This window comes from Eulemur rufifrons, chromosome 16, assembly GCF_041146395.1.
Source record: "Eulemur rufifrons isolate Redbay chromosome 16, OSU_ERuf_1, whole genome shotgun sequence".
NCBI classification, from domain to species: domain Eukaryota; kingdom Metazoa; phylum Chordata; class Mammalia; order Primates; family Lemuridae; genus Eulemur; species Eulemur rufifrons.
Genome location: NC_090998.1, coordinates 24,029,946 through 24,552,425, shown reverse-complemented (window position 1 = coordinate 24,552,425; position 522,480 = coordinate 24,029,946). Strand labels below are relative to the sequence as shown.

The following is a 522,480-nucleotide window of genomic DNA, read 5'->3' as shown; positions in this document are numbered from 1 at the left end:
GTTACCTCTTTTTCTGCTAAAAATTTACCATCCATTTACTTTTCATCTTGAAAGAATAACATAAAGGAAATTACTTCACAGCCTTAGAGGAAAGGAAAGGAAAGGTTTGTTTTTTTTTTTGTTTTGTTTTTAATCTCTGGATAGAATCTAGGTCTCATTTCTCAGAAGTGTCATGGTTTTATGTTACATGTTTCATGAACCTTCTTCCAGTGCTGCTTTATCTGGAAGCTCATAACATGTTATAAGAAACATATAATTTCAATGTTAGCACTAATTCTAGGTTTGTCATTTGTTTTTCCTTGAGTGTTTATTAGAGAAGAGGAAAGCTCTTTGTTTATACAGATTCAGTATTTTCTATGAAAAAAAGTAAACTAGCATTTAAACAAGGGCTTGGCAGCCTCCCATGTCAACCCAGTGAAATTTACATTGCTGTCCTTTATCAACTCCTGCTTCCTTCTCAGCCCTTGCATTTGCCCCCTCCACTACGCTAAAACTATTTTTATATATACTTCTATACAAACCATACACAGCCCTAATTAACATCTTGGACTTGCAAAGTTTAAGGAGCTGTAACCCAATACCTAATTAATAGATCATATTTACTTTTGAATGGACTCTGACCTTTTGTATTTTATTCTTGTTATCCAGTTTTCAACTTGTATCTAATTGGGGTTCCTGGTTTATTTCTTGATCCAAAGTTCTTTCCTTCACAACCCATCTTCAAAGACTAGGATCTTGCTTAACTCTCAGTTTATGCTCCTTCCTTTCCCATGGACTAAGGCTGTGCTATTTGTCTTGTCTACTTTTTCAGGCTCCATGTTTAGATACTGTATATGAATTCCTGTTACTGTGTTCTACGAGATAGGGGGATATTTCTATGGCTTCATTTTGACTGGGCCGGTAGCACTCTGTATTATTCCATGTTGCTGGTTGTTAGACTCCACTGATTGATTCTATCTGCTTAACTACATGTTCTTTGAGCACCCACCCACGCCGACAGAGGGTCCATTCTGAAGATTTAACTAGTTAAGAGAAGTGGACAAAATGTAATTTAAAAAAATTATCACTCATAGTTTTAGTCCATTTTCTTCTGCTATAACAGAATGTCACAGACTAGGTAATTTATAAAGAAACGTTTATTTGGCTGACGGCTCTGGAGGCTAGGAAGTCCAAGACTGAGAAGCCGCATCTGGTGAGGGGCTTTGTGCGGCATCATAACATGGCAACAGGGCAAGTGAGCACCAGAGACAGAGAGAGGAAATTGGGCTGAACTTCGTCCTTTTATCAGGAACCCACTCCTGCATTACTAACCCAGTCCTACGAAGATGGCATTCATGAGGGTAGAGCTCTCATGGCCTAATCATCTCTTAAAGGTCCCACCTCCTAATACTGTTAAAATGGCAATTAAGTTTCAACATGAGTTTTGACGGGGACATTCAAATCATAGCATCTACACGGGAATCTTAAGTCCATACTTAATGATTGTGGGAATCAAAATTACCCTATAGGGAATAGGTGCACTTTCAATTATATTAAAAGATTCTGGCCGGGCGCGGTGGCTCACGCCTGTAATCCTAGCACTCTGGGAGGCCGAGGTGGGCGGATCATTTGAGCTCAGGAGTTCGAGACCAGCCTGAGCAAGAGCGAGACCCCATCTCTACTAAAAATAGAAAGAAATTATATGGACAGCTAAAAATATATATAGAAAAAAAATTAGCCGGGCATGGTGGTGCATGCCTGTAGTCCCAGCCACTCGGGAGGCTGAGACAGGAGGATCGCTTGAGCCCAGGAGTTTGAGGTTGCTGTGAGCTAGGCTGACGCCACGGCACTCACTCTAGCCTGGGCAACAGAGTGAGACTCTGTCTCAAAAAAAAAAAAAAAAAAAGATTCTACTGATTAAAAGCTCTTTTATTTTTGTAATTTACGGTGTAAGGCAAAACTTTTATAATCTTCTTTAATAGATGGTATGTTTGACAAACTATTATACACAATCATAAAACTAAGATTTTACTCCAGAAAGTTCCAGTATATTGGAATGTTGTTCAAAATTACCATATGGACATGTGCAACCATCATTACAACTTATAAAGGATTATTAACGTATAGTTTGATTGACATTGATGTTTTTGGTTATGTATTAAGAATCAGCTTGAACAATGCAATAGCTTGGTTTTGGAGGTTATTTGAATTCAATTGTTTGAATTCAGTACTGCACTTGTATTCTTGACTTTACAGTGAACTAAAGTACCTTTATATCAGGGCAAAGCAGTCTATAGTACTTTAAGATTGTTTTATGAGGCACTGAGCTTTTTGCTTTATTTCCGGCAGATTTCAATTAAAATCATTAGTATAATTGTACACATGTGGACAACAAAAGCATCCAGATGGTGATTTTGTTACAGAGGTACTGCAAAAACATGAGCAAATCTAGAACTTTTCGTATTATCATAACGCTTTGAAGCATTAGACTTAATTTAGGAAATTCAAGGATCTCAAGTTACTCTTAAGAAGTTTGATTTCATTGAGATCTCTATTTCAATGATTAAAATGAACATCTTAGATTGAACCATATGAAATTACCATTTTATATGGAAAATATAATTGAATATATGCAATTATGTATCATTTGATTTATAGATCTATATCTTATCTGAATATTCAATAGAAACCAAATTTTGCATCTTGTATACATTGAAACAAGTCCCTCCTAGAGAAGGGTGCAAACTTAATTTAGTGTCTGATTAGAAATATTCCCATTTGTAACATTTTAAATGAAATCCACAGCTGTTTTGAATTAATTGAAAATGAACAGATCCAGAGGAAGAGAGGTGAAATTGTTATTTCTTTCTTAGTGAGGAATGGGGTAGTAAACAATAAACTGTTTAGATTCAAATATTAAAAAGAAAATATTGTCCTATTTTAAAATAGGTAATCACATTAAGTTTATGTACTTAAAGGACAGGCCTTGGGATCATGTTTAAAGGGATAGAAGAAAAGGAAAAACAAAGGTCAGAGAGGCAGGAATAAAGAAGTGTCAAGGGAGCTGCAGAGATGTTCAGAAGCTTGAGGATTAAGACAACAGTGCGTTTGGATGTCCCAACCAAGATGCTTGTAATGACTTCCAAAGAGCCATTTTTATGGAATGGTGGGAATAGAAACTAAATTGCAATGATTATTAATAAAATGTTACCTGAATGAAGTTAAAAGTAGAGGATGGCGAATGTTGTCAGCTGTTTCAGAAGTATGGTGACAAAGAAAAGTGTCCTTGCTTGGTTATGGCACCTCAGTAGAAAGAATTGAGGGAAGGTTTGTTATTTTTTGTAGTCTTTTTAGATCAGTGTGATGAGTTTGTTTGTAAGCTAAAGGTAAAATACAATGAGGAGGTAAAGATCCTGTAATTCTTTGCTCATATGTAGTAAAACTTTAACCTATTGCAGTATTTATTGTTAAATTAATCATGCCTTTATGTTGAGGATTGTAAAGAGTGTCTCGACTTGGCAGTTTACAGCACTTTTTACATTTGGAGATGCTATTGTCAATGGTGGAATTAACATAATGGGTGAGTCATTACACTATTTGTTTATGGTAGTGGTGGCCTGGGTGACAGATTTATAATCGACTATCTGGGCTTCCAAGGGGAAATAAATGATTAGAATTAATTGGTAGTATGTTAATACAATTAACACAGAGAACAGCTCATCACTTACCTTTTGACAATTTAGTTCAATGGTTATTTTACCTAATTTCTAAGTCGATTAGCCCTGTTTCTCAAACAGTTGATGCATTTGGATTTCCGATAACATTTACTTTTCCTCTGGCTAATGAGGTTCATTTCATAATGGAATAGAAATTGATATTTTAGAGATTGGAAAAATGGCTGCTCATGTTTCTATGGCAGGGATCACATTTCCTCTGTAAGGTTGATGTTGAAAAGACATAACTTTCCATAACTGAGATGAAGGTGGGTGGCTTTCGGGGCCTTAGCACATCCATTTCTTGGTCAATATTACTTCCTAAGGTTCTTCCTTGAAACACCAGGGACTGAGGAACAAGAAAATTCTTACAGTTCTTACAGAAATAGTTATACTTGCTGCTGCTGCTGCTACTATGATAAGTATACATATACTGACCAACACAGCCAGAAGAATATTTCTAATCCAGGGGCTATTTTCTGTTAGATGAGTCTAGAATGCTGTTTTCAATTAATGACCCATTGTCTACCTCCAGGGTAAGGCAGATTCCACTATATGTGATGTTCTCAATTGTGCCAATTTTGTATTCTGGCAAAATAACAGATCCAAAGTTTGGATGGACATTTCCATCAGGCCTCCTTAGTTTCAACATTATTTCCTGATTTTTTTTTTGTTAGGACAACATTTCAGAGAATTGCCATTAACTAAACATAAAGCCCTATTATACCAGGATATAATAGTAGATCCTGGTCTCAGAGTAATTAATACAATATGCTTGGGGTTACTGGAGTTGAGGTAGTGAGTTTAGCAAAAAACAAACCAATCGCCTCTCTTTTTTATAAATGAGTAGAAACTATTTTTTGTGCACAGGGTATAAGTGTGGCAGGGAGTACTTCTGGGTAGCTTCAGTTCAATGTTCAAAAGCATCTGAACAGCCAGGCCCCCAGAGTCAGTGGCACAAAAAAAAGGATAAATTCCAGAGGGGAACACTGGAAATCCAATTCTAAGGGGATATTCATACAGTATTTGATGAGTCGCAATAAACTGCAGCCAGCTTTCTGGGCCTGAAGGATATTCATTTACTGATTTTATTGCAAACATCAAGTGAATTGAGTTGCCATCTTCCTGATCATAAAATGTGTCAGGAGGGATTGGGAAATTAAATCTGTGCCCAGCAGTTGCTGTTATCTATTGAATTGGGTTAATAGCTATTGGATATGTGTTGGATTGACCTAGAAGAAGCAAAGAAGAAACAAATTTCAACAAATACTACTCTATTTAAATGTTTAAGGTTGTCTTCATGGTCAACTTGTTTCCCCCACATCCACTCTTTGACCTGATTTGCATATGGAAGTGGGAAAGCTCTGTTGATATCCAGTAGATATATATGTATATCTTAGTAGGCCCTCCTTTGCTTGGGTACTACGTAAATAACTCCAGAGAGGAGTGACAGGGGCTGACTTCTTTCATCTATGTAGCCTTTGATTTGGGGACAGTTCATCTATTCAAGAGTCAGGTTCATCCACCTCAAGCTTTGTTTGCCCTCCTTACTCTTTCTCTCTTCCTCTTCCCTCTCCCTCTTCTCCCTTTTTCATCTTTCCCCTTAACCTTAATTGGTAGATTTTGCATTGCAGCCTTGATATTGTTTCTACATTTTCATGGAGTTTGTTACTTGCCAAGTTTCCTAATCCTTTCAGCCTTAAATTATAGTATTAATATGAAAGAGGATCTTGAAATTAGCTAATTAGTAGTACCAACTAACCAAATCTGGGATAGGGGGCTTCAGAAAAAAATATTTTGGCCAAGAGCCTAAATTCCAAAACTAATTTTTTGTGTGTGTTGGTTAAAAGTTCAACAGGAAAAATGTTAAATCTCAGGATATAAAAGTTGTATAATTGAACAGGGACATAGTATACTAGTGCTCAAATTTTAATTAGCACATTTAAATCTCAAGCTAGAAAACAGTCAAGCTCATAGATATGGTTTGATGTTTTCTGAGAAGGAAGATGAGGTGGCTTATCACAAAAATGGGGCCATGATGCAATATAACAAAGGCTGGTTGCTAAGATATTGTGAGAAGCACTAAATTGGAAAGAAAAGGAGTGTCATGCTACTGGGAAAAAAAAAAAAGCGATGAATCAAGTAGAGTAGGGCAGTCACTTAATGAACAGAAAGACTACATGAAAGTGACATCTGAGTACTGTTGCATATTTTATGGGATTGATTAGCAGTGTAAGTTCTAACTACTAGGAAGATATATTTCTACTGAATTTCAAACAGGCTCAAGTTTCATCAGCCTACCATTCCTTGGTGATAGAACCGCTTACGTGGGTGTGACATGGCCACAGATTTCTGAGATTCATGTGGCTGCAGAGCATATGTTGTCAGTCTGTGTTACTTGAAGCAATTCATATTTAGTGAAAGACAAACTGGTTGTACTTTGTCTGACTAATCTTTCTGGAAACTCTAGTGAATCTAGGTGAAGTGGTGAGCACTTACTTAATTTAGACATTTGGCTGGGTGCGGTGGCTCACGCCTGTAATCCTAGCACTCTGGGAGACCAAGGCAGGAGGATTGCTCCAGGTCAGGAGTTCGAGACCAGCCTGAGCAAGAGCAAGACCCCATCTCTACTAAAAAATAGAAGGAAATTATGTGGACAACTAAAAATATATAGAAAAAATTAGCCAGGTATGGTGGTGCATGCCTATAGACCCAGCTACTCGGGAGGCTGAGGCAGGAGGATTGCTTGAGCCCAGCAGTTTGAGGTTGCTGTGAGCTAGGCTGATGCATGGCACTCTAGCCCAGGCAACAGAGCGAGACTCTGTCTCAATAATAATAATAACAATAATAATTTAGACATTTGATTCAAACAGGAAATCCTCCCAAATTAAAAAATCAATGAAATTCTCCATGGAAGTTAACCTTGTAAGTATGCTTCAATTTGAAACAAGTTTGAAGCAATCACTCTGATAGGAATTAGCTAGTTCAGAGAAGAGAAGATGAGCAGAGATGACAACAGCTTGCATTTAATGAACCATGGGCCAGGCACTGTGCCAAGTATGTGTTTCATTTTACCTTCATGAGAAATACATTGGTATAATTATTATCTTCAATTTATAAATAATGAAAGTAAAATAATAAAGTACCCAGGGTCACACACATAGTAAATTAGAGAGCTAGATTTCAACCCCTTGTCTGTTTTACTATAAATACTGAGTTCTTAATAACCATACTGCCTGTGTTTGCAGTATAGCATGAGGTAAATAAACTAAATGAAAGAGGATGTTCTTAAATTTAGTAGCAGAGATTGAATCTTTCAGCAAACATTTTTCTAACCATGGTGGCCCATAAGATTGCAACAGATAATTAGCATCTTTCTGGATAATTTAGGAATAATAGTAACCTGACAGAGCACGGTCTAAGTGATGGCTCTAAGTTCCTTCCAGGTTTGTGGATCTTTGACCAATCTGAATATTTTATTTATGTGTATAGGTCATAAGATGGGTACTGTGTTTTGTTGTTGACTTTACTTGCATGATATAGTCTTAAAATTTTTTCCTCCTAAAAATCACTTTGTTCCTTGTAAATATAGAGAAGAAAATCAAGCACTCATAATTTTACCACAGTTAACGCTGGGTACTTTATTTTAATCATTTAGGTGGTTATCCTCTTTATTGTTAGGATAAAGATTCTCTGAAAAATAAAGCAAAGAGAAAACTAAGTAACTGCCACAATCTTACCTTGTATATTGTTAAAGTCAGAAATAGTCCCTTATCTTGTCAATAAGTTTTTGGAGGTGTTTGGGTAACTTATCACCATTTCAGGAAAATCCAGGTAAAACATCGTGTTGCCTGGAACAATTTGGCTAGTTCTTGAGAATTTGCTGAAAGCTAAATGTTTCGTCCCTTAGAACCAGTCACAAAGAACGTGCATTATCGTCTCTGAGCCCATACTTTCAGGTAACTCAAATGCATTTGCAAATTTGGGCAGCTCAGAAAGGAATGATTCAGATAAATCATGTAATTGAGTAAATGATGGGTTCTCCTTAGAAACAGATTTTTTCATCATCACATCACACAATGAGTGTTCATCTAAGAGGTTGCTGGTGAAACAAGCAGTTTCCAAGGGCAAAAGAGTTGAATCAGATGTACTAGTCCATACGAATTGTTTATTTATGCTCCTGTCAGGATGTTAAATTGTTTCCGTAGGAATGGCAAATGAATAGAACTATCTAGAAATTTCAGGAGTGTCATGAAGGTGCTGTTGATTTAACTGGCTTGACAGGGGTGGCTGACTGAACTGGGGGAAATGGTAGCCTGCCAGTATCTCCCGTGCTGATGCTGAAGGTGTCAGGAGACTGTTAGATGACTGTCCAGATCTTTCCAGCTAGACTGGAATAGAGCCACTTCGTTTGCTGAGAAATGTTGTCATGGAAGATAGTTCTTCTGAAGTTATGGCTATACCTTGCATTACTGGATCAGAAATTGAGGACGCAAGAAAATGAGAGTATTTGGATAATGAAAGGAGAGTTTGTGAATATCACCCTTGACTAATTGATTCTGAGACAAGGTCAGGTAAAACATGACACTTTTGTATTGTGTTCTGTGGATTAGGCTGTGCCCTTTTATTTCCCACTGTGGAGAGTCTAGTTTTTCTAATAACATCGATACTGTAGAAGTTCTACCCTGAAAGAAGTCACAATGTGTAAATTAAATAGCTGTTAGTACCATAGAAAGAACAACCTCAGGGAAAGCAAAAGAATATTCAAGGTTTGTAGCCAAGGACATTTCCTTTAATGAATTCTGTGATACTGTGTATAGTCTGTGGCTTTGTAATCTTTGTGCACTTCTGAAATAGAGTTTTTGGAATAAAGTCAGGATCAGGGATAGGAGTGATCTGTCTTAAGGCAGCAAATTAGGTGGGAATTGATGCTGCCTCATCTTTGAGCATCCAGTGAGTCACCAAGGCGGGTAACAAAATAGAGAAAGGCTTGCTTAGTTTTGTTGTCATTTCAGTTGGCCTCATTGCTGAAGTTGGAATTGTCCTTAACTACCTGGTTTTTTTTTTTTTGAGACCGACCTTTGCTCTGTCACCCCAGCTAGAGTGCAGTGGCATCATCATAGCTCACGGCAACCTCAAACTCCTGGGCTCAAGTGATCCTCCTGCCTCCGCCTCCCGAGTAAGCTGGGATTACAGGTGCGCGCCACAACACCTTGCTAATTTTTTCTATTTTTAGTATAGATAAGGTCTCTGCTCTTGCTCAGGCTGGTCTCGAACTCCTGAGCTCAAGTGATCCTCCCACCTCTGCCTCCCAGAGTGCTAGGATTACAGGCATGAGCCACCATGCCCAGCCTGCCTGAGTCGTCTTGTTTGAGATTTTTGAAGTAATCTCCAGCCTTCAATTTTATAACCTAAAATTTGAGCAAGATATTTAGAGGAAGCTTGCTGTTGAAAAATTTGCATTAGCTCTGGCAGTACTGCAGAAACCTTATATTCCATAAGCCAGTGGAACTGTACACAGTGACCTTATAAAGGGATGACAGGCCTCAGGTCTTCAGCCAACACTGGAAGGTTCCACAGGTGCTTGTTTATCTTGCTTCTGAATGGGCTCAGAGTCACTACAGAAGGATCCAGGTGGAAATAGTCTGCCAGTGTGTATACCAAAAAGAGACGCTCTTGAACATTAAGAGCTTCAGCAGCTGCTTTAAGAATAATTTCAACTGTTAAGATAATGGTGGAAAACTCCTTTGAACCTCCTTCAGCCCTAATGCTGAAATCTAAAACAACAATGCAACATGGATCACTGCTTGATTAGCAATCCCTTAATTTTATGTAGTCCTTCAGAGTTTATATGGTATTTTCACATACATCATCTCATTGCTACCTCTAACCACTAGGAGGGAAGGGAGGAAAACTATTGTCATTAGTTTATAGTTGAAGAAGCTGAGGCTCAAGGTAGCTAAATAAAATGTCCAAAGACACATAGTGCCTGATCTAAAATGCAGGTGTTCTGACTTCAAATTAAAAGGTAGGGGATTTCACTGGAAAAGCTGTGGGTTTTGGAGTTTAAAAGTTTAAATCCAATTTGTTACACTGGTTACATGATTTTGAATTACGTAACTAATCTGAGCCTCAGTTTCCTCAAATGAAAAATGAGAGTAACATTTAACTTGCAGGGATGTTTTGAATATTAATTGATATAAGGCACTTTGTGAACTACCTGGAACACTGATATGTCTTTCACTCCACTGTCTTTCATGTTCCTTTCTTTCCCTCCTCTTCCCTTCCCTCTGATCTTCCCTGTCCTTCCTTTCCCTCTGATCTTCCCTGTCCTTCCCTTTCCCTCTGATCTTCCCTGTCCTTCCTTTCCCTCTGATCTTCCCTGTCCTTCCCTTCCTTCTGATCTTCCTTGTCCTTCCCTTTCTCATTCTTCCCTGTATCCTTCCCTTCATCCTACCTTGTGTCCTTTTTTTCCATGTCCTTCCCTTCCTTTCATTTTTCTGGATCCTTCCATTCGCTTTGCTTTGTCATACTTCTTTATTGCACGTCTTTTGCATCTAGACCAACGGTGGGTCCCCTCTTAGATGGAAGTACTGTTAGTGGTCCCTGCAGTTACTAAGTGTGCTCAGAATTCTAAGTAACAGCCCATGGTTGGGCTGCAGTTCAGAGTTGGAGCCGTGAGGCCAGTGTCTCTAGAAGAGTTGCTGGCTTGGCTTTTGGAATGGAAACCGAAGGAACAGCTCTCACAGGTTCACAAAGGCTCTGAGGGTGGGATAGCCCTAGTTTACCATTGAAATGAGCAAGTGTGATAACCGGAAAAATTAAGTTTAAGAAAGTACAAAAATATTAATAATTCTAGTCTTTCGAGGGAAGGAAAATAGGGTGAGATGAATAGATTTTAAAGGGTGAGATGAATAGATTCTGTTGTTATGCATTCTTCCAGGTCTTGCACTTTGTCTCTAAATTTCCAAGACTTTCAAATATAGTAATTGCTATGGGGTCCATCAGGGTTTTTAAGATCCAGATTCTGCTCACCTCCCCAGCCTCATTTCCCGCAAGTCCCCAGCTCACACTGTGTTCTAGCAATAGCACGTTGTGCGCAGCTTCCCAAACACACCGTGCTGTTTAATGTGTCTGTAACCGCTGAGCAGGTCCTTCTTTGAGCCTGTAGTGCCTTTCCTCCTTTTCTTCCTAGCTAAGTTCTGCAGCTTTAAAAATCCAGCACAGACATTACCTCATCCAGTTTTTGCTAACATCCTCCTTCCAAATAGAGTGAAAGCTACCAATTTAGCCTCTATAACTTGTAAGTGGCTCTAGTGTTGCATTCATTTTACCAGATTATGCTTTTTGATTTTGATATTTTACATTTCTGCATACCCTGCTGGAGTACTGTGCTGTGAGTTCCTTGACAGCAGCTTATTCATATTACCTTCGACTCCTAGCTCAGGAGTCTGGCAAAAAGTAGGCATTGACCAAATTCTTAATGAACGAGTGAATAAATGAACAGAAGAATGAAACAAGATGGAATGAGATATGTGAAAGTACTTTATAAATTGTGGATTGCCAGCCTGAGCAAGAGCAAAACCCTGTCTCTACAAAAAAAAATAGAAAAATTAGCTGGGCTTGGTGGCCATGCACCTCTAGTTCCAGCTACTCTGGAGGCTGAGGCAGGAGGATCGCTTGAGCCCAGGAGTTTGAGGTTTCAGTGAGCTATGGTGATGCCACTGCACTCTAGCCTGGGTGACAGAGCAAAACTCTGTCTAAAAAAAAAATTGTGGATTGCTCTGTGGAAGTTAATTATTATTGACCTCATCTATAATTTTTCACAATTTTGCATAAAAATTCTTTTAGAAGTTAGAGTCAACTTTTAGAGAAAACCTTCAAAGTTTTAGATTGAGAGATGGCAAGTAACATGATTATATCTATACTTGAAAATTATTTGAGGAAGATAAAAATACTTGAAATGTAAATTGTTAAACCACATAGAGCTGCCTTTAATCTTTTTAAAATAAATAATATATGAACACAATATAAAATTCAAAGGGTTCAACACTCTGGTTTCCCAGTCTCCTAGTTTCTCTCTCTTACTGTTAGCAGAATATTCAGGTATATTCAATGCTTATATAGACATATATGTATACAAGAAGCTGCCTTTTGAAAGAGAAAAAGAGAAAGGACTTTACAATTAGTGCATGGTCCATGAGTGTAAAATAAAATGGTATGAGAAATACTTAGTTCTCAAAATTTTATTTATTTGGGGTTTGTTTTCCAATTGAAGGAATTACCATAATAAGCTTTGTTTTAAGGTTGTATTGATTAGCAACATTGTGAAAATGTTTCTATCCCTTTGCTATGGTCTTCTGTTCTTTATTTTTTCTTTAACACAAGATTTTATTTCTTCAAATCCTACGCTTGCTCTTTGACTAAACTCATAAACTGAACATCACACACAGCTGCCCAGGTACTTACCCATTTGGAGAAGGAATCAAGCCTGTTCTCACCTTATTCCTAGCCAGCACAGGAAGGATAAAGATGACGAGAGCTGTTTGTGTTTGCTGAAACAGAAATCCCTGGATATTAGCATCGTGATTTGTTAATCTCCCTCTTCCTCTAAGGGCAGTCCTTGCAAGGTCTTCATAGGAGAACTATATTCCAGCCATCTTGGTAGTGTGACATCATGAGCCAATGTAACTAGTTCAAGTATACGTGAAACAAGGTCTGAACTTGCCTTTAGGAAGAGGTTGGAAACTTGTTTGCTCTGTCCCTATGGCAGAGAACTGATAGCAAGAGTTAAAGATCTCTCCTGAGGTATAAATATCAAGCTTCCTCATAAACCAGTTTTTTAAACAGACATTATTTCATCTCAGATTTATAAAATCCTTATAAAAAATATAAACTTTGAGTAGAAATCACAAAATAATCATTAGGCTCACTACAATATTGGGCTAAATATTTCATTAAATTAAAGTTTACCAAAACATAGCACCTACTTAATATGACTGACAATTAAGGCTTGTGTCTAAAAATGCTATCTTCTATTAAATTCAAATATTGAATTGTTTTCTTCTCAAACTGGGTTCCCTATAATAGATTATTATTTATGAACCTTTAAAAATATTTTTATTTTCTCTGTTAGTGCTCTGAGACACCTACATAAAATTTATTACATTTGAACCATATGTATTTATTTATTTATTTTTAATTTCAGCTTATTATGGGGGTACAAAAGTTCAGGTTATATATATTGCCCATGCCCTCCACATCCCCCCCAGTCTGAGCTTCAAGCGTGTCCATTCCCCAGACAGTGCACATCGCACTCATCATGTAGGTATACACCCATCCCCTCCCCCCACCCCCCACCTCTGTCCGATACCCAATTGGTGTTATTCCCAAATATGCGCTTAGGTGATGATCAGGGAAACCAATTTGCGGGTGAGTACATGTGGTGCTTATTTTTCCATTCTTGGGATACTTCACTTAATAGAATGGGTTCCAACTCTCTCCAGGAGAACAAAAGAGATGCCATATCACCGTTATTTCTTATAGCTGAGTAATACTCCATGGTATACATATACCACATTTTATTAATCCATTCATGAATTGATGGGCATTTGGGTTGTTTCCACATCTTTGCAATTGTGAATTGTGCTGCTCTTCTGGGTAGATGCCCAATAATGGGATTGCTGGATCGAATGGCAGGTCTACTTGAATCTGTTTAAGGTATCTCCATATTGCTTTCCACAGGGGTTGCACTAGTTTGCAGTCCCACCAGCAGTGTATGAGTGTTCCTATCTCTCCGCATCCACGCCAACATGTATTGTTTTGGGACTTTTTAATAAAGGCCATTCTCACTGGAGTTAAGTGATATCTCATTGTGGTTTTGATTTGCATTTTCCTGATGATTAGAGATGTTTAACATTTTTTCATATGTTTGTTAGCCATTCTTATATCTTCTTTTGAACCATATTTATTTTAATATCTAAAAGAACACAATGCTGAACATTTATGTCAGAGATACTTACATGCTTACTTGAAACTGACTTATTTTCCCATGTAAGGCATAGGGAAGAGTCGGATAAGAGAATAATTTTCCAGTAATGGCAACTGTGTCTGGCACACCATGAAGAACTTGAATCTCTTCACATGAATAGTGAATAGTCACAGCCAACATGTTCATGGAGCCAGGTGCCAGCACCAGCACAAGATTTGGTATTGCTGAAACTCTTTTGAGCCAATTCAGGGACAAATTGCCTCTGATGTCTGCCTCCATGAATTTCCTACTGGTATCCATTGCTTCCGTATAATTTGTTCCTCTTTGGTAACTAGATATCACTGTACTGAATCTCAAACTGCTTAAAAATAAAAGCAACAACATTTGAGCTCAATCAACACTTCTTGGGAGGAGGAAATAGATTTTATCTGTCTTCAGAGCAATCTTTAAAGTTTAGAATCCTTTTCATATATCATTTGCATCAACTGATGGAGAGTTAAAATAAAAATTCCACATCGCTGCTCTGCAGTGACTATAAAATGAGTAGGAGAGACCACTGATGCATTTTGGCCTGGTGTCTGCCTTGCAGTGCTCCTTTAGGGATGTTAATGTTCTATATCCAGCTCTACCCACAGATAAATATGGACTTTTAAAAGGCTGAATTAATGTAATAACACATTTAGAATATAAAGCAAACACAAAACAACAACAAACAAAAGCCTCCCTCAGAATCAGCCTTATTCCTATTTTCATCTGTGTCCCTGTAATAGACATCAGAGGTTTCTGCCTTCTCTGCATCTCTGTTTCCTTTCTGGTAGTAACAACCTCCCTTTGGGATAATTTCCCTCTCCTGCCTTGTGATAACCTGACAGAGCTGCCAATCACAGTCACCCATCTATTTGGCCAAAGGAGTGAGCAAAGGACAGTCCCCGTCCATCATAATACTCAGTGTCTCTTGCTATGGGGAAAGACCAGTTTGGGTAGGAGACCCAGGCTCGGCTTGCCAGAGTCTTTTACTGTTTTATGGGGGGGTGACATGGAGATGCCGGTAAAGAAAGTCTCCCACTTTCCTCTAGGGTGGCTAAGACGGTGCCATGTCTGAACCAACACTCTACTGTCACTACCGTCAGTACCTATCATTACTTCCTGTGCTCACTCTACCCCAGCCCTCTCCCAGTCCCGAGTCCAGCTTCCCCCAGTTTCTGTCAGTTGCTATGGAGAAGCCCAGACATAAAGAGGGACCTTTGAAAATGTCGAATAACCACTTACGCCAGTGATCAACTTATTGTCCCTCAGCTCCCTTACCCGCTGTGTGATAACGGACCAGCCTACAGCATTTGTACTTCATGGCGAGCACAATGTTACGATTTGCCAGGAGAGGGCGATGAGGAGACATTGCAAGAGGAAGGCGGCTCCTGGGGATTTCAGCGCACTTACAATGTTGTGCACGGGGACATCCAGTGGCCCTCTCCGCCAGCCGTACTGTCTTTTCGTGACCTTGCAGCCCGGCCCAGCGTGCAATGATTACTTAGTAACTGTTTATTTACAGTGACTATGGGGGCTACTTCTCTTTAGCCTAATTACAAAATTAGAAACAACTAGAAAATTCAGGGAAAATACAAACACTGAATGATTCCTTTAATTATCAGTTTGGTTTTCTTTTATTTGCAATCATTCTGTATTCTTATATTTTAGGAGCACCAGTTTTAAATAGCTGGATTTTTTAAAAACATCAAAGCAACATTTTCTTTTCTTTTTCTCTTTAGAGACAGGGTCCAGGTCTCTCTTTAGAGACCCTGTCACTTAGGCTACAGTGTAGTGGTACTGTCATAGCTCACTGCAGCTTCAAACTCCTGGGCTCAAGCGATCCTCCTGCCTTGGCCTCCCAAGGACTACAGGCTTGTGCCACCACACCCGGCTAGTTTTTAATTTTTTTGTAGAAACGGGGCCTCGATATGTAGCCCAGGCTGGTCTTGAACTCCTGGCCTCCAGTGATCTTCCTGCCTCCGCCTTCCCAAAGGATTATAGGTGTGAGCCACAGTGCCTGGCTTGCCTTTTTTAATGGGAAAGTTTAATTCATTTTTATTTATGGTGGTTACTGAAGTATTAGGACTGTAGGAATAAATCTTATCATATGCTTTCTTGTGCTACCTTTTCTGCCTTCCCTCCTCCCAAATGCTGTCGTTCAAATCGATTGCGTTTTCCCTTCCTTTTCTTATTTGATTTTTAAAATATGTACTAACTCATAAGTAATATGCTTTGTCTTTTATTTTGGTGGTGATTCAGACTATTTTAATGTGAATATTTGTCAAAGTTTACAGTCATTCAATATTTCTACCTTCCAAAAAATACGAAGACCTTAGAATGTTTTAGTTCTCCTCACCCTTCACTATTTATATTCTACTCTAATGGTAAATTAGGCAAATTATTACTATTGCCTTTTATTACATTACCATCAATGTAATCAATTGTTATAAGCAATCGTTATTTTATTTTGCCCACATATTACCAATGTCTTTGCTCACTACTTCTTTTGCAACTGAGTCCTTCTTTTAAAATTCCTTTAGGAGGTTTTCACTGGCAAAGTCTCAGTTTTCATTTGCCTGAAAATTATTTTATTTCCTTCTACTTAAAGAAGGGTATAGCCTAATAAATTGACAGTTGTCTATCGCAGTCTGTGGAAGATTCTACTACTTTCTGGCTTCCATGGTTGCTCCTGAAAGGTCAGTTGTCAGCCTAATTGCTGTTCTATTGTGGATAATGTGTCTTCTCTCTGCACGCTTTTGAAATCTTTTTATTGTTTGGTGTTTTGCAGTTTCATTTGATCTTCTTAGATCTATGTCTTTTTTACAATGCTGTAAATTCCCAGCAATTATCTTGACAAATGTTATTTCTTCTCTATTGTATTACCTCATTCTGGAAAGATAATTAGAACTTACTCTACATTCCATGTCTTTTAACTTCTGTTTTATATTTTTCATCTCTGGGATATTTTCTGAATTTCTCTGTATCTTTCTTCCGGTATGCAAAGTCTCTCCTCAGGTGTAGCTAATCTGCTATTACTCCTGTCCATTGACATTTTTGTTTTTATCGAATTTTCCACATCTAGAAATTGTATTTGATTATTTAAAAAAATCTGTGCGTTCATTTTAGAGTCTCTTGTTCTTAACTCATATTTTGAGTTTTTTATTTCTCTAAACATGCTGTCATGTGTCACATAACAACATTTCGGTCAATGATGGACCACATTCTGGAGTGGTTAGTACTTGAGACTGGTTAAAAAGGTGTAAACTCTTACCATGGATACAGCCAGGTGTGCCGTGTTGACACCCAGAGAAAATATTCTTCCTTGTCTTTTCTTTTTTCTTTGGACTTGCTCCGTTGTCCTGAGGTCAAAACAGGCATTGTTTTCTGTGAACATCTCTGATGTTCACAATAGCTTACTTTGGAAGTTCATCTGAACAAACTACTCTCAGTGCCAATAGCAAGATGATAAACACTATGTTCCCAGAAAAAGGCAAATGACAATATCCCTGTTTCCACCTCTATAGACACAGTGAAGCCTGCTGTCGTGAGAGTTCCTGGACCAAACTAACAAAATGAGGAAAATTCCATACTCAGATTCTGCTTGCTATAGCCCACAGAGATCCAAGATTTCTTACAGCTTAAAAATGCTATCATTTCTTTGATGTGCTGGAGAATGTGAAGAGAAACTTCCATTGTCTCTGACAAGGCAGTTAGCTGCATGTGGCCCCTCACTATAGGAAGAGCAACTCATGGCCAGTGATGAGACCACCCTGCCCCACAAGTCCTGTTCAGGCAGTAGGCAATCTACAATGCTGGCCAACAGGCGACAGGTAGCAGTTCAGAAAGCCCGAGTAAAAAGATCTTACAAACAGCAGCCTAGTTGATAATTTAAAAAATATTTTTCAAGTGCCCGCTGTAGTCTGACATTGTTCTAAGTGTTAGAGATTCAACAGTGAACAAGACCAATCCCATCCCTGCTTGTGCAGCTCATAGTCTCACTAGTGGAAGACACAGACAAGGTAAAAGGCAATTCCATTTTTAGAGTTTGATGTGTGCCAGGGCAGGGGTGGTAGAAGCTGCTGCCTACACTGTCTCTATGTCCACTCTACTGACAGGACTGCTGGCTGCCCACTGAGCTTTGCAGTCAAAATTATAATCCACTTCACAACAGAGCATATAAAACAGCATTCTAGAAAGGCTCTCCTTCGCATTAAAGAGGTATGGAGGATGGGGGACAGTGGCAAGGAACGATAATGGAAATATAATTCTTTGACCTTTCTTGACCTTTCAGAGGGGTTTCAAATATATTATATCAAGAAAAGCTGTTTAATAAATGGCGCATTGGGTACATTTTCCTGGCATGTGGAACTCTCAGACAAGAGAATAAAGAAAAGAAAGAACGTTTCTGATTTGGAACTAAGCAATCAAATTTTAGTATTTTTTCATGGTCACAAAAGTCTTATGTTCAAATTAAAATCCTTATGTAAAGAATATTTGGCACCTTCATTGTGAGCTCTTAGCACACCCCTTTCTAATGCAGCCACACAAGTGAATCAGACACGACAGACTAAAACGCCCAGCCACACACAGGCTTGTAAATGAACAGGAGTGGCGCTGGCACCCAGACGAGCTGGGGTTTTCTCCGGAACAGCGGTGAAGTAGAGCTTAACGCTCGCATTGGCACGCTGTCCCCGAGCTCCCTCCCACAGGCACTTCATGACTGGGTAGCAGCCGCTTGTCAGCACCTGTGCTTCTCGGTGCTTCTTTGCTTGAGCTCTGGGCACAACAGTGGAGTTTGCTAGTTAGGTGTTTTTGCAACTGTCTCCATGGTGACTGTGCCAGGAAATGAGCTTTGACCCGGCCTCCTTTGTGTGCAGTGGGAGCCTGGCTCCAGGCCGCGGGTGAAGAACCTTCCCTGGAAAAGCCTAGAGCCGGCAGACGTTCCCCTGGCCCTGGCCATCTGGCCCCTCACCCCCCGCTGTTATCTCTAGATCAGGAGAGCTGGGTGGCGGGGAGGGAGGGTGCGAGAGTGGGAAAGCCTCGTTTAAGCAGGGATTACTGAGGGGCACAACTTGGCTTACCAGGACAGCCTGGGGTGATGAGAAATGTTTATTTTAGGTTTTTCATATCTTCAACGATATTCTTCTGCTCAACATGCCTTTCTCCCTACTAGTTCTAGCTGACGTTTTTATACTTATTCACTCTTATTGAGGGAAAAAAAAAAAATCTTTACCAGTTAAAACTTTGCCTTACTTTAGAGAGCTAAGTTTTCAGTACCTGGCTCTTGGCCTCCTGTTGTCAGGTCAGGAAGAGAAGTTGGCTTAGTGAACGGGACATAAAAGAAAGTATGTCTTGATAAGTTCCAGGAAAGTAAATGCTATTTCTGGGGATACAGTCTGTGGAAGGGAGGCTGGGTGGGAGCCCTGCGTGCCGGTGGTAGTCAGTCTGGGCGGAAGCGAGTTAGGCGGCAAGAGGAGGGAGGGATAGAACATGAAAATGAGTGAACTTGGCTTAAACGGCGCGCGTTTGCTCAGGGCACAGCCGGTAATTTTCCCGATCACCAGCAGGGGGACCCAGCGGACTGCAGTCAGGTGATTGCATTTGGCCCTCTCCGTCTGGAGAAGGAAAACCAATTGGCTTTTAGTATTAACGTGGGGACCTTGGCTTTTCTTGCAGCTTTTACATCAGACGCAACTTCCTGCTTTACGCGGATCCTTATTGATAGATTACATAGCTTGATTAGATTGAGGTGGTGGTTGTTTATTCCATGACAGGTTCCATTTTCACTAAGTTTTTAAAAAAATTCCTTCAAATTTCCCTCCCCCCCCCCCCGCCTCTTTTTTTTTTTTTTCTATTTGGTTTCTATGTTAGTCAACTCCAGTTTTTTAAACCTACCCTCAGGCACATTTTATCCATTCATGTGAGATTCCAGCTAACTGTGGCCTGCACGGGACTCATATGACTCTCTTGTTTACCTCATGCCCCACATCCAAATCCTACTGGTAACGTAGGGATAAGGCAGAAAAGGAAGGTCGAGAGAGCCTGAGTGCCGCCATTTGGCCGACACCAGGCCCTAACCACCCTGAACGAGGAAGTCGCCAGCATGTCGCCGGCCTGGGACCACCTAACCATGGATGAATTACTAAGCCGATGCCTTACAAACTGTGCTTACCTTTCTATGACAGCAGTTTGCGATTAACCTTTATGGCTTGACCTCAAGACAGTGCTGGTCACCTACAGCTGTCTCCTAACGTTTTTTTTTTTTTTTTTTTTTGATAGTTTTTTTTTTTATTATTCTTATTTCAACATATTATGGGGGTACAAAAGTTTAGGTTACGTTTATTGCCCTTGTCTCCCCCCCCCCCCCCAGTCAGAGCTTCGAACGTGTCCATCCGCTAGACAGTGCACATCACACTCATTATGTATCCTAACGGGGTTTTTGAACACATAAAGACATTACCATTGCCCCTTAAGAGGTCCCCCTCCTGCTCAGGAAAGGACCCCTACTCTGAATGTGGAGTGGGATCTGTTATCTGTCTCTCCATAAACTCTCCATCTCTTGCATTCTTTCCTGTGTGAAGCCAAGAACCCACTTGGGGAGTTCAGGCGCTTTCCTCTCCTCACTGGGGCACCCCTGCATCACTGGTTTAACTTTCAAGATATAGAATATTCCTAACCTGATTAGTCCAAAGCACTATTTTCTATTTCCTAGGCCACCACAAAGCCCTGTAATGGTTTCTTTCCTTCCATTACCCCTTCCCCTCAACGGTCTATTCTCAAAACATCCGCCGGAATGATATTTTAAAAATATAAATCAGACCACAACTTCCTCCTGCCCCGTGATAGACAGGCGAGGGAGGCAGGCAGGCGGGTGGAGGACTCTTCCATCCGTGTCTCCCCACGGTGAGAAAATCCCTTACCACGACTCACTGAGCCCTCCGAGATCCGGCCCCTGCCTGCCTGTCAGACTCCGTCTCTTCCCGCCCTCCCTTCGCCCCAGGTACACTGGGCTCCTTTGTATCTGGAACACACACTCTTGCACTCGCAGCTCCCTCTGTCTGGCATATAATCCCCCCAGATTGTACATTTTGCATCTTCACATCATTCAGACCTGTGTTCTGAGTTCTCCGTGGAAAACATCACCGTCATTTCTCTTCATCCCTTGGCCCTGCTTTAGGCTATTAATTGTTCTTATTACTGTAAGCAATTTTATCTCTTTATTTTACTTCTTTCCTTATGTATCATTTTTTTTCCCTTACTAGAATAAAAACTCTGCCTTGCTAACTGTTATTCCTCAGCACCTAGACAGTACCTTACGCAGAGCAGGCACTGAATAAATATGTAAAACAGAAGCAGCTCGGGAACTTAGATCTGGCAGATGTCTTTGCCCACAGGTCCCTGGTAGCACCTCTCCTGCTCTTCCTTGCTTAATCCTAGAAACATTTCAATGTCTCCAACTTGGATCATCTCATAACCCTATTCCTTTACATATTTTCATCTTTTCCTCATCTCTGCTTCTATCCGAGGGATTAGTTTGATAGGATTCCACTGATTGCATACGTCAGACGTTGTGCCAAGGACTTCACTTGCATTATGTCATGTAATCCTCCTGACAGTCCCATCAATTAGATGCTATTATTATACCAATTTTATAGGTGCAGAAATAGAAGCTCAGAGAGGCTAACCAGCTTGATCAAATTCACGCGGTTCAGAGAGTGGCAGGGCCAGAATCAAATATGCTCTCAATCTCTTCACTGTCAGAAACATGCTTTTGTTTAAAAAAAAAAAATTAAATCACCACTTGTAAGCATAACCTTTGCAGATGGAAAAGGTACTAGAAAGAAACTTAGGTTAAAAAAAAGCAATATATAAGCTATCAATCATATCTATCAATAAGTATTTTTTGAATTCCTACTATGCGCCAGGTATAGTTTTTAATATGTGAGATTGAGTAATATGATCACTTTGAAACCTTGGGTAGACTGATTAAAGGAATATTTAATATCTTTGATTACATGACTATTCTAGATTGTTCCTCAAATGAAAATGTATTTGTGGCCTCCTGCTTTGCCAACGTATAAAGTAGCTCTAAGTGGGTGTTACAGGTATACCTTGGAGATATTGCTGTTTCTGTTGCAGACCACCACAATTAAACAAATATCGCATGTGATAAAGTGACTCACATGAATTTTTTGGTTTTCCAGTGCATATATGTTTATGCAACTTATGTTTATGCTATACCATATTAAGTGTGCAATATCATTATGTCTAAAAAACAATGTATGTACTTTAATTCAAAAATACTTTATTGCTAAAAAATGCTAATGATCATCTGAGCCTTCAATGAGCCATAATCTTTCTGCTGGTGGAGGGTCTTGCCTTGATGTTGATGGCTGCTGACTGATCATGGTGGTGGTTGCTGAAGATTGGGGTGGTTGTGTCAATTTCTTAAACTAAGACAATAATGAAGTTTGCCATAGTAATTGACTCTTTCTTTCATGAAAGATTTCTCTGTAGTATGCAGTGCTATTTGGTAGTATTTTATCCACAATAGAACTTCTTTTAAAATTGAAGTGAATCCTCACAAATTTTGCTGCCACTTTATCAACTAAGTTTATATACTATTCTAAATACTTTGTTGTCATTTCAACAATGTTCACAGCATCTTCACCAAGAGTAAATTCTGTATCAAGAAACCACTTGTTTTGTTCATCCGGAAGAAGCAACTCTTCATCCGTTCAAATTTTATCATGAGATTGCAGCAAGGCATTCACATCTTCAGGATCCACTTCTAGTTCTAGTTCTCTTGCTATTTCCACTACATCTGCAATTATTCCTCCACAGAAGTCTTGAACCAAAGTCATCTGTAAGGGTTAGAGTCGATGTCTTCCAAACTCTTGTTAATGTTGATATTTTGACCTCCTCCCAGGAATCACAAATGTTCTTAATGGCATCTAGAGTGGTGAATCCTTTCTAGAAAGTTTTCAATTTAGTTTGCCCAGATCCATCAAAGGAATCACCATCTATGGCAGCTACAGCCTCATGAAATGTATTTCTTAAATAATAAGACTTGAAAATCAGATTCACTTCTTGACCCGTGGGCTGCAGAATGGATATCATATTAGCAGCCATGAAAACATTAATCTCCTTGTATATCTCCATTTCTTGGGTGACCAGGTATATTGTCAGTGAGCAGTAATATTTTGAAAGGAATCTTTTTTTCTGAGCAGTAGTTCTCAACCGTGGGTTTAAAATATTCAGTAAACCATGCTGTAAACAGATGTGCTCTCATCCAGGCTTTGTTGATCCATTGTTTATAGAGCACAAGCAGAGTAGCTTAATTCTTAAAGGCCCTAGAATTTTCACAATGGTAAGTATTGACTTCAGCTTAAAGTCACCAGCTGCATTAGTCCCTAGCAAGAGAGTTAGACTGTCATTTGAAGCTTTGAAGACAGGCATTGACTTCTCCTCTCTAACTATGAAAGTCCTAGACGGCATCTTCTTCTGACAGAAGGCTGTTTTGTCTACATTGAAAATTTGTTGTTTAGTGTAGCCACTTTCATCAATTATCTTAGCTAGCTTCTGGATAACTTGCTGCAGCTTCTACATCAGCACTTGCTGCCTCACCTTGCGCTTTTGTGTTATGTAGATGGCTTCTTTCCTTAAACCTCATAAGCCAACCTCTGCTATCTTCCAACTTTTCTTCTGCAGCTTCCTCACCTCTCTCAGCCTTCATAGAATTAAAGAGAGTTAGGGCCTTGCTCTGGATTAGGCTTTGGCTTAAGGGAATGGTGGGCGATTTCGTCTTATTTCCATATCAGCAAAGAGGCTCTTTTGTTTTATTATCATTCATGTGTTCACTGGAGTAGCACTTTTAATTTCCTTCAAGAACTTTTTCTTTGCATTCACAACTTGGCTGCCTGTTTGGACAAGAGGTCCAACTTTTGGCCTATCTTTGCTTTTTTTTTTTTTTTTTTTTGAGACAGAGTCTTGCTTTGTTGCCCGGGCTAGAGTGAGTGCTGTGGCATCAGCCTAGCTCACAGCAACCTCAAACTCCTGGGCTCAAGCAATCCTACCACCTCAGCCTCCCAAGTAGCTGGGACTACAGGCATGTGCCACCATGCCCGGCTAATTTTTTTTTTTTTCTGTATATATTTTAGTTGGCCAGATAATTTCTTTCTATTTTTTCAGTAGAGACGGGGTCTCGCTCTTGCTCAGGCTGGTCTCGAACTCCTGACCTTGAGCCATCCACCTGCCTCGGCCTCCCAGAGTGCTAGGATTACAGGCGTGAGCCACCGTGAGCCACCGTGAGCCACCGTGCCTGGCCTATCTTGGCTTTTGACATACCTTCCTCATTAAGGCTTACTCATTTCTAGCTTTTGATTTAAAGTGAGAGAAGTGTGACTTCCTTTCATTTGAACACTTACTGGGTTATTAATTGGTTTAATTTCAATATTATTATGTCTCAGAGAATAGGGAGGCCTGAGGAGAGGGAGAGAGATGGGGAACATCTGGTCAGTGGAGCAGTCAGAACACACACAACATTTATCAATTAAGTTTGCCGTCATATGGGTGGGTTTTATGGTGTCCCAAACAATTACAATAGTAACACCAAAGATCACTGATCACAGATCAGCATAACAGGTATAATAATAAGGAAAGAGTTTGAGATAGTGCAAGAGTTACAAAAATGTGACACAGAGACATGAAGTGAGCCCATGCTGTTGGAAAAGTGGCACCAATAAGACTTGCTCAAGGCAGGGTTGACGCATAATGTCACATATAATCTCTTTCCCCTTAAATCATAAACCTTTATTTTTCCCTCCTTCGAGCCTAGGAATTCATCAGCTATCTTCTATTCCTCCACCTGGGGCCTATTTTCTCTCGGGTCTTCTACTGAATTGAATTCAATTCTTCAGCCTCTTCCTCCTATCTCTTCATTCCTTTTACAGGCACCCCCAAAGAACTCTTGACATTGAAAAAAATTGTAGTCATTAGAAACTACATTGAAATGAACATATGAGGGTAAAAGTGAAAAAAATAAATCCAAACATTGGAAAGTTCCTAAAGAAGAAAGAAAACTTAAAAGCACGTATCTGCAGTTCCCAAACTAGTATGTAGTGTCACTTGTTTTTCAGAGTGTTAATAGACAGGCAAAGTGTTTTGTATTCAAATAAACTTAGAAACTCTGGCTTAACCAAAGTTATATAGGTTTATTTGTTGCAGACCTTCTTAGGGCCTTTAAATGCCAAAATAATTTTGGGTTTGAGAGAGGGAATTTAGGCACTGATGTTCCTAACTCCTCTGACCTTGTAATGGCATCCTCATAACATTCTTGGCTCACGCCTGTAATCCCAGCATTTTGGAAGGCTGAAGCAGGAGGATTGCTTGTGGCCAGGAGTTTGAGACTAGTCTGGGCAACATAGTGAGACCCAGTCTCTATGAAAAGTAAAAAAAAAAACAAAACCAACAAACAAAAAAACCACTCCTTATGGTGATTGCTATCCTAGGTCAATTGTATATGGGGCGGAGACTCATCTGCCATATGCACAGTTTTCTTTCACTCATACTCATTTATAGATAGGAATTGGCACCCCTTACTCTCCTCTCCCAATTCGCTTCCCATATCCGAGGCTGGTTTTCCCTGCTTCAATGAGCAAGATTTGTCCTTGATCCTTTTATCCTTTTGCTAAGAAAATATTTCAAAATGTTGCAACAACAGCACGGGTTGGGCCACTCTGGTGATGACAACATTTCTTCAAAGAAATTGACTTCGTGGTCCATTTGTTTTTGTCTCCTCCTGGATGGCCATCCCCAGATCGTTTCCAGACAGGTGATGTGTGGGAAACTAAAGACTACGTAAGTAAGACCAAAGGAGCTGCCGTGGAGCGTGGCAGACACAGAGAAGAGCCATGAAAAATATTAGAACTCATTGTGCAGCAGGAGGGCTTTTGCAAAGGATTCCACCAACAAATGACTCTCACCTTAAAAACGTCTGCTTCCAAATAAATCCTGGGAAAAAAGTTTAATATGACCAGAGACTCTGAAGGGTACAAGCAGGTCACATAACTCACAAGGAATAAAGTACAGGAAATTTCAAGCAAACATAAGCTAGGCGAAACGCAAACAAATAGGATGACCTCAATGAATACGACAGCATTAAATGCGGGGGCCAAGTTGAGAGGGACATTTTATCCTTAATGAATTTCTTTTGTCTTCTACATTTCTATTTATAATCCTCACATACTGTTTCTTTCTTGAGCTGTTCTATCTGAAGTGTGATTATCTCCTACAGATACAACTGTAACAATATGAATGCCAGTCGACAAACTTAACTGTAAAAAAGCTATGTTTATTTTTTTATAACTCAACGTAATTTCTGTTTTGCACCTCTGTTCCTTCAATGCAGCAGAAATTCATCTATCAATTTAGGGAGTTCCTGCCACCCTTCCTTGGAGTTGCACCTAATTTCTAGAGGACGTTGAGGATGTTCCCAGTGACAAGACGTGGGGCACATGGGTGTAAGGTTTGAGTCTGGTCTCTGGTCATCATTTGTCCAAGCATGTTCAGGGCATCTGCTGTGATGGCCAACACTGGGAACACCCCCGGCACCACTCCAGCTCCCATGGGACCCACACCCTCAATGTGCATCTCCTGGATGCACCTCAAAATAATTTCTCTCCCAGGCTGCTCTTGCTGTTTCCTTTTGATCTGGGAATCTACAGACCTATCTGAAGCTGGGATGATTGATCCCTCCTTCCCACCTGACACTTGAATGGGTAGGGTGATGGGGAGGGGGGCGGGACCACATTAGCATCTCTCTTGTCCTGACTTCTTTCTGACTTGCTGCCTTCTCCGACACTGAGAAATCTTTGTGTAATCTTGAGTGGGAACTCTTCCTTCAAATTACCACCAAGTAGGCTTTTTACGCCCAGCATCTTTGCCAGGCCTGTGGGGTCTTGGTTTCAGAGACCGAAAAGCCAAAAGAAACTCATTTTTTTCTCAACTTTCACTGCCTGGGGGTAACCTCCACTGCCTCGGGGGAATGGAACTCAGAATAACCTGTTATGTGAAAGAGGGTAAGAATGAAGAGAAAATACTACAGGAAAACATTGATGAACACTTCAAAAGTATATCCTACCTCATAATTTTATATTGATTAATTCTCGAACAGAGGTGTCTGGGATGGCATCTGGAACAAAGGCTAAACCTCTCTGTACATGCTAATGAAGCATACAAGCTCTAATAAAATACATTGGCACCCTTAGGAAAAAATGTTATTTGTAACAAATGGAAATCATTTAGGATATAGTCAGATTTTCCGGGGGTCCATCTCTGCTACGACCTGGCTGTAGAGCCCTAGGCTAATTGCCTCACCTTCTAAGCATAGGCTTTCTCATTTATGAAGTCAGGACAATAAGCTCTACTTCACAAGATTTTTGTGAGAATTCAATTCAATAATCAAGGGAATGCACGACAGCCATTTGGTAAATGCTTGTTTGTCCGTTCGTTCTCCCATCCTCGCATATGTTCATCCTTTCTTTCATCAGGTGTGAATGCCTTACTCCTCCACAGCAAGCCTGCAGCCACTGTTAATAAACCTCATGTGATACCTGCAAATAGGTGGTCGGGTGGGGGTTACTCTATCCTACCCACTTACCTAGTCAGTTACAGATATGCACCCTGAGTAAGATCTACAAAGGTAAGCCCAGGATTCACTATTCCCTTGGATCTGACAAAACCATACCTATGACTAAGGCCTTGCGTGCCCTTCTTGGTTCCTAGTGAACGAGTTTTGAGCAGAAACAGTATGACAGAGAGCCTTTAAGCATACACAGCATCCACCTCGCTGCTTCTCTAAATGAATGCTATCAGTGATATTTTCCAGGCTTCATATAGAGTTGGATGAGATAAAATCTCAGATCTAGAGCAGAATTCATAAGTGCACAGATCTTAAGCATTCAATGAATTTGGACAATTCTATATACCCATGTAACTACTATCCAAAACAAGAATTTAACATTTTCATCACCCCAGCACCTCATGCTCCTTTTCAGTCAATCCTCCCCCTCCTATGGCAGCATTTTTTATTATTAGAGCTCCCACATGTTCTCAGGGGTACCTTCTATTTTACTGAACATTGAAACACTCACTACTGCTTTCTGCTGGAAGTAGACCGAGAATGAGAACCAACACTTGGTAAGAGATTTGCATGCAGCATCTCGCTTAATATTCATAACTATCCTATTATTTCTTCCATTTTACAGATGAAAAAAACGGGAGCTTAATGAGATAAAGTAAGTTGGTCGTGGGTCAAAAAGCTCTTTAATGGCATAGCTGGGATTTGAACCCAGGTTGGTCTGGTTCCAGAACTTGACTTTGAAACCACTGTACTACTGTGCTAAAGAGCAGAGGCATTCTGAGGTTTAGATAATGATTGCAGTTTTCCTGGGTCTGGATTTTGTGAGCAAAGGAAAAAGAGTAAGTTGAGTGATAACCCACCGACTTACAGCTTAACCCCATTTCGTTTATAATCTCCTTATAAGCCTTGTTGCCCTTTCATAAACTTGTGCCTGCAAGATTTTTACCAGCTGACTATTAAGAACTCATAACAATAATCATAAAAATGGTGACTTGTTGCAAGAGGAACAATTTTTGAGCACTAACTATGTGTCAGATGCTCCTAAATTTCCTTATTTAGCTCTCATAACCACTCAAAGGGTAAGATCTGTTTTTAACATCACTTTTACAGACTAAAAATGTGAGACTTAGAAAGTCTGAGTGCCTTGCTCAGCGCTGCACAGCTAGAAAGTGGTGGGGCTGGTTTTGTATCCTGCCAGGCTGTCCCGGGAGCCTTCACTTTCAACCACTGCTGTGTACACACTCTTGATGCTCTGTTAAGCCCTCAGCCCTTTTAATAAAGAATGGTCTCAGGTCCTGCCTGAACCAGCTGCCACCAGCGTACACGTGTGAGTGTGAATTCTGCCAGCTGCTGTCTTAGCTAAGATCTTTAGTCCCAAACACTTCAATCCACCTGGGCTTCAGAATGTGGAAAACAGCCAGGCTGGCCCTGGGCCAAGTTGTAAAGTAGCAGAAGTTTGTCTGGGGCATTTCACCCTGTCTGCCCTCTGCCATACCCTCTAAGTATCCTGTCAACCAAAGACTTCTCTAACTTTCAATTCCTGGAGCCCAGATCTTGCCAGGGGGCCTGAGTCCCTCAGCCACTGCCCACTGACTTGTAGAGAGTCCCCCTTTTGCCCCTCCCCTGCCCCAGCCCGTGGTGCTTTTCCAGTCTGTACCAGCCAGTCTCACTCTAGCTTTCCCATCCAATCCCCTGCTGATGCCCTCACTCTCTACCTGAGGCTTTCTAGAAATAGGGCCTTAATCTGCTTGGCAACCTCAGTGGTGTGTCTTCCAGAACTGACAGGAAAGGCCAGCAGGGCAACCTTAGTGCTAACAACAGCTAATCCTTGTACAGCATTTAATCTGTGCCCTATCCTGTTCTGAGTACATTATATGCACTAATTTATTTAATCCTCACTACAGCCCTATGCAATGTGTTAGTCAAGGCCCCAGCAAGAGGCAGGAGACACACACAGGTGGAATTCTGAAGAGAATTTAAGGAAGGGACTTTGCAGACATGTAGGCAGAATAATCAGTCGGGGATATGAAAGCATTCGGGAACTAGCAGCAGTGGGCAGCTCTCCCTAGCCCCTGGCAGGAAGGGCAAGCTGAGGAACTGGTGTGACTAGAGCCCAATGAGGAGCTGTTCCGGGAAGGGCTGCTCTGAGAAGCCACCTGTGTCACAGAGGGATGTGGCCAGAGCCCCAGCGGTGTGGGGTGAGGGTAGCAGGTTGGATGCTGGGGAAACATTCTCACTGCTCTCTCCTCCCTCCCTCCTTCCCATTTCCCATTGGCTGAAACAACTAGAAGCCTGAGGTCAAGGGAATCAGTCCCTGTGGGGCTGGGTACCGGGCATGAGGGCACACAAAGAATAATCAGCCCACGAAGAAACTGAGGCACAGAGAAGCTGAGCAATATGTCCAAGGTCACCAAACCAGGATCTAAACTGAGGCTGACAAATCTGCTCTTACCCACCACATCATGCTGGCTCTAGTGCTGAGGTTGAGTTCTCCTACACTTACTTGGTATCTTACACTTTCCAGAAGGCCCTTCCCCAGAGAGATTTTGGCAAAAGATTTTCCCAAAAGACCTGTGGAAAGTATTTTGGAACAGATACACCATTTATACTATTCCCATAGTATTGGAGTCAATTGTAGGATCAGACTTTTGGTGCCACTGTTGTTTAGAGCTACTGGGATGGATCTAGTCTAATCCATGGAAACCCAAGTGCATCTTAACATGGTTCCCACTGGTGACAGAGAAGGGGCCCTAGTGATGGATAAAGGGCTCCATTCGTCTGTTTACAAGGTCCCCATATACACAGACCCCTAGCAGAAATTGCTTCATGATAGATACAGATGACATTGGTAGGCCTTGGCCAATTCAGTCAGTTAATGATGACTAAGATGGTTAAGTTTATGAAACAGATCACAAACTAGTAAATTTGTCAGAAAATGGCTGATAAGGTGGAGATAGTCATTTTGTTCCAACTTAATGAAAAACTGACATTTGTGGTTTCTCTGTAAGAGAAGGCAGCACTCAGTCTGAACAACTTTTGCAAAAAAACCCAAAAAAGCCACCTACCTAGATTGAATCTAACTGAGGCAAGGCAACTATTAGAAAATACAAACATGGTATAGAAAGGAGGTATTAAAAAAAGCACTCCTGTGAAAAAGATATAAACTTCAATCAAGAGAAATGAAATGATTAGAGTAAGTTCTTTTTAATTAAAGAAGTAAAACTCTGATGATAGCCTTTTATGGTTCATTATTTTAATTGTAATTAAGGTTTTTGTTTTCTTCTTGGCATAATTAGCCAGCAAGCCTTACAAGAGTACATTTTTAGTGTTAGCCAGACAACAGCTTCTAGGAAGAAAAGGGCGAGGCTGGGCAGGAGAGAAGAGGCCCAAGAAGATGCATTAGGAGGCATAAGAGTGTCAGAAAAATACCAACATTTCCTGTGTAATTCAGCAACAAAAATGTGTAGCATGTAATAAGGCACTATGGTATGGCATTATCCCTGAAATAAGTAATTTGAGAAAGGAAAGTGGTTTTACAGATATAACTGCCTTACTAACATGACACTGCAGAAAGCAAATGAAATGTATAGCACTTAGCTTATAATCAAACCAAATGTTACAGGCCTAGAGAGAACATTTTTTTCTACTAGATGTTTTTTGTGTCCCATATTTGTTAGGGGGGCAATCCTCATTATTCATCACAAACATGGAATATAATTGTCTTAATTGTTATTTTTTTCCAGAAGTTAGTTACTTCTAGGAGTCAATTATTAATATTTACTATATAGTAGGGTTTCAAATCACAGCTGGTTTATTTCAAACCATAAATACTGGAGACATACTATATATGAATAGGCCTACATACATGAAAAATACATTCTCCGTCTTCCTTTCCTCTGGAACCAGATCTAAGGAAGCTGTGGGACTGGCCATGGGGGAACAGGGGCCAGTAAAAACTTGTCAGGTGGGGCTCCATTTGAGCAATGATTTCAGGAGAGGAGAGTCAAAAAGATAAAAGGTCTAATTCCTGTGCATCCAACCCTCTCAAGGGCTAGAGGCTTATACGATTTAAAAGAAAAATTAAGAATGAAATATAAATACCATCATGCAGTTTAGAAAACAGAAGATAGGGTTGAGGAATGTCCTTAAGAATTTTAGAAACGTTTTACATTTAAAATACTATTTAAGGCTGGGCAAGCTGGCTCACGCCTGTAATCCTAGCACTCTGGGAGGCTGAGGCGAGAGGATTGCTAGAGGTCAGGAGTTCGAGACCAGCCTGGATTTTCTATGAAGTTGTGGCCTTCAGAATTTTTGACCACAAACATAAGAAATGGATTTCTATTGCAACTCATAACATGTATATTTACACATATAGAACTGAAAACAAAATGTTATAAACAACATTTACTTTTACTATGTGGAATATGCTTTGAAAGTTTTGATTCTATTCTTTCATTTTTTTTAAGATGCAGGTCCAGATCCATTAAATTGACTTCACAATTCACCAATGGGTCATGACTGACAGATTAAAAAGGCCGCCATAAAGAATTATTTCTGGCCAGGCACAGTGGCTCACACCTGTAATCCTAGCACTTTGGGAGACTGAGGCGGGAAGATCCCTTGAGCCCAAGAGTTAGTGACCGATCTGGGCAATAGCAAGACCCCGCCTCTACAAAAAAGTTTAAAAAATTAGCCAGGCATGGTGGCCTGCGCCTGTAGTCCCAGCTACTTGGGGGACTGAGGCAGGAGGATCACTTGAGGCCAAGACTTTGAGGTTGCAGTGAGCTATGATGATGCCACTGCATTGTAGCCCAGGCAAAAGAGCAAGACCCTGTCTCAAAATAAATAAGCAAAAAGAATTATTTCTAACTCAACATACAATTATTTTTCAATAATAGATTTAGATCAAAATATGATTGATTCCTTGATTATCCTAGAAAAGTTTTCCAAATTATTTGTACTTTCTTCTGCTCCATGATCTTGACCTTGCTGGAGCTCAGGATAGCAGTGAGGGGCGCAGCATGTGAGAAAAATCTTAAGGTTGGACATGAGGGTTGGGGCTGTGTTTGCACACAAAGGAAATTATGGCCTTCCTGAATACATGTCAGCTAAGATTACCTCTACTATGTTACTATAATTCTTTAAAATATTAAGATTTGGTCACTTACATATTAGGGACAACAAGAAAAACTTGCATGTGGTCTGGGTTTTAGAGAATTATTGTTAATTAAGTGTAATAATAGTATTGGTATGTATATCCTCTTTAGATGTTTATACTGTATTTATGGGTGATATGTCATGATGTCTCTAATTTAATGTAAAATAAAAGATACGGACAAGCAGGTAGAGAAGCTGCCCAATACCTCAGCCAGTGGTGGCAGCAGCAGATGCTGCCCTTGTCCCCCACAGCCACTTCACCAGTTGCCTCTGTAACTAAACCTCCAGTTTCTGGGAGCGGGTAAGAAAGAGAAGGGGAGAAACTTCCACTGACCCACTGAGAGTTAGATGTTCAAAAAGCTGGTGTCATAGTTCTGGTTCCAGGATAGATGGAAAAAGCATACCGCTCCCTGTCTCTCTCACTGTATGCAGCTATAAAACCTGAAAATATGCAGGGAGTGGCTACCTGAGGACCCTGAAAAGTAAATAGGAACAGGCAGATTGGAAAGAAGACTGGAATTAGAAGTAACATCAAGCTGGCAGTGAGGTTACCTTTTTTTTTTTTTTTTTTAACTAGTATTGCCCAGCCTAGACTCAAGGCTGCTGCAACCTGGAAGTGAGTATCAGTGTAGACGGACAGATGGAGCTCCAGGACAATCGTTGATGAGCAGGAAACAGGTTAGACAGAGTTCCTAGATGTAAAATCAAAAGCACAATCTTTCAAAGAAAAACTTTGTCAATTAGACTTCATCGACACTTTATGTTGCTCTGTGACAGACATTATTGAGAGAATGAAAAGACAAAATACAGAAAGCAAAAAATTTTATAAATCACATACTCAACAAAGAACTTGTATCTAGAAAATTATAAAAACAAACAGCCCAGTTAAAAATCATGAGCAAAAGACGTGAACAGATGCTACTTAAGATCATATACAAAAGGCAAGTAAGTACATGAAAGATGCCTAACATCTTTAGCCATTAGGGAAATGCAAATTAGTACCACAATGAGATACGACTACACTCATATTCAATGGCTAAAATAAAAAAAATACTAGTAATACTAAGTGCTAGCAAAGATGTGGGGCAATTAGAACTCCCAAACATTGCTAGTGAGAATGAAACATATTAATAGTACTGCCACTCTGGAAAAGGGTTTTCAGTTTCTTATAAAGTTAAACAGCTACCATATGTCAGAGCAATACTGCTACTGGGTATATACCCCAGAAAAATAAAAACTATGTACACATAAAAACTAACACATGAATGTTTATGTCTGCCCTATTAGTAATTGACCCAAACTGGAAACAAGACTAGTGTCCTCCAATGGGTGAATGGATAAGCAAATTGCTTAGCATTTGGGTTTTGGAATACTAGTTCTTCAACACCTTCGATAAATCTCAAAGGCATTATTCTCTGTAAAAGATGCCAGTCTTAATTGGCTACATATTATATGATTGCATTTATAGCACATTTCTCAAAAAGACAACTTTTTTTTTTTGAGACAGAGTTTCGCTCTGTCATTCTGGCTAGAGTGCAGTGGTGTTATCATAGCTCACTGCAACCTCCAGCTCCTGGACTCAAGTGATTCTCCTGCTTCAGCATCCTTAGTAGCTGGGACTACAGGTGCATGCCACCATGCCAAGCTAATTTTTCTATTTTTTGTAGAGACAGGGTCTCACTCTTGCTCAGACTTCAAAAAAACAAATTTATAGTGAGAGAGACTAAATCAGTGGTTGCCAGGAGTTACAGGTGGCTGAAGAGTATGATTACAAAGGGATACTATAAGTGACCTTTTTGGGGCAATGGAAATATTTTGTAATCTGACTGTAATGGTGGTTACATGAATCTATACATGTGTTAAAATTCATAGACTTGTATACCAAAAAGGTAGGTTTTACTGTATGTTATTTTAAAAATAAAGGTTTAAATAGACTTGTATACCAAAAAGGTGGGTTTTACTGTATGTTATTTTAAAAATAAAGGTTTAAAAAGATGGATCAAATTGGCAAACTTTTAACTATTTTTAAAGCTAGGAAATGGGTAAAAGAATGCTCATTATACTGCTGTTCCTACTTTTCTGTATGTTTAAAATTTTTCATAATGAAAATAAAACAGATTTAGTCAGAATGATAGTTTGCAGCACAGCATGATACACTGGCTAAGCAGTCAGCCTTTGATTTTTGACTCTTTAGGATCAAGTTCTGGCTCTATCCCTAACCTCAAGCAAGTTACTAGATCATCTAGGGCCTCAGTTTCTGACTCTGTTGGATGGGGATAACAGTAGCATCTATCTTTTATGGTTTTTGTAAGGATGGAGTACTATTTGCAATAGTACGTGCAAATAAGTGCCAATACATGTTATCCAGTATTGTTGTTGTTTGATCTTAAACTATTGATGTAAACTAGATTTGCCGAACATTAAATCTTTGTCAGATTTAATAAAAGTCTATATCTCTGAATCTTTTATTCTAGAACATAAGTCAAATATAACACAGAACATCACTGTTTTTCTACTATTGCAGAAGTTCTTTCCTTGATTTCCTTTCAGTCTCAAGGAAATGAAAAGTTTGGTTAAGAAAGTACGCGGATACCATGTTGGTAATTCTTTTCTAGATCTGCGGTCCCCAGGCCTGGGACTGGTACTGGTCCCTGGCCTGTTAGGAACCAGGCCGCGTGGCAGGAGGCAAGCGGGTGAAGCTTCATCTGTATTTACATCACCGCATAGGCTCCGCCTCCTGTCAAATCAGAGGCGGCATTAGATTCTCAAAGGAGCACGAACCCTGCTGTAAACCGTGCAAGCCAGGCATCTAGATTGAGCGCTCCTTTTGAGAATCTAATGTCTGATAATCTGAGGTGGAGCTGAGGCGGTGATGCCAGCACTGAGAGCAGCCGCAAAGACAGATTATCATTAGCAGAGAGGTTTGACTGCACAATGAATGTAATGTGCTTGAATCACCCTGAAACCATCACTTCCCTGCTCTCCCGGACCCCCGGCCACCCTGTGGTCCATGGAAAAACTGTCTTCCATGAAAACAGGCCCTGGTACCAAAAAGGTTGGGGAACGTTGTTCTAGATCATTATTAGTATCCTAATATTCTAGAAAATCTTCAATAGAAGAGAAGGTAGATTTAAATTAGTTTTAATATGATGTCTTAAAAGGATAAATAACGTGCAGGTGTTCTACTATCTCTTGAATATTATGCAATCATTCTGTCTTTGAAAAGAAAAAAACATTTACTCGTCAAACTGAAGCTTGTGAACTCATCGTTGGTCTTGCTCAAGATTCTAGATCAGACTAGCAAAGTAGTGGTTTATGAATGCCTAGAAAAGATTGTCAGAAAACAGCAGATTCACAATGAACTAGTTCCATTGTATTAACTTCATTACCTTCTTTGACATAGTTATTATCAGGGAAGCGTGGACTAGTTCAAGGCATTTGTGAAAGTCTTATGATATTCTTTTGGATAAAATTGAAAATACAGGTTGAATGAGATACAACAAGGTCACTGAAAATTGATGGTTCCCCAAATCTGGAGGGAGGTACATCTTTCTTGGTTTTTCCCTTTGTTTCCCCCATTAACATTTTGACTGGTGATTTGATTAACGATACAGAAAAACATGTTTATAAAAGTATCAGTAGATACTTGGATATCAGAAGTTTTTAATTAATTCCTGATAGTTGAATGGTGAGATGAAGCTAGCAAAATAAAATTAATGGGAATAATCATTAAGGTTTTTTTCTTATATCTGGAAACTCAAGTATATAAATGTAATATGGAGTTTAGCTACAATGTATATGAATGAGACTTTTGTCAACTTAAGCTAAATAGGAGTATATTTGTTTCCTATTTGTGCTATAGCAAAACACCACAAATTTAGTGGCTTAAAAGGGACACAAATTTGTTGTCTGACAGTTTGGGAGGCCAGAAGGTCAAATGGATCTGCAGGGCTGCTGTGTTCTTGCCGGAGGCTCTTGGAGAGAGTTTGTTCTCTTGCCTTTTCCAGCGCCTAGAGGCTGCTCATGTTGTCCCTTGGCCTGGGGCCCTCACCACTCGACCACTGCCTCTGTTGTCACCTCTCCTTCTCTGACTCTGACCCTCCTGCACGCTTCTTGTTAGAACCCTTGTGATGACATTGGGCCCACCCAGGTCGTCCAGGATAGTTTCCCTTCTCAAGATCCTTAATTTAACTGCAACTGCAAAGTCTTTTTTGCCACATAAAGTAACATATTCACAGGCTCCAGGGATTAGGATGTGGACATCTTTGGGGGACCACCAATCAGCCTGCCACAGTGAGTCAACAGGGTGATGTTATTGTCATGAAAGTTATGGAATCACTGGCTACATTGATATTTGGAATGAAATATTATTTTGATAATATTAATAAATATGTTAATTATATAGCAAACAATAAATATAATATTATATAACTATAGTACTTCAAATAAAAGAGATTATAGTTTCACTCTACTCTTCCTTATCAGAGAATACCTAGATAATTGTGTTTAGCTCTGGGCACCACACTTTAAAATATAATCAAACTAGGGCACAATCAAAGAAATATTGTGAAAGGAGGTAAGAAGGAAGAAATAAAATAAGAAACTGGAGATGCGTGCTGGAGAAAAAAGTCAGGAAGAATATGATAGTTACCTTCCCTCCTTGAAGGGAGAGCATATGGAATAAGCATTAGGGTTGTTGTGAAAAATTGTAATGGGGTGAACTCAGGGAAGAACTGGAAACATCAGGGAGATGATTTCAGTTCAATAGAAGGAAGAGCTGACCAGCCTGCAATGGGCTCCCTTGAGAGCGCCTAAGTTCTCTGCCACTGGAGACTCTGCTGCGTGGACTGCTTGTGATTTCTATCAACTGTGGACTGCTTGTGATTTCTATCAAAGCAGTTGAAACGTTTGGAGAACACTGAGCTAGATGAATTTCAAGTGCCCCTCCCACATTTCAGGTTCCCGTGATCCCAGTGACTAAATGTCCTTGCATGAGGCGAGGAAAGAGCAATAGCAGAGCCCCAGAGCCAGGCGTCAGATAAGGCCTTTGTACCCGGCTGAAAGGGCTGTTTTGCCGACTGACAGATTTATGATGGAATAATTTCCTCTGTTTGTCCTATAATGAGTGTTTGTACCTTGGGTTTGCAGCATACTCCTTGCCCTGCAGCACATTTCCAGATGGATTTCAAAGAAAGGAAATGGTTTTGCTTGAGTGACAATTAAGAGAATTCCTGCTGATTAATTTTTTTCCCTCATTGTTTTTATCACAGGCAATACATAGCTATTTGTTTCAGGGCAATAAATCTGAAGTTTTATAATTTCAAGATAAAAGCTTACATTTATTTTATTTACACAGCATATGATTTCCTTCATGCTTAAACTTTATGTGGATCCTTTTATTTCAAATACAGAAATATGAACTTTATTACTCCAGAAACAGCCTACCACCTCTCTTACTAAGAGTCACTTTCTGAGGAAGTTGTCAATATATTCATTTTCTTTTTACAAATAAGAATTTTTCTCTTACTCTCTATGATTATTTTGCATATTTTCCTTTCTCTTTTAACCCTGTCACTTTCTCCCACTTCTCCCTCTCCTTCATCCTGTTCATTGAGAGGAAAATGCATCAGACTTAGCTCTCTCATTTCCCCATAGCAATCCTGTGAACACACCCATTTTTGCACCCTCCATCTTCCTGTTCTTCTGTTCCAATGAAAGACGTGTCCCTCCTCTCTTCATTCGTTTTTTGGATCTTCCTACATTCCCAAGGACTTCACCAAAACTGCTCTTGTCAAGCTCATTCATGACCTCCAAATAGCCGAATTCAAAGGACGTCCTTCAGTTCTTTCCTTACTTTATTGTTCAGCAGCATTTCATACAATGTTATATCTTTAATCCAGTCCTGTCTAGTGAATTTAAGTTCTCTATATGCCCTGATTAATTTATTAACGTTATCAATTAGTTGTGTCAAGCATCTGAAAGTTAGGTAGTTCAAAATTGAACTTTTATCTTCCTACTCCTCAAAAAAAAAATAAATAAATAAATAACAATAAACAAAAGCCAAACCTATTTCCCTTCTGTTTTCTACACCTCATTTAATAGCCCTCTCATTTTCCCCATTGTCCAATCCATACTTGGAAGCCAGCTTCGATTCTTTCTCTTCCTCCCCACCCCCAGCCAATCTGTCACGTCTTTTGAGCCTACTTTGAAGATCATTTTAAGTGAGTCTGCTTCTTTTCATCTCTGCCACCACCACTGGAGTTCACCCCAATATTATTAGACTACTACATTCACCTTCTCACCAGTGTCCCTACATCATTTCTTGTTCTCCTTGGATCCCTCCTTCACACGCAGCTAGAGCAATCTTGTGTCAAATGCTGCTGAGCAGTAGGCCTGAAAGGTGTTTACTAGACAAACACAAACAGATGTCTAGGCCGTCAGATATAGACTTTGTAGTTCAAGTTGGAATGGAAAATTTGTGAGTGAAGGTAGACTGAGAACAGAAGAGGTCCAATGTCTGAGCCCTGTTACACTCTATTTGTTTAGATGTTGGACATATGAGGAGGAAGCAGCAAAGGAGACTGAGAAGTCATCAGTGAAGTACAAGGAAAATCAGGAGAATGTGGTGTCCTGGAAGTCAAAAAATGTATCAAAGAGAAGGGAGTCATCAACTGTGCAAATGCTGCCCATAGATCAAGTAAGGTGAAGACAGAGAACTAACTGATCATTCTTTTAACATCATGAAGGTCACAGGTAGTCTTGACCTGAGCAGCTTCAGTGCATTAATGGGGGCAGAGCCAAAGTGTTTAAAAGAGAATGGGAGAAGAAAAACTAGAGACAGCAAGTACGTGTTCTTTTCAAGAGATTTTCTGTAAGGGGATTAGCTGGAGTAGGGGTGAGTTCTTAATAACAGGATGAAAGGCAAGAAAATGGCAGAGATGCATTGGCAGGTGCTCGTGGAAGTTCTTATATTTTGATTTTTTCTATTTTCTCCTTGAAATAGGAAGCAAGGCTATCAACAGGATGAGAATAAGAACTGGGGTGGGGGGGAGGTATTGGCATTTGGGGAGGAGAGAGAGAAGAAGGCATGAAACAGTCATCTAGAAGAGCAGACACATTAAAAGACTGTATTATGACTGCCACACTCACTTGAGGTTCAGTAGTTACGACACTGGAATGAGACCCATCAGTGTGGTTTTACATCTTTCTCTAGTAATATGGGTCAGGGGTTCAGAAGTAGAGTAGACTGAACATTGAATTTAACTAGGGTTGGGCTTTACCATGTGAATAATACAAAGAGGGAGAGCACAGAGAAAGTCAAGGGTAGTGTGTGGGAGTGATTAAAATGATTGACTCTGATCCAACTGAGTAAGAAAGGAAAATAGGGCACGTAACAGGTGGGTTACCGTGTCACAGTAGTGGATCAATAGGATTATGGGGTTGAAAGCTGTTGGAGTCAGGATGTTTAGAGGTTGCAAGTAGAAAGATAGGATGTGGATGCTAGTAAGGCAGTAAGCTGCTTGAAACTGATATTATGGGTTGTAATTTTTGGTAATGACGGATCAATGGCATGCTCTTAGAGTGAGGGGCTGGAGCAGAGAGAAGGAATTGGGAGTGAGAGGCCAGGATATGGGAAAAATCACTTATGTAAATATTGAAAGTTTTATGAGTTCTGGCCAGTCAAGTGTTGCCAAGTAACAGTGAGCCAGGAGGTAAATCTGCAGAGAATTGAATAATATATATCTATAGTCTGATGACATAAACCTCAAACCTGGGAGTCATAGGACAGTAAAACTGAAACCATAACGTTAGAATGTAATAGATCTTGTAACAGAGGCACAAAATATCATGATAAGGTTCTCAAATTTTAGTAGGTGTCAGAACACTTGTTGAATGATTTCTTAAAATACAGCTTGCAGAGCCCCGCCCCTCAGAGTTCCTAAAACAGTAGTTCTGGGGTGGGATCCAATAATTTGCATTTCCAACAAGCACCCAGGTGGCACTAATGTTAATGGCTCAGGTACCATATTTTGAGAACCAACGTACTATGAAAATTCAGAAGAGGAAGGGATCTCTTCTGGTTGGAGAGGTCAAGGAGGGTTTATGGAGAATATTCTTTCTCTCTCTGCAAATGCTTAGAAACAATGGTTTGACATTACCAAATACCATATGTTGACTAATTAGCAGAGAAGTCATACTTTTATGTTGGGTCACATGTTTACTCACTCTGCAAGTCAGAGGCACAGAGGAAATAGAGTTCCCTCATTTGTCTAAAACTGATCTGATCGGCACAAGGCTCCATCTGCTGGATGGCCAAGAAACAGCCACCTTCAGTGCTTTCCCGTTTAAAATTTGATCCAGTTACAAAAATTTAAACAATCTCTTTAGGTAAAATGTCTAATCTCTTTTGGGTAAAATGTTTGGTCTTTTAGGTTTCACCTGGCAGGATGTGGTTTTGTGACCTTGTGGCTTTGGGGGGATGGGGTTCTCAGTTCCACGTGGTGTCCTTGTCCTGTGCTCTGGCTTCTCGGGTCTCTGTGGCAATGCCTCTTGTCTGCCAGGTTGCCGCTCGCTCTGTTGGCGTTCTTGGCCTAGGTTTGCTGGTGGTGTGACTCAAGGTCTGGTCACCTTCTGAGTTTGGTGGAGCCCAGTGGTTCCCCTTGACTGACTTGGCAATATCTTGCTCGCTAAGGTCCCTTCCAAGCTTCTGCCCTGTTCTCTACCTGGCCCCTGGCCTAGTGGATTGTGGGATCATCTTGCCCTTTGCACACAGTTGGGGGAGGGCATTTGCTGCAGTGGCCCTGTGGCAACCCCACTGGGTCTCAGTTCATGTGCCTTCACACTCTCACCCCTGGGACCAATACTTTGGCTCTTATCTATGTCACCCAGCAGTAGAGGTGAACTTTGGGGACCTGGCCTTAACATCTCCCTTTGCCCCCTTACATTGGGTCACAGCTTTTTGTGTGACATGGCACTCCACCCTTCCCACGAGTGTGATGGTGGCCTGAGAGGCAGCCTGCTCTCTGAATCCTACGGGAAGAGGGCAAGACCCTGTCCTCAGCCTGGCCCTCAAAGTGGCTTTAAAGCCCCAGAGTGAGGTGATCAGAGCCTCTCACTCTGCCTCCCTTGCTACCTTTCTTGCTCTTTCTTTTACTGTATTTCATGTGTTCTAAGATGCACTCTCCACCCGCCCCCAAGTTGTATAATAACGTCTTTGAAATTGGGTCTTAGAATTCATGTTATGTCCTAGTTTAATTAGAAGAATTTTTTCTTTCTTAGTGGTATTAATATAATGGTATGATCAATACTTAGATTCTACAAAATATTAACACAGCATTTCTCCATTTCTTCTACATCACATTCTTCTACCTTTTACTTTAGCCTCAGGGCTGAGTGAATTAATGGCACCAATGGCATCTTCCTTTGTGAAGTGGGAGATAAAGAATTTGATAAATTCTTTCTCTACTAGTCTGGCTTTTCTTTTGATCAAGACATATCAAAAAGCCCAAAACAGTCCATTCTAACCCTAGTACAATAAGACTACAGGGCTTGATCTCAGAGGTAGAGGCTGCACTGAAACCTGATTTAAGGGGTTGGAGGGATAAAATGTATCTTTTTAATATTTGCATAATGAATGTGATGACTGTTAAACATTAAAAAATCAAAGCAAAAAATACTTTCATAAAGATATTTGCCCATAGTGATGGCAACAATTTAATACATATGGTAGTGTCTCAAATTTTAATTGCCAATAATGATAACAAAGTTTCTAAAATTGATTGGAAATTATTAATATAGATTGAACCACATTTAAATTCTTTACAGTTCAAATAAACACTTGAAAAACAAGGCACGTGAAATTTATTCATAATGGAAGTATGTTAGTGATCCATTGCTTAATGAGAAAAGCTGCTTTCTGAATGGCTTGGATAGGATTGCCTCATTTTTGTAAAAAACATATTATCTGTATAAATACATGTAAATAATAAATGCTAAAAGGACACACTAAGATCATGAGAGCACTTATCTCTGGAAGAATAATGGGTGTTTTTCTATTGTTAATCTTTATTTTCTATTTTCTACTATGAGTTATTTGTATATTATTAAAAATTAGACATAGTTATTGCAATTAGGATTAATAAGGGAAAGATAGATTTGAATGGGGAGGTTATGATTTAATTTCTGATTTATGGATGAGTTACCCAATTTATTTGGTTCTTAGTTTTTTTCATTTGTAAATTGGGAAAGAAATAATATTCATCTCGGTGTGGGGATGTTATCGAGTCTGGGAGTGTCCTGTTTGCAAAATCAATAGGAAAATTGAGTTCAAAAGAAAACAACAAAGTGGAAAGCAAAAACACACACCTAAGCTTAAAGTCAAGAGTTTGGCTGTTTCATTATAGCATGAATCATCCAGAGAACTGCTTTAATTCTCCACCTTGTTTTCCATTGCTAGTAAACACCAACAGAAACACCCACAAAATTAGATGTTTCAACTTCTTCACCTATAAAATCTTAAGTAACTTTAAAATATTAACCGGAAATTATATAGAAATGTAGTCGCCTTAATATTGCTATCACAGGAATATTAAAGGTAGTTCATTTTGTTGATTCAGTCATTTCTCATAACAAGATTGAGTAATATAAAGTTCATGATCATCGATTCCTTTCATGTCTCTCAGACACACCCTCGGCTCCCATAATACATTGTGGAGTATAAATTATGTTGAACAAACCGATGAATAAGAAATTTCCTGTTCATCTGAACAGGCAAGTGTTATAATTGGATAAAAGAACTTTCATTTTAAGGTTAATGGTGACATTATAGAAATGTAGATTGATCTATACATAATTTGTCACAAATTTATATGGTAATTTTCTTCAGATTACATAAAATTTAATAATATAACCTTTGGAATTGTACCACACAGAGAACAGATGCATTTTCTGCTAATAAAGTACAATTTTTTTTTTTTTTTTTTTTTTTTTTTTTTTTTGTTGAGACACAGTCTCACTTTGTTGCCCAGGCTAGAGTGAGTGCCGTGGCGTCAGCTTAGCTCACAGCAACCTCAAACTCCTGGGCTTAAGCGATCCTACTGCCTCAGCCTCCCGAGTAGCTGGGACTACAGGCATGCGCCACTATGCCCGGCTAATTTTTTCTATATAGATTTTTAGTTATCCATATAATGTCTTTCTATTTTTAGTAGAGACGGGGTCTCGCTCAGGCTGGTATCGAACTCCTGACCTTGAGCAATCCACCCGCCTCGGCCTCCCAGAGTGCCGGCTTACAGGCGTGAGCCACCGCGCCCGGCCAATAAAGTACAATTGAAGAAATTCCTCTGTAAACTCAGAATAAAGATGAAAAAAATCCAAAGGTCAACAAGCTAAGTATGCAGGTGGAAGCTATTAGGCATTTTTCATTAAAAATTAGGAGACTGATAATAAACTTTCTCAAGTGTAATTTATTTTGATTTTTCCAGAAACATCACCAGGAAAAAAATTCTAGTAACTTAATTATATACATCACAGTTTTGTTTGCATTTACTGATATCTTCCTTATTTTCAGAGAATTTCAGGAAATCCGCATTTCCTTCCTTTCTTCACTATACCTATTTGATTGTAATTCAATATAAAAGTAATTCTGAAAATTCTAAAAATTATTAAAATATGTGATAAGTGACAAAGTTGTTCTAAGCAGTCCTTGTTAGGTTAGGCCAAGAGGATTTTGTTATAAGAATCTATATTTAATATTAATATTTAGACAGTTAAGTCTCTGTCTTTTATGCAAACCATGCTACTGGGGAGGGATTGTGATATGAAGGTTTTTCCTTCCTGGCCTTCAATGAGGCGCTTGTCCAGGTTAGTTGAAAATTGCCAATGAACAATAGGTAGTTGATGATGTGTGATATCTGTTGATTCGATAATTACTGCAATTTCCTGCTTTGCTTTGGCTTTGCAAACACGTCTTTATTACCCACATTAATACATACTAACTTTAAAAAGGCATTAAGACCAATTAACTATGCACCCTCAATTACAACTTTTGCAAATGTGACATGAATAAAAAATATGCTATAGATTTGATTAAAATTAGTATGCAAGTTACAAGTTTGCATAACTTTTAAAAAATTCATAATTTTGTCTTCTTTAGAAGTCATAAAACACAATTGTAGGTTTCAATTACACTTATATTAAAGACATACTGCCAAAATACTATTTAATTATAAGAAATTCACACACACAGAAAGAAAACACTATGCATCTATTTCAATTTGGGATAAATAGTGGATACAAATAATCTAAAATGTTAGGCTTTTATAGTAGAAATTACTATCCACAGAAATGCTGAACCTTTTTGTTTAGCTATTTTGTTGCGTTAATATTTTAATATGTTTTTGAACGAGAAAATATTTGACATCCCTCAGTTATAATACAAACTACTCATCTGCCTTTTCTAATTATAGTCTCTATAATTAATAATTATCTTGCTTTTTTTTGATACAGTGTCCCTTCTGTTGCCTGGGCTAGAGTGCAGTGGTGTCATCATAGCTCACTGCAACCTCAAATACCTAGGCTCAAGTGATCCTCCTTCTTCAGCATCTTGAGTAGCTGGGACTACAGGCACACATGACCACGCCTGGCTAATTTTTTTATTTTTTTCAGAGACGGGGTCTCGTTATGTTGTCCAGGCCGGTCTCGAACTCCTGGCCTCAAGAGATCCTCCTGCCTCCGCCTCCCGAATTGCCAGGATTACAGGCATGACTCATTGCACCCAGCCAATAATTACCTTAAAAATATACATTTTGAGGGTTTTTTTTTTTGGTATGTATGCCTTGGAGGGCATGTGTCATTATACTTATTGTTGATGGGAGACCGAGTACAGTTTGAATTTTTTTTTTTCCACTCAGAGAACCAGTTCTGTAAACTCTCACCTCCCCTGCCCTGCCAAGTGCTTTTTAATAACATATATGACGATACCTCCCTATTACAGGACTGTGGCAGTTCAAGAAATTCCGGAGCTTAATTTTTATTATGAAGTTGAAACATAGTCACATTTAAGTTTTAACATTTTGTTCAGAAAGTAAAGAGGAAAACAACAATTTTAGCAGTGGAGGAGATTTTGCCTGCTTCTCAGTAGGTGTAGCTCCTGGAAAGAGTGTGAGAAGGGAGTTGTTCATTTGCTGTTCTCTGTTTCAGTAGTACCAAATCTTTGAGAGTGTATCTGATAGTTCTCGATGAAATTCTAATGCTTAAAAGGTAATTCTTTCACGTTATTCAATTTTCATCTTAATTCTGATTTTAGAACTCAATCTTCAAATAAAATACAACTAGACTGTATAATTCCTAAAATATTCAATATTATTTTTTTCTTTTTCCTTAATACCTATCCAATTTTACATGGCTTACAAAAATGGGCTGTGTTTTCTAAAGGATAGTTAGGGCAAACTCCTTGTAGGAAGAAATAGTTTCTTGTTCACCCTTGTATGACTACCATTTAGCATAGTGCTTGGCACATAGTAGGTGCTCAATGAATATTGCTGACTGAGTAAAATGACTGCCAGTATGTCCCATTAACTTTGAATAAACTGCTACCTTTTGAAGCATTTAAAATGTTCATGTCTTCTTTCTTTATAAGAACATTATCAGACATAATTAGTTGTGTTTCCAAATCCCGTGACTTATTGGCTGTAAGTTGACCCAGTCATGGCTGAAAAGAACACAGGGAGACTCACTGTGGGAAACAATGAAAGCTGATATTTTCATTAGCTTGGGAGAAGAAATGGGTGAATATTCACAAGTAGAGCAACGTGAAAGGATCTAATGCAACATAGATTTTGACAAAACTTATATTGGAAATAAACATGAATGGTGCCTGGTGGCTGATACAGTTTGGATTGGTGCAATGTGTCTCAGCAGGGGTGAAGGGAGAGAGAATGAAATCTCTCTCCCCGTAGGCCCATCTTTGGCCCAAGAATAGGCTGGCAATAAGACAGTCAGTAAATGAAAAAAAAGTTACATAAATATTAAGTTAGAAGACGATACTAATGACTGAAAAACAGATGATTTTAAACTCTAAGGACGCAAAGTAATGTTAACATAGATTTATAATATAGCTGCCCAGAAACCAGTATGGTAGCACTTTACACAGATGTGTATATGCCTATACGTTGGGGGAATGGCGTATATTAAAAATTCTTGGTATCAGAGACACAAGCAATTACAGCATGATCTAGGAGACAGTATTTCAAATGATAGGGGAATGGAGGAATTGTAGCCTGTGGTTAACAGCATGCTTTTTGGAAGCCAACAGAACAGATACTGCTAGCAAATTTTCTTCATGTCCCGCCAGCTGCCTAGCCTCTAGTTTCACACAGTGCCATTTACACCTTCTCTCAGAAATTCTACAATCCAGACAGACTCTAAAACGGTCTGCAAGGAAGTGAACACGTATTCAAAACCTGGTATCCTGTTATCTTAGTTTACACACAAATACGGGTAGGAAGTGATGTCTGAAGCAGGTGTTTATCCTTTCAGGGAAATGAAGCAGCTGTGATGGGTACACTATTTGATGGAAAATTCTGAGTTTTCTCTAGCGTGAACCTATTGCAATAGGAAACATACTGGGTAGATTTACACCAGTCTTAGAGCATTCTTAAAAGTAGATGGAAGCTGATTTGGGAGAATTTGGGGAGCCTGAGTTTAGGTTCTTACCCTTGACTATCTATAAAAAGCTCCCACTGAAAAGAGTTTAGCATCTTATCTCTCTGTCAGTGTTTCTGTGTCATTCATTGCAAGGCTTATTCAATACAATGCCTGCTCCGTCTGATAAGAGGAGATTGTAGTCGTGAGGGAGGCCAAATCCCCTTGCTTAGCCCAGAGCCCTGTAGCTAAGGCAAAAATGGTAACAAGTTTAGTTGCAACACTTTCCTGCAACATGGTACTCAGAAATAAGCAGACCTCAAACACTGATAAGGTTGTCATGGAGAACTGCATTCCAGTCCTAAATCTGTTTCTGCCAAGAAGGGTGGATTCAAATTCTATGGGCTTCTTGAATTTCCACACGCACTTTTTTCCACTGAGATGTTCTGAAAGATGTCAGGAGATACTGGATCAGCAAAAATGAAGTACTAAAATGCCCCGAAGCTGTATGTGCTTTGCTTATGATTTCAGTCCAAAAAACATGATAAACATTTTCTTAAAAATGTGCATTAATAGGAAAAGATCGATTAAAATACCAAAAGACAATTTCCCATCGTGTCTTCTGCACAGCTAAGTTTGATGATTTCTTCTTCTACTGCTCCGACTTTGCTCTACTGTGTCATTATTAGACTTTGTTTGAAAAAGCCTTCTTCATAATTTCTTCTTTGAGAATTTTTTTTCTCAATGAAATTGAATGTCATTTATTGCTGTCTAGTTTATATTCTTCATTTAAAAAATAAAACGTTAGGAAAGTAGAAGAAATTACCCATAGTTTTAACATGAATGTCTTTTTTCTTGTATGTTGTTTTTTCCCTATATTTTAGTGACTGTACTCAATATAGAACTTTTATTCTGCTTTTTAAGTCATCATATAAGTCACTTTATATATTATTACATATTATCAACAGGAATCATTGACTACATTCCATGTCAGCTGCTCACTACAGTATAATCACTAATTTGCTATTGTTCAATGTTTACTTTGTTTCCAATGTTTATTATCACTAATGCTATGATAAACATAATTGTAAATAAAGTATTTTTCAGATATAGGATTATTTCCTTAGGATATATTCGCTATTTCCATATTGCCATTTAAAGTGGTTGTATATGAGATATGAGATTGGCTGATTGACTATCAGCCTTGGTTGTGATAATTAAGTTTATTTTGCTAATCTGATACATGAAAAATGATACCTCACTAGTATATTACTTTTTTTGTCTATAATCAATCTTTTCCCTATTTGTTGCAAAGTTTTCCCATTTTGTTGTTGTCTTTTTAATTTTGCTTGTTAGAGTTTTGACATAAAAATTTAAAGTTGCATAAATTAAACTTACCTGATAATTTGCTTTATGTTTTTATATTAATGCATATACATTTCTAGGCTAAGAAATCTTTTGTTCATAGGGTGTTAAATACTTCTCTTTTCTTTGGCATATATATTTTTTATATTGAATGATTTAATATACTCACCTGAATTTATTTTTATTTTGAGATATGTGATATCCTAAAACTGCTATTGATATTCTCTACATAGATAAGTAATCATTGCAACATCATTTCTTGAATAATCTTATGCTTTCCTATTGATTTGTGATGCTTCCTTTGTCATATGTTGAATTCTTACAAATAATCAGGCCTGTAGACTGTGGTACAGCTATTAAATATTTGTGCCTATAAGTATTTAATAACTGGAACAAAACAGCTTCCCCTACCTCTAGGTGTTTGCTCTGAGATGCAAGAGAAGCACAGGACAGGGTTCTTGCCTTAAACAAACTCATGCTTTAGTTTGGTAGTCAGGATGCATATGCCCAAAATAATGCCCAAGAGCAGAGCCACAGGATGACAGTTCAGACAGTAAATGCAGATGAGAGAAAACTAAGGCAGACTTGGGGGAAGGACAGGGGATGAGAAAAAAGACTCCAGGAAGTTTCTCCTGGGTTTATCGTCCCTGGTTTTGCCCGTTTCTGGGTTACAGTGCTGCTTTCTCTTTTCTCACAATGTGTATTACTAGTTGGGTAGGTTCTGTAACTTCAAGGACCCTGGGTAGGTTCCATAACTTCTTTAAGTCTCAGTTTCTTCATCTGTAAAATGGGGCTAATAATAGCGATTATCTCATGGGGGTTATTAGATAATGTATGAAGAGTACTCGGCACAAAGACTCACACATGAATGAATATACATTACTTTCCTTTCTCACAGTTCATCTCTTTCCTCTTTACCAAAACTTGCCCTCAAATCTTTCATTCCCACAAGCATTTACCCATCGACGAGGGTGGCATTGGTAGTCTGTTTCCATTCATTAAGACAAGGTTAAAATTTCTGAAGTAAACTTTTAAGAACAGTAGAGAAATCCTGGGAGATCCTGGAAACTGGACTACAGTTTGAGAAATCTCTCCTAATTTGGATTTTAGGACCTTAACCGCCCAAGCTACCTTTCTTATGAGCAATGAAGTCTGCAAGAGGTGAGAGAGGGTCAAAGGTCTACATCACACCTTCCCTGTTGTCATGCAGTGACCACGAGTTAGATGGCAGTTTTCTCTGTGGGTTTTATCTGCTCTCTTCTTTGAAAAGATAGAAAGCTGTCAGCTTGTGGAAGGCAGAGTTCCCATGTGACATTTGTGGGTGTTTTTATAGCACCAGCTGGAAATTGAGCCTCTTTTGTTTCTTTGTCTCAAAATTTGCTTTTCTCTATGTCTGAAATTTGCCTGTTAAAAAAATTGATTTCTTTCTTTACACACAGTTTTTTAAAAATTGAAATACTCCTGAAAGAAATAAAAATTTCAATAATCATCAAGCATTTACTACTGTTTATGGAAGGGGTTGATTTGTAAATGACAGAGCTGCTGAGCCAGAGTCTCTAGAGACAGTCCTGGTGCTGGCTCAGTCACTAGAGTGTCTTACTGCACAGGCAGCATCTCCAGTGCTTAGTTTTCTTGTGACATTTAATGTTGTTTTTCTCACAGATAATGATAATCATAACAGCTAACAGTTATTGAACACTTACTTTGTACCAGGCAGCATGCCAAGCCCTTTAAATGCATTTTCTAACTTAAACCCCACAACGACCAATGAGATAGGTGCCATTATTGTCCTTATTTTACAGATAAGGACAATGAGGCCCCAGAGGTAAGTATTTGCATAAGGACTGGGAAAGAGTAAATTAGTGAATTAGTAACTTAACCCAGGTCGACACATGTCCTTAGCTATTGTGATATACAGTTATGGGATTCTTTTAAGTGATTGATAAATGCTGTTCTGACATCTACCTGGGGACATGAAATTATATTTGGGGAAGAATCATTGTAAATTGAAGTAGGCAAGATTTGAGATATTCATATATTTTTTTCTTAAAACTCCCCATTCTTTTCTGTTACGAAGACTGAGCCATTTTCTCCGCTTCTTCAATATTCTGATGAATAGCAACTCTAATTGATCATGATTCTTAAAATCCCACAAATTCAGGTTGTTGCTAAACTGTATCAGTTCTTTATAAAGTACTTCTAATTACAACACTCTTCCTCTTTTTCATTTGCAAACCCTTATAGAATTGTGACACTAGGGTCAGAGAAGCCATGATTCAGCAGCAAGTAGTATTAATATAAATATTTCTAAGAGCTCTGACCCTACTAAATAGGTCAGAAGAATATTTTAATAGGATGTTAAATTGTAGTTTCAGTGTAGGCATCAAGATATAATAAATAAGACCAAGATGCAAATTTTGAAAGGAAATATTTGAACACCAGGGATGTAATGCTTAAAAATCCTTCTCCTAGACCAAGGATATAAAACATTTGGGCTGTTGGAGATGTGAATATTTGGAATGAGCCACAGCTGTGTTGGGTCCCACCCAACCCCGCCATGGCAGGGGAAAGGAATGCGTGTGTATGGGGTGGGGGGTCATGGGGGGAATATTTGACTCTCAGATCTATTCCAGTGAGGTGAACTTCAAAGGCACCACTTGGAAAGCTTGGTATTTGTCTCCTGCAGGTCGGGAACCTCACTAAATTGATGTTCAACTCTGTCTTTGGAAACAGGGTCAGGAGATGGGTTGGACAGCATTTTTGGATGGAAAATCAGCCTTGCTGTTGCCTTGAGATTGGCCTGCAGTTCTAGAGTTTTCCCAGGCTAAGAGATTGTTTCTTGTGGTCCATATCTTCAAAAGAGATCTGGTTTGGGATTATTCTTAAACTCCTGTCCACCAGGTAACACCATCTAACACTATCAACAAGGGGCAGATGGACATTGTATGCCTGAGGTTAGGGTACTCTGGGAAGAACACATCATTGCTTTATTAGTGTTCTGGCTAGAAATGCTTAACCTAATCAAACTACGCAATACGAGACAAACCCAATTGTGGAACAGCCTAAAATGGCCTGTATTCTTAAAAAATGTCAGTGTCATTAAACACAAAGTATAGCTGAGGAATCGTTACAGATTAAAAGAGTCTAAAGACACGTGACAGCTGAGCGGTCCAACTGTGTGGTCTGGTTCCTAAATTTCACGGAAAACAATTTTCCCATGGATAGGGGTGGGGTGGGGGTGAAGTGGGGATGGGTGGGCAGAACTCAGGCAGTGATGCTGGCCCAGTTCCTAACAGGCCACGAACTGGTCCTTGGGGACCGCAGCTGTACATGGTTCTAGACAGAATTCTGTCCCAGAGGAAAAAAAAAATGCCTAAAAGACACTGTTGGGACAATTGACAACATGGGGATATGAACAGTATATTAAAGTTTTACATCAATGTTAAATTTCCTGAACCTGATGGCTGTACATTAGCTATATAAGAGAATACCTTTGTTCTTAGTTATACATGAAGTATTAAAAGGCATACGGGCACAATATATGCAATCCACACTCAAATGATTCTGAAAATAAATTGTGTGTGTGTAGAGAAAGTGATAAAAACAAATGTGGCAAATTATAAAAATTGCTGAATTTGGGTCAAAGTTATGTATTCTTCGTGCAACGTTTCTGAGTTTGAGGTTGTTTCAAAATAAAAATTAAAAACAAGTCATTTTCTTAGAAAGGTCTTCCCACTAGCCAAGGTTTGTTTCAACCCCATCTCCCCCAGCTCCTGCCCTTGTATTGCACAATCACCCTCTTCAGAAATGATGGTAAGCCCCACCCCAGCCCTGCTAAATCAGAATCTCAGGGGATGGCGCCCAAGGATTTGGGTTTTAACGAATTCTCCAGATGCTTCTTATACATACTAAAGCTTGAGAACACTGGTTTAGACTAATCAGGACCCACATTTGGAGTTGGGGGCGGTGTTAACCCCATCCAGGTGATCACAAAATGCAGGGAAGGGGGATGGATTTAGGGACAATGACTACAGGATCTACCTCACAGGAATGTTGATAGAATAGTGGCTGAGGGTGGTTACATTCTTGCCAATACCATTCACCCTTCTCTTTTCAGCCTGACTCCAGAGGCCTTAAGGACACATTTTTAGTCCAAAAATTCACAGCAGGAAGTATAAATAACTAATGTATTTTTATTTTATTTTATTTTATTTATTTATTTTTTTTTGAGACAGAGTCTTGCTTTGTTGCCCGGGCTAGAGTGAGTGCCGTGGCGTCAGCCTAGCTCACAGCAACCTCAAACTCCTGGGCTTAAGCGATCCTACTGCCTCAGCCTCCCGAGTAGCTGGGACTACAGGCATGTGCCACCATGCCCGGCTAATTTTTTTTTTTTTTTTCTATATATATTTTTAGCTGTCCATATAATTTCTTTCTATTTTTAGTAAAGATGGGGTCTCGCTCTTGCTCAGGCTAGTCTCGAACTCCTGAGCTCAAACGATCCGCCCACCTCGGCCTCCCAGAGTGCTAGGATTACAGGCGTGAGCCACCGCGCCCGGCCTTATTTTATTTTATTTTTTAGAGACCAAGTCTTGCTTTGTCACCGAGGCTGGAGTCCAGTGGTGCAATCATAGTTCACTGCAGCCTCGAACTCCTGGGCTCAAGTGATCCTCCTGCCTCAGCCTCCAAGTAGCTGGGACTACAGGTGTGGGCCATCATGGCTGGCTAATTTTTCATATTTTTTTGTAGAGTCAGGGTCTTGCTATGTTGCCCAGGCTGCTCTCATACTCCTGGGCTCAAGTAATCCTCCCTTCTCCGCCTTCCAAAATTCTGGGATTATAGGTGTGAGCCACTGTGCCTGGCCAGACTAATTTATATTTATTACAGAATGAATGCGTAAAACTCTCCATAGTGAATACAAATTGATTATGGTGAATTGGCAGAGTAGTCCATTTTTGGCCTAGTGAAGAGTGGTGGAGATTTTCCCTTGTTTCCTTGGAGGATATTTTGGAAGGAAATTTGTAAACAGTGGAAGAGACTGGCCTCGAATTTCCTAATTGGCGGTGAGTTGGTAAGTCAGACTTGTTGATCTGTCTGTGTAGGGAAAAAGGAATTGGAGAGAGAGAACAACTGATGGAATGAGGGGAACTAGTGGAGCAGTTTACATCCCCACTGTTCGGAGTGGTAAGGAGACCTGGATTCAGAGGTGGCTACGTATTTGCATGGCTCAGTTAAAAGTGAAATTTCTGGGCCTCTTGTTCAAAATGATCAAGAATTTCAAGGTGGCACCAGAAAAACATCAAATCAAGCAGGGGACCCTGTGCTATGGTACAGGTTGTGTCATCATGAAACAGACTCTGCCTAAATCTTCCCTGGTCAAAAGGAGGCCAGGCTTGTTAGAACTCCACCCAAGGGGTTGGTCTGCCTGCGTCAGGTTGAAGCAGAGCAGGTTTGGAAGAAGTCAGGCTGAGGCAAGCGGTCCCACTTCAAAGAACGGTGCACTGCAGAGGTGCTTCAGAGCCACTGACATCCTCACCCATGTGCCCAACAGAGAGCCAGCATTTGACGCTCACCTGACAAGTGGCCTCTGCAACCAGTCAGTTGGCCAGACAAGCAGTGGGGTCAAGAGAGGACTGAGATCAGGTCAGAATGATACGTTTGCTCATTTCATCCTGATCTTCCTTCCCCAACCCAATACCCAGGGAGCTAAAATGTGAAGATGTGTGAGAAGGAGTAATAGAGCAGCCCACATCCCCTTCCTGAGGTGGCCCATTGATCTCAGGAGGCCTGGAAGGGATGAGACCAACGTTCTATACTGGGCTGGGGTGTGTGTTGTATTTTTAATAACTGAAAATAATTCTAAATCTGAGGGCTCTCTTTGAAATATTATTAACAAACAGAATGTGTAGATTTGATAGTACATTTCCCGTTGTTGAAAGGAAATGATTTAAAAATGCATATTTTATTTGCACCTCATGAAGACTGCTCAATAAACCAGTTACTATTAAAAATTATATTTATTACAAGGCAGGGAGTGAGAAAAGCAATTCAGGACACATTCAGTTGACAGATAATAGATTGTAAACCCTTTCATTTCTAGTATTGATCAGAGGATAGCCAAGCGAATGCTGAATATAAATTATCCTGCAAACATCTCTGATGGAAGAACTCTTTACTAGAATATTATTTTTAATATATTCAATCCTTTGGGATAAACATTTCAAATATTACCCTCTATTTATTACCTCTCTCTGTAGATATTTTAAGGCATGATGACTTGGGCTTTCACTATAGTGACTCATCTCAGCACAGGAGGCTCTTTGGATGCCTTTTGATGGACTTCTGCTCTCATCATCCAAAGTAATAAAAATATTTCAGCATTCGAAAATTCAACATTAGTTATTTATTATTTCATTTATGTATCAAATATTTATTGAAGCCCTAAATGGGTTCTGTTAGGCCCTGTGAGGGATCAAACATGAATTAGACACTGATCTCATGCTCAGGATGCTTCTAGTTTGGTAAGACTCAAGATGTACAGATACAGGAAAAAGGCAAGGGAGAAAGTGTTGAGAGGTACCTTAAAAGGTATAATGCCCCTAGACCAGTAACTGGGCTCCTGGCCTGGGCTCTGAGTTTTAGAGGACCTCATTCTGGTCTAAGGGGGACATGCCCACCAGGCACCTGAATTTCCTTTTCATTCTAGACTATGTTCTGAGTGTCCAAGACCCCAGAATCTCATGCATAAATGGCTCCCTATTCATTTCCCAAGTGGAGCCTGCAGAGCTGGTGTGCACAGGGGTGGCTGAAGGAGTGGCCAAGGGATGGCTGTTTGCAGAGACTGTGGACAGAGCTCTCTCTGCATTACCTTTAACAGTTTATTAGCTTAATTAAGAACTTTTTATATTCAGACTATGTTATGAGGGCCTCCAATTATTTTTGCCACGGGGACACACAAATGTTAGGGGCAGGTTGGCCTGGCTATGGAAATTCAGGAGGAGGGAGAACTTTGCCTTGGTAGTATCTGGGAGGTTTCACTGGGGAAGTGGAGCTTGATCATGCAGAAATGGGAGAAGGAAGAATAGGAATTTCTGGCAGGGGGAACATCACAATCAAAGGCACGGAGATTAAAAGTGCCAGATGATGTGTAGAAAGTCTGGCTTTCCTGGATGCCAGGAACGCAAGAGTAGAAACCCAAGTTGTAAAAAGAGAGGGAGACCAGATCATGGACAGTGTGGAACACCAGGACATAGTGAGGGCTGAGGGAAGTGTCTTGTATTCTCAGCACAGGAGAATCCATTTAGAGGGACTGATGTTCACATCTAACATTCACATCAGCAGGTGAAGGCCTTCAAGCTTCTTTCTGTAGGTAATGGGGTGCCACTGTTAGGTTTGAGGTGTTTTGCTAAGATCAGCTCTGTAAGCATGAAGCTCTGGCTTGCCATGGGGGTGGCAAATGGGAAAGACTGGGAGGGTGGGAAGCAGTGAGCAGGCAACCGTGTAGAACAGAGCAACGATAGGGGAAGGTGAAAATGAGACATATTTGAGATAACGGAAAGGAAGAAATTAGTAGAGAAAGAAATAAAAAGTGACCCCAAGACTGTGAATCTTTGGTGGCCAGCTAATCATCTTTGCCATGCCAACACAGAAGAGTGAGCAGATTCAGTCCCCAGACTATACTGAACACTCTATGGGTGGTGGAGGGTGGGGATGGGATGAGGAGGAAGAAAGAAATTGGATGTGGATACATGGCTTGAAGTTTGCACCTGTTCATTAGCATAGAAAATCACCCACTCATTTTGTTATGCATTGTCCACAGATATTACAGTTTGTGCCTTGAGGAAACAAAGAATATTCATGATTTTGACCCGTAATTGTTGAGCATCTACTGGATGTATGGCACAGTACCTACTATGCAATATGGGGAACCATAGAAAATAATGCAGAGATGTCTTGAATGAACAGAAACCTCCATTTCCAGGGTCATCATCTTAATCCATCTCAAGCTTTTTAATAACTCATATGCCCAATGTCTTTGAGGCTCCCAACAATGATATCACGTGTGAAGACAGAAGAAGGCTTCTGTCGTGTAACAGGTATTTCTAAGTTCCTAAGTAACCTTTTCCAAAGGAGAACACAGAAATAAAAAGATCTGTCAGCTGTATGGCACTACAATGACTGGGTCCAGTTTATCTCAACACATACAGGCTTTGCACTGGCGTTTCCTGGACTCAGTGTCATTCTCTTCTATCCTGCAGGCTTTCTAAACACAAGCCTTTGAATATTAAGCTTATTCTTTGTTCATAATCCATTATGTGACAATAAATCTCAACCCAAACCATCTTTGAACTGGAAGTTAGATTTTGGCCAGTTGCACAATATGGTACACCCACCTCTGCACACCCACAGTTCCTCCGCCAAATGCAAACCTTGCTCGTTGGGGATTACTTAGGTAGCAGTTTTTAATTGGGTGGCTAGTGTCATAACCGCCACACAAAGAGTTAGTTTGCTTCCTCCGCATCTTCTACAAGGGTCGGGCATAAGGCTTTTAAGCGACGTTCTAAGATGAGGGTGGCAAAAGCAACAGAGAAGGCGTGGAAACGTGTCCTGCTGTCAGTTTCGTTCATAACCGCTGGAGCTTGAAGAGTCAGCAGCTTTAAATGTAAACACGCGAGGGCTGTCAGGGAGACGGTGACCCTGGGTTCCCGGGGGTGGAAGGTTAACCTCGGCTTGGAGTTAAGCAAGAGCAGGGGGCGCGGCCTCCGAGGCTGAATTAGAAGGCTCAGCTCTACCGAGCCCTCAACGCCAACGGCTGGCTACAGAAATTGGTGGCTCGGCCGAGAGAGGTTTACCTCCTTGGAGGCTGGCGTCCACCTGGACATCTGCCGACGGGTCAAGTTTCACTAACGCCATATACTTGAGAACCCCCCCTCTCCCCCCACGAAGTACATACTCTAAATCGAGATTTTCCTCCCTCCCTTTCCTCCTTTTTTACTTTCTTTATTATGTATTTATTTTTCATTCGTACTTTTTCCTTTACTTCAACGCCTTCCTCTCCCTTGGTCAGCAAATGACCTGGCCCTGCCCCACCCACTCACCCCACTCTGGCTCCCTCTTTTCATCTCCGGAGGGCCCGGGGGTTCACGCCACTGTGCCCGGCTCCCGCTGTGCGCCCGCCCCATCGCCCACAGCCAGCAGTTCTCCCTGCCCCCCTTCAGCTCCCCCGCTTTCCCAGGCACGGACTGTCGCGCTCCAGGCCCGACCTCTCCAGGGCGCTACGCCGTGCCCGTCCCGGCTCCGGTCCCCCACCACCCCTCCAGCACAGCCCAGAGTCTCGTCCCCGCGCCGGCCGGGGCCGCCACGGCCGCGGCTTCCCGGGTGGCCAGGCCTCCGCGGAGTCGCCCCGCCCCAGTCCAGCTCCGCCCCCGACCGCCGCTCCCTGATTGGCCGCGCGCCACCTCCTCCCCGGGCTCCTCCCCTCCCCCTCGCCCAATGGGCACCACCACCTGGTCCAAAAATTCCCCCGAGGGGACCTAGGGGCTCTGCAACCTCTAGCTCCTGCCGGGCGGCGGTGACGGCCGCGTCGGGGCACAGAGCGGGGAGGGTCACGGAGTGGGGAGAGGAGGGAGGAGGAGGAGCAAAGGTGTTGGAGAGAAAACTTCTGAAAGGAACAGGAAACCTGCTGGGGAGACGGCGGCTGCGGCTTCTCGGGGCGTCCGGGCTGCGATCGTGGCGGGGTGTCCACAGTTGCGGCTTCGCTCCTGCCCAGCTTCCCCGGCGCGGAAGCGGGGCTGAGCTGCGACACTCAGTCTCTCTGCTGTGCCCTCCGCCGTCGCGCTCCGCCGCTGCGATCCTGCGCTCCGTTCCGCCTGTGCCGCGGCAGCTCCCTGAAGAGAGAGCGGCGAGGGCGCAGAGAAGAGGAGGGACGTGCACTCTGGAACATGAAGCAGCATGTCTGATAAAATGTCCAGCTTCCTCTACATAGGGGACATCGTGTCCCTGTACGCGGAGGGCTCCGTCAACGGCTTCATCAGCACCTTAGGGTAAGCGGGGGAAGCGGGCCGGGCGGCGCTCGCGCTCAGCCTCCTCAGAGCCCATCCCGGCCCCTCCTCGCGCCGCCGCGTCCTCCCGCTGCCGCCCGCGGGGGCCGGGCCGGCCGTCTGCGCCGGGGACAGCGCTGTGCGCTCCGCTCGCGCGCTCGCTCGCAGGAAGCTGCCCCGAGAGGCAAGCCTGTCTCAGCAACTTCGTAATCTCAAGCTCAGAGACACATCAGAAAAGGAGGAAGTGATTCAAAAGCCCCGAGACAGGCCCGGCGAAGAAGTCTTCCCTGGCGTCTCCATGGGTTGTTTTGACTAAAATGTGTGTTTGTTTTCCTTTAAAGGCAAAACAAAACACCCCCTCTTCCCATCTTTTCTGGCTACGGGGCTCAGCCCCTTGTCTCTCAGTGTCGGTTTGAAAGAGCAGTCGACAATAGTCCGTGGCCTTGGACGTGAAACTTAAGCGATGTGGTGAGCCAAAGTGTGTGGCTTTGTCCTGCGGGAGGAGCTCACCGTCCCCTCTTCGCTGAAGTAATTTCCTTTTGGCCTTGCCAAACGGGGACTCGCCCCGCCGTCGTGGGCAGCCCAGGGGAGTCCGCAGCGCTGTGACCCTCAGAGCTTTCTGAGGGCCTCCTGGGTTCTAGAACTGAGACCTGCTTTCTCCCCTGTCCCGGCCTTGGCCCGCTGAAGTGCTGAAACTCTCCTGGACCTCAGCCAAGTGCCGAGTTCTTGAGATTTGAGTTGGTTTATGAATGGGGGAAATATGTATGTGTGTGTTATATATATAGTGTGCTAAATGGTTAAATAGAACTTCCTTGATTACTAGTATTTTCTCTCTGTCCTAACTGTGAATACCAGTGTGCAGTTTAATTGCACACTGTAATATATTTTGATGCACAGGTATTTTTTGTGACCTCATGGTCTCAGCACTTAGACCTCCTAGTCTTAGAGATTTTAGGCTGAGGAACTGGTGTTTCCACTCGTGGCTGGTTACTACTTTTAGCTGTTAGGTTTTGGGGCACATGATTTAACATGCAGAGTCCCTGGACCTTGACTGTTACAGGTTTTGAGGCATATGACCTATATAACAGAGTGCTGCCTACTCAACCCTGGGATGTGGAAGTCACCAGTACTTCCACTGTTCCTGTTATTAATATTTGTGCATTTCTCTTAATGGGTAAAAGAAGGGAGGTAGATTTAGTTTAATCCCTTTTGCATCAATGTTATTTACTTGTGAAACTAAAGCATAGAAAGAATAAGTATCAATGGCAGGTGCTTATGCTGGGTTTTAAATCTTGAGCTACCATTGTTTCTGAGAGCATTCAGGGTACAAATTCTGTTTCGGGGCCCCCAACAACATTTTGCAGATGGACTTTGCTGCACTTCACCTTCCATAGACTCCCCTAGGTGTGTGTGTTGTAGTAGTTAAGCAGGAAAGTCTCCGGGGACAGAAAGGTTGGGGTTCAAATTCTGGCTCTTCCTCTTGTAAACCTTTTGACCCAGGGTAAGTTACATAATCTTTCTGTGCTTCGGTTTCCGCAGTTCTGAAAAATAGGAATAATAATAGATTCTGCCTTACAGGGTTGTGGTAAGGAAGAAGAGAGTTAATATACGTAAAGCGCTTAGCACGGTACCCTGCACATAATAAACACTTATGGAAGTGTTAGTTATTATGGTAATTACCATTACTATCTTGGTGACTGTGAAAAATAGTTATATTCATGGACAAAATAATAAAAAGAATTAAGAATAGAGCGTAAAACCTAGACAAAGAAAGGAATATGTTTTTGTAGTGTCTTAGTCAGCAAAAGTATGCATATGGATAACTTATAAAACAAATACTAGGAGACTATTGATGGTAAATCAGGAAGCTGCAACTTTAACAGTTGTGGAGTTGGCTCTGCTCAGGAAATTGAGGTGAAGAGAAATGAAGTGACTAACTGAAGAAACAGGGCATTAATGCCAAAAGCTGGAACTCTAACCTTGTCTCCAGATTCCCAGCCAAGTGTGCTTTTCTTTGCTTACATATAATAATCTTGAAGCCTTGAGAAAAATAAGCTTGTATAACCTTTAATGTAGCAAAGACATTTGTATAAATATTTCTTATGTGTATTTAATATGTCTTGCTTGTGTTTTAAACGTTGTTTCCTTAGGATGTGCTTATTCAGTGTATTATTTTCTGTGAATGAACTGAGTCTTGTTGGGTTTCATCTGACAAGGCTGTCATGCAGCAAGATTCTACGGTGAAGAAGGGTCTTTAGAAATGCTGCCGTTGGTGAAACATGCTGCTTTGATTGGATCATCTTTTTCTGAGATAGATTGCTCAGAGGTTCAGATAACTTCGTAGTACTTTAGAAGTTAGGAGTTCGGTAGGGCAGTATCTCCCTCGTGCTACTTGCTTCTGTAACATCTTTTCAAAAGACAGTTAAGTAAAAGTCATTGCTGATCTGCCCTGATGCAATCTCTTGGCCTTCATGAACAGTGTCCAGAGGGTACTCAAGGGCAGTATGATGCTAGCCTAAGTCTTAAATGGGTTCTAAGTTGAGAGAATCCTTATAGAATAGTTGAGGCAAACTGTAAAATTAAAAGTGCTGTGATTTCTCGCTTGACAGTAATGGCATCATTACATTTATGATACAGAAAAATTTAGCACTTTCTGCTTTGAAAACAGGACATCCCAGAAAACATGTTGGGAATATTAAATAGAATTAAATCTGAAATTATTAATTATCTCATTTACGAACATTTCAAAATTCTCTTGTATATGAGATATGCAAATAATGTTGCAAAAACTTTTAGGTTGCTTTTGGAAAGCATCTGGTGTCTTCTTTAAAAGAGCTCATTTGATTTCTAAAGGGATCATGCTGTTCATTTTCTATTCTTCTAAATATTAAATTTAAAAGTCATACGAGAGAGAACAGGAAACTTTGGAGGTAAGAAGTAAATTTGTTTTCCTGACCATAAGTCACACATCACAACAGAACTAACTGGACTCTTGTGCCCAGATATGAAGGTTTGTCCATGGCTTCATGCAGTCCTCTACTCTGTACCTCCAGCCATCACAGTGGCTATATATTTCTGTGGGAGTTGTTAGATAAGATGCTAAAACTGAGATTTGACCTTACTAACTAAACCAGTATATTTTATTATAATTTAAAACTGATGTATTTTGTGCTCATCTCATTGATTTTTATTAACATGTGGATAGTTTTCAAAGTTATGCATTCTGTTTATATTAATAAAATAATTTTCTAAAATTTAGGGATGAAAAGTTTCAATTTTTGAGAAATAATCCTATTTAATTTCCTAATGGCCATGAACTATAATATCTGATGCTTTTATCCTGAGAAGTCAGACCGATTGAACATGATTGTTTTGTTCAAAAACTGACATTGCTGTTTTTTTTATATAGTCATGCTTGATTTTAATGTTTAGGACTTTCTTTAGTGTGTGGAACCACACTGCCCTCAGATTTTTGGGAGTTATAAAGCTCATGGGAGCATATGTCCATGCCACATGGAATCTTATCTAGGCACATGTTGGGGTGGCATCCCAATTGTTAGCTCAGAGTACAATTGGTAGATAATTTATTTTGAAAGTCGATTTTAAGGCTATGAAACCAAAATGAGGTGGTAGCTGTAGTTTCTTATTATATTGTAATAGGATTATTATTTTTACCCTTTCTGTATCAAAGACAGAGTGCATACTTCTAGTTGAACTTCCTTGCTCTTCTGTTAGTTGGAGGTCTGTTGGCCTAGGTCTGCTGCTAATTAGCCATGTGGCCTTGTTCACATCATTTACTCTTTTCTCATATCAGCCTGTCTTCATGGAGACTAAGAAGAAGAACAGATACTGTTCTCCCTCTCCCTGGGGGTACTATAAAAGTGAATGAAAGAGAGAAATAAAAAGATTCCTTTTTTAGAAAGTTGCTAGAAAAATCTACAGTATGGTTATATTTTCACATGTAGAATTGCAAACTTTCTTCAAAGGCATATGAATTGTTAAAGTGAATCAGATTGGAGACATTGGCATTGTATATATTTAGCGAAAATTTATTCCACTGTAAGATTAAAGGCCTAATGGAAGAGGTAAAAATTAGACTACAAGTTTCTGATTTCCATTTTAGCTCTTCATCCATTTGACACTTTTAGTAGCATGATGATTTTTCAAATTTAGCTTAGGAAGGTAGTTAATAAGAACTGAGTTTATACAGCATTTCAAGGTAATGACTAGATATTTATTTGCAAATAAATTTTGTTTGATTTCAACATTTAGTGTATAAATAAATTTTTGAGAATATACATTGTTATTATGTAGCTTTTGGAAATAATTGCAATAAGGTAATGACTTTTTCAGCTGAAAAAAAGTCATGGGGTTTCACTTCATTTGACTTTAGCAGGCCCCTTTTGAGGGCCTTCTGACTGGAGGTAGAGGAAGATTTTCTTAGACTCTGTGACCCAGCTTTTCAGTTTGATTTCTGTCTGTGCAAAATTTGAATGCCTCAGTTGAGAAGATTTGACCTTATCCTTGAACCAGTGTTTACCTGATTTTTCTGAACCCTGAATTGTTGCAAAATTGAGTTGTCGTTATTGTTCTTCTCTCAGTTTGTAGCTGCCCTGGTTTGTATTTCCTAATTTAATCTTTCATCTAAAGATCCATTTAGGAAATACTTGTATAGACTTATGGAAAACTGCTTTAAATCCTATCGAATGAAGATGGTGAATATGTTTTAAATAAACTGATTTTTTTCTACTGGTACATTTTAGGGTTATACTCTTTATGTTTCATTTAAAAGGGAATGGGGGAGTTTTTGGATATGCTGTACAATTTCAAATGAAGTGTTAATTGTCCCTCCCCCTGCCCCCATTTTCTCTGTCCTGGGATTTGTTTCCCCTGTTGCTGCCACATCTGACAACAAATGTTCATATTTCTGGGGACATTGACTTCACCAATGGTCAGGTACCACAGAGTGGGGACTGAACATAACAGAATTCTTAGGATGGTGGGATAGTAGAATCAGTAAAAAGTGTGTCATTCTTTCCTTGGCTATTTTTCTGCATAGTAAAGGGTTAGTAAATGAAAAGTGTGTAAGTGTATATATTTGTGTGTGTATGTCTATATATGTATGTTTAAGCCATTGCTACCTTGGTTTAAGGTTTCTTCTCTGGCTCTTCTCAGAACCAACACCTGCTACTTACTTTCTCAGAAAACTGTCAAATGGTCACCAGTTGATGCACTGACCCCAAAGCATCATAATAGTCTCTTAGAGTGACAAAAGATTGCAGTCATTTTTACTTCCTGCTTAATTTTTTCCAATGCAATTAACTTTTACCTTTTCCAGTCCTTTGTTTCCATGTTCAAGGATGGATGTCAGGTAGGGTGATAGGTGGGTGTCCACAGTTTATAATTCTGACTTAATTCCTTAGAGGAATGAGACTGTGTAATTGCTTATATTTTCTTGTTCCCAATTATAGTCCCTCAAATTTCTCTTCTAATCTTTTCTTCCTGCTAAACATTTTTGATATTTAAACATTTGAAGATTTGATTTATTATCTTTTCTTTCTTACTTATTTAACTATGCTATTCTTATTGTAGTTTTAAAAATATTTCCCCAAATAGGACTGTTTGATCAGTGGGGAGTTGTAGATGAAGTGTGGAATGATTTATAGTCAACTTTTATTTTTGCATAAGATGTGTTTAGTATCTTCCAGATATTAGCCAGCGTTTCCTGCTATTACCAGGCATATAAGCTTAGCCTGGTATCATATGCCTTTTGGCTAAGGCATATGATAATGTGATAAAAATATCTAAAAGTCCATTGGACATTTGTGTGTCTGTTCAGTGAGGAGGAAGAAGATGATAGAATCTTGAATACCGAATTGTTCTGGAAAGTCTTAAGTGTTAGGAGTGTGATGTTGTGGAACTTGAAATCAGCACAAGCAAAACGATAGTTTCTGAAGTGGTGAGCATAAAATCTATTTAAAGCTGAAAAGTTGACTATTTCTTAAACCTAAAAGTCATTCCATAAATAACAGTGCAGCTTTTGGGCCGTCTCTGGCAGCGAGAGCTCAGTTAGGTAAACAACCATTCCTCCTCAAGTGCCTCTGATGGTTTGGCTTTGATGGAATTGAATTCAGAGGCAACTGTTTGGCTTCATTCTAGGTTTAACAGAAGCTTTTTATTTTTGTATAGGTAGCACTTTTCACAATCATGTTTTCCTTTTGGAATTGTTCTTGTACATATAGCATGTAGATAACTTAGAGAATATAGACAGAATACTGTAGATTCAAACTTTAAAACCTACATTCCAGGCAGAGGGCATGTCTTCATATATAAATATAAAAGAAGAAGTAACAGTGGACTTTTATGAAAAATGTATAGTATAATAACAGTGAATGTTACCATTTTAAATATTAGAACTTGGTAATGGATCACTGGATTATAATCAGACATGTGAAACTTTAATGATCATTCATTCATTTAATGGATAAAACTGTGCCCTTCAAATGTATTGATGCCTTCTTTTTGTGTCATCTTTCAACTCCCATGTTGATTTTGAGGGGAAAGTTTTAAAATATATACCTTTAGAAAACCACAATTTTAATAAAAATATTCAAAACAATATACATGAAAAATAGAACAGCATATTAACAGTGGTTGACCCTGCAGTGTAAGTGAATGGATGATTTTAATTTTTATATTTCTTGTATTTCCCAGATTTTGTATGTGTTTCTTTAATTAACCATCTGTAATCAGGAAAGTTAACTAAATGAAAATGATGTTTTTGAAGATTCTTCAATTTCTTATTACTATTAATCAGCAATATTTACTTTAAAAAGCATAAATAAAGCATTTTCCTGGTCATGGTCAGTGGAGGAAAACCACAAACCATGTTGCTGAAATAGACAGTCATATGTTTACCATTAAACATATAGCTGGGTGTGGTGGCTCATACCAGTAATCCTAGTACATTAGGAGACTGAGGCAGGAGGATTGCTTGCAGCCAGGAGTTTGAGACCAGCCTGAGTAACATAGCAAAATCCCCGTCTCTACAAACAATTTTAAAAAATAAATAAAATTAGCCTGGCATGGTGGTGTGCGTCTGTAGTTCCAGACACTCAGAAGGCTGAGGTAGGAGGATCACTTGAGCCCAGATGTTTGAGGTTGCAGTGAGCTATGATGATGCCACTGCATTCTAGCCCAGGCAACAAAGTGAGACCCTGTCTCAAAAAAAAAAAAAAAAAAAAAAATTTGTTCTTGGTTATTGTTGGTATTTTTAAATGTTATTATGGAAAAATGTTTGTCTGGCCAGTAATGCTGAGCAATTATGTTGGTTGATTTAATTCATGCAGTAAATATATGCAGATGGTCACTGACTTACAGTGGTTCCATGGTTTGATTTATGATTTTTTGTTTATGATGGTGCCAAAGTGATATAAATTTAGTAGAAACTGTACTTTGAGTACCCATGCAACCATTCTGTTTTTCACTTTCAGTATAGTATTCAGTAAATTACATGAGATAATTCAACACTTTATTATAAAATAGGCTTTGTGTTAGATGATGATTTTGTCCAACTGTAGGCTAATGTAAGTGTTCTGAACACATTTAAGGTAGGCTAGGCTAAGCTATGATGTTTGGTAGGTTAGTTGTCTTAAATGCATTTTTGATATTTTCAACTTACAATGGGTTTATTGGGATGTAACCCCATTGTAAGTTGGGGAGCATTGACAGTCTTTTATTTTAGAAGTCTGTTTACGTGTGTAAAAAGTACGCATCTTAGCATGGCTGACTTGTTCATTTTATTAATGGTAATCTCAGTACTCACTATGAAACTTTTATTGCCTGAGTCAACTTTTATAGCAGTGGTTTGTGAGGGGATTTTTCTTTTTGGTGATTGAAATAAATCAACTAAGTGTTTTTATTGACTATCTTTGAAATGGATGGATTAGCTCTTTCAAAATTCAAATCAATAATGATTAACAATAGCTATTACATAGTTTGTACCAACCCACCCAAAGATCTCCAGATTTGAATTAAAAATAAGTTAAAATATCAGGTGGTTTAGAAAAAACTAAAATTGAAAGTGTGTCCACAGCATGAATCGAGTCCATGTGACTACCCTGGTGACATGGTTTATGCCGAGGCATGCTGCAGATTGACCCATTACTTCATTCAGGAAATATTTCTTGAGCCCTCACTATGTGCTGGGGATACACATGTAAAAAGATGACAGATATTAAGCTGTTTTAATTATATCAATTAACTATTATTTAATTTAATTATTATTATTTAGAGATGAGATCTCATTATGTTTCCCAGGCTGGAGTGCAGTGGCTTTTTACAGGTATGACCAGAGTGCACTACAGCTTTGAAGTCGGGGGCTCAAGAAATCCTCCTTCCTCAGCCTCCCCTGTAGCTGGGACTACATGTGAGGCTGAGGACTAAATATTTGTGAAATTAATGTAGTAACTATTTAAGGATTGGGCCGGGCGCAGTGGCTCACACCTGTAATCCTAGCACTTTGGGAGGCCGAGGCAGGTGGATCGCTCGAGGTCAGGAGTTCAAGACTAGCCTGAGCAAGAGCGAGACCCTGTCTCTACTAAAAATAGAAAGAAATTATCTGGCCAACTAAAATATATATAGAAAAAATTAGCCGGGCATGGTGGCGCATGCCTGTAGTCCCAGCTACTCGGGAGGCTGGCTGAGGCAGTAGAATCGCTTAAGCCCAGGAGTTTGAGGTTGCTGTGAGCTAGGCTGACGCCACGGCACTCACTCTAGCCCAGGCAACAAAGCGAGACTCTGTCTCAAAAAAAAAAAAAAAAAAAGAATTGAATAACTGCAATCTATAGCAGTTTTCTCAAATGCCCAAAAGATGATTAAAAACAGTATCATAGGAAGTCAGAAGAGTCACATTCTTTTTCTCCTGCTTGGGATGAACTGGGTGGGGGGGGGGCTTCAAGGAGGAGGTGGCACTTAAGCTGAACTTTGAAGTATCATTAGGATGGATTTCTCTCAAATCTGTGCCCATAATTGATCATGTGTTCTTGGCACTTTTTTCTTTCACTTCAAAAAATAGGTGAAATTTTACTATTTTAATAGCTCCAAAGAACTGAAGCAAACAATTTGATACTGTTGAGATATATAAAGACAGAATAAATAATCTGAGAACCTATTTTATGCTTATTTACCAAATGTGAGAGGTTTAAGTTTGGTTCATACCCTCTGAAATTAGTAAGACTGCTTTCAATCTTTGTCATGTATGCCAAATTTACTGAGACCTGAGATAATGAGGTCAGGACTATAAAACCCAGTCAAGAAGAAACTTGGCAATTATTTGGGGGAATTTATACACTGGACCCAGCTCCTTTTGTTATATTTTTATCTCCTTTCTTCTTGTTTCTCCCCATCTTCAGTGCTTGATAGATTTTCTTAATGAATCATGAAGTTAGAGTCTTATTGATCCCGCAGGCTTTGGCAATAAGGACAACTTTTCATCTAAAATAGTTATTTTTGATTTTTTTTTTTTTTTACCTCATACTGCATATGACTGTTCAGAGCACACAGACACAGACACACACACACACACACAGACACACACGAGCGTGCATTCCCACTTTGTATGAAATATTCTCTGGCATGGAGTCCACTATGCTCTCTTCTCCTTTTGGTATTTTAACAAGAGATAAAGGCCATAGATAGATTCCCATGAATGCAGGGAAGACTAAGGAAGTGAACAAAGCATAATCTAAATTCATATCTAAATTCTTAGAATCCAAATGTGTTATTGAGGGCCTATCTACCAATATTACTGACATGTTTGAGTCACTGTTAAAATATCATAAAAATGTCTTTGTGCAGATTATAAAATACTGGACTTATATTAGTTATTCAAGAGAATTCTTCAACAGAGTCCTAGAGAAAACTTAGGTTTTTTTTTTTCTTTTTTTTTTTTTCCCCTGAGACAGGGTTTTGCTCTGTTACCCAGACTGGAGTACAGTGGCACAATCATATCTCACTGCAGCCTCAAACTCCTGGCCTCAAGGGATCCTCCCACCTTAGCCTCCTGGGTAGCTGGGATTGCAGGGGTGCGCCACCACACCCGGTTAATTAAAAAATAGTTGTTTAGAGGCAGGGGTCTCGCTATATTGCCCAGGCTGATCTTGAACAATCCTGGTCTCAAGTGATCCTCCCACCTTAGCCTCCCGAGCGAGTAGCTGGGATTCCCAGCTAACGCTAGGTTTTCAATGAAGTAATTCCTACTTATCTAGCTCTCTCAGACCTTGTGGTAATGACTAATTGTGAAACAATCACTAAGGGCAGACACTACTGTTCTCCACGTATTATCACCTGTTGAAAAGAGGATTCTTCAAAATATGTAGAGAATTTATATGGCTCATCAGAGCTAAACATAAGGGCCAAAATGACCAAATTAACAAACAAACCCAACAAAACCTCAAAAAATAAAACTAGTTTAAAAGTTGTTAATTTTCTAGAGGCAAAGCAAAATGTATTATTTGTAAAAATTTCAGAGAATAAAGTGCTCTCCAACTCATATTCCAACTCACGTTTAATTAAATTTACAAGCCTGTAGTGAATTGTCGTGGAACTCTTGAAAAACAATTTATAGGTATCCCTTGCTGTCCTCATTCGCACTGTCTGATCATGAAAGCCCAGAAGATTTGGAAAGCAAGGGATACTTCTATATCACTTTGCCCACATGGATAAAGCTTAGTAATTAAAAGACTATATTATATTAGAAGTAACATAATTACTTTGTTGGTAAGGAACAGAAACCGTCTCTGGCTAGTTTAAGCCAAGACGGAAATTTATTGTGAGGATACTGGAGAAGCTCCAAGAAACTGAAGGGTGAGCTCCACAACTGAGCATGGGAAAGGCAGAAACCCATAGCGCTGGGCAAATCTCAACAGCAGGACCTTCTCTCCGAGGCTCTCACCATTTATGTGACTTAGATCCAGCAATTCCTATATTCTCTGTCCCTTTTCTTAAATTTCAAATTACGGGGTGAGAGAATTTGGCCTCATTTGGATTAGGATTAATCACTTATGTCCCTGAAAGGAAGTTACAATGCCCAGATCTGGCTACCAGGGGAATCTCTGTGAGCAGGGCTCCGATTTCTGCCGGCTTCTGGGGCAGTGTGGTGTGAGGGAAAGAGAACAAAGAGGACCTGGGCCTGAGCTAGATTTCACTGCTTAGGAGGCAACAACAATATGTTAACAATGCCTTTTAAAATAAATTGTGGTGAAACATATACAACATATAATTTCCCATTTTAAACATTTCTAAGTGTACAATTCAATGGCATTAAATACATTCACAATGTTATGCAATGTCACTACTGTCCATTTCCAGAACTTTTTTATCATCCCAAACAGAAACTCTGTACCCTTTAGACAGTGAATCCCCATTCTCTTCCTCCCCCAGCCCCGGGTAACCTCTAGTCTACTTTCCGTCTCTATGAATTTGTCTATTCTAGGTACCACATGTAAATGGAAACATACAGTATGTGTGCTTTGTGGCTGGCTTATTTCACTTAACATAATGTTTTCAAGGTTCATATGTGTTGTAGCATGTGTCAGTACTTCATTCCTGTTTATTAACAGATAATATTCCACTGTAAGGGTATAGCACATGGTGTTTACCCATTCATGTGCTGTTGGATATTTGGGTTGTTTAGACTTTCTGGCTATTACGAATCATGCTACTGTAAATATTTATGTACCAGGTTTTGTGTAGACATATGTTTTTAATTCTTTGGGGCATATACCTAGCAGTGGAATTTCTGGATCATACAGTGACTCTATGTTTAACATTTTACCTCAGCTTTTCCTGTTCTCTTTACCCTGCATTACCTTCCCCTCCATATCATTTTATTTCATACAATTTACTGTTTATTGTATCCATTGTTTATCATTTGTCTATACCCCCAATAGAATATAAGGTCTTCGAAGGCAGGGATCTTTTTGTTTTGTCAGTGAATATCCCAAATGCTTGGCTCCACAAATATTTATGAAATGAGTATTTGTTGTATGAGCATATCCTGCCATACCCAACCCTGGGGCCACAGATCAGCCTGTTAGGATCTGGGCCTCAGAGCTCCGCACTGCACCCCCCAACCCCCCACGGTCTGTGGAAAAATTGTCTTCCATGAAATTGACCCCTGGTGTCAAAAAGCTTGGGAACTGCTGGATACATATTTTCAAATCTCTATGTAGCTGTTAACATCAGTCCCTCTCTGGAAAAAAGTTAATGTGATGATTATTCTTATTTATTAAATACCTTCAGATCCACAGGCAATTCCTCTAAAATATAGGAAAGTTGTCACTCGATTTATGGTGCCATTAAATCTTGCTATCATTGGTCCTTTAATAATCTCTTGGGTCGTAAGTCTGTATATACTCAGGCCAACGTATGATAAAACTTAATACTCTGGAAAAAGTAATGTTCATGGCCTTTTTTGAGGGTTTGCATGCTATAGCCACATTAAAGAAAAGTTGCTGTTTCTGTAAATTCAGTTTTGTTTTTACGTGTGCAACGAGTGAATGTGTAAGCATTTTGTGAGACTATTTCTTAATTTAGATCAGCCCTTTCTCTTGGTGGGTAGTATATAATACACCCAGGGAGGCATTTTGTACTTTGACTGCTATTGCTAGAAAAGTTTAATTAAAAAGAATTTGCTGATATGAAATGCAGAGAGTAGTTGGGATATTTATAGAACTCTAGAAAAATAGAATAGGGTATATTACACCTTGCAATTGTTGTTTTTAAAATTCAGGAATAAGAGTCTGGAAAATGGTCAGCATTTACATATAGGTTAAGAGGAACAAATGAGCACTATTTTTGTTCTTCATTAAGTTATAATATATCTATTGACTAAGTCTGTTGTAATGTGCTTTGCCTGAAGCCAATTACAAAAATACATATTCGGCCAATTTCTTTAAGAATTTGAAATTCTCCAGTGTTTTTATTGACTCTTACTCTGGGAATTCTCACTGGTAGCAATGTACATATGAGGACTTCTTTAAGAGTTATTTGCATGTAGGACAAAAAAAATAAAGTGAAAAAATATAAACATGTACAAATTACAAAATAATTTGAGAAAATAAAACAATGTCATTTGATTTCTTCTAGTTCTAACATGCTATAATCCTCTATGATACATGTTTAAAAATGTAATGTCTTTAGAAAAGTAACTTTGAGAAGACACCAAATATCATCAGAGTTTTGTTTCATTTCTGTAATATCCAAACTAGTCCGGTTTAAATATATCATACCAAGTAAAGACAGTGACTTAAAAAAATCTATTACCCAAATCATCAAACACAGTTACATTAGGAAGCCAAAGTAAGTTAATGATTTAAGGACTAGTTACTATGTTTGGCTAAAGTGTTCAAGGTCATTGCTAATATCAGGGACATAACTACTTAATCATTTGCATTTCAAGTAGATTTTTGGCTTCAATCATGTTTTCAAAGAGGATAAGTTCAGTTCAGGTTCTTTACGGAGGGGGTGGGGGAAGGTAAAGAAAAGAATTTCGTTGTACACAGAGTCCTATACTTGTGCCTAAGAATGATAGTTATTAAGTGATACTTTAAAGTCAAATCAAGATTCACTGTCAGTGAAAGTGTTATTAAAAACTTGACTAAATTAATCCCCCTACAGGATTACTAATAAATGAGAAAAGGACTTTTAATTTTCTTCCTTTATTTACCTGACAGGTCATGATTTAATAGTTGAGTTCCAGTTTTAAACCCATGTGAAGAATGAGCCTCCTTTCCTGGTTAGTACAAATGAAGTCATTGTTATCTGTTAGGGGAGAAAACAAGTACTTCTTTCCAAAGTCACAGCTCCTAAAGAGTCTCTCAGAAGGTCTTTTAAAATATTATTAAATTGCAAATGTAAAAGTACTTTGTTAATAATTGGAGAATTGAATAAAGAATTGTTTAGGTAAATTGTCATGTACAAGTTTTGAGAGGCAGTAATTTCTTTGGCAATAGATACCCATAAAGTTATTTTATAAACATTTTCTGAAGATTAGGTCAACATTTGTATTGCACATTTTTTTAAAAAGTGGAAGTTATAATTAATGCAATAAATTCTAAAGAATTAATACCAACTGCATTATTTAGTTTGAAGCATATTTAATTTAACAAAATGCATGTTAATTTCAGTTTCTGTATCAGAGACTGCTAGTAATTCACCCCAAATTCATTTTTCTGAATTTTTCCCTTCTTCCATACTAATAGAAGTACTTGAGTTTGTGGGTGCCCAGAATAAAGACTACATTTTCTAGCCTCCCTTATAGCCAGGTGTGGCCACCAATTACATTTTGTAGTCAGGACCTTAAAGCAGGTGTTTATGCCCCGAACCTCCTTCAGGTGTTTGGAACATGGCGTGGGAAGAAGGCATCTTGGATCATGTGGATAAGGCCAACACACTAGGAATGACAGAGCATTAAGAAATGAATCAGTTCTCCAGATGTCCTCAAATCCTGGCTCTGCTATCATATATTCTAACAAAAGATGATACTAGAGGGGTAGACAAGAGCCAGATTATGTATATATTCCCTATTCGGCAATGTGAAGCCATCGAGTAATTTTTAAGCAGGAGAATGAAATGATCAGGTTTTGCTCTAGAAAGAGAGGACAATGGTAAAGAGTAAGAATAGAGGGCTGAAAACAGCAGGCCAAGGAGGAACAGGGGTGGGTGGTCATTGATGGAGCCCGAAACAAGCAACTGTAGTGCGGATGAAAAGTAGCTTGTCATCAGAAGCATTAAAGGGACAGTATCTTTGTTTGGTGTTTCACTTTAGACCTAGGAAAGATGTATAAAATAGTCACCATTGCTATTAAGGCTTTATTACTTTTGAAAACTGAACCTACAGATTTGAAGTTTTTCTTTTCGTCTGCTCCCATTTGAATGTCATATTAGATTAAATTCAGGCTTTCCAGGTTTCTGAGACATAAACCTCATCTTGTGCCATACCTCCTTCCTCTAGCTCTATACATTATGCATACTGTCTTTTTTGCCTTTTTAGTTACACAAACATTCTGAGCTCCCTTTTGTCTTTTCATGTGTTTTTCCCTCTGTGTGGTCAGTTTCTCTTCTTATCTGTATACCTTTCACTTATTTATTATTTAGATTTAAGCTCTGTGACTTTTTAGTGACAGTCCCTGATCTTGCAGACTGTGTGAGATGCCTTTGCTATGTGCTCATATAGCACCATATTCTTTTCCTTCACAAAATTTATCACAGTTGCAGTTTTAATTTTGCTTCTAATTCTATGAGCATCGGATTGTTTGTTTCTCCCACTGGACTTTTTTTTTGAGACAGAGTCTTGCTCTGTTGCCCAGGCTAGAGTGCCATGGCATCAGCCTAGCTCACAGCAACCTCAAACTCCTGGGCTCAATCCATCCTCCTGCCTCAGCCTCCTGAGTAGCTGGGACTACAGGTGCACGCCACCATGCCCAGCTAATTTTTTTCTATTTTTAGTTGCCCAGCTAATTTTTTCTATTTTTAGTAGAGACATAGTCTCGCTCTTGCTCAGGCTGGTCTTGAACTCCTGACCTTAAGTGATCCTCCCACCTTGGCCTCCCAGAATGCTAGGATTTACAGGCATGAGCCACCACACCTGGCCTTCCCACTAGACTTTAAAAGCTGTGAGGGCAGAGACCATGTCTGATTTTGTTCATAATTACATCCTCAGGGCCTCTCATAGTATCTGTCAGATAGTACTCAAGAAATATGTTGAATGAATCAATAATGTTTTAGCATATGGTTAAGAGCATGGGCTTTTGGTTGAGACAAACCCGATTACTCCACTTGATGACTCCACTCTTTCTCATGGTGTAATCTTCAGAAGTTATTTAACACTGAACACCTAAATTTCCTTATCTGTAAAGTGGGATTATTGCCCAGTTTATAGTATTGCCATGAGATTAATGGCAACTAACATCTGTGAAACAGTAACAATCAGGCCCGTAGCATCAAGCACTCAAGTGTTAAATATGTGGAAGCCATTATTATTGTTGTTGTTAATATTATTATTGTATCTAAAAAATCAGTCCGAGTCTCTTTTGAGAAGTCTGGCTAAGTTCGTTGATGTTAAAAGTTCTGCTGTATTATGTTTATAAAATTTTGCAGTATACCAGTTTTTAAGCTAGTATTTGTTTAATAGGCTGTTCAAAGGCACACTGCCTTATCTATTATTTGTTTTGGTTTTGATCTTTTTTTTTTTTCTTTCTTACGTTGATAATGCACGTTACTAAGTTGCAGGTACTTATATTTATCTTTTATTACTGGTTTGATGCATGCCATCCTTTTGATGTAATGCAAACATCTGAAGTATATTGATATTAGTAATAACCTTAGATTTGCTTGGCATATATGAGTATATACCATACCTTCTTTGACTAGAACTTTCAAGTCTTTTTACATTTTAAAGCCAACAAGTTATTTTGGTTGCTAATACTTCTTCCCTACTAGAACATAGTAATAAAAAGAAACAATTTAGTTTTATTTATTGAGACAAACCAAGTGTTTGTTTTGGAGCCATTAGAATAGAGTTTTTGCTTAAGTTTCCACTGGACAGCTGGTGATGCTGTTCTTTCTGAGGTTTCCTACTGGCTAAGAATTCTGATCAAATTTCTGTGACTGTTGGAGGGATTAGCAAAAACATTTATTTAGTTTGGATAATTAATCGTTTTGCAAATAAACACAATTGTTTAGGAAAATCTTGTCAGATTTTAAATAGTAACTAATCAAATTATGATGCTTACTTCTCTTGGGAATACTAATGATTTTTAGACAAAACCATAGGGATTGAAAAGGCTTAGAGTGTATTTTATTCCGGCTTTTTAGATCTACCTGCTGAATAAAAATTATTCAGAGCTTAGCCTTCTTTTAGTTATACCATAAAAAATTTTACTATTTATCTCACACTTAGTATATATGTGTACACAAAGTATTGAAGAACCTTTAAAAAAATTAAAGCATTAAAAACATTTTAAAAAGAAAATACTCTGTGAACTCTTGTTTGAAAATTTCTCTATGAGAAAATATTTCCTTTTAGTGAACATAAATTCCTTACAGTGGAGTTTGAGCCAGTTTGCTATTTCTAGGCATACTGGAGTAATTGGTGATGGAGAAAGGCTCGCAAAGTGCCACACTCCTGGATGCGATAAAATACCAGTGTCTCTGAAGACGCTAGTTTTATTAGTCAGGATTTTTTTTTTTTTTTTTTTTTAAATAGAGACAGTGTCTCACTCTGTCACCCAGGCTGGAGTGCAGTGGCGCGCTCATAGCTCACTGCAGCCTCCAACTCCTGGGTTCAAGTCATCCTTTGACCTCAGTCTCCCAAGTATTTGAGACTACAGGTGCATGTCACCACACTTGGCTAATTTCTAAAAAAGATTTTGTGGAGACAGGGGTCTTAACTATGTTGCCCAAGTTGGTCTTGAACTCCTGGCCTCAAGCAATCCTCCTGCCTTGGCTTCCCAAAGTGCTGGGATTACTGACATGAGCCACTGAGATGGGCCTAGTCAGGATATTTTTTGGTTACAAGAATCAGAAAACCCAATTCAAACAATTTGCAACAAAAAAGAGGATTTTGTGGCTAAGGTAACTGAAAAATTTTGGCATAATGTTGTTACAGGGCTCTCTCTTGTGATCCCTGATTCTTCTGTGTCGTCAGCATTAGTCCTGTTCTCAGGCAAGTCTTTTGTTTATGGTGGAGCAGCTTCAGCCTTACCCCACCCTCTTACACCAGAGCTGACAAGAGAGTGCCTCATTCTCTTAAACTCTAGAAAAAAGTGCTACAGTTACCACTGTTGCAGTGGCTAATAATGGTCCCTTCTTTCGGCCAAACACCATTGCCAGGGGATGATCTGCTCTGCTTACAGAGGTGACATTATCGTGGTGTCATCTTGAGTGGAAGAAGAAGAGCTGTTCTCTATTTTGCTGTCAGTGCTCTGCTGCCAGAAGGAAGGGCAGGGCGTTCGGGGTAGGTGGAGACAAGACGTGGGCACTGTGGCCAAGTAGGATCACCCCTCAGCCTTCAGGAAGCCATGTTTCCTAAGTCATTACAAACAGGACTTAAAAATTGGAAGCCTTTAATTATTTTGGTACTTAGATAATTCTCATTTCCAGTTCACTGTTTTCAGGTTTTATCCTAGGCCTGCGGTCCCAACCCCTCCGCTGTTGTTTTCGGTGAAACTGGTCCCTGGTGCCAAAAAGGTTGGGGGACCGCTGTCCTAGGCTATCTCAGGTGGAGTCCGCTTCCGGATGAAAAGGAGATCTATCTGAGTACTTTACGTGCCACAAAGCCTTAGGAATCTGGTTTGGTCTAACTTTCACTTTGACATCAGCTAATGTCAAGAAGAAAAGGATTCTAAGAAAATCAAGGGTGGGGGTAGTGGTAAGAGTTCGAAAAGGAAAGGCAGCTGTTTGTTGTAGCTAAATTATACCTCAATAATGCTGATATCTGTATCAGATACAGATACATTTGAAAAGGAGGGGAGTTTATGAGACAAACTTTTCCAAAATAAGCACATTATTCATAAACACAGAAGAATTTGATAAATGAATCTTATCCATGAAAGCAAATGTATTCGAATCTCTATTTCTTATGGTAAATTTGATTGTGAATGTTCTCACATTTGGTTTGTACAGATTTTGTTTAGACACAAGTAGCTTATCTACTGTATGGAATAGTTGTGGCATGTTATGTGCACATAATGAACATGAATTATTATGATGAAGAGGGATAAAAACAGTAAGTAATATAAATAGGGTTTAAAATTTAAAATTTTTTTTTTTTTTTTTGAGACAGAGTCTCACTTTGTTGCCCAGGCTAGAGTGAGTGCCGTGGCGTCAGCTTGGCTCACAGCAACCTCAAACTCCTGGGCTCAAGCGATCCTCCTGCCTCAGCCTCCCGAGTAGCTGGGACTACAGGCATGTGCCACCATGCCCGGCTAATTTTTTCTATACATATTTTTAGCTGTCCATATAATTTCTTTCTATTTTTTAGTAGAGATGGGGTCTCGCTCTTGCTCAGGCTGGTCTCGAACTCCTGAGCTCAAACGATCCGCCCACCTCGGCCTCCCAGAGTGCTAGGAAAAATTTAAATTTTGAATTTTAAAAGGAATAAATTATTAATTTAGATCTCAAAAATTAGAAAATTTTGTTGTGAGATGCTTTTCCTTAAAATTTCCCCTAGTAAAACAGATATAATTTATTTTATGCTAGAACCAAATATGAATTATAATTCCTAATATATAATATTTGAAATGTTATCTTTATGTAACTTTTTAGAAAAATCAAAGTAAATTTTTCACACTCTTAAAAGTCAGTATCTTGGCCAGCGTCATGGTGCCGCACATCTGTAATCCTAGCACTTTGGGAGGCTGAGACAGGAGGATTGCTTGGCCCTCAGGAGTTCGAGGCTACAGTGAGCTATGAGTGTGCCACTATAGTCTAGCCTGGGTGACAGAGCAGGACCCTGTCTCAAAAAAAAAAAAAAAAAAAAAAAAAAAAGGTCAGTATCTTCAACTCATTTTTTTTTTCTTCTGTTTTAAATATTTAAAACGTGGGCCCATCTTGAACAATTGAAGACATTGATTGGTTATGACAGGACTATGTAGAAATCATAATTTCAAGGTTGAAGTCAAATTATCGAATAAGTGGATACTTGATAATGAGTTTTTAAAGACAATATGGATTGCAGAAAGAGCTGCTCAAATGCTTGGGTCTGAATTCTGTTCTGTCCTGTAAACCTGGAGAACTCATCTAACTTCTGAATTCAGTTCCCCATCTTTAAATTGGGAATGCTGATAATATCTGTCTTGTGTTCCTCAGTGGTCCTTTGGGACAATATATCTGTTTGCATATTTGGAAAGCTATACTGGTACATGCTAGACATTTAAAAAATTAGTATTGTTTTTTTTTTAATGATAAAGTCTTAAGGAGGTCACCTAAACCTGTTTATTAGCAAGAATTGAATCATATTACAAATTTTAATATCAATGGATATTTTCCCCCAGATTTCTGTACTTTGAAAAGCAGGAAAATGTTTCCCCTGTAGCAGTGATACAAACAAAATGTTGAGTTAGTTTCATAATCCAGTATTTCCTTGATTTTATTTTGTGTTTATTGATGAAAGAAGATATGGAAAAAGGAGAAATAATTTATTTTAGTTATATACAAAACTCAACATCTTATTTTAGACAGTCATTTTAAAACTATGCTCCAAATATCATGACTACAGTTCAACAGATCAGTCATGATATTTGGAGTCTCATTAGGTATCCTTTCTTTATTTTTTTGACTCAAAACACAAGAGAGGAGATGAGACATGGCTTTGAACTTCATTGATTGTTTAAAAAACCCACAAAACTGGTCCAGCTGTTTCTTCAAACTCCAGCACTCAGGGAAGATTAAAGGGCGAAATACTAAGCACAATTACACGCCTAAATCAAGATGTCCGTAAATTAAGGACACACATTAAGTGAAGGAAAATAAAACATTTCCTATCACAGCCTTTCTGTTGCTGTTTTTAAATTACAAGTCCTTGAAAGAAAACTTTCACTGCTTAGCAAGTCTTTAGGCAACGCTCAGAATGCCCATGCCGGGAGGCTGGCCCAGTGACAGCCCTGGACTGCCAAGTTCTTGGAATTTAGATTTTAAACAGTCAGGGAAGAGGCTTTTGACTGGTGTGTGAAAGGACGGGAGACTGAATGTCTGCGTGTCGCTGTGCTGAGCAGTAGGGAAGAAGAAAAAAGGGTGGACACAGGGAAAATGGCAAGTCCCTACCTTAGGGCTTTTTTACATTTAGAGAGAATTCAGTGGTTTCGAACATTGAATAAAGAATGTAGCTGAAGAGGTGTCATTTCACTAGTTTAACATTGAAATATTGGACACTATGGGAAAAAAAGCAGTAAGGATTTCGGACAACAGTATAAGGATTTTATTTTAGAGACTATTCATAAAATTACTTTGAAAGAAAATTGAAAAAGGTGTGGTGATTCCATTAGGAATACCAAATCTCAGTCCAGAGTGAATCTTTGCATCCTGTGCTTTTCACAGACCTTCCTCAGACAGGACAAAAGCAAGGGCAAAGTTAGACTGTGAAGGTTTCTTATTCCTTGTGATTTGGGAGAAGTCCTTCTTATCCTGGCAGGAGATGCCATCATCTTGCGTGGACGTAGCCTTTCAATGACAAAGTCCTTAATGTACAATTCAGAAACAAAACACAGTGGAAGAATTGTTTTTCTTCTAATGGATGTATTTTTTTCTATGTAATTTATAATTATGAATGGCATTATGAATTAACGTGCAAAGCTAAGAACACTTAAAAAAAGAAAAGTTGAACTCTGTATCGGTTTGTGGGAGAGAGTGAGTAGTGTATTATTAAATCTGTATTTGTTCCTTATAGCATGTCCAACAGAATAAGGTAACTGTGGAGGTTTTTCTCTTTCCTGGTTAGGTTTGATTGGAAATCATTAGATTGGCAAGATCATTGAACTATGAAAACAGTTGCCCAAAAGAAGAAAAAAAAAAAAAGAGTTTAACAGTTAAAAAAATATTTCAGGTGTTTTACTCAAAACCTGTTCAAAACTTGACATTATAAAAGAGAATGAGAGAGGCAGATGTAGATAGAAGGTCACACCAACTTGGGAGGAATTGGGAAAATCCTACCAAAATGTCAGATGAGATCACCTGTCACTAGGGAGACAACTGGTAGAGAGGAGTGAAGATAGTGGATACCTGGGGAATATGAATCCGTAGATTCTTTGAGCAGGATTAAAAAAGAAATCGTTGTGTACCTTTGTTTACTTGGTCTTCAGTTTCATCCCATAGGATGGAAGAAGGTTAAGAAATAAGTTATTTTGCCTTGAAAAGGAATCTGCTTTGGGTAGCCTAGCAGTAAGAGCAGGCAGAATGAAAACCACCAAATCACATTCTTAGAGGAAGTTTAGGTGATAGAATCATTGTAATGGATCAGCTGCTGTTTAGACGTCTCTGGAAGACCTTTTCTGAATAAGGGAAAGTAGTAGCCCTGGTTCCTGTTTTCTTTTTTAACCAGAGAAGAATCTGATCAGCATCAGTGTAAAACCATTTTGCAGATGAAAGGAAATATCTTTCCTTTTGGGTCCAGGAAATGCAAATGTGAAACAGCCAATCACATGCTTCAGAAGGAATCAGAAAGTAGAGCCTGAGATGTTCACCATCCACTCCAGTAAAGGGCAGAACACAGAAGAGGATACTCTTGTTGAGCCTGTCTTTGTAAAATTATTTTCCTGACTTAAAATGCTAAAGATGAGGCATATAACTTCAAGAGAAGCTTCTATAAAGTTAATTTTCCCTCTGACTTTCCAGAGTTATTGACATTTTGCTTGTTTTAACTTGATTGCTCTTTAGTTTTATTAGATTATAACACAGAGACTTTAAAATTCAAATTAAGTTGCTAAGAGAAAAGAAATATATATAAAATTGGCTATTGATAGCATATTTGTAAACTGAGCCTCCAAAACTTAAGGGTGGGTCCTCTTTGTAAAGAGATGTGTGCAATTCCTTTGCTCCCCATCAGTTATTTAAAAATTATTGAACTATATGTTTGCCACAAACAGCTTCCTAGGAAGATGAGACTGTGTGTGATCTAGAGGAGAGGTTCTATTTTATCCTCTTCTCTATACAATTCTTTGTTAAAGTGCTAATATTTGAGATACTCTTCAGCTTCTTAGGGCTTATGGCAGCCAGTTGTTAGCTGTTAGTTTTGTTTTCATAGGAAAAAGGATTATTAAAGGAATTAGCCTTATGATAGATGGTAAAGGAGAGTGGTATTTCTGTGAAATTCCTGTTGAATGGAGCGTGTCCTCTTTGAACACAACTCCATGCTAAGATTAAGAGATTAGAACTTTCTAAGAATTTCGAGACATCTTGATCGCAAGATATGCTTATGCTCTAAAAGTTTTACTTAATCTTTTCTGGGGTCATATGTGCCTTTGAGACTAAGGAAATTTACATTGCAACTTCCCATATGTTTGCACAAACACAAGATTTTACATATATTTGAGGTTCTTCAAGACTCCCTGTCTACCCCTTGGACTCAAGCTTGAGAGTACTTTTGCTACTATGCAATAATGGCTCTTACATTAAAATTTAAGAGCTAGATTTGTTCCGTTGTGTATACTGCTGTATTTCCGGTGCCTAGGACAGTGTGTGGTTCATAATCAGTGCTTAATAAATATTTTTTTGAGTAAACAAATCAATGGCAAAATGAACATATTTTATTTTTTGTTGTGTGGCTAGTCTGGATTTTTTGGTTGCTTATACTTTATCAGTTCTTTACTATTTAAGAGCAATGCGGAACTTCATGGCTGCATTTACTCCTGTTGCAAGGGACAGAAACCCAATTATGTAAGCAAAATAGGGGCTTGTTGGTTTGCATTACTGGGAAGTCCAAGAGGAAGTTCTGGCTTCAGGTACATCTGGAACTAAGGATACAGTTGATGACACCAGCATTTTGTCTTTCATTCTTCACTTCTGTCTTTCTTGCAGGCTTTGTTCTCTGAAAGCCGTTTTCCTGTCATGGTGGGGGAAAAACAGTTCCCAGGCCTATGCTTTCCCTCATAATGCTTGATATTAGAAGGAAATAGAACCTACGTGCCCCCATTACCACTTTTTCTTTCATTGTTCATATCTGCTTCTGTAAAGGCACTTTGGCCCTGCCTGGGTTAAGTGCTCTCCTCTGACCGAGCGCTGTGTGCCTGGGGTGACGGGAGAGAGAGGCCAGCCTAGGTCTCATACCCTCCCTTGGGTAGTAGAGGAGTCCTGTTGGTTCTTCACCTTGCCTTATTAAGAGTTGTAAATGGGAAAGGGAAGTTCCTAAAAGGGCAAGAGACAGACTAAAATGTAGCTGACGTCCATGGCACCTTTTGTAAATAATTAGTTTAATTTGAGGTTGATGTTATGGTCTCAGGATGTCAGCGGGTCCATTGAGTGGCCCTTACTGAGCACCTGGTTTTCTGGATGTTGTCACCAAAGGCACTTTGAGGATGTCCTCAGAGGAAAATCTCTTATCTTTCTTGCAGAATTTTTAAGAATTAGGAGAATAAATACCAACATTTGTACAAAAGAAAAAAAAAAAACTAGAAGAGCATTATAGGAATCTCATGAAACCTATTATAAATCACAGAGAACTGCTGTCCTGAGATGTTCAAAGCAGTGATTTGGATTTACAGTATGGAACATAGTGTTCTAGGTTTAACTTCTCACCTGCCCTGTGGTGCCTGCAGGAGGACATTGGTATGGACTGAACACACTGTGCTTGGCAGGACTCATAAATGGAACTAATGTGGGTTGGTTTTGGGTGGGGAAGGAAATACTTTGAAATGTATAGGTAATGTTGAAGTATTTTTCTATGTATTTTATTATAGTAGAAACAGTCAATATCAATGACCAACATTTCAAATGACTACAGTTTCAATTCTTTCTTTGACATATATTTCATTTAACATTGATTTTCTAATAATGCCTATATACATTTCTTTAAAGAAAAGAGAGAGTTTCTTTCAATAATTATCCTGCAAGTTTGATTCAAATGCATATAAATCTTTCAGATGTACTTTGTTAAATTAAGATTGTTGCAACGTTGCAATAATTAATTAACACAACATTTAAAAGTGTAATAATCTTAATTCCCTGTTTGGTTTGTTGTGGTCCTGTGCTGAGCAGGAGACTATTAGCTCCTTGATGCAGTGCTGATTTTCAAATTCTGGATCTCTAATGCATTCAAATCCTCATCCTGAACTGCTTTTCATGTTTAGTAACTAAATGTGGACTTAGCTGAAATATTTCCACACATTTATTCTTTTTTTCCCCTTCAGTCTTAGTTAAGGGATTCAGCTGAAATCTATTGTGGTGCCTGACACAGGGTAGATGGATGATTATATTTGTTTAATGAAAGAATGAGTGAATATAAATTAATGTGTAACAGTGTGCTTCATGGGCTGTAGGTACCAATCTCTTGTTTTTTTCCAGGGCTTTTTCTTTGTCCCATTTTCTTCCCTATTAAAAATCATGTTTGAATAACATTTTCCATGAAGTTGAATAAATTCACAATTACTGAGTTAAATAAATGAATATTAAGTGTTTACTCTGTGCTAGGCAAGGTCTAGGTTTTTGACTCTGAAGTACTTAACCGTACCTTATTTATGGTAAATACCATATGTCCATGCATAATTCCACTCCAAACCAATATAATGGCCCTTAGAAGGAGCGTAACTATTTCTGAGTCCCCTGGGTTTTCCTGCTATGCTCCCTAGTTGGGATATTAATAATTTTTGTGAAACACATTTATGGACCCTCACTTTTCTTAGCTGGATTTCTGTGCTAGTTTCTGAAGTGGTCTTCCTGCTTCTACCTCCCTCATTCCTCTAGTCTGTTCTCAATTTAGCAGCTAGAGAGATCTTTCTAGAAATAAGCCAGATCATGTTGACTTCCCTCTGCTCCAAACCCTCCAGTGTCTACTGTCTCACTCAGAATAAAAGCCAGAGTCTTTACTGTGACTTAGGAGGTCCTACAGGATCTGGCCTTCCATTCCTTGGTGGTCTGACCTTTCCAGTCACTCACCTTCTTCTTCACTCCCGTCAGCCGTATTGGCTTCCTTGCAGGTCCTCGAAACTGCCGAACATGTGCCCACTCTCTGGCTATTCCCTCTGCCCGAAATGCATGTCCCCTACATGTCTCCCTCACCTCTTTTAAGACTTTTATTGTGTTTTATGTTTCATTTTTTCTACAACATTTGCTAAGGCACACTATATAATTTATAGGTTTACTGGGTGTATTTTTTGTGATTTGTCTCCTTCCCACTCTCCCCCTGCAAGAGTGTTAGTTTCATTTGTTCTTAGAACAATGCCTGGCAGATAGTAGTTGCTCAGTAAATAGTTGTGGAATGAGTGAATTTCTTTATGAAGAGATTTAAATTTGTTTTTTTCTGGAGTTCTGAACTTCTTTCAACAATTAAGTGGTAAAAATAAATAATGATGATGAAAATGATGATAGTTGATCATTATTGAGTAGGTACTTTGTGCCAGGCATTTATAATAAATCACATTGAAGATGATAATGATAATTATGACTACCCTTTATTGAAGGCCTTTTGTTTTGTCAAATTAGTTATTTTTGAAACAAACCCTATGAGATTAATACTATTGTTAACCAATTTTATAGTTAGGCCAAAGAAATAACTTTTCCAACAGCATACATTTAGTGTGTAATAGATACAACTGAGATATTAGAATCTTAAAAAAGAAAAATATATTGTTAAATTTATATTATCCCATTATGTTAGAAGCCAATATATTTCTTTAGGAATTTTTTTTTCTTTCATAATTGAGATTTTATTGTTTGTGTTGAGGGTAAGTACACAGACATTTCAATTTATACACAATTCTTAGCATATGTATCGAAAGTCTAAAAAGCCATGTATTGTAATTCTTTTTTTAAACAGTATTCCAGTGACTTTCCAGCTTAAAATTTGGAGGCTAATTTTTCTTAAGAGGATATCAAGTAGCAGTATCGTCAACTGTTGGTAAGCTGTTACATAAGTCCCACCAATTCACAATTTATTATCATTTACCCTGCATATTCAAAATTTCAATCTTTCACAGCACATTAACAAAGTTATCAGGAAGACAGGACTTCCACGACCAAAGATGTTACAGAGCACACACAATCCCGATAGGGACAGCCATGACCAAGGAGTGCTTTTCTTTAGGAAACAATTCTACTAAAAAACAACAAGTAATTTAAGACGTTGAGGACATTGAATGCAGGACTGTGACTCTGTGTTGCCATTTGGTATGTTTTATATCATAGGATATAAAAACCAACCATCTATGGAATGTTAAGCTGCAAAGCCTCCCATAATTCAATATTCCACACTATTTTCTGGTTGTACCTAAAAATAAACACACTTAAAAACACACTTAAAAACACACTTAAAAAACGAGATGACATGGGATTCTTTCTTTCTTAATAATGTTTCTAGAGCTACTAAAAACTTACATTTACAAAATAGTTGATGAAAATATTCTTCTGGATTGTACAAGAAGGAAGCCAGGGAACCACTGACAAGACATGGTATATGATATTGATCAGACGTGGCTTCTTTCTCTCCTGCTTCATGAGAGGCTGGACTTGCCTTGGTTTTAGTTTCTCCGTTCTCTGCAGGTAAATCTTTAGTTTCTTGGTTTAGCCATTTCTGCCTGTTTTCCTTTCGTTCCTCTTTTCCCTTTTGTTTGCACTTTTTTATCTGAAGATTTATCCTTTCCTGCTGCCTTTTTTGGCTTTGTTTCCAGTTTTGCAGGAGCAGGTTTAGCTGACAGCTGTGCAGATCTCCTCTTGGGCTCTTCCTTCGCTGCCCTTTGGTGGTGGTAGGGTGTGTGCCCGGTGCCTTAGGGCCGTGGAATGCAGAGAGCCCTGTTGGAGCTGGGCTGCCTGGCCGCTGCTCTCTTTAGGAACTTTTTTTTATGGTTGTGATCATGGTCTGAAGGATTAGGGATTAAAATTAGGGGTACTCTTGCATTTAGAGATAAATTTATTACTATAGTTAAACATGAATTCTACTTCAAGAGTACTACTATTTCTGCCTCCAGGAATTGGAAAAAATATATTTTCTCCAACCTAGAAGCAAGAAAAATAATTTAATTTAGTGTATCTACATGCATCTCTTTTCAGCCATCAGACTTTTCTGCTTGTTTTTATTTCCCTTTGATTTTACCATTGGTTGGCTCTGCTTTCAGAGGTCATGTGGGTTACATCATTATTTTCCGGTAAGGATTCATTCACACCGTCTCAGAAAGAGAAGTCTCTGCTCTTTAATTAAAACGCTCCAGAAGAGATTATATCTGTCATCCCAGCCACAATTAGTCCTTTGCCTGTAACACAGATGAGTCTGGGATTATTTTCTTTGTGCACAGAAATGGCTTTAAAAAAGGGCCTTATGCACATTGATTCCATCCATACCAATTATAAGTGTGACTTTGGAATAAAAACTTTTTTTTAAACTATATTTATTCACATTTAGCCACTGTTAATTAAATGTTGGAAGCTCTGTCTCTGAAGGAATTGTGAGAATGGGAAGTTGTTTTGTTTTTAGCTTTTCCCTTTTTTGGTAGTTCTTAGAAACATCCTAGTTACGGATTGACTAAGAAACAAGAATCATCTGCTTGCAGCTTTAACAAGGTAACTTTTATACCCTCTAACTTTCTGGCAATAGGAGCCTAGTTTCTCATGTTGTGATGATTGTGGGAATCGGTCTATAGTTGCCAGAGGTTTTTCTGGCCAGGGAACTTCTCTTGCCAACTATTTCCTCCCAGGAATGTTTCTCTTTTATGTCTGATCAGTCAGGAAGTGGTAGTTGGTTCTCATATTCATCTCTTTCTGAAGAAGGAGGCATAGTTCAAAGCAACAGGGAAGAGGCAGGTCCTTACAGCCAGAGAACTAATCACTAACTGCATTGTACTCTGAAAATTTCAAAGAAAGAAATGTTTTTGGATAACTAATGTTCTGTCCTGCCTAGGAACTTTTACTAACTGAATTATTTTTGGGAGTACTTTTTAGCCATCCACTTTAGTATATATAATTAAATGTTACTTTGTAGTTTGCCTAGGATATGAACAAAGGATAATTAGTTGTATCATTATCACGTTCTTGCTTCATCTTTCCTTCCTATGATCTTTTTGCTATATCATCCATATCATTTTGTCTTTTGCAATTTGTTTTCTTTACCTTTGTGGTCCATTAAAATATCAATTGATTTATCCAACAATTATTTTTTGTGCACTTACTACATGCCAGTCACTGTGCTGGCTATTAAGGATATAAAGATTAAAAATACAGTGCTGCTGATCCCAAGGAGCTCATTGTTTATTGGAGACATGTAGCTGGACGTGTAATACAATAGGATAACAGCTTGAGGTATAATACAACAGGATAACAGCATGTCAAATATGGTGGAACCATAGAAGGCGACCCTAAGCCTCTAGAGGATGGGTGAGTGAGGGGTTTTTAGTTAAATACAAGTTCAGTGTAGGCCAAGAGAATAATATTTTTTAACAAGCCAAACCTGTAAAGTTAGGCTATACTTTAGAAATAGAGCGGAGATATGAAAACCATATAACCAGAACATAGGTGAGGAAACTGATATGTTAGTGTTCCATATATGCTCAAAAAGAATAAATTTTCTCCAGTTGAATTTGATATATTTCCATTAGAATTTGTATGTTTTATGTATGTCCATTAGATCAGGCTTGTTAGTTATGGATTTCAAAGCATGTATCCTTAGTAAATTTTGTCTGTTTGCCCTGTTAGTAATTAAGACTGTGTTGAGATCTCCCATTATGGTAATGTATTTGTTGATTTCTCTCTGTAGTTTATAAATTTTTAAAATATATTTTTTTGGCTCTACACGTATATTCAGAATTTTTATATCTTCTTAGAGAACTGAAACACTTTTCATTATGTAATAGCTTTTTTTATTCTGACTAAAGCTTTTTTCTCCTTAAGTCTGTTTCTCTGATATTATCACTGCCACCCTACCTTTCTTTCTATTAGATTTCCCTGTTCTGTCTTTTTCTGTCCTGTGTTCCAGATATGACTCTTGTACATAGCATATGGCTGGATTTTTTTATCCAATTGAAAATGTTTTAAGTGATAAGAAAATTAAATTTATTATGATTATTATGGACAAAAGACATGAATAGACATTTTTCAAAGGAAAACATACAAATGGCCAACAGTTGTATGAAAAAATGTTCAACATCATTAATCATTAAGGAAATGCAAATTAAAACCACAAGGAGCTATCACCTCACACCTGTTAGAATGGCTGCTATCAAAAAGATAAGAGATATCAAGTGTTGGGGAGGGTGTGGAGAAAAGGGAGTCCATGTACACTATTGGTAGGAAGGTAAATTAGTACAGTACTCCACAAATACTATGGAGATTCCTCAAAAAACTAAAAATTGAACTGCCATATGACCAAGCAATCCCACTTGTGGGTATATATCCAAAGGAATGAAAATTAGTATGTCGAAGATATAGCTGCACTCTTATGTTCATTTCAGCATTATTTCACAATATCTAAGATATAGAATCAACCTAGATGTCCATAGATGAATGAGTGGATAAAGAAGATATGGTACATGTGCACAGTGAAATTCTATTCAGCATTAAAATTAAGGAAATCCTGTCATTTACAACAATATTCATGAACCTGGAAGACATTATGCTATGTGAAATAAGCCAGGCACCGAAGATAAATAACACATGATCTCACTTACATGTGGAATCTGAAAAAGTTGAACTCATAGAAGCAGAGAGTAGAATGGTAGTTGCCAGTGGCTGGTGAGGGCAGGAGGAATGGGGAGATGGTAGTTAAACAGTTTCATTACGATGAATAAATTCTGGAGATCTATTGTATAGCTTGGTAACTACAGTTAATAATAATGTATACTTGAAAATTGCTAACAGAGTAGATTTTAAGTGTTTTCACCACAGAAAAATGGTATATATGTGAGATGATGGATATACTAATCACCTTGATTGAATCATTTCACAATGTCTACATATATCAAAACATCATGTTGTACACCATAAATGAATACAATTTTTATTTGTCAAGTATGCCTTAATAAAGCTGGGATGGGGAAAAGTTTTACCATATATACTCAACAAAGTAAGTTTATTGATATTTTAACGCATTCCTGTACAGTTCAGAGCCACAGAACTGTTTAGCTCTAATTATTTCCTTTCTGCTTATATGTTGTTGTTGGTATTTCAGTGCTGTTCTTTTTTAACCCTACATGTTTGCTAGTCATTATTATTCTTTTACACTGACAATGTTTGTTTAGATTAAGTCACATGTTTACTAGTTTTCTTCCTCACCATTTCTTCTTATAACTTAAATTTTTCTAGCACGGTAATTTTCCTCCTACTTGAATTATATTCCATAGAACTTTTTTTTTTTAAAGAAAGTCTATTAGTGGTAATTCTTAGTTTTTATTTATCTAAAATACCTTCATAGTACCCTTGTTCTTAAAAGTTAGTTTTGATGGTCACACAATTTTAGCTTGACAGCTAAATTTTCAAATTTGAAGAAATGATTTCACTATCTTCTGGCTTATATTACAGACTCTGAGAAGTTTACTGTCCATCTAATTGCTTCACAGATGGTTTTTTCCCTTGGGTTACCTTAAAGATCTTTTCTATCCTTGAACAGATCTGAATGTATCTATTTTTTAAAAAATATATCTATTTCTTGGCCAGTTGCAGTGGCTCTTGCCTATAATCCTAGTACTTTGGGAGGCTGAGGTGGGAGGATCACTTCAGCCCAGAAGTTGGAGGCTGCAGTGAGCAATGACGATGCAACTGCACTCTAGCCCAGGCAACAGAGTGAGACCCTGTCTCAAAAAAAAAAAAAAAAAAAAAAAAAGAAAAAAAAATATTTTTCTTGAAATATATTGTGTTTTCTATATCTGTGGATTTGTATCTTTCATTAGCTGTGAAAATTCTCAGCCATTATCTCTTCAAATATTGCCTCTCTTCCATTCTCTCTACTCTCTCGTTCTGGGATGCTAATTATATATTTGTGGTAAACTTCACATGCTATCCTTTATGTTTCTTAATCCTGCTTTCATATTTTGTCTGTCCTTACTGTCTTCTGCTTCATTCTGAGTAACTATTTAAGACCGGTCTTCCAGGTTGTTAGTTAGCTGTGTCTGATTGACTATCTTAAACCCACCTACTTTATTCAATAATTGTTTTTTGCTTCCAGAAATTCTTTACCAAATCTATACGGCCATTTTAGATGGGCTTCCTACTTGCTGTTTTTAAAAAAATTTGTCTTTCTTCTCTTCAAACATTTCATAATAATTATTTTATATTTAGTTGATAATCATACCATCTGTTGTTTTTGCTGACTCATGCATAGTAGTTTGTTCCATCTTATTATTTAATAGTAATTGTTAAAATATTTGAGCTCAAAATTCTTTGAATTTAATCTGCAGTATACGACTATAAATTCTGAACAAATTATAAAAAACAACTACTCATAGGTGCTGGAGAGTGACCAAAAGTAGACAAAAACTTGGAGCAGGGGGAGGTGTCTGTCTGTACTTGGAAGAAGAGAGTAGCTCTAAGTGAATTTATGATTTTTATGGCCTTTTTCCTGAGAGTACCTGAAAATCAGTGCCAACCAGGTGGCAAAAACTCAGATAGGAATGACAGTGTGATAGTAGTAAGTGTCTGGACTGGAACTTTGCCTTGTGAGTTACTTTTACCAGCCGCCAGTGATTTTCTAGCTCTTTGCAGATGATTGAGAATTGATAGTAGTTAAGGTCAGCTCAGCCATCACTAAATAATTAATCTCAACTGGTACAGATGCTCATTTATATTCTGAGAAAGGCATTTTGCAAATGCTTTGACTTTGATGGGAACTGTAATGGCCAGGCTGGGACAAAATGCTTTGCAAACTGACTTGCAATAAGTCAGTTTGGGTTCAAAGAGGTCAAGGCAGGGTAGGAAGAACGAAGAACAGGAAGTTATCAGATGGAGAAGGAAAAGCCCAGAAGAAAAAGTCATGATTTCTTCCTTTGGCTGGATTAGGACTTTAAGCTTTCAAAATATACTGGCAAATCCTTTCTGAAATCATTGTCACATATATGTGTTTCTCTTTGAAAGGCTATGTGTGTAGCTCTTTTAGTTTTTTTCCCCCTTAGTTTCATCAGCACCCATACTCCGAAGATAATTGCTTCACAAAGTGATGGCTTCTTGCAGTGACTTATAAAAAGATTAATATTTCAGAGACAGAATTATCTTTGTGGTCATATGATACTCATTTTTTAAAAAAGTAGTTAAATTATTATGAGATGTCCAATTTCCTTAAATACTAAGTTTGACAATTGATATGTCTGATATTTCATTTTTACACTTCTTGTTTTATTTTTATTGTGAAGATACATCCTCATTTTTTCAAATGCACGGTTTGGCTTGTGATTATCTTTTGAATTTTTTTAGAGCAATTTTTGTGAAACTATGAATAAGTCAAAAATTTGTGTTATTTTTGAATATGAGTTCCATCGTGGAGCAGTGCAGACAGCTCAAAATGTCAACAAAGTGTTTGGGAAGGATATAGCTAATGAACGCACAGTACGTGGATGGTTTGAGGTTTGAGAAGTTCTATTCTGGTAATTTTAATCTTGAAAATGACTCAGGTGGGTGACCTGAGGTCACCTTATCCAAGGTGGATAATGATGAGCTAAAAGTTGTAGTGGAAGTGAATCCATCTCAACCTACGCGTGAATTAACAGCAAGGTTTGACATTATACTATTCCAATAATATTGGAGCATTTGAAACAAATGGACAAGGTAAAGAAGCTGGATAGATGGGCACCGCATGAATTAAATGAGCGTCAGAAGAGAAATCGATTCGAAGCTTGTCTTTTTTTGCTGTCAAAACATAAAGGCTAACCATTTCTACACCATATTGTTACATGTGATGATAAATGGATTCTTTTTGACAGTCACAAGCATTTGGCACAATGGTTGGATAAAGATGAAGTGCCAAAACACAGTCCAAAACCGAACATTTGTCAACAAAAGCTAATGGTGTCTGTTTGGTGGTCCAGTGCTGGTAGTATCCACTACAGCTTCGTGAAACCTGGTCAATCAATTATAGCGGATATCTACTGCAACCAATTGGATGAAATGATGTGGATGCTTGTGATTAAGCAGCCGAGATTGGTCACTAGAGACAGGCTAATCCTCTTGGAATACAACGCACAACCACATGTCTCACAAACAATGCTGTTCAAACTACAGCAGCTGGACTTGGAAACTCTCTGTCATCCACTATATTTACCAGACCTTGCACCAACTGACTACCATTTCTTCCAGGCTTTGGACTACTTCTTGAAAGGAAAAAATTCAATTGTCCACAATCTGTGGAAAACATATTTTGTGGTTTCGTCACCACTTGCTCTCCAGGCTTCTTCGCTGATGGCATAAACAAGCTATTGTTAAGATGGCAAAACTGTGTTGATAGTTTAGGCACATACTTTGATTAATTGTACTGCTTCTTGTTTGAGATATAATCAACTAAACTTCTGATTTGAAATCAGACATTTCATATTTAATGATCTAATAAATTATTTGGTCTTATAAAGAATTTAAATATAAGGATTTACCCAGGTACTTCAAAGTTTAGTGTTTATACTGTAGTTTATATGTGGATAATAGATTAATTATATCTTTCATGGAAAAATAACTGGAAACATTTTAAATACCTAAGAGCAAGTACAATTTTAACTTTGGGTAGAACCAGTTTTAGAAATACAAGGAGCAGTAGACCTGTGCATGGTTGAAACACTTTCTACATGGGAATAAATATACTTTTAATATTTAAGCTAAAAATATTTGTGTTAGTCAAAAATATTATTGAAATGAGACACATCTAAAAAGAGAAGATACTGTTAAATTTTACTGGTTTAACCATGAAAGCCACACATTTCAAATGGCAAACAAATGTGCATTTAACTCTTCTTGTTATCATAGACAGGCAAAATATGAGGATAGTCATGAGTGAATTTGGTATGTTGCATCTGTTTTGCTTTTACAAGTTAGCAAATTCTTTGGCAGAAAGTTTTGCAGTGAAATTACTTCCGTCTTTGCATGATTTGAATTATTTATGGCTTTGTGTAGGGGTACCGCCACAGGACCTGTCAGAGATGATGTGTGAAATTGGACATTTTTAGAACCCAGTATTTCCTATCAAGTTACTCTTCAGCATGAGATAAATTAATTACCATACAAACATGAATCTATATCTTTGGGATTGACTCCTTATTTGGTCAACTTGAGTACTGCTAAGTAAAAAAAAAAAAGTCTGTATTACTAAATGGCCAGATCTTAAGTTTTTAAAATACCTTCTAAGATAATGGTGAATGAATGGAACAAAATCACTTAGTGCTAGTATTTTGCTTGGAATGATAAAATAATGTGTACATGTTTAAAAATTAGGTGCTAAACAGTTAAACTTTCAAATTACAGTGCATAAAATATGATAAATGTCAAAATTTGCTATTGAAGGATGATACCACAAATCAACTCTTGTCACAAAACAGGATCAGGAAAACAAAAAAAACCACAGAAGTGCAAGGAACTAGTGGGATCACAACTACCTCATTTTTTAAACGAGAGGTACAGTAACTTGCATAAACACAGCTGGTCAAGGCAGATCAAGGATTAGAACCCATGTTTGTTTCTTCTTCTAGTGCTACTTCTAAATGAAGGTGAAGGAGGGAGTTGAATTTTGTGCCAGGGTTGTGGGGGCTGGTGGTAGAGATTGTGGGGTGGAGGTGCAGTTTAGGTACGAAGCCAGAAGATTGCAGCTAAGGGGGAAATTCATGTAGTCATGGAGAGTGAAAATCCCAGAGATAGAATTATTTGTGATAAAGTTCTGCAAGTACTTTTAAAGGCAATTCCATTATGCTTATGAACCTAGCCACCATCTTAATCCCCTTTAGTATTAAAAGCTTTTGTCATAATAATGTCCATTGTGATGTCCCACCTCCTCTCTTCTCTCAAATCCCTTTATTTTATTTTATTTTATTTTATTTTAATTTTAGAGACAGGGTCTTACTTGGTCACCCCGGCTAGAGTGCAGTGGTATCATCATAGCTCACTGCAACCTCAAACTCCTGGGCTCAAGAGATACTCCTGCCTCAGCTCCCCGAGTAGCTGGGACTACAGATGCGCGCCACTACACTCAGCTAATTTTTCTATTTTTGGTAGAGATGAGGTCTCGCTCTTGCTCAGACTGGTCTTGAACTCCTTACCTCAAGCAATCCTCTCATCTTAGCCTCCCAAAGTGCTAGGATTATAGACATGAGCCACTACACCCAGCCCCAAATTCATGTTATTTAAATGTGCATCAGGGCTATTTTGTTAGAAATGAACTATATCACTTAATGATGAATAGATCAGGTATATGTGGTAAAAAAAATCAGGAAAACACTTAATTTATAACCTAATCAAGGTAGAAATACCATTTATGACTGCACGAGGAAAAAGATCAGATTAACATTTTATATATTATGTGGCATTTTCTTTGTAGTTGTTGGAATAAAAAGGGACCAGAGACCAAGGAGTAATTTGCTTTCTTTTGGAAATATACTTAAAAGTCTGATAGCCATGTACTTTTCTACAATAATGTTTTTATGCCCCATGTATATTCCTAAAATATGTGTTGTTTAGTTTTGCCTATTTATGCCATCTATGTAAATGGGATTATATAATTTGTTATTTTTGGGCTTGTTTCTTTTATGCTCAACTTTATCTTTTTGAGATTTTCAGTGTTGTTGCATGGAGCTGCAATTTATTCATTTTTCAGTAGTTATATATTGTATGAAATTCTTCATTTGGCTGTAGTTTATCATTCTGCTATTGATCGGCATTTTTTTTTTTCAGTTTTTGCTATCATAAACAGTGTTGCCTTCAATATTCTTGTACATGTCTCCAGATACAAGTTTATGAGATTTCTCTAGAGCATATAAATGCCTAGGGATGGAAATGCTGAATAAAAGTCCATGCCCCTGTTCAACTTTAAATACCACATTTTTTCCAAAGTGTTTGTTTTAGTTTTTATTCCTTCTGGAAGTGAATGAAAATTTGCATTGATTCAAAATCTTGCTAACATTTAAGTATTTTCTTACCTTATTTTTTTGCCAGTTGGTTGGATCTGTAATGGGATCTTAATTTGCTTTGCTTTTTTCTGGTTGCAAATGAAGTTGAGCATTTTATCAGATATTTAAAAGCTATTAATGTTTCCTCAGGCTTGTTCATGACTGTTTTGCCTGTTTCTATTTGGTTGTCTTTTTCTTATTGTTTATTAGACGTTCTTTATAAATTTCTGATACTAAGCCTTTGTAGCAAATATCTTCTCCTAGTTTGGTAGCTTGTGTGTTAAGGGATGTTGCTGGTATTTATGGCTTTTGTATGAATGAGAAAAACATGCTTCTGTTGGCTGCACAGGCTGTTTGTTCTCTTGTGCAAATAAACCACTACTTCTGGGCAAATGTAGCCTGTGCCACTGTACATGGCTTCAACATTGGAACATAAACCAAATTTCAGAACATACTTTGTGTGCTGCACAAGTATAACAGTGGCTCTATCTTTTTATATTATCCTTGAGTGGATGAAAGTTCTTAATTTTAATGTAGACAAATTTATCAGTCTTTTAAACTTTTTTTTCAGTCTGGCTTAAATAATTTTTCTCTATCCTTCTATTCATGAAAATCGTCACCCATGTAAGTCTTCTAAAAGCTTTATAGTTTTTTCTTTTTTTTTTTTTTGAGACAGGGTCTTGCTCTGTCTCCCAGGCTAGAGTGCAGTGGCGCCATCATAGCTCACTGCAACCTGAAAGTCCTGGGCTTGAGAGATCCTCCTGCCTCAGCCTCCTGAGTAGCTGGGACTATAGGTGTGCAACACTACCTACACCTGGCTAATTTTTCTATTTTTTGTAAAGATGGGGTTTTGCTTTTGCTTAGGCTGGTCTCAAACTCCTGGGCTCAAGCAATCCTCCTGCCTCAGCCTCCAAAGGGACTAGGATTACAGTTGTGAGCCACCATGCCTGGCTCTAAAAACTTTATAGTTTTACCTATTACATTTAATTCAGTTGGTATTGACTTTTTATGTATAATATGAGGAAGGAGTTATGTATTTTTTCCCCATATGAATAATTAATTGTAGTAACATCATTTAACAATCCATCCTTTCCCTACTTTAATGCGTTTTGGTGTTTGGTTTCTAGCTATGGCAAAAATCAGGAAGGTATTGTGTAAATTAATGACATTTATGAAATACTTCAGTACACAATACTGCTTTCTAAGTATAGATACTGTAAAAAATGGAATTATAGAATTGTCAGATTTTAAAGCTGGAATAGATATCAGTGAAAATCAATTAGTATTTCAGTAAAAAATCCTGAAATATCTCCTAAATATCCGTTGTTCTATCATGCATGTAAAGTATGCAAGAGAATTACAAGTTCAGCCTCGTGGAATAGAAAGAGGAAGCCAAGTCTCTGGTCCTACAGATCTGGGTCTAGATCTTAGCTTGGCTCTTGAGCCGTCATCGTGACTGTATCAACTGATTTCTATCTGGAGGAGAAAGATGTTTTGCAAAATTGTTTGGAAATTAGTGATAATGTATATAAACAATATAGATCAGTACTTGGCATGTAATCAGTGACTCATAGATTATAGTTATTATTTGACTAGGAAGATAAGACTAATGTGTATGACATACTTGTAGAATGACATACCTATAGACCATCTTATAAACTAGAAAGTACTCTCAAATTGCTGGAGGAATTCAAAGAAGAATCCCTCATCTGGGGGGAATATAGCTTCAGTGATGAAATGAAACTTGAAGATGTGTTCAAAGGATGAATTTCAATTAGTTTTTGTATCTTTTTGATTTTGCTTTTTTTTTTTTTTAAGAGACAGGGTCTTGCTCTGTCACCCAGGCTGTGGTGGAGTGGCGTAATCATAGCTCACCACAGCCTTGAACTCCTGGGCTCAAGCAAAGTGAGATGAACAAGAGACTCAGCCTCCTGAGTAGCTAGGACTGCAGGCAAGTGCCACTGTACCTGGCTGCTCCTTTTTTTTTTTTTTTTTTTTTTGTAGAGACGGGGTCTTGTTATGTTGCCCAGGCTGGTCTTGAACTTCTGGCCTCAGGTGATCCTCTTGCCTTAGCTTCTCAAAGTGCTGGGATTACAGGAGTGAGCTGCTATGAGCAGCCAATTTCTATATCTTAAAGCCTGGTTTGAAAGATGGATTTCCTTCATTGTTTCTGGGTATGGACAGCAGTAGAGTCTTAAACAAAAACCTAGAAAATAGATAAAAGCAATACATTTTCTTTTGACTGTTGCTATTTGTGAAAATAGTTAATGGTGTACTTTATTTTAACGAAGTGTTATGAACTTGAATTTAATGCACAAACAAAACTTTTTTCATGTAGATACTATACTTCTCACATAATTTTTAACTCTTGTATGTCTATTTAAAATTTGATTCACATATGTTTTTTATTCATACTTAAGTTGAAAATCATTCAAAGTAGCTATTAAATTCTCCTTATACTTTTGGAAGTCTAATTATTTTTTAATTTAATTTTAGTTTTTTGAGATAGGGTCTTGCTCTGTTACCTGGGCTGGAGTGCAGTAGCATCACCATAGCTCACTGCAACCTCGAGCTTCTGGGCTCAAGTGATCCTGCCTCAGCCTCCTGAATAGCTGGGACTACAGGTGTGTGTCAGCACGCCCAGCTAATGTTTCTATTTTTTATAGAGATGAGATCTTGCTATGTTGCTCAGACTAGTCTTGAACTAAAGGTCTAATTGTTGAATGATTTTTTCCCTATCAATTAAAATGAGCACATAATTTCCCATTATGACCTTATGAAGAGAAGATAAATAGGGAGGACAACACATTTTATAGCAGATGAGTTTCTGTGACAAATTGAGAATGTTAGGCTATCACTCTAATTGCCTGTTTGGCTTACTTGCTAATTCAGTCATGAGAAAAATAAATGCAGCCCTTTAAAAAGTACACTGATATATTGGATTGAAAGGTGCTATATGAGATATTGTTATTTAGAGCAAACTATCTTAGGCCTTTTCAGGATATGACACTTTTGATAATTTTCTGAGATATATCTAGATGGAGAGCATTTCCAGCCCTTTCCTCCATCTCCTACTAGGCAACGATTTATTGTTTCCAGTTATTTTTATTGTTTGTGTGAACTACCAAAAATAGCATCATTGATTTATTCAGTGGTTTGAAATGTCGCTTTGGTCATTCATCAGTTAATAATTATTTAGCACTTTCTGTGTTTGAGGCATAGTAGTCAAAGATGGGCATGTAGTGGTGAGCAAAACAGAAAAGGGCCGACTCTAGTGGAGCTTTTAATTTATAGTGTTACAGACATGTGTATAAATAAGAAATTATGATGGACTGTGATACGTTCTATCGCTAGAGGATAGCCTAGGGTATTGTGAGAGTGCAGAGTGGGTACCCCTACTCCATTTAAGGAAAGTTAAAGACTTTTTAAAAAATTCTTAGTCCCCTTCCCTAGAAAGTTTGATTCAATATGTCTGGACAAAGGAAGGCTTTTTGTTGTTATTGTTATTACTTTTAACTTCCCAAATTATTCAGCCAATTAGCCAAATTTGGGAAACATGGAGTATGAGTGATTAAAAGGGGCAGTAATTATGACAAGGTCTCTAATGAATTGTTGAGGGATGGACTAGATAAATATGTTTTTCAGATGATTTCTCCTCGTAGGCCAAAGGTTGATCTTTATATTAGTGTTGTTCCCTATTTGGTTATAAATTCTGGTCCTTAGGTTATAAAAGTTAACTGCCCTGCTGGTGAATGAGAGAAGCTGGCTTATCAGTAGTACACATGAGAAGGGTCTGGAATTATTGTCTAGCTGTAAACCCAGTGAAAGTCAGAGGTGGGCCTTGACTGCCACAGAAGCTGTTAAAATCTTAGGATGCATTCCTGTAAGTTTAATTTCAGGAAAAAGGAGGCAGTAGTCTCCTGTGCCCTGCACCTTTTGGGGGTATATCTGGACTCATGTGCATAGTCTCTAGGATCACATTTAAGGAGGACGTTGACACTTGGGGCATATGAAAAGATATTGAGCTCCTTTGTAAATATCCATATGAGGAAGAACTGGAGAGAAATAAGGCTTGTTCACTTCAGAGAAAGAAAACTTGGTCTATATAGTCTCGGAAGAAAGAACTGGGACCAAAGAGGGCAGGTTAATCGGGAAGCAAATATCATTTATTCATTGACTCATTTGTTCATTTAACAAATATTTATTTAATATCCACTGTAACTCATTCTAGTCGATCCCAAGTTTATAATGGTAAACAAGATGGATTCAGTTGCTGACTTTATGAAGCTTAAGATTTCTTGGAAGACCCAGACAATTAAGCAAGCAGATATAAGAAAATGTGATGAGTACTGTGGTGTGAAAGACAGGGTGCTATTTCACCTCCACGTAAAACGTGTTTCCAATATTGTACTGTCAGAAAGATGGTAAATGGCCCTGCAGGTATTCAAGAAGAGGCTGCTGGGGATATTGCAGAAGTTGTTCCAACCATTACCATTAAAATCCTGTTTGACTTTTAATGTCAGTGATCATAAATGTCTTATACCAGATTCACACTCCTTGCTTCTTCCTATCCCTCCTTCCCTTCCTTCTATTCTCTCCAAACTCAGTTCCAATTCTTTAAGTCTGCAAATGAAATGATCGCCTTTGTGATTTTCACAAAAGCTTGTGTATAAGGAATAGGACAAATTCTTAGAACTGAAGTGACTCCTAATTATTACGTTTATATCCAGGCCATCAGGTATTATAATTGAGGATCGACATAGTGACTACATAATGCACTATGGGCAGATGAGTTTGCTCATACCTGTAATCCCAGCACTCTGGGAGGCCAAGGCGAGCAGATGGCTTGAGGTCAGGAGTTCAAGACCAGCCTGAGCAAGAGTGAGACCCCATCTCTACTAAAAATAGAAAAAATTAACAGGGCATGGTGTGTGCACCTGTAGTCCCAGCCACTGGGGAGGCTGAGGCAGGAGGATCGTTTGAACCCAGGAGTTTAAAGTTGCAGTGAGCTATGATGATGTCACTGCACTGTAGCTGGGTCCACAGAGTGAGACTTTGTCTCAAAAAAAAAAAAAAAAGAAAAGCACTGATTTATAGCTTTCATTCCTATCCCTCTTGATGGCTGGTCCACGCAGGTGGGGACTCAGTGGCATTTGTGGGAGTTTGTATTTTTGTGGGAATGGGCAGGCACCAAAAATGGGTAGAATGTCAATGTCACTTATTATGTAATTTTTATGTGCTGTAAATAAGACTATGATTTCTTGATCATTGTGTTTTGAATCCTTAACATGTCTTGACCAATCAGAAAATCTGACCTTTCCCTCACAGCATTTTTATTTAAATAATACATTGTGGTAGTCTCAGTACTATTGAGCCTTTCACATTCAATGTTACAGGCTGAAGTTAGACCTTGTGAAAGTTTGGGTTTGCTTTCTCTTGATGCAATGTGACTTCCTGTTTCTAAGAAAATAATTTGTAGAGACTCTTAAAAGGAATTTCTTGCGTGCCTGGTGGCTCTTGTAAAACCACATTTTAGTAAACCAGTGTGAATGGAGTGTGTGTGTGTGTATATATGTGTGTGTGTATATACATATATATATATAAATAAAATCAAAGTAAGAACTGCACTGCTTTTTTTTTGTTGACAAAATTAGCATTTTGTTTTGTGGAAATTGGATCACATAGAAAGATCTGGTGATTTAGGAAGTGTCTGCTTCTGGTAACTAGATAAACCAGGAACCAAAAGTTTCATTTTGATTTGGTTGATCATCCTAGTTCAGTGGGTTTATCCTGTCCTGGAGTTGGTGCACGCTAGTGGGTCTGGTTGATACTTTAAAAAAAAAACAACAAAAAACCAGAAAGTCACAACTTGGGCATTTCCCTTTAAATGAATTCAAATACATGTAATTAATTCACATGCATTCTTCCAACATTCTGGAAAAAACCTTGTTACTCCCACTACTTAGTCAATGGAGAAATGAACATTAGTGAGTCTTTGGTAGTTAGGTCTTTCTCTTTGAACGGGAGATTCATGTTTCCTGGCTGTCAGTTCAGAGATTTAGTTTCTCTATCTTGGAATTGTCCTGAATATTGGCTTCTTACAAATATTTCAATAGAGTTTAAGCGAGTCTTTGTAACTATAAAGGCAATTTAGTCATTTGACTAATATTCACTGAGCACTTGCTATGTGTTAGCCACTCTTCTAGAAGTAGAGAGTATGGTGAGGAATGGGACAGACCAGGGTTCCTGATTTTATTTATCAATTAAACAGGAGCTTCCAAAAACTGTACTAGGTACTTTAAAAACATCAAGTCATTTAATCCTCCTATTTTACTATCCGTGTTCCATTCCTTATATGTATATGTGTAGAGGTGTGTGTGTATGTGTTTAAACATATACGATATCTTATTGATTGGTTACCACTTAGGTTCAAAACATACTATGAACATTTTGCAGGCCAGTGCGTTTCACTTAACAGAGTTTTAAATAACTCTACAGTGTTCCATGGTTTGTCCGTGTCATGATTTATCTAACTAGTTTCCTACCACTTAATAATGTTTCCTGTTTTTCAGTTTCATAAACCTTGCTTTAATTAATATCTCTACAACCAAATGTTTTTATAAATCCATGATTATTAAAAAGTTTCTTAGTGAAGAATACTATTAAAACTTTTAGTAGATATTTGTAGACTATCCATGTGCAGTCTATGCTTTATGAATATGATGAAGCTAACTATGTAAATGTGCTTTTCTTTCTAGGTTAGTGGATGACAGATGTGTGGTGCACCCAGAGGCCGGGGACCTTGCCAACCCTCCCAAGAAGTTCAGAGGTAAGAAATAAACATAATTTTTATTATGTGAGCTAAGAGGGAGGATTAGTTTTGCATCTCAAAATAAGTAATGCCGAAACTTTATTCGTTGTGAAACTTTCAAATATAAATATGTTCACTGAAAATTCTTTCAAAAATTTCCCTATTGTTTTTCTTTTACACAATGAGAGATTGACAGTGAAAGAATAGTTTTAGTTTTTGTTTTGCTGGCTAATAGTCGATCTGTTGAAGGGAAATCTTGTTAATTAACTATGAAAGGCTACTTTTCAAGGCAGTAAGTGCAGCCAAATAATACTTATTTATATATTTCTGTGACAGTTATATTATAAATGTTATAGTGTCTCATTGTCAGCTCCTTAATTTATCTTTGTAAAATCTCTGGGAGAGTGACAGTGGTGTGTTAGCTTAGCTTACCTTTGAAAATAGCACTTTGGATGGTGTGTAATAACTAACAATTGTCTTAGAATTTCTTTCAAGTATAATTTTAGAGTAGCTTGATAATCTCCTCAACTTAGAAATTGGTCCTAGTAGGAGATTGATTATATTAATAACTCAACTGTTACAAAAGAAGGATTAATGAAATCTGTAGAGAATCATAGAAGGCTAAAACCAGTAATTAAAAGCTTGCCCAAATCAATTTCATAATTTGTATGTACTTATAATAATGAAAATAATTTTAAAACAATATTTATCTTGAAAACTGTGTAAGTATTCATTTCCACAATGGTGAAAAGCAGCTTTAATAAAGGATAAAAGGCTGTGGAGAGTCGAAGGGATTCTTCAGAGCCATATGCCCAAGTCAATGTGCTGCTTACTGCACTGAAAAGGGGAGATATTTAGCATTTGGCAAATGTTTACCATGTTTTACTCTCTGTGATAAGCACTTTATATACAATATCTCATTATAAGAATATTTTATTTATTTCATTTTTCCTAAACTCAGAACCTTGCAGAGAAAGCGACATGCACAATTAAATGTCCTTTGAGTTAAATTGGCCACTTTGGGTAAGACATCCAAATTTCTCCCCAAGTGGATAAATTAGCATAAAAATAGGATGTGGATGATACTGCCCATTGGAAACACCCATAACACTACTGAGTAGAGACACTACCCCTAACCCTGGACAAGTGAGATCTTCTTGAAATAAACAATCTCCATTGAGGATGGACTTACAGTAAAACTACCATGTGGGAGAGCCAGCAGTTGTGACAAGTAGGCTTTAGAATGAAAGAACAACCTACCAGAGACAGTACAATAAGCCTTTGTGAGATGATCTAAAAGTTAAAAGAAGGTGAAGAAACCCTAATGGAAGAACAGACAATATTAATGAATAAAGGACAGGTAGATTCTGAAAAGCGTGAACTAGCACATTATATAAAGATGAAGAGAGAATTAGTGCTTTGAAGAAGAGGTCTGAGGAAATCACCCAGAAGGTAGCACGGAGAGATATAAAGAAGGAAAATACAGATGAGGCATGAAAAGCTTGGAGGATAGACTGAGAAGGTCCAGCAGTATCTAGTTGAATTCTAGAAGAGACTAGAGAGAATGGGGGATAGAGACAACAAGGGAAGGGATGTAAGTGCGGATTTTGAACAATTGAAGAAAAACACTGTTCCCCAGGTGGAAAAGGGACACTGAGTTCAGGGTAGGGATGGTAAATAAAACCAAATCCACAGCTACACACACCTTTGTGACCTGAAGGGCATTAAAGACAAAAGAGAAAAGTTCTAAAGCAAACTGGGACAACATGTCTGTTTTTGTAACAGGAAAAACATGAGGTTCAGGTTCTGACTGTACTGCTTGCTGGTTGTGTCATCTTAAGTAGGTCACCTAACTGCTTTGAGCCTCAGAGGACATCTGTCATTGGTTGGTGGGAGAAGGGGTGGATAATAACAAGAACAGTGCCTGCCATGAGGTTTTGTGAGCCTTGAACTCTCCAGAGAATGAATATAAAAGTGTTTTAAGTCATTGTACAAATAATAGTTAACTTATAATAGAAAGGCATATTGTATTCCCATTAAATGTATTTGACTCTACCCTTATGTTATAGCCTCTTCAAGGGCAGGGTTTTATTTTATTCTTTTTGTGTTTCCCAGGCATAGTGCTTTGTCCTTGGTATACATCCCCCAAAATAGCCATTAGATGCTTTTGGATGAGACCACCTAAACTTTCCCTGGGGTCATGTGATAAAATTTGGTTCCCGGGGTGCCCACATTTACTGCCATGAGCCTGGGCGCCTGTTCCTCGGTTGGTCAGGAAGAATTAATCTTTCAAAGATAAACATTTAGGGTTTGTGGCTGCCTTTCCTCTCTTCCTCTTTTCCAGTGAAATGAGTTGTTGTAAAGTGCAAAGATTATTTTAGAGTATGTGAAGGAACCCTGGGGTAATAGCTCTGAACCTGCTAGGTAATTATATACAGATCCTTGGTCCCATGTTGTTCACTGGGTACCGGTTCCAAGTATGAATCATTCTTTCAGGCACTCTACCCCTCTGGTGGAAGGCTGGCTTTTCCTGTAATCCAGTACTTTAGGTCATTATCCTTACTAGTTTGCTCTGATTTTCTACCTCCAGTTTAAGTCAAAACCATTTATTTTAGTACACTCATCATTGGAAAATGAGGGTCCTTTCCTGTTGAGGACTCAGGGTTCCCTTTAATATTAAAGCCCTGACTCTTCTCCCATGATGATTGAGCCCCCTCCCACCAGAGCCCCAGAGGAGAATTCCTGAGTTGCGCTTGTCTCTGCCATGGGCTTCCTATAGCTTAGCAGCCGGCAGCAGACAGTGTTCTCCCAAATGTCTCATCCTTCCACGTAGCTTGTCCTTACAGCTCTTGCCTTAGACCATTCTCTGCCTGAATGTATTTCCCCTGATCCCTTTGGCTTTGTGCTGTTTCATAGATTTGCCTCCCAGAACCACCATCCCAGCATTTCCAGACTCCTCTGCCAAGTTTCCAGAGCACCCTCCCTTATTGTTGCTTTTTAGATAAGGAGAAGAAACAATAGCCTGTCAACAAGTCCAGCTGCACCTCAGTTCCTCTGGCCTCAGCCAGACCAATGACATTCTCAAATTATTTTTAAAAGGTTTTTGTTTTTCATACTCGTACTATGATTTTTCCATGTGAATCATAACATTTTACAGCTGGTAGGTAATTAAATGTAAATCTATGACAACTCCTCTGGTTTTTTGAATGAAGCACCGAAGTTCCAAAAAGGTTAAAATGATTCTCCCAAGTACACAGAATTGTACAGTGACGTGTTCTTTGAACTGTGTCACATTGCCTCACTTATGAACAGAGGAAAGTTTTAGCACATAAACAATTTCCAAGGCGTTATTTAAAACATGATGGACAGTTATTTTTCAATAGAAACCACATAGTCAATCACATTAATATTAACAGAAGCACAGTGGCTTTATCTGAAGCGAGTAAAATTCCTTAAATGACCAAATATTTCCTATTTTAAAAAGATAAACTTTAAACATTGGAATAAGTTTTGATGTACAGAAGAGTTGTAACGGCAATACAGAGAGTTCCTCTCCAGCCAGTTTCCTCTATTATTTCCATCTCACATAACTATGGGACATTTGTCTAAACTAAGAAGTCACCAACTGTACGTTTCTATTGACTAAATTCCAGCCCTCCTTGGGATTTCACCAGCTTTTCCACTAATGGTCTTTTCCTGTTCCTGATCCCACCCAGGATCCCATTGTACATTTAGTCGTTGTGTCTCCTTAGTCTTCTCTACTCTGACACTTCCTCAGTCTTTCCTGGTTTTTCATGAGCTTGATACTTTTGAAGAGTACTAGCTAGGTATTTTACAGAACGTCCCTGGGATTGTGTGTGTCTGATGTTTTTGGCGTGGTTAGAGTGGGGTTGAGGTTCTGGGGAGAATACCACAGAGGTTAAGTGTCCTTCTCTTCGCGTTGTATCAAGGGGTACCTAATATCGCCATGGGTTATCGCTGGTTGTAGTTTTTGATATACAATTTAACCTTCCTCCTTTGCACTACATTATATGGCAGTTATTTTAGTTGATTTTATATTCTTTTGATTTTTCTTTTTTTCTTTTCTAGTTCCTTTTCACACTCCTTTCCCTTTCTTTAGAAAACCCTTCTGTAATATTATTTTTCCAAAAGTCTGCATATTGAGACATATGCGTTTTCTCTTAGGAGGAGAAGTTGACTTAAATCAAAGCAAGAGAGGTTCGTGTCCTTCTCTTACCATCAGGGCGATAAAACACAGAAGTAAGAGAACCCAGGGACCACCCCCCAGGCTGAGGGAAGAGAAAGTATTAATAGCTCCTCCTGGTTGATTAGATACTTCACAGGGTGGGGCCATTTAGTCTTCTTTCTTTTTTTCTTTCTTTCTCTCTCTTTTTCCTCCTTTTTTTTTTTTTTTTGCAGAGATGGGGTCTTGCCTTTGCTCAGGCTGGTCTCAAATTTCTGGCCTCAAGCTATCCTCCCGCCTTGGCCTCCCAGAGTGCTAGGATTATTGGCATGAGCCATCACTGCCGGCCTTTTTTTTCCTCTTTCTTTTCTTTTTTCTTTCTTTCTTTCTTTTTTTTTTTTTCATTTAGTCTTGAAAGTTTAGATTCTGAGATTCTGTGATCATTTGTCATTTGACTATTTCATAATCCACCAAGCCTACCAAGGGGCCACTTCCTGGCAAGCAACAGTCATTTTGAAGTAATAAGTCAGAATGCTCCAGGGATTGGAACTAAAATAGAGAATTTCCTTGCTGTGCAATGCAACACTAAAGCAGGTAGTGAAAATCAGGGACTTGGGGAAAGATTGACAAAATTATTTCTTTAATTCAGTTCTTTGTCTTCAGGGAAGTTGTTTGGAAGACTGAGCCCCAACTTTTGCCTTCACTCATGGAGGTTACATGTTCACACACATAAATGAAAAAGTGTTCTTGCTAGGTTGCTTTGGCTTTTTTTTTTTTTTTTTTTTTTTTTTTTGGAGATGAGGTTTTGCTATGTTGTCCAGGCTGATCTCAAACTCCTGGCCTTAAGCAATCCTTCCGCCTTCCCGCCTTGGCCTCCCAAAGTGCTGGGATTACAGGTGTGAGCCACTGCACCCAGCCATACTTTGACTTTGTACACAGTTGAACATATCAATCTTGTCTAACACAGTGATGGAGCTAATTACAAATACCTCCTCCACTAGCTGAACAATTACTATATTGAATTTCTTCAGGTTTGGTGTTAGTATACTTTTTTTTTTGGATGAGGACTGAAACTATTTCAGATTTGAAATCAATTAACATTATTGAGCATTTAATACATGCTACATTGTGCTTGAGGCTTCCCATGTGTTATTCTTTAGTCGTCACAATAACCCCATGAGGTAGAAATTGTTGCCATCCCAATTTTGCAGTTGAGAAAGTTAAGTATTAATATAAAGAAGTTATGCAACCATCTTAAGGTCACCGAGGTCATTAGAGGTAGAGTTGAGACTTAAACCAAGTTTTATGACTCCAGAACTGTTTGTTTTTAACCACTATACCATACTATCTATTGAATTATGCCCTCTTGTAAATTCTACCTATTGGTCCTATAAACCACATAGATTAAATCTAATCTGTCTTCCACACAATAGCCCTTTAAGTACTTGTTTAGAATGATCACATTCTTACAGATCTTTTCTTCTACAGTCTTCATTTTTTTAGTTCTTTTAACTGTTGCCAGTGACAAATTCTTTAGAGATTTTTCTAGTTTTTATTATGCTGCCTTGTTTGTTTTATAGTTAGGGTCCTGTTTGTCAATTTAATTCTTAGCAGTATAGAAAGAACTGAACATAGTACATGTGGGTTTCATTGATGAGAACCCCCCTCATTTTTGAATGCCACCCCCTCATTTTTGAATGCTACACTTGTAGCCCAAGAGTCTTGGGCTGGACTCTCTGACTCTCCTCAAGCTGTTAGTCAAGCCAAACTTGCAGGTTTTGTGTTTGCATCTCTGAACTCGTACTTCCCTCCTCCTGTGCTGTGTAATTGGTTCTTTGGAACCAAGTGGAGAACCTGTTACTTTTCATCTTATTGAATTGGTTCATCGTTCCAGCCTGCCACACTGTTGTTTTTTTCCTTCTTTTTTTTTTTTATCTTAACTTTTATCCAAATTATTAATATATATTCTGTAATAATTCCCAGCCTCATGACATCTTGAAATTTCTTAAGTTGGTAAAAGGTATGTGTTGTGATACTCTCATTTCATGTTAGTCCAGTGTTATTGAATATATCTCAAGAGAAATAGATTAGACTACATTAGTTGGGGTACCTACAAATTAGACCCTGGGAGAATTGGTGGAGGTAATCTATTTGGGAGGTGATCCCTGGAAGTGTAAATGAAGAATTGGGAGAGAATGAACTGAAAGGAGGAAAAGAGAACAAAGTGTGCATTAATGCCCACCACTGTGGGCAACTGGAACTCAATCCTGTGTGGGATTGAGTGTCTGGGAAACCATGCAGACCGTGCCTCAGAATCTCCCACCCACAGACAGAAAGTAGGGCCAACTTCCATCCTCCGTGGGTTTTGGTTTGCCCCTGAGGGTGTCATCATCCCCTTCCACAACACACTTCTGGGTTGTTGGTGCGTGAAGCTGAGCAAGTTCTCCAGGTGTCAGGGAGAAAGGCTTCATGCAGAGAAAAAGAGATACAGGAGCTTGAGGTGAGAAGCTGTCGGCACGTTGGAGACCGTCCACTGCATTTGTCAGTGAACTTGGGCCTGAGGACACATGTTCACGTTCTTACTCACGCTCAGAATTTGTACCTGCTCCTTGTACTGAAAGACCTGTGGTTAGACAGTAAACTGTATGAGGATAAAGGCTATGTTAGCACTGTGCTTTGTTGAATTACCAAGACCAAGCACAGCGTTTTTTGCATATTGTTAGTGCTGACTTAATTTTCGTTGAATTAGAGAATAAAGTTCTAAAAAAGAATTATAATTCTTAAAGGCAATATAATTTCAATTCTGACCCCAGCTGCTTTTTTTTGGTGTTTTAGTGATGCCTACATGTAACATAGTTGTTTAATTATTGATAGCTGTTTTATGATAAAGCAATATGTAGACCTGTTAGTTTATTGTAGTCTTAACATTTACACCTCTAAATTTCAGTTCACAAGTGTCAAATGCGCATTCTAACATATAAATCTATAGTGTGAATAACAGAAGACATAAACTTCTACATGTATTAAGTAAAGATTTTTTAGTAATTTGTAGTATGCTTTTAGTTTGCTGCTACTCAAGTAAGTTCAGAAAATTGCAATGGATTTCCAAGCCAGCAGTTACATGATTTATACTAAGAAGTCATTACAATTCTCCAGTTGGATGTTATTGCTGTGTTGATCCTGTGTATTTTTGGTAAGTCATCCCTTTAATAACCCCTCTTGCTAATCCCCTATTATTAAACTCTTAAGTGGCAGTGGAGATTGGATAATAAGTTTAAGTTCCTCAGTGAAGTTTTGGAGAGGAGCCAAAGGATGCAATGAAAACAGATTGCTTTGTCTCTTTGCTTTCGTCAAAGCTAGTCAGGATTGTAAAAGTGCTTGTGCTTTTAAACTACTTCAGTCTCTGTCAGAGGGAAGTCGCTGTGGTTCTGAGCGATAAAAATGGGACTACTTTGGAAGTCTCTTGAACTGCTGTTTAAGACAGCACTCACAATTAATTGTGTGTCTAAAATATGAATGATTTTGTGGCTTTAATTGTCAGGTTTAATTCTTTGCTTTAGGAGTAAGAGGTGATGGGCAGAAAATTAACAGTTGTGGTGCACGTGGTTTGGTGCAGTAAGAACAGCTCTCCGATGCCCTCACTTACTAATCTCGTGTCTGTGGGCCAGTTTTCATAAACTGTAGGCTCAGGTGTCAAAACCTCCCTTCCCGTGTTGTATGTGAAGTTAGTTGAGTATCTAAATTTCTAGTAAGTACTGAATAAATATCTGTTGTCTGTGAATATTTTAACACCAATGTGACTCTTTTCAAGGATGGGAAGTTCTAAATATTAAAATTCTTAACTGAGTGTTTATAATGGCCTTTCTCCATGTTACCTTATTTAATCCTTAATAGTCCCATTTTACAAATGTGGAAACCACACTTTAGAAAGTCAAGCAACGTTCGAAAGTAGGTAGGAAGGTAGGCTTGTTTGAAGCTGGTGTTTTTCAGCACTGTAAGATTTTGGATACATTTAGTAGAGATTTATTGAATATACACCATGTGCAATACAGTGTGTGAACTATTAATAGTTCCCACAGTTCAGATGAGTCAGAAATGAATGCTGCTCTCAAGGAATTTGTAATCTAATGAGGGAGATAAGATGTGTATATAAATTATACCACAAGGTAGAAAGTGAGAAAGGACTAAATAAAAAGATATAGTGAAGGCATTATGAGAGGATGGAGATTTTAATTTCCTGTTTTGACTGATGAGGAAAGTTTCTTAAGATAGCATTTGGCCTGAAAGGTTTTTGCCTGTGGGTAAGAGACATCTAGGCTTTTCAGGTCTGAAGCATGTGCGGTGGCTCATGCTTGTAATCCCAGCGACTTGGGAGGCTGAGGTGGGAGGATCACTTGAGACAGGAGTTTAAGACCAGCCCAGGCATAGTGAAACCCCGTCTCTGCAAAAAAAAAAAATTAGCCAGATGTGGTGGCACACACCTGTAGTCCTAGCTACTTGGGAGGCTGAGGTGGGAGAATCCCTTGAGCTCAGGAGTTCAAGGCTACAGTGAGCTATGATCACACCACTGTACTCCAGCCTGGGGACAGAGCAAAACTTTGTCTCTAAAAATTAAATTAAAAAAAAAATGGCTTCTCAGGCCTCATATGTATCTTTTCATGAAGATAATTCCTGGGGTAATAATTTGTATGCAAAATTCAATTGCATTTCTTCTTTAAACAGTAATGGAATGTTTGATATTCTTTCAAGTATAATACGGAGACGAAAGCGCCAAGCCATTACTCCAGTACGTTCCACCTTGTGCAGGTGGTATACAAGTAAATCAGTGACAACTGAATGTGACAAGGGGTACTCTACTACCACTGCTACTAATAACTAATATTTATTTAGTCCTTACCTTATGTCAGGTAATGTTCTAACTGCTTTATATTCTATTTAATCCTAACACTATGAAGTATGTATTATTATTATTATCTCCATATAGTAGATAAAATGCTGTAGCAGAAATCACCCCCCTTCCAAAAAAAAAAAAAAAAAAGCCCAAAACAAAAACCAAAAAACCCCACAGTGGCTCCTATAAGCAAGACATTTATTTCTTATTCACTTAATAGTCCCTAGGTGAGTAATCCAGGACTATCTTGGCAACTCTGTCATTCTCAGCATATGGCTTCCAAAATTGTTCCAGTGATCACCATTTCCCAGTTGGTAGCAAAGGGGTAAGAAGAATTCAGGGAAAGTAGATTATCCTTTCAGGAGGAGACCTGGAATTTTGCAAATCACTCCCACTTATATCTCATAATCATAGGGTATATTGGATTGAATGGTGGCCCCATAAAAGACATGTCTATGTCCTGATATCTGGACACTATGAGTGTGATCTTATTTGGAAAAAGGGTCTATACAAATGTGATTAAATTAAGGATCTTGAGATAGGATCACCTTGGATTACCCAGGTGGGCCCTAAATCTTAGAAGTATCCTTTATAAGAGACATGAAGGGAGAGCTCACATACGGAGGGGAAGGCCATGTAAAGACAGAGACAGAGAATGGAGTTTTGTTGCCACAAGACAAGGAACCCATAGAGCTACCAGAAGCTGGACAGGGCAAGAGAAGATTCCCTCCTAGATCCTTTAGAGGGAACATGGCCCTGCCTACACCTTCACTTTGGGCTTCTGGCCTCCAGAACTGTAAGGGAATAAATTTCTGTTGTTTTTGGCCCAAGATCATACATCTAGAAGGAAGCAAAGCTATGACTGAAATCCAGACCCTTTAGCACTAACTATACTGCCTATAAAACCAAGGGGCAATAGAAGCACAGAGTGGAGGATTGTAGCTGGCTTTGGAATTTAGAGGAAGAATGGGCAGTTGTTAAGCAGGTGGAGAGGAAGGGGTTAAGGAGAAAGAGGCATTTCTGGTTGAAGCAATGAGGTATGAAACAGAATGACCAGTTTGTGGGGGTGGTTTGAAGTTCAGTTGACCCAGAAATACTCTACTGACTTCACCGAAAATAATTTAGTCTTCCCAGTCTACATTCTATGACTTTCTTTCACCTCCAAGGCTGGCTGCGTCGGGAGATGGAGAACCTTATTTGTTCAAGTCTTTGTCTCTCTGAGCCCTATAGGAAGTTCCTTAGTGAAGTCTTCAGATATTTGTATGATACAGTTCTACTTATGATGAAAAGAATGATCCTGATGATAGTACAAAGAAGTACATTTTAATCATTTTTATAGGATGTTTGCTCTTCTAAATGATATGGAGGATTAGAGTATTTCTACCTGTCCTATATTCATTATGAACTTAGTATTCTTTAGGAAATTAATCTCAATTATTTTATTCCAGTAGAATTTCCTTTGGAAAATGCATTCTTTTTATGATACAGTTTTCGGAACACATTGTGGTGAGAAGTGTGGACTGTGTGTGAAACTAAAAGTTTGGCTCACTCAAAATACTCTACAGTGAATTAAACAATAGCTGTTTTTAGGTAAACCATCCCTCCTACCTTCCCCCTCTTATCCTGTCATGTATTTGGCATATTAAAATGTCAAATCAGTTTAGTTTTTACATACTATATAACAAAAGTAAAGTATCCCCGGTGGGAAGGAGAGCATTATACACATATTTGTTATTTTAAGTGGGAATATGTGTGAATTGAGATGCTTGTGCTTGTATGATTTATGGTAGCAGGTGGGCCTCAGTTGTTTTTCTCTTCTTTGAGTACTAAACAGATTAGCAAAAGTATATATTTTATTTATGAAAGTCTCTGTGTATCTCCCTAAACCTTAATAATCATTAACTTATTCAAGCTACCATGAGGAGTTTTAGATAAAAGATCAATTTGCACATTGTGTATTCAAGTCCAAGTCAATAGCCTTTCCTTCCCAGGTGTTGACTTAGTGAGTTAGCAGTTTAAAGATCTTCTCTGATCAGGTGCCCTTGTTTACAGTTTGTGGTTTTTAAGGTAAATACAGTAATTTCAGAATAAAGCAAACATTGCTGGCAGGTGGCAATGTTTGCTTTGCAAATGCTTGGAAATAGTTTAGAAACTTTGTCTTTTAAAGGATAAGATGGATAATAACTTAATAGAGCAGCCCTCACCAGTGGAGATCCAGCCTCAGTTGGTTGTGCACTGCTGACTCCCCCTGATTCTCTGGAAGCCCTTCTTGTCCTTTTCAGTTCTGGGACCCTGCAAAGAGAGATTGACACTCTGAAAATGAGAGTGATGGGTCCGCTGCAACTCACTGAGTCTGGTACTTCTCCAGTGTTTCACTATATGACTGAGATCGGGTTGTGTGTGTGTGCGTGTGAATGTGTGAATCTTCCACCGGAGGACTTGGAGGTGGTTAAACTTATAGAGGCTCTCAAGGGGCATGAAGAACTGGAAGATAATATGCTTATCTAGAAAGTGCCCTATCTTGGAAGTATAGGTAGACTAAAAAATGATTTCTAGTAGCATTTTCTAAAGGTCAGAAACTTCAGCTCTGTTTAGAAATAGAGCTGTGGACATTTGTCCTTCTGGTTCTATTTAGATATACTACATGAAACACAGGTGCAGCTATAATTGTCGTAGAAGGCCTCATAGTTATGCAACTGTACTCTGATTGTATCTGCATAATTAAATACCTGGATATGGGTAAATATTGGAAAGGAAAGAGTTAAATAAAGTTAATTGTGTGGTTAGGTTGGGAACTAAGTTCTATAATGTGGTCATGTAAAAGAAAAAAAATCCAGTACCCAAAGTGTCATGTCCAGTGTAAAATGTAAGAAAGCAAAAAGCAACTGAGTGTAACTAATAGTTTGACTTAAAACAGTAACAGTGGAAGTCCTTTAATTCCTAGTTCTTCATTACCCTTGTTTTCTTTCTACATATATGGCCATCACTGTCAAATTAAAGGCAGGTATCTTCACTTCACTGGCTTATGTGTATGTGAGCCAGGAGCACAAGATATTTCCCTGCTTTTCAGCCTAACACAAGAGATGGGTAACACTATTCTAGAGGCATCTTTGGATATTCTACCTGTCCCTTTTTTGCCCTCCTAAGTAAAGTTTATTAGACAGCTTGAAATTTAAGGTTTCATCACTTCCAAATAGCCTAGAGATGCTGACTTGGTTGAGTAAAACCGTGTTGGTACCTGGAAAGTGGTCACTTTTTGTGGAGAAAAGAAAGGCAATCAGGGTAACTTACTGCATGTGCTCTGTGCTCTGTGAGCCATTGTGCTGTGTAGCGACCAAGCAGCGGGCCATGAGTGTGAGTTAGGTAACATTAGAAATCATAAGACAAAGGCCTAAATGTGATTCTCTAACCTGGGGACCCCAGGGGTCCTCAAGGGCCTTTTGGGGGGGGGTCTGTAAGGGTAAACTACTTTCATAATGATTCGAAGATATTATTTGCTTTTTCCACTCTCATTCTTTCTTGAACATATAGCAGGATTTTCCAGAGGTTTGATGGCATCATCTCTTTGTTGGCTAATGAAATGTGTGCCTATATTCTATTATGTTGTCTATTTCTCAGTTTTAATTTGCAGTACAGTAACTATAGATAGAAACAGCCATGAAACAAAATCTCTGTGGGATCCTCTGTAATGTTTAAGAATGTGAAGGAGTCCTGTGACCAAAAAGTTTGGGAAAAATGCTTGCTTAGAGAAATAGGAAACAGGAATTAGGAAAAAACTTAATTGAGCTATGGGAAAAGGCATGTGTTAAAAGCAGTAGATAGGCCAGGATTAAGTAAAAACCAAGGTCAGGGAAAGTAATTAAAAATCAGGAAATTAGCAGCTATACCAAGGAAGCAGAACAAAATAAGGTAACAGGAGAAATGCTATTTTCTGTGAGCTTTTTGAGGGTTAGCATTATATCCCTACCACTGCACCTACAGCGGGATAGGCCTGTGAGGAGTATTTGCGAATGATTAAATTGATAAGTATAAGATTGTTGAATCAAATAAAAATTTGAGAAACATATGAGATGAGATATTTATCACAGGATTACTTATAATGGGGGAAACTGAAATATAAAAAAGGAAGGAAAAGATTTAATACATTATGATATATGTTAAGAGACAATTTAATGTTTTCAGGTAATATTTAATGACATTAGAAAATGTGAAAAAAACTTTGTGAAACTGTATACATAATACATTTCCAGTTATCTAAAATATATGTGTATGTCTGTATGTTTGGCAAATGTATTTGTCTCTGTAAGGATATATACCAAAATGATAATCGTGGTTAACTTTGAGACGTGAAAAGCAGTGAGACTTTTTTTTTTCCTTTATTCTCTTCAGAATTTCCAAAAGTTTTTCAGTGATCATACATCAGTTTTATATTTAGAAAAAAGCTCAAGTTATTTTTATACATACATGCATATTTTTTTAAGCCACTAGAAAAAAGTTCAAGTTTCATATTGAAAGAGCTTTCTGCCCCAGGTTCAGAATTTTTTTTAATTTTTCGCTCCCTGTGTGAAGCCGCTGTGAACCGCTGGAGGTGGCAGAGGCAGGAGGGAGTTCTGGGTAGAGGCGTACACTGGTGGCCAGATATTGCCCATACCAGAGGAAAGACACAGGTACAAGTAGCTTTAATTTGTGCTGCAATAGCTGATGCTCCATGTGAAGAACCTGGACAAACTCCAGGCTCAGAAGAAGGCCTGGCTGCTCCAGGGGAATTAAGGAAAGACAAGAAAGCTTGTAGCAGTGAGCACAAGAAAGGAAAGAAGAATGGCTGGTAGATTGGCAGCTTTGCCTGCCCGTTGCATTTGGAAGGATAAAACCTAGGCCTATCGCAGGAGGAATAATAATAACAAATTAAAAGTATACATTATATAATATATACACACACATATATGCACATACTACTGGCTAATGTTTTCAATGGTTTGAATTTTCTATGCTATAGAACACAAATTGTCCTATATTGCCTCGATTTTACCTTTTTCCCTTCTCTCTTTAGAGAAATAGGAAATCATTGGACATTTAAAAATGAAAGGACTGTATATAAAAATTAACTCAAAGGGCATCATAGACCTAAATGTAAGAACTAAAACTATAATATAAAATGATTAGAAACAAGCATAGGAGTAAATCTTCATGACCTTTGGTTATGCAATAATTTCTTAGACACAGCACCAAAAGCATAAGCAACAAAAGAAAAAATAGATAAACTGGACTTCAAAATGTAAAACTCTGTGCTTCAAAGGACACCATCAAGAAAGTGAAAACACAACACACAGAATGAGAGAAAATATTTGCAAATCATATATTTGATAAGGGACTTGTATCTAGGATACATAAAGTATTCTTATAACTCAATAATAAAAAAAGACAATCCAATTGAAAAATGGGCAAAGGATCTGAATAGATATTTCTCAAAAATATATAAAAATGGCCAGTATACACATGAAAAGATGCTCAGCATCATTGGTCGTCAGGAAAATGCAAATAAAAAACAATAAGATATCCCTTCACATCTGCAAGGATGGCTATAATAAAAAAAAGAGATAATAGCAAGTGTTATCCAGGATGTGGAGGTATTGAAACCCTCATACACTGCTGGTGGGAGTGTAAAATGGTGCAGGACTTTGAAAAATAATCTGGAAATTCCTCCAAAAGCTAAAATACAGTTACCATTTGGCCCAGCAATTTCATCCCTAGGTATGCATCTAAGGGAGGTGAAAATATATGACCACACAAAAATTTGTACCTGAATGTTCATAGCAGCATTATTCATAATAGCCCAAAGTGGAAACAACCCAAATATACATCAACTGATGAATGGATAAACACAATGTGAGATATATCCTTACAGTGGAACATTATTTAGCCATAAAATGTAATGACTGAATACACTGTAATGACTGATGCATGCTACAACATGGATGAACCTTGAAAATATTATGCTAATTGAAAGAATCTAGTTACAAAATACTACATATTGTATGATTCCATTTATTAAATGTCCAGAATAGGCAAATTTATAGAGATACAAAGTAGATTAGTGGTTGACTAGGGCGGGGAAGAGAGGAGGTCAGGGAAGGTGATAAGTGCAAGGTTTCTTTTGAAGTGATGAAAATGTTGTAAAATAAGTGTAGGGGGATGTTTGCACAACTCTATGACTATACTAAAAATCATTGAATTATACATTTTACATAGGTGAACTTAATGGTATGTAAATTATACATTAATGAAGTTGTTAAAAAGATATATAGCCAACATATAAAATGTTAAAACTCACAAATAATAAATTGCAAGTTAAAACAACTATAGTATATCATTATGTCTGTCCAGTGAGCCAAAAACATAAAAATTATAATTTTTAAGAGAGGCTACTGGAAATAGGTACTGTCACACAGAAGGGGAAACCATACATTGGTATACTTTCTGGAGAGCTGTCAGATGAATCAAACATATTTTATAAAGTTTTGGCTCAGGGAGGAAAATATAAAATAGCCAGCAGCAAAGAATTCTGATCTTAAACATTAAATAACAAAGTTCCATCTCTGTTTACTCCCTAGTATATACATTCAATGATACACACTCTTGCTCATAAAATTTATCATTAACATCGGTTGTTGAGTCAGTATAATAAGCACCACATGTACTCACCAGCAAATTGGTTTCCCTGATCATCACCTAAGTGCACATTTGGGAATAACACCAATTTGGTATCGGACAGAGGTGGGGGGGGAGGGGATGGGTGTATACCTACATGATGAGTGCGATGCGCACTGTCTGGGGAATGGACACGCTTGAAGCTCTGACTCGGGGGGGATGGAGGGGCATAGGCAATATATATAACCTGAGTTTTTGTACCCCCATAATAAGCTGAAATAAAAAAAAAGGATGGGAAAAATTCAAGGTAAATGAAAGTATCTTTAGTTGTTTTGATGCATGTCCTATAGAAAATATGGGCTATTTTGTTAACTTTTCATACAAAATTCTGGGTGTATTGCTTGAGTTCCACTTATGCAAAGGAGTGTTCCAAGTTATGTCAGTTACAGCTTCCTTGCTGTCCTGACAGTAGATCTAGATGGAAGATATAGATTTAGACCTAGACTGATAACTTATCAGTCAACGCCTTCATATATATATAATCTGTGTCTGAGCACAGTGATAGTGATACCTAACAGTCTCAAAAAGTATTATCATAAGCATATTGTATCTGAGTTTGAAAATCAATATGTTTAAAAGAAAAATCTGCATAGAAAGAGAGAGCTAAAAATAATATTCATGTTAATCCAGAGTCCTCATGTTGATGCCCAACCTTATGGCTATTATAATATTTTGCATATTAATAAGAATTCAAAGAGGCTATATTGTTTTATGTTTTGAAATATTTTCCTTTAAAATTATTATTAACACATTAACTGCCATGAGAGTTGTATTTAACTCACTCTGGTTTTGACCCTGGGGCTGTGTGAAGCATATATAAAATCTTACTTGTTGTTCTTATTGTTACAATTAATATTGAGAATTTAATTCTAAAAATATGGATTAAATGAATAGAAGTCAATATATTTCATTTTTTCTATTTATGTTTACCTTTAAATTACACTCAAAGTTTTTACTCTATTTTCGTAATGAAACAGTGTGGCCCCAAGGAAGAGTTTCTGTTTTCACTGTGTCGCAGTCAATGTATTAAATAGTATGATGAAAAAAATAAGAGCAACACATACTTTTTGTCATCCTAGAATATTAGGAGCTTCCATTTGGTGCAGAATCTGCTTTGTTCAGTCAAGTGTCACAATCCACAATTCCAAGTTCAGGGTCCATCATCAATCTTTGTGCTTTCTGGTGGAAGAGGAGATAGTGTTATGGTCATTTTATAGGTGAAAAAAAAAAAGCACTAGGGGGCTGGGCTCAGAGGCTCATGTCTGTAATTCTAGCACTCTGGGAGGCCGAGGTGGATCACTTGAGCTCAGGAATTCAAGACCAGCCTGAGCCTAAGCAAGATCAAGACCCTGTCTCTGCAAAAAATAGAAAATTTAGCCAGTTGTGGTGGTGCTAACTTACAGTCCCAGCTACACGGGAGGCTGAGGTAGGAGGATCACTGGAGCCCAGGAGTTGGAGATTGTTGTGAGCTATGATGACACCACTGCACTCTAGCCTGCTGACAGAGCGACACTGTGTCTCCAAAACAAAACAAACAAACAAACAAACAACAACAAAACCCCCAAGGGGCAAGAAAGAGGGAAGAGGGAATTTCTCCTCTTACTTGATAAATATCACTTGTTGGAGGGGGAGAAAGGGAAGAAGAAAAACAAAATCTTGTCAATCTTAGATCAGCAGTGCTTTCCCCGTTTGTTTCCTGCCTGTGCCGTTCTTGCCACACTCTGGGCTCTGCCACCTAAAAGCGGGGCTCACTTAAAACCTGGGGGACTTTTTTCCAAGACTTCATATTTATGCTAATTCTATACTTCTCAAGCCTTAATAGATTTATATTCTGCTTCAAAAAAATTTAATTTTATAAGTACTGTCTCATATTGCTATAGATTTCATTTTAACTATCATTTATCTTTGAGTCACTATATCCTTACTTTTAAAAAACATTTAATATGAAATAAAGCACACATTCAAAGAATGTATATAATGAACGTATATATATGTATATCTAAGTATGTGTACACATATGTATGTGTATAGCTACATGTATGAGTATATGGATATAGATTGTATTGATATAGATATAGGACTAAGTGTGCAGAGCCCCAAAATAACTTTATTCCTTTTTTTTTTAAAAGAAGAAACTTTATTTTTAAGAGCAGTTTTAGGTTCACAGCAAAATTGAGTAGAAAATACAAAGATTTCCCATATTTCTCATACACACAGCCTCTTTCACCATCAAAATCTTGTACCAGAGGTATATTTGTTATAGTGATGAACCTACAATTGATACATCATTCTCATCCACCGTCTGTATTAGGGTTCATTAGAATTCAGTCTTGGTGGTGTATATTCCATGGGGTTTGACAAATGTTTAATGACATGTGTTCACCATCGTAGTATCATGCACAGTAGTTTCACTGCTCTAAAACTCTTGTGCCCTGTTGATTCATCACTCCCTTCCCCCTAACCTCTGGCAAGCCTTGATTCTTTCACTGTCTTCATAGTTTTGCCTTTTCCAGAATGTCATGGTTGAAATCCTACAATAGGTACCTTTTCAGATTGGCTTCTTTCACTTAGTCATAATGCATTTAAGTTTTCTCCATGTCTTTTCATGGCTTGATAGCTCATTTCCTTATAGCATTGAATAATATTCCATTGTCTAGATATACCTTAGTTTATTCCTCCATTTACCTACTGAAGGACATTTTGGTTACTTTTAAGTTTTGTTGATTATGAATAAAGCTATTGTAAATATCCACGTGCAGGTTTTTGTATGGACATAACTTTTCAGCTCATTTGGGTAAATACTAAGGAGCATGATTACTGGATCATATGGTAAGAGTATGTTCAGTTTTGTGAGAAATGGCCAAACTGTCTTCCAAAGTGGCTGTAACAGTTCGCATTTTCACAGCAATGCGTGAGAGTTCTTGTTCCACATTCTGCTCAGCATTTGGTGTTAGTGTTTTGGACTTTGGCTATTCTAGCAGGTATGTAGTGGTATCTTGTTTCAGTTTGCAATTCCCTAAAGCCATATGATGCTGAACATTTTTTTATACCTTTTTTTGCCATCCGTATACCTTTTTTGATGAGGAGTCTATTTATGTCTTTTGTCCACTTTTTAATCAGGTTCTTTATTTTCTTATTTTGAGTTTTAAGAGTTCCTTGTATATTTTGGATAATAGTCCTTTATCAGATATGTCTTTTGCAAATATTTTCTCCCAGTCTGTGGCTTACTGTCTCATTCTCTTGACACTACTTTTTGCAGAATAAAAGTTTTTAAGTTTCATGAAGTCTAGCTTATCAATTCTTCTTGGCTTGTGCCTTTGGTGTTGTATCTAAAAAGTCATTGCCAAATCCAAGGTCATCTAGATTTTTCTCTTATGTTATCTTCTAGGAGTTTTATAGTTTTGCATTTTACATTTAAATCTACGATAAATTTTTAGTTGTCAAGGGTAAAAGGTCTATGTCTAGATTTAGTTTTTTGCATGTGGATGTCCAGTTGTTCAGCACCGTTTGTTGAAAAGATTATCTTTGCTTCAGTGTATTGCCTTTTCTCCTTTGTCAAAGATCAGTTGATATGTATATGTAGGTCTCTCTGTTCTGTTCCATTGATCTGTTTGTCTATTCTTTCCCTAGTACCACACTGTCTTGATTACTGTAGCTTTACAGTAGGTTTCGAAGTTGAGTAGCCGTATTTTTTTTCACTAAGGAAAAGTTGGAGGGAGGGTAGGGAAGATGGATACCAAAGTTTCGCCTTTTATATGACAGAGGCTAGATTTGCAGATCTGGCTTTAGGCATTTTTGCTAAGAGGGTGTGTTAATTCTGAATCTGGAATCTAGCAGAATGCTTTACTCATTCATAGGCAGCATTCAGGTAGTCATGTAAATCCCTTTACTTCTCTAGGGCTGTGTAAGTAAAAGAATGGAGAAATGCTACAGTTTTACTATTTGAGATCCCATAGAAAGAGACAATGGAAGTGAGGAAGAAATCCTCTACTAACAATACTACTAAAAAAATAAAAATTACACAAATGCTTCTCAGCTAGATTAAGAAATAGAACTTACAAGTACCTTAGAAGCCCCTGTGTGTCCCTAACTCATTGCATCCCCCTTCTTCCCCCACAAAGATAATTACTATCCTGAGTTTTGTGTTAATCATTCCCTTTCTTTTCTTTAGTTGTATCATTTACTACTTATGTATGTATCCCTAAATTAAATGTACATGTCTCATTGTTTTATGGGTTTATAAAATTGGATGAGAAAAAAAGTTACATCTTTATTTTCACTAGTTTTATTATTTTTACCAGTTCATTGCCTTTGATTATGTTTATTTTTTGAACTGGTACTTTTAATTTTCCCCCTAGCTTTATTAAGCTATAATTGACAAATAATTGTATATGTTTATGGTGTACAATATGATGGGTTGATACATGTACATGTTGTGAAATGATTAAATTAAGCACATATGATCCAGAACACATTTTCATCACCTTAAATACTTTTTTCCATGAGAATATTTAAGATCTACTCTCTTAGCAATTTTGAAGTATATAGTACTTTATTAGTAATTATAATCATCATACTATACAATAAGTCTCCTGTACTTATTCTTCTTGTCTAACTGAAACTTTGTACCCTTTGATCTAAAACATCTTATAGTTATAATAGTCTATTTTAAGCTGATAACAATGTATCTTCGAAAGCATACAAAAACTCTACACTTTAGCTTCTCCCCCCACATTTTATGTTATTAATCTTATAAATTTATATATATTTATATATTGTGTATCCATTAACAAATTATTTTAGCTATGGTTATTTTTAATATTTTTGTCTTTTAACTTTTATACTAGAATTAAAAGTGTTTTGGTCACCACCATTATAGTATTAGATTATTCTGAGTTTGACTATATTCTTACCTTTAAAGTGAGTTTTATACTTTCATATGTTTTCCTGTTGTTAGTTAGTGTCTTTTCATTTCAACTTGAAGAAATCCCTTTAGCAGTCTCTGTTAGGCAGATCTTGTGGTAATAAACTCCCATAGCTTTTATTTGTCTAGGAAAGTATTTATTTCTCCTTCATTTCTGAAGGACAGGCTTGTTGGGCATAATATTCATGGTTGGCAGTTCTTTTGTTTTAGCACTTGGAATATATCATCCCATAGTCTTCTGGCCTGCAAAGGTTACGCTGAGAAATCTGCTGATAGTCTTATAGAGGATTCTTTGTATGTGATGAGTTGCTTTTCTCTTGCTGCTTTCAACATTCAGTTTGACTTTTCAGAATTTGATTTAATGTGGCTTGGTGAAGATCTCTTTATGTTTAATCTATTTGGGGTTGTTGGGACTTCTTGAATCTGTATGTTCATTTCTTCTCCAGATTTGGGAAGTATTCCTTAAATAAGCTTTCTTCTCTTTGCTCTTTCTTTATTCCTTCTGGGATCTTATAATGCCTATATTGGTTCTCTTGATGCTGTCCCATTATCCTGTAGGCTTCTTAACTCTTTTTAATTCTTTTTTCTCCTGTCCCTCTGACTGAGTAGTTTCAAATGATCTACCTTTGATCTACCTTTCTATATCTTGATTAAATCTGTTGTTGAAGCTCTCTGTGGAATTTTTTTCACTTAAGACATTGTGCTTTTTTGCTTAAGAATTTCTCTTTTTTTATGGTTTCTATCTCTGTGTTGAACTTCTAATTTTGTTCGTGTGCTGTTTTCCTGATTTTTGTTTGGTTTTCAATTTGTGTTCTCTTGTAGCTCACTGAACTTCTTTAAGATGATTATTTTGAATTCTTTGTTGGGCAGTATATAGATCTCTATTTCTTTAGGGTCATTCACTATTGCTTTATTTTGTTCCTTTTTTCATGTTATGTTTCCCTGATAATTTGTGGTTGTTGTATCACAGGGAACATATGTTTCACACTATTACTTGGAAACCATCAGACTCTTCATTCTAGCCTTTCTTACCAGGATTCCTTATCTACCACAGAACGTAGATAAAAATCTGAGTGACTGTTTTATTAGTTTGCCAAAGGATGGTACATAAAAAGTTAATTGTAGATGGGTAAGAGAGAAGTTAATTTGTTATAGACAATGTATTTTTTACGGCATTAGGGCTTACTTCTCTCCAGGAGTCATAGTTTTGGCATTGAGTTCTTTGTTGACACACTGGGGCTTTCCTTTCCTGATCTGGGGTATAGTGGAGTCAGACTGAGTTGTGCTTAGACCCTGGCTCTGCTATTAATACTTACTAGGAGTGTGACTTTGTGGGGGTCACTTTATCCTACTTCACCTCAGTGTACACACTGTAAAATGATGGTGATATAGACATCTTGGGGTTACTTAGAAATTAAAATAATTTGTGTAAAATAACTAGCACAGTTAATGGCACAAAGTAGAATCATTAAGAGTTTGTTTTCCTCCTTACCCTCATTCTCTACATAATACGGAATCACAGAGACAAATGTTGATGTATATAGTCAGCCTTTCATATCTGTGAATTCTTCATCTGTGGATTCAACCAACTGCAGATTGTAAATATTTTGGGGGAAAAAATTCTACAAAGTTCCAAAAAGCAAAACTTGAACTTGCCATGTGTCGAGTATTGTGTTGAATCCATGTGAATGAAGTGATATGTTGGCATTGTATTAGATATTATAAGTAATCTAGAGATGATTTAAGTATTTAGGTGGATGTGTGTAGATTATTTGCAAATACTATGGCATTTTATATCAGAGACTTCAGTATCTGGGGATTTTGGTATCTGCAGGGGTTCCTGGAACCAATCCCCAATGAATACCAAAAGACAACTGTAATTACAATTTCCTTCTTTCCTTCCTTTCTTCCTTGAAGTGTTGAGAGTTGTTTTTAATTTTATCTTTGTTATCCCAGTGAAGTCATATTTGATTCTGTTAGCCTCCATATTGCTATTAATTTCTTTAGTTCAGAATTTGCCTGGGCTTAGTGGAAGAATTATCACTAATCACTGGCAGCTCTAGAAAAGATGATGTGGAGGTCACAATGAGCCCCTGTTCTTGGGCTTGCCAAAAGCTACTGTTTCTGTGTCATTATTGAACCCTCCTTTAGCTGTGCTCTGTTACCTCTAATTACTCTTTAGTCTTTGAAGTAATATTTGTCACCTGCCTTAGTGTGTGTGCCCAGCTCATAGTATCAGTAATTCTGTATTTAATTTGGCTAGATTTGCTTCGTATTTGCCAAACTAGTGCAATTTCCTTAGGTAAGATATAATTTACAACAGAATGACACCTCATAATTTAAATAGCAGCTGTTGAGGGAAGGCAAACAGTTACAAACTACTCTTTCTTTTTCTTTGAAAAAGAGCTGTGTTGTGGTACTGTGAGGAAATGAATAATGTATTTTAGCACATACCTGAGCTTGCTACTGTGGTTTGATTTACATGGACAAAGGTGAAAACTACTCATTTGAATTTACTTTCAGATGCAACACAAGTTAGATTCTGGTAAGCTAGTTTTGAAAGAACAACTCTCATTAGTAAGAAAAGGAAATTCTTATGGTATGTTAATTTATGTAATGGCTATGGCCCAATCACCTATATCTGGGGAGAGGTGTTTCTTTTGAAAAGTAATAATTTTTATGTGTCTCATTCATTTATTACTAAACTATTTACTAAACATTTTTTATGTGTTAGGTACTTTGATAGACACTGGAGATATAATTGTAGGCAATATGGTTGCTGTTTCTGCCCTCATGGTACAAATGCCCCATTATGCCCAGAAGGTGGAAGCTTGACCTCTTGACCTCAGTCATGGAAGAGACTGTGTGCAGGATTATATGTGATCCATAGAGTGTCAATAACGTTGCTTGAAAACCTATACGTTTTGTAAATATTTCCTTTTATATTTCTATTGGCATTTAATTAGAAAATTAAAAAAAAAAAAAGTGCCGGCTGATTTCCTTTGCACTAAGGAGAATGTAGAAAATGTTCCTGCCATCCCTATCCCTGGTTCTGTATGGAGAGCCACAGACTGATGAGGGAAGGGCATGTAGGGCAGCAGGTGAAACAACCTTATTGGAAACTGACACTCATTAGGGCAGTCTGGCTGCTGGGTCATATGCCCTGTCTTGCCAGGAGCTTCTCCTTTCAGTGTCTAATCTATGAAGACTTGAACAGTCTCAGCTCTAATAAGAGGCCTTATATACCAGACTTGTATCCTTTATCAGAAACATTACAAAGTTGGAATTTTCCAGAGCCATTATATCTAGAAAGACTGTGCTATGTAGAAAGGCTAGTGTTAAAAATGGGGAATCCTTTCTTCCTCCCATTAAGAGCCAGTACAGACATAAAACAAATGAATCAAGTGGGGAAAGAATGAACATTAACATACATCTTTTATGTACTATGTAGTGTTTTCTTATTTCTAAATTTTCATGTCAACTAATCTTTTAAAACTTAGAAAAGGAGACACCAATGTATGTTAAATGAATACTTAAAATATACTTTTATATACTTGTGTAGTTAAGGAAGAAAAAGGATTAGAAACGGGGAGATCGATAAGAGTGAGAAAGGTGGGAAAAGAGGATGGGGAAGAGGCTGACTCCAAGCGACAGTAGGAGGTAGAGATGGAGGAAAGAGCCACGTGGTAGAAAAAGGAGGCAGGAAGAGAGGTTCTCACCTGGATCATTAATTTGGGAAGTTTCTTCAAAACAAAATTTTAGTGACTGTTATTCCTTGGAATTCTAATTAATGCTTACATAATTATTTTTAACTCTAGTGCTTCTAAAACTATCTTTGAATTTCTAGAAATCCTCAAATAGAATAGTCGTAGCAGCCACTTCCACTCTCACTTTCCCATCTTCCACATCCCCAAAAGGATATTTTATGAAGGATTCTGCCTAAAGCATTATCACAAAATGGGGTGCTTCCTGACAGTCCAATAAAATCAAACAGAGATGGATTTGGATCAGATAGTCACAGAAAGAATAATAGTTGAATTCAATAAACATTTTCATGTATTTGAAAAGTTACTCAAAGTTTGAGAACCAACTACAGATGCTCCTCTACTTAATGATGGGAATACGTCCCGGTAAACTCATCATAAATCAAAAATACTGTAAGTCGAACCAGTGTAAGTTGCGGACTGTCTGTAGTCGTTACTTCAACGGAGGTTGCAATAGGAGAAACAGGCCCAAGTATTCTGAGGAATTTAGCATAGACAAAAAGAGCTTAATTCCTAAAAAAGAGGGTTGTTAAAATTAAGATGGGTTTCTTAGATGTCTAATGTGAAATTAAGAAAAAAAATTTAAAAAAAGGAGACTGTTTACCCATGAAAGTTAATTGTTAATCCTGCATATGCATTGCCCTCTCAAGATACAGAACATAGGTCTGGGATTATGCACGTGATAAAAATAATTTTGTGTCTGGGTTTAAAATCATGTTGTTTTTGAGCATTGGTTTAACTTTATATAGGATGATATTTTTAACATTTCGAGCTCAGTTGATTTGAGTTGATTCTCTATATGTCAGAACGTAGAGACAAATGAGGGGGAACATGATTCAGGCTTGGTCACCACCACCTGGCCTCTGGGCTCCATCACTGGTTCTGGTAGTTTGAGATTAGTCCTGCTGATACCACGGTGACTGTAAAAACTGCTCTGAACTCTAGGCAGTGATCTTTCAACTTTTTTGATCATATGCCCCATCCAAAAAAAAAAAAAAAGTGAATATAATAGACATACATTTATTTATAAGTATTACATATGTTTTACTATGATACTAAGTTGTACACATTATTGAACATATACAGAAGAGAATTTAAAAATAGGGGATAAAAATAAATTTGATTCCTAGAATTTTCTTTTCTTTCTTTCTTTTTTTTTTTTTGAAACAGAGTCTAGCTCTGTTGCCCGGGCTAGAGTGAGTGCCGTGGCGTCCTCCTAGCTCACAGCAACCTCAAACTCCTGGGCTCAAGCAATCCTACTGCCTCAGCCTCCCGCCTCAGCCTTCTGAGTAGCTGGGACTACAGGCATGCGCCACCATGCCTGGCTAATTTTTTCTATATATTTTTAGTTGTCCATATAATTTCTTTCTATTTTTAGTAGAGACAGAGTCTTGCTCTTGCTCAGGCTGGTCTCGAACTCCTGAGCTCAAAGGATCCTCCCGCCTCGGTCTCCCAAGTGCTAGGATTACAGGTGTGAGCCACCGTGCCCGGCCCGATTCCTAGAATTTTTTATCCACACCCCAGTAGACTGTTTGGGTACTCCCTTGAAATGTGCACACCTTTTTTGGACTGTGTTTTGCCATTATGGTGACTCAGCTGTTTTCGTTGTTTGGGCTGTGTTGACTAGCTGCATGATCTTGAGCAGATATCCTCACTTAACTTATTTGTAAAGTGGGGGTGATCATACCTATCTCATAGGATTGCTTTGGGAGTAAACGCAACATGATATCTAAAGTTTGTTAGTACAGTGTATGAAATGTCAGCTGTCTTTTCCCATTGATGAGTTTCTCTTCGTTCTCTTCTCTTACACTTCTTCTGTTCATTCATAATAATTACTTCCTTTTCTTCTGCTGCAGGACTTTGCTTACTGAGTTCTCTCCGTGTGTTTCTACTGGCTTTTCCCTACATCTCGTGTACAGACAGAGGATTTGTTTGGGCTCATTGCTTATAACCATATGTCCCATTTTGCCTGGCAATCCTGGTTTCTGCCTGTTGTCTCAGTATGATTATGGTGATTCTTTTACCTTTTAAAAGTATCCTGGGCTGGAAATAAATGATGTGGTCACACTATCAACAAGTTACCATCAAGTATAGAGGACCTGGTTGGGGGCAGGAGACCTCTTGTATGAAGGCCACTTCCTTGGCACTGCACAGCCTAGAGATGGCCATCTTCCGATGAGGGGGGTCCAGAAGAGGGGGGTCCCATGACTTAGTATGTATAAGGAAATGACAGGGTGGCATGGTGAGTGTGGCATGCTCTCAGAGAGATGTCTAGTAAAAGAGGTAACAATCAACACATAGAACAATATATTACTATAGAGTAAGGCTGGGAAGTTGGAGTCTATAACTATGGTGGCTGTCTACTCAGATTGCAAAAATGAAAATCAAGAATTTATTGGGTATTGAACTTGGAAATCTAAATCTGCAAGCTGAAGCTCAACATGATGTGAATATTTTCTAAATTGAGAAAATGTGTTCTTTTGATTTGGAATAAAATGTGCTAATGCGTTACTCTTATGTAAGGTTACACTAAAATTCATAGCAGAAGTTAGAAATAGGTGTTCTTGTTCTGCCCCAGGTGCTTTAGAAAGAGCAGAAGAGTTTCTTGTTATCCTAATGGTTTACTCAAAACTGTTGGTTCTTGTCTTGTGGGTTTTTTCAATTCTGGCTTCATTCTTTACCCCTATTGGATATTCAGCGAATATTAATTAGCAATTGTGAAAATTATTCTAACAGTGCCAGGGGAAAAAAATCCATACATGATTATCACATGGTTGTGATCCTCAGACCCGTATGTTACAACCTGATGCAATACTTGAAAACAGTGGTCTTTATTTCCTCTCAGAATCAGGAGCAGGTGGTGAATGTATTGGAACATATTAGTATTTCATTGTTTCCCCAGGAGAAAAAAATAGTGATTGAAACTGTATGATTACTAGAGTTAGGAAATTAGTTTTGACTTAAAAAATGGCTACAGTTTGGACTTTTCCACTGATGCTTGACATTTCACATTATGGAATAAGAGCAGTAACTGTTTTCTAAGAAATTTATGAGTAACATGATTGTTGCTTTGTTGTTTTTTTTTTGTTGTTGTTGAGACAGAGTCTCACTTTGTTGCCCAGGCTAGAGTGAGTGCCGTGGCGTCAGCTTAGCTCACAGCAACCTCAGACTCCTCGGCTTAAGCGATCCTACTGCCTCAGCCTCCCGAGTAGCTGGGACTACAGGCATGCGCCACTATGCCCGGCTAATTTTTTTTTCTATATAGATTTTTAGTTGTCCATATAATGTCTTTCTATTTTTAGTAGAGACAGGGTCTTGCTCAGGCTGGTCTCGAACTCCTGACCTTGAGCGATCCACCCGCCTCGGCCTCCCAGAGTGCTAGGATTACAGGCGTGAGCCACCGCGCCCGGCCATGATTGTTGCTTTGGATCACAGTCCATTTTTGATTTCCTGACTTGGACATTTAAAAGTCAATGATAACTAATCATGAGTACAGGTTCTTCCTCTAGTTTCCATTTTAGACTTTCAAACTGCAGAGTAGAGGTGACAACCCATAAAAAATTCACAGGGACTCAAGCTAATATTTTTGGAGAAAGGCTGCAGGTATTTGAGTATACATGATATCATGTAGTCAAATCCCAATAATGAATCTCATTTCTTTTCGTCAGTTAACAAACACTTAAAAGGTATGGATTTCCCCAGGTTTTGCCCTTTTCCTTCACACTCCTTACACTTTCATTTTTAAATGGCATCTATTTCTGTGGTTTAAATTGTCAGCTTGGTGCTGATGGACTCAAAATTTTGCATTTCCAGCTCCTTCTAACTTCCCAAGTCTTTCCATGACTCATCACCCATGGGTTTCTGGAAGGAAATGGTATTTTAGAATTCCATCTACTGTTTCACAGTTTAAAAAAATAACTTATGCAAGCATCAAGGATGACCACCATAATTCTAAGACTGAAAGGAAAGCCTGTCTCACATGAAAATGGAACACCCAGTGGGTATGTTCTGAAGACAATTTAGAAATCACTGTACTGAAGCTTTTGTGAGAAGATGGTTTAGAGATACATATCTGAAGTTCAGGTAGGAGCAATTGTCAAAACAAAGAGAAACAATGATTTCTTTGTAATATTATAGGATTACTTGAGTATTATAAAGTTAATTAGGAAGGCTTCCTGGAAAAACTATTTCTTCATCGTTTCAAAGTTACAAGGGACTTAAATTGGTGGAACTTCATAGACTGAATTATTCAGATGCTAGAATAGCATACATTAAGTCCCTTAGGAAGGAAAAACAATCTGTGGGTTTGGGGCAGGGAATTTTCTTGTCTAAAACAGAGAGTCTGTTGGAGAATAATGAAAACAGTTAATGAAATAATGGCATGAGAGAGCTGACATGATGTAGGATACTCAAGAAGATGTAAATAAATTTGCATTTGATGCATAAGAATTCCTGAGCAGGGAACTATGTTAGAAGCAGTATTGGAAGAAGCTGATCCAGTGGTTTTGAAACTGGATTGGGAGGGGAGATAAGAGTGATGGCGAGTCAAGCAAGGACACAGTTACAATTCTCCTGAGAGGGGACGAGCTTCAGTGACGTTTAGGAAATGGAGAATGGTGGCTGTAAAGATAGAACAAGAGACATGTTGGAAAGATCTTATAGAATTTGATTAGACAAAACTTTATAACATTTGCATGAGTAGCATGAAAAGGAGAGGAGTCAAAGATGTTGATAAGCCTACATTGGGGTTGAACTGTATCAAATTACTAATACATGACTTTTTAAATCTATAAAAGTGGTAGTTTTATATGATTTCTTGTAATACACACCTGGTTGGGATGGGGATGACTACTCTCAGAAATGGATAGTGGCATCAGTGAGGAACCAAGAATTGCGAGTAGCAATACTACCAGGTAGGTGAGGACTAAAGCCTTAAATGATTGTGGGACGAAGGAAGAAAAGAGAAAGCAAACAAGCAGATTTCACGAATTATTTTTCTTTGAAATTTTAAACATGCATGTTTTTATGTACTAACTGAAAGTCTCAGATTAAACAACATGGCCTTTGACTAAGTGTTGTTTAACCTCTGTAGTGAAACTTGGGAAGATTGATTACCTCTTTAGACAGTTTGACCTGGTCAGTTGCTCAGCTTTGAATTACTTGGATGTTTAGATTTCTGGATATTTAGCAAGAAAAAGTAGTTTTGTGAATTTGAAAGGGAGTCTAGAAGCATGTTTTTCCTCACTTTTTGAGTCACTTTCATGTAGTCACTAAGAGAATTAAATCCAAGTTAATTAAGAAGCTGAACAAAATAACACTCCCCAACCCCCAATACACAGACACACACACGCACGCACCTATACACATGCACACACACCTCCTGATAAAAGAACACTGAGCTCTTTGGAGAGAAAGGCAGGTACATGGAATAACACACTATTTTGAAATACCCAATTTGGCTGCTTTACCTTGAAAATCCTCTCCATGCGGATCTGATTGGTGAGCATAAATTAGTCATAAATGACCCACATGTGCCGCAGTAACAAAGAAGATAACAGCACTGCCTAAGTTTGTGATGCTCTCAGCAAGCCAGAGGTAGTATGAGTCTGTTGGATGAAATCTCCCACAGACTCTTTGGAAAAAAGACACCATCACGAGACCAGATCTCTAAGGAGGCACGCCACACTGTTAGGACCCAGCTACAGCTGAGGGAAGTTTCCATGTTTTAAAGTGGCAAATTGTCAGGTTGTTTCTGCTCATTTCTTATTCAAACTCACGTCCAGGGCTTCCTGAGTACCACAGAAAACACTAGCTCTGTCTTCTCTAAGCTCAGCGAATGTGGGACATGGGACAAAACAGAATGGGCTCATTCTCCAGGTTCCCTGCATTTGCATGCATATTTTATTAGGTCTTCAAAGAAACAGCTCATGAAGTGCCACGCAAGAACATCTGTGTGTGTGTGTTTTGCAGGAATATAACATTTCAAGCTATTTGTACTCGCTTGGAATGAATGGGCTGAGATGTTTCATATTTAACCCACTCTGTGTCCCCGGAGTTGGGTACTGTTGGGTTATTCAGAAGAAGTTTAATGTGTAGTCTGAACTTGACGGACTCACAGTCTAGTTGGGGAGATCAGGACCTATGCAAAAAATAATTAAAGAACAACAAAAAATGGTTTATAATTATTGTTGGATACTGAGTGTTATAGGAGGCTGAGAAGGGGTTTTTTTGTGAGCTAATGTAGTCAGGGAAGGCTTCTTGGAAGAATGAAGTTTAAGGTTTAAAATTAAATTTCAGTTAAACTGGCATTTATTGAATATCCACTATGCCAGTTTCTGTGCTCAGTAATGGAACTACATTTTGAGTTATGAGCAAGAAACCACTTTGGTGGTTTCATAGAGAATTACCCCAGAATCACACTGTGATGTAATTCTCTTTGTATAGGTTCGGTAGAGCCACATAAATGCTTTTTGATAATTGTGTTCCAGAAAAAGCACATTATGACCACCTCCCTCTCTCTCGCTCTCTCTTGCTCTCTGAAACCAAATATTTTCTAATTTTTGGTTGGTTAAATTGTGATTCGCTTGTAGATTTCTTTGCCTTTGCTAAGTGAGGATTGTGTTAAGGAATTTCTTCTCCTTTCTTGAGCTGTGATTCTGGGAAGGAGTTCAAGGGTGCTGCTTCAAACAATGAAAGTCACCTATCTTGGTAACAATTGTTCTAAAGAGAAGTTTGAACAGTTCGCAGTGTGGGTTATAGAAAAATAATCCTGTAATCAGATTGTTAAAGTATTCAGAATTTCTGCCTCAAAAAGACGTTCATGTCTGTGGTGCAGAGGGTTACTTTTGTCTTTTGCCTGCATTCAGTCACACAGAGTGGGAACATCACGATGTGTAATCATTAGAAGTGCAATCAAAACTGCACATCAGTTGATCCGGCTCATATTTAGTGAGGTCACATCTGCTTTATGTCTGTGTTTGTTCAAGGATAAAAGGCAAGAAGCACCAGGGCTTCTTTATGTTCCCATGTTTTCATCTCGCAGGCCAGGAGCTCAGGAGGTCTGTTGTTCGTCATTCCTGGATAACATCAAAGCCTGTTCTGGCAAAGCTGTTGCTAATCTGTGGGCAGGATGACCCTTGAGAGCATTTATAATGCTACTGCCTGGGAAATAGTTCTCACTTCTGCAAAACATTTAATCTGAAAAAAGTTGTACCTACCATTATTTGCCTAACTTTTCACAGAAAACTTCTGACAATCTATGCATGAGTAATAGTTTGCCTGCAAAATTATATTCCTCCATACTCACATTTTCCTTTTAAAAGCTCATGGTCACCTTTTTCTTAATAAGGCCATGGAGATGATGAGGCAAACAAGAAAACAGAGTACGTTTCCATTTGCTTTATTGCTTTTGTTTTTCTTTTTAGGGAGATCATGAACAGAATCTAGTTAAATTACAGGCTACTGTGACTGTGTTCTCCACTTCCTGTTTATGATCCAAAATAATCTGTATTTATGACAAAAATTCCAATTGCTCCCAAGGCTGTAGAATTTCATTCTATATTCAGGAATAACTAATATTTCTTCATTTCTTTTATTTTTTATTCATGCATGTGTTCATTTATTCAGGAAGCATTCATTGAGCACCTACTAAGTGCTAGGCACTTATCCGAAGGTGATATGTTGTATAGATAAATAAAGCAGGGTGACCAAGAGTGCTAGCAGAAGAGCTTTGCTATTTTTACATTGAGCCAGGGAAGGCCTCACTGGTATGTGAGCAGAGGCCTGAAGAGTCAACTATGCAGAAATCTTGGGGAATAGGGAGAGGTGGAGAGAGCACCCAGGGCAAAGGCCCTGAAGTAGGGGTGTCCTGGAAAAGTTCCAGTAACAGCAAGCAGGTCTGTGTGGCTGGGTGGAGCTGGTGAATGGCAGGTGATGTCAGGCAGGTCGTTGGGAGTGGCGGAGGCAGAGAGCAGCTCTTGCCAGGCCCTGTGGGCCACAGAGAGGCCTTTGATTTTACTCTGAGTAAGGTGCAGCCATTGAAAGGTTGACAGGCCCTGCTGTGTGGAAAATTGGCAGTCAGGGGCCGGGGCAGACACAGGGACTTGTCAGGAGTCTGTTGTTGTAGCCAGGAGAGAAGTTATGGTGATTTGGATCAGATTGACGAAGTGGTGGGAAATCACTTGCTAGATATATTTTAAAGGTAGAACCTATAAGAGTTTTATTATTTTGGACATGAGGTATAAGAGATGGGAGTCAGGGAAGACTCCAGGGTTTTTAGTGTAAGCAGCTGGTAGGGTACAGTTGATTCACTGAGCACACACTCTGTGCCAAACACTGTTCTAGGGGTTTGCAGCTAATAAGGTATTGATCCTCATAATGCTGTGGATTTCAATGAAAAGTTTTTTTCTGAAAAACTTAACTTACATTCGAAAAAACAAATCTTAAGTGTAAGCTTAAGCGTCTCTAGTGTAAGCTTGCTAAATTTATATGTATGTGTATATATGTAAATATAAATGTGTATATTTATTTATGTAACTACCACCCAGATCAAGATATAAAACATTTCCAGCTCTGCAGAGGTTCCTCTGCTAAAGGTAGCCACTATTTTTACCCTCATCACCTTAGATTAGTTTTGTCTATTTTCAAACTTCATATAAATGGAACCATACCATACATACTCTTTGTAAAAAATTTCTTTATTTCTTTATTCATTCATTCATTCATTTGAGACAGGGATCTCTCTCTGTCACCCAGGCTAGAATGCAGTGGTGCCATATAATATAGCTCACTGCAGCCTCAAACTCCTGGGCTTAAGCGATCCTCCTGCCTCAGCCTCTGGAGTAACTGGGGTTACAGGCGTATGCTACCATGGCTGGCTAATAAAAAATTTTCTTTGTAGAGAAGGGGTCTCACTATGTTGTCCAGGCTGGTCTTGAACTCCTGGCCTCAAGTGATCCTCCTGCCTCAGCCTCCCAAAGTACTGCGATTAACTCTTTTTTAAATTAGGTATTTTAAATTGACATATAATTCACATACCATAAAATTCAAGTTTACAGTGTACAATTTAGTGTATTCACAAGTTTGTGCAACCATTGTCACTTTCTTTTCCAGAACCCCCAAAGGACATAGCCATTAGCAGTCTATTCCCTATCTTATTCCGTATCCCCCCTTCTCCCACCCCTGGCTGATCTTTCCATCTCTATGGATTTGCTTGTTCTGAACATGTCACATAAATGAAACCATACCATATGTGACCTTTTGTGATTGGCTTCTTCCATTTAGATAATAATATTTTCAAGGTTTATCCATGTTGCAGCATCAATCAGTACATCATTCCTTTTTAAGACTGAATAATATTCCAATGTGTGGATACGTCATATTTTGTTTGTCCATCTATCTGTTGATGGACAATTGGGTTTCCTTTTTTTTTTTTTGGCCATTATGAATAATGCTGCTATAAACGTTCATGTATAGGTTTTATGTAGACATGGACAGGTTTTCAATTTTCTTGGGTGTGTGCTTAGGAGTGAAAAGTACATACTTTTTTGTGACTAGCTTCTTGTTCAACATTATGTCTATATAATTCATTTATGTTGTTACATGTAGGAGTAGTTAATTCTTTTTCATTACTTTTTAGAATTCCATTCTATGAACATACCACAATTTATTTATCCATTCCCTAATTGATGGGCATTTAGGTGGTTTTCAGTTTCGGGTCATGGAGAAAATAACACTGCCGCAACATGCTTTGCATGTCTTTGGGTGGGTAAAAGCTCTCATTTCTCTTTGGTAAGTGCATGGCAGTGGAATTGCTGGCTCATTCCTCCCTTTCTTTATCGTCCTCTCACAACCTTCTGTCCTGCTTGTGCATGTTGGTGCTGGCACTCCCTTGTCAGTGACTGGAGCAGAGGACACGTGCTTCTTGCAGACCTGCCCCAGGACTGTTCCTTCCCTGCCTGGGCACACATTTAGGATGGACTTTTCTTCTTCTTATTTCTGTAAAGCATCTTATATTTCCTCTTCTGTTGTTTCACAAAGCACAGCCTGCAACTCACTGTTTATATAGTTACCAGCTTGAGAGCCTAAGGTGACATAATGGCATGTTTCCTCTGAGGAGTGATTACAATGGGTTTTTGTGGGGCCAAGATCCCTCTCAGAATCTAATTAAAGCTATGTGCCCTCCCATAGAAAAATGCAGGTGCACACACACACACACACACACACGTGCAATTTTTCTTATACTTTCAGGGAATTTGTGGACCTCCATGAATCCCAGCCACTGTGGGTTGATGGTTCCCAAATTAAGAATCCTTCTTGTCTACTTTGTAATGCCTTACATTTTTTTCAAATGCAACTTCCCTTCACCCTAAGACCTTCTGTTCCAAGCTGTCACTGTCAGCGGACATAGACACATGGAAGGACTATATGTGTAGAGATGTGTGTAAATACAGAGGTCCTGACCTATGCCCGGCTGGCAAAGGAGGTACGAGTTACTGGCACTTAGAGAGGTAGTTTTAATTGTTATGGTATTCTCATTCTTTTCGGTTCTGCTGGCATTTGAGAATATTTCTGATTATACCCTTCACTACTCCTTTAAACTTCTTAACTAGAGTTTAAAATGAATACCCTGCTGTTGGTCTGGGCCCTCCCAGGCTGAGAAGGTGCCGCCTGGGCCACAGGGACAGCTGGCCTTGGCGGGGTGTCCCTGCCCCAAGCCTCAGCCTCACCAGGAGCCTGCCCTCCTCAGCCTGAGCTTCCTGTCTCACATTTTTAATGGATGAATAATTGGGTGCCACTCGGTTGCAGAGTTCCTTGGAAAAGCACAGGTGTGGACTAAATGAAGTAGGTAATTAAATAGGCCTTTTCTAAATGTGATATTGAAAATAATTTGATGACACTGGTAGCAGAAGTGGAGTCGCCCTGGCCTCTTCTCATTCTCTGGTGCTTTTCTCCTAAACGGAAAAAGAAACAGCAATGTTAGAGTAAGCACTGGATGTTTATAGCTTTGGAACTTTGTTTTATGCTTTTCATTATAAGAACAAATTTGGGCTTCATCCAGGAGGCAGTGTAGCATCATGACAAGACTTTAATATATAGTTCATAATAAATTGGGTTCTTTTTTCCTGGAAAAATGAAAAGGTTTTGTTTAGAAATTTATTACTTTAAAGTTTTTACAAAAGTAATAAAAAGTACAGAGTGAAAATCATGTTCCCTCCTCTGCAATGCCCATTTTCATTCCTCAGCGATAAACATTGTTAATTGTTTGTCTCCCTGGAGGTTTTAATCAAGCCTATGAAAGCATTGTATGGATTTATTTGTTTTTATAACACTGGGATGCATTTATGCATTGGTGTGCGGTTTGCTTTTGCGGCTTTGCGCTGTATCACAGAGTCCTTCTGTGTGTCTGCCTCTCTCCCTCTTTTCTTGTCTTTCTTCTTTAGCTTATTTCCCTTTACCTACCAGTTTTTAGAGTAATGAGTTGGTACCCTAACCTCCAAAGATGACCAATAAGTGTTTTTTTAAATAATTACGAACACATGGATTTTAATGTATTAGGTATGTTCTAACCCAGTGCAGTCATTCATCTTGATGCTCAGGTAGTCTCATCTTTGTTCATCGAGACCCTCTTCAAGTCTTTCTGATGCGACTCCAGTTGTCTCTGTTGACTTTCTTACTTGCAGGTATGACAGGTATTACAGGCTATTCTTTTCTCCAAATTGAAATTAAATTGAAGAGTAAGCCTCAATTTTATTTTGGGCTGTGTTTAGGAAAATTGTTCTCACTAGGTTTAACCAGATTACCTGCTGCACCCCTGGGTATGCCTTATCAGTCAATCACCAAATATTTTTGAGAGCTGCCATGTGCAGGGTAGTCAGCTGGATCCTGTCATGTAGCTAACAGGTCACCTCAGAGTTCCCCTTCTGACGTGCCACGCACACCACAACCAAAACAGCTAAAACAAATCCTTACTATGTCTCTACAGTTTATCTTTTATCTTAAGAATATTTATGAGAAACCACTGATCCATAGAAAATAAGCAATGGAGGACCATATGCAAATGTAGTTATTACTTTGATTTATTGTACAGTAATTTACATACCATATAATTCACTCTTTGTGAGTGTTCAGTTTAATGAGTTTTGTAAAATGTATACAGTGATGCAGCCAACACTAAAATCTCACTTCCACCACCAAAAAGTTCCTTTGTGCCCCTTTGTGGCCAATCCTCATTCCCACACCTGTTCAGATAGCCATTGACCTTCCTTTGGATGCTATAGTTTTGCCTTTTCTAGAATTTCGCATAAATGGCATCATGTAGTATGTATTTGTTTGTGTCTGGCTTCTTTTGCTTAGTATTTTGTTTCTGAGATTCCTCCCTGCTGTTGTGTAGATCAATAATTTGTTCTTTTTCTTTCCTACTATTAATACATCTGGAGTTGGACATTTGGGTTGTTCCCCCCACTCCCTTTTTGGGCTACTATGAATAATGCTGATGAACATTTGCATACAAAGTTTTGTGTGGACATATGTTCTAATTCTCTTGGGTAGAGATTGGGATTACTCGATCATACAATAAGTATATGCTTAACTTTTTAAGAAACACCAAATGTTTTCAAAAGTAGCTAAACCATTTTGTATTCATACCACCAATGTATGAGGGTTCTAATTGCTCCACATTCTCACCAACACTTACGACAGTATCATTCTTTTTATTTTAGCCTTTCTAGTGTGTGTGTAGTGGTATCTAATTGTGGTTTCATTTTTCATTTCTCCAGTGCCCAGTAATATTGAGCATCTTTTTACATACTTGGCCTTCTGTATGTCTTTCTTTGGTGTCTGTTCAAATCTTATTGGATTGTATGTCTTCTTTTATTGAGTTGTGAGAATACTTTCTATATTTTGGATCCAAGTCTTCTGCTAGATATGTGTTTGCTTTTGCAATTTAATTTTAAATTGAGTTTTGATAAGAAATTGTCCAACTCATCTATGTTTTTATTTGAAAACAAAGATACAACCTTATCCAAAGAAAATAATAATACATTTTTTTAGAATAGCTTTATAATCATGCAAGGGAGAGAAAGAAAAGAGAAAGTTTAAAGAAGGCATAAAGGAAATACTGGGGAAAGAGTGGACTAAGAGAGTATAAAAGGATTAGAAAAAAGAGAGATGGGGATAGAACTACAAAGAGAGATGTAATGAGAGAGAGAAGCTAAGAAATGGAGGAAGAGAATGACCAACAAATTTACAGTTATGGAGGAAAATAAGAATAGATAGGAAAGGAGAAGACAAATAAAAATGCCAGCGGAAAAAAATGCCACCACTGTTCCTTTCATTGGGCACGTCCTGTCTGTTGCATCCAGCACTCCATCGTCTCATCTCAGTTCTCCACTTCTCATATGGCTGCTTTCTGGAAGCCTCCCCTTTTCTCTCACATCCCAATTCTTCACTATTTTTACTGCTTCACCTTCCAAACTTACAAAATAGCTGGGTTGTGTCCTTTCCATTTTTACTGTATAAAAGCACAGACTCTGAAGTTGGTTGTTTGGGTTTGAATCCTAGCTCTGTGACTCCGGGCAGAACCTAACCGTTAAAAGTTCCTGTTTTACAATCTGTAAAATGGGAGTGATGGTAATACTGATCTCAAAGTTGTCTGTGGAGATTAAAGAATTGATGTAAAGCTTTTATCATCATGCTTGGCACGTAGTACTTGGTCAGTAAATATTATAGCTGCTATTTGTGTTTGTGTGTGTGTGTGTGTGTGTGTTGGCAGGAAGGGCTGTTTCTTGATTATCATTCCTTCTACCTTTGGATCTCTGTTCATCTTCTTTTAATCTGGGGGAGTATCTTACCAAACTAAAATACTTAAATGACAAAATATCACAACAAGCATCATGCTTCTGAAACTCCAACTTATAAACACAACTGTATTTGTTCATCTGGAATGTCAAGTTGAAAGTAATAATAAGGAATATTTACATAGTGCTTTAACTTTGAGCATTTTAACCTAGTACTGACAGATATTAGGTCGTAGAAGACTTGTATGGTCCAGGGCTGGAATTTCCTGGTTTCTGTAATACTGAGATGCCAAACCACAGTTTGATAAATACAGCTGAGGCAGGTGAGAGGTCTGAGCTTTTATGTAAATGCAGGACATGAACTCTACCTCTTTCATGCCGGTCACCTCTGCCGCAATTCCCATTGAAAAACAGAAGGTAGTATTTGGAAGGGGCCTTCCTCCCAATGCCAGATTCCTTTTGCAACATTTCTCATCTGCCTGTGCCTCAACATGATGACTGAAAGTTTATTTGCTTCTGAGTAATTTGTATTTTTTGGATTTTTTCCAATTGCTGGCAAGTTTCCCCTTACTTTGAACTAAAATTTGCCTTGATCCTGGATCAATATAGGGAAAAAACTTTCTTCCGTCTTCTACATGTAGACCTTTAGCAATACAAAGTCAGATTATGCCAATTCTTTGTTTTCTCTTTGTTAGGCAACATTTCCCAGTTCTAACTACTGTTCTTCAAATAACATGACTTCTGTATTTCACTTGCCTTCCCATTTGCCCAACTTTGGATACAGCCTAATTTGTTAGGATGCCACTTAAAATATGGCACCTGTGATTGAACCCAATGATCTCAGATGTGTTCTTTCTTCCTCCATTTGAGGTCCCATTCTTCTATGATTCAGCCTAAAATGCTAACATCAGTTGTTTAGTAGAACACAGTATTCATTTATTTATATTTGGCATGATCATATCATCCAAACCAGGATAATTTTGAGAGCGAAAGAGGAACATGATTAATAAGCTCAGGCAACAGCATAAACCAGAACTGTCCTGGCACACAGGGATATCTAGTCACTTTAATTATAGTAAGTTGTACTTAAGCCTAAGCTCTTTTAAGTATTAATTGCTGATAGCCCCTGGTGCTCCTCTATACCTTGTACTTAAGTAGTTGAATTTTTCCAGAACTTCATATTTATGTTTGTATAAAGTTTAAGTATATTGATGTTTGTCCCATGGAGATCATTGAAAATCTAGATTTTTATCTGCCACACTAGCTATTCCTCCCCAGACTGTGACATCTGAAAATTTGATCAACAACTTGCCTGCGTATTTTTTCCAGTCATTGGTAATCTAAAAGGTGCTTTCCCCAGATCCTCCGTACCAACCTACCTCATGCTCATGAAGTTCTCAGGCTCTAAGGGTCAACTGAGAACGAAGATCTTGGGATGTTCCCTTCTCGGGTATTTTATAGGAGACAAAAAAGACTGTAAAACCTTTCAGAGCAGAAAGAATAGATATCTAATGGTTCTCGGGTAACTTGGCAGGAGTTTCCTTTTGCAGATAGGTTCTGAGCATCTTCCATGTACCAGACAATAGGTGCTGAATGTAGAGTTATATGCAAGCATGTTATCTAATAAAAGGCACCATCTAATAGCTGGGCGCTAGAATAAAGGCAGAGATCAGCCAGAGTGGGGATAAAAAGGAGGAAGACATTTTTAAAAGGGTATCTTTCTGTTCCATTGTGATTGCCTATATACAAATTTGACATGGCAGTTAATGAAAAGATAGTTTTTGTGTATTTCAAAAGTCATTCACAGAACAAAAGCAAGTTCCCTTGGTCTCAGTTTCCTCTCTTCTTGACCACGGGATTCATATATATAAAAATTTATAGCTGAATACAATTCATTTGTTTAAATTTTAAGTTCCTTTAATCCTAACCTGTGCACATATATTGTCTTTTAGAATACTGCCTTTTGAATACTTTTTATTTCAACTCTCAGTAACAAATACCTTTTACATTGTGATCCAGCACATGCATGTGTGTGCATAGACACACACACACACACACACACACATGGGTGTGGACTCCCCCAGAAACAAAAGTTTCTTTAAAGAATACTTGCTACTTGCAATGTCCTCTCTTTTCCTTCCCTTCTTGTCTTTTCCCGTTGTCTTTGTCTTCCTGTCCCATTCAATTCCATTTCACTCCATTCACAAAAGTGTGGTTGAGACCAAATGAATTGATTTCCAGGGGTTTTCACAATTATAGTTTGTGAAACTCTGCTCTAAAGTTGTTGTCCGTTGACTCCTAATTGTCTATAAGTGCTTTATGGTGAAAATAATCAACAGAAAGCTAGTCTTACTTGGGCATAAATCTGCAATAATAATGATGAATAGGACTCCACGATCTTTTGTTCTTATGGATAAGTCTCTGCTCACAGAAGAACTAGCATAATAAACTGATTTTGTTTTAGGTCACCTAAATGAGAACAGCGATTAATTCAGTACTGGAACAATGAACATCAAGCAATTCTTCCCTCTAAATATCTCTATTACATAACTGTTACTTGGCATAAACTATCATGTGTTAGACTTTTAAAAAAAATTTTAGGCCAGGAGTAGTGATAGCCACATTAAATTTGGTCTAGAAAGGCAAGCCTACCTCGATAAAGTTAATTTACCTGTATTAACAGTTTAATTGTTCACCTATTAGAAAATAATTACTTTCTGAGTAGAGGGCTTGAGGTCATAAAATTCCCTGTCCAAGTGTTTCAGCTTGATACTGTGCTGCTTCTGTAGTGTTCATAGGTACAGGTGTTCAGATAGTCTTTTTGTAACACATTTTTGGGCCCTTGTAGGAGAATTTCAGCATCTTTAGGAATTTGAAACCAGGGAAAGCTAGACTGTCACGTTATATGTTTTAATTTCAGTGAATGTACCTAGGTGTATTTGTTAAAGTTCTAATTTGATAAATAAAAGAGTGTCTTCTACTGAATGATGAAGATGGGCTTTGGAGACAGATTGATCCAGATTAAATCTAAAAACTAGTTTTGAGACTTTAGATTTCTAAAATGTCCTAAGTTTCTCTTTCTTCATTTATAACACTAATACTTACCTTAAAGGATGTGTAGAAGAATTAAATGAGGTAATGTATGTGACAACTCCTGATATATAGGAGATGCTATACAAATATATACTTATATGTAAACATATATAAAATATAAATATATATATATAAATACATATGGATGTATAAACTCACTTTCTTTTCTTTCAGATCTGATACTTGTATAATGAAATTTAAGGACTTGCATTTTGATTTCTGAATTAATCTGCTTATTACACGTTTTTGATTGTTGGTGTTAACCTGGCACATTGAGAATGGAAAAGTTAATTGAAAAATTATACATTCTGACAGCAAATTCCACTTATGTCTAGTGTAATGGTTTGCTCAATGCTGAAATTCACACCTTGAAAAGAATGTAAATTTGTTAATGCATTTAAATTTTATTTTTCCTTCCCACTCCAAATGAAGCAATGGATAATGTTTCATTTGTTCTTGAAAATTTACCCATTAACAAATGAATCTGGCAATTAATCTCTTTGAGACTAAGATTTTGTAACATTTTTATTGATGTGTTAGGATTTATTTAATTATATATACTCTTGTAGAATATTTCCCATGACAAACCATTCATTAGTTTCTTTTGATGTATAACTTTTGCACAAATATATGTTTATATTTGTAATATTTCTCTAGAAGTTGTGTTATGTTGCACGACTGTGGTAGGATGAGAACCGAAGCACATTTTACTCTCTGGCCAGTGTTGTTTCTACTGTCTATACTTGCTAAATACATTAATAAATGCCTTAACAATTCAATCTTTAATTGACTAAAATCACATCTGTTATGGGAAAGACATGTTCTTAGTATGTGGTAATAAAAACGATGCTTTTTGAGGAGTTCCAGCCATGATCGTCAAATCAAAGTGGAGGCAGAGAAGTCAGAAGGTTCCTGTCTGAGGATATTAAGGGCTGTTGTGCAGAAGCTGGTTTAGATTTGTTCCAAATGGCCTCGAGGTGTACATTGTAGAATTATGAACAGTATTTAAAGTGAGACAGATTCTGCCTCAACATGACAAACCTGCTTCCAAATGGCGCCTTTGCTTAGCAGCAGCACACTGAGTTGGGTTCCGAGGCTCTCAGTTCAAATTCCAGCTCAACTCCTTACCAGCTGAGTGGACCTAAGAGCAATCTCAGTTTCCTTCTCTGTAACACAGAGCAAATAACCCTGGCTGACCCTCAAGGGTGTTGTGAAGATCAAATGATCTCGATTATCACACGTAGTACTGTTTATGGTTTACAAAGCCGCTCCATGGTAGTAAACTGTGTTGAGCAAACCAGGTGTGGCATTCATGTCTTTGCCACCCTGAGGTCAGGCAGTCACTTGTCAGGGCATTCAGGCATCCTACGTGTGGTTGAACTTGTTTGTATTTATAGTTTATTCTAATCTAGAGAGTCTATCATGCAGGACTGAGGCATCTCACTCTCTTGAGTTTTTGCTTCTTTACCTCAAAGAAAGGAAAGGTTGGATTTATCTGAGGCCCCTTCAGATTCTGACATTTTCACAGTCTGCAAGCCTGTAACTACAAGAGGCCAGTTCTTGTCCTCTTCAGTAGTAAAATACCCGACTTTCGGCTAGAGGAAGTTATACTGCCATCTTCATGGTTGCCAACCTATGTGTTGTGATTAATTTTAATGTTTGCTAACACATGGAACAAATTTTCCATGGCTTTTGTAGCATTCTAGATCGATACCCTGTCTACACTTGCCTTAGGCAAGGCAAGGAGAGTAGATGTTTGGTTTGAAATGTCCATGCTAAACACAAAACAAAACACTCTCCTTTTTAAAACTTCTAAATATAAACAGATTTATGCAAACACTGTATTTCAGGATGTGTTTCTTAGAGAAACTGAAAAACAAAAACAGAGTTACAGTTATATTTTTGGCTAATGAATACATACCTCTCTCTTGATCAACTCTCATTCTAATTGCTGGTGTCTAGCAGCACCTTTTCTGCCTGCCCTTTACCCGAGGGAGAGTTTTCTTAGCACTTTCCATTTTATTGTGGGAAAGCTTGTGTTTCTGTCACAGAGACTGTTGTCTTCACTGAACTCTTCTGCATCCTCTTTACATCATAAAGAGAGAAAGGAAAGTCCCTGAGGCTCTCCCTCCCCACCTTTCTCCACATGGAGATAATAAAGCTCCTGGCAGCCATGTTCCCTGTAATCAGTATGAGGTGATTTTACAGCTACCATGAAAGAGCCATTTATTGAACGCCTGCCTTGTGACAGCCACTTGCAGATGGTTTAATATGCCTTGCCTCATTTAAATCTTAAGATGTCTTTAGGAGGAAGGAAAAATGAAAAAGTAAGAACTTGAACTACACATACAATAGCCCCAAATGGGAAGAGAGAGTCAGTTTCTGGGGTGCAGAAATAGCCTCAGATAACAAATTATTTTAGAGAGTGCTTTCACAGGTACAAAGCAAAACATTTCAAAACTATTTAGGCAGGTATTGTAAGTGGAGGTGTAGACTGGTTTCCTGCCAGATTTCCATGGAATAACATGGGAAGGTTGGTTCTTTGACTTATAGGGTGACATGCTGTGGATCATGTCTTCCACGCCATTTGAGTGGCTTTCACATTTCTTCCTTCCGCTAGCATTTGTAAGCAGGCAAAAATGCTGCCAGTTCTTTCAGTTTAAAGTGAACACTACTGAGTGGCTTAATTTTCTTCCACAGCTATAAAAAAAAAAGTTCTAATTCTAAGCCATTATTCTTATAATATTGCCTGACTGAACATACCGTGTCTTGTTGGATTACTAATATTTCCTGAATATCTGTAATTCTGCAAAACTGTTGGCCTCGGATCTCAAGGTTAAGCTTTTAAAAAAATTTAACTAAAATTACTTCCTTTTATTTGTGCTTTTGATTCTTGCTTTATGCTTTTTTTTTTTTTTTTTTTTTTTTTTATTTCTTGAGCCTTAAAGTTGAGCCTAATTAAAAATGATGCGGAACGGATTTCTAATTGGAAAACTTTCTAAAACTTTTTTCTTAGCAGTATTTCACCACTAGTTTTAGAGGATGACCAGACCAAGGAACACTAGAGGGTTAGTTTTAGAAGCAGAGTGAGGAGGGATGCTGAGGGTGGTTTCCCTGCAATAGCTGAATTCCTGCACGCTGGGAAAAACTAGGCTTGTCGAAGGCTCTGCCCATACTGGTGCTAGAGATTGCATCTACATATTTTAAAAGCTGTTACATGGTAATGAAGATCTTATCCTCTGCTCACTGCCATTCTGTTTCAAGAAAGTGGAGAATTTTATACAAAAACACATTGTGGCATCTCAAACCAAAGCGGGGAATGCCTGATCGTTAATTTATCACACTGTTGGTGTGTGTTGAGGTTTCATCTGAAAACTCTACTTTTTGTTACTCTTTGCTGAGAGCTCTATAAAGGTTTAGTCATCTCAATCTTGGCGAGTCTAGTGCTGAAAGAATGAAGCAATATCAATAATAATGCCTTACATCTCTAACAGTGCTTTAAAGTTCTCAGGGAACTTTGAGAACTTTCACACAGATTTTTTGCACCTCTCAGCAACCCTGCAAATTAGGTGTGGTAGGTATTATTAACACTTTCATTATGTAGTAAATTTAGAATCAGACAAAGCGCGTGACTAGTCCAAGACCAGATTATTTTTTTTTATGAGTTCCAAAGAAGGCAGAGAGAGAATTAAACATGCACACACCTCACCACCACCAATAAAAGCTTTTCTACAGGAGACTGTGTGTGCCCTGCGTTCCTTCCTGTCAGCCCAAACAGCCCTGCAGTATTCTTTCCCACGCAGAAACCTTCGGTTACTTACTGTAATGTAAAATGAGATGTCACCTGTGGGAGGTTGCTGAGGGGGACTGTGAAACTAAGGCCCTGAAAATGGAAAGGGCTTTTGAAATCTAAGGCTTTGTACCTCAGCCAGAGTGGGTGGAAGCTTGTTCATCTGGCCATCTTCACTTTTCCCCTCCCTCACCCTTTCCCAACATCTAGTCAATTATTAAGCCTGTTGGTTTGGTTGCTTTCTCTTAAATCCATGGCTACCCGAAAGCTACTGTACAGCCCCAGTTCAGATCCCTGCTTTCTCTTCACACTGTCATGGGCCTTGGGGCTGGTCTTCTTGCCTCCTGCTCATGTCACCTTTCATAAGCTGTAAGAGCTTAAAACCTTGAAGAGTTCAATGTTTTCCATGGGATGTAGTCCATCTTCCTTAGCCCAGAACATAACACTCTGCAGATCCTGACTCCAGCCTAACACTGCATTTTAGTGTCCCTGCCTAGGTGGTGGTCTTCCTGCAAGGTAGTGGCTCCCTTAGCATCATTCTCTGCCCTTGTACCAGCTATTGGCTCATTTGCAATGCCCCTCCCGTCTGAGCATGGGAACCCCCTTGCCTATGTGTCGAACTAGTATTGGCTTTTTAAAATTTGGCTGTGTCTCTTCCTTTCTTTTCCTTTGGGAAGTCTGTCCTGACCTCCTTGACTTGTGAAGTTGGCCACATGCATCTTTGTGCCCCATAGCACCTTTTCCAGAGCTCCATTGTGAAGCTTCTAGTGGACTGTGAGCCCTCAGAGGACAGGGTCTGAGTCTTTACACCTAGCATGCAGGGGATGACCCCATGCAGGGGGATTACAGTAATACATGGGTTGGCCCAGTGTTTACCTTTACTTCACAGTGACTTCAGCCACATAATCAGGAGTGTTTGACCATGACATGGTTGTTTACCAGCTACCCAGCAATTACGACTGCTGCTATTGGGGTGGTGTAGAATTTACAAAACATATTTTCTCTGTCAAATGACCATTTCCTAATGAGTTTAATTAGGAATCTGTAATAATGGAGAGGAACATAATTTTTCTGTTTTCTTTTTATACATGAATAAAGTCAGAAGTATAGGCTATAGAGTTCAGTTGCACTTGAACATGGATTTATGCTTTTGCTTTTTACACTAAGACAATGTAGAGTTTTATCACTTGCCTAATACAGGATAGTCAAGATAGTCTGCAGCATTAAATTGGGAGCATTCTTTTGGCAATATTTGTGAAAAATCTCTATATGTGTGCTTCAAAAAATTTGTATAATTCTGTTTGTAGTTGCTAATGTATAGGAAATAACTTCTAGGGCTTGTAAGATGTGCTGCCAAGGGAAACATTTTTCAGGTGCAGGTCTTTGGTTTTCACATGCATGTGCTGAGTGGTGATTCCTGTATCATATTGTAATTGTGATGGTCTCTCTGCCTACTTTTAGCAGCTGGAAGGTATCTGTTTTCTACTACCTATAAAATATTTACTCGTCCATGATAGTGCCTTTTAAACTAGAAATTAAGAATTACTTTTCTATAGCTTTGTGTGCGCATGGGGAAGGGGGGCAATCAATAGAATTTGTGTTTATAATTATGAGATGTAGAAAAAAAGCCATTATTTCTTTTGCCTTTTCTAAATTCCTTAAAACATTTACAGTCATATTTCTCGATCATTTATGTCATTAGAACCATAAGAAAGTGAAATTTTTAAAAAGATCATCTTTTAGCAGAGGAGGAATGGAACAAATTAAACAAATTAAACTGAGTATAAAATGGCAGGCAAGATTTAATTTTGAAATCATGGGATTATGCTTAGAAATATCCTGACGTGGAGGAAGACTCTTCTGATAGAGTTCCTGTATTTAATTAGATAAATTTATATCCTGTGTCAGAATGAAGTAAAATTGAGAAAGCTTATACTTTTGCAGGCTCTAAATTTGGTAAAATATATCAAGAAACCTTAAGTAGAGGTAGTTTGTTTGATAGATTTTGTGTTGTAAGAACATTTGTCAAAGAAAGGTCCTGTGACTGGAAGCAAAAAGGACTTTGCCTGTGAAAATATTGGGGCTGAATATTATTAATTTCAATATTTTAAAAGTTAATAAAAGAGACTATTCTTGTAGCAAAAAAAGATCATCCTTTTAAATATAATTAATTTTAAAGAAAATAATGGAACAAGCATATTATTATAATATAGTCAAGAATGTGGCTAAAATGGATATTTGAGTTGACTGAATTTTTGTGATACATAATTGAAAAATGAGAATGATTCTAAATATTTACACATCAACCAAAATAAAGTAAATATCATGACCTGGAGGAAGAATTTGTAATATTGAATTCATACAATTTTTGTGAGAAAAATAAAATTAATGTTTGAATTTTCTATATCACTACTCCGTTATCATAGAATACTGGGAATTGATCTTTATTCTACATTGTAATTCGTTCCACAAACATACAAAATCATTTGCATATGGAGATATTATTTAATCCTTCCATTTTCCTCATTAAAAAGAAAACATATATTTTTCTTTTTAGCTTAGAGATATCACAGACTATACTATTTCCCTATGATTTTCTATCTTGCTGTTTAGTAGTGGAGTCAGGACTATAATCTTGGTTTGCATTTTTTGTTTTCTTTTGCTTTATTTTTTGTCATATCACACTGCCTCTCAGATTGCCACACCATATTCACCCAGGTATTTGGAAACCTGGGGAATGGATGACTCGAATCGTCAGCTGGGAGTGTTTCTACTCCCTGCCTCACTTTGGCCATCAAAGATACATACCACAAATATATATCAATTTGGCACAGTCTGGCCGGGCACAGTGGCTCACGCCTGTAATCCTAGCACTCTGGGAGGCCGAGGCGGGTGGATCGTTTGAGCTCAGGAGTTCGAGACTAGCCTGAGCAAGAGCGAGACCCCATCTCTACTAAAAATGGAAAGAAAATTAGCTGGACAACTAAAAAATATATAGAAAAAATTAGCCAGACATGGTGCCTGTAGTCCCAGCTACTCGGGAGGCTGAGGCAGGAGGATTGCTTGAGCCCAGGAGTTTGAGGTTGTTGTGAGCTAAGCTGACACTACAGCACTCTAGCCCAGGCAACAGAGTGAGACTCTGTCTCAAAAAAAAAAAAAAAAAAAAAAAAAAAAAAAAAAAAAAAAAAATTTGCATAGTCAGATAAGGCAGTCAACACCATGAATCTCATTCCATTCACTTTCTAAGACCATATCCCCCACTATAATTAATAAATGCCTTATAACAATTACATTGATTTGACTTCTTTATAAATTATGCTGGCTATAGTATTCTTTAAAAAACTTACACTACTGAGGAAGGGGATATTTTAGCTGAGTTTAAATAATTATTTGAAAAAGATGTTATAGAACAAATTTAAGAATTGGCTGGAGCATGGACTATATGTTTAAAATGTTCTTTATCCTCAGGGATTCCAAGATTTCAAAACTAGTTGATAAGGGAAATCTAAGAGATGCTGGTAGCCTTAGTTACAGTGTTTTTGTTTGTTGGTTTGTTGTAGACTGCCTTTTCAAGGTGTGTCCTATGAACCGATATTCTGCCCAGAAGCAATATTGGAAAGCCAAGCAAGCCAAACAAGGGAACCACACAGAGGCAGCCTTGCTGAAGAAACTACAGGTAAGGGCCAAGCTTCCATTTCCATGAACAGCAATAACAAAAGATGCATTTGCAGCTTTCTGGCTTTATGATTTCACCTAATGCTTAGAGACTTAGAATAGGTGTAGCAACACATTGAAAGTAGAAAGGACTTTTAAGTAATAGGGTGTGACCACTTATTTCCTGGCATGTAGGTAGCACATTACTGCTGCACTTTTTTAGGTGTGCCAGAATAATTCAAAGCTTCACATCAAAATCTACACCAATTCAGAATCTCTGTATTAAATCCAATTATATTTTACTTGACATAATACTTAATTTTTTTTCTCCTGAAAGACTATGGAAAAAAAATTGAAAGACCATTGTTTCCGGTTTGACTGTGTATAAATTTGATAGAACTTAATTTTGCATCATTAAAATTCCTATTACTTTAAAAGTTGAAAAGTTTGAGACTTGAAATTCACCTATTCTGGTTGATATTTTTTTTTTTTTAGCAACATTCCTTCTTGAACTAATTTTATAACTATTTTATAAGACCAAATAGTTAGTACTACTCTGAAATTTCCAACATAAAAGCAGCAAAAGACTTTTTTTTGGCTGCATTTCAGCATAAATTGAGAAATTATCATACTATATTATAGCAATTTAATTATTGCTCCCTTCCTCCCTCTGTCTCCAAGCACCAAGACTAAATCCACCAGCTCATTTTACTTCTAGATAAATTCTTTGTTCCTCAAAAAATTATTTTTTGTCAGTTATTATACTCTGTTTATTATGTCTCCGCACTAAATATTTGATAACCTTCTTATAGCATGCTGCCGAACTGGAACAAAAACAAAATGAATCAGAGAATAAGAAACTGTTGGGAGAAATTGTGAAATACAGTAATGTTATACAAGTAAGTATCTATTTTGTCTTAAAAGAGGTGAATATTTTATGGGTAGGAAGGCCAAACTACATTAAAATTGTGAGATACAGGCTGGGCGTGGTAGCTCATGCCTGTAATCCTAGCACTCTGGGAGGCCAAGGCGGGTGGATCGTTTGAGCTCAGGAGTTTGAGACCAGCCTGAGCAAGAGCGAGACCCTGTCTCTACTAAAAATAGAAAGAAATTATATGGACAACTAAAAATATACATAGAAAAATTAGCCAGGCATGGTGGGACATGCCTGTAGTCCTAGCTACTCGGGAGGCTGAGGCAGGAGGATCGCTTGAGCCCAGGAGTTTGAGGTTGCTGTGAGCTGGGCTGATGCCACGGCACTCTAGCGCAGGCAACAGAGTGAGACTCTGTCTCAAAAAATAAATAAATAAATAAATAAATAAAATTGTGACATACAATAGTTTGTTATTTGGTGGGAATTATAGATATTGGGATATATTCGGTTGTTATTCAGTGCACTATTTTATATGTTTAAGAATAAGTCTGATGTATACTCATCTATTAATAAATGATCTTATCTGGATGTATGCACAGGTTATCACATTGAAAGGAAGAACATAGGGAAACACTTCCTAAAGTCCTGTAATAAAATAGTCCTTTAGATTAATGGGACTAATGTTTAACATATGGAGCTTTATCTTTTTATTTCATGGAGAAAGTTTTTGAATTGTACTTTTCAGATGGAAGTTGTCCTTGCATTGTCGTTAGAAGTTCTTACATTTCAATTTTAGTGTGCACACTCTGATTTATCTCATCTGCATTCCTTTCCTGTGCTTCATTTAGATCTTCTTAGCTTTTTACTTTGTTATTTGTTAATATATGCCCCACCTTGTTCCAAAAAGAATGTAAGGCATTTTCCAAAATACATAACCACATAACAAGATAAAATAGAAATAAGTAAGGCAATTGGGTCAGAGGGAAAATAATGGTTGGATGAATAAGCTCAAGTCAGGGGTGAGGCATGTTCGTAAAAGCCATGTTATAAAGTCTGGTAAACTTTGGCTCGAGATTTTTTCATGGCCCACTTAGCTTTAGGGAAGCGAAGTATGTTAAGGCATTGGTCTAGGAGGGCCATAGAGGTCTAGAAGCACAGCTGTTCCCAGGAATAGGACCAGGGAAGTGTTTTTCCTATGCACGCTCATAAAGAGGACACTGTTTAATACAGTAAACAATAGCCTTAACTTCCTTACAGTAAATACTACAATGAGGTGTTTCACAGAGCTGTTTTTAAAAATAATATCTCCTGATATTTTGTTATTGGCCAGTGGCAAAATGTCAGAGCACAAGGCAGTCAAAGCAGTTTCCTGACGGGATGAGATGAGAGAATCTGGCTCTGCAACTCCTGGGATGTATGACTTAATCTAATGGTAGATAATGTGCTACTCACGGCGTGAGTGGGCTGCATGTCCCTTGGGCAATCCTCCATAAAGAGAGTTTCTCTTAACTATGTTTTGATTAATACTAAGTGTCAGCAAGTGGAGCTTATGTTCCTTGTCAAGTGCCTGAAGTGCAAACGTTTGTCTTCTCAGTTGGGCACTGAGCCACCTGCTTTAGCATAGTGGATCCCAAAGGAGTGGGGTCGGCCCAAGAGAATTTCCACTGGTTTATGGTAACATGGGAACCAAGTGTGTGACAATGAGCTTTTCAAAAAATTGGTTTTTGTTCCATTAAAGAACTGCCCTTTATTTTGAGATAATTTCTTATAAGGCAGGTACTAAAATTGCCATTCTTTTTTGAAATGATTGTAATCATGGATGGGAAGCTTATTTTGTTTTGGTTTTTCTACTTCCTAGAATCATGTTTTGGTAAAGATTTTGTCCATGGGTTCTGAGAAATGGTGCTTTTACACTCGTGTGAGAGGTGGTAGGGTCAGCATGGATCAGTGTCCTCTGGCAGGAGTCGCAGAGTCTATTTGGGATGTGTGGTCTGCCTCCTCACAGGGGAAGAAGTAGGGTGGCTACGGGCAGGGATGGTTAATAGCACTAAGTGGGTCCAGGCGTTGTTTTAGTTTCTTGGTTTTTCTTTAGCGTAGTCTGTTTTTGTGGCTGTGCAGGCTTTGAGAAAGGATGTAGTTTAGGGGAAACTCCAGGTCTCCTTTGGAAAGCCTAGTTACATTCTGTTATTTATCAGTAGATGACAATCATTCAGAGGTGTCCCCTGGTTTGTTTTCTATACATGCCCACTTGATTATGCAGCAGAATTGGGGGTGGAGGTGAGGAGGAGCCCAAAGAAAGTAAAATTGGAAAGATGGTGAGCGTGGAGTCCGAAAACAGCTCCTTTGTTTAATCTCCACCTCGAGCCATGTTATGTGGATATGATATATGTATAAATACATAAATATGGTTAACAGAGGAGACCAAGAATAAAGGTGGTAATCCCTGTCTTTTCCCTACAGCTACTGCACATAAAAAGCAACAAATATCTGACTGTCAACAAGAGATTACCCGCTTTACTGGAGAAGAACGCCATGCGCGTGTCCTTGGATGCTGCGGGAAATGAAGGGTCTTGGTTTTATATTCATCCCTTCTGGAAGCTGAGAAGCGAGGGTGACAATGTATGTAAATATAAAATTAAGAGGGACATAATGGGTTCATAAAGAAAATAATTCTTAATAAGTAAGAGAATCCAGAAAGTACAAAGAAAGAAAATACAGTTTTTAATCAATAACATTATTTTTATGTTAATATCTTTACCAGGTTAAACGTATAGATTTATAGTACAAATTGTGCTCAGAAATCATATAAAAGCAAAGTTTGGATTAATTGAAAATCATCTTCCAACTAGAATGAAAGAACTTAAGCAACCTTAGTATTGGCTCAGACTTAGAAAAGAGAAGCAGAATTTACTTTCTTGCCTAGTCAGGAGGAAGCATGGTTGTAAGGAAAATGAACCATTTTTAGGAAATGGCATCTGCCCCTTTGAATTAAAAAAGTAACACTGTGAATCGTGACAATATTCCTTTCACTGGCTTTTTGGCCAGCTTCTTACAGTCTGTAAGCCTTAATAGATGCATAATGTATGAGGAGCCGTAGGTTGGCATCTGTTCATTGATGACAACTATATTTAAAATACATTGTGGAATATGTGTGTATTGTCATGTAAATTTTAGTAGTTGGTAGAATATTTCTGCTACCTTACAGAGTAGAGAAAAAATTATGAGAAATGTTTCAATAGGATCAATAGTTGGATTTTTTTGTGTGTAATAAAGTATTAGGTGACAGTTCTTAGCACATGGGAGATGCTCGGTAAATGCTGGCTGACACTGAACATTGAATAAGTTTTGTAAATAGAACACCTTAACAAATATTGGGTCAGGTGATCCATAGTTGAGATTTTAAAAAATTAACATTATGAATTCAAACCAATATAAAAGTATAATTATTGTGACAGAGTTTTCAAAATAAATACTTTGATCACATTTTAATGTGTTATAAAATATTTATTGTCTTAGAAATGTCTTCTTTTTATAGTGAATCTATTTCTTACAGTGAATTTTGAAGTACAAATTTAATTCCACAGGATGCAAGCTTCATGATTTAATTTGGTTAATAGATTATCTGGTGATATCTTCCTTCGGTAAGGTTTGGGAGAAGCATGGCATGCAGGAATGTAATGCACTTTATGTCTTGTGTTGGTTGGATTCTGTAAAAAAGAAAATAAGTCCTATTTTTTTTGTTTTTTTGGCATCAAGTGATGTGTGCTGTGAGCATGATACATATTTTATTTTCAGTAGGTAGTTAATTACAATCAACTCTCAACTATTCGGGGACTGATTATGCAGTTTGTGAACGATTTGTATCTTTCGATGCACTTTCTGGCAATGCTTGTTCCCTTCCCCAACTCTTGAAGGAATAGTGACCTGTCTGTAGGTGACCCATGAAAATTAAACCTCAAAACAAACAAAACCTGAGCTCAAGCTCTGAAGGAATGCTATGAAATGATTGAATAAATTGGGACCTTTGGATTAGCTGTGGATCTTATTAATTTATTCTATCTCTTTATTTATTCATCCTATCTGTTCTTTTCCCTGCTTCTAAATCACTTTACAAAGTCAATAGAGAGTTGAATGTAATGAACTATTTCAAATAATTAGTTGTACTGGAAAAACAAAACAAAACACAACCTGTCACTCAGTCATTCTCGGTGAAAATGGACAATGTAATTGTTTATGCAGTATAGGAGTTCTCCTCTTCTAGATGTGCTCCGTAAAGCATGGCTAAAACAACCTTCCACATTGCTTTTTGCTGAAACAGCTCACTGTTTTTGTCCGCCACTGTGTAGCTTTTGTGTGTGAATAAGGTTACTGTGAAAGCATAAGCACACCCACAGCCCTGTGTTGGCCACATAAATAATTGTATTGTAATCCTCATTTTCTTCCCTAAAAATAGATAGCATTTTTCTAAAATATAAACCTACTGTATTTGGTGAAGGGAATTGAAAATACTGTCACTTCATAGCTGGTGGTTCAAATACTACTGATTTTCTTTAAAAGCATATTAAATTAAAAGGAGAAAATTGCAATGATTAGAGGACTTTTAAGATGATATTTTACTATTTAGCAATAGTTATGTTACAATTTGGGTTGTAAGTATCCAACAACATATTCTGTGACCCAAACGAAATGCAAGAATGAGGCTGATGATAGTCTGGGAGAGTATTTTTATGATATGGTTTATATAATTGTGAGATGCCTGGCTTCGGGGGGAAGGCAGATTCATGGATCTCTCAGCTTTCAACCGTGTAGAAAGTCCTTGGTTACTGTTGAACTGTTAGAAAGTCACTGGGGAAACCATGAGCAGAGAATATAAATATTTCATTGTCATTTGTCTTCCCATGATTGAGTAGTTAATTTTTCATTTTCAATTTTGATCTAAGAAGATGTGGGTTCTTTACCTTGATGGTAGACTTTAAAAGTGAAAAAAGGCCATATATTTTTTAAATCAAGAGAAAATGTTAACTCCTAGGGAAAGAAACTCTTCAAATAACAAGTAGATTTTGCTATTTAAAAAAAACTATATGCCTTGAATTTCTAGCAGAGGTGGAACTAGAACCCTGGTGTTTCAGTTCCTATTGTGATGTTCTTTTCACCATCCCAGGTGCCACTTCAAAAGAAGGGTAGCTGCTAGTGGCCTTATATCCCGCTTTATTTTCAGCAAAATCCCAGCTTGAATCTTATGGCTTTTATATAGAATTAACAGAAATGCTTTTGGAATTACAATTAAGAAAAAAAAAAAGATGTTTGTGCCCTAGAGTGAATGCAATGGCTGATCCTAGGATGTGGCAGAAAACGATTTCACCCTGAAATTCTGTGTTAAATATACAGCTTCTCAGGAAGCATCTGATCCTATGTGTGTGGATCAGGCCCCAAGCTGCACTATTCCAAAAATATTACCAAGTTCCATATTTGCCAAGTTATCTAATTACGTATGAATTTTCCGAGAATAGGGACTATTTCTTCCACACTTTTGTTTTCTTACTGGCACCTCTTAATGTTCTTTTTATTTCACATGATTGGCATCTCGTCCATATCATTTGCAAGTTTTATTCAGCTTGGCTAGTCAGGGTAGACATTGTCAAGAATAAGAACGAGGACTTGAAAATTAGTGAATTAAAGTTAGATTTTATTTGTGAATGATGTTCTCATGAACCCTTGAAGCTGTTTTATAGACATCAAGGAACATTTTGGCTATATGGCTGGCCTCTTAAAAATATATAAGGCTTTATGGGTGAAGTAAATATAACATGAATTGACCCACAGTTTGCAGACAACCATACTAAAATAGTAAGACTTAGAGCAGTGACTATAGGTGCAACCAAAAGGATTTGTTGAATTAGAAGGACATAGTTAAAATGTATCATTATAGTTAGCAACTTATTGGCTAATATTTGATATGATGCAAATGAGAATGAAATAGTAAGCCAAATCCAGTTGTTTATCAAGAAATTGGAAGACCAGGTATAAGACTGGCAAAACGTGGTGTCAAGCTCCTAGTAATTTATGGTGTGGTTGACTGCTGGGGTGTCTACATGGCTCTGGGACTTGGAGCTGCCTTGGTGTCATGGGCAATAGCAAATGTTTTTTGGGGGGTGAGTAGGGAGTTGGAAATATGCTTACATCATGCTGATTTTCATTTTTTTTTATAATTTAATTTTTAAAAGAGGTACCAATTCTTGTTCAAAGATAGACAGCAATATAAAGATATATTGTGAAGAGTCTCTCTCTTACCCTTTTCCCATCTGTCCAATTCTAGCTCCCTTCCTCCACAGCTAACCACTGGAGAGATTTCTTTAACCTGCATTCCTATTCCCTTCCTCTCATTTTTACACAAAAGATAGCATACTATATGCCTTTCTCTGCCCCTTCATCTTTTCTCTTAACACGGTTCCTTGATGATCTTTCCTTATCTGCACATAGAGAGCTTGTCTGATGAGGCTTTGGGAGTCACAGCATCTGGCTTATCATGGACTTGGAAGGTAGGGTGATGGACAGAGACTAGTCCTGCAAACAGCAGAAGCTATTTCTGCCAACCAAAGAACTGCTTTCCTTTATTTGATTAGTGAGTTCTATTATATTTTAATCTCTAGATATAGTTTGTGACAACAGCACCTTTTGTGAGTGTAGACTCCTCTGTGTGAGCCATATAGTGGATAAGCTGAGTGTGAAAATATGAAATGATGTTTCTTAAAGTTTGGGTTTAGGTTGAGATACAGCACATGGAGAAGTTCTGTTTACTCATATTGACTGGGTCCTAATTTGTTTTTCATTAGTCTATCAAACTAATCTATTCAAATATCTAATTGGTATAAAATATGCAAGGAAAAGGTTTTGGTTTCATTTCTGAGATGGTGATCAATTCTGTAATTGAAGTGTAGGCACTATAATAATATGTCCTCTAGACAAATTTAGCAATATAAGTAACTTTGATAACTAAAATTAAACTGTTCATTATTAACATTAAGGAAGGGTAATTTCACTTCCCCACAATTTGAGTTTTGAATAAAAATACTTGTAGATAAAGTAGACAATGCCATGACAGCATAAATAAAAAATCAACTTAGACTTACTTATCTAGAACACTTTTCCCATAACCAATTTTAGTTTTTATTTAAAAATAAAATAAAAATAAAAATGAACACCAGGTTTAAGGAGCCATATTAGTTTTGGTTGTTTAAAATAAGTGGGAACCACATGCTCAAGGCCCAAACAAAAAACATATTTCTACAAGGTTACCTAATCCTGCCTTTTTGAAATCTAGATAATATTAGAATTTTTAATACATTTCTGAGATTATGGGAAGATCAAAATTACCAGGCTTTTCTCTCATTGCAGAGATAATACAAGTGTATAACATTTTCTGGTTGCCCTTGAAGTGGTTCTAATATTTGGGTAGATTGCTTTTATTTGGTGGCAGATGCATTTACTCTCTGTATCTGCTGTGCTTGTGGCATAAGACCTCATGTGGAGGGATAATGGCCTCTTTATTGACTTTAAGAAAGCTCTAACTGAAATGGGAGACTAATAAGAAAAAGATTTACACCAGCTTTATGAATCCAGATGGATAGGCGCTGTGGGACATGATTATATGATCATGTATTAGAAGGTATTTTACCTCAAAGAGAAAAAGAATTGAACTAAAATTTGTGTGGATGATAAAAGAACCAGGTGTCAGGTCAATAATGTGGATTCCTGTGCAGTTATTTTTAGCTTCAAATACAGTGCCAAAGAGCCATGCAGTGTCTCAATTGCAATTTATCTCTGATTCCTAGATTGTTGTAGGAGATAAAGTTGTTTTGATGCCCGTGAATGCAGGGCAGCCACTACATGCCAGCAACATAGAACTTCTCGACAACCCAGGCTGTAAAGAGGTAAGTTCAAGAGGAAAGGGAATGAATTTGTCGATTTTCTCATGAGAGAGAGGAAAAAAAAAAAGTCATATAGTTTCTTTCGCTGTTTTCATGAGCGTAATCCCAGTTATTCTAATTAATATTCCTAAGGTACATGTAGATAACAATTAGCCTTTGCTATTTTTGGATGGTCTTTTGAAGATATTTGTGTTGTGCTACATGTCTCATTGTCCAAAGTTGTCGTTTCTCTCCTTTTACTAGTTGAAGTACTAATTTCTGGTATAGTATCGAATTTGTAGTCCTATAACTCTTAACATTTCTTCATTAATAGGTGAATGCTGTTAATTGCAACACTAGCTGGAAAATCACTTTATTCATGAAATACAGTTCATACCGAGAGGATGTATTAAAAGGAGTAAGTATGTGCAACACAGAACATTTCCTGAGAGAAAGCAAGGCAGCCTTACTGAAATTCTAGATGCAAAACTTACGTATTTACTGGGGTTTATAATTTTAGAAAGTGACTACAAACCTTAATACTTACTGAGTGTTTTATTGAGTCTCTCCCACCGAATATTTTGAAATGTATAGATAACCATTAAAAGTGTCAAGCAGTAGGGCCCAGAGTATGAAAACAGAAAGAGACACCTACTTTTCCTGTCTGTTTGTTCAGATGGTTTTTGGAAATATAGTGTCTCTTGACCTTTTCTTCTAGGGTGACGTTGTTAGATTGTTTCATGCGGAACAAGAGAAGTTTCTGACTTGCGACGAATATGAGAAAAAACAGCACATTTTCCTTCGTACAACCTTGCGCCAATCAGCAACTTCTGCCACTAGTTCTAAAGCACTCTGGGAAGTAGAGGTGTGTAAATATACATATATATATTTTGCTTTTAATCAATATTTAGGTCAAAAAGATAAGGTTCACTAGGCTGGTTGTTTTACTGTCATAGGTATTATTTATGATAGACCCGTAAAACGGAATAAATTTTGTGAACCAACTTGTACCCTTCATTGCTGTGACCAGTTTGAAAGGAACTGCTTCCTTCTCCTGTCTTCTCTGTGGTATGTCTCTCTCTCTCTCTCTCTCTCTCTCTTTCTTTCTCTCTCACACACACCTGTTTAATAAGGGCATAGATATGATTTTACTTTTAAAAAACTGATTGTGAAATGTTATCAAGACCAATCAGCCTGGAGGCTGTGTGCGTCAAATGGCATTGGAGTTAAGATAGAGGAGGATGCCTTGCTTTGAGGAAAGGTAGATTCCAGAACTACACAGTCTCTCAGGAGAACAACACTTATTTCTTTTGGGATGCCATTTCTGTTGGAATCAGGGGACTCGTAGTCAAGAATTCATTCATCCTTTACAAAGTATTTCTTACATGGGGCAGTATGGTAGAGTAATTAAGAAAATGTAAGCTATGGGCTCTCCTCTCCTCCCCTGCCCTCCCTTCCCCTGCCTTCTCTTCTCCTTTCTTCTCCTTTTTTTTTTTTTTTTGGAGACAGGATCTCCCTCTGTTGCCCAGGCTGGAGTGCAGTGGTGTAGTCATAGCTCTCTGTTACCTTAAACTTCTGAGCTTGAGTGATCCTCTTACCTCAGCCTCTGGAGAAGCTGGGACTACAGGTGTGCACCACACCATAGATTTCTTATCATTGTTCTCCAAAAGCTTAAAAAAAAAAAAACATAGAGATAGCAATAAGGTGAGATGTTATTTAAAAACTCTGTTAATGAAATACAGTGAGTTCCCTGCACTTCACTTGTCTCTGTCTACTTAATATTGGTTCCAAGTCTGTTAAAAGGAGTTTTGAAAATTCTCTCATATATTTTCTTTTAGTTTTATAACTTTTGTTCTAGCTGTACCACTGCTCTGAAACCCTTTCCATCAAAATGCATAATTAGAAATACTATAACACATCGAGCAGTCAGAGGAGGGAATGAATAAATGACTGAATAATTTTGAGATAATGTCTTTACTTCATTTAAACTTCCCTCTCCATAATGAATTTCTCTTAAATTATTGGACCTTTCATATAACTTGACGTTAAAAATGTTTTTGTTTGATTATGTACTAAAGTATTACTAATTCATATCTGTGGTAGGTTTATTTCTGTAGGAGGTTTGAAAGATGCAGGCTGCAGGACATTTCTCTGTTGTGTGCTGTAACAGTCGGGCTTCATTCGGGAGCATGAGCATCATGCTTAGTGTGGGCATCAGGCATTTCAAGCAAAGAGGTGTGTAATGTAGGGAATTAGGTTTGGCATTATTGGAAGGGCTGGAGGAGGAGAACTGGAGCGGGGGAAGGTCTGGCTACTACTTCCCCTCCTCGGAGCCTGCAGGCCTCTCCCCATGTGCTGTGGTGTCCTCACCCACTCTAGCCTGAAGGAGCATGCACTTGTCAGCTGCCACCACTGTTACTGCAGCCAAATGAGGAGCCTCTTTCCTGCTTTCCTCTGCTTTCCATTCTAATGGGAATGCCCTCAGAACCCCTGGGTGAGGCTTCCAGCCCCTGTGATTGAGGAGCACTTAGAAGGGTGGGGACTGTCCTGAGGGCTGCACACAATATCTTGCACAGACTGGACTTTCCTGTGAATTGCGGAATATAGAATATTTTGGCAACTGCCTGTTAAATGCCAATAGCATCCCTTCCAAATCCTCATGATAAGTGAAAACACCCTCCCTTCCAAATCTCCAAAATGTCCCCTATACTGCCATTGCTAGACCCACTTAATTATATGAGAGTAGTTCCTAGTCTAGGGTCTACAGTTAGCTTTAGGTTATTTGTTAACGCTAGCAATTATATACAAAGTGTGTGTGTGCATATGTGCAGTGTGAGACAGCAGTAGATTTTATCAGATTCTTAAAGCTATCTCTGCCTTCTCCAAAGGAGTAAAAATTTAAACGTTGACAAGATCACAGTGGACAGTGTGATTAGCAAAGGATTTGTAGAAGAAGTTTGATTTGAGAACTGAGCCTTGAAGGTTGGGTGGGTTTTTGGCCACAGAGGGAGCGTTTTGTTAAGACTTCATGCACTTTGAAGTATTTTCATAATTATCATCTTATTTGAGTTATAGAGTAGGGAGAGACGTAGAAACTAGAGTCTAGAAAAAGGCATTAGAAAGTTAAATGTTTTAGCACAAAATCTGAGGCTGCAGCAGGAACCAAAGGGTGGTCAGTACTAACAAAAAGAAGGTAATCTGCTGAGGGAGCATAATGGAATGTTATCCTTACATTCTGACATGCCTTATGGTATTTGATCTTCACAACCATCCTGGGAATTAACTCCATTTTGCACATGAATAAGCAAGGCTTGAAGATGTTTGATTACTTGATGATCAGACTGTAGCAATCGGTGGAGCTGGTTCTCAAACGTGGTCATCTGACTGTGGGGCCTGAGCTGTTCCACTTCCCCGTAGCACCAGCTGCGTCAGACCTGCTGCTTCCATTCCCAGCGAGCCTAGCAGCTCAGCACCTGGGCAAGGCCAGTTCCAAGGACAGGCATCAAAGGACATGGTGCTAGTAAAAGCATGCATGGAAAGGGCCAAGAATTAAATTAGTTCAGACCTCCAGGCCTTGGTATTTGCAGTTCTTTCTGCCTGGAATGATCTCTTCCCATTTCCTGCATGCCTGCCTCGCTCTTATTCTCATCCTCTAGGTTTCAGCTCACATGTCATCTCCAAGTGGCCCATGCTGATTGTACATCTGATGTCTCCTTCTCTAGTTACTCAGTCATGCACTCTTTTTGGGTCCTTCATGGCACTTGTCAAATTTCATTTATTTCTTTGTTTGCTAGTTCTCTCTCTTCTCCATTAGAATGAAAGCTCTAGTCTTATCCACTGCTGGGTCCTTCTTGCCTTGAAATGTACCTGGCACATAGTAGGCTAATAATACAATCTGCTGAATGAATATTTGATTAACAAATGGGGGGAAACCTCACAGTATTTCGAGTTTTGATCTTGGAAACCTGCCTTTCTGAGTAAGGCTGTATTTGCAGATTAAGGCGTGAGCGTCACGTATGCACACTGGGTTAACAACTGTTTTAACATGTCTCTTACTTATTTATGGGAAATTTTGTTCTTCTGCCATATTGTATTCTCATGAAAACATATATTGGATTTGACAGGTCAGCATAAACAGGAGGTTATTCCATGTAAACTGTTGGCATTTGCTTGCCAGGAACATGAATATCATTTTGTCATTGTTCTTGCTCTCTTTGTCTGTAGGTGGTTCATCATGACCCATGCCGTGGGGGTGCAGGACAGTGGAACAGCTTGTTCAGATTTAAACATCTTGCAACTGGAAACTATTTAGCTGCAGAGGTAAGACTCATGGATATAGTGCTATTAAGTCTCTGACTCTGAAATGGTGAAAAAGGCAATTGGGTTCTTGAGAAGACATTCTATTTGTAGGTACAGTCAATATACAGATTTGATTATTGCTTATAATGTTCTGGATTTGCATATAACTTATTTTTTAAAATATAAATATTAGTCAAAGTATTAAAAATGGAAACAATAACAACAACAGCAAAACTCTACAGTTGTTACACTGTAGGGTCAATGGAATGGGATGTCTGATTTGCATATGTGGGTGATATGGCCTAGAATTTTCTATTTATCTTCACTTTTTTAGGATGTCTGCTTTTATTGTTCAAATCATTGGAAAGGGAAGGATTTTTTTTTGCTCTGTTGCCCTGAGTAGAGTGCACTGGTGTCATCATAGCTCACTGCAACCTCAAACTTCTGGGCTCAAGTGATCCTCCTGCCTCAGCCTCCCCAGTAGTTGGGACACAGATGCATGCCATGATGCCTGGCTAGTTTTTCTAGTTTTAGTAGAGACAGGGTCTTGCTCTTGCTCAGGCTAGTTTCGAACTCCTGAGCTCAAGCAATCCTCCTGCCTCGGCCTCTCAGAGTGCTAGGATTACAGGCGTGAGCCACCGTGCCTGGCCACAGCCACAGTGCCTGTCTCTTCCTGAGACACTGAACTGTCCTAAAACTGTCTATAAAAATGGTAAGAACATATAAAGGCCTTTTCTTTCTCTGCTAAAAGTATGTTGACAATCTGTTAGATATGAAGGATGGGTAGAAATAACAGCGTAGAGGTTTTAGAAATGATTTAATGAAAGTTAGGTTATTTTTAAAAATGATTTGAAACTATTCTTTTCCAGATGTATGAATATTTCCATTCATTCTAATCTATTTGATTCTGTTTCTATTTTTTAATGTAGTGGTTGTTTTTGAAATTCAAAACCAGAATCTGTTCTTAGAATTTTTACTATTACTTATCTAACTATTAGTTTTGGATATCAGGAAGGGTAAAGAAGGAGGTAGGGCTGGAGAACTGATGAAGAAAAGGCCATCCTATTAATCTGCAATAATATTCTTATTCTTAGTACTTACTGTCTGACTTATTCTACATTGTATTTATCAACTGTCTCTGTTAGCAGGGATTTTTTTTACCCCATGACCAGCATGTCCTCAGCACCTAGAACAGTGCAGGGCACTTAAAAAGCATCTGATGAATATTTTTTGAATGCATAGATGAATATAAAGAAGCTATTCAGGCTTCTATAAGATTAGAGGATGGGAAGAAGGAGATTTCAGGATTTGTACAAGAGAGGCATTTGGAGACATATTTGGGCTAATTAATATTTCTAAGCTCCAATTTCTTCCTCTGAAAAATGGGGATAGTCAAATATTTTTCTAATTCTTTTAACTTACTAAGAGAATTAAATGAGGCAAAGTGCTTAGCAGAAGGTGTGGCTCATGGTATGCAACCCTGTAAGTGATGCTGACATGATTAATTTTATTATGTGATAAAGAGGGATTATTCTTACTTTTATAAAATATCTACCATATTATTTAGTGCTCAACTAAATGAAATATACTTTGCAGTTTCCAGGCTGTTTATACCGTACACGTTTTGAAGTAACTGTTTTGAACCCTTTGAAGCAAAAATCATGAGTACAGAATCTTGTCTAAAAAGAAAATTAGAAAAGCCTAACTAGATGTCCCATAGAAGATAAGAAATTAGGATTAAAATCGTCTTGAATCTTACATTAGTGGCTCTTTTCCCTAATTCACTTTTCAATCAATGGCTTTTTAAGCTACTGATGTGCTGTAGAAAACTGACATGATGTACACATTACAAGTTTTCCTGGTTAATTTCTGTAATTAAAATGTATCATTTCATGCATTCAAATGATTAGATTATTAAGAATTAAATTGTTCATTAACTTTAATGAAGATCTAAGAACTCAATACATATATAAATGAATTAATTAAATGTTGAAAAATAGAAAGCAATTCATTCATTGAAAAACGATTTGAAAGACTGTCTTTCATTCTCTCTCTGGAGAATGCAGCTTAAAATGCCAGGTGCCTTATTGTCCATTAAAGAGTCTGGTGTATTTTGAGACCTTTTCTTTGACCTTTAATACTTTAGATAACATCTTTTTTATGGCCAGGTGGGAGAAGGAGATTTAAGCATTAAATTCGTATCTGAAGATTGAAAGCCAGGAATTTATTTTCTACTGACTTTAACTAATATAATGGAATGGGTGGTCTGTGTAGTATTCTAACATGAAAATAGAAACCATAGCTTCAAAATCCTGATTTCCATAAGTGGGGTTTTGTATTTCTTATGTCAGCTAAGTTCAGACAAGATCCTGGCACACACGGGATGTTTGTCCTTACTGGTGTGAAAATGTCTAGGCGTGTGGCCAAATCACAGTGATTGTAGCCACCATCACTGGCTAAAAAATTGATTCCCAATCAGGAAACAGGTGGTAACTAGCCTCTGACTGCAGTTGAGAAGCAATGATTACCCTTTTATCAATTTTACTTTTAAAAAATGCCCATGTCTTTAATTTCAAAGCATTATTCATGTCATTCACGTGGGACAGGGGGTTCCCAACATTTTGAGTTACAACCTCCTAAAATTATTTGTTTTATTACACTATACCCTTCTTGGGTGGGAAAAGACTCCATGGCTTCTATTTGTTTTACTTTTTCAATTTTCCCTTTGATATGTAGATATTACTTCAAAAATAAGACCTGCATATTGGGATGCCGAAAATGCAAGAGTTGGGAATGATTATTTTTGGAATTCATAAAAATAGCAAATATCATCTTTAAGATTTCATACAACCTTCAATATATGTTTCTTCAGTGCCTGATAAGTGCACAGCATGGTAGAGAATGCTGCAGGTACAGCAAAGGAAGCAGAGGGCTCAGTGTTTGCCCTCAAAGAATGGACTGTCTAGTTCAGAAGATGGCACACAATTAATGACCCCAGATCACAGGCAAGATCATGGAGGGCTGATTATGTGTGTAGGTGGAGTTAGGTCAGTGTGAGATTAGTCAAAGAAGGCTCTTGCTTAGGGAAAACTCTTCCTTGGTTCTCAAAGAAAGTAATAGACATGAACTGGCAGAGAAATGAATGGACAATGCAAAGGTGTAACTTGCTAAAGAGGCACACAATGGATGTGGAATGTTCAAATCGTATGTAGACAATGTAAAAACCAAGGCCTAACACAAGGAAGAGGCTGTGAGGGGAATTACTGAGCAATAGATCTCTTTGCTTGAAGATTTTGAATGAAGGATTTGGATTTGATCTATTAACAATTCATAATAGGAATAATGTTTAAGGAAGTTTATCCTGGTAGCTACCTAGAAGCTGGGACTGAACAGCTATTTGCAATCCTTTGGTAGAGAGTGGTGACATCATTAAAAAAAGTCTAATTTTCACCCTTGAGGAACACCAAGTACAGTGTGATAAACGTATGATAGCAGTATGAATAGTGGCATGCTTATGGGGAAGGGCTAAAGTGTGGCGCAGCTTTGGTTAGAGAGTCAGGGAGGAGTGAGGAATGGTTGGGAGGCCAGAGGAGTTGCTGCTTGGTGGATGAGTAAGGCAGGTGGGGAAGAGAGAGAAAGGGTGTTCAGCTAGTGACGGCAGCTTGTACACAAGCGAGAAGGCGTGTGGTGTCATACAGACTAGTTTCATGTGGCTGATACTGAGGACTCGTGAGTTTGGAAGTGATGCTAGAAGGTGGTGGAGGCGGGAGTGATAGGGCCATAGATGTAGTGTAGCCAATAAGTTCAGGCCATATATATTAAGAACAGATTTATCTTTAAAATAAAGAGGAGCGTAATAAATAAATTTGTGATTAAAAAAGACCATCCCAAAGTTATACAGGCTAATGTGGTAGTTTCTAGCCCTATGTTGTCTATTAAATTAAAATTAATATTATTAAAATTAAATAAAATTAAAAAGTCAGTTTCTCTGTCACAATAGCTACATTTCAAGATACTCAATGGCCTCACCCTATGGGATGGTGCAGACATGGAGCATTTCCCAGGAGAAAGTTCTAGTGGGCAGCACTGCTCTGGAGCCTTTGCAGAGTGACCGACCATAAGAGATTGGATTTAGAGGAAGGAAGACCAGATGGGGATAGAGGTATGATACCTTCAAGGAATCTTGAAGGCTTGAGCCAAGGGAGCAACACTGACAATGACAAAGAGAGGAAGGGCTAAAGACATTTTTAGGAGACAGTATCAATGCAGTGGTAATCCATCGAATGTTAGGGGTTAAGAGTAGGATTCCAGTTTTGGGGAACTGGTGATGTCGTTCACTGATTTGAGGAAAATGGGAAGAGGTACCAAGTTGGTGAGGGAAATAATCCATTCAATTTTGATTATGTTTGTAAAATGTCCAGTTGAAGATGTCTAATAGGCACAGGGTTCACAACTTCTAGAAATGTGGAGATTGAACAGGGCTGAAGAAGTAGATTTGGAGCTCCACAGCACAGGTAACATCACCAGGGCACATGAAAAGAACGATAAGATGTTTGAAGGTAGAAGCATGAGGAATTTCATGTTCTAAGGATGGACAAAAGCCTGGGAGCCTGAGAAGCCAGAGAAGCAACTGGAAAATCAAATGGCCTGAGTCACAAATGCCAGGGAAGGGAGAATAGAGTTTCACAAAGGAGGGAGTGCTATGGGAAAGATCAGAAACACAACCTAATTACAGCATTTGGCAGGAATGCAATCATTGTGACTTTATTGAGAGCATATTTGGTGGAAACTAGAATGTAGAATGTAGGAGTGGAGGAATGAAGAGGAAGCCAGGAAGGGGAGGTGAGTGCAGACTGAGTTTTCACAGCATGTCTGTGAAGGGAGAAACAGAGTAGTAGTTAATGGGAAAATTAAGAGTCCTATTAGATGGTTTTTATAAAATATATTTTAAAAAATAAGATGGAAAAAGAGGCCCTGTTTTCTCACTAAAGGGAAGTACCTAGCAGTGGGGCAGGCTATAGCAGGGTGTTACTCTCTTCCCATGGCTTTTCCACCTTTAACAGACATATTTATAATTTAAAATATTGCCTTAATGTGCTTTAGGCACTCCTGGTGCATAGGATTATGTAATTCTTGAATTGCCTTTGAGTTTAGGGTATTTATATTGGCCAGTGTGACAAAGAGAGCCCAGTGTAGTGGGAAAAAAAATCTCATGTATACTGTTGTACAATCTGTCTGACTTTAAGCAAATATTTAACCTCTCTGGACCTGAGTTCCCTTGTGTGTAAAAAAGGTGATAACATGTATTACATGGGATTATTCTGGAACTAAAGAAGATAGGGAATGTCCAGCACCTTGTACATAAAAGATACTCAATACATGTTAAGTCTCTTCACTTTCCTGGAGAAGAAGGGGAGAGAAAATGAAGAGTAGTGTTTTGTTGTTATTATTATCATTAAGAACTAGTATTTCTTTGTCAGTCAGATAACTTAAGGGGGTAAAGTGTTTAGGGGCAAAGTTTAGTTATTTAATCTTTTATCTAGAAAAGATTACTTACTATGTTTTGGCATAGAAAACACTGCCTCATTGGAGACATTGAAAATCCTTCCAATGAAGCCCCATGATTTTGTACGGTTCATATGTGAGGTATAACACACAAGCCAGCTGGTCACCACCATGACTTATAAAATAGACATTTTGGGTGAGATTACTCTTAATTGGGCAGAGTATACTGAGTGCTTATCTAGGAGAACAGCTGAAAAGACTATCTATGCCTTGGATTATTAGAAGATTTTACCATAAATTGCTTTTATTTTTCCAAGTTCCTTTGATAAAATATTCTAGAGCAGAAATGAAGATTCTTTTGAATAACTTAGTTTTCTGTTGTCTATAAATTTGAGTTTCATTCAAGCTATTGTGTAATAACTTAAATTGTGGTCTTGTAGTATTCATTGTAGAATTCATCAAGTATTTTAGAATTTTAAAAGGCTTTGATTCTGGATAATACCACAGTTATTCTCTGTAAGTCTGTTGAGGTATTTCAGAAATCCCCTACTTAGGAAAGAAATGCTTATAGCCTTTCTTTGGATTTATCACATTTTATAGTTAGGTGTATATGGTTCCCCGTGAGGAAAGGGGGAATGATACCAGTGTTTGCTCGTCACTGGACACCCTGTGCCTAGCGCAGTGTCTGACACTCAGTTTGCATTCAGTTACTATTGGATGATTGAATGGATGAATCGTAGGGACTATGATTATTGTTGTAAATCCAATAATTTCACTTTACAGAAAAGGAAATCCAGGCTCAGAGAGGTGATTTATTTTGCTCAAAGTCAAAGACAATATAATGAGAATATTAGGCTAAATGCTAGACTTCTGATTCTCAACTGAGGGTGATTTTAGCAATGTCTGGAGACATTTTTATTGTCACAGTTGGGGAGTGGGAGCTACTGGCATCTAGTGGGTAGAGGCTAGGGATGTAACTGAACATGCTATGATGCACAGGACAGTCCCTTATAACAAATAATTATTTGGTCCAAAATGCCAATAATTCTGAGGTTGAGAAATGCTGATCTACATTATACTGAAATTACACAATCACTTATTGACTGTCTACTGGGTAGAAGCACTATTTTGATATTGTGAAGAAAACAAAAAAGATTAAAACATGGTCCTTGTCCTTTAAGAGTTTGCAGTCTAGAGGACAATTATATTATCTCAATCTCTGAAACATTGAGATCTCTTTTGCAATTCCTTCCATCATGCATACACATGTGAGATATCTCGTTTTGTATAATGCTTAAAATATTAACATCTGTAGGTGACCATGCTAAGTCTCACAGAAAGTTTAAAAGATTGTAGCACAAATGAGGGAAAAAGCCCTAAAAATTTACATATATGTACACACACACACACACACACACACATACATATCTATAGTGCCTAAATACGATATTCTGTTTCAACCAGCACTTAACTGGGTGGCTAAATTATTCAGAAACATATAATAAGCCTAGTTGTTTTTGTAGAAATGAAGATGACACTTTCAAAGGAAGTTAGACCATTTTATATGCTGTAGATTCTGTAGTATAATTACAAAGACAAAACATATACACTGTAAGCTGTTAAGCATTTAAGAATGCACCTTTTTTTGTGAATAGTGGAAAACATCTAGGAATTAGGACGATGATATAAGATTTAACACAATTTAAGTTTTATTCTGCAAGATACTAAAGTGAACCAAGGTTTAAAAATGGACCCTTATTCAACGTAATTACCTTTATTAGTATAGTTTTAGGGAATTCAGGTTCATTTTTAAGAAATATACAATGCTAGAAAACTATGCACAAAATGTGTGTGGAACAAAGTATCTAATTACGAATAAGATAAAAAGACATTTTGACTCCATGAGATAATACAGAACCAGGTATTATCAGACTCTCTTCCTTTTAATGTCAGTTTCTGTGGGCCTGCATGTAGTTAGGTGGCATGAGGGGAGGGTGAACACACACTCATATAGTTTTTTTTTTAATTTTAAAATATTTTATTTTATTTTTATTTTATTTCAGCTTATTATGGGGGTATAAAAGTTTAGGTTATGGGGCCGGGCGCGGTGGCTCACGCCTGTAATCCTAGCACTCTGGGAGGCGGAGGTGGGCGGATCGTTTGAGCTCAGGAGTTCGAGACCAGCCTGAGCAAGAGCGAGACCCCATCTCTACTAAAAATAGAAAGAAATTATATGGACAGCTAAAAATATATATAGAAAAAATTAGCCGGGCATGGTGGTGCATGCCTGTAGTCCCAGCTACTCGGGAGGCTGAGACAGGAGGATCCCTTGAGCTCAGGAGTTTGAGGTTGCTGTGAGCTAGGCTGATGCCACGGCACTCACTCTAGCCTGGGCAACAGAGTGAGACTCTGTCTCAAAAAAAAAAAAAAAAAAAGAAAAAAGTTTAGGTTATGTATATTGCCCATGCCCCCATACTCTCCCCAAGTCAGAGCTTCAAGCGTGTCCATGCCCCAGACAGTGCGCATTGCAATCATTATGTAGGTATACACCCATCCCCTCCCCCCCCCCCCCCCCCCCCCCCCCCCCCGTCTATCCCATACCCAATTGGTGTTATTCCCAAATGTGCACTTAGGTGATATCAGGGAAACCAGTTTGCTGGTGAGTACATGTGGTGCTTAGTTTTCCATTCTTGGGATACTTCACTTAGTAGAATGGGTTCCAACTCTTTCCAGGAGAACAAAAGAGATTCTATATCATTGTTATTTCTTCTAGCTGAGTAATACTCCATGGTATACATATACCACATTTTACTAGTCCACTCATGTATTGGTGGGCATTTGGGTTGTTTCCACATCTTTGCGATTGTGAATTGTGCTGCTATAAACATTTGGGTGCAGATGTCTTTGTAATAGAATATCTTTTGTTCTTTTGGGTAGATGCCCAATAATGGGATTGCTGGATCAAATGGTAGGTCTACTTGTATCTGTTTAAGGTATCTCCATATTGCTTTCCACAGGGGTTGCACTAGTTTGCAGTCCCACCAGCAGTGTATGAGTGTTCCTGTCTCTCCGTATCCATGCCAGCATGTATTGTTTTGGGACTTATTGATAAAGGCCATTCTCACTGGAGTTAAGTGATATCTCATTGTGGTTTTGATTTGCATTTCCCTGATAATTAGAGATGTTGAGCATTTTTTCATGTTTGTTAGCCATTCTTATATCTTCTTCTGAAAAATTTCTATTCATGTCCTTTGCCCACTTTTTGATAAGGTTGTTTGACTTTTTTCTTGCTGATTTTCCTGAGTTCTAAATAGATTCTTGTTATCAGTCCTTTATCTGATGTGTAGTATGCGAAAATTTTTTCCCATTCTGTAGGTGGTCTGTTTATTCTCGTGACTGTTTATTTGGCTGTGCAGAAGCTTTTTAATTTAATCAGGTCCCATTCATTTATTTTTGTTGTTGCTGTGATTGCCTTAGGGGTCTTCTTTATAAATTCTTTGCCTAGGCCAATGTCTATAAGAGTCTTTCCCACATTTTCTTCTAGAATTCTAATAGTTTCACACTTAAGGTTTAAGTCTGCTATCCACCGTGATTTGATTTTTGTGAGAGGTTTTTGAGTGTTTAGTACACAGCACAGCTGTCAGCACACTCATCAACATTTTGTCATAGCCATTGTATTACCTTAGTGGTGCAGGTGAGTTCACAGCCATGTCTACAAGGAGAAAAGTAATTTTACCTATTTGTAATAGGATAATGTGGGACCCTTGGAAAATCGTTCTAATGTAATCATGGGAAGAATTGTAAATGAAGCTTCACAATTTATGATTTGCTGCTTTCTACCTTCTCTTTATTCGGATATTACTAAAGCAACAATTTTTAATGATCCTTTTGAAACTAGATAGAGTAATGCAAAATAATTTTACTTGTTAAAGGTTTTGTTTTGCCCTTTTAAAGACTAGCTTATTTGTTTGTAGATAGGCAAAACTTCCACCAGATGGCAGTAAACACTTATTTCCTAACCATTCAATAGACTTTGGATTTAATTAATTAGTTAAAAACTTAAAACTTATGAAACTATACATTAGCATGGAATCTTATGAATATTAGGGCTATAGTTGTAAATATCCCTGTGTTTAGTTCTTTATCAAATGTATCAGCCATAGTATATGAAAAGGGCCTGATTTATATGTGTGTGTATACCTAAATACAGAAGATGACGATGTTATAACAGACCCTAAACATATATATGTAAATATTACATATCAAAATATATAAATTATGCCTGGCATACATAAATGCTCAATAAAGGTTATTTTTTCCTTCCTTTCTTTTCTAGACTTATCAATCAGAATAATAGATTAGCCCTGAAATGCTCATCATTGGAACAAGGAAGATACAAATATAATTATTTTAAAATATACCCCTCCCTGGTGATTTTATGACTTTAATCATATATACAATAAAAATTGATCAAAACACATTTCACTGTAAAAAAAAAGCAACATTTTTCTTGTAAAAAGTGGATGCGTATTATGGACATATGAGCTTCTGGTCTGCTTGTTGTTATTGTGTTAGATGGAAGAGTGCAATTGTCTTTCATTTGATTGTGGTACAGTCGTGACTTCGATTGCCTAGGTATGGAAGAGAGTCCCTCTCTCTTTCTCTTTCTACCACTTTGCACCATGCCTGACTTCTTTCTATTCCTCTTTGGCCATTTAAATGAAGACTCTGCAAAGATTAGTAGTGGGTCTTTATATTCTCTCTCTGTCACCCACTCCCATGGCTGCAGTGGGTCATGCACTTGATCTTGAATATGCCACGGTCATATAACCTCAATAAATTTATCTAAGACTGAATTGTTTCCTCAGTTCAGCATTAAAGACTCGAGAGTTATGATAAACGTTTTTTTCTCTCAGTTTACACATTCAGATTCTTCTGATTCTGTCTCTGCAAAATCTTTCATACCTATTTTTTTCCTTTCCATTCCAGCGTTATTATCTTTATTTGGGACCCCCCACCTCTCCCTTGAACCACTCCACTTGGTTACTTTCACCTCTTTGGTCTTCTCACATCTTGTGAGTAAGATGCAAACTCTTTAGCCTGTGGTTTAAAGGCCCCCCATGGTCTGGGCTAACCTTCCTTTGAATCTTGGGCCACACCACGCCGCTTTCTGGAGGCAGAGGGGAAGTGTGCCGGAGTAACTAACAGATGTAGTTTTGGGACCCTGAGACCTGTGGCTCCTACCCTGCCACTCCCTAGCAGTGACTTCGCCTGAGGTACTTCACGTGATGTGCTGCAGGTGCCTCATTTGTAACTGGAGTCAAGAATCCTGTCTTAGAGCATAATTGCAAGGTTAAATGAATTAACCTTTAAAAGCATATACAAAGTATTCCATAAGTGGCATTGTTGGGTCTTCTTTCAACAAATCCCGTTGTTCTCACCTACGTGGCATTTGCTTTCCAGTGCTGCTGTCTTCACTCCCTCTTTCCTTCTCAGCCAGTTAAAATTCTACCCATCCTTCAAGGCTTATCTCAGATGCTACTTTCGCCATGAATAATTTGTGAATAAATTTGCCCACCACAGATCCCTCCTTCCTCTGACCTATATTATTTATAAATTATTCATTCCTGTCTTACACCCCTTGTCACATTTTATTTTGTATTACAGCTGACTATATTTATGTCTTATTTTCCCTTCTAGATTGTAAGGTCTTGTGGTCAGGGACCATATTCTCTTTGTCTTTGCGAAAATACCATATACCACAATGCTTTGCCCATTATAGATGCTCTATTAATATTTATTGAATAAATGATTGAATAGCATATTAACTCTCCAATGCTAGATTTATAATTTATTTTTTAACATAAGAAATTTTTTTTTAAGTACTAAAAGATTCAGGAACCGCCATATGACCGTGTCTTTTTCACTCTTCTTAAAAATAATATTTTTTTCTACTCATCTTTAGTCTATTACTTGAATAATTACTGCTGTAATTATATTTAGAGAAGGAAAGGAGCAGTATAATTTAAAGCATATATTTATTTCACCTTTCATAGTTAATATTGGTAAGTTTATACAGCCATAGATTTATTTGGGTGGTTTTTCTTCTCCCCTTGCCTTCTCCTTCTCCTCTTCCTCATTATCATCATCATCATCATTACTATTATTTACACTTTATTGAATTTACTGAAATAATCAATCTGTATTAATTATTTTAAAAAAATCACATTGTAGCCTGAGAAACATGGATGAGGCAAAATCTAAATGATTGGCACCACCTTTAGTATTGCCACCAAATGCTTAAATGTGTAAAATTTATTGACATAGAATCATGGTTTGGTCACAGACTTTTTCTCATTTTGCACATGAAGACACTGAGCTCCAAAGGGGTCAGGTGGCCTTTCCTCAGGCCCACGGTATTTCCTTATGGAGCAGAGTCTTATGGACCATTTCCCCAGACAGCTAGGCGGGGTTGGGTGATCCTCAGTGGTGAAATATGTAAAAACTGAATTTTGGAAAGTAACGTTGTCTTTGGGATAGAATATCAGCAAGTTTTAGAGGGCACAAATTATTCTTTATTTGATGCAGGTACGTTAATTCCTGTTTTTGTGCATGTTTCAGTGATGGATAGGTCACGGTGTCCCCCGTGAATTTACTTTATAGTGTCTGTGACCAACTGTTCTAACACGTATTGAATGGAAGCTTTGACCATAAAGTTATACCTTTGGTTGAACATGTTGCATATTTTTTAGATGTAATTTAGTTAAAAATTTTAGTGTGGATTTTTTTTAATTTAAAAGAAAAGTTGGGATTCTTCAAATAAAACAAATAGATAAATACATAAAACTACTCTGATACTTGACTAAAGTAGGTGAATGAACCCCTTTAGGAACTGTGCTAGAATTTTCTTCACTACTGAGTAAAAATTTGTTTTCTTGAGTTCAATTAATCAGTAGAAAGGAGGCCACTTAACTCACTCTTTGGCCTTCTACCTTTCACTCTTGGATCCTAAAAGCAAGATTAATCTTGTTTTGAAACTAACTCATCGTTCAAGGGAATTTAAGGAGTCTGAGGGAGAGTCTGAGTCTCTGGAGCAAAAGCAACGTCAGCCTCAAGGCCCCCCAGCAGCTGGCCCAGCACTAACAGGCAACTGTATCTTCTCACCCGGCTTGCATGTCAGTTCTGAAAACTGACAGACGGCTGTCCTGGTGCTATTGGGTGGGGTACTGCTTTCCACCCACTCCCCTTCCTCACGCCCCACCTCACTTTCTGATGTGTTTCACCGTAGTTTAGTTTCATTTGTTCTTGCATCTTATATAAATGGAATCATGCACTACATCGTTTTTTGTGTCTGCTTTCTTCCACTTAATGCTTTTGAGATTCGTCCTTCTTGTGTGAATTGGCAGCTCGTCATGTTCATTGCTGAGCAGTCCTCCATTGTTTGAATGGACCACATTTTGCTTATCCATTCTCCTGTTATATGATGCACATTTTCATCTAAGACTAATTTCTGTCTCTGTTTTATGTCCCTACCTCTCTCCCTCCTCCCTTTTTCCCATTATCATCCTCGAATGAACATATCAATCTGTTGTAGTTGATTTTCCAGGAATAGAGTAACCTCCGCATGTGTAAGTCTTTCTTCAGCTGAGGAAAGTTTTCTTTTCTTTTTCTTTTGTTTTTGTCTTTTTTTAGATATAGGGTCTCACTCTGTCACCCAGACTGGGTGCAGTGGTGCAATCACAGCTCACTGTAACCTCGAACTCCTGGGCTCAAGCGATCCTCCCACCTCAGCCTCTCAAGTAGCTGGGACTGTCACACCAGGCTATTTAAAAAATTTTTTTGTAGAGGCAGGGTCTCGATATGTTGCCCAGGCTGGTCTCTAATTCCTGGCCTCAAGCGATCCTCCCGCCTTGGCCTCCCAAAGTGCTAGGATTACAGGCGTGAGCCAGCATGCCTGGCAAGAAGTTTTATTTTCTATTGTCTTTGATTATAGCATGTGTCCCACTGATTCTCTCTTCCTTTTGAGTGCCCCAGTTTCCCATTTGTTGTTGACAGTCACCTTTGCTGGTTCTCTGTGACTGTTCTCTTTTTCTTAATTTTCATTTCTGGATACCTTCCCTCTGTATTGAAGGGTAGTTATTCAACTTCTTATCCTTTGCATCATTCATTTTCTGTAATATCGACTATGCTTTTTATTGCTGCTAATGTGGACTTCAATTTTATATTTATGTTTTCATTTATATAGAAATCTTCCTTAACTCCTTTTTATGTTATATTCTTTTTGTATTATCCTTTTAACTGTTCATGTTATTTTATTGCCTTTACATAGAAGATATGTTTACTTATACTTTCTTGAGTATGCCAAACCATTTGATGAAAATATTCAGAAAGGATATATTCAGAAAGACTCTGAGAAAAAATTTCCCTTGTTCTAACATATGTTTTCATCAGTCCCATTTGGTTTTTCCTTCCTTTCTTCTTTCTTTATTATCCTCAGATGAGTGAGCTCTGTGCCGAACCAGATGGGGTCGAGCGGATTGTCCTTTTGTTCCATTTTGTAATTCTCTAGTATGACAATTCAATCCTCTTTCTAAATCTTCAGCTGCAGGGCAGACTGATGGGTGCATTTCCAGTGCAGTTCCCAATTGTAGCAGACGTCGACTCTACATCCCTGGGCTCTATTGCAGTTTCTTTTCCTACCCCTTTGCTATTTCTCTATCATCCTGCAATGTGATTCCAGCCCACAGCATTCATGGTTCTTTCTCTTTTCTCTCCTTTCTTCATGTGGTGCTTCTCAGAAAGCCCCCTCCACTCTCTGCCCAGTTGTTTTCTTGGCATTATAGTATCTCTCTGGTCGTGTGCAGTTAGAGACAGTGGATGGGGCAGACTGGGGAGCAGTTTTCTGCTTCATCTCACAGCAGCTTCTCAGTGATAGAGAAACCCCTTCGTATGGGTTTTTGGTTGGTGGATTCTCCGGGTCTCTCAGTCAGTGACAAACAGTGAGAGCCACAGCATGTATCTTCTTAACTTTGTTCACACAGACACTGGCTTGATGTGAGGTTAAAGTATGCCACAAGAGAAAAACTGGGCTGTTTCCTGCCTCTCTCCCAAAACCATCTGCTTTATAATTAGTGTCAATTCAGTGAAGATTTGGAATTTAGGTTGTTTTTCAGCCTTAGTTCTCAATGAGATTGAGAGTTTTTTTCCTTTTGTTTTTTGCTTCTTTTTTTGAAAACACTTTAGTGATAAGTTGGGAGGGGCAATGCTCAGAGCTACTAGCCAAGTGTCATTATGAGAAAGACTCCTGACCTTACGTGTTGTCTTTTCTTTAAATTTTTATTTGTTATATTTTTGGCAGCTAAACATCTTGGCACTGACCTTACATTTTAAATGATAACTTTGACTACTTGAGATTGTATGTTATACACAACAATTGATTTACATCAAAATGATTAAATTGGACAACTCATTATTTCAGGAAAAATACCTTATAAATATGTTGCTTTGCAGATTATCAACTAGCTATTTCAGCAAAACTAAGACATCCTGTTAAGACGGTGTAGACCGATGGGAGTCAGGAGTTAAGGATCCCACCAGATGTGTCGGTCAACACTGTGAACATATCCAGGGCTCATTTTTGTCATCGAATGACTTCTAAACTCCACTATCCAAGCCCAAAGACATATGCCTTTGTTGGTTTCAATAGCCCTCATGTATTAACAGACATATCTGATACAAAGCTGCTATTTTGGTTTCTTTTCCTTGTATGCATAGTATGTAAAGCATGATCTTGAATCATTGTTAAAACTTTCTTTGGTCTATTTTTCATGATTGGTGTCTGAGTTATTGGTAAATGGCAGTTTTTGTGGTGAGTAAAATGGTGAACTCTATTGAATGCTTTCCCATAGAAGACGAGATTGTCAGTTATCACTTGTTGGAAGATGTGAATGGTTCTAATATAAACCAAGACCATAAACTTGGCATTTTAGGTATTGTCTCCTGCAACAGTTTTGACAATATTTTAAATTGTCATATTTACTAATAGTTTCTTTCTTAGCTTCTTTTTATATTAAACTTGGTTAAGGGTAGAAGAATGAACTGAATTAAAGATCATGGTCTTGTTAATGTGCTTTTAATAGCAATTTAAAGCTATTTTTGCTTTGCTTTTTAGCTTAATCCTGATTATCGAGATGCCCAAAATGAAGGAAAAAATGTGGTAAGTAGAATTGATTTTTCCTCAATAAATCCCAAATATACGGTTTATATTTTATATGGAAAAATTGAAATTTAATAGCAAATTTGAAGACTAGGGACCCTGAGAGAGATTCTCTGAATAGAGGTATGGATCAAAGATAAAAGGTAAAAGATGATAAGGCTTAGATTATAAGATGTCCAGTAATGGGTGCTTAGGAAGATTTCTAGCAACTTGGAGGTCATTTATGGTAGAGAGCTGAAGGCAGCTGGCATCTGGAAGATCTGATGGGTCTAAGTTTCATTTCTAGAAGTGCATAGAAATTAGGAAGGAGAAATAGAATTATGACATGATATTGAAATAGGACAATAGAACACTTTTCTGGATTCAAAATAATTTTGGGTTCTATTTTTGGAGAAATTAAAGCCTGAAGCAACTAGATGACGTATTATTCTGATGTTATTTGAAAAACACCTCATTTTATTTTAAAGCTAATTTTCATGAAGATATTTATTATTCATCCTTCTTACTTCATGATCATTTGTAAAGGAGATGACTTCATGGTAACAACATGACTTCTTTATCCAATTAAAAATTCAGAAAAATTTGATGTAATACAGATAAAATCTCTGAATGATGGGATGGCCTTTAATTTTTTAAGCAATTTTTAAAGCAATTTAACTAATATTTAGATGTAATATAGACAGTCTATAATTCAATTTTCTTAGGAATTTAGTAATCCCTTTTGAAATTGGTAGGTATTATTACAGCATCATTCAAAATTCTATCCTTTGATAGAAAGAGCTGGGGTATTTAATTAAAATGACCACTGTCTTTGCATTGGTGCACAGCTTTATGTTTTATGAGGATACTGACATGGGGGAGGTGAATCCAATCAGAATTTCTGAACTGGATTCAATGCAGTTTGACTCCCTTCTACATCTGGCTACCAGGCTCACGATGCAAATGAAGCTGAAATATCAGGGCATTGCCCCAATGAAACCTTTAATTTATGCAAAATGTCCCTAAACATATAGGTAGGTTTATTCCATCAAGTGGACCTTCTATAAAATTCAATTTTATCACTCTGGTTGACTTTCTCATGGCTGCCCCAGGATTGTTGGGTTCCTACTTTTCTGTAATTTAGGAAAACACCATCAGTAATCAGGTTTAAAAAGCTATGAATCATGGCTTCTTTGGTTCTTCCTATAAGCTTGTCAACAGCCTCCAGCCAAAGACCAGCAGGAACACACCTATAGTGGAACAAGTTCTCATGCAGGGAGAGAGCACAAACACCAGGGGAACTGTGGGACATCTCAGTAAGAACATGCTAGAAATACCTTTTATAGGATTGTGGCCTGTGTATGGTGATTTTGGGGAGGATTTAAGGAAGTCGGGCTTTGCTGTGGATAAGAGTGCTGTTAATAAGAGGAAGTAATTCTGTAACTGGTATCTTAAATTTTATCTATGGGAAGGACAGACTTCTACAGAAGCAGCAGTCACTCATATTAGCTGTGAGAGAGGATCATTTCACAATTTTTGTGGCTTGGATGATATTCATATTTTGTCTGTGTTCAGACATGACCAGGGAGTGGTCTTATTTTTGTCTTGATCCATCACAATCACAGAGTACCTTGTCTGATATTGATGTTCTACGAAGTTCTTCATGTTCAACAGAGAACACGTGGCCTAGCTGAGAGTACCGGGCCACCTGTTGGATGTCAGGGGCTGCTTTTCTCTTTCTCAGGGTTTATTTTTATAATATTCTGTGTGACTTCTTCAGCACGGTATAGGGCCAAGAGAGCTCTATTTCTAGCACCACCATTAACTTGTGTGACCTTGGACAAATCAGGTAGCTTTCCTGAGACTCAGTTTCCTCACCCGTGTAATGGGATAAAGATGTTTGCCCTGTGTACCTTACCTGCATGCCATGAGGATAAAATGAGATCAGACAGATGGCAACTCTTTGAATAAAAGACGTTAGTAGACTAAAAATGTAAGTTGTTCTATTAAAAGGGCATCACATCAAAGCTTCAAATCGTGCAAGTGAATTAAATCTCTGTGCTCATCTCCTTTCCGCTATATAATGTTTGGTGATGCTATTGATGGTTCTGGGCAGAGCAGAGTTGGGGGGATACAGTTGTCTTTCATACCCACGGGTTTTGCATCTGTACATTGAACTACCCACAGATCAAAAATATTTGGAAAAAACAATAGAAAATAATATAAATGAAAAAACAATACAGGTACCAACTAATCACATAGCATTTACATTGTGTTAGGTATTATAAGTAATCTAGAGATGGTTTAAAGTATATGGGAGCCTATGCATAGATTATGTGCAAGTTCTATGGCATTTTATATAAGGCAGTTGAGCAGATTTTTGTATTTACAGGGGTCCTGGAACCAATCTCCCACAGATACCGAGGGATGGCTGTATGAAGGTTTATGCAACAGTACAGAAAATATTAAGTCATGAATTTGCAGTGAAGTGCACTCTTTGTGCTAATCAAGCTTTTAGTTAGACTTCATAGCTTTCTTTCTTTTTATTCTAAAATACAATTTCTTCATTCACCTCTAAAGGTGAGAAAGAATGCTGTTCTGTTTAAGCAGTTGTCACTAGCAATCCTTTAATTGCATACAACCCAGATGGGTCTGCTTTTGCTGTAGAAGTTTATGACTGGGTCTCATCTGTCATTGCATAGAGACATCCAGCTGGAGACATTTGATTTAATTTTTTCCCCCTCTCTAGAATACCTAGCTCGAGAGTAAACAGAACTGGGAATATGGAACTATAAAGCTAACAATATGGTTTCTCATTTTTACCACATAGCAATAATTATGTTTCTGTCTAAAGAAGAAGACAAAGGAGCCATCAGAGTTTATCTCCAGCCTGTGAAATACGAAATCAGGTTCCCAAAACAGAATGCTATTTTACCTCAGATGTGGGTTCCAGTAACACTGAGTTCATTGTGACCATGCTAATTTTTTCTTACATAATTTTCCCTATGTTGTCTATTTAATGCTCAGTTAATATTTTTCCTGTAATTTAGAAACCTTTATCAAAATGTGGCCTTCCATTTTTGAAGTTTCAAAGGTTAATGCACGGTGCAGCTAAAATGAGGCGGTGTGTGTTAGAGCGCCCATTAAGACACAAATTGCTGTATTTATTCTACAAAGGAGTCTATTATTTCCAATCTTACAAATGTACAGCATCCACAGGGACCCTGTAAACATTGGAACCGTGTCAAGCCCAGCTGGGAACTTGACAGTCATTAGTTTCTCCTCCTTGAAAGACTGCATCTTTTCAAATGGCTCTTTGAAGGGGAATTTTTTGGAATAACGCCACTCATCTTAACATTACCATATTTATATGGAATGTGATCTGGTTTTTCATGGGAATGTCTTTAGTCTATGTGGGAGTTTCTCAATCTCAGCAATATGACATATTGGGCCAGATAAGGCTTTGTTGTGGGAGGAAGTCCCTTTGCATTGTAGGATGTTTTGCAGCATCTATGACATCTACTCAACTGGGGGCCAGTAGCATACCCCTCTGTCCCCAACTGTGGCAACTAAAAGTATGCCCAGAAATTGCCAAGTGCCCCCTGGGGGCAAAAATCTACCCCTGCTGAGAACCACCTGTCTATGTGCATTTACATATATAAACAGAAATGTTCCCGGAACCAGGAAACTTTGCTGAAATGTACTTGAAAATTCTATTTTCTAGAATTTGGGGTGGGGGGGACCAAATTCTGAAAGAAGACCACCAAATTTCCTTGAGTTTTACTGTATATTGATTAATGATAAGGTGATAAGGAAAAGAAAGAAATAGAGAGTCCTATTAGGAATCAGTTTGAAAATAACAGTTTGTTAAGAACCTTGTCGAGAGAAAAAGTGTTTGCAGCTTTAAATGGCAGTGTTGTGTGTGGTTACATAAAGTCAGTAGTGAGAGCACAGGAGGATGTGAAGACAAACACAGATGCCTGCACATCATTATGCTCTCCCGACTGCTCACAGGTCTGAATCAGCTCCGAAAACGCAGACATTGTTTCTTACAGAATGTCTCTGGCTCCCAACAACAGAACTGCAACGTGATGTTGATGTCTCTGCTAAAATTGGATGACTCACAAATGAGTCAACAGAGAAGGTGTTCTGGGGGCTGACTGCTGTGCGGCTGCCTGCAGGACCCAGGACAGCAGAAGCCAGGAGAGTCGTTAGTTGGCTTGGCTGGCTTTTCAAAAGGGATTTTCTCCCTGTATAACCCAAGACTTTGTGCCTTTCCTTCCTAGTGAAAAGTGCCCGTTTGCTGAGAGCTCAGTAGACTAGGTTAACATTCTGAGAGGCCCTGCATTATTCTAAATTGAGCGTGTTTTGGAAAGCTAGCTGATGTTAAATTTAACACCTGTTTAAGCTCTCTTGTACCTTAATGTATTTTCATGATGCAAGAGGTTGGGCATTGCGCTTCTGTAATTCTGTATAGGGCACTAGGGTTTCTGTGTCTTTTTTCCTAAAAATCAATGTAGGTTTATAAACAAAAGCCACAAGCACAAAATTTTGAACTGAATTGTCTTCATGCTTTATAAAGATATAACATTGACTTTCTTCTATATAGAAGCTTGATTCATATGTTAAAAATTGTATGCTTACCACTCATTATTCAGATTTCATTAGGAACTGTTTCAGAGGCAAATTCCAAGGGCTAGCTTGAAGTTTACTGTCAAACTGTTAACAAAGGAGAATTTGTTAATCAAATTAACAGAGTATAAGATATAAAAAGCAGAATGCTTAAGCACTGTTTTAAAAAACTTCCAAACATGTTAGAAGCTCTTATTCACATGTAAACATTTTTATATGCTGTTTATAAGTGGGACTTTTCATTAAAGCTGTTTTCCAAGGACCTGTGTATAACGAACCATAGAAGGGTAGAATAGTACCTTCCACTTATCCTATGTAATTGAAATAAAGTCACAGGTCTTAAACAGTATGAGTTAATTCAGAGTAACCTTTTTTAATTAACCCTAATTAATGAGTTTTTTCTATGGTTGGAAAAGATTCTCATTGTTGCAGTGTAAGAATGTTAAAATAGAGAGGTCCCTGACTACTCTTGTTGGGCACTTACAGGAAAACCTTACCAAGGAATGTGGGTTGGAGGATAATCTTTAGGAACCTAGATCTGATCTAAGTCTAGAAAATTCATTTCATTAGCATTCCAAAAGAGGAGTGAATGTAGGAGGATTGACTCCTGCTAAAAGAAGTTACAAATGACTGATGTATAAACTGCAATGCCCACTTTCAGTTGCTGAGTAGATCTAAATAGTTGGGTCAATTAGTACATTTTCCTTGAGGGAAAATCTGTATCAAAAGCCAAATTATAGTTAGAAGATTGGTGTGCAGAAGGGTCAGGAAATTAGATGATACGTATTTCTTTTAGGGTTATGGTATTCTTCCACAAAGACTGACATACTCATTCATTGCATGTACACTAGACAATGGTGAGAGAAACTTAAATTCTTGCTCAATGACTCTCCATTTATTTAGGTTACATGCTGATCTTCTGTTAATAAAGCCTTTTTTTCAAACATGGTTCAATATAATTGATAATATATTATTTTCCTTAGTTAATATCATAGTTTAAGCCTTTCCAGTATTCCACTTAAGCCACTTGTGCCCAAATCCCATTGTCTACATAATGACAAAAATCCTTTGGGTTATTTCTGCAACTGAATGATCTTGTTCATAACTTCCATGTTCTTACATTCTGAGGCAGTCTTCTCTTGTGTATTAACAACCTTAGTGTGTTGGTGGTTCTTTCTTTTGGCTATAATAGCATTGCAAAATCCAGGAAAAGAAAGCTCTTTTATAATATTTCTTTGTGACTTTAATTCTCCTGGTCTATTTCTCCCCAAGTTTTCATGTTACTGAGGATATAATTAAAAACAAACTTCCTTTTCTTTCTTTTAGAATTATCACTTCCCCCTCTTAAACCTCCTTCTTTCTCCTCTTTGTCTGCCCTCTTCATCATAATCACTACCATCTTCCATTTCAGATGTCCCTACAGTTTTTAACCTCGAGAAGGAATTTCTACTTGTACATGGTGTTCTACTGGGTCCTGTAAAAGAGGATGCATAGACCTTGTTCAGGCTTTCTTGAGCAGTGTTGTTTCTTTGTCACCATTAGATTTCAGAGCCTCTAGGGGAAACTGCTTTTTTGCCATCCATATCTTAGTTTAACACCTGGATTTTCATTTTGAGCTACATGGTATAGATCAATGAAACAACACACTTTTGACTCCCTTCCTTCCTTCTTTCCTTCCTTCCTTGCTTGTTCCTTCCTTCCTCCCTTCCTTCTTTCTCTCCTTCCTTCCCCTCCCCACTTTCCTATCTCCTTCTCTCTTTCTTTCCTTTTTTATTACATATATTTAAGGTATACAGCAGGCTGTTTTCATAGTAAAATGATTACTAAAAGTCAAGCAAATTAACATATCTGTCATCTCACATAGTTATCTTTTGTTTTTGTGGTAAAAGTACCTAAAATCTACTCTCTTAGCAAATTTCCAGTGTACAACACAATATTATTAACTATATAGTCCTCATGCTGTACATTAGATCTCTAGTTTTATTCATCCTACACAACTGTAACTTTGTATCCTTTGCTCCATTTGCCTATTCCCGCTGCCCCTGGTAATCACCAGTCTACTGTTCTATTCTCTGTTCTCTTTGTTTCTATGTGTTTGAGGTATTTTTTGTTTGTTTGTTAGAAATATTGTGAATAGAATTGTTTTCTTGATTTCTTTTTCAGATAGGTTGTTATTGGTGTAAAGAAATTTGACTGATCTTTGCTGATTTTGTATCCTGTAACTTTACGGAATTCCTTTATTGGTTATAACAGTTTTTAGTGGGCTCTTTAGGGTTTTTTACATATAGGATCATGATATCTGCAAGCAGGGATAATTTTACTTCTTCCTTTCTGATTTGAGTGCCTTTTATTTCTTTTTCTTGTCTGATTACTCTTGCTAATAATTCTAGCACTGTGTTAAATAGAAGTGGTGAGAGTGGGAAGTCTTGCCTTGTACCAGATCTTAGAGGAAAAGCATTCATGTTTTTTTTTTTTCCATTAATTCTGATATCAGCTGTGGGCTTTTTATAAATGGCCTTTATTATGTTGAGGAAATTTCCTTTTATACCTACTTTGTTGAGAATTTTTATTATGAAATGATGTTGAACTTTGTCAAATACTTTTTCTTCGTCTATTGAGATGATCATATGGTTTTTATTTTTCATTCTGTTAATGTAGTATATCACATTGGTTGTTTTGCGTATGGTGAAACCAACCTTGCATCCCAGGGATAAATCCTACTTGGCCATGGTGTATAAACTTTTTGATGTGCTATTGAATTTGGTTTGCTAGTATTTTACTGGGAATTTTTGCATCTGTATTTATCAGAGATACTGGCCTGTAGTTTTCTTTTCTTGTAGTGTCTTTGTCTGGCTTTGGTATTAGCGTGATATTGGCCTCATAAAATGACTTTGGTAGTATTCTCTCTACTATTTTTTGGGAAGAGTTTAAGAAGTATTGGTATTCTTTGAATGTTTGATATAATTTAGCTGTGAAGCCATCTTGTCCTGGGCTTTCTTGGCATCTTTTTTTTTTTTTGAGACAGAGTCTCACTCTGTTGCCTGGGCTAGAGTGCCGTGGCGTCAACCTAGCTCACAGGAACCTCAGACTCCTGGGCTCAAGCGATCCTACTGCCTTAGCCTCCTGAGTAGCTGGGACTACAGGCATGTGCCACCACACCCGGCTCATTTTTTTCTATATAAATATTTTAGCTGTCCAGATAATTTCTTTCTTTCTTTTTTTTTTTTTTTGCTCAGGCTTGTCTCGAACTCCTGACCTCTAGCAATCCTCCCGCCTTGGCCTCCCAACGTGGTAGGATTACAGGCGTGAGCCACCGCGCCCGGCTGGCATATTGATTTTTTTTTTTTTAATTTTTATTTAAGAGATAAGGTCTCACTCTGTTGCCCAGGGTAGAGTGAAGTGGCATGATCACAGCTCACTGCAACCTTGAACCTCTGGGCTCAAGTGACCCTCCTGCCTCAGCCTCCCAAGTAGCTGGGACTACAGGCATGTGCCACCATGCCTGTCTAAATTTTTTATTTTTTGTAGAGATGGGGTCTCACTATATTGCCCAGGCTGATCTCAAACTCCTGGCCTCAAGCAGTGCTCCTGCCTGGGCCTCCCAAAGTGCTGAAATTCAGGCATGAGCCACTGTGCCCAGCCAGTCTTTTATTAAAAAAAAAAAAAAAAAAAAAATACACCCAGCAAAAGGCAGTCACAAAAGTGGAGCAAAAAAGGCGACTATGTAGAGTTGGTTATGTTTATCTTTTCAAGGTTGTTAGCTGATGGTTTTCTGGGAGCCATCTTGATTATAATGGTCTCCCTATAGCATAAAACAGGGTGTCCCCAAAGTTGCCATACATAGGGAAAATGGGAACTTGTAACTAAATGTACCTTTATTTACAAAATTTTACAAATTTTTTCCTTTGTATGGAGACTTTTGGGACACCCTGTAGTTAAGAGTTAGGACTATGGAATCAGTTGGAGTTGGATTTGCTTTTCAGTTCCACCACATTATAATTCTGTAAACTTGACCCCTAGACCTTCAGTTTGTTTACCTGTAAAATGGGATAGTAATATCTAACTTACAGTCCTTTCTAGGCTGCATATATTTTTGACATTGTTTTTCTTCCTGCCAATAAAAAGAACTTGCAGTAACATTGGACCAGAGGCCATTTTTCTTACACAATTCTGTTTTTCTTCCAGTGTACCATACTCCCTTTCCCCTTTTCTTCTCCCTTCCCTGTTCTACCTTTCCATTCCAACTAGTTCTTTTTCCTTTAGGATCTTGCTCCCAATCCATTATGAGAGTTGAAATGCAGGAAATAAGCAAAACTGTACAATAGGCTGTCTAAATATCTATGAGGAGTAATTAAAAACCAAGGAAAAATTGCAAGTAATAGAAATTTCACTTGATTAGCTGCTGACATAGATTTATTTGGGAAGAAGTCTTTTCAGCCCACAGATAATCTCTAAAATCCCTTTCTGAGGTTGAGATTCCACCATCCTAAGCTATTAGGCCACCTTGGCAGCCATCTTCTTCAACTCATTTGTCTGGACAGACTACTCTATTATTGGGTTATTTGAAGATATTTAGACTTTCTTCTTGCAGGATGAGAGGGTGTTTGGGGCCCTCATAGATTTTGTCTTTAATTCTCTGACTTCCTTGTCTATAATGCAAATCACTGTGAAAGTGGGTCTCATGACCCATGACCCAAGAGAGTTTTTTCAGAAGATTTGAGGAAGGTTCTTAGCCATGAGTTCATATCTTCTCTTTGAAGAGTGACTCCTTCAGTGTCTAAGGACTCCAGGCCTCTGGCTTTATTTAGCTTGGCTTGAGGCCCTGGCCAGTTGAATTTGGAGTTGAGCATTCACTACCACCACTTACTGCTCCTCCCTGCACTTACCTCCCTTCTCCCCACCTCCTCTCCTTCTCTGCCTTCTCTTCCCTTCCCTTCTTCCTCCTCTGTTTCTCCCCCTCTCTCCCCTTTCTTCCTACCCTTCCCTCATCCATCATCTCTTATAGGTGACTGCACTCATCTCTTTGTTTAGTGGAAATGAGAATGCTTAGCTTTCTCTCTTTCAAATTTTAGTTATGAGATTAGTGAGAACAACCAAGGAAATGGCTTTGGTATCTTGAGAAGCTTTGTGTCTGTCATTTCAGAAGTATAGTTTGCTCACTGTTTCTGCATTTTCTCCTGTCCTGCATACCCACCCTCTCTTATAATGTGTAGTATTTTAAGTATGCCTTTTTCTGATCAGAGTTATATTTACTGATTAGAAACAACTGTTATGGTGGTCAAACCACTTGGGGAGAATTTGCTGCCGGACCCCTGCTTTCATTTAACTCTGAATTTTGGTCTCTGTGGAAGACATGAAAATCAAAGATGACAAGTGCTACCAGGTGACACTGGGCCGTGTGGGATTTAGCAGATCACACTTCTGCCCCTGTTTAGGAACCTCTGCCCATTCACAGTTCAGTGGTGCCACCGATTTATGCACAATATACAGAAGAAACCAGAAATGAAACTGAAAGGTTTTCTGACTTGAGGAAATGATATTCACAATCTTGGGGTGAGGGGAAAGATGAGACTCCAGGTGAATGTTTTGAATGGCCAAAGGTAATATCTTGTTTTCACAGAAGCCATTAAGTAAATGCTTGTTGATGGATGTGGACGGCTTGTGTTTCCCTTTTGAGCATCCCTTTCTTTCCTCAGTTTCATGCACCTACCCGTGATGGGATAAGGACAGTCTGTCTGTCTGTCTCTCTCTCTTTCTCTCTCATTTTGACAATTGCTTTAATAAATATGTATAAGTAACTATATTTATTTACTTAATTACCAAGCTTATATTGCATTTGCTGTATTGCATTTTGGTTTCTTGTGCATCCAGTTCTTCCATGGGGCATTGGGACTTTGGAGAGTTCAAGTAAAAATACATAATTGTTAATCTTGTGTTGTTGCCTGCTTAAAATGGTAGGGTGTGCTGGAAATATAGACCAAGTTTCACATCATCATGAAGGCTTCTGTGTGTGATCTCCTTTTATCTCATTTTTTATGCAATTATAGTATGTTCTTGGATCTCATAGAACAAGCTGATGAACTGAATGGGAATGTTGCTGATGATTCTCCTCCTCTCCAAGTTAATGCCCCATTTATGTTTTGGGAGTTAGGCATGAACTCTCAAACACTGTCATGCTTGCTCTTTAATTTTTGCAATCCTCTAGATACTGTTTCTTCTCTGTGTTTGTTTTATATGTGGAATGGTCAAAACTACGATTTTGTGAATAGGTTTAAGGGAACAGGAGGAGGATCCCTAACTATTGTGATGGTTAGCCTGGATGACATGTGCAGATCAAGTCTCCCTACCCCGGGAGTGTGCAGTTTATGACTGTTGATAGTAATTACCTCAAAGGCTGCCAGGTCTGAGCTCCTCTTTCCGGATGATGTGAAATAGACTCCTCAGTAATCCAGTGAAGTATTGTAGTAACATGTGGATTTAAACCTTATCTTCTGACTAATTGGAGAGTTTAGTATCAAACCTGACAAAAGTAAATAACTTTGTATCCCCTCAACAGAGAGATGGAGACCTTCCAACTTCAAAGAAAAAACGCCAGACAGGGGAGAAGATCATGTACACTTTGGTCTCTGTCCCACATGGAAATGACATCGCATCCCTTTTTGAGCTGGATGCTACAACTCTTCAGAGAGCTGACTGCCTGGTTCCAAGGTAAAAAAAAAAAATATGGCTAAAAGATGTTTCTTTGAATAATTATACCACTAGGTAAGGAATGAAAATCATAATGTTAATGAAATTTTTGTGATATCAAGGGAGCAAGCATCATCAATGAAGAACAAGTGTGTGAAACATTGTGCCTCTTTTTTGAGTAGATTAACATAATTTGTTTTATTCTTATAAATAATTAAAATGCGTAAGACCAAAGAAACTCTGAAAAATTTATAGGAATCATTTATTCTCATAACTTGTATAGCCTTTGGTTATTAAAATGGAAAATAATCTAAAAGCATTTCTGTTTATACTTTTGTCATTTATTTTTATTGGGTCAAATTCCCCTTTTCATTCATTCATCCATCCATTTGTTCCTTTATGTGGTCGTTCAGTCAACAAATACTCAATGAACGTCAATGACATTCCAGGCATTGTCTGTGGCATTGGGAAGACGGCAATGAACAAACTGGTTATATGCTTTCAAAGGGGGGAAGCAGGCAGTAAACAAACCAATAAACATAAAATATAAGGTCAGGTCATAAAAATGCTTTGAAGAAAAACGGCAGGGCATGGAAAGTTCTATTACATAAGATTGTTCCGAGGTGGCCTGAGTTAGGACATTTAAGAAAAGATCCCAATGAGTTGAGGGATCAAGTCTTCTTTATCTGTAAAGACTGTTTCAAGCAGGAGGAACACAAAATGGAAAAATATTGAAATTTACTAGGTGCTTTTAAGTAAGGACCAGCGAGGAGGCCCGTGCAGTTGGACTTAAGTGAGTGAGAAGGTATGGGATTGGTAATGAGGTAGCCAGAACTTAATGTAAGAGAGTATCTTACATTCTTTTATTTGAATTTGACTATCTTAGTTAAGCTCTTTTGTCTACAACTATCTTCCTTCCGATAGTAGCACTGTGTTGCACTCTCTAGATGCATCAAGGAGTACTTCCCATACTATCAGGTCTAGTGGGATGGTTCTTAGTTGGCCTTTTTGGAGCAGTATTGTACTTGGCCTTAGGCAGGTTAGGCTAAAGGTACCTACATAAAAATGCAGACTTCATTGTGTGGGTTCCTTTCAGGGAGGGTAAATGTTGCTGTACTAATGCGGTGGAGAACCCCCCTGGTTGAGCTTCCCAGGGTGCTTCAGGCTGTTCTCATTCATGGGAAACCATGCTGAATCTTGACCTTCTGTGAGTCCATCTCTCTCTCTTCCTTGTTCTACCAACATAAACCCGAAAAGGGATCCCCTCTGAAGGTGTTACCCGATCCAGGGAACTTCTGGCCTTCTCTTCCCAGAATTGGGGTCTTAATCCTTACTATGACTTTACTCATTTTAGATTTAAGTCAACAAAAATGGAGTTCTTCTTGAACTCTATCCGAGAGAATGTGCTTAAGGAAATGATAAAAGGATCTCACTATAAAGTGCGCAGACCCATGGCAAGGCCCCCAAGCATTGCTTTATATGGGGGTGTTAATCCATTACTATTTAGAACTGTTGAAGCCCTATTCTATATAGTACATAATTTTATATTAATGTGTATTTATTTGTTGTTAATTGTATTAAAGCTAACCATTAATTAACATGTAATAATAACTACTATTATTATATAACCCTTGAGCGCTTTCTGTGTGCTGAGCCTCGTGTCAGATTCTTTATAAATATCATATTACTTAATCCTGGCTGTAACCCTTCCAGATCAGGGACTAGAGGCTAAAGTAGAACAGTGCCTCTCAAGTTGGCTGTAAATTAGAATCACCTGGACAGCGGTAACACCTCTCCATGCTGTAGCCACACTGAGACCAGTGAAATCAGGGTCTCAGAGATGGGATGCAGGCTTTACTTTTTTTTTAAAGCGTTCGTTTCTCGGATGATTCCAATCTGGAGTCCAGTGTTTCTCAGACTTTAAACTCTATAGTTCATGCTTCTTAAACTTTATTGTATTCTGAATCACTTGGGGATCTGATGACAATGCAGCTTCTGATATATTCAGTCTAGAATGGGGGCCCGAGAACCTGCATTTCTAATGAGTTCTCAGGTAATGCTGATGCTGCTGGTTTGCGGACTAGACTTTAAGTTTCAAGGGCTTAGAGCAGTGGTTCCCAACCTTTGCTGCACGTTGGGACACCTGGGAATCTTAAAAAGGCTCTATTTTACCTACTTTTATGATGGAGCAGAACCATATTGCTGAGTGAACCATTTTATTTGATTTTCTCTTATTGGCCCTGATGCTTTCTATCTTATGCTCTATGACATATGTATGTCTTACCTTTATACTGAACTGTAAGCAACATGAAGGCAGAATGCTTAATGTACTTTTCTTCTCATAGACACTATACATATATTGGTTGAAGAAAAGATAATAATGAAAGATTCACTAAAAAAATGGTAATATTTGAGTTGGAGCAAGTTCTATGTGTCCTTTCTCAGGTACTCCCTTACAATTCATATGTAGCCAATTTTTGTTATTCATGGTGTGTAGAAGAACAGTACTGAACTGTTATTCCTAGGGGAAATATAAGGTTAGGTTCCTGCAAGCTTCTGGTGACAACACTTTTGTCAATCAATACATAACCTTGTTTTATGTGTGTTTCCATTTAAAGACACCCTATTTAACATACGTTGTTGGTTCATTAACATTGAACTCATGGTCAACAGCACCATAATTCATCCCTGAATAAAGCTTCTCTAGCATGAGTATTTTCTCTGTAAGGCATATCACAGCTGCCTTGTGCTTAGAAACACTAGACGGCATTTCAGTACTACACTTGGGGGCCATTTTAAACATCAAAGTCACCAAAAAAAAAAAAGCACACAAATATGAAAAAACATGACACTAAAACCACAAAAAGGACACGTGTACAGTATGAGAGCTGAAGCAAGAAGGCACAGTGTCACCTCATTTGACCTCAGCTTGGAAATGTGTCTGTTGGGTGACTCAAATTTTTGCCACTCTGTGTATGTCCTTGAATGACCCCCAGAGCTCCATGAATATTGAGTTTGGAGTTAAAGATAAATTTTAGTGAGTAGGAGATTTCACAAGTACAGAATTGACTGTATATACTTTCATGTGCAGATAATCGAACTACAAAAAGGACTACTGTTAGCAGTTTTAACTGAGTGGTTACTTGATCCATGTTCTCAGTTTAGCACGTATCAGAACTGCCTGGAGAACCTGTTAAAGGACTCATTGTTGGGCCCCTCCCACAGTTTCTGGTTTAGCGAATGGGGATGACATCTTAGAATTTGTATTTCTAGCAAGTTACCAGGTGATGCTGAAGCCACTGGTCCAAGGACCACACTTTTAGAACCACTGGCATAGGTACTAATACTACATTCTTTGTAATAGCCTATAATTCAGAATTTTTCCTTAAATCAGAGGGATCTTGAGTCAATTACTAATTTTAAGATATTTTATGTTCTTATCATGTATGAAACTGTTAAATATATCAATATGTAAGCATGCTAATTTTTATAATCTGTTTTTTATGTTGTTTGCTTTTAGGAACTCATATGTTCGGTTAAGGCATTTATGCACCAACACGTGGGTAACCAGTACTAGTATCCCCATAGACACCGATGAAGAGAGGCCTGTTATGTTGAAGGTAAATGTTACTGAGGATGATTTAATTTTCAGCCAAATACCGTGTGAATAGGATTAGGGTAGGAATGCTATCTGACATGTTCCTTAAAATCTGTCTTCACCAATATTAGAGATTGCAGCAATTAATTTAATCAAGCACATGTGTTTGCCAGTTGCTTTGGTAGCTGAAATGAATGGATTGGCTGCAGCAGGGCTGTGATAGAGGAGGATGCAGCATAGACACCAAACAAATGGGAGGAGTGTGTGGAAAGAGGAGAAAATTCCAGAAGGGCATTTTCTCTGTTGAGACTGGGGCAGAGGGCAAGTGTGAAAGGGATATGTTTCACTGGGGCTTTGGGAACAGCCTAGGAAATGGGCACGGAGAATCTGTGTCCCTGCATCCTTTTGTAGTAGGTGATGCGTGTGGAAATTACTATGTTTGGGTTATCTACTTGTATCTTATGTTTCTTAAAGTACTAATGTGTTAGTCCTCCAAAGTTATTGCATAGTTATTTTAAAAAACTAATCTATGGAAAAACACATTTCAGATTGGAACCTGCCAAACAAAAGAAGATAAAGAAGCATTTGCCATTGTGTCTGTCCCTCTGTCTGAGGTCCGAGACTTAGACTTTGCCAATGATGCAAATAAAGTGCTGGCGACCACAGTCAAAAAGCTAGAAAATGGCACGATAACTCAGAATGAAAGGAGGTTAGTAGCTTTTTCAAATGGCTCTTAAGTCATCAAGAGTCAATTGTCAACTCTTGCAGTAAACCTCAAGTGAATGACTGGGAGTACTTAGAACATTCTCACTAGCCGCACATCTGCTTCTGAATGAAGTGGGAACTTGATTCCTCTCGATCATGCTGAGTGAATGAAAATGGTCAAATTAAAACCTGGTGGAATATTTACTTTTCCCATGTTAGCTTGGTTGAAAATAGTTGTTTTCAGTTACTTTCTGATCTTTCCAGTCTCCCTTGCTAAGCACTGAGATATTCCTGGAAGAACAGGACAGATAAAGATTCAGATTGTGGGTGGTCCACCATCACTGGTTGGAACCCTGTGCAAGTCGCCCTTCTTCGGTTACTGCAGGAGAGAATCTTAACCTCTCAAGGGGATTCCGAGGAAGGTGGTGGACTAGGACTGACCAGAGAGCACGCACTTTCATTTGCCCTGCTTCTTTCCCTACTGTTCTCGAGTGAAAAACAATAAAGAAAAGAGAAGGCTTTTCCTGAGAAATATGAAGTTGCAATTATTGATCTTAATTTAGCAATTTCAGAAAAGCTACCTCCCATCAAAATTCATTGAGAGTTGCCTGTCAGGACTGTCAAGCTTATTGGCAGAATTGAATACATTTATATTATTTTCTTAGTTTTAGAAATCAATATAAATTTTTTTCTGAAAATAATTGATAACTCTGACTTTTTTCCTAGTGAAGAATGAAGTTATTACATATTCTTTTTTATTCAAAACCAGGAAGAATGATACCAGGTTCAAGGAACGATGTTAGAATAGTGCAGATCTGTCTCAGAATGCCTGTGTTGTTCCCATCCTCTCTCCTCTCTCTCTCTCTCTCTCTCTGTCTCTCCCTCCCTCCATCCACCCTGGGAATAGACTCTGGAGTCACAGCTCCTGTATTATGCTCCAAGATCCTCAACCTTGGGTATTCTTCAGTGGAATTTTCAGATCTTATTCTACATAGCTGCACCAACAAAATAGAGAGCAGTAGGAGTATGTTGTGGGAGAGGGAGGAGGGAAAATAGAGGGGTGTTAACTGCTATTCAGAGCTTGAGGAAGTGACACATGCAGTCTTTAACCAACATTTCTGTACCATGTTTTACCTCTGAGGATACATAAAAAGTGTGGGGGTTCCTCTGAAGCATCTAGAGTTCAGAGATGTGATTAATTTAGTATTATTAAACTGTTGGTATGTGCCAGGCACTGGGTCTCTGTGGTGCTAATGAGGTAATGAAGGTCACAGACTGTACTCATGTCTTCATGCAACTTATGGTTTTGAGGGGTGTTTCTAATTCCCCATGATAGAAACTTAGGATCTATTAATAGAATGGGGTCATTCGATACGTGGTCACCAGGTCAGATGGCTTTCTGATGTTGCTTCCTAGAGCAACATCATTTCCCCTTAAATTTTATTTGCTAGATATTACTGTGGCTACACCAGGTATCTTTTGTTTAGTATTTGACTGATGCCATTTTTTTCAATATCCCTCTATTTCAGATTTCCTGGTCATTTTGCTTTAGTTTTATCTCTTGTGAGCAGCAGTAGGCAGGATTTAAAAAGTCTAATCTGATAGTCTACTTTTTTTTTTTTTAGACAGTTTCACTCTGTCACCCAGGCTGGAATGCAGTGGCCTCATCACAGCTCACTGCAACCTCAAACTCCTGGGCTCAAGTGATTCTCCTGCCTCAGCCTCTGGAGTAACTGGGACGACAGGTGTGCACCACCATGCCTGGCTAATTTTTTCTGTTTTTTGTAGAGACGGGGTCTCGCTCCTGTTTAGGCTGGTCATCTATTTTAATTTGCAAGTTTAATTACCTTGTCATTGATAAATGTATTTGGACTCATTGTTATTTTGTTTTTGTTTTTCTTTCTTTAGTGTAGCTTATTTTCTTTTCCTTTCACTTCTTTCTTGATTTCTGTTAGATTAAGTTTGTATTCCCCCTCCCCACATTTTACCTTTTCCTCTACTGACTTAGAAGTTGTAAGTCATATTTTTATTCTTTAGCAATTATCCTTAAGTTCTTATCATGCATTTTAATTCTATATTTTTTCTTATAAAACTTGAAGTTATTAATATTTCTATATTCCTCTCATGGGAGAAAAGTGCCTCAGTGTGTTTTAATTATGTGCTGATATTCTCCCTCCCATCTTTCTTATACTGGTTGTCAAGAGGTGGAAACAGAAGGTTCACTTTCCTGGCTTCCATTGCATCATTGTCTGAGTAGGTGGGCTCTGCAAGGAGGGTTAATGTGTAGTGATTGTCAGTCAAGACTGTTAATTTTCCTTGTCATCATTCCATTAATCACCACCAGTTTTCAGGGCATCTAAAACACTTTGAAGCAGAGTGATCTGTAATTGCTCAAAAAATTGTGCCCTCTTACATATCTAAACATTTAATTATGATTATTGAAACAGCAAGAGAAAAAAGACTATCGGTAATTTTAAAAAGAAAATACAAATATTTATGCTCAAACCGGACTTGTATTGAGCAGATAGCAATGGGGGTTCAACTTAATTTCAGTTTGCTGAAGGAACCTGAGCTCAATAGAATTGTTTTAAGAAAAAAGAATTATTTAGAAGACATTCATTCACAATTACAAAAGAAGTTCATACCACATTTTGATGCACAGGAAACATGTTTTACATTTCTGTGGTTTCCCTCAGAGATTAAATTAAACCTATGTCAATGAATCCTATCAGTTAGACACATTTTCCAAAAGAAACAGATTGGGTTGAAATTTAAAATAGGCACCCCAAGAAAACATAGGATCTCTGGAATTCAGGAGTGGAGTTTATGACCCTTGAAAGTATGCTGAAATTTTTCTGGGTAGCTAAATTCTTGATTATGGGTGTGTCTACTTGGCTCTATTAAAGTGCATTCTCTTTTAGGAGCTGAATCTGGAGATAGGGGAGGATCAAGATGTTTTCTTTCTTTCTTTCTTTTTTTATCCTTGAACTAGGCTAAAAGGATCCAGATATTTTCCAGTTGAATACAACCCACACTTTCCTGGAATTGTTGAAGCTCTTACATTATGGTTTTCTTATTGATGTGATCATGATTGACCATGCTAATAACAGTGAATGGTTATGCTAGCAGTATACAAATAAAACTAATTTAAATATTTATTGGTCAGCTTTTGTCTTATCCCCCCCAAAAATCTGTGTTTATTGAATAATTAACAAGCTGTACTTCACCGTCAATAATAACTTAAAAGAATCCCTTAGCCCTTCCAATACAGATTTCTAATCAGTTTACCCATTTTTGTAATAACTTGAACCCCTGCCTCCTCCCTCAATCTACCAACACAAGTAGAAAATGAAGAGCAGGCAGAGGAAGGAGGAAGAAAAAGTGAGGGAGGAAGGGTTTTTAAGACACTTCAGGTCCTAAATGCCACTGAAGTTCAAGTGATAGTTATAATAATGACCAAAATATGATTTAAAAGTGAACATTGTCATATGGTTCTAGAATACTATGATTTTTATAGCTCATTGAATACTTTCGTAACAATTCAGAGCACAGGATGGCTTACTCTGTTTCTATTCACAGATCATTTACGTTTTTCTGTACATTGGCTAAATTGGAATGTGGTGAGGATTAAGAAATATAGTTTGAGTTAATAATTAAAAAAAGATTTGAATTTAGGAATTTAGAAGTGTAACTGTTCTCCCTTAAGCAGAAATATTCTGCTTTGCTGGTCATTCATGGAAAAGCATCTGGTGGTGTCATCCTACCAAGTCATCTGTTGTCGGGGCTCACGTGGCTTTATTTCATAATAGTCTTTGAAAATACTTGATTAGAGCTGGGGACAGGAGTGGGGGTTGGAGGAACTGGAGAAGGGATATTCTTTATAAAAGTTTAGGTAAACCATAACTGCATTAGATATTATTTTTTTGTCAGTTAAGGAATTTTTGTTTGAAATACTTTGTTTTCTAGTGTTTCAGTTCTTAGTATTTAATAAAATTACTTTCTCCAAAATTAAGCAGACCATAGAGTAGCATTTCCTTTCCATTTTATGGTAGATTTGTAACCAAGTTATTGGAAGACCTCATCTTCTTTGTCGCTGATGTGCCTAATAACGGACAAGAAGTTCTGGATGTGGTAGTCACTAAGCCAAACCGAGAACGTCAAAAATTAATGAGAGAACAAAACATATTGGCACAGGTGAGTTTTTTCATGTATTAAATTTGCATATTTTCTGTTTTGAATTATAGTATCAGGAAAGTCCTCATATTAGTTATCTATTGCCACGTAACAAATGACCCCAAAACTTAGTGGCTGAAAACAACAGACACTTATTATCTCACAGTTTCTGTGGCCTGTGGGTCTAGGAGTAGCTTAGGTGGGCAGTTCTTGCTCAGGGTCTTTTACCAGGCTGCAGTCAAGGTGTTGGCTGGGGCTGCAGTCATCTCAAGGCTCACCTGGGAGAGCCTCTGCTTCCCCGCTCACCCCCGTGGGCCTCTCGCAGGGCTGCCTGCAGGCAAGGCAGCTTGCTTTCCTTAGAAGTGAGGGATCCAGGAGAGAACTACAGAAGGCACTCAGATGGAAGCTACCATCATTTTATAACCTAATCGTACAAGTAGCATGCCATCAATTCTCCTGTGTTCTATTTGTTAGGATAGGGTTAATAAATCTAGCCCCTCCATCAGAGAGGATTCCACGAGAGTGTGAGTACCAGGAGGCAGGAATACTGGGGCCATCTTGAGGCAGCCTACCACAGACTTCTAAAGGAACCTGTATGATCAGACTAGCTCCAGAAAATATTCTGGAAAAAATTTTAGGTAGACTTTCCAGGTGAACTTGGAAACTGCCGTCTCCATCTGCTTCCTGAACTTCTTTCCTTCTTTTCCCTAGGAAAGTGGGGCAGTCTGTTCCTCAGCTCACAAGGGCTCTATACAGTGTTCTAGTTTTTTTCTCTGAAAGTATAGAGTTGCTCCTATATTATGTCTCCTTGAAATTGTTCAGAACACATCAGTAAATTAATTCACTTTCTAAAATTAATAATGGGCACATATGGACATGCCTACTTTCACGTGTTCTTTTTATTCTGTTAATTGCTATTTAAAGTAATAGGTTTCTGCATTAATTAAGTATGGACTTAAGGAAGATACTTAAAACATAAAAATCATGTTATTAATTCACATGTTCTTATTGAGTTGGAAAAGCAAAATAGTAGACACATTGTTAATATCTATACTTGATTGAAAATATAAAATAAACATTTCTCTCAAATAAAGGTTGCAAATTTAATGGGACAAAGTCTTTATTCTTGGAATTCTTTTATATAAAACATTTGATTTTAAGGACTTTTAAAACCTTGAATGATTTATTAATATTATTTTAAACAATAAATAAACATCAAATCTTTTATTTCAGTATTATAAAGTTCAAGGTTTAGCAAATACAGAATTATTGAAGAAACTTTAATTCATATCACATTTTATGAACTCCAGAGGGTAATTCCTTTCCATTTTGCTTTCTTTTATTAATGCTCATGTGCTTTCACAGGCTGTTTACTCATCCTACCGACTCATCTCCAGGTGATCCTACCTGCTGTCTTCCTGCCTGAAAGAGTTATATTCTTCAGTGCTTTTTAAATGCTTCCAAACTGCTAACCTTACAAGAGTCTGGCTCACTGGGTGCCACCAGCTGCCCGTGTGGCTCTTTATTTGTTACATTTGAATATTGATACATTCGTTGACTTCGCTGCATCTTTATGCACCGAAAGTAGTAAATTAACTCTTTTCTAAAGGGGTTTGGAAGCACTATTTGGGAGCAATTTTCTGATGTCAGTTTCAGATGAAGAATAAATGTTTTCTTTATATTATTTTGGTTTTGAAAAGTTATAGAAAGTAATAGCAGAAACTATAAAGCCTATTGAAATAAAACTCTATTTAGATCATCTGAATATGTTCATATAACTTGGGACAAGTTATCTTTATATTTCCTATTTTAGTAAAATAGACTTTCTAAACAAAATTAAGCATTTTATTTAAATAATGTTTATGTCATTCTATTTAGGGAAGCCTTGCAACTGTATTTTTCTGCTCTTTGATATGTGGGTCCTCTATCCTAAATCCTTTTTATTTTTTACCCGTTACATTAATTCTACTCAAATATTGCATAAGTGTTGTGAGTCAATGTTCTCATTTGGAAAAAAATTAAAATAGGTTGCAAAACACACACCTTCATTCATCAGAATAGGTGGTTCTTTTTGTTCCTGATAGGTGTTTGGGATTCTCAAAGCACCTTTTAAGGAGAAAGCAGGAGAAGGTTCAATGCTGAGACTTGAAGATCTGGGGGACCAAAGATATGCTCCCTACAAGTACATGCTGCGACTCTGCTACCGTGTGCTGAGACATTCTCAGCAGGACTACCGGAAAAATCAGGTCAGAGGGTGGTCCCCATTTTTAACTCAGTTTCGTATTTAAAGTATGGGCTAGGTTCTTTGGTTACTATTCTAAAGTATAGAAAGTAGGATTGGGAAATTTCACTTTGAAATGAAATGTTTTGTATTGGCAACACACAGAAATGATCTGTAAATATTTTTGAACTGACATGCATTTATTCTTCCTTATAAAATTAGAATTATTGGGAGAGGATGTACTGGGTCCTTCCATGTGGGTGGTGTTACCTCCTGCTGGCCAGGAGGCATACTGGATTTATTATGCAAAGAGGAATGAAGCATTTCTTGGCTTGAGGAACTGGTGAGGTATAATATCACCATGTACCTGCCAAAGAGCTTATTGTCTGGTGGAAAAGATACAATGTATGCATCTGAAATATAAGGGTGAGGACATGAGGGGACACAAGAGAGAAAAGACAGCGTGATGGGAATTCACAAGTGGGAGATCTCAGCTGTGGCCATGGGAGCCAAGGAAGAATGTCTGGAGAAGGAAGCCTTAGAGTAGGGTGAGAATCATTTCATAAATTGTACGGGAATGGGTATTTTAAGAAGCGAGATCTATGAAGTGAGAATGATGGATGCTTGGGGCAAATGATTTCATTTGCCCCAAGAAATCTGCAACTGCAGAGACCAGGGAACCCAGGTGGATCTAGGGCTATGGCTAAATGTTGCCAACTGCAAGTGAAATTTAAGTCTCACTTTTATCTTAAAAATATATAGTATTTTGCATTGTGTTCAATACTGTAAATGTTTAACATAAAGTTGTTTAAAATTAATTATTGTTTGGTAAATTAGTGTCCCATGTTTCTTTTAATCTGTTTGAGGGCTGAATGTGTCATCAGAAAATTTTGCTGATGAGTGTGGTCCTTGAGGAAGGATGGGGTGGGAGAGGCTTGGGGGGGCGGGGTGAGCTAATCCACATAGAGCCTTGGTCTAGGATGCCAAACCTAGAGGTTATTTGGGAATCGTTAGCAGTATTTATGGTGTGCTTACTTTGTATCACGCTCAATTCTAAGTACTTTTCATGAATTAACTTGATTAATACTGAATTAAGATGAGGCGTGGAGGCACAGAGAGCTTATTTAACTTGTCCAAGATGATAGTTTTAAGAATGGAGTCAGTATGCAAACCCCAGGCCCTTAGCCATCACACTTTGCCTCTTGGTAGTTTGAAAGTTTTTTGGCAAGAAAAACAGATTTGCTTTAGGAAGATTGTGTTTAAATATTTTGGCTTTGAAATTCTGTTTAAAGATTAAGAAAGGTCCAAAAAGAACATGTAAACGTTAGCCAGGAGATAAATAATATGGCAAGGACCAGGAGCAAGGGGACAATATAAACAAATCCTTACATATTTTCTAATATAACCCTAGTTATAGATATCTTTCTCTCCAATCGAAATGCTGCCACTAGAATTATTTTTCCCAACTTTATTGCATTCCTTTAAGATGGCAAAGTAAAGTAGGTAGAGTTGTTCATATTTTATTGGAAGACAAATTAAGTTCCAAAGTGTGAAACGACAGACCTTCAAGCACTCAGAGGCAATATCGGAGATGCTCCCAGTATCAGACCCTGAGTTCCGTAGTGTTCTGGAATGGGCAGGGGGTGGGAAAGATTGCTCCATGGACTCTACTTGTCCTCCTTTCTCTTCTTGAGTCTGGAGAAATATGCTTGCTAAACAGGTTACCACTCTACACATAAAAGCGATGCTGTATCATAGAGATTAGAATCAACAGAAAAAATCAGTAGTTCTACAGAGGTTGCCTGGCATCCTCAGTCCCATCGGGTCCTGTGATGTGTGCCATCCTTGACTGTGCTCAGCCTCTGGAAGCGTGCTGAGGTCCCCTCCCCCTTCCACAGCACTGCGTTGAGCTTAACAGTGCCAGGTCTCCTTGGGTTTGGTTATAACGCTAGTCCCTCGTAGGTTCCCTGGGCAACATGTCTTAACTGGTGTCAGTTCTCAGTCTCTCAAGGTCTGGCACACACAGTTCCTTCTCACTCCCCTCTTAGTCTTAGCCAGGGATTGGGCACAGCACGCTGAGGGCATGTGCAGTTTCTGCTCCGAACACACTCATTCTTTTGACAAGTAAACGTGTGAACACAGACACACACACACACACACACACACACCCCTACCTGGTCACATCACTCTTTTCAGGTAAATGTTTATATATTTTGGGGACCTGCTTTCTGGACTCCTTTGGAATGTATGACTGTGGGTGTCTCCCCAGGAGGTAGATCATAGAGCTGACAAAGGAATAAAGAATCTCCAGTATTTGCTGGAGATTAGATTTTATTTCTCCTCCCTTTCTCCTGCATGTTCTAATTGAATCTCAATGATAGCTGAGAAATCTTTTTCTCATTTCTATGAAGAGTGCTTTGTATTAAGCGTAGAGCAGCTTTCTGATGTTTTTTAGAACATGATTTTAAAATGTAGGCAGAAAGACCTTCTACTTTTTTGCATAATTACCTTGCTTTCCTTTATTCCCACCTGTGTGTTATAGTCTTAATAGAGAGTTCATTTGTGATTTCGCACTAGCCCACGTCTTTAATATTGAGCCTGTGTTTATTATTTATAGAATTTGATAGCACCTCTAATTTCATTTGATTATTTATTAACATCTTGGATGTTCGCCTTATACCAGAATATAACTACAATAGTCATAAAAGTGTGTAAATCGATACATATCTTTAAAATGATATACTAACAGAAGACATTTACTTTACTTAACTGGCTGCCCAATACACAAAGCCATCATCTTGAAAGGCCGCAGAAATGCTGCCTAGAATATAATTAGATTTGTGCAACCAACATCATATTCAAGGAATAGATACATTCCAGTAAATTTTACCTAAGGCAAAACCACTTTCTAGTCAATAAATTCTCTTATCATAGAAACATAGATCCATTCCCAAGGAGAACCCCCCAAAAATCAAAGTGAAAACTTTTGGTTGTGAAAGGGGTTAAGTTCACCAGTTCTATGGCTGTATAAGATGTGTGGCTTGTAGAAAGAATGTGGGAAATGAGAATAGTGGTTTGGAACATAGAAAAATTAGTGTGAAAAACAAGGAGCATATTAAATAATACATGATTGAACCTTCCCAGTGGCTCTCTCTTGCTCTGAGAATAAGATTTTTGCCCTTTATCATGGCTCATAAGGATTCTTTTGACCTACCTCTGCACCATCAGCTTTGCTTTCTCCTCACTTACCATACTCTAGCTACAATGGCCACCTTTTGTTTATAATCACAAACTTGGTTCCACTACCACAGGTCCTTTGCACTTGCTACTCCCACTGCCTAGATGGCTTCTGTTTCAGGTCTTCTCATGGCTGCTTCTTTCTCATCATTTCCATTCTAGCTCAAATGTCACTTCTTCAGCATCTACCCCACCTAAAGGTGCCACCTTTCTCCATCCTGTTTCATTTCACTTGTCAACATGTAAAATGATCGTATTTGTTTGCTCATTACTGCCTTTTAGCTCCATGAGAGCTTTTCTGTCTTGTTTACAGCTTTATCCTTAGTCTCTCAAACAGTGCCTGGAATGTCATAGGCCTTAAGAAGTATTTATTGGGTGAATGGATCTGATCAATAAAGTGATTCATCCTATTATCTTGTCTGATAGCTTTCTAAAGTTAAAAAGTATATGAAATTTTTACCACTATTTTAAAGAGAAGATGTTATAGACCATTGTAGTATATATACAAAAAAGAAATCAACCCAATCCATCTGGGATCTTCAAGTAATGGCATAGATCTCATGCCTCATGAATGAAATCTCAGGCAGACATTTTCTTTTCTATAATTATGCCAAAATCATTGGTTATAACTTTTAGTGAGAGTTAGAAGAAAGGCCTCTAATAGACTGATGAAATCCTAAGTTATCATGTCATAAAAACTTGTAATTTTAGTTACAAATTGTTTTTTTTCCCACTTACAAGATTGTAAGTACCCACATTAAAAATTATTTTTAGGTGCATAATTTTTTATTATAATTTAAATCATGTATATGCCAATATGTTTTTATTACCCTCCTCAAAAAGCTCTATTTATTGAAGAATTATTTATTTGTTTTTCTTTTGGCAAAATTTTTAGTGGATTTTCTGTTATGAATAAATTAATCAATGTTGTTGACCCTAATAGAACCTGTTATTTCTAAGCCGTTTGGTGGTGTGTTCTGACAGCCTTTCTTCTTTGCAGGAATATATTGCTAAGAATTTCTGTGTCATGCAGTCCCAGATTGGCTATGATATTTTGGCAGAAGATACCATCACAGCTTTGTTGCACAACAACAGAAAACTACTAGAGAAACATATCACAGCAAAAGAAATAGAAACATTTGTCAGTTTACTCAGGAGAAATCGGGAGCCAAGGTTTGAAGTGATTCATGGAGTATTCTTTTCTAGTGGGGATTGTGGCTTTTTGTTTTATTTTTAGAACTTTTAAAAGTTAGAATTCTTTCATATCACAAACTGTTAATGGACAAACTGTGTTGGGCTTATTGCTGTAATAATTATGTATAATCAAGAGTTATTACCCCATAAGAGATCAAAGGCTTTTATAGATTTATATTTAAGTGTGATTGATTTTCACTGATAACTTACGATTTTATAAAACTTTATAGTTTTTCAAAATATATTCATATAATTGTCTCATTTAGATCCTCATACATTTGTATGAAGTACATTGGTTTTATAATATTATCCACATTTTAGAGCTGAGAAGAAGCCTAAAGAGTAAATAGCCCAAGAATACCCCAACAGTTAGGAATAGAATAAAAAGAGTTTCTGACTTCACATCAAGTTATTTTTCTATCTCATTTTGCTACATTATCCGGGAGAAATGCCTGTAGAAAAGTCAAGCAAATTGGCAAAGTTTTCTTAACTAACTAGTACAGCAAATAAATGCTAAAAGGTAGAAATGGGCCCCTGACTCAACCAGGCAATAGTTACTTCCATTAACTATGTGCTTTATTCCTATGTGATTCAGCACAACATTAGCTTTTGTTTTGATATTCAGTTCCAGGGAGTCTCACTTTAAGGCAGATAAATGATTTTCTAAACACAAGTCACAGTGCTGTGGGATGAGTATCACCAAACAAATAGAAGCAAACATATCCTTTTTGAAATAAGGTTTGCATTAAATAAAAATAATTGAATGTTTGTTTCTAATGATACAAACAATAAGCAACACATTAGAAAAATGGTGCACAGAAATAATATTAAAAATATTTGTAAATAAGTTTCTTTAATTATATTCCAAATTGTATTTTTATGGTGATGATTTTCTAAAATGCTTTGTCTTAATATTCAGTTTAATTTGTTTTCTCTTGCCAGATTTTTGGATTATTTGTCAGATCTGTGTGTGTCTAATACCACTGCTATTCCTGTAACTCAGGAACTCATCTGTAAATTCATGTTGAGTCCAGGCAATGCGGACATTCTCATTCAAACTAAGTAAGCCCAGATAAAGGACACATTTTTTTTTTCAGTTCATTATTTGTAAGTACTGTAGTCTTTTTCATATTTCTAAGTGCACTTCTTAGTAGATTTTTGTACGTTTTATTTCTTTCAAGGGTGGTCTCCATGCAAGTAGACAGTCCCATCGAGAGCTCCATCCTTCCAGACGACATTGATGACGAAGAAGTTTGGCTCTATTGGATTGACAGCAACAAGGAACCTCATGGCAAAGCTATCAGGCACCTTGCTCAAGAGGCAAAAGAAGGCACCAAGGCTGATTTAGAAGTTCTTACCTATTACAGGTTAAGTATTATAGAGAATCAAAATTCTCAGTCTCACATATTCATTGAGAGCTAAGCCTCTATAACTTAGGTACCTATGAAGAGGAAATTTAAAAAGTCATGTCTGATGCAGGGTAGCTGAAATATTTAGTATATTTAAAATATTCGAAATAAAAGTTAACGTCTGTGTTTTCTACAGACTCCACTTGCAATTTTCTGGTTTTTCACTAGTTTGAAATGTTTGTTCAGCAAAAGTTTTTTTCCTCTTACTGATTGGGGTAGGGGCAGATGTGAGGACCTAGGTGATGGAGTTGAGAGAGAGAGAGAACTGGGGCTGAGGACACTGATCTGGCTGCAGGGCTGGCTCAGAGGAAGTTAGCCAGCCGTTTAGTGTATAGTACTTACGAATTCATGGTGAGTGATACCTGCAGTTATGAAAGTTCAGTGGTGGCATATGGCAGCAGAAGCACCGGTGGTCAGTATACTGGGATCAAAAACCTAGTTAGCATCCCTGAGTTTAAGGGGTTGAAACCCAAGGCAGAATCCCTGGGGACAAGTTGGGCCCAAATGGCAGGAATCAGAGGAAGGCAGAAGAATGCCTTGTGTTTTCTGGTTTCCGTAGCTATAGCAACAAAACCAAAGGCTAATTGTTAATCTCAGACCTGAGCTGGTGAATCCAAGTGTACTAATGCCATTTGGACTGATCACATTTGGTTCGGGAACTGAGTGGGCTCAATTTAGAGTGCAGATACTAGAGCCTGCAACTGAGTGAGAGTGGGGGAGGTGGAGAAAGATGCTTTCGTGGGAGCTGTTTCCCATAGCCTTCGGGCCGAGTGTAGTATTTGTAATCCTAGGAAACTGAGAGCATAGCTACACTCTCCACCAGACACATGCTGCTGGCACAAGTAAGAGACAATTTCGTATATTGTTGTCATTTGATCACTTAACTTACTACCATAAGAGTTTGACTCCATTATCAGAAACGCTTGGAAATATAGGTATCATAAACATAGACACTGATTAGTACTATGATGTTTAAGAACTTTATCAGGATAAGACAAGTAATGTCATATGCTTAATATTTTTAAGGTACCAGCTAAACCTCTTTGCACGGATGTGCCTGGATCGCCAGTATCTGGCCATAAACCAGATCTCTACCCAGCTCTCTGTAGATCTGATCCTGCGGTGCGTGTCAGACGAGAGCCTGCCTTTCGACCTCCGAGCATCTTTTTGTCGCCTCATGCTCCACATGCATGTTGACCGGGATCCCCAGGAGTCCGTGGTGCCCGTTCGCTATGCCAGGCTCTGGACAGAAATCCCCACAAAGATCACAATTCATGAGTACGTTTGGAAAAATCTCTTGAGGCCTTTAAATTCAGCCGATGAATTCAGTAGAAATCAGATGTCTACTGTTTTGAAATGAAATACGTGGAAAGGCATTAGTGTGTTCTAACTCAGGTTATTAATCTTCCAAATGCAAATAAAATACTCTTTGTTAAAATGATAACTCTTAGTGATAATAGAAGCATCTTTCTGGAAACCAGTAAACAGAAATAATATTGATAATGTGAGTAAAACTTTGTTAAGTACTTAATGTTATGGTAGACTGGTTTATGTGCTTCACATGTATTAACTCATTTCACAATAGCCCCATTTTACAGATAAGGACATAACACCCAGGACAGTTAACTGATTTATCCAAGATTATGAGGCCAGGAAGCTAAAGTATATATATTTTCCTATTTTTTTAAATGCTTGTGATGAATTTCACTTGCTTTATCTTGTTTCTGTCTTTCCAGATATGATTCTATAACAGACTCTTCTAGAAATGATATGAAAAGGAAATTTGCACTGACAATGGAATTTGTTGAAGAATACTTGAAAGAAGTTGTAAACCAGCCCTTTCCTTTTGGGGATAAAGAAAAAAACAAACTGACATTTGAGGTATGTTTTTAAAAACAATTATTCTTGATGTTATTAAATTTTCCCTGTGAAAAATTAGATACATTGAGCATCAAAGTTTTTTTCCTTCTAATAGTTTTTTTCCTTCTTTCCATCATAATATTTAGAATGTTTTGGTACTTGGGTAGTTTAGTTCATGAAAATACGATTCTCTCTGCCATTTTTTAAGAGATAGATTTGGTACTTTGATTATACCTTGATATCCAATACAAAATATTTTATTTGTAATTATCCTTTATATACTATTTTCCTTGATTTTTTGTTTCATTTATGTAAACTTTATTGCATTTAATGAACAAAGATAGTTTTGCATATTTTGTAATATGTTTGGGTACTTTTTTCATCTTAATGGAGGTGACATTTTTATCCTCATTAAACTGAATTGAAATACCTCCAGTTATAATATCATTTTGGGGATAGTGACAAAAGTAGAGAGAGGATACTGTTACTTGATACCAGGTGTAATCGTTACCTATTGGTGTGTAGTAAATTACTCCAAAGCTTAGCAGCCTAAAGCAACAAACATTTATTATCTCGGAGTTTCTATGGGTCAGGAACCCAGGAGTAGCTTAGCTGGGGGGGTTTTGGCTCAGGGTCTCCGATGGGGCAGCCAGCAAGCTGTCGACTGGGATTGCAGTCTGGTTCTAAACTCACTCATGTGGTTGTTGGTAGCCACACTTCCTTGCTGGCTGTTGACATCTCAGCTTCTTCCCATGTGGTCTTTCTATAGGCTACCTGAGTGTCCTCATGATGTGGTACCTGTCTTCCCCCAGAGCAAGCCATTCAAGAGAATGAAAGAGAGAGAGATAGAAAGAGAGAGAGAAAGAGTCCACAATGGAAGTTTCAGTCTTCTGTAATCTAATCTTGGAAGTGACATGCCATCACTTCTGTTTTGGTCACTCAGACCAACCCTGGTACAATGTGCAGGAGACTATGCATCAGGGGCTGCATCTTGGAACCCGACTCTCACACTTAGGATGTCCGGTAGTATCTGGAAGACTACAAAACAGCATAGGGAACATATATTTCTGGGCACATTTCATGGATAGTACCTCTTTTTTGAAGTAATTAATTAATATAACTGTTTATGAAATTGTATTTACAGACTTAAATGAGTTAATATTTAATTAAAAGACAAATAATTCTAATATAAACTTCATTAACCACTTGAAGTATAAAATATCTTATTTGGATTTAATTATAGACCTGAATAAGTCAAAGTTCAAGTGGTTGCTTTTACAGGTATTTTAATTCCTAGGTGTTAAAGAATTAGGAAGTTTAGAAATACCTAAACTACTTTAGATACTAAAAATGCCAATGTTTATTTGAGTTCCTAATGTTTTCTTTTTTTTCTTTTCCACTCTCTCCCCACCCCTTCTTTTTTTATTAAGGTGGTCCACTTGGCTCGGAATCTTATATACTTTGGGTTTTATAGTTTCAGTGAGTTATTAAGGCTAACAAGAACACTTCTGGCTATCCTAGACATTGTACAGGCCCCCATGTCATCGTATTTTGAGAGATTAAGCAAATTTCAAGATGGAGGTAAGAACTTTTAAGAAATATTATAGTATTTTTGTTATTACTTGGGAGTAAGATAAAAAACAAGTCTACAGAGAAGTTAACGTGTACCTGCTAATACATGAGTACATATGAAAAATATTCCTGAGTAATAGTAGGATGCATTTACAAATGTGCTTCCCTGTTTATAATGCTAAAGCTTTGAAAGACAAATTCATACAATCAAATTACATCTTTAGCAACTAACATTGTAGCCAATCCACTCATGAAAATGTTATGCGTTAAAATAATCTTAATATTTGGGATCATCTTGGTATGTGTCGTATGCTGGTTGTGCTCCATGGCAGGGGTTCAAAAGATGCAAGTAAAGGGCTGGTTAAGCATCATACTAGGGAATAGTGAATGCCAAGCCAGTGGTGGGGGGGCAGTGGAGTGGAGTAGATAAGAGAGTGGGCTTTCAAGTTAGAGTGCCTGCATTCAAATCCTGCCTTTGCCGTTCATTAACTTAGGCAAGGTACTTACCTTCTCTATGATTTTTCTTTTCTCATCTGAGAGATGAAGATGGTAATAATAGTATCTTCTTCGCAGTTTCCTTGTGAGAATTAAGTGAATGTATACAACATACCAGTAGACTTATATCAGTGACTGTCTCATGGCTCAGCACAAATTTTTTGTGACGACGATTGTTTTAGGTTGGTTGCCCTGAAGACATCCTGAGATAGAGGCTTGTTTGCAGAAGGCATATTGAGGCGTGCTCTCAGGAGGGACTCATGTAAGGAAGTGAAGCAGCCAGGATTGGGCAGACAGACAAGCTCATTTGTGATGCAGTTACAACTGAAACCTCAGCTGACCCTGTAGGGAGCTCTGGGGCTGGGATGGTCCTTCAGAGTTGTCACAAATTAAGGCAACAGGTCGAGCTTTGTATCCTTGGCTACTGGCATCATCATGTAGGGGGGTGTGTAACATTGGATAAGGCAGTTCTCTTTGCCCAAGAGTCAGCCTTGTGAGAGACACAGCAGTCAGTAGTCAGTAGCCATGATGCCCAGCACCTGGGGAGCAGGTGCTTCAGCCCTGAAGACAGGATACGCATGGACCATAAGAGTGTCCAGTACAATATCCATTACAGGACTAAAATGGTAAAAGCAGAAATTTAATTTCAGGTATAAGGAAGAAATATCTGGTTAAGAATTATAAATGAGGAATTTACAGTAAGCTGAAGTAATTAATTGCTGCTGCCTAAATATCAATCCCTTTTGCATCTTCCAAAAAACTGTGCAAATCAATAAGAAGCAAATTGAACAACATAAATCCTTCCACCTCCAGCATAACTAGAAGCCAGAGGTCAGTACAAACATTAGTTACTGTAAGTAGAAAAATAAACATCCATTTTCAGTAGAGCTGCCTCATGAACTCCCATTGTAAGCCTTCATGGATAGGTAATGGTTTCTGGAAAAACTGCAGAAGAGACAAGAGGGGAGTGTGTGAAAATCATCCTCATAAAGAAGAGAAAGTCTATCCTAAGTGTGAAAATGTTGAAAAAGTCTCCAGATAGATAAGAGCACTGACTAAAGAGGAAGGGACTTACAAGTACCCAGGTAGCAGCTGCAGAAAAGCAGGGATTCTAGGCATGAAAGTAAGGGAGGGGCACCCTTTGGAGTCTTGTTGGTGATGAGAAAAGAGGCTAGATGGGGAAATCTAAAATACCACAAGATTAAAAAAAAACTCCAAAAATTGATCAACGTATAACTCTTCCTTCACTGCCCCCCACCAAAAGCCAAACTTCACATCTCTGTCAGGAAAGGGAGATCTTGAACTAGAGATCATGTGAACCTGCTCATTGTCAATCCTGTCCACAAAATGCACAGATGTCATTGGTCTCACTATGTGAAACTATCGTAAGAACAAAACGGAATGAAAAATCAAAACATTTCAGTGATGGAAATACCTCTCTGAAAAGCAACGATGAAGCAGAAGAATATTGTAACATGGTACTCTAAATGGAATTGAATTATCTTCAAGCAAACATTGAGCTATTGAAAACACCTTGAATCACAAATTAAAAACCTAAGGTCAGAAATGGACCAAAAGCTAGGACAAATGAAGTGAAAGTTGATTTAACTTAGAAAAGACAAAGAATAAAATGTTGACTTGATTAATTAATTAAGTTTTAGAAATAACATACTAAATTATAGGGGTCAAAGGGAGAATAGATTTGAATGAAAATATAAAAAGGGACAATGAGGGAAGGCAGGAGAACAATGAAGAGAATGACAATGATATAAAGAAACTAGTAACATGGGTGAGAGAGAAAGTGGTTGAAATGGCAGAAAGTCAAAGAAGAGCCATCATATGAACAATTGGAGTTCCTGAAGAAGAAAAACGGTGAAATGGAACAGAATGGATATTTATAATTACATTCAAAAAAATCATTCTGGAAATAAATGAGAACCTGAATCTACATGGTGACATTGTCCAGAATGGTAATCTTCAAGGCGTAGCATAATAGAACTGTTATATACAGTATATATTCACAGAGAGTGGTAAGGCTTTGAGGGAGGGACTGTGGAAACAAATGGAGAAAAAAGGAAAAGGTCGATGAATGTTCTTTCCCATCGTTGCATCTTTTATGCAAGTTTAAAATTTTATAAAAAATAGAAGTCTATGAACAATGTATGAACAAGAACAAAGCAGAGGCCAAGAACTTCCATGGTAAATCAAAGAGCAGGGGTACGTGGGTGGTCTGTGCAGATTTTGTTGCCTGAATCTCACTAGTGAGAGATTCCTTTTGATAGTCCCAGAGGGTACATAACACTTGAAATGTCTGTATGAATCATGCTTCTTATAATCTCCAGTTGCCTTTAAAACAAACCATTCTTAAAAATGTAGAAATTGATCCTGACTTTTGGTTTCAGTGTTTACAGTCTGCTTTCAGTGTTTCACCCTGAATAAAAGTATTTTTTTTTTTTGAAAATTTGCTAATAGCTTGTTTGCACTCTCCACTGTCCTATTTGTATCTGCCCTCTAAGACACATGCATTTTTTTTTCAATAATTCTCATCTTTTCTTGTGAATTACATTCACCTCTGGATAGCTTAATCATTCTTTCAGCAATCTGAGCATCATTAAGTTGTTCAACAAGAATCTATAGAACAAATACTGTATGCCAGAGGCTGTTTTAGTCACTGTGAATAAACAATGAATGAGATAAAGTTTTTAGCCACAGGGTAGACAATTAATAAATAAGTAGGCAAAATTTCTACCCTTCCCTATTGGGAGAAACAGGTACTAAATAAATAAATATACACTGTAACATCAGATAATGCTATGAAGAAAAATAAAGTAGGATGGTGACGTGGAAAGTGATGCAGTGAGGGAGGGGAAGAATTTTGTTCCAAGTTTGAAGGGCACTCTTTGGAGGGATTTGAGCAGGGATTGATGTGATCTGATCACTTTGGTTCCTGAAGGGAGAATAGAGAATAGAGAAATGTGGGCAAAAATACCAATGTCACGAAAGATAAAGGAAGGCTGAGAAGCTGTTCCAGATCAAAGGAGAGAAGGAGACATGACAACTAAATGCAATAGGAAATTCTGGATTGGATCCTGGATCAGAAAAATATTATCTATAGAAGACATTATTGGCACAATTGATAAAATCTGAATATGGATTGTAGATTTTCTGATTTTATAATTGCACTGTGGTTAAGTAAGAGAATGTATTTGTTTTTAACAAATGCATGCTGAAGAATTGAGGGTTAAAAGGTCACAATGTCTGTAATTAGCTTTCAAATAGGGCATGTGTATGTGTATGTATGTAGACAGAGCGAGAGAAACACAAACGAGGCAGAATTTGTGAATCTAATCAATCTGGGCAGAGATATGTGGGAGTTCTTTGTACAATTCTTGCAATTCTTCCCATAAATTTGAAAGTTTTTTTAAAACAAAAAAAGTTAAGAACTTAATTACCTGGTAGGAAAAGGATTTATTTCATGCAAGGTGACAATTCAAGCTTAAAGAATTATCCTACAACTCTTCTAGGATGTGTGTTGTTATAGCTGGATTCTATTAGACTATAAATTCCTAACAAAAGTGTTAGACTCTATAAATTCTTAACAAAAGAAGCAAGAGGGAACACATTTCTGCAATCTGCGAAAGTGGAGACAGGATAGTCAAGCATGGGAAAAATTCCTCTGGTACAGGGTGAGAAGGGGTTGAGGCTAGAGAGGAAATCCCAGATTATGGAAAGTACCTGGGGGGAAAAAAGAGCTGTTATTTTAAAGGCTGACTGATAGGAATCACGGCAGTGCTGCCGCATTACAATACCCAATGTGTCATCATCTTGGCTCTTTCATAGCCAAATAATTTCAATTATATTTTCCCCTTTTTTTTTCATATGGACACCTCCAATACCATAGATATTTTCCTCTTTTAATGAAACTTTATCTTCAATGGGAAGTCAGTTGCAAAGCACAGGTTTTAGGAAATAGAAAATAATTTTATAAACATTGTTGCTAGAAAAACCAGAAAACCAGTTCTTTCAAGTAAGTGATACAGTTTGCTCATACTGTCTGGAAAATTTTATGCAATGGAACCAGATCTTTTTTATCCTTCCTTACTTCTCACTTACTGATTCTACTCCAGCACAGTTGGGGTTGGACATGCAGAGAAATGTTTGGCAAATGTTTGGCAGGTCAAACGCAGGGGAGCGGAAGAGGAGGCCTGTCTAGAAGGAAAAGGCTTACAGTTCCTGGAGTTCCACGTTGTGCCAGCCTCAGTGGCGCCAGTCTTAAATAGGGTGTGCACATGTAGCAGTCAATTGTTTTTCTGGGAAATCCTGTAGATTTAGATGCCAGTGATTAGTGCTTGAGGTGGCGGGACGGCTGGCTTGGAAAGTGGCAATTTCAGACGTTTTCCTGTTCTGGGTCCTTGGTGACAGTGCAGGCTGCCTCAGTGTCACTGTGAGTTGTCCCTCATCCTAGAGCTTGTTGGGGGTCTCAGTGTAGCTGCCAGGCTGTGGCTGCTCACCCTCATGGTGGCTTTTAGTTGGCACGCTCAGCAGAAATTGCTAGGCTCAGAAGCAGCTTTTCATTTTTGTGCCCTAGGGGCGGTCCATTCAGAAAATTATTGAGGCATGCTCAAATGCAGACGCAGGGAGCTGGCACTGCCCTGGCCTTCACTGTGGCGAAATAGAAGATTCACATCTTTGGAACTATCAATTCGATACCTTTCCTTGGCTGTGTACTCACTTAAGAAAAGAAATATTGTTTTCAAACAAATGTATTCACTCCCAGCAGGCCCTGTTGTTGAGTCAATTTGCTTTGCCTAATACCTATCATTTGCTCTCAGTGATTTAAAATGCACGGGCACCGTTCAGTGTAATTGATCTTCTGAGTAGAAGGATTATGTCAAGCAGTGCCCTTCTTTGTCACGTACAGAAGCTAAAAGCATATGCACACACCAGCTGATAAACTGAATATTTTTGGTATTCTTTGCAAACATTTCATTTTTAAAATTATACAATTTTTTTTTCTTTTTATGCTTGCCAAAGGATATACAATCCAAAGATTTATATTACTAATAATTTAGATCACTTCTTTTTTAAACAACAGGATGGGTATATTTTGTTCTACTAGAGAGTCATTTAAATAGTTGGGGACAAATGTGAATCCCACTTATACACCTTCTGTTAAGCAACATGCTATGTGTTAACTCTGAATTGTAAGAGTAAGTATCATCTCCATGGGAGCACAAATGTGGTTAGAGTGGAGAACTTGACACACTCTGGACATAGTTTGGGTCTGACTCATTATTTAGTTACCCTGTTAGTATCTTTCTGCTTATCTGTGTTTGCTGTTGGAATGGGACTGGGGTTCAAGTTTAAACCTCCAACATGGAGCAATAAAGTCTTCACCACTGAGTACACTTTGGGCATAGTTAGTCTAGAACACCACGGTCATTCTTTTCACAATTGTCTCCTGTCTTTGAACTCACCATAATTTGAAAAGGAAATATACCATAGGAAATTCCCAAAAGACCGATTTAGGGCTGAATAGTATAGTTTCTTTTTATCTTCTATCAGTTTGCTTTTTCACTCCAAAATCTTGGGAGTTTCCATAGTTAAACACTGAAATGTGGGCCTGTTTCCAGTCAGTAACCAGCTAATCTCTTTTGTTGGCATACGTGTTATGATGTTGAAAATGGGAAATCACTAAAAAAATCAATGGAGAATTCCATTTACTTGCACAATTTCTTTTCCCTGAAGTTTCAGGTTTGGAGATGAAGTGCCTTTGGTCTTAGAGAATGAGATACAGGCAACCACAACAGCCTGAAATTAGCCTCCTACCCTAACAGAATTACAGCTGTGCTGGGTGACTTGTGGCCCTGTGAACCCAGTCCAGGGTAGGGAAGGGACAGGAGGCAGGGTGGTGACAGGGCCTTTGGATATATGTATGTCTGGGAGCATCCTGCCCTGGGAGATTTGGGGAAGAAAGTATAAGGATTCGAACTCTCCATCTAGTGGCAAAGAACAAGCTGCTTCTTCAACTTGTTTTTTTCTTCCCCATTGGCAGGGACTTCACATGATCCACCTTAAAATGCTTTTCCTGGCAGCGTAGTTACCATTAAAAAGGAGAAGGGAAATTGAGATGGGAGGTGGGGCAGAAACATTTTTTTAAATATTGTTATATGGGTGGGAAAGGAAGAAAGTATTTGCAGACAAAAAATATGCCAGAAAACAGTTTCTTCTTTTATAAAATTAAGAGGTTAGTCTAAATATGACCTTTACAATCTCTTTTAGTTCAAAAACTGATTGTTCAGTTTATTTCAGTGTAATTTTCCTTCATTCATTGAATGACATTCTTTTTGGTATGTACTGCAAAACAGTCTTTTTAGCAAATATCTGTGAAGCATATCTTCTGATTAATATAGCTGTGACCGTGTCACAGCTGGGACACTGGGGCAGTGTTGTAGGGACACTGGTGTCTTGTCCTGAATGTCTTGAAATCGGAAGCCTTAGGTCACTGAAAATAACCAGAGTGTCTTACAAAAAAAATGAAAAAAAAAAAAAAAAAAAAAAAGAAAGGAAGGAAGGGAGGAAAAGACTTACCTGGGTGTGAGGAGGTGTATAGGTGGAGACAGGGAACAAGAAAGAACAGAAAAAGGTTTAGTACAAGGATCAAAACCAAAGAGCAAATACCTGAGGTACGACCTAGCTTCATTTTAAAGACTCCTCCCAGTGTTTATCTCCTTTTAGTTTTTCATCTGACTGAACTCTTTTCACATCTCTGCAAAGGACAGCTGTCTTCCTGGAAAGTACCCGTGTTGAAACTGCAAGGGGGTTTTGGTCTAGGTCCAGTTACTTGTCACACAAAGATCCAATTATTGAGACAAGGAGGGTTGCCAAGGAAGAAAGGAATTTGCCAAGGAGGAAAGGAATTTTTAAATTCCAAAGATGTCTTTTAAGGAGGACAGGAGAAGCTGCCTCCAGTCTCTCTCCTCCACTAACAGAGATCATGGGCTTTTAACAGAGGAGCCGTGTGTCTTGGGGCAGATCATGGTGTAACCAGCAAGGGATTATGTGCGCTGGGGGCAGGTTGTAGGGGATGGTGAGTCTTGGTGTCAGGAATTCGGCCCCTGGGCCGTCAGAATCTCAACTCCTTTGTCTTGCAGAAAATCTACCATTTCTGGGAAACAACTCAAAAGGTCAAGTAGTTAGTTAAGGGAGAGGATTATAAAAAACATATAGGGGTCACTGAAATTTGTTCATGGAGCCAGTTACATGGTTACACTATGACTGGAAAAGTTGTAGGTCAGGATTAAGAGCTTGTTTTGTGCTACTGTAACAGAATACCTGGGACTGAGTAGTTTGTTAATGCAAACAGAAATTTATTTCTCAGAGTTCAGGAGGCTAGGCTGTCCAAGATCGAGGGGCCGGCATCTGGTGAGGGCCTTTCTTGCTATGTCATCCCTTGGTGGAAGGGCAAAGAGAGGTGAGAGAGAGAGAGAGAGAGCGCGCGCAAGAAGGGGCTGAACTCATCCTTTTATAAGGAACCCACTCTCAGAATAATGCCATTGATCCCTTTGTGAGGGTGATGCTCGGATGACCTAAATATCTTTTAAAGGCCCCACCTCCCAACACCTGTGCGTTAGGAATCAAGTTTCCAACACATGAACTTTGGGGGACACATTCAAACCATAGAAGATCTCACAGGAAATAGAGATAAGGGAGAAAAAGAAAAATGACGTAAAACATTTAAAAGCATAACAGTTCTAGGCACGAAAAAAAGTTTTAGAAGCTACGTATTTCCAAATGCCCCAGAATCACTGGCATCAGAAACCAGCTCTGGGCAGCAATTTTTTTGTGGAATCCTGTTCTTCATATGTTGAGAAAGATTTCTCCAACATTCTGATCTTCTCAGTCTGGTTCTCTCATCAGTTTTGTGCTATGCTGATGACACCTCTTAAGTCCTTTCTGGTTTAATGTGTAATGTCTTTGGCACTTCTGGTTTTTTTTCCTTTTATGCTTTTATAAGTTTTAGACAAAGTGTGTGTGTAACTGTCAGGCTTTCTCTTAGATATCAATGGTACCAAAAGGTATCAAAAAGACTCTCCCCCTCCCCTGGGTTTAATCTCCTTTCTCTGTATGTCAAGAGGGTCTCAAACACATGATCTGTATTAGATCACTCTTCTTTTAAAAATCAAATGCACATATAAAAATAGGGGGAGACTAACTATGTCTCATGAGCCAGGCCACACATTTGGCAAGGGATTACTATATAAGGGTGTCTATTATTTGTATTGAACACCTGGTGTATCTCTAGGTCTTTCACATATGTTTATCTTTAGTCTTTATTACAATCCAGCAAGTTAGGTATTATGGTCATGATATTGTCTCCGAAATATGCTTTTAGCCAGGTTGTATACTTTGCCTAAGATCATACAGTTTGTATCTTCCTGGATTTTTTTTTTAAGAAACAGTTCCATGGTTTTTATTATTAAATGCCAGTTCACGGATTTGTTTTTTTTTTTTATTACATTTGAAAAATTAATTATACTGCTAGGAGTAGGAAAACCTTAATATCTTAGAAATAGCCACTTATTTCAGGTAGTTGAGTTTGTTGGCCAGGTATAAATTCTACATTTGGGATCAACACCTCAGTTGTACAAGGATGCCATGATTTGACTTATAAGTAGCATATGTGTCAGTTGTATAATTAACAGAGTGAACTTGGCCACATAACAGATCACCCAGAGGAGGGAAGAGTATAAGCCTACCTATCTGTGGCCTGTCCCAATCATGACTGTAGAAGAGGGCTATGATCAGAACTTTAAGAGGGTCATTGATGAGCCAGAGCACATAGAAAGTAACCATCATGATTTCTTTTCTCACCTAGAAGACGCAGAGATACAATAATGGTCTTCAGAATGTTGGTTGTCTATTGCATGCCATCCTAGAGAGCATTGCTAAAGACATTTTAAGAAGGGCAACTTTTAGCTGACTGTTAGGGAGAAAATTCTTTTTTTTTTTTTTCACATGAGCAGCTTTTTATTATAAAGCAAAACAGGTCTGTCTCTGCAAGTGGAGAGAGATAGACTGACTCACTGACTTACTGACTAACTGACTTGGATAGTCAAGGAAAACCTCACTGATAAGGAGCCATTTGAGCCAAGACCTCAAGAGACCCATGTGAACTAGCATGCAAAAACGAAACAGTAATCATCGCAGAAGATGCTACGTTGTTGGTTGTCCATCCAACATCCAGTTATTCCTTCCTTCTCTCTAAGAGAACCCTTCTTCCCTTGCCATAATGCAGCCATATGATCAGGAGAAAGCTGGAACCCATCTCTAACCGTAGGGGTGGATTCCAATTGGTCTAAGCCAATAGTGGCCACCCAACCTCACTTACTAGTGACTGGTTCAGGAAGCCAGGTTTAAGCCAATCAACACGGGGAATTGTCCTGGTCACTGGTCCAGGAGTAGGCACATAAGCTAAGCTAGCCTAAGCACATTTATATTTCTGTTTGGGGGAGGAGGTTTTTTCCTCTGTCCATGATGGATGTGAACAAGGAAGAATGTTGCCACAATTGCACAGGCCTTGGTGACACAGCCATCTCTGGACAATGAGGGAAGCCTGGAGACAGACGCAATACAAAGACAAGGGCAGAGGTGGGAGCACTGTAGAGAAAAGGAGTTAGAGCCCTGGTTATTCCATGCCTGGGGCCTGCTGCACTTCAAGACTCCACATTACGTGCAATGAAAAATCTCCTTACTGTTTATGCCAGTTCGAGTTTGGTTTTTTATTCCTTAGTGTTTAAAGGTTCTTGATTCTGACAATAAAAATAATAGCAGCCAACATTTCTTGAGAATTACCTTGTGCCAGGCACATTCTTTATAATTGTAATTTTGTTTAATGTACTTGACAATCTTATAAGGCAAATACACTATTGTCTTTATTTGTAAAATGTAAGTGATTTTGCTCAAGGTCATGTGTGTAGTAAGTGGCAGAACCAAATCTTTTTGTTTGTTTGAGACAAAGTCTCGCTCTGTTGCCCAGGCTAGAATGCAGTGGCGTCATCACAGCTCAATGTATCCTCCAACTCTTGGGTTTGAGTGATTCTCCTGCCTCAGACTCCCAAGTAGCTGGGACTAATAGGCATGCGTCACCACGCCTGGCTAAGTTTTCTATTTTTGTAGAGATGGAGGTCTCACCATGTTGCTCAGGCTGGTCTTAAACTCCTGGGCTCAAGTTATCCTCCCGTCTTAGCCTCCCGAGTCGCTGGGATTATAGGCATGAGGCACCCTGTCTGGCAGAACCAAAATCTTTCAGAGGTCAGAGCCTGTGCTCTTAACCACTATGATGGTTCCACTGATAGATGAGGCAGAGGAAAAGAAAGAGGAAGGAGCTTGTGAAGAGGCCACAGGAAGAACAGGAGATGGTGATATTATTATTAATTTTATAATTATTAATATGTAATCTTGTTCTCTCCACCTGGAATACCTCATCCTTGGGACACCTTTTACCGATGCCCACTTCTCTGCCTAGGAACTTTTATTTGTTCTTTAAGAACTGGACTCAGATGTCACCTCCTCTGAGGAGCCTTCCCACATCCCATCTCCCCAAACCTCCACTCCCTGGAATCCCACAAAAATTTGCTCAGATTTCTATTATAAGCCCAAGTTATTTTACAAAATATTCATTTTCATACCTCCTCCTTGTACTAAATTCAGAACTCCTTGAAGGCAAGGACTATGTCTAATTATTCCCTGTGGTTCCAGTGCTTAGCTCAGCTCATAGTTGCTCAGGGAAAGCGAGATTGAATGAATCAATCATCACACCTCAAGGACCCTCTGTCTTACCAGGTACCATGCTAGGAGTTGTAAAGTTAAAAAGATCAAGCCTTTGGCTGCTTAAAGTTCATAAACAAATTGAGGATGTGTTCCTGTCTTTTAATTCTACATTATAGAAACCCAACACAAACTAGCTTAAAAGGAATAAAGAATGTGGGCAGTGGACAGAATTTATTTGTCCTAGGCAGGTTACTTCTATTAATAGTTTCAGGAATAGCTGAATCTAAGATCCAAGGGTTTCCAACAACGTTATCCTCCAGATTAGGTCTCTTTCTATAACATGCTCTTGGGTGGCTTCATCCTCAGGAATTTTTTTTTCTCCATGTGAAAGCCCTTTACAGCTCCATGTTTACATCCAATTGCAGCGAAAATAGAGGTTTTTGTGCCAATGGTCCTAGCAAAAGTCCCAGGAGTAATTCTCAGTGCTTTTAATTGAGTCACCTGCCCTTCACCGAACCCATTATAGTAACTCTGAATAGGCCTATGTCACATGCCTACCTCTGGATTTGGAAGTGGGGTTGACCCCATCCAAATCATATGGATTAAAAGTGAGGGAAGGTTGTTCACCAGAGGAAAATCAAGTTGCTGTTACTGAAAGGGAGAGAAGATATTAGGCAAGCAAAAACCAACACATGTCCTCCATAGAGGAGATGTCCTATACATCAGTAATTATATGGTAAGGCCAGGAGTGATGCCTGTCTTAAGTGCTTACAGCCAAAGATTAGGTAGGAGAAATGGATCACTTCAAGGACAGCTGTCCACAAACACCTTCTGGGAGGAAGCCTAGGAACTAGGCCTTTTGGATAGGTAGGATTATGGTAGATGAAGATGAGGCCTTTCAGATAGGTGGAAAGGCATGAACAAAGGCAGGGAGGTAAGAATCCTTTGGAGGTTTTCCAAGTTTGCTGGGAACTTTTGGGAATTAAGTCTGGAACTTTGGTTGGGGGCCAGATCTATACATAGTCTAATAAGTGCTAATCCTTTATGCAGATTGCTTCCATATATGATCTCAAAAAAAAAAAAAGAGTAATTTTGGCAGGCACCAGGAGTAGGATTATTCTTCCCATGTGACCGATGGGGCAAGTGAGGCCTAGTGCAAGAGATGCCTACTGAGAGTTCACCCTGTTGTGTCCAGAGATGGGACAGCACAAGCCCAATTTCTGCCCTCCAACCCAGGACTGTACCCCTCCCCCATCCTCAGTAAAAATGAAATCTTGGGTTGGAAATCACCAGAACAGCAGCTGTGGCTCAGCCCCAGGGCCAGCCTGAGGACACCCTTGGAGGAAGCTGTGGGAACAACCGTATAGGCAGAAAGAAGGTATCTGACTTGCATAATGCCTAAGAGCAGAGACTGGAATCAGGCCTAGTTTTGAGTTTCAGTTTCATGAGTTAAGGTGTTACCTTGGGCAGATTATATAACTTTTCTAAGCCTTAGTTTCCTCATCTATAAACAAGGTAAAGAACAATGCCTGTCTTATAGGATGGTTCATGGGGTCTGAATGAAGTATTCCATAGTAAGAACTTAGCACTCTCTTCCTCTTCCTATCTGGTCTTCTCTTCCTTGTCTCGTCTTGTCTGGTCTGGTTTCCTCTTCCGGTCTAGTCTCCTCTTCCTCATCCGGTCTGGTCCCTTCTTCCTCGTCTGGTCTCGTCCAGTCTCATCTCCTCTTTCTCATCCAGTGTCCTCTTCCTCTTCTGGTCTGGTCTCCTCTTCTTCATCTGTCTTGCCTCCTCTTGCTCATCCGGTCTCATCTCCTCTTCCTCGTCTGGTCTCCTCTTCCTGGAATTTTTGAATTCAGGTTTCTTTTATTTTTCTTTTTCTCCCTTCCTTTAAAAAAATCTATAGCTTTGCAGCTGATGTTCTTTCTACTGTTATTGTACTGCTTTCTTTTAAAATTTTATTTTATTTTTAATTTTTTTAAATTGACAAATAATAACTGTACATATTCATGGAGCACACAGTGATGTTTTGATACATATATAGTTACCAGATCAGGGTAATTAGCATTCCATTATCTCAAACATTTCTCATTTCTTTTGTTGGGAATATTCAATATCCTCCTTCTAGCTATTTGTAACCATATATTATTGTTAACTATAGTCATCCTACAGTGCTATAGAACTGCGGTCCCCAACCCCTGGGCTGTAGACTGGTACCAACCGATGGCCTGTTAGGAACCAGGCCACACAGCAGGAGGTGAGCGGCAGAGGAGTGGATGAAGCTTCGTCTGTATTTACTCCCTATTACTTGCATCACCACATAAGCTCCTCCTCCTGTCAGATCAGTGGCAGCATTAGATTCTCACAGGAGCACGAACCCTACTGTAAACTGTGCATGCGAGGGATCTAGGTTGCAAGCTCCTTATGAAAATATTATGCCTGATGATCTGAGGTGGAGCTGAGGTGGTGATGCTACCGTTGGGGAGTGGCTGCAAATACAGATTATCATTAGCAGAGAGGTTCGACTGCACAATGAATGTAATGCACTTGCATCATTCCAAAACCACCTCCCCCTCCCCGAACCCCTGGCCTTAGTCCACAGAAAAATTGTCTTCCATGAAACCAGTCCCTGGTGCCAAAAAAGGTTGTGGACTGCTGATATAGAGCACTAGAACTTATTCCTCCTATCTAGCTGTAATTTTGTATCCTTTAACAAACCTCTTACTATCCCTCTCTTCCCCCTACCCTTCCCAGCCTTCGTATCCTCTGGTCTACTTTTTACTTCTATGAGATCAACTTTTTTTAGCTTCCACATATGGGTGTGAACGTGTGGTGTTTAACTTTCTGTGCCTAGCTTATTTCACATAACATAGTGTGCTCTAGTTACATTCATGTTGCCATGAATGACAGGATTTCATTCTTTTTTTGACTGAATAGTATTCCATTGTGTATATAACTCATTTTCTTTATCCACCAGTGTGGGCTTGGTGTATTGGAGATGGAGCTCCAGTGCTGGAGAGGTGCCATGGCTGCTGGCCTCCAGAGCAGGGCGCACTCCAGAGGTGACTCTGGTCTCAGATGGCAGCACCTGCTGCCGCAGCTTGGCTTACAGGGGGTGGATGTCAGTGGGGGTGCGGGGGTGCACACCTTGTGCTCCTAATCCAGAGCAGTGCAGCTGCGTGAATTCCCGGCAGCTCTCCAAACTGGGCTCAGGGCTTGCAAGGACTGGGGGTTCTCCTGGTGTGAGGGCTGTAGGGGTTTTCTGGTAGGGATCTTCTGCTGACCTTTGCCCATAAGGGAAAGTCCCTTCTGACTGCAGGCAGATCCAATCTGGTCCTGGGAGAGGGAGCTGCAGAGGCCGGTGCCTCCCACGGCCCTCCTCCTGCACTTCCAGTCACCGCCGGTGCCTGTCCGCTCCCCTGTGTCACTCCAGTCAAATCTTAGCTGTTTATACATTGCTTTGGTCCTTTCTTTTGGGGTGGGGGTTGCGAATACCACGTGTCTCTAGTCAGCCTTCTTGCTGATGTTACCCTCTATACTTCTGTCTTTGTACATAGATGACTTCCTCATGTGCAAGGACTCTGTTTTCCACTTTTTCCAAGATTCCTAGGAAAGTTCAGCATGAAACATTATGTATTTACTAACAACTTTTGATTTAGCTTGGTGATTTTTCAGGTCAGATAAAAATTGTTTTTTAAACAAAGAATCATTTCTTTATGAATGGTGATTTGCCTTCTCTCAGAAAAGTTTCAATCGCAGAAGTTTTGCCACCTTAGTATCTCTTGAAGCTGAATATTCCTCTTCCTTTCCTGCCGTAGATTTCTGATTGTCCCGCCTGACTCTATTTTTGGCTTACTCTCCACATTCTAACATAAGGATCCTTCTAAATCACACACTCTACCGCTTTCTTCAGCTCTCAGCATCTCTAGAGAATAATAACACAGCTCTTTAAATTGGTGCCCAAGGGTCTTCATAATCTGAGTTAGAAATCTCTAGCTCTGTCTCTTGCTGTTTCCCCGGTAATATTAAGCCACTTTATCTCTTTAGACACCTTTCTATGAGCTTTTTCTATGTCTCATATATACTTTGATATTTCATTTATCATTAGGAGGAATGTATGTAAGTGACATGCCTTATAAAACATGTATGTATTTGAAGGACAAAAATATTTAGACACTGTAATATTCCAAAATATACTTGTGTCTTTCTTTTGTTAATTTTGTGATTATTTTTTATGTCTGTCTTTTCATGTAGACTTATAAAAGGTGTCATGACTCTCAGACTTACTCTCTAGATCATTCAGTAACAAAGATTCAGATTTATTGATTGAGATAACCAAAGTGGGAGGGAAGAACTATGAAAATAGATTCTATATCTGGTTCTATAGGTGACTTGTGTCATGCCTAATATACCACTGTATACCTACTTGGTTTTCAAAAATAATTATTGAGTGAAATGTGTTTAATGAATGTGTGTAAATTATATGCTTTACAAAAATATGTATGTATTTGAATCACAATGTTTTTTAGACCATGGCATTCCAAATATATGATTGTATTATTATAAACTTTTAGTTTGGCATTCCAAACTTAAAATGAATGGGAGATAACACGATAAATGTCAGTTTATATTTAAAAAATTCCTGATATTTTGTTTCATGATTTTATTTTAGCAATTTTAGTGATTAACATTATTTCTTTTCAGTGATCCTCGATGCACCATCTTAATGGAGTAATATAGTTCAAATATTTACTTTTTAACTGTGTAGATTAATAAACTTCAGGAGGACTTAATGGGTATGTTGCACATAATTTACATAATATAGTGAGACAGAAAGTAACTGTAATTTTCTTATGGCTCTCTCAGTAGGGGGGTTTACTCACATATAATTATAGTACATAAAATTATTTTTATTATACTTCGTAATTACTTTGATTCAGTAGCGGCAGAAGACTCTGCTTCTAGGTTTGTCTGTGGTTCTACGGGATGTGTCAGAAACAGAGGTACTTACTATCTATGGTTTTTTGGGTTTTGGTTTCCCAAAGGTATCGTTCACACAGTGGGTGAAGTCTGGCCTGCAGTTTAGCGTGAAGGAGTTCATTCCTATTCTTTCTGCTATAGGGTAACTTGGAAACCTCTGCAGTTACCTAGGAGTGATACGAATGGGTCTAGGCATTATTCCTGACACCTGGGAAGAGCCACTAACATTGCCTGAGTTAATCGAGCAGGATCAGTCCCTAGGAATGGCCTCAGAAATAATGAGAATGACTGAGAGCCACGTTATCCTAACATTCTCTCTACTACAATTATTTCCTCTAATTATAAATACTACCTGAGCCTCAGGTATAAATACTACCTGATGCCTTAAGGTGTTAATACACACTGAAATAGGTTCCCCAGTTCTCTCAATTTCTGGTCAAGAGAGTCCACCAAGGACCTCCAATAAAACATATTGTTGGAACCCAGATATAGATTTATAAAACAATAAATTTGTGAAAGAAACCATGGAAATCATCTACACAATGTATGAACTTCAGATCTTTATACAACACCCATTACACATGGTCATCTAGCATCTCCTTGAATACCTCGAGTGGCCAAGATTTTATTGCTACAAAAGGCAGGCCTTTCTCATTTTTCACAACTCTCATTATTAGGTCTCTTTTGTTAGGTTATCCTAAATATAGCTCCCTTTAACTTCCAACAAGCAGCCCTACTTCTGTTCCCTGGAACCACACAGAAATCCAAGATCACTTCCACATGTCTGTTCTTTCTATGTTTGGAAATGGCTAGCACCTCACCTCGGTTTCTCCTGCTCTCTGTGTAGTTGTCTGCAGTTCCTTTAACAGTTCCTTATGATTCTAATCTAATTTAGGCAAGGATGGCTATTTTCTCCTTCATTCTGAACACTTGTGTAATGCAGTCTAGGTGAAAATGAATGTTTTGGTAATGGTGACACAGTATTGATTCCTACTGAACTTGAACTCAACTAAAATTCTAGTTTGTTTTCTTTTACGTCACATTTTCCCCAATCATATACTTGAGTTGGCTTTATTTGGACCAAAGTGTAGTGCTTTTTATATTTTGATTTCACCTTGTTGGATTTAACCCATTAGTTGTCAACCTATTGATGTGGTTTTGGAATTTGATAGAGTCGTTCATTATAGTAGTTATCCTTCCTTGATTCGTGTTATCTTTGCATTTGGGAAACATTGCCTCTGACTTCATCCAAGTCACTGACAAAAATACTGATCTGGTCAAGGCAAGAAAAAAGCAGTAAAGAATTAGAGGCCCTTCTGTACTTAAGCATTGATTAATTAACCAGCACACTTTGGCTGTAATCATTTAACTGAAATCATACTTATGAAACTCTGTATTAGCTGATGTATGTGTCTGTGGTATGAGGAATTAGAAAAGTGGTTGCTTTTGGTGCTGCGGGTGGAGAGGAATGTCAAGGGAATTGACTGAAAGGGCATTAAGGCTGCCTTCTGGGGTAATGGCCATGTTCTCTCTCTGATGGGCCAGTGGTTTATACAGTATATGCCTTTGTGAGAACTGCTTAAACCTTTCATTTAAGATCTGCATCTCATTATAAGTAAATTACATCTACATTATGAAACAGTATGTAAATTCATTTATCACGTTATTACCAGCTATTAAGAATTAAAGATCAGTTTTGCAAAGTAATTTTCTTTTTGGGGCTCAGATAGAAGGAGCATGCAAATTAAAATCTTGAGGTTTGGAATATTGAAATGACTTTGTCAATATTTGACAGTGATGAAATCCGAAATAAGATGCAGAACATAGCCACTGTTTTGTATGAATTGCTTTTTCAATTCTTTTTTTTGAATAATATTTTTTTATTGTGTGGGATGGAAAATACTTTTAAGTAGTCTACTTGATATTCAAAAAAAGATGGATAATAACATTACTACATTTTGGTTACGTGTTTTTGGCTGGTTTTTGTTTAGTTCTATTTCTAAGCCCTTGGAAACTTGGAATCTGTAAACCAGTCTATCAATACACTGTGTTCAGTGAGTGTTTGTTTAGAATGAAGAAAATTAGGTATCATATTGTATGCTTTGTCCATTAAGTATTCTTTATAAATCACTCTTCTGAAGGACATCTCCTTTTAGAGGCGATATTATGTGTCAATGTTGCTGTATGAGCTACCATTATATGATGAAGCCATGTATTCATTAGTGAGGTGGTGACCACATGATGGAACATAATTAAATGGAGAAGAGTTGTTTTTCAGAGGTGCAGTGACAGCATGCACGTGTCCTCTACTTTTCATTTTTAAAGTAATACCTCACAATTATATGGTACTTTTTATTCTTTTGGCTTTTTTGCACATAATGCATAATTTTATTCTTACAAGAAACCAGAACATGTTTCATTAGGATTCAGATTCTGAACATAGGATTATACTTCTCTAATCTAAATCCCCCAGTTCATTCAAAGCCTACTTCAAAATTTTTTATCTTCAGTAAAGCTGTCCTTCACACCCCTTACTCTAAGGTAATTTCTCTAATTAAAAAAAAAGATTCCTAAACAATTTGGTGTACTGTTCATGGTGTACTATTACCATCTCATCTGCCTTGTACTTGTTCTTAATCTTTTTTTTATTAACACGTTTTATGTTTTCCTAACCGTATTGTAAATTCTACTTCTCTTAGCTAGATGTCCTTGATGTGGAGCCAGATGAACATTAGTTACTTTGTGAATACTTTCTAAACAAGGGCTGCCCATTAAATTAAATTGTGTAACATAAGCAAAATGCCAGTAGTAGTGTGTGGCTCATCATATGTAATAAAAGCTGGTTGGGTAAGACCACTTGAGAAAAACATGAACAAATTTATTATATAATCAATAGTAATAACACAGTTTTAATTGGAATCCATCTTGAATTAATTTTTGTGGTGGTGAGACATATGGATCCTGTTTCATTCTTCTGAATGTGGCTATCCAATTTTCCCAGCACCATTTATTGATTAAGGCTTCTTTTTCCCAGTGTATATTGTTATCGGCTTTGTCAAAGATCAGTTGGCTGTATGTGGATGGTTTTATATCTGGGTTCTCTCTTCTCCATTGGTCTAAGTCTCTATTTTTGTGCCAATACCATGCTGTTTTAGTTACTATAGCCTTGTAGTGTAGTTTGAAATCTGGTAATGTGATGCCTCTAGATTTGTTCTATTTGCTTAAGATTGCTTTGGCTATTCAGGCTCTTTTCTGGTTCCAAATGAAGCATAGAATTATTTTTCCTAGCCGTGTGCAATATGACATTGGTATTTTAATGAGGATTGCATTGAATCTATACATCACTGATCTATGAGCATGATATGTTTTTCCTCATTTGTTTGTGTCATCTGTGATTTCTTTCCTCAGTGTTTCATAGTTCTTTTTGTAGAGATATTTCACCTCCTTGGTTAAGTATATTCCTAGGTATTTTATTTTCTTTGTAGCCATTGTGAATGGTATTGAGGCTTTGATTTGACTCTCAGCTTGACTGTTATTGCTGTATAGGAATCATACTGATTTGTACACATTGATTTTGTAACCTGAGACTTTGCTAAATTTATTTATCAATTCCAAGAGTCTCTTGGTGGAGTGTTTGGGGTTTTCTAGATATAAAATCATATCATCAACAAAAAGTGATAGTTTGATATCCTCTTTCCTGATTTGGATACCCTTTATTTCTTTCTCTTGCCTGATTTCTCTGGCTAGGGTTCCCAGCACTATGTTGAATAGAAGTGTGACAGTGAGCACCCTTGTCTTGTTCTAGTTGTTAGTGGGAATGCTTTCAACTTTTCTCCACTCAGTATGATGTTGGCTGTGGGTCTGTCATATATGGCTTATATAAACTTGAGATATGTTCCTTCTATGAATAGTTTGTTGAGGGTTTTTGTCACGAAAGGCTGCTGAATTTGTCAAATGCTTTTTCTGCATTTTCTGCATTTGAGATGATCATATGGTCTTTGTTTTTGCTTCTGTTTATGGGGTGAATTACATTTATTGATTTATGTATGTTGAACCATCTTTGCATTTCTAGATGAAGACCACTTGGTCATGGTGGATTATTTTTTTGATGTGCTGTTGGATTTGGTTTGCTAGTATTTTATTGAGGATTTTTACATCTATATTCATAAGGGATGTTGGTCTATAGTTTTCTTTTTGTGTTATGTCCTTTCCTGGCTTTGGTATCAAGGTGACACTGCCTTCATAGAATGAGTTTGGAAGGATTCTCTCTTGATGTTATGGAATAACTTCTACAGTATGGGTACCAGCTCTTCTTTGTAGGTCTGGTAAAATTTGGCTGTGAATCCATCTGGTCTGGGGCTTGTTTTTGTTAGAAGATTTGTGATTACTGCTTCAATCTCGCTGCTCATTATTAGTCTGTTCAGGAGTTCTGTTTCTTCCTGGTTGAATTTTGGAAGGTTGTGTGTTTTCAAGAATTTGTCCATTTCCTCTATGTTTTCAAGTTTTGTACATAGAGATTTTCATAGTATTCACAGATGATATTTTATATTTCCATGGTGTCAGTTGTAATATCTCCTTTTTCATTCCTGATTGATCTAATTTGGGTCCTTTCCCTTCTAGTCCTGGGTAATCTAGCAAGAGGTCTATCAATTTTATTTATCTTTTCAAAGATCCAACTTTTTGTTTCATTGATCCTATTTTTTTTTTATCTTCTATTGTATTTAGTTCTGCTCTTACCTTAGTTATTTCTTTTTTTCTGCTGGCTTTGGGTTTGGTTTACTCTTCGTTCCTTTTCTAGTTACTTGAGATGTGTCATTAGATTATTAACTTGTGATTTTTCTGTCATTTTGATGTAGGCATTTAAGGCTATGAATTTTCCCCTTATGACTGCTTTTGGTGAATCCCATAGATTTTGATAATATGTGTCCCTTTTGTCAATCAGAATTAATTCAAAATGGATAAAAGAGTTAAACGTCTGGCATGAAACCATAAGAATTCTAGATGAAAATGTAGGAAAAACTCTTGCAGATATTAGCCTACTCAAAGAATTTATGAAAAAGACTCCAATAGCAATCACAGCAATAACAACAATAAATAAATGGGACTTGATTATATTAAAAAGCTTCTATACAGCTAAGGAAATAATTAAAAGAGCAAATAAGATAACCTACAGAATGGGAGAAAAAACCTGCAAGCTATACATCCAATAAAGGGCTAATAACCAGAATCTACAAAGAACTCAAGGAAATCATCAAGAAGAAAACAAACAACCCCATTTAAAAGTGGGCACAAGACATGAACAGAAGCTTTTCAAAAGAAGATAGACAAATGGCCAATAAACATATGAAGAAATGCTCAACATCACTAAACATCAGGGAAATGAAAATTAAAACCACAATGAGATGTCACCTTACCTGTGTTAGAATGGCTTTTATTAAAAAGTCCAAAAACAATACATGCTGATGTGGATGCAGAGAGAAAGGAACGCTTATTACACTGTTGGTGGGACTGCAAATTAACACAGCCTATATGGAAAACAGTATGAAGATTCTTCAAAGAACTGAAAGTAGACCTATCATTTGATTCAGCAATTCTGCTACTGTGTATTTACCCAAAGGAAAAGAAATCATTTTATCAAAAAGACTCCTGCACTCGAATGTTTACTACAGCACAATTCACAATTGCAAAGATGTGGAATCAACCCTAATGCCCATCAATCTATGAGTGGATTAACAAAATGTGGTATATGTATACTATGGAGTGCTACTCTGTCATGAAGAAAGACAAATTAATGCCTTTTGCAACAATTTGAATGGAACCGGATACCATTATCCTAAGTAAAGTGTCTACAGAATGGAAAAACAAACACCCACATGTACTCACTATTAAATTGGAACTAACCAGTGAGCACACATATGCACAGAGGGAAGTAAAACTCAGTGGAAATCAAGCATTGGGGAGGGGGAAGAAGGGGATGGATGAAAACCTATCTATAGGGTGCAGTGGACACTATCTGGGTGATGGGCACACTTGTAGCCCTGACTCAAGCATTACAAGAGTGATCTGTGTAACCAAAAACATTTGTATCCCTATAATATTTTAAAATTTAAAAAAATACAAAAAAAAAATAATAATTGGTATTTTTTCTTTCTGTAATTACATTTGATGGGCTTTCTGAGCTCTGGTAGAAAATTGTTTGGAATTATAAAGTCTATTACTGAAGCAACATGGTGTGGGGAAAAAAGATTCACGGTGACATCAGTTGACCTGTATTTGAGAGTTGGCCACTTTCTGGCTATGTAAAGTGGGCGGGTCCTCTAACCCTCACCCTGCTGTGAGGATCAGTCAAGGTGAAGGCTGTATGTGGCCTGTAAAGTACATGTAGTGTGACATGCCCTTGATAGAGGCAGGTTTCATTATTTTCCCTTATCTTATTGGTATCTATTTTATTTATTTTTCTTTTCCTTTTGATAAATATGTTTTTAAGTAACATGAAGTTATATGTGCTTTTTGAAAAAACCTGGAGGGTATAAAGGACAGCAACAAAAACTGAACTTGAAAGATGGAGTACCTTTAATGTAATCATATCCATTTTTATACAAAACTTATCTTTAAAAAGTCATTCCCTTCTTAATAGTTTATTTATCCAATCTTTTTTTCTTCCATTCATGCATATATTTAACAAACATTCATTAGGTGAGTGCTATGCATCGGGCACTATTCCAGATGGTAGAAATAGGGTAGTAAACCAGGCAGAATACCTGTCTTCATGGAACTTAGGTTCTTTTATTTTGCTGGGGAGAGGGAATACAATAAATATACAAACAAATGTATAACAGGATGTGAGAGAGTGCTAAACCATGACCAAAACATAAAGCGGGTGGGTGCATGGATGGAGAGCGATGGTAGTTCTTCTTGGAGAGGGTGGCCAGAAGAGATCTACCTGAAAAGCTGACCTTGCACCACCAATCAGAAAGAAGTGAGGGAGCAAGCCATGTCACCATGGGAGCAAGGGAATGCCAGGCAGAGGGATAGCAAGTTCCCTCCAGGGACTTGGAGCATATGGAATAAAAACCCTATGTAAACTAGATATCTAGCTCTCCAAAACACAGTGATCTAACTTGGAACTGGGAGTGTTGGTTATCTAATTGTCTTCTAAGGGTGTTCAGTCTTGATCTTCCATTTAATCCAGGTTGGTAGCATATTACCTATTACTCTATTATCACTACCTTAATTAAGACTTTGATCTTATGTTAATGTTTTTGTTTTCTTTGCGTATGGAAAAGTCCTGTTTTAACCCAGACCCTTAGCCACTGGGAGGAAGCACTGCTCCAGAGAATGTTTGAAATAGAAAACTACTCTAGTTCTAGAGATGTAGGTGTTTTCCAGTAAGTGGAGGTTTATAAGGAGCTGCTAAGCTGGGATGGGAAATAGGAAGCCTTCCTGAGTCATGTCTTTATAGTTTAACATCATTCTGTTTCAAATGAATTATTATAACAGCAGATGCATTTATTCAAACCCAACTATAAAATATATTTCAGGGAAAATAACAATGGTTTTGGATTATCCATTTTTGTCTTCTATTATTATAAAACATAGAGCTGACTTCACTTGTCACAGAACAATTAAATTACTGTGAATGATTATTCCCAGAACTCTTCTAATCAAATATGTCTATTATCTCTTATAAATGTTAAGAATGTTTCAGAAATGTCTATCTGAAATCTAAACAACAGAAAAATTCAAATTATCATTTTTTTGTGTTCATAGAGAAAAGAGTTTCTAATAGGATAATAAAGATGAAAATAAAATAAATACCAACAGACTTAAGATAAATTTCAGTCAATTCTGTTAAATTCTTATACCTTGTATAGATCCTATTAATGATTGTTGAACCCAATTGTGTGATCCTCACAATAAATTGAATTCTGAATAGGGAAAAATTAAATTATGGTCAACACAGCTTTAGTGTTATATAAATTCCTTATTGCTTTTCACTTCCTTGAAATTGATAATAGAAACTTGGCTCATTGAAACAATCAAAGAAACAAAGCAGTGTATTCCTAAGCTATTCGGAGTCACCACTCCCAGTATGCATTTTCTATACCTGTCTTACTTTTGTATTTTTCTATTGAGGGAAGAATTAGAGTTAGTAAAAATATCTACACAATCATATAATGAAAGAACCTGAAAAGCCCATATGCCATTCTTTCTAAGCAATTCCTTCCTTCTTACTTTTGACTTGTGACTCCCATTTTTCCAAATCATCTCAATACACTTTGCACGTAAATCTAAACCCTGGCTTCTGGGTTAATATAAAAAACATAGAACAGCTACATTTGTAAGGATTAGATTGTTTAAAGAATTTCTATTATACTAATAGTACAGTAGCCTTTTTACTGAAAACATTTTAGTCAACATTAATGAATTATGCTTGTGAAGAGAAAGATTTCTTGTTTTGCAATGTTGAGGATTGATCATCTCTGATTTATCCCAGTAGTCTAGAATTAGAATTTTTCTGAGGAAAAATGGATACTGCAAGTTTTGCACGTCTGTGATTTATGTAGTGTTTGACTTTATGTTTTTTGAGTTACAGTAGTTCACAATTTAAGCACTTCTCATCACCACCAAGCAAATTCAGAAAATATAGCATCTTTTAATTTGAGCCCTCTGAGTTGGCCATACCTGGAAATGTCAGGACAGTTTTGTGACGACCACGTGCCACAGGCATCTGAGGATGTGGTACAAACGGATGAACCTCTCGGTTTCATTGACAACATGTGTTACATACTATTATGGTTCTGGCGTCTAGATTTTAATTTCTTGGTGACAGGATCTATATTTGGGGGAAAGAATTGTCTGAGCTAACTTTCTGTGTAAGAATCATTTGGATTAAATGATTATTTTCCATGCAAATCTAAATAAGATGCAGACACCGCAGGTGCCAAGGATTTCTGTGTGGATCAGGGGTAAGAATAACAAACGAGGCTGTTCTGTGTTAGTGGTGAGAAAGCCTCTCTTGGAGGCTAACACATACACATACTCAAATCAAGCCTTGGATAAATGTACTGGTTGAACTTCGACAGCTCAAAACCATTGCCAACAACCAGATGTGCAACCCTGTAATCCATGTAGCAAACAGTGGGAGGGATTTGGATATACTCAATTGCTCTGATGGTTGGAGAACCACAGACAATGAAGCATTCTGCATCCAGGGTGTTCTGATAGAGGAAAGGGGTCTGTCTCAAATCCTTCTGCCTCAACTTTGTCTAAACTTGGAAATTACCTTGATGTATATTTTTTCTTATCCTCTTATTAGGCTTATGCATGTAGCAGTATAGTAAAAGGTCTCAGACCTTCAAAATGAAAACTCCAGTTAATTTCTGCCTGGAATATGCTGCTTTAGAAAAAAATGTTATTTTTTTGTGTACTATGAGATTTGTACTATTGGAACACCATCCTCTTTACTTATACTGATTTCCTGTATAGATAAGAGAATGAATTTTAAAAGGCATTTCATCTTTTGTGCAATACAACGTACAAATAATAGTGGTTACCAGTGGCTTGATGATAATTCTGGTCAGGACCATCCAGATTCTCTTGAGTCATCTTTTAAATATTTTCTTTTCCTTTATTTGTTTGCCTTTCAATCCTGTAGGTATTCCCGCAATTTATATTCTTCTCTTAGAGCTGACAGTTTTATCTCATCCCAGCTTATTTCCATTTCCCCTTCTCTTGGTTTACGCCCTGAGAAACTTAGGGAAAGGAACATTTTTTGCCAGATTCTTAGGCCTTTGCCTGAGGCAAAGCTTCATGAACACCCACGAAGCAAAGACCACTGTTGAGAAAGGAAAGTAGATAATAATGCTTTGGGATCTTCATTGCTTATTGTAGGAACTTAGAAGTGAGAAACAGCAGTCAGGCCGGAGTCCGCACATTGTTGTAGTGTCAGGAGGATCCTTTGATACAACTATTTTTGGTCTGTGTAAGGATCGTGCAATTTTATTCACAAACAAGAAGCCAAACTCAGAAGACACAGAGAGTGATCCCTGCTTGAAAATGATCATGTTTGTCACTAGCTTGTTTTTTTAATTACCTCAAACATTATTGCTTTTGGTGGATTTGGAATAATGGTTTTCTATTCAAGTTGGATGAAGTCATAGTGAGCATATTGGCTAATGCATGCTTCTTCCACAGATGAGACTTTCATTTTCTTAATATAAAGTTGTAATGATCCTCATCACCAGCTCTTTGTATAAGTCTTGTGAAAGGAAAGCTAAAAAGTACTTGGTTTGAGGATAGGATTACAATGTTAGAATTCAGCGTCTACGTGTTTTCATGCCATCTTGTATACCCACTTGCAACTCACTTTATCTTTGCGATTAATAACCTTTCATTTGCATTTTTATAAAAGTTAGGACCTATTGGTGTGATAGTTGGTAACACATACTATGGAATTAAACTTCCCTTTTTAAAAGCTGCCGTCTTGAAATGTGTCTGCAATATCTTAACTTTATATACAAAGAAAGAGCCAGAGTAGTACTGATGCTATTCTTTCCTCTCTTTAATACTTTGCCTGTCTTGTTTTCAGTCTGGTTGTGACCAGCTGAATAGTACAGCTACGTTTCTCCAGGTGTTGTGTGGGTCGACTGATGGCCTTTTCTCACGGCAGGGAACAACGTCATGAGGACCATCCATGGGGTGGGAGAGATGATGACCCAGATGGTGCTCAGTAGAGGCTCCATCTTCCCCATGAGCGTGCCGGACGTGCAGCCCAGCATCCTCCCGAGCAAGCAAGGCAGCCCTGCTGAGCACGAGGACGTGACCGTGATGGACACTAAGCTAAAGATTATTGAGATCTTGCAGGTGCGTTGCACAATAGACACTAAATGACAAAGATGTAATTTTGCTTGTTGGTTTAAATGCTTACATGTTTTGTTCCAAATCAATAAGTAAATATTCTGAAATCCTATTAATCTAATTTTATTTCTTTAAAGTTAATGGCAAGCCTAGTAAGAAATCTCACACAGACACTGTTAACATATGAATCACATTTATTAATTTTCATTGAATATATACTAATGGTCATATCTAACAAGTGTGGGGTGATTTGAGGTTGATGAAACTGCTTTCACATGTTTTTTTTTTTCGTATAGTATTGACCCTGATTGAATTTTACCTTCATTTAGGAAGGATTTCAGAGCAGGCAAGGTTAATGATTAAATTCCAACTCATTTTCCTATTTTTAACGGAATCACATATATGATTCCCTGTATCCAGATTTATTGTTATAGCAAGAATCTCAAATAAAATTTTATTTATTATTTAAAACGTTATTAGTCATTGGTTTTAGTATTTTATATGTGACTATCTCTCTTTGTGTTTTTGTTTCCAGGAGACTAGGAATAATTTAAAAATATAATCTAGTCTAATACCTAGATCTATGAATTTAAAGGAGATAAATTATTGTTTCATGCCCACTGGTTTATTGAATAAACTTTTCATTACTGTAGCTGTGAATTCTTAGTCCTTTTTTTTTTAAGTTTGGAAGGCAGTTTTATGATACCTTAATTATAGTATTTATTCCATATTTGGAGAATGGAGTTTGGAGTTTTCAAGTATCTATTAAAATTCTGGATACAGTTTACTATGTCTTTCATCATAATTTAATGTATACTGAGCTACCAGAAGTGGGTTAGTAGTCCTGGAAAGGTCTGTACATTTTTCATTTAAAGTAATTAGATTTATAATCATAAAAGGTTTCACAGTTCCTCTAGGAATTACAAAGGCTGAATCCTGAGAAATATTGGCAGGCATCCCAACACTGTGTTCATGACCCTGAAAAATCACTTTAAGTTTTCCTCTTCTTAAACTGAGAAAGGTAGCAGTCACCTGACCCACGGACCTAGTGAGCCCCCAGCTTAACATCCTCCTACCCATGGGACAACCTCTAAAATATATGACCTCATTTTTAGCCCACAGTTACAGAAAAGGAGAATTAAAAAAAAAAAAAAAAAACAATCTCAAACAGCTAAGAAATGATGAGATGGAGATTCTGTGGCACAGCAGTCTAGGGCTGATTCGTTTTTGCTGCCTCTTTTGGGATCTTTATATATTCTCCTTGAACCTCTGTTCGCTCTCTGATTTTTGTGTCCCTGTGTCTGGGTCAGCTTCACCGTGCCCGCGTGCTGCTTTTGGATGTGTTTCTTTCTTGGAACATCTCTTCAAGAATTTCTTTGTAGCCACACTTCTTGGCAGGTCTTCTGCTTGCTGCCAGCTCTTCTCTTTCTGGGTCTTCTTCTCTTATTCCCATCACTTTGTGTTTCTCTTTCAGTCTCTCTTTTGATTTCTCTCTCTCTTTCTCTCTGGCCCTCTCCCAACTCTTTCTCTGCCCTAGTTTTTATCCTTCCCTTTCCTCCTTTCCATCTACTTCCCATTTGTTTCTCATAATTGGGCATATTAGAGAGTAAAAGTTTTTATTTTGGTTATATTTATGGAATACAACTTTATGTTTCCTCATCTTCAATGAAAAGTTAATAAGCATTTTAGATGCCACCTAATGCCAGTTTCCCTAAAACTAGGGTGACCGTATTGCTTACTGTCAAATGAGAGTCGTTTGAGAATGTAGGCAGCTCCGTTCGTAATTATGCTGAGACAAAAGGCTAAACTGGGGCTCTCTTAGGCAAACTGGGGTGGAAGGTAGTGATGTAAAAACCACGCCTCTGATCTGTACCACATCCTGATTTTTCCTCCTCTCATCTCCTTTAAATTTAGAACACATGATTTAGCCCTCAGTAATTTCCTAATTATGTTAACAATGCTGTATTTTGTTTCCCATCTCAATTATCAGCTTCTTGAGGGCAGTGGGCTTGAAGTGTTTGTATTCCTTGTGGCGCCTAGCAGAGTATTGGCTCTTTAGTTTATGTCCATGTATCAGTTGATGATTACAACGACAAGACCACAAACCTAAGGGAACACAAACACTGATGAGGAAAATGTGTGGTATATAGTTGTTATTATTTCAGCTGTCCCCTTAGAGCCTGGCTCCAGGACTGATCATGATATAGCTGGAGTGAGATTTCTTGACCTTTCTGTGTAAGAATGAGGGTCACAGCTCCATCAGTCTCCTCCCAGAGCCAATGGCAGCTCTGCAAAGCGCTTAGTGAAATTCCATCATCATTGTCTCTACCTGCAAACCCCATATGATACCTCTACCTGGAATAATCAGAGAGCAATCACAGGGAGTCAAATTTTCTTTACAAAACTTGCTTTGAGATTTTACTGACATTGGCTGATGGAAATGCATCCCTTTCCTTAGTCATAAGGCTGATAAACATATAGGCAACTGAAGTGTCAGGGTTTACAAATAAAGTTTCTAACTAGTTCATTTGAAATGTTGATAGTTATATTGTTCTTGGTGTCATGTGTAACAAATTGCCTTTTAAAAAACTGTGCTAATTGAAGAAAATTATGTTGTTTTTAATGTTTCTTATAGTTTATCCTGAGTGTCAGGCTAGATTATAGGATCTCATACATGCTATCAATATATAAGAAGGAGTTTGGCGAGGACAACGACAATGCTGAGACGTCTGCCAACGGCTCTCCAGATACTTTACTACCATCAGGTGATAATATTTACTCTTTCTATTTTGTTTTTCTGAGAATTTGAAAGTACCTTTCATATTTTAAAACATAATCATACTTTTATGAGACAAAAATGGAGACATAATCTCTACTAAAGATGTGAAAGAACTGAGACAGAGCATTAAATAACTCCCCTAGAATGGTGGGGAGGATGTTTGCTGTTGTTTGGTGCCAAGTCCTATGAATGCCTTTTTCTTTGTAATCTTCACAACTCTATTAGGTTGAGATACTGTTTATTGTGCCATTTTACAGATGAGAAAACCAAGGTCAGAGGAGTTAAGTTACTTGCTAATGGTCATTAGACCATTAGTTCCGAGCAAGTAGAGGAACAGGGATTCCCTCTGAGGTCTCTCCAACTCCAGAGTCTAAATCTTTTAAGCATTGTGCCATTTTGGTGAAAACTCAGGAGAAATTTTTCTGCCTGAATCAAAGAGCAGTGTGTGAAATGCAGTTGTCAGAAGGAAAAGTGTTTTGTAGGGAAGCCATCACCCGATCCAAGAATTAAGACATGGCATTCCCCAGAGGCCTATATGTGTTGTTGGTTTCATTGTGTGTGTGTATGTGTGTGTGTGTGTGTGTGTGTGTGTGTATGTTTTACTTTGTATGGTTATAAACTAGAACTATATTTTAATTTTCACATTTAAACAGTATGAGAATGAAGCCAGTCTCTCTATCTCAGAGTGTTGGAGCATAACAACAAAAGAGCACACAAATGATTATAAAAATATTGTGACTATAGAAAGGACTTTTGGAAAACCAAAAAAATATTAAATTACCACTTTTCTGGATAAGTCAGTCTGGTCATGGCAGGCTGGAAACTTCATCTTGTTCAAAATTTAGCCAGTGAACAGAATTCTTTTTCTAAGGATAGGATTTCTATACCCATGTGAAACTTTCTTCTAATCACAACCACTGTGACAACTTTAGGAACTCTCCTCTTCTTTGTCTGTCAATCAATTAAGAATGACGCAGTGATTGTGAGTGTGTAGTTAAAATGGTTGCTAGACCAAATGTCCTGCTGTCTGAATCCTTAGTACCATCCAGAAGGCAGCGTGCCTCTGGAGATGGAGTTCAGCTTGCCTAAGCGAGAAGTCACTTTTGGCACATTTGCAACAGTGTTGTTTTTCTGCTTCCCAGAAGTGTAGAACCCCAAAGGGCTATTTCCAGGAATGATATGGCAGAACCAGAAAGTCTTGCTGGCGGGTTGCGTTGACGGTAGCATAAAAATTATTGGCTCCCAGAAGCCAGACTTCTGGAAACATGAGCTTTAAGTGTCAGTAAAGTAGCTGAGGGAAAGTCTAGGGGCACCCCAGAAAACACTTTGTCTCTGGTTTACCTGCTCTCTTTTCATTGTTTGTATCTGTAAAGGATAGCTTTCTAGGGAAAACTGTTTTCCCCTTTTTATGTCTTGCCCTGTTTTCTTTTTATGCTATGGAGATGAGAAATAAATAGTACATTTATCATTTAAACATGTTATCTTAAGAAAGGTGTCTTTAAAATATTAGTGGTGGGGGACAATAAGGAATCATGATTGGTTTACATAGAAAAAACACCCTGTCCCACAAGGAAAAGGGATGGAGTTTTAGTCATATTAAAATTAGGTAAAAAGACAATGTTGTTTGGAAACTGCATTTAGCAACAAGGCTGACTGTATGTTTATTTTGATTCTCTAAAAAACTATTTTTCCATGTTGTCACCCATTTAAATTATATGTATAATTTAATGTATATATACATACACTTATACAGATAAGAGGCACTTTTTAAATGGCGCTTTCTGAATTTTTAAATATATCTTTGACTACAGCAATACATTAGTTTAAAACATAGTTTACACTTAAAAATATACATTGCTGTCTAAGTGGAACTATGTTGCGATTTTTTTAACTGTTAATAGTCAAGGAATTAAGACAAAAATATGAATATTGTGGCTCCTAATTAAAATAAGGTAAAGAATAGATTTTACCATTTGTCTTTTTAGCTATTGTTCCTGATATAGATGAAATTGCAGCACAGGCAGAAACTATGTTTGCTGGAAGGTATAGTAACATTTATGTATCTTTCTTTATCTTGCTTGTGGAATAAGATTTTACTTAGAATTTCATTGATACTTTGTTATTACTCATTTCCCTTTATCTATTTATTTTTAGACCCTCTATTGTGGCTAACATAATTTCTGCCAGAAATGGAACTGCTAATTTACTCTAGAGGAGAAAGCAAAGGTTTTCTTTAGGTCAGGTAAAAAAAGGGAAAAGAGAACTGAGATCAGTGTATTGAACTTTTCCCTGATTTCTCTGCTTTTCTTTCTTCAAATAATGACGGTCCAGGAATGCCCTTTAACTCCCCTGGTATAAATATCACTGCATCTTGTAAAACATTGCTTCCTTGAATCCTAGATATTTGAGGCCAGAAAGTAATTTCTTTAATGTTATCATTAACTTTATATGTGAGAAATAAAGCTATTTTCTGCCAATTGGAAATATCCATAATTAAGGAAAACAAAATACCTTTGGTCTGACTACCCTCCTTTGCTATCAGGAACTCTGCCATTTATTGTTTTCAAGTGGTTTCTTTTTCAGAAAATAGCAATCAGAAAAGAAAAAAGTAAAATGCCTAAGCTACAAATTATTAGTTTCTAGTGTTCGTTTTTATTATAGACTTAACATGAGAATCTAAAAAAGTGTTTACAGTGGTCCCCCCTTATGTATAGTAGATATGTTGCAAGACCCCCAGTGGATGCCTGAAGCCCTGGATAGTACGAAGCCCTATATCTACACTATCTATTTTCGTGTATGTACATAACTATGATAAAGTTTAATTTATAAATTAGGCACATTAAGAGATTAACAGCAATAGCTAATAATAAAGTAAAACAGTTGTAACAACATGCCAGCATCACCTTCCTTGTGCCTTGGGGCCATTACTAGGTGAAATAAGGGTTACCAACACAAGCACTGAGATAAGGAGATAGTCCATCTGATAACCGAGAGGACTGACTCCTATGTGACTCATGTGCAGGGAGCATAGACAGTGTGGATACGCTGGACAAAGGGATGATTTGTGTCCTGGGTGGGATGGAGTGGGATGGCACACAATTTAAACTTATGAATTGTTTATTTCTGGAATTTCCTATTTAATATTTTGGACCACAGTTGACCTTGAGAAACTGCAACTACAGAAAGCGAATTTGCGGATAAGAGGGGACTGCTGTACTCAACTTTTTGTTGCATTTGTTGTTGTTAGAAAGACCGGAATTGAGAATTAAGGGAATCGAAAGGATTTTAATTTTCAGCAAATATCTGTTTAGCTTTGCGTGTATATTGTTGTACCGGTTTTTGTTGTTATCTTTTCCTATGGACATATTTTATTTTTCCTGAGAAGAGTGAACCAGTTATGATTTCACATTAAAATAGATGGACCTTTTATCCAGTGAGATCTTATTCAGAGTCAATTACACCACACACACGTGGCTGCTCTGGCGATGGTTCCTGCCCCTCCCTGCTGGCATGTAGGGGTCTCCAGGGCTCTGGGGAAAATCAGTCCGTGTACATCCAACCTAGGATGTCTCCTAAATAAATGCTTTTGGATTGATTCAGATGCCTGTCTTTTGTTTATGCCTAGGTGACTCACTCATCCCAATTTGCCCGGGAACTCTCTCAGTCTTGGATAAACTAGATTGGTCACCCCTGCTTTCATGGGCAAACACAAGTTTTTCTCTGTGATTATTTCCTTATCAGTTACATGAGGGGGGAAGAAAAGTAAAGTTTCTTCCTTTTGAGTTCCTAGTTTGAGAAAACAAATATATAACTGAGAACATAGACACAATTTCAATCACTTAAGTGTAGATGTTATATAAATATGGGTCACTTTAGAATTATTTTTGGTTTTACAGAAAGGAAAAAAACCCAGTTCAACTGGATGATGAAGGAGGCAGGACGTTTTTACGGGTCCTCATTCATCTGATCATGCATGACTACCCGCCTTTGCTCTCGGGAGCTCTACAGCTACTGTTCAAGCACTTCAGCCAGAGAGCGGAAGTTTTACAGGCATTTAAGCAGGTAAGACTGAGTAGCCCTCAATGGTCCCATAGCAGAAGCCCTGAAAATGTTTTTAACATCCAACCTGATTTCATGGTTGCAGTTAATGAGACTGTGTGGCTTTTCCTGGGGAGACTTTCTATTTTTAAAGATAGACGTGGCCTAGACATGATCTATTTTAGAAGGAGTTCCCCAAAAGTGATTTTCAGTTAATATCTTTAATGCAAATGACAGGCACAAAGATTTAAGAAGGCACTGGGGGATAATAACATATTGTTGCCACAGCTCTTATTTTGACCCCAAATTTTACTGATAAATTTGGGTGGGACAAGCAGCAACCCTGAAAGAGCTGATTATTTTGCTATTGAAAAATGTATAAATCCAAAAGAAAGAAACTGTGATAGTTCTAGTCTTTGTGATCTTTGAATAAGACATCATTCTTGAGATTATTGATCAATAATACCTAAGTGCTTATATGTATTTCAATAATATTTATTTTATTTAATAGGGCATTGATCTTTATTAGGAAGTTTTGCAGGAATATGTTAAAGAATATTAAATAATTAAAAGGATAGTCATATAAATACATATAATTATGTATGTATATATATACCATATAATACATATAAATTACAATAAAATACTAATGTATATCATGAGGTTTAGATTGTATTTATCAATATTTTCTTCTACTTATTTTTATGTTTCTACCTCTTTTCGGTCAGAGAGAGTCTCAAGAAAATTAACTTCAGCAGTGAAATTAAAGTTAGGGTATGTTTTATCTTAAATTACTCCTTATAACTTTGAAAAGTTGTGCTAGGGCTTACTTTAAAAAATTGTTTTTTTAAATGACATGTGAATATATTAGTTAGAGTTCACAGATACTTACAGGTAAGTTTTTATGGTCAATACACATCTAAGGTATTCATAAATATTCTAAAAATATTGAACTTTAGGAGATACATACATTTAAAGACTAGGGATTTTCAACATAAAGGAAATAGGAATAAAGGAAGTTTCATAATAAGTTAAGGGTTGAAATTCTTCTGCTTTCAGGTGCAACTACTGGTGTCCAATCAAGACGTAGATAACTACAAGCAGATCAAGGCAGATCTGGACCAGCTCCGACTGACTGTAGAAAAGTCTGAGTTATGGGTCGAGAAGAGCAGCAGCTATGAGAATGGAGAAATGGGTGAAAATCAAGTAAAAGGTGGTGAAGAGCCAATTGAGGTTTGTTTGCAAGATCTATTTCTAAATAATCCAAATGATATCTTTTAAGTCAGATATGTAACCATGTGCTCTGCAATCAGAATTATTCATGAAGAAAATTTTGTTCTGAGCAACAGAGCATAACATTTTCCTTTGCCAAGTCAATTAACTCCATCACCTGCACTTAGGTTAATTCTGGTCAATTGCTACCATTTCTTACCTTGTCTGTCTAGTTTTTCACTCTTTCTCATTTCTGTTGTAAATCCTATAATCCAGGAATCAGGACCGTAGGAGGGAGTAGTGGGAGAAGAAAGGAATGGACCCTAAGCTGAGACCTGCGGAAAGGGGTGAATTTTTATCACCTTTCATTGTGGCTACTTTTTGCCAGCCTGTAAATCCTCCCTATCATTATGGCCTATCGTTATGTCATATATAAATATATCTAAAGGGAAAGGCAATGTGCTTTATTGTCAACATGAAAATACCAAAAATCTTGAGGTGGTGATCTTGTCTTCTGTTGTATTGGTTTCAGTTTTAGTGGCTTAATTATAATAGTTGATGTTTTCACATTTCACTAAATATATATGACCATTTAAAAAAATTTAAATAGCATTTTAGTGGTAATGCTTAGATAAAAGATTTGTACCAATATCTATGGATAATGCATAAAGGTTCTGAAATGCCTGTCCAGTGTTTTGTTTAGTTGTTTTTTGATTTGCAGCAATGTAGACTATTTATATGAGTTTCCCTATCCAAGCTTTGTGTTTGCTGGAGTAGCCAAAATATTGTAGAGTGAAGAGTGATGGCAGATCAGGGGATGATTAGAGTGATCAAAATACTGAAAAGTTTCAAGGGGAAGTTGTCCTGGTGGGCTACTGCTTCTTACTTGTCTCAGGATAAACTGTGACTTTTCTGTATGAAATTTTTGACTTAATCTTTTAGAAACTTTCCCTGTGATTTTATAATGTGGTAGTGGAATGTAGAATTTCTACTTCATGGAAATTTATCACCAGTTTTTTGAAGAAAATAGAGTTGTTCCATAACATATTTAAGAAATGAGAGAAAACTTAACATTTATTTAGTACTTGTTGTATACCATGTCTCATAGTAGACATTTTCACCTATGGAATCTTTTTTTAAATGTTACAACAAACTTTGGAGATAGTTATAAACATCACATTTCTAAGGATGAATGAACTGAAGTTCAGAGAACTCAAGGACTTCCTCAATGCCAGTCAGCTCTGCTCTATGTGACTCAACTGAGATTTGAACTCAGGTCTTTTTGGTGATAAGATCCAGTTCTTTAATGAGAAATTGCACTTTCTGATATGGTGTTTAATTATGTTAAGGGATGTATTATGCTTTCATGAGTTAGAATACTTCTTCCTTTTGAAAATACCTATTTTGTACATATTCTAGAGAAACAATATGTTTCCTCCTCTTTCAAAAAAGTCTACATTTTTGGAAATATAGAACAGCCCTAAACCTTCGGAGAATGCATTATGCTCTTGGTAAAAGTTTGCAAAAAAATATCATCTAAGGAGATAGGAGAGATGTTCCATGAAGGATGTTAATCAGTGGTCTACAGTTTTAAGTCTCCACTCCCTGAGGGAAGGTCTGAGAAAGAGCCTCTATCGTAGTGTACATTCATGCTATTCGCTTAGAAGTTTAGTAAGCAGTTTGTCTTGGTTTAAGAAAGAAGATGAACAAGTGGTTTGACTGAGGATATTCTAAAGATAAAGCTTCATTACAAATACTTCTTGTAATGCAGCCTAAAGATAAAGCTGCATTACAAGAACTATTTGTCTAGGGGTGTTAGAAGAATATAAGTCAATCAAAATGGTATTTGTTTACTTTTTTATGGAGTTCAGGATTTATCAGCTCAGGAAATGTTAGTAATTTTAGGTGCTTCTAAGAGGGACATGATTTAATGCAAGGAGTTAAATTTTTGGTAAGTCTGAAGGAGTACAGTTTGGAGGTTGCGTCTGGACTACTGATTTCAAGGTCAAACCTTCATAGCGACAATTCAGGGGTCAAGAAGCTGCTTTGGCTGCCGCCACTGCTGCTGCCATTCACACTTTGCAAGCATATGACAAGATGATGCAACGTGGGGCTCACCAGAAGCTCTCGTATCTACTGACATGTTCTTTTTGGCTCTCCTGGTCACAGGAAGAGACCCTTTACTTCCTTCTATCTTCCAGGTTCTACATGAGTTCTTCTCATTGACAGAAGCTAAACCAAATTTAGAAATTTAGCTGCAGGTGAATTTGGGAAACCAGCTCTTTGATACAGGGGGGCCTGAAGGCGTGGGAATGGACGCTGAATGTCAGTTAATAATATGCAGCATAGGTGGTTAACAGCATGGGTTTTGGTATCAGACACCCCAGAATTTGCCACCCAGTGTATGTGTAACTTTGAGTAACTTTCTTTCATTCTCCTAAGTTTCATCATCTATAAAATGGACATAATAATGGTACATAACTCATTGAACTGCTGTAAGGATTAAATGAGCAAATGCTGTCTACGTGGTTAAGTGTGTCAGTTGATATGGCTTTGGTGGGAAAATATAAACAATATGAAAATATAAACAATAAGGTGACATATTATTAATATTTACCAACAAGTCAGGAAGTAAGGGGCTCCAGCTTTCATTCATTGTCTCGGTGTTGTCATCATGGATCAATGGGCTTAGTTTTGAGGCTGATCCTTCTCATGGTTGCATCGTGGCAGCAGCATCCGTGCATGACACCACCAAGAAAGAATATCTATTTCTGGGTCTTTTGTGTAGGAGCAAGGAAACCTTTCCCAGGTGTCCTTCAGTAGACTCTACCTCATGTCTCCTTGGCCAAAACAGGATCACATGTTTACCTCCACACTAATGTACTACAGGATTAGTTTAGATTAAATAAAAGATGTCCCTCAGGCTAGGATACCCACCCTGAGTTACATGAGAGAAGAAGGATAGATGGCAGAACAAAATTGCAATCTGCTGTCAAGGAAGAATAAGAAAGGATGTTGGTTAGCAAACAACAGGATCTTCCAAAGTCTGTATTCAATTACTGTTTGTTATAATTATTTGTTTTTATGTGAAACACATTGTTTCATTTATTATGGTGGATATAGAATTATAAAATCTCAGAGTTAAATACGTGTGGGGTAATCAATTCCAATTTCTTATGTGATATTTATATTCTGTCTCTCTAAATGTCTCACATGCATGAGATCTGTGATGGGAAATTCAGTACCACCTGAGGTAGCATATTCTATTGAAATTAATGTATAGCTTAAGAAATGGAATATTACCAGTAAGACGTTCATGTGCTCCCTCCCAGGGGAAACCACTATCATGAATTTATGTTAATAATTTCCTTGCTTAATGGTTTTACCAAATGTCTGTATTTCTAAAATATAAGAAATATATGAAATTTAGTCTATTGTAGATATGTTTTGTCATTCATCCTTGTTGTACAGCTGCAACTGATTCATTTTCTCTAATATATATTATTACATTTATACATGTGTTTATCTAGTTAACTGTTGATAGACATTTAGGTTCTTTCCAGTTTTGATGTTTTAAAAGAAAATTTGCTACTAAAAGCAATGCTACTGTGCACATGTTCAAGAGATTCTTCAGGAGTAAAACATGTAGAATGTTCACCTTTACCAGATAATGCCAATTGTTTTTTCTGCACCGATGTATGGGAGTTCCCCTATCTCCCGCATCTTTATAATTGTTGTTCTCACTTTTCCATTTTTGATAATTGGGTATATTTCATATATCATCTCTGTTGTAATTTTCATTTTGCTGGATTACTTCTGAGGTTGATGTAATGTGAACATTTTTTCATATGTTTATTTGCCATTTTACTTCTCTTACAGTTTAGATAAAGCTAAATTCTGTACAGGCAGGTAGTTAGGTACTACCAATTCATGTGCACCTAATAAGGTTTTTTTACTTCAAGTCATGGTGATGCTATAAATTCAAACTTGAACATAATCTTTTTTCCTGTTTTTCTTGCTTTATTGTGTTGGTAGAAGCTCTTAGTGCAATGTTAAATAGAAGTGATAATGGTCATCCTTGTCTCGTTTCTGATTTTAAAGGGAATGGTTTTAATATTTCTCTATTGAACATAATGTTTACTGTACATTTTTTATAGATACTCTTTATCAAGGAGGAAATTCCCTTTTATTCCTAGTTTGCTAATTTTTTTACCAACAATAGTTATTGACTTTAATGGTATATAATTTATGCATTCACCGAGATTACATTATTTTTCTTTAATCTGTTCACTTTAATTACATAATTCTTAAATAGAGCTTGAACTATAGTAACCTTTCATTTTAGAATAAAAAAAATCTTGGTGATTATTTTTTACATTGCTAGATTCAGTCTACTAATACTTCGTGTAGAATTTTACATCTATATTGTCAGTGAGATTTTCATCTAATTTTCTTTTCTTGAAGGAAAATTGGTATCAAGGTAAGACCAGTCCCATAAAATGAATTGTAGAGTCCTCTTTTTTTGTGTGTAAGATTGGAATTATCTGTTCTATGAATGTTTGATAAAAATCTTTCTGTAAAACTGCCTGGGCATTGTATTTACCTTGAGGGAAGCTTTTTAACTACCAATTCAATTTTTTTGATGGTTATTAAATTCATTCAAATTTTTTATTTTGAGTAAATTTTTTATACATTTTTCTAGCCATATAAATTTTCAAATTTATTGGCATACATTTGTTCATACTCTTTTACCATCTTTTTAGTTTCTGCTGTAACTGTAGCTTCATACCCCTTTTTCATTCTTCATATGGTTTACTTTTGTCTCACTTCTTTTCTCTAGCTAAATCTTGCCAGATCTTGCTTTTGTACTGTTTGAGTCAAAGTGTACCCATCCCCCAGATAGTGTGTATTGTACCTGTTAGGTGTGCATTTACCCATCCCCTCCTCCCACCTGCTTGATTTCTGATGCATGTTATTTACATATGTGCACATAAGTGTTGATTGATTAATTCCAATTTAATGCTGAGTACACGTGGTGTTTGTTTTTCCATTCTTGTGATACTTCACTTGGAAGAATGGTCTCCAGTTCCATCCAGGTTAATATAAGAGGTGTTAGTTCACCATATTTTTTGTGGCTGAGTAGTACTCCATGGCATACATATACCACATTTTATTAATCCACTCATGGATTGATGGGCACTTGGGTTGTTTCCACATCTTTGCAATTGTGAATTATGCTGCTATAAACGTTTGAGTGCAGGTGTCTTTTTTTAGAGAATGTCCTTTTTTCCTTTGTGTAGATACCCAGTAGTGCGATTGGTGGATCAGATGGTAGTTCTTGTAGCTCTTTCAAGGCTCTCCATATTACTTTCCACAGAGGTTGTACTAGTTTGCAGTCCCACCAGCAGTGTATGAGTGTTCCTATCTCTGTGGATCCACCCCAACATTTGTTTGGGGACTTTTGATAACAGCCACCGGAGTTAAGTGCTATCGCATTGTGGTTTGATTTCCATTTCCTTGATGATTAGAGATGTTGAGCATTTTTCCATATGTTTGTTGGCCATTAGTCTGTCTTCTTTTGAAAGGTTTCTGTTCATGACTTTTGCCCACTTTTTAAGGCATAAAACCATAAGAATTCTAGAAGAAAATGTTGGAAAAACTCTTAGAGACATTGGCCTAGGCAAAGAATTTATGGAAAAGACCACCAAAGCAATTACGTAACAACAAAAATAAATGGGACCTGATTAAGTTAAAAAGCTTCTGCACAGCCATGGAAACAATCATTAGAGCGAACAGACAACCTACAGAATGGGAGAAAATATTTGCATGCTATACATCTGATAAAGGACTGATAATTAGAATCTATAAAGAACTCAATCAAATCAACAAGAAAAAATCAAACAACCCCACTGATTTCTTACAGTCTATAGAGTTGCGCCTTTTCCAGAATATCATATAGTTGGAATCATGCAGTATGTGGCTTTTTCAGACTGGTTTCTTTCTCTTAGCAATGTGCATTTAAAGTTCTTTCATATCCTTTTTGTAGCTTGATAGCGCATTTCTTTTTATTATTGAGTAATAGTCCATTGTATGCATGTGCAATACAGTTTATCCACTCACCTATTGCAGGACATCTCTGTTGTTTCCAATTTTTCACAACTATGAATAAAGCTGCTATAAACATTCTGGTGCAGGTTTTGAGCTCATATCTTTTGACCTCAATCCTGAGGGTTGAAACAGGGGATGTTTTCCTCCTTACAGTATTTGTGATTGCCTTGACCTGTTACCAGGGGGCGCTGCTAGACTAAGACCACATCACTCCTTCCCTGCACACCTGTCTTAAGGCAGGAGTTTCTCCCCAGACTTGACACTTGCAGGGATCTTACTTAGTCTCTGGGTTGCAGGGCTGGTATTGTCATTTGCCTTCAGGGAAATTTATCCTGTGGCCTTGTAGCTTGTAGCTCTCTGCTCTCATTTCACATTATGTTTTTTTCCCTTAGAAAATTGAGAGTAGGATCCCTGAGACTTGTCCTTTGTTTTCTGTAAGCCCAGAAATGTACTTAAAATAGGTTTATATCTATGATCTAGACCTTTGTAATAGGAGGGCTCTTCGCAGTTTTAAGTTAGCTATTCTTGCAGAAATCTTTGAGATGTGTTTACTTTAGGTATTTAGTGATTTGTTGTTATTGTTGTTGTTATGAACTTTCATTTATTTGCAACTTTATATGTGGAATTCCTCTGAGGCCTGTAGTTAATATAGAGGAGATTTCATTTACTCTGTTAGGCACTTTGGGATACTACATCTGTAACCATATTAAACACAATTTTTGGCTTGGGACTTTTGGGGTCCCTTTACTATTGGAAATTCTGATCCTAAATCTTGAGTGAAATCTTTGTATATTGCAGCCTTAAGAGTCTTTTCCCACATTTTTTTCTTTGACCAAAACCAAGGCCAAGGCAGGTACCATTTTTCTTTTCTTTTGAAAGAGATGGACCACATCTTTCTATGGTTTATGATTTTGGGTGTCCCCTTTAGTTATTCCTGGCTCTATGCTGTGGTCTCTGCTCAGACCTTCCATCTGTCTTGGCATCCAGGCTTTGTTTCCCTTGTACTCTGTGTGTGTGTGTGTGTGTGTGTGTGTGTGTGTAAGTGACATATTAAAACTCAGAATCCAGGTTATGAGGCATGGTCTGAAGCTCCCAGGGTCAACAGTGATTCTAGTGCTTGATTATTTCTCTAAAATTTTTATGTATTTTCATGGTTTCTGGCCTCCCTACTAAAAAGAGATATTTTAAATATTTTATACACTGTTTTTAAATGTTATAGAGGAGAGGTTTCTCTGTACTTTATTTTGTCATATTCTATTTGAAAGTTCTTAGCAATAGACACTGTCCTTTATTTTAAGCTCATCTATTTGTTCCTGTGATGTCTATTCACTGATGCTATGTTTGAGACAACGTGGACCATATCCGAACCTCCTGTACTTGATTAACTGTCTTGTTTCTCCAGAGTAAAATCCTTCTTTCAAACTCTGTTTAAAGTGTAAATCAGTCTGTTTACCATCATGCTCACTTGCTTTTGTATGCACTCAAATTTTTCATTCCCTTTCTTAAAGTTTGATATCTAGAATCAAATTTAATATTCTAGTATAGCTCTTGCCCTCAAAGAATGAACGCACAGAATGAATACTTATAAAACAGTGTGACAAAGTAGTTGATTAAATAGTGAATTATGTAGTACAGAAAAGGGGGAGGTCAGTATGGGCCTGCTGACTCGCAGAAGGTCTCACTCCAGATGTGAAGCATGGGCCTATTTTGAAGGGTAGGGAGGAATTGGTTAGTTAATGTATTCATGAATAATAGCAAGAGAAGCAAAATTCAACAAGAATAAGCAATTTGTATTTGGAAATGGCTAGATAGATATTGGAAGGCTTTGAAGATTTGTGGGTAGGGAGGTGAGTATACTATCTTGGAAAATTTAATCTGGCAGAATCTAGAATGGTTCAGAAGAAGAGGCTAAGGTAGGGCACCAGTTAAGAGGCTCTTATATAAATTCAGGTGTAAGCTTATGAAAACATGAACTAGTAAGGTAACAGTAGAAATGTATACATATAGGTGGATTGAGAAGCCAGGAGAATGCTACATGTATAATAGATTAACATAAGGGGGAAAAGTGAGAAACTACAAAGTTACTAATTTATACACAGCCCAGTAATCTGTGCTATGCAATGAACCAGCAGCCAAGGATAGTGGCAATGTATTGTAAACAGGATGAAGTATGTCACAGTATCAATGGAAACAGCCAGTAGCAGGCAGCATGCACTCTAGCAGGCCAATACAAACAATACTCCTTTGTTGTTTAGTAAATCTTACAAAGGCTCTAAACACAGGGCCATTGGCATTGTTATAAAACAGCTCATAATGGTCTAACTTTGTGCCTGCTTACATATTAGAAGATCAGATAACATTAATGTGATTCTTCATTTTGGGAATAAAAAAATGTCTCCAATAATATAAAAGTGTGTGTGTGTGTGGGTGTGGGTTTTTTTTTTTTTTTTTCCTCAGTGGTAAGTTCTGTATACTCTGTGGGCAATAAATGTGAATTGAAAGTCTGCTTATTAACACTAACAACTCTCAGCATCTGATCCAAAATTATCCCATTACTGTAGTTGATTTCTTATAAATAAGGAGAATGGGATGGATTTGGTCACCTAGTAAGTCCATTGCATTCCTGGAGCCTATGAGCTTTATTATCTATTGTACATTATAGTGTTTTCCTTTATTAAACTTGTCTTCCAGGGCTTTAAAAGACTGGACCATCGTTTGTGAAAGCTTAAAGGCTAGACAAAGTATAACAAGTTGACATTATCAGTAGCATTGGGAGCAATTACTAATTGCTAATCACCTTCAAATACGTGTTGACTTCTAAATATACGAAAGGGAGATTAACTCAGGAAACCATATCCTAGTAGGTTAAGTCAGGATTGCCCTTTGTTTAGGGTTGAAAAGCAGGTCACTTGGGCATTGCGGTGCTTCCAAGAGAAGTTCCTACTCATGTTATTTATTTTGGTGGTTAATTCTTACAGTGATTTTCCTTCTATATTTGTATGTATATCTATATTTATCTCTATCTACCCACCTATATGTGGTTGCCAGCTTCTTTGAAACAATTTTACTTATACTGTCACTGATCCAAGGTCTGATGTTTAAACCGTCTATCTAGTTTTTACTTCAAAGACTGTATTTCTCATTTTCAGGTTTTCTAATTGGTTCTTTTTCATATCTACCCATTTTAGATTTATATCTGCCCGTTTTTACTTCACATTTTCTTTTGTTCTTTCAGCAAATGTATGATGTAAGGAACAGAATTCATGGAAGAATGTCCCTAGGGGCTCATTCTGGGTTGTCTGGACAAGGAGCTGGCTGGGACTGTTCTTGCAGGATGGGGTGTCGCTCTCTTCCAAGAGGCCGTACACTAACCCGCCTGCTCACGGGGCCTGTGGCCTCTGCCCCCAGCAGAAGCAGTCTAACCTCTGTAGGCCATGGGACTAGTGTTTTTAAATGATTCTTATGAACAACAGGCACTGCCTGGTGCCGAAGCAGCTTGTGTGTACCTTCATTGAAAAGGTGACTCTCAAACTTGCCCCATGAGTGGTTGCTGTGGGGCTGGGGGTGTGGCTACTTGGAAATCTAGACCCACGCTGTCCAGCAGAGCACCCAGCACTTCTGTGTGGGGTGATGGTAGGATGGAGACCGATGCCTTCTCTTCTATTGCTGATGCTTGGCTTGTAGTTTCCCCTTTCCCAATAAAAGCTACACATGGTGAGTGGTGCCGTGGTGTCTTCATGAACACTGTTGCGTGACACGTGGCAACCACAGAGGGGTCCACCTGGTGTGAGGGATGTTATTCTTCGCTATCTCTAGGATAGTTTTAAACATACCTATTTATAAGTCCTCTCAGAAGATTTCTTGATTGTTTATATTTCATTGGGCATGATACAATCCTATTGTTGAGTTTTTGGTTCTCTTTCTTAGCATTAACATTCTTAATAGGAGTTTGAATTATAGTTTGCAGATCTATCTTAATTAATTACTATTGATTAATTATTATACTTCATTCATTATGAATTAATCCCTTCCCTCCTTCTCTTCCTGCTTCTCTTCACCTCCCTCCATGGGTTTTGCTCTATTTCTCTCCAGGCACACTTTCCCTGTCTGATGGTATTCTGCTACCTACACATCTCCTTACTCTTCTTTTTTTTTTGTTTCAGCTTATTATGGGGGTACAAAAGTTTAGGATATGTATATTGCCCTTGCCTCCCCAGCCCCTCTGAGTCAGAGCTTTAAGCGTGTCCATTCCTTAGACAGTGCACATGGCACATTATATACTCATTATGTATGTATATACCCACCCCCCCCATCCCCCACATCTGTTGGACCCCCAATTGGTGTTATTCCCAAATGTGCACTTAGGTGATGATCAGGGAAACCAATTTGCTGGTGAGTACACGTGGTGCTTATTTTTCCATTCTTGGGATACTTCATTTAGTAGAATGGGTTTCAGCTCTTTCCAGGAGAACATAAGAGATTCTATATCACCATTATTTCTTATAGCTGAGTAATACTCCATGGTATACATATACCGCATTTTACTAATCCACTCATGTATTGATGGGCATTTGGGTTGTTTCCACATCTTTGCGATTGTGAATTGTGCTGCTATAAACATTCGGGTGCAGGTGTCTTTTTTATAGACTGTCTTTTGGGTAGATGCCCAATAATGGGATTGCTGGCTCAAATGGTAGGTCTACTTGTATCTGTTTAAGGTATCTCCATATTGCTTTCCACAGGGGTTGCACTAGTTTGCAGTCCCACCAGCAACGTATGAGTGTTCCTGTCTCTCTGCATCCACGGGACTCCTTACTCTTTAAAAGCAAAAACCATCTTCCATTCTTTGCCTGCCACTTCTGATCGTTTTTCCTTTGATGAAGTGAGGGAGGAGGCAAATCCCTCTAGAAGGATATCTTGAAAAGAAAGTTCTGCTTTCCTAAATGTTAGTACTTGATTCTGCTCAGTGGGAAAATAGTCCTACATAAACTTGTTTCTTCAGCAAAACTTGTGATTGGCGAACTGACTGTTGACAACAGTAACTGGTAGAATGTCTAACCCTCATGGCCTGGTACAGAAAGAGTCCATGTGTTTTAGACAGAATCTTGCTACTTGACCTAAACAATGAGGGATACTATGGGAATTGCACGACGAACTTTTATTCCTTAACTGTGGACAGTGCTTTCTTGAATTTCCCTTTTATGGAATCTGTCTTCTTGTCTCCAGTTTCTATTTTTGCCTCAGACCTCATTATATAATTTACTTGTTTATATCACTGTACATATCCATATCCTCTATGTCTGAGCTAATGCCACTGAAGGTGATGGCTATACATGAGTATCAATCAATAAGCCCTTTTCACATGACATAAATCTGAAAAATAATTTTTGGTTTTTACCCAAATACTAGTTTTTAAGGGCTCTATTATATTACTGTTTTCACTTCCTGTACAGTATTTTGTTATTATATGCCACTCTATTGACTAAAAGGTTGCCCATCCTTTCTATGTTTTATATAATACTGGCAAGTTTTTAGCTGCTTGGGAGTTGTATCAAAAAATTCCTGGGCTATATTGCTATATAATAACGGGTTCCTGTTATGTTTTTATGAAAGCAGTTATTAATTTACATCAGACATACCTATCATTGATATATTCCCAGTTTTTCCTAAATACCGCTCTAAGCAAAGAGGATGCACCCGAGTGACATACACTTTTTTGTCATCTTATTTATCAGAGATATAGAGAGTAAAGGAGATTTAGGGTGTTTTCTAGGACATCGGATTAAACACAATCAAGTACTAACTATTATAAGATGACATCAAGTGAGTTAGAAAACATCAATATTGTATTTGTCTTGGAATAGAAAGAAAGGAAAACGGGTTTGGGGTAAGGTTAGGAAATACGCATATATTCTCAAGAAAGGAAGGGATTTGGGCCTGAGTTGAGGAAAAGTCTGGAGGGAAGTTACCTGCCAGTAACGGAGCACACAGCGTCTTCCGCCCCTTGTGGATCTTGGCCCAAGTCTTCACGCAGTCTTAAGTGCCTCCCAGGGAGGCAGAAACTGTCAACTGTGACACTGTGATGGTTCAAATTAGTTTTACATGCAAGGTCAGATAAACAGATCTAGGGTGATGTCTTCCTAAGTCACTTCCTAAGTGACTAGTACATGATATTACTATGAGATGGGAGGGAGAAACAAATACCTCCTCATCCCACAGAGGGTTATCATTCAGTCATCTGAGGCAGGTAACATTTATTCTGAAGGGATTCAACTAAATTATAATCTTAATGACCAAAAAGTATAAGAGACTGGTTATTGGATCTTTTTTATTCCCCCATGTTTTGGAGGGAGGAGAGGAAGGGAGAAGGAAAGCATTTGGCACCTGAAGTTGGGGGGAGGGTGGTTGGTACATGAGGCCTCTGGCTGGCTTGAAGAGTGGTTACCCAGAGAAGGCGAGGGATGCAGATGGTGAGCAGAAGGCTTTGCAGTCTGGCTGACTCGACAACTTTGCTGAGGAAGGACCTCCTTAGACTTCAGTGGGGTGGGGATAAATAGAAGGCATGCACTGAGCTATTTTAATCACACAGCTGCAGATGAAGGCAGTTCTACGTGGTAGGATTTGGGAAGTTCTATTTTTAAAAGCACGATTGCCCTTACTTAAATTAAGGAGCCAGATCCCCATTAATTGGTGCTAATATTTATGTCATCATACAGTTTATACAATACTATTTTCTTATATCATTTTTGTTATTGATGTAAAAGAATTTCCTTGCCTGATGTAAAAAAAAAACTGGGGGCTATGTACGGTGGCTCACACCTGTAATCCCAGTACCTCGGGAGACTGAGGCAGGAGGATTGCTTGAGGCCAGGAGTTAGAGACTAGACTGAGCAATATAGTGAATTGCTGTCTCAGAAAAATAAGAGAAATTAGCCAGGTATTGTGGCACATGCCTATAGTCCACGTTACGTGGGAGGCTGACGCAGGAGGATTGACTGAGCCCAGGAGTTTGAGGCTGCAGTGAGCTATGATTGTGCCACTGTACTCCAGCCTAGATGACAGAGTGAGACTTTGTCTCTTAAAAAAATTGGGGGGAAGCTATATTTAGAACCAGTATTTACTCTTTGTGTCTCTTCCTAGAACCCTGCTGCCCACCCAATTTCTGGACTGTTCTTGCTATCTTGTTTCTGAACCTAATGTTTTATGGTATATACCATGCAATTAAAAATATAGCTGCTTCTGTAAAATTATTTAACTAGCTGTTTCTCATATTCCATTAGAAAGAATAAATTCAGGTTGTCCAGCTGATAGGAAGCGGTGACAATAAAGTGCAACTACTTTTGGAGCACCGTATTTATTCTTCAACCCTCTTGTCTAAAGGATCATTTGGAGGATACTATAAGCATGGCACTGTTCTCAGTGTTAACAATGTGTGTTGTTTTTTTTTCCCCTGCATCTATTCAGCTCTGGTACTTAGCATAAGTTTCACTTCTACATTTTGTACTTTTCTGATATTTTGTCATTAGAATAAATTCAGGGCTTTGTAGATTTGGCCACACACCTAGGAATAAAGTTTCATAGAATATAAAAAATATAGTCAATTTCTGCCCTTTCTGGAGGAAAACTTGTGCAACACCTTTAGAGCATTTTGGCATCAAAATAAGAAAATAAAACCTAACTGTAGTTACATGGTTTACATATTTGTTAAATTATGATCACTGCTTTGGAATCATCCAGATGTTCTATGGGTTTTTGTTCAATTTAATTACATTGAATTATTTTCTGAAATTAAAAGGGCTTGTTTATTCAATTCTCTAGTGTCATTGCCTTTGTTGACTGCTGGCAATTTTAAATTAAAATCATTATTCTCCATAATTCCCATACTTACAGAGTTTAGCATTGTCTGTATCTTCCCCTGGGCTGAACTAAAGAGCATAACTTTTTGTAATGTAGTACATTTTGCCCAAGATTACGTTTCTTAAAAGAAAGCATTTGTTTTTTTCTTTAGGTTATTGTTTGAAGAACAGGCTTAAATATAACTGCCAAAGCATTGCCAAAGCTTTCTTTAAAGTTGACATATATCAGAAAGATCTCCTTTCTACTGAGGGAGCTTTGTCAATCTTCAGACTTAGTAATATCTTAATCCCAGTTTGTGGTACAAACTTGGTTTTCTTTAGTGTTTCTTTTTTTATAGAAAAAAATGGAATGGTTGTTTTAAAACTTCAGCCTCCACCTTTGTGATCAGAAAAAGGAAATCTTATTATATTTCTAGCTTTTCCAATTTCTACTTCTTATCAATAAATTATTTCCACTATCAAATAGAAACCTTATTTGTGTCACACTTTGACCTCCAGTGTCTTTTCATCTAAGTAAGTTTCTGTTTGTCTTGGCCACTTGGGCTGTGTTTCTTCTTCTATACCTGCTTCACTTACGTATATAGTTTAACGTTTTCTCCTGTACCTTTGTAGGATTCACTCAACGCTTAGTGTCTTGCAGGTAGTATCTCACATTCTTTTCTCTCTTTTATTTGCCTGGTTCACGTGAAGGTTGGACCGCTTTCATTTCCGTCCTAGTATTCATTAAGATGGCTAGGTGACAGCCCTGGAATCTCACTTAGTAGTATTCTGAAGACTTTCATCATTTGTAACTTACTTTTTGCAGTTCCAGTGCCATTGAGTGAAGAGCTAGGTGGTCGGGAAGGTAGATAGTAACCTTGAAAAGTAAAAGTATCATGTCACGATGAAACAAAGACAGTGGGGCTTAACGACCATGGTAGTGAACCACAGAGTCAAACGCTGAAGAAAGTTTTGGTAATTAGGAGTCATTGGCACATAAAGCAATTTCTGTACAGTGTAGTATAGATTATTCTTTTGAGAAATTTAGTGGGGCCAGTAATCTGAGAGGAAAGACACCTTCCCAGGATGTGCAAGTGCTTGGATTACCTTAAGCTGACCAATATTTTTGAAGAGATAAAAGAGTAAGTAGAGGGTAGAAACTGCTCATGGACAAGAAATGGTGATGAAGCAGGGAGGGATGGGGCAGGAAGGGGAGGCGAGGGAGAAGGAATTTCGAAATCGATGCATCGTAAGTTCTGTCATCTGAGACATAGGAGGAAAGGTAGACAGGTTTGTGGATGGTACTGGAAATTTTGAGATGGCAAAGAGGAAATGCCATGTAGAGGGATTTCCCTCTACTCAGTAAAATGGGAGAGGAGGTCACCTGCTAAGTGGAGTTCAGACTGGGGGCCTCAGGACAGTATTTGCCAGGGAGAGCAGCAAAAGTGGAATGCAAAGCTGGCTGAGGAAAAGTGCTGGCTCAAATCAATCTGCTGCGTGAAGCCTTTCATCAGAATCGTTTGACTAGCAAGGAAAGTATTTTTTTCTTTCTTTTTCTATTTTGTGATTTGTCTGGAGCACAGTAGGAAAAATAACTTGGAACAAATGAAGTTATACCAATTGGCCTCATATTATTTTTGTTACTTTTTTCCTGAGCTTAGACTAGCATCTCCTCTAACTGAGAAAGCCCAACGCCATCACTATAGTAAAAAAAATTCAAGGTGTTTTTGGTTGAACTTGACATTCATCCCAAGTGCAATTTTGCGTATTATTGTAAATCAGGGAAGCCATCAGGCCCCACTCTACCTGACTGCCCTACTTTTGCAACATGTACTGTCAGTTCTTGCTGTTTTCTACATGGTGTTATGCTCGTTCTTGTTGCAGTACCTTTGCCTAAGGTGACTTCTTCACCTGTCAAGTGTTGCCCCTGCCCATCCACACCTCCTTTATACTTAACTAGGTGGTTTTCATCTTTGAAGACCTTGGCTTAAACTTGACCTGTTTCATAAAGCTGTCTAAAGCTGTAGCTGTCCTTTCTCTCTCTCTCTCTCTCTCTCAATAGTGAATTCTGCTCAGTTCAAATCTTTATTTTCATATTTTTCCCCGTTTTCTTAGGTAGACTGTAATTTTCCTGTGAGAAGGACCATGGCTTCTGTGTATTTCTTTTAGATCCATATGTATTAAGTCTTAATAAATGTCTGTATGGAATTGTTTGTAATTGGTGTTTTATGTTCACATGGTGACCCCAATAGTTGATATTTAAAATCTGTACAATCTCTATATTTGCTTTTTATTGTGATGCTATAGGTAATGGTTGTTATGATTAAGTATTTTTGGTGTTTCAGTTCCTCTTAATAAGCTTTATTAATTTAGTAATTTAAAATGTTATTTTTAATTTGAGTTTTATTTTTCTTTCTTCATTTTCGTGGTTCTGTACATGCTTGGTTGGTCCCAATTCGTGACTCTTAAGGATGTCATGGTAACCTGGCAGAGAGAATCCTTGGGTTAAGTTGTTCTTTCCTCCCTTCTCCGAGATGTGTTCATCTGCTATGATCTGCTCCCTCAGAACTCTTTTTATTCTTATAATTCATTCCTGATGATACAGTTATGTTTTTTATGCACTGGATTTTTTACTATTCCATCTCATGTAGGCAATATAAAACCATACTGTGTCTATGAGATATAAATATATATGTATACACATACATACACACACATATATCCATATAATCTCATAAGGATATGTACTAATACATGTAATAACTTTTAAAATTTAACTCATAATTATTAGTAATTCCATTTATCTTGCAATTTGGTTCTTATTGGGTACTGGTACTTTGCATGGCTTATTCAAGCCAAGGCACTTTTTATGCAATAAAAAAGTACAAAAGAAACATTTAAGTTGAATAGTGAATTTATTATAAAATAATTACAAAATATATTTGTTATTTATTACAATATAAATAAATTTATTACAAAGTTACAAGTGACATAAAAATACATATTTTTGTTTATTTTAGGAGTCAAACATTCTAAGTCCAGTGCAGGATGGAACAAAGAAACCTCAGATCGACAGCAATAAGAGCAACAACTACCGTATTGTAAAGGAGGTCAGCAGATATAAAATATTTTTATATAGATTTATATTTGCATGACAAGTAATTTTTGCTTATATTTCATATTTAATATTGTTATTTGTTATATTGAATGCTTTTCTTTTTCTTTTAAAAGATTTTGATCAGGCTAAGTAAACTCTGTGTGCAGAATAAAAAGTCTCGGAATCAACATCAACGATTACTGAAAAATATGGGGGCTCATTCGGTCGTGTTGGATCTTCTGCAGATACCCTATGAAAAGGTTAGTGCTTAGTTATTTTTTTTCTTTAACGTTTAATTTTGATACAATTTCAAATATTTAGCAAAATTACCAAGAATTTTTTCTCCCTTAATTATTTGGGAATAATTCACCCACCTGATGCCCCATCACCCCTGAGCCCTTCATTGCGTATTTCCTACAAACACAGGCTCACTTCTGCACAGCCACACCACGGCCTTCCAGTAGGAAAGAGCATGGCACTCCACTGCCTCTCATCCCTGCACACTCTTCACGTCTTTGTCATTGTCCTAATCGTGTCCTGTTTCACTAGAGGAGGAAGGAGTGAGGGCAGAGCAGGAGGAAAAGGGGTGAGAACAGGAGAGAAGGAATGGAAGGAATAGATGCTGGGAGAAACAGGAAGGAAGAAGTATGAGAATGAGGGATGGAGAAGGTGGGGGAAAGGAAGAAAAAAAGGAAAAAGACAGAAAAAGCCAGATATACAGACACACTGGGAAGTGGGGGGGGGGCATTTTTGGGAGAGGAAGAGGTAGAGGGCCAGGAGGGTACAACAGAGAGCGGGGAGGAGTGAGATGAGGGGACAGAGAGGGGAATGCAGCACGGGGAGGTGGGGGTTAAGGCAGGGGAGGGAGAGGTGGCTCTGTGCAGAGATGAGTAACGTGGTGGACAGTCAGAAAGGGGAGTAAAAACAGTGGGGCAGGGAGAAAAATAGTTCATGGGTGAAAAGACATATTTTTGGTAACACTTCACTCTCCTGTGTTTGTTTTTCTGCATCACGTGCTACTCTTTAATTTACAGAATGATGAAAAGATGAATGAAGTAATGAATCTAGCCCATACGTTCCTACAGAATTTCTGTCGAGGACATCCACAGAATCAAGTTCTTCTTCATAAACATCTGAATTTGTTCTTAACTCCAGGTGTAAGTATTTTAGTGACGTCTAATATTTATAGTTAAGTGTGCATCAGATTTGTTTTAGTAACATTAATGAATATAATTTTATTAATTTTCATCATCTCATTTTTTCCTTGTAGGGATTCTCTTCCTAAAAGCAAATATCTTATATTTCCATTAAGGAAACTTTTAAAGAAACTTGAAAAATTACATGAATTGTACATGCAAATGATAACTTCATTTATATGTGTATAGTTTAATGTCAGGAAAAAGATATGGTAGAACAAAGGACTAATTCTACAATACCATGACTAAGATAAATATTGAAAACTCAAAGGTGGAGTTTGCCCTAGTCTGTAAAATGTGTTTGAGTGGATTTGAGGGAGGGAAGAGCTAACTTTGAATTTTAAATTAATCTCAAGAATACTGTTGCCAGCATCATGCACTTTATGATAATAAGCTCCTTTCTTTAACTAAATTCCTTTGTTATCTCAGTTTTCCTTTAGTAGTTAATGATCTCATTGCATTTCATAAAAGACTTGTACAGAAAATTAACTATGGCTTCGTATAAAACTGATCACAAGCAGGGAAATTAGTCTAAATACTGTAGAATAGAAAATGGATCTTGTCAGAATTACAAGGGCACGTTCTTCTGTGTTTAGCTCCTTGAAGCAGAAACCATGCGGCACATCTTCATGAACAATTACCATCTGTGCAATGAAATTAGTGAGAGAGTTGTGCAGCATTTTGTGCACTGCATCGAGACACATGGCCGCCACGTGGAGTACCTGAGGTTTTTGCAAACGATTGTCAAAGCAGATGGCAAATATGTGAAGAAATGCCAGGATATGGTAATGACAGAGGTATGTTCTCAGTTTGCATTTTATCAGCTTCACATAAACAATATGTATTTTCTGTTAATTTAGAGTGAAAACAACCCCAACAACATAGGTTTGGAAAATAATTTAATCATGACTACTTAAGAACAAATACATTTTGCTTTAATCTAGTGAAGCAACGTGTCTTAAGTTGGTTTTATGATTTTCTAAGAGCTGACTTTTCTTTTATATCAACAATGAATTCATGTATTTTAAATAATGAGTAAAATCCTATGAAATGTTATAGATGATTTGGAATTTTGGAATGAAAGAGACAAAATTTTATATCTTTAAGTTTCCGATAATATAACAAAGACAGATGAACTCTGTCTTTCCAGTCCCTTTGTTGCTCTGTTTGTGAAATACAGAATGGGTGTCATCTGTCACTGTTTGCAGAATGCTTTAAAGAGAATCAAACCAATTAATAAAAACTACTCATCAGTGATTTATTATAACATGTGGAAACTTGCTATTTAGAGTAAGTTAATAATTTAAGAAAAATGAATGGATGAAATACTTCATTTATTTTGCCTTTTTCATTTTGATGTTTGACATTGAATGATATTTATGTAATAAGGTACTAGGAACCAAGTGTCATATGTTGAAGAACTGGCAGCTCAAAGAGCCTGTTTGGGTAAATCATTGCTCTGTGATCTAATGGTTGTCTAGTGGCCTGTATGGATTATCCATTCATGGCTTCCAATCAGTTATATAGTAGATTATATTGGTTTGGGGGAATGATCATATATATATATATATATATGCATATATACCTTAAATTTGGGCATGGGGAGATTTTCATGTTGATTCAATATGAGTTCTTCCTACCACATAGAAATCTTAAAATTAATTCAGCTGAAACTTTTGCATTGTTAAATGTAAAATATTGTTATTAAACATTTTAAGGAACAATTTAAACTTGTAAAATTTACCTTTTTCTTATCTACATTTACATTCACATTAGTTCTTCCTTGCCTATAAATGTGGGAACTAATTTGATTTTGTATCAAGGAAAGAATTAGAATGGGAAAGCAGCCAATATGTAAGCCAGTCCTATGACACATATCACGTGAAGTGTTTCTATATGTAAAGAAGTATTTGTAATGTTATATTATGTTAATATGTGATCCATATTTTTGAGACATATGCATTCTCTTTCAACAAAAATTTCAAAGTAACCCAAGTAATTGGCTTATCAATTTAAATATAATAAATAGAGAAAAAAATTGTATATCCTTTGTTACCCTCCAAATTTCTCACACTGTGATTAGAAAATTGGTGCTAACAATAGATGGACAATAAGACATTATAGAGTTTGAGCAATAAAATTACCACCTGCTGCAATTCTCCACTAAAATTATATAAACAAAATATGGATGAAAATTTATGTCCTAAAAGCTCTTACCTCTTCATTTCTTTGTCTCTCCCATTTTGAAGTCCTCTTTTTTTCCTTATTTCTCCCATCTATGATTTTATCTTTATTCTCTGCTGATACCTCCCATGACACATGGAATTTTCCAGATTTTTATAGAGTTGTGTTTGGCTCAATGTACTTGCTTACTTATTCAGTCACTATTGAAGTGCATGGGGACTTTTATTATGGCTTTGGTAAAATTATAAGATTTCTCATGCTTCTGTGGTAGAGGTCTTCCATTTGAAGTGGAGGGAAATAACTTTATTCTTTTCCAGGTTTAATTTCAGTGTAACTCTCTGATGAACAATTTACTATCATCTATGTCATTTAATTCTTGCCCCATCTGCTGCTCCTGTATCTCTCCGACTGGTTTTGATAGCATTCGTAACTGATCCCTTGGCATATGACTATAATCTTTTCACCACCCTGCCTTGGCATAGCTCTGCTTTTGCAGTATTATCTATGTTTATGCAAAGAGATACATGTGTATCTCTTCAGATAGAGCAAGCCTTTGGAAATAATTGCAAGGATGAACATTTGGACTGCTATGTAGACTCTCTTATTATCATTTCAGTTGATAAATGGGGGTGAAGATGTGCTGATATTTTACAATGATAGAGCATCATTTCCAATCCTTCTCCATATGATGTGTTCAGAGAGAGACCGAGGGGATGAGAGTGGCCCCTTAGCCTACCACATCACCCTGGTGGAGTTGCTGGCAGCATGCACAGAGGGGAAAAACGTCTACACTGAAATCAAGTGTAATTCCCTTCTGCCCCTGGACGACATAGTGAGGGTGGTGACACACGATGACTGCATTCCTGAGGTAAGCCTGACAAATGCTTAGCGGCTGTAGAATCACTATTAATTTTTAAAGTTTATGTAAGTCCAGAAGTCTCCCATATTAATAAGATCATATATTTAGTCAAGGAATTGTATTTAGCTATACAGTGTGGAAAATTTTAAAAGAGCATAAAAAGGTCTACTTTTTAAATAAGGTGTTCTGAAAGGAATTATGAAAGAAGATAAACCTTTTTAAACTATATCCACTGTTTACTGGAAGCTACTACACAAGTCTCGTGAATTCTAAACGTGGCAGTGTGACTAAACAGAAAGGTTTACGTGTAACATCTAGTGTGTTTTTGAGCATAAACTAGGTGCTTGATAAATGATTCCTAATCATTGATTGGAGAGGCTAGGATAGTGCTATTGCAGGACCACGTATTATTATTATTAAATAATAGAATCTGCAGGTTTACCTGGCTATATGGAATAAATGCAGTTTTGAAAATGTGCACACACATTTTGCTTTATTCACACATCATCTTTGGTCCTAGTTTGCCTCTGATGATAGACAAAAACTCAGTAGAAGCTGGTTGTCAACTCACGAGGCTTCCAGAAATGTGCATTGCAATAATTTCTTTCTTTTCCATTGTTGTGGTGTATTGTTGCAAAGTTCATAAATGTGTGGCAACATGCTGAAAATGATATAAAACCAAACACTTAATCACAGTAACTTAAAAAGGTGTCAGATGATGTTTACTTCCCAACTTTCAAATAGTCCTAGGTAGTGGTGGACTTGAAAGTATATTTTTGTGGAATTGTTGATACCTCAGCTCAAGGATACTTCATGACTTGATTGCTTTGAAATAAAATGGCAAAGAGGAAGTATAGTGCCGTGATGAAATTCACAGGTTCTGTCCTTATTTGAGGTCCTGGTTGCGGCCATGTGTTTTCCTACTTGCAGTTCCTTCTGACTACACCACTCTTGCCTCTTGTATTCACCTAAGTGACTCCACTTCATCCTTCAGATCTTGATTCAAGCCTTTCTTCTTCTGGGAAGACTTCCCTGGCCTCCTTTAGAAAATGTGTTAGAGTCTATAATTTGAAATTTCAACTTTATTAGCTAACAAATATCTGTTGCCCAAAATTATACGCTTAATGAGGGTAATAACTGGGTCTGTTTCTAGTCACCATTATCGTATATGAGCTGGAGCCTACACTCAATAAATAGGTTTTGAATGAGTGAACAAATGAGTGAAAGAATGAGTCAGAATCTTGGATCCATATCTTCCTAGTTGTGTAACTGACTCCAGCAGGTTTCTTAACCTTTCTAATCTTCAATTTCCACAATTTTAAAGTGAAATAATTGTCATGTGTGCCTGATAGGGTAGCTGGAGGATTAGATGAAATAAGATAATACATACTGAAGGCTGAGGGTGTTTGGCACGTAGCAAACACTGAGTGAAGCCAGCTGCTGTCAGGATGTTGTGATAGTGCCTGAAAGGCTCACATTCTCCCCACCCTGTGCCCATCCTGACATAGGCACTCTGCCGTGGATGGTGTGGTTAGACCTCAGTCAAACACAGGGAATCACTTGGGTGGTGAAGCTGGTCCTGCATTCCTTGTGAGTCTAACTTGCATTCCATGAATCCCCTAAAATTGTTCACTTGATTTTTTTATGTGTATGCATTTTTTTCTGGGGAGATTTATAGCATTCATCAGATTTTTATAATGAAAGAAACAAAAAAAAATGCAAACAAAAAACTACTGTCCTATATACTTTAGAAATGCCATATTTCTATCATTTATCCTCTATCATATCAATCCTTTATGAGGAATTTTGCTAATTCTGGAAAGGAATCTTACTACATCTTAAAATAATACAATTTTGTTAGGGGGTAAACTATGAGCTTGTTTCTTCTCAGAAGAAGAAATATAAATATTTTTTTAATGGCAAGGAAATATTATTTAGTCAACATATTTAAGTTCTCATAAATAGTTGGTGGGAATATAAACTAGTACAGCCACTATGGAGAACAGAATGAAGGTTTCTCAAAAAACTACAAATAGAACTGCTATATGATCTAGCAATCCCACTACTGTGAATTTATCCAAAGGAATGGAAATCAGTATATTGAAGAGACATCTGCACCCCCATGCTTATTGCAGCATTACTGATAATAGCCAAGACATGGAATCAACCTAGATGTCCAACAATAGATAAATGAATAAAGAAAATGTAGTATATGTAGACAATGGAATACTATTCAGTCATAAAAAAGAATGAAATCCCGTCATTTGCAGCATCATGGAGGGAATTGGAGGACATTATGTAAAGTGAAATAAGCCAGGAATATAAAGTTAAACACACATGTTCTCACTCACTTGCAGAAGCTAAACAAAGTTGATCTCATAGAAGGAAGAGGTAGCACAGAGGATGCTAGAGGCTGGGAAGGGGTAGCGGGAGGGAAGGATAGAGAGAGATTTGCTGAAGGATGCAAAATTACAACTAGGTCAGAGGAATAAATTCTAGTGCTCTATACCACTGTAGGATAACTATAATTAGCAATAATACATTATTAAGTTTCAAATAGCTACAAGGAGAACATTGAATTTCCCAATACAAAGAAATGATAAATGTTTGAGATGATAGCTATGCTGCTTACCCTGATCTGATCACTATACATTATATGTAATCACACCACTGTTTCCTACCAATATGTATAATTATTATGTGTCAATTAAAAAATTTAAAAATTTAACAATATTAACTTTATATTAGCACCCTCTTGGTTACAAGTGACAGAACCCTGACTTAAACTAGTTTAAACAAAACAGGAATTTTATTGGCTCCTGTACTTGGGAATCAGAAGGATGGCTGTTCAGATGGATCCAGAGGTTTAAACAATGTCAGAATTATTTCCATCTTTTGTCTCTTTTTCATTCATCCTTCTGCCTCATTCTCTTCTTCTGGGCATAGTTTTCCTCCACATACCTGGAGAAGATGGTTTCTTAAAGTTCAGGTTTACCTTTTGTTTCACTTTAACAATGAGAGAAAAAAGAAAGAAAAGAAAAAGGAGGAAAAGGAAGAGGAGGAGGAGGGGGAGGGAAAAGAGAAAGAAAGAGAGAGGGAGAGGGAGAGGAAGAGGAAGGGCTTTTGACTCCTAATGTCTCAGATGTGATAGACTTGGTTTGAGTGAAGTGCCTGTTCTCACACCAGTCACTGGACTCCGGGGGATGGAGGGCTAGGCCATGTGTTCACCGCTGGGTCAGTGGGGTATCTTAGCTAACCAAGGGAAATGGGAATGCTTTCTGGGTAGACACGAAACATGCTATAATCTACTATAGGAACTAACACAGATTTTATATTGTCCTTTCATAATTGATACTTGAGAGTGAACAATAAAGAAAACTTAACTTCCTTTTGTATTTGAAACTTGCACAGGTGAAAATTGCTTACGTGAACTTTGTTAATCACTGTTATGTTGACACGGAAGTGGAAATGAAAGAAATCTATACAAGTAATCACATATGGAAATTATTTGAGAACTTCTTGGTGGATATGGCAAGGGTAAGTTACGCTTTGACCGTTAGTTTATTGCACGTTTAGTAAAGGTCATCAACATATATTTTGACTAAACAGTATTAAACATGTGGATGAAAACTTGCAATTAAACCCACTCCTTTTGATTTAATTCGTTACATTCATAAAGTTGTGACTGAGTTTCACAAGATTGTGAATGAGATTTAATGAGTTAATATACACAAAATATTTATACCTAGTACAGTGTATATAGCAACAGATAAAGTATTCATTTTTACCTTTACAACTGACTATATTTGTCTGTTATTAAATGGAATCTTAGTGGCCTTTTTACACTGGTTAGAGAAGACATTTGGCAGAGATCAATTACAAACCGCAGATGAAAGAGACCTTAAGAGGCCTTAACCACTGCTTTCAGGCAGATAGGTACTTGTTGGACTACTCAGGACTTAGTGTGGCCCACTGTTGCCTATTCCAAGTCTTCCCTGGAAACATGCTCCAGTAATTTAATCATCTGGTGTTTTCCATCATGTCAACCAAGTTATATTCTGCTTTTTCTTTCAGTCTATTTCGTCTTGTTTGTTTTGTTGAGGGGTATTGGTGAGAACATGTGGAGCTGGTTGGCATTTGCTAGATCTCTTGATACTGAATAAATGAATAAATGAAGAAAGAAAAGAAGGAATCTTCTTGATAGATAACAATTTTCTTTAGCACGTCTTAGCCTTTTCTTTTGTATACTGAGTTATCATAATTTCTAGGGTCTATTATTTTAATCTTTTTTTTCTTTTAACTCTTCTCTAGTTTTCCCTTTAAAGTTACGGGACATGATGTTCAAATGAGGGTTTCACTAATAGAAGATGGTGTATAGATCATTCCTTAGACCTATTATGAGTTGTGGTGGCCTGCCCCAGTCCCTGTGGCCTGCCTGCATTTCTGAGTGCAGGCGGCTTTATGTAGGCCACATATAGATGGATTTGGAAGAGAGGGATTAGTGAAGTCCGTATTTCCACCATCTGACAAGAACGGACGCTGTTATCCGTTAGCTCACTGCCTCCCTACACCCCTTTCTGAAAGGAGAGACAACAAAATATATGTAGTAAAACACTGACTACAGACAAAGACATCCCAGAGCACCCTTGTACAATACAGTGAATCATGTTTTATTCCAGACCAGGAACTCTTTTTATTCAGTCAAGGTTTCCAGGTGAAATGTGCTTATTTTACTTTTAGTGTGGTATAGTGTGTAAAGTAAGGTTGTTCCTGTTTTACTTCATTTCTATAGAACTAAAAGCTACTTGCTACCTTTATCAGGTAAATCTGCACTTGTAGAGAAACCATCGTGTTTTATACAGCATTTAATATAGCACTCATATTTAACCCCATTCACCTTGAGATAACCTTGTATCTGTCCAGCTAGAAGTACCAGAGACCTTGAACTACAGGAAGGCTTACATGCCAATGACTGAGCTTTAAGATTGCACGTGCAGGAAGATATTAAAGAGATTATAGACTGATTTGCAGAGTTGCACAGGGCTACGGACTAAAGATAAGCTTGAAAAGGACCAAGGTCACATTCTAGGCAGCATGAGCTATAAAGCTGAAAGGATTTTTATTTTTTAAGCTAAGGAAAGCTGATGATAGCTGCCATTGATTATACCACCTTGGAAACACTCTTCCCATTGATGTGTTCATCAGGCAAATGCATACAAATTTACATTCTTTTTTAAAAAAGTACACATGTAGGAAGGATTTTTATTTTAACTATTTTTATTATGTATATAATTAACATTATGTATTATATAAAGGTGCTAGGGGAATTTTAAGGTCTTGGTCTATTCACTCTTTGTGTCCAACCACAGCTGCTTAACTATATCACAAAGGTAGTTATTTCCTTCTTGTTTCCCTCTTAGTTGTATTTTAAAGCAGCAGCTCTCTAATCCCTTCACCAGGTTGGACAGGAAATCACCCTTCTTCCTGTTTCAGGGAAGAAAAAGGAAACCTGACTTTCCTGCATCTGGGATTTCTCTTTCTCCCCCTGAAGAAAGATTAAGGAGCTACCAGAAAGTTTCAAATTCAAGTTACAAAAATAAGTATGGTTAAATGAGGAAAGTGTGGTCTTCTGGGCAAATTTTCAGTTCAGTGGAGCAATGGTTTTCAAACTTTAGTGAACATCAGAATTGGGCTTGTTAACGTACAGATTGCTGGGCCCTGTCCCCAGAGTTTCTGATTCAGTGCATGTGAGACTTCGCATTTTTAACAAGTTCTCAGGTGGCACTGTGGCTGCTGGTCCAGGGACTACACTCTGAGAATCGCTGTAGTAGAGCATGGTGGTTAAGAGTAGGAATGTCACAGGAGTTAGCCAGACCAGAGTTCAAGTCCAGATTCCGCCTCTCACTAGCTCAGTTATCTTGGGTGAGGTACCAAACCCCTTGGAACCTGAGTTTCCTTATTTGTAACATGAATACGATATTAACACGTTCCTCTTCAGGTTACTGGGAGGATCCAATGAGATAATGCATATGAAACTTTTAGTACATACTAACAGCTAGTAAGAGAGTTGGTAACATCATTGTCCCCAGGATTATTACAAGGTTATATGTATCCTTGTAAGTAATATTGAGAAGCTTCCCCAAGACCTGTACCAAATAATGTATTAATATAACCAAAAGGAAGACTATCCAGCATAGACAAGAGCTGGATTCACATCCGTGAAGCTGGACATACACAACAGTAGTTGACATAAATAGCCAGCCACCTATGAGATGAAGCAAATTCAGATGTTCCAACAAAACTATGAAATCCTGGAACAGTTGATTTACATCATTGAGAAATGATAAAGGTAATCTATCTGGAGGAAAGGGATTTGACAAGTTAGACCTAAAGAATCACAGCTTCTTAGGGTTGGAAGAGACTAGTAGTCAACTGTATATCCACTACGTAGTCTTCAGCACCTACTTGGATATTTCCATTAACAATGATCTTAATACTTTTTGGGACAATTAGTTTCATTATTGCACAACTTTATTTGTAAAAAACTCTTATATTGAGCCAAATTTTTACTTTTCATAATTTTTACCTATAGTAAATTTTTACTCATAGTTCTTTCTGCAGCAACATATAACAATTCAACTGAACAAAGATGGGGGTATTTACCATAAACACCTCCTCACTAGTGATCCACTTTGAAATGATAAAATTATATAACTTAAAGGAACTTAAGGTCATCTCGGTTGGCCTCATAATCTTGCCTGTGGGCTCCAGAGAGGTGATTTGCTAGGTGACTCTCCTAGCTAGTTCCAGAGTGGGAAGTTTGCTGCAGCCTAATCCAGTGCTTTCTTCAAACAGCTTCCCAGATATTTTACGATAGCCCTCACGTCTCCCATTATTTTCTCCATGTGGTTCCTCTTCTGATTTGGTTTCTGGGATCCTTGTTTCAGCATACTTTTGGGTTCCCTCTGGTTTGTCTGTGTTTTTGTTTAAATATGTGGCATTCAGGATGGAACCCATACTTCAGGCAGGGTCTGGGCAGCACACTTTTATTTTAGTAGAAATTTGGAGAACAATTTTGTTTGAAAGGCAAATGAAATATTAATATATATTGGCACTCACATGACCTTCCACCTTTCTTCTCATGTTTTTCTGGAGTCAGCACTGCCAGAATCTTTTTGTTTGTTCGTGCGTAAAGTCACCTTTATTAGTATCTTTCATTTTCCCGTTTGCCTCCCCTCGTGTCTTTTATTTTGTTAAGACTCATATAGGAAAATTTTCCCTAAAATATTGTTTTTAGTAAAATGGTGCTGTATCTCTCTCTATATATCTATATCTGTATCTATGTCTATCTATCTATCTAGGTATCTTTCTGTGTGTCTATAGTTTCACATACTTATTCCATTTTGATTTCCTGACAGAGAGAGAATCCATGTCCCATAAGTACCCCAGATCTAGACAGGCAGCAAAGCTATTAGTCCCATGAAAAGTTGTTACACTGTCTTTTAGAGCATTTAACAACAGCCCACTTTGATCTATGTTCCAATGCAGCTATTATAAAATTGGTGTTTGTAGGGCAGAAATGCCCTTCTTGTGCTTTATAACTGATTGTTGTTGCATAGTCAGGGGATTGGAGTCATTATTGTAAAGCACATGGAGGGAGTGGACTGTGATCAGTGTTAGCCTCAGACTGTATTTTTTCTTTGAAGATGTTCCCAATTTTGCCATCAATGTCATGGTCCTATAATGACCAACAGTACTCTAAGTAATGTATAGGCAGAATGAAATTAGACCAAGAAATAATTTAGAAGGTGCACCTAACTCGGTGTCATGTCAATGTCCCATCAGTCATTGCTTAGCAAGACAAATCAGTGTAGTTCACTCTCAGATAGTTCACTTGAGTCATTGGCTCCCTTTACTTAATTTACCAAATAAATAGGTAGGAGATAGGAGTAAAGATAGAATTTATGTGTTCCTTGAAACGTACTTTCCCAGTTCTTTAATTTGATGGGATTAGATGGGTTTTCTCCCTCCATCTATTCTCTATATAGCAGCCATAATGACTGAAGGAGGAGGAGGACGGGGGTGGGAGGAAGAGGAGAAAATGGCTGTAGTTTCAGGTCACTCCACTGCTCAGATTCCTCTAGTGACTTCCTGTCTAACCCAGAGTAAAAGCCTGCATGATTTGGGCTCTACCCTGACCACCCCCTTCCCCTTGTTCTCTTACTGTCCCCCAAGCCAGCTCTCTGTTCCACCCAGCGGCCTCCGTGCTGCTCCTCAAATGTGCCAAACATGCCATCTTAGCACGTTTGCATTTTCCCGGGATGCTTGACTCCGAGATATCCCCATAACTTCTTACTTTTTTTCTTTTAGGTTCCTCCTTAAAAGTCACCTTATTAGAGAGGCCTTCACCGGCCACCCTATATGAAGTAACAACCTCTTTCCTCTGTCCTCCCTATACTTGCTTCATTTTTCTCGACAGAGCTCATCACTACCTGACTTTTATATATGTATTTGTATTTGTTTCAGTAGAAACAAATGAAGGGCGGGGATTTTGTTTTGTTCACTGCTGCGGGCCTGACCTGGAACAGTGTCTCACACATAGTAGATACTCAATAAATATTTGCGGAATAAATAAATGTCAAATGAAGGTAAAAATATCTAAAAAGTGGATTTGAAAACAAAGTAAGTGTGGTCTTAGGCACAGAATTAAGTAGACATATCAATGGAATGAAATAAATAGCTAGAAACAGACTTTTACTTTTGTAAGATCTTGATATATAATAAATTACTGCCTATTATTGGGAAGACATTGGTTATTTCTAGGGATTGCCAAACTTTTTCTATAAAGAGAAAGATAATAAATATTTCAACTTTGTAGGCCACTATCACAAGTGTTATAGCACTTACTTTAGGGAAAGGAGCCATAGATAATACATAAATGAATTGATATGGCTAGATTTGACCCATGGTCTGTAGGTTGCCTACCTTGGATTATTAAGTTAATAATATAAACACCATTAAGGTAGTAATTTTTGTTTATTTTGTTCACTGATGAATTCCAAGTTTGTAGAACATTCTTGTACAGAATAGACAACTCAACAAAAATTCTTCATTTGAACTAAATCAAAATGACTATTGACAACACTGGCTATTGGGATGAAATGAACTGACATCATATAATAGCAATAATTGCAATGAATTTTAGAGCTAAATGTAAGCAAAAATGAAACAATAAAAATGGATGGGAGTGTAGATGAATATTTATCTGCCTTTGGATGAGAAAGATCTTTTTAAGTAAAAGCAATAGATGAAATTAGCTAAGGAAAATCATAGAAATTTCACTCTGAAAATTTAATACTTAAGTACATAAAAACATCAAAATGGAAAAAGTTACTGTGTACTTTAAAAAGGATAATAACCATCACATAAAGAACTTAGATACATTGATAAAAACTCTAGCAATCTAATAAGAAAATGGGCAAAACCAGGCATTCATGATTTATAGAAGAGGAAATACAAGTAATTAATAAACCTCTGAAAAAATGTTTAACTGTTAATAATTTTTAGAATAATACAAAGGGAAATAAGATCCATTTTTCAACCATCCAAGTTGCAAGAGTGAAAAGATAATATTAAATGTTGGTGATGATTCAGGGTATACATTTGCATGTCCTCTTGACGAGAGCATAATTTTATGCAGTCTTTCTGAAAAGCATTTGGAATGCCTTAAAAAAACCTTCACACCTTTTTAATGTGTCAAGTAATTTACCTTCCAAGAATCTGTCCTTGGGAAATAATTAGAAATGCTATAAAGAATTTATGGTCAAAGAAGTTCAGCATACTTTTATAATAACATACAGTAGGGAATATTTTCAATATTTAATATTAGAGGACTGCTTAAATACATTAAGAGAACATTTTTGAGAATTTTTAATAATGCGAGAAATGCTAATGATTAAGTAAAAAAAGGAAGATATGAAACTGATTATCCAGGAATGATTTTAATTATGTAAAATATATATGATAGAGCAAAAAGGTTAGAGGAAAAAATTCCAAAATGTTAATCATAGTTTTTTATCTGAATTGTAGGATCATGGATAATTTTCATTGTCCAACTTATTTTTTTCTGGATTTTTTCAGACTTGCCATGATTAATATATACTGATATTATGGAAATGTTATCTTTTTCAAAAATGAATTTAAAATTCTAAGAGAGCCCCAGTTGAGTATATGAGTAGACAATTCACATAAAAAGGAGATATAGAAAGCAAATGCTTAGAAAAGTTTTGGCCTTACCAATAAAAGAATGCAAATTAAAATACATATGAGATATCACCTCAGATATTTAGAGGAATATTTTTTACAGTCTGTGAGGAATACTAAAATGATCCTTACAATTTGTATTCCTTGGTCTATATGATCAAAAGTATTTTACTGGCTCTGGAGCTGCCCTGCCCTGTGCCACTTGCCACATGTGGCTATTTAAATTAAAATTTTAATTAGGATAAATTAAATGAAATGTAAAAATTGAGTTCCTCAGTTGCACTAGCCACATTTGAAGTGCTCAGTTGGCACATGTGTCTGATGGCTATGAGATTGGACATGACAGATTTAGAATATTTCCATCATGGCAGTAAGTTCTACTGGACAGTGCTGCTCTAGCATCTGATAACTAGCACAGTCTGTCATCCTTGAAGGGTAGCAGTCACTTTTAGAGCAGAAGAGGAGGAGGAGGGACATAGTATATTAAGGGGAAAAATTCAGACATAATTGTGTCTAGAAAGTTCACTTAATCTTTTCTTGTTCCATAAGTAATTTTAGAAAACCTAGTATGTGCTTAGGTGCTGCATGTATAGTGGTGAGCAAGACAGCCTCGTTCATGGTGTCCAGGAATGCGTATTCTAATGGTGGAGACGGTTCTTTACTTACTCTTCCCCCAGAAACCTCCATTGCTGCTTCTGCTTCTGCCTCCTCCTTCAGTTCTTTGTTAAATGTTGCATTATACAGAGATGCCACCCAAGTAATTTAAATACATGGTGATCCTTGACCATACTTACCCTCCTGCAGCCTTTCCTGTACCTCTTACCTGTCTCTATTTTTCTCTACAGTCTATTTTTTCTATTTTTACCACTTAACATGTTATGTATTTGTTAATTTGTCTATTGTGTGTCTCTCTTGATTAGGAACATTGTTTTGTTTGATTCACTGTTCTATCTCCTAGTGCAATATTTAGCTTTAATTTAATAATTTATGTCCCTATGCAGCAAGCCATGAAATTTGACAAATATATAGTAAAATTCATCTGGAAGTAGAAGAGGACACATATTTTAAAAGGTGGATTTTTTTTTTTCTTGGAAAAGGTGATGGTACACTTGTTTTCTCATGTTGTAGAACACATTACATATTGAGAATCATTTCATTCTATGGAGTTGGGTTAAAATACTAAAAAAAAAAAGAAAAATTCAGGCAGTATACTAGAGATCTGGGGAGAGATTTAAGTAGTCATTAGTGACAAATTATAAGACAAACCTCAAGGAACCTAAGAGTGAGGCAAGGAATCACTATCTAATAAATATTTGGAAGATATTTGAATATAAGTATGGGAAAAAATTAATCAGAATCCATAAGTTAGGTCACCTACAGCAGAAAATTCAAGATAATTTAAAGCAGGGATGGGGAACATTTTCATATTGGAAGGATACATTGATTTATCTGTAATCAAATAAGGCCACATTCAAGAGACTTCAATTAGATATACTTAAAAATGTACACTATGTTGTAAACATCTAACTACTATGTACTTAATAATTTCAAAAAATGAAAACCATTTGTTAATTTTAAAGTTAACTAACCTTTTAATGACTTTGTTGTGTCTGCTTTTTGTTGGAAAGCATCTAATATTTAGTTGGAGCATGGAGGTCCACAGTTTCAATTGATCCTCTAAATGGGTATCAATCATTTGTGACGTTAAGGGTGTCTTGATTTGGCTTAGGTAGGAGAATGTAGATTCACAGCAATACATGGTTGAAATGCAAGAAAGTATTTTTTAGGGGATGTTCCTGAAGTCCATGGGTATTCTACTGCATTTTGCTATATTTCAAGCGTATCGTTCTTAGCATCAAATGACTTTAAAATGTCATCTATTGAGAGCTCAATCAATTCCGTCTGTAGTTCTTGGAGATACCAAGTAGGGGAAGCTGAAATGCTAATTTGAGTGTGATGTCATGATTCTCAAAGTCAGTGAACCTTTCGTTGTATTCTCCAATTAATAGGTCTATAACAGCTGCATATTCTTCAAATGATTTGCATATATCATCCTGCTCATGAGTGACCTTTGTTAACTGGGGAAAACGTTCATCTGAAATTTCCTTTCAAAGAAGTGTTTTGAAGAAAGATAGCCTTTTTGGAAAGGCTTGTATTTTTTGCAACATATCATATAGAGACTTAGTTTTACCTTGCAAAGAAATATTCAAGTTGTTTTGATTTGACATGGTGTCACACAGAAATGCTTCATTCCTATAAAAATCTCTTTTCAAAATTCACATTCTGATTGTGTTCTTCATAAAATATAACTATCTGTTCTCACACAGATAAAATTTTGGCTAACACATGTCCCTGTGAAAGCCAACACACTTTAGAATGATACTGCAAAATCACACTGAAAACCTCAGTGTTCAACTTTAGCATGTTAAGAAACTGAGGATGCTGCATTGCATTTGCACAAATATAATTAAAAATACTTAAAACTTGTTGCAAAGTGTCACTTAAAATAGTAGCTTTAGCACAGAGCTTTTGCTGATGCAAGATATAATGAAAAGAAATGAGAGCATCTGGATCTGTTAATACTTTTTTTTATCTGTGCAATAAACCCTTCATGTTTTCCTGTCATGGAAGGTGCACTGTCTGTACACACACTCACTAAATTCGCCAAATTCAGTCCAATTTCACATTTATCTTGAAAGTTGTTGAAAATATCTGTTCCCTGCATTGTGTTTGTAAGAATGGCCAAAGTGAGTGACTCTTTGTAGCAAAGAAAATCTTCTGTTATGACCCAAATGAAATATAAAACCTATGCTGAGTCAGTAGTATCAGTTAATTCATCCACAGCGATTGAGTAATATATATTTTCCTTTTGAAGTATTGCATGAAGTTGTTCTGTTAAGTTGAAGGCTAATTCATGCTGCTGATCAGTTATGGTTCTCCTTGAAAGAGGCAGTTGTTTGTACTTTTAAACATTATCAGGGTCTAAGCATTCTACAACTTCGACAGTGCATTCTTTCACAATTTCTACGTCACTGAATGGCTTCCTTTTTTTCCAGAGTATACAAGCTACTTTATAAGGTGCTTTCAGTGACCTTATTTCCAGGTCTTATTGCTGCTCAAAGGAATTGTCTTTGCTTTTCCTTTCCATCTTTTAATTTCTGTAATACAACCTTTTGTGCCTTTCCCTCTAATTTAAAATATTTATGGTCCTTATGAGTGTTATAATGCTGATGAGCATTGACTTTCTTTAATGTTGATTTTACAGTATCACAAAACAAGCAAATCCTCTTATCTTTAGCAGAAACAAGATAATATTGCAATTCCCAATTGTCATTAAAAAATCTGTTTTTTTCCTTCAGTGTTCTCTTAGTCTTCTTTGATGTGATGGGTTGTTAAGCAGACAGAATTAAAAAATACTGTTGAACTGTGCAACTATTCACAAATTCCACTTCAAACAGAAACACAGTACACCGTCTGATAGCAGACTGGTGTACTTGACCCCCCCGCCAGTCTCCTGTGTTAGTGATGCCAGTCAGGCTGGGGGACGATAGAGCTAAATCATGAGTGTAGCAGCCTTCAATTTAGCCCTTATGGCTTACTAATCTTCTAATTGTGCTGGTCAACCTGGGAGGATCATTTTGTTGAAACTTATTTTATTCTTTGGTACTTTAAATATGTTCATTTTAAAAATAAAATAATAGTATAAAAGATGAACAAAAATGTATTAATAAAAATAAAAGGATTTGTTCTGTAAAATTTGGATTCAGTCAAAAGGCCACACTTAAGGATCTAGAAGGCCACAGGTTCCTCACCCCTGGTTTAAAGAGTAAGAAAGTAGAATAAAAATGTATACACTATTCTTTTCTTTTGTAGAAGGAGGTTTTTTCCTTTTTTGTATTAAATAAATAGTAATGATCAAAATAAATAATATTGCCTGAATGCTAAAAAGTAGTTTATACAATGAAATGTAATGAAATAAATCTTCTAAATAGTCAGAATGTGAAGATACACATGAAATGACAACTTAAAAGAGCTTATCAAAATATGTTAAACTCATACATAATGTGCAGTCACTATCCAGGTTTTTGGAAAGTGGTTTACAGCAGCAGTCCCAAACCTTTTTGGTGCCAGGTACCAGTTTCATCGGAGACAATTTTTCCATGGTGGGGGGTGTGTAAGGGAGAGGAGGCATAGGTGGAGCTCAGGGGGTTATGTGAGCAATGGGGAGTGGCTATAAATACACATGAAGCTTTGCTTGTTTGCTTGCCAGTGTGCTCACCTCCTGCTGCCCCCTCTCCCTGCATTTTGCATTTCCTAAGTTTCACGGAAGACAATTTTTCTACTCATGGGGGTGGTACAGGGGTGCAGAGCTCTGCAGCCTGGTCCCTAACAGGCCACAGACTGCTACCGGTTCACAGCCCGGGGTTGGGGACTGAAGGTTTACAGGGTTTGAATTACTTGTGAATGACAGAATATAGGAATGAAATGGATGTATGAAAAGTGCGGCCTATTAGTGATGTAATAAATGCAAAATAATTCATTAAATTGACAAAAACAATTATAATTTGCAGGTATAGCAGTCAGTTCCAGTAAGAAACACATGGCACACTCTAACAGATGTAGGTAGAGTTAAAGGAACCAAGAAGGGATGGGAGAGCACCCAGGAATTTTATCCCCACTAAGCCTGAGGGCACGTGGGGTGGGAATTAGTACTGGAGCCTGGAGAGAGCTTGGAGACATGGGGAAGGGATCTAATAGGAGATGTACCAGAGAATAGAGGCTCCACAAGAGAGGGACATGGAGGCAGAGGTACAATGGGTGCTTGATTTCTTTCTCTTCCACTCTGTGATCTGCCAGCGCCTAATGAGGTGGGGAACCTGTGGCCTCCAGTCCACATGTGGCCCTCCAGATCCCCAAGTGTGGCTCTTGACTGAATCCAAACTTCACAGAACAAATCCCTTTATTAAAAGAGGTGCAGCAGAGGAAAATGAAGTTTTTCTTGCCTCCTTTGCTTGCTTAAAAAGAACAATCTTGAAATCAGAATCCTGTAGCTGCCCCACTGGACCAGAGCCCCAAAGGAAGAGCTTGTTGGTGGTAAGGAGGGAGCATCCTATGTATCCATACATAGTTTGTTGATAGCGTTGTTAATTTATTATTTTAGAGGATCAGCCCAGCAAGCAGTATAAAACTGTCTACATAACCTCATCTGGTTATGACATATACAAAAAAAATATTAAAGTAAAAACAGTAATTTTGCATAATTCTTTATAAAATAGCAAAAAAAAAAAAAAGGAAATCACATCATAAAAGACTAGCAAGAAGGAAATAACTAAGAATATAAGAAAATGATTTGTAATATTGCTAATGTATACCTCAACTCATTCCAAAACTGGATTAAAGCATGATGGTGCATTAGAATGATGGAATAAATATAGCCTTTTAAAAACGAGTGTTTAGATAATGACAGTACATGAAAATGTTTTATAGGAAATAATGTTATGTGAATAATATGTGCAAACAGATTGAAACTTTTAAAGTATGTGTATTACACATAAAAAGATCATTTGATGTGATGTAATTTTATCTGAGCCATTTCCAATCTTTATTGTAACAGGAAAATAAATATAAATAAAGTAAAAAAAGAAATATTAATATTTATTAGGTTATTTTTTTCTAAAAAGTTTTTAAAAATTTTAAATAGAAAAGTAGCTTCCTACATTTCTTGGTTATCCATGATATTACAGTGTAGGATACAAGGTAGAAACGTTATTCATATGGAGGAGAAAAAATATCTTGAAAAATTATTTGAATTTCTTGTCTAAATAAATTGAGGAATAGATTCCACAAAGTTTTGTAAAACACACACTTTTCATAATCCAGAATTTTGAAGAAAGTTTTTATCTAGAAATAGATTGCTTTTATTAATTCACTTACTAAAAAGCAAATTTCTGGGTTGTTCTCTGGCAAATGTCCAGTTGCAGATAATGGAGTGTGATACTATAATAACTCCAGAGAGAAAAGTCACTGGATGAGGAAGAGGGTTTTTTGAGTTGGTTGTGATAGAATTGGTCTGCTACCTCTTCAACTTTAAGATATATTTAACCTATGTATCAAAAAAGTTCATTGTAAAAGCCAGTGCTAAAAAGATACTCAAAGAAATAAATCCTAATTCATATCCATCACGGGAAAATCAATTTTATATTAGTTCTGAGACCACATTAAATTTTAATCCTAGGTTAGATGTTCTCCAAATATAGCCTAACCCAAAGTTAACCTAAAAGAAAATGAGTTCTTAATCTTTCTTTCATTTTGCAAAATTACTTCACTGATTCATTCATTACACAAACATTTGTTGAACATCGTTTATGTGCCAGGCACTATGTTATTGTTATATGCTGGAACAATAACTAGAAGATTACATAATTTGACATAATTTATTTCCTTTAGCTGCACTGTTCCCTTCAATAACCCTAGCAGATTAGATGCACTAAAAACCTTTTAGTTTTAATAACAATGTCAAGTAGGTGTCATTTAATAGTTGAGGAAAAAATGAACTGCCCAGATGGGAAGTGACTTAGATGCAAAACAAACCAAACCCTGTCATCTTTCTTTCACCTCCACTGAGCAATGGTACATCTGTTTCCCAAACCAAAAACCCTGGGACACATGGTTTGAGAAGAGAATTTTTCTCTTTCGTGAATTCGTGTGAAAGGTTTTAAAGCAAGACTAGATTAAATTTCATTTACTCATTCTTTTGGTTAAGCACCTTATTGAAAAGAAAAAGAAATTACATAAAAATTTGGATTGTCTAAGAACATCTGGAACATGTGGCCACCATATTTACCCACCAGAATTTTGTGAATATTTAAACTTTCTTTCTCTGCTCCAGTTTTTCAGGCTTTTCTCAAACCCTCTGCTCTCCCCTCCACCTTTTTCTTCTTCTTTTTATCTCCATGTTTCCTTTTCACTACTCAGCTTTTTTTCAGGTGTTTTCAATCATGCATCTTAGCTTTTACAATTTGTCTACCCTGACACACTTCAAAATGTACAGTTTAGCAAAATAACCGATTTCTGCCTCATTTAATCAGATGTAAAGATTAGAATAGGAACTAGGGCTGTTCTTTCCTGGTCTGTCCCCAGCCCTAGTATTGTTTCTTCTGGCTTAGCTAACGCTGAAAAGAAGGCATGCAAACATGTACTTCATGCTCCCCAGATAGTCTGTAGATGAAAACGTCAAAATTGTTGAAAAGGGTTTGATTTATCTTCTCCTACCTTTCTATTTACCTCTCCAGATATTTTCTGTGTTTGCATTGAGCCAGGTATTCGAGTGGAAATGTGTGGAGATATAAACCACCATTAATCACATTCACCCCTTTCTTATGACTGTTTCCTCTTTGGTTTCCTCATATTGAGTGGAAAATTGTTTTCTAGCAAAGCCAAGCTTGGGGACAGAGGGAGAGTTTGCGGTGCAAGAGAAGGGGAAAGCAAATCAGGAAGAAGGGGCTGGAGGTGTCTGTGAAAGAATTCTGCACCAAGGCTGAACTGCCAAGCAAACTTGAAGGAGAAGCTACTGCAGAATGATGAAATTTTAATGGATTTCAGGCAGAAATGCTTCTATTCTAAACAGCTTTAGAAACAGAAAAAATGTTATTGACAACTATTTCAGGACAATATTTAGATGGTTCCATTATTGAGTTATAATTTAAAGATGTAATAAATGTATTGAGTTGTTTTATTTTTCTCTCCAGGTTTGCAACACAACTACAGACAGGAAACATGCAGACATCTTCTTAGAGAAGTGTGTCACTGAGTCGATAATGAACATTGTGAGCGGCTTCTTTAATTCTCCTTTCTCAGACAACAGTACCAGCCTCCAGGTAACTTAAACAAGTACAAATGCATTCTGTTGCAAAGAATTTATTAATATTCTATATGAGTAGGAAAAAATTTTGATCTGGTCAGAAAGTTATTTCCTACACTTCTGATGAGCACTCTTATATTATTTACTATTATGTCCCTTTCAGAGTTTACCAAATATTTTAAATTGAAAAGACCCTATCTTCAAATTGAATTACTTTTTCTCTCTCTCTAAGCAGAATGGGAACTTTTATATCTGTCTGTTGACTGTCTGCCAAGTGTTGAAATAATGGCATGATTCTTTAAATGGATAGGCATTTTCACCCTTATAGTTCTACTTTAGCAATTTATACTGAAAGAATTAGCAGAAGTTTTATATGTTAAGAATTTCATCCAAGTATTTATAATACTAAAAAATTGACATCAACCATAACTGTCCATAAATGGAAGAAAAGCTAAATAAAATATATGGTATTATCTGTAGGATGGCTTACTATATAGCAATTAAAAATCATGTTTTAAAGGGAAAATTGATGACTACAGAAAATAATCATGAAGTGGTATTAGGCCATAGAATTGCATTATAGTAGCATTCAAAGTTGTTTGTGTGAAGAATAGAAAAACTCAGGAAGTAAATATCTTCAAAATATTGATACTGTTTATCTCTACATTGTAGGATTAGACATGCGTTTTCTTTCTATTGTTCCCAAATATCCTACAGGAATTGTGTACTACTCTTATAAAGTATCATTTTGATTATACTTTCTTTAGGGAGAAATTTCAAACTATTAGATAGAACCATATGAAAATGTTTTTGCAGTTTAAAATTGTTGTCTCTTCTACTTACCCATCATATGAAACCAAAACAAACTAACAAACTCAGAAACATCTGCTTTATTTATACTTGGGCATAAACAAAGGTTTATAAAAGATATATTTAAATTCATGTCATTGGCTTCAAGAAATGGTATCGTTTTCAGGTTAAGAATATAGTTATTAATAAAATGCAAATAATCAATTTTCTATAGTGTCTGGCATGGTGCCTATCATGAAGTGGGTACATAATGTTTGTTGAATGAGATATTTATTAAATGGCACTGGAACTCTAACGACTGTATTGTATTTTGTTTTGCTGACCTTTCTGATAATGCACAGATATTGTATCAGTAGTATTGATGGTTTAGCCGCACTATTTGCCTACTTTCTGTTTTCAGACACATCAGCCAGTTTTTATTCAGCTGCTGCAATCTGCCTTTAGAATTTACAATTGCACCTGGCCAAACCCAGCACAGAAAGCCTCGGTGGAATCCTGTATCAGAACTTTGGCTGAAGTGGGTAAGCCAGGGTTTGGGTTTTACTTGTTTTTACATTTCTTGAAGAAATTGGGTTTTTGGCTAATAGGCAAAATAAAAGCAGCTTCCCAATTTACAACTGAATTATAAAACAGGTATGGTTTCTATAAAGCTGAAGAGCGGTGATCAGCAACTGATTCTGAATGTTGCATACTTTTCGGGAGGGAAATATCATCCTTATAATTCAAAATTTAAATTTAATATTATTGCATATGACACTTTAATATTATAGCTCAGTAAGAATTTACAGGAATGATTTTAGTTGATTTTATTATGGAATTGCCTTGTCTATTAAGTTGCTGGACTTAACTGATACCTTCATATGGCATAGGACTTTGAGAGTTTTTTAGTTTTCTGATTTTGTTTGAAATCCATCAGCATTTCTTGAGGGCCTATTATACATTGAAAGCTTCAGAAATTTGGAAGGTAAGGAGATTACTGCTAAAGGAAGGTTAGTGTATTCTAGAAGAGTTTCTCATAGATTCCTCTTTTTCTTTGTCTGTGAAGAGGTTAATTAGGGCCATTCTACCAAGGGTGAGGAGGAGGAGGGAGAAGAAATACAGACTTGCTAGACTTAAAAAAAAAAGGGCTTGAACATTCTCTCAACTAACGGTGGTTTTGCAGGCATTGGGAAGGGCAGTGTATAGTGTGTTTTATTATCATTGTCATCGTCACTGTTAACATTTATTGAGCACTTACCTTGTGCAATGCTAAGCAATTTGCATGCATTATCTCATTTCATCCTTAGATAGGTTCTTTGATTATTTACATTGTGTGGTTGAGAAAACAGAGAATTATCTAGGTTATGTAACTTGGCCAGGGTTATAGTGTCTGCTCAGTAGATATGTGTTAAATGAATAAATGGCTTAACTAATTAATGACCACTTAAAATGTTTTTAGTCTTTCTTCCCTGTCTATAATTTGACTTAAGTGATTTTATATTGACAAAATTTAGTGATGGCTCTGATTTTAATTGGAATACATTGAAAAGCAGTTATAACCCAAGAGGATCAATTGAAAATTATTAGAACTAATAGACTAGTAATACAGTTCACCAAGGTAATTAATTATAATTAACTATTATACTAAATGGATTTTCTGTATACCAAAAAGAAACACAGAGCATAATGTGAAAAAGATATCATTCACAATGGCAATGAAAATATTAAACACATAAGAGTAAGCTTAAGAAGTATGAGATGATAAAATTATGCTATATTGAGGGATATAAAATATTTTAATAAATGGAGAATAATTTCTGGATTGGAAAATTCAATTGATAAAGATGCTGGTTCTCCTCAAATAAAGTAATAACTTTGATGCTCCCACACCTGGAACCCTCCTGCGTACACACCCTCCTCACCTCACAGCCAAGCTGGCTTGGGCACCACATGCTGGACTACACCTCACAACGATGCTGTCCTCTTGTGGCTTGGCCTCTGACACGCTCCTATGGGTATATTCTCCTCACCTCCTGTCATAGTCTGCTTTGTGCTGCTGTAATGGAACACTTGGGACTGAGTAATATATAAAGAACAGAGATTTATTTCTTGCAGTTCTGGAGGCTAGTACAAGGTTGAGGGGCTCACATCTGTCAAGGGTCTTTTTGCTGCATCATCCCATGGCAGAAGGCATAAGGCAGAAAGGCAAGGGGCCGGGGAGAGCATGCGTGCAAGAGGACAGGGGCTGAACTCATCCTTTGATCAGAAACCCAATTCCGCCATAACTGACTTACTCCTGTGTTAACAGTATTAATCCATTCATGAGAGCAGACCCCTCATGGCTTAATCACTTCTTCCAGGTCCCACCACTGTTGCAGTGGGAATTAAGTTTCCAACACAATAACTTGGGGGGACACTTCAAACCATAGCAGCTCTCTTGGGCTCCAGTTGTCTAGATCAGGAGGCTATCTGTGGGGATGACCTCTTCACCCTGCTTGGCCTCACACTCTCTATCCTGGGTCATTCCTTTGCACGAATACACTCCTCACCTGTAACACCCTGAGCCCAGGCTGTCCCTAGATGCCCTCCTCACGCCTCTCGAGTTCTGATACTCCACTCCAGGCAGCCCTCCCATACAGACCTCCCACAGCTTTTGGGGCCCTAACACTCCCCACGGCTCCTTTTCTCACCTTACCCAACACTAACATTTACTTTTCACTGCTTCTCCTAAAGGTGTTTAGGACTGACTGATTTGGGAAGCAAAGGAAGGGATATAGGAAGAGGAAGAGGCCACAATATGTATTGTGTTAAAAATAAAGAAGGATGCATAAGAGAACCTAATTTTTACTTTACAAAGATGCACATAGCAAAATATCCAGAAGTATATAAATAAAATATTAAAATTAGTTACCTCTGAGTGGTGGGATGATAGGTGAATCTGGTTCTCTTATTCATGCTTTTATGTAATTTCTGAGTTTTTAGTAATATATAATTTTCAAGTTATAATAAAACAACAGTAAAAGTGTTTTCATTTGGACTGAATCAGTTAGGAAATATATTAACAATTAAAAGATAAAATCCAAAGGAAAAGCCAAGAAATAAGCAAAGAAATAAGATGGTGTTAATCTTTGCATAGGAATACATTGCCTTAGCTGCCAAGGATATGTCGTATTCTACATTTTCTCCTCTTCTTCCTTTTTCCTCCTTCCTTCTCCTCCCTCCTCCTTTCCCTATGTTCCCTTTCCCTCCTCCTCACCCTCCCTCAGTTTTTAGCAAATGCAATGGGAGGAAATACCTGTTAGCCCTACACAGAACATAGGGGGCATGCTGTCTATAATACTTAAAAATTGAGAGATGAAGAAGTTTGAGCTACAAGTGAGATTCCGTGTTGTGCTTGCTACCTGAATTCTGACTTCAGTGGTGTGCATCATGTAGTCAAATCAGTTCTTGCATAGCAGGATAGCAGAGCTTTGGGATTTAAAATAGTCACTGAAACTATATTAGCCTAAATATATCTTTTATTTCTCAGTTATAAGATTTCATTTCCTGCCATTTCCTATACTGGCCAGAATCTTATGATTTAACAGGATATTTTAGTTTCTTTTTGTATGCTTTAAAGACATGAGTGATAGGAAAGAAGTCAAAAAAACAATTATAGCTAAATCTTTAATCAAGATAGGTGAAAAGTGATGTTTCTGTGTAACATCTCAGTACTGTCTTTGTGGGAAGACATGTTTCCTTCGTCTGCCTTGTTGGTCCCTCCATCTGAGCAGTTACTGAGCTCTGGAAGCTCAATCCCACCCTCCCTCTGCCTTGCTCCCTACCGTCCCCCACCCACCCATCGCAGCCTTGTTTAACCCTTCATTACTTTCTTCTTGGACCACTGCAGAAAATCAATGTTTCCTCCTTCTGTCTTTCCTCACTTAAATAAGTCTGCTAGCAGAATAACCTTCCTGAAGTGCAATTCTCTCTATTGTTTAAAAACATCATTGCCAAAATCACCAACCTTCGATACTGTGTCCTTTTGTCTCACAAACTAAGGCTGGGTTCCTCACTGTGACATGTGTGGCCTGCAGGACACAGCCCTTCCCTTTCTGTTCTTGTCACACACTGGTTCCCACACACTCCCTATATGACAGCAACCTGAACTGTGCCGCATGCACTGCACACACTGTGACTTTCTCTCCTTCCTACAGTTTCCCCCCTTGCCACCTCTCAGCATCTTGTCCCTTACTCAAAGTTTTTTGGGTCAAATTCCCCTATCAAAGCCATTCTTCCTCCCTGAAAATCCAGGTCTGAATTCGCCCCCGTTTGCCCACTTAAACCTTTCCTCATGGTCTTCCTCTAATCCTAACTTACAGCATCACAGGTACTATTCTTATTGCCCCTATTAGATTTTGAGGGAAGACAGAATGAGGTAGCTGTCAAAAAGAAATTAATATAAAGCTATTACTTAGGACGAAGGTGAAAAGCACGTTCTGCGCTCTGTTGATTAGACTGCATGCTTTGTTGGTTGTTGGTGAATGGGTCATGGAAAAACACAGAACCAAAGGGAAACACATTCACAAGTGAACACTCATGATAATAAAGGGATCTAAAACCGCCTCACTTGAGTAATGATTGAAAACGTGAAATCTTTAGACAAAGAAACATTCCTCTGAGGAGGAACATAATAATTACCTTCAAACACTTGAAGGTGAGCCATGGGCTTCTTTCACAGGGATATGATTATAACTATAATAATATATGGCAGCTGCAGGAGGCAGATTTCTGTCCTACTTTAAAAAATAACTATTTTACAAAGAGTACTCTTTTAAAACCTTAAGGGTCACAATTGATTCTTCCTTTTCATTCACTCCCATTAAACACAACAGCAGATTCTCTTGGTCTCACTTCCAAAATACATCTTTTTCTCTTTCTCTTGTGTGTCTCCCTTGTCCAAATCCACCATCATTGGACCAGATTACAGAAGAGTCTCTTACTGAATTCCCCACTGCAATCCATTCCCTGCACAGCAGTTAGAGCGATCTTAAAATGTAAATTGGAGCATATCACTCACCCACTTAAAACTATCCATTGCACTTAAAGTTTGTACTCCTTTCCGTGGCTTACAAAGATTTTAATCATCTGAGCTTCATCTAGTCCTACCTTTTCTCCATCACCTCCTCAGCTCTGCTCCACCCACACCGGCCTCTTTCTGTGTCTCCTCAACTGCATCAGGCCTTTTTCTCACCTTAGGGCATTTGCATGTGCTGCTCCCTCTATTTGGACCCTCTTACCCTAGATTGTCACTTGCTGGTTTCCTCCTGTCAATCAGATCTCAGTTTGAAATGTAAGCAAGTGCTCAATGACATGTTCCAGAATACTCCATATACAGTGTCAGAGTTTCTTCTTGCCCCTTATCATATTATACAATCTTATTTTCCTCTTAGCACTTACCATCATTTGAAAGCATCTTGTTAATTTGTTTGCTCATTGCTTCTTTTTTGTCTACTTCCCCTTTTAGAATGTAAACTATGAAAACAGGGACTTTGCTTTTTTCACCTCTGGAGCCTGAAAGTGTGTGGGGCTGACAAAGCAGGTTAATAAATGTTTGTTGACTGACAATAATCCATAGGCTGGGTATTTTGAAGATAGTGGAATTTAGGCTTAGAAAGTTTAGATAACTTGCCCAATTAATATGTAGTTGAGTTGGGTTTGAAATTCTAGTTTCTCTGAGTATGAAGTTTAAGTTTTGTCATGTTTTCTCAGAAGTTTACCTAAGAAGCCCTAACATGTAAACTAGAACTATGGCAATTTGGCTTGCTGGTGTCAAAGGACAAAATTACAACAAAGTTACTTTAAAAATGTAATTGGCTTTTATTTGCGATTCTAGAATCCAGCAGCACCTCGATTGTTTTATAGACAAAAGGGCTGAAGAAAGCAGAAAGAGGGAACAAGAATTGGGCTGGTCTTTTCAAAGTTACTTTGCTTATAGGGTTAAAACAGAGGGGACTTCCTTATCCTGCCAAACTGGGCCCCTTTGATTGGTTGCTGTGAATCTCCTATTTTCACTTTAGAGTTCAGTTTGATTTCCTGGCCAGAACCTGGCATGAATGACTCCATTCCGATTTGGTCTGGTTTTCTGGCTCTTAGTGCAGGAGGCTAGTCCAAAGCAACGGCCTTCCATAAACCTCGTTTAACACTGGGTAGGGATCTGTCTGAAGTTTTACAACTCAGGTGCAAAATTATTTCTGTTTCAGCAACTCTTTAAAAATACATAGAGGCACTAAAATTTAACACAATTCAAATATGTAAGGATTTATAATATTAAAGAGAACAAAGGGTATACATATTTAAAATATAACAGAGTCAAGAGTGTACTTTGTTTATAAAGCAAATTCTCAGTGCATTTACAAATTGGTAAACACATTGCTGTCAATGCAAATATCAATTATAGTTACATTTACATAACACTTCGTGATTTGTAAAGTGCTCTCAAGCACATTAGATCAACTCATCTATCATTATCAAAAATACTTCATTCTCTTCCTTATTTGTACATCGAATACAAAAGGTAGTAAAAATCAGCCAAAGCACTGACTAAGTCAGCGCTCACCTTGCTGAGAGCAGCAAGCGTTTATTGAGTGTTGGGCAGTTGGGGAGCTGTATTATATGGACATAATTCTTGGTCCTGTTTGATAGATAGGGAAATGAGGTTATCAAGGTTAGGCAGCTTGCTCAAGGTCACACAGGTAGGCAGAGAGCCTGCCAGGATCTGAACCCCTTCTGCACTGTGACATGCTAGCAGGCATTTGTGACTACTATCACAAAGCAGTGTAGACAAACATGTTAAGTGTTTTACACCTTTAAAATACAAAATATGGATCAAGATGGTAATTTAAGCTGTACATGAAACAAAAACATAGGATTTTCACATAACTTAAAAAGAAGTTGAGGAGCTAGTGAATTAAATTATGAAGGGTTTTGGGGATATCAATAGAAAAAGAGTACTTCTTATATTTTCTCTCTTTTTCCCTTGAAGTTTTTCCCAGAAGTTTGCTACAATTTTTCTTATTACCACTAATGTTTTGAGGCTATCAGCTGTTGCGAATTTACTATGTCATGTTAAGTTTTTCTGATAAAACTTCATAAGCTTTTAAAATTGAAGCCATGATCAATTGTGAATTTACCATATATATATCAGGTTAGATTTTTCTGATAAAATTTCTTAAGCTTTTAAAGGCCGAGACACTTTTGAATGACTTGTATCTGTAGAAATTACTGACATTTGCCACCATTTCTACATTTTCTCCTAAGTTATATAGAATTTGAAATCGATAAGAAGATACAAGTTCTTAAAAGATAACAAATGCAAATTCCCAGGCAAAGCCATTACATGCGAGGGGCCTAACTGGCATGTAAAGTACAGATATCTCTATCATTCTCTGCCCTCAGTGAGATAAATTAAGGCTGGTGGTGGGAGCAAGTAAGGATGGAGACCTGTGCAATAATTGCATGCCATGGCGTTCGTTGAGATTTGAGAAATGTTAAGGCGATTAAAGCCATGTAAGTTTTTAAATGTGCTTGGCCTATTGCTGTTCCTCAGTTTACTCATTCATATAAAATACAATTGCACATGGTAGAAAGCATAGAATTTGGAGAAAAAACATCTAAGAATTACTTCCATATTATTTCAGTTAAAAAAGAATTTTGTTCCATGTGTTTCATAATCTTCAAACTATTTGGGGGAATTAATGTTGGGTACTTTGTTGGCAATACAATCTATTTTCCAAATGGAAATTCTGTAAAATATCTTTTACAAATGGTCTAAATAATGAACATTAATCTTCAAGCCAATTGTTCCCAAAAAATTTGAACATGTAGAAAATATTAACCCATTGAGAAAAGAAATTCAGTCTCTGTTAAATAAACATATTATATCCATTTTAATCCATCTAGGATATTGTAGTTAATCATATAAAGAGTTTGACATAGCTCTGTGATTATGGTTTTTAGAAACTCCATTATTTAAAAAAAATTATTATAAATCTTAATCAGTTATAAGAGAACAGTATCAAATAAATTTTTTACTTTATTCAACTTTATTTATTCATTCATTCATTTGTTCATTTATTCAAATGATTTATAATGATTCCTCATTATCTGAAATGCATTACTCTAATTTTTAGGGAAATGCAGTGTGTCAAACCATATTTCCTGACTTCAATGAGTTTCCAGTAATTGGGGATAGATTAACATATACAGAAATGACAAAGCAGAAAACTAAGTCCTTTATCTGTTATAAATTTCTGGAGCCTGACACAGTGCCTAGAGCACAGTAGGTACTCAGTGTATATTTATTCCATGAATAAAACAAATTAATGAATACAAATGAATGAATATCCCACTCTTATCACTGGCTATATAATATCCCATTGCATGGCTACAATTGACTTAACCCCATTGTTGGACATTTATGTTGTTTTCAGTCATTTTGCACATGAGACAGAATATCTAGGAATAGAATTTCTGGGTTATTTTGATTTTGATAGATATTGCCTTCCATAGAGATTGTTCAGTTTACACCCCACCAGCAGTTTACACCCCACACTAGTGCCTCTCCCAGCAATGTAGAAGAGTATCTTTCTCATTGATAATATAGTGTGTCGGATTTTTGCCAATCTTGTAAGTAAAAATATTATTATAGTTTTAGTGTGTGTTTCTTTTTTTATGAATGAGGAAAAAACCTTTACATATGATTGGTATTTCCTTTTCTATGAACTGTCACTTCTTGTGCTTTGCTTATTTTTTCTAATATTTTTTTCTTAATAATTTGTATAACCATTTAGATATGAACAAAAGGAGGTCTTTCCCTATAAGTAACAATATTATTTTCTTGTCTTTTGTCATTTGAATTTTTGTTTTTATTTTTTAGCATGCAGAATTTTTAAATTTTCTTTGAGGCTTTTTAGGTTTTCTTGTATCTTCAGAATAGCCTTCATCAGTCTGCGATGTTTTTTGAATTCCCATGGAGAAATATCCTTGTTTTGGTTTGTTTGTGTTTGTGTTTTTGGTGTTGCTGTTAACATTAAAATTGTGAGCTATCTGGAATATATTTAACTATAGAGTATAAGGTACAGAATCAACTTTATTTTGTTCCAGGTGATTAGTCAGGTGTGCCAATACTAGTTGTTCAATAACCCATAAAACTTATATGCTTTATTCAATTTAAGGATGAATTAAGGACCCATCCAGTGCCAAACAGGAAAGATGCATTTAATATCTTTAATGTTTTCCTGTTTAAAAACACTAGTGCCTCTGTACAGATTTATCCTGTATACTTTGAGATGATACAGAAAAGATACCACTCTGCCTACAACATTACACCTTTCAGTGCTCCAGCTGTTCTCGTGCTCGTGGACCTGTACAGTGGTGCTTGACAACCAACCAGGTTTTCTAATTAATGCTTACACTTTCTATTGCCTTTTCCCCCTACCTGTCAGTTTATCTATCTAAGCATTTTTCTCCATGGCACCTATCACTGTATTATATGTGTTCTCAGAGATTGCGGTCTGGCAGGTATCATCAGTAATTCCATCTAATTAAAAAATTTCACATAATATGCAATATTTAATGAATAATAATTAGAAATAGATTTTGATTACATCTTAAAATCATGGCCAAGTCTTGTCATATTCAGAGAATTTTCAAGATTTATAAGGCTAATTAGAAGGTTAGTCTAACAGTAAAAATACCTATGAATAAAGATAGCTCATTTTAGAAAACTAGTTATCTCTAGGAAGAGCTCTACAAAAGATACATGCATTGATAGCAACCCATCCTCTCTCCTATTAGTTTTTTAAGGACTCCAAATATTTACTCTCTGAAAACATATCCTTAACAAAGTAGTAACTCAATTGTACTCTGACTTGGAAGTGAAATAGGAACAATTCTTTTTAAAAATTTTTTTTGCCAGTATAGCAATTTTAATAACAGAGTATACTTTAAGACAATTATTAGAGAAAAACAACATTTGTGAATATTTTTAATTTTTTTGTTTTAATTGTTTATTTTGAAAATTTTCAAACATATCTAAAAGCGGAGAAGCTAATATGATGAATCAGATGTATCCATTAAAACATTTTAAACTTTAACGTGACCCTTTCTATTAAAGTACACGGTAGGAGTTAATGCTACAGGCCAGAAGAATGGCTGGGTGTAGTTAATTCATTAGCTCTTTCTTACTGAGAGGTGGAAGGTGTGGGGAATGACTGACAGTTAATCCCAAGAATATGTCCTAGTTCAAATTTTGACATCCTATATATACCAGAATTTTTAAATCTTAACAAAAGTAATCTAAGTTTGGATTTATTTTTGTTGCATTTGAAAAATACTGTTCTAGTTATTAATGTTCTAGTAAGTGAAATAATAAACTCTTTTCTTTCTTTAGTCACAGTTTTCTTTTCTGCTTTGTTTTCCTGCTGTAATTTTTAAATAAAAGAAAGCTAAATCATCATTGTCAATTTTGGTTTCAGATTATATTTATACTATTTGGACAGCATGGAGAATCTATTTCAGACCATGTCTTTAGAGATATTCAAGTTTTTACAATTGCTTGAAAAAACTTTATTATTGTTTACACAGTTGACTAATTTTAACTCAAATTCTCTTTTCCTCAATTGCATAGTTAATTTTCTTTTATTGCTTAGAAATTGTGATTTAGCGTTTGGGTAGAGTTTACCTTTAGTCATGGGAAAGTGGTATATTTTACCCTGCTAATTTAGATTGTGCAATTTATGCTAAGAAAGGAGACTGGATAATATGAATCAAAGCTTGGCAAAAACAAAAAACTTTTCAACAGAATTTGGGATAGTGGAGTCTTTTCAGTCTGGTTGGTTTGTCCATGGTGCTGGCTGTGGAGAAATATGTCATGGCAACTGCTTACAGAAGAATCTGGGGTGGGTGAGATTTTCCTGAACTCACTAATAAAAGGCCTGCTTTCTTAATAACAGAGGTGCTGCCATTGAACTACATTTCCACTGGTGTCATTAGAAAAATATTCATTGAGCATTTCTTTGTGTAAGTCATGTTCATAGCAACAACACCTATTTGATGGTCAGTTCCATCAATGTACCTGATTCCTAAAGGGGAGATAAATCTCATTCCGCTCCCCCATTTGTTTAAACAACAGTGGAAACTTGTTTGTAATATGTTTTGAGCAACAGTAAGGTTTATAATTTTTGTTATTTTTGTTGCTTAGAAAATCACATAGAAGCGTTATTGTCTTCTGTTTGATTTTTAAATGTTTAGAGCAACCCCAGGTTATGTGTGAAGCAGCCAGAAAAGGATGAAAGTCTCGCCAGGATTTGATCGTGGTGCAGGATTAACTATTTATAAAACTATGGGCTGCTTGGCATTGTTGAGGCCGGCTGTCCTTTGGATGGGACAGAAGTGCAGTTTGCACTGCTGTGTGTGAAGGACATAAGCAGACATTGCATGATTTGGAAAAGGGAAACTTACCATGAATATTAGGAAAACATTCACTAGGCCAATCTGGACAATGCTAAAATTGATTGTTTAAGGTTGCTTATAGCAGCTGTTATAATTCCTATAAAACTTCAGCTTGAGTTCTTGTTTAAATTGATACCTATTTTTTTGTGGGTAGCAAAACATGTCTATTTTCTTTCTTTCTTTCTCTTTTTCTCTCCCTCTCCCTCTCCCTCTCTCTCTTTCCTCTCCCTCTCCCTCTCTCTCTTTCTTTCTCTCTCTCTCAAATGATCCTCCTGTCTCAGCCACCCAAGTAGCAGGGACTACAGGTGTGTGCCACCATGCCCAGCTAATTTTTCTGTGTTCTGTGCTGATGGAAGTTTCACTATGTTGTTCAGGCTGGTCTCGAACTCCTGGCCTCAAGCAGTCCTCTTGGGTAGCTAAGACTTCACAGGTGTGTTGTACCCAGCTAATTGTCTATTTTCAAAGCAGTTTTTAAGTACCTTTTAGCTTTAGAGAATTTTTATCAGCAGAAATAGTACTGTCTATTGTTGCTTTCTTTTCATTATGTGAAGCCAGATTACCCATCTGTCTATCCAATTTCTTTTTTCCTTTCTATTTTAATTCATTTAAAATAGTCTTCTGGTGACTATCATTTTAACTTTAAGTATGATCCTTATATCTCTGTTTCTTAATTTAACAGGTCTAAATGATGTCTATAAGCTCCACCCTGTGAAAAATAAGAAATTAACATATTTCTTGCATTTTTACCTTTTTTTCCCACTCTATATTCTAATTTTATTGGTTTTCCATTGTTACAATTTGTGATATTTGTATTCTATTTTGAAATATAATTTAAATATTCTCATATAGGTTGATAAACATTAAAAATCAATTATCAGAGTTTACAGATTGTCATGTATAAATATTTTCTGCTGTGTAACTGTTTGAGATAAAAATGTAGTGTTATGACAATAAAACTTTCCAACTAGAGGAGAATTTCCCAACCATTAATATCTAATGCATCTCCTTGCATTTGCTTCCAGCTTTATTTTTTTCTTCAGGTGCACACTCAGTTGCCATAGTTTCTTATATTCCTGTTGACGTGTTTTTGGATTCTTGTCTCATTTTTTTGGAGTAATTCTTTCATAGGGGGTTCAGAGAAAAATTTCTGAGCCTTTACATATTCTAGAATGTTTCTATTTGGAAATCTCATTTGATTTTTAGTTTAGATGGACATAAACTCCTACTTTCAAAACTTTTTATCTATCTAATCTTTGTTTTCCATTTTTAAAAAATTTCAAAGTATTATGGGGGTACAAATGTTTTTGGTTACAGGATCATTTTTGTAATGCTTGAGTCAAGGTTGTTAAGTATGCCATTGCCCAAGTCTATCTAATCTTTATAGATATTATTCTGCTGTCTTCTGGCATTCAGTGCTAATGATGAGAAGTCTGATGTTAGGTTCTTTTTAGGAATCCTCTTTTCTCTTTGGAAGTCCTTGAGGTTTTCTCTATATAATTGCCATTTGCGTTAGTTTCTATGGCTGGCCATAACAAATTACCACTGAGTGGCTTAAAACAACAGAAATTTACTGTCTCACAGTCTGGGGGCTAAAAGTCTGAAATCAAGGTGTCAGCAACACCATGTTCTCTTTGAAGGCTCCAGGGAGGAATCTGTTCCATGCCTTTCTTTTAACTTTTGGAGTTTGCCAAGTATCCTTGGCATTCCTTGGCTTGCAGCTGCCTAAGTCCAGCCTCTGCTTCCATCTTCACATGGTGTTCTTCCCTCTGGTGTTTCTCTGTCTTTCCCTTTCTTACAAGGACACCAGTGGAATTGGATTAGGGCCACCCTAGTCCAGTATGACCCCAGCTTAACTTGATTACATCTGCAAAGACCCTATTTCAAAAGAAGGTCACATTCACAGGTATTGATTAGAACCTCAACATATAATTTTGGGAGATACAGTTCAACCCATAACAGCATCCTAACGTTTTATCAGAATATGGCCAATATGCTCATTTAATTCTCTTTAACACACAGTGGGCCCTTTGAGTTTTGAAACTCTTATGCTCAAGGAAATTATCTTCTACCATTTTCTTAATAACTTTTTCCCTTCCTTTATGTCTGTTGTTTCTTTCTGGAACTTGTGTTTGTTAGATATTTAATTTGTTAGATAAATAAAGAGGGCCAATCTTTATTTATTTAATTTGTTAGATAAATAAAGAGGGCCCTCTTTATTTAATAATCTCTCTGTTTTATTCTCTCTTTTGATCTTTTATGCTGTATGTTCTAGAGGATTCCTTGATTTCCTTTTCCAGAGTACCAACTTTGTTCTTGTCCTTTCTTTTTCAGCCAGTTTTTGAAATGTTTGTTTATGCAATCACATTTTAATTTCTAAGATGTCTTTCTATTTTTCTGATTTTATAATTTTTTGGATGCAGTATATACTCAAATTTCCTAGGACAATAATTAAAGTTATTTAAATATTTTTTGTTTTCCCTTGAATTAGGGTTGGTTATTCTTAATGCTATTGGTTTGGTTTCTCTGGGTCGGTTATTCTTAATGCTGTTGGTTTTCCTTGTGATCCTTGGGGGTGTGTTCATAATTATGAAGGTCCGTTATAACTGGCACAGGGGGCTGGCAGGGGTTTCCACTGCAGTCTTGAGGATCTATTTCTCTTCCTGAATTCTTGTATAAATGGCATGGCTGACCTGGGATTCTCTGTGAGGGGCTGAACAAATGATAGGCAGACTTGCCTTTAGGGTGTGTGTATGTGCATGTGTAGGGCAGAAGACAGGCTGGGAATACCAGCAAGTGTTAAAATAATGGGGGCTTTGTTTGGGGGTTGGAGTTTTGAATATATTTTCTCTCGCTGCTGGAGCTGCCTCTTCTGTCTCCCCCCATTCTACCCGTATTTGATGATCTTTGGAGTTACTTCAAGCTCTATTATGCTTCTCTGTCAAGTCCTAACACCTTCATTTGGCATTTTCTTCAGTCAGGTATTCTGCTTTCTTGAGAGAACATTTCTACATTTCTTTGACTTTATCCTCTGGGTATAAACTGCTGCTGCCAGCTGCTCTGTCTGTGTTAGTCAGAGGGAGGAGGGCCTTAACTTCCCAGCTGTTCAGATGTTATTCTTTAGTGAGTTGCCCAGACCATTCCCCCAGACCCTGTGCCACACTTTGCTTTGGTTGACTATGCGCTTGAGAAGACCTGTTCTAACTCTAATCTCTTGTGGGACAGTTTCTTCTCTTTCTCTGAGGGACTAATTCTATCTTCATTCTGTCTTACAAAAATGGCTCAATATTTCTATTTTCCTTGTAACAAGCATTCTAATTTTTCAATATTATTGTGATATAGCCTATTACAATATAAATTTCTCTGGATCTTGGGAAGAAGGATATGCACTAAGATGTGCCATCTTCCAATCCAGACTTTTTACACTCTTCTACTTTTTATTTCTACCCTCAGATGTTTTATTGCTTACAATTTTGTGTGTGCATGTGCGCGCCCACGAACACTAATTAAATTAATGAATGGATTGACAGAATTTTATCATATGTTTTCTGTCTGCTTTCTTATTTTCTTTGGCATCTGGGAAAGCACAAATTTGCATGGTTGTTATACAGTGTTTTTCTGTATTGATGCTGTATGAAGTGCATTTCAAACATTAATCATTAAGAAATCAAATAAGTTCTTGAATGTTTAATGGACTCACTTTACTAATTGGTCTCAAGAATTGAAATACTTTCAGGTTAAAAGCTTTTACGGTTATATAAAACAGTTTAATGGCAGAGTTTACATATTTGATATATTTTTCTTTTTTATTTTATGTTTGTAAGACCGGATAATATATAAGAAGCTTTAGTCAAATTAAGAGGGAAATATTTTAAATCTTTCTTTTTCAGCAAAAAATCGTGGAATTGCCATTCCGGTGGATCTGGACAGCCAAGTTAATACTCTTTTCATGAAGAGCCATTCAAATATGGTACAGAGAGCAGCCATGGGTTGGAGATTATCAGCTCGCTCTGGACCACGCTTTAAGGAAGCACTTGGAGGCCCTGCTTGGGATTATAGAAACATTATTGAAAAGCTACAGGTACGATGAGAGCATGAAGTAGTATTAATATTTTCTGAATTGCAATTTTTAAAATACGTGGTCACACAAATAAAATATGATTGAAAATATGAAGTTCTAGTTGGGGAATAGGTCTTACTTTACAACTGTCCACCACCACACCCTTGTAAATACATAGCTTTTAGGTAAAAGTTGTTGTGAATTATTTTTTAATGAGTGTATATTACTTAATGTGTTTTGATAGTATGATAGTGAATGGTGGGCCTTAATATCAAAATAATAACCATAATACCAGTAATAACATTGGTAACATAATTTACCATAAAGTTTTATGTAATAAATTAAATATTCTTAATCTTGCTTTACTTTATCTTTCAGTATTCTCTTATAATCCTTTAGGCAGAATGGTCCAAGCACCTTTGCTCTCAAATTACTTGCAGAGTATCTCACTCATGCTTTTGGCTGGGCATTGTATTAGTTTGCCAATTAGACATGGTATTAGTTTGCTAGGGCTACCATAACAGAATACCACAGACTGGGTGGCTTAAACAACAGAAATTTATTTTCTCACAGTTTCGGAGGGCAAAAGTCCAAGATCAAGGTGTCAGCAAGTTTGATTTATTTTGAGACCTCTCTGCTTGGCTTGCAGATGGCCAACTTCTGGCCGTGTCCTCACATAGTCTTTCCCATGTGCATGCACGTGTCTGTGCCCTAATCACCTCTTCTTATGAGGACACCAGTCATATTCGATTGGGGCCCACTCATATGAACTCCTTTAAACTTAATTACCTTTTTAAAGGCCCTATTTCCAAATATAGTCGCATTCTGAGGTACTGTGAGTTAAGATATATTTAGATCAATAAGATATATAACATATGAAATCTGGGGGGAATACAGTTCAGCTCGTAACAGACATCTTCCCATCCACATAATTAGTGGAAAATTTCATGGAGTTGAGTTGTGTTATGGTTTGAAGAAATTTTTTTTGGTTTGGAGAATGATTAAGACTTGAATGGAAATAAATGAGAGCTCACATAAGTGCTATATGGGATTAAAAAAACAAGTTAGATTCAGAGAGTATGAGAAACTTGAAGGGTATGAGTCATTAAAAATGTGGGGAGAAATATCATTATGGGTGACTAAGCAGTTAATAGTTTGCAGGATTGGATTATCAGGAAGAGACCAGAGGAAGGCAGATGAGTTTGGTGTTACTTAAGATCTCAGCCAGGTGGTGGTATGAATAAAATAAAGGAACAGGTGTTGCAGATAATCATGAGGGTAGGAAGGATTAGCAGTCCTTGGATGGAGGTAGAAGGAGGGCATGAGGGGAGCTTAGGAGGCCCTGACAAATGGAGACAAGGTGACACTATCAAGACTCTTTGTTATAAGAAGAAAGTGGAAAAGACACAGTAGGGGCAATGGCTATGGCCATTGAAAATAACACTGAATTAGGTTAACAGGCTATTGGATGTATTAGAAGTTCAGTCTATATTTGTAAATAATAGCTGGAGCAAGGATAGTGGTTGATATTGCTAAAAGTGAGAATATAGTGATGGGGGGGAAAAAAGAACACCTGTGAGAGGCTAAGAGTGGCAGAATGGCCAAATTAAGAGAGAAGAAAAGGCAGGGCCAGATAGGAGGAGGGTGAGGGTCATGAGAAGAGTCCAGGGGAGTAGAACATCTCAGAGGAGAGGTAGGTAGGAGTGTTAGCCAGCATAGAGAGGGTGTGCCTGGCACTTCTTTTAGTACAGTGATTGGCATCCATCAAGTAAATATTTATTTAGTGTAAACTCTACACTAGCTATGTGGTAAGTGCTGGAGATAGAGCCATGGGGCCTGTGCTCTCATGGGACGTACATTCTAACTCACTAAACAAATGATAAAATGTTAGACAACTGCTATGAATAAAATAAAGCAAGCAAACAACATGGTGGAGAATTACTGGGAGAGTTATCCTGTGAGTAGGGAGTTCCTCTCTAGCAAGGTGACATTTGAGTTGAAGAGGAGATTTTAGGACAGAGAATTTTATGGGGAGGGAACAGTAAATGCTAAGATGCATAGGCAGGAATGAGGCTTATGGGTTTGAGGAACCGAGAGAAACCCCCTTGAGCAAGAATTTAGTGACTAAAAGAGGAAAATATTATGAGATAAGGGGCTAAATCATGTAGAGACTTCCATGATGCTATGATCTGAATGTTTGTGTCCCTCTCTCCTCCATTCATATGTTGAAATTCTACCCCCACAGGTGATGCTGTTAGGAGGTGGGGCCTTTGGGAATTTCTTAGGTCATGAGGGCAGATTCCTCACGACTGGGATTAGTGTCCCTGTAAAACAGGCCTATGGGAGCCCATGCAGTCCTTCTACCCTGTGAGGACATAGCAAACAGGCACCTTCTAACGAACCAGGAAATAGGTCCTCACCAGACACTGAATCTGCCAGTGCCTGATGTTGGAATTTCCAGCCTCCAGAACGATAAGAAATAATTTCTGTTGTTTATAAGCCACCCAGTTTATGGTATTTTGTTATAGCAGCCCAAACAGACCAAGACACATGGAAAAACATTTGTATTTTATTCTAAGCATGATAGCAAATCATTGGAGATTTTCAGCAGAGGATAGGCTGACTTGGTTTATCTTTAAAAAGATCCCTGTGGATTTTGAGTATATTCTAGTTAGGGAAGCAATGAATCTAGTTAGGTAGCTTTGCTTTAAATTCAGGCAAATGGTGATGGTGGCTTGGCTTAAGGAGGTAACAATTGTAATGAAGAGGAGTAGATGAATTTTGGATGTATTTGGTTGTAGAACCACAGGACTTGTTGGATGGATGGATGCATTGTGGGGTGATGGGGCAAGAAATCAAGGATATCTCTGGGTTTGATGTCATTGTATCATTTGCTAAGATAGGAAACAATAGGAGAAAAAGGTTCGGGGAGAGTTGGAAGGAGGAGTTCTATTTGGGGAATTTTCAGTTTGAGATGCTTGTTTGTATACTGAGATGGGTATGTCAACTAGGCAATTGGATATATGAGTCTGGAGTGGTGTGGAAAGATGTCCATGCTGGAAACTTAAATGTGGGAAGTTCCAACATATATATGAGATGAAAACCATAGAATTGGATGAGATCTCTCAGAAGAAAGCATAGATGTAGAAGAGAAAAGGACCAGGAGCTATCCGAAATTAGCAAAGGAATGGTAAGGACATAGGTGGAAACAAAGTGTGGTGTCACAGAAGCCAAGGGCAGAAAGTATTTCAAAGAGTAGAAACAAATGTGTAAAATATTAGCAGTGATTAAGATGAGGATGAGAAGTAACCACAGAATTTGACAACAGGGTGGTGATTACAGCAAACTGGTGCTCAGTAATAATGATTACTAATATTTATAAGAAATGAGTGGCCAGTATGTGTTAGAGGCTGTTCTATGCACTTACCTTTAATCTTCACAGCAAGATGCTGTGATTGCTAATATCATTACCCCAAGCTTACACGTGGGCAGACAATGACGTAGAGGTTGCATAGTTGACCCATGATCAAAGTGAGAAATAATGATAGAATTCACATCATAGCCTGAGCACCATTTGTTTAGTAAATGAAGAAATAAAGAGGTAATCTAAACAAGAGGAACCTTTTAGTGACATTTTATTAAATATGGTCATATTTGATAAGCATACTGTCTTCTCACCTGCATATAATATCTAATTTTCCCCTTTATGTTATTTCCTTTCCAGTAGTCTCTTTTAACTGTTACCAGAAATTTCTCAGAAAGCTTATTTAGAATAGTTACAGTAGAAATGATCCCTTTTGCTAAAAGGGAGAGAGTTCAACATGAGTTAACTCCTGAAATCTAGGCATGAGAAATCAGGAGGATGATATCCCCATCTGTGCTCCTGTAACTAAGAGTAACAATAAAGCAATTGGCAGTTTTCTGCTTAACAAAATATGCCTTGGTTATGGGTGAGTAAATTGTTGCTTTATGTGAGAAGTTGGTTTGTTTTATTTTTTGTCTTCTAACATAGTTTAAAAACAAAAGGGGGATGCTTTAACTATTAAAGATTGTTCAGGAAATTATCATTGTTTATAGTTCATTTTAGAAACACGTCAGTTAGGATGCTTTCAGCTTTAACACACACATTATTCAACTAAAAGTGGCTTAACACATTGACTGTCACGCTAGAACAAAAGTTTTTTCCTTGGGGCTATAGTATTTTATTAAAACAAAACAATCCTTTCTAATTTGTTATTTTTTGTTGTTCTCTGTCCGTGAGTTATATGCAACACAATCCATGTTTTTAGAATTAAATTGTCAATATTAATTGTGACGATAAGAACATCAACAAGTAAGATTTTCACGAACCAACTACAGGGTTTTGCTTCATGAGGCCCCAGGGTCAAAACTAGCCTGAGTTAAATGCAACTGACATGGCAGTCGATGTGTTAAACAATAAAGACTGTATCATTTCATAGAGCAAGAACCGTGGAGTTGCGGCTTTCCCTGAGTTTGGTTAATTCAGCAGCTTGAATTTTGGGTCATGGCCCTTAAAGCCAAAGGTCTGTTGGCTTTCAGCTTAAGGCTGGTCTCCCAGGGTCATGTGAAGGCTGCCTTAGATTTTGGATTCACACCCTCAGGCTGCCTTGAGGGCAGTGGGGCGCTCAGCACATACCCCACTCACTCAGCAGACTTCTCCCAACTCTCATTGATGGGGAGGGACTGTGTCACATAGTCATGCCTAGACCTGTTGCTAGAGGGGAAACGGAATAACTAAGACTGGCTTAAACTATGCAACCTTGACCCCAAGCTGAGGAGGCTCATCTCCCCAAGAAAGTTGCTGCCTGATTCAGAAACATAAGAATTCTGTTAGCAAGGAAGAGGGGAAGAAAGGATGTTGTGGAGGTGACCAATAGGGTTTATCAAAAAATATAATTTGAAATTCTATTGAACATCACTGAACCCCTCGCTGTAAAGTACTAGTACTGCTTCAAATAATGTATCAGTGCATTTCCCCATCAGAAGAAATGATCGGTTTTGGATGAGCAGTGAATATGCCCCAATTTTTTCCAATTTGATGAATACAGTGTCCATTACAACCCTGGACACTGCAGGGCCCATACAGTGGCTTTCATGACTTTTCCTCTTATATGTATATCCTTAGAAATCCTATAGCTACCCACCCCTCCCATATCTTATAAATGAAAACAGCAGAGACCCAGGCAGCATTCGTACATGAAACCAGACTATGCTTAACAGCACAGACACTGGTGCCATGGGAAGACGGGTACATCTTCTCTGCAATTCCCATGTCTCATTGCTGGCAAGTATTCTTCTTAGGTTTGTTATATCTTCAAAAGACAAAATCTGACTTAGGTCTTCACGAGAGTTCTCTTGTGCTTTCTTCCTTAGGATGTAGTGGCCTCCTTGGAGCAACAGTTCAGCCCGATGATGCAGGCTGAGTTCTCAGTGTTGGTTGATGTCTTGTATAGTCCAGAGCTGCTGTTCCCTGAGGGAAGTGATGCAAGAATAAGATGTGGCGCTTTCATGTCGAAGTAAGTGGCTATGCTCTGAGATTCTGTTAGCGTCACCAGACCGAGATGGCCTCCAACATTTCTGCATTTTACTCTGCTGATATATAATGACAGTCCACAAAGTATGTGAAAGGTCTAAAATCCATCTTAAAATATATACTGCCAAAATAATTAAATTGAGTCATTTGAAATTTTATTTTGGTGAAGGTCAAGTTATCATATTTTACTAAAATTTACTGAAAATGAAGCATGTCATTATTGGGCACAAAAGTATCATGCCAAATAATATTTTGATTCTAATTCCTTTGTATAATTATATGATATGACCTTTTACAAGATTGTTGTTTAAAGTCACTGATTTTCATTGAGACGGGGAGAAAGGAAAGGGAGCCAGCTGTTGTGGTGCGTGCTTACCTACTATTTTGTCTAATATGCATCCTCACCCTGAGGGACTGAGCGGTTGCCTCACTGCAGAGGTGAGGATGCTGCGGCGCAGGTGTGCGTCGGGGCTTGCCGGAGCTCTTAGTCCCAGACCCAGCACGTGGCCGTGCTGCCTTGAAGGACCTCATCTGCAGCTCTGCCACTTACTTTCTCAGCATTTTTGTGGTAGTGTCAGATCTATGTGTCATCCATCCCGCTGCTTCTCGTGTGGCTGAGGATGTCGCTGGAAGAGGTCTGGAAACCTCTGTTGACTATGGTTTACTGAGGCAGAAATTGGAGGACTAGGGACACGAGGAGTGTGTTCCTTTCTTTCACCAGTTAAGCTGGGACTTTGGGAGTGAACACAAGGTATAGGATGGGAAGAACTGACTATAGATCATGTTGAAGAATAGGTGGAGTTTCTATATATTATGGCCAGAATCAGGGATTTTTGGCCCTAGACCCACCATATCTTAGGAGGACTGGGAAGAATGTGTTTGTCCGGGCACTTATCTTCTAATAAGGATTTTAAAGTGAAGAGGCCCTAAGTGTACGTGCAACTGATGACTGCTGAGAACATTAAAAAGAAAAGTTTAAGTAGAGGTATTGCCTAGTAATTCAGTGTAAAAAATAGGGTCTTTGAAAAACACCCTTCACCTCCCATGAATATATAACAATGCATAGAATATGGGTTAAAAAATAGGTAATAAACCTGGGAATTTTAAGTTCAGTAAATTAGTATGATACCATAGATATATCCCAGAGACTTGATAGCCTGGAACAGGGGTTGGCAAACTCTGGCCCTCAGGCTAAATTGGTCCTGTTGCTCATTTTGGTAAATAAAGTTTTATTGAAACACAGCTACACTCATTCATTTATGTAATGTCTGTGGCTGCTTCCATCCTACTGTGGCAGAGTCTGCTAGTTGCCACGGAGACTGTATGGCCCACAAAGCATAAAATATTTGCTCTCCAATCCTTTAGAGAAAATGTTTGCTGACTCCTCATTAAAAACTAGGGTGCCAGTATGATGGCTACTAGCCACACATGGATGTGTAGAGTAAAATTAAAATTAAATAAAAATTCACTTCCTCTGTCACATTTGCTACATGTCAAGTGCTCAATAGCCACATGTGGCCAATGGTTCTCAAATTTGACAGCGCAAATATAGAACATTTCTGTTATTGCAGAGAGTTCTGTTAGACAGCAGTGGTTTAGAACTTGAAGACATAGGTCTGTAAGAAATTGATATAAAGCATCTCAGGATATCAAGTAAATATTGGACTCTGCTGAAGGTGGAGGCAAGCCCATGGCATTGCTAAGTAACTAAAAGGAGAGAAGCAGAAGTGATATGATAATGGGAATATATTTCAGATCTACGCCCAGATAAAGGAATGGTTGAGAAGAGATTTTTGTGCTATTACCATTTGTATTATGGCCAGAGTCCCAGGAATGCCTGCTTTCTGTTCCAGTGCTTATCCTACCCCTTCCCCAACGCTGTGAAAAACCATGGGTTTCATCTGCAAGAATATCTAACAAAATTAGAATCCAAATTTATTGACAGCTATGCAAGGGGCCTTGTGTTGCTGTGCATACTGCCCTGCTAAAGCTTGGTTGGAGAATGTAAGTTTAGGGCAAAGACCTAAGTGGGATTTCTTGCTTCCTCAAATGAATCTAATTCTTGGAACCTGTGGACTCAGATGGGTCTGCAGGAGGATGTGAAGGACAGATCCCAGGAGAGGACTTGAATTCACATGTCTCCTTAGTCGCATAAAAGAAGGAGAAGAAAATAGGTCAATGAGACTGACAGCCTTTAAAGCGGTGGGTGGGGGTCCTTCCCAGTCAGCACCTCCTCTCCCCTATGAAGAGGAATCTCAGTGTTCTTCATACTGTGGGATATGATCCATTTGTGGATTTTTAAATTGACTTAGGTAGAGGCAAACAGCTAATTTAAAAAATGAATTAGAAAAGATAAAATACCAGAGTGCATCTCATATAGGAAGGATGACTTTTTTTTTTTTTTTTTTGTGAGACAGAGTCTCGCTTTGTTGCCCGGGCTAGAGTGAGTGCCGTGGCGTCAGCCTAGCTCACAGCAACCTCAAACTCCTGGGCTTAAACAATTCTACTGCCTCAGCCTCCCGAGTAGCTGGGACTACAGGCATGTGCCACTATGCCTGGCTAATCTTTTCTGTATATATATTTTAGTTGGCCAGATAATTTCTTTCTATTTTTTTTTTTTTTTAGTAGAGACAGGGTCTTGCTGTTGCTCAGGCTGGTCTCGAACTCCTGAGCTCAAACAATCCACCCGCCTCGACCTCCCAGAGTGCTAGGATTACAGGCGTGAGCCACCACGCCCGGCCTAGGAAGGATGACTTTTGTGTCAGTTCATACACTCCCATACATGTACTTACATACTGGGTTGTTTTGTGAAATGTATCTTACAGTGATCATAGAAAAAAAAAAATATTTGAAAGTCACTGAGCTAACCCAACCAAACATTATATGATCTACAAATACCTTCTATAAATCCATAGCAAGTAGTCATTCAACTTTATGGTTGATATTTTCAGTATGGTTAGTGAATTCATTATTTTATCTAAGGAAGAGCTAAAGAAAATGTAAATATGTAGCCTGAGAGAGAAAAAAATCGAGAGAAATCTACCATATCCACCAAAACTATTTTCACATATTCAAAGACTATTGTGTGAAAGAAAGGACCTACTAAATAGTAGAAGTTTTAAAGAGGCAGGCTTCACTTTTCTTGCAAGGAGAACTTTTGAAGTTATTCTGTCCACTGGACCTGACCACATGTATACATATAATAACACCTTGTCCAGACTCAACGTGTCTAGAAGGAAATCGCTGTTACCTTCATTGTGTGCTACTCTAGCATGAAGCAAGTATCATTTAAAAGTATCACTGTTGGCAGGGCACGGTGGCTCATGCCTATAATCTCAGCACTTTGAGAGGCCAAGGCAGGAGGATTGCTTGAGGCCAGGAATTCAAGACCAGCCTGGAAAACATAGCTAGACTAGTCTCTGCGAAAAACAGAAAAATTAGCTGGACATTGTGGTGTGTGCCTATCCTAGCTACTTGGAGGCTGAGACAGGAGGATGGCTTGAGCCCAGGAATTTGAGGCTGCAGTGAGCTATGGTTGTGCCAATGGACTCCAGCTTGGATGACAGAGAGAGACCCTGTCTCAAGAAGATAAACAAAATAAAAGTATCACTGTCCACATATTAACCCAGTCTGTACATTATAGGGGTCTCTGATCTGTCCTTCCTCCTTTTCTTCCACTTCCCATGTGTCATTATTTACCAGTCTTGGCAATGACAGGACTTCTCTTGAGTCCTGCAGCCTCACCCCGCCCCATGGCTGTCCATCTCCTGCTTGCTCTCACACCTCTGCTGCTTGTTTCCTGCTGCCATCGGTGGTATCTTTAGCACGTGTAGGAAGGGTCATTCAGGTCCCTATTTTCTCTAGAATAACACTCCAGGCTCTTTAAGAGTCCTAAATATTCTAGTCTCTTCTTCCCAAATCACATCTTTTAAGCTTTCCTCTTCTAGATCATTGAGTGTCAGCCAGCAGTTGGCATACATCTCATGTCCTGGGCATGACGGTCGGCTTTCTGCCTCTGCCCTTTGTTCACACTGTTCCCTTTGCCGGATGCCTTCTCTCCCCACCTTCCCTGCCAGGCGAAATTGCCACAATTACATGTTATCTCTTCACTGAAACCTTCTCTGACCCACCCTAGGTAACTCCCCCAACAGAGTGAAGTGGTTTCTTTGTCTGGTTTATGGCATTTGCTGACACCTCTGTTGTAGCACTAACATGTCAGGTGGCTGGGTACAACCTGGTGTGTGTGGGGACTTCGCGCCGGAACCCTGAGATTCAGGAGTTCAGTAAACTGCATCCAGTCACCACAGAGTGATGCTTAAGAATTTTGGCTCAGGAGTCAGATAGACCTGAATCTGTTTCCAGGTCCCACCACTTAACAATTATGTAACCAGAGGCAGGTTGCTTTCTTTTTCTGGGCCTGTGTTTTCTCATGAGCAAAATTAGCCTGACCCTGTCTCATTGGCTCATGAGGATGAATTGAGAGAATCCCTGAGAGGTCCTTATATTTTACCCTGATACCTGGTAAGCACTTATGAGCCATTAACTAGGGAGAGCTCACTTTTTCTCAGGGTTATGTCCCACAGTACTCATGTTACTGAAATCAGGTCATTTACTGTTACTCTACACCATTTTGTTACTATAGGAAGACATATCTCACAGGGTCATTTTGAAGACCAGCTTTTTAACAACACTAGCTATATCTGCTAAGTTATTAATTATGATTATGGACATTTTACTTGATTTTGAGTTCTTGGGGATATAGTATATAACCAGGATCCTGAAACATTTCTCCTAACAGAACATCACTGCATGGTTCACCACTATAAAATTGATTAGAGTTTTTGCCCAATTATAGCAAAAATAGTAAGTGGATAGACTGTCTTAATATTACTTTTTTTTTCCTTCTAATAACAGAAACTGTCTGTTTCTACCAAGCCCTAACAATGAAAAATAACACACTCTTATTAATGGAAACTGGAAGGCAGCCTGTTATGCTAAGGTTGCAATGTTGTACACTGCCACTGTCATTAATTAATGTAACAGTACATAAAAATGATATAGTATAACATAACATAAGGTAATATACTACAAATATTTATATTTTTCTGCTAATAAAGTTGTCTTAGTTCATATGATGGGATTGAGAATATCAGTGTCTTTTCAAAGAGTATTGTGTCCCACTAAAAGAATGCTACCTAAGTTTGGGAAGCACCGAGATACATTACCTGTAAAACAACAAGGATGTTTTATAATACAGAATTTATAAGCTGAAGTGTAATTTTAAAACTTTTGAAAACATGTATCTGGTTTACTTCATATTCTCAAATAATAGTGTGATTTTTTTTTTCTCTATAGCCCTTGATGTTTATATGTAGCTTGAAGAGAAATCATTGTCCTTTTTAAGGTTTAATGTTTTGCTTTAAGGTTGATTAATCATACAAAGAAACTAATGGAGAAAGAAGAAAAACTGTGCATTAAAATTCTTCAGACATTACGAGAAATGCTGGAGAAGAAAGACAGCTTCGTGGAAGAGGTATTTTTTTAAGACTTTTAATATTTGGAAATAAAGTAAGATTTCCAGAATACTGTAGCCTATGAATTATAATAGGCTATTATGTGATTACTTGCATTATATATTAATGGTATATGTTCTTAGATGAATTAGATAATTTTGGTTTTTATGGTATTAATCTCTCATGTCTTGTTTTGAATTGAGAAGTAACTAAGATTAGAGTTGCTTAAATATTTGGTTCATTTGTTTTATTATAGTTTGTCTTGGATATGTATGTTTTCCTTTTATGGCTTCAATGGACCACATGACCTTTTTAAGCAATGAGTGATTGAGACACATTGTTTAGATTTTGTATAAAGTTTTGCTGGCATATTGAGAATGCCTATGCATTTTGGCATATGTTGATTTTTTATTTTAAATATATATTTATGTTATTTTTGATACTATCATGTCAAATATTATAAAATAATACTATTTTTAATAAATGGAATAGTCAGTTTCTATTCTTAACTATATTAACTTGAGATTGCAGAAATGATTTCCAGGGAAATATCAATTTATAGATATTAACTGTCAGTCTGTTATTAAAAATGACAGCTCTGGTGCTCATTAAGAGATAGCTAGAAGCATGTTTAATACCCAACGTGCTACACTTAAATATAAAATATATATCTAGAGAAGTTTTTTTTTTAAAGCTAGCTAGCTTTTATGTTAGGTATCAAACAAAATTTGTGTTATGCTCCTTAATAGCTTTTTGGTCTGTTTTGGTAAATACTAATCATCAGATATTTTAAAACTGGAAAGATTTTATTTATTAATTTCTGTCTATGCTGTCTAATTCTGAATAGACTATAGTGATTGGGTTTGATTTTTTTAAAAATACATTTCTGTAGAAAATAGATGCAGTGAAATCTGGATATTAATAGAAGAGGCATTGCTTCAAAATACTCCATTTGAATCAGATATTTGTTTCAGTAATAAAAATGCCTTATTTTTTACATTAGTTCTCTTCATCATTTAAACTATATTCGGAAACAAATGATCAAAATAAAGGTGGTCAATGCAATTTTACCAAATGTTTCTCTCATGTGGGACTCAGGAAGGTGGTTCTAAGTTTGAGTGTATGGTATGCTTTTTAAAAATGGTGAATGGAGTTTCTTAGGACTTTTTGCTGTCTTTGTCTGATTTCTTAAAACATTGCTATAGATTGTTTGATTTTGACAGAGATACTAGATCCTAAAGTAGAAACATGAGGTCAATATACATTTTAACAGAAGGTGAAGTTTACGATAATAGAGACTTGTGTTTAATTGGAGATATAGGACAAGCCTTGCATTTTTATGTAACAAATTATTATTGAGTTACTCTAAAGGAAAATAGGAAAGAAATCAGGTAAGATTTTACTTTGACTAGTCAAGGGTATTTTTGTGTATCTCCCAAATCTCTCTAAAATAAATCACCTGTTTTTCCTTTCCATTCCCACTGCTATCATTAGTTCAGGCTTTCATTATCTCTTGTCTAGAAAACCAGTAGTTCAGTTCCCTAAGACTGCACTGCTCCCTGGAGGGGAGGCAGGGCTGCTGTGTTCACAGCTCCAAGGGGCCTCATTCATATGAGATATGGTGTGAGTGGCGCCCCCAGGACACAGTCCTCAGGGAAAAGTTGAGAGGAGAAAGGCTAGTTGTGGGTCATTCATTCAGTCACTCAACACATAGGTTGTGAGCAACTATTAAATGCCAGTGATTGTGCCTGGGCACTGGGAATATGGAGATGAATGACGCAGCGTGCCAAGAGCAACCAAAGGGTACAATTCATATGCTAGTGGACCCCTGTAATAGTCTAGGCAAGACATCATGAGAGCCCTTCAGATACCTCCAGGGGCTCTGCAGGGCCTTGATGTTCCAGGCCCTCCATTTGTCTTCTCTGCTTTTTTCTCCCCTATCCTTCCTTACCCATTAGCCTCCAGAAATGTGTGTTACTCAGTATGCCTGTGAGGTACCTCAGGCTCTTCCTGCCTTGAAACTTGCTGTGTCTGGAATCCTAGATTGCTGAAATCCAAACAAGCCTCAGTGTCCCCAGTGTTAACCTTTGTGGAGGAGCTAAGGGATTGTCCTTATCAACTGTTCCAGCAAGTGGTGATTACATTCTCAGCAGAATTTCCAAAAGACTTCATGCCTCTCTTTTATGACACCTTAGACTGCAGCTGATATTTAGTTCAAGCTCCTCATTTTAAGTTGTCATTGAGTCCCAGAGAGGCTACGTGATTTGCCCAAGATGACACAGCAACAGCCAGAACCAGGGCTTTAATTGGCACTCCTTCCTCTCTGCCTAATCTTATTTCTTAGTCACAGCCAACTTTTACAAATTTTGTATTTTGCTGTTAATAAAGATTAGTATACTTTGTCTAGCAGGTTCATGGATCCAAATTTTAAGACACAGGTGGACAGAGTATAAGACAGAATATAGCATCCACAACAGGTAAAGGTTTAGATAAACCTCTAAGAAAATATTAAAGATGGGAGAAATATTAAAGATGTAGTCATTTAACTAAGGAAAGAAAAACCTGAAAAAAGACTTATAAGTGTCTAATTTCTTAATTTCCACATCCTCTAAGGAGAGAATAAGAAAAAAATTGTAGCTGAAAAACTTTTAGCTCTTAGACAACTTCTTAATTATAAGTATTTTGGAATGAGAAGCATTTCTACCAGTGGAAGCAGGAGACTCCCCCTCCTTAAGGAAATTTAAAGAAAAACAGATGGAGAATGGTTCAAATACCTACACTGGGAAAGAGACAGGGCCAGTTGATCTCTACACATTGTCAGCTGGCCCTTCTTCAACAGTTGGTGCTAGTTATCCATGCCAGTGGAGGGAGCGCTAAATGATTCACCAGGCTGGGTGGAATAGCATTGGGTAACAGATTTAGAAACTGCTCAGAGATACTATTGTACAACTCAGCATGGGCTCTAAGGAAAAACCCTGATCTCAGTAGTGGGATGATATATGGCTATGTTTTCATGACTGTATTAGTTTCGTATTTACAAACCACTTAGTGGCTTAGGACCACATAAATTTATTATCTTACAGTTTTGGAGGTCAAAAGCTTAAAATAAAGGTGTCAGTGGGGTTGTGTTCCTTCTGGAGACTGTAGGAGAGAATTCATTGCCTTGCCCCTTCTAACTGCTAGAAGGCCTTGGCTAGTGGCCCCACCATCCTCCGTCTTCAAAGCCAGCAGCGTAGCATCCTCTTCTCTTCCTCCCATTCTCTTCCTCTCCTCCCACTCCCGTCGGTCCCCTCTCCCCCAGTTGTCACATCTCCTTCTGCTACTTTGATGCTCCTGCCTCCCCTTATAGAACAGTTGGAACCACCTGGATGATCCAGTATAATATCCCCATCTCAAGATCCTTAACTCAGTCACGTCTGCAGATTTCCCTTTACCATATAAAATAACATGTCTACAGGTTCCAGTAACTAGGCAAGAGATCATGAGGATGTGGGCATCTTTGGAGACTGTCATTATCCAACCTACCACAATGATCCTTTTATTGACAGTAAGAAATAACATCTATCATGTAAATGCAAAATTTAGTTGTGGCTGATTACTATGTAGGGCAGATTATATGGGTATGAATATAGCAAAAATACCTGGAATTTATAGCACTTTGCTGTTTTCAAAATATTTCTAAATATTTTGCTACCTTTTATCAATTCTAGGAAGTACATAGAGTAGGCAGTGTTACCTCCACATTGCAGATGTAGAAAGAGAGACTCAGAGAATTGTATTGAGTTACATAGCTTACCTAGTACCTGGTCCTCTAATACCTAATCAACTAGATTTCTGCTATCTGTTTATTGAAGCATTCCTGAGAGATTTATCAGAATTAAATAAAATCAGGAAACTCACACCAGGGTTCTTCACACTAGCTATTTGAGACTCCACATATTTAAATTTAAAATGTCAGCTTAAAAGAAGATCTCCATTTTCATATCCTTGGTCCCTGACACCAGAAGCTCTGTGTGTGTCTGTGTGTTTTAAGCTGGTAAAAATTTAAAAATAAAGGCAATGAAGCATAAATTTGCTTCATGGTGGAACCAAATGTCCTTTAAGGAAATATATTAAGGATGTGTGGTGTGACTACGTATCTGGTAGTCAATTATTTTTTAAGAGTTTACAATATCCTTGAGTACAATTTTTAAATTAATTATACTTAGGAATACTCTTCCTTGCTTTATGTTCCTTAGTTTGTACCTAAAAGGCTGAGAGATAAGATGTGGGTAGGCAACATCTCAAAGATTCTTGAAAGAATAATATTAACAAAGGAAAATTTAATTTTTTTTATGTGTTTCTATACATGAAATCATCTAGGGATCATATAGTGACTTAAGCTATAGTACTTTTTTTTTTTTTTTTTGAGACAGAGTCTCACTCTGTTGCCCAGGCTAGAGTGAGTGCCGTGGCGTCAGCCTAGCTCACAGCAACCTCAAACTCCTGAGCTCAAGCGATCCTCCTGTCTCAGCCTCCCGAGTAGCTGGGACTACAGGCATGCACCACCATGCCCGGCTAATTTTTTCTATATATATTTTTAGCTGTCCATATAATTTCTTTCTATTTTTAGTAGAGATGGGGTCTCGCTCTTGCTCAGGCTGGTCTCAAACTCCTGAGCTCAAACGATCCGCCCACCTCGGCCTCCCAGAGTGCTAGGATTACAGGCGTGAGCCACCGCGCCCGGCCTATAGTACTTATTTTTATTGAAGGATAAAACATGAAAATTGCGTATAGAAAGTCCTTAAGGGGAAAATTACCTAAGTGAGTTTAAGAAAAACTCGATTAAAGTATTATTTGTTTAGGTGATTGTGATAGAAAAACAAAAGTTTACGAAGGCTATAACTAAAAACTCTAACAACTCTGAAAGCTCAAGTTTCCTTTGGAGTTGGTCATATTTAAATGGCTTTTTAAAGGTAACAACAGCAGGTATATTTGTACTTTCAAAAAAATATGTACGTGGAAAAATTTGGGGAGAGAAAAAGAGGAGGAGGAAAGTTTCAAAATGGCTTGAGGGCAGTATGGTTTCTAATATTCTCTATCCTTAAAGCCCTTTTGTTCTCTTCTCTCATTTCCATGCCCTCTCCAGCATCTTCCCCACCCCATCCGTGATAGCTGTTGAACAGAATAGCTTGGTTATAGCACCACAACTTTGTTCCGTGTATTTAAAGACATTGTTGGTCCCAATCTGTGTCCAAGTGAGGTGGTGATGGAGACAGGAAGAGCTTATGTGGATTGGATAGAGGTCAGCTGATGAGACCGGAGCAGGAATGAAGGATGGTCAGAGGATTGGTTTGGTTTTAAGAATTTTTATGGTCAATTTCCTTCATCTTTTAGTCTTTAGTATACATTTTCATTAAGATTTATAGAGCATTACAAGTTATTTCCATTATAATAAGGGAGAAACACAGAAATCATGAAAAGGAAAGATGTGTATCAACTCCAATCCTAAATATATAAAATTCGCAGCTTCTGTGCTTTAGAATTGGAAAAGATACTGAGTACTGAAAATATTCACGGATAGCCTGTGGAACCAGCAATTTAAAGTCACTCTCTTTATGCTGTAGTCAAAGAAGTTGACCTATTTAGAATGCCAGTCAAAATTTCCCCTTTGAACATATTCCTATCTACTAATGTTATACTGACATAATCTACAGGGCAACAAAGATGTTCAGTAAAGTCCAATATTCTTTTTTTTTTTTTTTTTTTTTGGTATTTATGGGAGCTTTATTATAAAGTTATTTGTTTTTAATTTTATTTTTAATTGGCAAATAGTAATTGTACATATTCGTAAGGTACATAGTGTTGCTTTGATACATACAATGTATAGTGATCAGATCAGGGTAATTAGCCTACCTCTCATCCCAGACATTTATCATTTCTTTGTATTGGGAACCTTCAATAAGTAGTTTATAGCTAAATAACTATTATGTAGTGACTTTATTGCTTTACAATTAATAATTTTGTTTTTAAAATATTTATTTTGACTGTTTTCCTTCATAAATTTATAAGGAATTTTTTTTAGTTTTTTTATGATCTTTTTCTAAAATTACCACTACATTACTGAAAGTGCAAGGCAAAATTTTCTACTAGAATTGTGCAAATATTTTCTTTCTTTGTACACTTAAACCAAAAATTGATTTCTTACGGCTTTGAGCATAGTTCTTTCTCTAAATTGAAAACATGCACATTGGATTTGCATATTGCTTCCTTGAAACAGCTTGATTTTTTTTTTCTTTTTAAAAATCTTTTTTTTTTTTTTTATTTAATTTTACAGAATCAAAGAGTCTAACAGTATATCTTGTTAGATACAGTATATCCTCATAATGTATACATTATTTCTTGTACAATGATATGAAATAATATGGGAAATATTCATGATAAATTATTAAGTGAACAGTGCAAGTTAAAAACAATAGTTTCATATTTTTTTCCCCAACCCCCCTTTCCCGAGTCAGCACCATCAAGTGTTACCACTCCCCAAACGGTGCGCAATGCACTCATTGTGTAGGCATACCCCCATCCCCTCCCCCACCCCCCACCTCAGTCTGATGTCCAATTGGTGTCGTTTCCAGATTTGTATTTAGGTGATGATCAAGGAAACCAATTTTCTGGTGAGTACATGTGATGCTTGTTTTTCCATTCTTGGGATACTTCACTTAATATAATGGGTTCCAGCTCTCTCCAGGAGAACCATAGAGATGTTGTATCTTCATCATTCCTTATAGCTGAGTAGTATTCCATGGTATACATATACCACAGTTTACTAATCCAATCATGTATTGATGGGCATTTGGGTTGTTTCCACATCTTTGCTATTGTGAATTGTGCTGCTATAAACATTTGGGTACACGTGCCTTTGTTACAGAATGACCTTTTTTCCTTTGGGTATATGCCCAGTAATGGGATTGCCAGTCCAATATTCTTAAAACGTTCAGATTTAGAGTACCATATTCTATCCTTGTTGCAAAGAGATCTAGAAACTGCCTCTTCAATAGTTGTTTGTATAGTTTTAAGCACTGGTTTTAAAAAATAATGATAACTAGCATTTATTAAGAGCTTGCCATTATCACTGTTCCTAATCCTTCATATATGTTATTTAATCTTCAACCGTGGGTCATAGATAGTATTATTATCTCCCTTTTACTGATGAAGAAACTAAAACATAAAGAGTTTGAGGTCACACACTTAGTAAGTAGAAATGATCTTGGATTTCAGCCTAAACATTTGGGCTCCTGAGCTAACACTGTCTTAACCAGCATGTTAGATCCAAACAGGTTATAGGACTTATAATCACAACTCATCTATTTTCTCAGATATACAACTAAATAAAATGAAAAGTTTTTTAAATTTTATTCTTGATAAAATTTGCCTAAGTGTGTACTGGAAAACATAAGACATTTATTCATTGAGCTGCTAAGGAAAAGCTTGAAGATTTTAGGCCAAGTTGATTGGGAACAATATGATGCAATAGCTGTGGGGATTTTTAAGGAGTTTCCTTGTCAAACGCTTCAATTCACTAAAAGAAGACAAATAATGATGAATCTTTTGAAAGGTACGTATAAATTTGTGTTTTAGAGCCAGGTATTTCAACTTCGCCTTATAGCTACCAATAGGCAAAGAAGCAGGTTTTCCTAACAACTGTGTTAGTTCATATTGTTAAGATTTATTTTTTCAGACCTACAGATCAAGATCAGAGCCCCTCAGTACCCTGCCTGTGATGGTGGTCTGAGCTGTTATTAAGCAGAATATTAGATATAAAAGTTTTAAACAATGTTTTATAAGATGACTGTTGTAGGTAGCCCCTTGTGGAAATGTGGCATTCGACAGACAGCATGGCATCTAATTGAGAGCTGTGATCTTTACAAATGCCCAGGTGGGGTAGATGATATTTACACACTGAACAGTGATAGCGGACAGTGGGTTCTTGATTTGAAAGTTGGTATCTGGAGTGATAAGGAATAAAGATCTTTAAGAAATGATGCCTTGAGTTATAAATAAGATGTCCTCCCTCTTTTTTTTTAAACTCTGAAATTCACGGTCCCCTGAGTTAACAAGAGTTTATTCTTTTCCTCAGCAAGAAAAAAAAAAAAACCCCATTGTAACTAATCTTTTAATTTTGAGGAGTAGCAAAAAGAATAATAAGTTATAATTGCACTAAGCGACTTAACTCCTACATCAAACATGCATAACTGTCAGTCCCAGTAGTAATCGCATTGTTGTGAATTTGTCAATTGTGTCAAGCTCCTTGTATTGTAAGAATCTGTGCAGAATCATTCACCTTCTATGGAAATACTCATTTCTTGTTCTAGCAGGCAAATACACGAATTTAAGTAGAAATGCTTCATAGAGTGTATTGTAACTTAACTTGGTAATAACTGTTTTGCTAAGAGAAATAAATTTTAGTTTTAATATCAGCTGCATTTTGTAGTATTTCTTATTAAATATGCTTTAGAGGTGAGTGCATTTTTTTTTTTTACCATATAAGTGCTCTCCTGTTTTAAATCAGAAACAATAAGTGATGTTGCAAACGTGTACCATCTTAGTCATTCCTGTGCATATTGTGTGTGTGTGCATCTGCGTGAGTTATGTTTTAACTAGGTAACGAAATGGTTGGAAATATGAAAATGTGTTGTCTGCTTATAATAAGAGCTCTGTTTTAGTATATATAATTCCACTTCAGAATTTTTATTGTATATTTGCATCTAGGTAAAGAAGACTTTGAGCATTAAAGTGGGCATAAAAGCAAGACTTGCTTTTAGAAATTTATTCTTTTCTAAAAGGCCAGTTGTTGGCTGACTTGGTCACTTGTTAGGCTGTAAAAGTGATAAGTTTAACAGATTTGTGGTAGTCATTATAACCTCATCGTTACAAAAATTTACAAAGTTCTTAACTGTGCCTTAACATTTACTTTATCATTTCAAAATCTCACGTAATAATACTCAGTGCTTCAGTGGTTTTTGAGATATGCTGTGACTCTTGAGAGATCTATGACTAAAAGATCATAATGAAAATATTACTTGTACTCAGAAAGTAACCATCATTCATTGCCCCTAGTATGGGGAAGACCTTTGGTAGCTAATGATTATAGGTGAAAAATGGTTTTGTGATTAAAAACAAACTTGGGTAACATTAAAAAGCAAAAAAAAAAAAAAAAAAAAAAAAAAACCACCAGGAAAAAAAACCCAGAATAAAGAACAAAAAGAAAAACTCTAAAATTAATATATTATTAAATTTTCATGTTAATCATTTCCATCTGAATCTAACCTAAACCATTTTCCAAGAATCATTCCCCAATTAGTTTAACTCCACATCATTCTATTTTCTAATTGTCTTAGCACTTATAAAATTATATTTGTTGTATTCATATAGACCTTTTTATACTGTGCTCTGGTGTGTCTTAATGTTATTTTAAATAAGTTAGAAACTCGTTGAGGATATGTCTGATGCATAACATAAGGTGAAGAAATGCCCAAAAGGCCTTTCAATGCTGAGATTCTGTGAGGGTTCAGTTCTGGATTTCTCTCCAGTCTCAGTCCACACTCCAAAAAATGCTGTACTGTTTGAGGGCAGAGCCTGTTGATCTTATTCCCTGAAGTATTCCGGGTGTCTAGCATCGTACCCTGCATTAGTCAGTGCTCAGAACTGTTTGTGGACTGACTGACGTACACACGGTAGCTGTAGTGTTACCCACTGCCTGCAAGTACAGCACATTGGCCTTCACTACTCCTATCCAGGAAGTAGATTCTGGAAGTATCACTTCAAGTTCCACTTTGCATATTTTTGTAACCCAGGAAACAGCAGGTTTCTTTGTATTTGATACACCTGCAGAGTTGGACCAGCAGCAGAAAGCCACAGTGCAGAGGGCTGAGGACAGAGACTGCCTTGCAGAAAGCATCGTATCCAGTAGGCTGCTGTAGTCTTCACTCGCTGTGTGGCTTAGAAAGCAAAAGGAGAAGAAGGCGGGGGATAGGGGAGCAGATACTGTGCACAGCAATGTTGGGAGCTCAGCCAAAGCAGGTTGGAGCAAAGGATGACCGGACCTGAAGGCCAGCCAGTGGGAGGAGGACTCCAGCCATTGGGCTTCAGGTCCAGGATGGGCTCCCTTCCCTGAGAAGGGACCTGGTGAGAACAAGCAAAAGAAGCAGAAATGCCATGTAGACTGTGAGCCAGGAAAAAGCCTACTGGGAAACCAGGAGAACATGGGAGCCATGGGGGCTCTGGGGAGAGGCTGATCCTGGTCATCTGAACTGGAACACTGAGTTAGTCAGACTAGTTAGAGTAACTAGTGCAGGGTCCACTAACTATTGATCTCAGGCAACATCAGTAGCTCCTGCCACAGAGGAGGAGAAGGAATAGAAAAGCTGAGGTGCAGATTGAGCCTGATACATTTCACTTTTTCTACCAGATACACTAATTTATGGATACCAAACAGGTCCTCCCAGAGTTGTACAACTTAGTATATGAGGCACTAAAACCACATTATTATTATTGTTATTAATTAGTGTTGATTGTTGCAAGGTAACAATGTATCTATGTCTGCTTGCATTCCCTCCATAACTCAGAGATAAGAAAGTATTATTTTAATCTCAATTTTATAGATAAGAAAAATGGCACAGAAGATAAAATGACCTAGTAGGGGTCATACACTTAGTAAATGACGGAGCAGGAATATGAATCAGGGTTTTCTAATTCTACTCTCTGATGCTTCTCCATATGGTAGAGAATTAAACAATACTGGTGAAAATAAACAATTATTTGAATTTGATTTCGGTTTTTCAAGCCGCCTCTTTCAGATGTATTCCTCCTTTTTCTACCTCTGGAAACCTGAAGGTCAAACAAATCTTTAAAAAAAAAAGACAATATATTTTCCTCTAACTTTTAGGTACATACACTGAAGGATAGTAACAGCTAAGATTTTTATGGTGTTTACTATGTTATATTGTTAATTCATTTACCCCTCATGACAACATATTGAGGAACTGTAGCACAGAAAGGTTAAGAAACTTGCTCAAAGTCACACAGCAAAAAATGGTAGATCCAGGATGAAAAACCAGGCTGTCTGGCTCCAGAATCCATGTTTCCAGTCACTATATGATACTGTCTTTAATGCTATTGTGGTAACAACTCTATTGTGGTAACAACTTACAGAGCTGTAGGAATTTCACACGTGGCTGCCAGAGGAAAACTATTTTCCTATATAAATAGTTTTCTTCTTAACCACTGTAAGTTATTTTAAACTACCTAAACCACCTTAAGATATTTTTTTCATATGTATAATGATTTTGAAGGTCTACCATTTACTGATTTCTTCAGAGTAGGCTTGGTTTCTGCATATTCCATCTGGTGCTTGAAAATCTTAAGCATTTTTGGATCAATCTTAGTTACTTAAAACAAAACAACACAGAACATTTTGAATATTTGCAGATTGCTCAGTGAAGGTGTTAGGTTGATGTTATCTCAGTTGTTCCTTGCTTTTGGTTGAGTTTTTAACTAAAACTCGATTACAGACTATACTACTTATATAGTCATGAATAGGGCAAATGAATGTGCTGTGTTAATGAACACAACATGGCAGCTTGGCATAATGAGACTGTGGCACAAAATGATCTAAACGAAGACACGTGGACAATTAAAATCAGGTCAAATGCTTATAATTAATATCAGATCAATGGAATGATGTTAAAAATACTAACTCAGAGACATGTACTTATTGTATAATTTCCATGCAAGAGTATAGTAATCAGGGAAGTGTTCCCCGGAAGGCGAGTGGTAACCAACCAGTAGTGTCACACTTGGGCATGTCTTTAAGGATGCTTTCTTTAGGCTTCTTGCCGCTATGGCACATGCAACCATTTGTTCCATCAACAGATAGGCTGCAGCATATGTAGAGTTGGCTAAGGGTCCCCCTTCCCCTTGGTAGAGCTAAACAAGCCCTCTGGCTACCAGGCCGATTGTCCAGTCTCTTGAAAGAAATTGTTGATATTGATTCACCCCTGCTTTTACTGGTCAGTGCACAGAAAATAAATTCCAGACGCTTCCTATCATGCCTGTGACATTCCACGTCTCCTTGCCGTTTCTCTCTTTCTTAGTCTCCCAAACTCTTCCTCTCCCGGATGGAGTTCACACTCAGCAAACTCTCCTCTATCCTGTCCTCTCTCTAGGTGGCCCCTCCACCTTCTTGCTTTGCATGAAGATTCGCTCTCCCCTAAGGTCTCCCACTTTCTCAGCAGCTCTGCCACGCGCTGTCTCTTTTCTCATGCATTCTCCATGTGAAGAGGCTTTGTGTCCTTGTGGCTTGCCATTGTTACTTTAAGACTGATTCCTCTGCCTTCTTTTAAAATCCTTAGCTCCTTTGAGGTTAAGGCCCTCTGACTAACTCACCCTGGCACCAGCCAACATACCAGTCAATCTGTCTCATCCCTCTAAGACTTTGGAACCTGGACCACGTTCTGTCTCAGCCCTCAGCCCCACTGACCTCAGTCCATGTAGGCTGTGTATCCAACACTCTGGCCTCTTGGACCCTTGACCTCTTTATCTGCACTGACCTTCTCCCCTCCACTGTCCACCGCCCACTTCTTTGATGACACTTTGGAAGTTTTTATCACCGAGAATGGCTGCTTCTCCACATCTGCTAGTTCAGGCATCCCAATTCACTGACCTTGACTCTTTTGCATTCAGTTTACTTGTTTGCTTACACCGTTAAGGACTGTCCTTCAACCTAATCAGAACCACTGACCACTCTATTTTCCCAATACTTTAGCTTGCTCCCTTCCGCTGCTTATTAACCTCATCAGATTTCATCAACTGTTGAGCAGCTGTGCAAGGCAGGGCACCCACAGATAATCCTACCAAAACAGCATAGAGAAGGGAAGCGGTTGTTTTTCCTAGGAAAATTAGAGTATTGTTGCCAAAAGATGGGGGAAGTGATGCCAGATGGGCCAAAATAGCCAATGACCACCCCTATTTCTTTTGCAAAATCTTGACAGATTGAGTTATTTAGATTATTTAAGTTATTTCTCTGGTTTTCTATTAATGTTCCACTGAAATGTACATGCCATCTCTTTCCAAATGAAGCCAGAAATCTTGGCTCAGAGTTCTCATACAGAAAAAAGCTTCTACTTCACTATATACACAGGCACTCTGTGTTCTCCCAAATTGGAATGACTGAGGATATCTTTTCTTAAGGCTGAGAAAACATATGGGCTAAAGTATGTTACTTCTCATCGTCTGTAGCCTCTTGACAAGACATCTGCTACAACATTTTTTGTTCTTGGATCATGGACTGTTGTTTGCCAATTGTTTTCATAAATATTAATCGTTGAAATCTTGACTGACATGCAAGTTGTTCTTTTGGGATTCTTTTCTTCTTTTTTTTTATTTATATGCATCATCTTTAAATGCTTATGCCACAGGACAACAAAAAAGGATTTTCTTAGGAAAAATTCCTATTTTAAAAGTGGGAGCCATATAATGTCTAGTTCTAAAACTTGTGATTTTTTTTTTTTACGTTTGTATTCTCCTTTCTTTTGCTTAACTAAATGTATTGCCATTGGAGTAATGCTTCTGCATTAATTCTGTAAAAAAGAAATCTTTTATTTCACCTTTTAAAAGTACCTCAGGAAAACATCTAAACTCAACTTCCTCAAGTTGATTTAGTTCCAAGGTAAATAGCTATTTCTTCTTAGTCTGAAACTAAGAACTAAACTTTAGAACTGAATCATGATTTTAAACTGGGCTATAGATAGTTAAGTTCTCCAATGGCATTTGATGCATGTTAATCTCTAAGCATACCTTTGCATCAGAAGATGATTGAAAAATCTGCAATGGAAAATACAATTAGCACATCTTCCACCAAAGGGTATTATTGAACAATTGTTGATAAAGTTTTGCTGGACTTCTGTGGCCTCTACCATGCTCTAAGCAGCACATACGAAGCATTCTAAGTGCTATATGTAACATTTTTATTATGTATGGTACCTCCTGATTTGTTTTACTGTTACCTCTAGGGATCAGTAATTCAGCACATTTTAAATTATTGCAATCATTGCTCAATTAATGCAACAATCTTTTATTGACACATAATTGTACATATTCATGGAAGACAGTATGATGTTTCAATACATGTGTACACTGTGTAATGATCAGATCGGGGTTTTTGGCATATCTGTCACCTCATACATTTATCATTTCTTTATGGTGGGAGCATTCAAAATCCTCTCTTCCAGGTATTGTGATATATACAATATTGTTAACCATATTCACCCTACTGGGCAATAGAACACCTGAACTTACTCCTCCTAATAAAATAATTTTTAAGAATTGTTAAGAATGAGAGGTGCTTCACACAGATACCTGATCTTAAGGCCTGTTACCAAAGAGTCAGTTCATGTGAAGTCAATGATGTAAAACATAGCAAATGAGTAATTTGAAGGAAGACTTTTGATCACAATGCTATAGTATCTTTTCTTCCTTAGTAAACTACCTGTCCAGCATTTAAAGGGAGAATTCCTTACATATTCAAGATTTAACAGTCCTTAAATGTTCAGCATTCCTTAAATGTTCAATATTTAAGGAGGATAACAAGTAGTTTTCTTCCTTAGTAAACTACCTGTTCAATATCTTTTTTTTTAATTTTATGTTTTATTTTTTAGTTAATGAAATGACCACAAGTTTTTGTTTTTGTTTTTAAATCACATTCCCTCTTGAGAGGGAAGCTCCATTCTCTGGTTTTCATAAGAGGTTTGGGTTTTCTTTTCCTTCTTTTTTGTCCTTTTTTTTTTTTTAAGCCAGAAAACTCTATCGTTAAAGGAGAGTTAATAAATTGGAAAATACAGTTACTCATTCTTATATGATGAAATTGTTATTTCTTCAGCTCTATCTAGAATCATGTAAAATTTATTTTTAGAGTAGGAGAGACTTTTATGTCTTGCTCTCTTTAAAGGCTATGTCAGGGATTAGGAATTTATCTCATAGTTTAGATCAAACACACTTTCCTCCTAGATCTATTGGCAAGGGGCATCTCTCTCCTACATCTGCCGTTTTCTGAGAGTAAAATGAGATTCACATGTTTGCATACCATCTTGCTGATTCTTGCCAAGGATACTTCCTGGAAAGAGCATACGAATATTTCTGTATTGCCTCTATTTTAGGGAGAAAAGGGGATTTCATAAAAATTTGGAACTATTCTGTGATTGGGCCAGAAAGCTGAGGAGCAGGTGAAGGATGCACTCCAGGAAAGCCACTGCCATGATGGCCAGTGGCTCCACATGCTTAGGAAAATGGACATATTGAGCCCTGTCCTTCCAGGCCAGGGATTAGGCACCAGGGAGAGGATCATTTGGAAAAAAGCCTGGTCTCATTTATATGGTTTTAGTCGGATAACCAGTACCTATTGAGAACCTGCCATGCATTGTACCATACTCTGGGAAGACAGAAAGGAATGAAATGATGCCATCTGTATTAGTTTGTAGGATTGCCATAACAAAGTCCCACAGACTGGACAGCTTAAACAACAGGAATTTATTTTCTCACAGTTCTGGGGTCTGGAAGTTGGAGATCACGGTGTCAGCAGCGTTGGTCCCTTTTGACGGCCAGGAGGGAAGGATCTGTTCCAGGCCTCTCTCCTTGGCTTGTAGATGGCCATCTTCTCCCTGTGTCTTCACAAGGTCAACTGTGCGTGTCTGGCCAAATTTCCTCTTCTTATAAGGATACCCATTAGTCATACTGAATTAGGGCCCACCTTAATGACCTCATTTTAATTTAATTATCTCTTTAAAGACTACTTTTGAATATGGTTATATTCTGAGATACTGGGACTTAGGACTTCAACATATGAATTTTTGGATGGACTCAATTCAGCCCATACCATCACCTCAGGCTTTAATCCATTTATGGACAAGACGTGCAAATGTTTTCTGCGTGTGCTTCTCTTGTGCTCATTTTGTTGAGGGCAGCCAAAATGTAATGAACAGATTGGTGTCATCTACAAACAGATTTAGGAAGTTATTTCTAAACATTGTCATTTAAATGAGTCTAAACCAACCGAAGAAACATAGAAAAGGGATTTTGCTCTCCTCTTGTTTCCCCTTTAGATTAATGTTCAAAGAAAACAGTTGATTGGCATCATAACTCTTGTCACAATGAGAACTACATATGTAGATATTTGAGCATAAAGTTGAAAAACCTGAGTGGTTCCAAATGAAGAAAATGGGAAAATTTAAAAATTTGATAGAATCATGTTTGTGATAGCTGAGCCTTGCACTGACTTAGTCCAGTTTTTTTTATGAAGCATTTTTTGACTGTTTCAGCACGATCATGAAGAACTGCCTTTCAGATATGATCTTTGGAGTTTTCTATTTGCTAAAAATTAAAGAATTAATCTGGAATATCATTTTATCAATTTATCATTCTGGTCCTCTCATAGCAAAATATAGACTCAGAATTTTTCATTGAAAAATGCCCCTTTTCTAGGGGAGTGTTTCATACTAGTTACAGATTTTTTTAAACCACACATACACGATTTTACTAGTTTTTTTTTTTTTGGCAACTGGCCAGTTTTTAAAATGCTGGTGTTTGTTTCTAATATCCATATAAAGTGAATTTTAAAAAATGTAAAAGAAACCAGAATGGTACGTTTAGCCCATGATACAGCCAAGCCTAAATGACTTGCACCTGTATGTGGGAGATAACAATGAAGTCATAAATTCTCATTATTTTAAGAAAGAAAATGACTCTTGTCATGGTATTACTTTTGCAAATATCCTGGTTTATAGAATATTTTTCTGATTTTAAGGCAGCATTATTTTATTTTCTTAGATGTAAAGTTTTTCTATTTCTAGTGTGTTTTAAACCAGTTCTCTCATGCCAATAAGAGGAGAATAAGCAGTATCAGAAAAATAAACTGGCCGGGCGCGGTGGCTCACGCCTGTAATCCTAGCACTCTGGGAGGCCGAGGCGGGTGGATCGCTCGAGGTCAGGAGTTCGAGACCAGCCTGAGCAAGAGTGAGACCCCGTCTCTACTAAAAATAGAAAGAAATTATATGGACAACTAAAATATATATATATACAAAAAATTAGCCGGGCATGGTGGCGCATGCCTGTAGTCCCAGCTACTCGGGAGGCTGAGGCAGTAGGATTGCTTAAGCCCAGGAGTTTGAGGTTGCTGTGAGCTAGACTGACGCCACGGCACTCACTCTAGCCCGGGCAACAGAGTGAGACTCTGTCTCAAAAAAAAAAAAAAAAAAAAAAAGAAAAATAAACTTGAAGATACATTTACAAAGTAATTCCTTCTGTCCTCAAACAAGTGTCTATTACATAGCTAAATTAGGATTATTGCTCACTTTTGTTTTGATGCTGGTGTAATCTTTCCCATGAGGTTCTAAGGGATGGGTTACATCACTAAGTGCGTAGGAAAAGGGAGTTTTCTTGGATCGTTCAGATATACATTTATACACGTGTGTAAATGCAGTAAATGTGAAGCATAGAACATGGTAGCAGAAAATAAAATGTATGCATGAGAAAATACCACCTGTTAAAAATGAGACTGAAATACACTATTCTGGAAATGGAGAGGCAGTCTCACCTGCACAAGAACGTCAGAGCATTGCTGTTGATGTGCCACAAAGCTAAGAAGAGTGAAAACATCTAGAAGCATTTTTCAAAACCAATATTTATGCCTGTATACCACTGAATTTCTCTAAATTTAGTTTTTACTGAAGTTTATTACACATTACCAATATGAGTGATAAATAAATTGTTAAAAAGGGTTACAGAGTTTAACATGAAAATCTTTTGTCTGATTTTATTGTTCACTGATGTTATTTTCAGACATTTATTGAAACGTCTTACATGCTGAATGCTATAGTGTATTACACTTGTTTGTTCTTCACATTGGCTTGGATATTTCAGTGGGCAGAATGTGATGAGGTGCATTAGGAAAGTCCAATGAATATTTGTGATAATCCAAAGGAATCCAACACAAAAGTGGACTTGCTCAGTTCTCAGACATCTATCTTTTATCGTACTCTTAAGAGTATTTAAGATAAAAACAATTTGCTGTAATTGATTTATTTTACCAAGCACACTTAGCATTCAGTGGCTATATCCAAACCTAAAATTATTGATAGTTCAACACTAGAAGTGGGCTTAAATTTAATTATGAAAGAGTTTAACCCTAAAAAGATTTATTTTTCACTTTTATCTCTCCTCCACTCTCCTTTGCTGAATGTAATTTTTTGTGACTTAATATTTATAAATTAGACAGCACACATTAAGAGAACCCAAAATGAGAAAAGAAAATGGCTCTGGAAAGAAGAATTTCTTTCTTCTCTGAATGTATTGCTAGAATCCCATATAGATATACTAGTGTCTGACACAGCCATGCAAACATGGGCTTTCTACCCAAAACCATATTCATATCATTTAAGAACCTGATAGGGGAGAACTTAGGTCCGAGGCTGACCTCAGAGAATCCTACACTAGGCACAGTTCCTAAAGTTGGAAGTGGAAAGGAGGAGACAATTTGTGTGGGGATTATGACTGTGTTGATTCTGGTAGTTCATAGCCCCTATTGGTGGGTCAAGGAACAACAGAGTCTTCCTCCTACATTATTCCTGATCCATCCAGAAAGTCAGAATCTCCAGGGTTAACGCAGAAAACGACCCTCAGTGAATGATATTGTTGGAAGATTATTACTGTTGGCAACACAAACAATGAGTTTCCAGAATACAAACATGAATACAAGAGAATAACTCAAGAGAATGACTCAAATAATTTAAAGTATTCTGTGGCCTCTGGGTCTGTCTTTGAAGACTTCAGATGTATATTTAATGAAATCCCAGAATAAATGGTTGAGAAGTTAACTGGTTTTCTGACCCCATATGAATGAGAAAATAGAATATCATCTATAGTTTCTTGACTATATACAACCATTAAAAATGAACTTAGTCAATGTGACTATGTGCACAGACTAAATATGGCATTGAAAGTAACCTTGGCCAGTATCAAGAGTGCTGGTCTGGGACATTGGGGCTCTCGCTACATCCCATATTAGCTGTGGAATCGTAGGCCCCTTGTCTCTCACCTGTGTCATCTGTCAAGTTAAATTACAAGCCAAAGTGAGCCAGGTGAGCTTTTGAGATATCTTCTACCATGCTTGCCTGATTCTCCTTCCATCTTCTGTATTTAGATTCTTTTTTTTTTCCTTTTTTTTTTAAATTTCAGCTTATTATGGGGGTACAAAAGTTCAGGTTATATATATTGCCCATGCCCCCTTAATGTGATTACAAAGCACATAAATTCCTTTTCAGAAATACTGGAGGGTAGACTTAAGCTGCCCCACAAGATTATAAGGCAAAAAAAAAAAAAAATAAAATAAATAAATCAGTTGAATGACTAACATGTGCCAGGAACTGCTGAAGATATAGTAGTGAACAAAAACTAAATAAAATGAAAGGACAAGGTCTGTTCTTGTATGGAGCTTACATTCTGGTGGGCGAGCAGATGATAAACAAATAAGTATTAAATAAACAAATACAGGTCAGGAAGGGGGAAATGCTGCAGTGAAAAACTATAATAGCCAACATGTATTGAATGTTGATAGGTCCTAGAAATCATTTTTAAGGACGTTAGATATGCATCATATGGATATTTAATCCTATAGTCACTGTGAGGTGGGTATAATTTCAAGCTCCATTTTACAGAAGACAAGACAGAAGTATTGAGAGGTTGGGTTATTTGTCCCATGTTCTACAGACAGAACCAGCTGGTAACCCAGCTGGCGTCAGAACCCAGGCAGTGTGGTTTCTAGAATCTTTACTCTTTGACACTAAATTACTCTGTTGCCTGTCTCAGGGTACAAACAGGGCAGGAAGCGGGGAGAGTGACAGAGTTCTGTGTTTTGCAAGGGGTGTGAAGATAATGCCTCACTGACAAAGTTGTACGTGACAGAGACCAAGGAAGGTGAGGGAACAGGATGTGCAGACGTTCTGGGCAGAGGAGACAGCGTGTGCGAAAGACCCGAGTTAGGAGCTGGCTTCCTGTGTGGGAGAAACAGCAAGGAAGCCAGTGCGGCTGGAGAGGGGGTAGTGACAGGTAGCACTAGGCCTTGAGACCAGAGAGGTGGGGGGGGGACCGGATTGTGCAGGGCCTTTGCAGGACGTGGTAAGGACGCTGGTTTTTTCCCCAGGGTTAGTTAGACAGGCAGCCATTGGAAGGTTTTGAGTATGGAAATAGGTTAAATCTGGTCTATGGTTTACAGGAACCACCATGCCTGCTGCTAGAAAGCACGCTTGCAAGGGAGAGAGTGAAGCAGGGGGAATTTTTAAGAAGGGATTGCAGGCATCTAGGTGAGACATGAAGGTGACTTAGACCAGGATGGTAGTAGTGGCAGCAAGACGCCGTAGGATGCTGGACATACAGGGAAGTTTGAGTGGACGGGTTTTGCTGGTGGATTGAACGTGAGATATGAGCGAAAGAGGAGTCAGAAATGACGCTAAGGATTGTGGCTGCAGTAACTGGAAGAAAGGAGGTGCCGTTTATTGTGAAGGGGAAGATGACAGAAGGGATCTTACCCACCTGTGTGTCCCCAGGGCTCAGCACAGCAGATAGGTTTAGTGCACAGCTGAACTAGTTAGGCACAGCATTATTGCAGCGCCTGCCAGTTTTTCTCAAACAAATACAGAAAGCTAAGGCTATGAACTTTAGCCAAGAAATCGCATCTCCTTTGCATAATATTTTGAGTGTCCAAAGGGCAGCAATATAAAAACGAAAAATGTAGTTTTAATGTGAAGGAAGATTGAATCTCACGAGTGATTAACCTACACATAAGAAAGATAGAATTTAAAGTTTCATTCTCCTGTAATGTGTAGAGTAATTTCAAGCAGGTTTTTGGTGACCAGGGAAGAAATGTTATTTCAGTATAGCTTCCTTCTTGAGGTTTTCATACTGATAGGCGTTGTTATAATAAATGACTAAGGAAGACTATGGAAGAAGATGTGATATGACAGACGCTATTTTTCTGAGATAGATGCAGTGTTCCTAGAACATACAAGTGTGCTGGATCTTATGTTACGTTCTATAGCCCAAAACAAAAATTCAACACCCTAGGTGGTTCCATTTGAAGCTATTTGTTAGTGGTAGGGCTTGACGAGGCCCCTTAAATAGCATCCCTCTGCCAGGATTTGGAACAGGTGGGAGTCATAGGAGTCCTTCGGGTCAAGATCAAAACGTCAGCTTAATAACTGGAATATCCAACTGGAAAACATGGCTTTAGATCTGTGGATGTGTTTGTTATTTTCTCCCAATCTAATAACAATCCCAGACTCCCCAAAGCCTCATAGAGTATGGCAGAAAGCAGTCCAGAATTTACCTGCTCTTGTGGTCGGGCAGAACCCAGGGGAGACTTTGCTGGGCATCTCCTATTCCTTCTTTCCAAATCACCAGTTACATAAGATACTTCCCCTTTTCTGGGGAGGAGTGAGTGAGGGGGTAGAGAGAGGTCAAAGTGTCACTAATGGAAATACCTCCCCCTGGGACACATGAGGTGTGGAGAGAGGCACTTCCCCACTGACCTTTCTTTCTCCATTGAGAGCTTTCTCTTGTTACCTAAGAAATTTTCATTGCCTTTTATCCATGCTAAGTTCACTTTTCTATGAGGAATACTACATATGTGTACTCCTTGCTTTGTAGTGTAGGAGCGGTAGGTCCTAACTTGTTTTTCTGCAGAAACATATCTGATTAATAACAAGCCGTCAGTGTTGGTATCTCACTATAGTTTAGCCACTGCTAAACCATGCATTACTCCCAGTTTCACTGGTGCTAAATCCTTTCTTTCCTCTGTGAGACTGACAACCAAGAGCATAGGTGTGTTTCAGTCAAGACCGACTAAAGAAAATTTCTGTAAAATGAATATTTGAAATTGATTATCCCAATAAATCTATCAGTATACCTGCATTGAAAGGGATTCATTCAATTTATAGTCTGAAAAATGCCAAATGTTCAACAATACCAGAATGCTATTGTTTGGTGGTATAAAGTTTAATACAATTTTCAGAATTTGATGACACTTTTAGACATTCTGTTCATCATGATTAACAAACATTTATAACAGGCCTTCTTGAAAGTACAATACCAAGTTCTGAGGCACCAAGAATCATCAGTTATCTGTCCATAAGATTTGTATTCCAATGTAGAATGCATGCCATATGAATACATGTGAAAAGTAAATAATATAAGTCTGTACTACCTGCTAAGTAAATTATACAGGTGTTAGAAACAGAATGTTAAGTCATGCGCCAAAGACATTTTTGACAGGTTTGGGATGGCTACAAGCCATTTCCTAGGAATTATTCATAAAGCTTGAGACACTAGAAGTGAGTGTTACCATAACTTTCCAGGAATGGATCATTATGGGCTGCTTGGTACTAGGAAATTTCATGAAGGGGGCTGCTTGGTACTAGGAAATTTCATGAAGGAGGCAGAATTTGAGCTGGGCCTCAAATATCCCATGGACTGGGTGTTGGTGCTTCCCTCCCCTCCCCCTGCATTCCTCTTATTAGTTAATAGCATCTCCATCCACCAAGCTGCTCCACCAAAACCGTAGGTGCATTCTCGATTCCCCCTTACCTCCTCCCATATGGCAAATGCATCAGCTAGTCCTTTGATTTTACCTATAAAGGTATCTTGAATTCACCCAGCTGCCTGTCTGCCCTGCCACCCTGCCCTTGTCTAAACCCTTTACCCCACTATCGTCTTCTGCTTGGACCTGCACAGGACCTTCTAACTCTTCTAACTGCTTCCATTGTTTGTAACCTCCAATCCCTTCTTTCCATACAATAGTAGCTGTAAATCATAAATCAGGACATGTCATTCTCCTGTTAAAACCTTTGATGTTTTTCTGTTGCTTTTTAAAAGAAAATTCACATTTCTTACCAGAATCAATAGGGCCCTGCATGATATAGCTTGTGCCACCTTTTCTACCTCTTTCCCTTATTTTACTACAGTGCAGAACAATGGTGTCCTTTCTGTTCCTCAAACAGGATCATCTCTTTTCATTTAAAGGTTTTTCATTTGCTGTTCCTTCTGCCTGTAATGCTGTTCCGCTATTTGTGTGCCTGTCTCCTCTTATTTGTCAGGTCTCAGTTCCAATGTCACATTCTCAGCTCAATTGCCTTTCCTGAAAACCTGATCTGAAATAACTTCCCCCAGTTCTTCGCTATTATAACATCCTATTCATTTTTTTCATTGCAAGTTTCAGGAAAAGCACACTCCAAGTTTTCTTTTTGCTGTTTACTTGTTGTCTCCCACAATAGGTCTGTAACTTCCATAAGAATAAGAATCTTATTTATTATTCTATCTGCAGTGCATATCACAGTGTCTTGGATTACCCAATAAACATTTGTAAAATGAATGAAGAATGCAGCTTATACAAGGGCTGTCCGGACAGTATCCAGCCATGTAACCGTTCTCATTATATTAACAATGGCTGAATACTTTCCAGATAGCCCCTGTGCAAGCAGAGGGGCAATGAAAGGGAGCTGGGTGAGAGCGTGTGCAAAGAGCTGGAAATGGAGTGTGTACAGCATTGTAGGGGGCAAAACCTGAGTTTTTCTCAAGGAACTGGGGAAGCCTAGCAGCAATGTTGGCAGTGGTGACCTGGGTTGGAGGTTGGGGCCTGGGGCTGAGTTATAGTGGCTAAAAGTATGATAGTCTAAGTGGTAGGTACAAATTGTATTTAAAGAAGGAAACAGGTGATTAACAGAAGTGCCATATTAAGCAGTAGGTCTGATAGGGTGAGGCCAAGGTTGTAGAGAGAAAATACCAGACAACATCTGGAAGAGTATATAGTGTGGACTCTAAGGGGTACACGAAAAATATTCTGTTCAGGATGTGGTTTGTGAACAAATCCAGAGCTCTGTTCTTGTTGGTAGTAATCCTGTTTATATGGTGCAAAGTGTTGTTTCAGTAGTACTGGGATATAAATTTGGAGAGTACAAACTAACTTATAGAGGGTCTCAAAGTCAAAGCTGTGGGAATAGAATTCACCTTGCAGTTAGTCAACTTGGAGTTACTGAAGGAATATTTTTTATTAGGGAGTGACTGAGGTTAATCCCGCTGTGATATTATTGGTGGGAAATGCTGCAGGTAGAGAGGTCAGTAGGAGAGGACAGTAGCTGTCCAGGTGGGAGATTCTGAAATGTATTTCTAAGGCTGTTTTACTTAAAATGGATGGACTTTATATGCCTATCATAAATCCCAAACTAAAAAGTATGCAGAGCAAGTTGTTGTAGAATGAAGGACATGAAGACCTGGATTTGGGGAAGCTTTAGGAATAGAAAGGTCGACAGGGCCATGAGAATATCTCTCCTTTGCTATTTCCTGTCTTCCATGCCCACACTTTCCTCTTGGAAGTGATATTCATATTTTACATTGAAATCTTTGGAAATTTCTTTTTCCTCCCTCTTCCCTGAGATGGTAAATGGACAGAGCCTGTAGAGCTGGGCTGTAAGATTACAACTCATCAGTAGGTGTCACCATCTCACAATTGGTTTATCCTACTCTGTGCATTGATGAGTGTGATGAGCACTGTCTAGGGAATGGACACGCTTGAAGCTCAGACTCGGGGGGATGGAGGGGCATGGGCAATATATATAACCTGAACTTTTGTACCCCCATGATGAGCTGAAATAAAAAAAAAGATTTAAATTATATGAAGTAAAGGTTTTATTTTGTCCTATCCATATTTTGAGTTCTCCCTTCATAATTATAAATAATTATCCAAGTCACATGAGATCAAAACAAATTTTTTCTAAGTCCAGATACAGTAACATAGTCACGTTTTATTTAGAATTCTGTTCATTAGTGATACTTTAATACAATTGATAGCCTTCTTAATTTTAGCTACTGTAGCATTGTTATTTATTTTGATACTATTTTAATATTTTGTGGAGATTTAAAAACATCTCAGAATCAGAAAATATATGGTTTGTGTACCTTGTTTTTATTTTTTTGTTGTTTTCTTTGTCTTAATTTTTCCTCTATATGTGGCATTTCTGTCGTTACAGAAAGTTCTATTAAACAGCCCTGGTATGGTTTAAACTGATATCTTTTGGTTTTGAAAAAATTTGCAGACATTGTCATGAACCTGAGTTCAGGATCTTGTACATAGATATGTTTTTTAAAATTTTAAAACAAAAGATGGATAAGAATTTATTTAACTTGTATTTCATTATCCATTTTAGAGATAGTTTTACATTAGGGCAAAACATTAGCAGCAAAAAGGAAAGAAGGCAAAGGTGAATGTTTTGGTATATATAAAATGGCTCAATATTTACAAATCTAATAACATTACTTAAAAACTAGGCATTCTTAGTATGTAATAATTGTACATATTCTGATTGATCCCTGCAAATGAAATGATGACTGTATGAGGCTCAGAATTTATAGCACTCCTTGTAACTCATGTTCAGGAATAGCTAGCTCATGTTTTGACAATTGTTTATATTCTATGTAATGTCTTCAATATATTATTACCACACTTTTCCAATTTGAAAATTCATTTGAAATGGCAGGGATAATATTTTAATGTATATCCTTAATCATTTAAAAAACGGAATATTTGATGTTTGCTTTCTCTGTTGCTTGCTTAGAAACCTCAGTGTTATATGTGTCTTGTATCCTGATATAATCATGTGTGTGTGCTGTATGACTGGTTTTAATGAACTGTTTCTACCGGTAGGGAAATGGTCCCTGTTTTATTTGCTGCTATGAAAGTCCCAAAACATGTGACTCTACATGTGAACACGTTGTGCAGATTAAAGCTGCAGGGCATGATTGGAGGAGACATGGACTGCCAAGCCACTGAGGCGGCTCTGCCAACAACAGCATGTGATTATGTAACGCCTGCAGTGTCTGGCACTGTGCTCCACTGGAGACACGTCACGTGTTGTGCAATGCTCTTGGCCCTGAAATTCAATTAGATTGCTTTGAACGATCCGTGAGTCTGCATGAGATAAGCTTTTACTGCTCTACACTAGAAAGCAAATGGGTTGATTAGCTGCACATAAATTGATAAATTGCCATTGTAATTCCAGCAAGGATATTTGCATTATGTATACATTGTCATGCCCCTGAAGAGCAGAGTTTAAGCATTATGTAACCTGGATAAATGATGTGGGAGAAAAAAAAACTCCAGCCCTCACGACTAGAGAAAAATATTTGCTTACAGACAAGTAGCTGATTAAAAAAAAAAAAAAGAAACAAAGAAAGGTTTTGCCATTGTTTTTGAGAATCTGTTTGAAAGGCTGCCACTATTTTTTTTCCAATGCCATGATCTATGAATGAGAATACAGAAATTGATACAGTGATAATTTGGTAGGGAGAAGGAAGATGAGTGAGAAAGAATTTTAAATTGTGAGTTCAGATGGCCTTTTAATATTGAGCAAATTTATTTTCTTTGTGAGATTGTAGCTGATCAATTTAAGAAATTGAGAATCATCAGAAATTAACCCATTTTGTTTGGCTAAGACTTCCTGATATCTTTTCACAAAAGTAGATCTGGGATAGAGGAAGGAAGGTAATAGATGTTGAGAAATTGGGGCCTGGAAAAGAAGAAGAGGATTATTATTATCCTAGAGGCTTAAAGAGCTACTGGGAAACAACCAAAATCAATGATGTGAGCTTGGCTTTCCCAGCTGCCTCTACCCCCATTTTCCTCCAAATAGGATTTAAGTTTTCAACCAAATGAAGTTGATGTTCATTGGAATTGTTCGGACACTGAATCGAAACCAATGGCACTGAAATGTTATGCAGAGTCCTTCCATTTTGTTATATCAACAGGGATTAGGTGTGCAGTTCTTTTGTGATTTTAGGTAAAGTAGTCTTGAACTGTAGCAAAACTCGTGTTGTCATGGTTTTTTAACCTGTTGAAAAAAGGCTCTTATTTTTCTCATATCCTTTGAAAACTTCTTAGGACAAGAATTTGCTTAATGTAACCGTATAACCTAATTTTTAATGTGAGTGGATATTCATGTGTGGGATTATTTTCTGACATATATTAAAACCAAGATTTTAACAAATTTTCATTCTAATAGATTATCTAAATTATGTGTGAGATTTACATTGCACATGTACTTTCCCATTCATTTAATTGTTATATGTATCTTCTGTAGTTGTTATTATTCCATTTAACCAAAGGGAAAACTGATGCTTAGGGAGGGATTGTGAGCTGCTCAGGGTCCCACTGCTTGGAGGTGACGGGATGTGGGTTCCAAAACAGATCTTAAGTGTCTTCGCCCCACTGTGCTAATGGTCCCCAAATGCTGTTCCACAGACGGAGCCAAGTTGGCCCCTATTTCAATGAAATTGTGATTTATTATGCCTACAGTGAAGGTCTGGGAATGTTTAGTTTCACAATAACTTCCCAGGTGATTCTGATGTAAGAGCAGGATTGGTAGCTACTTCATGTCCGATATTCTGAACTATAGAGGTAGCATTTGAACGTCTCATTTATGCTGTACTCTTGTGTGTGCATGTGTGTGTGTGTGTGTGTGTGTGTGTGTATAGAGAGAGAGAGTATGTGTTCATCTTGCATATTCAAATCAAACTGTAAAAACATAGTTCATTCTTTTTTGTTTCTTGGTAAAACTTTAATAGAAAATATATCTTCCTGGAATAGACATAAAATATTCTGTGTCTAACATTGTAGTATTTCATAGTAGTCAAAAGAATATAGTGGGAAGTGTAATTCATTGTATGACATCTGCTATAAAAAGGCTAGCCTCCAGGTCTTAAATTAATGCTAGCTGGTGTAACTTTGTTAATGAGTGAATTCAGAGTTGGTTTAATGAGTTGGTGAGGGAGGGATAGCTCGTTATCATCATGAATGTAACTTGCTGCTGCATCTTTACAAAATAATATAAAGGAACTAGCTAATCCCCTACCCTACCATAATTGAATCTGTTTTTTGTGGTGGTGTTTCCTTTTTTGTCTGCATCTTTAAAAGATGGTACATGATCCATCACTGTTGGGGATGGGGCTCCCTGAGCATTTTTCCTTTTTTCATCTCATCCCTCCACCTGTTTTGCAAAGATCATCTTGTTTTGTACCACAAGTATTTATTTTAAAGGAGAATGTTTGAAAAGGCCAAATTAAGACTGTGAACCTTCATGCTTCATGACCAAAGAAAGCATCATGGCTCAGGCTTTGGGAAGACTCCAGAGGGGTCTGAATGCATATAATGAATTTGAAAAGTTTTGACAGTAAATAGCAGGGTACATGCAACTTTGCAGAACAAGTACTTTCTAGAAACACATTTTTAATGGCTCAACTGTCATAGTGCATTACCAAATACATGGTATATATTAAGGTATTTTCCGTTAAATTTTAGTATTTATATTACATAATAGAAATTACTTTTTCATGAGTTGCACATACAAAAATAAAAAATAGTAAGGTGTTTTATGGTTTTCTGGACTTCAGTCATGAGTGAGTAAACTTTTTATTACAAATGAACTGAATATTAACATAAGGTTTGCATAACTATTGAAAATGCACCACCTCCCAAAACATGTCTTCAGATAATAAAACCGTTGGTTAGGTGGAATTTTTTTTTTTTGAGCATTTATACCATAAAAAGGAAACTACTCAAGAGCAGAATCTGGGTCTTTAATGTACTTTTATAGTGACTCATATTGCTGCATTAATGTCATGATGTTCAGTCCAGGAAATAATTTATCCAGGTACTATAAAAAGGAACATGTTTATATTCCTTACATAAACTAATTCTACCTAATTCCTGACTTATTCTGCTATAATTTTTGAAAATTATGTCAGCCTATAGAAGATCCACACCCTGTGAATATCTAATCAATCAAATTCATGTGTAGTATGTACTTTTTTAAAAAATAAAGAGAAATATTTGCTTGGTCTATCAGTCAGGTTTGAATTAGGAGACAGAAAAACACAAGTTACTTTAAAAAAAGTTTTAATATAAAGAATTGATAGCTAGGAATGAAGAAAGGAAAGGCTGAAAGAAAACACTGAAGTGTCACATAGATGGCAGCTCCAGGAAGCAGCTGTCACCTCCACAGTGGAAGCAAAGGAAAAAGATTGGAATTATTAAAATTTAAAAACCTAGCGAAGGGGTCACATGTGCCTGGGACACACACCTCAGGGACCACCAGTAAAGGGCAGGAACAGATGTTTCTGAGGGAAAGGGATGTTGGAAAAACTACATATTGGGTTAGTTGTGGCTTTGGGCAGGAACCACTCTTGCTGGAATAAAGTGTGACAGGAATTATTAATACACTCACAGGAACAGGAAGCAAAAACAGGAAGTCGACAGGAAGCCCACAGGTAGCAGAAAGGGGAAGCAGTCTCTTCTTCCTCTTGCCTTGCAATCTCACCCTTGTACCGTCTGTTGGCAAAGCCTATCCTGGATCTAGCCAGCAAAGCAGAAATGTGATCTATAAAATTCCAGCCCCTGCATCACCAGGGCCAGTTTGGAGCTGAGAGGCAATATCTTAAGTAACTGGCATGTTTCTTGGAGGACCTTAAGGAAACTCTCTCAATTAAAAATTATTTTAAATTTAATTTTTGAATAGGTAATATTCCACATGGTATAAAAATGTAACACAAATAATTTCTCCTCTACCTTCATGGCTCTTGCACCCTGTTGCCACTCTCCTACCTACTCCAACCTAGATAATCACGTTATTGGTTTCTTATGTACCCTTTTAGAGTTGCTTTATGCAGACACAAGCAAATACAAATATATATTTCTATCTCTGTCATATCGCTATTTTACACTTTGCTCTTTTTATTTACTATATCTTGTTGACTTTGCCATATTAGTACATAGAGAACCTGTTTATGTTTTAAATCCCATTATTTTAAGGAATCTTCTTACTTTTCTCAGTAGTTCTTCATTTTATTGTTTTTGGTGTTCACAGGATAAAATGACATCATCAGCAAATACTGATAGTTTGCAAATATTTTATCTCTAAATCATTTCTCTCTGCTAATTGTCTTGGCATGTACATCCAGCATGTGTTAAATATTAATGGTAATGAACATCTTTGTCTCTTTCCAGCCTTATTGAGAATGCCTCTAATATTTCCCAGTAAGCATGATGCTAGCTTTGGGGCTAAGATATTAATAAATATATTTTATTTTGTTAAAGAAGCATCCATTTATTATACGTATTTTTTAAAATCAGAAAGGTTAAATTTGTCAAATGGTTCTTCAGCACCTATATAGCATGACCATGTGACTTTTTTATATTTAATATATATTTCCTTAAAATTCCTATTTTGTTAATAGACTTTCCAATACTTGTAATATTGAGCCATCTTTGCATTCCTGGAACAAACTCCACTGGGTCATGGAATTCACCAACATACACATACATATGTCTGTGTGTGCACAATGATATTTGTTAAAAGATTATATGTATTTTTTTATTGATCACAATTTGTGCACATTTTTATGTCAATTTTACTTCTTTCGTAAGAAGAATCTGGAAGTTTATCTTGTCTTCCTCTGCTCGTTAAGTGGTGCTGGAATGATCTCTTCTTTAAAGTTTGGTAGAATTTCCCTGTGAAACTACCTGGGCTTGGTGCCTTTGGGTTATCTTCTCTTCAACAGTTTCCCTTATTTCTTCTATGAAAATGGTCCCTTTAGGTTTTCTTTCTCACTTGGGTTCAATGTTGATAAATAGTATTTTCCTATAAAATTATTCATTTCATTCAAACTTTCAAAAAAATTTATATACAGTTGAAAAATTATGTTGATTATAGAAAATCTTATGATCATTTAAATTTTTTTTTTCTGTTTCTGTAGTTATTTCCCTTTTGCAATGTTCTACTTAGTGTTTTAGCCCTTTCTTCTTTTTCTTTCTTTACTGGGTCGTCTGATGGTTAATCTCTCTCAAATTTTAAAAAATGTATTTATTCGTGCTTTTTATTTTTATTTTCCAACTCATTATACCATGCTTCTATATTCAATTATTTATTTGGCTTAAATTTTTGCTATTTTTTATTTTTGGATATGACATTTGTTTTTGTTGCTGTGAAAGTTTAAGGTGTGGATTTTTCTCTTAGCACTACATTCACTGAATCCCGTAGCCTCACCCTATATGTAGTATTTTAATTTTTATTGTTTTCTAGAAATCCTGCAATTTAGTTTGAATTTTCTCTCTGGCCCAAAAGCTGTTTAAGGAGAGTTCATTTAGCAGATGCAAGGGATCTTTTGTATTCAAGTTTTGAAAGCTAGTTTCTGATTGTCTTGTTTGTTATCAATGTTATACTCTTCAAATCTTCTTGCATTTAGGAGGGAATTTTATTACATTGTGACTTTTTAAACTACTTGTTTGCTTCCATTTTGTTGGTTTTCTTCCTCAGATATTCAATTACGTCTATTTTGAGTCTTCCATTCACTATTTTCTTTCTCTCTTATGTTCTCTAACCTTTGAAGAAATTTTTTAATATGCATTTTGTTTTGTTTTTCTCATATCCGTCCTCTGCATCCCTCTGTTTCCTGTGCTTATTTGTGTCCCTTTCAATTATTTATTCATTTCTGAAGAAATATTTTCTTATTTTCATTCCTACTGTTTTTTTCACAGTCTCTTCCTGAATGCTTATCTTTTTGCTGTACAATATTCCTTTCTGGGGTGATTTCATCATAACTTAAAAATGTATGTCAAAGATTTTTGGTAATGATTTCAATTTGTATGTATAATTCATGAGTGCCATTTATTGATATGCCTTACTGTTGCATCCTTCCTTACCGCTCCCCTTCCTATCTCTTTTACATAGTCTTTCTTTTGATTCAACCAATAATTTACAGGAGGTCTTTGAAGGTCCAAAAGTTCTTTCCTTCTTTGCCATCACAAAGACAGAGCACATCCTGCATATATGGCTACCCTGATGGTCCATTTCATAACCATAGTTCCTCTGCATCTCTGACACAGACTTTTCTCACAATAATTCTGACTTCTCTTGATATAAACATGAAATGTAGCTTTGGTATTGCTTGGTGGGCTCTTTCACATCAGGAGGTCTATTTTTGCCTTTACTTTTTGGTGCTGCTGGGCCACCTTGCCAGTCTCAGTGCTTCTCTGCACTTTCTCCTGCTTGGCTTCTGCCCAATAGCTGCTGGTACGGGCAGCCCGTATATGTCTTTTGCAGTCTGCATATTGTATCTGTCTCTTCTTTCTGCCGAAAATGGGGTTTTCATGGTTTTGTTTTATTCTCTTTGTTGTTTTTGTTGATTTTCACAAGAGAAGTGTAATGCTAAATTAATTAATCACACACATACTGGAAGTCAGTATGTGTTTTAAGGAATAGCATTTTAAGATCAGGGCTTTGGTAATTTACACAGGCAATACAATAATTACAGCAGGTACTATTCAAACATGGAAGTAAAATAATGTTCAGACTTCCCCAGTCACTGTAGAAAATGAAAGACATTCTTCTTTCTTGCTTTTAATTTTCCTTTAAAAAAAGTTTTAGTATTAAAATTTGGTGCCAGTATTTGAGTATTCCAGGAAAATTATTTTCTTTAAGAGATGATATAAAGCTTCTGTTCCCCCCCCCCCCCGCCCCCCGAGAGCTGCCTATTTTAATCTATAGATGTTCCCCGCCCCCCGTCTTGTTCTCTTGCTGTTACTGGAGCAAACTGGTTCAATCTGAGTAAGATCTTGTGGACCCTGTTTTTCACTGCTCTTAGGTGTCTCATTACTTTTGATAGTGCAAAATGTGTTAGTGAGCAATGAAGAAGATATTACTTTGTGTATTTGTTAAGTAGCCCAGAGTTTAGGAGAATTTTCCACCATCTTACTTTTAGTTGAAGAGAAAATAAACAGATTTTATTCTGTTTGAAGGCTAATTTCTTGGTCTTTTGTTATAAATGCAGACAGTAGAAGATAATTATGTTTTTCCTGAAGAATTAATAATAGTTTTAATGAACGTTTTAATTGATAAATTAAAGTAAGAAATACTTTAAGGTCAACTATTCATTAAATCTTATTTCTTTTTGATGATTGTTAGCAACCAAATTGAAAATGGCTTGAATTAAGATTAAGGGTGAAGATTTATAATTAATTTTCCATTTAAAGTACAGTTCTCAGCAGCAGGCAGAAAATAAATGCAATAAAATCAGTGTTCCAATAGTATAACTGTATGAACAGTGGCAAGTTACTGGAGCTGACAGTTTTTAAATGATAGTAGCTGGTTATATAAGTCACCCAAGATGGCTTGATGTACTATTATTTCCAGACAGAGTTGGAAATAGCACGTGCCAAGGCAACAGGCAGTCAGACGAAAACATAACAACTTACTTTCCAATAATTATCATCACTTCTAGCCAGGCTGGAACTTGATTGATCTAGTACAGAAGAATATCTTTTTGTATGGATTTCTTTCAAGTCTAGAAACATCATGACTGCAGTAAATATTCCCCTAAGTCATTTTCATTAGAGGAAGCAGCAATACTGTAATGACTTTGTTCTTTGTATATCAAACTAAATCGATATAAACCCCAGCTAATTCCATCCATCAATTCATTTACTCTTTCTTCTTTTCCTGCCCTCTTTCTTTTTACTTTTTTTATTTTTAAAAATTGCTGTTAATTGGAAGCTTTTTACATGAGAACTGATTTCACTAAGGAATTTAAGTCATACGTCTTCCATAGCTGGTAAAATAATAAAAAATAAAAACAAAATCATGTATCATATTATTCGTAGGTATCACATTGCTCTTGAGATACATATTTAATTGAGGGATTTCTAAATACTTCAGAGGCTTATTAATCCTTAAGCCATCATTGTGAGAGGGAAAGATTTTCAGAAGTTCAAAGATGGGAGAAATGAAAATGGACAAATGGGCCAGGCGCAGTGGCTCACGCCTGTAATCCTAACACTCTGGGAGGCCCTGGCGGGAGGATTGCTCGAGGTCAGAAGTTCAAGACTAGCCTGAGCAAGAATGAGACCCCATCTCTACTAAAAATAGAAAGAAATTAACTGGACAACTAAAAAATATATAGAAAAAATTAACCGGGTGTGATGGTGAATGGCTTTAGTCCCAGCTACTTGGGAGGCTGAGGCAGGAGGATTGCTTGAGCCCAGGAGTTTGAGGTTGCTGTGAGCTAGGCTGATGCCACGCACTCTAGCCCGGGCAACAGAGCAAGACTCTGTCTCAAAAAAAAAAAAAAAAAAAAGAACAAATGAAAGATTGGTGGAAACACAGTAGAATGCTAGGGAACATTTGAGAACAGTTGATGACATGCTTATGGCCTGAGTCGGTTAATTTTCCTTTTAGGTAGCTTTTACAAGATTCAGGGACTGCCACAGAGGAAAGAAAAAGTAGGGGTGTGTGTGTGTGTGTGTGTGTGTGTGTGATAATTGTAGTAATGGGAATTTGGAGACAATGGAACAGTTGGATAGGAGAGAGAGGGCAAAGCTGCTAGGAAGAGGGGATGCTGGGACAAGGTAAGGGAAGCCTGGAAAACTCTGGTGTAGGTGAAATTATATCCCCAGATAACTTTTCCTGGAAGCTTCCTGATTAACTTGTACTCAGGATCAGAGTTTCTGCAGACAAAGATGAGTCTGGACAACCCTAGGAAGAGTCACAGCTGGAGCTGTTCGGGATTGGACCAGTAACTTCCCATTCACATGGACCCAAACTGGCCTATGTTATTTAAGGTAAAACTAACTCATGAAACAACTAAACCTGAAAATCTCTGTGGTTTAATATAATAAAATTTTAATTATGTCAGATAGTAAAGGTTAAAATTCCAACGTGAGCGTTCCTAGTAGGCCCGCTCTCCTAGCAGCTAGCTTCCCTAGCAGTTCAGGGCCCTGGGGTCCTTCCATCTTGGGCACCCGATCTCCTAGGCATTTTTGCCTGTCTGATCAAGCCACATCAGAGGAAGGAACACAAGATTCCCACATGGGCCATATCCATGGCACTTCTGCTTACCTTTAGTTTGCTCTGACTCAGCCACATGGCCCCACCTGGCTGGACAGGGGGCCAGGAAATGGAGTCTCGTGGTGTGCCCAGGGGATGAGGGAGAGGACTTGGTGAGCAGCTGGCCAGCCTTTGGCATGCAGCCTCTCCTAGCAGTAAACTAGTGAGTTTGTCATTCACTCTCTTGTGTTGGTACTTACAGACTTACAGGGCAAAGATATCTGATGGTGTCTTTGGCTGCGGATCTTTAGAAAACTTTTTATGTTTTCCAGAAGGAAGAATTATATTAACATTCTTTTTTCAAGGGGTTAAAATGTTAGTACCATGGCAATAGCATAATGAATCTTGATTCTGACTTAAGCAGAGGCTTTTGAAATGCAGGCTGGCAATGGCTTTCCTAACCCTGGGAATCCCCTGGTGATACATGCAGCACCCTGTGCTCTGTGGCGATAACTGCGAAGTGTCTTACTCCAAAGCATCTGCTCAAAGGCTTTAGGGTTAAAAATCCTTTCCCTTCTCTGTCCATGGAGAGGTAAAGCAAGGGCAAAGGGATGTTTTCAGCTAAGGAATGAAATGAGATGAAGAGTAGATAAGGCAGAAAGGTACAGGGAGGTTATTCCCAGATGACAGAAGCTGCAGAGCACAAAATTTTAGTGGTAGGATTGTGTAGAAAGGCATCAGGGAGGTCAGAATGGAGGATACCGATGCAGCCTGAGGGTGGAAGTAGAAGGCAGAGATGGCTTAGATTTCAAGACTTGATTTGTAGCTGGAGGGGACATGGGGTAATTCCCCTTGCCTGGCCATCCTCCACTTGTTTATGTGTTGGTCCCACACATGTCCCACACATGATCCCACACATATTTACATGTTGCGCCCACATATGCTGAGGGTGGTTATTTTCTATTTATCAGAGGTCAAAATAGGATGAAGACTATTTATTTCATAGTATGATTTTTTTAGGTGATTTTGAAAAACAATCTGAATTCTATGAAAAATATTTTTATTAGAAAATCATGAAAAAGACAAAACGCAGAGGTATTTGGAAATAGGAAAAAATGTATGAGACAGTGTACTTACAAAAAAATTGTTGAATATCTGCTTAGCCCTGGAAATGCATTGATAGACAATTTATTAAACCCTCATAGGGCTTAGAGTTTAGTGGGAAAGATACCAATCAAATAGTTGGACAGGGATTAATTAATTTCTTTTTAAAAATTACTCTGGCAGAAAAGTCCAGAGTGCTGTATGAGTGTGTAACCAGAGAACGAAAGCTGGGATAAGGGAGGTGTGTCCAGAAAACAGCTTTTCTAAGAAAGTGGCCTGAAAGCTGAGACCAAAAGAATGCGGAGAAGTTTCTGGTGAAGGCCTAGGAGCAGTGGAATGTACCCACGTGCCAGGGCCACTCCCGCACCACTGACAGGGTGATACTGGTAGAGATCTCTCCTACCTTTAAAAGACTAGACACCCAGAAGCAAAGGGGACAGCAGGGAAGTGATTGATTATAGTTCAAGTGAAAAAAGACTAAGAAAATAGGAAGAATTTGGGAGAATCAAGATAATAGTGAATAAAAAATAGGAGAGGAAAGTTGGAAAACTTAGAGCAGAGTTCTATTTAACGTAGCTATTCTTCTAGGTAGAGTTCTTTTTGTGATCTTTTACTACCAACTCTTGCACCCTACACTTCTAGTGAACATTTTCTAATTTTTCAAAAAGCGATCTTTATTTTATATCACATTGAAACAAATGCACACTCTTCAAAAATATTTGGGAGGTGCATAATGCAGTTGACTCTTGCTGCCAAGCTTGGTGTTAGTTTGCTGTGAGCATCAAATGAGACATTTGTGAAATTGTCCTGACACATAATCAAATATTAGTTTAATTTGATTAAAATTTAGTGATTCATTTGTTTCCATTATTAAAACAATTTGTGTTCTTTCCCTTACTCATGCTGGTCCTCCCTAATGACTGGATTAGGTGGTCCAAAGAATACAACTGCATTTCTGTGCCGGCTGATGATCTTTGGAGTTCTGGGACTTGATTGCTTAATAGTGGAAGAGATTTGGGGACATGAAAAAAGCTGATGTTATGACTTTCTCATTCTTCCTTCTCTAACCTGCTATAAAGGGATAAATAAACAGGTGTGTGGTCAAGTCTTCTCAGCAAAGTGGTATGGAAAATATCTGCTTTTCTTATAGAAGCTACGTGTGTTCTTCTCATGCTTTATTTTGTTTAATTCTGAAATGGTTGGCAAATGACGCTGTGGCTTTTCTGCTACATCTGGAAGATGTGTAGTCTTATTTCATGGGAAGGAGCAAAAGGATGGTGGGTGGAGTAGCCTGGTTGTAATTACAGTGTACATTTATTTGGAAAGACTAGTATATTAGTATGCAGTGGCTAGATTAATTAAACTCAGCTGGCATAATTCAATACAGTAGGTTCCCATAAAAGCTAAGTGTCTTTAAACTCTTGAGGTTTGCAGTAAAGCTTATGATGAAACATTTTGAATGTCTTTCCGTCTAATATGAATCACAAAGGAACTTAAAAACTGTCCTTTTAAAAATTCGTTCACTACCCCCCCCAAAAAAACCCTTTATCCACTTATCAACAAAATAAAGTCCAGCATCTTTCTTAAGGAAGATGAGTGCTTTCTTTTTGCTGATATATTTTGTGAAGCATAATTTTTATGAAGTTGTTTATAATTTCGAGTTTCTACACCTCAAGTAGTGTGAGGTATCCATGGAAACTGTCTAGCCTATATTCAGCGCACTGGACCGCCTTCCCACACAGGTCAGGACTCAAGCAGTCCCAGACACTGGCTCGATTTATTGTGCCTTGAATGTTAGGCAGTTTTAACAAGAAATTGGCTCCTAATTGACACATATAATTTCATATTTAATTAGCAATTTGAGCCTCTCTACATTTTACTAACAGATGTAACATTCAAAACATGTGCCATTACAACACATCTGTTGCACACATGCATTTAAATGCAAGAACTTTGTGGCAAATCGCAGCTCAGCTGCTTAGCAAAAATTTGGACAGAACTGACATTATTTTCCTTAAGAGATGTACTTTAAAATCATTTAAGGAGTGATTTTTCTTAAGCCATCTAATGGATTTATTTTATATTTTTATACAGCTTTATGGGGATATTCACATACTATAAAATTTACCCTGCTAAAGTGTACAATTCGGTGGTTTTTGGTATATTCACAGATTTGCAACCAACACCACTGTCTAATTTTTGAACATTTTTATGGACCCCCAAAGAAACCCCATACCCACTGACAGTCACCCCCGCTTCTTGCCACCCCCAGCCCCTGGTAACCACTAATCGACTTTCTGTCTCTATGAATTTGCCTCTTCTGGAAATTTCATACAAATGGAATCAAATAGTATGTGGTCTTTTGTGACTGCTTCCTTTCACTTGGCATAATGTTTTCAAGGCTCATCTATATTATTAGCATATATTAATTCTTCGTTCCCCTTTTATTGCCAAATAATATTCCATCATATGAATATACCACATTTTGTTTACCCATTCATCATTTGATGGACATTTGGATTGTCCCCTTATGATGAATTATGCTGCTATGAACATTCGTGTACAAGTTTTTGTGTGGACATATGCTTTCATTTCTCTGGAGTATATATTTAGGAGTGGAATTGGTGGGTCATGTGGTGACTCTGTGTTTAATTTTTTGGAACTGCCAAACAGTTTTCCAAAGTGGCTGTACCATTTTATATTCCCATCAGCAATATATACGGGTCTCAATGTCTCCACATCCTCACCAACACGTGTTACTGTTCGTCTTTTTTATTTTATCTGTCCTAGTGGGTATGAAGTGATATCAAGGGGCGATTATTTTAAGAGAGAGAAATTTAATATTACTCATTCTTCATAAATTAATTAAACGTAGCTCTCTTGTTGCTTTTCCATTACTCTTGTTTATAAGATAAATATAGCTCTCATGTCTATCAATATTGCCATTTTCCTTACTAATTTTAAATGCAAGCCCAACTCAGGGCATATGACATCAAAACTTAAGAGGGTGGTGAATTGGGGTATTATATAGAACATGTAGCAAGAAAAAAGGAAAACACTAAACAGAAACTGATTGCAAAGGTTAAATCCCCACATTTCTAATATGCTTTCATCTTTATATTAACTAAAACAGAGATGTAATAGTGATGCCACATACTGTGGAGCTTAGTTTGTATTACAATGACAGATAAAAAGACATACTTATTTTTTCATTCAATATAATATATTTTTTCAATTCTAATATAACATCAATTGCAAGGCATGCCGTACTTTTATGTGTCACTAGAAAGAAAAAAAATGCTGCCAATTAAACTACAACACACCATTGATTTTAAAATGACCTGCAATTCACAGATGTTAAAGTGGGGGTGAGAAGAAGGTGTGTGTTAGAGTCAATGACATATAACAGAAGGAGATGTGCTTGTTCACTTGCTTTATGGAAGCAACTCAGTCTCAGGGAAGAAAGCAAGAATTTTAATACCACAAGACTTAATACAAATATGCATCAATATCCAGGAATACAGAAATATTTATGTGTATATATACACACATATACGTGCACAAACATACATACATAGAAAAGAGGAGATATTCATTGACTTATTTTTTTCCCAGTTTGGGAGTATTAGACCAGCATCACAGTCTGGAGTTCACTGAAATGATTCTTTTTCTTCTTCTCTTCAATTTACTAACTCAGAATAGCTAGTTTACCTCAAATCAAGTTTCTTGAAGATCTTAAGCTTTCTTTTCAGCCTAAGGATGGTTTGTCTCATTTCTTTCAGAAGCTAATTTCAACAGGTGACTTCACACACCTGTGAAAACCCCCATTCATAATGCAAACGCCAGCACCACAGTCCTACCCAGGGGCTGTGCTTCCTTAACTGCAAAAGTGTTTTGCATGTTATTAAAAATGAAGTTTACTTTCTTAGTAACCTGGATTCCAGTGATAGTTCTAGATACATGAAAGTAGTACAATTTCTGTCATGGCATGTGCCATGGGGAATCGAAATGATTTTCAAAATAGTGTTCAAAAGATTGCAATAAGCCTAGTCAAAGCCTTTCTGCAAAAGGCCCTTCCTAAGGTAAGCATCTGGCACTTGATCCCTTTAATTAGCTCAGGCATGTTTAGGTTTGTTTGAACTGAGACCTCATTTTCTTTGGAGAAGAATTGTTTGGATGCTTTGAAATGTTGATGAAAATATAAGAAATTCCTATTTTTTCAAGAGTTTTAAATCATTGCCTCATAATTTTTTGCTGTGAAATTCTTTGAAAATTATGGCTTACATATAGAACTTATATTAAAGTAGTTCAAATATATGGTCTCAAGGACCAATTGACGAGAAATGATCAAAATTAGATTTATTCAATTTTTAATATAATAGTAAACATGAGGGAAATGAAATGATTTTTATTTCATGAGGAAAAATGAGATAAAAGAGAATTATCTTTAATTTTTTTATTATGATAAATTATGACACACCCAAACATATTTTAAAAAGAGAATAGTGACTTTGTATCTATTTAAACTAATATATTTGCCTAGTACTAGGAATTATGTTGCTGAAACAGATCTTGCATGATGTGAAACATCAAGGTAATGTCTGTGTTTTTCAGTAAAACAGGAAAATCCTATTTCAATAGATACATTGTAGGAGGAGAAGATCTTGGACTGAACTTTTGGTATATCAGTGTATTCTTTTGCATTAGGATACATCTCCAATTATTATTATAACTAATATTTTATCTTGCAATCTTTCAGACTGAATGTTGGAATTGTCATCTTTACTTTTAAGTATTCTTATGTTTTTCTTCTTGGATTCCAACACAACTTCCTTCTTTTAGCCTTAGAACCATAAGTAATGCATTTATGTACTAAATATACTTAATATGCAAATCACATTGAATATATCTCAAATAGATGGGGAAACTGAGTCTGAGGGCAATTAAGTAAAATTCTTCTTCTTCTTCTTTTTCTTTATTTCAGGTTATTATGAGGGTACAAACATTTTGGTTACATTATATGTCTTTGCCTCACCTAAGTGAGGACTAGAGGCATGCCCTTCCCCTAAGTAAACTTCTTGACATTACAAAGCCAATATGTGGCAAAACCCAAATCTGAACCAGTCACACTGGTCTCCAAAACATCATTTCCACTAAAGTGCATTATCATTTCCAATGCATAATGCATTCATCAATTGAACTTCTTGTGTATTAAACTGTGTATAGATATTATTAATCTCATTTCATTCTCAAGACTTCCCTTTGAAGTTGTGCTGTGTAGAATTCCTCTTCATCCCAGACTACATAAATATTTCCCTCCTATCTGAGGAATTTCTAAATTTATTTCAAATTTATTAAAATTTAGATTCATACTTCTTTTGTCAAATATTTGCATTTATTAATAAGTAATACAGCTGCTAGTTTTCTTTCTTCCCTTTAAGGACAATTTCTTTCTAGAGTTTTTTTGGGAAAAGGATAAGGTCTCTTTTTCTCTCTCGCTCATTCTGTGTGTGCTTGTGTGTATGTGTGTGTGTGTGCGCGTTGGGGGAGCATCTCCTACCACGTATTTCCCTTACCACCTTTGCTGAGCCGTGTGTTCCCTCACCTCCCTGGGAGCCACACTCTCTTGGTTGTAGATCTGATCACACAGCAGGAGCTCAAAGACTGCACCTGATGAGAATGCAGGAAGTGCCGTACAAACAGGAAGGTCAGCGTAGGGCAGCACAGTGCTGGTCTTACCTCCCTTTATGCATCATTTCCCACCTCCTGTCACCCCACCTTCCAAAGTGGTACCTTTGCATCAATCTCCATGTGATGACTGTGGAACTCTAACACTGTGGACCCCAAAGCCGGGCTGCAGACTGGTACTGGGGTCGTGCCTGTTAGGAACCAGGCCACACAGCAAGAGGTGAGTGACAGCAAGCCAGTAAAGCTTTCTCTGTATTTACAGCTGCTCCCCATCACTCACATCACCACATAAACTCCACCTCCTGTCAGATCTGCATTGGCATTAGATTCTCATAGAGGCACGAACCCTACTATAAACTGCACATATGAGGGATCTAGGTTGCTCGCTCCTTATGAGAATCTAATGCCTGATGATCTGAGGTGGAGCTGAGGTGGTGATGCTAGTGCTGGGGAGTGGCTGCGAATACAGATTATCATTAGCAGAGAGGTTTGACTTTGCAATAAATGAAATGCGCTTGAATTATCCCGAAACCATCCCCCCACCCACCATCCATGGAAACATTATCTTCCCTGAAACCAGCCCCTGGTACCAAAAAGGTTGGGACCACTGCTGCCCTAATAGGAATCACAGCATCTGAGGATAGTACTTTAAAACAGCAAGCTAAATATGACTTTTCCCAGTGTCCAGGAAGAAGACCCCTCTCCCATTGTAGTTCATATTGCTAATTCAGATCAAGTAAGTTCCGTCATTTATTCCCATTTCCTCCCCACTCCTGCTTTTTGTTCTCTGGGACCTGCCATAAGCTGAGTCCATTATTGAGCCATGTCCCACCTCTCGGTGACAGTCTTTGCTAAAGTCTTACAATTACCTCTAGAAGTTCCATTTTTCCCAGTCTTTGGTGTACGTGCACATGCTTACATTGGCAGCATTGATTGCATTTTTTAAGTAACAAATTGTGCACTAGTAGTTTTTTATACTGTATACAAAGAGATTATGAGCGTCACTTTAGTGTTTGTGTGCCACTGCCGTTTGAGTGTAAGTTTATGAGGTAGTAATTTACGATGTGTGAGTCCAGTAGTTTTTCTTCAATAAGCAGATGATATCTGAAGCTTGTCTGCTCATTTCTTGCTTACTTACTCTCCTCTCAACTTTTTGCTTTTGTGTTCTGAAAATCAGATGAAGACTGCTTACTCAGGAAACTAAACAATTACAAGCAGTAAAATTCATTCTCAAGTCCTATTGGTGAGGGGTTGTGTAAGTTCTCAAACTCTGAATTTAAGCAGATCCTGGATTTAAAATGGTTGAGGTGGAAGAGTCTTTTGAGTTTGATGCTTCCTGGAATTTAAATGCTGAGAGATTTTATTATACCCCAAAGAACACAAATACAGTTTCCTTTATTCCTCACTATTTATGGGGCCCAGAATCATTCTCTAACAAAGACTTCTGAGCAGCTCCGTTTGTCTTGTGGCCAGGACACTTGAAAAACCTGGAGTGATCACTAAAGTCACTCCTATATCCAGCGGCATCACCAAATGTGTAAACATCATCATCTACTCCTTAAACATTTAAATTTCACAAATGGAATCAAATGGTCTGGTGAGGATTATTTATATTGAAAAACAGTGCCAAGGCTGAGCCCAGTGGCTCACGCCTGTAATCCTAGCACTCTGGGAGGTCAAGGCGGGACGATCACTTGACGCTAGGAATTCGAGACCAGCCTGAGCAAGAGTGAGATCCTTTCTCTACAAAAAATAGAAAACTAGCCAGGTGTGGTGTTGCACCTGTAGTCCCACCTACTTGGGAGGCTGAGGCAGGATTGCTTGAGCCCAGGAGTTTGAGATTGCTGTGAGCTATCATGACACTGCCTTCATGCCCAGGCAACAAAGCAGACTTTATTTCAAAAAAAAAAAAAAAAAGAAAGAAAGAAAGAGAGAGAGAGAGAAAGAAATAAAAGAAAGAAAGAAAAAATAGTACCATATATCTCAACTCTACATATTTGAAAATTCTTTTAGCATATGCTGCAGAATTACTTTTTCCACCCCCTTTCCTAGTTCCTAACACCTGGTAGAAATGTAATAAATGCCTTTACAATTAATAAAAACAAGGAAGGAATTTGGAAATAGATTGCCATTGTAGTATATGAATATTTGGTTATAAAATATTTTCTAGTATTTTTTTTCATGAGGCTCTTTTACTAGAATTGTTGAGACATCCATATGTTTTTCAAGATACAATGATTGCACCATTGTCTTAATGAAGAGGATTTTGTGAATGTATATAACATCTACTCTTATTTAAATTTATGTTTCTTATCTTAAGAAGGCTGGGCAAAGCAACAGGCGAAGAAATTGACATATTCGAACCATTAGTCAGCTAGATTGTAGGAGATTGGCCATATTTTCCCACAGGAGTTCCCTGCGGTTGATTGTAGTGATGGGCTTTAAATAATTCCAAAAAGATACAGTTGTTACAATAATTTATTTGAAATGAGAAATGTACCTTTTTACCCCTGGAATTCAAATGAGAAAGAATACCCTGATCAGATAAATTGTCATTAAACCAAATATTTAGGGAAACACTGATTATGCTAATACCAAGTTCAGTGTTAAAATTAGACTATGTGGAGACTACAGGTACATATTTTGTCCAGGCTGATTAGTAGCTAATCATGAATCTTTGGGGGGAAAATCTTAAATCGAGCATCTTTAGTTTGCAATTTTCATTACCTTTTGAACTTCTAGGTGAGGACTTAACTTTCTAGGATGCTGGGTGTGATGTCATTTTTTCATGATGTCTTCATTGTATTGTTCATAATGGAAAAATAGCATTACTTTAGTGTGTCATTTTTCCAAGGGGATAGGAATGAATGTGCGAATCAGTACCTCCATCATCACATCCTCTTCAGTTCCAAGGGTACTAACCCCTATTGAGGCAAACAATATTGAGCTTTCTTAAAAATGAAATAAAATTTAAGTCCTTTCTAGGATTAGTAAATTATTATTGTCTTTTCTGTTCATTAAAGGGAATAATTTCTGAGCTTCTGAATTTTTGATACATTGGATTTGGTATACCAGGGAGTGGCCAGGAAAAAACCAATCCTCCCAGATAGTCACACACTGTCAGCATGCCTTCTCTGGCCACAAAAGATGTCTTTTTATGGAGATATTTTGTTGTAATTTCAGAAGGTGGTTGTTAGTTATCTTGGCTACATTACATTTAGCACATCTGGGATGTGTTCACATGAAGACATTGGCTAAAAGTAGTGTCTTGTGGCCTGGAATGGACTCCAATGTTGAAAAGACTGTAAAGGACATTCCTTGCTAGTTGGTCTAGCCCAGCAAAGATACCTACCATGGGAAGCCTGGTCAGGAATTCATTTTGGATTTGAAGAACCAGTACAGAAGTCAAACTTCTCAATTGCGGTGGAATTCTTTTCAAAATGGCTTAATGTGCTTTTAGTTCTTCTACAAATTTCTGCCATGGCAATTATAGCTCTGAGACAATCATTTGCAAACCTGGCACCAGAATTTCTGACAGTGGTTCTACAATTTCTTTATTTGAGTTCAAGTAATTTGGGGGAAATGATCTAAGCTACCACCACTGTAACCCATCATAGAGAATACAGGCCACCAAGAAGGCTGCAAGGCAAATTGGGACACAGTACTTGCCTCTCATCCCTCAAGTCAGAGCTTGATATTTGACAACAGGTCAGTTCTGCTGAACTTGTGACATACCAATATCTGAAGTTTTCCATTCTTAAATGAGGATCATTAAGACACCGGAGAATCCTGTTCCATCTGTAACTGTTCTTCATTCATTTTTAACATCAAAGTTTGTCTTAGCTAAAAACTATGGAGTTTGAACCAAGATAGAATTTTTTCCACTTTAGTTGAAGTTGTAAGTATATACTTTATATAGTGAAGTATATGCATGCTTTGTGGTGGCTTTGCCATGTTAGCATATAATTCTAAAAACTGATTAATAGTTGAAAATCTAGTATATTAGATAGTTATCATTTATTAAGTTTTTTCATTTTCTCAATATATTAGAAATTTCTTTCACTTTTGTGAGAAGGTTTGGTATAAAGTGAGAATGTGTGTACAGAAGCACTTGGTAAGTTGTGAACTGTTCCATGGTCCGGATACTATTTGTACTGGCAGGGGGAGCATCACCATACACAACTTGCACAGCACTTACTATGTGCTGGGGATTGTTCTAAGTACTTCATGTACATTTTAACTATTTAATTATCATACAAACCCCATGAAGGTAGATACTAACTATTTCATTTGACAGTTGAGGGACTGAGGCCCAGAGTGGTGACGTAATTTGCTTAAGATCCTCCAGTTAGAATATGGCATAGAAGGGATTTGAACCCAGGAAGTACGGTTCCAGGATAAAGAACAGAGAAATGTGGAACCCTCTCCACTTTCTATGGTATGCTGAATATCACATAGTTAGAAAATAGATGCTTCTAATGAGACTGCGATTGCATAAAAAAAGTGTTGCTCATTGGATTTTGATGTTTATGAATCTGATCGGCACCTGTGTGATTTTATCTGTCTAAAGGGAATTTAAACATAATCACAAATATGATTCTAATTTTAATTTGGTGTCACACAATTCTAAACTATGATTGTTTCAGTTTTATTCTCCTAGAAATATAAAGGGCATTTTTTTTTAAACAAAAGGTCAAAAACAGTTTTCTATTTCTTTGAAATGGACAAATTCTTAGAATTACACAGCCTCCCTTGGCTCAGGAAGAAATAGAATTCCTGAATAGACCAATATCAAGTACCAAAATAGAAGCAACAATAAAAACCCTTCCTAAAAAGAAAAGTCCCAGGCCAGATGGTTTTACACCTGAATTTTACAAGACCTACAAAGAAGAACTGGTGCCTATCCTGCAGAAATTATTTCAAAACATTGAGAAGGAAGGAATCCTCCCCAACACATTTTATGAAGCCAACATTGCCCTGATACCAAAACCAGGAAAGGACACAACAAAAAAGGAAAACTATAGATCAATATCCCTTATGAATATAGATGCAAAAATTCTCAAAAAAATTCTAGCAGACTAAATTCAGGTGCTTATCAAAAAAATAATCCATCACGACCAAGTGGGCTTAATCCCAGAGATCCCAGAGATACAGGGATGGTTCAACATATGCAAAGCTATAAATGTAATTCACCACATAAATAGAAGCAAAAACAAAGACCGTGTGATCCTCTCAATAGACACAGAAAAAGCATTCAACAAAATTCAGCAGCCTTTTATGATAAGAACGCTTAACAGAATAGGCATAGATAGGACTTACCTCAAAATGATAAAAGCCACGTATGACAAAGCCACAGCCAACATCATAGTGAATGGGGAAAAATTGAAAGCATTCCCACTTAGAACTGGAACCAGACAAGGTTGCTCTCTGTCACCACTTCTATTCAACATAGTGCTGAAAGTCCTAGCCAGAGCAATCAGACAAGAGAAGGAAGTCAAGGGCATCCAAATAGGGACAGAAGAGGTCAAACTATCGCTCTTTGATGACAATATGATCTTATATCTAGAAAACCCCGAAGATTTTGCCATGAGACTACTGGAATTGATAAACAAATTCAGCAAAGTCTCAGGTTACAAAATCGATGTACAGAAATCAGTAGCATTCCTATATGCCAACAACAATCAAACTGAGAACCAAATCAAAGATTCAATAACCTTCATAATAGCAACAAAGAAAATGAAATACCCAGGAATATATTTAACTAAGGAGGTGAAAGATCTCTACAGGGAGAACTATGAAACATTAAGGAAGGAAATAGCAGGGGACGTAAACAGGTGGAAAACCACACCATGCTCATGGGTCGGCAGAATCAACATTGTTAAAATGTCTATACTGCCCAAAGTGATCTACAGATCCAATGCAATCCCTATTAAAATACCAACGTCATTTTTCACAGATCTAGAAAAAATAACTCTAAGCTTCGTATGGAACCAGAGAAGACCCTGTATAGCAAAAGCAATCTTAAGCAAAAAGAACAAATTTGGAGGCATCAATTTACCGGACTTTAAGCTATACAACAAGGCTAGAGTAACTAAAACAGCATGGTACTGGCACAAGAATAGAGACTTGGACCAATGGAACAAAACTGAGAACCCAGATATAAAACCATAGTCATATAGCCATCTAATCTTTGACAAAGCAGACAAAAACATACACTGGGGAAAAAATTCTTATTCAATAAATGGTGCTGGGAAAACTGGATAGCCACATGTAGAAGACTGAAACAGGATCTGCACCCCTCTCCTCTCACAAAAATCAACTCACAGTGGATAACAGACTTAAATCTAAAGCATGAAATAATAAGAATTCTAGAAGAAAATGTTGGAAAAACACTTGTAGGCATTGGCCTAGGCAAAGAATTTATGAAGAAGACCCCAAAGGCAATCACATCAACAACAAAAATAAATAAATGGGACCTGATCAAATTAAAAAGCTTCTGCAAAGCCAAGGAAACTCTCACAAAGGGAAACAGACAACCTACAGAATGGGAGAAAATATTCGCATGCTACTACCCGATAAAGAGCTGATAACTAGAATCTATATATGATTCAGGAAAATCAGCAAGAAAAAATCAAATGATCCCATTAAAAAGTAGGCAAAGGACATGAACAAAAACTTTTCAAAAGAAGACAGATGTATGGCCAACAAACATATGAAAAAATGCTCAACATCTCTAATCATTAGGGAAATGCAAATCAAAACCACAATGAGATATCACTTAACTCCAGTGAGAATGGCTTTTATCAAGAAGTCCCAAAACAATAAATGTTGGTGCGGATGTGGATAGATAGGAACACTTAAAAACTGCTGGTGGGACTGCAAACTAGTACAACTTCTATGGAAAGTAATATAGAGATACCTCAAAGAGCTAAAAGTAGAACTACTATTTGATCCAGCAATCCCGTTACCGGGCATCTACTCAAAGGCAAAAAAGACATCCTGTGACAAAGACACCTGCACTTAAATGTTTATAGCAGCACAATTCACAATTGCAAAGATGTGGAAACAACTCAAGTGCCCATCAATACATGAGTAGATTAATAAAATGTGGTGTATATATACCATGGATTTCTACTCAGACACAAAAAACAATGGTGATCTAGCATCTCTTGTATTATCCTGGATAGACCTGGAGCCCATTCTACTGAGTGAAGTATCACAAGAATGGAAAAACAAGCCCCGCATGTACTCACTATCAAATTGGCATTAACTGATCAACACTTATGTGCACATATAGTAGTAACATTCATCTGGTATCTGGCAGGTGGGAGGGGGGAGGTGGGGATGGGTATATACACACCTAATGGGTGTGGTGAGCACCATTTGGGAGATGGACATGCTTGAAACTCTGACTCGGGTGGGACAAAGGCAATATATATAACCTAAACATTTGTACCCCTGTAATATGTTAAAATAAAAAAAATAAAAAATAAAAAAATAAACTATTATTTGTTTATATCTTAGTTGGATTCTTAGAATAGTGTGAATAAAAGACTGCTACAGAGAGTAAAAAGGATCCAGGCCTCTAGTCACAATGGGTTCTTTTCCAGAAACTGACTTGTGCCATTTCAAGGAAAAAGGCCTGAATTTTCACATTTGTCAGTGTTATTCATTAGAAGTGGACCAAATGTCTTTACAGGATTAGAGTGAGTGGTCTTTAGAAGTAAGGATCGTAATTAGTACAGCAAACTGAGCTGCCCTTGCAAAAAATTTAGTGCTTCAGTTAATGTGACCTCACATTTTTCTCTCCAGCCTATAGCTTCAACCCCATAGTTATGGGTCTAAAAGTTCTTTCATAGTATCTCCTTCTACTGTAATGAGATATACAGTAAAAGCCCAAAGACTTTAACTCTAAAGAGATGTTTTATTTTGTTTTTCCTCCCTTTTGGAATTATCATTCTTTGGCCAGATGGAATTAATTCAACTCAAAGGACCTTCTCTTAAGAAAAGAAAAAAGCAAAGATTATTTTCATTTCTTATATCTCCTCTAGGTGCCCTACTTAGGTTTTATAAGGGATAGTAGAGTTGTGTTCACTGGTAGAATAAGCTCTTACATCTCACTATTTCTTCCAAGACTAGTCATCACCTTTAGTCTTAAGGGAAGAAAACATGAAAAAGGAAGCAATAATAAATGTCTGTGTTTTAGGAACTTAAATATCAATAAATAAAAGTTACTATAAAGATAAACAACTGCAGACACTCCCAATGTCTGTTAGAATTCTTGGCATCATGTCTTTAGGACATATTTGCTGTGCTTTGTGCAAAAGACTGTTCTATTCTGATGATCGTATGGGTTGGTACCGGGGATATGCCATGGAGAGCCTCCTCGGAGTAGACTGCTTCCTCTCATGCTTTCATAGGACCTAGGAGATGTCTCCGTTATTGAGTTTACCTCACTGTAAACTCTAAGGGGAGGGTTATATCTTATCACTTAAGATGGTGCCTAAAAGAATAGGTACCTAATGAATATTCATAGAATAAAGAGGGAAGACAAGACCTGTCTATACATAAGATGGACAAAGACCATTTCAGCCAGAGAATATGTTGTGAGCAAAGAGACAGACTTAGAAAACTTTGGTTGAGAAATGATCACTTGGTTCAATTTGGTAAAATATCATGTATGAAGCTACTATTGGAAGCTACAGTTGGAAAGGTAGAATAAGTAGGATTTCACAAATCATTGTCAAGTTGGGGGGGGGGGTGGTAATGATTCCTTCAGTTTGGAGCCTAAATGACCAGTGATCTCCTTAAAATAAATTGAAACTGAGTGGAAAACATATTTGAAAGAGAAGGAATATTCTGTTCTGAAAAATTGAGTTTGAGGTGCCAGTAGAGCCTCAAGACATAGGTAAGGAAATAGAAGTGGAAACAGAATGAGAAGCTTAGGGGAGCAAGGTCAAAGCTGGAGGAAACGTATTTGGCAGTCAGACCTGCAGAAGTGATTGTGCAACCAAGAATCAGATGAAAGTGCCGACTGGCAAAGGGAAAGATGGGGAGAGGAGCACAACAAAAGAACTGAGGACACAACCCGAAGACCTTAAGAAAGAAAGATAACATGTCCCCACATAAGGTGGAGGGTGCAGCATGGCTTGAAGAAATGGCTGGATTTTGTAGTCAAGAGTTGCGTTCAGGTCTTGCTCGTGTACCTGTTAGCTGCATCATCTGTAGGCAGTTACCTAAGCTCTTGGGCCACTGTTTCCTTCCTGCAAGATGGAAATAACATCTCAGTTGTTGTTTTGTTAATTTAAATAGTTCGAACATGATCCTTTAATACTTTTAAATCATTCTTTTTTATTAAAATAATAATCACCAATAAAAAGAAAAATTTGGAGTTATCTAAGTTCCTTATGTACATGCAATTGTTATATATTACAAAATGTATTATTTAAAAAGCATCCTATAATCAGTACAGAATTGAAGACTTAAGAATTTTTGAATTACGTATTTTATAAAGGAATACCCTGTCTTTTGCCCACTGTCTTCTGAATAAAGCAACTTGGAGTTTAAATATAATTCACTCTATTTCATGATGGTTAATTTTTTTGAGCACCTGCTGTATACTCAGCTCTCTACTGGCTCTTTTTGACTAAGCTCCTATACCTAAACCTTTTGCTTTCTTAAGGTGCTTATTATGCTGTGTCTTATTTAGGCACCACTGATATTCAACCAACACGGGGAACTTCAGGTTTTTAAGTAATCTTAAATTTACAGCATTTGTGATTTTTCTAGTACCTTCTATTGACAACACTATCTTTTATTTTTTATTTATTTTAACTTTTAGTTATTAAAGTAAAATTATTTTAAACCACTTTATTGACATATGATTGACATACAAAAAGCTGTATATGTTGAATATATACAACTTGATGACTTTGGAGGTAAGTATACTCTGTGAAACCATCACCACAATCTATGCCATAAACCTATTCATCACCTCCAAAAGGATCCTCCCACCCTCTTTGTTTATTATGAGAAGTAAAATTATTATTTTACTGAGGCACATTGTAAATTTTTGCCTCAGAAAATATTATTTGGTATAAAATTAATTTTTCCATGTCTCAACATCATTCACAAAATGCATTTTAAGTGACATTTTTTATGTTTATTAGAAAAGGAAACAATGACGCTTTTCTTATCTTTCTCATTAGGGTAGCACGTTAAGAAAAATACTCCTGAATCGATATTTTAAAGGTGATTATGGAGTTGGTATGAATGGACACCTGTCAGGAACCTACTCCAAAACTGCCCAAGTGGGAGGTAATGCTTGTCATTTTTTTTCTCATTTTAGGATTCTCATGACATATCTTCATGTCACTGTTACTTTAGTATTTTACTTAAATGGCACAACTATAAAAAATTCATTTAAAAAGCACTATTAAAAACTTTTGTACAATTTGGGGTTCATGAAATAACAGCTTTGAACATTAGGATTGGTTTTGCCTTTTGACTTTGGGAAAATAGTTGCAATAAGTTATAATTTCTTAGTATATAAATTAAAGACAATAAAAATATAGCTAGTTTTCTTTTTCTAAAGTATTTTTCTTAAAAAAATTTAATTACATGTGTCAGACATTTAATTAACAGTTCTATTTTTATAAACAATATTTTTAACTCAAGCTTCTATTATATTTAACTTTGTAGGGGAAAAAGTCTCAGTGACAAATATTCTTTTCATTTAAGAATTTGAAAAGTTTATATGCTAATAATGCCTGTAATTGCTATTTATTTACTTATTTTTTCTAATCACAGGAAGTTTTTCTGGACAAGATTCAGATAAGATGGGGATATCGATGTCAGATATTCAGTGTCTGCTGGACAAAGAAGGTGCATCAGAACTTGTCATCGATGTCATAGTGAACACCAAAAATGACAGAATTTTTTCAGAAGGCATTTTTCTTGGCATTGCTTTGCTTGAAGGAGGAAACACACAAACGCAGGTACCTGTTTATCAATCATGGACATTACATCTATTATTTGTATTTCTTATTTACTTATCATAGAAACTGAGAAAAATAATGTTTTTCTTTTAGTTTCTCATTGCTGTCTCAGAACACACGTATCACATTGTCCTTATATATTTACTTGATTTGCTATAGAAACCACAGGGCTTCACAATTTATTCAGTAAAGCAGAACACTCCTTGGACGCATCCTTCTGACATTATTCCAGGAATTCCACCACAGGGAGCAATATTCTCACCTGCACACAGGAGATTAGACCACTATTTCCAGAAGCCACGCCGTTTCCCCCCGAAACTTCTGCCAGGTCGCCCCTGGGTTCAGCCACACCCGAAGGCAAAACCTGCCGCGTGAGCCTGAGAGCTAGGGGATGTTCCCAGAGAACACACATTGTCCTTCAGTCTATTTTCTTTTTTTGCTTGTATTATTATTTTTAATGGCCACATAATAATTGTACATATTCGTGGGGTCCAGTGTGATATGTTAATATTGTATATACAATGTGCAATGATCAAATCATGGTAATTAGCATATCCATCACCTCAAACATTTGTCATTTCTTTATGTTAGGAACATTCCAGATCTTGTCTTCTAGCTATTTGAAACCATGCAGTAAGTTGTTGTTGACTATAGTCACCATACAGAGCTGTAGAGCACTAGAGTCTATTCCTCCTATCTAGCTGTCAGCCTTGCTGCTCGGAAGCCAGCTCTCTCTGGGTCTGCCTTGGTCAGTGAAGGAAACGGTATGCTTATAACTAGTTAGAAATTTCAAAATCCGTTTTCCCTATTCACAGAGATCGGAAGCCACATCTAATTTGAAGCTGGGATATTTTGCTTTAATTAGCCATCCAATACATTGAACAACAGGAACTTTAATATATGACACATCCAGTAACAGTGGCTTCAGGAATAAAGGCCTCATGAACACCAAATGGCATAGTGACAAAAACAACCCCAAAACATTATTTCTTAGTTGGGAAAAGAAAGTGTTGAAAATTCTCACAGTACTGAAGCTGCAGGACAAATTTCCCTCTGGGGGAAGTTGAGGAAGAGGGTGATGGAGGAATTTGAGTGGGTTTTCTTGGAAATTGTCTCTTCTTCTACAACCAAGTATTCAACTGGGACTTTCTTTGTTTTCATTTCATTTAATTTTTATTTTTAATTGACAAATAATAATTGTATATATTTATGGGCTACAGTGTGATGTTTTAATATATTTATACATTGTGGAATGACCAAATCAGGGTAATTAACACATCCATTACCTCAAATATTTATCATTTCTTTGCAGTGGGAACGTTTAAAATTCTCTCTTTTTAGCTATTTTGAAATATACCATACATTATTATTAACTGTAGTCTCCTTGCTGTGCAATAGAATACCAGAAACTTATTCCTCCTATCACTGAAACTTGTATCCTTTGAACAATGTTCTCCTCTCTGCTTGTGTGAGTTTGACTTTTTTAGATTCCACATATAAGTGAGTCCATATGGAATTTGTCCCTCTGTGCCTGGCTTATTTCACATATCAATGGATGAATGGATTAAAATATGTGGTACATATATAAAATAGAGTATTATTCAGCCTTTAAAAACAAGGAAATTCTATCAGTTGGGACTTTCTAAAGAAATTATCTCGGCAACTACATAACATCAGAGGTAGATTTATTCAGAGGATAGGAGTGAGAGATTTTTTTTGGCATCTCTAGAAGCAATCCTTAGGATTACAGTACTTTCTAGATTCCTGTTTCTGGGCCACTGAGGGTCATCGGATGGGATCATCCTTCATTCTCCATACTTATTTGTGCTTACTTAAGTTCTCATATTTCTGGGGAATAAGTCAGCTCCCATCAGAAACTGCATGTTCCACTTTTAAATTCCTGGCAAGTTGTTCCTTTGATCCCTTCATGACCAAAAACATCTTTCAGTCCTTACTTACATGATGTTTTTGTGGCATTTGCCACTGATGACTTTTTCTCTCTTCTTGAAACCTTTTCTACCGAGGACATCACCCTCTCCAGTTTGTCTTCCTACCTCCTCCCATTTCTTCTTAGCCTTCTGTGAAGGTTCCTCTTCCTCTACTTAGCTCTTGAATCCTGACATCTCCCCTGTTTCTTTGGACTCTCCTCTGTTATTCTAGTTGTTCCCCAGCCTAATCTCATCCATTTCCACATCGTTAACTTCCACTCTGTGTGGATGATTCTCAGCTCATTCACTGGAGTTCTAGATCCAACATCCAGATTCTTCCAGAAGTCTTTGGTGGGAAGTCCACAAGTACCTTAAACTCAACGTGTCCCAAAAAGAATCCACTATTGTTCTAGAGAACAGTACACCCACTCCTCCTTTTGCATTGTTTCTCTGTGACTGGCACTCCATCTACCCAGTTGTCTGACCCACAACTGAAAGTCAGCCTTGACCTTAACTTGTTCACCCTCACTCCCTTCCTGAACATCTCACTGATGACCAACTTCTGTGACTCTGCCCTCTGCACATCTCTCATATCCACACTCTTACTTTCAATCCCTGCTCCCCATCCCTCGTTATATTAATAGAGCCTTGCTATCTTTTCCTGGTCTGTAACAAGTACTTTCCCAAGAGTTAGCCTTGCTTCCAGTTGTGTCCCTCTCCAAATCATTCCCATGTTTGCCTCCAAAGATATCTCTCCAAAAACATATTATTCTCCTGCTTAAAATGTGTCACCTGCCCTATAAAGGCAAAATCCCTACTATAGTCCAAGATCCTTCATTCTTTAATATCTTCAAATTTTCCTTTCTTCTTTCACCTCTTTGCCTCCTCCATCCTTTCTCTTGTGCACCGGCTACACTAAGCTCTTTGCAGTTCCTTAAATGTGTTGTGTTGTTTCTCATGCTGCTTTCTCCTCTTTCAAGATTCAACTCAATGTGCTTCCCATGGAAGTCTTTTCTGACCCCATGTCCCATTGGGCAGAATTGACTGCTGCTTACTATACACCCCTGCTATCGCTGGCAGACGTCTTCAGTAGCATCTCTGCCACTTTATTGGGCCTCTTCATGTGTGAATCAGGCTCTGTCCAGCTAATTATAAATCCTTATAAAGGTTGAGAACACATGTGGTACATCTTGGTACTCCTTGTGTCTGGCACCATGTGTGGCCAAATCTTGAGGTTCAAGAAATGTTTCAGGAGTGACTGGATCTATGAATGACTGATCCTAATCAAACTGCATCTCTTTCACAAAGTCTTCCCTATCTGTCTGGGGTGTTTGGTGACCATTCTCTTATCTGAGATCCAATGCCACTTGTTTAATGCTCATTTGGCACTTTGAGTGTGCTACTTTGTTTTATTATTTGTACTACACCCTGCCTCTGCATTTAAATATCAACTTCCTTAATGTATGCGATCATGTCCTATTCTTTATATCTATAGTGCTTTATGGCCATTCAACAAATATTTTTTGATGAAACAGCATTAAATTACTTTTATATATGAAAACTTTTCTTTTTGATGGGTGAAGACAATCTCATTCGCCAGCCTTCCCGTATTCAGTTCCCTAACTTATGTACATCATTGTATAACCCAAGTGTCAGCTATGTGCTCCTGGCTCCAAAATGTCTAATTGAGGTCAGCTTGAATCCTATTCCTTGCTCTGTAGTAGTCTAAAGCTCAGCCCTCCCCAAGACTCCCGCCAGTCACCTGGGGGATTTACATTCTCACTGTCTCCTTACCTCAAATGTCCTGCTTTCTCAGTCTATGGATTGTCTTGAAAGCCCTGCTGTCATACTGAGGTATGAATTGCAGCCACTTCCTTAATTTCTACCTTTCTAACTGCACAAATCAATGTAATTTATTAAAGATCAGTTGAGGCCAGGCATGGTGTCTCACACGTGTAATCCTAGCACTTTGGGAAGCTGAGGTGAAAGGATTGCTTGAAGTCAGGAATAAGAGGACCAGCCTGGACAACATGGCGAGACCCCATCTTTACAAAAAATAAGAAAAATTAACCAGGCATGATGGTGTGCACCTATAGTCCCAGCAACTTGGGCTGAGATGAGAGGATTGCTTGAGCCCAGGAGTTTGAGGCTGCAGTGAGCTGTGATTGCATTGCTGCACTCCAGCCTGGGCAACAGAGCAAGACCCAGTCTCAAAAAAAAATCAGTTGAGGAGGAGGATAGAGAAGGTACTTACATTACAATTTCAAATTGGACACTAATTATGACAAGAGAAATAGTATCTACTAAATACTAGGCACTATTCTTAGTGATTCATATTTATTAACTTGACTAGTCCTCAAACAGCCTAGGAGGTAACACATATATTATCCTATCTTACTGAAGAAGAAACTGAGATAGACCACAGCTCACATAGACAGTTAGAGATAGAGCCAGGTTGTTTCAAACCCATGGAGTCTGCTCTTAGCCACAGTTAAAATCTCCTTTCTAGAAATAACCTTCCCCATCCTCACCCCTGGAAAATTTCATGGAGAAATTCACCCTGCTTCATGCTCTCTTCTTTCTCCATCCTCACTTCACATTCCTTTTTTGCCTCTCCCACTTTTTGTCACACAGACTTGTTTATCCATCACCCTTAGCTCCTAAAAAAAAAAAGAAAACAAAAACAAAACCTTAAAATTTCCCCTTACACTCTTTACAACTTATGAAGGAAGTTTCCCAAGCAAAAACCGTATCTTTAGTAAGAGAAAACCCTAATGCTACCTGTTGAGATTATATAAATATATGTGAAACATACTTTTAATCTTCGTTAAAATCATGCTGTTCAGCATTGTAGAGTTCTGGCTTATAAAAGTTGCCCTCTATTTAAATAATCTATTGTTTTGAGCTTAGGAAGTTACTTTATAAATTTAGTGGTTCAGAGTCAGAAAAGTTAGATTTAAATCCTAGCTCAACCACTTACAAGTTATGTAATGTTGGGCCAGTCACTTACCTTTACTTAACCTCATTTTATTAATTATAAAATGGAAATAGGAGCACTTTGTTCATCACACTGTTGGACTGAAAGTATCCATGAGGTGATGTAGGAAAAAGAACTATATAAATTATAAAACTTTGTTGTAATAGAGCCACAATGTTTCCATAACTCCTCATTAATATATTGGAACTTCCTTCCACCTTCTAACCCCATTATATTGAAGATATTAGGGCTTAAGCATCAGCTTAATTCGGGGACCCTAGAGGTCTGTGAATGCTGCATCAATCCTTTGAATTAACAGAACCAGCGTGACTATTTTACTATAGTTGCTATGGTTACTGTGACTTTTTGGCCTGCTTCCTTGAGGGCTTGCTAGCCGTCTGCTTAGGAGCTTCCCTTTGGAGGTGTGAAGCTGACATCTAAGGCTTCATAAAACACTCTGTGTGTGTGTGTGTGTGTGTATATATATATATATATATATAGCCCATATAGAAAATTGCAAGACAGGAAACCATTTCAAGACCTGATGTCATTAAGTATAACTTACAAATCCCAAGACCTGTGCATCACAGTTGCAGACATTCCCTTAGGAAAGCATCTCTGCAGAAGGCAAACTCCTCAAATTGGCTGTTTAAATTTTCTTATATTGGATTCTGGTCAGCTCTGCTTGATCTGGAAATTATTATTTTTTTCTTATGTTTTCTTCATACTGTCTCTCATCAAGCTTATATAGCTCCCTTGGATTACTATCTTTATTAATTTTTACTATGTTTCTTTTGTGTGTCTTATATCTATCTCATAATTTTGGTATGAATAATTTATAATTTCGCCACCCACTTCAAATGCTTCTCTGGAGTGTATGATCTTGTCTGTCTCCTCCCTCTTCTCCTGAATACTTCCAGAAAACACTGAGCAGATGATAATTGGGGCATATATTCCCAAGACCCAATATATGCTTATCCTACTAAGACATATTTTATCATACCCTCTCTACATCATTATTTACTATCAAGCAGAATTTATTTTAGGGTGGGTTTGTCCTAGACTCCATGTGAAGCACTGTAGCTAGTGAAGTACCAAAAGAACTTCATACCTATTCATCAGTGGGTTCCCGTGAGTGAGGCTACCATAGTAACATGTTCTAAACTAATATACTTTAAGTTAGATAAAGGGAAAAATAACTCCTTGTAACTTTCCATAAGCTCATATTTATACAGGATGACCATTTGTGTGGCTGTTTTCTACTTCAGATTACAAACTCTTTACACTTTAGATTACAAACTCATGAGGACAGGGATTGTGGTTGCTTTTCCTTTTTGTTCTATTCCTTAGTGTTAGCATCGGGGCTGGCACACAGTAGGCACTCAAGAAATATGTGTGGAATCAATGCATGACTTAATAATATAATACTTAAAGAACTCTTTCCATACAACTTCTTACAGTGTCCTTATACATTTTTTAAAAAATATATAATCAGTAAGGACAAATTAAATAGCATATAGAAATGTGTTAGAGTTTAGTGGAAAGTGCTAAGTAAATACTAGCCATTATTAGTACACATTAAATAGTATAAGACACTGGCAAAGGCTGTCAATTTATGAAATATGGGTAGCACATTAAATGTGTGCTTTTATCTATAATGCTTATGTTTATTTCAAGCATAAAAACACCATTTGTCTCCCCTTGGGTATTGATATCTTAAAATATGTTTTCTTGCAGTATTCTTTCTACCAGCAGTTGCATGAACAAAAAAAGTCAGAAAAATTCTTCAAAGTTCTCTATGATCGAATGAAGGCTGCTCAGAAAGAGATAAGATCAACAGTGACAGTTAATACCATAGATTTAGGTAGCAAAAAAAGGGACGATGACAGTGAATTGATGACATCTGGTCCACGAATGAGAGGTAAAGAGTATTTGAGTATTTGGGAGAATAGAGTGAGAGAAAAGAGGGTAACAACGTTTAAATCTCACTTATCTTTGTTATCTCACTTCTCTTGGTTTAATTACCCCCACTGTGGCTCTGATCATCCATAAAGAATTTTGGTCATGGGTTTGACCCTAAAACATCTCTGCAGGATCAAACTTAAATGAGACATAATCAGTGCGAGGCAGCCAGAGACATGAAAAATGTTTGATTTCATTGTGACATGCGTGGTAAAGAATAACTGCCCCAAACCTTTTAAGTGACCATGAAAATTAAACTCTAAAAAACAGAAATTTTAGCACCCAGTGCCAAGAAAAAGATTCTTGGTATTTGAAATGACAAAATCATCAGTGTACTAAATATAAATCATAAAGATATTAACATTTTGAAGTTTGTCACATCATTTTTCCTACCTTCTCACATATGTGAAATATATATATGTATATTTCTGAGATATATATATGTATCAGAAAGATATGAATCCTTCTAATTTCTCATTGGGAATTTGACTGTTTGTTGCTACATCAAATCCTTTTTTTGAAATTATTGCACCTCTTGTCAGATGATTTTTAATTCAGTTGTTAGAGAGTGTGGATACCTGGTTGTCTTTTTTTTTTTTAATTAGCAAAAGGAAATTGGTTCAGGTATATAAGAGTACTGCTTTATTTTCAGTAAGAGATTCATCATTACATTTAAAAGAGGGAATGAAAGGGCAACTAACAGAAGCTTCTTCGGCAACCTCCAAAGCATATTGTGTCTACAGAAGAGAAATGGATCCAGAAATAGACATTATGTGCACAGGACCAGAAGCGGGAAGTGCTGAGGAAAAGTCTGCGGAGGAAGTGACAATGAGTCCTGCAATTGCCATCATGCAGCCAATACTGAGATTCCTTCAGCTGCTGTGTGAGAATCACAACCGCGAACTGCAGGTATTTGTCCTGTTTGTGTGAAAGCTGAGAACACGGCGTATGGTTATAAGTAATTAAATTCAAATAAAACTGACATGTCGTTTTGGAGAGTGTTTTGGAAAGATAATCAATAAAAGCAATAGTGTGCTCCTGAAATGGGAAGAAACTTTTGTATCAGTGAAGAAAAATTAAAGGAAAATTCCTTTATGCAAGAAAAAAAATGAGGCTTATACAGTATCATTCTGTGTATCCTCAACGCAAACTTTTTAGCCTCAATGGGCATCGTTTATTCTTAGTATTCTGGTATTTGTTGAGTAAGGCCACATTTGTCTCATCTGTATCTTTCATGGTTTCATATACTTAAAGGACTTTCCTTATTTCCAACCCAATTCGTATTTCTTGAGTGAGGATGCCGAGTATATTTGTATGTCTTAATTAGAAACAGAGTTAGATAGAAGAGGATTTTTTACAAGATTGAAGGCTGATACCTTTGCAATTGAATGTAGTTGTCTTTCATCTTCTTTGCTACATTTCCCTTTGTCACTCTTAGGGGTGCCTATGAATTTTGGCCTCTTTTTTGCATTTGTATGGGGAACCTGTGCCCTTCTGATTTCAAGATTGTTCTTTTTTAAGCACCAAAAGAGGCAAGAAAAGCTTCATCGTTCTCTAATGCATCCCTTTTAATAAAAGGATTTGTTCTGTAAAATTTGGATTTAGTAAATAGGCCGCATTTAAGGATCTAGAAGGCCACATGTGGCCTTGAGGCCTCAGGTTCCCCACTCTTGAGAGATTATGTAGTATCCGATCAAATATTTGACAGAAGTGTGGGATCAAACAATGTGGAAAATGTTACTTTTAAAATAGTTTTGTTTTAAGAAGAATAAATGGTAGAAATAAATTCAAATAAATAAATAACAAATGAAATTAATAAAAACAAAAACTAAATTAAAATAAAAAATGAAAGTTCCTCTCCCTGCTTACTATTTCTCCAGGTTTATTCCCTGGAGAAAAACACTGTTAACTGATTGTTTTTTCTTCCAGAAATTTTTATGTATATATAAGCATATTGATTTGTGCAGGTAAATTTTTTTTTTTTAATTTTAAAAGGTGTTCCTAAACTTACATGTCTCATTTAGTAATATACCTTATTAGTCAATTACTAATTGCTAGGTTATGTTTATCAGTACATATTGAAATACCTCCTTTTTATAGTTTTATAATGTTTTACTGTTTGCATGCAACTATTATCTCTTAAGCCAGTGACATTACGCCAGGTAGGATACAGTTTCTGGTTTTTGCTGTAACAAGCAGTCTGCTTTTACAAAACCTCTTTGTGTACTTGTGTCCGTATGTCTAGAACAACTTCTTGGAAGTGGAGCTGTATGTTAACTGAAATCATGATAGATGCTTCCAAGTTGCCCTCCATAATGGTTGTATCATTCAAAATCAAGGAATAGTGAAGCTGAACTATTTATAAGGGATCATTTATACTTGAAAATCTAGTTTCCCTTTTCTTTCTCTTTTTCCTACTTCTTTTTAGTTTCACCTTCTCTATATAGTTTTGAGATAATGACATTGAGAATTGTTTCTTATGAATGATGCTGATAAATATATATGCTTGAAGAAAATCCTAAGGGCCTTTCTCCCCCTCCCCAAACCAAGGAGAAGTTTAATTAATGTGGAGACTTTTCTTACAAAAAGAAATTCCATTCCACACTGCCATGGGGATCTTTTTGAATTAGAAAGACACACATGTAGAGAGAACTGAAAACAATTAGCACCATGATTTTTTTTTTTAACCCCTCAAGTGTCTTTTTCTTTTGCCTTCAGAACTTCTTGAGGAATCAAAACAACAAAACAAATTACAACCTCGTCTGTGAGACCCTTCAGTTTTTGGACTGCATTTGTGGAAGTACCACTGGCGGCTTGGGCCTGCTGGGTCTCTACATCAATGAGAAGAATGTGGCTCTGGTCAACCAAACCCTGGAGAGCTTGACCGAGTATTGCCAGGGCCCGTGCCATGAAAATCAGGTAACCGCGAAAGCAGTTCTTCACGCAGAGGTGTTCATGACTAATTAGCAAAGCGACCAAGTTGGAGAAGGAGCCAACCTTTGTGTACATTTAAAAGATCTCTTTTCTTTCTTTGCCAGACATTTTTGCTTCCCTAAAAAAACCTACAAAGGCTGAATTATAGACTAGCAGATACTCTGCCATATTTTTATTTAATTTTATAGTAAAAAAAATTTCCCATGAAAATGTTCAAGATAAAAATCAAACTTACTAAAAAGAGTGAAATATGTTTCTTGACCATTACTCAGTTTTCATCTTTAGTGACTCTTTTCGGGGTTTGTGGAATGAACTTTCTTTGACTCCTTTGGCTCCACTGCAATGGGTAGTGTATATTATCTCTTTTATACTCACAGTAAACATATGAAGTAGGTGTTATTGCTCCTATTTGGCTGATGAATAGGTTCTGACTCAAAGATTAAGTTTCCAGAGTCTCAGAGTGACAGAATCAGTAAGCGGTAGAGCCATTTTTACAACTCGGGATGTTTGATTCTGAGTCTAAATAGAGTGCTCTTTTCAGTATACTAGATTTGGCAGGCAGTTTCAACTCTATTTTCCAGAATATTTGTCTCTGATTCCATTTTCTTGGATATCAAGGACACACTGTGGGAGTAGAAGGCAGAACACTTGGGTCAGTAAAGGGCAACGGAGTGAGTGGCCCTGAGGTTGACGAGCTGACCGTCCAGCCTCTGCTCAGGTCCTCACGGAGCTACCGTCCGAGGCATGGATCCATCCTGGAAGAAGTTTTCAAGTCACAGATATTTCTGGATATAAATTTCAAAGAAGCCATTGAGATCAAACATCAATGGTTGACATAGAAAAGAAATGTGAAAAATAAATTTGCGTTTTCTTAATTGCAATTTATATGCTGCTTATACACATGCATAGGATATCTACGCATGCACACATATATGTATGAACATATATATACACACATACGTACATAGATGTATAAAATAAAAAAATGACAATTATTGGCATAAATAATTTGATAATTCATGATGGGGATATTCTTCCCCTTCCGTAATATACGTATGACATACTAAAAGAATTTGAGGATTTTGCCTTGTATTTTTCTGGATTATATTTCATTCTCCTAGGGCAATGATACAAGAAAACCTAACTGTTGATTCAAAGTTAAGGAAAAATACACAAATTCAGGGATTTGGTTTTGTTGTTGATAAAATTTTATACATCTATAATAGAAAATGTGTATATCATATATCTCTTTTACTATTTCATGGAAAGCCTGTGAGAATGTTCCCCAGTTTTAGTCTTATAAGAGAATGCAATTGAGTTTTGAAAGTAATTTCCTAAAATCAAATAAGCTGTAAAAGTAAAAGCTAATTATGGAATAACATGAACCCCACATGTAATTCTCCATGCTCTGAAAATGTGTGGAAGCAAAGAAGGTTGCTAGGAAATTCTAGAGATGATTCGCAAATACATTCCCTTTAAGTTTGGCAAACATTTTAATGAGCAGAACCTTAAGAAATGTAGAAAATGGGTGGAAAACACCTTTCTTCTGTGTCAAGGGAGGTGAAATTTCCTTGTATGAAGGAAAAAATGGGGCCCGTACTGAAAAAGCAGTTATTTCGAAGTCGCCTTGAATTTACTTTCTCATTTAACTGTCCCTTTGTGAGGTGAGTTAATTTAATTTTCATACCCTTTGACAAGGTGCTACATTGTAACACACAGTCCCACAAATCCACCTTATGAGTTCCTGATTTTAAGTTCTATAAAATTCAGGTTAGAACCCTAACCCAGTCGCTCTTAGCCTTCAAAAATATATTTATCTCTCAGGATGTTCTATAAACTTTCCCCAATCCTGATCCCTCTATAAATCACCTAAGTTTAAGAAATCTATGCGACTTTTCTCTCAACCATCATTATTGACAGTGTGTCCCCCAAAACATCAGGAGACTCTCACATCACTTGTCTCTGCTGCCGCCCGGCACGCAAAACAGCGTGTCTTGCCACCAATTTAGCATTAGGTAGCAGTTAAATTAAACACTACATCAGAACTATAAAATGCTACATCAGTACTATGAAATTTACTTACAAATCATGGGTTTGAGGGACACACCTCCTTCATAAATAAGAATATTCTTTTAGGGTAGATCAAATCTTAAAATTCTAAGTTTAAGGAACTCCTCTGTCAATGGGTAGGTTAAAATTTATTGACTCACAGAGTATTTAACTTAACCAGTGGTCTTCAAAATTCTATAAAAATGGTTCATTTTAAAAGATACGTGCTTCACACAGTGTCTCTCTCAGTGTTCTGCATACAAAGCCACTTAATCAATACTCATCAATTAATAGACCCTACACAAAAGAATAAGTCAAATGCTCAAAGTTAAATCTTAATTATGTTTTAAAGATCAAAAACTAAGGTGATTCTGTTATTTTATGTCTTATGATGTCTAATGCTATGCTGTGAATAAAATGTTATTTTACAAATATTTTGTTTTCTAGACCTGTATTGCTACTCATGAATCTAATGGGATTGATATCATCATTGCTTTGATTCTAAATGACATAAACCCTCTTGGTAAATACCGAATGGACCTGGTGCTCCAACTAAAGGTAGAGTAAATTCACCATTCAGGCAGGGAAAGTTACGTTTTCTATGGCATAAAACTACCTTTCAGAGTTGATTCTTGTAAAAAGGAAGATATTATCATATTTTCAGCTAATCAAGACAGAAAGGGATAGTGAAAGCACAATGTTCACTAAATTCCTGATAAAATGCAAATTAACTTTGATGTCATGTTGAATGGCAGGGTCCTTTACTAGAAGTTCTTCAAGCACCCACTTTCTTTCACTACTTCCCCTCTGTTTTTATTTTATATTTTTCATTATATAGAGAAGCAAAAGGAGCTCAACATTTACTATACCATGTATTTTTAATTCACCTTGACTACAGAATTACATTTAGCAAGTCACAATTAGACAGTCAAAGGAGTGCTGCATTTTAGTTTTATGACTCTCTTCTTTCTAAAAGTTGTTCTCTTTTACATTAAAATTTTATTTTTTCCCCAAAATACTTTGTGATGGTCACACTCCTTTTAAGAGATTCCTTTAATTTAAGCCCTGGACACACTTCTTAGCAGCTCCATTTATCAGAGCTCAGGAGCACAGTAACATTTTTAAAAAAAATTATCTTAGTTCAAATGGAAATAGACAAATTAATCTACAAGAAACTTTTTAAAGCCCAAATGCTGAGGCATGATATGCAATTGAGATGAATTATGAATTATTAAAGACCACATTATTGTGTTTAGTATTAAGCAGATAAAAAAATCATTGGTTAAATACAATTTGTCTGTAAAGCCAGGTGTATCCAATATCATAGTGAATATATAATTAAGTTTAACTTTGTATAGGTAAATTTATGGCCAAGAAGAATAGGAATGATATTTTTGTAATTCTCTATCTAAACATAGCTTTAGATATATGATGGTATATCTTACGTGAAGATTGTGCTAAAGGCTCTTAGTAAGCAAGTGCTTCCTTTAATAGAAGAGATGAGTTTTTAATTTTTTACTGTTTTCATTTGCAATATGTATATTCTTTGGATCTTTCTATTCATAGATTAGAATGAAGGTGATCCTTACATAGACTGTACTTGTGCCATTTGCTCGTTAGTATCATGCTTCAGTTAGTAAACCAGTCCAGGCATATAGGACAGTCAGCTTAATTTGAGTTATTAGAAACATTTTTGTTATTTTATATTAAATTCATCTTTAACCATAATTTATAAAGAAACAATACAGAGAGGACTTGATCTTTGGCTTTTTAAACGCTTCATTAAAGACTATACCTTTAAATCTCATTTTTAATTAATATAACTTAATGGGAGCAAATACTGAATGACTCACCAATTTAAAGTATAGGCATATAGATTATTTACAAATCAAAACCTATGTAAAAAAATTAAATGATGGGGTATGACTTAATAGCACAAAGATATTCTTAGTTACTTAAATATAAATGCTTTTGAAAAAAGTATTTAAATTTTTATTTATTTCAAGAAGTAAAATTTATTTACACCTTTTAAAATATGATAGTTGGATAAATCAAGGTATGTCTACAATACCAAATATTGTATGGACTTGACTTGAAATATTTAAAGTATAGTTTTTTACTTAATACAATGAGTATACCTTTCTAAACCATCTGTGGGGTTTTGTACATATTGCTAACATGAGAACAATGTTTGTAAGACTGAATGACATATATACTGGCAAATTTGAGGGGCTTTAATGAACAGGATGCTTTAAGTAATAAATTCTCTGTAACATAGAAATACTGTATTAAAAATATTAAGGTTTTATGAATTGGATTGCTAAATCATCCATAATTTTGAGTATACTTTGTATACTCATTTAATGTAAGATTCTATGAATTTTTTGTGTATATATCTTGTCCTTACTTTTTATTTTCATTTGCATAAGTAAGCTGTGAATATGACATGCTTAACTTGTAAATAGGTAGGGTTTTTTTTTTTAAGACTCTGATTTCTTTTGGAAGAAAATCCCCTATAAACACTGACACTTCCATTTGATTTTTCACTATGTATAGACTCTTGTACTTTCAAATTGATTCATATGTCATAGATCATTTACAAGATTTCTATTCTTCTGACATAGTATGAAAAAGAAGATTAGTTAGAAAAAAATGCCACATTGCCAATAGCATTCTGAAATTGGATATATTTTTAAGGTATCATGTATTGGGTCTACTGAGCATGGCTCATTAGAGAGCGCTGTTAGTGATGCCAAGGTTTTAGCTTGGAAATCCATGGAGGTCTGTTCAGATCACTCTAAGGATTTCAGCTCTCCACTAATCATGGAACCTTATTTTTTTGATATGCTGTTTATGTGGAGTACTAGATTATAGAAGTGGATTTTGGGATTGGTACAAATCTGCAAAATATGAAAATAGAACAGAAAAAGATAATACTTCCTCCCATCCCAAAGTACTAAAATCTTTTCATGATGGGTTAGTGACATTGGTGTCATAATCATTGTCTTCATCATCATTATTGCTAATATTAGTTGCTTAATATGATATTTAGGCTGTACTTTTGAGAGAAAAAATAGTTGAGTAGAATTTGGTATTAAAACTATGCAGTAGAATTAATTTGCATAACCTTAACAAAATTTGTGTGGTGAATGTCTACCTAGATTGAACACTGATTCAATTTAAGTTTTTATTCTATAAGATGTTAACTTTGAGTCACTAGAAGTATCTTAAAGGCATTTGCCTTAACTTCTTTTGTACTCCTGTCAAAGATTATATGTGAAGGTTAAGATTTTTATCTAAATGAATATTATAAAAACACTGTAGAAATATCTTCTGGATATATTTTATTATTTGCAACTTGAGAAATTTCTATGACATTGCTATTAAAAGCACAGTGTAAAGAAACATTTTTCAAAATGTTTGGGGTATTGTACTTTCTGTGACAAGACTTTTTGTGACTCTGAGGTACCTGTTTTGGATTATAAATTGTATCAGAAACATTTTTGGTATCTATAGGTGAAAATGTTTGAGACAACATATTTATACACCGAATTAGAACACATCAAAGACAACATAAGCCATTTTCATCCTCTAGTAAACAAAAATAGAAAATATTATTCTTCTACAACCCAGATGGAAAACATGTTGCATATATACTGCAAATTTATATTTCTGACTCATGAATTTAGATTAATTCTAATTATTGCTCAGATTTATTTGAAGTTTTAATTTTCCAATATATATTAAGATTTCATCTTAAAAACAATGTTGCTAAATTCTTTAAATTATATACTATTTCTGTAAAATATGTCATTGATCCTTGTTCACCTTATTTTCTTGTTAAAATGTCATCATAGAAATGCCTATTTAGGAAATAGTGAAGAAAAATATGATCATACTTTACTGTAGTATATAGTAAGTCAACGTTGCATTTAAAGCACCTTTTCACCAATATTTAAAATATCCCTTATAACATGTCTCTCATGATTCATTAATTTTACTTTGTGTTGACAATGAAGTAAAACATTCTGTTTTAAAATCTTAAAAGACAAAAGAAATTAGCAGTTTTAAATTCTGTTTGATTAAAAAAAAAATAGCCCCAGTAATCTCAATTAAAACAAATGCAGAGGATCGTTAATCCATGAAATAGACTTTGCATGCGCATTAACTCAATCTGTGTCTCCAGAACAACGCCTCCAAGCTTTTGCTGGCCATTATGGAGAGCAGACATGACAGCGAGAATGCAGAAAGAATTCTCTTTAACATGAGACCCAGGGAACTGGTAAGAAAACTTTTAAAAGCTGTGTTAATAATGTGTAGCCTAAAAGGGACAATTTTACAGTATGCATGTCAGAAAAAAAGTCTAGCGACTCTCACTGCTCTACCGAGGTGTAATGGAACATCATGACCTAGCATCACGAATACTTCAGAAGGCCCTGTGATGGCAAAGGCACCTTAGGGCTTCAGTAATTATATCCACTCCAAGCACTTTTCTTAACCAAATTGTCAGTGTACTAAACTATATGCAAATGTGTTTTGTCAGAAAAAAAAGTTGGCTTTAGTTTAATATTAATAGTTTATTGGCATATATGAGGAAAGTATGTAAAAAAAATGTTTGTACTCCTCAAAAATTTTATTTATACATCTTTCTGAAAAATAAAAATAAAACCCATATCATTTGTAATTATTCTTTTGGAGGAATGTTGTACAATGCTTGGCCTAGAGGAAACTGTGCAGAGCCTTGATGGAGATTCCACAGAGATCATTAGTGGATCTTCCTATTGTAGAAGTTATATTTTCTTTCTCACTCATAACATGCAAATTTCGAGGGACTGTAGGCATGTTTTAAAAGCATTGGATTTCAAAAGCATTGAGAACATACTCAAACCGTATAGCTCAGTGCCCCAATGATTAATTCCCATTCTCATTGGCACCATTGTTGGTGCTATGGGGAAATCCCATGGAAGGCTGGCACCACACGCTCTTGCTCTCACTTTACTGGTAAAGAATGCACTCAGGAGGGCACATAAGGTGAGAGAGAAGATGCAGTTTGATTTAACATATGTTTAATGAGAGTCTAGATCTGCAGGTAGTGGGTTAAGAGCAGCAATAGATGTCCCAGCCTATGGTTAAATGGGGCAATGAATTGTGCATCTATTCAACAACAGCATTGCACAATCGCCTTTTGAACATGCTGTTTGCTCTTCAGACAACACACTATCTCATCGTCCACTTCCTCCTTGTGGCCCACCCTCAGCCTCTTTCCTGAGTTAGGTGCAGCTGTTCTGGGCTCCCTGGGAGCCTCACACTTAGCCCTGCTGCAAGACTGGCGACCTCTGTTGTGTTTGCCTCTTTACCTATCGACTCACCCACTGGACAGGAAGTTCCTTGAAGGTGGATACTGTGTTCTGTCCACTGCCGGACCTTCAGCACCCAGTACAATATCCAGCATCATGTCTCCCCGTTACCTGGTGGGCGCTTAATAAATAATGGATGCTTAGCAGGGTTCCAGATTCTCCTAATTCATGGGAACTTTGGCATTATCAACATTCAAAAATCAAAGCAAAATTTCCCAAGGGAAAGGGGAATATTGTAGGAAACTTCTAACGTCTTCATTTAAATAAAGATGGTTTCCAAGGCCATTTTCATTTAGAATCCTCTTATATTTTGGAGTCTCATGAAGCCTCCCAGTTTTTAATTATATTTCATCAACAAGTTAGAATGGATGTTGTTTGTGGCATTTCAAGCCTTTTTTTTTTTTTTTTGTCGCTAGGTGGATGTGATGAAAAATGCCTACAACCAAGGATTGGAATGTGATCATGGGGATGACGAGGGTGGAGATGATGGTGTTTCTCCAAAAGATGTTGGACACAATATCTATATTCTGGCCCATCAGGTGTCACATTTTATATCTTTATTTTATTTTGCTTATCCTGTCAATCATGTTTTATGTCAGTGGCTTGTTGTGGTACTTTCAAGTTCTGGTTCCTTCATTTATTCAGCACTTGCTGTCCTAGGTTTGGACTAAAGAGAAAAGCAAGCTCCCAGGATGCCTGACTGTGCACCCCAGGGAATGCTAGGGGGACAAGTCACAAGGAAACAATACTCAGCACCCAAAACTGTCAGGCCAAGAGGGAGGAGGCAGGCACGTGTCAGAGCCTGAGCAGGAGGCAAACCACGCAACAAAGAGAAGTCCCAAAGGAGAGAGGCGGAGAGGCTTATTGGGAAGGGAGCGTGAAGGAAGGGGTACCTAGGGTCGCACTAGGACAGAGCTGGCAGGCAGCCTCTGGCCTCCTTGATGAATTATAGATTGGCATGCTTTCTGCAGAAGCCTCAAAGTGGCAGCCTCTAATTGATTTCCACTGGACTTCTAACAAAGATGAGGCTACATTTTAAATTTTCTTGGAGGAATTGTTTCCATTTTATAAGTTATAAAAACAGGTGCCTGATGAGTGTTATTCAGGAGGTTTAATTCCATTAACATTAACATGAAGAGCAACTTTAAATCTGCATCTTCTAATACAGATTTGTTTACAGGTAAAATGTAAAAGTACATTTGCCAGTTTGCTTTTGTCTATCATAGCTCCCTCACTTTTACAGAATAAAGTTCAAACTTTGTAGATGTTCACAATCTTTCTTTATCACTATTTTCTCCCACTGACATTCTCTCCCTTCTCTTGCTTCCCTAGTTGATTGAATAAACATTGATAATTATAAGGTCAGATTCTGAGTAGATTTCTTTTTAAAGAATGCTCTTTGGAACTTTCCTGTGCTCTTCTCTACTTTTATATCACCATCTAATGTATGTGAACTTGGGTATGACTTTTCCAAAAGCTCCTGGGAAGGAGTTAGCTTCTAAAAGATATTAACAAAAGCTGCTGTTGTTTTATGATATAGTTAGCTCATTGAGAAGATTTAGAGGTTTCTTATAGTCTATCAAAGTGCGTGTATTTAATATATAACAGAAAGAAGTAAGGGAAGATGAGCTATAGCTTGAAAGACAAAAGGACATTTTAGGGGTTGAGAAACTGAAAGCCAAGATAAAGGACACGTTGGAGGAAGCAGAAAAATGGAGAATTGGAATGTGGAAAAGGTGTCATTTTAGAGAGAAAGAGAAATCACATGATAAGAATTGAGTCAAGCTAGCAGAGAAATGACTAGGGATTGAATGTGAGTGGAAAGAAAAAAACGCCAGGCTGAGAATTAAAATCCTATTGGGCTACTAGAACGAACACAGAAACGTGGTGACACAGTTGTGTGTACAGAGTCAAAGAGATGCTTTGGGAGCTGGAGCTTTGCGGAGGGGAAAAGGCAAGGAAGATTAGGGCAGAATGAGCCCTAATAGGTTCTAAATAGGTTTTAGAAGAAGGAATTAGGGAAATAGAGTCACTTCTGTTTTCTTTAGTGAAAGCTAGTCTTGCTCTGTCTGGGGAGGTCGTCCCCCTGTGCGCGTGAACGGCTCCATGAACGAGGCCTGACCAGGAAGCTGTTAAGTGGGAAATGAGCAGACCGGCTGAGCTTGCCCTGTAACCAGCAGAGTGGCAGATGTTTGGGTGCAATCACCCCACATCCGTGGAGACGTTTAAAAAAGCAATCTCAGATCACCAGTATATGAGGAGTAACAATTGAAAAGTCAAGGTCAAGAAAAGACTTATGTGAGGTCAGTTCTGTTTTAACCAGACTAAGTATAAGAGTAGAAGATACAAATTTTTAAAAAGGCTAAGTTGCATATTGATAAGAAAGGAGAAAGAGGATAAAGAATGTAAGAATTGGTCATAGATGGAAAGATGATACAAGAAAATATAATAAAGTAGCCTGTGTATGAAGGAAGTTAAAAATGAAGACAGCATTTTGATTGATTTGAGTTTGTAAACGTGCTTGAAGAGGAGAACAGATATATTTAAAGATGAGGGTGGAATTATCCAGGGAGCAGAAATTCAGAAGTATTAAAAAGGTAACAAGGGGTTAAAAACAACTTATTGAAAGGAACAGAGAAGACAATGAATGTGAAAATGACTTGAGTGGATATATAGAGGCTTTTGTAACTTCCCCAAACCAAAATATTGGAAAAGCAGTAGTTTGCAGAGCAGCGAAGATACAGTATAGAGGTACATAAACAAAACCAGCCTTCAAGGAGAGAGAGAACAAAGATCAGGCTGAGTAAAGGGAAGAAGGAAATTCTGAATTGCCAAATACTTTAAGCGTTGTGATTAAATTGTAAGAGTTTATGTGAAACGAGCATCCATATGGGTCCCTCTCAGAACTCAAAGAGGGTATAGGAATGGAAAAATATGTGGACCAGTTGTATGTAACTGACAGCATAGAGTTAAGCAATTGTCTGTTTATTTTATTATAGTGACACAAGAATTGTTACCTTGCCGCCTTATAAGATGTGTTCTTTTATGGGGTGACTCCCTCCTACCAATTTTTCATGAAAAATTATCAGCTCTCCCAGTAAAGAGTTCACTGTGTTCTGTTGATTCTTCTACAAGTGACTCTTTCGGCTTTCTCTGGGCTGGGATATTATATTTGGTTTCTTGGGAGGCCAACCATGGTTACCAAGTTTCTTGTGAACTGTTATCTAAATAGCTCCCACACCAAGGCACAAATGCAAATGAGCAGTGGTCGTAAGCTTTGCTTTAGAAGTGGCCATGTAGTTGTGCCATAGGGGTTTGACCAAGTCGAGGTTTCACTATTTTTATTGTGGATATGGAATCATTTGGCTCCTAAACGCAAATGACCGTGCAGATTGGTTTCTGCCTTTGCAGGGTTCAGTAATTCCAAAACCAAGATGCAACTTCCTCCTTGTTTTACTATAATCATCTTTTGCACAGACAGTTTATTCTGGTGCTCTCAGACTTTCAATTTTTGTTGTTATTCTTTTCATGTCAGTGGAGTAGTTCTGCTTTTTCTGCCATGACATCCCTTTTGGCCCTTCCTGTGGTTGGTGTTACAAGAAGCAAATAATGCTTCTTGTAAGTGTCTTGTCTGATCTACATAAAACTATAAATACATCAAAAAGGGAATTTCTTAATTTCTAATACTATGGTGTCAGGCTGAGAATTTCCTTAAAATTCAGCTATGTGTCCTTTTTTGACTCTCTGTCTTCTGCATGCTATCCTGTTCCTCTCTGCCCCATCTCTCTGCTCTAGTCTTGTTGTTTTATATTCTGGGTTCTTCCTATTCCTTCTCCTCTTTATTCTTGTTATCTGTAGAAACAATCACTGCCCACAGTCTGAAGCACTGTTCGTTACTTTGTATATGTTTAATATATGTTAAGCCATATTGGTTCTATGGTCCCACGTACCAATTTCTGTCTTTCTGTATAAGACCCTTCATTTAATGCCCACCTAGAGTAAGAAATATATGGAGAAACATTATATGCTTTGTAAGATGAGGAGAAGTATTAGATAGCAAGCTGTGGAAAAGAAAAATAACTCCTAGATCGTAAGGCCAGAAAGAATGGATCACTTTAATTGGTTATATAAAATTCTTTTCAAAATACAGGCTTGAAAATTTTTTATGAGCACTTTCTCATATCACTAAATGGTCTTTGAAAATGTAATTTTAATGTCTACATAATTGTTCATCATTTGAATGTACCATAATTTATTTAATCACTTCTTATTGTTAGACATTTAGGTTTCTAACATGCTTGATATTATAAATTATGGTATGATTAACATCCTCATACATTAATCTTTGTCTGCCACACTGATTCTTTCCCTAGGATAAATTCCAAGAAGTTTAATTACTGGGTCACAGAGTAGTAACTATTTTATGGTTCTTGATGCATATTGTTAAATTGTTTTCCACAGTTTATGATGGTACTTACCTTACTGAATGCTAAAATTATTACCATTTAAAAAAATCTTTGCCAAACTGATAGCGTTTGGAACATAGTGATCACTCCACAAATCTTTGTTGAATGAATTAATGCATGACAAATGAAAGGGAAATCATGTTTTGATTAACATCTTTTGGATTACTAGTAAAATGGACTATCTTTTTGGTCATTTGTATTTCTCCTGTGAATTACTTGAAAATGTATTTATCCCTTCTTCTATTGAGGTTCATTTTTTTCTTACTGAATTTTAAAGTAATTAAGGATAATAACTCTTTGTCCATCATGTTAGATATATCTACTTCTTCCTGATTCATTGGCTTTTAATGTTTTTTTGTTTGTTTGTTTGTTTGTTTTTTTGAGACAGAGTCTCACTCTTTTGCCCTGGCTAGAGTGCCATAGCGTCAGCCTAGCTCACAGCAACCTCAGACTCCTGGGCTTAAGCAATCCTTCTGCCTTAGCCTCCCAAGTAGCTGGGACTACAGGCATGTGCCACCATGCCTGGCTAATTTTTTCTATATATTTTTAGTTGTCCCGATAATTTCTTTCTATTTTTTTTTTTTTTTTTTAGTAGAGATGGGGTCTTGCTCTTGCTCAGGCTGGTCTCGAACTCCTGACCTCAAGCAATCCTCCCGCCTCGGCCTCCCAGAGTGCTAGGATTACAGGCGTGAGCCATCGCGCCCGGCCGGCTTTTAATGTTTTGATGATTTAATAATTTTCTTTTACACTTTGAGATCAGTTAAATATTCCCCTAGATTTTCTTCTAGTGCATAATGAATTCAGTTTTTGTATATAATTATATAATCTTTCCATATTATAATGCAGAAATAATAAGAAAATAAGTTCTGATGCTAATTCATCTCTAAAGACATATTGCAAGATTTAGTGTAACAGCAAATTCCTGCAAACCCATTAGGGCAGGGTTTATAGGAATTACATGAGGGTGGTGTAAAGCATGTGCCACAGAGAAAGCTTTAGTAGCGGAGATGGGGCCAAAATCCAAACCCCCTTCTGGCCCAGACAGGGCATGTGAATGAGTGGTCTGGGTGCAGGTAGGGCTGGGACAGTCTGATGCCCCTCTTCCAAAGCAGGGGGCCATTACTCACTTCTGCTGACATCCCAATTGGGATCGCAGGGCCTGGATTTCCACTTCTCCCGATATTTCTAAAGAAACTTGAATTTTGAAATTTTTTAAAAATGTGGAATCTTCTAACTCTTAAAAGTTGGCAACTTATTCAAGATATTTACAACTGCTGAGCAGGCCAAACAAACCTGACTGGCATGCCGAATGCAGCCCTTGAGCCTTTAGTTTACCACTTGTGGAGTAAAGGAGTTAAATTCATTGCTCATTCATTCATTCAATTGCATAGATGCGTTGAGTGCTTGCTAGATGCCAGGCACTGTGCCAGATACTAGCAATGCAGCAGCAGAGGAGATCAGCAACAGATCAGCTTTCAGGAAATTCACGTTCTGGCTGGGAGCACGAAGAGTAGGCAGACAAATCAGAAAGACAGCAGATACCTATATAAGCTACTTAATGAATGAGAATAGGGGGTGGTGAAAAACCATAACTGGAGGCTCCTAGAAATTGGTTGATCTAGAGAGTTTTCTTTGAGGGGCTGAAATTGAAGCCAGATCTAAGTGAAAACACAAAAGCCAGCAATATGAAATGGGTGGGGGGACGGCTTTCAGGGGAGCATCCCCGTGGCTTAAAAGTGGCAATGAGCTTGGCATGTTTAAAGGAGCAAAAGAAGACCTGGGTAGCTTGACCTCTACTCGCCAAACCAGCTATTAGTACTTGAATATTAAAGTAAATCACATACAATTCACCTCAGGCTCATTTTTCAAAGACAGTCATTCCAGAGCGTTTATTGACATTTATGTCAGGCATTACGCTAGTTGCTAAGATGAAAAGATGAATAAAGGTACAATCAAGAAGCTTACAATGAGGTGTATATAAGGGGGAGAGGGAGACAGAAAAATCATTGTAATTTAATGTAGTTGTATTACAGTGGAGGCATACACAAAATGCACTTCCCCTAGAAATCAGGAGAGGCTGCATGGAAGAGATGACCCCTGAACTGAATCATGAAGGCTAGAAGGATGGGGGAAGACATTCCAGGCAGAGGGAACAGCTTCTGCAAAAATGCACCATAGATATTTTGGAGAGGAACTTCTTTTGGTAATATTGATAGGAATTCTACGTGGTATTGACTTACATCTTTGTTTGTTTGTTTGTTTGTTTTCAGTGTTATCACTATTTTTTAATTTTTTATTATTTTTTTTTCAAGTTGAACTCTTGCTATTCTATTGTTTTTAATTTCAAAATATTAAGAGGGCACAAACGATTTTGTTACATCAATACACTGCATAATGCTGAAGTCAGGGCTTTCGGTGTGCCCATCAACAGGCCAGTGTCCATTGTATCCAATAGGTAAGTTTTTATTCTTCACCCCTCTTCCAACCTCCCCGCTTCTTAGTTTCTGATGTTCTTTAGGTCTCTTTGTCCCCTTGTGTACCCATTGTTTAGTTCCCACTTACTAACGAGAACACTTGGTGTTTGTTTTTCCATTCCTGAGATACTTCACTTAGGATAATGGTCTCCAGTTCCACCCAAGTTGCTGCGAAAGCATTTCTTTCCTTTTTATGTCTGAGTATTACTCCATGGCATATGTACACCACATTTCCTTTATCCACTCATGAATTGATAGGCACTTAGGTTGATTCTGTATCTTTTCATTTGTGAATTGGTGCTGTGGTAAACATTTGAGTGCAGGTTTTTTGATATAATGATTTTTTTTCCCTTTGGGTAGATACCGAGTAGTGGGATTGCTGGATCAAAAGGTAGGTCTACTTTTAGCTCCTTGAGGACTTTCCATGCTGTTTTCCACGGGGGTTATATTATCAGTTTACAGTCTCACCAATAGTGTATTAGGGTTCCTTTCTCTCTGCATCCAGCCAGCATCTGTTGTTTTTTGACTTTTTAATAAGGGCCATTCTGACAGGGGTGAAATGGTGTATCTAGACATCATGAGCCTAGGCAAAAAAATGTATGACTAAGGCCCCAATGGCAAATGCAGCAACAACAAAAATAAGTCAGCGGGGCCTAATTAAATTAAAAAGCCTCTGCACAGCAAAGGAAACAATCAAGAGTAAACAGACAACTTACAGAATGGAGAAAATATTCACAAACTATACACCCAAAAAAGGACTAATATCCAGAATTTACAAAGAATTCAAACAAATAACAACAAAAAAGTGAACAACCTAATCAAAAAGTGGGAAAAAGACATGAGCAGAATTTTTTCAAATGAAATAGAAAAGTGGCCAACACATGAAAAATGTTCCACATCACTAATCATCAGGGAAATGCAAATTATATTTTTATTATTTTTAATTTTAGACATTTACATAGGTGTGTAGTGATATTGCATTGTGGTTTGCATTTTTCATAATGGCTGAAGGATGTTGCTTATATTTTCAAATGTTTTTTGCTCCCAGTATATCTTCTTTGGTGAAATGTCTTTGAATGAAATGAAAATGAACTACAATAATCTGAATTGAGTAAGCATCTTTGGTAACTGTAATGACTCTGATTGTAGGCATTTAACAAATGTTGCACAAATGAGTGAATAAATGAAGAATGACTAGGACATGATATATTCTAAAGCTTTGATATTATATAGTTTAAGATTTATAATTTAAAAACAGTATAAAGATATTTTCCTGTTATCATTATCACCATGATCTAAGTTAATGATAATTTCTGCCACTGCAGTATAAATTCCTTGTGTCCAGATACATCTTTTATTTTGTTCTGTTCCCATGCCAAGTACAGTGCCTAGAATATAGTAGATGCCCAGGAAGAGTTTGGGGGAATAACTTCTTGCAAAAATGCATGCATGCTGATAATATTTTATGTAATATAGGCACTATATAAGATTAATAGAATCCTACAAAGGTGATATTATTAAATAGCATTCTGGCAGTCAAGGATCTTACTTAACTGCTATTGACTTTCTTTTTAGTTTTATAGATCACTCTTGTCAGTAAACTCTACATAGACAGGACCCTGTAATATCTTCCCTCTTGCAAGGCACTTTTCTTACTTTTGTTCATGATGCCATCTTTCTTCTGAACTAATAGAATATCTCCTCCTATTGTTAAGACTCATTTTAGTATTACCTTAGTTCCTTTAAAATCCAAATTGAGACCTACCTGCCCCATTTCCTAGATAAATTCCAACCAACAATGATCTTTTCTTTGTTTTGAATTCTTACATTTGGCATGTTCACCCAAAACCACACACATAATTTTACACTAGCTTATGCTGTATATTATCCTACAATTGTTCTTTAATTGTTTCATATGTGTAGGTCTTGGCTACTTAATTAGTAGTAGATTCACAAAATCTGGGCAACCACAAGACCACATTTTCGAAAAGGAAACTTTCCAAAGAAAAAAATATAGTGAGAAAAATGCCTAGATTATTATATAATAGATTTAACACATTGACTGCCACACTAAAAAAAATTTTTTTCCCTTAGGGTCATGGTCCTTTATTATGAAAATAGAATAAAAACTTTGAAAACAAAATGATCCTTTCTAATTGAATGAACATTTTATTTTTTATTGTTTTCTGTGCGTGAGTTATATGCAATTAAATTGTCAATATTAGTTGTAACAATAAGAACATCAACAAGTAAGATTGTCACGAACCAACTGCAGGGTTTTGCCCAGGGGGCCACCCATCACGTAACATGTGTGCTACAGCATGGCAGCGTTGCCTACACACCACGTGGCTCCCGAGGTAAAGAGATATGTGAGTTACATATGCTTCACGAGGCCCCGGGCTCAAAACTAGCATGAGTTAAGTACAACTCACATGGCAGTTAATGTGTTAAATCTTCTAATAGGTACTTACATATTTTTCACTTTCATATTTTTCTTAGTTAAGAATCCTTGGGTTACAGCCATGTAAATGACCTCTCAAATTCATGGTTAATGGGAGCAATAAAACATGCAATCTAGGAAATGGATTGAATTTGGACTCCCTAATTGTTAGTTTGGTGTAAGAATCATGAAGACAGGTTCAGTGGAAGCAATTATTTTTTTGTTTAACATCCCATATTTGTTAGATACGTATTTATTTCTGAATGACATAATTCTAGAACATCAGTCTGGATTCTAGCAACGTAGAAGGCTGTTGCTGTGGCTCTGACTCCTTCTGTCTGCTCTGACTTCAACTATATCCAATGAATTCAAAGTTTATCGGGAGAGCTAGAGATATCAGGCAGGGCTTTTATGATTTTTCCCCCCAAAAAAGGAAAATACATAACATTTTCTAGCATATTTCAGACCACTGGACTGTTATCCTGTCCCTAACCAAAGCCAATATTTCTTTCTTAACTTTCTGGAGAGAGAGCGAGAAAGAGAGAGAAGGGACAACAGGAATGGCCATGGTGTTTTAAGGATTGTGTGAATTAAATACAACTAATATTTAAGTATTTAACTTATGTCATGCTGAGGAAATTTTCTAGATGTCCTGATAGTCTTAATCCATTTTTTTTTCCAAAATTCTATTTCTGCTGGATGTGTTGACTCATGTCTATAATCCTGGCACTTTGGGAGGCCAAGGCTGGAGGATTATTTGAGGCCAGGAGTTTGAGACCAGCCTGGGCAACATAGTAAGGCCCTGTCTCTACAAAATATTTAAACATTAGCCAGGCCTGGTGGCATGCACCTGTAGTCCCACCTACTCAGGAGACTGAGGCAGGAGGATTGTTTGAGCCCAAGATTTTAAGGCTGCAGTGAGCTATGATTGTGCCACTGTACTCCAGCCTGGGCAACAAAGTGAAACCAAGTCTAAAAAAAAAAAAAAAAATCTATTTCATAACTACAATTGCTTGAACTACATTCATTTTAAGAGCTATGCCTGTAAATTACTCTAGCTAAATTTTAATTTATACTGAAATCATGTGAAATGTATATATCACTCAGACTACTTAAAAATGTTTTCCTTAGAGACTTTTTCTGTTCACCTCTTTGCAGCTTCTATTTTCTTATGCTAATATGTAGTAATCAGCATTGCTTCATTTACTTTATTTGTAGAAGCAGAAGGGTGGGTTTGTAATGGATACATAACTTCCATCTCTAATATCTTTGAAGGGTTTTAACTAACTTATGATTACTTCATCTTTATTGTTGCTTGTAGCACAGAAAGTAGAAAACACAGCTGGATTTTTTAACTCACAGATGCACTTGTAGCTCAGTAATATGTTAGCTAGAATATTATACCAAGGATATTGTGCAAACAGCTTAGCTATTATTCATCCATGCACCCTATATTTTCTGTACGAGTTATTTATGTCACTCAACTTCTCTGACTTCAGCTTTCTCATCTATAAAAATATTAGCTATGTTTGCAAAGTAAACTTTCAGAGACCTATGTGAACACCAGAGAATAGTGAGACATGATGGCTCTTTTACTAGATTAGATTAGATTTTAAATAATATAATGGAATAACTAACCAGCTACCAGATATTTGTGTATTTATTTATACCTTGTCTACTTATAAAGGAAATTTAAGGCTGAACAAGAAATGCACATGTATAATTAGACTGTTAGAATATATGATCAAAAGCCTTGAGAAGGAAGGGGGCTTGAAGTATGCTAAGGGTCTTGGCTAATATTCTTACTGTTCATCAGTCAGTGGTAGCTCTGAGCTTCTTGGGAACCAAGAATATGATTAATACCTGTACTATTTGTTAATGACCAACTTTTTACTGGTATTTAATTCTAAAAGGAATTTATACAAGGGCATAGTACAACATAGTAGACAATGTTTTCTAAAATAGTTCTGCAGAATACACTAGATAAAATAATGCACATAGCTGTTTTTCAGTCCTCATGCATAATGATCAATACTTCTGCGTTGTAATCAAGAATGAATATAATTAATTTTGAAGTGTGTTTAATCCAATAGTCATTGTAAAAATAGATATTAAGTGCACTTATAGACAAACTTTGATAATGCAGGACCTTTCCAGGATGTGAACTTGGTTGAAGAAAACTTTTAGATATCAAGAGATTATTATATTAAATTGCAGAAAATAGACTTATCTTAATTGCCCTGGTGTGTGAAAAACTGCTGTTCTCGGTGCTGGGGGTAAAAGAGTAGGCAGACAGGCCCAAATCCCTCCCTTCAATGAGCTTACACGCTAGTCAGGATGTCTCCCTCCTAGAGACCATATTTTTTGTTCCTCTTGGGGCGTATGTCCTACAGACATCAATTGTGTGGTGAGGAGGGAATGCATGGGGTATGGAAATGAGACATAGTCTCTACCCTCATGGGGTAGAGACTTTTATTAAATAAATTAAATACCTTTTATTAAAGGAGGGAGACATGAAGACAATCCCACTGCAGCAAGTGCTATGGAGAATGTGTATCTGGGGCACTCTGGCATGTCAGGTCAGGAGTGTGCTTTGGTAAGTGAGTGTGGCAGAGCCAGAGAGAGAGAGTGCGAGTGCCAGAGGGAGACAGAGGAACAGAGAACATTGTCCCTCTATCCCAAGTCATTTGATCATTCACTCAGCATTTAAGCATGCAAATCTGCTTCTTTAAAAAACCTCCAGTCCAATGGCCCATAACTCTGCTCCCTTTTATACTAAAACTGCTCAAAAGATGGTATATAATTGCTATCTCCAATTCCTCTCTTCCTGTCTCTCTCTGTAACCTGTTTTTGCCAGGGTCTCATCCTTACCATGCCTCCAGAACAGCTCTTGGTGAGGGCACCAGTCACTACCACCTTGATAAATCTCATAGTTGTCCTCATTCTGCATCTTATTTGACTGTCACTAACATTTGACCAGTTGGCCCGTCTCTTCTCCTTGAAATACTATCTTCACACAGCACAAGCTCCAGGTCTTTCTGTTTCCTTCACTGGTTCCTATTTCTCTCCCTCGCTTCTGTTAGAGGTGTTTTAGTCGGAGTGTTACAGAATTCATCCCATGGATCTCTTGTCTTCTTAATCAACACTCACTCCCTGGATAGTCTCATTTGGTCACATGACTGTAAACACCAGCTGTACCAGGAAAAATTCCAAATTTATATCTTCAGCGTGGGCCTCTCTTCTGGACACCAGCCTGGTACCTCCACCTGTTTGCTCAAGATCCACATTTGGATATCTTTAAAGGCACCTCACACTTAACATATCCGTAGTGGAACTCTCAATTTTCCCACCATCTGTACAACTTAGATACAAACAGGCACTCAGACTCCAGAGCCTCAACTCCTTAAGGTTACTGTAACCCAGGTCTGAGTTGATGCCTCTCCCATGTGTGCCCATCTCACGCTGTGTTTACTGTGATCGTAGAACATATACACTAAATTTTTGTGATCTACTCACTTGTTTGTTTCCTCTGCTAGACTCCAAACTCCATTTTATTCATGAATGTCACCCAGTACATATACTGTGTTTGGTACAATCAGTACTTTTGGTTGATTGATTGAGTAAATGAGTGACTGTTATAGTCACCAAATGCTGTAGATGATTAGAAAGGAAATGGGGTTATATTGGCTGGATTTACTGTATAAGGCTTTGTGGAGGGGCTTACATTTCAGATGAATCTTACACATTGATAAGATTGAGATAAGTAGGCCAGACATGGTGGTGCATACCAGCAATCCTAGCACTTTGGGAGGCCGAGGCAGGGAGGATCACTTGAGGCTGGGTGTTTGGGACTAGCCTAGGCAATGTAGCAAGACCCTGTCCATACAAAAAAATAAAAAAATTAGCCAGGCATGGTGGCATGCACCTGTAGTCCCAGCTATTGTGGGAGGCTGAGGTGGGAGGATCGCTTGAGCCCAGGAGTTTGAAGTTGCTGTGAGCTATGATGATGCCACTACACTCTAGCCTGGGCCACAGAGCAAGACCCTGTCTCTTAAAAAAAAAAAAAAAAAAAAAAAATTGAGATAAGCAGAGAAAGGAGAGGAAGTGGAAGGCTTAGGGAAAATGGGCTCAGAGGCAGGGCAATATTCACCATGCTGTGTGTAAGTCAGGTTCTCTGGGTCCTTACAGCAAGGAAAGAGAATGCAGTGTGGTGCACCTGTGAGAGGTAGCTACAGAGGAACAAGTCTTATCAAACTGCGAAGGACTCCAAGGACCCAGAAATAGTCCCATAGAAATATGTATTGAAATGTAACATAGCATATATTTCTGCTAACTCATTCCTGACAGTACTTAGTTCTTACTTATGTTGCCATAAAATGAATGAGACATTAATGATTTTGTAAAATGCTGAACACAATAATGCAAGGACAAATGGCACCCAAGTCTGCTATAGAAAACATCCACCAACCGAAAACGTTATTACAAGTCTTAGAAGGATTGTTTAATGATTGTACTTTTATTCATTTACTAATTTATTCCCTGACATTATTAAGCAAGTATTTATAGATAAATCAATTGTAAATGAGCCCATGAGAAGACAAAATTAGCAAACACGTAAGCCAATATAAAAACACTTATGTCAAAGCACTATGTAATGTTCTGGATATATGTGTTTATGTATGTGTTTGCATGTATCTGCCTGTAACATTTACTGATTAACTTGTTTTTCCAGCTTGAACATAAATGAAGAAAGCTTAACTATAACTGACATTGTATCCTGAAGATACTTTGAGGAAGTATAAGATGGTTTGGAATGCCAGCATAGACGGGTCCAACTAATACTGTTTTAATCAATAGATCCAGTACTAGGATATTAAAGTGATATATAAAACTGGTTTCTCCCAATGTAATGACCATGAGACTCATGTAGGTATGTGAGTTTTACTATTAGTAGTTATGGAGCAAGATTGCTCAGGCTTTGTGTTTTGTGGCTGTTGATGCATTTTGAGTTTCAGAATTACTTACAGAGGCACAGCAAAGTGGCAGACCATTGTGACAAGATAATGCTGGAAGGTCAACTGTTGAGCTAAAAAAAAATCAGTCATCTGAAAGGGAAATAGTTATCCTCATCTAGACCAAAAAAGTTCCTTTTATGTCACAACCAAGTGATTATCTGAAATTATACAGTAGGGGAAAATTCTGGAAAGTCCCTCGTCAGGATTTATGTTATCGATGAAATGAGGTCAATTTTAGCAATATAAAATTGGTTATTTCAAAAATTACCTTCTAGAAATGTATCTTTATACTATTTGCAAGTTTGTGTAACGTTATCAGGGGTTTGCAAAGTGTCACGTAGTAAATATTTCAGGCTTTTCAGATCATACTGTCTCTGTTGCAAATACTCGACTCTGCCCAAAACAGCCATAGATACATGTAAACAAAAGAGCCTGGCTGTGTTCAAATAAAATTTTATTTTAAAAAACAGGTGTCAGACCAGATTTCACCCAGGAGCTGTAGGTAGTTTGCCAAACTCTTGTGTAGATGATTTTTTATATTTGTCACAGTCAGAAAGTTTCCTGTGTCCCCTATTTGAAATGTCTGTGTAAGAACTGATGGGTCATTTATTTTTAAATATTTTTCATGTTTATATGTATAATGTTTAATCCACTTTGTATATGAGTGTAACATACCGCATACACACAGAGAGACATACACATGGAGTTTCTAACTGGATAAAAAAGAACATGCTGGACCCTAACCCTAACCCTAACGGAAGTTCTTTCTTCCATTGCAGTGGTTCTGCGAGTTAAGCATTCTATAGACAGTGGAAGCCTTATCATAAATGAGAATTGACTAGCCAATTGATGGAGCAGCCTTGTGTTCATTCATTAGATTGAGAATATGAATGAATCAAGTATGAATCAGAAGTGTGGATGAATCAAGTCGAAGAGAAGCAGAAGAGGGGAAATGAAGGCAGAAGTAATTGGAATGAGACAGATCCAGGGGACTAGGTCAGAGGCCAAACTAAAGAACCTTAGCTGGGGGCAAGGGTAGTTTTCCACTTACATCTGATGTACAACTTGGGAAACACTAGGTATTAAAGTTGAGGTCTAAAGCAGTGGCTCTCAAATTGTAGTGTGCATCAAACTCCAGGACCACATCCCCAGAGACCCTGAATAAGTCCAGGGTCGGGCCCCAAACCACTTAGTACCGTACATCCTGCGTGTTCTTATTCAAGTTGTCTGCAGACCACAGTTTCAAAAAAAGCTCCTCCAGACTTTTGCCCTTCTCAGCTTCCTTCCCTAATTGTCTGATAGCCGGATCACCTGACCCAGAGACAGCCTCTTCTCGTTTCCTGCCCTTCCTTCTCCTTTTTTGCTTTCTACCTTGCTGGTACCAACCTAAACTGATTATTACTTATTTCATTTTTGTTAACCCCCTTCTCAGAAATTAAAGAAATGAACCTCTACTGTTTATCAACAGTAAAACAGCTTGTGCCAAAACAAACAAATCATAACCCTTTCCTCCCTGGGCATGTACTCCTTGGTCCCGTAAGGCAGTGTGAGGATCCGGAGCCTTTCGCTGCTTTATATCCACAGTCTCTAATACCCAAACAAGAAGAGGTGGCCAGAACAGCTGGGGCACAGAAAAGGACAGGGCCAGAGATGAGCTGAGGAAGTAGGTGGGGACAGATCAGGACATGCACGTCTTGCTGAGGGTTTTGGACTTTATTCCAGGAGCAATGAGAAGCCATCACCACCGCCCTTTCCTAAGTTCAAGCACTACTTCATCTCTAGCTGATTTAATGACTGGGGATGGCTTAAGGAGAGTGAAAGTGATGTGAGAGTCTTAGATAGCTCCTAGGTACAGAGGTAGTTGGTGGGCAGATGGTGGTGCATTTCACAAGACTGGAGATGGAGGAGGTTTGGAGGTGGGATGGAGAGAGAGGCAGCTTGGTGCTAGAGCTTTGTATCTAAGGAGCTTGTGAGACGCTGGGTTGGAGGAGTACAACAGGCAGTTGACTGCACATGTTTGATTATCAGGAAGGAGAGGTAGGCTTGGAACATAGATGTACAGAGACATGGGTGTATTGATGCTAGTTGAAATTGTGGGTGCAGACGAGCTTTCCCAAGAATGAGAAGAGTAAAAGATCAAGAATGGAACCTTGAATAATATCCAACTTTAAAGGAAAGAAGAAAGATGAGAAACCCACAGAAATGGGTTGAAAAGGAGAGGTCTGAGGAAATGGGATATAAAAGCAAGGGAGAGAGACTCCCGAAAGAGGGTGAGACCAGTGGCCCTAAACTCAATAAACAAGGTGCAGCTGCAAACCCAGCCCCTGGCTTTGGCACTCGGCAGGTCACCAGCCGTCCACGTTGAGTGTGGGGCCCCAAACTGGACAGCAGTGAACAGAAGAGGCCGTGGAATTTACTACCTGAAAAGCAGGAGCACTCCAAATGCATGTTAGAGTCAGGGAAGCAATGATTCAAAGCCGCTGAGCCGGAGCGTCCTCTCCTGATCCCTATTATCATAAGCAGAATGAAAATGAAATATCAGTTCTGCAACCTGGAGGGGAGGGGAGAATGAGATAAACACGGGTGGTATTACAACACAAACTGTCTTGCTGTCACTCTGAGCAACTTTATTTATACCCTAAATATACTGCAGTTGCTCTTCAGAAGAAATGTCGAGTGTGTGTGTGTGTGTGTGTGTGTGTGTGTTGTTTAAAATGTCCACCCGCCAAGATTTCCTGAGGCTCCTCCCCTTAGCAGGGCAGCATTGCCTCCAAGCAGAACCCATAAAGGGCTAATAGGAAATACTCACAAGGTCCAGCTTGCAGAAGCAGATCCTTATCTGCCAGACTAGGGATTTGTTTTAGCTTGTCTTGTGCCCACCCTGCGCAGCGCTTTCTGGTTCTCATCTGGTAAGGCAGGCTATGGGATCACAGCGAGTGTGCTAATTAAATGTCAGTGGGTTTGGGAGCTGCGGGGAGGCCTTCACTCCCTTCATGCTCAGATTGCCCAGAGGATGGGGAAGAAGAGGCACATCAACCTTCCTGAAGCTCATTAGGGTAGGGAAGCGCTCGAACCGAGACAGCTTCAGTGTTCAGATCCTAAATGGATGCTGCAAGAGGGCTCACAAATGAGCTCCAAAAGGAATAAATAAACTCATGTCTCTGTAGTTTTAACAGAATACAATTTCTCTGGGCAAGTTCGCCTGAAAATGCCCCCCTCCATTAGCCCCGATTTTACTGACTATATCATTGATTCTAGAGGTGTTTCGTATTTGGCTTTTTTTATAGTTGATCGCTCCTACATGTTTAACATGAACACAAACGAAGGGAGAAGTCTTCCATGGTAATAATTTAAACACACATGTCAAGAAGATATCAATGTTTTGGGTGCAGGTGGTGACAGGCAGCCAGGCCTTTCCTGGCTTCTCCAGAGGACCTGGTGCTGTGTGCATTGCCAGCTGAGTGTGCTGTTGGGCAGGATTGTCACCCACCTCTCCCTGGAATCACTCAGAGCTCCCTTTCTCCATAAGTGGCAGGATTCTCTAACCAGTTTTCCCCTAGCCGCCCCCAGGCAGCCTGTGCCTTCGGTTCCACCCTCAGGATGCCCCTCGGAGCTGCCCACCCCTCTCCACTCTGGGCGCTGGTTTTCTCCTCCCGCCATCCTCTTCTCTGGCCTGGAGGACTGCAGCAGCCTGCTGTCTCTTTGTTTCCAGTTAAGTCCCTTTTCAATCCCCTCTCCACGGGGAAGTGAAAGTGATTATTCTAAAATGCCAGCTGATCCTGTCTACCTCCTCACTAAACACCGCGGGAGCTTCCGGTAAACAGCATGCCCTGGCTCACGTGGCTGAGGAGACCCTTTATGAGCACGCTCCTGGTGACACTTAATTTTTCTGTTATTTTGGTTCATATTTATCAAGTGTATATGCACTTTGTATCAAGAGTCTCATTTGAACATCGTAATAACTCTGAGGTAAATATTAATAAAGTACTCTTAGGAACCTCACTTTCAGAAGAAGAAAGTGACACTTAAAGAAACTAAATAATTTGCCTGGGGTTGCCCAGTTAACAGGTAGGGTGGAAGGGATTTGTCCGGAGCCAGTGATGCTGAGCCCAGCACAGTCCTGCTCTTCAGCCATCTCCGTGACCACCCCTCCTCTTGCACTGTATGTTCCAGAATCTGCCCACATCCTTCACTACCACCTGGTCCAAACTACCACCATCTCTCACCTGGATTGTCGCAAGAGGTTCTGACTGTTCTCTCTACCTCCATTCACCCGTGTGTTCCTTAGTGTTCTCTCTAATGCAGGTAGCCACAGTGAACCCTTAACACACTGACTGCCACACAAAGAAATACCAGAAACTTTTCCTTGGGGCCACAGTGTGGTTATTATGAACATAGAATAAAAACTTTGAGTGTAATTTGAAGATGAACATAAATAGAAAAACAAAACTTATTGACTTGATTTAATCCACATTTTTAGAGTTAAATTGTCAATATTAATTGTAACAATAAGAGCAAGAAGTAAGGTTTTATTATATGCTTCCTGCGGCCCCCAGGGTAAAAACTAGAGTGAGTTAAATACAACTCTCATGGCAGTTAATGTGTTAAAAATGTAACCCAGATGATGTCACCCCTCCGCTCAACACCTTCTAATACTTCCAGTTCCTCAGCAAAAGTTACATCTTGCATTGGCTTCAAAGGTCTCCCAATATGACCTGGCCCCTCCACCTCCTCTTCCCACCTCTCTGGCCGCTTCCCTCCTGATTTACTCTGCTCAAGCCACACTGGTCTCATGGCTGTGCTTTGGAGCCAAGAACCGTAGTCCTGCTTTGCGTCTTTAAATTTCTGTTCAAATGGTCTCTGCCCATTTGATTTAAAATGACAACCTCCATCCCAGCTTCCTCCGCTTCAGTTTCTTCTCAGCACTTTCCCATTTTGATAGACTGTGTGTTTGTTTATGTCTCCCCCACCAACAGAAAGCCAGCTCCGTGAGGGCAGGAGCTTCTGCCTGCTTTGTTCACCATTATAACCCGAATACCTAGAGCATTACTTGGCACACATCAGAGGTTCATTAAATATTTTAGAATGAACATACAAGGCATATATTAATAGTTGTATTTAGCTCATGATGGCTTAAATTATAAGGAGAATTTTTTTATATTGGATTGGGAGAAGTGGGTCTTTGTGTTATGTTAATATTACATATAAAGTGCTTTATGGATCTGACAATAATTAATATTGTTCCATTTATGGATAATTCCTGACCTCATTATATATTACCAGAGACACTTAAAAGACAGGCAATAACTTTGTCATAAATCTATATGTTTATATGTATTCAGTACCTATATCCTTAAATGTCTTTTTACCAGTTAGCTATATATTTTCTTGGAATGGAGGATAAGTTTTTCTAAATGAGTTTGTCTCTAAATTTTCTCTTTCCTCCCTTCTTCCTCTCTCTTCTTTGCATGTCCTCCCTTTGTCTTTTCATTTGCAACCTGGGTCATTTACCTTCTGAATGGCTAAGTAACATTTAAAAGGGTTTTCGATGTCACCCAATGAACTAGTAAGGATATACTGTTAATGCTACGTCTGTTCAAAATTCTTTGTCTCTTTTCAGTGTAATTCAACTGATCTGAATCCTTACTTAGAGTGGAAATTCACCTTGCCACCTCATTTCCTCTGTTATTACGTTTGCCTTTAAAATGCAGAAGTTCATTTGAGCAGTAATTCTCTCACTTTTAAGAACTACTCTATCTAACAAAAGCTGACCTTTTTTTTAGCAGCTGTTGAGTAGACAGTTAAACATAGAGACAGCCATGGCATGATATTTCTCAGTCTGATGTAACTCAGAAATAGAAAGCTGAAGAAACCTGAAGTTGAAATGCTTTCAAGCAATTGAGCTTAAAGTTCCTGAAAATTATCTCGGGGAGAGCTTCTTCTCACCTCCCCATATTCCACCCCCGATTTTACAGCTGGCTAATTTGTGCACTTCAGATTGGATTTCTGAGCACACTGGCAGTGTGAGAACTGTTGTGGAACTCATCATTATAATTTCAAGCCTTTAATTAACCCACTTTGAAGTGGCTTTGTCAAGACTATGAGCAATACGAAAGCAATTGACTCAGATTAGGTATATCATAGAGAAGAGTAGAATAGTAATACTGTGCTCTTCACTAAGCCTCATCTGTTCAGGAACTTAAGGAGCATTCGAAGCACAGATCCTACAGTAATTCTTTTTGATACATTATTGTAGATATTACTGTTATTTCACAGCAAGGTAAATTAAACATGAAAAGGTCAAGTGACTTGAAGGTGTTGCCATGAAAGGTCAGTGGCAGAGCCAGAAATAGCCCCTCAGTACAGGAAATAAGCCCACTCACTCCAGCGATTACTTTGAGAGCAACAGCTCTCTGAGTTTTCACACTTGACCACAAGAACTATTTAATATGGTCCAAGGGCTCAAAAAGATGGCTTTCTTCACTTCTTGGTGCTTGCCTTGAATAAAAAAAAAAAAAGAATCACTAAAAACAGTGAAATAATCAGAATGCTTTTAAGAGAGAAGCAATGCTATCATTCCCATTTTCTTTATTGTTATAAGTAAATGACAAGTTTATTCCAGAAATAGGAATTAAAACATTTTTTCACATTTACAGACAAGGGCTCTCCGGAAAGTATCCAGCCATGTAAACTGTTCTCGTCTTATTAACAATGGCTGGATACTTTCTGGACAGCCCTCGCATTGTGAGGTAATTCATCATTTTCTAAAAATCATCTCTTTTGGAAAATTAAAAATTACCATTAAAAATTGAACTAACAAATAAGCAAGCCAAAAAATATTCTTTGCAATCCATCCATCCATTCATCCATCCAATAAATATTTCTTAAGCAGCTGTTCTGTGCCAGGCATTGTTCTAGATGCAGGGGTACAGCAGTGAACAAAAAATCCCTGTCCTTCTGAGACTTGTGTTCTAGGTAAGGGACACACTAAAATCAAATGAAGACTATTTTGCACTCAAGTATCATCTGAATCATGATGGAGAAAGATTTCCTTGTGTTCTGCTAGTATTTCCCAGAACATATTTGAAAACTCATGTTGGAGGCGCCATGAATGGATATATCCAACAATTTCTTCCTGAATGCTTGAAGAAGCAACTCAAGTAATATTATCCTCTCGTCTCTAGATCTGTAGAAAATACATTATTTCCTGTATGAATAGTTTGATCTAGAAATTTCAGACCTGCCTTTAGTTACATCAAAAAGAAATCAGGCCGAAGAGACGTCTCTCTTTCATCAGTCCTACAAAATGAAAGGGAAAACTTCAAGTGTACATCATTTCGGGGTTTCCCAGAAATCACTTGCTACCTTCTCTTTCTTATTAATGTTTATGTGTAGTTTGGGTAACCCCACTTAATATGTAGAATTAGTTTCTTGCTTTCTCACTCAAATATTTTAACTCTTTTGAATAGGACACTGCATTAATGTTTAATTTAGTATATTTTTTGTGAAATACTGTTTTCAGATAAGATGACATACATGCCTAGTATTTATTTTCATGTAGTTGTAATCATTCAGAAAATATCGATGTATATTCTTACATGGATATCAGAAGCAACGAAGCATTATACCTCATTAAATTTTGCATGAAAAATATAAAAGGGCAGTATTTTCCATTGAAGTGATAAATTCTTTGTGAAATCTTAAGTAGCTTCTGAAGTGTTGAAGTAGAAGTAGGAGAAGGTGTAATCTGTTTTAGTTGAGAAATGGAACTAAAGAATAAATTTGTCTTAAATAATTGTGGGGGAAAAGCTTGTTTTAGAAGATAATTTTGTTCATCTCTTTTCATGGTAATAAATTTATAAACTAATTTTGTAAACTAACATATTTATCTCATATATAATTATATAAACCTCCTTATAAATTAACATTTTTGCTTTAATGGGATTAAAGTAATTTTTACCATTTTAGTATTAGTTGTAGTTTGTTCTCTGTTGCTGTAACAGAATACCTGAGACTGGGTAATTTAGAAAAAAAGGAGGTTTATCTGGAGTCTGGAAAGTGCCAGGTTGGCTGGCTGCCTCTGCTTGGCTTCTGGTGAGGGCCTTGGGCTGCGAAGGATGTGGCGTGGAAGGGAAGAGGCAGCAGGCCAGAGCTAGGGGGGCCTTGCTTTGTAACAACCCGCTCTCCACATAACTAATCCAGTCCCTGGAGAGCAAGAACCCGCTCACTGTGTCTGAGCATTAACCCCGTCCCTCTCGAGAGTGGCATGATTGCTCTTGACAACCTAATCACCTCTCAAGGGCCCCACCTCCCAATACGGCCAAATCGGCGACCAGATTTCCAACACGTGAATTCTGGAGACACACTCAAACCTTAGCAGTAGGGAAATCTTTTCAAAGGACAAAGTGCTCAGAAATTAGAAGCTATGAGTGATAAATAACCAGTTTTTGAAAATTAAATGGAGTGTATTTTACATGCCTGATCCCAGTCGTGATTTTTTTTGAAAATGTGTTCAGTAAATTTATTGTTATTAAAGGTATCTAAATGTTTATGTTTTCCTTGTATGTTTTTAAAGGAAAAAACTTCTTTAAATACACTTGATTTTTAAAAAAAATTTTTTTTAGAGGCAGGGTCTCGCTATGTCACCCAGGCTGGCGTGCAGCGGTGCAATCATTACTCACTGCAACCTCAAACTCCTGGGCTCAAGCGATCCTCCTGCTTCAGCCCTCTGAGCAGCTGGAACTACAGGCATGTACCACCACACCAGGCTAATTTTAAAATTTTTTAATAGAGAAAACAATTTTCTTGCTATGTTGCCCAGGCTGGTCTCAAATTCCTGGCCTCAAGCTACCCTCCTGCCTTGGCCTCCCAAAGTGCTGGAATTACAGGTGTGAGCCACCACATCCGGCCCACTTGATTCTTTTATGTTTAATTTTAGTTGAAAAAAAAAACTGGTGAATTTTTGGTCATAAATCCAAATTGTTTGTGGTGATGATATCTACTATCTATTAGAACAGTGGTTCACAAATGTTGGTAGGATTGAAATCACATGGAGGACTTACTCAAACAGATTGCTGGGATCCAACCCCAGAGTTTCTGATTCAGAAGGGCTGAGGTAAGCCTGAGAATTTTCATCTCTAATATGCTCCCAGATGATCTTCGGATAGCTGTTCCAGGGACCCCATTTTGAGAACCATTCTATTAGGATGAGCGTTAGCAATCAGTAGGAAAGCTAGCTTCGTCGTCACAACACTTTGTAATGCCTTATATCAAACCCATAGTACAAAGACAGCTTACTTGCTAAAAACTGCCTTAGATTATTTAAAAGCGCATTGTTTTTTGTGGGCCATTTACTTTGTTTTTTCTCTCTTTCTTTGCCCTGCTTCAAGGGTCAAGCTATCATAAGCCATTTATTTACTATAACCACTAAAGATCTTTTATTGATTTTTATTATAATTTAAGATAGACCCTAGTGAATAGGAGTCTAGCTCATCTGAAAGGCAAGAGTTGTTTGTTTTATTCTTTAAATCTGGCAAATTTCTTGTTAGTTTGCACCTATCTTTATCTTAGTTCAGTCACCATTATCATGGAAATAATTAACTGTTTTCTAAGAACCCTAGTAGATTTATTTTAGATATTAGATGGAGCTCATATTGTTTTTTAAACTCCTGGAGTAAAGATGCTATAGTGAGTAATACTGGCATTCTAGGGTCCCTCCTTCAATCCTGCTGGGGAGAAGGAAGGGACCAGTTCCTTACTTCTCTATGGTTGTGCGTGAGTATGTGTGTGTGTGTGTGTGTGTGTATACACGTGTGCATGTGGACAGAAAGCAGTCTCGAGGTCTCATGTTTTCCTTTTAGTCTGTCGTTCTTTGATCTGGTGGTCCACAAATCCTCCATAGCTGTCTTTCCAAGGTGCTCAGGAGTTCGTACTGTCTCTTTCCCAGGTTTGTCAAACCGTATTCCTTAGAATGATCACCCCTCTGTTCTCTTTTCTGTCCACCACCGCCTTTTCCTCTTGGCCGTGCTTTCTTTGGGGCTTTCTCTGGATTCTCAAGAGCCTAATTTGGAAGTTCAGAAAAATGAACATTGTTTCTTTCTCTTTCCATTGCGGTTATAATCCAAAATCTGCTCAAGACAATATGGACAGCTGTGATTGACTAGGAAACAAGGGTGTCTGGGAAAGAAAAAAAAAAGGACAAGAATTAACTTTTTAAGAAAGAGTGAGATTTGTTACTTTTTCCAAGCTATCCCTTCCATTGTGCTCTTTGGTGGGGAATCAATACTTTCATCTCTTCCCATAGTCCCTCTCTAATACTCTTCCCCATTTTCCTCTCCCAGCTTTTCCCATCCTCCTTCCACTCTCTGATGATATCACCCCTGTCCTTGGGGAAACTACTCTTTTCTGAGTCGTGCTTACTTCCCTGCCCATGTGTCGTGGACTGTTTAGCCTCAGACTTATGCTGGGTGTTACTATGGGTTTCCTGCTGCCCGGATTCTGTTGATGGGGTGGAGAGGAAGAGCTGTCGTCTGCTAGGATTGCCTGAAGTCGATTTCCTTCTAAAGTGCCTAAGTGCAAACACTGCCTGCCACTGTGAATATTTTCTTGCTGAGACCACACAGTTCAGTCTCATGTGAGAAAGCCTTTTCTTCTTTTTAACATGACTTTGACCCTACTCCTAACAGAATAATAATTCAGGCATCAATATTCTGGAAGAGCAGTTATTTCTTCTTTGGGGTCTATTCTTTATGAACAGTCCTGAGAGTAGCTCTGGACAGATGGCACCATTCCCAAATGGATCCTCTCTGATCCCTGAATTCCTTTTCTGATAGAAGGGAAAGGTTCAGTTTATCTTGCCACAGTTAAGAGAAAAATTCCTTTATGGTTTGTATTATATTTACATTAACTTTCTAGGGCTGCTGTAACAAATTTCTACAAACTGGGTAGCTCACAGTAGCAGATATTTATTGTCTCACAGTTCTGGAGGCTGGAGTCCTAAGTGAAGGTGCCATGTGAAGGCTGTGAAGGCTCCGGGGCAGGATCCTTCCTTGCTCTTTTCCTAGTTTCTGATGTTTGCCGGCAATTCTTGGCATCCCTTGATTTATATCACTCCAGTCTCTCCTGTGTCATCACATGGCCTTCTCCTTGTGTGTCTGTGTCCATATTTCCCTCTTTTGATAAGGACACTAGTCCTTGGGTTAGGGCCTACCCTAATCCAGTGTGGCCTCATTTAACTTTGTTATTAACACATCTGCACAGACCCTAATTCTGAGTAAGGTCACATTCACAGGTACCAGGGAGTAGGATTTGAACACAGATATCTCATTGGTTTGGTTTGGACACAGTTCACTCCACAACAGTGTTCTGTATCTGAACTCCTCACAGGCATTGAGTGTGGCTGCAAATTCTCTTCCCAGTCCTGCCTGTCACTTCCTGTCCCTGTGACTTGGCTCCTGCGGATCCTTTTCTCTATGCAGAATTGCATCCTTGTGCCATCCTTTCTTCTTCCTTTCTACCCGGGGGCACATTACCCGTTCTTTAGAACCTTTATCAGATGTATTTCTTACACCATTCCTTCCCTAGTGCCACCAAATCACGTGATTCCTTGTAATTCTGCCCTTTCTGCCCTCAATGTTAATTACATTTCCATCAGTTTTAATTCCTTCAGCTAGAAAGTAGCTTGCTTAAAAGAAGAAGAAAATAAGTCTGCTTATCTCTATAATCACACAGTAGCTAGAACTGTGAGTTGCACATAATAGGATCACAAAATCAAAGGAAAATAGATGTTTTTAAAACAGAGGGTTTCCATATTTTATACATCAGGATAAGTAAAATATTAGTTTATGTCCTCTTCTGATTTCCCCCTGCTTCAGATAGGAACAGTGTTTGGTAAGAAAGCACTGTACAATTATTAACATGAACTTACAACACAATTATTCTGATCTCAGGCTCCAGCTCACTTTGTAATCTTGGGAAAGCCAATTGCTTTGTCATAGTTTTAGCAATTCATAAAAGTAGAACTTATACCAAAAAAAAAAAAAATCCACAGATAAAAAGAACCCAGGAATTGTTAAATATCATTCAAGTGCAATTTCTTGATTTTTTTTACTTTATCTTTACTTGGATCCAAACTGAAAGGAACATTAACATCCTAATGGCAAGAAGACAAATGTGAAGTCATTTACTAAAGGATGCCACTAAAAATGAAAAGCCCATGTCTGTCATCTTTATTTCCCAATCTTGGCTTCAAAAGCTACGTGGTGTTGCTCAAAGACCCTGCTACAAGTTATATGTGTTTAGGTATAATGTTTATACTCATGTGTATATGTGTGTGTACGTATTTTATGAATATATACATATACATGGTTTTATTCCTATTTAGCATTTGCTTCTATATTTAACTAAATCACAGATGTGTCATGATTGATAATGAGGTGCATGATTTTTTTTTCCAACACATCATGAAAGAATCTCTAGGCCTTCTCGATAGTCTTTCCCCGTGGGGAATATACCTTTGTTCTTTCATAAGACTAACTGCCCACCAATTCTATGGATCTCTTCCTCACTAATATATACGCATATACTATATCTGTCCCTGTGTTATATTGCATTTTGTTGTAAAACTTTAATATTATGATGTGTGATAAAGTATCGCAGGCCTAGTTTTCCTATTTGTTATAATGACCTGATGTAAGTGTTCTTTATTGGTAAAATTCTTTTGACACAACATACTAGGTAGATAGGCACCATTTCCACACCGTATATAAAACAATTGCTACTATTTTGGTTCATAACAATTGTTGTGGATTGCAAGTGTTTCTAGGACCCTGAGGTTTCCCACCTATAGCATTGCTCTCTTTTAACATTCAGTGCAGTTGCCCATGTTCAAACTCTCATTATTACTAATATTGATTGTTGGTTGGTTTTCTGGACCATGTTGTTATAGTGACATCAGCTAATTTCCAGTCCTATTGTGAGAGTCTCTGTCAATGGCAAAGTTGGATGTCATGAGATGGCTGTCCTTGAATATCTTCATTAGCTGTTTTTCAGTTTTTAATTAGAATTTAAATTAGATTTCTTACTGTGACAACTCTCCACAGATGTGCCATACTTGTCTAGAAACTTACCAAGTATTTTTATCTTTGGTTTCCAAAGCACATAATAGTTACTGGTGCTATCGCTTCTTTGTGTTTTTGTTTTGTTTTGTTTTGTTTTTTTGTTTTTTAAGATAGCGTCTTGCTCTCTTGCCCAGGCTAGAGTGCAGTGGTATCATTATAGCTCATTGCAACCTCAAATTCCTGTGCTCAAGTGATCCTCCTGCTTCAGCCTCCTAGGTAACTGGGATTACAGGCGTCCACCACCACACCTAGCTAAGTTTTCTATTTTTTGTAGAGATGGAGTTTCACTATGTTGCTCAGGTTGCTATTGCTTCTTTGGATGCTGGCCTTTTTTTTTTTTTTTTTTTTTGATGTCATATAAAAGGGTACCTGGCAGGGTATAGTAGACAAAATGTGGCTAAAGAGCCCATAACTGAGGCAACTGAATGTCTTTGGTTGACAGTGCTGTCATTCCAAAGACTTTTTAATTGAATTGCATACATAGGGGAGTAAATCTTTTAAAAACTATTGAGCATATGTTAATTGCTCTCTGAGACATTGTATTGTGCTTTTAGTGAACTGTTAATTTGTACCAAGAAAGGTCTATATTGATACTAGTCATTTTTGTGCATTTCAGAGTCATTGAGATATCTCTTAATTATTTTATATTTTGTCTATATAATAAGGATACTATCCTTGCTTTATCATATAGGGTTCCATCCAACGTTTGTGAGTACCCAGTCCCTTTCTTACAGTCTATCAGAAGATACCTGATAAACATGTACAGAAATCTGTAAATATTTATGTACATATAAGTATATAAATAACTATGAAACAAGAAAAATACTAGTATGAGTCCATAAATAACTATAAAATGATAACAAATATTAAAATATCTTATTTCTGCAAACACTGGAATTTGTACCATCATCTGATTTATAATTTCTGATTTCTTTGCCCTTCCTCTTTATAGAGGAGGAAACAGAGAGAAAATTCATTGACACTTGAGTCCTTGCCCATTTAAACACATGAATGTGTGTCATTAATTAACCCATTTCTTCATTGAGTCTGTTTTATGTACCAAGTTCTGTTTTGGGCTCTGAGAATACGGAGATGAATAAGACCAGGCCTTTTTCTTAAGGATATCACAGCGCACTGGAGAGAAATAATAGTTACTAAGATACAACATGAGAGATTTCATTACATAGATATGTGCAAGGCACTATCTGAACATGGAACAGGGAAAAGCAAACAAGGCTGCTTGGTGAGGAAAGGTCCTCAGTCACAAAGAATGTAAAAGGTCCCCAGATAGAAAAAATGGTGCAATTAGCTCTATTTTGTTTTTATTACTTGTTAAAACATTATTTCAAATTTTCCAAGAGGTGTATAGATTATTTATGTAATCATGAATGAAAATATTGTTCTAACAGTTTGAACATGTGAAGGGAGGCCTAGGTGTTTAATATTTTTAGTGCCTTTTATAATAGAATGCCTCTTTTTTGCAATAAAACAAGACAAATGCAGAATCATCTCATTAAGACTACAGGGAGGAGAGAAGCCTTAAAATGTTTGTGCAAAGCAAGATGTACTAACTGGAAAGCATTTATATAGGTTTTTTCACTATTAATTCACACACAATAGCATTACTGGTTTCTTAAAATAATTATAGCAATTTTTGACCCTATAAAGTGACCGTAAAGAAGTCAAAGCTTTTTAATAAAAAAAAAAACTGCTGAGAAATTATTCAAATTACTATCTCACCTTGGGAAGCTATCAATTATTTAAGATTTAAAGAATTCTGATGTCTAAATTCAGTTGATTAAACAAATATGTATTGAGCACCTACTATGCGTTCCAAGCCTTAGAAATATAGCAGTGAACAAAACAAATGAAAATCTGTCCTATAAGAATATAAGCTTACTTTCTATAGGGAGAGAGAGTGAATCAACAAGTGAGAAGATGGCTCTGGCGCTAAGTGAGGTGGCAGCCATCGGAGGGTTCCAAGCAGAAGAGGGACATGATCTGACTAAAAGGATCACTCTGGCTTCTGTGTTAAGCTAGACTCTGGGGAACAAGGGGCGCAGGGAGACCAGTTAGAAGGCCATTGCACTGCTCTGGGTGAGAGAAGATGGTGGCTGGGACCAGGGTAGTGGAGGAGATGTGAGAAGCAGTTATATGATAGACACATGGGCACACCTAAAACCTGGTCATCACTGATCACTGCACCTGCACTCTCTCAATTAGCTCCATTTCAAATATCCCACTCTGACCAGCACTTCCTTCTAGCACCCCAGCTCCAACATGTTTTATTTTTAAACTACGTTAGAAGCTATAATTCATTGATCCTACCACCTTTTCATTATCCCTTGTGGCTTCACTTCCTTCTTCATCCAGTTTAGATTCCATGGTCCCATTTAAATTCCTTGCATAAACCCTTAATCTCCACGTGTCTCTTTTTTGTATGTTGTTGACCTCACCCAACAAAACAGCAAGTCTCATTAATTACAATTCTCTGCCTACTCTACGCTTGCATCCAGAGAGTTGAGCATTGCTAGAGAAGAAAACACAAATGTGCTTGCTGGCCTCGCTTTGACCATGACATAAAGGCTTCCTGGAAATCTTACTATATTTGCCTAGTCTATTCACTTGCCCTAGCTGCCTGTTTCATAGCTTCTCTTCATCAAATATCCAACACCTCCTCTCTCATCCTCATTATCAGCTTCCAAGTTCACGAAGAAGAAAACAGGAACTGGAAAAGAACTTCCTTGTGTTCCCAGCATCACAACTACCCAAACTCCTGAATCTGTGCCCATATTCTCTGCTGTCACTGAGGGTGAATTTGTTTCTACCTAAGGCAAACTCTTCTACCAATGTACTGGGTCATTCCACTTTCACCTAGTCAAGATGTGGCTCTAGCTGGCAAATGTTCCCTTTCTCTCAAAATCAAACAAACATGGTGTTGCCTTTCCTATATTTTAGAAAATCACCCTTTTACCCTGCCCTTTTATCTAGATACTGTCCTATTTCTTGGCTCCTTCCTATAGCAGTAGTCCTCAAGAGTTGCCTATGCTCACACTCACTGTTTATGCCTCTCCTCCCATTCTTGTTTAAACTTACTGCAATTGATCTTTGCTATCCAGCATTTCCTAAACATACTGGTACTGCTGTCAAGCTTATCCATGATTTCCAAGTTTCTAAACCAGATGACATCTCCCATCCTCATTTGATTTGACTCATCAGCAGCATTTGATGCAGACTATCACTCTGCATCTTGAATGTCTTTCTTCACTTGGCTGCCATGATGCCTGATTGCACTGCTTTTGTTCCTACCTTGCTTAACCAATGTCCTCAGTCTTCTTTGCTCATGTCTTTCATCTTCCTAACCTCTGCTGGAGTTCTGTGGACCTATTTTTTTCTGTCTACACTCACTTTTAGGTGATCTCATTAAGGATCAAGATTTTAAATATCAGCCATGTACTGATCACTCTCAAATGTACAGCTCCAGCCCCAACCTCTGCCCTGAACTCTTGACAAATGTATCCAGCAGCCTGCTTCTCATCTCCTCTTGGATGATTTTTAAAGCTTCATATGTCCAAAGTCCTGATTTTCTCCCTCTAAGTGTGCTCCTTTTGCATTTTTCCTTAGTAAATGGCATTTCCAAGCTTTTTGGTGCTTGGGTCAAATTTTGGAGTCATCATTATTTTTTCTCTTTCTTTTGTGCCCCAGATCCAATCTGTAAACAAATCATGTCAGTTTTACCTTCAAGAACTGTCTAGTTCTTGCCACTTCTTAAAACATGCTAATGTGCCTGAATGTTACAATAATTTTAATCCTTTGAAACTTGTTTAGATTTTTAGAAACACCTACAAGTCACAAGTTTTATGACTATGGTTTGTAATAAAAATCTGTATAATTTGGCCAGACACAGTGGCACATGCCTATAATCCTAGCACTTTGGGAGGCCAAGGTGGGAGGATTACTTGAGGTCAGAAGTTTGAGATCAAGCTGAACAAGAGCAAGACCCCTATCTCTACAAAAAATAAAAAATTAGCCAGTCATAGTGACGCACGTCTATAGTCCCAGCTACTCGGGAGGCTGAAGCAAGAAGATCTCTTGAGCCCAGGAGTTTGATGTTGCAGTGAGCTATCATGACACTACTGCACTCTAGCCCAGGTGACAGAGGAAGACCCTGTTTCAAAAAAAAAAAAAAAATCTGTGTAATTCACATTTAGTTGAAAATAAAATGCAAATATAAAACAGGAAATGGTTTTCTTGAGTGATTTATAAATGAGACCCTGAAAGCCAATTCTAAAATAATAGTTTCAAAAATGATTTGCTCTACAGCAGAATCAATGGAATGAATATTTAACATACCAGGTTGTCACTTACAAGGATAATGTTAATTTGGTTTTATATGGTCTGGATTATTGTTTAACATTTATCTCCATTCTTTATAATCATAATTTGTATTAAGATCTCATGAATTATAGGAGACAGTTATTGCTCTATAATGTTGATAAAATACTGACTCTGGAGCTATACTGCCTGGATTTAATTCTGGCTCTACTATTTTCTAGCTATGTTATTGCAAACAAGTTCCTTATACTCTCTGTGCCTCAGTTTCCTCATCTGTAAAATAGGGATAAGAAGAGTGCCTACCCCAGGATTTCTTAGTAGGATCAAACAAGATCATGTACTTAGAGTGCTTAAAGTGCCTGGCATGGAGTCGGAGGCAGGCTCTGTGCTAGGAGTAGAAGAATTATTAATACATGGCAGAGCCTTTGTCACTAGAATCCCTCAGGGAACTTGAGGCATTAACAGAATATTTGAAAGGTTAAAGACATTGCAGAGTTTCAGGAATTGTTCTTGACAACCATAAAAGAGACATCTGAAGGCAATATGTATTAATTATCTATAAAGTGAGAGAACTAGCCAACAATTTCCATGGACATTCAAATGAGAAAGATCACTTCTACCACCAGCAGTTTAAGATAATTTATGGTGAAATTTTTATTCTTTAAATGCCCAATTTCAATTCCAATAAAATTGAAATCTATACCCATAAAGCACCAATTTTGACATACCAAGTTGCAGAAACATAGGACTTTAGTGTAAGCTACTAATGTAGAGCTTTGATTAGATGTCATAAGAGGAACTCTTCTGAAATACAGATACCTATTTATGTGCATATAGGAAGCTACTATTTATATTGTTTTCACTACCTACTATCCACTGATCTATTGCACTGTTGATCAAGTTGTCTTATATGTGTATGTAGTTTAAATTTATAATAGGGAATATCAATTATATATCACTGTATTTCTTCCTGGCACAGTCTTATGTTATTGAAGATATAAATTTAATCAACAAATGTTAATAGCTGATCCTTGTGATTTCATTATTTATGCCTTTCAAATAGAGACATACTTTCTTGAAATGTAACGGATTGCCATTAACCCCAGAACTGTAAGACTATGTATACAAGCGGACAAAGTAATTTCAAAGTTCACCCCCAGGAAAAGGGAAGAAAAGACCTAAAACCTTTATCTTTTTCCTTCTCTCTAGTTGGCGCGCCACAACAAACTGTTGCAGCAGATGCTCAAACCAGGATCAGATCCAGACGAAGGAGATGAAGCCTTAAAATATTATGCCAACCACACTGCACAGATTGAGGTAACCATCTATTATCTCTTGAAAGGGACCAACTGTGAAAAGATATGTTCATTTTCTACTTTAGAACAGTTTCATGGTTTTTTTTCTAGAACAGTGAAGCAGAATTGAGTGATTTAAAACTGAAAAGTATATATTAAAAGATAAGCGAGGAGTTATCTATAAGAAATTGAGGTGTACAGTTTTCAAAGTTGTCTTTTTTTTTACCAATACTATATATGTAAATTTTTTGGTAATTAATAGAGTTTTTTTTTTTTTTTTTTTTGGTTTTTTTTCTTTTGGTCATAGAAGTGATTACTGTAGAACAGTGGTGTTTTAGAGAAAGGAGATTATTATGATAGAAGCCATCATTCGAGAAAAGGTTTCTTTTTAAAAATTGCAGAAGGCTTATTAAAGTAGAGCTCTCTAAAGTGTAGACAACATTGGAAGGCATGAATAAAGTTTTCATGTTGCTAGCATAACCTTGGAATGGTTTTAACAGTTTCCATTTCCAGTCTGCAGCAATTACGCCCTGCCCCACCCGTGAGACCTTATTTAATGGCCAGTTGCAGTTCAGGAGTCAAAATGGACTTACCATCATGTGTTCTGAGACCCAGCTGGCTGTCATTTACTAGCTATGGTATCATTTTGACACTGGTTGGCAGAGCTAATCAGGCAGAAGTGAGCAGAGCAGTTGACGCTTGTCACTCCTAATTTACATTCATACATTCATTCATTTTGGCAGACATTTCTTAGTTTTCAGCAGAGTGCATGATGGGCAGCACTGCTGTTTACGCTCAGGATATATCATCCCTATACCTTATTGTTTATTATTGCCAAACATTGGGAATAATGAGCATTATTATCTTGTGTCAGAAAACAGAACCCTTGCTCACATTTATAAACAGGAATAGTACCAGAGCTTTGGTGTCAGATGAACCCAGTGGAACCCATGAGCTGGATCAGCAGCAAAAACATTGCGCTCTGCATCAGGTGCTCAGGAACTGGGAGGCTGGCAGAGTCAGGAAGCTGGAGAAATTGACACAAATAGATCATCAAACCACAAAGGTCCTAAGGAAGGTCCCAGAGGTCAGAGTTCAAAGCTAGGAGATCAGAAGAGATACGGAATAGCAGGTAGAGTGGCAGGCCAGGGAGAGGGATTTGGTTAATACCTGTGAGACAGGGGACTGTTGTTTGAGGTGGCTTTATTGATTTCCAGCAGTGAGAAGAGATTCAGATGGAAATACATATATTCAGTAAATGTTTATTGAGCACTTACTCACTACTAATTCACCCATATAGAAGTGAGTAAGTGTATAAACAAAGGGCCAAGGAAATGTAGAGAAAACAGTAATTAGTTGTGCCTGAGAAATTTCAGGATAGATTTCACAGGGAATGTTGCCATTAAGCATTTATTAAAGACTGAATACAAGATTCTCTTCCAGGCAGGGGATTTCAGATAGAAGAACATAAATGGGCCGGGCGTGGTGGCTCACGCCTGTAATCCTAGCACTCTGGGAGGCCGAGGTGGGCGGATCGTTTGAGCTCAGGAGTTCGAGACCCGCCTGAGCAAGAACGAGACCCCATCTCTACTAAAAATAGAAAGAAATTATATGAACAGCTAAAAATATATATAGAAAAAATTAGCCGGGCATGGTGGCTCATGCCTGTAGTCCCAGCTACTCGGGAGGCTGAGACAGGAGGATCGCTTAAGCCCAGGAGTTTGAGGTTGCTGTGAGCTAGGCTGACGCCACAGCACTCACTCTAGCCTGGGCAACAGAGTGAGACTCTGTCTCAAAAAAAAAAAAAAAAAAAAAAGAACATAAATGAAGGGAAGGTGTGAAAGAACCTAGGAAGAGGATGACTCTTTTCAAAAGATCACTCTGGTTGTTGTTTGGAAAAAGGAATAAAAAAGAGAATCGGGTGGAGAATAAAGGTAGATTAGACGGAGGATATAACAGCAAACGGGAGAGATGGTGGTATTGAGGATGGCTGAACTGGAAAATACATGCATACACATACACAGATAGCACCCATACATATACATATAGAGAGATACATTTTTATATATAGAAATACATATCTAGACATACTGACAGGGCTTGAAGTTGGATTGCACGCGTAAGATTTAAAAAAGATGATGTGGAAAAGGATGTCCTCTGGACTACTGGTTTGAATAAATGGAAAGAAGTTGGTGTCATGGAAATTCTAAGAGAGAGTGAAGTTCGGCAGTTAAGAAGTAGAAGAAGATTATTTGTTCATTCTTGGATAGACAGAATTTGAGAGGACTCTGAGACGTCCGTGAACTTGGATGTAGAAGTCCAGATTTCAAAGGAGTGGTCTGAGCTGATGATCTAAATTCTCCTTGTTAACCAATTCTCATGCTCATCCCAAACCCAGCTCCCATGATCCTCTCAGAGAAGCCTCCCCTCCTTCCTCCAGGCACTCATCAATTGCATCCCACCGGGTGTGCTCGTACGGAAGTTTGGTCCTTCTTTTAGTTCACTATTTATCACATTGGAATACTGTTAGCATCATGTATGTCACTTATCCCCTACTTGAGGCAGGGGCTGGTCCCCATCATCTTTGTATTTCCAAAACTGAACACTGCCTGGAACATAACCACAATAATTAATATTGTTGGGAATAATGGTTTGTAAGTTATAGACTTAAAGACCTTGGGAAATAGGAAGGGCCTTGTGTCTAATCCCCTATCCAAGAAAGAATGGCCCAGTAATGATCTGCTTCTGCTTTAAATTCTTCCTGTGATACAGATCTCACTGCTTCAGGAGGACACTGATCCAATTTTAAACAACTCTAATAATCAGAATTTTTTTTTAAATAAAGAGTTCACATTATCCCACTTTAATGTTCACTCACTGTTCGGAACATTTGTTCCTCTCTCAACATGAGAGTTTGGCTCTGATATTTGAAGAACCATCATGATTACTAAACTGCAAGCTCTTCTAGATTGGGATTCTTGTTTTATCACATTAAATTCCCCAAAGCGCCTCATCTAAGGACTGAATAAACATTTTTTGAATAAACATATTGAAAAATTATTCATATTTGGCTTTTCTCAGCTAGCACATTTCCACTTCCTTCATTAATCCCTCCAGTTTGTCAATGCCCTTTGTAAAGTGTGACAACTAGGATCAAACATGATGTTTCATAAAGGGACTGCGTAGCTTGGCTTATAATCATCAAGATACTATTTCTTTAATGCATGTTGAGATTTTTTAAAAAATATTTGACACTGTTGGATCGAACCTTTTTTTCCCATATGGTTGCCTTTCATATCGAATATGTCCAATTATTTTGTACAATTAATTTTTTTAACCTATGTGCGGGAAGTTTTATTTACCACTACTAAATTTCATCTTATTTGTTTTATGACAGTATTCTGGTATGTAGTTTGAATATATAACAGATCATTTAGGATACATTTAGTTACAAATTTAATAGACTACCTGACTGACAATTGTTTAAATAATAAAAATATTGTATTATCTTATGGGAAGTCAGGAGGTACCAGTAGTTCAATAATTGATTCAGTGACTCAATGATCTCTTCAGACACACAGGCCTGTCCCATCTTTCTGCCAGGTTCCTTACCATGCTGGTGATATGTCATCTCATGGTTCCAAAACAGCTGTCAAAGTTTCAAGCATCACACTTTTATATTACCTTTTGTCCTAAGCAAGAAGAAAGAAGGTACAAGGAAGAAAAAAAAAAAAGTTTGTTTTGTCCACTTCAGTTTTTGTTATTTTGTGTACATCTATGGTTCTGCCTTTACTAGGAAGCAAACTCTTCCCTGGTAGCACCCCCAGGAAATTTCTCTTTATGCCTCATTTTCCAGAACCAGGCTGCATGCCCACCACCACACCAGTCAGTCGCAGACAGAAATAGAATTACTCTTCTGGCTTAGACCAATCCTTATTAATTCCCGAGGGCTAGGCACTGTATATAAATATGAACCTTAAAATTTAGGGTGTATAAACCCTTATTACATAGTGAAGCTGTATGAAAATATTCAGCCTGTTTTTTTGTCTAAAGTTAAATGGTCACATCTAACAAATAAGGGAGGTTCAAAATGATGAATACTTACATATGGGTGTATGTTTAAATGGATATTGTACTTACAAAAATATGTTGTACCATGAATAGGAGACCGTTTTAATGATGTAAAGCAGCAGTCTCCAACCTTTTTTGGCACCAGGGACTGGTTTCATGGAAGACAATTTTTCCATGGACCCAGTGGGGTACGTGGGGATGATTTTGGGATAATTCAGGTACATTACATTTATTAGGCAGTCAGCCCTCTCTGCTAATGATAATCTGTATTTGCAACCTCTTCCCGGCACTAGCATCACCACCTCAGCTCCACCTCAGATCATCAGGCATTAGATTCTCACAAGGAGCTTGCAACCTAGATCCTTCACATACACAGTTTACAGTAGGGTTCATGCTCCTGTGAGACTCTAATGCCGGCTGCTGATCTGGCAGGAGGTGGAGCTTATGTGGTGATGTGAGCAGCGGGGAGCAGCTGTAAATATAGATGAAGCTTCAATCGCTCACCTCTGGCTGTGTGGCCCTCTTCCTAACAGGCCACAGATCTGTACAGAAAGAAAGATTTTAGTTTTTGTTATTTGTAACAAGGTATAGTGTTTATGATGTATCAGTCAATTAATTTATCTTATTGAAAGAGAAAAAAGTCAAGGACTATTTTAGATATTTCAAGCTGGCATATTTTTTATAAATGAGCTCATAAAATATCATCAATAAACTCATGCTAAGAACAAAAAAATACTCTTAAGACCGAGGTGTCCAAAAGGCTAAAAATGAATGTGAATCAATGTTTTCAGATTGTTCGACACGATAGGACTATGGAGCAAATAGTTTTTCCTGTTCCCAATATATGTGAATATCTCACTCGAGAATCCAAGTGCCGTGTGTTCAATACCACTGAAAGGGATGAACAAGGAAGTAAAGTGAATGACTTTTTCCAGCAAACAGAAGATCTCTACAATGAAATGAAGTGGCAGAAGAAAATCAGGAGTAAGTACAATAAACCGAAAGGGTTAATTTTGTATATAACGGCAGATAAATTGGCATTTGGGGGCACATGATGGCAATTCATTTAAGTTTTTTTTTTAATTCCTTGTCAGTCTGCTGTTACTGAAATCACATGTAGGCTTAAGAGCATCAGCTTAGTCTACGACTAGAGCAGAGACACCTGCAGCTTAATGAAAACAGAAAGCCTTGACTAATTAGATCATCTTTTGCTGATGATCCTATTATTTTTAATAAATATTATGAATTGCAGGGTTGCAGCTGTATGTTTCAACTGTTGAACAACTGCAGGTTTGAAGTGCGTGAATGGGTCCTGACTGGCCTTAACTGTCAGTGAATAGAGTGGAGAGACGTCGGCACCAGACTCCCTTTCTCTATCGTCCTATGATTGAGTAGATGGTTTAATGTTTCTCTGAGGGTGATTCTTTTAACATATCTTTACCTCTCCAGACCAAACAAGCTACACATTTTGTAATACTTGTATTTAAATAATGTTATAATTTTACAGTTAAAAATCACCTTAATACAGTTCCCTTTACTTGTGTCTCAGGTCTCAAATCTATTTGGAAACACTGAATTTCAAAATTATAAATTTAAAAAATTTAAATAAAGTTTAGTTTATTTTCCCAGATAAGAGATAGCATGAGTTTTTAAGAAAAATTGATGGGGGAAACTCTTGAGTAGGTCATTTCTGTCTTTTGGAGAAGTTTTCCAGACAAGTAGGTATATGTTCTCAATACCTCTATTCAACAGTGTTTCATCATTCTGGTTTTCTAGGTACTTTAATGGGTATGATGTATGAATTTGAATGGAGCTTGAGAAATACCATCTTGAGGTTAGGATTGTGGTATGCATTTTCAGGCTTTCTTGGCAGAATGTTTGGGAAAAAAATCAAGAAAGAAATCTCTGTTTTACCATGGACAGCCTTATGGAATTCACTAAAAATTTTGGGTATCCAAAATACATATGAAGACTCAATAATTTTTTTATTTGCGGAATTTGAAAAACGTACATTTTTCCTTGACAAAAAAGTAAAGTGAATAATGTACTAATGCTGTGGGGTCTGTGCTTTTTTTTGATAAAATACATTTTGTCACTTATCAAAAAATAAATCTTAAAATAATTTCCAATGTACATTTTACTTGAAAGCTTGGAAGCAGCTTATTATGAGGTTATAGGCAGAATTATTTCATTTGGTTGATTTATAAAGTAAGGATTTGTTATTACAAATATACACATCAACATCTAATTTTGTCTAAATAGTCTGCCTTTAAAAATGAGGACCGCTAATTCAGGAATAATAGAGATGCAGATGTTTACAATTTATGATACATTAGTCAGTTAAAGGACTTGATTAATCATAGCGTAGTCCAGTGTTGGAATGTTCCATTGCAAGAGAAGAAAAACAAAATGTACTGAAGGGAAGTAAGCAGCGGACTAGATTGAAATTCACAGGATATATCTAGAAAGTTTACAATTTCTATTTGAAAATTGATGTGTCTTTCCCCCTTGACTAACTCAAGTATTTTAATCCTGGTATTAAGATATTACAAGTTAGGGAACAGACAAACCTGAAGGGGCCAGGTGGGTGCCCAGGGCAGGCTAATAAATTTGGCTCCCATTCAAACTTATGTGCTCTACGTTATCTGTTCAATTATTTAGCAGAGGTGGAAAGAACTGATTTTCAGTTAATATAAACTGTATTCAGTAGATACATTTACTAATTCATTTGCGATGGCAGACACTGAGTCCTTTTTCTGAAAATATTCAGCAAAGCCTTTCCCACTTATTGGTAGTTCTTATGGTAGCTTTCATTGTCTTCTGCTATTTCAAACCCAACAAGTTTTCAGGAAGCATTAAGGTTTAAACTGTAGATAATATTATAAATCACTAGTTCCCAGTAAGTAGTACTATGCCATGTTATTAGGTGTCAGAGTTCCAGGTAACTGTGACCATGTCATAGAAATTTTATTAGAGATATATCTGTGCTAGGGGGTTGGGTTTTTTATTTGACTTTAAGGCATGGGAGTGGGACCAATGTATCAACATTACCAAACTGCACAGTGATGTCTATCATTCCATTGAAAGGGGCCCCAGGCAGCTGCTAAACTGCCTTCCCCCAATCTGTTCTGGGGATAGATTAGGAAGAATTACTGCAGAATCACCTTTTCTGACCACCATTAGTAATTGCAGAATTACTCACCCTTCCACAATGGTTTAGCTGTAAACTGGCTAAAGGATGAAAGAAGAAATCAAATAGAAACCTCCCTTATGGTACTGATTATTTTTAATAAACTTTCAAAAATAAGTCATATTAATGGTATTTAGGTAAATTTTTATAATAGTTTACAAAAGTGATGCATTTAATAAAACATTATTTTAGTAAGCTTCATGTGTTGAAACCAAAATTTGTTTTTCTTTTCTGTTCTCTTGCTCTTCTCCCTTCCTAGATAACCCTGCCCTGTTCTGGTTCTCGAGGCACATTTCCCTGTGGGGGAGCATCTCCTTCAACCTGGCTGTGTTCATCAATTTAGCTGTTGCTCTTTTCTACCCATTCGGGGATGATGGAGACGAAGGCAAGTGCTTGTTTTTTTCTTAAATGATAAATATTTTAAAGTTCCAACTTAACTATTTCGATCTTCAAGACAAGAATGATTTAATTCCTGTTAAAAAGATTTTTCCATATTTATTGAAAGTAGCGTATGATAGTAGGCAGAAAAGTATGGTCAATAGAAATGTTACTTTTCAAAAAGCTCTTTTATAGAATAGTTACTAGAGCTATATTATATATTAGCAAATGAAGCAATGAAAAAAATTTATTATTTCTACCTGATTATTATGACCAAATGCATTTTATACTATATCATCTCAATTATGTGAAGGAGAGTTTTGTGCCCAAATATTAATTGTGATTGCCTTAAACAGTCACATTTCTATTTTACTTTCTTCTGTTCACTTTCTGTCTTGTCTGAGGTTTCTATAATAAGCATCCATGTAACCTAAGGATAAAATTTTAATTCTATAATACTGTGTCAGGGATAATAAATAGAATTAAATATTAATAGTCTCAGGTTTCAAAAATGTACAGCATAAGACAGAATATAATAATAGAGAATAAAAGGTATTGACTACGAAATTAATATTATTAAACTAAGAATACATGAGATTTTACAACAGCAAAGACAAGAAGAATTATATCATTTTAACTGAAATGGGAAATAGCAAAGAAATATGCTGAAGGGTAGGACTTTAGGAAAAGCTTTACATTTGGCAAAGTGCATGGGAAAATATGTTACAGGTTTGGGACATAATCAGCTAAGTAAATTTGGAAAGGCATGGAAAGAAAAGATGAGAGAAATCAGCAATTAATAACCATGGGATGCTTTTGTATCTCATCTATTCATGGGATTATGATGAGAATTTAATGAGGTGCTATAGGTAAAGCATTGAGGAGAGTACCTGGTAAGCTTTTGATAAAGTTTACTTGTTATTGGTACAAAGTAAATATTTATAGTGCAGAGAAAAGCCTAGTAAAAAGATGACATGATGAGAGCAAGAGGTATTTAAGCCTATTTCAGATGAACTGGAGGAGGGCAGAAAAGGAACTGGGAATCCCAGAGGAATTTTCTCTTTCACAAGTTCATTATGGGTAACAGATATCCAAGTTCTAAACTTTAGCTGTCTTCTCAGTGGTCATGAATAACCACTTTTTTTGGAAGTCATGCCAATGATAAAAGAAGAATATTGGGCAATGGAATGGAAATGTGAGTTAGCAGTGAAAAATGTAGCAAATATCTGGCCATCCATTGTGGAGAAGCAGAAAATACACCAGGAGGTGGAAACAGCTTTCTCTTCACTGTGTTTAGTCTCCTTTAGTGATGAACTGTTGGCACAGAAGAATACAACCTCTTGTGAGGAGAGAAGTCCAGCATGAAATGATAAATTAGTATCATCTGCACATGGAGTGCTGAGAAGATTGTAGAGTCCTGGTTAATAGAAGCATAAAGCCTTAGAGATGAAAGCAATTCTGGAAATCATTTAATATCAAGCCCTCATTTGACAGAGGAAGAGACGGAAGAAAGCCCAGAAAGCCTAAAAAATGGCAGATCTCCGAGTAGAAGACTAACCCTTTTGTGTCCAGTGTAGGACCTTTCTCCATGAATGGTTGGATTGGAAGCGTGTTGATAACAGGTGTCCCTTCATACAGGACCTAAGTGTCCCTGAGTTCCTTTCCACAATATCCCTTTCTTGACCACTGGAGCCAATGTATATAGCCTCTGCTGCCACCTATTGTACATGAAATATAATAGTGGTGGGAAACACCACCCCTCTGGACAGTTGCCCTTTACTCACTCAGAAGAGAGTGGAACACCTGGTATGTTTTCAGTACTTGCCTGACTAATAATAGTTACAACAGTAATACTGATAGTAATAACAGCAACTGATGTTGTTTAGCATGTAGATTGGGTCAGGCAAAATTCTAGGCGCTTCACAAAATTTCACTTAATCTTCCTGACATACCTATAGAGTACTAAATTCTTGTGGATGGAGAAGCAGAGGCTTAATATTTGCCTAATAATTTAGGACTGGAGTCCAGAAATATGTATTTTTTAATACTTTCACAAGGTATTGCTCATGCAGCTGGTCCTTGAACAAGAACCTGAAACCACGTATTTAAGAGAGTTTGGAGTAAGGCTGCAGCCTCAGAAAGAAATAGGACTAACAAACACAAGACTGGAAAACATGGTGGCCCATCATTGGGTGTAGTTGCAGACTTGACCCTTGAAAAACAATTATATAGAAATTAACAGTAGTAACCAAGGTAGAGGCTCAGTCTTAGGGTATCTGAGTAGGTGTGGTGCTTAGAGGAAAGGGAAGGCATGAACTGCTATTTTTGGAATATGGAAGCCCAAGGCTGTGTCTGGGTCATCTGATTAGTTCTGGATGAATTATTTATAATCTATGAATAAGGTTAACATTTTGGTCTGTATGAGCTCAGTCTCTAAACCTCAGTCTCAAAACAATGCATAGCTAGGAAGGCTGAGGAAACAGAGCCAAGACTGATAAGCGCACTTGGCCATCAGAACTGTCCAGAGAAGGAAAATTCTGTGCTGGTGGCAAAAGTTTTCTGATGCTGGATTTTGTTAAACAGGCTGGATGACTTTGCCAGGAACACTTTGAAGTGATATAAAGATTGATTAGATTAAAGGTGGGTTGAAATTCCTCCAAGGAGTGCTCAAAAAATGAGGGGGATATGTAATAGAACACAACATCCAAATTGGAAGGCCTCTCAGTAGTCAAATACAAAAAATTTTGAGAAAAAAATTATTGGCAGTAATATAACACATAGAATAAAATAAAAATCCAGGAGCCCATATTGACAAGTGAGAAGAGAAAGCTCTTCCTTGTAATTGTATTTCAATTAATACAATCTAGACAGAATGATGGAAATGTAATGTCACCATTTGGCAAACATTATAGTAGTGAGAATTATCAACAGGTGCTAAAATTATGGGTGGCTATGTAATAAAAAGTATATAATGAGAAACAGGATATTGACATAGTTTTAGAGTGTCTCCCCACAACATACTTATTAATTACAAATGGCAAAGTAATAACTTTAAGGTGAAAAAAGGGAAATCCCTTTAAGTTACAGATCAGCATTAATGTTACCAGCAATGAGACACAGCAACCTTACATGCCTCCTGATACAGTCCACTAATGAGGACATAGCATCATTTGCCAAAAATGAACAAACTGAGGAAATTTCAGACAAACTCAAAGTGAGGGACATTTTACAAGATAATTGGACAGGACTCTTCAAAGGTGCCAAGCTTGTGAAAGAAAGAAAGATTAAAGAACTGTCCAAATTACAAGAGACTAAAGAAACATGACAACTAAATTTAGGGTTATGATCCTGGTCTAGAAAAAGGACACTAATTGGGCACTTGACCAACATTGAATAGATAGGTTAGATAAAAGTGGTCTATCAATGTTAATTTCCTGATATTGATCATTGTAATGTGGTTATGTAAGGTATTGACATTTGGGGTATCTAGGTGAAGGATATTTGGGAATTTTTACATTATTTTTGCAACTATTACTTGAGTCTGAAAGAGTTTTGAAAAGTTGAAAAAGGCCGGGCATGGTGGCTCATGCCTGTTATCCTAGAACTCTGGGAGGCTGAGGCGGGAGGATCGCTCAAGGTCAGGAGTTCGAGACCAGTCTGAGCAAGAGGGAGACCCCGTCTCTACTAAAAAATAGAAAGAAATGATCTGGACAGCTAAAAATGTATATAGAAAAAAATTAGCCGGGCATGGTGGCTCATGCCTGTAGTCCCAGCTACTTGGGAGACTGAGACAGAAGGATTGCTTAAGCCCAGGAGTTTGAGGTTGCTGTGAGCTGGGCTGATGCCATGGCACTCTAGCCCGGGCAACAGAGTGAGACTCTGTCTCAAAAAAAAAAAAAAAGAAAGAAAAGAAAAGAAAAGTTGAAAAAGAAAAAAAATAATAGATACAAGAATTCTATCCAACCCTGAAGTGCCACGATTCTGGGTATAGAATTTGATCATGAAATCACTTGGTAAATCTTTGGCTAACAAAAGCCCCCTGGTTAAAATGTGCCACACTTTCCAACCCCAGACCCTAATACCTGCTGCTCCAGAATCAGTGAGGCCAGAGTGGCAGCAAGAATAGAGGGACTGGCAGAGGGGATGAGCTGTGTGCACTGTCTCCTAGCATGTTCTCCAGCCTGATAACACCTGAGCTGCTGGCAGTTTCTTGTGCCCAAATATCTGGTTCAAATATCTGGGTTAAATATTAATGGAGAGAGTAGTGTCTCCCTTCAACCAGTGTAGTGGCATAAAATAACTAAACGGAGATATTTAAGGGGAAGATACTTCTCAGAGGACCAGTTTTTGGGACACCCTCAACCCTCTGCTGAGATAGAGAATCTCCTTTCATTGCCAGATTTTGAAGAGTTCAGTTTGAATTTATTCAAGGATCCAGGGTTTATTTTTGTGGTCATAGGTTTTGGTTTTGGTTTCTTTGGTTGATGAGTTTTTGTGGCTATTTGTTTGTTTAACATATGCTTCTCTAATAAAGAAACTTGTACAGATGTTGAAGAGTAAAGCACAGTTGTTGATGCCAGGAAATCTCCTAGATTTCCACTCAGAAGTTGAAAATTGTCATGTCAACAATCCCTGGCCTGGATTTGGTGAAGGCAGACAAGGTAGTGGAGAAAATTGATGCCATGGGAATTTCTTATACCAAGATAGCGTGTAATTTTTTTAAAAATCATATTCAAATTTGGTGTGCAACTCTTTTTTCCATCAAGTTCTTTGTGTTAAAGAAAATAAAGTTCTTCAGGGTGATTTCAATTCATTTAACTTAACTATTGACAGAGTGCTACTATGTGTCAGGCACTGTGCTAGACCCTAGAAATGCAAAGATTAGTAAACCTGTTCTTGTCTTAAGGGCCTCTAGTTAAGGGACCAACAACTGAATAAAGTACAGTACTAAAGACTATGCATGGATTTATGAATGGATGTCTACTGTAGCTGGACTGAAGTAGAGGAAACAGGAAGTCTTTTGAGACTATGTGGGAAGCATAGGAAGAGCAGGAGACAGGGAAGTGAGAAGAAGCATGTTCTATACAGTAAACTATAAAGTCAGCATGACATAGAGAGCGGAGTTCCATTATGTGAATTGAAATTTCCAATTTTGCTGTCTGAATTTTCTTTTATAAAGAATAAACTCCATGCTTTCTAAGAGTTAAGGATGTATAGGGTACATCAAGTGCAGGGACACAGACCAGTGGAACAGAACAGAAAATCCAAATATAAAACCATCCTCATACAGCCATCTAATCTTTGCTAAAGCAGACAAAAACATACTCTGGGGAAAAGAATCCTTGTTCAGTAAATGGTGCTGGGAAAACTGGATAGCCACATGTAGAAGACTGAAACAAGACCCGCACCTTTCACCTCTCACAAAAATCAAATCACGGTGGACTTAAACCTTAGGTATGAAACTATTAGAATTCTAGAAGAAAATGTAGGAAAGACTCTTATAGACATTGGCCTAGGCAAAGAATTTATGAAGAAGACCCCTAAGGCAATCACAGCAACAACAAAAATAAATAAATGGGGCCTGATTAAATTAAAAAGCTTCTGCACAGCCAAAGAAACAGTCATGAGAGTAAACAGACAACCTACAGAATGGGAAAAAATTTTTGCATGCTACACATCAGATAAAGGACTGATAACAAGAATCTATTTAGAACTCAGGAAAATCAATAAGAAAAAATCAAACAACCCTGTCAAAAAGTGGGCAAAGGACATGAATAGAAATTTTTCAAAAGAAGATATAAGAATGGCTAACAAACATACGAAAAAATGCTCAACATCTCTAATCATCAGGGGAATGCAAATCAAAACCACAGTGAGATATCACTTAACTCCAGTGAGAATGGCCTTTATCAAAAAGTCCCAAAACAATAAATGTTGGTGTGGATGTGGAGAGACAGGAACACTCATACACTGCTGGTGGGACTGCAAACTAGTGCAACCCCTGTGGAAAGCAATATGGAGATACCTTAAACAGATGCAAGTAGACTTACCATTCTATCCAGCAATCCCATTATTGGGCATCTACCCAAAAGAACAAAAGTCATTCTGTAAAAAAGACACCTGCACCCGAATGTTTATAGCAGCACAATTCACAATTCCAAAGATGTGGAAACAACCCAAATGCCCATCAATACATGAGTGGATTAGTAAAATGTGGTATATGTATACCATGGAGTATTACTCAGCTATAAGAAATAACGGTGATACAGAATTTCTTTTGTTCTCCTGGAGAGAGTTGGAACCCATTCTATTAAGTGAAGTATCCCAAGAATGGAAAAATAAGCACCACATGTGCTCACCAAAAAATTGGTTTCCCTGATCATCACCTAAGTGCACATATAGGAATAACACCAACTGGGTGTCGGACAGATGTGGGGTGTGGGGGGAGGGGATGGGTGTATACCTACATGATGAGTGCGATGCACACTGTCTGGGGAATGGACACACTTGAAGTTCTGACTCAGGGGGGATGGGGGGGTATGGGCAATATACATAACCTGAACTTTTGTACCCCCATGATGAGCTGAAATAAAAAAATAAAAAAGAAATAAAAATAAAAGATGTATAGGGTAAATTCTAAAAATTTTTTCCATTATAAAAATAATGCATGCTCATTATATAAAATTGACACAAATATGAAGTATTCAGGAGTGAAAACATTCTCCCTTTCCTCTCATTAATGGGTAAAGATTGCATTGAAAATCTGTACTATCTTCTCTAGAGTTTGTCAGAGAGATTTCAATTTTTTTTAGCATTGAATCATCAGGAAAAAAAGCAGTATTATTCTTACAGAAGATAATTACAAACATCATTGTCCATTAATAGACGTTTTAAATAGCTATTAAATATAAATATGTAGAATAGTTTATTCATTCCACGAACACATATTTAGCATTAAACTATGTGCAAGGTACTATGCTAGACACTCTCTGAGTTCTTTTTACAAAGGGATCAAACACCCGATTTTAAGTGCATGGCTATAATTTCTTGTTTAATTGAGGGGAAATCTCAGCAAGCCAGATACTGTCCTAGAAAGAATGGCGAAGATGTGGCTAGCTTATCAGGCATTAATGTCAAAGTACAGTTGACTATCTGTGCTAAATCTGGGACTTCTAGAATAAGAATGTCACACCAAGACATTACTTATAAATTATACTGACAAGTCGAATGACTGGGTGAACGTTTATATGAAGATGTCGGCAGTTTTAGTATACTTAAAAATGAAGCTCCACAATTTGGGGAATTTATAACTAGAGACTTAGTTAATTACTCAAAACAAACTCACAGTGTCTGTTTTTGTGTATTTACTTGATCAACAGATATTTATTTGTTGCTACATAACAGGCACTGTGATAAGCCCAGGTCCTCACCCTTCCGGAGTTTATACTCTGATAAAGTCTCAAGTCCCAGTGAGCAAGAGAGAAGGTTGAAAGCATTATTCTCTCTATGGCTCTTTGAGATCGGTGAAATGAAGACAGTTGAAGGTCAGGCTGTATTTTGGGAGACATAGAGTGCTTCCAAACTGACATCATAATAAATATGAGCAGGGTACCCATTTTGTTAGCATTGCCAGAGGACAGGAATCGAAGGTAACTTTCAAAGCAAGTTTACCCTTTTTCTTTCCCCATCTCCAAATTAATCTTATCAGATCATAAATTCAGTGAGAGGGAAGATCAAATCTTTCTTCCCAACCTTCTTTCGTCATTGTTTGCTTTAAGAGACAATACGATAAGAACATTGCAAAAATAAACATGTGTAAACTAATGATGGTCACTATCTGATTTTTTTTTTTTGTTTTTAACATCAGACAGGATCTTTCTACCTACTTTTGAGATCTGTTAGCACCACTATGAGCTAAAGGCTGGTACAAAACTCATGAAAGGAGGCAGGGTTTTGATGATAGTGTAAAAGCTCTGTACTCCAAAGCCCTTGAGGTGTTTTGGATGGCATGTGGTAGTAAATTTTATAAATAATAAAAAGAGGTATGGCCCAAAGAATAAAAACCATTATGGGATACTTGCCAAAGGAAGTAGTGGAAAATCTCCTTTTTTTGTTTCCCCTATGACTATGTCGGCCTATAGACACGTGTGTGAGGTCCCAGAGCTGATCCAGTTGGCCGGAGAATGTTGCCCCTTAATTTTTTTCTGCCCACGCAGCACCACGTGACCTTCAGAGAGGGAGTCCTGAAATGCATGCCAATGAATTGTACCTCTTTGTAAAGAAAATATATTTTTAATTCTCATTTTAGGGCAGTTCCTAAGACATTTTGTTTGTAATGGAGTTCATTTTAAAACATTTGGGACTTTTGTTTTTTGATGATTAAATGTCTCAATGCTTTTTTAGAACTTGAGGTGCCTTCAGGTACACACGTTCATACATATGCATTTGTACGTGTATGTGTGTTTTAACAGTTAAAGCTTGTGTCTATTTTATAAAGACTGGGTATTCTACATAGTGGATTCTTCATAGGAATTTATAATATGGAAATGACAATAATAGAACAAGACAAGGTGTGAGTTCAATGAATAAAATCCCCGGTTTCACATGATTTAGCTATACATCTAATGGTCATTAATCATAAATTTTGAATTAAGTTTCCCAAATGGGATAGGTCTATCAAAAGTATTTAGCAAATCACTTCCATATGAAAGAAAGATGAATAATTCTCAGACTTGCTTTTTGGAAATATAATAATGAATAATGTGCTCAAAGACATATCCTCGAAGTATAAAGAGTATAGAGTAGGATTGTTTTGAAATTCAGTGCATTATGGCTTGACTTCCTGTAGTATATAAAGTAAAGCAAATATTTTAGCATTTTCTAGTTTTGTTCTCAGTAAAAATAAACTTCTTCCACATTTTACAGGTACACTTTCTCCATTGTTCTCGGTTCTTCTTTGGATAGCAGTTGCGATCTGCACTTCTATGTTGTTTTTCTTCTCCAAGCCTGTGGGTATTCGGCCATTTCTTGTATCAATAATGCTCAGATCAATATATACAATAGGTCTTGGGCCTACATTAATACTTCTTGGTGCAGCTAATGTAAGTACTTTACTTAGCTTTTTACTGTTATAGAATTAGTTAAAAATGTATAAAGTATAAAAATGTAACTATATGCTTATAAATAATTTATACACAGTGAACTCTAATTTATTGTGAATCTAAATTAACCAGAGTATAATTTGCAAATTCTTTATTTAATTTTGAGAGAAAGAAAAAATTACAAGTAAAAAAAATTGATTGATTTAAGAAGGTAACATTTGGGGCATCACCCAGTTCTGCCATCAATTTAATGCAATCCAATTTAATGCCTTCTGCATCGTATACCTACAGCTATTGGCAAAAATGACTCTGAGCCACAGTTAACATCCTGAAGTGACATCCAAATAATTTAAGAAAGATTAAATTATATTCAGTAGAATTTTGGAATTGAATACCTTTTATCCAATGACCTAAGAAAAAGGGTTGCTCTATGAGAAAATATGAAATTGGGCTCTTTTTATGTGAACAAATCCTATAAACTTGTAAAAAGCATAGATGAGATTAATTTTTTTCTACCAAATCTCGAGATATTAGAACAAGGAAGTGCATTTTTAAGCTTGAGTTAGGCAAGTTTAGAATAAGTGAGCCAGAGTACTATTTCAAAAAGCAAGTGATAACATTTATAGAAATAATTTTACTCAAGAAATAAAATTTTAAGGGGACTAGCCACTTTATGCATGACAAAGCCATCAAGAGATATTAAGAAAAGGTAAATCATCAGGTTGATGAAATAACAAATGTCCAGGTAAGCAAATAAATATTGCTGTATGTCTGCTGAATACCTAAAGCACTTGTTATTTTTTCCTGGCTTTCCAACATGATGTCCTGTAGTCTCGTATCTGTACTTAGGGCTTGTCTCTCCTACATTATACCATTCCTAAGCATAATGATTGATCATTCATTGTCTAGAACTTCATAGGGACTCAGTAAATATTTCTTAAATAAATTAACTAATGAGAGAGAATGAAAAAGTGAGTGAATGATTATCTTTGTACATTTAGGACATCTTGCACATAAAATACGTGGCAAATATTTATTGACAATGAATAAATGAAATAGTCAACAAAACTTTTGAGAATTATAAAGCTGAGCTAACATGACCAATTCTATGTTTCAGTGTTTGTGACCTCTATTTTATTATAATTCTCTAAAAATTGGACACGATAGATATGACAGCTCCCAATTAACTAGAACATTCAGACAACCAAATCACCAATTATCCTCAATCATGTCCATAAAGGGAAATGTACTATACATACAAAGAAGTCTATCAGTAAAGAATTTTGTAAAGTACCAAATGTTCTATTCTGTAAGTTTCTTGAGAGCAGTTGTCACATTCATATATATAAACCTACCCTCCTCACTCTCTCCTAACTCTGTGTTCTCCACCTTAATAGCTGACATTTAAACATTCAAAAAGTGTTCACATGAACTGAGCTTGTACTTTCAATGCTTTGGCAATAAACTCATTTTGCAATATTACCAACTAAGCTAATTATAGAATCTTTGTGAATTTATCTAAATTTTTCTAAACCTATGTGTTTGGCTTAAAAAAAAATACATTGAATGCCGAACCATATTACTTGAAGAAGGAAATCATATTCATAAAACTGGTAACTAGCCCTCAGTAAGACATTAATCCAAGTGAAAAAAAATACATGAGAGAAAGTGAAATAATAGCTAGAGTTGGGCCAAAAATAACAAACATTTACTGGGCCTCTGTTATATCATAGGCAGAAAAAGTACCAAGAGGTAGAGGATATGGTTCTTGCTATCCAGAAGCTGCTATGTCAGACTCACCAATTTGCATTTTCTTTGTCTTCAGAACAAGAATATATAAAGAGATAGGGAATAACGTTCTGATGGTTATTGGGGGAAACCAAAAGCATTTGGAGTATTTTTCTTTCCCCCCTCATGGGACAGGATAAAAAGATAACTTCTGCCTGGTTTGGTGAGAATAATTCCACTGTGACAAATGACTGTTCAAAGGAGAGGCAAGTTTTATACTTTCATTTCTTTATGAGAAAGAATATACATGTATATGTGTATATATATATATATATATATATCTTATTAACTACATGAATCTGTGGGTACACTAATGCCCTTCACAGCAGAAAACTGTTTGCACAGCCAGATAATACATTATAGTCTACCAGTCCAGGGCATTTTGACCAAGGAAAATAGTCAACTTTGATTTAGGAATAAATTCAATGGAATAATTGTGATTTTGATATTATAGATATTAGCAGAAAAGTTACATATAATTTTAATATTATGTGGATTAATAAAAATGTTTTAGCAAATATCATCTACCCTAACTTCTAACATGAGAGGTTCATTACAGAACTATCAATGGTTTACCATTACTCAAGAGGCATGAAAAAAATAAATGAAAACATAAATCAGTCATGTTTTATACCTTAGGTTTTAGTATGTATATTAACTTAATTTACATGTAAAGGTTTGCATTGTGTAACAGGTGAAACTGTAAGTGCTAAAATTACAGGTATCAGAAACAGGAAAAGCAAAAGACATCTACCTGACAGTTTTGCTTTAATGAGAATCAGAATTCTAGACTTTAGGCAAATCAACAAGCCTCTGAATTTCATTATTCTCATCAGTGAAAAGAAGATATTAAAGCCTGGTCTATCTTGACCAGGTTGTTGAGAAGATTAGTGTGGAAGATTTATAAGAGAATAACAGTGGTAATGATGCAATGGTAATATTAGCTACCGTTTACCAGGCGTCTAATATGTGAAGCAGCATTCAGTTGTAAAACATTGCTACCGTGTTTGTATGTTGGTTCACAGAGAGTTGTTTATTTCTGCATTCTGTCTTTCACCATGTTCAGCAAATGCAGAAAGTTCCTTTTTGGGAAAAGGAATCAAGTGAGAGGAAAGCCCTCAATCTGTGTTCTGAGCACTTACTAACAGTATTATCAATTTCTGTTTATTATGGTGCTTCATTTTTAGTGTCATTTTCCATTTCTAAAATTTTTTAAGTTTTGTCTAGATTTCAACTAGTTTACCTTGTCATAGGAGTTATATCAATACTGGAGATATTTCAAAAAATTCAAAGGTTTTTTTTTCTCTCTGCTATAAAATACATCTTATTACCCAGAATAGTTTTCTTCCCATCTGCTACACTGCATCATTAGTTATTGGTAATGGAAATTAATATATTATTCTGACAAATATAAGCACACATTTTATAAATTTGGAGTCACTTTATTTTTTTCATACCACTAAAATTATTTGTAAACCTCATTTTAATAACTATAATATTTCCAGTCATATGGATGTTATATAATCTGGTTAACTACTCTGTTAATTTATTATTTGTATTTTTGTAATAAATAATAATGCAGAAAATATCAGGGAAATATATTTTAATATCTTCTAAACACTTCTTATCTGCAGCATTTTTTTTCTTTTCTAGTAATGCCTGGAAATGTGTGATTTATTTAATAACTTTTTCTTACCATTTTGCAGAGAGGAGTTTAGTAGATAGCCAGTCTATTTACAATAAGCCACTGTGGTCAAATGTAATAGGGGCATCATGTCCCTAGCTACTTACCTGTAGATAGTTTTCTGGGAGTTCCATGTTACTGCTAATCCATAAGGTTGAGTCCCACCATATGTTCACTTAACATACTAATTAAATTATATAGTCTGAGTCAAAACTTTCATATTCTCTCTCTCTCTCCTTCTTTCTTTCTCTCTCTCTCTCACACACACACAAACACTTTTTTCATATAATGTGGTCACTGATTGCCCCTAACTGCTTCTGGTATTCAGTTGCAAAAATTAAAAAAAACTGCTCTAGTGCTGGAATAAAACAAAGATGTGCTAAATATAGTGAGAGATGCTACCATTTATATCACCTTTGTTTACTGTACTATTTTTTTTTTGCAATTTAAAAGATTTCCAGGGTGATTTTGACTGCACACAAACTTTGCCCTGCATGTTGACCTTAGAACCTTATCCTGCCTAAGATGTAATACCACTGAAATGGAGATTTTTTTAATCAAATCATATTTTTAGTAAGAAGGTTGATTTACATGGCTGATGAAAATATAGAGTTGAATATCATAAATTCTGTTTTTACCTATCAATAAATATGTAGTCAATCTTTTTTTTTTCCTTTCTACAATTTATTCCTGCAAAATAGGTCATATTTTCCCATAGGAACAATCCTGATCAGGGACAGAGTACCAAATAAGACCAAAAGAATAATACTAAGAAGAGGACATGGCAACTATAAATTTTTGTGATCACAAAATAGTGACATTTAAAGGACATCACATAGAATTCCAGAGTTATCAGGAACCTTAAGGATTATTCACTTCTAGGCATTTCATTTTAAATATGAGGAAGTAGAGTCCTATAGAGAACAGGAGGCTTTATCAAAGCAAGTAGCACCAGAGCCACATGTGGAACCCACGTGGCCCTCCTTCCGTGTCTTTCCACTATACTGGACTGTTAACAGTCCTGCAAAGACATATTAATAGCAATAAACTACAAAAAATGCTACTTAACTGAATAATTTATTAAAATTAATGATTAATAATTGCTTTAGTATAGTATACGTTAACAAACAAACATTAATTTTGCTTTTGTTTTCGGAAGACCTATGGTAAATCATTTAGATGGTGTATCACTTTTTGAAGACTGTCCAGAAAGCTTACATTGATGCTGTTTCTCCGCCATCACGTTTTTTCCCTAGCATCACACAGTTCACCCCATCTGGAACAAAAACTATATGAAGGGCAGCTTTGAAGACCAGATGAAGAAAGAAAACAATATATGGGTTGTCAGTTGTGGTCATTTGTATTGGTATTTGTGTGTTGACTCAAGAGTCTTTTCACTACCAGCTCGAAAGAGCATGGGCTTTTAACCATCTTGCCCAGTTCCCACACCTTTCATTTATTGTTACCCACATGGACCCTTGCTATAGAAAAAAATGATTGCCTACATAATGGTGTTGACAAATGAAGGACTGGTTAGACAGCATCAAAGTTTTCATGACATGAAAAGGGTTTTTGCAACTTGTTTATTCTCGGCATAAATATTCCCAGCTTTCATGGAAAATGCTATATAAACACAATTTGTAAATTTCATGGTGGGGGAGAAATCAGAGTTCAACTTCTTTCCTACACAAATCATTTATTCTTGCACTTATTTCTCCTCAATATGAACACTTTGAAACAAAAGCACAATTTCCCTACTTGTGATCTTGATAGAAGTAGGTGGATGCCACCGCCAGCCCTAACTCCACTCCACGTGGAGACTTAGTGAAGAGAAAGGAAACTACCCATCAAGCTCTAGGTCAAGGTTCAAAAAGAACAAATACAAAAACCCAAAAACAAATAAGACAGATCTTTATTTTTTGTGTGAAAATGGCAGAGACCCTTTTAGGCAGAAATGTGCCCTTATTTTACATTATTGGAGAAGTGAAATGTATTGCTTTTTTTGAGAATTTGAATTCAATTTATTGTATTTCCTTGGTAGGTAGGGTTTACAAATAGGTTTTCTGCATAATTTTTGTGATTCAATTTAGAGAATTAGAGATCAGAAAACAACATATAAACAATTTATCTTAAACATATTTTTCATCCTTCTGAAAACTTCACAATTTTCAATTTTATGTTTTATAGAATTTTTTATTTCCATTTCATGTTTATGTACTATAGTAGGTGAATCAAGGTAAATAGGGCAAATTTAAATAATAGGCACTCAACAATTTAAAGAATAAATTACTGAATATTGCTTTGCCCGGACATTTTTTTTCACTGTTTTCGTGGGTATTTATTGTCAAATACTTTATAGAGATCAGCACCTTTTATTTATTTCCTGGGTTTTTAAATAATGACTTCTTAAAATATTAAACTTGATCTGGGACAGTAAATATAAAGACATCCATTATACTGTAGCTATATTTAATAATAGTGTAAACTGTTGATGATGAAACACTAAATAGTAAAGTAAAACTTTCTGTTTAAAGTTATTGAAATTGTTAACAAGATAATGAATGGAGTGATAACATCGGTTATGGAGAGGATAGTTAATCAGCAGGGGGGAAATTTAAGAAAGGTTTGACCTTTTTAGCTGCTATGTTGTTAATTTGGTTGGCTCTTCACAACATGCAATAATAACTCATTTCTCATTTCTTCTGTATTGATTTTAACTTCAGAAATTTGAAGGAAAAGGTTTTCTAAACTCTAACTTTTATATCTGCCTCAAAGTGTTATGCTCCTTTTTAGGTTGTCCAAAATCACATCATTCCATAAAACACTGTGCAAAGAGCAACCTGTTTTCCCAAAATCTGGTTTGGACATTTAAAGTCACCTATGGTTCCATTACATAACCCAAAGAACTCAGGGAACAAGTAGGAAGCGCAAACTATTATATGAACTCTTGAAATCTGTAATTCTTTCCTTGATGACTAAGAGGTAAAATTGGCTCTTTGGTTTATAAATAATGCAGTGATTCTAGAACCTAATAGATGACACCAAGTTTATGAGAATTTTTTTCTTTGTAAACCATTGCACAGATCATTGTTATTGCCAAAGAATCTCAGTATAAATTTCTATGTTCCAAAATTATACCACAAAAGGCAATATAAAATGTAGTTTGAATATAGTCTACATGGTCAAAGGCATAATAAACACTCCAAACTGTTTATTGAATTAGTACCCACACATAGGGCTTAGAAATATACATGCATTATATTTATTTTAACCCAGGTACATAAGAATATTTATATTTCCTATATAAAATTCATTAAATGCAAAAATAATTTTAATGACTTACTTGTTTAAAATAATACTTAGTAGAGAAAATCCAGGATAAAAAAAAACCAAGGACAACTCTCTGGAAATTTTCTGAAAAGATATTTTTGTTATATTTCCAGCATGATAAGAACATTTTATGTATTACTTTTAATGTAGAAAATACAATAAAAGTAATATTTAAAAAGTCATTGTATTAAGGGCTTCATATGCATTATGTTATTTAATCCTCTGAAGAGTTTGATGAGGTGACAATTCTTTTATTCCAGTTTTTCAGGAGAAACCATCAAGGCCTACAGTTGCTTGAACTAGGTCACACAACAGAAATGGAAGAGCCAGGATTAAAATTCAGGCCTGGGCCAGGCACAGTGGCTCACGCCTGTAATCCTAGCACTCTGGGATGCTGAGGTGGGAGGATCACTTGAGCTCAGGAGTTCGAGACCACCCTAAGCAAGAGTGAGATCCGGTCTCTACTAAAAATAGAAAAATTAGCTGGGCACAGTGACATTCACCTGTAGTCCCAGCTACTTGGGAGGCTAAGGCAGGAGGATCTCTTGAGCCCAGGGGTTTGAGGTTGCTGTGAGCTACCATGATGCCATGGCACTCTAGCCAGGGTGACACACTGAGGCCTTATCTCAAAAAAAGAAAAAAAAAAAAAAAATTCAGGCCTGTCTTGGTTGCATATCTAGGTCTGTCTGTTTATCATTCTTCTCTCCTTTCCTGGAACTGCAAAGGATACAAGCTTTGCATGTGCTATGTTTGCATGCAAGTTTGTAAGCAATGCTGAAAAACTACAAAATGAGAAATCATGATAGAAAATCATAGACTTTAAGAATAATAGTTTTCATCAATGTACTGCTATCTATGTGAATTTCAGGATAAATAAGACAGTAATGTCTAATCTTTTTCTCCCTTTAGCTTTGTAATAAAATAGTATTTCTGGTGAGTTTTGTTGGAAATCGTGGCACGTTCACCCGAGGGTACCGGGCTGTCATCCTGGATGTGGCCTTTCTCTACCACGTAGCGTATGTCCTGGTTTGCATGCTGGGCCTCTTTGTCCATGAATTCTTCTATAGCTTCCTGGTGAGTACATCTCCACGTGGACAGTCACTGCTGAAAAAATACACAATGCTGCTTCTTCTTATGCCTCTTCCTTTGATTTTTTTTTTTTTAAACAAGGCCTGACATTTAGGACAATTTATGTTATTTTTAGAATTTCCTAGGAAAAGCATGAATTATTATCATTTTTAGTCTTTTTCTCTGGGGAACCACATAGGTGGTGGAGTTCTTTATCTCCTCTCTGAGAAGCAACCAACCATCCCACCTCTTGACCCAGGCTTCATATGACAGGCTGCTTTTGGTTTCAGCCAAATAATATTTCCCTTTGCATTTATAGATTCTCCAACAGAGTGTGGGAGACAAAATGGGGATATATTTTCTTGGGTACTGAAATCATTGTGTTTTATTTATAATATCAAAAGCTAATTGTATCTTTAGAATGGCGTATTGGTAGAACGAGGGGAATAAAAAGTCAATCTAGCAAAAAGACAATGAGTTGTTTTAAGTACAGTCTTATAAGTTTTGGGCTTAATACGTCATTGTTGTTAAACTTATCTACATATCTTTAATTCATTAAACGGATTTTTCAGATTATTTCTAGAGGGTTCTTTCCCTGCTGGTTCTCAGTTTTCCTTGTTACATGTATACTGTTTTATAGCCATAAACCAGGAGAGAAGTCAATACAAATATGTGATAATGTTTTGAAACTTAAAAAGCAGGTTAACATCATGATGCTACAAGAATGATTTATTTATATCTCCAGCCCATAGTTGACATACAGTAGAGAGCACTGTCCAATAAGATGATTTCTGAAAATCAGTGGAAGACATAAAAATATTTTGTTGACCCAATTTGCTTGGATCATGAGGGATAAATCCAGGGTCTCCTGCTTCCCCATTATCTAGCACACCTATGGGAAGACTGAAATGAGGCCAATGTTTCATTTACCCTCAAACACTTGAAAGAGCCACAGCGAAGAGTGGATTTGTCTATTATATTTTGATACAAACTTAACTTTTAGGCAGTTAAGTTAGATCATTAAGCAGTAGATTTTTTTTTTTCAGTTCCAGCAATCCAAATGATTTCTCCCTCTGCCCTGTTTCACTAGAAAAATTCCATTTTTCACTTTCCTGTGATATATAAAGTCCTATTATACCCAGCACTTTTACCTATGACATGTAATATTCTATAGTTTTCAAACCACTTTATTGAAGTATGATTAACATACAAAAAGCTATATACCTTTAATGTATACAATTTGATGAGTCTATGTTTTTATGCTTCAGCCTTCTTATTTATACAGTGGATAGGGAGAATATGGGAGACCAGTAATATCAAGGTCCATTAAAACAGATAATACGAAAAATGTGAAATGATGAATGTAAATCTTTATGTTTTCCAAGGAAAGGCATTTAACAAAATAAAGGTATATTCAAATTATTACAAGTTATGAGTAGTAATGTTACTTTTACGTTACTTAACCCTATTTTCTAGTTTTCTTTTCCTCTGGTCTTTTATCGGTCAAGTCTCATGATACTGATGTTAATATTTTTTTATTCAGTTGGTTATGAAAAGTATATAGTCCATTTTGATGTTTAGAGTACTAGAAGGAAATTATAATGTACGTAATACCAAAAATGGTATTTAAACATATTTTTAATTTTTTTCCACTTAAAAAAATATTTCAGTATGAATTCCCTGTTGTGCCCACAAATGTCAGTCCTTTATCCAAAATGATAAAAACCACACTCTAGATTTTCCTTTCAGAAATAAACAGAAAGAACCATCCACTGCCCGATATCAACACCTTTTGCAGCCACAGGATTCTAATTCCATGGGCATAGTATGGGGCCCAGGAACGTACATTTTTAGCAAGCATCTCAGGGGCTTCTGAAAGCTCCAAACTTTCTCTAGAGCTGACCTAGACCACCTTGTCAGATTTTTTTTCTTTAAGCCTCTCTTGAGTTAATTTAAAGAAAAATCTCTAGTATGTCAACTTAATACTTAGATAAATGGAATAACCAGAGTGTTGAGAATTTTGAAGTTGCATTTGCATTCATTAATATGTCTGAACTAAAGAATATCGATTCTATTCTAAAGATGGCTGCTCCTTCCAGAAGATAAACAAATAGCAAAACGGTCAGACTTTTTCTTTTATTTGACTATCGTAAAATATTAGTTTCCTTAGGTGAGCAAACAAGTTAATATCTATATAGCAATTCTTTGCAAGACTACAGTTAAATTGGAAAGCAACAGTATAATCCTCAGTACTCAGAAAAAAAAATGTAACAAGGCCTTGATGTTTCCGAAAGGATGTATGACATATAATTAGTTGTTTCAGCCAGTTCAGAAATTCTAATTACTGCCCACAGATAGCAGAAGGCAAACTTCAATTATTCCAATTTTAAAAATACTGTTCATTTCCAAACAGATATTTATACCTTTTTAAAAGTTAATGTCATTTTATTGCTCTTAACCAGCTCTTTGTAATAAAAGCTAATGTATAATTTCAACTTTATAATGTAGCAATAAATAAAATTTTTCTTAGTGTTGGCTACAGATAGCAAATATATAGGTTCTTGACTAATGCATAGATTTTCTACTACTAAAGACAATATGGATGACAGCTCATTAGAGAAAGTAAATTAGCAAAATTAAATATTATGTTTTTGTATATACTTCTATTTCCAAAAGTATATATTAAAGTAATACGCTTTGTTCTCATTATATCCTTTTAGTAAGGAAAGATGTTTGCATTTATCAAATATTTTTAAATTTCATACATTTTCTGTTGCAACCACCTCATAAAATTGTTCTTAAAATATCACCTCTAATCTCTTAATTAAATAATATATGTAATGAATTTGTCAATTATTCATGACTTAGGAGGACCTAATTCAGCATTCTCACTTTAGCCATTTTATATATTTCAAAAATAACTGCAGTGTATCAGTAAGAGTAAAAACAAAGAATAAGTAGCTAAGCTGGTTAAGTACAATATTATAATTTTTCTAACTTCAAATTTAAAACTATGCTATTTCTATAATGTCTTAGTAAATTGATATTATGTTGGTTATGAAACCAATAAATGTACATTATAGGCTGTGTCAAATTTATCTTTATTGCAAATGGTTATTAATATATTCGATAGAAGAAATAAATATTTTGGTTCTCTTTTTTTTTTTGGTTCATTTTTATGGTGGTTTAGGTTATTTTTTCTTAGGTAAACTATAATGGCCTGCATTTGTATTTGTAATTATGTTTATGTTTATTCACCTTTTGCTCCACTGAATTTTTTGTTGGTTTTTATTTTCTTTATTTTTGTAGCTTTTTGATTTGGTGTACAGAGAGGAGACTCTGGTCAATGTCATCAAAAGCGTCACACGCAATGGCCGCTCTATTATTCTAACTGCAGTCCTGGCTCTCATCCTTGTCTACCTGTTTTCCATTATTGGATTCCTTTTTCTGAAGGATGACTTCACTATGGAAGTGGATAGGCTGAAAAACCGAACTCCTGTCACAGGTATTGCTATTACCACTAAATGAGCTTTCTCTGATGGCCGATACGACTTGTGCATAGCTTGTTAACAAGATTACAGATAAACACTAATGGAGGAAATATTTTCTTTCATTCCTTTGAGAACATGTTCTTATTCACTACTGAGAGTCAGGAATGTGAAATACTCTTAGGCTGTATATTAGCTGTCAGTGTACACAGTGAAATACACAAGAACATCACTTCACCTCAGCTCAGTCTCAGTAAGAATGCTGACTATATTCCAGAAGACAGTCAGCAACTTCAGTGCACAATAACAGCTTTGAAATTCTTTTCCTCCTCTTTTTCCCTGTCTCCCCCCAAAACAACACCTAGATCATTCACAACCATTACTCCATACAAGTTTGATCATAGTACAATATCATATGGTACTTAAATAATTGAAAATGATAAGTGCTCTCATTTAGAAACCATCAGATAATAAGAAATTTGGTACAGAAGACATACATGCTCAAAATACTGTGATTAAAAGACTGGCTCTAACAGTGTGTGACTGTCAGAATTTCTGTACGATCTTTACTCTTGTTGACTGGTTAGACATACTCATTTCTATTCACCGTGGTGTTAGGGCTTACTCTTTCCATGTTATTTTTAGTTCTTTATTTATTATACTTTCTAATGTCTTCTTTTTTCCCCTTTCCTAACTTTTGCTGTCTTGGTAAAATTTCTTTTTTATTCTTTTTATCCTCTCCTACTTTGCTAGATAGAAATCATAGTTCTGCATTTTGCTGATAGTTTTTCTGAGTGATTCCACTGACTATGGGTTGTAGAGAATGGAAGCCACAAAACAACACTTTCTCTCCTCAAACCATTGTATTTTAAACTAGGATTTCATTACTGATGGCTTGTAAATGATATTCTTTCTTGCCTTTAATAAACATTTCTTAATTATTAAGTTGATAACATATGGTAGTATCTTTCTTAGGTTATGGGATAATTAAGTGGCATTTAAGTCTATTAGTAAGTCTAAGTGATCAAAGCACATAATAGAAACAACATATGCACAGATTAAAAGTTATTAAACTTGAGACTCTAGTGAATTTCATACCTAGGTGTTAGTCTTTATTCACAGGAACATGAAATATTTTCTGTTACTGCCTTTCTTATTCTTCCCTAAATGTTACTTTTTCCAGAGTTTTATGTAAGTATTTGGAGGAAGAGCTCACACATGTATTAAACTTTTTGTGAACTATAAACTGTCTATTCTCAAAAATCTCCACGTTTTAATTACTAGATTTGAGGCATGATCATCCTGAGTTTCTTCTTAGTACAGAGTGAATCTAAACCTGAAGCATCATAATTTCTGAATTCAAAATGTGTACAGAAGTTATTGTCTTCATAAATCCTGCTAGTAAATATTTTGTGTTATTTAAAAAGGAAGTTAGTGTCATTATATTGTGAATATAAACATTTTCCTTAGAAAAGATACTTTTTTTTTTACAAAATAGGTAACACTAAACCTAAAATTTCAAGCTCTTTACTAAAAATATTTATGCACATTCATATAGAAAGCTGTTAAATAAAGCTTTTGTACATACTATGAAAATCTAGCATATGGGAACAGTTAACAAAGTCTAATGCTTGAATCTTCATAGAGTGAGAATATATGTGACACGATGCCCTAGAAAAAGCACCCTTGTTTTCATAATTTTTAAATTTCATTTCTAATGCCATATCTTGTCTCTATTGATACATAGCATAAAGTTTATTCTTTCAAGTACTGGACACTGTTTACTTCCAAAGTTGACTATGTGTTTCCCAAGTTGACTATGTGTATTGAGTGAAATTATGGAGGTAACACACACCTAGGTAGCAAGTGAAATTGGGAGTGCAGAAGACGTAGGCAGTTCTTCAGTGAAGGTGAAAGAATGATCAGAAAACCAATAGAGGGGAGCAAAGAGGGGAGGTTGAAGGTTCTAAAGCTGAGTGGCAAAAGCTTCACAGGTGCATGTGAGAGCAGAGGGTGGATAATTCGCAGATGGCATTGGGAATTTAGAGAACACACATCTTGCCCGTGTGACCAGAGGAATCTGTGGCTTGATAAATAGCCACCCCTTGAGCAGTGTTTGGGGGACTCCATGTCTTAGAAAAGCCGAAGGGCTTGGAGGGCAGGTTCTGTTGGGAAGTGGAGGTGACGGTATCTCTCACACATGTCCCTCTTCTCCATTTTCTGTGCCGTCCTCCTATTTCTCACCCTCGGTTCCGCTCACCCGGAATCCTGCAGGAGCCACTCCGTGGCTCCCCCACCTTCAGCCTGTTTTCTGCCCACATCATTCATTCTAACCTCAGCTCTGATTCTCTCTCATTGGTTCCCAAACGTTTGGATCTGCACTGGCCGTGGGATTCCTGGTTTAGAGCAGTTGGCGAGCAGCCCTGGTCACTCTGCTCTGTGCCTTTGTTGGCCTCTGTGCCTTTTGTCAGAAAAATGTTGCACCCTTTGCTCCCCTCCTTACCTTCATGTGTGTAAATCCTGTGACTCTTTTAGAGAGATCCTTCTCCAAAAAGCAGTCTGGGTTTTTCTCCCCTTCTAGAATTCTCTTCTCCCTCCTCTAATGCACTCCATGTTTTCAAATCTGTACTTCACGTTCTCCATCCAACCGTAATTACGTCTATACCTGTGTGCCCTAATTGACTGTTGATTCTCCAAAGCCTCACCTCTGGGACCTCAGAGCCTAAAAAGCAGGTTTAAGAGGAACCTCTTTACTTCATATTTGTTATGAACAACCAATTTTTTGTATATATGTATAAAAGTTTCCGTATACAAATAGAAAGGTAACTATTTTCTGTCCCATTCCGGGCTCGGGAGATAGGTGGTGAGCCAGCAAGCAGATGGATTCCTGGGGGCTGTGGAAGATCCCGAACGGGGATCTGGCAGAAGATTCTTGCTTCCTGAGGCATTTTATGCCCTTGTTCCCGGAAGCCCGTACTTCACTGCCACCACCTGCAGTCTCTGCCTCGGTGGTAGTGCCCAGTGGCTTAGGGCTCAGGGACTGCCAACTTCACGGAGGGGAAAGTGTTCCTGGCATCCCAAATCGGAACCCCGAATGCATGTGGCCATAGAACCATTATTACACATGGTGGTTACAGCCTACAGCATTATTAACACTTTATCTCAGCCACTTAAGAAAGATATAAAAGGCTTTTAGTGGGTTGGCCCATGAACCCATTCTCTATTTATAAAATTACTTCAATAGGCAAAACTGTGTTCAGAGTTCCAAACTAACTTACTAACAGACTTTAGGAACACAGTTAAGTTAGAGTATAAGTAATTTATATGCCTTTATCACTATAAGTTCATTGCTTGTCGTTTGCATGTTTGTCTCTATACCATATTCTACTTTGTGTCTTCTCAGGCAGTCATCAGGTGCCTACCTTAACTACCATTATGGGAACATGCACTAAGGAGAACTGCTCACCCACGATACCGGCTTCAAATACAGGTCTGTAGAAGGGACTCCAGGACAGTATGAACTTGATACCTCTGAAGTTCTATTTGGTAAATGTATTACCTTTGAGAGAGTTGCTCTAGGAATATCATAGTGGGTTGAAATAGAAGAATAGAGGGTAAAAGAACCAAAAGGATTCAAACTGGTGAAAGGATTTCCATATTGGTCATTTTGTACTCCCATCCTGTTCCTTATATTATTTCTATTCATGAGAATTTAGCGAATTTACTTTGTGATATGTGCTGCTAAAAATTCTGTTACCATATTGCAAACCACACTAAGTGAGCCCCTTTTAACTATATAAGCCTTTAACACGGGATCCGGAAGAGCATGGGCTTAGAACACAAAAGATTTGGGTATAATCCTGGACCGGACACCTTCTACCTCTGTGTCTTGGATATGTTATGCACATTTTCTGGACTTTGTTCAAATGGTTTGCTGAGAGAGAGTGGGGGCGGGGACTATGAGAATATGAAACGTTCCCTACCTCCACAGGATCATATAAAAATAATTTTTTAAGCTCTAAATTGTTCTCTTAGCATGTGGCAGGAATCTAGAAACTATGGCATGTGTGATGTTTAATGAAGTATAGAAGAAATTAGTGATCTATTTCCTGAAGCAGCAAAGATTTAGGGAGTATACATCTTTAAATATTTCAAAAGTTGTCTTTTTTTTTTTTTTTTTTTTTTGAGACAGAGTCTCACTTTGTTGCCCAGGCTAGAGTGAGTGCTGTGGCGTCAGCCTAGCTCACAGCAACCTCAAACTCCTGAGCTCAAGGGATCCTCCTGTCTCAGCCTCCCGAGTAGCTGGGACTACAGGCATGCACCACCATGCCCGGCTAATTTTTTTCTATATATATGTATATTTTTAGCTGTCCATATAATTTCTTTCTATTTTTTAGTAGAGATGGGGTCTCGCTCTTGCTCAGGCTGGTCTCGAACTCCTGAGCTCAAACGATCCGCCCACCTCGGCCTCCCAGAGTGCTAGGATTACAGGCGTGAGCCACCGCGCCCGGCCAAAAGTTGTCTTATATTGAAAAGGAGCAGATTTAGTGAGAATTGGTGTGTTCGGTCTACAGAGGGCAAAATTGGACTCAGGGAAGAAAGAGGCAAGCACAGTGTTAAGAATCGAGTTCCCCAGTTTCCATCTGGGGAACACATTGTTTGTCTGGGCATCATGGTAGTGCTTACTTTCCTAAGTTGGCTTTTTCCTTGAGATGTTGCACTATCGCTTGAGGAAAAATGGGTGATCCCTTCTACTGACTAAATATTTCATGCTTTATGACCTAGAGGTCACAAATGCATTGCATCCCAGTGTCCAGTACTAAAGGCACCGTGAGCAGCTGCCACCAGGACTTCTCTTCCCTACCTCCTGCTCCCCCAAGCAAGGCTCACAATGCGAACCCTTAACATTACTGTGCTCTGCAGTTTGTAAAATCCTGTCATAGGCATCTTCCAGTTTAAACACCTCTGATTTCTTCGTACTTCTTTACATATTATAACAGTGACTCTTGTGATACTCCAGGGCAAGCAGTTGAGTGGGGCTGTATTATTCTGGATACTGGAATTTGGACCACATCACACTTGTTACCCATATTTGGCTGACTCTTGGCTAAAGGGCCATTCTTCACCGATTCAGCTGTGAAGCCATAAATGCCCATCCTAGTCTCAAATGATTGGGAGTTTGGGATTTCAAGTAGAAAACCATGAGTTTATTTGTATATATTTCTGCCAGCCCATAATCCCAAGACGTCCCAGTTTGTCCAGTGAATAGATCAAGAGTTCTTTAACAAGGTGATCTCTAGATTTCAGGTCTCTTACAGTTCTAATGTGCCATGAACATCCTGGTGTTTGTATGGATCCTGAGTCTGTCAAGCAATATTTATTGTCCCTCATGGCATCCTCAAATTTGATAAGCACTAGAACAGGGGCTGGCAAACTGTGTCCCATGGGGAAATAAGATTTGACACCTGGTTTTATATAGCCCTTGAGCTAAGAATGATTGTAAATTTTTAAATTTTTTTCAAGAAAAAGATGTAATGGAAACTCTATGTAGCCCACAAAACCTAAGATATGTCAAACTCATTTGTCAGCAGCTCACAGAATGTGTCACAATCTCAAATTCAGGTCTACAGGTATTCCTCTTTTCTTATCATTATCCGTGATTTTTTTTAAAAATCACAGAGAGCTATTTTGAAAACCTGGACATAGTTTAATTAGGTAAAATTAAATAGTTCTTGGAATCTTTTTCAACCACTTTGAACTTGAGTTTCTTGTCACCAGTGTACTTGTTATCTCCTTTTCAATTCAACATTCTTTCTCCTTAACACAGTATGAAAAATATGTTAAGAAGTTTACTTTATTGTTTTTTTTTTTTTGTTTTTTTTTTTGAGACAGAGTCTCACTCTGTTGCCCAGGCTAGAGTGAGTGCCGTGGCGTCAGCCTAGCTCACAGCAACCTCAAACTCCTGAGCTCAAGCGATCCTCCTGTCTCAGCCTCCCGAGTAGCTGGGACTACAGGCATGCACCACCATGCCCGGCTAATTTTTTCTATATATATTTTTAGCTGTCCATATAATTTCTTTCTATTTTTAGTAGAGATGGGGTCTCGCTCTTGCTCAGGCTGGTCTCGAACTCCTGAGCTCAAACGATCCACCCACCTCGGCCTCCCAGAGTGCTAGGATTACAGGCGTGAGCCACCGCGCCCGGCCAAGAAGTTTACTTTATTGTTAACACAAATATTTTAACGACATGGCTCCAAGTATAGTGATGCTATGCCTGAGTTGGTCTTCAGTCTCCAGATGTTACTTTAAAAAATTATTGCCTTTATTTTATTTTATTTATTTATTTATTTATTTTGAGACAGAGTCTCACTTTATTGCCCAGGCTAGAGTGCCGTGGCATCAGCCTAGCTCACAGCAACCTCAAACTTCTGAGCTCAGGCAATCCTCCTGCCTCAGTCTCCCGAGTAGCTGGGACTATAGGCATGTGCCATCATGCCCGGCTAATTTTTTCTATATATTTTTAGTTGTCCAGATAATTTCTTTCTATATATATATATATATATATATTTTTTTTTTTTTTTTTAGTAGAGACGGGGGTCTTGCTCTTGCTCAGGCTGATCTCGAACTCCTGAGCTCAAACGATCCTCCCACCTCGGCCTCCCAGAGTGCTAGGATTGCAGGCGTGAGCCACCGCGCCGGGCCCTATTTCCTTTATTTTAAAGCAAGTATTCTTTGTGGTTTGATTTTAAGAACAAAATAATTCCTTTGCTAGTGAACCAGCAACAAAGCTAGTGCTCCTTCTTCCAGAGTCTACAAAGAGGGCTGACCCAATGGGTCCAGAAAAGCATCTGAGTTAGTGATTCTCACCCACAGCATGGCAGCCAGGAGCTCCTAAGGCACCATGAGATGACTGCCAAGGCCCACTCTCCTGGGACGAGATCTTCCAGGTCACACATAGTGTGAGCATACCCCAGGATGATTGGCAGCAAGACTGTATGCAATTCTATCAATTGTAGGCTTTACACCATCCCCCAGGCATTGTTGTTGATGCTCAACCAGATATTCTATTGTAATTATATCATGAATTGTGACATTTTGATATTAGCATTTTTTAAAAAATGAATATTTTTATAAAACAGGAGACTAGTTAAGTCAATTCAGTTACAAGTCTTTGATGATGATGATGATGATATTAATAATACTAAAAGCCTTGTGTATTCATTCCTTTCTTCACTCGTTCATACAGTGATATTTATAGAGCCCATACTCTGGGCCAGCCACTGTGCTAGGAGTTCAGGACATGATGCTGAGTAAATAAACATGATTCTGGCCCGTACGGAACTTATAAAATAGTAGGAGAAGCATAAAAAGTTATAAAATAAGGCAAGTGTTACACATAGTGCTATGATTGATAATCACAGGACAGCCTGGCTATAGGTAGATTAGATGGAGAGACCTTTCTAAGAGGAGTTCTTTAAGCTGAGACTTGGAGGAGCCAGTCAGGTTAAGAGGAGGGAGAAGTGTATCTGGGCACAGGGAACGTCCCGGAGTGAAAGCCCTGAGACATGTCCAGGGAGCTGGAGAGGGCATCCTGGTTTCAGGCACTCCACTGTGCACACTGTGGGCATTGTGCCACTTCATCATCACCACAGCCTTGTGAGATAGATACTGCAATTATCCTCACACTTTAGGTAACAGCACCGAAGGACAGAGACCTTAAGTAGGTTACCATGATCACATAGCCAGTGAATCAATGTAAATCAATGCAGATTCCAAAGCCTGTGCTCCAACGTTCTGTTTTATTGCCTCCCAGTTAAAAGATTAATGTCTATGAATTATTTCTTCCCTAACCAAGATGTAGAGATTGCTAAAAACTCTGCTTATCATCTTGCCTTTCACTGAGTATGTTTGGGTAGATTTTCTTGAAGGATGTTGTCTATGAAAGGCAATTTTTTTAAATATAAATATGTCTATGACATATTTATCAACTGGAGTTGATTTTGCTGCCACATCTACCCCCAAGGGCCATTTGACAGTGTCTGGAGACATGTTTGGTTGTCACAACTGGCGTAGGGGTGCTACTGGCATCCAGTGGGTAGAGGCCAGGGCTGCTGCTAAACATCCTACATTGCACAGGACAATCCCCACAGCAAAGAATCATCCAGCCCAACATATTAAGTGTTAAGGTTAAGAAACTCTGTTCTGTTTGGATATTGGTTTATAATTCTGAATACAAGCTCTTATCAAAGGCTTTCCATGAAAACCTCTATAACCTGCTATTCACCTAATATAGTACACAAAGAACATAATTTCCCCCTCCTCTGTGGATAAATGGGGAGGATTCTTCCTCTCAGGCATGTTGCCCCATGGCCAAAGTATCCATCTTTTTAGGCTGCAACAGAGCTAGAAGTTAGGGGAAGAGGTGGAGACAATTTTGCTAGGAAAGCTGCCAGAGTAGGGAGGAAAGCAAGGATTCCAGTGGAGAGTGGAGGAGTTTCCGCTCTAGAGGTGTGTCAGAGACACTGTGGGGAGCCAGAGATGGTGGCAGTAGCTTTTTATAATTAGGGATTATTCCTAAATCAGTGTTAAAAATACAGGAGTGCCGGTATTAATCTACTCTTTCTTCTGTACCATTTTTGCATTTCACGTTGTAAGGGATAAAATTCATCTGAAAATTTTGTGTATTTGATCTTCTAGCCTTTGCCACCTTTAAATTTTGGCCACATGTATTTAACTGCAAAAGCAGGGTGAAAGCTAGAACCTGGTGTTTGTTGTGCAGCATGTATCACTTAAATTTAAAAATAACTTCTATGTCTAAGACCAGGATTACATTTTAACTTGCAAACCCTAGTGTGCATTTGTGACAACCTTAGTTTGTTACCTTCTGGACAGCAGGTCCACACTACAGAAGGCCCAGACATACACAGTAGCTTAATAACAACCCTTGCGGTGATTGGGAGGCAGAGCAGCCAGCTCCCTCGGAAGGCTCTTGCGGATGCGGTAAGGTCATTGTCCCGGCAGCAGAAAATTCACACGGTAACTGGCAACCAACTGTGGTTAAAAAAAAACAAAAAAGAAATCGTTGTATTTCATTTGCTACAAACCTCCCTGATTCCTGCACAAAAATATTCACTTAAAAAAAAACAAAAACCTAACTATTCTAGGAAAGCAAGGCCTTTTTGAGACAATTTACAAAATATAATTATGATTATTGTATAAGTAAAAGTCATTTGAATGTACCTAAAAAAGGAGGAAGTTCACAGATGTTTAACATTTATGAATAATTCATGTTTAATATGTTTTGGTATTTTGCTTTAATAGAAAAGATTGATGAATACCAGAAACCAGTCAGCCTTAATGCATTCTGCATTTTGGCTCCCCACTGGGGTGCCTAGTGTTTTTAAAATTTTTTTTTATGGTTAAAATTTTTTAAATAAGCATTTCTGTAATGAATTGATTATAATTAAAGGTTAAGACTAACGAACAAGAGGTTTTCAATTGTACTCAAACTTTCAAATGTATCTCAATGACAATCTATTGCTTTCTAAGAAACCATAAAAAAAAACCACTGAATAATTTAATTATGAAAGCAGGAAAAAATGGCATTATTAAATACTCTTATTCAAGCATGGCCAGTATTTTTTAAAAATTTATAGACTAATACCTCAGATTCGGGGGAACTATTTCAGAGCCAATAAAAATGTTTTTACTCCTTTCCTTATACGAAACATTTTATTTGTATTATAAATTCAGAAAAAATATTTTACTAGTCATCTGAAAATAAGGATAATTTAACCTCATATTGTTCAAGTCTAGAATTTGTTGATTATTTTAAAACTATAACTTTCTATGAGATTTAACAGCCTATATGCCAATAAATTGGAAAACCTAGAAGAAATGGATAAATTCCTAGACACATTGCAACCTACCAAGATTGAACCAGGAAGAAATCCAAAACCTGAATAAACCAATACAAGTAATGAGATAGAAGCAGCAATAAAAAGTCTCCCATCAAAGAAAAGCCCAGGACCCAGAGGCTTCACTGCTGAATTCTACCAAGCATTGAAAGAAGAACTAATACTAATCCTACTTCAAGTATTCCAAACAATTGAGGAGTAGGGAACACTCCCAAACTCATTCTATGAGGCCTATATCATGATGATACCAAAACCAGACAAAGACACAACACAAAAAGAAAACTATAGGTCTATATCTTTGATGAATATAGATGCAAAAATCCTTAACAAAATACTAGTAAACTGAATTCAACAACATATTCAAAAGATTATTCATCATGGTCAAGTGGGATTCATCCCAAACTTGCAAGGATGGTTCAATATACACAATTCAATCAGTGTGATACATCATATCAACAGAATGAAGGACAAAAACTGTGCGATCATTTCAATTGATGCTGAAAAAGCATTCAATAAAATTCAACATCCCTTCATGATAAAAACTGTCAAAAAGCTAGGTATAGAAAAAACTTACCTCAACACAATAAAAGCCTTACATGACAGACCCATAGCTAGCATCATACTGAATGGGGAAAAATTGAAAGGCTTTCCTCTAAGATCTGAAACAAGACCAGGATGCCCGCTTTCATCACTGTTATTCAACATAGTAGTGCAGGTTATAGCTAGAGCAATCAGACAAGAGAAAGAAATAAAGGGCATCCAAATTGGAAAGGAAAAAGTCAAATTATCCTTGTTTGTAGACAATATGATCTTATATCAAGAGAAACCTAGAGATACCACAAAAAAACTATTAGAACTGATAAGCAAATTCTGTAAAGTTGCAGGATACAAAATCAACATACAAATATCAGTAACATTGCTATATGCCCACAGTAAACAATCTGAAAAAGAAACCAAGAAAGTAATCTCATTTACAGTAGCTACAAATAAAATAAAATACTTAGGAAGAAACTTAACCAAAGAAGTGAAAGATCTTTATAATGAAAACTATAAAACATTGATGAAAGAAATTGAAAAGGACACAAAAAAGGAATGATACTGTATGTTCATGGATTGGAAGAATCAATACTGTTAAAATGTCCATACTGCCCAAAACAATCTACAGATTCAATGCAATGCCCATCAAAATACCAATGACATTTTTCACATAAATAGAAAAAATAATCCTAAAATTTATATGGAACCACAAAAGACCCACAATCGCCAAAGCCATCCTGAGCAAAAAGAATAAAACTGAAGGAATCACATTACCTGACTTCAAATTATATTACAGAGCCATAGTAACCAAAACAGCATGGTTTTGGCATAAAAATAGACACACAGACCAATGGAACAGAATAGAGAACCCAAAAATAAATCCACACATTTATAGTGAATTTAACTTCAACAAAGTTGCCAAGAACATACAGTGGGGAAAGGACAGTCTCTTCAATAAATGGTGGTGGTAAAACTGGATATCTTTATACAGAATAGTGAAACTAAACCCTTATCCCTCATCTTATACAAAAATCAAATCAAATGGATTAAAGACGTAAATCTAAGACCTGAAACTATGAAATTACTAAAAGAAAACATTGGGGAAACGCTTCAGGACATTGGTCTAGGCAAGGACTTCTTGAGTAATTGGACAAATGGGATGACATCAAGCTAAAAACCTTCTTCACGGGAAAGGAATCAGTCAACAAAGTGAAGAGACAACCCACAGGATGGGAGAAAATATTTGCAAACTACCCATCTGACCAGGGATCAATAATTAGAATATATTAATATAAATAGCTCCAGTTACTCAATAGGAAAAAAAATCAAATAATACAATTTAAAAATGGGCAAAGGATCTGAATAGACATTTCTCAAAGGAAGAGATACAAATGGTCAACAGGCATATGGAAAAATGCTCAACATCGTTAGTTATCAGAACAGTGCAAATCAAAACTACAATAAGATACCATCTCACCCCAGTTAAAATAGCTTCTATCAAAAAGACAGGCAATAATGAACGCTGGTGAGGATGTGGATAAAGGAGAACCCTCGTGCACTGTTGGTGGGAATGTAAATTAGTTCAACCATTATGGAGAACAGTATGGAGGCTCCTCAAAAAACTAAAAATGGAGCTACCATATGACCCAGCAATCTCACTGCTGGGTATATACCCAAAGGAAGGGAATTCAGTATATCAAAAAGATATCTACACTCCTATGTTTATTGCAGCACTATTCACAATAGCCAAGATTTGGAATCAACCTAAGTGTCCATCAGCAGATGAATGGATAAAGAAATTGTGGTACATACACACAGTGGAATGTTATATTACCTCAAAAATGAATGAAATCCTGCCATTTGCAACAACAAGAATCAAACTCAAGAACATTATGTTAAGTGAAATAAGCTAAGCACAGAAAGACAAATCTTTCATGTTCTCACTCATATGTGGGAGCTAAATATTAAAAACAATTGATCTCATGGAGACACAGAGTAGTAGAATGATGGTTATCAAAGGGTGGGAAGAGTAGCAGGGAGAGAGGGATAAAGGGGTTAAATGGGTGCACAAATATAGTTAGATAGATAGAATGAACAATGTTTGATAGCACAACAAAGTGACTGTAGTCAACAGTAGGCTATACTTTAAAATAACTAGAAGAGTGGAATTGGAATGTTCCTAACACAAAGAAATGATAAATGCCTGAGGTGATGGATACCCTAGTCACCCTGATTTGATTAATTTACATTGTATGCCTGATCAAAACATCAAATGTACCTATAAAGATATACAACTATTATGTGTCCATAATAATTTTTTTAAAAAATGAAGCCTTTTTTAAAAAAAGAACCAACATAAAAAAAAGATATAACAGCCATCTCTCAGTAATAATGATAGTTACGGTAGCTAGAATTTATTGGGTTCTATGTGCCAGGCACTGTTCAAAGTTCTTCATATGTACATATTTAGTTCTTTTAAATGTCTCCACATTAAAAGCCCATTTTCACTAATTCTTTCCTTCTGTTTGTAAACAGCATGCTCTCTCGCTTCTTTTATAACTACCTCTGTTTTTATCATTACCCCCTAACCACCATCAATTGGATCATTGTTCTTACATCTGAAATCTTTTCCTTGCTGTGGTCTGTTCTCTCTCTTCCTACACATACTCTCAAGGTCCTAATTCAACCTTCCTCTGGGTGCTGTTTTCCCCTGAAACTCATATCCTATCAGTCATCTTCCTTTCAGTACCAAATTTTCCTACAAAACAATAGACCTACACTCTCTCCTTCAATTTCTGCATCAACTATCTTTTCCTTTACTATTTGCCTTTTTCCTCTTATTTCTTGATGACCTGGTTGTTTAATCCAGTGACCTTTTCTTGCTTCTTGTTGCCTTTGACTAATCTGTAAGTCTGACAGTTTTGACACTGTTTCCATCCTTAAATGATCGTCTTCCTTAGTTTAGATCACGGTATTCTCCCAGCTCTCCTGTCTTCTCTGACTTTTTAAAAAGTGTTTTTTTGTCGTCTCATCTTATAAACATACAGATCATCTGAGATGCTTTCCTTGTCTTTATCAAAACACCCTACATCCAGTTCCTCCTTATAAATTGCCTATTTCTATGGTCTAATGGGACCATCCTTTTCCCAAGTCACCCCTAGCTGGAAAGGCTCAGAGCGGTATTAATGCCGCCCTCCCCCCGCCTAAAGCCCGTCAGCTCCCTTTCATTCATCCTTTGCCTTCTCACTGCCATTACCCTGGTCGAGGCTCACAGCACATCATGCCTGAATTATTGCAACTGCCTCCTAAATGGTCTTTCAACCTCCAGCCATTCTCTCCTCTTCAGTTCATCCAGTATATCACCACTAGACTACTTGTCAGAAATCACTGCTTTGAATATTTCCTCCCTACCCCCAAGTCGGGCTTTCCATGACGCTCCATTACCTGCCCAATAAAACCCAAACTCCCTACAGCTTCACAAAGAGCTCCCAGTTTATTGCTCCAGCTTCTTCTTCCACTCCTCTCATTTATACTCACTGGTTTATTTGCCATTCATCGTACAAGCATATATTTTTCTACCTCTGGTGCTTTCTGCCCATGTCGTGTGAAATGCCTTTCTGCTCAAGTCTTAGTCCAGAAAGCAGTTAAGGCCAACTCAGAGTCTACCTTAAATAGAGGGCTCCCCTCTAATTATCCATGTCTTTACATGGCGCTCTCTATTCCAATCTCTTGCACCACTTCTGTGGGGTTTTTTTTTTCCCCCTAAGATGGGGTCTCACCTAGGCTGGCCTTGAATTCCTGGCCTCAAATTATCCTCCTGCCTCAGCCTCCTGAATAGCTAGGACTACATGCACACACCACTGTGCCCGACTTCCACTTCTATGTCTTTTATCCCATGCTAATTTGTCTTGTACATGTTTTATCTCATACTGTTTCACCACCTTGCCCCTGTTGAAAGTTTCTCAGTGGTTCCTCATAATTTCAGGATAAAGTTTAATGAAACCCTTCAGCTTGATGTATGAGTCTCTTCATGATCTAGTCCCCTCTTGCTTCTCTTCTCACATATCCCAAATCCTCTGCACGTACCAAAGCCCAGGCATTCCCATCTTCCTAGCGTCCCCCCCCCCCCAATCCCCCTGTGCTTTCAAGCCTGTTTGCCTTTGCTCCTCCCATCTTATCGGCCTGGAATGTCTTCCCTCACTGATGATACTGGCCATGCTTACCCCACTTTCAAGGGTCAATTCAGGTGCCACCTCCTTCAGGATGCCTGACGCCCCAGTCTGTGAGGTGTGCATCCATGTGCCTCTGCAGCATGCTGTGACACTGCTCTGCCCTTGTCCATCCGCTGACCCCCGTTTCCTAGGGACCGTAAGTTTTCTGTACACTGGGACACTTTCATCTTTCCCCGCTGTATTCCCAGCACCCAGCCCAGGGGTTACTGGTGTAGTGAAACAAGGCAGGTGTGGCATGGGGAAGGCCAGCCAGTTACACAGGTAACCACATGGTGGCATTTACCTAGGTGAATTTACCATGACTCAGGGCCTGACTTTGAGGCCGAATGCTTGGGAACTCGGCTTAACATACTGAGAGTGGATGCATCTCACAAAGGTAGAACCTTACTAACTAAGCTCATTGGGGCTCCTATATGAAGCCAGCAGGCCTATGTACTGAGCGTTGTTGAGCAGGATGGTTGGGCTGTTGCTGGCATTGCCCTGACCAGGGTGTTCTCCCCAATTTATACACCACATGGAAAGCCATTCTCTCATCACTTACTTGCAGCCAGTCGTGTTGTGCTCACCTGTCTCTGACATCAGCCCTCCTCTCGAGGTATATCCCAGCTTGGTTTAAAAAGGAACAGCTCTAAGTAAAGTAAAAATATCTGGATCCCTCATCCATAGGATGTTACAATAAAGTCAGCTCAGAAGAGGAAAATCAGCCTTTTCATAACAAAGTATCAAACATGCTGCTGTTCATAGAGTTGGACTGATTTTTTTTTTTTTTTTTTTTGGTGGTGGTTTGTATCTTCATGTCTTGACATACATCCTGTGACTACACAGTCCCAAAATTCAATGCCCCTGTGGTCCTTTAACCTTGCAATGAGAAAAATGCATTTGTGTTCATTTGCCAGTATTAGCAATTCCTGATTCTAATATCCAACTTAGTATAAATTTTTCACTATTTTAAGTGACTAAGAAATTGTGTTTCAGGTTTGATAACTATACCCTGAAGCAAAATATGACTAGGCATTTTTCTGTCACATTATATCTTTTTCTCTCTTCCTGCTTCTTTCTAGATAGAATTTTTCACGTAAATATATTGGTCTTATTAATAGCTCCAAGCTGGTCCTTAACAAAGCTTGGACACTTAACCACAATAATGAAATAATATCTGCACCAGTTTTTAAGCACCTACTGTGTATATGCCACTCTCTGCCAAGTGTTTTACGTACCTTAAATGGTAGTCCTTAGCCCTCTGAAGGGTTTAATCCTGAAACAGCCCTCGCCGTTTTACAGGTGAGGATACTGGCCCTAGTCCTGATACTGGAACAGAGCGGAATGTGGAGCCAGGCCCGCCAAGCTTCCTTGCTGAGCCTCTTTCCCCTGCAGTTCTTCCCCCTTCTGGGCCCCGGGGCTGTGTTTGCAGGAGGTGTTTTACCACAGTCTCATCCCACCACACAAGCACAATGAATATTATTCTTCTTATATTTTGCCCTTTTCATTCTGTCATTTTCCACCTGTAGAAGAAAAAAAAATATTTTAGGACATGCTATGTGTGGCCTTATCAATATGTATCAGTCAGATGCTGCCACATATGAGACAGATACCGTGTGACTTCAAAACATTGTGTCACGGCACCATTAGAAATAGATCTTGGGAAGTAGGTTAAGAGTGTATTTTTTTAATGTAGGTTTGGTGCACTGTTTAATTGCTGTGTCTTTGCAGCTGAGGAAGAGTATGAAGATGGAATTGAAAGGACGTGTGACACTCTGCTCATGTGCATCGTCACTGTGCTGAACCAGGGGCTGAGGAACGGCGGCGGTGTCGGGGATGTGCTGAGAAGGCCATCGAAGGATGTAAGCTGAAGGACAAGTATTTTTTTGAGAAGCACATAATTTTTGTAACCTTTCTTAACGGCATTTACAATGTGGTTTTGGTTTTCAGGGTAATCTATCGTGTCATTTGCTTTAAAAGTATAACGGTGGCCATTAAAACAAATTAATTGTATGCTAGGATTACATAGAAATAGCTAATGTGCTAAAAATCTATGTATGTTATAGTAGCATTATGAAATGTTTCCAGCTTCTTCTGTGTATTGTATTACAGCACTGAAATCACGGCTGTGAACTTTATATAGGAGTTGATTGTTACATAAATAACAGAAACTAGGCTGCTCCTTGTCTATCAGTTTTCTCAGGCATGAAGATTTCCTCTTTGCTTCTGCATAGGAACAGCCTCCATTGTTTATCCATGATTAATATAAAATTTGAACAAATGCTAACAGTATTTCACGTATTAAAAAGGCAAGGTAGGGAAATTTCTCACCAGTTGCAACGTCTCACGTGCCAGGGTGGGAGCTTGAAAAAATCTGGTTTCTACTCAGGCCAGTTGTATCGTGTTGTCAGATCATCTGACCTCTTAACCCTCAAGTCCCTCATCTATTCAATGACTACATTACATGCTCTCTAATGTGTATGTTAATGCTGGTCATCAGGCAGAAATAAGCGTGGACTGTATATACTTGGTCCTGTAAGGCCAACAACAAAACCTACTCCAGAAATTGACAAATCATTAGTTCCTCCTCAGCTTCCTAATTGCTGACCTTTGGGATGGGTGTTTAACTACCTTTTGTGTAGTGTCTGGGATAGAAGGACACTGTAACAAAATGCTTTAGCAAAGTGATGTAATAAAGTGTTTTCTAAAGAAGGCTAAGTCTCACCGTATGTCAATCCTAGAGAAATGGACATGGTTCTGGGAATAGGCCAGTAAGTTTTTTTTATAACACTTTAAAGAAACTAAAGGTAGAAAGTGGGTGTTAGTTTTCCAACTTGGGATACTACTTATTCATTTAGCAAACATTTATTGAACATATTCTCTATGCTAGACAATGTACTCAATCAACATGCCATAAACGTATGTACGTATTAATATGTTGTTTTTAAATGTTTTTTTCAGGAGCCCTTGTTTGCTGCCAGAGTGGTTTATGATCTTCTTTTTTATTTCATTGTTATCATTATCGTTCTTAACTTGATTTTTGGTGTTATCATTGATACCTTTGCTGACCTCAGAAGTGAAAAGCAGAAAAAAGAAGAAATTCTAAAGACAACCTGTTTCATCTGTGGTAAGTATTTTCTAGATGCTAAAACAATAGATGAACAAACTATTTGCAGGAAAGAGGGGGTAGAGTGGTTTTTATTTGTCATGCTTTTGGAAAAATTGTGTCAAAATGAAGGCTGGATAAAATTCAGATTATGTAACTGAGCATTAGGCTGGAATTCTCTGCTTCCATAAATAGATAGAAGAATTATATCCCAAAGCTATCCTGTCATTATTTCTCCAATTTATATGATTCTCTGACTATAGAATGTGATGCAAAATGCCACAGTTCACCAACTGGCAAACAGGTTTTTAATCACAATAACATTTATTACAGAACAGAATGACATTTATTTTATTTTGTTAGAATATGAATCCAGGGATGATTTTTTTTTTAGCAGCATGAACTGCTACTCACTGGCATCACTATGTTTTAGATTCTGAACTGTATCTTCTCTTAGTTTTTAAACTCTGTCTGTCTCTCTCTCTCTCTGTGTCGCTCTGTGTCTCTCACACACACACACCCTGCTCCCTGCCCCCCTCGCCATCTTCTCCTTCGGGCCCACCCAGCCCTCCCCTTACCCCCATCCTTCCCATTGGCCCCGCCCTCACCTCTGTATCCATCAGCCCTTCTGGCTTCAGTTGTCTCTGTAGCTGGTCCCTTGTCACCCTAGAGTCCATCCTCCTCTTTGGATGATCACCAACTCTAGGTCACATACCCCCCCCCTCCATTTTTCCATCTTGGGCTGAAGAATCTTTTGTTAAATGTCACAAAACAAGCCTAACGGCTTCACCATAACATTACTCTGTATAACTTCAATTGAGCCCTCAGTAAATTCCATTCCATTCTCTCCTTCGTTCTTCTTTTGTCAACTATCTCATTCCACTCAATGGCTCTCTCAAACCCTCCAACATTCCTATAACAATATGCTATATTCCAGGGAAACAATTATAAATTAGTTATGCCTTGTTCCAGGGTGTTCACCATCTATTGTGAGATACAAACACAATGAATGGTATTGCTACGTCCTGTATTCAGAATGATAGAGAAATTCACAGGGAGGTGCAGGTACCTGGAGGAGGGGTACCTCTTCAGGTTGGCGTAGGGAGCAAGGAGGAAGAGTCAGGAAAGCTTCTCAGAAGAGATGGTGACTGAGCTGATGGTGAAAGATGACAGGGAGTTCACCAGATCAAGGTGGGTAGGAGCAGAGTGGCCAGGATAAGCACAGTGATGGAGGGGAAGGACAGTACAATGAGTGTCTGCACTTACCCTGAACAGCCCAGTGTTGCTGAGCACACAGTTCAGAGCAAGGCATACCGGCAGAGGAGGTTAGCCACATCATGCATGGTCTTTTATGTTAGGCAGCTTGGACTTTGTTCTATAGACTCGTAGAGGCTGGCAAACCATTAAAGAATTTTAAGTAGAAGAGTACAGGGTCTAATTTTGTTTTAGAGCACTGGCAGCTTTGGGAGGTCGCTATCAGGGAACAGTACTGGAAGCAGAGTCACTAGGTAGGAGGTTATTGCCACAGTCCAGGTGAAAGGTAACGAAGGCTTGCTCCAGGGAAGTTAGTGTGGCCGGATTAAGGGTAGAAGGCAGAGTCAAGAGATATTACGGAGACAGAATTTTTAAATCTTGATGGTTAGTAATGGATATGCAAGATAGCTTAGGTGCCTGGGTGGATGGTAATACCAATGATTGAGCTTGACAATAGGTGAAGAAAAAACCAACTTTGGTGGCTTAACTGAGTTTAACTTTGAGAATACAATTCAGGTGTGTTCCGAACATCCCGGTGGGATGCGCCCAGCACAGGTCAATACATGAGTCTAAGCCTCAGAGAAAGAGTCTTCACTAGAGACAGTAACTAGGGTATCCTTAGCCTATATGTGGCGGTAAAATCTGGAGTCTGGAGGAAGGCATCCGAGTGAGAGGAGAAGCAGAGTACAAGTGGAAAGCACCAGCTTTGAAGAGTTAGGAGAGAAAGAGGAACGCACACCAAAAACTAAGAGCACTAAGTCAGAATGGGGTGAGCAGAACCAGGAAGGTGTGGCATGTCAGAATGAGGGGAGAAAACCGCAGTGGGAAGGAAGGCATTAACATCAACCCTGTCAACCAGGGAAGACCAATGACATGAACTGAAAGAGCCTGTGGGTTTCTCATTTAGGGGGCTTTAGGTAGAGCAGATGGCACAGTGCCAAGTAGGGATTTGCTGGACAAAAACTGAGACAGAAAGAGGGGGCCTCTCTTTTTATGTCTAGATTTGGTGGGGGAAGCAAGATTGAGATGTAGCCAAGGAAGATGTCGTACAACAATCCAGGGGTTTGGGAAAGAGAGAAATGTGCCCAGAGGCTGAGCGGATACTCCTTCAACCTTAAAAGATAAATAGACTCCCACCTTGTTGAAAAGTTGATGCACACCGTATTTTTTCTGATTTTTCTCTTCTCTACGTGAAAGCCGTCACCACTTCCATTTCTGCACAATGAGTTTGTGTGTGTGTCTCCTTCCCTTCTCTCCCCTCTCAGCACACGCTCAGCCTTTCAGAGGATGAGGCTTCTCTTCGCTGTGTCATCTGGAATCATGTCCTCTCTCTTAGCAGCAGCATCAACATCATCATGAAAAATATAGGCCGGGCGTGGTGGCTCACGCCTGTAATCCTAGCACTCTGGGAGGCTGAGGCGGGTGGATCGCTCAAGGTCAGGAGTTCGAGACCAGCCTGAGCAAGAGCGAGACCCCGTCTCTACTAAAAATAGAAAGAAATTATCTGGCCAACTAAAATATATATAGAAAAAATTAGCCGGGCATGGTGGCACATGCCTGTAGTCCCAGCTACTCGGGAGGCTGAGGCAGTAGGATCGCTTGAGCCCAGGAGTTTGAGGTTGCTGTGAGCTAGGCTGACGCCACGGCACTCACTCTAGCCAGGGCAACAAAGCGAGACTCGGTCTCAAAAAAAAAAAAAAAGAAAAATATAACATGACCATTCATTGAATCCTTACTACATGTCTGGCTTTTTACTTAGGTATTTTCTTTTAATTTTATTCTGAAAAATGAGTAATATGTATTCTGTATATTACCCCCTTTTTACAAATATGGAATTAGAGACTCAGGTCCCATCAACATCCAGTTAGCAAGCAGTAGAGCCAGGATTTGAACCCAGGACTACCTAACTTGAAAGTCCAGTACACTATGCTAGTCTCCTAAAATGACAGAGTCATAGTCAGACTCTAACTCCATGACAGCCAGGCCTGGGGACAGATCGGGTTGAAGGGTATAGTGTTATGGGACAGAGCCATCGTATGGAAGTGTATGGAAGTGTGAGTCCCACAGAGGAAAACAGCACTGGCCTTGGAAACCTCTCTGTGTGTCTCATGGTCTTTCTTTTACACAGCTTCCTCTCAGCCCTTTTCTTCATGATCATTAGTGACCACCATGCTGGGTGCGCTACCTCTGAAAAAGGCGCTCTTTGGAAACACAGACCAGAGGGATGGGAGCCTCATTCTAAGACATGGTCTTGTCTCCCATATTCTAACAACAAAAAACATGAACAAAATAATCCTATCATTTAGGCTGGTTAATAATTCATGCCCCTCTAAGCTTTCCCTTCACTGTCAAAATTCTCTGTGCCTTTTCATAGTTATTAAAAAGCCTGTGACCTATAAATTCCTTAAAATGTCCCAATAACCCTCATCAACACATTGAAACGTTCCTCTCAAATCTCACTGCTAATTTTCCTGCTGACCGTTTCTTTTGCTTCTGCCTGCTCATTCTCTGGTCCCACCACAGGGTCCTTTTCTTCTCCCCAAATCCCTAAATAGAAGGTGTTGATTTTGTCACTGACCCCTTGTCTCTCCTCTCCATCCTTCCCTTTGACAGCCCTTTCATGCAGATTATTGCCAAATTTGCGGCCTCAGTGCCAGCCTCTCCCCAGACTTTTCTCCTCTGTTTTCAGTTGTTTACTGGACAATTAGACCAGCCTGTCTTCCTGGCAGCCACATATACCATGTCCAAAACCAGTGCATCATCCCATCCCATCCCTTTCCTCTAACCCTGCTCCTCATCCTGATGTCTGTGTTATAATATATGATATCCCACTGTGCCTCAGTAATCTGGGCTGGGAACCGCACCACCATTTTTAGCATCGTCTTTTTCCTCTGCAGGTGCCCTGGCTGCCCTGTGCTCGTGAATCTGCCTTCACAGTCTCACTCACATCCTTCCACGAGTTCCCACTGCCACACCTTGGTTTTTCAGGCTCACCCTGGTTCACACCTGCAGATGGCTTGCTCTGTGCTGCCAGACTAATTTTTCCACTTTGAATTAATATTTTCCTACTCAAAAAGCCATCAATAACACTGCTCAGTCTATAACTCTAAAACTTTAATTTTCCTGACAAGTGAGGCACCCCACAATCTGGCCCCCCGCCTACCATTTTCCCCACTGTTCTCCCATTTATAGCTCAGGTTCCAGTCCAACCGCATTTCTCACCTTGAACTTCCCGGACTCTCTCTGTGTTCCCAGTTGTGGGAGAACATTCCATTTGGAATGCCCCAACTCCTAAGCTGTTCAACTCCTGCCCTCTCTGGGGCCCTGCTCTGATGCCATTATTCAAGAAGCAGAAGCTCTCTCTGATCTCACCAACCAGAAGCAAACACATTTGCTCTTAAAGTCCTCAAATCACACTTAGCTATATGGTACTGCGCTATCGTTGTTTTCTCATCACCTCTGCCGGATGCTGTGCACTCTCATGTTACAGGAAGCACATGAACTTTACACTCAAATAGACCTGGGTACTACACTAGATCCGTGATCTTAGCCAAGTTTCTTTTTTTAATCATCCTGAGCTGTTACTCCCTTATCTGGAAAGTGAGGAATGTAATGCCATGTTTCAGGGTTATGGTGAGTATAAGTGAAATCACGTGTATCAAAATCCCTAGCATAATGCTTAGCTGAGAGTCAGTTCTCAGTCCATCTTAATTTCCCTTCTTATGAGATCCAGATTCATGCCTTACCCATTTTTATGCACCCTTAGTGCATACTGGGGATCATTCATAAATGTTTGCTTAATGAGTGACTATTCAGTAAGTCAGCTCCAAATTAACATTGTCTCTATGCTTATGCGGCTTCTAACCTACAAAAGGAAGAGAAAGCAAGTAAGTACCAGGTTGACATGACTGCAGACAAGAAAGCCGGGTGCACTGATTCCAGGTTGTTCTGAATTTTGTCCAGTGCAGGGTCTTGTTTCTGTGGAGTACACGTGCCCACGGGGGTGCAGGGTGATAATCAGGAGGCACAAGGGAATGTCAGATCAACGTGGTCTATTTTGTGGAAGCTTCACACTTATTCAAAAATCTGAGGGCCCATTTAGGTAATTTAACCTAACAGTAAATTTACATAGTAGTTTTATATTAGAACAAGTAGAATATTATAAAGCAGAGCAAATTTAATGTGAACATTTAAAATAAAATAGAAACACTTTTAAAAATTAAAGATTTGTCCCAGATACTTTGAGCTACTGTGACCTCAGTAGCATAAAGACGTACATTCTCTGCCCTCTTCCCTTAAAGGCTCTTCAGCAGAAACGTGTGAGAACATGATGGTGGATATATCTAGATATGAATTCATCCCTGGCATCTCTCACCACATGGAAGATATAATACATGTCATATATGTTTTGAGAACTAAATTATAAGAATAGTTTAAACAGTTGGGATATTTGGGGGGTGTACTAGTAGGCTATTAAATAATGATTAATCTGAGAATGGTTTTGGAAGAGTTGGATGTTAAGTTGTGATCCAAAGAGGGATATATCATAGCACCAAATAACAAAGGAGAGAATCTCCACAGTAGCAGAGGTTTGGCTCCAGGTGTGTAACCAGGGACACCCACAGTAAGACAAGAGAAGGTGGATTCTGTGACAGGCAGTAGGAGCAGTTGGGACTTTGCCATCCTTGAAGGCAATGACCAGATGTTTGAGAGTCGAACGTGACTCAGAAAACAATTGCTAGTGATCTAGAAGGCAGTCATGATAGGGTGAGGATTAACAGATCAGAGTTGAAGCAGTAAGTACAGAAACATACTTGCCATCGTATCCCTATTAATTATTAATTTGGAATTAATAAAGGCTGGAAATCCAGTGAGAAGTAGATGTTGATAAAACAGGTGTTACAGAACAACACGTGGAGAAAGGATTTGATGATAGGTCAGAATTCCTATTCTGAAGATAAGATATCATGCTGTAGTGATAGTACCATAAACCCAGTCCTTCAAGTCAGAGAAGTCAGGGTCATTCTTGATTTCTCCTTCTCCCTAAATCTATCCCTCTCAAGTTTTCATTCCAAAATGCCTCTTCAATCTCTCTTATTCATGTGTTCAATTGTCCTGTCAACTTCAGTCGAATGCCTGCTGTTTTCCGGACATTATACCAGGTGCTACTAATACAGAAATTACCGAGACAGTAAAGTGGGAGAGGCTAAGACAGAAAGAAACAAATTTTCATAGTGAAGTATTGTAGGCACAGATTAACCCACTGGTTGTGTCTGTGGGAGTCAGTGGTGGCCATGGTTGAGCTGGGTCTTGGAGAGGGAATACTTGGACGGCACAAGATAGAGTAGATGGAGGCACAGAGTTTTCAAAAGACTTGGTATTTGGAAAATGGTGAGAAAGAGTGACTACGAGGAATGTGCTCAGAGTGGCTTATCAGTGCATGAGTCTAAGGATGACTTCAAGTTCCCTTGTCGACAGGGACTTCCTTTACAAAGGCAAAGAAGAAGGGCTAAAGAAAACAATTTTTGATGAGTTAAGTTTGACATGCCCACAAGCTATCCAGGCGAATTTACCCAGTAGGCAGCTGGAAATAGAAACTGGAGTTGAGAAGAAAGGTCAGTACTATGGATAAAGATCAAGAAATCGTCAGCACAGTGATGGTTAGAACCATGAGAATGAATGAGAAAGCTTAGACAGCAGGAACTTAGGAAGATGAAAGACAAGCAGTTCCCCCCTTTCACGTTTCCCCTCCACTGCCCTGGTCCCCTGGTCTTCCAGCCTCAGTCTCTTCTCCTTCAGTTGTCTTCTCAATCAATGCTGCTCCAGGAACGAGTTGGAGTATAGCTCTGAACACGCTCGTCTCCACTCAGAAGCCTTCAGAAGAAAGTGCAGGCACCCTAGCTGTGAGTTGGAAGCTCTTCATGGTTTGTGTCAAATGGACCATTTCATCTTCATTTCCAAATATTCCCTTTCAGCCACACTAGAGGAACTGATGTTCCCCCAATCAGGTCATCCACTTTCATCTCCAGCCTTGTCACAACATTTCCTTTGCCCAGGTGACAAAGGGACATGGGCTTTGGAGTCAGAAATGTTTTTATTTAAATACGGACTGACTCTTCCACTAACTAGAGGTGTTAACGTAGGCACTTTATTGAATCATTCTGAATCTATTTCCTCACGTGCAAAATGGTCATATTGGATTATTGTAATTATAATAGCACATTTAGACATCTTTATAGTTGGCAGCATAAATAGGTGAGCAATAAAAATTAAGTACCTTTTATTACCATTCGCCTCTTCTCCACTTGCCATAATTGTGTTCTGAGACCAGATTTTTAAAGCTTTACACTTCTTTGAAACCTTTTAAAACACACCTACTCAAAATTCATTTTGCCCTCCTTTTATGTCATTCCAGAATGTAACACAAGTTGTCTATTTCCTCTACCATATTACAGATTAATCAATAGCAGGAATGTTATTTTAATAGCCCTATTACCTTGCAACCAGTAGATGTTTGAACTGAATTCTGGGAAATTTACTTTAACATTTTCTTTCTTTTCTTTTTGTTAACACCTTTATTGAGATATAATTCACATACCTGACAATTCACTCCCTTAGTGTGTACAAAATTCAGTGGTTTTCAGTATATTCAGAGTTGTACATCCATCACTATAATCAATTTTAGAACATTTTAATTGTCCCCAAAAGAAACTCCATACCCTTTTGCCATCACCCTGTCCCCAACCTTCCATCCTCTTCAGCCTTAGGCATCCACTGATCTGCTTTCTGCCTCTATAGATTTGTCTATTTTGGACATTTCATACAAATGGAATCATAATATGTGACCTTTTGTGACTGGATTCTTTCACTTAGTATGATGTTTTCAAAGTTCACCTAGTAACATATATCAGTACTTCACTCCTTTTTATTGCAGAAAATTATTCCATTGTATGGTTGTAACACATGTTGCTTATCTTTTCATTAGTTGGTAGACATTTGGGTTGTTTCCAGTTTTGGCTGTTATGAATAATGCTACTGTGAACATTCATGTATAAGTTTCTGTGTGAACATATATTTTCATTTCCCTTGAGTATATTCCTAGGAGTGGAATATGCTGAATTACATAGTAACTCTATGTGTAACCTTTGGAGCAACTGTCACACTGTTTTCTGAAGTGCCTGCAATATTTTACATTTCTATTAGCAGTGTAGGAGGGTTCCTATTTTCCACAGGCTCACTAACATATTATGTCTTTTTTTAATTAATATTTTATTTCAAAGTATTCAGGAGGTATGAATGTTTTAGGTCACACGGGTCACTTTTGTAATGCTTGAGTTACGGCTATAAGTGTGCCCATCACCCAAATAGTGTTCATTGTACCCATTAGGTAGGTTTTTGGCTCTCCCCTCCTCCCTTGTCCCCCCTGCTTGACTTCCACTGAGTTTTACATTCCTCTGTGCAAATGTGTGCTCATCAGTTCCAATTTAATAGCAAGTATGTGTGGTGTTTGTTTTTCAATTCTTGGGATACTTCACTTAGGATAATGGTCTCCAGTTCCATCCAAATCGTTGCAAAAGTTATTAATTAATCCTTCCTTATGGCTGAGTAGTACTCCATGGCATACATATACCACATTTTGTTAATCCACTTATGAATTGGTGAGCACTTGGGTTGATTCCACATCTTTGCTGTTGTGAATTGTGCTGTAATAAGCATTTGAGTGCAGGTGTCTTTTTTTATAAAATGACTTCTTTTCCTTTGAGTAGATATCCAATAGTGCGATTGCTGAATGGAATGGTAGGTCAGCTTATGGTTCTCTGAGAAATCTTCATATTGTTTTCCATAAAGGTTGTACTAATTTGCAGTCCAAACAACAATGTATAAGTGTTCCTTTCTCTGCATCCACACCAGCATCTGTTGCTTTTTTGGACTTTTTAATAAAAGCCATTCTAACAAGGGTAAGGTGATTATTATCTGTTTTTGATTATAGCCATCCTAGCAGAACAATGTTTTACTAGTGAAATATTCATAATTCACTCAATCAGTATTTTGTTGAGTGTTTACTATGTGTCAGACATGATTCTAAGCTACTGGGACCAACTGTATCTGCCCAGGTGTCTCTTATATTCCAGTGGGAGGAGAGACATACAATAAATAATAAACATAATGAACTTTTATCCAAATTTCTGGATGAAATAACATTGCTTCTGGGCTGATCAGTAGGCAGGCGTTTTCTTGCACAATCATTTTTACCTCTTTACCTTAGCGTTGTGATCTAGTTTAATTTAACAACTTGGTTATGGCTATATTCAGTCTGTTAGTAGGTGATAACCACCATAGAAAAAAGAGGAGAAAAGGGAACAGGTGATCAAGAGTGTCAACAAACAGAAAGGGACCCACAGTAGTGTGAAATAGGGTAATCAAGCTAAGCCACATTGAGAAGGTGAGATTTTAGCAAAAACTTGGAGGTGAATGAGTTATTCAAAGAGATATCAAAAAGAAGAGTTTTGTGACCAGAGGAAACAACCAGTCCTAAAGCCCCAAAGCGGGAATCTGTGTTCCAGGAATGGCAAAGAGGCCAGTGTGGTTGATGGCAGTTAGTGAATGGAGCAGTAGGAGTTAAATTTGATGTGGCTAGGAGGCCAAATCACATAGACTTTAGCAAATAAATATTGCATGGGACACACCTGTTTATCTGAAATCCAAACTTAACTGGGCATCCTGTATTTTATCTACCAACCCTACTTGAAGGAGGTAGTAGGGACTTTTATCCTGAGGAGGTGAGAAAACACTGCAGGATTTGCGACAGAGGAGAGACTCTCTCCCACCTAGGCGTTCAAAGGATCCTGCTGGCTGCTGTGTTGAGAAAGGGCTCTGGAGAGTACAGGTGCAGACCGGGAGGCCTGGGAGGCTGTTGCAGTAACCCAGAGAGGGACGGCAACGGCTCAGCCCAGAGGGCAGCAGAGGAGATGGAGAAAAGTGGTCAGATTCTGTATTTATTTTGAAGGTAGAGCCAAAAGCATTTCAATGTGGATTGGATGCAGCATGTGAGAGACAGAGAGGATTCAGGGATGGCACCGTGCTCTTGAGGGCTGGAGCAGCATGACAGTCCTAGCTGTCCTCAGGGTGCAGATGGCTGTCTGCGTTCCCGTGCCCTTCACTGATTACACGTGGTTTCGGAGGATGACTCTCTCATTTGCCTTCCCTCTTTTAATCAAAGTTCCTGGATAAAATGACATTTGTTTTCCTGTCCTGATTAGAAAGCATGCCTTTTCTTGCATGATCATTTTTACCTCTTTTTCTTAGACTTGTGGTCCAGTTTAATGTGACAGTTTTGATATGCCTATATTTTAAGTTATCTTCAAGTTTTACATCTATAATAGGACTGTGCATTTCCAAGGATCCATGGGGAAAAAATAAATGTTAGTTGGGAAGAAATCTATAAACTGTAGCCTCTTTTCTGGAGGTCTTGTGTACTGTGTTGTTTTTAATCATAGCATTTTAAATTGGCACACCCTTACAGAAAGCATTTTTTCCACGATAATTATCATGTTTTGTTTTTATGCTAAGAAGTAAATGCTGGTTAAATAACAAATTACATATATTGTGTTTCCTGTGTTTTGCAGGACTTGAGAGGGACAAGTTTGATAATAAAACTGTTTCCTTTGAGGAGCACATTAAGTCGGAACACAATATGTGGCATTATTTGTACTTCATAGTCCTGGTGAAAGTTAAGGACCCAACAGAATACACTGGACCTGAGAGTTATGTGGCTCAAATGATCGTGGTGAGTGATCAGGGGGTTTTAATCTGTGACTGTGTCACGTTTTGTATACTTTCACCTTCCCTACCCTACCCTCCTCTCAAGATATAAAGGTTCTAGCAAATCATTTTTTGTTAACTTTTAAATGGACCTGTCCATCGTCAAAGAACTTCTATACTGGCTAAATCATTGGTTTGCAATAGACATCTTGGTTATTGAAACCAAATCTAAGTCTCAAGTGCACAGTTGATGTCTACTGGAGGACTCTCTGTGCAGTGAATAGCACCATCTCAGTGATATCTGTCACATCTGACCTCAGGCCTTCCATCATTGCTCATGTCCCACTTCCCAAAATCTAGAACTTCCCCATTGTTAAATATGAGCAGAAGATTCATATTTTAAGAAATTCCTTGACTTTCAAAAATCAAGAGTTTAAGAAATTAAATTGTGTTGGGGAGAGTATGATGGTCAGCGCACACTCTGGATTAATTTGTTATTGTTGCTGACGGATTTGCAATGATCCTGCCACATCCAGTCGCCGATAACTCCTCGTTAAGATCAGCACTCAAAGTGTGGTTGTCCATGATTTGAAGTTTCTTCTGTCTCATAGAAAATTAAAACTAACTGGCCTAAAGGAAGTCAAAGTTACAACTTTAGTGTATCCAGATACACGTTTAGTGAGCATGTGTATGATACATATTTTTGCATTCTTGTAATAAACATAGCTATATATTGGATATCTTTTCTCAAAAATCATCCTACAAAATTGTGTTCACTATTGGAGAAAGAGGCCTTAGAAGATATGTCATGATCCTCCTTACTACTTGGTTTTGAGGACAAAATGTAGTAAGCACCAGTGCAGAAGTGTCAGCAGAGCTAGGTAACAGTGGCTCTATATCCTTCCCTTGCCAGCTTGTCACCCACTGAGAAAAACATAGACTACAGCATAGGGAACAAACAAAGAACATTTTTGGAGGATAGCATATTAATAAGTACAGGTTAATATATAATAATAGTTTACCTTACCTGTCAATATTTATATGCCACAGAAGAGCTACATGTAAATTGAATTTTTTACAGCTCAGCATTTTTCATGCTTTGTTATTAGTGACTTGCATCCTACTTTAAGTTTTTGTATCTGTGTTCTTCATGTAGCAGTGAGCAGAACCTAATATTGTTTCTCTTTCTCTACTCTTGCCTTTCTGCCCTCTCTGCCTTCTAAATCAGGAAAAAAAGGTAATCATTTAAAGGATGTGCATTCATAGTCATCCTTTACACATTCTTGATCTCATTTACAAGAAATATTTCATTTCTGTTTGCTGGGGGAAAAGGCGTGTAAAGCATTACATTTAAAATGTGACCTCACATTGCTACATTTTATCAAAGTTTGAATAAGTTTAATCAGTATGTATTGGGGGGGAGGGCTCCTGTTATGACCCTTGGACTATAAAATGCTGGGGACTATACTGAAGAGTTGGATTCATTCCCCCTCTGCTGAAGAACTCAGAGCTTAGTAGGAAGAAGGGAGGAATAACAAACCCAAAGTAGAATGTGCCAAGTTCCCCAAGGGTAGTACAAATTGAAAACCTGTGAAGGCTTAAAGATGCAGTGTGACATCCAACTGGGAGAAGATGGAGGGGAATTGATGTGTGGGCGTGGGGGTGGAGTACACCAGACAGAGCAGGGTTTGTGCAGATGGGGAGTAGATGGGGAGTATCTGCGCGTATGACGGAGCAGTCTGAACAAAGGCTTAAAAGCGGTACACATAGACACAGGTGACCGTGACTTACCCAGTTTCCCTGGCACGTGGTCCACTTGTAAGGAAGCTCTGAGAGATAGGATAGAAAATGTAGATTGGACTTTTGAATACTAAAGGTAGGCATTTGGATGTCGTTTCAGCAGCAATGGAAGGAAGCCTCTGAAGGTTGTAACTACGGGAATAATGTGGCCTAGGACAAGAGTCAGGCAGTGGTGTGTGGGTTGGTTGGAGAGGAGGAAGACAAAGTCAGAGACGGTGTCCGGCAATGGATGAGATTAGGGGTGGGAGACGTGGAGCAGCAGGAGAGGTGAAGGGAGCAAGATGAGCCTGAGACAGTGGACATTGTGAGCCTGGGTGTTGGGAGAGACATGGTGGGTCAATTTCAGAAAGTGTCTTTGTTAGGAAGAGAAGCTGGTCAGAGATGACTTTCTGATCTTGAAGTGAGACTGGAGGCCAAGAGTCATGGGTTAGGAGGAACAGTGCAGGGGCCACGGTGTGAGCCTTGGAGCCAGACAGATCAGACCTTGGCTCTATCACATATTTGCCAGGGAATCTTGGATATCACGGGCAAGTCTTGGAGCCTGCCTGAGCCTCTGCCTCCTCGTCTAAAACGGAGGAGCTGCTGCACTGCCCACAGGCATGTTGTGAACTCAGCGAGATGACATGTAAAAAGTGCGGGGTCAAGTGTAGAGACTCAGTACATGACCATTCTCACTGCGACTGCGCAGAGAATTACCATGGAAGCCATCGGATTAGAGGATGGTGGGAGAAGGGAGGAGGTATGAAGACAGGAAGCCCAAGACAGAACCCAGGGGAGATCCCTATTTAGGAAAAAGAAGAAAGACAAATAAAATAAGTAGAAGACAATAAAGAAGACAGAAGAATTAGGAAGTGAAATGTGTCAAAGCCAAAAATTAAGGATTTCAGTGTCAGTTAACAGTGTCAATTGCTGCAAAGAGGCCATAAAGAAGAGACAGGTCGAAGCTTTTGGATTTGGTAATACAGAAATCACCAGGTGACTTTTGACCATGAGAGAAGACTGCTGTGAAAATGTTGGCCCATCTTTAGCCTTAACATTAAAAGCAGCATTTTACCTGGCACCTGTACTTGAATTTTTAGGTATCCAAATACTTATTCATGTTTCTGCCCAGCCTCTTCTGTCTCAGAGGTCTCTCCAGAACCTTGACAAGGGAGTAAGAGCTTGCAAGCTTACTCTAACACGAAACGTCTTCTCACCCAACCAGTGCACATCCAAGAGAACAGGCTTTGTTCCTGAATGTTAATGGCCAAGAGAAGGGAGAGCAATATTAGCTTAGGTCTGATGGAAACAAAAAGTTGTTCGCATGGAAGACTGTTTATTTATGGAAATAGCCTCTTGAGGAAACTTCTAAATATCTGTAGCTATCAAACCCAATTCAGAAAATCCGTTACTCCACACTCTGTGGAGATGGTGACCTTGTGATTCTAATCCTCCTTGTGAGAGATAAGATTTTAGAGCCCATAGAGAGTTGAAGCATGTCTACAATACTTTTTTTTTTGTCTCTTCACTCCAGAGGTAACAGCAGTTTGGTAGGAAACCTTCCAGGCATTTTCCTGCCACTCTTTCTTTTTGTTCCTTAACAATAGGTTCATTTATCAAGTTGGTTTAGGTGCTTATCGATAGGGCTTTGGGAGAAGTTTAAGATTCTTCATAATTGATGTAGCTTTTACTCTCAAGAATTTATGCAAAGGAAAATGAGGAACGTTCTCATATTTGTTCACAAAATAACTCATCTGAATCCTGCTACGCTGTTTATGAAAGTCTTATTTGTACCCTGGGACCCTTAGAAAATGTCTCCTACCTTTGGTTGCAATGGGAAAAACAAGAATAGAGTAAGTTGGGGGGATGTTTCTCCCTCTGTGTATTTTTTAACTTCCAATGCAACTTTATTACCATGCCAGTAAGGAATATTTATGCCAACATCCATTAAAACATACATTGTAAATAAAGTAATATATTAATTCTAGGGGTTAGAATCTTGGGAAACATTTGGGTGTCTGGATCTAACCAAAGATAGGATCAGGAGTCTGAAATAGTAATTGGAATTTACAACCTCCTTACCCCTGCCTTCAAACTCTAAACCAAGCTGTTTAAATAGCCATTGTCTGAATATTTGAATTAACAGAAAGCATCTTCTGAGATATTGTTAGGGGAGATGTGAGCAGATCAAGGTATCTCGGGAATGTATTTTCTTCTGGCAAGCAAACCCTCATTTTTGATAAGAGAATTGAGACTTTGAGCTACTATTTATTGGGAACAGAAAATGAGACAGGAAAAGGAGGGACCATACAGGAAAGTAAAGTAATGAAAGAGAATCAAATAAACTAGAGGCAAGGGTATGAAGGGGTAAATCCTCCCTCCATAGTAGTAATGGCCTTCGAGCATCACTAAGCCCCTTTGCTTCTCCCATTACCCACAGGATGATGACTGAGGAGGAACAAACAAAATAGAGATCATTAGAAAAAATGCCCAAGGCTTTTAGGTGTTTCTCTAACATTTTGGGGACATTTTCAGATTGTCAGTGTTCATTTGCTGAGATATGTTAGGAGATGTTTACTACTTAATCTGACCAACAGCAGGACCCAAACCAGAGGTGCGTGTAAGAGCAGGCACCATGCCTGCTCAGAGCTACTGGCTCCCCAGGTGTTCCGATGGCACTCGGCTGCTACTGAGACCTGGCTGGCCACCCTCCCCTGCCATGACCGTGAGATTTGGGGGACCACTTCCTCCTTTTACGGCATCGTGCTTTTAAACACTTCAGCTTATTTGACTCTTGACTAACAACTGCTTCCTAACATTGTGGCAGTGTCAACTAAGGCAATTTAACTCATATTTTTGTTAACATAGTAATGGTCTAACTTAACCAAAAAATAATCATAAGTTTCTTGAAGGCCATTACCAGGTACAGAGTAGCTCTTTGTTCTGCACAATACCAGAGCAGGTAATATCTAGAATATGTATTAAAAGCAATTTAGTAAAAGCTTTCAATGTCTCCACCATGTTAGCAACTGTGCTCAAGATTTGATGTATAAGGATACATAGAAAATCATCTCTTCTCCTAGGAAACTCTAAACATTTATTGAATGAATAACTAAAATAACAAATGAATTAATAAATGAGTGGTTTCTTCTTAGCCCTCTGGTAGTTGGACATAATTTACAGAAAGATATACCAAAATAGCTGCAAGAGATTGCAACATGAATTTCTTATTAGTCAAATACTGTATCTTTCCCCTCTTTTAAAATAGAAAGATAAAGATGCAGTGGGAATGGTTATGTTCCCTGAAGCAAATCAGGTGGCTGATTTAAAAGACAAGGCACTTTAATCCCTCTGTGGTCTCTCTCCTAGCATCTCTCCAGCACCGAGTAGGCCTTCAGCCACTCCCTAGCAGAGGGGCAGGGATGCGAACTGGTGGGTTTTTCAGCGTAACTCACCCTTAAGAGTGAATTCTTCCTTGCAATAATCTGTCAAGACCTTAGAAAGAGGGGGATCATTCTTTCAATGAGATAGAAAAGAAATCTTTTCAGCCATAAGAAAGAATGAAATCATGTCTTTGGCAGCAACATGGATGGAACTGGAGGTCATTGTCTTAAGTGAAACAAGCCAGGCACAGAAAGTCAAATATTGCATGTTCTCACTCATACGTGGGTGCTTAAAAATGTGTTCACATGGAGTGGAGTGGTAGACAGTGAGGTCTCGGAAGGGTGAAGGGTGACAGAGGAGTGGATGATGAGAAACTACTTACTGGGTACAACATATGGCATTTGGGTGATGGATACCCTAAAAGCCCTGACTCAACCACCACCCAATCTATGCATTTAACGAAATTGCACATGTACCCTACATATTTGTACAAATAAAAAAAAAAAAGAAATCTAACCATCTAGTCACCCATTACTTTAGACACATAAGAAGGGAAACAAAATAACAATTTTCCAGATGTTGTTTTCTGCCTCTGGAACTCAAAATCAATCTTGTATTTTTGAGCAGTAACTATTGGGAGGCGGAGATGTCTGGGCTCTTGAAATACATCGGGACTTCTAAGATTTATATGCACCCCTCCTGCCTTAGCACCATTTGCCAACTTAATTTCTGCATTATTGTTATGTGTCATAATTATGAAATTATATGTTCTGTTCTATTATTTCTAATTAACACTAATTGTGTAATTGGATCTAATTAAGCCAATTATGTAACTGCTCAATTTTTAACTAAGCCCTATTTTAAAGACTTCAGAACTTAATAAAGCACTTTTTAAAATGTTTACATTTCAAGCCAAGCCAAGGGGGTCTTTGCAGCTCAGAATGCACAATTAAGAAGTACATGTATGCATTCAAGGAGATCCCGCCTTCACTTCCTACATTTGAAGCCCGGCCGTGTCTTTAATTTAAGAGGGCTCTTTTTTAATCCTCATCTTATTATCCTTATGGGATCTATCTTCTATGCTATTCTCATTTTCTGTTTCGTATTCATATGTAAGATCCATGTAAGATCCACTGCATTTTGCACACATGTTAACATCTTTTGAATCCTCTTTTTAGTTTGTCAAATAGAGGCATCAGTGGTAAGTGCTTCCCAGAGTGGCTGTATGCAGCCTTCGTCTCACAGACTCTTCCAGTGCGTGGTCAGCAGACACTGTTGCTGGAAGTAGGGGCAAAAGGATTTGGGCTGAGTGGCATTTAAATGATTTTCACGGGTGGAAGTGTGATGGGACTAAGGACAAGGGCAGCAGGTGAGGCACAGACCCCAAGATGTCCTAAGTTACCTCCTGAATTGATCAGAAACTGTGGATCTCCTGGTGTCCCAGTGATGGTCCACAGAGTTCAAGGAGACAAAAGTGGCTTTTGTTAGTTTTTCTACCCAGTGTTTAATTAAGAAGCTCGGTGTGAAGGAATAAACCTGGGCATTAGAATCTCAAGTTTGATTTCTTAGGATTTCCATGTACAAGATTGGTGACTTTACTTATCCCCTCTGCACCGCAATTTACCCATTGATACAAATGTATAATCGGCCAGTTGGCTCTCAGACTCGAAGTCAGCTGAGCTGAGGTGGGACCCTGGGGCCTTTTGCTGTGCAGGCATTAATCCTTCAGTTGCGGGATCACGGGGAGAGGACATGGCAGGGATCCCAAGGGCAGACCAAGGCAGATAAGACTGCAGGGGAAGGGGAAGCAGGAGTATTGGAGGGCTTGGACCAGTGGCTAATTTGACAATCAGCAGACACTGCAGTATTTTAGCAGTCAGTGCTGCCATATCTTTGCATACCAGCTAAATATCGGTCCTGGATATAGCAACACTTTCCTTGCAGAGTTGCTCTAAGGATTCAGTCAAATCAAGCACACTAACAGCACTAACAGCGCTACTGCTAACATAGCAGACACTGGGTAAGTGCTGACAAGGTGCCAGGTGCTGTGCTAAGTGCTTTACATGCACGATCACTTTCAAAGGCTCATGACTCCCATAGGAGGCAGATGCTGTTATTATTATCCCCATTCTACACCTGAAGAAACTGAAGATCAGAGAGGATTGGTGACTTGCCCAAAGTGGCACAGCTTGCCCAAAGGGACGCTATGTCCATAATGTGCCAGACACATGCAAGTGGTCAATAAATGTCTATTAGTATTCTATCTATAAAACATATAAAGCTAGAAGCTATGGTTCCTTTGAGAGCAGCGAAGGCCAGCTGTACCCAGCCCTCTTGACAGGGCACATGGTGCTTTACAGAAGAAGGACTATAAAAATTCAGTCCACAGGGCAGGGAGTAGACCTGGCTGAGAGACAGGAAGTCAGATGACAACCCTACAATGGCAGGAAGGCCTGAGAGGAATTCAAATAGGAAAAAAAGAACTCGTTCAGAGCTGGTTGGCAACTGCATGCTCCCTACAAAGGTTAGAAGTATTACAATTAAATTATTACAATTGCAGGCGAGAAAGAAAGAGGCTGCAGGATGTTTCAATTAATTCAATGAGTATTTACTGGGCAGCACCATGCATGAGACCCTGATAAGAACTAGAATAAAACATCATCACTGCCCTCCCAGCACCACAACATGATGGGAAGGACAGCTGTATTCACCAGAAACTACAGTGCAGATCAGAACTCTGCTGAGACGTAGAGCAGAAGTACACTCAGCAGCCAGAGAAATCTTGAAACAAATCACACCACTGCAACCCTGCTTAAAACCCTCCCATTGGCACAGAGATTAAGATCCAGACTCTTTCATGGACTCCTTATTCAGTCTGGCCCCAGCCTACATCACACCTTCCTTAGCCAACTATAATTCAGCCACATCAGCCCTTTTCTTTTTCTCAAAAATGCCACCCTTTCTCCCTGGTCGGAGCCTTTGTGTGTGCCTTCTGCTTGCTGTCACGGTCTTTGCACGCCTGTGCCTTCCCTGGCAACCACATTCCAGTTACTTTCTATTCCACCACCCTTTATTTCCTGTAGCATTTATATTAATCTGACCTGTTGTCTTTACACTTATTGGTGTTTTTATTCCTACTATTACAACACACACTTCATTAGGGCTTTTACACGTTTGTTTTGCTCCCTGCCATATTCCCAGCACCTACATTAATGCCCAGCACATAGTTGGCACTCAGCATAAATGTGTTGAACAAAATAAATAAGACAGAGAGCCACCAGATCACAGAGGACAGGGCAGTTATTTGCGGCTGGGGTTTCACTGAGGTTACGGGGAGAGTTGGGCCTAAAAATGAGGAGGATTTTGACAGAAGGGCTAGAGGGGAGTATGTTCCAGGCAAAGTGTGTATCTTGAAAGTATGATGCAAAGAAACTATTAATAATTAAATGCATAATATGTATTAGCAGCTTTGCATGTTATCTTATTTAATTACACTCATTTTATGTGAATTGAGGCTCAGAGGAATATGTTACTCATCCAAGGTACTCAGTAAGTAAGTACGTGAACCAGCAACTGAACACAGATTTTTCTGGGGCCAATGTTTATGATTCCACCTTGAGCTATACCTTCTCCTAAGGAAGAGTTAGGTAAACTTGACTAAGATGAAATATGGGTAAATCAAGTACTGTAGAAGAAAATCAATAGGAAAAATCTCAAAACCAAAAAGCAAAAGACATCCTTTGGAAGGAAGAGAGCTCTTTCTTGTTCTCCAGTATTTTTAGGAATTAGAATTCTTAGTCTCTAAGCTAAAATAGTGGAGGTACAATCTAAAATGCCTTGAAAATGCAGAGCAATAAAATCATTTTCCATTTTTTAAAGATGTATTCATTCAGCAAACACAGGTGGAGTGTTACTGTGCTCGAGACACTGTGCTAGACTTAGGAATTCAAAATTGAGGCAGATTTTCAAATGTCCCTTGGGAGGTTTGGGTGAAATAAAGGAGACCAAGAGATCAAACAAAGAAGTGGCGATGGTGCAGTTCAGTGATGGAGTCTGCTGGGTGCAGAAGCCTAGGGAGGGAGGCTTCCTGGAAGTCATAACTGGGTACTGGAGGTGAGTGTGGAAAATGAGGACGATCCAGGTAGAGGGAGCAGGTAGGTATGTCTGGAGGAAGAGTGAGTACCTCTGGGAAGGCAGAAAGCTAAGGTGATAACCAGGAGCCTTGTGTGATTGGAGATGTTTATTTTTTTTATTTCAGAATATTATAGGGGTACAAATGCTTTGGTTACATATATTGCCTTTGCACTGCCCAAGTCAGGGCTACAAGCATGCCCATCCTCCAGATAGCACGCACCGCACCTGTTAGGTGTGAATTTACCCATCCTCTCCTCTCCCCTCCCACCTGCCTGACACCCAGTGAATGTTGCTATCATATATGCACATAAGTGTTGATCAATTAGTACCAATTTAATGGTGAGTACATGTAGTGCTTGTTTTTCCATTCTTGTGTTACTTTACTTCAAAGAATGGACTCCAGCTCCACCCAGAATAACACAAGAGATATTAGTTCATCATTTTTTATGGGTGAGTAGTATTCCATGGTATACATATACCATATTTTATTAATCCACTTATGGATTGATGGGCACTTGGGTTGTTTCCACATCTTTGCAATTGTGAATTGTGCTGCTATGAACATTTGAGTGCAAACGTCTGTTTTATAGAATGTCTTTTTTTCCTTTGGTTAAATACCCAGTAGTGGGATTGCTGGATCAAATGGTATTTCTACTTTTAGTTCTTTGAGGTATCTCTACATTACTTTACAGAGAGGTTGTACTAATTTGCAGTCCCACCAGCAGTGTATGAGTGTTCGTATGTCTCTGCATCCCTGGCAACATTTGTTGTTTTGGGACTTTTTGATAAAAGCCATTCTCACTATAGTTAAGTGATATTTCATTGTGGTTTTGATTTGCATTTTCCTGATGATTAGAGATAATGAGCATTTTTTCATATGTTTGTTGGCCATTCGTCTGTCTTCTTTTAAAAATTTTCTGTTCATGTCCTCTCCCCACTTTTTAATGGGGTTGTTTGATTTTTTTTCTTGCTAATTTTCCTGAGTTTTATATAGATTCTAGTTATCAGCCCATTATCAGATGTGTAACATGCAAATATTTTCTCCCATTCTGTAGGTTGTTTGTTCACTCTGACAATAGTTTCCTTGGCTGTGCAGAAGCTTTTTAATTTGATCAGGTCCCATTTATTTATTTTTGTTGTTGCTGTGATTGCTTTTGGGGTCTTCATAAATTATTTGCCTAGGCTGATGTCTATAAGAGTTTTTCCAACATTTTCTTCTAGAATTCTTATGGTTGCATGCCTTAGGTTTAAGTCTGTTATCCATCATGAATTGATTTTTGTGAGAGGTGAGAGGTACAGATTCTGTTTCAGTCTTCTACGTGTGGCTATCCAATTTTCCCAGCACCATTTATTCAATAAGGATTCTTTTCCCCAGTGTATGTTTTTGTCTGCTTCGTCAAAGATCAGATGGCAATAAAATCTTAGCAAACCAAATTCAACTGCACATCAAAAAAATAATTCATCATGACCAGGTGAGCTTCATCCCAGAGATACAAGGATTGTTCAACATATGCAAATCTATAAATGTAATTCACCATATAAATAAAAGCAGAAACAAAGACCAGTCTGTGTCTCAGTAGATGCAGAAAAGGCATTTGACAAAATTCAATGCCCTTTTATGATAAAAACTCTTAACAAAATAGGCATAGACAGGATATAACTCAAAATTATTAAAGCCATATATGATAAACCCACAGCCAACATCATACTGAATGGGAAAAAATTGAAAGCATTCCCACTTAGTACTGGAACCAGACAAAGTTACCCAGTGTCACCACTTCTATTCAACATAGTGCTGGAAGTCCTGGCCAGAGTAATCAGACAAGAGAAGGAAATCAAGGGTAGCCAAATGGGGAAAGAAGAGGTCAAACTATTGCTCTTTGTTGATGACATGATCTTATATCTAGAAAACCCCAAAGTTTCAACCAAGAGATTCCTGGAATTGATAAATGAATTTAGCGAAGTCTCAGGCTACAAAATCAATGCACACAAATCAGTAGCTTTCATATATACCAATGACAGTCAAGCTAAGAATCAAATCAAAGACACAATACCTTTCACAATAGCATCAAAGAAAATAAAATACTTATGAATATACTTAACTAAGGAGGTGAGAGACCTATCTATATAGGGAGAACTATGAAACACTAAGGAAAGAAATTGCAGAGGATGTAGACAGATGGAAAACCATACCATGCCCATGGATCAGCAGAATCAATATTGTTAAAATGTCTATACTACCCAAAGTGATCTACAGATTCAGTGCAATCTCTATTAAAATACCAACATCATTTTTCACAGATCTAGAAAAAATAATTCTACACTTTGTATGAAACCAGGGAAGACCCCATATAGCCAAAGAAACCTTAAGCAAAAAGAACAAATTGGGAGGCATCAATCTACCAGACTTCAAGCTATACTATAACACAAAGGTATAATAACCAAAACATCATGGTACTGACACAAGAACAGAGACATTGACCAATAGAACAGGACTGAGAACCTAGAGATGTTTAGTTTTTCCTGAAAGCTAAGGGAAGCCCTGCAAAGACATTAAACCAAAGAGAGAGTTCAGATTTGCATTTTAGAAAGCAGGTTCTATGACAGCTTAGGAAATCAATTCAAGGAGGCCATCCTGAAACAGGATGAAAGATTTCATTGTGAGAACTGATTCTGAGGAAATGCCACTGGAAATTGAAAAGAAATGACAGAGATGAAAAAATTAAGATAAAGTCATTAATGAAGCTAAGAAGAAAATGGTTTAGGTCCCTGGCCTCAGATGGGGTAGGGGCTAAGGGTTCCACAGGAGTAAGTTGAGGAGATGTGATATCTCAGTTTGGTTTATAGTGTCCAAGTGCTATGTCTAGTAAGAAACTGAATACATGGATCTGGAATTCAGATGAGAAATCTAGTGGACAATCCACTAGAAAAGATAAACTACCACCAGGATAAGATTTTAGTTTCTTTTATTCCAGGAGCATAGAACAGTGTATAGTAGATACACATATGACAGTATATAGTAGATACTCAATAAAGATTTGTTAAACAATCACAAAGATTTATGTCACTGGAATATACATGATAGTTGAAATCACAGATTTGGATAAGGCTATACAAGGGAGACTAATCAACAAAAAAGCACACTCTTAACAGACTATAACTGTTATTTAGTAATAATGATGATAATAATAATGTCAAGAGTCTATTACCCAGATTTTTCTTATCAAAAAGTAGAACTAGAATGGAGAAAAGCAATTTTCATAGGAGGGCTCTGAAAGAGATTTTAACTTCTCATTAGCCAGGGAAGCTAGAAGTGGTTTGGTCAGTTCGTGAATATCATGGGACCCAACATTGATTAAGTTTAGTATGGAATTATACCACAAATCCAAGTGTTTACAGAGAAATGACTTGAATGTGTTCAGTATGTAATAGGAGACTTTTTGAAATGGTGACCCATCCTAAGTCATTTATTTTAAACTTATAAAGGGATGTTCACATCTCTGATTCTCATAACATTAATAAAAAGATTTCTTCCTGCTGTGCCGAAGAAAATTCTTGTTTCCCAGTTCTAGTCATTACCGTAAGATCTTGTTCAATTCTCAGTTGGCTTTCTGGAATAATAATGTCCACATTGTTAGGACTGATACATTTTACTCAGAAACTCTGGCTTTCTTCCAGAGAGTAGCAGATGCCGTCAAAATGTAAGTTGTGGGAACGAGAACTATATACCGTAAAGCCACACGACTTCTACCTAATGGTTTTTAATAGACTAGCATAGCCTGTGCCATATTATGAGTAATTAGTTAAGATGGCAATTAAGCTGAAGTACTACTCTTGTGTTAGATAAGGTTATCAGGCAACCTGATTTCCGTAGGATTTTGGACTAATTTTTATCTAAGGGAATTCCTGAAAAATAATTGCCGAATTTTACAAAAATGAGTCTGCACTTGTATTTTAGAAATTAGTCATTTACTATCATGTTAGTGGAGTCTGGATTTTGATGGGATTTAGAGATCAAGATGTTTTGAAATAATAGCATCTGAGGTAAGTTATCTCAGCCCTCTCAGTCTGTTTCCTCATCTGTAAGTGGAGATAATGGTCCTCATTGCTAGGGTTCCTGTATGGATTAAACAAAATTACATCTATCCTAGTGCCTAACATGGTGTCTGCCTCATGGTTATTGCTCAACAAATATTGGATCATTTCACATCTACTTAAAATATTTGGCTAATTAGAATAATATGGTTCAACTCAAATACTACTTTGCAGTATTTAAGTGTAGCATTCTTAAGCCATCAAATGTTCAAACACTTTACTGATTCTGCATAGTGTTCCTTTTCTAGGTCAGGCAACTGGTCACCTTTCATTTGTTCAATACATACTTACTGCCTTCGTGTCCCGGGCACTGTAATGGCCCCTGGAGAGCGAGGCAAAGGAGATCAAGACAGGTATGGCCTGTCACAAAGTTTCCTGTGTAGAGCAGAAGGCAGATCCTTAACATGTCACCACAGTTTTTACATAAATAGTGAGTACTACCATGGAGGTGAGGTCAGGGGTGAGTGTCCTTCAGCTGTATGGTTGACCCAAACTCAATCCGTTTGGCATTTGTTCCTTCATTAAACCAAAAGTCTGTAGCTCATTTAAATATTTGAATTGCTAGAACCATTGAACTCATTTGAGTTTAATAAGTGATTTGAGGACAGATCTCACCATGAAGAGGTGTGGTGCAGTACCATCTGGAGTGTCCCAGAGAGGACGTGGGGACAGACGTACCGTGAAAGGGAGTGGTGGGAGCTAATTCTGAGTGAGAACCCAAATTATGTAAGAAGGAATTTTATCTAGTTTACTTGTATCTTCACGATGGGAAGTAATGGGCAAGCTTTGCCTTCTTCTAGGCTATGTGATGGAAGCAAAAAAGGATGTTTAGTTCATTTTCCAGAGAATACATTTTAGGCTTCTTCAGGTGAAGAACTTGCAGCATTTTTCAGTCATATAATCACCTTTTTCATTTTTTCAGCATTTGAAAAAGTTCCAGCATAAAGCACACATTTTTGCTTTAGAAATAATATTGTGGCTCTCTAAAGTTCCTTCTGCACTGGCGTTCTGCTGTCGTTACTAACTCTAAAGAAAGGTTTCAAAGTGTTTGCGTTGTTCTGTGAGGTTATTGACGAGCATTCCCAACAAAACTGACATAAAAAAATATCAGTTTACCAGAATCTGAAATTCAAAAACAGCCAGATTCAGAAGCGGTTTATTTGCAAAGATAAGTGTAACTTTTCCAAAAGATAGTATTACCCGGGGTTTTCCTTTGTCTGTCTTGGTGCCAAGTTGTGATATAAAGGCCCTGGGTCATGTTCTAGTCGGTAGGACTGTGACTATGAGAAGAGACTGGACTTCCATGGACATGGCTTTCTCATGCACAGAGAGAATCCAGGTGATTTCCAGAGTCAGCCCTGTCCTAGTTCTAAAATTCTGATAACTGTAATATTTTAAATATTTCTTGACATCCAATTTTGGTTATGTAAGTGTTTGGTTATGTAAGTTTGTTTTACAAACCGGAAGCAATTGGAGCAGGAGTTTTGGAGTGGTTGAAATTGGACTGTTTCCATTTTATTCCCTGGGAGATCATTTGTGGATTGGCTCCCCATGGCTGGAGTCTGGCTGTTAAATCCTGAAGGTCTAGAGTCCCTGAGATTACACCTCTGTGCTGCAACCTTTTCAGGAGGACAACACTGATTAGGGACAGACAATGAATTTTCCTCTAAAACTTGGAGCCAAACCCTCTAAGAGAAAATTAAACTGTGATTTTGGCAGGGGTGGGGTGGGAAATTTCCACTGTGTGGGCTGCACCTGTGCTGCAGGGACTGGGAGAATTTCTGTTTCCCAAGCTGAGGGCCTCGTACCATTTGGAAGCACCAAATCCAGTCTGAAAGTGTCATTTTAGAAGGCAAAGACATAGTGCCAACAGGTATACAGTAAGATCACTCATTTTATTGGGGTGATAACATTTATTCTTATTTGAGAGTATCACGATTGCCTACGTTATTTTCTAACATATAACTCACTTGTGCCCCAGAACCAAGAATGAAATAAGAATCTGGGCAATTGAAAGGGAGTCAGTAGAAGGGGTGCAGTGTGTGTGAGAAAGACGTGTGGCATAGTGTTTAGACACAGACCGTATACTGTTCAGGTGACGGGTACTCGAGAAGCCCTGATCTCACCACTATACAAGTCATTTATGTAACAAAAACCACTTGTACCCCCTAAATCTATTGAAATTTTAAAACTAAACAAACAAATAAATAAATTGCATTTTCCTCCAAAAAAGAAAATAAATATAAGAGAGTTTGGCCAAGTTACTTAACCTCCCCTTGCTTCCTTTTATGAAAAACCAAGGGTGTTGAATTAAATCTATCAAAAGACCCTTCAATCTCTGATATTCTGCCGTTTTGTAATGAAAACCACATGTCCGGACAGAATTGGAAGCCGGAGATTGACAGGGGAATCATATACCAAGCTTGAAGAAAAGCAGTGGGCTCTCTTCCTTATTATGAGGTTCTGCTCATTCATATGGCCACCGAATAGTCCTGCAGTGTCAACTAAACTACTCTGCAGGACATGGTCCCTGAAAGGCATGGTTCACTTGGTTATGATTAGGTTGCCAGCTCTGGTCTGCATGAGGAAATGGCAAAGAAAATGGAGTAGAAGCTGGCATCAAATTTAGGTCAACAACCTATGTCAGCAATCTCTTTTCTCTCTTACTCTTTCTCCAGTAAAGTGCTACCTAAGAAGGAATAGAAATTTGTTTATATCATTAGTGAAAGATAGGGCACTGTCTTGGAGAACTAGATATAAACAGTGATGGAAACATAGGCTAGCATTTGTGAATACAATTTCTCCATCTGGCAGCATGCAAAGTATTTAATCTGTTCAAACCATAGTGACACAGTAAGTCTTCTCAGAATATCTAATTTGCTCCTACTGCTTATTCTTATTTTTTCCAAGTTTGTGTCTTCATTTGGCTCTATTGCCAGATTTCTTCTCTTCATATAACTTCATTGTTCCATTTACTTTCCCAATTATGAGTTCTTCTTAGATTTTTATACTTGGTTGCAAACGTGCTTTGTGAAATTTTATCCTTTCCTACCTCCGTCTTTGCATCTCTCTCTTCTCAGTAGTCTGGTAGAGGCGAATGTGATAGAAGATGAGATTATATCATCTTTAATACAGGAGAAAATATGGCGTATGTGGAATGCAGGTGAGCGACAGAGAAAGAAATCAATCAGGTTGGCAAATTGTGTCTGTGGGACAGAGCACAAAATGTTTGTGTCATGCAGTATTTATTGAACAAGTGTGTTGAGAATATGGTTAAAATGTATATGGAAAAGTAAGGAACCATTTGGTTCAATTTAAATGACATTGATGTATTTTTTACATCATGAAATCTTTCAATATTTCCAACAATCTTTGATGTAGTATTTCATACAATTTTCTCAAATGGCCTTTAGAGATAAAAGTATATATCTAAAGTTGTAGATTGGGCATATCTAATCTATATATAGTAGAAGCCACTACAGTCACGCCACAGAATTCAACAGATCAGGAATTACATTATAGTTGAGAATTTATGAGAAGTTGAGGTTTTAAATAACCCTCAAAGCCCACAGTTAACTGTCATTGTTTTTAATTGATCCAACTTCAAATGGCAGTTAGGTGATTTTTCTGATGGACCAAAAGGATGCTCTCCTCTGTTCACTATGGAAAAGAAATCATAATGCCATTTTTTGTAGGACCAAGAAAATTTATTCTTCCAAAATTAGCAGAAAGGGCAAAATGACTTTTTTTCTTTATGATTTTGAAACTACCAATATAGTTATCCTTTCTAGAAGTGACTGCTCCACAGGTTGTTTTTATTGTGGTTTCTCAAAAGGGAACACTCACGCATTCAAGCATTCACCCTCCCAGATCAAGTGGGTGCTTCCCTCCTGTGATGCATATAAATAGATGTTTACAGGAGGAGGAATATCTCTTAAACACTTGCATTCCTTTAGTCTTCCTATCCTAAAAGCAATCACAAAACAACAGTGGAGAAGAACATGATAGATTGTATTTGAGTTATTCCAACAATGACAAAAAAATGTATTTTATTTTGAAGATAGAGCAGATACAGAACCGTAGTTGGGTGATTCCTGATAAAGACATCCCTGAAAAATATAAACATAATCTGAAGCCACTTTCTGCAAGATAACTATAAGCATCAAAATATAAAACTAAAATTAGCAAAAAGAATTGTTGACAAAGGCTTTGTTAAAGAACTGTTGCACAGGGCATGAAATTGTAGTTAAAGTTCACATAGCCCTTCATTACTTATATGCAATTTAACTGGATTTTCTTATTTCTCCCTCCTGTTGCTGTAATTAGCCATTAAGCTAGCAGAAACTACATTTTCTACATCACATGGGCAATGCCTTTAAAGTTTGCAAAGAGAACAAGGCAAGCAGGCTACACTGTTTCATGAAGAGACCAACTGATGTAGGAAAATAAGAACATTTGTTTCATAATCACTGAAAACCTGTCAGCAAGCACAAGAGGATGTTTAACTGGTAATTACTTTAAAATAGATTTTTCTTCTGGTGTATTTTCAAAGAAATCCTCTGTATTGTTTTTATTTTCTAGTTTAAAATAATTTATAGTTTGCATGGTAAATTTGACAATATGCAAGAATAATACTATAATACTTCAATAATTATTCAAATCAGAAATGGTTTCTAAGCAGGCACCAGCTGTGAGACCAGTGTTGGTGTCAGCTTTTCCCCTGGTGCACTTATTGGCTCTTCTGTCTGAACACCTTAGCTGCCCTCATCATTGGCATTGTCTTAATCAGACAGAATTGTTTTTAACAAGCATCCTATTTAAACCCTTTAAGTGATAGATTTGCCTTTTAATTAAAACATTTTATTCCTTTACATAGTATGCAAATCTCATCCACAGTTTGTTTTTCATAGAAAACATCTTCTTTTCTACTTCTATAATGTGCAGATGAGCAAATTTATTTAGGATCTAAAACTGTAAACTCACATATATAGTGGTAAACAAGCATGAACAATTTAACATTTCTAGTATGCCATGTGTACTTAATGAAAATTCTGATCTATTACTTCAGAACCCCTATGTCATACATCTGAGGATACGGTATTTCAAGGGAAAAAAATTACAGTTTCAGAAGAAAATGATTCATGTAATTAAAGTTGCAGAAGCCATTTCTTGAATCCTGGCATGTTTGGGAAATGTACAATGCCTCCTCTTATGTCATATTAAAAATATTGTTAGATACCCAGGCTTCAGGAATCACTAAGCTTCAAATTAAATTTTCATTCTTTGTCATGACATTGTTCATTTTCCTTTCCTCAAGTCCTTTGTGTTCAGGCATGAAAATTGTCTGACTTGCCTAGAGTTTCCAGTTTAACCTTGCTGGTAAACTCTGAAATAAAACTGTGCCTGGCTTTTTGTACTCGAGGTAAGCCAGTGTGATACCAATGAGCTTTGTTTCACAATTCATGTTCATCGCTGCCTTTCCCAAATTATATCAGATAACTGTAGTCAGAATACTGCTTTGCTAAAAATAGAATGAGTGAGACTGATTTGCCACACAGGGAGGCTGACCTGCAGATCACCAGATGGTCTCTTGGGGACAGTGCCCCAGACAGGCTCTCTCTTAGGTGACAAAGGTCCAGGTTCAGTGCTAAGCTCTGCAGGCTCAGATCCTGGGTGCCATCAAGGTGCACAGAATGAATTGGGGGTAGAAGAACACACCAACCGGGGTCAAGAGACAGAGATGTGGATGAATCAGAATGCCTATGCATTGATTTAACAAGATAAATTATGATTTCCAAACAGAACAGACACATAAGATAACCGGTCAGTGTACTTTTCCTGAGAAGCCAGATTATAATCAGAAGGTTGCTTACTGAGCAGAGGTTGGGAGCCAAGGGAGTTAGTTGGTCGCATGATTTGAAGATTTGAATGTTTAGTGGACCAGACTGAGATACACTGATACGACCTCATCGCCGTGCGCAGCTAGAGACTGGAGTTTAGACAAGCGCTTGAATTCCTGCGTGTGAGGCCTGGCTTTACCATTTACTAGCTCTGTGACCTTGGAAAACACTGAATCGTACCCACCTTAGTATTACTGTGAAAGTTTATTCATTTATTCATTCGCTACCAACCATCTATTATATTAAGCACTTACTCTGTGCCAGGCATTATTTTAGGCACGTGTCCCAGAACAGCAGTAAACAAAACAGACAAAAATCCCCACCCTCATGATGTTTACATTCTAATATGCAGGCAATCCATAAAATTAATACATAATATAGTCTGCTAGGTGGCGTTGGGTGCTACAGAGAAGAGTAACACAGAAATGGGAAGATAACCAAGGTGGTAGAGTCACTCAAAGTGAAATAGTAAATGTAAAGATGACAGTGCTTGACCCATCATATTTTTTATCCTAATTTATTATTATTACTACTCTCATTTTATCTTCCGGGAGGAACGTGCAGACCCTAACCAAATATCCCCAGGAGAGTGCTGGGCACACAAGCCAGTTCTGCCTCACCCCGCCCCATCTGTTCCCGCTCACTGCCTCCTCCTGATTGGCACAGCTGCCTTGAGATGTGCTCATCCCACTGATTCATTAACAGTTGGGTCTTTCTTTGATCTGGAAGACATTTTGTCCTTAAGGTGTCACGATACACACTTCATTTCGTTTATCATTGGTTGAGTTTTTAAGTCTAACATCAAGCACTTTGGAGGTATCTGTGTACTTAGAGCAATTAGTGGGACTCCTTTCTAAGATAAGATCATAAAAAGGATGCTAATGTATCATGAGCTCGAGAGAAAGTTTGGGACCTGGAAATCAAAAACCTCTTGACTTTTTCATTGTCTGGGTGATACCAGTTAAGCCGTGACAGCCCTATACCTTAGTTTTCCTTCCTGTGTCTTGGAGGCAATTGGGGCTGCCCTTCACAAGGTTCATGAGAGAATAAAATGAGATAGTAAATATGAAAGAGGAATTGAACTTTTGAAGCATTATGTGATTGAAAAGGTACTGATTTTAATAATGTTATTAGTGATTTCTCCTTCAAAAAGCTCAAAGCAGTGGCTGGAACAGTGGCTCACTCTGGTAATCCCATTGTTCTGGGAGGCCGAGGGAGGAGGACAGCTTGAGCCCAGGAGTTCGAGACCAGCCTGAGCAACATAGCAAGACCTTGTCTTTACAAAAAATAGAAAAATTAGCCACGTGTGGTGGTGCTTGCCTGTAGTCCTAGCTACTCGGGAGGCTGAGCCAGGAGGATTGCTTGAGCCTAGAAGTTCGAGGTTGCAGTGAGCTTTGATCATGCCATTGCCCTCCAACCTGGGCAACAGAGACCTTGTCTCACAAAAAAAAAAAAAAAAAGAGAGAGAGAGAGAAACTCAAAGAGCAGAGCATGTTTTCTGTCATACATATTTCAATTAGTCTTATGCCCATGAACCCAAGTAGGGGTTGAGATGATAAAGTATGGGCTTAGGGACTCTTAGGGCTGCCAAGAGCTGGGCAAGTTTCTCAACCCAGCTCAGGAATCCCTCCCCAAAGGAGAATCAGGGAACAAAAGGGACTTGCCCAAGATCACCCGCCAGTAGATTCCCCATCTCTTGTCCCCCAGTTCATTAAGCATTCTTTCAACTACACTACAAAGAGGCAATGAGGGAGAGTGAAGGTGCTGACCAGAAGAGAAGAGAAGACCCCTGTAAATAGGTTGGGTAGCTAGATAATAGTTGGGCTCTCATGTTATCCCAAGAGACTAAACGTTTATATTTGATAGGTTAGGCAATGGTGGTGATTGATCAGAAGAGCAGTTTGTGATGGTGATGTTCAAGGAGTCCTAGCAGCACTGTATTAGAGAAAAAGGATCTGATATGAGAACCATAAGAAAAATATGGTTGCAGATAATCAGTGACTAAGTGAAATAGCAAGTAGGAGAGAGATGATAGGAAAAGTCAGTCCACATTCTTGCATATATACATCCCCCCTCCACACATATGAATGCTTGCTGGGCTTGTGTGCTAGGCACTAAGAGAAAAATCCAAGTGGTCAGATTTTAGATGCATGTGACATAGGGAAAGGTTGAATAAATATTCTAAAATATTCTGTTGTCATTTAGGCCCTAGAAGAGATACGTAAATCTGTTTTATTTTGCAACCTTGCCAGCTCTGGGTGTGATCTTAAGCTCAGCCTGGAGATGAATTGCCCATGGCCAGCTCTGAGGGAGAACCTGTCCAGTGCGCTAGGTGAAGCAGAACAGGTGGCACTCTGCTGCTCTGTGGGCCATCTGGGGATGCGAGGCTGCAGGTGATAACATCCTGCGTAATGGAGCTTTAGCAGTTTGACCCCCAGCTTGAAGCATCGGGAACACAGTGCCCTCCAGCCCCTGGGCCCCAAGCCACTTGGAAGTTGGGCAAATCAAAAATGCCTCAATACTTTGATCCAGCCATCATAAGTGTATTTATTACAGTGGGGTTCCACACAATAAGGCGGTGTTATTGTGAATCACAGAATAACAGGAGACTTCGGTATTCAAAGTAGGATTTGGCAGGTGGAAAGTTTACGCTGCATATGGCATCAACTACTTCATCCTATAAAATTTGACTTTGCAATAAAATGGTAGTCAGTATAAATAAGATTTTTCTAAATGTGCTGCTTAACCTGATAGTGCATATCCAAATAATTTCTGCCTCACTTTCTATACTAGGCAAGTTATTGAAATGTTGCATATAAATGCATTTTGTGTTCAAAATTGAATCATATTTTCAGTGTACCTGGGGAAATTGTTACTTAAAGAAACCTGGTGATTATTTCTTTAGGAAATAATCCTTTGGCAATGAATAGTAAATAATCTTTTCTTTTTTTTTTTTGGTAAATCTTGTTTTTATATATCACATTAGCCTAAAGTCACCTGTATCTTAGGTTAAAATAATTAGGTTATCTTTATTCCTCAAGTAGTTGGTATTTGTGCACAATCTAAACCAATATGAGCTGCATTGTATAATTGTATTGCCAAATTTATTCCCACATTTTTCAGCAAATCAAAAAAGAGTTTGATGCAATGGGATGGGGCTGGGGGATGAATGAAGATTAGTCTTAAAAACAGAAATGAATGAGGGGCATTATGATAAATGTTTTATGATATATAAACCATGACCAGGCATTAAATCATAACCTGATTCCTTAAATTATGCTGTATAGACGTTGTTATGATTCCAATAGATGACATAATTCAAAACCCAACTTTCAACACAATTAAATGTGAAACTTTTGATAACATTGCTTTAAATTCTAAATAAGTACCCCAAATCCAAAAAAATTATGAAACTTTGGGGTGACAAATACAATGTATTTCTAAAATATTTATAGCAGTCACACAAAGATGTAGTCAAATTGCACTAAAATCTTAGTAGTAGAAAGAAAAAAAGAATATACTCATATCTGCCTGGTGAAATCTACAGGATGTAACAGAACATCTATTGAAAAGCTGAGGAAAAATTTGAGTTCAACAGGACCTTGGAAGTCTTGGCTACTAACACTGGCAAGACCATCAATTTTCCATTCCTGGTGATAAATTTTAAATCCAAATAAATCCTGTTTGTTAGGGCACTAAAAAGCCTTGTCAGCTCTGGAGTTAAGTAGGCATGCATTTGCTGGCAGTGTGTAGAAGCCACAAACCGGGCCAAACTGTAGGCATCTCCAATAATCTAATTTTCAAGCACAAAGTTATGGCAAATCCAAGTTATGGCTCTTAGGGCAAGGCTTCCTTGGCACAATTCGTAGCATGACCATGGGCTTTGGCACCAGGCAAAGCCAAAGGTCATCGTGACTTCTCCAAAACAGCAAGCTTTGTAGAGAGGAACCAAGGAGGCCAGAGTGGGAGAAGAAAAAGATGAACTTCCCTCTAGAAGTGGTTCTCTGAGCCCCTCTGCTATGATAAATAATGAAGGAGGAAGTAAAAGAGGATTAATAGTGTGTTTAGTAAAACATGGAAGGGCTACAAATACGCTGGACACAGCCTCAGAGCTTTCTTTCCAAGTAGCAGTCCAGATGCACAAATGGGTCAGCCCTGACTGTGTGGGCACCACCCTTATGAGCCTGACCACAGGCTGCCCTTGCAGAGAAACCGAGACAAAAATAGAGTCCTTCCATTCTGTGGTGGCCTTCTTCTCTCTGTGTGTCGGTGATTTTCAAACAGTAGATCTTGAAAGCCGTGGCAACTTGAGTTGTTTACATTTTTTAAAGTGGGCGGGGGCCTGTAGAGGCCAAAGTCATACTGGGGGGTATGGAAGAGATGAACAGGCTCCTCCTTCCCACAGATTACCAAGAAGTGGGGTGGGGCAGAGTGGATGGAAACCCCCAAATTACAATCGGCGTAGGAAGACTTAAAAAACTCATGTCAGGGTGACTCCTTGTGCTTGTCCCTGAAAATGTGTTAACTTCAGAGATGTCATAATCCCATGTGGCCAGTCACAGGTCGTTCCTCCCACTCTCCTTGTGCTTTGGCCGAAACCATGTGTTCCCACATGATCCACCTACGCTGCCCTGCCCTAACCCTCTGTCCTTCTCCTCCCACCAAAAGCCTATTATAAATATGAGCTTTTGGTGCCCACCAGGGAAAGGCATGGCACTAGTTCCTCTACATCATTTGATTAAATCCTGACAAAAATCCTAAAAGGTAGGGATTATTATCCCCATTTTCAGAAGAAGAAACCTAAATAATAATCTTCTCTGATCACACACTTAATGAGAGGGGAAGCTGGGATGCAGGCTGAGATTGGGCTGCCTCCAAAACCCCTGCCTTTTACATCCCAGCCCGCTTCCTTGGTTCCCTGCATAGTTGAGCCTCCTCTCATCTGGGGGGCTGTCGAGGGTGGTTTCACCTTGGTTAGTGTTAACGTGGTACACAGGCCTTCCCAGCTCTGGACAGGTCACTTTACCTTGTGCCTGAGTATTCCTCACTTCCAGACCCATGAAAAAAATGAAGTAGCAGTGGCAGGGCACTTTCGCCCATTTTGACCTCTGTATTCATTCATTTATTGAGCTAGCATTTGTTGAAAACCTACTACGTGCCAAACATTGTCCTAGGCTCTAGGAACAAGAGAAACAAAGCCCTGCCCTCCTAGAACTTGCTTGCCGCTATTGGAGATAAATAACCGTATGTTGTGGGCAATGCAAAGTAATGAGGGAAAACCAAGCAAGCTAAAGGAGCAGAGAGGGATGGGGTGTGTTGGAAGGGCATGTCAGGGGCGGCCTCTCAGAGGTGGTAATGTTGGAACACAGACCTCGGTGGAGTAAGTGAGCAAGCCGTAGAAAGATCCAAGGACCAGCAAAAGCCAAGCCCTGATGGCAATGGATTGGCCTGGGAGAGGACCAGCGGGATGGCTCACGTGGCCTGGGCTAGTGAGGGTGACAGGTGGTGGCCAAAGATGCCAGGAGGAGAGGGACAGGCCCTAGGATAGGAAAGGAGTTGAGAATTTATTCCAGCAAGATTCATTCTTAAAAATATATCAGTGCCTTTTCTTTTGATTCTGAGATGTGCCAACATCATCAATTATTTGTAATACACAAAATTCACTCCTGACAAGGAAATGGGTAGAACATATGAGAATAAATGGTTTAATCCACAGAGCACTCCCAAACTGTTCCTAACTCCTCGTCCAGAATGGATAAGGGGAAAAGAACTTATGAGCTGAAGAGCAGAATGTGAATTCTGCAGCTGTTGGATGAAACATTCTATAAATATCTATTAGGTCCATTTGGTCTATAGTGTAGATTAAGTCTAATGTTTCATTGTTGATTTTCTGTTGGATGATCTGTCCAACGCTGAAAGTAGAGTGTTGAGGTCTCCAGTGATTATCCTATTGGTATCTATCTCTCTCTTTAGCTCTGATATTATTTGCTTTGCATTAATATATCTGGGTGCTCTAGTGTTGGGTGCATATATATTTAGAATTGTTATATTCTCTTGCTGAATTGACCCCTTTAGTGTTATATAATGACCTTCTTTGTCTCTTTTTACAGTATTTAACTTGAAATCTACTTTACCTGATGGAAGTATAGCTACTCCTACTCATTTTTCACTTTCATTTGCATGGAATACCTTTTTTCATCCCTTTATCTTCAGTCTATATGTGTCTTTATAGGTGAAGTGTGTTTCTTGCAGACAACATACAGTTGGCTCTTGTTACTGTTTTTTAATCCGTTCAGCAACTCTATGTCTCTTGATTGGAGGGTTTAGTTCATTAACATTCAATGTTATTGACAGGTGAGGACTTACTACTGCCCTGTTGTTATTTGATTTCTGGTTGTTTTTTGGTCCTCTCTTCCTTCCTTCCTTCCTGTCTTCCTTTGTTAAAAGTGATTTTCTCTGGTAGTATGTTTTAATTTCTTGATTTTTATCTTTTACGTATCTATTGTAGGATTTTTGATTTGAGGTTACCATGAGGCTTACAAAAACATTTTATAACCAATTATTTTAAACATATGACAACTCTGCTTACCAGAAAACAAATAAACAAGGAAAGAGAAATCTAACAGAAATCCTACCCTTATCTCCATCAAAAAGTTGTTGTTGTTATTTTTGACAGGTTTGTCTTTTAGTCTTCCTACTCAAGATATAATTGGTTTATGCACTGCAATTACAGCAATAGTGTATCTGTATTTGTGTTCTTACTGTTACCAGTGAGTTGTACCTTCAGAAGAGTTCTTATTGTTCATTAATGTCCTTTTCTTCCAGATCGAAGAACTCCTTTTAGCATTTCTTGTAGGACAGGTCTGGTCTTGATGAAATCCCTCAGCTTTTGTTTGTCTGGGAAAGTCTTTATTTCTCCTTCATGTTTGGAAGATATTTTTGAAAGATACAATAGTCTAGGGTTAAGGTTTTTTTCCTTCAGAACTTTGAATATGTCATGGCACTATCTCCTGGCCTGTAAGGTTTCCAATGAGAAGTCTTGCTGCCAGATGTATCAAAGCTCCTTTATATGTGTTTTTTTTTTTTTCCTTGCTTTGCCTAGGACCTTTTCTTTATCCATGACTTTTGGTAGCTTGATTATGAAATGCCTTGAGGTAGCCTTGTTTCGGTTAAATCTGCTTGGTGTTCTATGACCTTCTTATACCTGAATATTGATCTTTTTCTCTAGGTTTGGAAAGTTCTCTGTTATTATTTCTTTGAATAAACTTTCTACCCCAGTCTCTCTCTCTACCTCCTCTTTAAGGCCGATAACTCTTAGATTTGCTTTTTTGAGGCTATTTTCTAGGTCTCGTAGGCATGCTTCATTCTTACTCTTTTTTCTTTTTTCTCTTCTGACTGTGCATTTTCAAATAGCCTGTATTCAAGCTCACTGATTTTTTTCTTCTGCTTGGTCAATTCAGCTGTTAAGAGATTCTGAGGCATTTGAATTCTTAAACTCTAGAATTTCTGCTTTTTTTATTATTATTTCAATCTCTTTGTTAAATTTCTCTGAATTCCTTCTTTGTGTTGTCTTGAAGTTCATTGAGCTTCTTTAAGACAGCTATTTTGAATTCTTTGTCTGAAAAGTCACCTATCTCCATTACTCTGAGATTGGTAACTGGTACCTTATTTAGTTCATTTGGTGAGGTCATGTCTTCCTGGATATTCCTGATGCTTATGGATGTTTGTTGATGTCTGAGGATTGAAGAGTCAGGTATTTGTTTTAATCTTCACTGTCTGGGCGAATTTGAACTCGTCCTTCTTAAGAAGGCTTCCCAGATACTCAAAAGGAATTGAGTAATGTGGTCTAAGTCTTTGGTCACTGCAGCCGTATCTATACTGGGGGTGCCCCAAGCCCAGTAATGTTGTGACTGTTGCAGACTCCAGGTGGTAACCCTTTGGTGAGCTTGGGTAAGATACCAGAGAATTCCCTGGATTACCAGGCAAACTCTTCTCTCTCACTCTCTGTGCTGGGCTGTTAGAGTTGGGGGAGGGGTGATGAGGTTGCTCCTTCATAGCCACCAGCACCAGGTTACACTTGAAGCCAGCCCAGTCTCACTCAAAACCTGTGGTGACTGTTTGTTGCCTGGCGACTTCTGATGTTTATTCAAAGCCCAAGGGCTCTTTAGTCAGCAGGTGGTAAATCCTGCCAAACTGGGTCCTTCCCTTCAAGGCAGCATGTTTCCTTCTGACCCAGGGTGGGTCCAGAAAAGCCGTCCAGGGACTAAGGCATGAACTCAGGCTGGAGTCTACTTGGTACTTTATTTTACTGTGGCTGAGCTGGTACCCAAGTTGCAAAACAAAGTCCTCTGACCTCTTCCTTTTCCTTTCCCCAAGTGAAAGAAGACTCTCCCTGAGCTGCACTGCCTGTAGTTGGGGGAGGGGTGACACAGGCACTGGCTTGGCTGCAGCTGCTGGTGTCTCACTGGGTCACATGCACCCCAAGTCCACTGGCTCTGAGCCAGCAGAGCCACAGGAATTGCCCAAGGACTGCAGCCTTTGTGGCCCGACTGCCTTACCTACGAATTTTATTCCAGACCTCAAGCTGCTCTTTGTCTGCTGGTGATGGGGCTAGCAGGAACTCAGGCTTCAGGGCAGAGCATTTTCCTCTGGCTGAGTGGGTCAGAATGCTCCCTCCATGGGCACTGGCAGAATTCTGCCCTGTGCTGTGTTCCCCTATGCCAGGGTAGCCCTGAGTTTCAATTCAAAGCCACACAATCACTTTACTCTCCTTCCTCCTCCGGCACCCAGATCCTCTCTCCACCTGGTGCGCTCGCTGGCAGAGCGCTGCTGGGGCATGGGGAGGGGTGGCGTACTCAGTGCGAGACTGTCTTTTCTGCCCTCTTCAGTGCCTCTTTCCTTGGTATAATGTTAAAACCAGGCTGCTCACCTCATTTTTGGTTCTTCTGAAGGTGCTTGCTTGCATTCATGGATACTTGTTGAATTAGATGTCTGTGCAGAGGGACGATTGCTGGAGGGTTCTATTCAGCCATCTTGCCTCACTGACTCCACAAGGGGTGATGCTTTGTGATGATAACCCTGTAGTGGACTCTTCTTTGAGTTACTGTATGTAATTTTAACATTTGGTGACCATCTGCTAAATAGTTCGCTCTCAAGGGAGAAAAGAACATTCCTTGTTTTTTCAAAGGAGAAATTTAAGCAGCCTTTTAGCAGATTTATTTATTTCTTTGTGCGAGACAAACCTAAAAATATGCTATCAAAGAGTAACAGATGCATTTAGCAAAACAGATTTTAATTCCATTTTTGTTGTTGAATTTAGCTCTGATGTTAAAAGATTTCTGGGGATGTTTTTTCTCTAGGTTCTTAGGTATAGTATTTTCTGTATAGACATTGTGTATATAATCTAATTTTCCTGAATCCTGCATATAAATGTATTGTTCTTTTTTTTTTCTTTTTTTGAGACAGTCTCACTCTGTTGCCCCTCCTAGAGCACAGTGGCGCTGTCATAGCTCACAGCAACTTCAAACTCCTGGGCTCAAGCGATCCTCCTGCCTCAGCCTCCTGAGTAGCTGGGACTACAGGCATGCACCACCATGCCCGGCTAATTTTTCTATATTTTGTAGAGATGGGGTCTCGCTCTTGCTCAGGCTGGTCTTGAACTCCTGACCTCAAGTGATTCTCCTACCTCGGCCTCCAAAGTGCTATGATTACAGTAAGCCACCGCACCCGGCCTAAATGTATTATTCTTAATTCGCTTCCTAATAAATCACATATAATACAATGGAGATAAATATAGTGATCATATTTGAGGAATTTCAATGAAATCCTGTCAAAGTATTAAACAGGACTTGCAGAAAAGCAGTTTTGATTTACATTTTAGAGGGAAACTTAATCAAGTTGTGGATTAACTGAAACAATTACTGAGCCAAATTATTATGGGTTTTTTGTTTTGACATTATGGTATATTTCCTTCTTTTTTTTTTTTTATTTCAGCATATTGTGGGGGCACAAAAGTTTAGGTTACGTATATTGCCCTTGCCTCCTGCCCCGAATCAGAGCTTCAAGCGTGTCCATCCCCTAGACGGTGCGCATCGCGCTCATTATGTATATATACAACCATCCCCTCCCCCCCACATCTGCCCGACACCCAAATAATGTTATTCCTAAATGTGCTCTTAGGTGATGATCAGTGAAACCAATTTGATGGTGAGTATGTGTGGTGTTTATTTTTCCATTCTTGGGATACTTCACTTAGTAGAATGGGTTCCAGCTCTATCCAGGAAAATACAAGAGGTGCTATATCACCATTATTTCTTATAGCTGAGTACTACTCCATGGTATATATATACCACATTTTATTAATCCACTCATGAATTGATGGGCATTTGGGTTGTTTCCACATCTTTGCAATTGTGCTGCTATAAACATTGGGGTGCAGATGTCTTTTTTATAGAATGTCTTTTGTTCTTTTGGGTAGATGCCCAAGAATGGGATTGCTGGATCAAATGGTAGGTCTACCTGTATCTGTTTAAGGTATCTCCATATTGCTTTCCACAGAGGTTGCACTAGTTTGCAGTCCCACCAGCAGTGTATGAGTGTTCCTGTCTCTCCACGTCCACACCAACATTTATTGTTTTGGGACTTTTTGATAAAGGCCATTCTCACTGGAGTTAAATGATATCTCATTGTGGTTTTGATTTGCATTTCCCTGATGATTAGAGATGTTGAGCATTTTTTCATACGTTTGTTGGCCATTCTTCTGTCTTCTTTTGAAAAATTTCTATTCATGTCCTTTGCCCACTTTTTGATAGTGTTGTTTGATTTTTTCTTGCTGATTTTCCTGAGTTCTAAATAGATTCTAGTTATCAGTCCTTTATCAGATGTGTAGCCGGCGAAAATTTTTTCCCATTCTGTAGATTGTCTGTTTGCTCTCATGACAGTTTCTCTGTGCAGAAGCTTTTTAATTTAATCAGGTCCCATTTATTTATTTTTGTTGTTGCTGTGATTGCCTTTGGGGTCGTCTTCATAAATTCTTTGCCTAGGCCAATGTCTATAAAGAGTTTTTCCCACATTTTCTTCTAGAATTCTAATAGTTTCGCATATGGTTTATCATTAAAGAACAAAATGGTTGTGTCATTTGAACTTCACCATGGTTTGAAAATCCAAAATTATGTCTTCAATTTGCTTTAAGAAGATGAGCACATGAGATATTCAGAGAGATTCTCATGTAAAGTTTGGGAAGTGCCCTCTGTGAGAGTCCAGCCAAAAGACTCAGATCTCCTCTTTCTGTAGGCCATCCTGCATCACTGACTACTCAGCAGTTTCTAAATAGTATTTGAAAGGTAGATTGCCCTTTTTGGTTTTCATTGTTGACTTTTTTTAGATTTTAAAGAGCAAGATGATCTTGCTATAACAGGCTTTTCATTAGCATAATTAAGAACTATCATGTCCAAAATTTACATGTAAATACAAAGTAACTGAAAGACTCAGAAAGAAATATTATTAAACCATGGATCCGGTAAACTAAAAATTCAGAGGGTAACATGTTCAAAGGTCCAAGAGACTTTTAAGATTGGGTTGTCTTTGTTGTCATAGGAGATCATCCTTGTCCTGGTTCTGTCATGATCTTCTGATATGTGACTTGGGTCAATGATTTAATTTTACCACTTTTGTGGCCTCTTCCCTCTCTATTAGTAAGGGGCATTGTCCAGTGGTATGCTAGTTAATGTTTGACAACAATTTCAGATGGTGTCCAGTAAGCCCTGATGATAGCATCTGCCTATTTTCATGGTGTAAATACTTCCCCCATGGCTGATTTCAAGCTACCAACATGATGTCACTGAATGCAAAGTTGGGAAGACATGTGCACAATTGGCTCTCACAAATGGCATGACCCAGTTCTCTTCTCAGGGACAACAGCTGTGGGGTTCTGGCCCAATAATCCATTTTAGGGGCTGAATTATCCAGTCTGTCTATTCACATCATCATGCTAACCAAGTGTTTTGAGCTCTGTAAATGCAATTGTATCATCTAGGAAAAGTGGTTGTCTGTCAAGTATACACTTTCAAACACTCATTTACTGACTTCAAAGCCCCCTTGGCTGACATTATCATGGTAGCACTTCCCTGTGTCCCACTCCTGCCACCCTTGCTGAAGCCACCATCAGTGCCCACACAGACCCCTGCAGTAGTCTCCAAATGAGAGTCTCTACCGTTGTCTGTTCTCCATACAGCAGGCAAAGTGTTCTGTTTTATTTTATTTGTATGGATGGGTGTGTGTATGTGTGTGTGTATTTTTGCTATAAGCCAGAAGATGCCATTCCCCTCTTTAAAATCCTCCTGTGGCTCCTCTTGTCTACAGGACCCTCCATAACTGGTCTTCATCCACTTGGGGTTCCTCATCTCTTACCACTCCCTCTTTCTCACCTGGCACCACATTCCGGTTATACCAGCCTTCTTTCTGTTCCTCAAATATGCCAGCATTGTTTTCAGCCTTGAGGCCTTTGCATTACTGTGCTTACTGTTCCTTCTGGCTGACACTGTTCCCTCAAATCTGTGCAGAGCTATCTCCTTCTTATCATTCAAACATCATTTCCCCAGAGCAGCCTTCGTGGCTTACCCAATCTAGAATAGCCCCATCTTCTCCCAAGATAATCATTCAAACCACCATTTTCGTCACTGTGCTTATCTTTATCTGAAATTATTTCATGTTTTTTCATTTCATGTTTGTCTCTGCACCCAAACGCCCCCTTTATTCTCCCTGCCATTAGAAAGTAAGCTCTGTGAGAACAAAAGCTCTCTCTGAACCGCCCACTGCTTCACTGGAAACTGGAGTATCTATCACATACATAGTAGGTGCTCATTAAATATATGTTGGAGGAAGGGAGGGAGGAGAGCTTTTTGCTTTGGATTGGTACAAAACAAAAAGGAGAATTGTTATATACTATTAATTCTTACAGAAAAATACAATTTACCCTGCCTACCTATATTCATTTGTACCACATGCCACAATACCTCATGTTTCATCTGTTTTAACAACAGATAAGTATTTAGTGCCCATGATGCACAAGGTTCTATCAAAGATAGGATGCAGGAATAAATCAGAAACAGATACTGCCCTCAAAAGAGCTTATAAACTAAACAGTTCACAATTTTCTCATCTGTGTAATTGGTGACCCTTATAATTAGTTCATAATATGATAATTAGCCAGTAATTATATATTATTAAATGTAATTATTATATAAGACTGAATTAGCTATATGACTTGGATAAGTCCCTTAGCCATTCTCCTTTAAAGTTTTATTATCTTTATTCTGCACAAAAGGGGCCAGTGTTAAATTAGCACTTGGCCCTATTAATCCCTTGGCACTTGTACCAGTCAGGGTTCTTTATTGTACACAATAGCAGCTGACTCTCATTATCTTAGAGAGAGGAGGAATTTATGAAAGGGATGTACACAATCAGGAGGAAGGCAGGAACTAGGCTTAATATGGACAGAAACCAAGAGAAATGAGCTGGCCAGAGGTCCCGCCTGGGGACAGCGTGTTCAAGGAAGAGTGCGCTGTCCGTGCTGGAAGTAGGCCCTAGCCCGGAGGGCATCACCACAGTCAGAGCCCCCACCACGCCCATCGGAATGGAAGGAATTCCATACCATCCTCGCTTCTTGGTGTCACTTGTTCCACATCAAAATCTCAAGTCCATCTGGTCATGTGACTGAGCTCCGCCCTCCAGTATCAGCCTTTTCAGCATCTGTCGTTGAAGGCCGGACCCAACCTTCCACCAAGACCCCACGGTGATGGTTTCTGCAGACACAGGAGGGGCCTCTGAGTCTGGGCAGCCACAAGTTGAACAAATGCCCACTTGAGTATTCAATGCTCCATTCAAAATGCTCTGCCCCAATCTCACCATGAACAGATCTCCAGGTTTTTTCTACCCCAACAAGACTTGCAAATGCCCCTACTTCAAATTATTTGCAAGAAGAAAATAAATATTTATATCCTTTTTCAAGAGGCAGTAACTTAGATGAAAATATAGAAATTAATAAAGAATAAAATTAAGAGAGGGTTAAAGCCCCAAGAGAAAAATAGATCCAGAGGAGTTCGGAATTGGCAGGAAAACAAAAACTCAAATGAGTGACTTGCTCTGATGAAGTCGTGGGCAGGACCTTGGGGTCGCTGGTGTCCATGGCAGTTTCCTCTGATGCCAAAGCTTTACTTACTTATTTTTCCACTGTGATCAGTTTCTCACTCAACACTCTGTAGGACGAACAGCAACAGGCATCCAGGAGAGTGCCAGGCAGCCCCTTGGTTCCTCGAGCAGACGGGCCACCATCACTGCATCATGGAACACATCTCCAGACTCCGAGAGACCCTGACTGGTTGGGTCCCAGCCGCTGCGTCTGTCCTGCTGACTCCTGCAGCTTCTGGGAATCAGCCTGCCGATGGCTCAAAGCAGCTCTGGGTGCTGGGCTCCACTCCCTGCTCTCTGTGTGTTCCTCGCTCTGTGGATACTCAAGACTGGGTCCAGTGCCTGTCCCCAGAGCCTACCAGCAGCCACAGCAGGGCTGCTCGCTCGGCCCAGAGTCCTGCCCTCCCAAGCTCCCGCTCACTGCCCCAGTGGTGCCGCTGAAGTTATTGACAAGAGGCCTGTAGCTTCCAGCTGCTCTAAGCTGCCATAGGATCTGGGCCCTCTTAGACCGCCCCAGCCCTGGACCTCTCCCTCCTCCCTGCTGGCTGGGGACAGACAGGACCCCGCCGTGACCAGATGTAGCTGGTGCATTCCTTGACAACTAAGGGCTGTGACTAGCTGGTCAGGTGTGAGAAGTCTGGGACCAAAAGAGAAGACATAGACAACTTTGCTTGGACGACAGAAAGTTCCTAGGAGGGGAAGTTGGGAAGGAGGAGGAAAGGACAAGGGAGGCAAGGTGGGTGCTCCAGGACTGCAGTCCCTGCTCACAGTCCGAGCTGTTGTCCGGGGGCAAGACCAGCCGCTCACCACCATGGGCACAAAGCTAAGCTCCAGCGTCCTCATCACACTTGGTATCAACACCTGTTTTCCCAGGTCACCGCCCTGCTTTCCAACCTGGTGCTCTTTCAGGTTACCTGGGAGAGGTAGGCCTTGAAGATTGCAGTTCTCTCAACCGCCTAATAACTGAGACCCGCCTTCTGGCTGCAGCCCAGCCTTGGGGGATGACTTGCAGGTGAGGGGCTAGTGCCTCTCCCCCTCGGCGATGCCTTTTGCAGAAAGCTGCAGTCCTCATTGTCATCTGTCTTTGTCAGTACAAACTCCCCCACCACCCCGGGAACATTCTAAGAACAGGAAGTTTGACCCATGAGTCTTTGAAACACTCTTCCTGACATCCCATAGCTTTTTTAAAAAATGTTCGTAGAACTGTTTTGATCCTCCTTTCCCCTGAGGGGGTCCACACTCACCTACTTCACTCTGCCTCCCTAAGTTCAGGAAGCCAGCAGGGAGAGGGGCTTTCACGCTGTCACCTCTGCAGAGGCTGAGAGCCTGCGGGCCGTCCAGAACTTGGCGGTGGGCAGTCCTGTCCTCCTGCAGGCCCTGCGCAAGGAGGGGGTCGCGCCCCCTCCCACCACGGCTCTGCTGCTTCTAAAGCAAGGTTTATAGCATCAGGCCAGCTCCCGGTCCCTTCCTGCTGTACCTTTTTTATTCTAAACCTGGGCCCTGCTGAGATCAATAGTTCTCTGTTAAGTGATTTTCAGCCCAGAACTTTCCTCCTTCAGTGGCACTTTCACTGGACCTACTTTTCCCTCTGCCTTTGGGAGCAGTGACTAGGTTAAATAGGCCTGTCCCTCCAAGGGTCCCAGGCCAGCAGCCCCTTCCCTCCTTCACACTGAGGAGGGCCCGTGGAGAAGGAGGACAGCAGGGACACCAGCCTTTGTTAGGTGCCACCTGCTTTAAGGTGAGGGCTCCAGCCACTCTGCATGTGGCCTCGGCTGTGCAAGGATGCTTGGCGTTTGTGTGGTGCTTTATCATGTTCAAAGCACTTTCGCATACATGATTTAAACTTGACACGAGAGTTGGAACCCATTCTATTAAGTGAAGTATCCCAAGAATGGAAAAACAAGCACCACATGTACTCACCAGCAAATTGGCTTCCGTGATCATCACCTAAGTGCACATTTGGGAATAACACCAATTGGGTATCAGACTGAGGTAGGGAGTGAGGGGAGGGGATGGGTGTATACCTACATGATGAGTGCGAAGTGCACTGTCTGGGGAATGGACACGCTTGAAGCTCTGACTTGGGGGAATGGGCGGGACATGGGGCAATATATATAACCTGAACTTTTGTACCCCCATAATAAGCTGAAATAAAAAAAAAAAAACTTGACACGAGCATCTAGAATTTAAAAATGCTTCAAGGTATGATGATGCCACTCTAAAGGGATTTGTTGCTTTGCAAAAATCTTTCAATACAGATTTGCTTCGGATAATGCATTTAAAATGTGTCCATCCACGCAAATGTGGTACTCCACCCCTCCGCCACGTTTGCAGGAACCCACCAGTTCAGAACAAAGATGCCATTAATAAGGGCTTGAACATGACTCTTTGAGTGCTCTAACATGTTGTTTTTCTAACAGAGCAAAATTTACTCTTCTTTCCTCCCTCTTTTTAGAGTCAGTTGCCAAGGTTTTCCTTTATTTGTCAGTCCAGGAATAGCATTTTAATTTCAGAGATCACAGCCGGATCCTCTCTCCCTCACCTGCTGTCCCCTATGTGTGTGTCAAACAAGAGTATGTTTTTCCAGCCCATCCTTCCTCCCTCATGAACCCAGAGCCTGCCCCTGAGCCCCTGTGAGAACCAGCCTTTTCGCTGCCCGCCTTGAGCGGTACTTGTCGTGTTCACTAGGAACTAGGCTAGGAACCCCGATGCCAGTGCTGCGGATATCCCCTGATGTTTTGAGATAACGCCTACCCCGTCCTCACGGCCACCGTGTTGGTGCAAAGGTTTGAGAAACCCACCATGCCCCTGCTGAAATTGAGCAGGGACAGGGCTGAGGTGCTGAGGTTCTCCCCCATAACCAAAATGATTGCTTTAGAAAGAATCCTTGTTTCAGGTTATTTTCCTAGGCCTAAAGTTCCAGGAAAGCAGGAGTGATGTCTTTCCCTGGGGGAGCTTCCAGTAAGTAGGTAGCAGTTGCATTGCTTGCACGCCTTTCAGGAGCTGTTTCTGCTGATGTCTTCAGACCAAAAGTGCAAAGAGAGAAATGCAGTAGGTCATGCTGAAGCTTTGGGGAAATGCTTATACGCTTCAGCCTAGGAGGTTGTGCAAATATATTTTAGAATGGAAAATGCAGTATAAACGTAAGTCTCAGAAGAGCATGGTAACCAAGAAAAACCTCAGAAAATGGTCTTGTGACAGCACCTTCTAAGCATAGCCATAAAGTCTGGGTGCATAGGTGAAGGTCCATGTTCAATGGTTTACTGATGCTCCATTACACTACGTAGTCAATCAATGCGTTGCCTTTCATTAGCAGTACTTCAGAGCATTCTGCAAAACTGTAGTGAATGTCAAGCATTGATGCATTTCCAGCAGTACCTGCACGTGCATCTGTGGTACAACGGCTAGAGGGTTTGTGTTTCTGATTTTTAGTAAATAAACCTTTAGCATACCCCAGAAGAACTAATCAAGGGGGCTCAATATAGTCGTCTCTGGAGAATCACTGTAGTTTTCTTTGGCCAGTTCAGAAGCTAAGCATAGACATCTCCACTAAACATGGAGAGTAGTCCAGGGCAGGGGAGAAGCACAAGATTCCCACTTGCAGGGTGGAGACCATAGTCTGGCTTAGCCACTTACACCACCTGTATTACCTTGGGCAAGTAATGAATCCTTTTCTTGCCTCAGTGTTGTCTTCTATAACTTGAGATGGCAACAGTCCCTACCTTATGGAATTGTTGTGTTGGTCAGAGCATGACTACAGTGCCTGACACTTGGTAGGCAGCCAACAAATGGGATCTGTTACCATGATGTAGAGCTACGGTGCTTGCTTTCTCTTTAGCCTTCCTGCAGTCAACTTTTAATACATACCTATAACTAGTAGAGCTCAAAAGACATAAGACAACGTCTCCAATGTTTGCCTCACAGAAATCAAATCTCATTAATATTATACATTTTTGTGGGAGAAAGAGTCTTACTCTGTCGCCCTGGGTAGAGTGCAGTGGCGTCATCATAGCTCATTGCAGCCTCAAACTCCTGGGCTTAGACGATCCTCCTGCCGCAGCCTCCTAAGTAGCTGGGACTACAAGCATGTGCCACCATGCCCAGCTAATTTTTCTATTTTTTATAGAGATGAGGTCTTGCTCTTATTCAGGCTGGTCTTGAACTCCTGGCCTCAAGCAATCCTCCCACCTTGGCCTCCCAGAATGTGGCTAGGATTACAGGCGTGAGCCACTGTACCTGGCCTTGTTACTTCTTAATCTCCTTCTGATGTGGAGAAAAATTATTACGACCTTTATATTTTCTTGAGCCTGTGGTCAATTAGATATTAACAGGGGTAGATTATATAAGAGCTCTTCCACTACAAAATGTGGAAGAATTTGTCCAGAAGTGGAAGTCAAGTGTAGGGACATCTGCTGTGATCATGTTATGAGACCTCAGGGAAACGTAAACTTTCTAGGTTTGGGGCTGGGCCTTCACAATATGCTGGGCGTGGGCTGTGTGGTTTCAAGGTTACTTCTAGCCTAGGTGCCATGTTTCTGTTTGCTCACTTGGCAAGCTCCATCTTCTCTCAACAATTTGGTTTTTAAAGCTTTCCTTGCATTCATAGCTCACACAACGATGAACTGCAAGAGACATAGACACCATCTAGGGTAACATTCTGGTTTTACAAATCAGGAAACTAGGACTTAGAGAATAAGATTGTTTTTCCCCTTTATATCATATAGCTAGTTTTTGGCTATGCTAAAACCAGAACGCAGGTGTCTTGACTCCTAGATTGCTGCTCTTTCCTTTCTACTGTGTTGTTTCTTTCCCACAAATGAGTTTTCACATTTAAGAACCAAATATGAAAATATAGCAGAGCTAATTTTTGACTGACACTAACAACCTAGTCATTTCATTGAATAACTAAGAAAATTAAATAAGTCAAATGGATCTGACTGTTGAAAGGACTATTTGAAAGGTTTTTACACGTCCACCTATTGATCTTCTAGTCATCTAGAAAGATACATTATTATTAGACTTGAGGGATAGCAAGAGGGTTATGAATGGCATGCTCGATGTGTCCTAAAGGGACTTCTCAGGGACATGACTGGTTTATCTCTGAGCTTTGCATTTTAGAAACCTCAGGAAGCTCTGGACTTCCACTTACCGGCTTCCTAGGATCATGCACTGCAGCCTTGGAGTCTAACAGTTAATCCGCAGCTTCCCTGACTTTGTGCTACCCTGTGGTCAGATATTTTCATTCCTGGTGAAATAAGGAAATGATTTCATGTTGACTAACCAAAGTCAACATAGGAATCTAATAATCACGTGCTTGATCACAAGATGTACAGAGCATGTATGTGTAAACCGAGAAATAATAAATCAAACCAAACGGCTTTATTAGGTGATGGACACATTACAAGTCGACATGGTGAGGAGGTGGTGTCCTGTTAACTAGTAACTGCTCTGTGTGTCCATCGTGTGGCTCTGACTTAGGCCACAGCTGGGGTCCACCCTCCCCTTCCCCTGCTCAGGATGAGTCTGTGGAAGCCATTGGAACAGAGAGAGGAACTTCTGCATGTTTAATTGGCAGCACTTTTGATGAAAAAGCTTATACAACACTTGAGAATGCGGCTGTATCTGAGTTAATTTTGGTGGAAAGAATGTACATTAGTCCCTCTTTTATCCTTCCATGGTTTCAGTTACCTGTGGTCAACCACGGTCCAAAAATATTAAGATATTTTGAGAGAGAGGGGGAGAGACCATTTTTATTACAGTATGTTGTTATAATTTTTCTATTGTATTATTAGCTGTCATTGTTAATCTCTTACTGTGCCTAATTTATAAATTAAACTTTATTATAGGTATGTACGTATAGGAAAAAGCATAGTATATATAGGGTTCAATACTGTCTGTGGTTTCAGGCCTCTACTGGGGGTCTTGGAACATATTCCCTTCAGATAAGGGGGAACTATTTTCTGCACTAATTTTGAAGGAAAATCATTTGTGAAACTTATTTTTAAAAGACTGCTTTATTTTAAAAAAAAAGGACAAAAACAATCAAGTTGGTTATTTCCACTCTACTGAGAGATGTTCAGCATTCAACTCAAGTCCCTTAAAAATTAAGAAAAGGAACCATAAAATGTTATTCCACATTGAAAAGAAATTTTAATTACACATCATATTGTTGTTTCAGATTATGGTCAGTTGATATACAAGGAAAGGGAAGAATGGAGAAACAACAAACAAAAACACAGAAAGATACAAGAAGTGAATGAAAGAAAGATTAGAAAAACAGAAAAAGAGTTGGAAGAGAGAATAAGTTTTGGAGACTAAGAAAAAGGAAAACAGGACCGTGTAGCTTTCCTACCTGGCACTTAAGCCCAGCTTCTTATCACTTTGTTGTCCTTTGGCTGAATTCTCACGAGAATGAATTATACGTTTCACAAGTGTAAGAATTGTGCTGGGTTTTGCTCACTGTTTTCCCAATGCCTAGCACAGACCTAGTAAATGCAAGTAAGAATTATTAAATGAATGAATGAACAAAGGAACAAATGAAGAAAGAGAGTGTAGGGAGAGAGAGTTCCGTGGCCCAAACAGCTTCGGCTGTGTTCACAGAGAGCGGCCGTTGTTTCCTCAAAAGCCAGAGGCCTTGGCCGTGACTGAGCCCGGCCCCTGGGACCTGCAATAGCACATCTTTGGAAGCAGTTTCACAAACTCTCACCCATGTTCTGTTTGACAGAGTTACAATCCACTAAGCATTAGGACATCTTTTTGCATCTGTTTCTTTTGGAAACCTTCTGAAGGTCAACTGACCGTTTTCACCATCCCTCACCTTGGGTATCACCATGTCACCTGGTACCTTCTCACCCCCAGCCTAGTCTCTGATGTTCCCAAATTCTTCTGCCCCAACAGTCCCTCTGGAATCCCTTTCCTGTTATATATAAACATCTCTTTTCTCCCACAATGCACTTTCTTGGCTCTGCCAAGAGGATCCCTATGCATTCTGTGCTGCTGTAACAGAATACCTGAGACTGGGTAATTTATGATAGGCAGACATTTATTGGCTCACAGTTCTGGAGGCTGGAAAGTCTAACAGCAAGGTGCTGCATCTGGCGAGGGCCTTCTTGCTGCGTCATCATGTGGCAGAAGGCGAGAAGGTGAGAGGGAACAAGAGGGGACTGAATTCACCCTTATATAACGACACCAATCCTACCCAGGAGGGTGGAGCCCTCATGGCCTGATCACCTCTTAAAGGTGCCACCTCTTAATACTGTTGCGATGACAATTGCAAGGTGACAAGCATTCAAACCATAGCAAGCCCCTTTTCTTTTAGTCCTCTGGTAGCAGCTGCCTATTTCCCCAACCCCTCTGTGTTAAAGGCCCTGGAAAAGGGTCAGCACACTCTGGGCTCCCTGTCACCAAGAAATCACGACACCTTCAACCTCCCACAAAAAAATGTCTTGCTCTAGTCCTTCCCATCTCTGTCCTCTGATGCCTATGGGTCACTCTTGTATATTTATCACAGATTTTGGCCCCTGGTCACCCTCAGCCTCCGCCTCCACCCCAACTGCTGACCTCCTTCATGATGACTTCAGGAGCTTTGTGCACAATTCATCCAAAAGTTTAGTCTCAGCAAATTCCATGACTTTTAAAATTGTGGTAAAATATGTATAACATAAAATTTACCATTTTAACCATTAAAGTGTACAGTTTTGTGACATGAAGTACATTCACATGATTCTGCAACCATCACCACCAGTCTAACTCCAGAAATTTTTCATCTTCCCCAGCTAAAACTCTGTACAAGTTCAGCCATATTTACTTTTACCAGATTTAAAGCATTCTCGCCCCAGAATTTTCATTTCCCAAAGTTGTTCTACCTTCAGAATTTTAAATTTCATTATTCCACTTTCTGGCCACAGACTTCCTGTCTAGATCTGAGTGGGGATCCTGGCTAATCCACCTGCTGGCCTCGTGTCTTGGTCCATTGTGTGTTGCTATAAAGGAACACCTGACACTGGGTGATTTATAAAGAAAAGAGGTTTATTTAGCTCACAGTTCTGCAGGCTGTACAGGAAGCATGGCGCTGGCACCTGCTCAGCTTCTAGTGAGGGCTTTTGTGCTGGGTCAAAAATGGTGGAGAAGGTCAAAGGGCATGAAATGGCATGTGCAGAAAGAGACCAAACCTGAAGAGCATCCCGGCTTTATAACAACCCACTCTCGCGAGAACTAATCCATTCCTCCAAGAACCGATACAGTCTTGCAAGAGCAAGAACTCACTCGCTACCTGGAGAGTGGCACCAGGCTATTCGTGCAGAATCCACTCCCATGACCCAAACACCTCCAACATGGGGATCACACGTCAACATCAGGTTTGGAGGGGACAAACAACCCATATCCAAACCATAGCACCTCAGTTTCTTCATTTGTAAAATGCAGATAATAGATACTATTGTACATAATATAGATACTAGAACCTAAGTTCCTGGGATCATTGAAAGGATTACATGCTTATAGAGTATTTAGCACAGGTCTTTTCTTCTCTATCCTTCCTACCAGTCCACACATTAATGTTCACCAGTCCAACCACGGCTCTGCTGACATCCTTGGCTTCCTACACCTTTATCTTTCTCATGCCCATCCTAGGGAGACGCAGCATCCTGTGTCAGTCCAGCTCTCTGCCTCATCTGCATGTCCACCTGGGCTGTGGTGAACAGCGGTCTTTGCTGCAGTCATCGCGAGGCGTGGTCTCCCACTCGGGCCATCTGTATATTGCACAAGCATTTAATGGGTCCCTATTTGGTTCCCTCTGCCCTTTCCTCACATCAGCTATTTCAGATCTTTCCCCTCTGTTCCATCCCCCTAGCCTGCCACTGCCCCAGCGGTCATCATTTATTTTCTCTCTCCATAGACCAGAGTCCCTACACTTTAGGGACATCCCCTGAGGTTCTGATTGGGTAAGAGGTAGTGGGGTTGGAATCTCAATTTTAACAAGCTACCCCAGGGGATATTGACAGACCCAGTGTGCAGTCCTGTCTTTGTGGAGGGCGGTCCTGAGCCACTAGCTCCGTGAGAGCAGACACACATCTCATCTGCCTTTCACTCCTAAATACATAACAATAGATGTTAGGGGGCTGATTGAATGAATGAATCTGTCTGTCGCTTTGCACTTCAGAGTAAGTTACTGTCCTCCTTTGAAATGCTAATTTGCTACAGCTATTTAAATGCAGTTTAAAACTCTTCAGGAGGTTTTATCTTTAATTCTTTGTCAGCCCTTTTCATGGCCATTGGGAGTAGGGAACTATAAAGAACTTGTTATTCCCTGACTAGCACCAACAACAAAAAGCCAACCTGAGGGCCAGGTGAGGTTGAGACTGCAGTCCAGAGATACCCAGATCGGGCCTTTCCTCTGTAACTTAGGGAAGGGAGGAGTGCACCAGATGTCTCTCACTCTAGGGCTCCCCCAGGAAGAGGTTCTTGTAGCCACTTCAGTGGACTTTTGTGGAATGAAAGAACGTTAAGCAGGAAGCTCACTACCAGGGATGTTGGGAGAAGGTGACTTAGAGACCTTGGTAGACAGAGACAAAGACTGACACACCTAATGGTGGAGAAGCCTTCAAATCCCAGCTCTACCATTTACGAGCTTGTGACATGGGCAATTAAACTGTTGAAGCCTCTTATTTTCTTATCTGTAAAATGGGGACAATGTGATTTATCTTTCAGAGCTTTTTTGAAGATTGAAAAATGTAATATAAGTAACATAATGATTCTGTGATGTTAGGCAATTGGACAGAATTTTCACGAGAGCATCTGTCTGTCTCTACCATGATGGAGGGGAAACACACACACGCGTGCGCATGGCACCTACACCCAATCTGCCTAGAAAAACGGAAGTGGTACCAGCTATTGCCCTCTGAGGAAGTCTAACTCTGAAACCTCACCCCACTGTAATAAAATGTTTCCAAAGGGAGCAGACAGAGTAACCCAGGGCCATGCCCTCCCACTTCCCTCTTCCCTGCGTGGGGCTCAGAGGCCTGCAGAGCTGGTGGGAGCTTCCCCTGGGGAAGTGGGAGGCAAACTAGCATGGGTGGCTGGGGCTGGGACATTTCTTTTACCACCTTCCTATTCCGCCGCCCCTCTCCTCTGTGCCAGGGTGAAAGAGAAGCAGCTGATGCCTGTGCTATTCCTGTCCTGCATACCTGGCTCTGCTCTCCCAGCCTCCAGAGCCTCCCTCATCTTTCAGCATTCCCTGATTGCCCGCAGGCTTCATGGTGCTGTTCTAGCTGCTTCATCCGGGACCTCCCTGGGAACCCATAGGAAGCTTGCTCCAATATTGGAGCTCTTCCTCCAGCCCACGAAGGCTGATGCCTAAAGCCCCACTTTATTCCCGTCCTCAGCCCCTCTCCACCCCTGGCCAGCAGGTGCCTTTTGGTTTGAGTGCTAAAAGTCTTTGGTTTAAACGTTAATAATAATGAACACCTACATGCATTCTTTATAGGACTTTAGGCTCCCTTCCATACTTACTCCCTTGTTCCTGCACGTCTGTTTGCTTTTAGGAGAAGAATTTGGACTGGTTTCCTCGGATGAGAGCCATGTCCCTTGTTAGCAATGAAGGTGACAGTGAGCAAAATGAAATTCGGAACCTTCAGGAGAAGTTGGAATCGACCATGAGTCTGGTCAAACAGCTGTCGGGGCAGCTGGCGGAGCTCAAGGAGCAGGTCAGTGGGCCCTGGGGTGGGGAGTGGGTGCTGGTGGGATGGAGTCCTTCACCACCCTGAGGGAGGGGAGACCCAGGAACTCCTGGGAGCCAGACGCTGTCCACAGAGGATTATAAACTCCAGCAAGGACGCCTCATGCTGCGCTGTGGAACACATCTCAGCAAGCAGGGACGTCCGCTTATCCCACCTCCCCCGACTGTGTGTGACACTTTTCCTTCTATGGAAGGGGGAAAGAAGAAGGAAATGCCAAAATGCAAGGACCTCTTTGTACTTTTTGATGGAAATTCATATTTTCTGACAGCAATGACTAAACTCATCAGAAAGGCAGATCATCGTTACTGTCTGCCATTTCAATGCTATAAGCAACTCCTTTATCATATGAAATTGTTAGGGAAAATACCAGCAGTAACCATGGTAGCTATTAAAATGACCATGGTGATGGTGACAATTATGTGACAAGCAAGATCTGTTTTAAAAGAACCACGGAGAGGAGTGTGTTCTTTTTCTCTGTTTATGCAAATTCACTTTAAAAAAAAATTTCTCTCTCTCTCTTTTTTTTTTTTTGATACGTATATTCTATATGATGCCGGATTGTAGGTGCTTGGGAAATATCAGCTCCGAACTGCTGTGGCCCCCAGCACTGCCAGCCCTGGGTGGGAGCAGGAGAATCAGCTGAACTCACCCTCTCTCTTTCCCCCCAGATGACAGAACAAAGGAAGAATAAGCAGAGACTGGGCTTCCTCGGATCAAACACACCCCATGTGAATCATCACATGCCACCGCACTGATACCATGGGGGAAGCCGTGACTAGCCTTTCATCAGTGTCCTGCCTGAGCCCTGAATACAGAGCTGAGAGGGAGGGGAGTGAACAGTGCCTATTGTTGAGAAGTTAAAAACAACCCCGTGCCAAGATGTGGAGTGGGTTAGCTCCAAGGACAATTTATAACTGTTTTCGTGGTTGAGAAGACCCAACCTAAAGTGCAGCTACTGGAAAGCGCGCATCACACTCAATGCAACGGGAAGGACTTTGCTCACAGGGCTGGAGAAGGCAGGGAGGAGCGGGGTGGAAGGGGACACGGGGCAGAGAGAAATCGACAGGACTCAGTGTTGTCTTCACTGCTGACTACAACCCCTGTCGTGGTTGGCTGGAATTTCTTTCTTTTAATTGTGGCTTATAGGTCCGTGATAGAGAAAGACATACTTTGGTGGCTAAGTTTTCCTAAGGAAAATAACTGAAAAGATTAAAAAAAGAGTTGAAAAGAAAAACGTTAATGCTTCCAAACCGTAGCTGTCACAGGGCAATTTTCTTATTTATAACATGAAACACAAAGGATTTACAGCTCTAGGAACTTAGTGCTTTGGAGCTTAGGCCTCTCACGCTGACAACATAACTGGAACGTGACTGCTTTCTCCGGGATTTGGACGGCTCTGACAACGTGGAGCACAAAAGGACATTTTCATATAACGTGTTAAAAACGTGTTTTAAGTCATGAATAGGCTAAGATTTTAAAAGATTTGGGGAATAAAAAGCCAACAGTAAGTCCCAGGAAAGAATTTTTTGTCAACATATGTATGCTCTTAAAATACATTGAGATTTATACATGAAAATGTTTAAAGGTGACAGGAAATACTGAGAAACTTATGATGGTGGCATTGTCTTTTATAAACATGGAGCAAAAACTAATTGATTCATGTTTGCTGTACTTAAAGAACTGCTTAAGGAACCAAGTGTTTTTATTTATCCTATTCCTGCAGTTAGGGCAAAAAAAAAAAAAAATCCAAGAAATGTATTGAATACTCAAGAAAATACAGCATTTCAATTGCATATTTAAAACTGTACTTGTAAGGGCTTTTCAAAATGTAAAAAGACAATAACTTCTGACCCAAATTGTTTGTATGTTAAATCATGCACTCAGAATTTGTCAAGGGAGGAAATAACCTGGGGTGGCATGGTCGGATTATTCTCAGAGGCTGTACATTTGGAGTAGCACAGCAAAGTGCGGATCACGAAAGCGTCAGGAGAAGGGCTGTGTGACAAGGGAGGAAAGACACATGACACTAGACTCTGGGAGATGTTTTGCAAGTTGACCTTCTGGACTTTGCCCGCCAGGAACAAAAGATTGCCTCCAGAGTCTTCAAACTCTCAGTTACTGCCAACAAGGTTTAAAGGTCCAGACAGGGTTTGCTATGACAATTTTTAAAGCTTTTGTATTGTTCTAATATAGCTTAAGCTATTGATTCCTTAAAATCTCAAATCATGATCTGTGTAGAATATATTAATAAAGAGTTCATGCTAGCCCACTTGAATGTTTACCCGCTGCTCAGAACATTTGCGGAAAAGAACCTGAACCAGTCCTTCTACCACACACTATTAAAATGCAGACTGGAAACAAAGCTGTTGGAACCTGCAGCAATGAATTTTTTAACTAGATTGACGGGTACCCCACAGCATCACCTCAAACTAAGAATTCCTCGCTCTTGACATGATAGTATTTTTCCTGACCAGTAGCTGAAGGACCCTGACATCCCTGATCCAAAGATACTAAGAAGTTGTGATATATTTGCATCAGCACAGAACTTTGAACTTAGTAGTCAATAAATACATGAGAAATTCAGGTGTCATTCAATTACCCTTAATTCTTTATGAAAACTTTAAACTATATCACTATGTTTTTTTTTAATGGCTTCACGAAAATCAAAGTAGATGAAAGCAGCCATTTTTAAAATCCAAGATTATGATTGCTATTAACAAACAGTATTAGGTGAAAAGTACACTTTAAAATATTTTAATCAGACAGAGTTGTATACATAGGGAAGAGAATGGAAAGGTGGCCAATATTGAGCATATTCCAATATAGAAACCTATCTCTATTTCAGCACAAAATAAAATATTTCTGATGTCTAAACTAAAGGTCAAGAGAATAAATTAATTTGTACAGATGTGAGCAACCTGTCTTTAGATGATGAATTATCTAGTCTTTTCTGACACCATGAGAGTTTTGTTTTCTAGAGAATAAGCCATTGACTAGGTACCTGCTATCTAGAAATGACCTAACGTCCCCAACCATCGTGTAGTGGCAGCTCACTGTTTCACAGCATGTTTTCTCCTGTGGGAAGTATTCAAAAGAGATTACAATGAACAAGATTCTTATTCCATCAAAATTTAAACATTTTTCAGTTGTGTTTTTAAATGCCTCTTTCTTTCCTGCCTAAATGCTTAGAGATTATAAAGCGAAACAAAACAAGAAAAAAACACAAGCAGACAAAAAAGGCACTTTCCAGGGCATTAAATTCATGATGGAGAAGATAATGGGAAATTTGACATTTGATATAAATTTATATTTGTCATGTATACGTTTCTTAACGCAACTGGAATATTTGACCTAGGTAAGTATCAGTTAACATCCATATATGTATATAGTGATATTAAATACAATCATCTTTGACTTTGATGTTAAGGGAGATTTTAAAAAAATATTTAATTATTAAAATCCATATTGGTTTAAAAGTATCAGTTTCTGCTGAATACAATTTTTAGTTTCAAAAGGGCTTTGTTTCCCTCTGTGCTCCATTCTGAGGCTCAAGAGTTTAATGCAAGTATATTTTCTGAGTTAAAATAACATTTTTAGATGAGAAAATGCTTATATCATACAGGACTATAATATTAATAAATACATTGTAGATGTGCAAAGACTTATATTTTCTACCTCTTGAAAAGTTAACTTAGAAAAGCACTTATTTTCTTGCATAGTGACATTTTTCTGTTGGCAAAGAGGATGCCGTTTCTAGTAGATTGTTGGTAATGTCAGGGAGATATTTCACTCAAGTCAAAACTAATTGTGTGCTTCTCCCATATTCTCAGCTCACAACTCAATGTTTCGGCTGCTCTCTTTCTTTGATAGCTGTTTTATTACCAGCAGTACTGCAGTATGGCCCTCCCTCAGCCCCCACCCCCAGGACGGACAATGAGTGGGGAGGCTGGGGAGGTGGCAAGGGAAGGTGGGGATGGGGACTTCTGCTTCCCAGCCCACTGTCACTTTAACTACTGGGAAGAAAGGGCTTATTCTCCAGGAACCCAGTAGATTGGACATAAGCAAGTCAATATTGCACAGGCATCATGACATAACAGATCACAGACTCAAGAGGTAGCCCCTAAACATGCAAAGAACAATGCTTTGTGGAAGAGCAACTGCTCTAGGATGGTGTATTCCCTACAGCTGTTCTGAAAGCTATACGGATAACAAGCCGGCACATTCAGACCCACAGACCCATCCCAATGTGATATATGACATGCACGACAAAGGAGGCAGACATCTTAAACACAAACACAGATGCTACAGGAGCTAGGCAGGTAACTAAAAAGCACGGGATTGTGAGGTGTGCACCATAGGTAGGCAGTGGGGAGGCCATGGTAAGCTCTCTATTTTCAGATTTTGACAACTAATTTCAGGTTTTAGAAAACACCTGAGGCCAGTTGAGGGTTGCTCTTTCTAAAATAATTATTGAGAAAGCTATCCCATTCAGTAGAAGCAAACACACAATATCAAAACCAGAGATCTAAAATGCATGTGCAAATTGAGAAATCTGAAAAGTCCAGGTACCCATCTCTGAACTGGAATGTTTCCACAGACCTGAAGAATTTATGAAATTATCATGCCAGAACTTCTCATATCACCAAGCGAGACGTATTTTTCTCCTGCAAGAGATTACTCTATTTGCCTCAAAAAGAATGATTTTAATGTAACATGTCAAGGGCAGATAATTTATGTTAACATTAATAAAACTGGATTTGTAAAACTTTTTTGTGTGTGATACTTAAAGTGTTTTTTTTCATTTCTTGCCATGTTTCTAAATAATATCCCCCTTGGTATAAAAAGGCATTATTATTGCTATTTCACACAGCAAGATGAGAGGTACTGAAAACTGGGCAACTTGAACCACACTGATGAGCTAATCCAGATGGACCAAAGTGCCCAGGCTTATTGGGAGTTGGCAAATCCCCAACTTACCAACACCTACCAGTATACGTACACTGCGTCTGGTGCCCAGCGTGAGCTCAGTGGGCACAGGCCATTTGGTCGTCTAGGATTTTTCTGGTCTTAACACCTACTGCTTCAAATGATAGTTCCCTTAAGAAGAGAACTAAGCATGCAAATAGCTGAAATCAACCTGGGTGGCGCGAATCACATGCGATCTATAAATAGAATTCTTTGCTCATGTGAGTATTTCCCAGTGTGCCACAGTTCTTTGAAGTAGTGTGGCAACAATTGTTTTGTTTTGCTGGGAATGAGAACAAAAGTTGGGGGAGGGGACCTGGGACGGGGAGTTCCTCTTCCAGGGAGAGTAAGTGGCACGAAGGGCAGCAGTGTGCATGCCGAGCGCAGTGCGACGGA

General features: G+C 38.0%; 1 protein-coding gene across 3 annotated transcripts; it reads left to right on the top strand.

The window, feature by feature from the left end:
* The first annotated feature begins 58,061 nt into the window (after window positions 1–58,061).
* Window positions 58,062–520,537, top strand: ITPR2 (inositol 1,4,5-trisphosphate receptor type 2). Of its 3 annotated transcripts, none has more exons than XM_069490734.1 (57): window positions 58,062–58,554; window positions 102,071–102,141; window positions 150,833–150,948; window positions 151,739–151,825; window positions 154,261–154,419; window positions 159,633–159,731; window positions 160,042–160,125; window positions 160,426–160,572; window positions 163,932–164,027; window positions 179,683–179,724; window positions 190,895–191,046; window positions 194,546–194,645; window positions 195,172–195,332; window positions 199,381–199,522; window positions 201,586–201,747; window positions 205,960–206,132; window positions 207,096–207,215; window positions 207,335–207,520; window positions 208,589–208,840; window positions 209,299–209,443; window positions 210,853–211,003; window positions 237,914–238,107; window positions 240,737–240,866; window positions 242,866–242,923; window positions 244,777–244,942; window positions 245,978–246,151; window positions 263,094–263,183; window positions 263,305–263,430; window positions 264,205–264,327; window positions 264,963–265,163; window positions 267,167–267,418; window positions 270,821–270,946; window positions 285,421–285,549; window positions 286,744–286,864; window positions 301,703–301,893; window positions 307,267–307,409; window positions 312,851–312,959; window positions 364,883–364,991; window positions 365,484–365,671; window positions 372,314–372,497; window positions 373,191–373,447; window positions 375,257–375,457; window positions 377,969–378,079; window positions 381,708–381,803; window positions 383,295–383,417; window positions 415,936–416,043; window positions 420,884–421,076; window positions 423,542–423,667; window positions 432,586–432,761; window positions 440,473–440,637; window positions 443,941–444,136; window positions 447,523–447,609; window positions 460,514–460,644; window positions 461,744–461,909; window positions 472,769–472,929; window positions 516,925–517,086; window positions 517,788–520,537. In XM_069490734.1, exons 1-57 carry the CDS (start codon window positions 58,463–58,465, stop codon window positions 517,872–517,874), a joined length of 8,097 nt encoding a protein of 2,698 aa, XP_069346835.1. In that variant the 5' UTR covers window positions 58,062–58,462; the 3' UTR covers window positions 517,875–520,537. The 3 variants fall into 3 exon arrangements, with proteins under 3 accessions (XP_069346835.1, XP_069346834.1, XP_069346836.1); XM_069490733.1 differs by having other exon boundaries at window positions 179,683–179,727; XM_069490735.1 differs by lacking the exons at window positions 381,708–381,803; window positions 383,295–383,417 and having other exon boundaries at window positions 179,683–179,727.
* Window positions 520,538–522,480: the final 1,943 nt, after the last annotated feature.

What these genes read in the sequence shown, in the direction of transcription:
- ITPR2 (XM_069490733.1), top strand. Translation starts at nt 58,463, where the DNA reads ATGTCTGATAAAATGTCCAGCTTCCTCTACATAGGGGACATCGTGTCC. An exon ending in ACCACACTGCACAGATTGAG is followed by an intron (nt 416,044 to 420,883) that starts GTAACCATCTAT and finishes CAATGTTTTCAG; the next exon opens with ATTGTTCGACACGATAGGAC. An exon ending in CGGGGATGATGGAGACGAAG is followed by an intron (nt 423,668 to 432,585) that starts GCAAGTGCTTGT and finishes CACATTTTACAG; the next exon opens with GTACACTTTCTCCATTGTTC.